At 42.2% G+C, this 424,736-nt stretch overlaps 2 protein-coding genes and 1 non-coding gene across 4 annotated transcripts; 2 read left to right on the forward strand and 1 right to left on the reverse strand.

Moving 5' to 3' along the window:
* Window positions 1–25,809: 25,809 nt before the first annotated feature.
* LOC126413929 (AP-4 complex subunit epsilon-1-like) lies at window positions 25,810–75,954 on the forward strand. 2 transcript variants are annotated; one of them, XM_050083305.1, is made up of 9 exons: window positions 25,810–26,114; window positions 26,199–26,394; window positions 51,202–51,398; window positions 51,492–51,650; window positions 57,824–57,957; window positions 67,414–67,629; window positions 67,713–68,092; window positions 73,573–74,257; window positions 75,350–75,954. In XM_050083305.1, the coding sequence occupies exons 1-9, from the start codon at window positions 25,998–26,000 to the stop codon at window positions 75,624–75,626; spliced, it is 2,361 nt and encodes a 786-aa protein (XP_049939262.1). In that variant the 5' UTR covers window positions 25,810–25,997; the 3' UTR covers window positions 75,627–75,954. The 2 variants fall into 2 exon arrangements, with proteins under 2 accessions (XP_049939262.1, XP_049939263.1); XM_050083306.1 differs by lacking the exon at window positions 25,810–26,114 and adding an exon at window positions 44,041–44,225 and having other exon boundaries at window positions 26,262–26,394.
* An 11,073-nt stretch (window positions 75,955–87,027) lies between these two features.
* Window positions 87,028–347,827, reverse strand: LOC126413971 (uncharacterized). The gene is made up of 7 exons (XM_050083309.1): window positions 347,699–347,827; window positions 210,580–210,741; window positions 163,799–164,059; window positions 119,275–119,447; window positions 90,608–90,878; window positions 90,397–90,509; window positions 87,028–87,988 (listed from the first exon to the last, which is right to left on the reverse strand). Exons 2-7 carry the CDS (start codon window positions 210,722–210,724, stop codon window positions 87,761–87,763), a joined length of 1,191 nt encoding a protein of 396 aa, XP_049939266.1. The 5' UTR covers window positions 210,725–210,741; window positions 347,699–347,827; the 3' UTR covers window positions 87,028–87,760.
* Trnaa-cgc (transfer RNA alanine (anticodon CGC)) lies at window positions 331,170–331,242 on the forward strand. Its single transcript has one exon. It is a non-coding gene; the product is annotated as a tRNA-Ala (tRNA).
* Window positions 347,828–424,736: the final 76,909 nt, after the last annotated feature.

The raw sequence follows: 424,736 nt of genomic DNA on the forward strand, positions 1-424,736 counted from the left end.
CTACTTCATCCCTCAAAGCTACCCATTCTTCTTCTACTGTATTTCTTTCCCCCATTCCTGTCAATTGTTCCCTTATGTTCTCCCTGAAACTCTGTACAACCACTGGTTCTTTCAGTTTATCCAGGTCCCATCTCCTTAAATTCCCACCTTTTTGCAGTTTCTTCAGTTTTAATCTACAGGTCATAACCAATAGATTGCGGTCAGAGTCCACATCTGCCCTGGAAATGTCTTACAATTTAAAACCTGGTTCCTAAATCTCTATCTTACCATTATATAATCTATCTGATACCTTTTGGTATCTCCAGGGTTCTTCCATGTATACAACCTTCTTTCATGATTCTTAAACCAAGTGTTAGCTATGATTATGTTGTGCTCTGTGCAAAATTCTACCAGGCGGCTTCCTCTTTCATTTCTTAGCCCCAATCCATATTCAATTACTATGTTTCCTTCTCTCCCTTTTCCTACTCCTGAATTCCACTGACCCATGAGTATTAAATTTTCGTCTCCCTTCACTACCTGAATAATTTCTTTTATCTCATCACACATTTCATCAATTTCTTCGTGATCCTCGGAGTTAGTTGGCATATAAACTTGTACTACTGTAGTAGGCGTGGGCTTCGTGTCTATCTTGGCCACAATAATGCATTCACCATGCTCTTTGTAGTAGCTTACCCGTACTCCTACTTTGTTTATTCATTATTAAACCTACTCATGCATTACCCCTATTTCATTTTGTATTTATAACCCTGTATTCACCTGACCAAAAGTCTTGTTCCTCCTGCCACCGAACTTCACTAATTCCCACCATATCTGACCTTAACCTACTGATTTCCCTTTTTAAATTTTCTAACCTACCTGCCCGATTAAGGGATCTGACATTCCACGCTCCGATCGGTAGAATGCCAGTTTTCTTTCTCCTGATAATGACGTCCTCTTGAGTAGTCCCCGCCCGGAGATCCGAATGGGGGACTATTTTACCTACGGAACATTTTACCCAAGAGGACGCCATCACCGTTTATCCATACAGTAAAGCTGCATGTTGTTGTTGTTGTGGTCTTCAGTCCTGAGACTGGTCTGATGCAGCTCTCCATGCTACTCTATCCTGTGCAAGCTTCTTCATCTCCCAGTACCTACTGCAACCTACATCCTCCTGAATCTGCTTAGTGTATTCATCTCTTGGTCTCCCCCTATGATTTTTACCCTCCACGCTGCCCTCCAATACTAAATTGGTGATCCCTTGATGCCTCAGAACATTTCCTACCAAACCTATCCCTTCTTCTGGTCAAGTTGTGCCACAAGCTTCTCTTCTCCCCAATCCTATTCAATACTTCCTCATTAGTTATGTGATGTACCCATCTAATCTTCAGCATTCTTCTGTAGCACCGCATTTCAAAAGCTTCTATTCTCTTCTTGTCCAAACTATTTACCCTCCATGTTTCACTTCCATACATGGCTACACTCCATACGAATACTTTCAGAAATAACTTCCTGACACTTAAATCTATACTAGATGTTAACAAATTTCTCTTCTTCAGAAACGCTTTCCTTGCCATTGCCAATCTACATTTTATATCCTCTCTACTTCGTCCATCATCAGTTATTTTGCTCCCCAAATAGCAAAACTCCTTTACTACTTTAAGTGTCTCATTTCCTAATCTAATACCCTCAGCATCACCCGACTTAACTCGACTACATTCCATTATCCTCGTTTTGCTATTGTTGATGTTCATCTTATATCCTCCCTTCAAGACACCATCCATTCCGTTCAACTGCTCTTCCAAGTCCTTTGCTGTCTCTGACAGAATTACAATGTCATCGGCGAACCTCAAAGTTTTTATTTCTTCTCCATGGATTTTAATACCTACTCCAAATTTTTCTTTTGTTTCCTTTACTGCTTGCTCAATATAGAGATTGAATAACATCAGGGATAGGCTACAACCCTGTCTTACTCCCTTCCCAACCACTGCTTCCCTTTCATGTCCCTCAACTCTTATAACTGCTATCTGGTTTCTGTACAAGTTGTAAATAGCCTTTCGCTCCCTGTATTTTACCCCTGCCACCTTCAGAATTTGAAAGAGAGTATTCCAGTCAACATTGTCAAAAGCTTTCTCTAAGTCTACAAATGCTAGAAACGTAGGTTTGCCTTTCCTTAATCTTTCTTCTAAGATAAGTCGTAAGGTCAGTATTGCCTCACGTGTTCCAGTATTTCTACGGAATCCAAACTGATCTTCCCCGAGGTCGGCTTCTACTAGTTTTTCCATTCGTCTGTAAAGAGTTCGTGTTAGTACTTTGCAGCTGTGACTTATTAAACTGATTGTTCGGTAATTTTCACATCTGTCAACACCTGCTTTCTTTGGGATTGGAATTATTATAGTCTTCTTGAAGTCTGAGGGTATTTCGCCTGTTTCATACATCTTGCTCACCAGATGGTAGAGTTTTGTCAGGACTGGCTCTCCCAAGGCCGTCAGTAGTTCCAATGGAATGTTGTCTACTCCGGGGGCCTTGTTTCGACTCAGGTCCTTCAGTGCTCTGTCAAACTCTTCACGCAGTATCGTATCTCCCATTTCATCTTCATCTACATCCTCTTCCATTTCCATAATATTGTCCTCAAGTGCATCGCCCTTGTATAGACCCTCTATATACTCCTTCCACCTTTCTGCTTTCCCTTCTTTGCTTAGAACTGGGTTTCCATCTGAGCTCTTGATGTTCATACATGTGGTTCTCTTATCTCCAAAGGTCTCTTTAATTTTCCTGTAGGCAGTATCTATCTTACCCCTAGTGAGATAAGCCTCTACATCCTTACATTTGTCCTCTAGCCATCCCTGCTTAGCCATTTTGCACTTCCTGTCGATCTCATTTGTGAGACGTTTGTATTCCTTTTTGCCTGCTTCATTTACTGCATTTTTATATTTTCTCCTTTCATCAATTAAATTCAATATTTCTTCTGTTACCCAAGGATTTCTACTAACCCTCTTCTTTTTACCTACTTGATCGTCTGCTGCCTTCACTACTTCATCCCTCAGAGCTACCCATTCTTCTTCTACTGTATTTCTTTCCCCCATTCCTTTCAATTGTTCCCTTATGCTCTCCCTGAAACTCTGTACAACCTCTGGTTCTTTCAGTTTATCCAGGTCCCATCTCCTTAAATTCCCACCTTTTTGCAGTTTCTTCAGTTTTAATCTACAGGTCATAACCAATAGATTGTGGTCAGAGTCCACATCTGCCCCTGGAAATGTCTTACAATTTAAAACCTGGTTCCTAAATCTCTGTCTTACCATTATATAATCTATCTGATACCTTTTAGTATCTCCAGGGTTCTTCCATGTATATAACCTTCTTTCATGATTCTTAAACCAAGTGTTAGCTATGATTAAGTTGTGCTCTGTGCAAAATTCTATCAGGCGGCTTCCTCTTTCATTTCTTAGCCCCAATCCATATTCACCTACTACGTTTCCTTCTCTCCCTTTTCCTACACTCGAATTCCAGTTACCCATGACTATTAAATTTTCGTCTCCCTTCACTATCTGAATAATTTCTTTTATTTCATCATACATTTCTTCAATTTCTTTGTCATCTGCAGAGCTAGTTGGCATATAAACTTGTACTACTGTAGTAGGCGTGGGCTTCGTATCTATCTTGGCCACAATAATGCGTTCACTATGCTGTTTGTAGTAGCTTACCCGCATTCCTATTTTCCTATTCATTATTAAACCTACTCCTGCATTACCCCTATTTGACTTTGTGTTTATAACCCTGTAGTCACCTGACCAGAAGTCTTGTTCCTCCTGCCACCGAACTTCACTAATTCCCACTATATCTAACTTTAACCTATCCATTTCCCTTTTTAAATTTTCTAACCTACCTGCCCGATTAAGGGATCTGACATTCCACGCTCCGATCCGTAGAGCGCCAGTTTTCTTTTTCCTGATAACGACATCCTCTTGAGCTGCATGCCCTTGGGAAAAATTACGGCTGTAGTTTCACCTTGCTTTCAGCTGTTCGCAGTACCAGAACAGCAAGGCCATTTTGGTTAGTGTTACAAGGCCAGATCAATCATCCAGACTGTTGCCCCTGCAACTACTGAAAAGGCTGCTGCCCCTCTTCAGGAACCACATGTTTGTCTGGCCTCTCAACAGATACCCGTCCGTTGTGGTTGCACCTACGGTACGGCTATCTGTATCGCTGAGGCACGCAAGCCTCCCCACCAACGGCAAGGTCCATGGTTCATGGGGGGGGGGCCATACCTGGTATCTGTAGTATTATATAATTAGAGATAAACATAATACATGTGATGTTATTTAGAGGGCATTGAATGTGATGTATATAAGGCCTACTTTGAACATATAAGTGGAAACATTTTCGAAAAATCAAATAAGTAACAAATACATAAATGAGCCCTTACTTATTTGTATTGTATGTCTCATTGTTTTTTTTCATCTGTTAGTCATAGATGCAATAGTTGCAGTAATTGGTCAGATGTTGTGCTATGAAGCTGTAAACATTTCTGGTACTCGACTGCCCAGTAATGGTATAGACCGTCTAGTGGTCACATTACAATAAATCATTTGTTTAGTACATTTTTACACTAAGATCTGTAGGGAACAGTAGGACACATAGAAGTGGAAAAAATATTTTTCACTGCCAGTCATCCCGTAATTTTAATACAGATCTACGGTTTTCACACTTTGAGGTATAATTAGTCAAGTATCAAATGCCCTCATAACAATGCACTATGAATGGTAATGTCTAAGTTACATGTCATCAGGTAAAAATAGGTAAATGCTTCATTCAGTCCCACACATGGGGTACCATGAACCATTGTACACAGTTTCATTAGGAGAACTTAATTACATGACTGTTCCCAGATTCAATGTAATCTGCATAATTTTCTCACCCAAAACATATAATTAAGCACATATGTAGCCAACGCATACTATTTTGAAATTATTGAACATCAATGGACTGGGAGTTAGTTCCAAATTTAAAGTCTTGAGTTTTGTCTCTTTGACACCTCCTGTTTAGTAGATTTTGCTGCACATAAACTATATTATAATCTGGAACAGATGCCTCATCTCTTATTTGAGAAAAAAAGAATTTCCCATGCATTTTGTCATCCTTTCCTAAAAATGATAACTGGTAGTCCACTGCACCATCTTTTGGTTTCAAAATTTTCCCCGTGCAGTGAAGTGACTTTCTGTTTTTCAGTTCAAACAAGTCAGAATGAAATCATCTGTTTCTGGGAATTTGTCCGAAGCCACAATATTCTTATGAGAGTCATCAAACAGGTCCAGATTGGCATTACTCTCTTTGTACTGAACTTCATTCTTCTCTGCATCAAATTCCTGCTCATAAGCTTCATTTTGGCCTTTTTTATAGGTTGTGTTGAGACTTTGAACAATTTTTCCTCCCACGTATCAGTATACTTTCTAGCGTTTATTGCTGCTCTTTCTGTTCTCAGCTTTTGGATATCCTCAATTTCTTGGAAAAGATGTTTGAGTATGTTGCACTACAGATGGTCATGCATACTTCCAATCTTGTGACTGACTGACACTGCAAGAATAAGTTTGAGACTCCTATGCTGGATATGTTACATTCTTGTTATGCTGTAAAGAATTACCATGTAAAGTTGTTCCATTATTCTCCTCAGCTCCATCTGTTACCTCACTGACCGTAACATCTGAATTGGTACATATGTCTTCATCAAAACGAAAAATTAAAAGCAGAACATATGTTAATAGGTGAGATCTGTCATGAACAATTTGGATCCATTCAGGCACATCATAAATTGTAGGAGGAACACCTTTACTTTGTGGGAGTTTAAATTTAGTGCAGAGTAGTAACTACCCTTGAATGAAGAGAACATTCCCACATGTAGAGGCTGCAGTTTGTCTTGGGTATATAGGACTATAGTGAGCATGAAAATTCCACTGGCCTTTTTAAAAGATCATAGACAGATGGCTTTTGCATTTGTGTAAAATCAGAAGCGAATGACTGTTTTTGCTACTACTGGATTTGAAGAACTTGGTTGTAAATAGTTGTAAGGGACAGTCAACGAGAAATAGATTGCATGTAAAACATGATGTGCTTTATTCATATTAGTTGATAGCTCATTTATAAACTGAGAAATGGCAACTCTGCCTCTTATTTCAAATTCTCACTAATGAGACCTTTGTCAGGATGTGTGCAAATAAACCATCGGAAGTACCAAAAATATGGCTGCCTGTAACAGTAATGTGTGCAGTGTTCGTGCCAAGAAAATGCTTTTCAGCAACGATTTGTACTTATCTGAGTATGATTGAAATAACTATGACTAAGATAAAGTTCCTGAATATGTTCCTGTATGTATATGAGCTTCAAATGATGGTGGATTTGAATAATTATTTAAGCAAGTAAACAACATTAAGATGTGTTCCTTACCATAGTTTACACAAATTTATGAGAAAAATAATTTATTAAGGGAATAAGGCATAGAATGGCACCAACAGAAAATAATGTAAATCGCAGGTAAACATAAAAGCTGGGAATGTGAAAAGAGGTTTTAATAACATAATATTAATACATGAGAATCAAAAACTGAGGTACCCATCTCAATATTAATTATATAAGGGTGCCAATAAAAGTTCTATAATTCCATAGGTACTTGCTGAAGATCTGAAAAAAATTTAAAAAAATTATGTGCATACATAGCTATTAAGAAAAGTAAAAGGAAGTAGACATGCACACATTAGGAAAGGTTTTCTCTGTCTCTCACGCTGTTACCAACTTCTAATCCATAAACTGCCAAGGTGGTATGGTAGAAATTACACACTTGAGTAATAACGTTTTGTGAAATCGCATTCTCAGGACGCTCATATTTACAGTAACGCACACATAGTGGGTGGCTACAATACCACAAATGCTAGCTCATTGATGTTGTCAGCCGTGGATAACAAAACCGCAGCTCGTGGTCTCCCGGTCGCGTTCTCGCTTCCAGAGCCGGGGTCCCGGGTTCGATTCCCAGCGGGGTCAGGGATTTTCACCTGCCTCGAGATGACTGGGTGCTTGTGTTGTCCTCATCATTTCATCATCATTCATGCACGTGGCAAGATTGGACTGAGAAAAGGTTGGGAATTTGTACGGGCGCTGATAACCGCGCAGTTGAGCACCCCACAATCCAAACATCATCATCATCATCATCGTCATCTAGAAAACAAAAAATTGTAGTAACGAAGTCTTCTGAGGCAACATAGGCTGTTCATAATGTTGTTCATTAGCATTTTTTCGTTTTTTTGAAAAAAAGAGTAAATGGACCTAACTCCGTGTTCATTTGCTGCCATTACCACAAAATTTGAAGTAAGTTTCTAATTTTCAGTTTCTTAATTTTGAATAGCTATGACTTCTTACTCTTTTCCTCATAGTGTTCAAGTAAAAACCAAAAATCTGCATAGTGTTCAAGTAAGAACTAAGAATCTGCATGTGAATGAACTTCAATTAATTATGTAAAAATATTTGACTTTCCTTACTTTGTAAACACAACTGCTCGAATTTCGACCATGTATGATACTAGTATATATAAAATTATGATCAAATAACAATGTCCTCAAAATTTCTTAATCACATGTATGGCGAAAATGTTTTTCCTCTACTGACTTGAAAAATAACCTACATTATCATTTTCATTCAAAATAATTTCTTCAGTTTTAGCCTCAAAGTGTGTAACACTTCCAATTCATCTGGCAGGGCATTCTGAACTTGAAGATTCTCCTGCCTCATCCATGTTTGCTGCTACGCTCTAAGCACACTTGTTTGAGCCTCGTATACTGCAAAATTACTTTTTTTGTGGCTACCGTCCTTTTGTAGGGCAGAAGCTCTCATGATTTGTTGGCAACAAGTTTTCCTATGTCAGATGGTGAGCCTTATTCTCGTTGTTGTGGTTGCTGCAGCATATAAGCATATACTGCAACATTTTAGTGGTCTTGTTAAGGGGTCACTTCTTCCAGCACCCCTCCACCACCTCCTATCCTCTCAATTTTGTGGAGATGGCATACCTACCCCCTTCATCTTCATATACACCTTCTTCTGCTTCTCCTGCAAATCATGGGGTCTCTTATGGAACCTGAAGTCAGATTTACTTGTTTCAGATGCCGGTGACTGAAGATGAATGGCATACAAAAGGAAGTGTTTTCAGCCAGGTGCTTCACTTCCCCCATTGTTTGGGAGCAATTGATGAGAAGCATATAGTCCTACAGTGCCCCGTCAGTAGTGGGAGCTTATCTTACAATTACAGAGGGCCATTTAGCACCATGTTGCTTGATGTTGAGGATGCCAGTTACAACTTTCGTATGCCGATGTTGGCTGCCAACAAAGGATTTCAGAAGCAGATGTTTCCCCCTTGCGGGTCCGGAGGTTAGAATAGACCTGAGGTATTCCTGCATGTCGTACGAGGTGACTAAAAGGAGTTTCACTTGCTTTGGCCTTTATGTGATGGTCCCCTGTAGGGTTTGACCTCCATTCTTCAAAATTTTCCCGAAGAGCGTGCCAATTGCGGAAGGGCACCTTATAAGGTGCATTGTGTCTATCTTGCATTGAGATCTTTAGCCCACTTTCTTGTCGTTGCATTGCAGTCCTGCCCATTCTCCATCTCTTGGGTGGGGGCACATTCCTAGGTGCGTTTTCCACTATGCAGTACGCAGTGTCGATTTCTGTGTCAATGATGACCATGGACTTCTTTGCACCTGGTATCCAGTATGGTAGCCAGTCTGTTGTGGTGGGGCCGCCATGTACCCTGTTGGTTGTAACCCCCTGACCACACAGGGATTGCTCTGCTGATGCCTGCGCCGTTAACTCCCCATGTATGCCAAAGGGTAGATGCCCATCCCCCTGGGGCATCGGGACTCCCGGCAATGGCCATCGTGCCAGGTGGCCTTTGCTGTGGCTGGGTGGCGCCCATGGGGGGGCCCCTGGTCAGAGTGGGTGGCATCAGGGCGGATGACACGCGATGAAGTGTAGTCCATCATCTCTTGCTGGTGGTGAAGCACCAGCAGTGTCTAAGCGACCACGAGCTCAATACAACACACAGAGGTATGACCCCAAATCGTTCCCCTCCCTGGCCACACCATGGGAGGAACGTCAGGCTAAGGATGGCAGCGGATCTTATTCGCCCCAGTACCTTGTATGTTCGAGAGCTGATGGGGAATCTTTCATGACGATGAAGCCTCAGCTTTTTATTGAGCATTTAGAGGACAAGTTCGGGGAGGTGGAGGGCTTGTCCAAAATGAGATCTGGGTCAGTCTTGATCAAAACAGCGTCCTCTGCCCAGTCACAGGAGTTACTCGCTTGTGACAAGCTGGGGGATGTTTCTGTAACCATCACGCCCCATAAGAGCTTAAATATGGTCCAGGGTATCATATTTCACAAAGACCTTCTCTTACAGTCCGACAATGAGCTGCGCGCCATTTAGAGCGGCGAGGTGTATATTTTGTACAGGTTGTCCACCGGAGTCTGAAGGATAATCGGGTTGCCACCAGTGCCTTCATCTTGGCCTTTGAGGGAGATATATTGCCCAAGGAGGTCAAGGTGATGGTCTACTGAGGTGATGTAAAGCCCTATATCCCTCCCCCGATGCAGTGCTTAAAGTGCTGGAAGTTCAGCCATATGCCTTCCCGCTGTACTTCCAGCATCACATGCTGAGATTGCAGACACCCATCACATCCCAATACTCCATGTGCCCCACGTCCCATCTGTGTCAACTGCAGAGAGCACCATTCACCTTGCTCAGCTGACTGCAGGATTCTGCAGAAAGAAAGGAAAATCATGGAGTACAAGACCCTGTACCGACTGACCTACACTGAGGCTAAGAGAAAATTTGAACGCCTGCATCCTGTGCGTATGACATTGTCTTACACTGGCGCTACAACAATTCTGGCACAATCAGCTCTACCAACCCAAGTCACCTCTCAGAGCTGGAAGACTACACCTGCCCCCTTGATGGTGGTGGGCATTTCCCTCCTTGTTGCTCCTGCGCCGCCTAGCTCAGGAGCAACACCCCCCCCCCCCCAACCATCGGGGACGTCTGCCCCCACTTCTAAGCCAGAGAAGCGTAAGTCTTCTTAGGCTTCTCTCGCTAGGAAGCGGTCCCTTGGGTCACTCCTTTCCCAGGTTTATGCTAGTGGGAAAGAAGACACCCGCCAGTGACTAAAGAGCTCAAAAGCAGCTGGTCGTAGGGCTTCATGCTCATCCTCAATCCCGGAAACTGAGCCAGTGAAGTCCTCTCAGCCAGGGAAACCCAAGGAAGCTCTGCGGCTGAGGGTGGGGTGGAGATTTTGGCGTCTGCTGAGGACCTAGATCTCGCCAGACCCTCAGACACAATGGATATAGACTGCTCATGCAATAAATCAGTGGCAGCAGGTGACTCTGCGGCGTAAACTGCCTCATTGAATGTTCCATGCCTACCCAGTCTCACGATGTCCTCTTCCAGTGGAATTGCGACGATTTTTTCAACCACCTGTCTGAGCTATGGCAACCATTAAGCTTTACACCTGCTATCTGCATTGCCCTCCAGCAAACCTGGTTCCCAGCAATGTGGACCCCTGCCCTCTGTGGCTATAAGGGATGTTACAGGAACTGTAGCGACTAGAATCGAGTGTTTGGTGGAGTTTGCGTTTATGTCCTAAATTCGGTCTATGGTGAACATGTTCCCCTTCAAACCCCTCTTGAAGCTGTGGCTGTCAGAATAAGGACGGCACAGGAAATAATTGTTTGGAATGTATATCTACCCCCAGATGGTGCAGTACCCCTCAATGTATTAGGTGCACTGATTGATCAACTCCCTAAACCTTTCCTACTTCTGTGAGATTTTAATGTCCATAACCTGTTGTGGTGTGGTACCACGCTTACTGGCCAAGACAAAGATGTCGAAACTTTACTGTCGCAATTCGACCTATGCCTCTTAAATACTGGGGCCACCACACATTTCAGTGTGGCTCATGGTAGTTACTCGGCCATTGATTTATCAGTTTTCAGCCCAGGACTTCTCCCATCCATCCACTGGAGAGCATGTGATGACCTGTGTGGTAGTGACCACTTCCCCATCTTCCTGTCACTGCTCCAGTGTCAGGTACACAGACGCCTGCCCAAATGGGCTTTGAACAAGGCGGACTGGGTAACTTTCACCTCTGCTGTCACCGCTGAATCTCCCCCACACAGTAACATCGATGTGATGGTTGAGCAGGTGACTAGCACAATTGTTTCTGTGGCAGAAAACGCGATCCCTCGCTCTTTAGGGTGCCTGAGGTGTAAGGCAGTCCCTTGGTGGTCGCCAGAAGTCGCTGATGCAATTAAGGAGCGTTGGCGAGCTCTACAGCTGCGTAAGCGGCACCCTTCCTTGGAGCACCTCATAGCCTTTAAATGGCTCTGTACCTGTGTTCGCCACCTTATCAAACAATGGAAGAAGGAATGTTGGGAGAGATAGGTCTCCACCATTGGGTGCCACACGTCATCTTCCCAAGTCTTGGCAAAGATCAAATGTCCTTTCGGGTACCAGGCCCCAAAAGATGTCCCTGTTGTTACCATAAATGGCGAGCTATGCACCGACACAAACGCAATTGCTGAGCACTTTGCTCGAGCCTCTGCGTCGGAGAATTACTCCCCCCCCCCCCCCCAGCCTTTCCCACATTCAAACGGCGGCTGGAAAGGAACGTCCTCTCATTCACTACACGCTGCAGTGAATCCTGTAACGCCCCATTTACAGAGTGGGAGCTCCTCAGTGTCCTTGCACATTGCCCCAACACGGCTCCTGGACCTGATTGCATCCACAGCCACATGATTAAACATCTCTCATCTACAACCGACATCTTTTCATCATCTTCAACTGGCTCTGGTGCGATGCCGTCTTTCCATCGCATTCTGGTGCTCAAACCCGGTAAAAACCTGCTTGATGTGCATAGGTATCGGCCCATCATCCTCACCAACATTCTTTGTAAGCTGCTGGAACGTATGGTATGTCGGCAGTTGGGTTGGGTCCTGGGGTCACGTGGCTTGCTGGCTCCATGTCAGGGCGGCTTCTGCCAGAGCCGCTCTACCACTGACAATCTTGTGTCCATCGAGTCTGCCATCTGAACAGCCTTTTCCAGATGCCAACACTTGATTGCCGTCTTTTTTGACTTACGTAAAGCATATGACATGACTTGGCGACGTCTTATCCTTGCCACATTGTATGAGTGGGATCTCCGGCGACCACTCCCGATTTTATCCAAAACTTCCTGCCACTTCATACTTTCCGTGCCTAAGTTGGTGACTCCCATAGTTTCATCCATATCCAGGAGAATGGAGTCCCGCAGGGCTCTGTATTGAGTGTCTCTCTATTTTTAGTGGCCATTAACGGTCTAGCAGCAGCTGTCAGGCCCTTAGTCTCAACTTCTCTGTATGCAGACGATTTCTGCATTTCGTACTGCTGGTCCAGTACTGTTGTTGCTGAGTGGCACCTCCAGGGAACCATCAACAAGCCGCAGTCATGTGCTCTAGCGCATGACTTCCAGTTTGCAGCCGCAAATTCGTGTGTCATGCACTTCTGTCGGCGTCGTACCGTTCATCCGGAACCTGCACTTTACCTTAATGATGATCCACTTACTGTAGTGGAGACATATCAATTCCTAGGACAGGTTTTTGATGCTTGATTGACTTGGCTCCCACGTCTTTGTCAGTGCTGGCAGCACCTCAATGGCCTCCATTGCCTGAGCAACACCAATTGGGGCGCAGATCGCTGTATGCTGCTGCAGCTCTACAGAGCCCTTGTCCAATCCTGAATCGACTATGAGAGTGTGGTTTATGGTTTGGCAGCGCCTTTAGCACTGCATCTACTCGACCCTGTGCATCACTGTGGGGTGTGATTAGTGACAGGAGCTTTCAGGACGAGTCCAATGACTAGCGTACTGGTGGAGGCTGGTGACTCTCCACTGCAGATCTCTTTGGTTCCTTTTAGTGTTCGTTGCCTTCCCTTCATTCTTGTGGCTTTTCCTTTCTTTGCGTTTTGTGTTATATGTTTTGTCTGTTTTCTTCTCAGACTTGTGGCATTGTTTTATTAGGAACAAGGGACCGATGACCTCATGGTTTGGTCCCTTCTGTCCCCTTTTAAACCGACCAACCAACCAAGCAGATGTTTCAAGCCTCTATAATTGAACTAACTCATAAAAAAGCCAAACTTGACAGATCATGGATGTTTAGCTGCTTTAAGAGGATAGAACAGGTAATAACCGTAGGGGATAGGACAGGTAGTCAACCTTGGCCTTAAGGAACCATCCTGGCATTTACCTTAACGATCTAGGAAAACCAATGAGAACCCCAATCAAGATGGTTGGACAGACCAGCTCCATCATCCCGAATATGATGTCAGTGTCCTAACAGATGCTCTGCTTCGCTGAGTGATTCTCTGTTGTATAATGTTTCTTCATTTGCACATAAATTGTTTCACATAACTTCTAATATAAAACATAGTTTCCTTCTGCACTGCCCACACACTGAGGACAGCCACTGATGATTCCTGGACTGTTTCTGCTCATTTTCTACGTAAAACATTGTTCCATTCTTCACTGGCATCCACACTAAGACACACACCAATGACTCTTGGACTGAGAAGATGCCACTGTGCCCTTTGGCCACAATTTCGGACTCCATATTCAACAATGTGCTATTGTTCACCAGGAAAACAAAACCAACGGACATTACTATTCTGCATTATATTTCTTGACGCACAATCCTTGTGAAAGGATCATATATCGAAATGTGGCGAGGTGCTGCTGTTCTCCCCTTTCATTACTATGCACTACTCAGAGTCCTCTAAGTAATCTTTAATTGCACAATATAAATTACTTGGGAAGAATGTTTTAGCCGTATTTTTAAGAAAATGTTTCAGTAATCTTTTTCACTTCATTTGGCGATTTATTACACATCTTTATCCCCTGATTTAAAATGCTGTTTTGAGTTTTTTGTTTGTTTTCCCTGGGTACATGCAACTGCAAATTATTTCTTGTTCTGTGGTTATGTATAGAACTATTAGTGCAATATTTTTTAATATTTTCTCTGATATGCACCACAGATTGATATATGCCCAATTTTTTACATAGCTCTTTACAATGAGCCCAACTACCGCTTCCAGTTATTACTCTTGTGGCGCCGATGGGGTCGACACCAGCATCGATATACATTTGTCTCTAGACCAGAGTTAACTCGTTGCTCTAAACTAAACTCGTTGCTCTAGACTCCGAGCATCGTCTTTGGACGCTAAGCTAAGGTTATCTTTGCTCTCTTGCGACATAGGCAGTTCTTTGTAAGCCTTGCTTGTGTAAAGAGGTGAATAAATGAACTACTGTTAAAAAGGTGTTGTTTTGTGTAACTGACCCGAACATCCACCTCACTGGTGACCCCGATGAGTTGTAACGTCTTCTGTTCTCGCTGTTTTACTGTGTCCGCGGCCTCCGCATCGGTTATTTTCGCGTGTATTATATCGACACAGCATTGGAACAATGACTTCGGCCCAACGCCTAACGCCGGATTTTGTGATCGACATGCATCGTGTTGCGGGCGATGTACACCTGCCAGGACCGCAACACGATGCCTCTCACTCGACGATTACGCAGATTTCGCCGGACGTTTTCGAGCCTGCAACAATAAGTGAGGTTAGGAACACGCATGACTCTGGTTACCAAATGTCTTTGTTCCCACCACCTCATGTGCCTACCTCCACCAACCGTGCCACCACTACTTACGGCTCTCAATGCAGTGCGGTACCACCGTCGAACTCCACTGATGTTTCATTGGACAACTTTCCACTGCCGGAGCAACAATTCTCGATGCCCTACTCTGTGCAACCCCAGGTTAACTACAACCACGTGGTCGGCCCTGCCAGGCACACGGGCCTTTCACCTCAGCTTCCGACCACGCTTGCTGCTACTTCTGTCCCACATCAATATGTGTCTTCCGACTTCGGCACATCAGCCTGCAACATGAACAACAAGTGGTCTAGTGGGCCTAACGACACCCTACGTTCTACTACTACGCCCCAATGCTCTGTGCCATGTCTCTCACCTTACCCGAACGTGATTTCGAGTGTAGTGACTATGAACAATGAACCTCTACCACTCACTCCATGTTTGGCATCTCTATATACACTGTGCTTCGGTTCAGCCCACACCTCTGCAGCCTCCCTGCCACACAGCTGATTACGGCTCAGCTCTCTTGTTGAGCTATCAGCATGTTAACATGCGCCCACAGTTCATGAATTATTTCTCACCTGTCGCATACGCGCCGGCTCCAGTCGAGCTTCTGCAAGAGTTTTCGGCACAGCCAGGTGCCTCTTCTGCGATGTGCCACCTTCCATGAAACACATCTCCCCTGTTGCATCCGTCCTGGCTCCTGTCGAGCTTCCACATTCGTTTTCGGCATAAACCGGTGCCTCATCTGCGTTGGCCTTCCACAACGTGACACATCGTCCTCCACCGCAATGTGCCACCTTCACTCTACCGCAGGGCCAGTTCACAGCTCCAACGAGCTCCCCAACCGCGCCACAAAGGCTTGAGAATGCTATTGCTGCCCATGCTTTGGACCTCACATCTGCTCCCGCACTTCACCCCCAGGCTGCTTCCAGGCTGCCACCACTCGTGAAACTACCGAAACTGCCTGCGTTCTCCATTGAGAACCCTGAATTCTGGTTCATCTTAGTCGAGCAGATCTTTCAATATTATGCGCTTGATGGCCACTCACAGTATATTTGTCTCATGAACAATCTCCACGACCATGCTGACTTGATTCATGATTTAGTCACCACACCTCCTCAGGTAGACATATACGCTTCTGTCAAGAGGATGATACTGGAATGTGTTACACGGACGTTGACTGAGAAGGTCCAGCAGCTCATCTACGAGGAACAACTTGGCGACTCGACTCCATCACAGCTGTGGCACCGTCTCTGACTCCTCGTTAACAACCAAGCCATGCCCGATAACATGCTCTTGTCAATCTGGATCAAGAAACTTCCTCTTTCTGTCCAAACTGCCATCTCTTGCCTTGAAGATCAAGCAACTGACGTACTTATCTGTGCCACTGAGCGAGCTCATTCTGCACTACAATGCGAGCTTCACACCTGGCAAACCGAACCCACCTCTCGCCAACAGCTTCGCCCTCCCCCTGCACACTGCGGACGCCGCATTAATTTGGACACTGGTAACCACTCACCAGCACTGCCGACGGCTTTGGCTCCTCCTGCAGCCAACTCTTCGGCAGGCATGGGCCCTTGTCCTTCCCCCTTGGCTACAGGCTCTCTGCAGGATGCACATCGACATTACCCCTACTGCTTCTTCCACACACGTTTCGGTGATGCAGCAAGGAACTGCAGACTGCCTTGCTGTTTTCCAAACGCTGGTCGCAGGTAGGTTCGGGTTCCGCCTCCTGCGCACAGGACAGGCACCTCCCAGTGCTTCACTCAAAAATATGTCTTCGGGACAACTGTTCCTCGTTGACACGGGTGCTAATGTGTCCCTACTGCCCATGTCTCTAGCATCCGAGAACATTCGCACCCACCACACGTCACTACAAGCTGTCAACTCCACTAAGCTACAATTCTCGGGTTCAACCTCCCACATTGTGTCACTCTCCGCAAAGTGCAAACTTGAGTGGACTTTTTTAGTGTGTGATATGGAGGAACCTATACTAGGCATTGACTTCTTGCGACACCACAAACTTTCACTGGACCTAGTGTAAAACACCGTGTTTTATCACCCGTCCCCGTCCAAGACTCACTTCCCCTGTGCTCCATTGAGCAACCCCCCCCCCCCCCCCCCCCGTGACACATCGGTCCGGGCTCATCTAATCCGTACATGCTCGTCTCTGTTGATGACGTTACAAGAAACAACGCACAAGTGCCTTGTCGAGCTTGAAAATGTTGCTCACCTATGCAAGGAAAACTTCGAGCTCCATGAAACAGCTCTCCGAAGCGGCAAAGGAATTACAGACACTGCAGCAAGGACAAAGCAAGGTCAGTAAGTGTGCTGAATCTGCTTGTAGTCCCAGCAAATCGAGCATCCATGTGCTTACCTCCCACTACCCCTGGCAACTGTGTTATCAGATCTACCATAATGTGCACTGACAGTTCCACAGCACCACACCCCCCTAACAAGGCAGCATTTGACACTCGGCCGGACACGAGTGTGCATGCATGACAAGCGTCAGATGTTCCCGAACTGACAGCTCCTACCCCTCCCCTTGCGGACAGCACCTCATACTATGCAACTTCGGCTCCTGCGCACCGCTGTGCAACCACCACTGACAACACAAACAGTGCACTCGCGCATAGCACTTCGCCCGCGACCGTGCTGCCACAGGCCGCACCCTCGGACAATGGACTCACTAACGCTTCACAAGCTCCACCAAGCTCACCTGACCACGGTGCCACTGCTTTGGGCCGCGCGGCCATCTTGTCATGTTGACTTCAGGGACACTTCGCCGCCTCGGCTCCCGTCGGATCTGCCGAGTGGCTCCGAACACCATGACCACGCCTCGCCTGCCCCGCCCACCACACATTGTAAACAAACCGCCTCCCGTGCTGCCGGAAACATTTCCGTCATCACCAACGGCATGGTTCACAAGCTTCGCCTCACGCCAGGCCCCCCAATCTCCAGTAAACCACGTCGACTTTGTCCCGAGCACCTCTCCGACCTTAAAAAGCAGATTTCTGAACTTCTAAGCTCCGGCGTCATTGAACCCTCTGCCAGTAGCTGGTCTACGCCCATTCATATGATATCCAAGAAAGACGGGTCCTGGCGCATGTGCAGAGACTACCGTCGACGCACGAACAGTTATGGACACCTACCTCATACCCAACATTGCCGACTTTACCAATTCCCTCGCAGGTGCTACCATGTTCTCTGTCACTGATTGCAAACGGGCCTACCACCAGATCCCAATGGCACCTGAAGACATCGAGAAGACAGCAATCACCACCCCAAATCAGGTTATTTCAGTTTCGATTCATGCCCTTCAGTCTGAAAAACGCAACCAAGACCTGGTAACGCTATATCAACGAAGTGCTATTCGACCTAAAATTCTGCTTTGCATACCTTGATGACATTCTTGTGTTCAGCTCCTCCATTGAGGACAACATTTTACATGTGCAAACTGTTATGAACACTCTCACGGCAGCAGACATTGAAACCAACCAGGACAAATTGCAGCTACATCAACCCACTGTCACTTTTCTTGGTTTTTGGGTCTCTGCCGACGGCTTTTCACAGCCCCCTCAGAAGATACAAACAATACTAAACCTACCCAGACCTGCGGCACTTTCTGGCAACAGTTCATTATTATCACTGACATCTACCTCAGGCTGCGGACATTCAGGCTCCACTGATGGACGCCTTGGCAGGCACCCACACTTCTGGATCTTGGCCTGTTCCATGGACCCCTGGTGTGACTGACTTTCACCACCCTCAAAACTCTTCTTGCCATGGCCTGCACCATGCACATCCTTATCCCAATGCACAACTTTTCATCACCACAGACGCGAGCAATTCTGCCATCGGCGCTGACCTTAGCCAGACAATCAACGGCCAGACTTCGCCTCTCCGGTTCTTCTCGCGCAAGCTCACCAATGCACAACGGAAATATTCTGCATTTGACAGAGAGTTGCTCACGATGTATGAAGCGATCAAGCATTTTAAGACTGACTTTGAGAGACGCCCTTTCCATATTTTAACGGACCACAAACCCCTGGCTGCGGCTATTACAAAAACGCCAGCTGAACCGTCTCCTCGCCGCTTCAGGTACATGGACTTCATATCTCAGTTCACCACCAATGTCAGACACATAAAGGGTGCTGACAATATAGTTGCTGATTTCCTTTCACGAGTCGACACCGTCCATTCACTGTTAGACCTCTCTGAACTGCCTAACCTCCAGCCCACCGATGAGGACACACAAAACCTGATCTCAGACTCTACCTCTTCACTACACTTTGTCCGCACCACCTTCCCTGGCATTTCTGGTGAGACCTGATGCGACAACAGTACAGGCAGGCTATGCCCCCTCATCCCAACCACACTCCGTCGAGCTGTCTTCAGATCATTGCATAATTTAGCCCACCCTGGTGTTCGTGCATTCACTCGCCTCGTAGCGGAGTGCTTTGTGTGGAGAAATGTCAAGAAGGATTGCCAGCAATAGGCATGTTCCTGCGTTGCTTGCCAATTATGCAAAGCACACTTCACCCCCCTCGGCACCTTTTCAATCCCTCCTGGGCGTTTCCAGCATATTCATATTGACATTGTCAGCCCTCTACCCCCCTCTAATGGCTCTTGTTATGTTCTCTCGTCTATTGACTGAACAACTCACTGGGTCGAGGCGGTCCCCCTCCCCAATATTACGGCAGAAACTGTTGCTCGAGCTTTCATCGAGTCATGGGTATCGCATTCTGCATGTCCAGCTATCATCACGACTGACCAGGTCAGACAATTTGAGTCAACCCTGTTCAACGAGATTTGTAACATTTGTATCATCTGATGCATCCATACCACAGCATATCACCCGTAAAGTAACGGGCTAGTTGAGTGCTTCAAGATGGCTCTTCGATGCCACGACTCCTTTTGGATAGAGGCTCTTCCCCTTGTGCTACTTGGCATTTGTGTGATCTATAAGGAAGACCTCAAAGGCACAATAGCCGAATTTGTATACAGCCAGAACATTGCTCTCCCTGGCGAACTCGTGAGCCCTTCTGCTTCTCTCCCTCAGTCTGACTTAACTTCCTTCGTGGACCGCGTCAGACGCCACTTCATCAACCTCCACATCCCTCTGCCTGCCAGCCATTCCCGCCCTAAGGTTCACATCCCGAAATCTTTGGACAATTGCGAGTACGTCATGCTCCGAGATGACACTGTCCGTGCTCCCCTCCCACCTCCATATACCGGCCTGTACCGAGTTCTCCAGCAATCAGCCAACACCTATGACATCTAGATGAAAGATTCAGCCATCACAGTCTCTATCAACAGACTTAAGCCTGCTCATGTCGAGCTCTCTTCTACCCTCCTTCAGGCCACGACCACGCCACTCACTGTCGTGGCTCACAACGCTCTGACCACTCCCTCCAAATCAGACTTACACACTCAATCAAGTGACTTCCAGCTCCAATTGTCGAGCTCTCCTCTGACCTCACACCCTACTCCGGTCTCACACACTCCGTCGAGTGACCCCATGCCCTTGCCGCTGGGCCCTTCACTGGTCCCTTCAACCTCTCCTCCATCGCCTGCCTCGCCCTGTCAAGGTTTCCCACACCCCCCCCCCCCCCACCTTGAATGCTCCCTCGCTTGAGGTGTTTGTGCCTGTTCCCCCTGGACATAATCCATGACATCTCTATAATACTACACGATGATACACTGTTCAACATGTGTTTCCCTTCATCCAGTGCTCGTGACACAACCTCCGCCATTCCCTGCCACCGGGTGAAATGCGTTCTCCTCTCACCCCACATTGACCTGAACATGCTTCGTGTGTTCGCCTTGCCCACCGGAGACATCGTCGTTGTCGCTCCGCTCCACTCGCAAACCGCCGGCGTACCTGTCGCCACACAACCAGAATACCCAGTATGGCTTCCAGGTTCAGTGGCTGAGCCTTTCTTCATGTCATCTACCCACACAGCTCACCGATCACGCTGTCGAGCTGACCGTGGTCAGGCTCCCGCAGACCACCCCTCCCGACGCCTTGATCACCCCCCCCCCCCCACCTCTCAAGAGTACTCTGTACTGCAAGGGGGGGGGGGGGTGGGAGGTGACTATGTGGCGCCGATGAGGTCGACACCAGCATTGATATACATTTGTCTCTAGACTCTGAGCATCATCTTTGGATGCTAAGCTAAGATTATCTTTGCTCTCTTCTGCCATAGACAGTTCTTTGTAAGCCTCGCTTGTGTAAAGAGGTGAATAAATGAACTACTGTTAAAAAGGTGTTGTTTGGTGTAACTGACCCAAACCTCCACCTCACTCTTATGGCCCTGTTCTGCAGTTTTTAAAACCATATCCACGTTTTGTGCCATTGATCCCCAGAAAAGATCCTCTAGCTAAGAACTGAGTGTATGTAGACATACTGTATACCACATGATATTGGCTGTGGCAAACTGATGGTAACACCCTAAGAGAATAGCATGCTGATAATGTTTGTCCTTAAAAACATTGTGTTTGCCACAGAATCTATAGATTTATCATCTTTGCTCAGTGTTTGTCACACAGTCTACAGATTTATCATATATACTTGAGATGACAAAGTTGCTTCCTCTTTTTATGCTGAAGTGTGGACTGTTCATTTTCTATATGTTCAGCATTAATTATTTACCTACTGCACAGTTGTATCAACCATGAGGTTTTCATTTGCTTTCTCTAATAGGAGCTATGATGTTTCATTGGTGACTATGGAGTTGCTGTTATTGGAGAAGAGAACTTTGTCTGCATGTCTTATGCTGTCTGAAACTCATTAATATATCTGTGAATTAAGAATAGACATGGACCAAATACACAACCCTGAGGTATTTATATATGTCTTAACTGATAATAGTTTTATTACAAATTTATCCTCAGCAGATGTGTGAACAAAATATCCCTATCAAAAGTTTCAAGTAACATTTCTGTGAACTCTGCAATATACTTCTTCCACCTCTGAAACAAACTATGCTACATTAAAGAGGTAGTATTTACTCATGTAACTTACCAGTCTCTCTTTCACAGTTTGCTTAAATTATTTTTGAGAATGAAGATAACAGTGAAACTAACCTGTAGTTTTCAAAGCTTTCTGCATTACCTTTCTTACTATGCGCCACTCGTGCATGCTTTATATACTCCAGGAAAACACCTGTACTAAATGATTCATTTATTATGTTTGTTAATGAGGCTTGTACGCTGTCCACACGCCTCCAAAACAGAGACAGGGACCTCTGCTATGCCTTTTGACTTCTTATTTCTGTAATCGTTGCACTGTTTTGCTAATTTAAAACTCTGTTGTAGTGATGGGCTAAACTGCGATTTTCCGATATCAGTGATTTCTGTGAATGCTACTTTTCAGTATCTGTTATTCTTAACTGTGATTTGTCGCAGTTAAGAGTCGCAGTTAAGGAACCTAAGTCGCGTATCCCTCCGCCACTGCTACTTCTGCTACTTCCGCGATTTCTGCGACTTCTGCGATTTCTGCTACTTCTGCGATTTCTGCTACTTCTGCGATTTCTGTGACTTCTGCTACTTCTGCGATTTCTGTGACTTCTGCTACTTCTGCGATTTCTGTGACTCCTGCGTTTGCTGCGATGTACCACCGTATGAAAAAGTTACATCTGTCCACACAGAAAATTGCATCTCAACAAACCTATCATTGGTAAGTATGTTTTACGTTTATTCTTCCGTTGGCTTTAATTTTGTATTAAAGAAACAACTGTGAAAATATTAATAGTGTAATTAATATGTAAGTAGCCGCACAGTACCGTAATAGTTCGTGTTTAGAAAATGAATTCTAACATATTGTTATGTTCATAGGTACCTGAACTACATTTCAGTCACTCAGTAAAGTGATAATTCAAAATATCATTGTCAACAGATCTGAAGAAATTGCCAGTCTTTAGACCGTTTTCGTCAGACGACAGGTTAGTTTCTAAGCGTTTTGATGGACTTAATTACTTCAGTGAGATCGTTCTTGCGAATGTGATATAGCAAATATTAGCAAATGTGATATAGCAAATATTAGCAATCTACTCTGTCAATTATATTGCTAGTAATTAGTGACAGCAAAAATTGTTTAATAATCCTTGTGTTTTTGCAGACGCAGTTCTGACTGATTACTGGTTGCTGTACATATCTATCCACATCAAGGCTGTTGAGAGAGACTCGTGAAGATTCAAGACAGCTCTTAGAGGATTTGCAGTTTAAAAGTGAAATAATTATGAAATAAGTGTATGACTGATTAAAGTGTTTTATTGAAGTTGTTGTGCGATTTTAAAGGAATAATAAATGTTAAATACATTGAGTGAATAATAAAAATCTCAATTTCCACATGTTAAGCCGTCCTATACCCGTAATTTTCCGCCACTTATTTATTGGTAAACACTTGTTGGAGAGTGACATGCCGCCCCCCCCCCCCCCCCCTTTCTCCACAATCTTGGTGTGACACTGACCTGTAACATATCCCGAAGTCTACAATATGCATTTTGAGGCTGTTGATATGAAAGTGGGAAGTACAGATCTTCCAGTTAAATCAGGAATAGCTTAAGTGCATTACTTGAAAGTGACACAGGAAAAGCTTACTTATGTAGGTGGTAGTAGTGTCGGCAAAAAGTTCTTGTGTGTGAAGTTGCCATGTAGAACACCAGGTGTAAAACTTTTCTCCCGAGTCTGTGAGGCATTCATATGACTGTTTTCATTTCTCTACACTTATACAGATGTCTGAGTTCTGCTGTGTTAGCATTGCAAAGTCCTGTAGGCATGTGGAGTATTAACCAAAACTGTCATATTGGAAGCAGAATCAAACACATTTGTTACGTTACTCGATATTTTCAGGAGAAAAAGGCAATGTCGCTTCTTATTAATATAATACATTCAGAGTCACAGCAGTATTTGACCAACCATAACTGATGCTGAATGTGCATGTCGTCATATAATATGAAGGGCTTATTTCAATAGTGGTACAAGTCCATTACCTACACTTTTCTGTCTATAATGCTTCTGAAATTAGTGATCCAAACAAACATAAATAAAGGCTCGTCTCTGGCAAGAAGCCATATGGTGAATATTTCTGGTATCTCAACTGCAGATTTTTCAGCACTCATTTAACTTTACGACTCTATATCTCAAAATTAACAAAAATGGACTTGTACCACTATTGAAATAAGCCCTTCACATGCACACACAGCACATCGATCTCGTGAGGCACAAGGCTCTCATAACGTACATACGTCGGTCAACAGATGACACTAGGAGAAGTATGTTAACTGCGCTTTTTAGTTGCTACTTGCGACTCTTAGTTGCGATTTGTCACAGAAATCGCAGTTTGACTCGGTAGCGAATAGCGTAGTATGAACTTTGCTCAACAGATGGCAGTGCTAACTGCGCTTTTTAGTTGCTACTTGTGACTCTTAGTTGCGACTTGTCACGGAAATCGCAGTTAGACTCCATAGCGTATCGCAGAGATGGACGTAGTACGAACTTTGACCCACAGATGGCAATGTTAACCGCGCTTTTTAGTTGCTACTTGCGACTCTTAGTTGCGACTTGTCACGGAAATCGCAGTTAGACTCCATAGTGTACCGCAGAGATGGACGTAGTACAAACTTTGACCCACAGATGGCACTGTTAACCGCGCTTTCTAGTTGCTACTTGCGACTCTTAGTTGCGACTTGTCACGGAAATCGCAGTTAGACTCCATAGCGTATCGCAGAGATGGACGTAGTACGATTTTGACCCACAGATGGCACTGTTAACCGCGCTTTTTAGTTGCTACTTGCGACTCTTAGTTGCGACTTGTCACGGAAATCGCAGTTAGACTCCATAGCGTACCGCAGAGATGGACGTAGTACGAACTTTGACCCACAGATGGCACTGTTAACCGCGCTTTCTAGTTGCTACTTGCGACTCTTAGTTGCGACTTGTCACGGAAATCGCAGTTAGACTCCATAGCGTACCGCAGAGATGGACGTAGTACGAACTTCGGCCAACAGATGCCACTGTTAACCGCGCTTTTTAGTTGCTACTTGCGACTCTTAGTTGCGACTTGTCACTGAAATCGCAGAAAGCAGTGCTAAATTCGACCAATAGATGGCTCACGTCTTTCAATGTGAAATACTACTTGCGACTGCTAACTGTGACTGAAATCGCAGTTAGATTCTGTAAAGTTGCTACTGTGATATCTGTGACTTCTCAGTCACTGTGATTTCTAACAGATACGCGATTTCCTGCCCACCACTACTCTGTTGTGAGAAACATATGCCCTGGGTCATCGTGGGTGCTACATTTGTTTTAGGAAGACTTTGCTGTAGTTTCTTTGCAGTACCAAAGAAATAATAGGCTTGTGTACTTTTAACGGACTGCACATTTTTATGACTATAATTTATTCTGAGTGCTGTGTAGCGGCATTTAGTGGCAGCAGGTACAATGTTCCTTTGATCTGTGCCGACAGAGCGCGAACATTGGCTTTGTGTCGCCATCATTTTGCAAACATCGGTATGCCAATACTAGCAGTGAACAATGTTGGGGCAATGTCGCAGAACACGTTTTGAACCCAGGGTAAACGCGCCTTTATAATCATAGCTTCTCCGGCATTCGGGACACGTATATTTTTTATCTTCATTCATCATATTTCTGATGGTACTGCCCTAGTTCAAAAACGAGAAAATCTTCACACTTTCACCACACCTAAAAAAGTCACATGATGGCTACGAAAGCTACACACTCGACTGCTTCTCAAGGGATCACACATACTGCCAGACGCCAAGCAGCTATCAAGTTATCAACTGATTGCTGTACATCACGTACGCGTATTTTCTGTTACCTAGCGAAACATCGGTTGTTTCCGTGGGAGATCTGCTTCGCGGAGCTGGTAGTTGCATGTCAGGCTCTCCAACAATTTATGAGAATATTTGAACTGACGGATGTAAATTCCGCTTAACTCTAAAATTTGTGTTAAATAGGTTTTTTTATTTTGTCAGTATGCATACAATTGATAGTGTGTTGCGTAAATTTTGAAAAATGCATTGAAAAATCTATATCGAAAATGAATTTCATCAGATGTGGGTTGAGTTGTAACGTTGGCGATAGTGTTAGCCGTAATGAGTGAGTGTGTGGTTGTGTGGGTGTCGTGCGTTTTATTTAGGTGTAGCGTTGGGGGTAAAATTAGTAACGATGTGCGTGGACTTACAATGAAAAGCAATGCTAAATAAGTATTCGGCTTTAAGACCGACATGGTCACTATTTGTTTTGTTAAGTTGTCGCTAAACAAGTAACCTCAAAACAATCAAAATGACAGGTATCTTAGAAAAAACAATAGCCTCAATTGGGTCACTATTTTCACCCCTGGAAACAAATGCCAGTCTGAAAGGCCTGTTCGAAAAATGCATTAATGCTCGAACCCGAGTAGTAAGTAGTGTTTTTCACATATGGTTTCCGTTTACAGTCTAAAGTACATCGTTTATCAAAGCTTCCTATCACGATTCCTTACAGGAAGAAGAATGGACTATTAAGCAGTGTTTGCGATTAGTAAGGGAAAAATTATCAGAGCCAAATATTAGTTCCTCGACCATTGCAAAATGTTTGGTTTTTGTGGTCTTTGCAGAAACACTTGGCTACCAAGCCGAATTCGCATATATACATGCTGTTAAACTCGCACAGAATGGATCGCTGATAGAAAAGAAAATAGGTAGGTTAAAACAACATAAAGAAATTAAGGTTCAAACTTAGCTGGATAAAAAGAAGCAATTGGAATTGTGTGACATTGCGCCTGTTTTTTATTGCAATGCTTTTGTGTTAGTATTAGACCCGGAATGACAGATTAAAGCAATGTTTATAGCTTTCACCTTCACAATTCTTAAGTCTCATTATAAACTTAAGGATAGTGTTCTTTTTTTACAGTCCACATTGATTTAAGGTGTAACTGATTTGCTCATAGTTTCCTGTGTTTTAGCTCGTGACATCTAATGGTACAAGGTCTTTTAGATAAGATAGATGGAATTTTTCATATTTAATTAAATATTTGTCACAAGTTGCAATTAGTAATTGTGTTTTAAGCTGTTTAGAGATCAGTCATGTGGCAGCAGTTATTCAGTAATGTAGAGGAGTAACTAAACTGTAGTTCTACTGGAAAACGTAACTAGTTGAATGGTTTGGAAAAAATTTTAATCTGGGTGGGTAAAATTTAAATAAAACTATTATTAAACACTATTTCAATGTTTTATCTCCCACCTGTAAAGAGATTTATCAAATTTTCGGAATATGACATGTAAGGAAATAGGATACAAAGACTGTACAGCTAATGCACAAAAGTGCAGCAAACATGTAGTGTGCAAATCTCAACTATTATTCTGAAAGTTAAGGCTAATACGCAATTTAATATTATATCAAATCCCAGCCATTTCATTAGAACATTGTTGTTGTTTTCAGTCAGCAGGAATGGTAACACTAATCCATCCTGTACAAGCCACTTCATTTCTGCACATAGCTATTGCAGTCAATGCCCTATTGAACCTACTTACTGTACCGAAACCTTGCTCTCCCTCTACATTTTTAACACCCCCCCTCCCCTCTCACACTCTCTCTCTCTCTCTCTCTCTCTCTCTCTCTCTCTCTCTCTCTCTCTCTCTCTCTCTCTCACACACACACACACACACACACACACACATATGCGCACGTCTTTTCACTACCAAGTTGATCATTTAGAAAATGTATAATGACTGAAAAATAAACCTTGGAGGATACAGTAGGATTCTGTGAAAGAGTAAGATGTCATATTTCAGTCTTCTTGCTGGTAAGGCTTGCCAAAGCCTAAATGAATACTTAAACACACCAGTTGGCTCAGCTAAAAAGAGATCTCAGTATGAATTTGTTAAATCTGAATTCCAGAGCTTAGGATCGATCCATATGGCCATTTCTGTGGTCCTGCAAACTGTGTATATGCTTCAGCATTTGTGGCATTATAGTGACCATTCAACCTCAAGGTGAGCAATAGGAAGGAGAATGAGGAGAATGGATGTGTAGAAACTATACTTTCTATTTTGAAACATATACAGCGCATGAGTTGTGGAGATTATACCTGGGTTGAAAGGCTGCATTTATTTTTTCCTATTACACAGACAAATCATGTTAAGAAATCATTACTGGGCATATGACTTGAAAATGCAAATATGATGTAATACCGACACACTTTTTAATAGCATTTAGAAAAAAAAATTAACCGTAACATATAAGAAATGTGGATCAGTATACATGAGACAAGGAGCACATGTCTGAATCATATGCTTAATGATCTTGTGGTCTGATCAAGAATGGCTTTTTGTTTAAGAGGAGAAGTCCAAGAGATGAGTTGCCAGATGAAAATATAGCCATTTAATAACTGGAGGTTATTTTAAACAACATTGTGCTTTAGTAGGCATCTTTCAAATTGGTGTGATATGTCCTTACCTTCCTCCAGTCTGAGAACTTGCACAACCAATTGTGAAGGTGTCCACAATTTAATCACCAGAAATTTTAGGACCAACAAAGAACATTTTGTAGTCCAAGGGAAATACTGAAGCGTCCGATCCAGCCCGTCTGCTTTGACCCATGACGTCACAAGTATGTGGGAAACGACCATAAACCACAATTCCAATATGGCGCATATAAAGTCGGTACGTACACATTATGAGGACGAAAATACATCGAAAAACAAACACACACACTTTCCACAAAAAGCCTAATGACACTAACGGGACAAACGTGGGAAATGGGGTGTTTTTGGGTGGGGGCAAACTAAATATAAACAAATTTAGACACCCACACACAAAACCAAGCAAAATGACGAAAAACACTGACATCACAAACCTCCCCAAATAGCAATAAACACAATATCATCTGGAATTGGACACTTCCCTTGATCTATATAGCTCAACAGCAGCTTCCGATCCCATAAATTAGACTCAAACACTTCCCTTGGCTTATATAGCTCAAAAACATCTCCCGATACCAATACCAACATACACAGCCACACATTGGGATTGAACACTTCCCTTGACCTGCACAGTGTTAATTTTATCCGTCATATCCATTCCTGAACAGAAACAACAGCCGATTCATTTTACTAAAATTACCGCATGACGTACAGCGAACAACACTAAATTAACCTTCACACAAAATCGTTAACTCACTGAAGCGAATTCCACTACAAACACAGCCGACATTCTAACAATTCTTGATAATGGGCAAAAGCAAACTGAACCCATTACACCACACAAACGAAAACCCTGAACATACCACCAGAGAGCACAACAAACCACAACACGACGACATCTACAAACACACCACACTCACAAACCGCGCCGGGTCACGGGTCAAAGCCGACACTTGGGATCGGACGCTTCTGTCGACCCGTCCAATGCCAATATTATGTATACTGTGAAATTAAGCAGGCATTTTAGTAATGCCCACATGAAGTTTGGTGTAGTTCTTCCACCTTACTTAAAAAGTGTACTCTTAAAGTAAGTCCTTCAAACTAGATACAGTCCATAATTCCGTAAACACTACTAGCACTTAATGTGCAAATATTTGTTCACAGATGCCTATTATGAATATTCCCGATTTTCAGTGTAAATGGTAATCTTTACACAAAGGAAGTATACATTCCCCAATGCACACCTCATGCAACCTTTATATACTGTAGACTGTGGTGCAAGTTGGCTTGTGACTTAGTGAGTCGAGCAATCTCTGCCTAATTTCAAATTATTTGAACTTGGGATATTCATGTTGAGGTTTATAAGCACTGCTACAACAGTAATTCTATTGGGTGCCATTGTATGCTTCGGTGAAACATTCATTATGGAAAACATAATTTTTTCTTAATTAATCAAAGATTACGGTTGGTTAGCAGGCTGGAAATTACAACTGGGAGAAGTTGGTATTAGATTCCACCGGTCCATGATGAGTTACTTTTTTCGCAATTTTCCAATTTAATCAAGCTAAATGCTGAGATGGTTCCTTTGAGAAGGACATGGCTAATTTCCTGCACTGTCCTTGCCCCATCTATGCTTTTACACCATCTCTGACAACTTTATCAATGGAATGCTGAACTCTATTATTGTTTTAATTTCCAGAGTTACCCTGCAGAAGACCTTTAACTCAGTTGTTATGTAAACATATATTTAAACTGTATATTCATTCATTGTGAAAATGCAGCTTGGTAGCCTAAATTGGATATGTTTAAAAGGCCAGATGTATGTTATTTACCTCGTGGACATTTAAAATGCCGGCCACTCAAATAAGATGTATCATGCAAAAGACTTTATTCCATTGGAAGCTATTGGCATATCAAATCACTGACTGAACAGGTCATTGAATGTTGTGCAGGAGCAGTTGAATTTAATGAAAGTGTAGTTATTTGTAGGCCCCCTAACTCAGATTTCAAGACGTTACTGGTTGAGCTACAGATAGTTTGCCATTTGCTTTGTAGAACGTACTAAAAATTAGTTGTATGTGGCGACTTCAGTAATAATTTTATGTTATGGTACAAGGGAAAAAAGTTGAAATTTCTTAAATTCATATCATCTAATGTAAACTACATTCTTTCAAGCCAAAGTGTAGCAGAACAGTAGCACAACTGTTAGGCCTACAACATGTTTGCACATTCTTCATTACTAGAGGGACATTCCATTAGTGAAAGATAAATGGACCTTGAGACCATGATGCATGAATTGTAATACTAAAAGGAATTCTGTGCACCCCCCTCCCCCTCCCCTGCCCACCCCAACACACACGTTAAATATAACTACAGAATATTTGTAAATGCTAGTCTAGTGGCATAAATACTTCCTTAAAGAACTAGAGTTACATTATTTTTTTATAGTGATGATAACATAGATAATGAGTACAATGCTTTCTTCAACATATTTCTCATTCTGTTTGAAAGCTGATTTCCATTAGAATATTTAAAACTGGGTGCGAACACTAATAGGCAAACTGGGTGGCTGAAATGGCATAAAATATCATGTAGAACGAAGTGGAAATTTTATCAAAATGTTGAGCTGCAGTAGCTTATTACAGATGGTACTGGAAGATGCTGAAAAATGTCATTCAGAAGGCAAAAGTGTATGTTATGCAAATAAAGTAGCTAATTCCCAGGATAGAATTAAAGCAATATGTCAGTTGTGAAGAAAGCGTCTGGACAAGTGCACAAAGTTGAGGATATAAAGTCAGCACATGATAAAAATGTTTTTGTTTCTGATAAGTCAGGTGCATGTACAGATTTAACAACCACATTGTGAACACAGCAGTTGCATTAAATAAAAACTTAGTTCCTATGGGGAATCATATAACTCTCTTAGAAAATGGCTTTCCAGGACTGCTGCCTGAAACTCTTTGATGCTGACAATGGAGATTCAATTACTGAAGACGAAGGACTCTCATAGATATGATGTGGTATCTAACACTTGTACACATTAGTAATTTTGATTTTAAGAATGCCCAGATTCTCAAATAATTAAAGTTCTCAGTAGAGAATCCACCTCTTAAAAAGGAAAACAGATAACATAGTTTGACACCTATGTGTATGCCGTCAGTATTTACAAAAGCTGTTGAAAAGACTGTGTACAGAAGGGTAATTGATCATGTCTATTCATGCATTTCAGTTTTAGAAGTGGTTTAACGACTTAAAATGCTGTATTCTCTGTTTTTCAGTGAGGCACTGGACAAATTAAACAAGAAGTTGTGAACATAATTTGTTTTCTTTGATTCACTAAGGTATTTGATCAATGGCAGTGGCAAAAATGGGTTAAATCGTGCTTAAAGATCTAAAAGGGACTAAATAGAATGTTCACAAAAAAAGTAGGGGCTAAAGAGAACTTGTTTGGAAAAAAAATACATTTTTTAAATAGATTTTTTAAATTAATATCAATGAAAGTCAATAATGTGAGTCGGATATTTTAAGAAAAGACATAATAAATAAATTTATGCACAGCACTGAAATTGAGAATGTGTATGGCACAATATCACATATCTTTATAACTTGGTAATGTGTCAGCACACAGCTGCATTGGTGACACTGGTGTCTAATTATTTTTGTAGTTCGAAGGGTATAAGAAATATAGCTTGCATTGGAAATCAACACTGTGTATGACACATTGTTGCCACAGTGTCATTTTGAGGATAAGCCCACATGCCTATGCAGTGGGGCAAAGTCAGGACAGGTATATTAAAGGAAGATATCAGTGACTCTTAGGACTATTTATTTTTTTTAGTGCAAAGTGGAGTCGTGTGGTGTGTTGCCTCACCTTGAATAGTGCACTTTAAGTGTAATCTTGGCACGCCTAAACAGAAATCTCCAAACATTGGTCTTTTTCATAATTGGATTGGAGAGGACTGCACTTTCACAACTGATGGTTGATAAACTTTTTGCCAAGCCTGTCAGAAGCAAGTGAACTAAGGTTATTTTGTCATTCATTTTATGTGCCACTTTTTGTGCTTGGTCTTTTTCCCTCATATTTTTCAAACTGACATTTAAAATTAGTTTACTGACGGACAAATGTGATTCAGTTGAAGCTGACATTTTATGTGATCACATTCTTGTTTTTTATTCACTGCTGTCTTCTTCGTGTCCGTATGACATGGTAAATGTAGGTAAGATATGATAAATAGTCACATTTCCTTCAACGCAAACGTTCCACAGCTCATGTTATCACCATCATCATGGAGAATAACAAACAACAGATTTAACAATTAATTTTCTCTGTGACAAGTAGCGCAGTGAAGGGCTTTAATTTAGGCTAGTGTGAGGCTTTAGTGTTGGCTGATGTGCCCTGGTATACGTTAAAGAACACTACTTTTAATGGTTTCCTGGAGAGTATCAGTGGCCACACAGTAGTCGACATTGCGTAAAAATTATTAGAAACAAGTGTATAAAAAGGCTATTGCTGATATTAAAATGGACATTGGTGACCACAGTATTTGGCTTTCAGCTGACGAGACCACTGACTGTTATGGCTGATTGATAGCTAATGTTGTGGTGGGGAAATTAGATTCCACAGTGCCAGAAAAACTCCACCTACTCCTGTGAAGAAAAAAAAAATGGAAAAGATGAATCACAGGGATAAGAAATTTTTGCTGTTGGTGATGGATCGCGCTGGCTATGTGTTAAAAGTGGGAGCAACACTGAAATAATTCTATCCTAGTATGATAAATTGTAGTAGCTTTACCAATAGCTTGCAACACCTAACAGAGGAAGGCAGAAATAATTTTGCTGAGCTTAACAGTACCACACCACCTGTTGAAAAATCTGTTTTCAAAGCCTCTACCCACTTTTAGTCCTTTAAGTAAATAGCTCTAAATATTCTCCTACCACCTGAACCCATACTTAAACTTTGTCGCACCGGCTATATGTTATGCCGAACACTACCAAAGGATAGTAGATAAATTTAACTCTAGCTAATCAGCTTTTATTGAAAAATCCATGATGACCCTTTAGAGTAACAAGAATGTTGCATTTTTGGCATTTTTAAGAGCTCACTTCCAACATCTACCTGTTGTGATTCAACACAAAGAGTTGGCATCTCTACCTTTGAAAGGCAATGTAGACATGATACTGAGATGCAGATGTATATGGAGGACATACCTGGTTCAGCGGGTAGTGCATGTGTCATATTTACTAAGGAACATTCATCCGAGGCACCCTGGATATGAAGATAAGAGTCCTGAATTGTTCAGAGGGAGAAGTTCAAAGGTGGATTGCATTGGAGGCTCTTTTGTACTATAGAAAGATCTTCCTTACAAAAATGTACTGAGGTCCAATAGAAAAAGTTGAACTTTACAGACCTTAGAAACGTGATTGATTGTGTACTGAAATACCAAAACATAATATAAAGTTTTGTGTTAGTAGTAACTTTAGGCCACAGATTGTGGTCATACATAGGTACACGTCTCAGGTATGGGTTTCTATGTGAGTGACGTGAAAAGAATTTTTGGTAAAATGCTTTTAATGAAAATATTATTTTAGTGTGGGTAAATATATGAATTGTTTATAGTGCTGAAAAAAGGAATAGTTAGTTGTTTATTTTGCATGAAGAACTAGAATAATAATATCAAAATTATAGTAAAATTTTCTGTCTTGATTTTAGTGTTCTAAAAAGGCTAAAATAGTTTATTTTAACCTAAAAAGGGTTGTTTCAAGGAAATGAAGGGCCAAAATCCATTTTATAAAAACTTCGGATCCTACTGATGATGAATTTGGTAGTGAAGGATGTTGGTTGCAGTGTAGGCAGTGTATCAGAGAGTGCAGTTCAAGAAAATTTCATGATACATAGAAAATAAATTGATGCCAAATCATGCTAAGGCTCAGTTTTAACTACATCAATGACACAGTTCGAGTAAAACTGGAGATTTTGGTTACACAGAATAGGCATATTAATAATTCTGGACAATTAAAATTCCTAGGAGTTCGGATAGATGGTAAGCTGTCATGTAAAGACTATGTTCAGGATCTTGTTCAAACACTGAACACTGCTATATTTACTGTTAGAACAGTATCTGCCATAAGTGATAATACAACATGATAACTAGTCTAGTGTGCATACAAAGTATGGCATATTCTGGGAAAACTCTTGCCATTCACAAAGGATATTTTTGGCTGAGAAACGGGCATTTCTCGCAATATATGGTGTAAGTTCGCTAACCTCTTGTCGACCCCTGTTTAGGAGTGTGGGAATTCTGACACTGGCCTCTCAAAAAATATTTTCTTTAATGTCATTTGTTGTTAACCATATGAGCTTACTCCCAAGAATTAGCATCTTTCACTTGGTTATTACTAGGCAGAAATCCAATAAGCATATGGATTGCAGTTCCTTGACTCTTTTGCAGCAAGCTGTACAGTATTCTGTTGCATCAATTTTCAATAAGCTACCCAAAGGATTTTTTTAAAAAATCATGGCAGTAATTCTTGCTCTTTCAAGTCCAATCTGAAAAATTTCCTCATGGCTCACTCTTTTGAGCTGTTCCTGAGAAAAGTTTAAGCAAATTCCTTTGTTACATTGTTGATTATGCAAATATATACTCAGCAGCTCGTTGTGTCCATAGGAGTTGTGCAAATTTTATTTGGTTTATTGTTAACTGTTTTGATGTTACTTTTCTGTACTGACTAGTTCATTGACCATGGAGATTTGCTCCTCAGTTTGGCATAAAGTAGGTAGACATGTCAAATAAAAATAAATAGATAAAAATTACTGGTTATCAGTAGTCTGATTCAACTGTACAGGAAGACATTTGTAGTGAAGCAGGACCTGATGATATTCGTAAAAGGGGAAAAAGGGAAAAAATTACAATATGAAAATTGTGAAGCACGTAGTAATGGTAATGCATAATCTGCTACAACTACCTCAGCTTTAGTATCTGTTTGAACAAGTTAGTTAAATGAACATTGTGCATACTCAGCTGAAGGATGCTGAAGTTATTGTAAACAGCTATCACATGTTATTAAATGAAATATATAAGAAGTAAATAATGCAATATGATAGACAAGAATAAGAAAAAAGTAATAAGAGTATGACTACATAAAGAAATAATTTAAATGTGCTAATAATTATGAGTGAAAAGACCCATCCCAACATCTGCAAAAAAAGATTTAGGGGGAAAATAATATAAACCCCAAAATTGCAGCTATCATCATAAAAAAAAATCATCATCAACTCCATTCGTTTTAAATTTACCTTTGATTTTACAGCAGAAAAAAGTAGTCAACTTAGATTGGAAAATGTATGTTGTGGTGCTGACTATCCCTAGTTGTTGTGGATGTGTATGCTGCAGGGTAAGACACAATTTTCTAGACAATAGATAGTGACATGCTGCCTACAGATAGATGGTTTCTGTGTTCTGTGATGGCAAGCAGGACTGAAAACATTCTTTGTTCCTGATCAGAGTATCTGCAAAATGTTAACATGTGTGATGTTTGGGAAGGAACGAGTGCTAAGCAGAACAACTCTATTGTGTCACATTTTTCAGCTGTGATTGTTAATGTAGATGTGATCAAATTTTGCAGGTGTTACACAAAATTTGTCATAGTATGAGAAGTCATCAGAACTTGGGGAGAGGTAGGAGGTTCCTGTAACAGCTGTTGTGAAAAATGGAATGTCTTGATAAATAAAACATTCCATGTACAGTGGTAGTATATTTTACTGAGTTTACATATTATTCTCACCAGGATCCAACATTTTGTGCAAAAGGTACAATTGAGAATATAGTTCTATCAGTGTCCTCATACCTGGAAAGACCCACACTTCCCATCTAACTACTATGGTGAAATTTAAGGTTAATGCCTGCACTGTCACTTAAAAAATATTTTTCTTAGCATTGTTGACAGTGCTCACAGGGAGGTGTGATGGGAGTGTTAGGTGTTGGTCAATAGCAGGCTGTAAATTACCAGTGAGAGAATGTTAGGAAGATGACATGTTGCATACCAGTGATTCTAATCAATTTTACTGCTGAAATGTATCTGATCTCTCTGTTTGAGCTAACCTCCTACGTATCATTCTAACAACAGTTCTTAGGATATGGTGTGTATTCCAGATAGTTGGTCAACAATCTGTGGCTGATACTGGAGAAGTGTAAAATGTAATCACCACAGTTTAAACTAAACTGTTGTGTCCCAGTGTACCCACAGCCTTGGGTTGAAGTATATATCAAACAACCAGGTGTGAGCAGGAAGCAAACTAAAAAAAAGTTTGGAAAGTTTTAGACTGTGCTGCTCAAACTCCTGCATGTTTTCTTACCTCATATTGGTTACTCAATTCTGTACTCTCCGTGGCTCTCTCAAACTGTGTTTTGCGTGGAAGAATAAAAGCACTGTAGTCATCATTGGCCCATTTTTTAAATTTTAGCTCTTAGTGCAGTATATAAATTACTCATTCATTGTGGGAAAGATCTCAGGATGTCTGATAAACTAGTGTCTGCTCTGTGGCCTAAAATGTAATGCCAAGGTCATACCCACTGGCTGAAGAGGTATCATTGCTTGCCTTGTAATCTGACCTTAATGGAAACTTCTGCAGAACATGCTTTCTTGCAAATGAATCCACTGACAGGTTATACTGCAATTATAGTGATTCAATCCAAATATTTTAGTAATGCGTGGAGATGCTTGAAAGATCTAGCACAAACCGTAAGTATACATCTTTACTGGAGGTAATATGAATTTCTTAAATCTTTAGACAAGGAAGGATATACAAGTTACAGATGTCCATAATCTGAATGCAAATTAAGCAGTACAAAATGAGATGTAAATTTCTGTAACTGCTGCTGTAGAAGTGGTAAGCAAAAGTACAGAAAATATGTTGAGCCCAATTTGGAAATTACAAATGTCAATTTTTTCAGATGAGGGTAATTTCATGTGAAATCACCCATTGGCCGTTGCCCTTATGTCACAGAGTTTTCTGAAAATTTGGTGTAAGAATGTACATAATGAGTTAGGGTAAAATATTTTTTCTGGAATTTTTTGACCAAAATTGTAATTAGGAGACCATTTTGAAATGTGGGCTCCTTCTACCAACTGGCATTGAGAAACGAAGTGCCTTGTTAATTTGTAACCACTATAACTTTTTTATTTGTGAATCAATTTTATTCAATTTGGTGTCATTGGAAAGGAAAAGAATAGAGCTATAATAAAAAAATTTATGAAAGTGCTGTGTCTCACCAACAAGTGTTTGAAAATTTGTAATTAATGTAATTTCTCACTTTTTTTTTCTTTTTTTGCAAATTTCAGGTTTTTTTTCCAGCAGAATCACAAGTTTCACCATCTGAATTTTTGTTTCAAATAATTCCTACTGCCATACTTTTCAACATTAAAAGAATCAGAAGGATGTTTGTCCTGTATTGTTAGATAATATACTTTTTCAATAATGCTGTAATAATTAATTGCTTCAAAGAGCTAATCAACAATACATGAAACAACAATGAAAAATTTAGTCCAGCAGCCATACTCACATGCAACACAAGCACTGTGTGTTAGGTTTTTGTGTGTCTAGGAACTTTATATATCTAAAGGACTTTTTTGTCTTGATTTTGTTCTTCTTACATAAGCAGCCATTCTGTCTGGTAATTAGAGAATAAGAAAAAGTTTCAAACCATCCAGTTCTTTTCTGCAACATATGCAGTTGATTAAAAATCACAATGGGAAACAAATGTTCTTTAGGTTTTGTGTCAGCAGTTGTGTGTCAGAAGAAAAGTAGTAGCAGTGAAGAGCTTGATTTAATAGATATGTCAAGCCTGAATCAAGCTGATATTGAATTATTGAAGCTAGAAGCACCAGTGAAAACATTGAGTGTGTTTGTTCTTCTCACAAAAGGCTCTATTTGGGAACATTTGAAGACAGACAAAGAATTTGCTGTGACCCTTTTAAGAAGCATGGTAAAAAGACTGCTAAGAAATATTTGAAACCTATTTCTTTAACCATGGCAAGGAAACATAAAACCCTTGGACTTATCTCAGGTACCAAGCTGTGCATAACATGCCATAAGGACATTTTATCTCCTATGGGGGATAACTTTCCAGGGATGGATGAATATGAAGTTGATGATCAAGAATATACACCAGATCCATCTACAGCTCTTTAAAAACTTAATGAAAGTTGTGAACTGCTCGACATTTCACCATTTAAGGTTACCAAGAGAGCACAAGACAGGCGTCCAGAATACAATCGATCCGTCACGTTGCTTAGCTTTAAAATTTCAGCAAACAGCATCAGAAGTGCTACATGTTCCAGTAAAAAATGTGTTTGAAGAAATTGGCAGTGCTGAATGTACAGACTGAAATATTTTATTGCAAAAACTTAGAGAAATTCAGCAGAAGTTCTGTTAAAGAAAAACTACAAATGCTTACCTTAGCACCAGCTTCATGGAGTAAAGAAAAAATCCAAATGTTTTTTAACAGTTCCAAATACATGGTAAAGAAATCGAGGGTATTGCTAAAATAAGATGGAATTTTGTCAAAAGGGAGTTATAAAGTGGGAAACAGTATAGGTAAGGACGTAGAAAAACGTGTCCAGAATTTCTACTGTGAATATGATATATGTTGCATTTCTGCTAATAAAAAAGACTGTCCCTTCCGAAAATTGCAAAAGAGTGTATTAGACAAAAAGACTAATTTTACATAATCTGAAAGATGTATACTTAGCTTTCAGAGAAAAATACCCTGAAGATAAAATTGGTTTTACTCAATTTTGTGAACTTAGGCCAAAAGAACGTGTTGCTGTAAACAGTCATGGAATGCATAATGTACGTGTATGCATGTATCACCAAAATGTAATACTGTTAAAGCATGCTGCACATATGAAAGAACAGTACACTGAATTTCTACAGAAACTTGTTTGCAATCTGGAAAACGAGGAGGGCATGCTGCATCGCTGTTCTCGGTGTCCTGACATATATGAGCTGCACAATTTTTTAATGGAGCTGGAATCCTTATAAGATTGTGAAAATGTTGTATTCAAACAATGGATGCAAACTGATCGACCTACACTGGAGACGTTAATGAAGACGACTGATGATATTGTTGAGTATCTCATGCAAAAACTTCAAAACTTAACACATCATCATTGTGTTTCAAAATCTCAGAGTCACTACTTCAAATCAAGCAAAGAAACCCTCTCTGATGCTACATGCATCATCGTAGTGGATTTCGCAGAGAACTATACCTGTTTGCTTCAGGATGCTGCACAAGGATTTCACTGGCAGAACATTCAAGTCACCCTTCATCCTTTTGTGGTGTGCTTTAAAACAGATGACTGCATTGAGTCAATGTCATTGTGTTGTATAAGTGACTGTTTGCAGCATGATACAAACACATTCCATGTTTTCCAGTAAACTGCTCTCACTTGGAACAATTACTACACATCCAACATGTTATGTACTTCAGTGATGGCAGTTCTCCACAATATAAAAACTTAAGAACTTTTTTAATTTGTGCCATCACAAGCGGGATCATGGAGTAACTGCAGAATGGAATTTTTTTACCACTAATCATGCCAAAAATGCCTGTGGTGGAGTTGGTGGTACTATTAAATGTTTAGCAACAAGAGCAAGTTTACAGCGTCCATGTGACAGTCACATTTTAAGCCCAAAAGATCTGTTTACATTTACCAAAACTCATGTTCCAGGGATAGAAACCTTTTATGTTACAACAGAGTAGATAACAGTGTTCACAAACATGTTACAAAAACAATATGAGACTGCGTCTACCATTCCTGGGACAAGAGTAAATCATTTTTTCAAACCACTAAATGAAAACAAGTTGCTGATAAAGCATGTTTCATCATCTACTAAATTCATTCAAGTTTCTCATGGAATTCGAAACACTGCCTCTAACACAATTAAAGAAGAAACATTTGTCGCAGCTCTCTGCGATAACCAGTGATGGCTTGGAAAAATTCTAGAGATAAGTGAAGAACACAGAGATGCAAAAGTCAAGTTCATGAGTCCAAGTGGCCCTTCCTCAAGTTATTCATGGCCACTTCACACTGATGTTTGCTGGATACCTTATGAAAACATTTTAATGACTTCGCATGCTCCTAGTGCAAGCACAAGTACTGGTCGTTTATATGCTTTTGAACCAGATATAATATTGCCCATTGAATACTTGAAACTTCCTGCAGATTAAAACTGTGTGCCGGACCGAGACTCGAACTCGGGACCTTTGCCTTTCGCGGGCAAGTGCTCTACCAGGTTTGACTCAAAAGTTAAATTAAAAAATTTATTTAGAGACAGTTGATTTCTCGTCAAGCCATTCATTCCAGCCAAATACCGCGGCTCTTTAAAAATCTGCTCAGTGAGCAGGCCAGACCTCAAAATATTTTCAAGAGGACATGTTTTTGATAAACAGGCGGAAATCAATTTTGCCTAGTTCCTTATAATAAATTTACAAGGTAAAAATTTTATACAAATAAATATACTAATTCTGTCATTATTACAAAGATTTAAAAATTAAATCAATAATCTTAATAAAAACCTAAAATAGTTATAAAATCAAAATATAAAATAATGAACTAAAACGTAATCTCAAAGATAGCTGGTTTAAAGCTTACTATTATATTTTAAAAAACAAATTATAGGTTAATAACTTCAAAGCTTATCCCGTAAAGAATAAATAAGTTAATATTTATACTAAAAAAATTAAATAAAAACAACTAACTTTAAAAAATTAAATTTTTTCTTAAGAAACTAGATATCTCAGGAAACGATTAACATCTCATTTCTATAAATAATAATTATGATACATTAACTATAAATTATTTATAAATCGACCCAAATCGAGACAAGTAAAACAAATACTAAAATTTTGATAAACCTTGATACAAAAGGTACAATAAATAAAATCTACTTTAAAAAATTTAAAATAATATTTCATAAAACATTCACATTACCAATACACTATAATTCTAAAAATCAATTCTATAAAATATGCTAAGACAAAAACCAACAAAATTATTTATATTATATAATTAAGTAAACAAAAAATCAATATAATAAAATAAATAATCAAGACTTCCTGATTTGCACAGAAAAGTTTTCAGTGTAAGTGAAACACTTTACTAATAAGTTATGTCTTGAACCTCTTCCTAGATACACTTTCCAGTACATCTACTATGTTACGACTTATCTAAATTGAAGCTACTTAAAAATAATCAAAATAGAATAATCAATAATGAGAGCGATGGGCGATCTGTACATACCTCAGAGCCAATATCAGTTAAATTAAATAAATCAAATTACTATCAAATCCACCTTCATCAACAGTATTTCACCATCAAATCCGTTATAAACAAAAATCTATTGTAACCCACCTCCTCTTTAACTATAAGCTGCACCTTGACCTGAAATATTTTATAATTATAAATCTTGAGAATTATAACTCTAAAAATATTCTCTGATAACGGAGATATACAAACAGATAAATTAAGTAGAGTAAATCGTGGTAGAGCACTTGCCCGCGAAAGGTAAAGGTCCCGAGTTTGAGTCTCGGTCCGGTACACAGTTTTAATCTGCCAGGAAGTTTCATATCAGCGCACACTCCGCTGCAGAGTGAAAATCTCATTCTGGATCCATCGAAAACTTGTTTGACAGAGACAATGCTTTTTAGAATTTTATGAATGTGTTTTCTGAGAACTGATCATCATTTGTGACCATTAGATAAGTCACAAAATGAGACATGTATATTATTTATGTTCTTTCTGTTTTAAATGACTAAACAGAACATCACCCTTCTGATTTTTTTATGTTGAAATGTATGACATTAGGAATTCTTTGAGACAAAATTTGAAATGGTGAAACTTGTGATTTTGACAAAAAAATTCATGAAGTTCTAAAAAAAAATTTTGAAGAATGACATTAATTACAGATTTGCTCATATTTATATGCGCAGTTGCAGCATAGTTTAGTGATGTAGTTGGTCCTTTTATCTTTCTAATGACACCAAATTGAATAAAATTGATTTATAAATAAAGGGATTATAGTAGTTAAAAACTTTCAACCTTCCTTTCGTACTGACTCCAGATGGAGAAAATGCTAGACATTTCAAAATAGCCCCCTGACTACAGTTTCGATCTAAAAAATCTGAAAAAAATAAATATTTATTCACTTTCTGTTTATGTACTTTCTTACACCAAATTTTTACAAATATCTGTGACATGATGGCAACGAGATTTCTTTATTTTGGGTGATTTTAAATGAAATGGGCCATGAATGGAGTAGGCTTATAGTTAAAGATGGAAGAAAAAGTGACACCAAGACAGATTAGGACAAAATGAGAAAACAGAGCATTAGGAGGAGTAAGTTAGCACCAGGAGAAAATAAAAATGAAAATTTGAACTGTGAAAGTGAATCTGTTGTCTTCAGCAGCAGAAATTCAGTGCTCGCAAGTAACATGCACATTCTGTGATTTGCATTTTCACCAAAGGATGACTGATCAACCTGTTGTCTGAGTACTTTCCCAGCTTTGCAATCTCCAAGATTTAAAAAAGTAACTTCTCTGAATTATGGGACCAGAAACTATTAATAATAAACAAAGATGCTGCCTGTATGATACAGAAAGTTGAAATTGGTCTCAAGTGTTGTGATAATGCTGAGATGAGATGTTTTCATAAAATCGGAAGACTACTTTTTAGCAAGCAATTTCTTTGCTGAATCAAACAATGGAAACTCCAGGCTGGAATACCAACCACATCAGAAAAAGGATAGATTGCTACTCACCATAAAGATGACTCATTGAGTTGCAGGGAAGCATAACAGAAAGATTTTTACACATTATAGCTTTTGGCCAAAACCTTCCTCAGCAAAGAAAACACACCCACATTCACACAAGTAAGCATTTCTCATGTGCACTGACCACCACCAGCAGCAGCTCCTGTCAGTTGACATATTCTCAACCTGATGGAATAAAGAGTAGGCAAGGCTGCCAAAGGACCTCAGAAGAGTAACTTGAGGAAGAAAGGGTGTGAAATGCCTGGAAAAAAAAAGTTTTTTGAAGAGTGGAATCATTAGATAAGAAGTGTCATTTTTGACAAGGTGTTAAATCAGTAGTTAAATCGGTAAATTTCTCATAGGTTTACATGCCCACAAAACAGTTTTAATCCCATAATGGCTGCAATAAGACAGTAATGCAGAACAAATGATTCTTGTGTACGTTCAAAAAACACAAAATTTTCATGGCATCCTCATTTTTTTTGTGCAAGTAGTAGCAGTATAGGGATTACGTTTGGTGCAGGAGGCAGCCTTCATTGTTTGCTTTCATCTCCTGCATTTTTCCTCCTCACTTCTGCATATCTTACAGTTATAACAGATTTCATCTCACAATATATGTGTTAGGCTGAAACTGTGTACTGAATTTGGAGTTCAGTACTGAAACTCTCCCTTTTGTAAGCAGCACTCTTCCAATGAAGCTACCTGAAATGACTTTGTGAACTATGTCAGATGTTGAACATGTCACTATCTCACCCATCCAAGCACACAGTATTAACTTTTCATGATGTTCCCACCTACTGCTAGTATGTAAGAAATTTAATTTTCTTCGCCTCTCTACTATCATATAAGTATTTACTGTCATTTTCCTACTGACTGCTGTTTACAGTTATCTATCACATCACTTTCCTGTGGAATTATGTTATTGTTGTCCACTCATATCATGATTATTAATCTTTTATCAGATGTAGTGAATTTTCCCATAGTTGTGAAAAGTGGCATTCCTTGGCATTAGATAGATGGCTTCTTTGTATAGAAATTGTTAGAGCCATTCAGGAAAACATGTGAATTTACTTTTTGTCTTGTGTTAGTCACCAGCATACTTCTCTGTTTTCCAGGCGACAAATATTCTGCACAAGGAATGGCAACATAATATCTGAAATTCACAGTGTGTTGGATAGGGAAAGAAGCCAGAGCCTTAAAGAATGGATAGTTAAATAGTGTGACTGATCCACACAGGCAGAAGACAGAATGACATCGGAAATGTTATGGACTGTGTGTTGTATATCAAGGCTTTTCTAAGGTGAGTTATGTCTGCCTTCTACTCTGTGAGTCATCCACACCCATATAATCCACTTTTTGAGGTGAGTGTTGGCTTCTTTCACATCTTACACACTGGTGTCCAGTTATTGCAGCATCTGTACAAATTCAAAAGGAACTGTGTCAATTGACTCACATATTTCAGAAAAGATCCTGCCTCTGTAGTATACTACATTTTTCATTGTTATTGACATAGGTGTATGCTCTGGGTAGCTAAAGCAGGTCAGTAATACCCACTGTACAAAATATGGAACACATATCAGCTAATCTGATTTTTTAGCTAATCTGATTTTTTATTTCAACATTATTTGCCTTTTATAGGGAATTACTGCTAACACCAACAGAAAAGAGAGAAACAAGGAAAACAAAGAAGATAGATTAATGTCCGATATCACCACCATAAAAATTTATGGACTTGGATGCTGCTTGGTACTGAAATATACAAGTCCAACCAACCCCCAAAATAAATAAACAACATATTTAAGTCTCAGAAATTAAAGCAGCATACCACAGATCGAGAACTTGATGAAGACAGTTTGTGTATTAAAGGTGTACTTCCCACCCGCACTTGTTGCAGTGGTGTCGGTATGCCAGTGGAGTTTATCTTCACCAATTTGATTGTTGAATTTCCTCCACTTTTAGTGTCACCATCCCTATTGTTGCCGAAACCTACCAGCTGAAGGGAATGGAAGACTCTCATTTCAACATTCTGAGTCCTGTCCCCAACATCCAGCCGTAAATGTATTCATTCATTCATCATTTTTTATAACTGAGGCTGTTGGGAGAGGATGTTTAGTGGTAGTACTGCTTTTTCGGTGTTCCAGATAGATGTTTCTAAAAATATCTCTGAAATGTTTGTTACCTCTCATTAGATTCATGTCACCACCTTATAATTTTCATTGTCAGTTGCTTCTGTCACTTCCGTATTTTGGCTTTCAGTCATATCCTTCTCACATCTTAAGAAAATCGCATTGCAAGTCCTTATTCCCATAAGGGAATATGGTATTGATCAATTGCAGCTCATTTATCAGAAATCCATGTATATTGTCGAAACAATTCATCAGTATGTTTGTTGCAGTGTAATACTACTTCCTCTGGGAGACTCAAACGTCTTATGGAGTCATTTTTGTGACAACTGACTTTGTTTATGGTTTTCCATTGACAATGAACTTGTAGTTTTTTGAGAACCAAGTTTGTGTATTAATCACATTCCAGTTCACAATTTTCCCACTAGTATTTTCCTTTCTTGACCCACATACTATGTTTATTTATGTAGCTGTTGGTATGGTTTCATAACATAAACACAATAGAATATTTTGTATACTAGAATCACAATATTTTAAAGTGAACCATTGAGTCAAATGTAAGAGAGAAATTGATGTTGCACAACCAGAATTAAATAATCTTACAATTATAGCACAAAATAAGAATTAAATAGCTTTCCCAGCCTGCTCATATGTGGGAAACAAACGGGCTGGACACCCATTGAGATGCCGTAAGTTGGGCTGTCCATCTCAAGGTGCATGAGATATTTCCTGATCCAGTTTTATTTTGCTTGTCCTGTACATCTGTCACGTGTCTTGCTGATATTTCAAGACAATTTGTCTGCCGTGCAGTTGACAAGATGAGCAAGCTATTTTATTGTTTGCATTTCAGATATTTGTTCTCCTTCATTTATCCTCAATAACCAACATTCCAATTTCCTGTAACAATTCAGATTATCAGAGTTTGGCATACTTTGTCTTAATTTTTTGCAAGTATGTATGCCACAGTACATTTTTAAAAATTTGTGTTTCTTATTGTAGCTATGGTCAGTATAATTATATTAAGAAAATTGAAATTCCAGGATGCAAATAACATACAAAGGATAAGGACAGGCAAGCACTAATGTACAAATGAATTGTGGGTGACAGAAAGGGCATTTGAGAGATAAGGGTATGACAGAAAAAATGTGTTGGGGGTTATGACTGTATTGGCAGACAGAAGTGGTAAGCAGAGCAGACGTAAAATTGAATATTAGTAGTAGTAACAATCAGAAAACTGAATGAGCTGTATTTGAGAAAAGTGGGAGAGTGAAAATGTTAGGAAGAAATGGGACTGAAGTCAGAGGTGGAAAATAACTAAACAATATGGAAGATGAGGACAACGGACAGAGAACAAGATGGTGGAGAGTTAGGAGTAACAGAACTTTTGCCAGATATTGATGATGGTGTGACAGTTTCCAGTTCTACAGTTTGAGGAGTTGTGATTTTAGGGGGGCTGAATTTAATGAATGTTATATCTATTGAGTTTAAGAGCAGGATATGCGTATGATGATATGGAGATTGAGTGAGTGATGGATTACCATCTCGGAGGTTGGGGAAAGATTTTGCAAAAGATATCCCTCACCTTAAGGCATAAAAAGAGATACATATAGCTGGGACAAATAATTCCTGCTAGCTACTGCTGATGGGGCATTCACTGTTGTTAAGCTTGTGGAAAGGGGGGGGGGATTTTCTGATTTTAAATGGGAAACTCTTGTCAAATTAGAAGTACTGTTGGTGATTAGTTGTTTCATATAGACAGTTTTTATGGAACTGTCAATGAAACATAAATCACTGTTATAGAAAAGAGTCCGGGTAAGGTGTTGAGGCTCTTGAGTAAAGTACATAGGTTCTCTTGCTGTAGATTGAAGATACTAATCAACCTGAAATAGAATTGTGGTTTAAGGCATTGGGAGAATAGGAAGGAGGCGACATGTATACAGGTTGGCATGCCATGGGTGGCATGTACCTACAACAGCTTTTCACTTTTCTTTGTTGAACGAGCCTTCGTGCAAGACCTAATTATGACTTGGACCATAGCTGGTAAAGCAGATATGTAATTAGTTGAAAGAGTTTGAAGCCAGGAGTCTGCTGTCAAAGATGATAATCCATGGCATGTAAGTGGAAATGGGGAGGAAGTGTGTGGGTGTGTGTGTGTGGGGGGGGGGGGGGGGTGTAAAGGCAGTGGAGGAATTAACTATCTTAAAACTAAGAAGGAAGAAAACTCAGATTTGTGGGACGTGCTGGTGAAGTAAGGCTGAAAAATCTTTCAGTGAGAACTTTGTAACCAGCTACAATCATATGGTCAGGAGGGAACAACAGTGGAGGATTTGTGGAGATTTGGAAGAAAGTCACATGTTGCTTTTATGACAGGTGCAAGACACTTGAGTTAAGATGACAGGTTATAGTATGGATGTAATGTTTTGAGATGATGATGTAGATTATGCTGGACTTCTAGAATGGAAACATAGCGATAAGGATTGTAAAATGTGTCAGTAAACTGGTATAGGCTCTCCATTTCGTAGTCACTTTGGTTCATGATCATGATGGTGTAACAGACAATTATTAGACCACTGTTGTTATCATAACTGTGGTGTTGAGATTACTTTTCCAGGGATCAGTATTTTGTGAGAATGTTTTGGTGATGGTGTTTTAAAGACAGAGAGGTTATTTTGGGGATATGTAGGAAGCCTCTTTGGATGTAGGATGTGCAGCTCGACAAGACAGAGTTTGAGAGTTTCATGACATTGAACTGGGGAGGTGAGGGTCTGAATGTTAATGGTGGGTACTAGGGATGATAATGATACTGAGGGTTAAGTAGGATGTACTGAGTGCCAGTTGGATGTGACAATTTGTTGGGTCAGGAATGGTTTCAGGAAGGGAATGAGACTAGATTTTTGTTAGAGTGAACACGAGTTTACTAAATTCGCAGAGGTAGAAGGAGCAAGGTTTGATCGTGGAACTGGTGAAATAATAAAATGTGAAGAATAGGGATTTGACATGATAAAGTGACAGAAAATGAAACAGAACTTTTGAAACAAGTAATAGTTGTGAAAATAAATGGAAAAGGGGATGAGATTATTAATGAGATGGAAAAGCCAGTATGAGGCAAACAAAGAACTAAAGGGCTAAGTAAATGAAATTAAAGGCATGTGACAGAAAATGTATTATAGACACCTGGCAGAGCTATGAGAAGCCTGTGTTGTGCCGTGTTACATTTGGAAAGAAAATGTGTGTTACAGAAGATCAGATCTCTCATATATTTTAATTTGATAAGTGAATACTTTAAAAAGATAAGGTACTACATTGAGCCTTGTTACCAATTGTATCTTCTCTGTTAATCTGCTCTTAGTGAATATCTAATGTAGCACTTACACTATTATCGTTTGCTTTTTGAATTGTTAAAAAGAGTTCTGGAATTCTCACTTTCTTTGCTATTGCCTTTTGCAAAATTATACCATCAGATAGCTTTTCCACAACAAAAAATTGCTTCTGAAACATATCCAGCATTGAAACATATTTAGCAATCATTTCTGTAGTCCATATGGATAGAAGCATTATTAAAGCCCTCAGTATAGACCTTTTTATGATCGTGGAATCCTGATCTTCCATACTATTGTGCTACCAATCAACGAGTCCTCAGTTCCCATCAAAACTGAATTTGAGTCAATTTTGTCACTTTTTGTCTCTGTGCGTGTGCAGCATGATTATGTAAGTTATTGTCAGAGAGGAGTCCAGCACACTATGAAAAATTGGCATTTGCGTGTGAAAAGAAAACAATAGAGACATCTTATTACCAAAAAGAGGAAGGAAGAGAGGGGGTAAACTGCAGTTAGGAAATCGTATTTTGCATTCTGTTTCACAATAGTAGTTTTTGATAGTGAAATAACAAACATAAGGCTCACCTTATAGTAATAAAAATAAAAAATAAAAAAAACTTTCATCATTACCTTTAGAGTGTTTACAACTTGATTCATCTTGTACAAAATATAGGTTTTTTTCACCAAGTATAATGTTCATGTATTGAAATGTGCCACTTCGAAATTCTTTACGATTTATATAATTGCGTAGGCTTCCATGGCCAGAGTCAGTCGACATAAAAGTTTTCTGGGTACGGTACTGCATCATAATGTATAAAACTACTGCTGCTGGAGAAAAACCAACGTTTCGGCCATGGTTGCGGCGGCCTTCTTCTGGGTCTAATGGTGCGTTCTAGCTGTGCAGTGTCCTTCATATTTTGTTGTTGCTGTTCACTGCGCATGCCATTATGTCATAATTGTAAAAAGGTAGTTAGTTTTATTAGTCACTTGGCTGCGAGCAATCAGAGCCCAACAGATTGCACTGTCGGCACGAGCACTACTGGCGAATAACTGCTGCCGCGTGGCTGACATCCAGCAGTTGCCAAACAGCAGCCAACTTCTCATTCGACAGTGACCACCAATCATGGCACATAACACAAGAGCCAATAGACAACAGAGGTTACGTTCTCCCTCCACTGCAATAACCTGTTAAAATAAAGTTCCCTCTCCTTCTTCCTTAAGTGACCAATGAAACTACCTACCTTTTTAGAACTATGACATAATAGCATGCACAGTGAACAGTAACAACAAAATATAAAGGACACTGCATAGCTAGAAGGCACCATTAGACCCAGAGGAAGGGCACTGCAACCGTGGCCGAAACGTTGGTTTTTCTCCAGCAGCAGTAGTTTTATACATTATGATGCGGTGCCATACCCTGAAAACTTTTATGTCGTCTTTATGATTTCTTTGCACTCTGAAGCATCATATGCAACTTTGTGAAGTGTTGTTGCCAACAAAGAACAAGGGTTTCTTGTTTTAGTGTTGCCTTATCAAGTGATGTAGACTTACCCAATGATTCTTGTGTCAGAACAGCAAAAGTGGCTGCCTGAAGAGGAATGTCAGTTTTGCTATGCCTCATGCTCTCTTTTTTGGTTAGTGTCAATGAAAAGTCATTATCACATCCCACACCTGTAAAGGCATGCTGTTGTCACAGTGTTGTAGTGCCATTTCTACTGCAACTGCTGTCCTAGTAGTATCTTAAGGGAATGGCGACTACCAGACATGTATCGCTGACATGGATTACATGCCAACATTTAAGTTTGACTGACACAGCTCCCATCTAAATGGCTTTTCTGCTCTGTTGCGGCCAATTTTACTGTTGTTGAGCAAATATGGCTCTGTCCAAAGCCCTTATGGTCAAATAAGTCTAGTCGCACATAAGGTATACAAATTTCTTTGTGACAGAGAGAATTCTAGGGGAGATGAAATCCTGTTGGGACTGCAGATTGAAACAGCAGGGACATGTTGTGTTTTACTTCAGGCAGTGAAAACAAAATGTGTTGAAGCATGAGGAATGGAAATCTTGAAGTGAATGTTAGTTCACGTAAAAAAATTTTGGTGGAGTAAGAACTGTCACTGATTTTGGTGATTTCCAATATGAGACCTGTTATTCTGTTTTGGGATTCCGCTATTCTGACAACCCATTCATCACAAGGTGGCAGACATTATTATATGAAAATGATGAATGACTTTCAGAAGGAAGACATCAGAGAGATTTTCAGTGGCAGCATTGTTATTCCTTCAAATGGTGGTTTTGATACCGAATTTGCAAATACGATGACCAGTTCTTTACATCCAGTTCTCTCTCTCTCTCTCCGTCCCCCCCCCCCCCTCCCTCACCACCACACCAGTCCTCCAGTCCTTTCTCCTCACAATGTTAGATTAACTTTGGTAGAGAACCCCAAAATATTCATTACTTGTGCTGGCAATTTTGCCGACTTTATCTGTGGGGGAGCAGACGCTCCATTTGTGCATTTCACTTAAGTTAAAGCTAGCATTTAGAACTAACCAATAAATGACTGTTCATGCAGATTAAATTGGGGGGTGGGGCACACCCTGCTTGCCCCTTTTATTTCTGAATTTGTTATAAGATTAAAGGCAGTTCTTCCATAGCATAGACTTAACATTTTAAATGTTTCTTATAAGCGTTTGTTTGCATCTAAAGGAAGCATGATGTTAGCGTACAAACTTGTTTTATACTGTTGAACTCAAATGTGATGTAGGTATGAAATTGACAGGGTCTTTTCTATGATTTATTGTAGAATTATAGTTAATGTTCATTTTCTTTTTACAGGGTATCTGGCGTGTGTATGTCTTTTGAAAAGATCAGATCCACTTACAGTATTACTAGTCAATACAATACTACGTGATATCAGTAGCAAAAATGTGCTGTGTATTTCTATGGCCTTGACTGCTGCATGCTCTCTAATTCCAACAGACCAAGCCTCTGTATTTCTTCCTTTAGCAGTAGAAAAACTAAAACACTCAAATGTAAGTGTCGGATCACGTGTTTTGGAATAATGTCACACATGATTACGTATTGTGTAATGCATAAAGTTAATTAACATTGTCTCTGTGCTTCAGGAATTTGTTCGTGGGAAAGCAGTAATAGCGTTGCACCACTTTTTTCGTACAAGTCCTGAACAGTGTACCAAGTACATTGAACAAGTACAGGAATTGCTTGGAGATAAGGATCCAGGTGTAGTGGCTTTGGCAATGCAAATTTTGTTGGATGTAGCAAAGGTACTTGGTGATGTAAAGCTAATAACTAGTATATAAAATTTTAAGTCAGAAATTGTTTGGTAGATGACATTAGTTTCGTAAATGCATGTACAACAGGATTTGCTACTATCAACTTTTGGGATTGCAAAAGTTAACAAATTTGTCAATTAAAAAACTGTTGTAGTTAGGCATAGGTACAACATGACCAGTAGACTGAACACAACTTTATTCCACAGAAGCATCAAAGACTTGAAATAACAGTATTTGAGTAACATTCCAATGGGATCAATTACATACACAATGAGCTGTAGGAATACACGCAGAGAACTGAGGCCGAGTGGAGCTCTGCTAGCCTTAAATAATAGACATGGGGCCCATGGCAGGTTCTGAGGGTGATATCTCTCTCTCTCTCTCTCTCTCTCTCTCTCTCTCTCTCTCTCTCTCACACACACACACACACACACACACACACACGCACACACGCGCGCGCAAAAGTCTGAGCCGCCCTCTGTAGACGACATAGCTCTGCCGCATGTGGGGCCTTCTGAAAGTACATTCATTCCTCCCCTCTTACGGAGATCACAGATTCTTGAGACAACCATTTTGTCCTTCTCATCTGCTGGACTCTGGCTAAGGTGGCGTGCTGCATTGAGAGCATACAGTCTGAGATACTTCGGGAGCAGACACATCTGTGAGCACCTTCTGCGTCAAAGTATACGACAACACCAGTGATGCCGGGGCTACTTCCATATCGATCTCAGGCATCGGTTCTGGGGATGCCGCTCTCAGTGCTGATGATACTGGTGTCAGTGGCTGCTGAGGAATGGATGATGGAACCCTGACTGGTGTCTGAAGTAACAGAGGAACTGCTGTTTGGGCCACTGAGGATGGATGCCCTCACCTGCTTGGGAGTGGAGAACCAGTAGCAGCAGGTGATGTGAAGCCCGATGTGACGCAGAGAGGTGATGGTGTGACATCAGGGGGCACCTGGCCAACCACGTGAAGACTAAGCTTATCGTGGTGCCTTGAGCAGAGGCCGTTCTCAATGCGAATGTTGCAGAGATGCTGCCCCCTGGCATCTGACGATGACAGTTGGAATCCATTTAGGGCAACATCCAAAACTGCACACCTCGACAACCACAGCCGGCCAGAAGAGGCGTGGCGGCTGCACGAATTGATGTCTAGGTGGAGGGTGCAGGAGGTGTAGCAGTGTCCTCAGCTGGTGCTCGTGGAGAGCTCTGCCAGGCTCTTCTGCCGAAATGCAAGAAATGGTACAAGAAGAGAAACTGATTTAAGGCAACGTAAGATGAAGAGCTGACAACACGCTTTTTAATCTGAATTTTAAATGTTCCCACTATGCATTCTGCCTGACTGTTAGATGTAGATGGAATAGCAGAGCGAGTATGCAACGGATGCAATGAGAATTGCAAAATGCTGAAAACTCTTGCGATGAAAATTGGGGACCACTATCAGAAAAAAACGTTGTGGGAAAGCCATTGACTGAAAAAAAAATTGGACAAAGCTGTGATGGTGGCACTTGTGGGCGTGGAAACACAACGAATGACATACAGAAAATGAGAATACGTGGACTAACAGGAAATGAGTGTTGAGAAGGGGTCAGACAAATCCACATTATACGAATGTTATTTTCCAAGCCAGGCCAAAATACATGTTGATGGGCCAATGCTTTTGTGTGTGATGAACCCAAATGATCTACATGTAATAAATGGAGAACTTGCAAATGGTGCACTGAGGAGATCACTACGTGAGGGGATGTGTGATCCCTGTCTAAAAGCAGAACACCATCCGCAACAGAGAATTAATTTCAAAAGATGTAATAATTACAGAGGGGTCAGACACACCAGAAGTTGGTGGATACAGCCAACCATGTTGTACAAATGTTACGACCTTCTGCAAAACGGGATCCGAAGCTACAGCCTTTGCGATCCATGTGCTGGTTACAGAAAAACCATCAGCTGTCTGCTGCACAGCAATATTAATGTGGAAACAAAGCAGTTCCTCCTGATCAAATCCTGGGTGGTAGAGAGGACAAAGTATCGTCATTTGCATGTTGATTTGTAGGGCAGAGTGAATCGTGTAGTTGTAACATGTAAGGAAAAAGAGTGCATCGTTGAATGCAATGTGCTGCTTTATGTGATAATGGCAAAGAAGGACTGAGTAAGGAAACCAATGATTTGTGATCGGTGAACACTAGGAATTTGGTACCATAGTGAAAACATGAAATTTCTGTGTGGCATATACAATGGTCGAAGCTTTCTTTTCTGTCTGAGAGTACCTAGTTTGAGCAGGAGTCAGTGTTTTTGAGGCATAAGCAACAGGCCTCTCGGAGCTATCAGGATATGTATGAGCCAGTACTGCCCCCAACCCATACTGTGAAGTGTCCATTGCAATGACCAAGTAGAGGCCTGGTTGGTATCTCACTAAGCTGGGCGCAGCTACAACATGATCTTAATGGTGGAACATGTGGTTTCACAAGCCAGCGATCAGTAAAACTGAGGCATTTTGCACAGCAACGCATGTAATGAATGCACGATTGTTGCTGCCCCAGGCAAAAATTTATAGTAGTAGGCAACTTTGACTAGAAAAACCTGATGTCCTTTGACTGATGTAAGATGTGGAAGTGACAAAATAGCAGAAACATGTTGATGCAGAGGTTTGAGACCCTTGCAAGAAACTTCAAACCCAAGATTTTTCTAAATTACACTTCAGCTCGGCTGCTTGGAGGACAGAAAAAAGAATATGGATTGAGTGTTCCTCAGTGGAGGCACCAGAAACTACAGTATCATCTAACTAGTTTGCACAACCCGTCATAGATGCTGTAAGTTGTTCCAAAAATTTTGAAAAATAGCAGGAGCACTGGTGACTCCAGAAGACTACTGCAAGTATTGGTACAGTCCAAAAGGGGTATTGACAGCTAACATACATTGTGACTCTGTATCGAAAGGGAGTTGTAAATAGGCATCCGACAAGTCAATTTTTGAGAAAGATTGACCACCTGATATCTTTGCAAAGAGTTTGTCTGCGTGCGGTACTGGGTATGTATTCACTATAGATTGTGCGTTCACGGAAACTTTAAAATTGCCGCAGAGGTGTAACCAGCCCAACAGTTTCTTTACTAGAACTAGGGTTGATGTACCATTAACTTGATGCAATAGACCAAATAACGCCGGATTCCTTGAGGCGACCTAATTCATCTTTGACTTTGTTCCTGAGTGCCACTGGGACCAGATGGAGCTGCAAAACAATGAGGCCTAGCAGAAGGGTTCATGGTAATGCATGCTCAAAAATTGTTGGCATGTCCCGATCAGGAGAGAAGGAAGAGGAAAACTCAGAACATAATGCATCTAACTGTGTATACGGCACTTGTTCAGACGGTAAATTCACTTCATCTGAAATGGTAAAACCAAACAAGTTAAAATCATCTAATCCAAAAACATTCTCTGTACGTGTGTTATCTACAACAAGAAATGTAAGTGACCAGGCAGCTGACTTGTAGGTGGCAGGGACAGGGTATTGGCTGAGAATAGGAATACTCTGTTTATTGTAACTTACTAATTTTCATGACGTACTGAGAGGCGGAGGGGAACCCAAGTCCATATACGTTTGTGAGTTCAACAAGGTTGTTGCAGCTACTGATCCACGTGCTCATGCAGAACCTTATGCAAAACAGTAATATAAATGAAAAGCTTGTTTGTCTCTACAGAAATAGCTAACAATGTTTACATCTGTAACCACATCAGAATCATTGTGCTGAATTTTCCCATTACAAACAGAAGCAGTGTGACCTTTTCTGTTGCAATTATGGCAAGTAGCCCAGCGTTTTGGGTAGTCTGGGCATTCGTGGTTTATCAACCAGTGTGGGCAGGATGGGAGTGTGGAACGTGTGTTTCGCTGTTTACTGGCATGTTTACTTTGTTAATGCAGCTGCTGCTGAGAGCAAGGCCGGCCACCTTAACACTGATAGTGTGCGGACCGCTGCAACAGTGTCTTCCCCCTGCAAACCGTGTGAAGCTTGGTGTGGAGGAGAGGTTTAGATTGCTGATACCTCACACCATGACTGAATTTGGTTATGCATAGCTTATGACACCTCGAATGGCTGTGAAATGGCTAAAATCTCGGAGAGGGATTGATTTTCCCACTGGAGGGCACACACTTGCACCTCACAATCCTGAACAAAACAGTTGGTAGCATCTTTCAACAGCTGATCAGCATATGGCTCTTTATGCACACCGGACACAAAATGACGACAACAACTTGGAGTTGAACCGCCCATGTTCGGTAGGATTTATTTGGTTGATTCCTACAGCAGTAAAACTCAACCCGGGATACAGGTTGATTCTACAGCAGTAAAACTCAACCCAGAGTACAATAACATGGGTGCACTTACAGTAGTATTTTGAAAGAAGTTCACATATTTGGTCAAACAATAAAGAAGATAAATCCTGCAAAGGGGCGAGTTGGCACAGGACTTGTTACATTCTTGGCGATATCCAAGAAAGGAACAAGGTACAATGTAAAATAGCAACAGGAACACCAGGAGCTGGAAAGTTTTGTTGCAGACATTTCTCGTATGCTTCCCATTCCGCAATGGACTCATTGTACACAGAAAAGGGAGGTGGACAAACTATGTGAGCCGCAGAGGGCAAAACAGCAGTGACACAGACTGAGGAACATGCTGATTGGACAAAACAGAAGCCAATAATTGAAGTACGTGAGTTTCATTATCCAGCACCTGTCATTGGTGGTGCAACTCCATGGTGAATGGTTCTTGCTGTTCGACTGACCAACGTATAATGTCCTCTTTGGCACCATCAGTCATCATGAGAATAAATGGAGTACCAACCAGAGTAGAAACTTGTGCGGAGAGCAGGGCCACATTCAACACTAATTGTGTTGTAATTGCGTGTAAATGCAATATGACCAGTAGACTGAACACAACTTTATTCCATGGAAGCATTATCAACTTGAACACAGTACTTGAGTAACATTCCGCACGAATCAGTTATGTACACAGTGAGCTGCAGCAATACAATCAGAGAAATGAGGCTGAGCGTAGCTTGGCTAGCTTTAAATAGACTGGGGCCCGTTACGGGCTCTGATGGTGATATCTCTCTCTCTCTCTCTCTCTCTCTCTCTCTCTCTCTCTCTCTCTCTCTCTCTCTCTCTCCCTCTCTCTCTCACACACACACACACACCCACACACACACACACACACACACACACACACACACACTAGTTTGAGGTGCCATCTGCGTATGACATAGCATTGCCACAAGCATGGCCTTCTGAAAGTGCACACACTTGTCACTGCAAAAACCTTGTTGTTTTTTTAAATGTTGAAAGGATCACAGAAATATCATCATTTTTTTAGGTAATTAAAGGAATCTAGGAGATTTCATGCTTGTTTTATTAGGAGAACCTTTGAAATTGATCGAGCTTGCAGCAAACATTGTAATTATGTCTAGTGGGTGAATCTGAAGGAAATTGCACCACTTTCTTGAGAGATGGAACACTTGTGGGTTAGGCAAAATTATGTTGGAAACATGTGGACAGTTAAAGATTGGAGCAGCGATAAATTTGAGAGAATTACGTTTTTATTCTCTTTTTTATTCAGTGTAAAACAAAGTTATCGGCATAACTGTAATATTTGATTCTTGGTTTAGTATAGTTCAAGGTTAATGTCTTTTATTGTGGGGACATTATGTGACTTTTTATTCTCACAGGAGTGTGGTATTACCCATATAAATTTCATTCACCCAGCAAGTTGTATGAATAATGGAAGCAAATAGTGTTGACAGTAATAAAATGTTCAGAATGTGTTGAGAAGGAATGAAATGATTACAAAGATGGCAAGAAGAGTGTAATTTTATTGGAGACTGAAACGTTCATAGACTGTTGGAGATTTTTTAAATATTAAATGACATATTTTTAAAAGTGTATACCTTATTATAGTAATCTGCTGGGGAACTACCAACCTCCACAAATAAGCTGATAAATAACCATTAAGAAATTATTCACACAGTGAACAAGACACCTCAGCCTGGAGGCCTCCATGATTTTCAAAGTCAGAAATACATAAATACAAATTCCATTCAACATCAGTTGGTCATTTTGGATATTAATTTACTGTATTGACATATTATTATACTGTAATAATTTCTGCATTTTTCTAGGAAACTCCATCTTTGGTAAGTGAACTAGTCCCACTTCTGGTTCAAATACAGCATCAGATTTTAGATGGAAAGTTACCTCCTGACTATACATACCGAAAGATGAATGCTCCCTGGATGCAAATTTCTGTTCTTAGGTAAGGTTACACCTAAAAAGTAATTGCTAGTTGTCTCAAATTTATTTATTTTTGACATGCTGTTGTGGTGTCAGTGCAATGATGTACTTGTAGCACATTAAAATAACATAGAAAGGGGAAAGTGTAGCGTTTGCTTTCTTTCACTTGAGAGAAGACTGTTAGGAGTAACAACTTCACCAAACATGAAACCTTAAAAGTAATATAATGAATAGAAGTTTGACAGTATTGATTTTAGGAAATATGCGTGAAGGAGGAATATTGTCTTTTTACAACTATCCATCAGCAAGACTGAAGACTTGTATTTTATTTTTGAGAATTCCTTTCTGCTTTCTTCTCAGTCTTGTTCTTTAAATGAGCCTGGCTTTCCTATTTGTTTGATTAACGTTTTAAATATTTGTATTATCTGGTGCATATAATAATTTTTAGCTCGTTGTACTGTTTTCATGTCCTGACCAGGTCATGAATCATAGCGAGTTTTCAAGTTCAAGTCCTGATCTGGCACATCTTTTTTATCTCCAAGGAAGTTTCAAGGCAGCACAATCTCTGTTGCAGAGGGAAAGACCAGTTCTGGAAACATTAGGATGTGCCTAAATTATTTCATCACAGTGTTCTTTCTCTAGGAGTGCTGGAGAAGTAATGTACGCAAAGGTGTCTGTCAAGATTGGAAAGTAGGAGAGAGGAACTGCCAGAAGTGATGCTGTGGGTTGTGAGTTGTGCCTGGAAAACTCAGGTGGTAAGAGCATTGCCCATGGAAGAAACAGTTTTTAGTTTAAGTCTCAGTCCAGCAGACAGTTTTAATCTGCCAAAAAGTTTCATGGGAGGGGGGAGAGGGGCAGCTGATTGTATGATGTGGCTGGTGAGGTAAGAGAGAGTTACAACTACTTTTTCTACCAGTAGCTCTCCCTTGTGACTCCTCTAAGTGTAGTGTTTCTGCTGTAGCAGTTGACAGAGATTGAAGGTTTGGATAGTATTTCAAGGGTTGTGAGTGATGCTGATGACACCCAGGAGCAAACCCCTTGCTTCACAGTGTGGGTTTGTTGGACTGCTGTGCTCACATTAATTTCTGATTGTGTATATGATATGACCACCCATGACCTCAGTGAGAAGTGGTTTCTGGCATTAATGTCCTGTGACAGTGCTCTATTCTGCACTGGTGATCATTCATAAGTGCAAACCCACATTGGTGCAGGAATTTTCTTGTGATACTGGTTCACTATTGTGGGTTGAGGTCAGACAATGTCCAGTGCTACCATCCATGTAGTATGTCAGCTGGACTGCTGCAGCTGATTGGAGCACTGATGTGGCTAGGTGGTGCTGGCTTTCTTATCTTGAAACTTCTGCCATATGGATCGTGTACTGTACCCGTTGCTGACAGAGTGGAAGGCAGCTGCTGGAGTTATATGCTGGTTATGCCATATGTTGAGTTTCAGTATTGAGTCACTTTGTACCATCCCCTCATCATTGTCCAACAAGGAATTAACATCTCTTTGCCTCTTAACCAGCCTGTAGCAGTGATAAGTATCAGTCATGCATCTAGGTGTGGCTGTGAGAGGTAGAAGCAGCTGATGTAGTGGTCATGAGATTTTGTAGCACACATGTAGATGGCAATAGCTCCAGGTTGTGCTGTTGCCCACTGAAACTAGATGTGTGTAGAGGCTGGCTCTGAGGGATCTGTTTGGCTTCCACTGATGCCGAGACATGTGTACCTTAATCCTTCTCCTTGGGTAGAGACAGTGAAGCGTGCTGTGGTTGTGGTGCAGTGACTGTTGGGTAGAGGTTGTATTTTCTGTTGTGATGGTGGTGGTGGAGGAGGAGGAGATGGAGGAGGACTGGGGCTGGACCACATGTAGCCTTTCTGTGGTGACAGGGGCAATGTTGAGAAGTCTACTGGATATTGTGGCTCCAACTGGTTCCTGTGGCATGCCAGGTGTGTACCTTGGGCCACAACAGCCAATATCTGCCACCCTAGATGATATATAAATGTGTCCGGCATTGAACTGGGTGTACGTCCATATGTGCAGGGCGCACACTACAGATGTACGCCCATATGTGCAGGGCGCACACTACAGATACGGCATAATACAAATAGTGCCTTGGTAATGTTGCTGTAGGCGGCGGATACAGGAATTCCAGCAAGAGAATTGTGATATTGGCAATCTTGGATCCTATCAGGGCTCTGTCTATTTATCTGCATATGGCCAGGAAACTTGTTAGGTCACTGTCCCATGATGTGTAAAGTACCTTTTGAATCTGTCTTGAAAGTATTCACCAACCTCTCTGCCTCGGCATTTGAAGGAAGATGAAAAAGAGTGGTGGTGAGGTGTCTAATGCCATTCCTGTGACAGAGTGATTTGAATTCAGTGGAAGGACTGTTGGAAGCAATTTTTCCTGAAGTCCCCTGTGTTGTGAAAATAGTGGCATGTGCTAGATGGGAACTGCTGTTGTTGTGGACATTGTTCTAGTCACATAGGGGAAGACTGAGGAGGTGTCTATTGCTAGAAGCCATATAGAGTGTAGAAAAAGCTGCGCAAAAACTGTGTGGGCTTTCCCATGGCTGGTGCAGTGTAGGCAGTAACCATTGGGATAATGGTGACTGTTATTTTGAGTAGGCTGTGTATGTCAGGTGGCTTTCTATATGTCCACATCGATGCTGGGCCAATAAACAAGTCATCAAGTTAAATTTTTTGTATGTACTGTGCCCCAATGTTTTGGATGTAGCAATTTGAGGCTCGGTGGATGAGATGCTTTCAGAATTACAACTCTTTGTTCTGATGACGCTGTGGACAGCAGGATGCCTTGTAGCATACTGGAGCACTGGCAAATTGAATGAAATATGTGCAGCACCGAAGAGACATCCTCAGCCTGTTGATCCAACCATACCTGCACTGGGTTGTGTCTGACAGATTTATGGGTTAGAAGACAACAAATAAGCACACTTGAGCTCAGAATTTGAGATGTAACTTCCCTAAAAATACAGATTTAATAGATACTGACACAAGTCCCAGTTGTCTGTTACAGCATCAAATAGTGAAAATTGTGCCAGTGTTGGTGTTTGGTGCATTGCATGCTGCTGTTGCTGTTGCTGCTGCAGTGCTGTGAGTAGTTGTTGTAGCCAACAGGATTTCTGTAACTGTGTTTGCCATTGCAATACCTTTGCTGGCATAATTTTAGAAATTTCTGTTTGATTTGTCTGTAAACAAAACACTTGTCACCATCTATACATAGTAGTCATTATTGCCAATTTGTTGCTTCACACAAACTCTACTTTATTACAGTGGTTAGGTACAAGCTCCAGAGGACATAATGTGTAACACAGATTGTGTCAAAGTCCGTGTCCGTAGCCACAAATCAAACAACAAAGTATCGTAACCAGTCCACAGAGAAATTCAAACAGTAAACTGAGATCTGATAAGCAGAGGCCAATGCACTTGGTACACTAGACTATTAGTAGCAGTCATGGTAAACAGAAATGATGTGTCTAGGTAATGATGGCTTTCTTATCTCAGAATTTCCACAAGAGATGTTGCTGGAGGAGCTAGCAATAGCTGCTGGAGTTAGGTGTCGGTGGTGCCCTGTACATTGTACATTTAGACTTGAAAGGTTTGGCAAAAATACAAGAACACAGGCTCCCAGGAAGGGTCCCTTGAAATCTGCGTACATTCTGTTCCACAGCTGCTGGGGGTAGGTCGGTGTGAAAACCTGACTTTCAGAACTAGCTGTGGGCCAGATTCTCTAGATTGGATTTAATTTGTGGCCTGTATGCATCTCCTCGCATGAGCATCCATTTGGGACATGTCCATGCCAAAGGAGGAACTAGTACTGCAACCCTTATGTAGACTTGGAGAGGGGGCAGGGTGTCTAGTCTGCTGTTCTCTAGATAAAGACAAGCCATCTGGTCCATATTGTACACGAGTTAGGTTCCTCTCGGCATATGTTGATCAAATAGCTCCATATATAACATTGATATAAAACCACTCACTCATTGAAAGACCTTTGCTTAAGGACTGTAGTTTCATATGGCTCACACCAAAACACAAGAAAGAAAATAAAAGTAATCTGCTGAATTATATACCCATATCACTGACATCAGTTTGCAGTAAGATTTTGAAACATATGCTCTGTTTGAAAATTATGAAGTAGCCTCAAAGAAAATAATGTCTTGACACATAGCATGGATTCAGAAAGTATTGTTCTTATGAAACGCAACTTGCCCCCTATTCACAGGAAATGAGTTCTGCCAGTAGGGATCACAAGTTGATTTCATATTTCTAGATTTCCAGAAGGCTTTTGACATACTTCCTCACAAGTGGCTTCTAATCAAATTGCATGCCTGTGGAGTATGGTGTCAGTTGTGTGACTGGATTCATTATTTCCTGTAAGAAAGGACACAGTTTGCAGTAACTGACAGGTAGTCATTGAGTGAAACAGAAGTGATATCTGGGGTTCCCAAAGGAAATTTTGTAGATCCTCTGCTGCTTCTAACCTATATAACTGATTTGTGAGACAGTACGAACAGATCTCTCTGAGTACTTGCACCGATGCTGTCATTTACCCTCTTGTATAGTCATGGGAAGATCAATACAAGTTATACAATGATTTAGGCAAGATATTGGTATGGTACAAAAAGTGACAATTGACCTAAATGATGATAAGTGTGAGATCCTACACGTGAGTACTAAAAAGAATCCATAAAATTTTGTTTACAAGATAAATAATACGGATTTAAATGTTGTCAGTTGAACTAAATACATAGGGATTACAACTATGAACAATTTCAATTGGAAACATCACGTAGAAAATGTTGTGGGAAGGTGAACCAAGACAGTGTTTTATTGGCAGAACACTTAGAAGGTGCAACAAAGGTGCTGAACAGACTATCCACACTATGCGTATAGCTGTGCAATACAGGATCCTTACCAAATAGTATGGATGGAGGACATTGAAAAATTTCAAATAAGGGCAGCTCATTTTGTATTATTGCGGAACAGAAGAGAGGGTGTCATGGATTTGGTATGGAAGCTGGGGTACAATCATTGAAACGTAGGTGTTTTTTGTTGGAGTGAGATCTTTTCACAAAATGCCAATCACCAGCTTTCTCCTCTGTATGTGAAAATATTGACATCTCCAATCTGCATAGGGGAAATGGCCACCATAATAAAACAAGAGAAAGAAGAGCTTGCATGGAAAGATTTAAGAGTTCATTTTTCCTGTGTGGTATTTGAGAATGGAAAAGTTGAGAAATAGCCTGAAAGTGTTTCTCTGAACCCTTTGTCAAGCACTTTGTTGTTATCTGCCAAGTAGTGATGTAGACATAGATTTATTTTTGAATTCAGCTATTGGTGTACCCTTCCAATTGCCCCTTTGTTTTATGTTGTTGACCTGTGTTACGCAATGGCTTCCATTCATGCTCAGTTTTCATACTTTCTCGTTTCAGAACATATTTCCTTGTTTTTCTTTCCTTTGTAACTATATCCTGCAGGAGATTGCTGTCCGTAATATATATATCAATAGCGTTCTACATTATTTTGTTGAGAGTTATGTGAGAATTACTTCAAGTTCTCCATCTTGAGATGTTGATGAAATTGCTTCACTGTGCAGATAATTACTGAGTTCTGAGGTGCAAAAAAATTATATTGCAAAAATAATGATATTGTCCCTTTCTCTGTTTTTTTTTTTCTAGTGCCCAATCATCAGGAGAAATATGTGTCATCTTGTTGGGGGTGTAATGTAGGTCTTATTGCATTAAGAGGAATTTAATTACACAGGATTTTTTTATGGAAGTTGTGTTAACATACATAAAAATTGTGTATGGTGTGCTCATCATATGGAGAAAGGCAAGTGCTGGCAGAAATTACTCCCAGCCTTTCGTGTTAGCTAATGTCATGCGGTGAAGTGTGGGCCCACAACAATCGGTACTACAGTCCTGTTGTTTTGTCCTGTTGTGACAGAGTATTCACACTATACTGATAATTTTGAAACCGGGTGTAGTGTGTCAAGTCCAAATAGAAAGGACAAGACAAACTATTCCTAACTAACTGTTCTCACCACCACAGTGCAAACTGGCTTAAGCATGGGCGATGTGGTATAGCACACAATACCTGCTCATTGTGTGGCTTCATGAACATAACTGTCACAGTTGCATATTTATTGATAGATTACAATTTGTACATACATCTCTAGCCTTTGTTTTACTCTATACCTCTGCTCTGCTTATTCATTTTAGTCAGATATGTCGAACTTAATGCACTTTACGCTGTAAACACAGAAAGAATGTTGAAAGTCCATAACCGGATTAATAGCCATACAAAAGACCAAAATTAAGTTAACTAGCTATTGTTTTTCTCACATTTGCCACAAAGCCCTTTGTGTCATGCAAAGGCTCAAACATGTTGATACGAATAATTTTGTAAGAAGGTTGTTTGTGTAACAATTAATGTGTTTGACATGTCTAACATAAAAATTTCTCCCAGTGTTAGATTTAATTTTATATGACCTTGAATTTAAGGTTTTTGCCTCAATTGTTACTTAAGTTGAAACTTCCTGGCAGATTAAAACTATGTGCCAAACTGAGACTCGAACTCGGGACCTTTGCCTTTTGCGGGCAAATGCTCTACCAACTGAGCTACCCAAGCACGACTCACACCCCGTCCTCACAGCGCACACTCCACTGCAGAGTGAAAATCTCATTCTGGAAACATCCCCCAGGCTGTGGGTAAGCCATGTCTCTGCAATATCCTTTCTTTCAGGAGTGCTAGTTCTGCAAGGTTCACAGGAGAGCTTCTGTAAAGTTTGGAAGGTAGAAGACGAGGTACTGGCAGAAGTAAAGCTGTGAGGATGGGGCGTGAGTTGTGCTTGGGTAGCTCAGTTGATAGAGCGCTTGCCCACGAAAGGCAAAGGTCCCAAGTTCGAGTCTTGATCCGGCACACAGTTTTAATCTGCCAGGAAGTTTCATATCAGCGCACACTCCACTGCAGAGTGAAAATCTCATTCTGGTTACTTAAGTTGTTAGATCTTTTATACTGCAATTTGTTGCTTGTGGTAAAGTTTATTTTCATGTTACATCATGTGAACAAGTTTACAATTTGTAAGAAAATGGTACTTACCTAGAAAAAGCTGGCTTCACATATGTTGTATCACTCATTTTCCCCGCAAGTCCAGAGAGCTCTATCGTTTTTGTTTCTCTCTTTTCTTTTGCATTATGTTGGAAACAACTTACTAGAGAACAGAGAGTATTTTTTGTTTTATTTTTTCTCCAGCACTTTTTTTGCCTTTCAAAACTTCCAACAATTATTGTAATTTATTGTGATTTCTTTCAACACATGCTATTAAATGATATTTGGATAAAAGCACAAATTTAAAGCTGTTTCATAGATACTTTAAATTATGAAAGGAACATTGTTTTTATTTGTTTGAATGTTACTGTTTTTTGAACATACACATCTTCCTATAAGTGTCTTTCAGATAGACTTACGGAGTTGCTAGTCCTGTAGCAATGCGGAAAATATGTGTAAAGAGGACAAGGACTAGAGAGGGACCAGTGACAAGTAGGCTTCGAATGAGGCCGTCAGTAGGCTGTGCTCATGAGAAGTTGATGTATGGGTGCTAATCTTGGTGCAGGACACAGCTTTAACTCATTGCAGATTTAAAAGTTTGCATCATGTGTACTTCTGCTTGTAGTATTTATAATTGAAACATTGGTCTTAAAGTTGGCAACCTGCAGCACAATAATTACAAACCAAGTCCATAACTTGTGATTAGTTCCATTATTTGAAGGTACTTCGCGAAAAGATATGTTTCCTGAAATTGCATTTAGTATTTCACTCATAACTTTGTTCTTTAAATCATGGTACAAAGAAGATTTATCGTTTTAAATTTTATACTTGGACAGTTGCCCTGGAATTTATTTTCCTAATTCAGAATGAAAATGAAAGAAAATTAATATTAACAGTTTCTGAATGATAAGCACAAAATAGTTGCTGAAATAGGAACAGGATGACATATGCATAAATCAAAATAACATGCATAAATCTCTGACTTCACAGTTCAAAAAAGTTGTTAACCAAGGAAAAAGGAAATGGGTGTGTGTGAGAGAGAAAAGACAGGATATGATGTACAGATGGTGGATCAAGTATTTGAATCCAGAAAAATTCAAGGTACAGGTGAAAGACAGATGAGCTGCCGCTAATCAAGAGTGCTACGCTGAGTTGACCTTATAAGAAATCAGTGGTTGCAAATTGGGAAAAAAAAAGATTCAGAGAAAAAATGAAAAATGGAGGAAGGATGGAGATTATGAGATCTAGTATTTAATAGTAAAATGCGATATCAGAAAGTGAGAGAGGACTAAAAAGACTGTAAAAGAGAATGGCGAAGCAGAGGAGAGGAGAAAGAAGTGTAATAAACTAAGATCTGGCGTACGGTGTCTTTGAAATATTTAGTGGAGAGCCACTTCATGTTTCCAGATTATGGAAATCCTGTGAGTGACATTTCACAACATACTCTGCAGCATTATATATTTCTTCATTCTCTGGTATGTTTCAGTGTATTAGTTGCTGTATCTGTCCCCTCCCCGCTCCCTGCTCTATTAATAGCTAGTCAAATAACAGAGTTATTTTATGATACAATCTATATATCAATTGTCAGTTTTCTTGTAATGCCTTATTATGAGTCTTACACCTCTTTATTTTTTGTTGTAACTCTTGTACTTAGGTCTTCTTTGCATTTTCTTCCTAACTCAAGAGAAAAGAACTGAGATTTTTTCCAACTTTTTGATATGTTTGAATTGATTCTACTGATGTTCCGTTGGTGAAAACCTACGTTTGTGTCAGTGCATAGTGTGATGAGGAGCTATCTTTGATCGCTTCTCAGTGTAATTTGGGCCTGCATTTTCCATCTTAGAGACCAGCAGTTAAAAAGAGAGAAATTTTCGTACCTGGTTTCACAGTGCAATCTATGCTTGTTTTAATGTGAACTACATATTTCAGTGGAAGTATTTGTCACACAACAACTGTAAGATGTATGACGTGGTCTGTGCAGAAAAGCTTGATGCTTGGTATCTCATCAAGAACAACTTGCATATTCTGTAACTCACAGTTGTTAAACAATTTAAAATAATGTCTCATGTTATGGCTGCTGTTCTTCCACACATTGTTCCCTGTTTGTCGAATGATATTCTCTCTTTTCCACCTTTGATGAGAAATGGTACAGAGCTAATTATTTGCCTGTCATTTAGTGCTGAAAATTTACATCTTTTGATGTGGCTTAGAATAAAAAAAATAACAAGCAATGAGACCAGGGTTTGAGTCTCGTCCGTGCACAAATTTTAATTCATTTCTTCAGCTTCCATTGTTAGCATAGATAAAGATGAGACTTAAATGCCTCAGGGAAAATTAATTATAAGATCTATAAGTTCATATGTATTTCCTCACCAGGCTTATTTAGTACTTCTGATATTTGTAGGTTACTTCAGCTGATGGATGAACCGACAGCCGACATTAGAGCTGTAATTCATAAGACTTTAATTTTGGCAAAGTCTGGTTCACAAGAAGCTATTGGGGTTGCCATTATTTGTGCATGTATAGCAATTCTGATAAAGTACAAACCCAATGACGATATACTGCCAACAGCTATATCACATGTTACAGATTTGATGTCGAGGAAGAGCAACAATTTGAGGTAATGTGACACACACTAATAATGTTATCTGTTTACTTCATTTGTTTTTTGTATGTTTTATAACAAAAATATTTATTTTGTAGGTATGCTGGCCTTGATCTGCTTGAAGTTATTCTGCAACACTGTCCCTTGTCACTTACACCAGAGCAACAAGAAATCATCATGTCAAGCTTGCAACATCCTGATCATGCAGTAAAAAGAAAAACATTAGCTTTGCTATGTGTAGCAGCAAATGCTTCAAATGCAGAACAAATATGTACACAAATTGCTGATTATGCACAGACCTATTGCTCCAACAATATTCATTTGCGTCACGATCTAGTAAGACGCATCATCCTTCTTACACAAAAATATCCACGGGACAATGATTCATGGCATGTTGCAATGCTTCTTCGGTTATTGCCTCTTGCTAGTGACAGTCAGGTTAAAACCATCCATGGATCAATTAAGAATTTACTTTCAGGTATGAAGTACAAGTCACTTTCTTTTAGACATTGGTATTTAATAGTCATGCCGTTGAATGTTCATATGAATTTTAAAAATGACAAGAGAGAAATGAGTATTTTCCACTAAAAAATTGAAATAACTCATAAGTATTGTATGTGTCAATGTGTGTATTTAATGTCTCCACTGATAACAATATCAGCCCTCTGTACTAACAGGACTATATGTGGGAGGGTGAGATTACGCTTCCTGTTCCATGCAGCTTAATGTATAGTGTGAAACTTGCTTCCTTCACAGTGTCACACATTCCCCTGGAAGTGGAAAACAGAACCATGCATATATTATGCGTTTATGAACAAGACAAAATAAAGTTTGATTACTAGAACTTTGTTTTGCAAAACTGATCTTTTGATTTTTGTATAATGATAGTATTTTGACATCATTTTATTAGGCTTTCGACAAGGACATAGTTGATTCTAGCAGCAGTTTATTCCCACCTTCCATTACTGTACGACACAGTTAGCTTTTGCTGTCACGCAGCAGTTTTTGATGTAAAACTTTCCTGTTCAAATACAGGTTACAGAGAAGATTTTGCTATCACTGTTTGGGTGGTGGTAGAAAGATAGACAGAGTTTATTGAAGTTGATGGGAATTGTATCTTACAAACATTTCCCTGTATGATAACAATGTGTGTTATCTTACGTTCAGAGATTAATAGCATGCCCTGCTGTATTGGCTCCTTGTATTGTGTCTATGGAGACTAATTGCTCATGAGTCATAAGTCATGTGAGCAGTCTTAGTATTATATACTAATATCCAGGGTGTTCAAAAAAGTGTTGAATACTTTGTGAAGTAGTAGTACTCATCAAAACAGGAAAAGTAAGTCAGTAAACATGGGTCCGGAAACGCATCCTTTGTGAGGTAAAAACATGTTTATAGGAAGGGCTGCGCAATGCTGGGTTGTAGATGTTAGAACACATTGGTGCTCCATCAAATGTGTCAGCAAGGTAATATGATGTCTTACTCACAGTACTCTACCTGCCATTATGTGGTCTGCAGTCGGTTGTGTGGTTTGAGCTGTGTTGTAGACTACATTAATTTTAATTGTGTTTGTGTGTCTTATTGTACAGTGCTGTCAACCTGGGGGACATTGCATGGTGCTTACTGTTATTGTGCCATTTGTATGTACAAATGGTGTAGTACATCTACATTTTCTGTCTTCCACCACTTGTTAGCAATGGAAGCCTATTAATTGACAAGTGAGGTGGCAGATGTGATATATTGCTATGTTTAGCAAATAGATGTAGCCTGCGTGCCCATGCCCTCTAAACTGAAAAATATCTACATTACAGAGTGCCCTCTGATAAGCTGTTCGGCAGACTTTTCCAGCAGCTGAGGGATGCAGGTACTCTTGCAACTCAAAAGATTGACAGTGGAAGGCCCCGCACAGGCCACATGCTTTACATGGAGGAGCATGTGCTATATTTGGTGGAAGGAACCCCTGGGACCTGTGTGCTATGATTAGCAGCAGCAGAAAGCGTGTCTCGCTCTCTTATATGGGGGATTCTTCATGAACAGTTGCTGTATCCATATTATCTACTGTTTGTTCAGTCATAAGGCCACAGGATCGTCATGGCAGATGGCGGTTCTGTCAATGGCTGTTGCAGAAGTGTACCACTGATCAACTGTTCACATTTAAGATTTTATTTACCAAAGAGATGGAGGGTTCAGAAGAGATGGTGGTGTGAATTTTCACAACCAGCGTGTATGGGCAAATGTAAATCCCCAAGCAGTTGAGGAAAGAGGGCGTCAACACCAATTCTCAATCAATGTATGGGCAGGCATACTTGATAATAGATTAATAGGACCATACATGGTATCACGAAGATTAACTGGGGCACATTATCTGGGCTTTCTCATAAATGTATTGCCTACCTTACTGGATACTATGCCATGGCAGCAACGAATACAAATGTGGTTCATGCATGGTGGTGCACAGCACACTTTCGTCCCAGTGTGCATGTACATCTGAATCAGGATTTCAGGACCACTGTATTATTGGGGGGGCCTCACCTTGGCCCTTGGCCTGTTCATTCCCCGTACCTAAATCTTCTAACTTTTGGTTATGAGGATATTTGAAGGAACTGGTCTACGTCAAAAATGGTTCAAATGGCTCTGAGTACTATGCGACTTAACTTCTGAGGTCATCAGTCGCCTAGAACTTAGAACTAATTAAACCTAACTAACCTAAGGACATCACACACATCCGTGCCCCAGGCAGGATTCGAACCTGTGGCCATAGCGGTCGCTCGGTTTCAGGCTGTAGCGCCTAGAACCGCACGGCCACTCCGGTCGGCTGGTCTACGTCACACCAATCAACAATGTGCGGGCACTACATGGTCTCGTCTTCAATGTGTGCCAGCAGGTACAACAACAACCAGGTATACTTCAAAGGGTGTGTCATTCCTAACCGAAGGGCAGAGGCATCCATTGTCATGAATGGATACTACATTGAACACTTGAAAACATATGTTTATTGCAGAAAGTATGCTTTCCAGGACCCATGTTAGTGGACTTATTTTTCTTGTTTCGATGGGTACTACCACCTCTCAAAGTATCCACCACTTTTTTGAACACCCTGTATAGAGTTATCTGAATAGGTAAGCAAACCTCTTTGAAGTAATTCCCATCAGCAAAGTACAGTTACAGTTTGAATAATTAATGCTTTTACATTTTCTGCTAACCACTGTTGTAATTTGGTCCTATATTGTTTTTATAACATGACCGAGAAATGTGACAGTTTGTTCGCCCCTAGTGAATACCTGTGTTTAAAAAAATTATTTTCCTAGCTGTGGCTGTACATGTTGCTATATTGGCTACGAAATTGTCTTCGGACACTTACTTTCAAATGCACTTTCTTTTGTTAAAGTAATGCCACAGCTTCGTGTATGCAGTAATTGTAGTAGGAAAAGTAGAGTATATCGTCTGAGGCATGTGAATCTCCGAGCGTCTGCTTTGTGACCTCCACTAGTACTTGTCATAAAGTCTGCCTGTTATCCATTACTAGATCATCATCATTAGTTGGTTAACTCATTGCTGAGTGTCGTGACCTCATTTCTTCATTCATTTCTTAATTAATTGAAACTTTTGAGTAGATGTCTCCATCCATAGTTATCTTCAGTTCTTAATGTGAAGAGGTAGGCTGGTAATCTTCTTCATGTGATCCAACCATCTATTTGCTGTTCTTCTTCATGGTCTTCTGCCTTTGATATTGCCTTGTAAGATGGTCTTTTCTAAATTAACCCCTCCGCTTCTCAAAGTGTGCCCAAGAAACTGGAAGTACCTTTGACTGACACGGGAAGATAAACTTCTTGTGATGCTAAGTCCTTCTATGATGGAAGCTTTTGTTCTTTCTATTTGTGGTACACGTAACATCTTCAGCCAACAACACACCTTGAAGGTATCTATTAGGCTCTTGTCACTAGCTTTCATGGTCCAAGTCCCGCAGCCGTATAAGAATACAGGAAACACCAATGAATCCACCTAGTGCATCTTCATTGTTTTGGATATTGCATGGTTCTGCCAAATCTTAGTGAACTTAACCATTTGGCTTGGCCAAGGACGATTCTTCATTTTATTTCCTTTCACATTTTCCTGTGCCACTGATCAGAGATCCTAGATATACACAATCATTCACTGCCACAAGATCCTTTAAGCATCCTGAAAGTTGAATTTGATCTAAACTGTGGCAATTAATTACCATCAGCATGTTTTTGATGTTTATCTCTAGGCCGAAACCCAAACAAGCATAAAAACAGTGAATAGGTTCATTTTGAAAATATTTCTGAGCAAATATTGCCATTGTGCCAAATGTGGTTATGGAAAAATATAAGTGGTGGCAAGAACACATACTTTTACGGCTATCATCAAAACAATTTAAAATTACTTCAGATCTTAGCTTATATATGTAAAGCAGGTATTTATTCGAAATTGTAAAGAGAAGTGTTACATTCACAGTGATTACTCATATATCATATACTATGTGTGATTTTAATGTATCCTGTCAAAAATGCCCCGATCACAACTACCAGATGGATTTGTTAATATAGATGTTGTGGACCACATCAGTAAAAATCCACATTGCACAAGGTTGTGGAATGGCCATAGTAGTTCAGCGCATTCTGTTCAGTGGTGCGTGTAGTCTTCCACGGATTGGTCAGCATTAACTTTTGATACAATTTGGCAGTGGTCATCATCAATGTCGTCAGTTGTGGTCATGTAGTATGATGTGTCTGTTTTCGCAGTTGACCCAGCGCAATGGGGTATGTGACAGAATGGATGCATTTGGTTCGAGCATGGGTCTTGCACCCGGATCTTTAATCTGTATTCCATTCATGGGCCTACTATGACTACAACAGTCTCTAAAAATCTTCACTGCAATCTCTCACATCTGCCAAAAACTGCCTTGCTGACCTTCCATACGTCCCGAGACCTACAGAAAACTGAACTTAGGTAGTCGTGTAACATTCTTCAACCTGTGCTCTAGAAAATCTTAAGTCTTTCTGAGATTACAGTTCTCTCTAAAGGTTTCAGTTATAGTCTTATGTCTGAATTCATTCTTGCTGAACCTTTTAAAGGTGTGCTTTCTTTTACTTAGTCTGTGCAGTGAGAACTTTGTTAGCCATCTACTCAACAGAAGAGAATCAGTGTAAAGACAGCTTTTAATGTGGCCTTGCTGATTTTATAGCTGTGCCCATGATTCTTCCCCAATCACATCTTACCATCCCCTGTTATCTTCCATGTATTCCTTATCTCTGACTCCTCCTCTCCTTTATTCTCCAGATCCATATATTCATATATTCGTGAGTTATTAGTAGAATTATCCACATAATTGCTTCATTTGACAGCTCGTGAAACAACTGTTGAGCATTTATTCTGGGCTGGATGTAAACCAGGTGAAAATGCACAGTTTCTTGCAACACTAATCTGTAATGGTGTTAGTTTCACTTCATTTATAGGGAGTTATCCTGAGATTGGCTGTGTCATTTTTCCATGACTCCATGTCATGAGATTCTTTAAAAAGTAATATGGTTTTGATTTTATATACAATGTACTAACTTGCATTGTTTCGGAGGTTATGAAAGTCTCGATTATATACCAGCCCTGCTCATATGTAAGCCACGCATCCAAGTCGTTAATTAGTTACCTGATGTTACTCAGGAGAAAACTAAGCTTCTGTGCCACCACAATATCTTCTGCATGTAGAAGAGGTAGAGCAGACCTCTTCTTTATTTACCATTGTAATTAAATAATAGCATGTTACTGAGATAAATATGTTTTCAGGTTTCTAGCTGAGCTGACATTCTACTTTTGTGCGCTGGTCAACAGGTTTCCTTGAAACCTGAAATTGTACTCCATGAATATACTTTGCTTTCATGTATTGTATGAATGTTGCACATGGCATACTATTTGAATAACACTTTTATCTGTGTTTCACAGGTGAAGATCAGCAGAAAAACATAGGAGATACCAGGCAGAAAGTGATTAAAATACTTCACAAATATTCAAAGTCAAAGATAGCTGTAACAGCAATTCTGCAATTGTATGTTTGGGTAATAAGCCGCTTTGGGCTTCCAGCAGTTGAAGGGGCAGTTAACAAACCTGCAGACACTATCAAAGAAATAATTGAACTAGGACATAAAATTATCAGAAATGAGAAGAAGAGAGACCCATTTCCTCAAGGTGTTAGAGATCTCCTTATTTCAATAGTTCAGTCACTGCAATATGTTTCTGTTCATAAAAAGGAACATGCATACGGAATAGATGGTTTTCTACAAGAACTATTATCAACTTCTAGACGGGATTCTTACTTACGTGACATTTGTTTTGAGCTGAAGTGTAGTTTACCTTTTGTAACAGCAATACATGAACACACTGTAAAGGGACAGGATAAGTATGACCAGTTGGACTTTACATTGTCATTTTTGGATGAAATGGTATGCAAAAGTTTGGAATCTGGAGAAGAGCCATACCGTCCACCACAGGCTGTACAAGTCTTCCAACAATTAACTGAAATGCCATTACCAGCAAAGAGCAGCCCATGCACTAGTGTGATCAGTTCTGAGAAAGGATCGCTAGCTGGTTCATGGTGTTCTGAGGATTTCAAGCTGTGGAATATTACGAGGTGAGTGGCAGAGTTCAGGTTGTCTGATTGACACTTTATAGACTATAAGGAGATGACCAGTCTCCATGTGTAACTAGTGACTAAAATGATAACTAGTGACTAAAATGAAGCAGGTTGTGTTTAAAAGAATGAACTTATTTGATTAGTTCTACTACACTACATTCTTTTAAACAAAGGAAAATCCAGCATAGAATGTAAACATATTATAAAAAAGGAAGTTGTTAATCACCATATAGCAGAGAAGCTGGGTTGCAGATAGGCACAACAAAAAGACTGTCCCAAATAAGCTTTTGGCCAACAAGACCTTTGTTAAAGATAGACGGCACACACACACACACACACACACACACACACACACACACACACACATATATTTGTGACAGTCTTTCTATTGCACCTAACCACATTATTTTATTTGTTTAAGAAAATTGATCTAATTTTATGAATTTGTGTTTTATTTGTCTCATAGGCTCAGTGTTTACATTGCCACACCATCATATCCCTAGATAAAGTGAAAAATTATAAAACAGAGTAAATAATAATTAAATAGATCTCATAATGTCATGGTCTTGCTTATCCTTTTCCACATTTTTCCCGTTGTGCAGTCCCGCATTTATGGTTATACCAGTTGTTGTTACTCTGCCTTATCAATTCACTGAAGTTCTTTGAAGCAGTATCATAGAATCACAAAACTCATACATTTAGATAGTAGTCTCTAAAATTCAGATATTTTGTTGTGTGCTTATTTAAATGCATGTTCTTCAATGCCATTGAGCTGCAGATTTTGTGGAGTTATGATGATGACTCTGCACACAAGGATTGAATGTTGAGTTTTAAAATGCGGTAGAGTTGTTTTTATCACAAGTGATATATTTTGGGTGCCAGCATTATTACAGTCTGCCAGTGGTATCTCCAGTACCATTCATGTTACTTTTGCTGTCAGATAATGTACCTTGAAAGTCCGTATAAATTTCAGTTAAATATTGTATTGTGCTGGTAGATCAGTATCTTCTGGATAATTTTATGTACTGTAAGAGTCTCTCACTGTGTGTTCCTTTCTAGCATGTACTGACATAACCTGTAATGTTTCAGGCAATTGTCTCCAAATATGAGCCCAAAAGTTGTGTGGACCAAAGAGGGTAGATTAAACCCAGCTGAGAACAAAGCTAAAGCTGAGTCATTAACAATCCAGGAACAGGATAGTTGCAGTATACAGAGCAGTGAAGCATCATCAGCTGCATCTATTTTTCATTTACCACTTCCAGAAGAAAACTTGTCAGTGACTGAGAAAAGTAATGTAGATCCTTTGGACAAGTTATTAACTTCTGATTTTAGCAAGCTCACTTTTAATACACTAGAGAAAAGATGATAGTTCCTGTTATAAACATACATTAAATAAATGTACTGAATTCTTCCAGTCATTTTCCTGTGGAAGTACCTGCACTTTTGTGATAAAAAATGTTTATTAAGTCTTCTTTGAATGTGTGACTGAAGTTGAGTTCCAAAAACTAAGATATAACATAGTTTTATCCTGTTAAAGTATTTGGAATGTTTTACTACAGAGGGATGGATAAATTTATATAAGGTTAGTGTTACCATGTTCAGATTGTTGAAGACTATGTGCCTTGTTGGAAGTTATGTTTATTTCTATACAACGATTCTTGTATTTATACAAATAAAATAAATTTTTAAATAAAGCTGATGTTCTTTCTCTGTTGTAAATAAACATTAAAAATGTGTGTCCCCAGTTGTCTTTTTTTCAATTGCAAACTTGATGTGCACAGTAAATATTTTCATAGATTCTAAAATGAAGAATTTTACACATTTCTTGTGAAGCAGTTGATACATGTATTTTTAGGTTATACAGGGACAAAAAAAATGGGGGGGGGGGGGGGGAAGAGAGCAGATTGTAGGGACCAGAGATGAAATTTTTGAGATGCATCGGACATAAGACAAGAAAGGATAGAATCAGAATTGAAGAAATTGGTGAAGGGACTGGAATATTGAAACTTTAGCACAAGGCAGAAACTACAAAGCTGAAGTGAGGAGAAGAGGGAGAATAATGTGAAAAAAAGGGGGGGGGGGGAGAGAGAGAGGGAGAGAGAGAGAGAGAGAGAGAAAGAGAGAGAGAGTATTTTCTGAAAGGTTAAGTGGAAAGAGACCACAAGATACAGTGAAAAGGAGTTTGTCCATAGAAAAGAGGGGAGGAACACCAGAAGAAATACTTAAGGGAGAATAGTGGTGGAGAGACAGACAGTGATGGTGGTGCTTGATTCACAACTGATCCAGGCAGCTGTAAACTGGTAATAAAGAGGAGGAGGAGGAGGAAGAAGAAGGAGGAAGAAGGACAAGAAGAATGCTTGCTGTGTTGTCATATAACCACACTCAAGTCCAAATCTGAGAATGGGGTCATCATTGGAGTACAATAATTAGAACTGAAAGCATATTTATTATGGACACCAACCTACAGTCAAAATGGAACTAAACTCATGGATGGTGAGAACAGTTGTTTATCCAAACATTGAAGTTTCCAGAATGCTGGTATTTATCCAAACACTGACTGTTCCAGAGTATTCAAAATATAGATATTTCAAGAATCTTCCAGAAATGATAAGTACTGAGTAATAAATAATTGCTGGTGGTCAGTTTTGAACTGGTTGCCTGCAGCACGCCAGCCAGCGATGATAAATACTGTGACACACTATGCGCAACAGTTCACGGCATTGCTTACTGTCACGCAAGTATAGTGTCCCGCTGTTTCAGAAGTTCTCATCGGAACTGACTAAAACACCCTGGATCTAGATAGTGTCGACAGCCTTCTGTGTGGTTGCACTGGCAGATTCCTACATTCTGGATGTGTTGTTACATCCCCTTGACTATACAGAGCATCAAAGGTAGCCCCTCCCATTGAACCTTGTGATCATTGAGTGAGTGTTCATTTTCCTTGAACCTCCCATCATCAGTCTGTGCCTCTGGACAGTATAGGGCATCACATGGAGGTCATGGATGAGGTATCTGCAGTTTTTTCCTCTTGGTGAAAAGTTATAAGCCGCAACTTCATGTGTGATGCCCGACAAACAACGAAGGATATGATATAATCCAAAGTAGTGCTTTAGTGACTTTCCTACAGCCTCACTTTCTGCGCCACAGGTGTAAAAGTCCATAGTAAGAACCGAGCGAGGTGGCGCAGTGGTTAGCACACTGGACTCGCATTCGGGAGGCCAATGGTTCAATCCCGTCTCCGGCCATCCTGATTTAGGTTTTCCGTGATTTCCCTAAATCGTTTCAGGCAAATGCCGGGATGGTTCCTTTGAAAGGGCATGGCCGATTTCCTTCCCAATCCTTCCCTCACCCGAGCTTGCGCTCCGTCTCTAATGACCTCGTTGTCGACGGGACGTTAAACACTAACCACCACCATCACCACCATAGTAAGTCTCCCAAGCTGTTTCTTAACAGGCTAGTGCGTGGCGTTATAGTGCTGTTGGTCTTTCTCCTGGGTCCAAGCCAGCTGCTTTGCTCCATTAGTCCTGGTGATGAAGTGTTTTATGTAGTCACCCAGATTATTGTTGGTTGAAACAGGAACAGTATGTCTATTCTCATTTTAGCCTGTCAACTATGCTGCAGGAAGAGCTGTTTGTGAAGTGTGCAGTTTCCTGCTTACTTTTTGTATGTGAATGTCATGATGAGCAATATTGAATCCTTGTCTCTCTGTTTGACATAAACATACACCAAGAGCATATCTGTCATCTTATTAAAGCCTTTTATTTGGCAATTCGTCTGTGGATGGTAGGTAATTTTCAGCTTGTGAGTGATTTTGCAATGTGAAATTACCTCTGATACTAGTCTCAACTTTAAAACTGTTACATGATCAGAGATTATCAGATGTGGTGCTCCATGTTTCAAAATTATGTCTTCTACAAGGGAACTTGAAATTTCCAGAGCATCGGCCATTGGCACTACTCTGGTGATGGCATGACTGATGGGTTAATCAGTGCAGATTATTATACATCAATTCATATTTGTCAACTTTGGGATTACAATTATGTGGCATCGTTCTGATCAGGCATGATTGGTACTGGATTCCTTGGTTGTAATTGTGGCATGTTTTTCCATCATTGACATTTCTTACAGTGGCTCATGTCTAATGGATTGGTAAGAGTCTGGCCAGTGACACCTGCGTCTGATTCTGTTTACGGTCTTCACTAATCTCAGACGACCAGTGTTGGAACATTGTGGAAATACTTCAGGATATCTGTCCATAGATAAGGTGGGATGATGAGCACCCTTATTATAGTTCCTCTTACAGAAAGCTCTGTTTTTTAATTGGAATTCTCTTTTATTCAAGGCTTGTATGGTTTTAAGCAGTGCTGGATCGTATGTGTTCAGCAGCAATGTCATTAAATACACTGATGACTGAGATTTTTATCTGTGCTGCTGTGTTTTGCCAAAGGATTCCTTGAAAAGCAGTTGGCATCCTTGTGTTTGTGTCTGCTGTTGTGTACCATGGTGACGTCATACTCCTGAAGTCTCGGTACCCGTCTCGCCAGTAGAGTAGATGGACCCTTTAGGCTAGTCAGGCAGCATAGAGAATGGTTTGTCAAATAAATATAACCAGAACTTGTTGATGGTCCAAACAAATAGAGTAGATTGTCTTGGTGTAGCAGAGTACTCTGGAAGCATAAAGTATCCCCTTTCCAGCTCCTTCCTGAACTTGTGCTAGAACTTGCAGCAGTGTTGTGAAAGCTACACTTGACCTCACCTTTCAGGTTAAACTGCAAGGACCTGAGATGGTTAAGGTGGGGGCTGATCGGCACCATCAGTTATTGTAGATACTATGTTTCACCAACAACCACGAGTGGAACATTGTGGATTTCTGGTGAGGTGAGTGTAATATAACCATTTGGTAGGGCTTCATTTATGTCCAGTTTGTGTAGGGTGTAGCCTAGGACCTGCACCACAGGAACTTGACAAAAAGTCTTTGTTTTAATACAGTGGTACAGGCCCTATTATTTTCATAAAAGGTGTAGACATAATTACTTTGTATAGGCTTATTTGGCTGGGTTTTCATTGGACAGCTCATATAAATTGATTTGGCACTCATCTTCTCAGCCCCAGCTATAAATCCCTAAGGGTGTCCGGTCAAACATATGGCATTTCAGTTGGCAAAACCACTGGTAGTTCTTTGGCAATTTGAAGTACAAGGTGCTACCAAAAAGTTCCTAGGATACATCAATAAATAAAATAACACTTTACCTGGATGTTATTTACCACCTTCAAAGTAGTCCCCTGGGGGATGAATACACTGTTCCCAGTGTTTTTTCTGTGAACTGAAAGTACCTTGGAATGCATTTTTTGTGAGCCTATGTAGTACCACTTTCAGTCCTGTTCGAATCTCCTCAACTATAAGAAATATTCAGCTTTTTGACTTGGATTTCATCCTAGGGGATAAAAAAAGAGTTATTTGGTGCCAGGTTGGTTGGATATTGTGGATGGGGAATAACAATCATTTTGTTTTTCGCCAGAAACTTGTGGTTATCAACACTGTGTGTGACCTCACATTGTCATGATAAAGGAACCAATCACCTGTGTGCCACTTTCAACAGACAAAATTCTCTGACATGTCTCGAAAGACAGCCCCACAACAACTACATACATCATGAACAGTCTGCCTATGATCTTTCACCACTGCATTCTGAACAGCAGCAACATTTTCAGGACTAACACTGGCTGATGGCCATCCTGATTGGGAACTATCATCAAACGATGTTCTACCATCTTGAAAACTTTTAAAACAGTGATAAGTTTGACTGTGTTCTAAAGTGTATTTCCCAAATGCTTGCTTCAGCATGTTTACATAGCAGTTTTCCAAGTCTGAAACAAAAGTTTATGCACACTTGTTGTTCCCAGACACCTACCACTGTCAATTTCACAAGATACTCAACACACAAGAAGGGGGAAATGCTCGTGAAAACTAAATGTGACCACATATCATGAAAGCACTGGATCCACTAATTCTCAGAGGATGGTGTCATTTCGTCATACTAGCTAGACTTCACCAGCTACACACAATTTCGGGAACTTTTGGGTAGCACCTATTATGTCAGATTTCTTCCACAGCTCAATTTCATCAAGACCTCTTGCTAGATGTGAACTTTTGAACCTGGGGAAAACCATTTTCAGATAACTTTATTAGTTAATTACACTGTAACAGCACAGACCCCGACAGGAGCCTGGTGTCATATTCAGGGTGTGAGACACAGCTATCCACCGTAGTTTCCTCAGTGGCAACCTACTTCACTGACCAATGACTAGGATTCAGGAAGTTTCGACTGCATTGATTTTTGCAGTAGTACTTGTCTTCCTCATTAACAAGTCCCCTTTGGCTTTTTATATATTTCCAGGCCAGACAAACAAGGCATCAGAATGGGTGGGCTTTGCATAGACGCCCACTGTGTGTGTCTGTCTCTGCCGTGATGTTACTTATCATTCAGATGATGCAGCTACTGTCATCACAGCTGGGCTGCAAAACCAACAACTGCTGCCTGATGGCTTAGGAAAGTGCCTTCACTCTGCTGCCGTCCCCACAAGATTGTCTGCTGGGGATCCTGTAGCCACCACATTTTCTGAAGAATGAAGAATGAACTGAGTTCCTCCCTGCTCTGCACCACTGGCGTCTGAGGCCGATAGACCAAGTGCCACAGCCACAGGTCCAGGACTTGCCACCTGTACTCACTGCCTTATTTTGTTTTTCCTTGCTCTGGTCAACCGATCTGAGAGACTGTCACATCATCTTGACTACTCAACAGCTAGCTGGTGGTAGCCAAAGCTGCTGGCAGCCAAAGTCAATCACTACTGGCACCTCTTCGAGAAGCACTTTCAGTGATGTGTCCACACCAGTGCACTTGGATCCAGGCTTCAGTGTCCCTTGCATGTTGTCTGCTTATTGCAGGTGCACTGTGTTATAGAGTTAAATTCTTCTGGATTTCTTGAATGAATCAACATTTCGATCCCTCTGCTGGATCTTCTTCAGGATCTTGTGGTGTCCACTTAGGTTGAGTGCTGTCAGAGACCAGTGTCATCTTCTCTTATTAAGGGGAGTTGGGACATGCTTGGGTAAAAATCTTGGGCTACCATGGTGGCCCATGTCATTAGATAGTAAGAGTAGTTTCCCACACTAATGCCGAAGAAGGGGTTATTGGCTAAAACTCCAGCGGCTACCATTGGTGGGCTAACGTCATTGGTTAGAAAGGGATTTTTCCCTCACTTATGCTGGAGAAGAGTTAATTGGTTAATATTCCACCTGTTGCTATTGTTGCACCCATGCCATTGTCTAAAAGTGAAATGGACAAAGCATGAGAGGGGGAACGTGTATCCAAAATATTATTGTCTTCAGAGCTGGCTTCCAGGGCATTGTTTGTATTGCTTCCACACCGCGGCTGCATATTCTCTTCATTAATGGTGGGGAGATTTTAACTTCAGTGACAACAGCAACAAAAGCCTGCAGACTTACGTGAAATGCTGCAATGTCTATTTCTGGTTAACAATAAAGAACTTTGACAACATTTGGCTGCCTTTGATGTGTACATATCCGTCCACAGCCAATAGAGAACCACTTACACTCCATCCTCCTCGACACCATTACAAGTCATTGCAAGCTGTCTTGAGATCCACAGCATTCAGCAGGTGGCTTACTGACGTGTGACAAGAAAATAAGGTCACATGACCACCACCCCGAATGTTTATCAGCGAAATAAACTAATGCATTTTTAAAATGTGAACAATCCCAAAATTTATCAACATCCCTGTTACAGTATTTTGATGGCTGTACCTGTTGCACGGATTGGAAGTAACGTCATTCGTATGAAGTGTAGGCCCATACCAGTCAGCCAGTAAGAGTGTATCAGACTTTCACTTTAAGGCTGATTGTTTGGGAAAGTATTGGAAGTAAAATTTGCTTGTTGTTACATTGTGCTATTTTATATTTGCCTTACAAATTTTGTTTTTAAAGTTGAAATACTCATTTTGTTTGGACATGAGTTTCAGATTTACTTCTTTTAAGAGAGTCGTTCACAGCAATTGCAATAAATCGTTTCAGTTATCCCAGTGATCTCAGTTATTTCCACTTTTGATCTCATCAAGTCCTTAAAAAGTTATACTTAAATAATAATTTTAATTTCTGTGTTACAGGCTTTTTATTCAAAAATTTCTCTAAAATGCTATGTTTGCAGGTTAATTATCTCAAAAAAGATTCTTAATTCTTTAAATGTAGGCATCACCAATAGAAAAAAACAATAATATCACCTCCAAAAGGGAGATTCAGAGAGCTGATCACAAACCAGAGATGGGAGGTAATTTCAAGCTGCTACAAGTCTGAGTATTTTTGAGAATATCTACTTCAAAATGAAAAGTGAGGAGGATGTACTTGAATGTGCACAATAAATAACACACTGTGAAATATGTTGAATGGTCAAGAAAAGATATAATTTTTAACTGTTACAACTATTTCTCCAAAAATTCTTAGTGATTTTCCAGTCCAAAGGAAATCACACAATGCCCTTAGTCTTAGTGCAGAAGTTCTCTTATGCAGAATCTTTATGAATATAGGTTTATAGGATGGGGATGGAAAGCAGTGGAGAAGATCTATACGAAAAAAGAAAACGGAAGAAGTCAGTGGTGAACTACAGAAAACTGCCACATTTATGTTGATCTTTAGCTCTCTGACATAAACACACGCAGGCTGTGTTCATCCCCTTCAAGTGATGTCTTTTGTCTGCAATCCAGTGTGCTCTTTCAGGTGATAGCATGCCCAAACTGTGGTAAGGGAAATATGTCCAGCTGGATATGAATATGGAAGTATTTATCCACCTTTTTATGTGCTGTTCAGACAACCATTCTGTTTAAATCCAAGTGTATCTGGCTTTTCTCCAGTAAAAGATAATTCAGGTTATAGATGACATTATACTTTGCAGCAAGAAAAATCTGTCAGCACATTTGGTTATAGTCCTAATAAAACATCTTGTAAACAAATAAATGAAGCTTTACCAGTTGAGTGAAGCTAGGGTCTTGGGGAAGGGTGGGGTGGATGTGGGTCAGGTGGCTAGCAGAGATTGAGGCCAGGAGGATTACAGGAGCAAAGGATGTGTTGCAAGGACAACTCTATCTATCTATCTATCTATGTATCTGTCTATCTATCAGAGAAGCTGGTGTTTGGGGGAAGGATCTAGGTGCTACAGGTTGTGAAGCAGTCAGTGAAATTGAGCATATTGTGCTCAGCAGCGTGGTGTGCCACTGGTTGGTGAGTTTGGTATTTGGCCACAGGTGGACATTTACTGGTGGTCATGACCACATAAAATAATGTGCAAAAATTGCAGCAGAACTTGTATCCCATCAACTGCAGTTTCTGCACAGCGTTTTATGTGGGTATGGCCACTAACCAACCTGAATGAATGGTCAGTGCCAAACTAAGGCCAGTATGCTGCTAACCACCTAGTGATAGACTATGCTGCTGAACACATGCCAAATTTCAAAGACTGCTCCACAACCTGCACTGTCTGAATCCGTACCCCAGCATCACCTTTTCTGAACTCTATAGATGGGAGTTATCCATGCAGCACATACTTCATTCTTGTAATCCTCATGGCCTCAATCTCTGCTGGCCGTCTGCTCCATATCCAGCTCCACTGCACCACAGGACACTAACTTCATTCATTTTGAAACCACACTCTCTTCCCTACACTCTCTCTTCCCTGTGTTCTGTCCCCCCTCAAAATCCACTCCTTCAAATCCTCATATTTCGTTGTTGTTGTTGTGTGTGTAGTGCTGTATGAACTCACTGGTGCCATGTGGCATTCTTATCCCCTACACCTGCTAACTGCCCCTGTCATATTCCTATCCTGTTCACCTGCTGCCTCCCTTCCAGCTGCCACAGCCATCAGCCACCCTTCGCCAACACTCCTCCCACTTCCCATATTGCTCTCCTCAGTCACTCCACCTGAAACAACCCCTGTCACCCACACTGTGTATTCAATTGACACTGTGTAGCCGTACATGTGTGTGTGTGTGTGTGTGTGTGTGTGTGTGTGTGTGTGTGTGCCGTTACTATACTTACCAAATGAAGACTATACAATCAATTGTACCTGATAAACTTCCAGTAAAATAAATTTTTTTCATGTCACTGCTTATAACATTGTCATTGAGCATGTTAGTGCTAAAATCTTCATTACATCAGTAAGGATTATGGCCAATAGTTACATCACAGCTTCATTCATGCAAGGCACATAGATATCAGTAAAGCTGTGTGTCCTCAGTTGCCAAAGATTGAAGTAATGCAATACTTTTTTTTCCTCAGTGGATTTTGGTTGAAAAAAATAGTGTTTATTGGGGGGCGTTGTGCAATATTCCTGCTTCCGTCCCTATAGTTCCATGAACTTCTGATGGGTGATGGCACTATACATAGCCTTTATAATGACGTCTGTAATGGAGATGAATTCTTAGCAGAGAGCTGTTATAGAGTATATGCTGAAAAACCAAAGCATTGCAAATATTCATAGGTGCTTGCAGGTTGTCTACAGAGAACAAAAGCACAGTGAGTCATTGCATGAAGCATCTGTCACCACCGCAACAAGGTAACGCAAACTAGTATGATCTCCACGTCCCAGATGGCCGCACACAGCTGTGACTTCTGCAGTGTAGGGGCTTGTGGACATTCTCATTTCAGGTAGTCAATGGATCACAGCCAAACACCCCGCTGTACAACTAGACTCTCTACCCTACAGCTTGGATCTTGCACCTTCTGATTTCTATCTGTTTGCCACTCTACAACAAACAGTACGTGGATGACAGTGAGGTGGCTCCAACATCGACCAGTAGAGCGGTACCATGTGTGCATAGAAGCCCTCCCAGTAAGGTGCTGTAAGACCATCACATTGAATGGAGATTAGATTGAAAAATAGTGTTTTGTAGCCAAAAGAATGGGCAGTAACATACAGTTCCAGAATCCTGAATAAATGACCTGAATATTAATATTTTAGTGTATGTCTGTATAATGAAAACTTGATTTTTAAAAGATGAGTTGCACCATAGCATTATTACATAAGACATTAGCAAATGAATTTAAGTTAAACAGATTAATGTATTACCTTGACTTGTTCCACAGCCTCAAACATTCTTATTGATGGTATATAAAAAACATAGTGAATGAATTTATGTTATACTCTACTTCTTAAATTTTGATGTCATACTTCACTTTTACAGAACATCAATTATTATTCTGAAAGCAACATGCCCTATTTCATTTATAGTTGTATCCTTTTTTTGGTTTTGGTACTGGCTGTTATTCTGCTTTTAGTGGTTCTGTTTGCTATATTTACTTGCATGAAGAACACTAGTGAATATCTCATCAAAACTTGTGAAACTCTGTCACTGACTTTCTCAATTTAGGAAAAAGAACAGAAAGAAAATAAATCTTATTCCATTTATTGAATTCATGTAACACGACACTGTGCTACTGAACTAGTGACTACTGCATTAATTCCATTTTAAGACCCTCACAAGAGGTTCACCTACACGAAATAATGGTACACTTCCTACTAATGCAGATGGACAGAAGGCAATTAAGGTCAGCAATCACTAAAGAAATTATCTACAAGAATCTCCACGTAGCTGACAGTTGAAAAATGTGGATCGGTGCCTGTGTTACGAATCATAGTATTGATTACAGTAACGAAAATGTGTGTGGCATGTAGCACTGTGGAGTTCAATGGAAGTTTCAGGAAATGAATGAATGTATACTACTAAGAATGGTAACCTTGATAAATGAGCTAGCAGATGAAAAGTGTCGATAATGATAGCAGTGATGGTAATTGTTGTAGTGAATAGAAAGTTGTTGTAGGTGGGTAGTCGATTAAGCATTTCATGGGCTGTGGGGGACATACTTACCAATAAGTGTGTTTCTTTTTCTTCATTTAAGGGAATACCACTTCTGTATCATCCTGGCATTAAGTGGCAGTCCACTGCACCAATTGTAATGTCTGCTGTGAAATATAACTTTCAGGGCTGTGGGAAGAATATGTCCCACAAAATAACACTGTTTAAAGGCCCCTGGGAAGTATGCACACCACAAAATTAATATGTCCCCTTGGGAAGCATACTTACTATCAACTTAGTGGTTTTACAAAGCTTTCTTCAATACACCGTACCGTCTGTATTTATGCATAATATCTTGTGGTAGTACACTGTACCATGTGTATGAAAAACTGCCACAACATGAGTTTCTGTTTGTTGTGAGATCAGCGTTGCTTCTGCATTGGAAAATACACTTCCCACCAAAATAACAGTTCAGAAAAAGGCCACCACAGGTTTTGTTCACTCCTAAATAACAAAAATAAAATTGGCAAAAAAGAAATATAGTCAACAGATCACAGTTCTAATTGAAGAAAAATTAACTTCATGGAGTCACTAAAAAAATCACTCATGGAAGGGTTAATTGTTAAGTTATAGTTTTGGATTAATAGGAATGTGGTGCTTTGTAATAGCAATGTGATGCAGGTGGTAGGTATCATTATACTCAAATGTATTAAAATAAGGTATATGATTGGTTTCTGCTTACCAGTAGAATAGGTTATAACTGCAAAAGAGTAAATGAGTAAGTTGTGCAAAAAGTTTCATGTAATGTATCCTGGGAGCAGTGAGATGACTCTGCCATCAAAACAAACAGTAAGAAAATAACAGTATTTTAATAGTGACTTTTAACAACTGTGTAATATTACATTTTAATTGGTGGAAACAGTTTGGTGACAAGACTAACATACGGTTATGGAAAACATGAGCATAAACCTCATCACTACAATAAAACTTGTCATTTTCGAAATCCATATGCTGTCAGTGAGTACAAGCTCATAACATTTTTATGTGAGTGAATTCTGTGACAATAAGTAACAATGCAGAAAGCTATAGACACAACAGGCAGAATATCTTGTAATCTTACATATCATAAAGAGATGGCGTTTGTGATCTGTGTCATAAACTATACTTATTAAGTGCCACAAGAAATGTGTATTTACATTGACAACTGAGGTAAAAGCAAGATATGTGCCTTGCATGACACATATTTCATAAGACTTTTGCATATCATCTGTGGAATGTACATTCATTAATAAAAGAAATAACCTACAAAATTACTTGTGCACTAAAATATCATTTTCATAATACTGAATGTAGTTTGAGGTTACAGAAGTCAGTGTTTGTTTTATTCTGTTAGCTTCCAGAATGAGAAACCAGTTTGCACCAAACACTTCAACAAGTGATATTTCATTTTGGTAACAATAGTTCATCACCTCAATGCTCACACAACAACAGTCTTTTACAGAGATTGTCTTGTCTATCGCTTAGGCAATTTTTTAGGAAATCTGTAAAACATTTATACGTTTCACAAAAAACATAAAGCTCATTATGTTTATGCTTATACATTTCATATTCAAACCTTGTTTATGTTAATATTGTGCTTTACACAATAACTGAGTGCCTATTGCTCTTCTTGTGTGGACTATATTGTTCAAGTGCTTCAGGTGGGCTGTTCATTGCACTATAGTCAATTGGGAACATTGCTGAGTATTTAGTTTCTCCTTCGTATGTTCCAAATAAGAACTGGCCAGGACCATGAGGAAAACGGCCTAACAGGAAATTCGAGAAACACAAACGATAAATTGAGTAGCGGAGTTTGTAGTCACCATTCTGAAAAATCAAACAAAGAAACCAATTAATTCTATGAAATTTACACACACACACACACACACCTGAAAGCTTATGTTTGTATTAAGACTATATGATAGAAATCTACTTTTATTATGGGTTGCTTTTGCCTCTTATCCAGAACCTTCCATTGTCTCTCTGGTACATATTCTACCCATTTATTTCGTTAAACCCCTCTTTACTTTTTTATTGCCAATTTTTGATACCCAGAAACTGCAAGGAAGAAAGCATGGAAAATACGGGTTAACATCTGTTGTGTTGACAACACAATAATTATAAACATTATTTGTTTTAATGAGCTATTACAGTATTTTCTATTGAAAAGAGAGACCTCAGTTTAATTCAGAAGACAAGCTGTAATGAATAACTGAAACTGAGTTGCCTTAAGTACAGAGAACCATTCACCATACAGAAGCCTATTGGTCAACAGATAGACACATAAAGAAGTTGATGATTTTCTCATTGCTATAGCTGTTGTTACCTTAGGTGGAGCAAGCGGGAAGGACATGGAAGAGAGAAGTGGCAGGGAAAGAAAGATGAAAGGACAATGACTAAGCTGACAAGGGTTAATGAATTTTGATGAATAAAAATATGAGGGTTGTCCTTAAAATAATGTTCCCAAGTACCTCCAGATGTGAAGAATGCTGTTACACGTGATCCGATAATGTTGGCATAGCTTGGTTCTCCGTTTCCCATTTCCCACATCGGCGAGTTGTGTGCAATGCTCAGTCTTGGCTTGGCAGCTGGAGCACTCATTTGCATCTAAGGCCAGGTGTGAATTATGCTCTGTAATTCATTTTTTGTGTGCAAAAATGACTTTGCCAGTGGACATTCATTCCCAACTGTGTGAAGTCTACAGAGAAACATGCTTGAGCATACAACGTGTGCAAATGGTGCAGAGAATTCAAAGACAGACATACAGATGTCCATGATGAACAGCATTCTGGACAGCCATCTGTTTTGGACGAAATGATTGTGAAGCAATGCTAAAAGATTGAAGTGGGATGGTTCAAGAGCTCTGCAAGATGATCCTTGATGTTAGCAAGACCACAATTGACAAAATTTTGACAGATCATTTAGGATATGCCACAATTTGTGCAAGGTAGGTCTCGAGAATACTTATGGAAGACCAAAAACAGAAATGTGTGGAAGCAGCCCGCAAATTTTTTCAGGCCTATGCAACTGATGGCAAGGAATTCTTTGACTCTATTGTCACTGAGGATGTGACCTGGGTTCACTACACAACACTGGAAATGAAGCAACAATCTCATCAGTGGAAACATTCAGCGTCACTGAAGCCACGAAAGTTTAAATGAACACTGTCTGCCAGCTTGTTTTCAGATAGAAAGGGGTTTTTGTTGTGTGAATTCCTGCCTTCCAGTACAAATATCAACACAGACCACTACTGTGAAAAGTTGAAGAAACTTTGCCGTATGATCCAAAACAAGAGGAGATGCATGCTCACAAAGGGAGTGCATTTCCATCATTGCAACACTTGTCTGCACATCATCCATGTCACAAATAGTCTTATCAAAAAATTTGGATGGGATACTGTCACACACACACACACACCCTACAGTCTGGCATAGCCCCAAGTGACTTCCATCTCTTCTCTGAACTGAAGAAACACTTGGGTGGGACACATTCCACAACCGGAGAGGAGCTAGTGTGAGAGTTCTACGATGCAGGCATACAGAAGATGGTACACTGCATGCAAAAATGCATTGATCTCAATAGCAACTATGCCAAAAGTCTAAGCTTCCACTATATACTGTTCAATGTCAATAAACATGTTTATCATTGTCAAAGATAACTGGGAATCTTATTTTATGGACAAACCTCCTAAGTATACAAATCATGGAGTTCAAATAAACCTTCATCTGATGAAAGTCTTTTTGCAAGCCACATTGTGAGCATGCATTAGGCTGTTCTAGGCGAAATGCTCACAGACCATACAGGCAGAAAAGAAATGTTTTCAGAATATGTGAGGTAGAGAAATTGGACCATCACTAGAAATTATCCTTTTGTTTCCACCATTATACAGCAATTGTACTAGTATGGTTCAGGGGGTAGTTATCATGTCTGTTGCAGTCTGGATGTCATGGTAAGTTGTAGGGAATAAACCACTAATTGCTAATGTGTTATACTGTAGTCCAAAACAGATCCAATAAATGGCAGAAATTTCTACATTTTAATAAACACTTTAAGAACTGTAACATTTTGTATATTTTAAAGATTCAGAGACATTTTCAATTTCCTTGTTTTTCCTTATTTTAGAGTAATGTTATTCATTTGCTTCTGCAATGTTCCTTATCACAAGCTTTCTTCTCATTCTTTTATTACCTATCTTTCAATTAATTCTTGCAATAATATGTCCAATAGTAACTTACCGAGGTCAGATTGTCGTATGCCAAGTCAATGAATTCATCTATATCCTTTTTTTCAAACCCAAGAAAAGATGAATAGAATATTCTGAGCTCATCCTTTGAGATGATCCCGGACCCTACAAGGAAGAATTTATATTGAAAATGCCTACAAGTATGTGAAATATTTCATTTTCATACATTATCTCTCAAAACTTAACTGTTTATTCAAACTTACCACTTCTGTTCATTACAAGGAAAATAATTTTTGCAAAGTATTGCAGCCAGAGAGGAAAGTCATACAAGTTCTGGGCAGTTTTCACTAATTTACTCCACTGTATGAGCCAGTGATCAAGACTCACTGTCTCACTGTCATCTGATGTAGTGTCCAGAAAACGCTTATTGCACAGATTGGATTTAATAAATGTATCTACAAAGCCATTTTGCACTTCATGGAGAATGTGAAACTCTGGAGAATTTGTTGACCAGTCAGCAAAGTGACGCAATCGCTAGAAAAGAAGAAAAATTATCTTCACTAAAATATATATTTTAGCAATGTGACAAATACTTTTCTTATAACTACTTTGTTAATTAAATTTGTTACTACTGACAAATAAAAAGTAATTATATTGTTCAACTTTTCTGTTTTATTTTTAAGGAAAATAACATTACTGATGATGATGGTTGCATAGTTATCACAGCAGGTGCAGATCTGGGGTTTGGTTATGGGGGGGGGGGGGGGGATCACAGTATGTCACTCCATGTGACTCCCTGTCACAGCCACCCCCCCCCCCCCCCCCCTTTCCCCGTAATGGTGTGCAAAGAGTCATTTTATGTTCGTATTGCACATTCCTGTAAGTATGGCTAATTTCTGACTTTTTTCGAAAACATATAGATATAAATTAGCAAATTCTACCCATCACCTTCAACATATTCATAAACAGAAATTCTTGTACAGAAGGGAGGGAGATGTCAAGGAGAAACATTTTCAGTTTGTTTTCAAATTGAAGTTTACTGTCTGACAGAAAGTAAATGACCAAAAATTTTGGTGTCACCAATATGCACACCTTTTTGTGCTAAAGACAACATAATTGTGGAAAATAAATGTCATTTTTTCTTTTGGTATTGTAGTAATTTACATCGTTGTTCCTTTTGAATTGTAGTGTGTTATTTACAATGAACTTCATGGGGAAATAAATACGCTGGGAAACAGTAGTCAAAATGCCTAACTCCTGAAACAGATATCTACAAGATGTTTCTGGGTGAGCACCACATGTTCTTAAAGCACAGTTTTGAGAAACCAAAATTTTCTTTCTTAGAGATGTGTTACTCCAGAACATTTTTCCACAAGATACTATTGAATGAAAATATACAGCATATATTCACTGAAGTGTTTATCTATTCCCAAGATCTGCAGTGATTCGAAGTGCAAATGTGGCTGAACTGAGTTGCTTTAGAAGTTTTTTTTTTTTTTTTTTTTTCAGTTTAAATTATCATCAATACAGACACCTAAAATTTCTGAAGTTTCTGCACTACTTACTATTTCCTTGCCATTCACTATGTTTGCTGTTGATGTAGTACCTCCAGATATGCAGAACTGAAAATGTTGTGTCTTTTTGAAATTGAGAGTGAGACCATTTGCAGGAAATTATTCAACAAAACTTTTAAGAACATTATTCCCATTTCTTTTGACGATGTTTGTATTTTTGTCATGTGCAAATAGAACTAATTGTGCTTGCTGTTTATTAGATGGAAGGTTGTTTATACGTACAATAAACCGTAGTGGGTCAAATATTGAGCCTTGTGGATTCTCACAAATGATTTCTCCCTGTCAGAAGACTCTCCCCTGCTTACATTAGTTGAATTATTAAGTACAACTTTCTGCATTCATTTTGTTAAAGTGGTGGCTGCACCATCAATTCAATAAAACCTCAGTTTATCTAGCAGGATATTGTGATACATAGGGTCAAATACTATTGATCGGTCACAGCATTTACGCATTTTACGTGTAAAATTTGCTGAGTGAACATGTAAATGGCATTCTCAGTTGATCATCTCTTCTGAAATCTGAACAGTAATTTATTAAGGATATTATTATTAATAAAGTAGGATATCATTCTGGATTGGTAGTTTCTGACTTCTTGGCATATTTCAATCTCTCTGGGTAATTACCTTGAGTTACAAATTGATGAAAATAACTTTGTGGCTGATGTTTCAATGAGTGAGGGGCTAGCCGCCAGCCAATCATAGTTCTCTTTGAGTACTATATGTTTGCTGTGTTGCCGGTTTTGTAGGTGCATGCAGAACCTTGTCAAGCATGGCTGGTTGCATGTTGGCAACACTGCTCTCTACTACTACACTGTATGAGTCACAAAATTCTTTTACTTTGAGGTATAGTGACGCATTATATACTTAAGAAAAGATAGCACTTATTAGAATGAGTCCTTAGCACTGTGATGGAAACACCATCTGATCTAGATGAGAGACTATAAAATTTTCTTAATTTTAGAAGGGGAAATGGGTGAGACATCTGTATGATTGATTTTTTATATGAGTAGCTTTTTCAATATATTACTTGATTTTTCTCTTGAACTGCTTGTACCTATATTTTCAACTATGGTTATTAAACAAACCTGCTACTTTACAAATCATTTACAGCCCTTTCATTTAAAACCTTTTATCATGTCTCATGTTACACTAATTTCATACAGACTTCGGTCTGTGTTGTGAAGAACTGTTCTTAGTAGTTTTTGTTCTTGCCAACAGATACTGTTCTCGAGATACTTTAATCCCTCTAGTGATCCATGATTTTTTCATGGCTGTTTAATGTCCTTTCTAATTGGTTTACGAGAAAAGACATTTTCAAATAATGATGTGAATTTATAACAGAATAGATCAAATTTTGTGTCAGTGTTTGAATCACTATAAATTTCATCCCACATCACCTTGTGTAAACTTTTCTTAAAAATATTTGTCCTGGCATAATTAATTATTCTAACTTATTTCCAGAGAGGGGAATCTATACTGTAAGACACTGTCTTATTTATCTTAACTAACTGTACATTGTAATCAGAGAGAACATTTGCTGCAGAGCATATAGTTATTTTCTTGCTTTGAGCTTCGTCAATAAAAACATTATCAATTAGCGTCCTGCTGTCTTTATATCTGTGTTGGAAATGTAATTACTGAACTCAAATTGTAGGATCCAAATAAGGTTTTCAGGTAATTTTACTGTCCAAGTTCTCTGGGAAAGCTACATTGAAATCATCACAGCCTATTAACTGCATGGTAAGGAATCCATACACCCCACAAAAAGTTCAAAATTTCCCAGTGGGGATCTATGCACAGTTACAACTGAAAGTGATCTGCATTTCAGTATTAATTCACAAGTGCACACTTCTATGCGCTGATAACTACAAAATATACTAGTCTCAATGTTTTTGAACTTGTTTTCTGTCTTTATGCACAAGGTGATTCAGCTGCCCCTACCTATGGGTTTTATGCAACCTGCAACACCTTCAAAAACAATGCACGAGATTTTCATATTCTCCTACTCACTACGTGCAAACTGATAGCCCCACAGAAAAAATGAACAGGACATTTTTGTAGGAAATTTAATGTAATTAAGTTTTGTGCTGGGATACATTTTTGCTGGCAGGCATGGTTTTTTATTTATTCAAGGGAAACATACAAATGTGACCTTCAAGTATGTTTTTCTTGAATAACTTGAAAACTATGGCCACCAGCAAAAAACATATTCCAGTACAAAATGTAACTACATTAAATTTTCTACGAAAAGGTGCTGTCCATTTTTTCTGTAGGACTAACAGTTTGTGTGCAGCAGGTTAGAGAATATGAATACGTCACGCATGTCGTTTGAAGGCATTATGAGTTGCATTAAACCCATAGGTGGGGCAGCTGAATCACACTGTATGTAACAGCCCCGACCCCCACCTCCCCTTTTTCCATATTAGTTCCACATGAACAAGATTTTAGAGTATGATCTTTTACATTTAACTTCTCTAACCCTGTAGTTTACGAGGTGTTCAGGTAGACACAGGTTGTCTACTTTTTTTTCAGGGCTCTCTAATTTTTCCAAACAGGCAAGAAGCCCTTCTACTTTATCCTTTAATTTTGTGGTAAGGTAACAATATTTTTTGTGCATTCTGAAACATTTTGTGAGGCTCTTCTGCTATTGCGACTTCTTTCACAAAAGGCTGGCCATATCTTGGCTCTAAGCTGAAGAAGGTACTCCTCTGACATCAGCACAGAGATCTTGCTTTGTTTGACAGTACAATTGTAGCAAAGGGTGCTGCACTCACATGAGTTTTCATTTACATGAGCAGTAGCTTCCTCAACTCCATGTTCTCACAGCTCACAGGAATGTTGACACAGGGCAGTCATGGTGCTGCAGGACTTCCATGAAACTTGTACATTTGTGTGAAGTTGCTACTTGTATTCCATCCAGGTTACCCCTTATGCTGTAATTGCTGTCTTTAGTCAGCCTGTTCACTGCTCCATCTCCTATGATCACATGACCCTCTTTGATAAAACCCTTGCACAACTTGCCTACATCCTTTGTCACCTGGATAAGACTAGCAATTGGCTTCTCAATACTTGGGCCTTGTAATTACCCTATTCCTAATTTGTTTTGTACCATCTGGCCCACAGCCCTGCCATGGCTACTACCTAACAACAAGATCCTTTTCTTTTAATCACTTTTGTTAACAATCTACTTTTTTAGGAGTGTGCTGGACTCTAGTGTGACATACCACTGGATGAGGCTCTACTCTTCCTGTTTCAGATGACAAACTTTTTAGGTACTGGAAACCCAAATGTAGTTGAAGGAGCTAAAGAGTTGTTGCACTTTCAGCCACTACTAATTACCTACACCCAGTTCTCACACCTTGTATCCCCTTCAACCTATCTAGTCCAAAAAGAAAAGAACCAAATGTATTTCATTGTGAAATCATGAAAATAAATGTAACTAGCAAGGTAGCAGTATACCTTTACTTCTTTTCAGCAGAGTCATCAATTAATATCATTAGAACTAATCCTGTCTACAATTTTACTTTCAATTTGCATTCCAGATAAGGCACAAGTACCGTTATTCCTTTCAAAGTAGTAGTCCAGTGAGAATTTTTAATTATTTTTGAAAGAGAAAACAACCTTTCGCCTGAAAAAATAGATACCACCGTTGGTACGTACCTTCGAAGTGCAATGTTTGGATATAATTAGTCTATAGTCCATTTAAAATTACATCATAGTTAACATCTGTGAATTGGTGCTGCAGTGATGCCACATTGGCTACTGTTCAGTTAAAGGTGACATGCAAACATGGCAGATCACTTTACAAGTTCTGAAATGCTGTTCATGTAATGCGGAGTGATGTTGGAAGCTGGTGCCATCAGGTATGGCAGGAATGCGAGATGCTCTGTCCACAGCTGATTTTAAATGATCAGTAACTGAACTGCAACAGACAACACATTTTGTGGCCCTGAATGTACACTCGTGTCCTAACCTAAATACAACCCCTTGATGTGCAATGTATCCAAGGAAATGGTAGTGAGCAAGCTGCAGCAGAACTTTTAATCACACTCACTTTGCTCATGGTGATTAAAGCTGTCCTATACAAGCAAACTCAAGAAAGAAAAAACTTCAGTTTCTGTGCTACAAGTAAACTATAACACCTTCTTTTGCTAAGGCCGGTATTACACTATCAAATGTCTTTGTCAAAGATTTGATCAAAGATGTGATCAAATATTCCGTCAAATATATTTGACAAAGATCTTTGACATAGCGCTAGAAGGGGTATTACACTGTCATCAAAGTTTTTGTCAAAGTTCAAGATGGCTGACAACAACTTGTTATTAACCGCAGCAGTTGTACGTACCCCAATTGCATTGTGTGCACATGCGGAAAATAAGTGGGGGAAAAAATGGAAACCATACATACGAGGTTGACAGTCTTAAAAGTCCTGGGATTACAACTTGATAATAAATTCAGTTGGGAGGAGCACATCCCAGAACTGCAGAAACGCCTTAACAGATCTGTTTGCAATTCGAGTGTTAGCAGACATAGGCAACATAAAAATGAAAAAGCTTGCGTACTTTCATTCCATAATGTCATATGGTATAATGTTTTGGGGTAAATCTTCAAGTCAAACAAAAGGTTTTCAGAGTCCAAAAGTGTGTAATACGTATTATTTGTGGAGTAAATTTACGGACGTCCTGTAGAAACCTCTTCAAAGAACTGGGTATACTAACTACTGCCTCTCAGTATATATACTCCTTAATGAAATTTGTCCTAAATAATATATCTCTTTTTCCAACAAACAGCTCAGTTCATACATACAATACCAGGAACAAAAATGATCTACACAAGGACTTAAAAGCACTTACTTTAGTTCAAAAAGGGGTCCACTATTCAGGAACACTCATCTTCAATAATTTGCCAGCAAACATAAAAAATTTAGTTACAAATAAAGATCAGTTTAAAAGGAGCCTGAAAGACTTACTAGTGGGCAACTCCTTCTACTCCATTGAAGAATTTTTTAATAGAAACAAATGATGTATTGTATATATTCATACTATTAGCATTGTTATTTCAGCTTAAAAGAAAAAAAAAAAAAAAGGAATTGACATGTTCCACATCCACAAGGATCTCCTCAGCATGGATCTATGGAACGAAAAACTAATCTAATCTAATCTAATCTAGCTACACCACTGCACTACGGAAAATGTTTCGATTATGTTGTTATATTTGTTTATCTCTACAACCAGTTGCAATGATCATCTGCTGCCTTTAAAAGGTTCAGTTTCACGCCGTGTCATATGAAGCTTACCTGCTGTGAGCTGATCTCTGTGATGATAACAACTGAATATGTGAAGCTGAACTGCATCTTGTGCAAAAGAATCTGGTAGCATTTGGCTAGCGCTATGTACGAAGTGCGTTATTTTGTTGCCACCATTCTGGGAGTGTTGTTTTAGATATGTTTATCATGTGTGATGAAATGTAAAATAAAAGGGCCAGACCCAGGATCCAAACACAACAACAAAAAATATCCAGACAAGAAATTGGAAGTGAACTAACCATTTGTTGTGGCAGTTTGACAAGAGTAAACAGTTTGGGATGACACTGAGCACTCTGATTGGAGGAAGACACCTCCAACATGTGAAGTGTCAACTATCAAGCAGTTTTAATCAGACTATAGTTCTTTTCTTCCAGAAACAGCAAAAGCTTCAGTGGAACTAGTTTCTCTTCTTTGTTAGTAGTACCTTCCCAACGTAATGAAAAACCAATACATTTGTTTTCTTTTCTATGTGCATTTCCAAATTGTGGTATCTCATTGCCACCTTTCCTCTCAGTGCCCTAAGTATCTGCCCATCTGGATTATGCATGCTTCAGGGCCCTTTCACACTGGGATACCGCAGAAGCTCTCCTGGCAATGATGCAACACAAGCATGGGATGCAGTGGAGCCTACCACAACTGCCATCTACCCGAGAATGGAAGCTGTGCCAGCAGACCTACCACTGTGAGGTTCTTCTGACAGCTCTGTAAATCCTTTCCTGCATAACCTCCTTATCAGTTTTGAGGACCGCTAATTGAAACAGTTATGCATATTTTATATTTTCTTCCATCTGCGTGACTAAATAGCATCCAATGGCAGCGTGTGTAAGAGTAAGTGGTCTACTCTACTGGAAAACTTCCACTGCAGCTAGTTTTCTCTATTTATTTTGAATAATATATTCTAACACTACGAGAGATTCAAGGATTTTTCACTAGCAGACAGGTGAAATACCCTCAGACTACAAGAAGAAAGCAATAATTCCTGTTCCAAACAGGGCAGGTGCTGACAGATGTGAATATTGCTGAACCATCGGTGTAGTAAGTTAAAGTTGCGAAACAGTGACTTAAATTATTTATAAAAGAATGCAAAACCTGGTAGAAGCTGGCCACAAATAAACCAAACATTGTACGAACAGGTCTTGAAGGCTCAATGGTACCGAGCTGCCGCCATGTCATTCTCAGACCTTAGGGATCACTGGATGTGGATATGCAGGGCAATGTGGTCAGCACACTGCTCTCCCGCCCATTGTCAGTTCCCGTGACTGAGAAGCTGACCACAGATTGCTGTCAAGGTCTGTCATGCGTCTTTGGGAGGAAAAGAGGCTGGGCATAGTGGATAATAAGTTGCGATCAATAAAAGGGACTGTGAGGCTGTGGTGCACCTCATTCCAATCAGTTAGAAGTGATGAAATGTATTTAACACGACTTCGAGTAGGACACAGTGCTCTGACCCATGGCTTCCTTCTCAGACGTGAAGAACTGCCCATCTGTGATGCATATGGTGTACTGTTTCCAGTTCGCCATATTGTAAATGACTGTAGTTTATGGAACGCCGAGGGATACAAGATGGTTTACTGGCAGAGCTCCCCTTCATTTTAGGTGATAGTGAGATGAATGTGGCTCGTATTTTACGATTTTGTGTTTTGTCTCCCTTTCCACCTAGGCTATTAGGGCAAAGATCTTAGTATGTTAGAGGTCGATTGACTCATCCAGTTTTTATCTTCACCATTAGCCAGTTGTCGTTTCTGCACTTTTCTCTTCATAGCTCTTCATGTCTGATATAAATATGTTAATTGTCCACCTTGAATTGCTTTGCTCCGTTACACTGTTTAGCGGAACATTTGAGAAAGAATACAAGGAGAATAATATGTTACCTTCTGTTGTATTTTAGCATACCCTCATGTTGTATGTTCTAGCCCAATTCCTATCCTACAATCAATATACGGGCACTGATGACCGTGACGAAGCTGCAACAACAACAGCAACAACAACAACAGTTGACCATGGGGAGGATGAGTTAGAGGTTCTTGAGAAATATAGCGATAAGCAAAGTAATGCTGACCCTAAAACTTAACTTAGAATACAGACAAAAGAAAGGGAAACTTGTAGATTTAGGGACAGCTTTGGACAATGTTGACAGGATTACACTCCTTGACATTCTGAAGGTAACATGGATAATATACAGAAAGAAAATGTTATTTACAGCCTGTAGAGAAACCAGTAACCAGACAGCAGTTACAAGAGTTCAAGAGCATGAAAGGGAAGCACTGGTTGTGAAGGGAGTGAGACAAGGTTGTGGCCTATCCCTGATATCATTCAATCTGTACCGTACATTGTGCAGGCAGTAAATGAAACTAAAGAAAAGTTGGATGACTTAAAGTTCACAGAGAAGAAGTAAAAACTTTTAAGTTTGCCGATGACTTTGTAATTATCTCAAGAGATGGCTAAGGACTTGGAAAAGCAGCTGAACGGAATGGACAGTGCCTTGAAACGAGATTATAAGGTGAACATCACGACAAGTAAAACAAGGGCAATGGCGTATAGGCAAATGCTATGCCAAGGGAATTAGATCAGGAAATGAGACACTAAAAGTAGCTGATGAGTTTTACTATTTGAGCAGGAAAATAACTGATGATGAGTGAAGCAGGGAAGATATAAGGTACAGACTGGCAATAAGAAGAAAAATAATTTTTGAAAATGAGGTATTTGTTAACATCTAATATAAATCTGAACGTTAGGAACTCTTTTCTGAAGGTATTTGTCTGGAGTGTAGCCTTGTATGGAAGTGAAACGAGGACAACAGTCGGTTCAGACATGAAGAGAATATAAGCTTTTGAAATGTGGTGCTATGGAAGAATGCGGAAGATCAGTAGGGTGCTTCGAATAACAAATGAGAATGGAATATTTTTTATCTTGTGGAAGACGAATGACACTTGTAATCAGCGATAACAAGCTCCACTTCTGAAGCTGTTAAAAATCCAGTTATACTGACTTTTAAATCTTTTCTGGTAAGAAAAACACCTGAGTACACTATATTTCTCGTTGCCCCCTCGTACGGGCACCCTTGCACAACTTGACTAAAATTAGGTATAGATTGCCAGGACATGTTGTGAGGCAGCAAGGTATTGTCAGTTTGGTAATTAACGAAGTGTGGAGGGGTGGGGGAGGATTTTAGAGGAACACCAAGTAAGCAGGCACAAATGGGCGTAGGCTGCAGTGACTACGCAGAAATGAAGATGCTCGCGCAGGAAAGATTAGCATGGAGAACTGCACAAGGCCGGTTTCCGACTGAAGATCACAACAACAGATTTCAGTTGTTTCATTTATTTTTGTCGTCCAGCTGCATCGTATTTACGGACAAAGAAAAAAAAAAGTGACGCTCAACTGTTGCAATAGGCCCTGCGGTCGGCGCGCTTCTTGCGGCAGCGGATGTCACAAGTTGGCTGAGGTCATCGCGGCTGACAGCCTTCGTCCCGTGATTTGTACCAATCGCGCACTCGCAGACCACACTTGGCCTGCTGGCTGATGGGAGCAGCAGAATTGTAACAAGTTGCAAGACGGCGAACAACAACGACATATATAAGCATTGCACATCTCTTTGCTGTACAACTTTGGACCAATATTCGGGCTTTTGCCAAACTTTAGACCAGCATACAATCCATTGTTAACTGGCATTGTTCTTGCCATTCTGTGTCTTCGCTGTACTGACGAGGAGAACAAGGCAAATACCATAACAAGATCGCTCAGAAACTTCACTCAGTGGAAGAGGAGTCAAAATAAGCGAGCACTTGTCTCGGCTTATACGTAGATACTCGAACGTTTCTGAGGAAAGGACAATCAAAGTTCAGCGGATAAATCGTTTAGCTGAAGTGGTGGCGCAGAGACTTCTCAATTTTGCGCCCCGAGTACCAAACCCGATTATTGCACGTATTTTTGTTTTTCATTTATCTGCCCATGTACGTAGATGATTACCACACGAATGTTTTCCAACGCATATTGAATAACGTTGTCGTCTACAAACTGTATACTTGGTGAAAGAATTGAAAAAAAAGCAATAAATGAATGAGAAAATTATTTGCAACTGTTTTCGGTGAAATTCCTGTAGTGTATCTTGATTCATAATAAATTGAAAGCGCTTGTTTTCGGTAACGTGATCCGGATGTATGTGGTTCGCCACGAAATTATCGCCAACGCGTGAAATCTGCAGCATTGTTAAAGATGTTTCTTTTTCGAGTGAGAGTCATACGAAGAAACGTCACTGCGGCAAACCTGTCTTCGCTCAATGCTCGTGGTGTTCGGGATTTATGATTCAAATGTTTCTACGATCGGTATCATCCGAAGGAATACACGAAATGTTCTTGAAGAATAAACACAAGAGTAAAATATAAGAATTAATATATAAATTGATATAAGAATTAGATATAAAAATATGAGAATAGAAAAATATCGTAACCCCTGAAAATACCGTACACATATATCATATAATAAATACACTGACAATCCAAAACATTATGACCACTGACCACACGTGTTCGCTTATTTTGACTCCTCTTCTACTGAACTAAGTTTCTGGGAAATCAGATTATGGCACTTGCGTGTTCTCGTCGTGATTTTTGTTTCGCGTGTGGTTAACGTCTGCGTGTGTTACGTCTGCGTTCGTGTACAAATACATACGGCATGCTAACTTCAGTGCTGTCTACCTAACGAAGACAGGCAATGAGGGAAAGCAGTCATTTACCCCCTCCCCCCTCATACCCCCCTCTCCCCACCCCCCGTCATCCACCCCTCCGAAAATCTTCTAGGAATGGACGAATAGTAGAAGCTGATCGTTTCTCTCTTGGGAACCAATTCCCTTCTCTTGTATGCCATACGTTCGTGCTTCACCTGACGCTAGTAAAAACTATAAGGTCATGAAGCAGGCATGTAAATGTTATGAAAACTACATGAAATACAAAGCAGAATGTCACTAGCTAATCAGTAGAATTACAAAACGACGGCGCTAGCACTGGCCGAGCAGCTCGTCCTGAAAGACAGGACTTAGGTGTATTCTTAATGGGAGCTGGAACTAGATGACGCCAACAGATACATTACCAGCCAGGGTACCGAAATTCAAGGGCGGCGTCTTCGTGACTTTTGTTTATGGTTCAAATGGCTCTGAGCACTATGGGACTCAACTGCTGAGGTCATTAGTCCCCTAGAGCTTAGAACTAGTTAAACCTAACTAACCTAAGGACATCACAAACATCCATGCCCGAGGCAGGATTCGAACCTGCGACCGTAGCGGTCTTGCGGTTCCAGACTGCAGCGCCTTTAACCGCACGGCCACTTCGGCCGGCACTTTTGTTTATATGATGAGATCGCAGCTCATGTGGGGCAAAACACTACTTCCATTGGGTCATTAAATGTGGTTTCAGCACAGAATCATAGAAATCTAATTAGTGTGGAAGTGATGGAATGTAGACTTCCGTCTCGAATATTAACGGGATTTCCGTTTCGTACCCGTATCCCCACAATTAGTAGACGTCCACTATGCCATAGATTACATGCTTATTATGTTGTGCTGAGTTGAATATAAGACCTCCCCTCAATTTTTGATAATTTTCTTATTTTTAACTAATTAAGGTACTGAATCATGATTTAGTTATTCGCCACTTTCTTGGCCTCTAAAGATGTGAAGTACAGGCAGTTTCAGGATGGTTTCCCTGTGAAGAATCGTTTGCGAACAGCTTCCTACCATTTGTCAGAGTACGCTGAATGACTGTTATTGTAGACTTCTTGCTGACTGATGTTCTGGCGAGGACCTTTTAACGTCCTTCAGGTAGTCTGTAACATTTGAAATTATATCAAAATAGGCATCTGATTGGCGTTGCACACACTGCCTAACTCGTAGGTCGTGTTGTATTCCCTAAAATAAAACAAATGCCACCGGAAATCGCTGACATAGTGTTGTTCTTCGCCATAAAGGAAGTCTTGTCTTCGTCTTCACGCACCAGCCCGTCGTACTCGCTTTAAATTCCGCGCCACCTGCTGTAGGAAAATTCGTCCATATTTCAAGAGCCCTTCATATGTTTCTCTCGCGCAAACTTTACGACAATTCAGGAAACCGTTCCTGCTTAGGTTCCCTCAAAGTTTTGTTTGTTGAAGAGTCATTTTTGATAAATTCTTCGTCTGTTGCCATCTACGAACATTTGGTTCTGTTAACAGCCTATCTTCTGTCGTCCAGTTATTTGCAACCTGTACTTCATTAATGACGATTTATTTAAAATTACCGCCTGTGGAGTAGGAATGTACGAGGTCCATATAAAAAGTATCCGATCTTTAATTTTCCCGAGCAAAACAGAGACGATGGCGCGGTGCCACTGTACACAGTAAAGGAAGAGATGCTTAATGCGCATGCGTGAAGAATTTTATTCCCGCCTTCCAGTGCGTCAGTCGCTCCTGTCTGTTGCTGAGTGAGGTGCTGCACGACGTGTTCGTCGGATTACCGATTCTCTCAAGATGACTGAACGTGTCAGGCAAAGATACTGCATCAAATTTTGTCAAAAGCTTGGTGATTCTCAAAGCGAAACAAATCGTAAGATTCAGCATGTGTTTGGAGAAGATACGATGGGTGTAACACAAATTAAGGAGTGGTTCAACCGATTCAAAAATGGTCACACACCAGCGGAGAGTGACCAGCGTTCTGGCAGGCCCCAAACTACTCGGAGTGCAGCTGTTGTTGAGAGAGTGCAAAATTTGGTGATTGCAGATCGTAGTTTGACCGTGGAGGAGATTTCATAAGATGTTGGAGTGAGTAAAGATTCTGCACATGCAATTTTGCATGATTATTTAAACATGCACCGAGTGGCTACGAAATTCGTGCCCAAGTTGTTGTCGCCGAAACAAAAAGACCTCCGTTTTGACGTTGCACAGGACCTTCTGGACACTACCAACACTGATACTGGGTTTCTGAACACCGTGATAACTGGAGATGAAACATGGGTGTACGGGTACGACCCAGAAACAAAAAGACAGTCCTCACAACGGAAGCATGCCGATTCTCCAAGGCCGAAGAAAGTGCGGCAGGTGCAAAGCGAAATCAAGGTGATGCTGACCGTCTTCTTTGATGTCTGTGGAATTGTGCATCACGAATACGCACCAGAAGGACAAACAGTGACAAAAGAGTACAATCAAGATGTTCTCCGGCTACTCCGTGACTCAGTTCGGCGCAAAAGACCAGACATGTGGACGGCGAAAAACTGATAACTGCATCACGACAACGCCCCCGCTCATTCATCCCACTTGATTCAAAATTTCTTGGCCAAACTTGGAATTACAGGCGTTCGCCAAACTCTCTACTCTCCAGACATGGTTCCTTGCGACTTCTGATTGTTTCCAAAATTGAAGACGCCACTAAAAGAATCCTGTTTTGAGAGTAAAGAAGAGATAATGCGGAACACGACGATGGAGCTGAACACCATTCCAAAAGAAGACTTCCAGCAGTGGAAGGATCGGTGGGCTAAGTGTGTGCAAGCACAAGAGGCCTACTTTGAAGGGGTTAGGGTCCCAACCCCATCAGGTATTCGAAATATTTTTTCTGGCCAAAGGTCGGATACTTTTTAGACAGACCACGTATAGTTCAGTCTTAAAAGTCAGTTTCAGGCCTTTGCAGACGATGTATGGAGAAGGGCCCAGATGGCGCTTTGCACTGCGTCCTCTGACATGCTGCAGCGTTCATGCATGTAAGGAGAAACAAAATCATACACCAGACTGTGATTACAGTTTTATTCGTTTCCATAGTCCGATATTAATGAAACTTTGACTATGCAATTACATGACAGCAATATAAATTTCAAGACAATATCTTTCATAAGCTTAGAAACGTAGAAATTTCCTTGAAATACAAAAATTTTAGTAGTTAAAACGTACAGTTTTGCATATTATTAAAATGTGTGTGGAGTTAATGGTAACTGCGTGTGAAGAACGAATCTTGAATTTTTGAGCAATCAAGAGTATCTGAGCTTGTGAAATAACATTGTGCGATAGTGTAGTGAGTCATGTACACTGAGTAACTGTAAAAATGTGTAAAAAGGTGATAATTATGTTGGAGAAGCAATATTTTTATGCCAGTCCTGCAGATAAAGATTCGAATTTTGGAATATTAGTTTAGCATTTAACATAAATTCCATTAGAAGGCGTGGCTGATGAGTTAAGGGGAATTTCTTAGTTATGCGAGAACAAGTGCATCCGTCACTGGCCGTTACTACAACCAGCCAATCAGAGAAGCCCGCGCTCCCGCAACCTGAAGCAAAAAGTTGTTTTGCGACGGCTACAGTAGGCCACTTACAACTGAACCACCAGTGCATATTGCTGTGTATATGTAGGCTCTGATGATTTTGTTAAAATGTTGCTAAAATGTGTTTTGATGAGAACCAAGAGATAGCGGCCCATTAAAAATTGAGCTGTTTAAGATATCTGACTTAAATGACAGTTCGGGTAAGCTATTTTGAAGAAGTGAAACCGGCCTTCCTTTCTGCGTGTCGTAGCTTCGCTTGCCACATTATGCAGAAGTGGCTGTGTGACGGACTGTGTGGTTATTTTCGGCGAACGCTGCTGCCAACTGAACATCTAATGAAATGAAGATTGTTTATGGACTGACTGTGTCAGGAAATAGTGACAGGATTTCGTAAGTTCGGTGTTAGCTATTGACTGTTAGTGTGAATGTTGCATGTGAAATTACGGATGATCCTTAAATAGAAATTCTTGAACGTAGCACCAGAGAACTTTTAGTTATTTGTTGAGTTTCCATATATTTGTTCTTAGTGTACCGACACGGATACATTTTTGTTATTTGGCTAGTCTGAAATTATATGTCATTTATCCTTTAAAACACTTATTGCAAACAGTAGGAAACAGAACCTCGAACAGTAAAATGAACTTTCAGACTTTTAGCTGTTTCAAATTAGGATGCAGTCTATGGGACACATGTGAGGCATGCAGAGTTTTTCACAGCTTTACTTGGCTGAATATTGTTGCACGTAGCCCTTGATCAGGAAGCAGAATGTGTTGAGTTTACAGTGGTGAATGAAACTATCTATTGCTGCGTTACAATCTCGTATCACAGTGCTTCCAACTTACCGACTTATCGTTAGGGACAGCTCGGTCGAAACACGAGTAACCAGTGAAATAGGATTTCACGGCATTCCGGTCCGGTCGGGTCATCGTATTCAGTTGTTGCTGTATTATAACTTCCGTGTTTTGACAGCCAAGGGCGCTCTGACCCTAGAGCAAGGGAGTGCGCGGGGAGGGGGGGGGGGGGGCGGGGGGGGGGGTGCGCCACCCTAGCTCTCAGGGAAAGGTGTTCTTCTTTCAAGCAAATTATCTAAAAGTCGATATTACGCATGTTTTTAACGGAACTTTTTAATGGCCACTTTCAACTCGCTATTCGTCTTCCAAAATAATAACAATACTTCATATCCCCCAGTTTGCCTCCCCCTTCCTCCCGCCCCTAAAAGCTATCGAAGGAGCGCGCCCTTGATGACAGAATGACGTTTCAAGGTGATGGCGCACTGAAGATTTATGACAAACGTCACTCTTGTGCACTTTGTTACAATTAAATGTCAATTATGGCCGCATCAAAGGTAAAAAGCCTTTTGGAGATCGTGAGATATTAAGGCCAAATTTGTATATAAACGATGTGGTCTTGTCGTTTGAAACATGTGATTATGTTGTCGAGGGAAGCAGGTTCGCGTCCTGCTATTGCACATAAGTATTTCATTTTCGCGTTTCTAATAGATTCTGGTTACTTCTTATTCATGTAATAAAAGTATTCAGTGCTATTCACATAATGGGAACAAATTTCTTCGGTTTTGTGACTTCAGTCTGATTAAAAAACGAAAGATAAACCACCTGTATGTGAAACAACCAGCAGTGATATTTGTTTCTAGCTTGTTACGAATAAGTTGCTGTGTATTCCGAATACGTCACAATTTTCGACGGTGTCGATAGGCATAAATGTAACAGGACAGCTTTAACTGATGGAGTGAAACAAGCAACAATCATATTTCTAGTCTTCTTTGTCAGAAATACTTCGCTGTTTATCCCGAATATATCCAGATTTCCGGGGGTGTTTTGTTGTCGCAAATATTTAGCTGCGACCGAATCGCACAACACTTCCGAAAATTGGGGAGTCAAGGTTAAAATGGCGGAACTTCCGCAAAATAGAGAATAGACATTGATGTTATGTTGTACGACTGTGATTTTTACGATAAATTCCAAACTTCAGGCTTGATAAATGATCATTTAAAAACGAAATATACACTTAATCGTAGCAACTAACACTATTCGCCAAGACAGCTATACAATACTTTGACTGTTAAAAGTTACAGAATAGTTTTCGATGAATCTTTATAATACGTGAATGTTCCCAGAAGCAGAAGCCAGCAATAGGAGCACTCGCTTATTGAAAATATGGTCCAAGTTTTACTTCCCTCCCCGTTTTCACAAAAATAGCTGCAGGGACGAACTGACAAAATACACTATTCCACGAATCATTTGCTGACAAATTGTTCCCACAATGTTTCACTCACAGGCAATAGAAAACAAAAAAAAAATTACTTCGGTTAGACATCATTTAGTCATTGCTGCGTAATAATAATGACTCTGTTCACTCAATATCCACTTATTTTGGCGTGCTTCGCTTTTCTGACCCTTACAGTTTGCAATCAAGCTTTATATTTGTATCTGTCCATTATATATGAGGGTTGGAACTCTAGTGGCAACTATTTATTCACAACCGATACAAAAGAGGTACATATTTGCACCTGTTACTGTCCTTCAAAGGAGTCACTAGCGTTGTGTAGAACCCGCTGCGAGCGATGTGGGAGACGTAGTATACCGTTAGCAGAGCCTGTTCTGTTGATGGTGCGAATAGAGCGGTCTGTTACCTGTCGAATCTCTGGAACAGTTCTGAAGCAAATGCCATCTTCAGAATCAAACCAAAGTCACAAGGACTTGAGTCCGGGGAGTATGGTGGATGGTACAGTTCTTCCCAGTCCCATCGACCGATCATAGCAGCCACTGCTTGCGCTGTATGCGCCTGCGCACTGTCGTGCAAAATGATAGGTGTGTTGCGCAGAAAGTGTCGCCGCTTCTTTCGCAAAGCTGTGTGCAGTCGATGCTCCAAAGACAAACAGTAATACTGTCCACATCGCTGGCAGCGGGTTCTACCCAACGCTGGTGACTACCCTGAAGGACAGTAACAGGTGCAAACATGTAACACTTTTGTATCGGTTGTGAATAAATAGTTGCCACTGTTTAAGTTCCAACCCTGGTATAAATTCGATTACCTGTTTGTACGTTTTGATGTTGGGTTCATGTAACAAGGACCTCACTGACATTGGTTGTGGGATTTTATTCTTGATGACAAATGCTAGAAAAGTGTTCCTCGCCTCACAATATTTTCTGCATTGAAATAATATGTGATCCGTATCTCCCTGATTTTATCATCTCAATTACAGGCAAGTGTTTGGTTTATATGCAGTCGGCATTAATGTTCTGGAAATGTCCCATGATCGAACCTTGATCTGCTTAATGTGGACGTCGCTTTTCAGATACATCAACGGTCTCAAACCGAGGTCGTTCCCGAATTCGTGGTTGTATTTAAGATGGTCGCATCCTTTGTGTCGTGAGCTGTGCCTCCATTCATCCTGCCAGGATTCGAATGCCCTTTTCCGAATAAATTGTCCAGTTACGTATAGGAAAGCTTAACGTCTAATGGTGTCCTGTTGTTAGCAGCCAGCTTTGCCAGTTGATCTGCTCTTTCAGTACCTGGGATTCCACAATGGGCTTTCATCCACATAAACGCATTTTTTTCCTGCTTCTGAGGCACTCATAGTACCGACAGCAAACTTAGAGTAGACATTCACTCGTGGTTTGAGAGTTTTATACTTGATATTGCTTGAAGTACACTTTTTGAGTCTCATACTACTGCATAGAATGTGTACTTCTGGATCATGTAACATTGTACCGCCTCTAGTACTGCGATTGTTTCCACCAGACACACGGAGGTAGTTGCTGGTAATTTATATTTTTGGGTTATCTGCTGTTGTGGACTGAATATAGCACATCCTATATTGGCTCTGCTCTTTTCTTTGATCCGGCTGTGTGTGTGTGGATTACCCATTGTCTTACTTCCTCCATTTGTCTTTGCCGTGCTGTAATGGTCCCCAAGAAACTAGACTTTCCCTCTTTCGTTTGGAATGAGATGTGATCCATTATTATGAGTTAGTCTTATTGGTAGACAGACTACTGAATACTTGTGGCAATATCTTTGCACTCATCTGCCAAATCATAACATGCCGAAATTAAATCAAAAGGCTTTTTGTCTCAATTTCGTGAGTGGCGACGGAACAACTGTAGAATCTGAAGTACTGGATGATGTGAGCATAATATTTTCTCCGTTATGCATCGTTCGATGAATATCTTCCTCCTTATATGAAGGGACATCTTTTGTACTTTCACCATATTGCATTTGTTGTTGTGGACCTCGCCACTCCTAAGCAGATGCGGTTACAGTGTTCCTCAAATCTGTCCAGCTTCTCCAAGAGTTTGCAAATCGTGTAAGTGTAGTGTTTACATAATCCAGTCTGGATCTAATGAGGGAGCGGTATAGGAGCAGCAACACTGAAGGATGCGCTCCTCCTCCCCCCCCCCCCCCCCATCTTATAGTAAGTGTAGTAAGTGACTGAATAATATTAAGCGTTTGCTCATTAGTTTCAGTTAAGGTATTAATACGTGCCGCCCAAGTAAGCTTGCTATACATTGTTATTCCTGAGAACCGAATAAGTGCCTTCACGTGTGTTATTTTATCGTCCACATGTATTAAACCATTTCTTGATGCGTAATCCTTTCTAGTCAATATGGCCATTGAAGATTTCTTCGAAGTCATCATCAGCCATTTCCATGAAGCCAACACCATAAGTTCTTTACCGATGGCGTAAAAGTTGTTTATTGCCTCCTGATGATAAAAATGTCTCCGTCAGACTGCACATAGGCTCATCCAAAGGGAAGCAATCCTATTGGCTCTCGCTGTCATGAAATGCTATTGGTTATTTATGTTTCGGGTCGAGCTACCCCTTGTAAGTAACTTACTGTGCCACTACACGTCGTATTATTTGCGACAACTGGCTGTGAAACGCAAACTCTTAGATTCACAGGTTTAAAAAAGTCGGATAAAACCGCGTCCGTTATCATTGCTACATTTACAGTGAAAGGAAACTGATTGATGTGGTTATTTTGAAGGCTGCTGTCGTCCGAAAATTCAATTGTAAATGTAACGGATAATCTAACTAAAATGAAAATAAAAACGACCATGACTAGTAGTTTAATGTCTGGTATAAGATATCATACAGTTTAAGAAACATTGATCTCAGTTATCAAAGCTTCCCCCACCAACGTGAAACGATCCCTAACTGATGAATGTTGGAAAAACTTCATCTTATAATGGGGTACCGCTGCTATCGAACCATGGGCCTATTCAGCCACAATGTGCAGTGTCATGATGATTTGCAACATAAGTACCCATCTTTTCGAATCAATTTCAATTGGAGCTACGGTGATGGCAGAAAGTGTGTAAGCATTCTTATTCTGTTGTTCTCTGTATAACATTAAGTTGTACACTTGCATGATAATTTTCCTTATTTACATTATGTTCCTTTTCCTTATCCTTCCCGCGCCTGTCAGTTTTGTATGCTTTGCGAAATTAAGATGCATGATTTATTACTGCAGGTTACATATTAGTACTTGTCCACGAGACCCAGAAAGCGGTAGATACCGGTGCCCAGGTAGATGTCGTGTTCGTTGAATTCTGGAAGGCGTTCGATAGGGATTCACACTGCCCCCTAATGAACAAAATGCGAACGCACGGAATGTCAGACCAGCTGCGTGACTGGACTGAAGAGTTTCTGGCAAACATGTCATACTCAAAGGAAAGAAATCTTCACACGTAAAAGTAACTTCGGGGGCACTCCCAGTAGTGTTAGTGGACCATTACTTGTCATTAAACGATAAACGAGCTTGTGGTTAACATTTGAAGTTCTATGAGGATGATGCTGTTGTATTAGGTTGCTGCCTCAGTTCGTATGGTTTTTTTTTGCATGTTCAAAATGGTTCAAATGGCTCTGAGCACTATGGGACTCAACTGCTGAGGTCATTAGTCCCCTAGAACTTAGAAATAGTTAAACCTAACTAACCTAAGGACATCACAAACATCCATGCCCGAGGCAGGATTCGAACCTGCGACGGTAGCGGTCTTGCGGTTCCAGACTGCAGCGCCTTTAACCGCACGGCCACTTCGGCCGGCTTTTTGCATGTATTGCGGTTGCTATTATGGTTTACTTATCGGTTGTCATTTTTTTTTTAATTTGTAGTTCACCGTTGCTATCTGAGTTTAAAAACTGTCGTTTGGAGAAAGTAAGTGGAAATATGGACTCTACAAAACGCAGTGCCAAGTGGAGAAATCGGAACATTTCCGACATATTCTTCTGTTGGATTTCAGTAGAGGGGTAATAGAAGCAAAGGCAGATATAAACATTTGCGTCATGTATGGGGATAATGCCATGGGGCAGAACACGACAAGGAAATTTTTTTTTTTTTTTTTCGTCTGAATGAGGATCGTTTTGACATTAGTGAATCTCCATGTTCAGGAAGAACTTTGGGATTTGATGAAGATCGTTTAAATGCATTTTTTTGCACAATGATCCACGTCATTGTACTCGAGAACTGACAGATGTGATGAACTGTGTCACTCCACCGTCGTGCAACATTTGCATGCAGTGGGGAAGGTTAAAAAATCGGATGTATGGATACTGCGTGCTCTAAGCCAAAATCACAAAAATCTGCAGGTAGCGATATGTGCATCTATGTTGCTCGTTAGCAATTGGTTCGTGAGAAACACCCACCATTTCCATCCTGTATAGTTGCTAGTGATGAGAAATGGCGTCTTTATGCTAACATAAGGAAAATAAAGAAATGCCTGGCCCAAACAAAGCAACAAGTCCCCGTGCGAAGACCTACGTGTATCCATAACAGATAACGTTATGCATCTGGAGAAACAGCGACGGAATGGTGTGCTACGAGTTGCTTCGCCGATGTGTAACCATCATTGCTAACATTTGTTGTCAACAACTGAGACATCTTGCAGATGCAGCCCAAGAACAACGACCAAGAAAACTACGTGAACTGTTGCTACTCCCACTATAATGCCAGTCCTCATTCTGCTAGATTGATAAAAAACTCTATATAGGAGTTGAGTTGAGAAATCATTCCGCACTCATCTTATTCACCTGATCTTGCGCACTGAGATTTCCACCTTTTCCGTTCTCGGATAACCTTCCTTTCCGAATCAAAATGCGCCCAGAACATGGCTCGACGAGTTCTTCGCCTCAAAACCACGTGATTTCTACAGTCGTAGAATCGAAAAATTACTCCAGCGTTGGCAGACTATTGTAAATTGTGAAGGAGAATGTATTATTGATGACTGAAGGCTGTCTTACGTGTATCTGTCGGGTTTGTAAAACATGTGGAAAAATCCTACGAACGTATGCAACAACCCAATATACAGAGAATTACCAACGCTAAACAATTGTTGCGAAATGCAGGAAGACCTGCAGACGACCGATGCTTGGTGCAGGGATTGGCAACTGACCGTCAGCATAAATAAATGTAACATATTACGCATAAATAGGCAGAAAGACACATTATTATTGTGTATATATAGATATGCACCGAGAAGCCAAACAAACTGGTACACCTGCCTAATACCGTGTTGCTCCCTGCGAGCACGCAGAAGTGCCGCAACACGACGTGGCATGGATTCGACTAATGTCTGAAGTAGTGCTGGAGGGAACTGACACCATGAATCCTGCAGGGCTGTCCATAAATCCACAAGAGTGCGAGGGGATGGAGATCTCTTCTGAACAGCAGGTTGCAAGGCATCCCAGATATGCTCAATAATGTTCATGTCTGGGAAGTTTGGTGGCCAGTAGAAGTGTTTAAACTCATAACAGTGTTCCTGGAGCCACTCTGTAGAAATTATAATCGTGTGGGATCTCGCATTGTCCTGCTGGAATTGCCCAAGTCAATCGCACAATGGACATGAATGGATGCAGATGATAAGACAGGATGGTTACGCACGTGTCACCTGTCAGAGTCGTATCTAGAGGTATCAGAGGTTCCATATCACTTCAACTGCACACTCCCCACATCATTACAGAACCTCTACCAACTTGAACAGATCCCTGGTCATATGCACGGTCCATGGATTCATGAGGTTGTCTCCATATCCGTACACGTCCATCTGCTCGATACAATTTGAAATGAGACTCGTCCAACTAAGCAACATGTTTCCAGTCATCAACAGTCCAGTGTCGGTGTTGACAGGCTCAGGCATAAAGCTTTGTGTCATGCAGTCATCAAGGATACACGAGTGGGCCTTCGGCTCCGAAAGCCCATATCGATGATATTTCGTTGAATGGTTCTCACGGTGACACTTGTTGATGGCCCAGCATTGGAACCTGCAGCAATTCGCGGAAGGGTTGCACTTCTGCCACGTCGAACGATTCTCTTTAGTCGTCGTTGGTCCCGTTCTTGCAGGATTTTTTTCCGGCCGCAGAGATGTCGGAGATTTGATGTTTTACCGGATTCCTGATATTCCAGTTCACTCGTGAAATGGTCGTACGGGAAAACCCCCACTTCATCGCTGCCTCGGAGATGCTGTGTCCCATCGCTCGTGCGCCGACTACAACACCACGCTTAAGCTCACTTAAATCTTGATACCTGCCACTGTAGCAGCAGTAGCCGATCTAATAACTGCTCCAGAGTACTTGTTATCTTATATAGGTGTTGGCGACCGCAGCGATGTATTCTGCCTGGTTTCATATCTCGGTATTTGAATATGCATGCCCATATCAGTTTCTTTGGCGCTTCAATATATATATGCTGGTCGTTTTCAGTTCCCTAAATACACGAATTCAATGTAAACGCTAGATTTAAGTTCTTTTCCTTTTCTTAACATTGTATGTTACCTCTTCATCAGTGTCATTTGGATGACCATGATTCGTGCCTCCTGTATTGTACTATTGTCTCTGGGTTGTTAAGCTTGAGTACGGGATGAAAGAAGGGAGATGAGGAACTCTATGCCGGCACACGGTCTCATCTAATGGAAAAGCACCGACGGAACTAAGAAGCTTAACGTTACCATCTGACGGACAGGTCACCATCTGTTCTCATTACACCAAACCTGAATAAATTAAGGATTTAATCAAGAATGTTGCTCGATAATCCGGTTGTATCAGAGGCGTCAGATACTGTGTTGGAAGATAATGTTTCACATGAGGCCCTCTAGCATTTGGTCAGGAGATGTTTTAACATTTTTTGTTTGATACCACTAATGCAACCATCTCACATGCACTGAATCGACAAGAGTCATGGGATAGCGATATGCATATATACAGATGGCGGTAGTAATGCGTACACAAAGTATAAAAGGGCAGTGCATGGGCGGAGATTTCATTTGTACTCAGGTGATTTAGGTGCAAAGGTTTCCAACGCTATTATGGCCGCACGAGGGGAATTAACAGACTTTGAACACAGAGTCGTAGTTGCAGCTAGATGCATGGCACATTTCATTTCGGAAGTCATTAGGGAATTCAACATTCCGAAATCCACAGTGTCAAGAGTGTGCCGGGAATACCAGATTTCAAGCATTATCTCTCATCATGGACGACGCAGTGGCCGACGTCCTTCACTTAACGACCGAGAGCAGCAGGGTTTGCACAGAGTTTCTGTGCTAACAGACAAGCAACACTGCGTAAAATAACAGCAGAAATCAATGTGCGACGTACAACGAACGTATCCGTTAGGACAGTGCGGAGAAATTTGTCGTTAATGGGCTATGACAGCAGACGACTGATGCGAGTGCCTTTGCTAACAGCACGACGTCACCTGCAGCGCCTCTCCTGAGCTCTTGACCGTATGGGTTGGACAACAGACGACTGGAAAATCGTAACCTGGTCAGATAAGTTCCGATTTTAGTTGGGAAGGGCTGATGGTAGGGTTCGAGTGTGACGCAGACTCTACGAAGCCACGGATCCACATTGACAACAAGGCACTGTGCAAGTTGGTGATGGCACCATGATGGTGTGGGCTGTGTTTACATGGAATGGACTGGGTCGTCTGATGCAACTGAACCGATCATTCGGCTGCTTGGAGACTGCTTGTAGCCATTCATGGACTTCATGTTCCCAAACAACGATGAAATTTTTATGGAAGACAATGCGATGGGTTACCGGACGACAACTGTCCCGACTGCTTTGAAGAACATTCTACACAATTCGAGCGAATGATTTGGCCACCCAGATCGCCCGACGTGAATCCCACGGAACATTTATGGGACATAATCGAAAGGTCAGGTCGTGCACAAAATGCTGCAAGGGCAACACTTCCGCAATTGTGTACAGCTATAGAGACAGCATGGCTCAATATTTCGGCAGGGGACTTCCAACTACTTGTTGAGGCCATGCCACGTCAATGTGCTGCGCTACACTGGGCAGAAAGAAGACCTACATGATATTGGAAGGTATCCCATGGCTTTTCTCACCTCAGTGTATTATACAGTTATGATTGTTGTTCAGAATGAGATTTTCACTCTGCAGCGGTGTGTGCGCTGATATGAAACTTCCTGGCAGATTAAAACTGTGTGCCCGACCGAGACTCGAACTCGCGACCTTTGCCTTTCGCGGGCAAGTGCTCTACCAACCGAGCTACCGAAGCACGACTCACGTCCGGTACTCACAGCTTTACTTCTGCCAGTACCTCGTCTCCTACCTTCCAAACTTTACAGAAGCTCTCCTGCGAGTTCGAGTCTCGGTCGGGCACACAGTTTTAATCTGCCAGGAAGTTTCATGATTGTTGTTTACGGTACTCGTCCACAAAACTTTAACCTGCATGTGCGTGCGCACCACGCGCGCGCACACACACAAACACACACAAACACACACACACACACACACACACACATACATACATACACACACCACAGTTCTTAATTTTTCACTTCTTATGCATGGCTCATACAGATCAGTGTAAACATGAAATGTGCATATGGCATTTTTAGCCAGGTGATTCCTTCCGACATGTCTGGCCGCCTGGTGCAAGTCTTCTTTTATGTGACAACACTTCGGCGGCTTGCCCGTCGGTGATGATAATGATGAGAACCTCACATACAGCCAGTCCCAAACGGAGAAAATACCCGACCTGTTCGGAAATCAAACCCAGGCCCCCATGATTGAGAGTCAGAAACAAGAACTACAAGCGCACGAGCTGCTGACACTGTTGTTTGGAGTCTCAACGATTAAATTTTAGGCGTTTCACTGTTACATGACATCTGCATGACGTGGTTCGTTCAGTTTCTTTCGATAACTGGACGTTGAGAGCCCTGTAGCTGGAGGCAACAGAAAAGCCCGCATTAGGTGTACCATTTTGCGCTGATCAGGTATGTTGCAGATAGTGTGGATCATACGATATATTGTCCCATATCACGCAACTTCTAAATGAGGGACTGCCCAGGTCACCGTGCTGTTAGGAAAGCGCGGAAGGACTGTGGGCATGGGTGTTGTCCTTCCTGAAGAGCGTATTTCTCCGACGTTGTAGGCATGGCTACAGAACAGATTGTATGGTGTTTTGGATGTATGCCACACTATTCAGTAAGACTACGGCTCGTGACACCATGATGCCCAGAACTGCTGCTGTATGTCGCTGTCAGTCACGCTACGTAGTTATCAAATATATTGTCAACGCCACCCTCGTAAACGACCGTCACCAACGGCAATGCAGAATATGCTTGTGATACGAGGGGCATTAAGTAAGCAAAGAAACACATTTTTTTTCTGAAAGCAGGTTGGTTTTATTCAGGAATCCAATACACCATATTATTCCCCACGCTTTTGGTTACAAAACCCTGTTCTTCAATGTAACCTGTATCCAGTGCTACGGGCTGACGTCACCTTACTGGGAGTGCCTGTTTGCTCGCATGGTACCACTCTATTGGTAGAAGTCGGAGCCAATCTCTTGCTGCATCAATAACCTTCCCATCATCTAGATACTGCTACCCGTGGAGTGCATCCGTCATTGGGGTAAAAGATGGAAGTCGGAAGGTGCGAGAACCGGGCTGTAGGGTGGTTGAGAAAGAAGTTCTGTGAGTTCCTCTCGGGTGTACAGACTTATATGAGGTCTTGTGTTGGCATTTTTGTGACGACGAACACGCTGAAATAGTTTCTTCAATTCCCTGAGGGTAGTACAGCACACTTCAGAGTTGATCTTTGCACCATGTGGGAGGACATCAAACAGAATAAGCTCTTCAGAGTCCCAGAAGAGGGTCGCCATGACTTTACGGCTGAGGGTGCGGCTTTGAACTTCTTCTTCGGAGGAGAGGTGGTGTGGCGCCACTCCATGGATTGCCGTTTCTTTCCGGTTCGAAGTGATGAACCCGTGTTTCATCGCCTGTGACGATGTTCGACAAACACTGGTCACGATCGGCCTCGTAACGCACAAGCAATGCCGCACGTATGCCCCTTTGTCGTTTTATGGTCTTCTGTTAGGCGTCGTGGAAGCCAGCGGGCAAACACCTTTGAGTACCCCAAATGGTAGGCCAGTGTGTCGGTTTTACCAACAGAGCCGTCCACTTGAGGAGAAAGGTATTTGATTGTGATCCATCGATCACCTCGAATGAGACTGTCTGCATCTTCCATCATTGCAGGAGTCACAGCTGTGTGGGGCCGGCCAGCACACCGGAGATCGAACAGCTTTGCGCGACCATGTTGCTTTTTGACAGACGCCTCGATCAACGGCTCACTGTGCTTTTGTTCACTGCATAGCTATGGCCCCGAAAAATGTTGTGGGTACTAGTAACCTCAACATTTCTTAGGATTCAGGGATATGTCCTAAGATGATATTTTGTTTCTGTAGTGACTGAAGACTTCAGGCATTGTCCTTTTATTAGCAATAGCGCATTTCAATTAACATTTGTTGTCTGCGGATTTACGCTCTGATTTATACCTAGTACGGCAATTCACAGTAAAATTTTTCTTTTAAATATAGGCTGCTTTTGAAATTTAAAAAATGGCATCATGAAAACATCAAAAGCTACAGTAATGTACATTTAAAAACGGAGAGCCAGTAAAGCGACGATCTTCAAGTCACATAAATACTCGTATTAACAAAGATTTGTAAGAAATAGTATAAGTCAAAATAGTTAAGGTAAACTATTGCATCTAGGAGATACTCCCGGATACCATTTCATCAAGTCAAAGGAAGGTTCTTTGGCATCAAGTACATAATTGTTATCAGTTGCAGCTTCTGAATGGAGTAGTTAAAATTAGAGTATGCAAAAATACATTAAAAACTATGCATGAGTACCTGCCGTAGATTCAAGTAGCCGTTGTGTTATACGTTTGTCTACAAGTCACAAAATCAACTGTCAATTTGCGCCCTTAGAGACTGATACAGAAATATATAAGATGATGGATACGTATAAAAGTGACAGTTAGGCGCGTTAGACTTGTGTGTGTCTATAAACTGTGTAAATATGTATATTATGATTTTTAAATTGCTTTTACGTATTCTGGAATTTTAACTGTCTCATACGGCGCTGCAACTGATAGAAATTATGTACATGACTCCAAGGTTTTTAACCTCGTGTAATGATATGCGTGGGTATCTGCTGCATGCAAAGGTTCACCTTAATTATGTTTACATGTACTATTTCTTTTACATTTTCGTTAATTTGTATGTAACTTGAAGATAGCAGCTTGACCGGAACGTTCTGGCTGAAATCAATACATGTTACTGCAGAATTTGGTTCTGTAAATACATTGAAACTGTGCATCACTGATAACGAATAATATTTTGTTTAAAATTCTCTATTCTTCGGGCTTAAGTATGTAAGAGGGCAAATAGATGAATATTGTTAGAAAATGTTGAATTTTATTCAATTTGAAATGTTTAACTACTAAACTTACCTCGCTAAGAAGATCGAAGTCTTGTTCTGATATTTTGTTGTCTCTGTCTGTGTCCAAAAGGTGAGTGAAGAAGTGAGTAAATTTTTCCTTCTGAGTATCTGAAAGACAGTTCTTCAGCTCCTCTGTGTTCTCCGTAGTCTCATCTTCACTGGTGTTCCTTTCAACCCACGTTGCTGAAACGTGAATGGAAAAATTAAAATTTTTCACAAGTGTTGCAGAACTGATTCAGATCATTTCAACTGCAATCTACAAAGTATTTGAACAGATGTACATAAAGACCCCTACCGACATTAATAAATATTGGGCTGGTGCTTTGAAACTGGTATCCATTTTCAAAAAAAAAAAAAATCCAAGCTTCTACACTATGACGGCAGGTAGAAAATTTTTCGATCTGTCAGTGAAAGGCAGTGTTTCTAGGTCAAATATCCCCGTTTTGGTCAGTGCAGACTGTCCAACGATTCTCCGATGAATAGATTTCATCCCTGCAGTGCAGCTCTGGAAACCCCGTAAAACTATATTATACAATAGTCTCAAACTCTAAATATTAGACTCAAAACGCTTTCAAGTCACAAATTACTTTAGAAGTGAAGATCAGAGGGCGTCAAAGATGGAGAATAGGGTGGATTTTCAACAACTAGTAGTCTCTGAATTCTTGGGTCATCATCATCAATGCTCCGTCTTTCACTGTTAAACGTTAATGACCCCTCACACGATCCTCTTAACAGCCTGTCTCCATTTTTCCCTGTCTTTTGCATCTCGGAGTAGCTGGCTGCATGTTTGGTATTTCTTCTCCCTTATCTGGTCCATCCATCGTTTGCTGGTCTTCCAATAAATCTTTTCCCTTTGCCTTGGATGGTCATCTTTTCCAAGTTATCCTCTTTCGTCGAACTATGTGACTAAAGAACTGGAGCATTCGCTGGAAACAATACGCTTATTTGCCGAATTCGGCGTTTATATCGGTCTAACGGTGATAGGATCCAGATACGACACAAACTTTCATTGTCATAGATGTCTCCTCTTTCGCTTGGCGAGTAATGGAGGTAATGAAGGCAAGAAATAGAGAGATGAAAACAGGATCCCCGTAAATCGACTGCGTCTCCTCACTACCCTAGGAAGGGCTTCATATGTCTCATTCAGTAACATTAAACTCATTTCTTACTGCCAATGATGTGAATGACTGAGTCAGAAAACTTGGTCAAAAGGCCCATACGTGAAGAAAGTAGTGCAATGAGGCCATCATGACATACGAAATTATGTGTCACTTCTGGACCCGAATAGGGATTCTCACATAACGCGATCACCGATCATTACAGCGACCCTTATCTAAAATTGTTTTAGAACGTATTCCCACCCAACCCTGTGTCTATATTTCTTACGCTTACATGCCGAATTCGCCGTTTATGTCTGCCTAACGATGATAGGATCCAGGTACGACAAGAAATCTTTCATTGTCATAGATGCCACCTCTGTCAAAAATGGTTCAAATGGCTCTGAGCACTATGGGACTTAACTTCTAAGGTCATCAGTCCCCTAGAACTTAGAACTACTTAAACCTAACTAACCTAAGGACATCACACACATCCATGCCCGAGGCAGGATTCCAACCTGCGACCGTAGCGGCCGCGCGGTTCCAGACTGTAGCGCCTTTAACCGCTTGGCCACCACGGCCGGCCCACCTCTGTCGCTTGGCGAGTAATGGAGGTAATGAAGGCAAGATGCCTTGCCTTGTATTGTCATATTTTCCAAGTTATCCTCTTTCGTCGAACTATGTGACTAAAGAACTGCAGCATTCGCTGGAAACAAATATTGGATAGCGTCTTCTTCACCCTGAGTTCCTGAAGGATTGATTTGTTGGTTATTTTATCCATCCCTGATACCCTCAGTTGTTGTCCGCACTTCCGTCCCGTAAAGGAAACAGCAAACACCAGATAATTCGGCACTTTTGATTTACTACGTCTGGTTAGGGCTTGGTCTTTCCGAATCACTGTCAGTTTCGATGCAGTATTCTGACCCAGAACAATTCTGCGCCGTATTTTCTGTGCAGAACCGCCCTCTTTCTGAACTTTTGAGTCCAGGTAGACAACGTGATTAACTTATTCGTATTCTGACAACAAAACGTCAGTAACTGGTAGTGACTCGACTCTGTCAGTTATCATGATCTTGGTTTTTTTTTCTAACAAGGCAAGTTTCTCACTTTCTGTCTTGACCCTATCCAGTAGTTCATTCGTTCCATTTGCGATTCAGCACACAGCGTAGTGTCATCAGCAAAACTGAAATTATTGATTCTTCGGCCCCCAATTCGAATCCCACCAATCCAACTGTAAAGATTTTTTTTTCTAATGACATATTTTCTACAGATGTTAAATAGTAGGTGATAGACTGGACCCCTGTCTAAATCTTACACATGGTTCAAAAGGTCTTGAAATAGTGTTATATAGTCTGTTTACTGCCTTGTTATCAGAGTAAAGGATTCTAATAAAGGTAATAAGGTGCTCAGGAACGCCCATTTCATACACCACTGATCTCTCCATCGAACACTGTCAAAAGCATGGCTATAGCCCAAGAAACAGAGAACTAAAGTTGTATGGAATCTCTCCATTTTTTTAACTATCTGAGAATCTTGTTTCATGTTCTTTCATAATGAACAAACCCAGGTTGATCTGGTGGTATATCTCCATCAAAATGCGTTCTTAAGGTTTAGGGATGACTTTTAGAAGAATCTTGCTGATATGAAAAATCAATGAAATGGCTCTGTAGTTCTCAGAACGCTGTGTACTAGACTTGGCCACAGTTTCTATGTTTCGATACAGTGTATCGATACGTGGAACTGTTTCAGTGTTTCGGAACGCCCACAACATTTTGAATAAAAAAGGCGTAGAGAGACCGTTATTAGACATACACATAAATTTGATGTAGGTATAATTGCAAGCAATCTGTTTGACATATCACTGATAGTGTAATAGTGAATGGGAAGGGCTGGGAAGCATGGTGAATTTATAGTAACGATTCGAAACACCCTGAAAGACAAAATTTTTTGCTGTTATATTTTGTTATATGTTCGAATTATTTGGCGTTATTTGTGAGTCTATAGTCACTGTGCCTATTATCCACAATGATTCCCTTTGTGTGCATGGAAATTAGCAGGATGGGTATATTACCCATACTAAGGGAATGTGGGAATCCCACTAGCATATACGTTGTTTCTGCAGTTTGCTCCCACCTCCAGTTCCGTTCGTAGTGGTTCTTCTATCTTCAGCTATGGCTGTCCTCAGCCAATTGAAAAGTATGAAAGTCACACGACACGAAAGCAGCGCATTTGCTGCAGGAAATACGAAACTGCCAAGACGCCTAAGTGATAGTTTCATACTTTCTGCGACATGATTAGCGCTCTCGCACCTCATTTGTGTTTATATGGACATACTTATACAGCAGACATTCAAGATGATAAAATGTGTTTATTAGATTACAAAACACAAACTGTTTCACTGTCTCGAAACAGCGTATCGAAACATTACATTGTACTGTTTCATTTGTTTCGAAACAATTACGTGTTTCAGTTTGCCCATCTCTACTGTGTACTTTCTTTCTTATAAAAAATAATCATTACTGACATGGTCCAGTCTTCTTCCATGTTCCGTTGTTCCACATGCTGTTACATATCTCATGTTTGATTTCAAAACCCAGATATCCAGACGCTTTGTTCATTTCGGTAGTAATAATGTCAGGTCCAGGTGCTATGTTATTTTTTAATTAGCTATAGCTTTCCGGACTTCTTCTTTTAATACGTCAGGTACCTTATGTATTGGAATGTTTGCACGGCCAAGTCTTCCATTGTTATCCATATACAACTTGTTGCAGTATGTTCTTCAACCATCAGCAGCTAATGGCCGAGTGCACCAACCCCGGTCAAAAAGCACGATAACCAAGGTCCCGAGATCATGGTTAAAAGTAAACCGTGTTTAAAATTAGCAAACCGTCATCAGCCAACCGTGCATTTGACCGCTGTAAGCTCTACACATCGCAATGGAACGTCACCTGGTGGTTCAAAGATGTTAGTAAATATGAAATTGCACAGACAATCGCTGATGAGTGGCTACACATGCTCCCTTTTAAGTGTTTTCCGTCGTCAAGCAGAAGTGTTTATATGTACCTAGCAACGTGTTACTGATCTCTTCGTTTGTTTGGAGAATAATGGAGAATAAAAAAAAGAACGCCTGATTTCTCAAAGTACGAGATAGATGTACTTCTTGAACTGGTGGGAGCAAACGCATCCGTTCTTGAAAATAAAAAAAACTGACGACTGCAATTTAAAAGAAAAACAGGCAATGTGGTCTCATGTGGAGGCGCAATTTAATTCTACTCCTGGTAAGATTGCTCATAAATTAATAACATTTCTGGGTTCATCGTAAGTATAGGATACGGTACACAATGGCTTTTAGTTTTAAATTTGAAAGTGTTATTGGCGTGCCACTGAAATACGTGACGGGGATATGTACATTTACGGTTGGAATGGTTTTGTTTGCTTTAAATTAAAAATACAATACTGTACTCCTGTTAACTAAATATTATGAGATTAACGGAAGCTTTCTTGTTGAAAATTGTGAACATAGGTTTTTCAGTTTGCCCTGTGCCGTATTCTTCATGTATGCCTATACCACTTTTTTTAATGAACTGAAATGTAAACAAAAGCCGTATATATATCTTAGATTTTTATTGCAGTTATAAATTAAGCGCCTCAGAATGCAAAATGTACTTATGAATGAAAGTAATATAAGACTTAACATTTATTTAATTTCACGTGTGACAAAAAGATTCTGTGACAGGCTGAAAACCTATTACGAAAATATGAAAAGAAGGCTTCGAAAAGACGTTGCAGAAGAAAAAGTTGTAGGTTTTAAAACAGGTGGGGGGAAGCTAACCGAAAATAAACAAGATTCATGATCGGGCAGAACTGCTTGAAATTGATGCTCTTCAATGAAACCATTAACGAATGTGTATGATTTCGATGCACAGTTTAGTATGATTGTGGATGTGGATGTTGTTAACGTGGAGTGCAGTGCAGTGCAGGGAGAACATACCACCTGTTTCAGTTGACAAATTGGCAGAGTGCACACACCCGACACAATGCAGACTACAGAGACATCAAAGAATGTTCTGGTGGATGTCACTCAGCGGCAGTCTCCTGATCCACCCAAAGAAAACATTTGCACACCGAATAATACATCGCATTGTCGCAGGATGCCTGCAAAATCAGGGCCATCAGGTTCCGGAACTGTATTTGAAAATGTGTGCGAGAAGAGAGGCCCAGTTACATATGATGAAGGCAGAACATAAGAAGGAACTGAGATTTAAAAATTTAAAGGTTTTGGCCCTAAGAGAAAAATTAAAATAAATGCCAATAACATGTGATTTTTTTCCTGTGTCAGTAAATTTTTAAATGCAAATTTTTTTCTCTGTTTGTCCCATTAGTGATGACTGTTGCTAGTCTAATTGTGTCAGTCTAATAACTCCTTACAGCTTATTTGACACTGAACTAAGTTTCACCCAACCACTTAAAATCAGGATTACCTCATAAATAATTCATAGATTAGCAATTCTTCTGTTTACATAAGCCAGCAACTGTAAGCTACATGTCAATTGCAGGCTTTTAGCCATAATGCCAGGTGTCCATTTCTACTTAAATGACTTTAGAATGAGGTAAACTGTTAATGAAACAAAATAATAATAATAAGCCATCCTTGTTACTCTAACTTTGAACTGAAACATTTATGCTGTAACAGTTATCTACATGAGGCCCAATGTAATCAAGTGGTGCATTATTTATACCGGAAATATCCTAATATATAATTTATGAAGGAAAGTGCTCCAAACCATAACTTCGTGTGTGCCTCTTTTTATAGCAATGCTCTGTATTGTAGTGAGGCATATTTGAGAAATACATTGCTATGATGGCACTCTTTTCTGCGATAGTGATAATAGCATTGTGTGGCTTTTCTAGCAATACCCTACACCTGTTAATTTCTATAATGGCAAACTACAATTTTTATCACAATAGAATTTGTAGCAAGATATTTTCAGCAATGCATTACTATGATGGGGCACTCTTTTCTGCAATAATGAGAATAGCATTGTATGGCTTTTTTAGCAATACTCTGCACCTTTTAATTTTTGTAATGGCAACCTATAGTTTTTATCACAACAGAATTTATAGCAAGATATTTTCAGTAACATGTTACTATGATGGGGCACTCTTTTCTGCAGTTATCAGCATGACATTGTGTGCCTTTTCTAGAAATACTCTGTACATGTTAATGTTTATAATGTCAGACCATAACTTCTATCACAACAGAATTTGTAGCTGAATGTTTTTCAGTAACATCTTGCTATGATGGGGCACTGTTTTGTGCTATAGTGAGATGTGCTAATGTTTATGATGGCAATCCATAACTTCTATCACAACTGTATTTGTAGTGAGGGAATTTTCAGTGGCACTATGCTATGTTGGGGAATTCCCTTCTGCAAAGGTGAGCATTGAATACGAGAAAAAACTGCATCAATATCAATGACAGAGTGAGGAAGCGATTTTTCCTCACTAATAACTTCAAATATGACACTTTTTACAGACAACTCACAGCATTACAGTTCCATTTTCATATCTTCCCAAGTACCACACTCTTTAACTAATTATAGCTCTTGAACTGATCCCCAAAATATTAGACATTGCTCATAAAATTCCATTGCATTTTGTAGCAATGTCAACTTGTTTTTGGTGGCAATTTGTAAACACCAATTTTTCTTCAATTTCATCCATTTTTCTGATGCCGCACTGTTGTACGTAATATTGTGTAAAGTGCTGCTACGGGCATGACTGGACAGAATTAACAATGTAGTTAAATTCTTTGCACAGTTTGTTCGTCACTACATCAACATTTTTCTAGAAATCTACAACCTTATAGCAACACAGGCTTGTGTTTGAAGCAAATCATATTGTAAACAAAGAGTAGTGATTAATACATAAACAATTTAACAAATAAACAATCCCAAACTGACATTTTGTGTTATTACATAAATGATTATTTATTTTGTGCCTTTGTGTTTAGTACATATTCACAATTTTAAGCTAATCCAGGTAATAAGATTGTATTAATAGTGAGCAGAAGTGCAGTAAAATAATCTCAAATTTGAAAGCTTCTTATAATAAACAATGTGTTCTTCTAATATTGTAAAACTGTTGGACATTCACATCTTTGCTGTCACAGTAGAAAATTTAAGAGATGTTTAGGATCTTTAGTGAACATACTACAGTACTGTACCATTATATTTTGTCCCTCTCGCTCTTACTCACGCACTCTCTAAATGTAATAGAGTCATTCGTTACCAAATTTAAGTACATACACAGAAACTGAACCTGTGTACAAATAACAGAGTACTGCATTGCTTTCACTACCGATGTGATACGAGAACTACATCTTTAATAATTAATTATCAACAGTTCCACACTAAAAAAAGTCTCTCAGAAAAGCAGCAGCTAGGTAACTGTGTCCCTGGCACGCCACAACCTCAAATTTCTCACCATATACCCAGTTCAGTGAGTACTTTTATGTTCCCTAGAAATCAGAAAAAATAGATTACTTGCTGAAATAATGAGAAAAATTTTAAATACGGCGAAATCCCGTAACTATAATCGTAATTTTTTATTCAGAACAATTTATGAACTTATGTTACCTTACTGAAAATGTTCATTAATTATAGCACGGAGAATTGTTCTTCCTTGTAATGTGTCATCGCGATACATCTGCTGTTCAGAGAGCACACGTTCGTTATCTTCTTGAATGCTGGGGCCTCTCTCATCACGTTACTGATTCAGAAGTCGAGCAATTTCTGTATCTTCTGGTGGTTCTCCACTGCTCATAGTCCTGACAATGTTATGCAACACAGCCGTACTCACAAATTTTGGCGATGTTTTCTCTGAATTGCATCTTATTCCTACAGATAATACAGGAAATCTTCTCTTCCACAAGCCATATTTTCTCTCAACGGTGTTCCTAGTTTTAATATGAGACCTGTTATATCGATGCTCTGCTAAATTTTGCGGATTTAAAAGTGGAGTTAACAAGTACAATCTAAATGCGTAACCACTGTCTCCCAATAAGTGACCTTGAGATATTTCTCCGTTTTCAAATTGAGCTCTGCGAGCTCAGTCGAGATATATGATACTGTCGCGCACAGAACCCAGCCATCGAGCGACAATATCTCTTATTTACAAATTGTGATCACTAATGGTTTGACAGTTAAAGGAAAAATATGATTTCGTATTGGGGAAAAGTTCCGCATTATGTTCTCCAGGAGACTCAATTCTTATATGGGTACAATCCAAGGTACTGAGAACACCAGGAAATCGGTCCAGTTAACTAAAACCATACAACACAGAGCACACTCCTCGGTGAAGGATGATTTGTTACTGCGGAAGGCGAGAATTTACAAAATACCGTGTCATTGTGGTATGGCCTATACAGGACAGACAACGCGTACAGTGGAAGAGCGCTGTACAGAACATCAACGTTGCACTCGCCTACTCCAACCCAGTAAGTCTGCAGTTGCGGGACATTGTATTTCTAACGGACATTCAATGGAGTACGACAAAACTTCGATTTTGGCCACTGCAACAACTTTTTGGGACTCCATTATCAAAGAATCAGTTGAAATACGCATTGCGGGAAATCTAATGAACCGTGACAGTGGTTACCAATTGAATAAGGCATGGAATACCGTCGTCTCCGAAATTCGCTCGCGACGAAGACGCCAGAGGACTTCGATAGCTGCGGCCAGCGATAATACCGATAATACTGAGTACTGCAGTTCCACCAGCGAGGGCGCTGTCGCTGGTCGGTGTGGCCCTTCTGTCTCCGCAATTGCAACGCATGCGTGGCAGCACTATCAGCGCACTATACAGGGTGTTACAAAAAGGTACGGCCGAACTTTCAGGTAACATTCCTCACACACAAATAAAGAAAAGATGTTATGTGGACATGTGTCCGGAAACGCTTAATTTCCATGTTAGAGGTCATTTTAGTTTCGTCAGTATGTTCTTCCACCTACGCTAATGGAGCACGTTATCATGATTTCATACGGGATACTCTACCTGTGCTGCTAGAACATGTGCCTTTACAAGTACGACACAACATGTGATTCATGCATGATGGAGCTCCTGCACATTTCAGTTGAAGTGTTCGTACGCTTCTCAACAACAGATTCGGTGACCGATGGATTGGTAGAGGCGGACCAATTCCATGGCCCCCACACTCTCCTGACCTCAACCCTCTTGACTTTGATTTATGGAGGCATTTGAAAGCTCTTGTCTACGCAACCCCGGTACCAAATGTAGAGACTCTTCGTGCTCGTATTGTGGACGGCTGTGATACAATACGCCATTCTCCAGGGCTGCATCAGCGCATCAGGGATTCCATGCGACGGAAGGTGGATGCATGTATCCTCGTTAACGGAAGACATTTTGAACATTTCCTGTAACAAAGTGTTTGAAGTCCCGCTGGTACGTTCGCTTACTACGTGTTTCCATTCCATGATTAATGTGATTTGAAGAGAAGTAATAAAATGAGCTCTAACATGGAAAGTAAGCGTTTCTGGACACATGTCCACATAACATATTTTCTTTCTTTCTGTGTGAGGAATGTTTCCTGAAAGTTTGGCCGTACCTTTTTGTAACACCCTGTATAAGCTGGAGAGGAGAACGTCTTCGTCAGTCCCCGTTCGGCTCACCTGAAGATGACTGGCAGTTGTCCAGCCGAAATATCGTGCAATGAAGTTTACGACGACCGGCTGCAAGCCCGAAATCTAATACATCTATGCTATTTTCATCTGCATTTAGGTGGTGTAATGATGGTCTGGGGAGTTGAGGTTACGTTCTAGTGACTTTTCCGCGATTACGTTATTAAGAAGTGATATATTCGTATGTTATATGGTGAAATGTGCTTCATCCTTTACCTATGACAATTTTGGGACCGAATGTGGACTCTCATTTGCTTTAACATTTCTTGGTATGTATTTGAGTTTACTTTTTGATTTTTGCGTTTCCCCTGTGATTATATGGAACAGTTTACGTCTGGCTTGGTTGAGCACTGTTCCGTATATAAAATCCATAGTGACATAGTTAAGTTCAAATGGCTCTGAGCACTATGCTACTTAACTTCTGAGGTCATCAGTCGCCTAGAACTTAGAACTAATTGAACCTAACTAACCTAAGAACATCACACACATCCATGTCCGAGGCAGGATTCGAACCTGCGACCGCAGCGGTCGCTCGGCTCCAGACTGAAGCGCCTAGAACCGCACGGCCACTCCGGCCGGCCATAGTTAAGTAGTATATTTATTATTTTCGCAACTTTCTGTAACGAGACTACTGCTAATCATGTTCTTTCCATAGCTACTCCCCAGAGGTTTGATGTTAGGTCTGCTCAATAATTGATGTTGGTTTCCCACCTTCTGAATAGTGGTTTTACAATGGGACACATAATAACCTTGTTGGCACTGTTGTAAAAGGTTCGTTTTTAAAAAGTCAACGTACGCAATATCCACTTTTCGTTTGTGGTTTCCTTCGTCTTATTACATGGGTGGACACATTTTTTTACATTTTACAGTCATCCTTGTAGAGTGTTCTTTGGTTACTCCTTATAGAGTATTGTCCAATAACCATTGAGTACAGCTATGGTTTTACAGTGGCTGTAATGCCTCTTTTTAATTTGTCGTCCTTCTTGTATACTTACTATACAGGTTACCATTACTTATAGTGAACCCCTTTACTGTACATGATTTAATAATTCTGTTATCTTACTTCACATATGGTGTGTCGGTCCCTTCGCCCGCTTCTTTTACTTTTTGAAAAAAACGGGTAGAGGTTTGTCACACATACCCATACATATTTGCTGACAATGGGTTTACAGGACTGATGGTTGCATTTCTTTGACACTTCTGTTTTATGATTACTTCCACTAGGTTACTGATGTTTTCTCATTGTGCATGAATAAGTGGTTAATTACTGATAGTACAAATGTAGATTTTAATTAAGACTAACTTCTTTTACTTATGTAAATTGATATGTAACACTTGCTTTATTTAGATAATACTCTCTGGCTTTTTACTTTGTATTTATTGCTCTTTTGTAACCTTTACTGTATAGGCCTGAAGATGGCATAATGTAATGCCGAAACTGGTTGCTTAACAAGTAAAATCAAACTAACGACTGTTGGTATTTCGTTATTGGAAATCGACCAGCCGGAGTCCCGCACATCGGACATGGATAAAGTTACATTTATAGGTCGATGTTAGTGCACCAAAATTTTTCATTGAACAGGATTGTATATCTGATTAACCGCGGTTAACTATTAATCGAGATTAGTGCACTCGACCATAAGTCTACATTGGCTAGAGGTGTGCCATTTTAGTCTTCTATAAACCATGTTCTTGGTTTGAAGGATCTTGTTAGTGTCTTCATTTCATTGCACATGCATCTGGTCTGGTTGCGATCCTGGGATTTCTCAGTTCCCTCGCATGTTTCAATCATGTAAGTATTCTTGTGTCTTTGGAACTTTTATGTATTAACGTAGAGAACTTGCGATACTGCGGCGTTCTCTGCAATCCTTTCATCTTCAGTACCTTTTCTGTCCTACGGTTTAGTTAGTAAGCCAGTTACTTTTATTCTGTAATTTTTTGCTTTCCTTCTTGAGTGTCAGTTGCCAATATGGAACCCTTACCGTGTTTGACAGAAAAGACACCGTAAACTCAGAGAAGAGCTACATTATTCGTCACGTGTCTGTCTCGTCACTGTGAGAGCGTAAAAAAGTTGCTCATCGATCTCCAGCGCGAGAGGCTATAGGAAAGACTTTGTGCGTCACTTGAAATTCAGAAAATGCCTGTTTCTAGCTGAGTCAAGAAACATTATTCTACCAGTGTACATCTCGCGTTTAATAATGTAACAATGAAAATTTAAGGTTATGTTGAAAAGTGCTGAAACTCCTACTTTCCGCACGCGATTCACGAATGAAATAGGGAGGGCGTAGACGATGCTATACCTATGTGTCCTCAATCATACATCTACATCTACATTTATACTCCGCAAGCCACCCAAAGGTGTGCGGCGGAGGGCACTTTACGTGCCACTGTCATTACCTCCCTTTCCTGTTCCAGTCGCGTATGGTTCGCGGGAAGAACGACTGTCTGAAAGCCTCCGTGCGCGCTCGAATCTCTCTAATTTTACATTCGTGATCTCCTCGGAAGGTATAAGTAGGAGGAAGCAATATATTCGACACCTCATCCAGAAACGCAAGCCGGCCGGAGTGGTCGAGCGGTTCTAGGCGCTACAGTCTGGAGCCGCGTGACCGCTACGGTCGCAGGTTCGAATCCTGCCTCGGGCATGGATGTGTGTGATGTCCTTAGATTAGTTAGGTTTAAGTAGTTCTAGGTTCTAGGGGACTGATGACCACAGTAGTTAAGTCCCATAGTGCTCAGAGCCATTTTAACCAGAAACGCATCCTCTCGAAACCTGGACAGCAAGCTACGCCGCGATGCAGAGCGCCTCTCTTGCAAAGTCTACCACTTGAGTTTGCTGAACATCTCCGTAACGCTGTCACGCTTACCAGATAACACTGTGACGAAACATGCCGCTCTTCTTTGGATCTTCTCTACCTCCTCTGTCAACCCGACCTGGTACGGATCGCACACTGATGAGCAATACTCAAGTATAGGTCGAACTAGTGTTTTGTAAGCCACCTCCTTTGTTGATGGACTACATTTTCTAAGGACTCTCTCAATGAATCTCAACCTGATACCCGCCTTACCAACAACTAATTTTATATGATCACTCCACTTCAAATCGTTCCGTACGCATACTCCCAGATATTTTACAGAAGTAACTGCTACCAGTGTTTGTTCTGCTATCATATAATCATACAATAAAGGACTCTTCTTTCTATGTATTCGCAGTACATTATATTTGTCTATGTTAAGGGTCAGTTGCCACTCCCTACACCAAGTGCCTATTCACTGCAGATCTTCCTGCATTTCGCTGCAATTTTCTAATGCTGCAGCTTCTCCGTATACTACAGCATCATCCGCAAAAAGCCGCATGGAACTTCCGACACTATCTACTAGGTCATTTATATATATTGCGAAAAGCAATGGTCCCATAACACTCCCCTGTGGCACGCCAGAGGTTACATTAACGTCTGTAGACGTCTCTCCAGTGCGAACAACATGCTGTGTTCTGTTTGCTAAAAACTCTTCAATCCAGCCACACAGCTGGTCTGACATTCCGTAGGTTCTTACTTTATCAGGCGACAGTGCGAAACTGTATCGAACGCATTCCGGAAGTCAACGAACATGACATCTACCTGGGAGCCTGTATCTAATATTTTCTGGGTCTCATGAACAAATAAAGCGAGTTGGGTCTCACACGATCGCTGTTTCCGGAATCCATGTTGATTCCTACTGAGTAGATTCTGGGTTTCCAGAAATGACATGATAAGCGAGCAAAAAACATGTTCTAAAATTCTACAACAGATCGATGTCAGAGATATAGGCCTATAGTTTTGCGCATCTGCTCGACGACCCTTCTTGAAAACTGGAGCTATCTGTGCTCTTTTCCAATCATTTGGAACCTTCCGTTCCTCTAGAGACTTGCGGTACACGGCTGTTAGAAGGGGAACAAGTTCATTCGCGTACTCTGTGTAGAATCGAATTGGTATCCCGTCAGGTCCAGTGGACTTTCCTCTGTTGAGTGATTTCAGTTGCTTTTCTATTCCTTGGACACTTATTTCAATGTCAGCCTTTTTTTCGTTCGTGCGGTGACTTAGAGAAGGAACTGCAGTGCGGTCTTCCTCTGTGAAACAGCTTTGGAAAAAGGTGTTTCGTATTTCAGTTTTACGCGTGTCATCCTCTGTTTCAATGCCATCATCATCCCAGAGTGTCTGGATATGCTGTTTCGATCGACTTACTGATTTAACGTAAGACCAGAACTTCCTAGGATTTTGTCTCAAGTCGGTACATATAATTTTACTTTCGAATTCACTGAACGCTTCACGTATAGTCCTCTTTACGCTAACTTTGACATCGTTTAGCTTCTGTTTGTCTGAGAGGTTTTGGCTGCGTTTACACTTTGAATGAAGCTCTCTTTGCTTTCGCAGTAGTTTCCTAACTTTGTTGTTGAACCACGGTGGGTTTCTCCCGTCCCTGTACCTGTCTAAAACGCATTTTACGATTGCCTTGAACTTATTACATAAACACTCAACATTGTCAGTGTCGGAACAGAAATTTTTGTGTGATCTGTTAGGTAGTCTGAAATCTGCCTCCTATTACTCTTGTTAAACAGATAAACCTTCCTCCCTTTTTTTTATATTCCTATTTACTTCCACATTCAGGGATGCTGCAACGGCCTTATGATCACTGATTCCCTGTTCTTCGCTTACAGAGTCGAAAAGTTCGGGTCTGTTTGTTATCAGTAGGTCCAAGATACTATCTCCACGAGTCAGTTCTCTGTTTAATTGCTCGAGATAATTTTCGGATAGTATAATGTCACTCGATGCTCTGTCCCTACCACCCGTCCTAAACATGAGTGTCCCAGTCTATATCTGGTAAATTGAAATCTCCACCTAAGACTATAACATGCTGAGGAAATTTATGTGAAATGTATTCCAGATTTTCTCTCAGTTGTTCTGCCACTAATGCTACTGAGTCGGGAGGTCGGTAAAAGAAGCCAATTATTAACCTAGCTCGGTTGTTGAGTATAAACTCCACCCATAATAATTCACAGGAACTATCCACTTCTATTTCGTTACAGGATAAACTACTACTAACAGCGACAAACACGCCACCACCGGTTGCATGCAATCTATCCTTTCTCAACACCGTCTGTGCCTTTGTAAAAATTTCGGCAGAATTTATCTCTGGCTTCCGCCAGCTTTCCGTACCTATAACGATTTCGGTGCTTTCTATCAGTGCTTGAAGTACTGGTACTTTACCAACGCAGCTTCGACAGTTTACAATTACAATACCGACTGCTGCTTGGTCCCCGCATATCCTGACTTTGTCCCACACCCTTTGAGGCTGTTACCCTTTCTGTACTTGCCCAAGGCCATCTAACCTAAAAAACCGCCCAGTCCGCGCCACACAACCCCTGCTACCCGTGTAGCCACCTGATGTGTGTAGTGGACTCCTGACCTATCCAGCGGAACACGAAACCCCACCACCCTATCGCGCAAGTCGAGGAATCTGCAGCCCACACAGTCGCAGAACCGACTCAGCCTCTGATTCAGACCCTCCACTCGGCTCTGTACCAAAGGTCCGCAGTCAGTCCTGTCGATGATGCTGCAGATGGTGAGCTCTGCTTTCATCCCGCTAGCGAGACTGGCAGTCTTCACCAAATCAGATAGCCGCTGGTAACCAGAGAAGATTTCCTCCGATCCATAGCGACACACATCATTGGTGCTGACATGAGCAACCACCTGCAGATGGGTGCACCCTGTACCCTTCATGGCATCCAGAAGGACCCTTACCACATCTGGAATAATGGAATGACTCCCCCCGGGCCGGCAGCGGTGGTCTAGCGGTTCTAGGCGCTCAGTCCGGAACCGCGGGACTGCTACGGGCGCAGGTTCGAATCCTGCCTCTGGCATGGATGTGTGTGATGTCCTTAGGTTAATTAGGTTTAAGTAGTTCTAAGTTCTAGGGGACTGATGACCACAGATGTTAAGTCCCATAGTGCTCAGAGCCATTTGAACCAACTCCCCCCGGTATGCACACGGAGTGCACATTGGCTTTCTTCCCCTCCGTTGCACCCATATCCCCAAGGGGCCCCATTGCGCACCTGATGCTGGAGCTCCCAACGACCAGTAAGCCCACCCTCAGTGACCACCCGGATCTTGCAGACTGAGGGGCAACCTCTGGAACAGGACAAGCAGCCATGTCTGGCTGAAGATCAGTATCAGCCTGAGACAGAGCCTGAAACCAGTTCGTCAGACAAACTGGAGAGGCCTTCCGTTGAGCCCTCCGGAATGTCTTTCTCCCCCTGCCACACCTCAAGACGACCTCCCACTCTACCACGGGTGAGGGGTCAGCCTCAATGTGGGCAGTATCCCGGGCAGCCACAGCCGAAGTCCGACTGGGGGATGTGTGGGACAAGCTGGCCGTCCCCAACAAACCCCCGTCCGGACCCCCACAGTGATGCCCATTGGCAACAGCCTCAAGCTGTGTGACTGAAGCCAACACTGCCTGAAGGTGGGAGCAAAGGGGTGCCAACACATCCCACATCCGAACACAGCAGTCGCAGTCCCCTATCCATGCTAATTACTGTTGTGCAAAGAACGTCTGAACTAATCTACAGAGAGCACAAACAATTCGACACAAACTTAAATGGTTATTAAAATACAAGATTGCCTAGTAAATGCTGTAATGCTGCTACTTGCGCACTGCTGACACACTGCTCGGCAGCAGAAGGATACTACTCGATTTTACACTATTCAGGAACTGAAACGCAATGCTACAACTCTCAAATACTATAATACGCCCGAAAATTGTGAATTAAACTATGCAAGTACCCCCCCCCCCCCCGGGTCCGGGGGTAAGAATAGGCCCGTGGCATTCCTGCCTGTCATAAGAGGCGACTAAAAGGAGTCTCAACTGTTTCGGCTATTAATGTGATGGTCCCCATTGGGGTTTGACCTCCATTTTTCCAAATTCAACAGAAGTACGAGCCTTTTGGGGAAGGACGCCTTACGTGGTGCACCATCAGTCCTCTGTGCCCTAAGACCTTGGCACTCTTTCTCGTCTTGGCGTCGTAACTGCTCCCTCCATCCCTCATTTTGGGCGTCCACACCTGATGGATTGTGTAAGTTACACCATTAGTGTGTCACCATCTGCGCCCATGATACCTCTGGACTTCCCATGGCACCCAAAATCCAGCACGTTAGCCAGCCCATTGTGGTGGGGTCGTCATGTACCCTCTAGGTTGTAGCCCCCTGACAACACAGGGATCGTACTGCCGATGCCTGAGCGGACACCTCCCCACGTAAGCCAAGGAGTAGATGCTCGTCTTTCTGGGGCATCAGGACTCCCGGCAACGGCCATCCTGCCAGGTGGCCTTTGCTGTGGCTGGGTGGCGCCCGTGGGGAGAGCCCCTGGTCAGAGTGGGTGGCATCAGGGCGGATGCCCCGCAATGAAGCGGGTGAAGTCTCAATCCGGTGGTCGCACGACCACCAACGTCTCTATGCGCGGTAAGACAGACTTTAATGCTGTGACATATAACCCCAAATCGTTCCCTTCCCTGTCCACGCCATGGGAGGAACGTAGGGCTGCGGACAGACAGGAGCCGCGATACCTTGTGTGCAGCAGAACCGATGGGGAATCGTTTTTGGGGACTAAGCCTCTCTTCTTTGTTCACTATCTTGAAGATAAGTTTGGGGAAGTGGCATCTCTTTCCAAAATGAGGAGAGGGGTTATTTTGATACAAGTAGTTTCATCTGCACAGTCACGGGCGTTACTCGCCTGTGAGAAGCTAGGTGACATCCCCGTTAACATCTCTCCCCATAAGTCCTTAAATTTGGTCCAGGGGATTATCTTTCATAGAGATCTTCTGCTACAGTCTGATGACGAGCTCCGGGAGAACCTTGCACGACGAGGTGTGCACTTTGTCCGTCGTGTCTTTAGGGGGCCCAAGGATAATAGGGTCGCTACCGGTGCCTTCATCCTGGCCTTTGAGGGTGACTGCTTGCCCGAGAAGGTCAAGGTCATGATCTACCGGTGCGATGTCAAGCCCTATGTCCCGCCCCCTATGCGATGCTTCCAGTGCTGGGTTCGGACATATGTCCTCCAGGTGCACTGCCAGCCCCACGTGCCATGATTGTGGATGACCTTCACATCCTAATGCTCCATGTGCTCCGCCTCCCACCTGCATTAACTGTGGTAAGCATCATTCTCCCTGCTCTCCAGACTGTGCAGTCTACCAAAGAGAGCGGAAGATACAAGAAATTAAGACCCTGGACTGTTTAACTTACCAAGATGCAAGGAAGAATCTAGAATGGCTCAACCACACATCTATGTTGAGGAGTTATGCTGCTGCAACTCTGCCACCACCAGTTCCTGCAAAGACTCCCTTCTCAGTTGGCCCACAGAACAGTCAGGTTACGCCTGCCCCACTGCTGGTAGGGGCCACACTCTCTTCCACTGCTCCCAAAACACCCAGTTTGGGAGCAGTGGACCCCTAACAACTGGGGACATCCATCCCCATCTCTCAGCAGGAGAGGCGACAGCCTCCTCCGGCTCCTCAGCAGGAGAGGCGACAGCCTCCTCTGGCTCCTCAGCAGGAGAGGCGACAGCCTCCTCCGGCTCCTCAGCAGGAGAGGCGACAGCCTCCTCCGGCTCCTCAGCAGGAGAGGCGACAGCCTCCTCCGGCTCCTCAGCAGGAGAGGCGACAGCCTCCTCTCTGGCTCCTCAGCAGGAGAGGCGACAGCCTCCTACGGCTCCTCAGCAGGAGAGGCGACAGCCTCCTCCGGCTCCTCAGCAGGAGAGGCGACAGCCTCCTCCGGCTCCTCAGCAGGAGAGGCGACAGCCTCCTCCAGCTCCTCAGCAGGAGAAGCAACAGCCTCCTTTGGCTCCTCAGCAGGAGAGGCAACAGCCTCCTACGGCTGCTCAGCCGGAGAGGCAACAGCCTCCTCAGGCCTCACTCGTTTGGAAGGGGTCCCTTGGCGGAGTCCCTTCTAAGGACTTTACCAATGTCTTGCAGGACGCTAGCCAGTGGCTGAAGAAGCCACCAGCTGCTGGTCGAAGGGCTTCACGCTCTTCCTCTGTTCCTGACAATGCATCAGGAAAGCCCTCCCCACATGCACACCCTCCTCCCAAATACAAGAGAGAGAAGAGGAAGCTCTCTAAGAAGACTAAGGACCCAGTGGTTCCCGCACCACCGCTTCCTGTCAGCTTAGCCTCTGAGGATGAGGTCGAGCTCTTTGCGTCCCCTGCTGCCCTGGATCTCGCCGTCTCAGAAACGATGGCAGTTGCGACGTTAGCCACTCAGTCGGTGGCAGCATATGACTCTGTGAAGTAATTTGCTTTTTCAGTGCCTTCATGCCCCTACAGGACACGCTTTGTACAATCCTCCAGTGGAATTGTGGCGGTTATTTTAGCCAACTCCCTGAGCTATGACAGCTTCTAAGCATGACACCTGCTTTCTGCATTGCCCTCCAGGAAACCTGGTTCCCGGCAATGCGGATGCCTGTCCTTAGTGGTTACAGGGGCTATTACCATAACTGTAGCGCTTACAATAGTGTGTCAGGTGGAGCCTGCGTGTATGTTCTTACCTCTGTATATAGTGCTCCCACACCCCTTCACACATCATTGGAAGCTGTGGCTGTCAGAGTAAGGACTACCCGGGACATAACTGTCTGCAGTGTCTATCTCCCTCCAGGTGGTACAGTCCCCCTGGCCGAATTGGCTGCACTTGTCCCTCAACTTCCCCCACCTTTTCTTCTCCTGGGGGATTTTAACGCCTACAATCCCCTGTGGGGTGGAACGAAGATTACTGGCTGAGCTGAGGCAGAGCTATCGAGAATCTCATCTCCCAACTCGACCTCTGCCTCTTAAACACTGGCACCGACACACATTTCAGTGTGGCGCATGGCACGTTCTCGGCCATAGATCTGTCGTTGTGCAGCCATCGGTCCACTGGAGAGTCCATGACGACTTGTGTGCTAGTGACCATTTTCCCATCTTCCTTTCACTACCCCAGCGTCGCTCCCGTGAACGCTTGCCCAGATGGGCATTAGCAAGGCAAATTGGGAAGTGTTCTTCTCTGCTGCCACTGTTGAATCTCTCCCCCAAGGTACCATCGATGTGGCGGTTGAGACACTGAGTGCAGCGATTGTTTCTGCTGCAGAACGTACCATTCCTCGTTCGTTAGGATGCCCCCTGGCGAAAGTCAGTGCCTTGGTGGTCTCAGGAGGTCGGTGAAGCCATTAAAGAGCGTCGGCGGGCTCTTCAGCGACATAAGCGGCACCTGTCTATGGAGAACCTCATTTTATTCAAACGTCTCCGTGATCAGGTCCGGCGGCTCATCAAAAGGCGGAAACAGGAGTGCTGGGAGAGGTACGTTTCCACCATTGGTTCCTGTACTTCACCCTCCCAGGTGTGGATGAAGATTCGGCGCATCTTTGGATTGCAGCACTCTACAGGTGTCCCAGGGCTTACCATCAATGGGGCGCTATGCACTGATGCCGATGCAATCGCTGAGCATTTCGGTCAGCACTATGTTCAGGCCTCTGCATCGGGTAATTACCCGCCCGCGTTTCGTGCGCTAAAAACGCCGGGAGGAAGGTAAACGACTTTCTTTTGCTTCTCGCCACCCTGAGGCGTATAGCGCCCCATTTAGTTCGTAGGAGCTCCAAAGTGCCCTGGAACAGTGCCCCGATACTGCCTCTGGGCGAGATGGCATCCACAATCAGATGCTCAAACACCTGTCCTCAGACTGTCTGCGATGTGTTCTTGCCATCTTCGACCGCATATGGGGCGATGGTGTCTTTCCGTCGCAGTTGCGAGAAAAAACCATCATTTCGGTGCTGAAGCCTGGCAAGGACCCGCTTAATGTGGATAGCTATCGGCCCATCGGCTTGACAAACACTCTGGAACGTATGGTGAGCCAATGGCTGTGTTGGCTGCTCGAGTCTTGGGGTCTTCTGGCTCCGTGCCAGAGCGGCTTCCGTAAGGGCGGTTCCACCGCCGATACTTTGGTCTTCCTTGAGTCTGCAATCCGCACTGCTTTTTCCAGGTGCCAACACCTCGTCTCCGTCTTTTTCGACCTCTCCGCAGCGTATGACACGACGTGGCGGCACCATATTCTCACCACGTTGCACGGGTGGGGTCTCCGGGGCCCTCTCCCCATTTTTATTCAGAATTTTTTATCTGTTCGGACATTCCGCGTTTTACTTGGCACATCCCATAGTTCACTTCATGTCCAGGAGAATGGCGTTCCACAGGCCTCTTTATTGAATGTGCCACTTTTCCTTGTGGCCATTAATGGCCTTGCAGCAGCAGTGGGGTCGTCTGTCTCACCCACGTTATATGCTGACGATTTCTGCATCTTTTTCAGCTCCTCCACCATTAGTGTTGCAGAACGTAGGTTTCAGAGAGCCATACGCAAGGCGCAGGCGTGGGCCCTAGCCCATGGGTTTCACTTTTCTCCTGCGAAGACTTGTGTTATGCACTTTTGTCGGCATCGAACTGTTCCATCCCCACCCTGAGCTCTATCTTCAGGATGCCATGCTCAGGGTTGTTGACACTTGCCGTTTTCTGGGATTGCTGTTCGCTGTTCGATGCCCGGCTTACTTGGCTTCCACATATTCGTCAGCTCAAGCGTCAGTGCTGGCAGCATCTGAATACCATCCGCTGCCTCAGCAACACAACTTCGGGTGCAGATCGTAATACGCTGCTGCAGCTCTACAAAGCCCTTGTGCTGTCCCGACTGGATTATGGGAGTGTGGCATATGGCTCAGCGTCGCCCTCAGCGTTGCAACTGCTGGACCCCGTTCACCACTGTGGGGTTCGACAAGCGACTGGAGCATTCCGCACCAGCCCTGTTAATAACCTACTTGCTGAGGCTGTTAGCCAACTATGCTGCCCACGTCCGTTGTTCGCCCCGTCACCCTAACTACCATCTCCTTTTCGCTAATGCGGCAGTCCATATCCCACACCGGCGGCCGCGATCAGGCCATACCATTGGGATCCGTGTTTGGTCACTCCTTAGTGAACTCGAGTCTTTGCCTCTTCCATCTGCCGGCCGCGGTGGTCTAGCGGTTCTAGGCGCTCTGTCCGGAACCGCGCGGCTGCTACGGTCGCAGGTTCGAATCCTGCCTCGGGCATGGATGTGTGTGATGTCCTTAGGTTGGTTAGGTTTAAGTAGTTCTAAGTTCTAGGGGACTGATGACCACAGATGTTAAGTCCCATAGTGCTCAGAGCCATTTGAACCATTTGAACCTCTTCCATCTGCTTTTCAGATCCACCCACATACACCACCTTGGTGTATTCGTCGGCCGCAGCTTCGACTGGACCTCTCACGATGGCAAAAGGATTCAGTTCCTCCTGGAGTCTTGCGCCGCCAATTTCTTGCTCTCCTCGACGCATCCCATGACTCGGAGGCTATCTATACAGATGGCTCGATGGTTGATGGCCGTGTGGGGTACGCTTATGCTCATGCGGACTATGTAGACCATTGCTCCGTGCCGGAAGGCTGCAGTGTTTACACCGCAGAGCTAACAGCCGTTTTTCGTGCCCTTGAGCGTATTCGTACCAGCACTGGAGAGTCTTTTGTCATTTGCAGTGACTCTCTCAGTAGTCTACAGGCTCTTGATCAGTGCTACCCACGCCATCACATTGTTGTTGCCATCCAGGAGTCCGTTCATGCTCTTGAAGAGCGTGGACGTTCAGTGGTGTTTATATGGACACCAGGACACGTTGGGATAGCGGGAAACGAACTCGCCGACAAGTTAGCTAAAGAAGCTACCCGCAAACTGACGTTGGAGATCGGCCTCCCGGCAACTGATCTCCGATCGGTGTTGCGCCGTCGGGTCTTTGGGATGTGGGCAGACGAATGGCGCACTCTGTCTGTACCCAACAAGCCGCGGCGAGTAAAGGAGACCATGACCGTGTGGGGTTCCTCCATGCGGGCCTCTCGCAGGGATTCTGTTGTTCTCTGTAGGCTCTGCATTGCTCACTCTTGGCTGACACAGGGTCATCTGCTGCGTCGAGAGGACCCCCCTCATTGTCGCTGTGGTGCAGCCATGACGGTGGCCCATCTGTTACTGGAATGTCCTCTTTTAACCGCTCTCAGGCGAGCTATTAATCACCAGGGTGATTTATCATCTCTTTTAGGCAGATCGGGTTTTAAGTTTTATTCGCGCAAGCGGCTTTTATAGGTCAATTTAATTTTATTACATCACCCTCTTTTGAGCTGTATCTTTTAATTAGTTTTGTCTTGTAATTCGACTCCACCCTAATCTTTTAGGCTGGAGGTTTTAACGTGTTGCAGAGTGGGCGGCTCATCCTTTTATTTTCGTGATCAGCCATCCACGATCCTCTGCTGTACAGTTTTAATTCTTTCTGCCTTTCTTCTCTATGTTGTTTTTGTTGCTGTGCTCCGTTTTCCACGTTGCTTTATTATTGACCTTGGGGATTTTCTTCCCCTGGAATTTTTGTCTTGTGCTTCGAATGACTAATGGATGGTTTCACTGTGCTCTGTGTGTTTCTGAAACAAGGGACCGATGACCTATGCAGTTTGGTCCCTTTAATCCTCAAAGCAACCAACCAACCTATGCAAGTACCCAAAAACACGCAAAGAAATTAAGAATTAAACTATGTAACAAATAAATGAGCTAAGAGTATACGAATTGCTGCTGGTAGCTGTTTATCCAAAGGCGGCAGGGAGCATACAAGGCGAGTCATTAGTTTTGCAAGCATACAAATTAACGACTGTGTTGTAAGGGACATGTCATAATGCGTGTAACAATAAAGTATATGTTAACGTTAAACGGCACAGATAAAAGTAAATGGAATGGAAATATGACGCCGGAATCTACCTAACTGGTTTGTTCATGTTTTGGTCACGACAGTTAAGTGAGTCTCTCTAATAGTGATTTCTATACGAGGTGCATTCAAGTTCTAAGGCCTCCGATTTTTTTTCTCTGGACTGGAAAGAGATAGAAACATGCGCATTGTTTTAAAATGAGGCCGCGTTCGTTGTCAATACGTCCCAGAGATGGCAGCACCATATGGCAGATGGAATTTTACCGCCAGTGGCGAGAATGAGAACTATTATAAATACTTAAAATGGCGACGTTTTCCTTACTTGAACAGCGTGCAATCATTCGTTTTCTGAATTTGCATGGTGTGAAACCAATTGAAATTCATCGACAGTTGAAGGAGACATGTGGTGATGGAGTTATGGATGTGTCGAAAGTGCGTTCGTGGGTGCGACAGTTTAATGAAGGCAGAACATCGTGTGACAACAAACCGAAACAACCTCGGGCTCGCACAAGCCGGTCTGACGACATGATCGAGAAAGTGGAGAGAATTGTTTTGGGGGATCGCCGAATGACTGTTGAACAGATCGCCTCCAGAGATGGCATTTCTGTGGGTTCTGTGCACACAATCCTGCATGACGACCTGAAAATGCAAAAAGTGTCATCCAGGTGGGTGCCACGAATGCTGACGGACGACCACAATGCTGCCCGTGTGGCATGTTGCCAAGCAATGTTGACGCGCAACGACAGCATGAATGGGACTTTCTTTTCATCAGTTGTGGCAATGGATGAGACGTGGATGCCATTTTTCAATCCAGAAACAAAGCGCCAGTCAGCTCAATGGAAGCACACAGATTCACCGCCACCAAAAAAAATTCGGGTAACCGCCAGTGCTGAAAAAATGATGGTGTCCATGTTCTGGGACAGCGAGGGCGTAATCCTTACCCATTGCGTTCCAAAGGGCACTACGGTAACAGGTGCATCCTACGAAAATGTTTCGAAGAACAAATTCCTTCCTGCACTGCAACAAAAACGTCCGGGAAGGGCTGCGCGTGTGCTGTTTCACCAAGACAACGCACCCGCACATCGAGCTAACGTTACGCAACAGTTTCTTCGTGATAACAACTTTGAAGTGATTCCTCATGCTCCCTACTCACCTGACCTGGCTCCTAGTGACTTTTGGCTTTTTGCAACAATGAAAGACACTCTCCGTGGCCGCACGTTCACCAGCCGTGCTGCTATTGCCTCAGCGATTTTCCAGTGGTCAAAACAGACTCCTAAGGAAGCCTTCGCCGCTGCCATGGAATCATGGCGTCAGCGTTGTGAAAAATGTGTACGTCTGCAGGGCGATTACGTCGAGAAGTAACGCTAGTTTCATCAATTTCGGGTGAGTAGCTAATTAGAAAAAAAATCGGAGGCCTTAGAACTTGAATGTACCTCGTACAACCTGGATGTAGAACTTCAGCTGTCTGATCATGCCAGCCACAGATGCTCATATTCCGTTTCTTGCCAAACTACGACATGGCTGCTAGGAAATGTCACTAGAACATGAAAAGAAAATACTTTTCGATTGAACTCCCATATCAGCCTGTTACATCACATGCTGACATAAAGTTCAAAACACGAAATCAGTCTGCAATTCTTTGTCACATGCCGGGCGATGGAAATTTATTTGCCAAACTACAACATGGCGGACGATGCAAAGCATATGAATCTACAGACACGCTGCAGTTCTATAGTCAGAGACCAGACTTCTACATCCAGGTTGTGTAGAGATCACTGCACTCTAACCGTCAAAGGAAAAAGCTCCGAGTTCGTCCAACCTCTAAAATCGTTTAGACTTTCAGAATACATTTTCACTCTGCAGCAGAGAGCGCGCTGATTTTCAACTTCCTGGCGGACTAAAACTGTGTGTCGGACCGCGACTCCGCTCCTTTGACCTTCGCCATTCGCGGACATGTGCTCTATCGACTGAGATATCCAAGTACGAGTCACGACCCGCCGTCACACCTAATGCGAGGGCGTTCTATAAGTAATGAAACACATTTGTTTCTCGGCCAATTTCGGTTGTAAAAATGCGAAATTTGTTGTGAAGCATCGTGGAATATTACCATTTCATACCGCTTAGTTCCATGAAGTTCTGATTGACGACGGTGCTATACGTAGCCCTCAAAATGGCGTCTGGGGCGGAAGTGCGTTCTAAGCAGAGAGGTGTTACTGAGTTTGTTTTCGCGGCAAACCAGAGCATCGCGGATATTCATAGGAGCTTTTAGAATGTTTACGGAGACTTGGCAGTCAGCAAAAGCACGGTGAGTCGTTGGACGAGGTGTCTGTCACCATCGCAACAAGGCGAACCTGTCCTATACCCCGCGTACCGGCCGACCGGACACAGTTGTGACACCTACGATGTTGAACGCGCGTACACTCTCATTCGAGGTCATCGACGGATCACATTGAAACACCTCGCTGCACAACTGGACTTCTCTGTTGTTACTGGTGACACACTCGTTCACCAGTTACGGTACTCAAGGGTGTGTGCCCGCTGAGTTCCTCGCCACCTAACAGAAGACCACAAAGAGCAGCGAAGAAACCATCTGTGAGGAATTCCTTGCGCGTTACGAAGCTCTAGGTGACAATATTTTGTCGTAAAACAAAACGGCAATCCAAAGAGTGGCGCCACGCCACCTCTCCTCTGAAGAAAAAGTTCAAAGCTACAGTCTCAGACGGTAACGTCATGGCGACGGTCTTCTGGGACTCTGAAGATGTTGTTCTGTCTGATGTCCTCCATCATGGTGCAACGATCTACTCTGAAATGTACTTTGCTACCCTCAGGAAACTGAAGAAACGACTTCAGCTTGTTGTTCGCCACAAAAATGCAAACGAACTTCTCGTTGTCCATGACAACGCAAGGGCTGTCACAAGTCTGCGGACCCGAGAGGAGCTCACAAAACTACATTCGACTTCCCTTCCTCATCCAAGCTACAGACCGGTCTCGCATCTTCCGACATCCATCTTTTGCCTCAATGAAGGATACACTCCACGAGAAGCAGTACGTGGACGACAATTTCATTTCAGAAAGGGTTTTACTGAAAGTGCCGTTTATTGATTCAATACTCCACGTAATAAAATATTTAAAAGAAAAAATATCAGTTGCTATAATTATCTATAATTCAACTAAAACATTTGATTGTACAGATCAGATCACTGTTTTCAAGAAATTGGAACATTGTGAAGGTACACATAAGGCCGGTATTACACTATCAATTTTCTTTGTCAAAGATTTGATCAAAGATATGATCAAATATTCATTAAATTTATTTGACGAAGATCTTTGACGTGGCGCTGAAAAGGGTTGTTACACTGTCATCATATTTTTCGTCAAAGTTCAATTGGCTGACAACAACTTGTTATTAACCGCAGCAGTTGCATGTACCACAATTGCACTGTGTGCACATGCGGAACAGAAGCAGGGGGAAAGAGGGAAACGTACCTGGATGAAGCCGTGTGTTATACGACGAGACGATAAAAGCATTCAACAAAACTTGTTACGTGAGCTTGTAGTGGAGGACGTCAAGTCGTACGTAAATTACTTAAGAATGGATGAACATACATTTCAGTAAGTACTCAGTGAAGTGTATTCTCATATCACAAAGCACAATACTCACTTAAGAACGCTTATATCTGAAGCAGACAGACTCACTGTAACACTCCGATTCCTTGCTACAGGATAGAGTTATTCTAGCTTACAGTACAGCACTCGAATACCACAGTGCACATTAACGAAAATAATACCTGAAACGTGTGCAGCAATTTATAAAGCACTAAAGGACCAACGCCTGAAAGTAAATAAATGTTACAGTTTATGTGCATTAAGAACTATTTTTATTTTATTAACAAATCAATTACATTTTGTATCCGAAAACCGTGTCGCACGGCTAATGTCCTCCACAATATTTTTATAGCTGTCCAATCTTCTTAATCTATTTTTGTATTCAGGGTGCCTCAGTTGTAAAGCGCCTCATCAGCTTCATACATCTCTATTAATTTTGTAGTTGACGGTCACACCAATTGTATTTACCGGTCATGTTTATAAACACACTACAGATGACAGAACGCTGAAGCAATGTCTAGCGCTCCACGTGGTAACATGTCACATTGAAGTGGACGGAAGACAAGCGACTTTTACGATCAAATCTACAGCGAGGCCCTAGATTTGATCAAGTCGTACATAAATTACTTAAGAACGGATGAGTATACATTTCAGTATGTGCTCAGTGAAGTGTATCCTCAGATCACAAAGCATAATACTACACCATCAAACTTCTGTGACATAAATATTTGACATATCAACTTTGACAAAGAAATTTGATAGTATAATACCGGCCGAATGATTTCTTTACCTTGCATTCAACTGGTAGTAACTTAAGTTAGGTGGCCTCAGCAATTTGGATAAGGAATCATCTATTGATTGGGGATTTATCGCTGATTCTGTGTCATACTGTTCCGCTCCAGTGCTTGTTTGACATACACGAGTCCCTCATACTATGATGCACAAACATCAGCTGGTGCTGAAAACCTCATTATCAAATTCCGCAGAACAACACAAGTAAAAGGAATAATAAGTAAGTTTTCACCAGAATTACTCGTTGGTTACTGCCTCTCGACTACAACTTTCTTAACTTGGTAAAGATAGTACACACACCTATGTACAAAGGAAGGGTTGGCTTCGTAGGTAATATTGTGCAGCAAGCGCTATCTGCAATACATATATTGGCATAATCAGAATATCTGGTTGTGCATATCAATAAAAACTTAAATTGGAAATCACATGTTATCAAATACTTCAGGTTAGAAATATTAGGTTTTGCTCATATATGCTGAACTGTAGTTACTTTTCTTTTTGCATGTTCTAAGCCACTAAAAACGTACGAAGTAATATTTTGGAGCAGTAACATCCATAGAGGCATAACAAGTATGATGTCTAAAGCCACTTTTAGACAGTTTTTAAGTAACTTGTCATACTAACAAACGCTTCTAATACTGTCCCTTACGAAGCCCGTCGTTATCAATTGACCATATTTGACAACAACAGGAACATTCACTTATACAACGTTAGAAATTAAAAATATTTCCAGTATTCACAACTCAATATTATACCTACACAAAAAGGATATAATTAAGTAGCTGAAATTTATTCAGCCTCTTTTATTTGTATTAAAGGTACACTACTGACCATTATAGTTGCTACACCAAGAAGAAATGCAGATGATAAACGGGTATTCATTGGACAAATATATTATACTAAAACTGACATGTGATTACATTTTCACGCAATTTAGGTGCATTGATCCTGAGAAATCAGTATCCAGAACAACCACCTCTGGCCGTAATAACGGCCTTGATACGCCTGGGCGTTGAGTCCAACAGAGCTTGGATGGCGTGTACAGGTATAGCTGCCCATTGCAGCTTCAACACGATACCACCGTTCGTCAAGAGTAGTAACTGGCGTATTATGACAAGCCAGTTACTCGGTCACCATTGACCAGACGTTTTCAATTGGTGAGAGATCTGGAGAACGTGCTGGCCAGGGCAGCAGTCGAACATTTTCCGTATCCAGAAAGGCCAGTACAGGACCTGCAACTTGCGGTCGTACGTTATCCTGCTGAAATCTAGTGCTTCGCAGGGATCGAATGAAGGGTAGAACCACAGGTCGTAACACATCTGAAATGTAACGCCCACTGTTCAAAGTACCGTCAATGCGAACAAGAGGTGACGGAGACGTGTAGCCAATGACACCCCATACCATCACGCCGGGTGATACGCCAGTATGGCGATGACGAAAACACGCTTCCCATGTGCGTTCACCGCGATGTCGCCAAACACGGATGCGACCATCATGATGCTGTAAACGGTACCTGGATTCATCCGAAAAAATGACGTTTTGCCATTCGTGCACCCAGGTTCGTCGTTGAGTACACCATCGCAGGCGCTCCTGTCTGTGATGCAGCGTCAAGGGTAACCGCAGCCACGGTCTTCGAGCTGATAGTCCATGCTGCTGCAAACGTCGTCGAACTGTTCGTGCAGATGGTTGTTGTCTTGCAAACGTCCCCACCTGTTGACTCAGGGATCGAGACGTGGCTGCACGATCCGTTACAGCCATGCGGATAAGATGCCTGTCATCTCTAAGAAGACTTCCTGTCGGTTAAATTTCGCGTCTGTAGCACGTCATCTTCGTGGTGTAGCAATTTTAATGGCCAGTAGTGTATGTTCTCTTAACATGAGGAGAATACCTTCTATGAGTGCTTCAAAAGAATGAAATCAGAAGAATCGGCTAACATAATCCGGAATACTTGGAAAGTAGAAAGACCCAAGTTAACTGTGTATCAGAAGCGAAAACAGATATGGCAGAAATGAACATCGCACAGAGGCGGAACAGAATAGACGAATACCGTTAAGGAAATAGAGTCAAAAACACTCGGAGAAGAGTGCCGCAAAAAACGCAAGGGAACTTACCCCGATAAAAATGCAGAAATACTGTGCTGAACGCAAAAGACTCACAAAAATGCCGGATACTTAGCCCAGCCAACAGTTGAACGAACTTATCTTTTTGCTTGAAAACTCCTGTTTGTCCAAAGAGGAGTTTTTAATATTTAACATACGTCAATGTTTTTTCAGTAAGGAATTTCTAGATAACATTTAATGTAAATACCAATGACAGTTATGCAAGTGGTCATCATGTTTGCCATGTATTCACTGAGAAAATATTATCCAAACGAATTGACGGACATGCAGCATAGTATGAGATTATCAGCAAGATCTATGGAAATTCAGATTGCTAACTAGCTACGTAACCTTCCTGTAGCCTCCCAGGAAAGCCGCAGAACTCATGTGGACAACAGGCATTGTTACCCTGTTGAATGGCTGCACGCAGCTCAATCTCTATGACGTCGTATCTCCTGAACAAAGATCGGTACAATGATATAATTCTGAAGGTACGTTTAATGGTATATTTGTGTACTGTTTGCGAATTGTGTTGCGAATGGAGTTAGTAGTAAGAACGTAATAAACTAAAACGTCATGTTCGATGCAACTTAACTGTCACTGAATCTTTGCTCTTCCATACTGCAGGTAAATACCTAATCCAGTATGCCAATCATTGTTATTTTTCTTATGTTCTAAGTATACTTTTTCGAGATCAAAGCTAGAATATCTGCTCTTACCTGCCAACAAGCACCTAATTAGTGTCATGCCGTTTGTATTTAGCTTCGAGGACTCACAAATGGCTTTATTCAGCAGCGCGTGCAGATAATGACAGGGCATCGCTCTTAGCGTGGGAAGTGGACACATGGCGTCTGTCATTTTCGTTCTTCAGTCATCGCCTATCACAGGCAATGAAACAGTATTCCCCAAGAAATTAAAAATTATTTTGACCTTTTTAACTAAAACGAAAAAGTCACTCCGAACATTTTTCCATATTATGGACTCATCATCAGGCATCTGCATATGTTTATAAAAATGAAAACCGCCCTTTGTAAACGTTTGTATCTATCCGAAAAGAAAAGAATGCGTTTTAAGTCAAATAAACGGGGAGATTTATAATTTGCACCTAGTTCATCACTGGAAGGGGCACGCAAAAGAGAGAGAGAGAGAGAGAGAGAGAGAGAGAAAGAGAGAGGGAGAGAGAGAAATGAAAACTACAGAGGTCTATTCCTTACTGTGTCCGAGTTACCGCTCTAAGTAGAGTTTCATATAGTTACAGATATTCAAAACGTCTCCCTGCGCTTAGAATTTCAGTACGCTGTAGTCTTTTACTATTATGCATGCTTTTTATCAAGGAGTAGCCGGAAGACCTTAAACGACCGCCTTTTCCGGGAGAACTTGAACGACCGTTTTTCTAACACCCACACCTCCAGATGTCAGACACTCAGAACGGTACCATAAGTTGATGGTCGATAGAGTATCAACCAAAACACCGATTTAGTTCGTGCTGTGTCCTGTCGGCCAGTAGAACATGCGTAAACGGTAATTAAAAGTGACACCATAACTATGGAGCACAGGGAAAGCATATTTGTGTCTTATTCAGTTGTACAACTCGCTTTGATGAGATGGCAGAGCGTTCGGTCCTTGTATCAAAAGTCACGCCTTCAAATCCTACTGACGACAGTGTTTTTTAACTGTTCGCGAGTAAACCTGTTATACGGGAGGACATTTTCCCGACATGTAAAAAACAGGAAAACATTTGGAGCAATGTCTTTTGACAGAAAGCTTTCGCTTCGTTAGTTGATCGTATTATTTTATTTATTCTTAATAATAATAATAATTATTTTTGTTATTACTATTACTTCAGCACGCGTGATACAATTGTTTCTTTATTTTTCTTTTCTGACTGTATATTCTATGAAACTACAAGTGTACTTGTTACGGCGTAAAGTCAAGCGCCGGCACGCCAGTCGGGAACGATGTTGTTGTTGTTGTTGTCTTCAGTCCTGAGATTGGTTTGATGCAGCTCTCCATGCTTCCCTATCCTGTGCAAGCTTCTTCATCTCCCAGTACTTACTGCGACCTACATCCTTCTGAATCTGCTTAGTGTATTGATCTCTTGGTCTCCCTCTACGATTTTTACCCTCCACGCTGCCCTCCAATGCTAAATTTGTGATCCCTTGATGCCTCAGAACATGTCCTACCAACCAGTCCCTTCTTCTTGTCAAGTTGTGCCACAAACTCCTCTTCTCCCCAATTCTATTCAATACCTCCTCATTAGTTATGTGATCTACCCATCTAATCTTCAGCATTCTTCTGTAGCACCACATTTCAAAAGCATCTATTCTCTTCTTGTACAAACTATTTATCGCCCATGTTTCACTTCCATACATGGCTACACTCCATACAAATACTTTCAGAAACGACTTCCTGACACTTAAATCTATACTCGATGTTAACAAATTTCTCTTCTTCAGAAACGCTTTCATTGCCATTGCCAGTCTACACTTTATATCCTCTCTACTTCGACCATCATCAGTTATTTTGCTTCCCAAATAGCAAAACTCCTCTACTACTTTAAGCGTCTCATTTCCTAATCTAATTCCCTCAGCATCACCCGACTTAATTAGACTACATTCCATTATCCTCGTTTTGCTTTTGTTGATGTTCATCTTATATCCTCCTTTCAAGACACTGTCCATTCCGTTCAACTGCTCTTCCAAGTCCTTTGCTGTCTCTGATAGAATTACAATGTCATCGGCGAACCTCAAAGTTTTTATTTCTTCTCCACGGATTTTAATACCTACTCCGAATTTTTCTTCTGTTTCCTTTACTGCTTTCTCAATATACAGATTGAATAACATCGGGGAGAGGCTACAACCCTGTCTCACTCCCTTCCCAACCGCTGCTTCCCTTTCATGCCCCTTGACTCTTATAACTGCCATATGGTTTCTGTACAAATTGTAAATAGCCTTTCGCTCCCTGTATTTTACCCCTGCCACCTTCAGAATTTGAAAGAGATTATTCCAGTCAGCACTGTCAAAAGCTTTCTCTAAGTCTACAAATGCTAAAAATGTAGGTTTGCCTTTCCTTAATCTATTTACTAAGATAAGTCGTAGGGTCAGTATTGCCTCACGTGTTCCAACATTTCTGCGGAATCCAAACTGATCTTCGCCGAGGTCGGCTTCTACCAGTTTTTCCATTCGTCTGTAAAGAATACGCGCTAGTATTTTGCAGCTGTGACTTATTAAACTGATAGTTCGGTAATTTTCACATGTGTCAACACCTGCTTTCTTTGGGATTGGAATTATTATATTCTTCTTGAAGTCTGAGGGTATTTCGCCTGTCTCATACATCTTGCTCACCAGATGGTAGAGTTTTGTCAGGACTGGCTCTCCCAAGGCCGTCAGTAGTTCCAATGGCATGTTGTCTACTCCCGGGGCCTTGTTTCGACTCAGGTCTATCAGTGCTCTGTCAAACTCTTCACGCAGTATCGTATCTCCCATTTCATCTTCTTCTACATCCTCTTCCATTTCCATAATATTGCCCTCAAGCACATCGCCCTTGTATAGACCCTGTAAATACTCCTACCATCTTTCTGCTTTCCCTTCTTTGCTTAGAACTGGGTTTCCATCTGAGCACTTGATATTCATACAAGTGGCTCTCTTTTCTCCAAAGGTCTCTTTAATTTTCCTGTAGGCAGTATCTATCTTACCCCTAGTGAGATAAGCCTCTAAATCCTTACATTTGTCCTCTAGCCATCCCTGCTTAGCCATTTTGCACTTCCTGTCGATCTCATTTTTGAGACGTTTGTATTCCCTTTTGCCTGCTTCATTTACTGCCTTTTTATATTTTCTCCTTTCATCAATTAAATTCAATCTTTCTTCTGTTACCCAAGGATTTCTACTAGCCCTCGTCCTTTTATTTACTTGATCCTCTGCTGCCTTCACTACTTCATCCCTCAGAGCTACCCATTCTTCTTCTACTGTATTTCTTTCCCCCATTCCTGTCAATTGTTCCCTTATGCTCTCCCTGAAACTCTCTACAACCTCTGGTTTAGTCAGTTTATCCAGGTCCCATCTCCTTAAATTCCCACCTTTTTGCAGTTTCTTCAGTTTTAATCTACAGTTCATTACCAATAGATTGTGGTCAGAGTCCACATCTGCTCCTGGAAATGTCTTACAATTTAAAACCTGGCTCCTAAATCTCTGTCTTACCATTATATAATCTATCTGATACCTTCTAGTATCTCCAGGATTCTTCCACGTATACAACCTTCTTTTATGATTCTTGAACCAAGTGTTAGCTATAATTAAGTTATGCTCTGTGCAAAATTCTACCAGACGGCTTCCTCTCTCATTTCTCTCCCCCAATCCATATTCACCCACTATGTTTCCTTCTCTCCCTTTTACTACTCTCGAATTCCAGTCACCCATGACTATTAAATTTTCGTCTCCCTTCACTACCTGAATAATTTCTTTTATCTCATCATACTTTTCATCAATTTCTTCATCATCTGCAGAGCTAGTTGGCATATAAACTTGTACTACTGTAGTAGGCATGGGCTTCGTGTCTATCTTGGCCACAATAATGCGTTCACTATGCTGTTGGTAGTAGCTTACCCGCATTCCTATTTTCCTATTCATTATTAAACCTACTCCTGCATTACCCCTATTTGATTTTGTGTTTATAAGCCTGTAGTCACCTGACCAAAAGTCTTGTTCCTCCTGCCACCGAACTTCACTAATTCCCACTATATCTAACTTCAACCTATCCATTTCCCTTTTTAAATTTTCTAACCTACCTGCCCGTTTAAGGGATCTGACATTCCACACTCCGATCCGCAGAACGCCAGTTTTCTTTCTCCTGATTACGACGTCCTCCTGAGTAGTCCTCACCCGGAGATCCGAATGGGGGACTATTTTACCTCCGGAATATTTTACCCAAGAGGACGCCATCATCATTTAACCATACAGTAAAGCTGCATGCCCTCGGGAAAAATTGCGGCTGTAGTTTCCCCTTGCTTTCAGCCGTTCGCAGTACCAGCACAGCAAGGCCCTTTTGGTTAGTGTTGCAAGGCCAGATCAGTCAATCATCCAGACTGTTGCCCCTGCAACTACTGAAAAGGCTGCTGCCCCTCTTCAGGAACCACACGTTTGTCTGGCCTCTCAACAGGTACCCCTCTGTTGTGGTTGCACCTACGGTACGGCCATCTGTATCGCTGAGGCACGCAAGCCTACCCACCAACGACAAGGTCCATGGTTCATGGGGGTAGGTCGGGAACGATAGAAAAAAATGAAATTAGAATTATATTAATACCTTTAGCTGCTGACGGGCGTAGATACCTGTATATGTCAACGGGGACAGGTGAAAATATATGCCCTGTCCGGGACTCGAACCCGGGATCTCCTGCTTACATGGCAAAGCTCTATTCATCTTTCTTTCTTTTTTTTTCTTTTTCTTTTTTTTTTAATCTCATTTTGTTCGTTGCATGTGCTCGTGGTGGACGTCGCCAGACACCCGTGTCAGTTCTTCGTTGATCCATCAACTCAGTTATCTTATTACAGAGGGCAGCTAAACCTCTAACCGAACACGCTGAGTTACCGTGCCGTCTCCATCTGAGCCACCGAGGGCACAGAGGATAGCGCAACTGCAGGAACTATCTAGCGCACACCTCCCGCGAGACCCACATTCTCACCTTGTATGTCCACGCACTACATTCGTAATGTCCCACCCCAACACACTCATTACTAATGGAGGAAATTCTTACCAAGTCTCGTAAGAGTTCGGGGAATGTATATGCATCCGCACAGAAGAAGAAGGTCATGGCCGGTATTGCCAGAACTATATACTTATATGGATATGGTGTCTGTTCTTTCGGACACGTCCGAAAGAACAGAAACCGTATCCATATAAGCGGTAGAGAGAAGGCTGTGAGAAGAAGTCAGCCAATCGTACGCTGACCGACCCCTCTCCAGGACAAGGCGGCAGCAGCGGCCCCTAGGTGAAGAGAACGTAAGCGCCGCGTGCGACTGGTCGCGGCCTGGTCCAGTTGAAGATTAGCTTCAAGATGAGGCACATTTATAGCAGCGACGTAGGATAGCTTATACTGAAGAGCATTGCTTATCTTGCATGTCACCCTTTGCTTGCGTCACATCTGTGTAATGAACAAAGTTAAGTATTGTAATCTTTTACGTTTGTAATAAAACTCGTTAATACGATTTGTTTGAATGTTGTCTAGCCATCTGAGAAAGCAGGTTTCCTAGGTAGCCCATATTTGACGACTAGGTTGGATTTAACAGTACTCAATAAGTTTCTTCTTTCAAACAAAGCGAAAGCAGACTGCCAAAAGAACATTCCTGTGAACTCCAAACAGCCCCTTTACATGCCATAAACATCATATCCCTTATAACACATTCAAGCAGTATACAATAAAAAATGGTTGTCATTGGACTCGAACCTAGGACCCTTGGTACGAGAACCTAGCGCTCTATCAATTTCCCAATGTGAGATATGTGTAGCACCGCCTCACAGTTACACTTTTCATGTGCTCCGTAAATCTGGTGTTACTGTTCATTAACGTTTACGTCCGTTATGTTGGACGACAGCACAAAGCGCGAATTAAATCGGAGTTTAGCTTCATGATCTACCGACGTACAACGTTTGGTACCCATATGAGTGTCTGACATCTGGAGGTTTGGTTGTAAGAAACTGACAGGTCGCTTAAGACATACTGGATTGCCTTCATGTTGACCAGACTTAAATTCAAGAGATCACTGGAACACACTATGTAGGACAAATGTTTCTTGACACTCATGGTGCACTGAAATACTAATACCTGGCTTTGCCTGGGTATGTATTTATTCCAATTCTATTAGTGCATTTTCTCTTCCCCCTCTTTGTCCACCTCCTGTTGCCCTCTCTCTGTCGATCTGCTCGACTCCCTCTGTCCATCTGCTCTTTCGCCCTCTGTCTGTCTCTTCCTTACTCCCTGAGTCCGTCTCTTCCTGCCCCTCTATCTCCTCATCACTCCATTCGTATTATCTTCTCGTCTCTCTCTGTCCATATCTTACTGCCCCTCTATCTCCTCCACACGCTCTTTATTTTCTCCTCTCATCACTCTCTATCCATCTCCTCCTTCTCTTTCTCTATCCATCTCCTCGTCCCCCTCTCTACGTCCAGCTTCTCCTCCCCCCTCCCTCTCTTTGTCCAGTTCCTCTCCCCTATATCTTTGTACTTTCTTCTCCCCATCTGTCCATCAATCTTCTCTTTCAACTTCTCTCAGTCCATTTCTGCCTCTCTGTTCCATCTCCTCCTCTTTCTGTCCTTTACCTCCTCCCTCTGTACTTCCTCCCCTTTTCCTTTTTCTGCCCATTTCGCTCTCACCCTTAATCTATCCAGCTCGTTCTCCCTCATATATGTGCCCATGTCTTCCTTCCCCCTCTCTGTCTGTTCATCTCTTCCTCTCCCCTTCTCTCTCCACGCTATCACCCCCGCCCCAATAGGAGGTTGCTAGATCGTACGCTCACAGTATTTCTTTCTATATAATGAGTAATATGTTACCAAGTTTGGTTGAAATCGATCCAGGCGTTTAGGAAGAGATTTTGACCCACGGCTTTGCTAGGATATGCAGATGTCACATATATTTCACACATATTGAACACATATTTGTACACTTATTTCACATGTACATGTAGCTAATTTCACCCTGCAGTTTCATTTTACTCAGCTCAATCTCTATGACGTCATATTTCCTGAACAAGAGCCGTACAATGATATGGTTTTGCATGTATATTTAGTTGTATGTTAGTGTTCTGTCTGCGAATTACGTTGCGAATAGAATTAGTAGTAAAGACGTATCAATGTCAAACGTCACGCGTGATGCTGCTTTTTTAACGCAACTCATGTTGATGACGTCATAACTCATAAATTATGTCGTAAAGTGATATAATTTTGTAAGTACATTCAGCAGCATATATGGATACTATCAGCGAAACGTGTGATGAATATAGTTAGTAGTAAATTTAAATGCCATGCATGATGCAGCAGTTTTTCACGCATCTCATTACTACGTCATTTTCTTGAACTACGTGTCGTTCAATGATATAATTTTGTTTGTACATTCAGCGTCACATGTGGGTACTGTCTGCGAAATTCGTTGCGAATAGAGTTATTAGCATAGAAGAAATAAATTTAAACGTCAAACATGGTTCGGTCGTTTTTCATGCATCTCATTGTTTATGATGTCATATATCCTGAATGTGTCGGACTATAACACAATTTTGCGGCTAAATCTAGTAGTATATTTATACTGTCTGCGAATTCTGTTGCGAATAGATTTAGTAGCAAAGACGTAATAAATTAAAATATCATGCATGATGCGGCAGTTTTTCACGCATCTCAGTGTTTGTGACGTCATTTCTCCTGAACTATGAGTCGTAGTATATAATTTTGCAGGTGCATTCAGTGGTATATGTGAGTACTGTCTGCAAAATGTGCCGTGGATACAGTTAGTAAAGTCATGCCTGATGCGACAGTTATAAAGCACGAACAGCGAAGATGTAGTAAGCGATAATTTCTTTTTCCTTCCATCATTTTGTGGGGGTTGTCAGCGAGAAAAAGTTTCGTAAAGATTTAAAATTATGTTTAAAGTTTGTTGCAAGTCATCAAGTGCTCTCATCCACAAATACTGGAAGAATGAATGAAATACGCGAATTTGGGCGTCGTGAGCTACAACACTTGTTCACCCCCACCCTCGCCCACTCTTAGCCCCACAGCGAGTCTTTGCAGACATTAAGAGATACGTGTACCAAGTTTGTCTGAAATCGATCCAGTGGTTTAGAAGGAGATGTAGAACATACAGCCATACTTATATATGCATACATACATACATACATATGTACATCTATTTTTATAAAATGCCAGGACTTCCGGTACACCCCGCATAAATACTGGTACAATGGATTAATTTCATATACAAGCTTTCTGAAAGAATAAGTCAGAATAAGAAAGGAAAGAGTTTGAATGGGCCTGACTGTAGGAATAAATTCGAGAGTTCCGTCAGAGACCGGAACCGTTGAACTCATACAAATACCTAGGTGTAACAATTTGTGGCCGCGCGGGATTAGCCGTGCGGTCTTAGGCGCTGCAGTCATGGACTGTGCGGCTGGTCCCGGCGGAGGTTCGAGTCCTCCCTCTGGCATGGGTGTGTGTGTTTGTCCTTAAGATAATTTAGGTTAAGTAGTGTGTAAGCTTAGGGACTGATGACCTTCGCAGTTAAGTCTCGTAAGATTTCACACACATTTGAACATCTGAACAATTTGTGAGGATATGAAATGGAATGATCACATAGGCTCAGTGGTAGATAAGGCATGTCTTCCGTTCATTAGTAAGATACAGGGGAATAGCAGTCAGTATACGAAGGAAACCGTCCGCTAAGCACTTGTCCATCCTGTTCTGGAATGTTGCTCAATTGTGTTGGTCCCATACTAGGTAGTGTTAGCACTGCATATTGAAAGTGTTTACATATATAGAAAGGTACGAGTTGGTCGATACTCAAAGATAGACGCAACTGTCCTGCGAAAGTTTATTTACAAAGTTTCAAGAATCAGAATTACGTGAAGAATCGAGGAAGACACTACAGCCATTTATGTATCAGTTCTCAAGATCACAGTGTGGAATACAGGACGTACTTCAGTGAAGAACTAAACCTGATGATAAGTTTCTTATTTGTTGTAGTCTTCACTCTGATGACTGTTTTGAAGCAGCTCTACACGCTAGTCTGTCCTGCACACGTCTCTTCATCTATGCGTAACAGTTACACACGCACATGCACAAACACATACACACACATTTTCCTATAATTCCTTAAATCGTCAGGATGTGTCTTGTCAACCTGTTCCTTCTTACAGCAGGTTCTGCCATAAAGGTCTCCTCTGTCCAGTTACATTCTGTGACTAAAAGAATGAATTTGTTGATAGTCAGATTCTGAAGCTTCAAGGAATTATAAATTTAATACTGGAGGGAAGTGTAAGGGGTAAAAATTTGTAGAGGGAGACCAAGAGATGAATACAGTAAGCAGCTTAAAGTGGATGTAGGTTATGGTAGTTACTCGGTAGGAAGAAGAAAGGAAGGAAGATTAGGCTTTAACGTCCAGTCGACATCGAGGAGCCAAGCACGAATTGTTTCAAGAATAGGGAAGGGAATCACCCGTGCCCTTTGAAATAGTTATTCGGGGATGAAGAAGCTATCACAAGGTAGACTAGCGTTGTGCCATGGTTGGCACTTTTCTAACGTATCACCTAAATTGGCAATACTTCCACTGTCTGCGATTTACGAGATCGCTGCCAGAAAGAGTGTTTACCTGTGGACCAGTGAGGAGGAAGTGGAGGTGACAGTACGGAGCGGGAGGAGGAAGCGAAAAGTTGTGACAGCTTTCCTCGAAAACAGACGTCCGCAGCTGGTCTGGCGTGTGACCTTAAGTTGATGCTCTGAAAAACTATCAATAATTGGCAGCCAATGCTGTACAATCGCAATAAAGTCATGAGATGTTCAATTGACTCGTTCATTAGAACATGTTACGCATTTCGGGATTACACCTATCTTCAGACATCACAAACTTCAACTCCTTCCTAACCAACCAGGCGTACAGCCTTGTCAACTCAAAGAAAGTGTCGAATAACATATGACTGCGGCACAAGCAGTCTTGAAGCAGAGCGTATATCTTTCAAATTATGAAACAGTCGTACAAAGAAATATGCATAATGTACGAATGCATAGGTACAGCACCCAAATTAAGGAACATCATCCCGGACAGTTTCTGTATGCTGGACGCATCTGCTTCGCGTGTCTACAGCGCGATTTTGTAAACGTCTTTATGGCAACGTCTCTTCATACCTATGTAGACGGCTGCTGTTTTCGCCTACAGCTTTATGTACTTCGCAGTTGAAGGTGTCAAGAGCCCTGTCAGGTGTCGGTAAATTTGGAAATTTGTGGTAAGTGCCTATGGGACCAAACTGCTGAGCTCATCAGCCTCTAGGCTTACATACTATCTAATCTAACTTAAACTAACTTACGCTAACGACAATACACACGCCCACGCCCGAGGGAGGACTCGAACCTCCGACGGAGGGAGCTGCGCGAACCGTGACAAGGCGCTTTAGAACAAGCGGCTGCCCTTCACGGCGCCAGGTGTCAGGGGTTACCTTAATTTGAATCGAGTGTATGAGTGTCTTAAAAGTAGAGAATAAATGTATTAAATATTCAAGCATGATACGGCAATTTTTCACGCATCTCAGTGTTTATGATGTCACATCTCTTGAACTAAGTGTCGTATAATGATGTATTTGTTTAGGTACATTAAGCAGCACATACGGATATTGTCAGCAAAGTATGCTGCGAATACAGTAAGTACCAGAAGAGTAATGAATTTAAATGCCAAGCACGATGCAGCAATTTTTCACGCTTCTCCGTGTTTATGACGTCATTCATTGATGTAGGTATATTTAGCGGCTTATGTGGACCCAGTCTGCAAAATAAGTTGAGAATAGACTTAATAGAAAGGAAGTAATAAATTTTAACGTCACGCACAATGCGACGGTTTCTCACGCGCCTCAGTGTTTATGAAGCCATATCTCCTGGTCTATGTGTGGTACCATGATATACAATGGTAGGTGAGTTTAGGGACGTATATGGGTATTGTCTGCGAAATTTATTGCGAATATAGTTAGTGGCACAGAAGGCACTTTTTTCGCGCGTCTCATTGCTTATAACGTCATATCTCCTGAAATATATTAGGTAGATGGTTCTTAATCCCACAGCGATTGTTACCTAACAATAAAGAGTATGTGTAGCAAATTTGGTTGAAATCGCTCAAATGGTTGAGGAGGAGTTGTAGAACACACACACACACACACACACACACACACACACGCATATCCATTTTATAATATGTGTGGATTATAGACTCTCGTTCCCCAATTCTTCCTTTGAAACTCTCAACAATTTCTGGTTGTGTCAAATTGTCCAGATCCTGTCTTCGTCCTACTTTACATTTCTGCAGTTCTTTGGATTTTATCCTGCATTTCGCAACTAAGAAAATTTGGTCGGAACACGGATCTGTTCGTGGAATTGTTTAGAGCTTTGTACGGTTTCTAAATTTCTGTCTTACCGCAATAAAGTGAATGGCCATTTGAAGTTGTGACGTGCATCACGCGCAAATGTTGGGACCAGATGCTGTGTTATAGTGAACCTGGTGGCATGTCTCGAGTTTATTGAAGTTCTGATTGTGAGGCAGTGTGATAAAAGCTACAAGACGCGTGGGCCGTAGCTTATCACATATTACACAAGAAGGTCGGAGGTCAAAAATGTCTCACATAAATCGCAGAGACAATGTTTCCGCCGCATGGGATAACCGCAAATGTTAGACGAGCGGGCGTGACGTTGCCTCTGCGGGCACTATTGTGAGAGCCATATCGTTGCCGATTTGAATGAGGGGGAAGGGGGGTGTCAGGCACCTTTTCCCTTTTTTACCAGGGCCGTACGAAGATAAGTGCACCCCACAGGCTTCAGCAGCCGACGACCTCACATCCAGTATTTCTCAAAACTTCTAGTCTCTCAGTGTACAATCTACCTGAAACTTTCCATTGCCTTCATTGTCTTCCTGGTATACAGTCTTCTTTCATACTTCTTAAATTAAATATTAGCAGTGATTAAATGGTGCTCTGTGCGAAACTATACCAGGAGGCTACATCTCCCACTCAATTACCGCCATTCCATATTCTCCTGTTTTTCTCTGTCTTCCGTTTCACAATACCGAATTCCAGTTCCCCCTCATCCTTCACTTATTTAATTGTTTATTTTGTCTCTTCATACATATTTCAACCTCTTCATAATTTGAGGATGTAGCTGGTATTACAAATGTGGTGGGTCGTGACTCTGTATCTTTTTTCGCTTCGAGAATTCGTTCATTGTGCTGTTCATAGTAGGTTACCCACTTTTCTACCTTATTAATTGTTAGTCCTACTTCTGTGTTCTTCCCAATTTGATTTTCTGTTGATAATTTCGTATTCACCTGAGCAGGAAGTATGTTATTCGTCTCGCAATACATCATAAGACTACATTAAATTTCAACCTATCAATATTTATTTTTACACACGGTTAATGAATCTAACATTCCAAGTGTTAATCTTTAGAATAGCAGATTAGTTTTTCTGACGTTTACATCCTCTTGAATAGTCGCCTCCCAGAGATCTGAATGAGGGACTACTTTACCTCTGGAATATTTTCTACTAGACGATGCCATCTTCATTAAACCAAACAGAAGAGCTGATGTCTTTGGCCGGCCGGAGTGGCCGAGCGGTTCTAGGCGCTACAGTCTGGAACCGCACGACCGCAACGGTCGCAGGTTCGAATCCTGCCTCGGGCATGGATGTGTGTGATGTCCTTAGGTTAGTTAGGTTTAAGTAGTACTAAGTTCTAGGGGACTGATGACCTCAGAAGTTAAGTCCCATAGTGCTCAGAGCCAGTTTTTTATATGTCTTTGGGAAATATAATGGCTGTAGTTTCCCTTTGATTTCAGCCATCGCATTACCAACATAGCCAAGGCCATATTGCTAAATATTACAAGGCTATAGCAGTTAATCATCCAGACTTTTGCCCCTACAACTACTGAAAAGGCCTTTGGCTATGCATTTGTTTGTATGACATCTCCACAGATGTCGCTCCGACATTGTTGCGCTTACTGTACGATTATCTCACTGAGGCACGCAAGCATCCCCACCGAGGCGAGACAAAAGTAAATAATCTCACACGCACTCAGTCAGCTGGTGGAGTGAATTGAAACCCGTACCTGCACCCACTACTAACCAGTGGCTAGAAGCTTACCTTGACGATACAGAGAGATGCACCATATGAGCAACCAAAGCGGATGTGGAAAAGAGGGTTATACGTTAAGAGGCCAGACTAACATATGCTTCCTGAAGAGGGGCAACTGCCTTATCAGTAGTTACAACGGCAACAGCCTAAATGATTCTTTCATCTACTCTTGTTTCATTAGTCAAGAAGCGCCTGATTTGCTAGTACTCCAGACGGTTGACAGCAATGGACAATTTCCCAACGAAATTGAGGTCTACCTTTTGGGTAAAATATTCCGCTGATAAATTAATCCCAGGCGGAGACTACTCTGGAGGATGTTCTCTGCAGAAAAATCAAATCTGGCTTTTTGTGGCGTGTCAGAGAACAACTTTTCGGTGATCCAATGATGCCCTTATTCAACTGGAACATGTGTTTAGATGCCTCGATTTAGAATGGTGATTACTATCCCAGCTCACCCCTTACTGTTTCCTCCTGAAATGCCCTGCACAGAGAAATACCAAAGCCTTGCCTGTTATAACTTATCCGTCACTAGTGCCATTCAGCAGGCGTGCACTAGGTGCAGAGACGTGTGAGGAGAGTGCGTGACGTGGCGCTCAGCTCACCCCAGACGTGCACGGTCCAGCCGTGGTCCTTGGGGCGGCGCGCGCAGCCCTCGGCATCCACGTCGCCCTCGGCGAACCCGTCGTCCTCGCAGTGTCCCGGCGCACCGCCCGGCCCGTCGGGCATGGTCCGCCAGCGGCGCAGCAGCTCCTTGGTGCGGTCCCTGGTGCGGTCGCAGGCGTGCCGCCAGTTGGAGATGAACTTGCGCGGTATGCGCGGCGACATGCCGCCCTCGCCCTCGCTGCAGCCACCATCGCCACCACCTGCGGGACACCAGCTGTCTGAATGGCTACCACTCCTACACAGGCCGAGTGGACTACCACCTCCACTCTGAGTCGCCTACCACCTTTACACATGGATGAGCAGTTCACCAACTCCACTGACTCCGTGGTCTATGACCTCCACAAATGGCTGAATGATTTACCACCTCCACACATGCTGCCTGAGTGTCCGCTAGCTCCAGATAGGCTGTGTGGTCTATCACCTCCATACATGGCTGTCAGAGTGGTCCATTACCGCCACATGTGACCATCTAGGTGCTCTACCACATTCACACAGGTTGAGCGGTCTACCACTATGACAGTTGTCTCTCTGATTGATTTACCACCTCCTTACAGGCTGTCTGAGTGGTCTACCACCTCCACACAAGCTGTCTGAGTCGCCTACCACCTTTACACGTGGCTGAGCAGTTCACCACCTCCACATAGACTGTCCAGTGGTCTATGACCTCCAAAAATGACTGAATGATTTAGCACCTCCACACAGGCTGCCTGAGTGTCCGCTAGCTCCACATAGCCTGTGTGGTCTATCACCTCCATACACGGCTGTCAGAGTGGTCCATTACCTCCACATGTGACCACCTAAGTGATCTACCACATTCACACAGGTTGAGCAGTCTACCACTATGACAGTTGTCTCTCTGATTGATTTACCACCTTCTTGTAGGCTGTCTGAGTGGTCTACCACCTCCATAAAGGCTGCCTGAGTGCTCTATCACCTCCACATAGGCTGTATGAGTAGTCCACCACATAGGCTGCATGAGAGATCTACCACTTCTAGACAGGCTCTCTGAGTGGTTCAACACTTCCACACAGCTTGTATGAATGATCTACCACCTCCACACATTGCTGTCTGTGAGGTCTACCATCTCCACAGAAGCTGTGTGTCATCACCTCCAGACAGGCTGTCTGAGTGGTTTACTACCTCTATTGAGCCTGTACGAGTGGTTCACCACCTCCACACATAGCTGTCTGAGTGGCCTACCGTCTTCAAATAGGCTGTGTGAGTGGCCTACCACTTCTAGACAGGCTGTCTGAGTGGTTTACCACCTGCATACAGCCTATAATAGTGCTCTGCCACCTCCATGCTGGCTGTCTTAGTGGGAAGCTACCTGTGGACTGTCACGTCCTTGGATCGCCATAGACACTTAGCTCGAAATCACTGTATTCAAGAAATCGATGAAAATTACAAAAATAAACCTATCTTAAAAGATCACAATTACTCTTGGAAGGATATAGAAAACTGAACTCCAATTTAAAGATATACTAGCCCACACACAGTCGCTTCCACATCGAAAGATGTATTCTAAAGCTTGATCGAAGATAATGGGTACCAGTCTATAACCTAATCAAGACATGACTACAGTTATTTTGCAAGGTAAATTGGAAACCACAGATAAAGGAATGATTCTCCATCAATCTATGGTGCACATACGGCTGCGTCATGCACACATGGAGCCTTCAATAGCAGCTACTGTATACAATGCTAGTGACAAAAGTTGTCTAGTTTATCACTGTTTCAAGAAGTATCTGATTTTCAAGAACTCATAGTCTTTAAAAACTTTAAATTTCTAAGGAGGGAGGTTAGTTTTGGAGATGAGCTTTAGTTTGGGCTTTATTGTTGTGTGTTTCTTGAATAAGCCTTAACTGGGTTATATTATAATAACATCCCATTACCCCTGCTAACAGAAGAAAAAATGTGGAGAAAAGAGTTATTTTAGCCATGTGACAACGTCGAAGGAAGCAAATAACGGCGAGGGCAAATTAGGCTAAAAAGGGAGGTAGGAGACCATTAAGAAAAGAATAAGTAAACAAGGAAAGAGTCTTGGTGGCTCAAAGGGTAAGTGTAAGCCTACAACGCTAAAGGTTCGATCGCTTCATTTTTTCTGTCGTTGCTTCCATCTCTGACAATCATTTGTTATCAAGAAAAAGCCCAGAAAGTACTCCATAGTTCGGACTCCACGGTAAACTGTAGGTCTTCTCTATGACTGCCTGGTTAAGTTAGTTAAGGGCAGATTTTAGTTGGCTTAGGTTTGTTTCCCTATTCGTTTACTGAACTGCACAGTAACATAGATTGGTCGTTGGAATACAGTGTAGCTACTAACTGCCCCCAGATGAACCTTCGGGACGTCGAACGTTTGGGCAGAAATTGTTGTAATTTTGCTTAAACAAGGCAAGCGCAAACATTTAACCTCCCGATCATCTCTGTCTGGGTTTTACCTAAATAATGGTAGTTGTGGGTTCATTTGGATTAAACTACGAAGTCATCAATCCCTCGAGCATAAGAAAACTCTGTTTTAATGGAGATGTTGAGGAGGAGAGCAACGACCTTTTCGGTTTTCTGAGGTCTATCTACTATGCCTCATGTTGCAGTTGTGTTTGGGGATTGCTTCTGCAGATGAAGGCTCAAGGGAGGGGGGGGGGGGGGCGGGCCCTCCGAGAGATTTTCTGACGAGAGGTACACCCTCATGCTCATCCAACACTAACACCATCAGATCTAATGGTTCTTAACGGTATTGTGTACAAATCGTTTCTGATGGTTTCCTTAGTGCGTTGAGTTGAACGAGCTGGTTTTTACCTAAATCAGTCAACCAACTGCTCTCCATCCCAATTTGTCCCAATTTGTCCAGTAACGATGCACGTACGGCATATGATCGAGTTTCTCCCACCTTTACATATTTTCTCTCACGATGCTGTATTCCTCTGATGCAGAAAGAGAGACCAACGGGGAAGCAAATATGTTTGGTTGATTGATTTGGGGGAGGGGACCAAACAGCGAGGTAATCGGTCCATTCGGCCGTGTCCTTTCATAGGAACCGTCCCGGCATTTTCCTGAAGTGATTTAGGGAAATCACGGAAAACCTAAATCAGGATGGCCGGACGTGAGTTTGAACCGTCGTCTTCCCAAATGCGTGTCCAATATGCTAACCACTGCACCACCTCGCTCGGTGGAAGCAAAGAGGGGATGGGATCTCCTTGGGTGCGGTTCTCATTGAGTTGATACAACATGCAATGCAATATGCGATGCGACTCGCAGTATGATACAGAAACAGTCTGTACTGATGGAGCGTGTAGAGACGCAGTTGAAGCGATGTAACTGTCTCACACTGGGACGACAGTCACACAACACCGATAAGTTCTTAGCTGTATCACTCGGCGCAACATGGTGTGCTGGTTGCTCCACACAACTATGTTGTATGATACAAGGAGAGCGAAATTTCAAATCATCTGATGTATCTAAAAAAATTGTTTTATTTAGATGAAGTACCTTCTCAGTAAAATATTTTCTCTTTGTGCAAAAAATTGAAAAACAACTATTTTGGTATTCGTGCGTGTTCTCCTATTTCACAATCATTCTCATTCGATTTTGCGGACACAATTCGTTAAAAAATAATTTTTTTGCATCTTATAATCTGGTATCACAGCTTGATAATGAAGCAGTTTTCTTCAATATTGGCCATAATTATTGAGATACTTCGAAATTAAATAAGTCGCAGCGCATTTTTTGAAGAGTTCACAGTGAAAAATATAGTCGCCGGTCAGTTTACGCCTGGTGCATTTTGGGTCATATAGTACTGTGTAGCAAATGTAGCTAACGTATCGAAACTATTTTTAACGCTAGAAGAAGAACCATATCTCTTTCGAGTGTCGAGTAAATATGTGACATATTTGGAAGTTGTCCGTGACGGGGCTGGTGGCGATACACCAAATGCGAGGCTTTTACCACTTGCTGTGTCCGGTTGCTTGTCGTATCGCTCCTGGCCTGTAGTAATAACAGTGTGGCGCAGATAACTGATGCATCGTGCGATTTTTATTGCAACGTGTGGAACTGCATATCGTATGACCTCAGTGGGAACCGTGCCTTACACATAGTCGTAGAAAACGGGGAACACCTTACACGTCGCCGAGAAATACCAACTGTTACTGTGTACAACAATGAACATAATTTTATCGCCAGTGAAGAAATGCCACGTCGCAATCTGGAGGAAAATAGTTACCAGTTTCCAGCGTTGGCAGCAATGGTCTCAGTTGCAGACAGACTTGCACTGTTTGTAATATAAAACGGAAATGAACTGAGAAAAGCGGAACGTAGCGATAGAAGTCGGTTTCCTTCGTTCCATAATAATGTGAAAACATTAGGGCCCACTAGGAAAATCTTAAGGGAGCGTAGATAGTTAGATAGATATCCAGCGATCACAGGCCCTGCAGACCACGCACTGCTTCCACAAACTGTCTCGATTCCTTCCTGTTTTGTGCCCGGTTTCTCCAGGTGTCTTCACTCCACAGGGGTGCTAGGTCCTTTGCCAGGTCGTCCGTCCAGCGCTGCCTTGGTCGTCCAATGGGGCGTTTGGTGTTTGGTTTCCCCTCTAGAGCCAGCTTCACCTGCCTTCCATCTGGCATACGGGCTACATGGCCCACCCATTGCATTCTTTTTCTCTTTATCTTCTGTAGGGTAGTTGGTTGTCGCATCAGAAGGTAGATTTCCTCGTTTTTTCTCCTCCTTCATTCTCCGTTATCTAAAACTGGTCCCCATATCTTTCTCATTATTCTTCTTTCAAATATTAACAGTTTTTCCTTTTCTCACTTAGTCATGCTCCATGTTTCTGAACCGTACATTACAGCGAGGCATATCACTGTGTTGTAGATTTTCATCTTAGTGTTCACTGAGATCGATGTAGAGCCGAGCGTCTCTCTGAGGGAATGCATCTTAAAATTTGGATCATAACCTCCGAAAAATAAGATTACGTAATTAATTTTTTGTTTGTTTGCAGGCTCATGTCTGCAGTCCTGTTAAACCTCCACTAGAAGAACCAAAAAGAAATGGGGCAGCCGTCTGATAAAATGAAGTATCATACGATAGTTCTTTCTGAAGGGATACAACGTTACAAAACTCGTGCTGAGTTGTGTGTGTACAGCAACAATGTACGGTCCTATTACACAGTGCTGCCTTTGGGTGTCGACAAACAAGTCTGAGTGATATGAAGGAACGGCAGGCCATCTGTCTTATGCAGAACCGGGAATGGCAAAAGAAGATCAGGTCATGGAGCTCAAAGACTGGCGTATCACAATGAAGGCAACGGCAAGAAAATGGAAAACAATCATGGATCAGTTTTCAGCGTCTTGCACGACGTTTTGAATACGACAAAGATAGCAGCCCGCTGGGTTCCGCGACTGCTCATACCCATTCAAAGCCCGCAGAACGCAGGCAGCAGCAGAAAGATTGCAGCTTCGTTAGGCCAATCTATCCACATAATCGCGCTGCGTCAGGCCAATCTACCGACATAATCACGCTGCATCAGGCCAATCTACCCACGTAATCACGCTGCGTCAGGCCAATCTACCGACATAATCACGCTGCATCAGGCCAATCTACCCACGTAATCACGCTGCGTCAGGCCAATCTACCCACATAATCACGATAGTCGAGTGCTGCATTCACCATCATGACCCTGAGACAAAGCAAGCATTGCAAACATGTGGAGTATCATCGCCGAAAGAGACGAAGACTCAACCATCGTCGAACATGGGAATACTGAATGTTTCTGGGATTGCCATTGTGTGGTGCTAAAAGATTAGCTCGTAAGGGGCAAAGACTTACACACGCCTGAACTACGGAAAGCTTCTGACGAGGTAACGAGGGGCTATGAATACGATGCGTCGAGAGAAGCTGTTCAAGGACGTGTCTTTGCTCTACGACAGCGCCCCAGTTCGTTCACCACAGAACATAGTGACACATGCTGCTTCTTTCGTTTATCAAACTTTGCCTCACCCCGCTCTCCCCCTCCCCCTCCCCTCCTGCCCCATTCCCCATCTAATATGACACCCATTGATAGCTTCAACTGTGTTCCGATGACAAATCATTACATAGCAGACATTCCCACAATGTCTTACGACTACAAAGAAAAACAAACAAAGTATTACTTCATGGTGGTTCTTACTCAAGCTAATCAGCTTTGTTCTAGCTGTTAAGAAACACAGCATCTGAAATTTATGAAACTCTGAAACAAACATAGCATCTTGCTACATTACGTTGCCGTATGGATTTAATAATGTAGATTAATTTTTCTTGGTTTGGGGTTCCCACTTAACACTACTGGCCATTAAAATTGCTACAGCAAGAAGACATGCAGATGATAAATGTGTATTCATTGGACAAATGTATTATACTAAAACTGAAATGTGATTACATTTTCACTCAATTTGGGTGCATAGATCCTGAGAAATCAGTACCCAGATCAACCACCTCTGGCCGTAATAACGGCCTTGATACGCCTGGGCATTGAGTCAAACAGAACTTGGATGGCGTGTACAGGTACAGCTGCCCATGCAGCTTCAACACGATACCACAGTTCATCAAGAGTAGTCACTGGCGTATTGTGACGAGCCAGTTGCTCGGCCACCATTGACAAGGTTCGTCGTTGAGTACACCATCGCAGGCGCTCCTGTCTGTGATGCAGCGTCAAGGGTAACCGCACCCAAGGTCTCCGAGCTGATAGTCCATGCTGCTGAAAACGTCGTCCAATTGTTCGTGCAGATGGTTGTTGTCTTGCAAACGTCCCCATCTGTTGACTCAGGGATCGAGGCGTGGCTGCACGATCCGTTACAGCCATGCGGATAAGATGCCTGTCATCTCGACTGCTAGTGATACGAGGCCGTTGGGATACAGCACGGCGTTACGTATTACCCTCCTGAACCCAACGATTCCATATTTTGCTAACAGTCATTGGATCTCGACTAACGCGAGCAGCAATGTCGCGATACGATAAACCGCAATCGCGATAGGCTACAATCCGACCTTTATCAAAGTCGGAAACGTGATGGTACGTATTTCTCCTCCTTACACGAGGCATCACAACAGCGTTTCACCAGGCACCGCCGGTCAACTGCTGTTTGTGTATGAGAAATCGGTTGGGAACTTTCCTCGTGTCAGCACATTGTAGGTGTCGCCACCGGCGCCAACCTTGTGTGAATGCTCTGAAAAGCTAATCGTGTGCATATCGCAGCATCTTCTTCCTGTCGGTTAAATTTCGCGTCTGTAGCACGTCATATTCGTGGTGTAGCATTTTTAATGGCCAGTAGTGTATATAAAGCTTCTTAAGAGACGTACCGCTGCTTTAAACTTTTAAAATTACACTTATGTTTAGAAAAAGCAGAATACCTTGAACGACTAGAGATAGGACGTTCATACTCACAGTACATGTACATTAGTATACTCTGCAGAAATGATAAGCATTTCAGTCACCTCGGTTCAGCATGTGCCATGTTGTCTAGTAGGCACAGGGTCCGCCAAGGGCTCTGATAACTTGTTTCATGCGTGATGGCATCAACTCGTACAAGGCGCGCATGGCGTTCTGTGATACAGTCATCCATGCTGGATTCACGTGGTTCCACAGTTCATCTGCGGTGGTTGGCACTGATTCACCATATCCCATAAATTTTCGATTGGTGACATGTGAGGTGATCTGGAGGGCCAGGGCAAAAGGCTGACATCCTGTGAAACCAAGAAGACACGTGTTCATGCAGCAACATGTGCCCAAGCACTGTCTTGCTGAAAAATGGCGTCTTGCGTTTTGTGCGGAAATTGTATGGCTATGGGTCACAGAATGTCTTTCACGTAGCTCACATTGGTTACAGTGCCCTGGTTATGCAGCAACTATGATTTGTGGTTGTACCCAACAGCATCCCACACCTTAAGGTCCCGAACTGAATATGTATGTGTTGTGGGAATTCAGTCACTGTAATGCCGCTCCCCTCTCTGCGGAGAACCAAAATGCAGCCATCATTTTCAAACAGAACCTGGATTCGTCCGAAAACACTGTTTGGTGACCTTCGCTACGTACTATGTTTCTGCACTTTCGTCAGAGGTAGGCGGAGAAATGGACGACGCGCAGGTAACCCGCATCGTAATAAACGATGACGGACTGTCACCCCCGATAGTCTACGATGTGTTACACTGCTCCTCTGTTGGGCCAACGTCAAGGAAGACGCAGATCTGTCCTGCAGTGCCATTCGGATGAGGTGTCGATGTCCTCCGGGGAAGGGAGGGGGTACTATGGGTGGCGCGACGTGACACATCTCGTTGTGTTCTACGGCCTTCTGTGAACAATTCTGCACCCTCCTATTGCACTGCCGAAACAGTGGTCCCACACGAGCAGCAATTACCGGTGGGTGGTACTGCGCGGCGATTTCGATGTTGACCTTGAACCCGCGGGCCGAGATGGTTCAGATGCTAACCATTTCTACAGAACATACTAATGTTTATCTCCATTAATATGAAAGTCCTATCTCCAGTCGTTCAAGATGTTCTGTTTTTTTTTTCTGATCATAAGTGTATTTATCTATAAAATCAACAATTGCTATTTCAAACTTTACCCATTTTCAAGAGCCCATCAGCTCATGTCAAAATTTTAAATGCTCGATGCTTTTAAAATTTCGACTTGTGCTGATACGCACTTGAAAATGGGAAAAGACCTAAATTGCAGTTATGGATTTTATAAACAAATAATTTTAACGGCCAAGACTAAAGTATTTTCAGTATGGAGGAAGAGTTTACGCGTGTTAAGCGACAGGGAATTATATTTTGGTCAAAAAGGTCACTCCAAGCCATTATTCGATTAGCACTTTTATTCTCGACGATACATTTAGGTAACTACAAGGAGGCTTCAGAATGTAAGTTATACATTTATATGGCAGGCTAAGTAATTTTTACTAAACGCTGCACTACATTTCAAAGTGACACAGATATATGACGCAATTTTTCACCAAGTTCTTGTAAACAATTGCCGAAATGTTCAATCAGTCGATCAGTTTCTCGACGACAGCTATCCGCTCCTTGGTCACGATGCCATTCGAGCACCCCAGTGTAAACGTACTCATATTGAAAACAGAAAAAAAATTTCGATTGGTGCGGATCAGTTTGGATTGCTTGCTTTGTCGTCTGTGATCGATCCGATGGCCTTCCTTCCCGATCAGCATCAACCATGTCTGGGCCGCCTAGGTAAATTGTTGTCGCCGTTTCACTTTGGATGCACGCGACACTGCATTTGGTCTATATGTTGATGTTGTTGTTGTGGTCTTCAGTCCAAAGACTGGTTTGAGGCAGCCCTTCGTGCTACTCTATCCTGTGCAAGCCTCTTCATCTCCGAATAACTACTGTAATCTGCAGCTTTCTGAATCTGCTTACTGTATTCATCTCTTGGCCTCTCGCTACGACTTTTACTCCTCACGCTTCCCTACAGTCCTAAATAGGTGATCCCTTGATGCCTCCGAATGTGTCCTACCAACCGTTTCGTTCTTCAAGTCATGTTGTGCCACATATTTCTCTTCTCCCCAATTCTATTCAGTACCTCCTCATTAGTTACGTGATCCACTCACCTAATCTTCAGCATTCCCCTGTAGCACAATATTTCAAAAGCTTCTATTCCGTTCTTGTCTACACTGTTTATCGTCCATGTTTCACTATCATACATGGCAGAATTCCGTACAAATACTTTCAGAACAGACTTCCTGACACTTAAATCTATAACCTATGTTAACAAATTTCTGTTCTGCAGAAACGCTTTTCTTGTCATTGCCAGTCTACATTTTGTATACTCTCTATTTCGGCCTTCATCAGTTATTTTGCTGCTGAAATAACAAAACCCATCTACTGCTTTAAGTGTCTTATTACCTAATTTAATTCTCTCAACTTCACCTGATTTAAGTCGACTACATACCGTTATTGTCGTTTTGCATTTTTGGTGTTCATCTTACATCCTCCTTTCAAGAGGCTGTCCGTTCCGTTCATCTTCTCTTCCACATCCTTTGCTGTCTCAGACAGAATTACAATGCCATCTGCAAACCTCAAAGTTTTCCTCTTCCTAGGCTTTAATTCCTACTCCAATTTTTTTGACTTGATCCATATACCGACCAAATTTCACAGTAAATCTAAGTGCAGTCTAGATGCTTATCCCATAGGAATCGTACTCTCCCGCGTACTTGAAATTTGGAGTACACATCCAGTTGCCACTTCTCTTCATTCCCACACTTTGATACACGTGTTGTTGGTACTGCAGTAGAAATGTACCTACAGGAAACCCGGAAAATGTACTCTCTTCTGACAATGCGCCATTCTTGTAGCGCAATGCCTTTGCGTAGGACGACATGTCTCACTTATTGTCTGAAAGCCCTACGTAATAGATACATCGCACATTGATTAATTTTGAAACAAGTTAATTTTTATACAACCATGCGATAAACAGGAAAATAAGATTTGCAAGTTTATTATGGGAACATAGGGGCATTGTTCGATTAGTACTTGTATTTTCGACGATATATATAGGTAACTAAGTGGAGACTTCAAAAAGTAGGCCACACATTTTTATGGCATGAAAAGTTTTCTTGAAAAAGAGAAATTTTTAACATCGAGTATAGCTTTAAGCGTCAGGAATTTATTTCTGAAAGTATTTGCACGAGTTGTAGCCATGTATCGAAGTGAAACGTGGTTGATAACCAGTTTAGACAAGAAGAGAATAGAAGCTTTTGATATGTGGTGTTACAGAAGAATGCTGAAGATCAGACGGGTAGATCATATAACTAATGAGGAGATACTGCATAGAATTGGGGAAAAAAGAAATTTGTGGCATAACCTGACTAGAAGAAGGGATCGATTGGTAGTACACATTCTGAGACATTAAGAAATCACCAATTTAGTTCTGGAGGGAAGTGTGGAGGGTAAAAATCATAGAGGGAGACCAAGAGACGAATACACTAAGATTCAGGAGGATCTAGATTGCAGTAGTTATTCGGAGACGAAGACGCTCGCACAGGATAGAGTAGCATGGAGGGCTGTATCAAACCAGTCTTCGGGCTGAAGACCACAACAACAAGTACATCAAAACAAAATAGCCAGCTCAAATGGATACGCATGGTGCCATAATTTAAGATCATCCTGAAAAGCCTAAATCAGAATGATTGGATTAGAATTTGAGCCTCGCTCCTGTCGATTGAGAGTTAAATGTCGCATTAGTGATAGAAAGTATTGTGCAGCTGCTTTACCTTTGACTTGCTTCCGCGCAGCCAGCAACACCTTTCTGGAGCGCTTCATGTGCTATGCACTGCCGTTGACATCCGACTGTTAGTGAGCGGGAACACCGCGTTCTGTGACGCGCAAATAGCGGCGTTCTGCGTTATCAGCCAACTACGGCCGTGAGTACGCTGGGATTAAGAAGGCAAGTTACTGAGGCGCGCGCTAGAAATGTAAGTGCATGACACTGTCATGTAAGAACACTGGGTCAGGGCTGAAGACACCTTTGATAGTACCCTACTGCCCTACTGACAAGAGCTACGGGTTTTGGCTTCTCCTAGAGAAAATCTCGTGGTACACACGTCGATTACCAAGAATATTCAGCACAATGTTCTCATCTGCGAGTAATTAAGACCTCTAAGAAAAGTGGAACCATTCCTCTGGTAAAAGGCTATAAAAATATATATTTTTGGGTGCAGGCCACACAACCGTCTCTAAGTGTTTTAGGAATTCTCTAGCATTTTATAGAACTTTTTATTCAAAAATTTCGTAATTAATGTCTTATTTTGGTGAAATAGATTACTATGCTATATGATTGACTTATTTAAGGACTCCGTTTGCCGGCGTGTGTGAAAAAAATGTGATTGTATATCTCTTACCCTTATATTTACAATAAGAATTACACTGAAGTGACAAAGGTTATGAGATACATCACATTTTGCTCGGCGTAGTGCAGCAACACGACGTGGCATGGATTCAACAAGTCGTTGCAAGTCCCCTGCAGCAATATTGAGCCATGCTGCCTCTATAGCCGTCCAGAAATATGAAAATGTTGCCACTGCAGGATTTTGTGCACGAACGGACCTCTCCATTATGTTCCATAAATTTTGGATGAGTGGACAAGCCATTCTCTCGAATCGTCCAGAATGTTCTACAAACCAGTCACGAACAATTGTGGCCGGGTGACATGGCATATTGCCATCCATATCCGATTGTTCTTTGGTAACATGAAGTCCGTAAATGGTCTTCAAGTAGCAGAACACAATCATTTCCATTCAATGATCGGTTTAGTTGGACCATAGGACCCAGTCTATTCCATGGAAACACAGCTCACACAATTACGGAGTCACCGCCAGCTGGCACTGTGCCTTGTTGACAACCTGAGTCCATGGCTTCGTGGAGTCTGGGCCACACTCGAACCTTGCCATAAGCTTTTACCAACTGAAATCGAGACTCATTTAAACAGGCCACGGTTTTCCATTCGTCTAGGGTCCAACCGACATGGTCATTGGCCCAGGAGAGGCGCTGCAGGCCATGTCATGTTGTTAACAAAGGCACTCTCGTCGGTCGTCCGCTTCCATAGCCCATTAACGCCAAATTTCGCCGCACTGCCCTACTGGATGCGTTCGTCGCACGTCCCATATAGATTTCTGCGGTTATTTCACACGGTGTTGCTTGTATGTTGCCACTGAAAATTGTACTCCAACGCCGCTACTTTAGATCGTTAAGTGAAGGCCATAGGTTACTATGTTGTTCGTTATGAGAGGTAGTGCCTGAAATTTGGTATTCTAGGCACACTGTCGAGCTCGGAATATTGAATTTCCTACTGATGGAATGTCTCATGCGTCTCGCACGAACTACCGATCCGCGTTCAACTTTTGTTAGTTCCCGTCGTGCGACGATAATCACGTCGGAAATCTTTTCACATGAACCACCTGAGTACAAATGACAGACCCCCAGTGCATTTCCGCTTTATACCTTGTGTACGCGTAATACCAAAAAAATGGTTCAAATGGCTCTGACCACTATGGGACTTAACATCTTAGGTCATCAGTCCCCTAGAACTTAGAACTACTTAAACCTAACTAACCTAAGGACATCACACACATCCATGCCCGAGGCGGGATTCGAACCTGCGACCGTAGCAGTCCCGCGGTTCCGGACTGCAGCTCCTAGAACCGCAAGACCACCGCGGCCGGCGCGAAATACCACCGTCCGTAAATATGCATATCGCTATCTCTCAACTTCTGTCACTTTAGTGTATAATTGAATACTCTACAGGGTGAAAAGTATTTAAACCGACAAACTCTGGGAAGTTGTAGGGGTGATGACTGGGTGTTGTGTGATGTCCTTAGGTTAGTTAGGTTTAAGTAGTTCTAAGTTCTAGGGGACTGATGACCATAGATGTTAAGTCCCATAGTGCTCAGAGCCAAGTTGTAGGGGACATCAAAACAAATATTTTTCCCTAATGTCATTTTTTCCTATGGGGAATATTAAAACCGTTGGAGGCCCTATTACGCTCTTCAATTGTTACAGGCCGTATTACGATCTTTAGTTGTTAGAGGGCGTATTACACTCTTCAGTTGTAGGCAACTGCTGTCCACCAGTGTAGTAGTGCATTTTCTCTGTTTACTAATGGAGCGATACACATGGAGTGAGTACACTGGTATGGTTGGTGCGTACTACGTAGCGCACCACAACGCACGAGCCGCACAGCGGGTTTATCAACAACAATATCCTAATCGCCGAATCCCACATCATACGACCGTTGCTGCTGTGTACCAACGTCTGGATGAGGCCGGGTCATTTAGCAGATTACCAGGACAGGGACGCCGTCGCACGGTAAGAACGCTGCAATTTGAGGAAGCTGTCTTGCAGCATGTGGAGCGTGATCCTTCAATCAGCACTCGTGCAATTGCACGTAACATGGGGACGAATCAGACGTATGTAATAACAGTCCTTCCAGAGCAATTGTTACGTCCATTTCACTTACAGCGTGTCCACAACCTGGAACCAGTTGATTATCCACCCAGAGCACAGTTTTCGCAGTGGTACCTGGAACAGTGTGAAATGCATCCTACATTTCCATCCTCTGTGTTGTTTAGCGATGAAGCAGCGTTCGGGCGTGATGGAATCTTCAACATGCACAATTGGCGTGTTTGGAGTGAGGATAACCCACATGCCACAGTTACTAGCGCACATCAAGTGCGGTTCTTCGTTAATGTGTGGGTCGGTGTTGTTGGGGACTGTTTAATTGGGCCGTATCTGCTACCTAGGCGATGAAATGGCAGGCACTATTACAATTTTCTCGCCAGAGCATTGCCAGAATTGCTGGAAGACGTCCCGCTCCCTACAAGACAACGCATGTGGATCCAACATGACGGGGCGCTGGCACATTTCAGCCGTCGTGTGCGTCGATTCCTGGACCGACGGTTCCCAGAAACGTGGGTTGGCAGAGGTGGTCCTGTACTATGGCCTGTTCGATCCCCAGATATGTCCCCTCTGGACTTCTTTGTCTGGGGAGAGATGCGCATCCTTGTTTATGCAACTCCTGTTGCATCAGAAGAAGATCTGGTTGCCCGGATAGTAGCAGCAGTTGGAACAATTCAGGATACTCCTGGAGTTTTTGCCCGTGTCAGACAGAACATGATCCGACGGTGTAACCTTTGTTTACGTGTCAATGGAGGCATTTTTGAAAATCTACTGTAATTGAAATTGGGTTCTATTAATGTGTTGTCTCTAGGTCATAAAAAAATGGAAAAGTGTTTGTTGGTTTAACTAATTTCCCACCAGAGAAATATTCCTCTACCGGTTTAAGTACTCCTCATAGGAAAAAATGACATTAGGGAAAAATATTTGTTTTGATGTCCCCTACAACCTCCCAGCGTTTGTCGGTTTATATACTTTTCACGGTGTATTTATTTTTACTGTAAGGTTCTTTGTTTAACGAAAAATTCCAAGTGTAGTTACGGCTTCGGCGGAAAGACTGGAACTCTAAGAAGATAACGGCTTCGATGACGCTGATTGGCACATGAAGGAAAAAGATCGACATCGAAATAAACATAATGGTACGTAACATTGGGGTAAAATTTAACATGTCTAATTAATCACATGCTTACAGCACAAGAGTGAAAGTGAAGAGTAGACGACAGGTGTAGGGCAGAAGCAGCAACTCGAGGCACTTTTAGCACTTAAGATGTGCCCAGAAGAATGTTAAAAATTACACCGAAGTGGCCGAGCGGTACTAGGCGCTACAGTCTGGAACCGCGCGACCGCTACGGTCGCAGGTTTGAATCCTGCCTCGGGCATGGATATTTGTGATGTCCTTAGGTTAGTTAGGTTTGAGTAGTTCTAAGTTCTAGGGGACTGATGACAGCAGCAGTTAAGTCCCATAGTGCTCAGAGCCATTTGAACCCTTTTTTTAAAAAAAAATTACGTCTGAGGCGTGGCTTTCTTATTTGATATATCGCTAGCGGGCTGGTTCGCGATCCTTGGGTGCAGTATTGGCTGGCTGGTGGTATGAGGAAAGTCCGAGAGAGGGTGCCAGTGGTATGTCGGCATGGGTGAGGTCCTGTGGTATAGAGGGGGCGCCGCGCTATGAAAGGGGAGGCAGTTAGCAACTTGGGGTGCAAGCGTTGAGCGGAGTGTACGAAGCCGACCGTGTTTGGACGCCGATATCACCGCTGTGAGGGGCGGGTTTCCATCCAGGTGTCTTCGACATCCCGTTCCATCCAGGTACCGTATCTGGTGAGACATTTCGTGTGATAAGTGCATGTTTGCATATCAAGGACCTCGTCCTGCGCTAATTTGAAGTTCTAGTGGAGCTTGTGGACAAGAAATCTATCATCTGATGAGGTGTAATAAGCCGCCACTTAAGGCAGTCGATGTTCCGAAGCAGTATAATACACTATGTGATCAAAAGTATTCGGACACCTGGCTGAAAATGACTTACAAGTTCGTGGCGCCCTCCATCGGTAATGCTGGAATTCAATATGGTGTTGTCCCACTCTCAGCCTTGATATCAGCTTCCACTCTCGCAGGCATACGTTCAATCAGATGCTGGAAGGTTTCTTGGGGAATGGAAGTCCATTCTTCACGGAGTGCTGCATTGAGGACAGGTATCGATGTCGGTCGGTGAGGCCTGGCACGAAGTCGGTGTTCCAAAACATCCCAAATGTGTTCTATAGGACTCAGGTCAGGACTCTGTGCAGGCTAGTCCATTACAGGGATGTTATTGTAGTGTAACCACTCCGCCATAGGCCGTGCATTATGAACAGGTGCTCGATCGTGTTGAAAGAGGCAATCACCATTTCAGAATTGCTCTTCAACAGTGGGAAGCAAGAAGGTGCTTAAAACATCAGTGTAGGTCTGTGATAGTACCACGCAGAACAACAAGAGGGGCAAGCCCCCTCTATGAGAAACACGAGCACACCATAACACCACCGCCTCCGCATTTCAAAAAAATGGCTCTGAGCACTATGGGACTTAACTACTGTGGTCATCAGTCCCCTAGAACTTAGAACTACTTAAACCTACCTAACCTAAGGACATCACACACATCCATGCCCGAGGCAGGATTCGAACCTGCGACCGTAGCAGTTGCGCGGTTCCGGACTGCGCGCCTAGAACCGCTAGACCACCGCGGCCGGCTCTCCGCATTTCACTGTTGGCACTAAACACGCTGGCAGATGACGTTCACCGGGCATTCGCCATACCCACACCCCGCCATCGGATCGCCACAGTGTGTATCGTGATTCGTAACTCCACACAACGTTTCTCTACTGCTCAATCGTCCAATGTTTACGCTCCTAACTCCATTTGGCATTTACTGCGTGATGTGTGGCTTATGAGCAGCCGTTAGACTATGAAATCCAAGTTTTTTCACCTCCCGCCTAACTGTCATAGTACTTACAGTGTATCCTGATGCAGCTTGGAATTTCTGTGTGATGGTCTGGATAGATGTCTGTCTATTACACATTACGACCCTCTTCAACTGTCGGCGGTCTCTGTCAGTCAACAGACGACGTCGGCCTGTACGCTTTTGTGCTGTACGTGTCCCTTCACGTTTCCACTTCACTATCACATCAGACACAGTGGACCTAAGGATGTTTAGGAGTGTGGAAATCTCGAGTACAGACGTATGACACAAGTGATAACCAGTCACCTGACCACGATCGAAGTCCGTGAGTTCCGCGGATCGCCCCATTCTGCCCTCTTACGATGTCTAATGACTACTGAGGTCGCTGATATGGAGTACCTGACAGTAGTGGCAGCACAATGCACCTAATTTGAAAAACGTATGTTTTTGGAAGTGTCCGGATACTTGTGATCACATAGTGTATGTGATAGTCAAATGATAGCTGTTAGACATCTCACTGTGCCCAAATAAGCCTAATATTCTCCTTTGAGTTTGGTGGCCGTTATTGGTGTTCCAGGAACCATATTAATTGCCTGACTAATGATTGAGTTCCAAGTTTCTTGTAGCTTAAATTCAAAGCTGTCGTTAATGTGCGTAGCCGCCGTTTGTGCGGATCATTTGCAATTGTTCACCCTTGGGTTTAATAATTTGTTGGTTTAGAATTTTAGTCAGTTGTAGTTTATTCTATCCGTGGACCTGTGTCATCTCCCCAGTTAAGTGCAGCTTGGTGCTTAGTGCAGGTTTCCGCTGTCCTGGCTGGCCTGGGGTCTGGCGACGCTCTTAGCGTCCGGCCGAGCGAACGACCGACCGATCCCGACCGACCAATCGATGTGCCGGCGTTAGAAAATGCCGAACCATCTCATTCCGGATTGCTGACGGTTCGAGGCCGGAACTGTAAAACAGTAATAACTTTATTGTATCTATCTTACGTTCTTAGACACATCTGGCTTTATTCTAATGGTTGTTAACTTTTAGGTTCAGAGCTGTAACCTGAATTGCTAACAATTCAAGATTTAGTGAGCTCGGTGGCTCATGTTTCTTAATTACAGTTGTTAACTGGAAGGTCTGCTAACAGATTTTGGTAAGCACCGGGCGCGCGTTTTTCTAAAATTGCGAGTATTAATAAAATTATTTTAAAAGGATAAATTGTTATTGTCAGATGCTTTAGTAAGCACCATGTGCTTGGTGGCACATATAGGAGCACTTCATCAGTCAGTGGAGGGCACAACAGAAACGGAAAATTATGACGAACGGCGAAATTATGTAGATCTTGTGGATGGAGTGTGTGAAGAGATGTAGGGACAGGATGATGTACGCTGTCCAGGTAGGCGAAGGATTGATGCTTCTAAACAGTGAAACAGAACTCCACCTACAAAATTTAGGAAGTTGTTCAAGGATAGTTTCTGAGTGTTTTTGCATATGAGACCTGTGGCCTCTGGCGGTCGTTAAAGAGTAATTGAATATCATTTCTTAGCTTCATTTACACGGTCCAGTCACATTAATGTGACCACCTCCTATGTTCGGTGTAAACGTGCAATACTCACTCATTCAAGGCAGGTCGCAGCACTAGCAGTGAAAAGTAATATAAAGCGTGTTGGGTGGACGCAGAAGACAGCGCAGTAATTGTCGTAATGAGGAAACGGAGGGATTTATCTGACGTCCAAAAGGACACGATCATTGGATTTCAGGCGATGGGCGAAAGCATTTCCGAAACGGCTAAGTACGCCAACTGTTCGCGTTCTGCCGACAGATTAGATTAGATTAGATTAGTTTTTCGTTCCATAGATCCGTGCTGAGGAGATCCTCGTGGATGTGAAACATGTCTTTTTTTTAAGCTGAAATAAAAAATACTAATAGTATGAATATATAAAGTACATCATTTGTTTCTATTAAAAAATTCGTCAATGGAGTAGAAGGAGTTGGCCACTAGTAAGTCTTTCAGGCTCCTTTTAAACTGATCTTTATTTGTAACTAAATTTTTTATGTTTGCTGGCAAATTATTGAAGATGAGTGTTTCTGAGCAGTGGACCCCTTTTTGAACTAAAGTAAGTGCTTTTAAGTCCTTGTGCAGATCATTTTTGTTCCTGGGATTGTATGTATGAACTGAGCTGTTTGTTGGAAAAAGAGGTATATTATTTAGGACAAATTTCATTAATGAGTAAGTATACTGAGAGGCAGTAGTTAGTCTACCCAGTTTTTTCAAGAGGTTTCTACAGGACGTCCGTGAATTTACTCCAAAAATAATACGTATTACACGCTTTTGAACTCTGAAAACTTTTGTTTGACTTGAAGAGTTACCCCAAAATATTATACCATATGACATTATGGAATGAAAGTAGGCAAAGTATGCAAGCATTTTCATTTTTATGTCGCCTATGTCAGCTAACACTCGAATTGCAAGTACAGATTTGTTAAGGCGTTTCTGCAGTTCCGTGGTGTGCTCCTCCCAACTGAATTTATTATCAAGTTGTAATCCCAGGAATTTAAGACTGTCAACCTCTTCTATCTGCTCTTCTTCATACTTTATGCATATGCTGGGTGGAAACCACTTACAGGTTCTGAATTGTATATAATGAGTCTTTTCGAAGTTTAATGTCAGTGAGTTGGCTTTAAACCATTTATTAATATCCATGAAAATATTATTAGCAGATCTTTCTAGAACTACACTCGACATACTATTTATTGCAATTCTTGTGTCATCTACAAACAAAACGAACTCTGCTTCTGGCAGTGTAACTGATGAGAGATCATTAATGTGCACAATGAAAAGCAATGGCCCTAAGATGGATCCTTGTGGAACACCACATGTAATTTCTTCCCATTCTGATGATGACTGATGACTTAATTCACTAGTCCCTTGCACTGACACCCTTTGTTTCCTGTTAGCGAGGTATGACTCGAACCATTTTGCAGCACTGCCCACGACACCATACAATTCTAATTTATTTAAAAGGATGTTGAGGTTCACACAATCAAATGCCTTTGACAAATCACAGAAAATACCTGCTGCTTGTAATTTGTTATTTAATATTGTGGTTCACACAATCAAATGCCTTTGACAAAACACAGAAAATACCTGCTGCTTGTAATTTGTCATTTAATGAATTAAGTACATGTTCACTGTAGGTGTAAATAGCCTTCTCGATATCAGAACCCTTCAGAAATCCAAACTGTGTTCTTGATAATATGTTATTTGTGGTCAGATGGTTGAGAAGCTGCCTGTACATTACTTTTTCTAAAATTTTTGAGAATGCTGGCAAAAGTGAAATCGGTCTGTAGTTTGATGGTTTCTCTTTATCCTCTTTCTTGAATAGAGACTTAACATCTGCATATATTAGCCAGTAGTTTAAGTACACCGTGGTTGGTAAAATGACGCTATCCCAAACCGGCACCAAGACAGCTGTCGTGCGCTGTCACAGGTGATGTGTGAACGACAGCTCCAGGGATGTGTACGAGCGAACCCACGCAGAACTGTCAAGCTCAAATGAACCAAGTTACTACTAACGATGTCTCTTCAACGACTGTTCCGGGGAAGTCATGTGGACCTCTGCAGCAGGCTCCTGCTCTTTTCACCCAAGCATCGGCAACAAAAGCTGGAGTTTGCACGGCAAACGGCAACTGGACATCCACTGTGTGGCGACAGGTGGCCTTTTCGGATGACTCGCGTTTTATGCCCTGTCAGACAGATGGCCGTTGGCTTGTATCACCCTGCAACAACCGTCGGAAGAGTCCAGGCCGGTGGAGGGAGCATTATGGTCAGGGGAATGTTTCCGTGGAATTATCTGAGTGACTCGTCATTATGGAAGGCACAATGGATCAATACAAGTATGGGGACCATGTCCATCGCTACAAGCTTTTGGTTTTCCTCAGCACGATGCCACCTACGATCAGAACAAGACAACGTGTCACACAGCTCGTAGTGTACATAAGGGGTTCAGAGAGCACCGGAATGAATTTATCGTACATCCACTGCCACCGAACACTCCCAGATTTAAGCCCATTCGAGAATCTGTGGGACGATCACGATCAGGCTGTTCGCACCACGTATCCTCAAAGGAGAAACCTATCGCAGCTAGCCAACCATGGCACTGGAGTGGGCATGGTTCCGCATACCTGTCGATACCTTCCAGAACCTCACTGACTGTCTGACCTCACTGACTGTCTGAGATGTAGAAGCTGGTTATTCATGCTTTTGACAGGTGGTCACTTCAATCTGACTGGACTGTGTATATCTGTGTCTGTATTGCGCTGATAATGTCTGGAGAGCAGTGTAAATGTTGATGGTATGCGCAGTGCGTACTGCCTGGAAACAAACTTCTATTCACTCTCCATAATTTCTGATGGCAGCAGTGCCCAGTCTACTTTCCGCCCTCAAGCTTTAGTTCAGTGTTGTTAAGCACTGTCTTTGGTTTGTTTTTCCGGCAGGGTTAGTCGTACCTTAACAGCGATGCACAACGATTGGATAGGGTTACTGATGAAGAGTTGACCGAAATGCACTTCGTGTAAGGACTCGCTGAACACAATAGAAGAACGATACAATAAACCCAAGGCTGAACTCTTCTCGCGGTGATGGCAACCACATCACAGTATTTTTGCATCTGAATGTTGTTGCACTGCCGGCCGGGGTGGCCGTGCGGTTATGGGCGCTACAGTCTGGAACCGAGCGACCGCTACGGTCGCAGGTTCGAATCCTGCCTCGGGCATGGATGTGTGTGATGTCCTTAGGTTGTTGTTGTGGTCTTCAGTCCTGAGACTGGTTTGCTGCAGCTCTCCATGCTATCCTATCCTGTGCAAGCTTCTTCATCTCCCAGTACTTACTGCAACCCACATCCTTCTGAATCTGCTTAGTGTATTCATCTCTTGATCTCCCTCTACGATTTTTACCCTCCACGCTGCCCTCCAATGCTAAATTTGTGATCCCTTGATGCCTCAGAACATGTCCTACCAACTGGTCCCTTCTTTTTGTCAAGTTGTGCCACATATTCCTCCCCAATTCTATTCAACACTTCATCATTAGTTATGTGATCTACCCATCTAATCTTCAACATTCTTCTGTAGCACCACATTTCGAAAGCTTCTATTCTCTTCTTGTCCAAACTAGTTATCGTCCATGTTTCACTTCCATACATGGCTACACTCCATACAAATACTTTCAGAAACGACTTCCTGACATTTAAATCTATACTTGATGTTAACAAATTTCTCTTCTTCAGAAACGCTTTCCATGCCATTGCCAATCTACATTTTATATCTTCTCTACTTCGGCCATCATCAGTTATTTTGCTCCCCAAATAGCAAAACTCCTTTACTACTTTAAGAGTCTCATTTCCTAATCTAATTCCCTCAGCATCACCCGACTTAATTCAACAACATTCCATTATCCTCGTTTTGCTTTTGTTGATGTTCATCTTATATCCTCCTTTCAAGACACTGTCCATTCCGTTCAAATTCTCTTCCAAGTCCTTTGCTGTCTCTGATAGAATTACAATGTCATCGGCGAACCTCAAAGTTTTTATTTCTTCTCCATGGATTTTAATACCTACTCCGAATTTTTCTTTTGTTTCCTTTACTGTTTGCTCAATATACAGATTGAATAACATCGGGGAGAGGCTACAACCCCGTCTCACTCCCTTCCCAACCACTGCTTCCCTTTCATGCCCCTCCACTCTTATAACTACCATCTGGTTTCTGTACAAATTGTAAATAGCCTTTCGCTCTCAGTATTTTACCCCTGCCACCTTCAGAATTTGAAAGAGAGTATTCCAGTCAACATTGTCAAAAGCTTTCTCTAAGTCTACAAATGCTAGAAACCTAGGCTTGCCTTTCCTTAATGTTTCTTCTAAGATAAGTCGTAAGGTCAGTATTGCCTCACGTGTTCCAATATTTCTACGGAATCCAAACTGATCTTCCCCGAGGTCGGCTTCTACCAGTTTTTCCATTCGTCTGTAAAGAATTCGCGTTAGTATTTTGCAGCTGTGACTTATTAAACTGATAGTTCGGTAATTTTCACATCTGTCAATACCTGCTTTCTTTGGGATTGGAATTATTATATTCTTCTTGAAGTCTGATGGTATTTCGCCTGTCTCAAACATCTTGCTCACCAGATGGTAGAGTTTTGTCGGGATTGGCTCTCCCAAGGCCTTGTTTCAACTCAGGTCTTTCAGTGCTCTGTCAAACTCTTCACGCAGTATAGTGTCTCCCATTTCATCTTCATCTACATCCTCTTCCATTTCCATAATATTGTCCTCAAGTACATCGCCCTTGTATAGACCCTATATATACTCCTTCCACCTTTCTGCTACCCCTTATTTGCTTAGAACTGGGTTTCCATCTGAGCTCTTGATATTCATACAAGTGGCTCTCTTTTCTCCAAAGGTCTCTTTAATTTTCCTGTAGGTAGTATCTATCTTACCCCTAGTGAGATAAGCCGGCCGCGGTGGTCTAGCGGTTCAGGCTCTCAGTCCGGAACCGCGCGACTACTACGGTCGCAGGTTCGAATCCTGCCTCGGGCATGGATGTGTGTGATGTCCTTAGGTTAGTTTGGTTTAAGTAGTTCTAAGTTGTAGGGGACTGATGACCACAGATGTTAAGTCCAATAGTGCTCAGAGCCATTTGAACCATTTGAACCTAGTGAGATAAGCCTCTACATCCTTACATTTGTCCTCTAGCCATCCCTGCTTAGCCAATTTGCACGTCCTGTCGATCTCATTTTTGAGACGTCTGTATTCCTTTTTGCCTGCTTCATTTACTGCATTTTTATATTTTCTCCTTTCGTCAATTAAGTTCAATATTTCTTCTGTTACCCATGGAGTTCTACTAGCCCTCGTCTTTTTACCTACTTGATCCTCTGCTGCCTTCACTACTTCATCCCTCAGAGCTACCCATTCTTCTTCTACTATACTTCTTTTCCCCATTCCTGTCCACTGTTCCTTTATGCTCTCCCTGAAACTCTGTACAACCTCTGGATCTTTCAGTTTATCCAGGTCCAATCTTCTTAAATTCCCACCTTTTTGCAGTTTCTTCAGTTTTAATCTACAGTTCATAACCAATAGATTGTGGTCAGAGTCCACATCTGCCCCTGGAAATGTCTTACAATTTAAAACCTGGTTGCTAAATCTCTGTCTTACCATTATATAATCTATCTGATACCTTCTAGTATCTCCAGCATTCTTCCATGTATACAACCTTCTTTCATGATTCTAGAACCACGTGTCAGCTATGATTAAGTTATGCTCTGTGCAAAACTCTACCAGGCGGCCTCCTCTTTCATTTCTTTCCCCCAATCCATATTCAACTACTATGTTTCCTTCTCTCCCTTTTCCTACTCTCGAATTCCAGTCACCCATGACTATTAAATTTTCGTCTCCCTTCACTACCTGAATAATTTCTTTTATCTCATCATACATTTCTTCAATTTCTCCATCATCTGCAGAGCTAGTTGGCATATAAACTTGTACTACTGTAGTAGGCATGGGCTTCGTGTCTATCTTGGCCACAACAATGCGTTCACTATGCTGTTTGTAGTAGCTTACCCGCATTCCTGTTTTCCTATTCATTATTAAACCTACTCCTGCATTACCCCTATTTGATTTTGTGTTTATAATCCTGTATTCACCCGACCAAAAGTCTTGTTCCTCCTGCCACCGAACTTAACTAATTCCCACTATATCTAACTTTAACCTATCCATTTCCCTTTTTAAATTTTCTAATCTACCTGCCCGGTTAAGGTATCTGACATTCCACGCTCCGATCCGCAGAACGCCAGTTTTCTTTTTCCTGATAACGACGTCCTCCTGAGTAGTCCCCGCCCGGAGATCCGAATGAGGGACTATTTTACCTACGGAATATTTTACCCGAGGACGCCATCATCATTTATCCATACAGAAAAGCTGCATGCCCTCGCGAAAAATTACGGCCGTAGTTTCCCCTTGCTTTCAGCCGTTCGCAGTACCAGCCCAGCAAGGCCGTTTTGGTTAATGTTGCAAGGCCAGGTCAGTCAATCATCCAGACTGTTGCCCCTGCAACTACTGAAAAGGCTGCTGCCCCTCTTCAGGAACCACACGTTTGTCTGGCCTCTCAACAGATACCCCTCCGTTGTGATTGCACTTAAGGTACGGCCATCTGTATCGCTGAGGCACGCAAGCCTCCCCACCAACGGCAAGGTCCATGGTTAGTTAGGTTTAATTAGTTCTAAGTTCTAGGCGACTGATGACCTCAGAAGTTAAGTCACATAGTGCTCAGAGCCATTTTGTTGTTGCACTACTCTGTGTTGTTCGCTTTAATGATTGCGTATTGCAGACTTTTACTGTTGTGTAGGATTTTCACAAGAAAATCTAAACGAATGGAACAAGGGTAACAAGCTGAATGAACCATAATTTCATGACCTCTCTGTAAGGATCCCAAGGGCTTACCGCTCCAAAATATTCGTAAAGCATTCCCTCAAAGGCACTGAAATTTTGTCGGTTGAGTTAGAGTTCACCCAGTATAAAGATGAACATTTAAGAACTTTCTAATCCCGGCTTGAAAAAAAATCTGGACTTGTAAAGCTGAGGAACTGAAATCTACCGCTCCCAAGAGCGACCCTGATATGTATTTACTGCCGTCTTCCCACAGGAGTGCAATAGTATGCCATCTTATTGTATGTGGGGCGTTGAAATCTAAAAAAAAATTAAAAAACTCGCCCTTCTTTGTGTTGCTCGGCAAGCAATACCATTAGAAGTTTCAATTTTATGACTGTAAAATCTCCTAAGAGAGACGACGCCAATACGTAATCGACTTTGTTACGCGAAACATTTGTGGCAAATTGAGTAATAAGTAATAGGTTCTTAATTATTTTCATATAACATCGCTACCTAGATATCACAAGTGCTGCCTAGTGTGCAATATAGGGCAGTTAAAGCTTTGATGAGGTATTTTACGGGAGGAATGCTATATCAGGTCTAGATGGCGCATTCTACGACTCTATAGTTTCTCTTGGAAGAGAAATATTCAACGTTGCAAATTTGTGTACCGTTATTAGATCGATCTGTAAGCTGCTATCTTCGTAGTAATTAGGAACCGTGAATGGGAGCTTTCAGTAGCTGCTGACATTAGTGGCGCTGAAGCTTTTCATTTAGTAACGAGCAGCCATTATCGCGAGCGATTACGAGCTTAATGACGTTATGAAGGAAGCCTGGCCCTGGCCAGGCGGATCGAATCATCCCTGCTTCATGCTGGCTGGCTCTGAGCACTATGGGACTTAACATCAATGGTCATCAGTCCCCTAGAACTTAGAACTACTTAAACCTAACTAACCTAAGGACAGCACACAACACCCAGTCACCACGAGGCAGAGAAAATCCCTGACCCCGCCGGGAATCGAACCCGGGCGTGGGAAGCGAGAACGCTACCGCACTACCACGAGCTGCGGACTAGCTTCATGCCTTGCGTCACATACTCACACCTGTATCCTTGGAGTAAAATAGTGGGCCATGTCCAATTTTGCCATTTGAAACTTGGGCATTGCTTATTGTCGCCGAGATAGACATCTGTCAGTGAAAAAACAGACCATGGGGTGGAGACTATATTTACCCAACCTCTGTTAGCAGATTTATGTACCTTTAAGAAGCGAGATCTCATTCTTCAGTAGCAATAATGGGCCTTGTCTAGCGAGCGTCGAATGTGCCAGAGCAATTAAAAGGCTAACTATGGGCTGTCTTGGACATTGTATGTCTGAGACCCTTGCCAAGTTGGATTGCTGGTCGAGATAGAAAAACCTCGAGAGATCTACGCTCTCAGTCACTAGTTTGTCTGGAAAAGAGAGAAGGTTATGGCAATGACCAACAGTCTTTGATGATAGTGCCTACAATAATGACATCATTAACCATGATGAGTCTGGGAGCTCGATCTAGGAACATATACACATCAAAAAAAGTTTTGAATCACCTCGGTTCCCAGAACGCCTGAAGATAGACGTTGACTGTGGATATTGTATCACAGACACAGTCCTTTTGATTCTTCAGATATGTCCCTAAACCCGCCCAAAGATGTAAACCACCCACGCATGAGCAAAGCCTATTAGACGGAGAGATTCCGACAGCCGATGAGTTCCAGTCATTCCATCAGGAAGGAGGTACACGGCTCATGTTGTCTGCAGGTCAACCATGTCTAGATGGTGAGTACCGCGGTTCGATAGCGTCCGCAATGTTACTTTGTGCCAGGAAGGGCTCTCAACAACGGAAGTGTCCAGGCGTCTCGGAGTGAAACAGAGAGATATTGTTCAGACATGGAGGAGATTCAGAGAGACAGGAACTGTTGATGACATGCCTCGCTCAAGCCGCCCAGTGGATGACCGCTATTTACGGATCATGGCTCGGAAGAACCCTGACAGCAACGCCATGTTGAATATGCTTTTCTTGTAGCCACAGGACGTCGTGTTACGACTCAAACAGGGTGCAATATGCTGCACGAAGCACAGTTTCACTCCCGACACCCATGGCGAAGTCCATCTTTGCAACCACGACGCCATACAGCGCGATACAGTGGGCCCAACAACATGCCGAATGGACCGCTTAGGATTGGCATCACTTTCTCTTCACCGACGAGTGTCACATATGCCTTCAACCAGACAATCGCCGGAGACGTGTTTGGAGGCAATCCGATCAGGCTGAACACCTTAGACACAGTGTCCAGCGAGTGCATCAAGATGGAGGTTCCCTGCTGTTTAGGCGTGGCATTATGTGAGGCCGACGTACGCCGCTGGTGGTCATGGAAGGCGCCGTAACGGCTGTACCATACGTGAATGCCATCCTCCTGCTGCTGATATGCAGCATATTGGCGAGGCATTCGTTTTCATGGACGACAATTCGCGCCCCCATCGTGTACATCTTGTGAATGACTTCCTTCAGGATAACGACATCGCTCGACTAGAGTGGCGAGCATGTTCTCCAGACATGAACCCTATTTAACATGCCTAGGATAGATTGAAAAATGCCTTGATGAGCTTGTGGATAGTATGCCACGACGAATACAGGCATGCATCAATGCAAGAGGACGCACTATTGGGTATTAGAGGTATCAGTGTGTACAGCCGTCTGGATAACCACATCTGAAAGTCTCCCTGTATGGTGGTACAACATGCAGTGTGTGGTTTCCATGAGCAACAAAAAGAGCGGAAATGATGTTTATGTTGATGTCTGTTCCAATTTTCTGTATAGGTTCCGGAACTCTCGGAACCGAGGTGCTGCAAAACCTTTTTTGATGTGTGTACTTAGGCATCCTTTGAATCCATTCCATGCTTTTTGGAACTTTTTGCTGATACATGTAGGGTACTTGTGTCAAATTCTCAAAATCATTTACGTATAATTCAGTAACTATAATCATTTTATACAGCCATAAGTATACAAAATGGTATAAGGTAAATTTCAGTTAAATGTATTCCCCTTGATGTTACAGTTTTGACACAGAAAACTGCTATCTTGTAGTTGTCTTATGTACATGTCGTCTGTAAGATAAAAGCTGACTCACTTACACTGAGATGACAAGAGTCGGGTAGACCATTCGCAGGGTGCAAGTCTTTCGATTTGACGCCACTTCGGCGACTTGCGCGTCGATGGGGATGAAATGATGATGATTAGGGCAACACAACACCCAGTCCCTGAGCAGAGAAAATCTCTCACCCAGCCGGGAATCGAACCCGGGCCGGTGAGTATGATATTCCTCGCGCTGACCACTCAGCTACTAGGAGCGGACTCAGTGGACAAATCATTCGCTCTAATTGTTCTTCAAGCCAATCACGAACAATTGTGGCCCAATGACATGGTGCATTGTCATCCAAGAATATTCCAGCTTTGTTTGGGAACATGACGTCCATGAATCGCTGAAAATTGTCTCCGAGTAGCCGAACATAACCATAACCTAGTCTACTCCACGTAAACACAGCCTGCACCATTAAGCCATTTTATACACTGTGTAAGTGACACTACGGGCACCTGTATTTGTGCGTATCGCTATCCCATGACTTCTGTCACTTCTGTGCATGATGGTACAACAGAACTGGAACGTGTTTGGGTACTAACGGGCTATCTTCTAAGGTGTCGATCGTACACTCATCATTGTTTTCATTTACTATACATTTCCTCACCTCTTAGGGTGGGACAGGGGAGTTTTGAAGTAAATCGGAGACATGTCCCTGTGGGTTCTGTTGCTCATACTAACGTAATTCCAATGACGAAAAATTAATTTCACATTGGGATTTTAGGCTATCTTAATGGCTAAGAGATTATCGTGTTTTATCGCTTCCTGTAACACTCATGGAATTTTTCTTGGTACAAGAAATTGAAAAGTGTTCACGGAGATTCCTAGCGGCAATTAAAGATCTGTACGAATGAGAAATAGCGGGTTCGTTCACGAAAACCGACATTAGATGCCGAGAGTGGTGTGCGAGCACATGGTCGGTCCTCTAGTACTGCCATGCAAGGGTCTTCAGGGAGGAGATGGTCGGATTTATGTGTCCTTGCACGATCGAGTGTTGTGGTTGGAGTCCAGACAAACAGCAAGTGTAAGACCACTGCTCGAGGCTCCTGAAGAAGGCAACTAGGTCAGCAGTCGGAATACCGGGTGTGAAATGGAATCGATAACTCGGCAAGAAACTCGAAAACACACTGCCGACAAATTTTTATTTTGAAAATATCTTTTAGAACAATTGGAATAAAAAATAAACACCGCAGAAAGACTAAAGGTTTCAGGAGGCTAAGTCGAGAACAGCTGAACACCTGAAAACGTGAAAAATGAGTTCGATTAGGCACGTGACATATACTAAATGTGGCTTCTTCGAGAACTGCAGAAAGTTTGTTAACGCTGGAAAGTTGGGTTCCTTCATGTTTAATGCCATCTATATCATGAATTATAAAAGGTGTGATAAGGAGGGATCAGAAGTTTCCGTTCTAAGGTCGTATAGTCCAAGTACGGCAATCAGGCAAAATCGCCATGATCATTTAGGCAGATACGCCACAGATGCACCAGATTGAAGAACCCCTTTGTGAAACGCCGTGTCCTGCTGCGTGTAGAAGTCTGTGACTGCCTGCTGCGCATCCTCATCCGACAGGAATCGTCGCCCGTTCATAACCTTCTTTAAGGGATCGAGGGCGTGATAATCGTATGAGGTGAGGTGAGGACTACAGGGCGGGTGCTCGAGTGTCTCCCACTTGAGTTGGCGTAACATGCACGTTAATTCATTTGCGATGTGGGAATGTCTTCTGTCGAAACGCAACCATTCGACAGTGTTGATGTTCAACAGACATTCTGCCCCAAACAAGTACATTACTGGCCATTAAAATTGCTACACCACGAAGATGACGTGCTACAGACACGAAATTTAACCGACAGGAAGAAGATGCTGTGATATGCAAATGATTAGCTTTTCAGAGCATTCACACAAGGTTGGCGCCGGTGGCGACACCTACAACGTGCTGACATGAGGAAAGTTTCCAACCGATATCTCATACATAAACAGCAGTTGACCGGCGTTGCCTGGCGAAACGTTGTTGTGATACCTCGTGTAAGGAGGAGAAATGCGTATCATCACGTTTCCGACTTTAATAAAAGTCGGATTGTAGCCTGTCGCGACTGCGGGTTATCGTATCGCGACATTGCTGCTCTCGTTGGTCGAGATCCAATGAATGTTAGTAGAATATGGAATCGGTGGGTTCAGGAGGGTAATACGGAACTCCGTGCTCTATCCCAACGGCCTCGTATCACTAGCAGTCTAGATCACGAACAGTTCGACGACGTCTGCAGTAGCATGGCTATCACCTCGGAGACCATGGCTGCGGTTACCCTTGACGCTGCATCACAGACAGGAGCGCCTGCGCTGGTGTACTCAACGACGAGCCTGGGTTCACGAATGGCAAAACGTCATTCTTTCGGATGAATCCAGGTTCTGTTTATTCTGTTTACAGTATCATGATGGTCGCATCCGTGTTTGGCGACATAGCAGTAAACGCACATTAGAAGCGTGTTTCCGTCGTCGCCATACTGGAGTATCACCCGGCGTGATGGTATGGGGTGCCATCGGTTACACGTCTCGGTCACCTCTTGTTCGCATTGACAGCACTTTGAACAGTGGACGTTACATTTCAGATGTGTTACGGCCCGTGGCTCTACCCTTCATTCGATCCCTGCGAAGCCCTACATTTTGCTGGATAATGCGCGACCGCATTTTGCAGGTCTTGCACGAGCCTTTCTGGATACAGAAAATATTCGACTGCTGACCTGGTCAGCACATTCTCCAGATCTCTCACCAACTGAAAACGTCTGGTCAATGGTGGCCGAGCAACTGGCTCGTCACAATACGCCAGTCACTACTCTTGATGAACTGTGGTATCGTGTTGAAGCTGCATGGGCAGCTGTACCCGTACGCGCCATCCAAGCTCTTTCACTCAATGCCCAGGCGTATCAAGGCCATTATTAGGGCCAGAGGTGGTTGTTCTGGGTACTGATTTCTCAGGATCTATGCAGCCAAATTGCGTGAAAATGTAATCACATGTCAGTTCTAGTATAATATATTTGTCCAATGAATACCCGTTTTATCATCTGCATTTCTTCTTGGTGTAGCAATTTTAATGGCCAGCAGTGTAGTTCACGTTTCCGCATTTATGGCGCGCACGTTGGGAAGACCTGGATGCCCCACTGATCCCCTGCCTACATGTCCATGTCGGTGCTTATATAACCGCATTGGAGTCGCGCTACGTTGCATATACGCCGCAGAAACGCCCTCAAACAGGAATTTTTTGATCGCCCCCTTATAAAACTCTGCCAGTATTCTTCATGATGCCTACTGGCGCAATAACTTTATTTCTCTTTTTGTTCTTTACCTAGCTGGATGTGTCCAGAATGTGCCTACCTCAACTGTCACTGGTTTTCCTCCACTTCTCTCGACGAACCGCAAATCCTTTGAAACTACAGCCACCCATGAAGTTACTTGCACATATATGCTTCATGGAGTGCATCTATTTAAAATGTCCAATTATTTATATCATTACGCTCTAATATAACTTCAAATATCTTTAATCAAACTATAAAAGACTTTGGGTTACAAATATATTGTTGAAATACGCGAATCTTCTAATTTTAATTGGTGTACTTGTGAAGAGAACTATTTTAGTATGAGATTTTCACTCTGCAGCGGAGTGTGCGTTGTTATGAAACTTCCTGGCAAATTAAGACTGTGTGCCAGACCGAGACTCGAGCTCGAGACCTTTGCCTTTCACGGGCAAGTGCTCTACCAACTGAGCTACCCAAGCACGACTCACGCCCCGTCCTCATAGCTTTACTTCCGCAGTACCTCGTCTCCTACCTTCCAAACTTTACAGAAGCTCTCCTGCGAACCATGCAGGACTAGCACTCCTGAAAGAGAGGATACTGCGGAGACATGGCTTAGCCACAGCCTAGGGGATGTTTCCAGAATAAGATTTTCACTCTGCAGCGGAATGTGCGCTGATATGAAACTTCCTGGCAAATTAAAACTGTGTGCCGGACCGAGACTCGAACTCGGGACCTTTGCCTTTGGTGGGCAAGTGCTCTACCAATTGAGCTACCCAAGCACGTCTCAAGTCAAGTACTAGTCCTGCATGGTTCGCAGGAGAGCTTCTGTGAAGTTTGGAAGGTAGGAGACAAGGTACTAGCAGAAGTAAAGCTGTGATTTCGGGGCTTGAGTCGTGCTTGAGCAGCTCAGTTAGAGCACTTGCCCGCGAAAGGCAAAGGCCCCGAGTCCCGGTCCGGCACACAGTTTTAATTTGCCAGGAAGTTTCAGAACTATTTTAGTTGGGAATATGTAAACTGTTCATGTGTGACGTAATTAGCCAGTTTTCAGTGTGAAATATGGCAGTACAAGCTGGGTGAACCGGGTGTCTCGATGGATATTATAACACGAGTTTAATCACCTGGAGCCTTCGGAAGTTGCTAGGTGGTGGAATAAAAGATGGAGAGAAAGATACTGCGTAGCTTTTCTAGCACAAGCCGGAAGGGAGGCTTGCAGTTTGGATGACGATGCGTCAACCAGATAGGACAAAAATCTCTCCTGCTTTTTTGGTGTTACTCTAGAAGAACAGGCTACATGTCGGCACAGTGTTTCACCTTCTCTTCAGTCAGTCCTCAATAACACAAACACGACAAACACTGCACGACTACTTGTCACAGCCATCTATAATAGTTTCCCTAAAGTGACACCACTTACATTCCAAGAAAGAAGACTACTGAGGTCACTCCTCAGTGCCTCCCAGCCGGCACAGTAGCATAGAGGCTTTCTTTATTATTACGCTTCTTTCGAAAGGGACATCGGATATACTCTAAAGAGAGAACTTTTGTAACAAAAATTCAGTTTTTTGATATGCATTTTGTCGTCATTAATCACTACATAGTATTAAACATGTTTGAAGAGGTCAGCGATCATGACGCATTTTGACATTACCCATCGTCAGATCTACGAGCAAAAAGAATAAATAACGAACAGTTTAAATAAGCTAATGTACAAATCCCCCCCCCCATGAACCATGGACCTTGCCGTTGGTGGGGAGGCTTGCGTGCCTCAGCGATACAGATAGCCGTACCGTAGGTGTAACCACAACGGAGGGGTATCTGTTGAGAGGCCAGACAAACGTGTGGTTCCTGAAGAGGGGCAGCAGCCTTTTCAGTAGTTGCAAGGGCAACAGTCTGGATGATTGACTGATCTGGCCTTGTAACAATAACCAAAACGGCCTTGCTGTGCTGGTACTGCGAACGGCTGAAAGCAAGGGGAAACTACAGCCGTAATTTTTCCCGAGGGCATGCAGCTTTACTGTATGATTACATGATGATGGCGTCCTCTTGGGTAAAATATTCCGGAGGTAAAATAGTCCCCCATTCGGATCTCCGGGCGGGGACTACTCAAGAGAATGTCGTTATCAGGAGAAAGAAAACTGGCGTTCTACGGATCGGAGCGTGGAATGTCAGATCCCTTAATCGGGCAGGTAGGTTAGAAAATTTAAAAAGGGAAATGGATAGGTTGAAGTTAGATATAGTGGGAATTAGTGAAGTTCGGTGGCAGGAGGAACAAGACTTCTGGTCAGGTGACTACAGGGTTATAAACACAAAATCAAATAGGGGTAATGCAGGAGTAGGTTTAATAATGAATAGGAAAATAGGAATGCGGGTAAGCTACTACAAACAGCATAGTGAACGCATTATTGTGGCCAAGATAGATACGAAGCCCACGCCTACTACAGTAGTACAAGTTTATATGCCAACTAGCTCTGCAGATGACGAAGAAATTGAAGAAATGTATGATGACATAAAAGAAATTATTCAGATTGTGAAGGGAGACGAAAATTTAATAGTCATGGGTGACTGGAATTCGAGTGTAGGAAAAGGGAGAGAAGGAAACATAGTAGGTGAATATGGATTGGGGGACAGAAATGAAAGAGGAAGCCGCCTGGTCGAATTTTGCACAGAGCACAACATAATCATAACTAACACTTGGTTTAAGAATCATGAAAGAAGGTTGTATACATGGAAGAGCCCTGGAGACACTAAAAGGTATCAGATAGATTATATAATGGTAAGACAGAGATTTAGGAACCAGGTTTTAAATTGTAAGACATTTCCAGGGGCAGATGTGGACTCTGACCACAATCTATTGGTTATGACCTGTAGATTAAAACTGAAGAAACTGCAAAAAGGCGGGAATTTAAGGAGATGGGACCTGGATAAACTAAAAGAACCAGAGGTTGTACAGAGATTCAGGGAGAGCATAAGGGAGCAATTGACAGGAATGGGGGAAATAAATACAGTAGAAGAAGAATGGGTAGCTTTGAGGGCTCAAATGGCTCTGAGCACTATGGGACTCAACATCTGTGGTCATAAGTCCCCTAGAACTTAGAACTACTTAAACCTAACTAACCTAAGGACATCACACACATCCATGCTCGAGGCAGGATTCGAACCTGCGACCGTAGCAGTCGCGCGGTTTCTAACTGAGCGCCTAGAACCGCTAGACCATCGCGGCCGGCTAGCTTTGAGGGATGAAGTAGTGAAGGCAGCAGAGGATCAAGTAGGTAAAAAGACGAGGGCTAGTAGAAATCCTTGGGTAACAGAAGAAATATTGAATTTAATTGATGAAAGGAGAAAATATAAAAATGCAGTAAGTGAAACAGGCAAAAAGGAATACAAACGTCTCAAAAATGAGATCGACAGGAAGTGCAAAATGGCTAAGCAGGGATGGCTAGAGGACAAATGTAAGGATGTAGAGGCCTATCTCACTAGGGGTAAGATAGATACCGCCTACAGGAAAATTAAAGAGACCTTTGGAGATAAGAGAAAGACTTGTATGAATATCAAGAGCTCAGATGGAAACCCAGTTCTAAGCAAAGAAGGGAAAGCAGAAAGGTGGAAGGAGTATATAGAGGGTCTATATAAGGGCGATGTACTTGAGGACAATATTATGGAAATGGAAGAGGATGTAGATGAAGATGAAATGGGAGATATGATACTGCGTGAAGAGTTTGACAGAGCACTGAAAGACCTGAGTCGAAACAAGGCCCCCGGAGTAGACAATATTCCATTGGAACTACTGACGGCCGTGGGAGAGCCAGTCCTGACAAAACTCTACCATCTGGTGAGCAAGATGTATGAAACAGGCGAAATACCCTCAGACTTCAAGAAGAATATAATAATTCCAATCCCAAAGAAAGCAGGTGTTGACAGATGTGAAAATTACCGAACTATCAGCTTAATAAGTCACAGCTGCAAAATACTAACACGAATTCTTTACAGACGAATGGAAAAACTAGCAGAAGCCAACCTCGGGGAAGATCAGTTTGGATTCCGTAGAAACACTGGAACACGTGAGGCAATACTGACCTTACGACTTATCTTAGAAGAAAGATTAAGGAAAGGCAAACCTACGTTTCTAGCATTTGTAGACTTAGAGAAAGCTTTTGACAATGTTGACTGGAATACTCTCTTTCAAATTCTAAAGGTGGCAGGGGTAAAATACAGGGAGCGAAAGGCTATTTACAATTTGTACAGAAACCAGATGGCAGTTATAAGAGTCGAGGGACATGAAAGGGAAGCAGTGGTTGAGAAGGGAGTAAGACAGGGTTGTAGCCTCTCCCCGATGTTGTTCAATCTGTATATTCAGCAAGCAGTAAAGGAAACAAAAGAAAAATTCGGAGTAGGTATTAAAATTCATGGAGAAGAAATAAAAACTTTGAGGTTCGCCGATGACATTGTAATTCTATCAGAGACAGCAAAGGACTTGGAAGAGCAGTTGAATGGAATGGACAGTGTCTTGAAAGGAGGATATAAAATGAACATCAACAAAAGCAAAACAAGGATAATGGAATGTAGTCTAATTAAGTATGGTGATGCTGAGGGAATTAGATTAGGAAATGAGGCACTTAAAGTAGTAAAGGAGTTTTGCTATTTGGGGAGCAAAATAACTGATGATGGTCGAAGTAGAGAGGATATAAAATGTAGGCTGGCAATGGCAAGGAAAGCGTTTCTGAAGAAGAGAAATTTGTTTACATCCAGTATAGATTTAAGTGTCAGGAAGTCATTTCTGAAAGTATTCGTATGGAGTGTAGCCATGTATGGAAGTGAAACATGGACGATAAATAGTTTGGACAAGAAGAGAATAGAAGCTTTCGAAATGTGGTGCTACAGAAGAATGCTGAAGATTAGATGGGTAGATCACATAACTAATGAGGAAGTATTGAATAGGATTGGGGAGAAGAGAAGTTTGTGGCACAACTTGACCAGAAGAAGGGATCGGTTGGTAGGACATGTTCTGAGGCATCAAGGGATCACCAATTTAGTATTGGAGGGCAGCGTGGAGGGTAAAAATCGTAGAGGGAGACCAAGAGATGAATACACTAAGCAGATTCAGAAGGATGTAGGTTGCAGTAGGTACTGGGAGATGAAGAGGCTTGCACAGGATAGAGTAGCATGGAGAGCTGCATCAAACCAGTCTCAGGACTGAAGACCACAACAACAACAACAACAACAATGTACAAGTAAGTAATCAGGTAACCTCGTAATTTTTGATACATACAAAAGAAAAGAAAGATTAACAGTATGAACCTTTTTAAATAAACTGCCCGAAAAAAATTAGCGCAGCTACACGACTACTTGTCACAGCCATCTATAATAGTTTCCCTAAAGCGACACCACTTACATTCCAAGAAAGAAAACTACTGAGGTCACTCCTCAGGGCCTCCCAGCCGGCACAGTAGCATAGAGGCTTTCTTTATTATTACGCTTCTTTCGAAAGGGACATCGGATATACTCTAAAGAGAGAACTTTTGTAACAAAAATTCAGTTTTTTGATATGCATTTTGTCGTCATAATCACTACATAGTACTAAACATGTTTGAAGAGGTCAGCGATCATGACGCATTTTGACATTACCCATCGTCAGATCTACGAGCAAAAAGAATAAATAACGAACAGTTTAAATAAGCTAATGTACAAGTAAGTAATCAGGTAACCTCGTAATTTTTGATACATACAAAAGAAAAGAAAGAATGGCAGTATGAACCTTTTTAAATAAACTGCCCGAAAAAAATTAGCACAGCTGGAAAGACGACGTCGTCTGCTATAGTCATGTTAATACTGTATTTCCTTTCCTCTACCGTATTTCTTTGTATCTGGAACCCCGTCCTCCTGGCAACTTTCATTTGATCCACCTACTATACTGCAACATTTTTGTCTTCTTTGGCATGTATGATGAATTACAAAGTTTCGCGATAACTCCTCATACATTAGCTTATACAAATTACTCTTTACCTATGGTTCAAATGGCTCTGAGCACTATTGGACTTAACTTCTAAGGTCATCAGTCCCCTTACTACTTAAACCTAACTAACCTAAGGACATCACACACATCCAAGCCCGAGGCAGGATTCGAATCTGCGACCGTAGCGGTCACGCAGTTCCAGACTGTAGCGCCTAGAACCGCTCGGCCACTACGGCCGGCTCTTTACCTATGGTTTTTGTTCACACATCTGACGATGACAGATGCTAAACGCGTCGTAATAATCGTTAATAAATACACTGAGGTGACGAAAGTCATGGGACTACGAAATGAACATATATAGATGGCGCTAGTATCGCGAACACAAGGTACAAAAGGGCAGTGTAGTGGCGGAGCTGTCACTTGTACTAAGGTGATCCATGTGAAAAGATTTCCGACTTGATTATGGCGGCACGACGGGAATTAACAGACTTTGAAAGCGAAGTGGTAACTGGAAATAGACACATGAGTCATTCCATTTTCGAAGTCGTTAGGGAATTCAGTATTTGAAGATCGACAGAGTCAAGAGTGTGCCGAGAATGCCAAATTTCAGGATTTACCTCTCACTACAGACAACGATCGAGAGCAGCGGCGCTTGCGTAGAGTTGTCAATGTTAAAAGACAAGCAACACTACGTGGAATAACCACAGAAACCAATGTGGGACGTACGACTAGTGTATCCGCTAGGACAGTGCTGTGCAATTTGGCGTTAATGGGCTACTGCAGCCGGCCGAGTTGGCCGAGCGCTTATAGACGCTACAGTCTGGAACCGCGCGACCGCTAGGTCGCAGCTTCGAATCCTGCCTCGGGCATGGATGTGTGTGATGTCCTTAGGTTAGTTAGGTTTAAGTAGTTCTAAGTTCTAGGGGACTGATGACCGCAGAAGTAAAGTCCCATAGTGCTCAGAGCCATTTGAACATTTTTTGGGCTACTGCAGCAGACGACCGACGCGAGTGCCTTTGTTAAAACCACGACATCGACTGCAGCGCCTCTCCTGGGCTCGTGACATATCAGTTGGACCCTAGACAACTGGAAAACCGTGGCCTCATTAAATGAGTCCCGATTTCAGTTGGTAAGCACTGATGGTAGGGTTCGAGTGTGGCGCGCGAAGCCGTGGACCTAGGTTGTCAACAAGGCAGAGTGCAAGGGGTGGTGCTGGCTCCATAATGGTGTGGGCTGTGCTTATATGAAATGGACTGGGTCCTCTAGTTCAGGTGAACTAATCATTGACTGGACATGGTTCTTTTCTTCTTCTTCGAGACAATTTGTAGCCATTTTGACGTTCAAGTTCCCAAGCAACAATGGAATTTTTCTTGCTGATATTGCGCCATATAATTCGGTTACAATTGTTCGTGACTGGTTTAAGGAAAATTCTGAACATTATGGACAACTGGAGCCATTGTTTTGGTCATCCAGATAGCCCAAAATGGGACTTAATCGAGAGTTCAGTTCATGCACAAAGGCCTACACCGGTAAAATTTTCGCACTTATTGACGGCTATAGAGGCAGCATGGTTCAGTATTTCTACAGGGTAATTCCAGCGACTTGTGAAGTCGAAAAAATGTGTGTGAAATCTTATGGGACTTAACTGCTAAGATCATCAGACCATAAGCTTACACACTACTTAACCTAAATTATCCTAAGGACAAACACACACACCCATGCCCGAGGGAGGACTTGAATCTCCGCCGTGACCAGCCGCACAGTCCATGACCGCTCGTCTAATCCCGCGCGGCGTATGAAGTCCATGGTAGGTCGAGTTGCCATACTACGCCGCCCAAATGTCCGACAGGATATTGGGAGATTGTTGTTGGTGTGGTGATCTTCAGTCCAAAGACTGGTTTGATGCAGCTCTCTATGCTACTCTATCCTGTGCAAGCTTCTTCATCTCCCAGTACCTACTGCAACCTACATCCTTCTGAATCTGCCTAGCGTATTCATCTCTTGGTCTCCTTCTACGATTTTTACCCTCCAAGTTGCCCTCCAATACTAAATTGGTGATCCCTTGATGCCTCAGAACATGTCCTAACAACCTATCCCTCCTTCTAGTCACGTTGTGCCACAAATTTCTCTTCTCCGCAATCCTATTCAATGCCTCCTCATTAGTTATGTGGTCTACCCACCTAATCTTCAGCATTCTTGTGTAGTACCACATTTCGATGGCTTCTATTCTCTTCTTGTCTAAACTATTTATCACCCACGTTTCACTTCCATACGTGGCTACACTCCATACAAATACTTTCAGAAACGACTTCCTGACACTTAAATCTATACATGATGTTAACAAATTTCTCTTCTTCAGAAACGCTTTCCATGCCATTGCCAGTCTACATTTTATATCCTCTCTACTTGGACCATCATCAGTTATTTTGCTCCCCAAATAGTAAAACTCCTTTACTACTTTAAGTGTCTCATTTCCTAATCTGATTCCAGTAGCATCACCCGATTTAATTCGACTACATTCCATTATCCTCGTTTTGCTTTTGCTGATGTTCATCTTACATCCTCCTTTCAAGACACTGTCCATTCCATTCAACTGCTCTTCCATGTCCTTTGCTGTCTCTGACTGAATTACAATATCATCGGCGAACCTCCCAGTTTTTATTTCTTCTCCATGGATTTTAATTCCTACTCCGAATTATTCTTTTGTTTCCTTTACTGCTTGCTCAATATACAGATGAATAACATCGGGGATAGGCTACAACCCTGTCTCAGTCCCTTCCCAACCACTGCTTCCCTTTCATGTCCCTCGACTCTTATAACTGCCATCTGGTTTCTGTGCAAATTGTAAATAGCCTTTCGCTCCCTGTATTTTACCCCTGCCACCTTCAAAATTTGAAAGAGAGTATTCCAGTCAACAATGTCAAAAGCTTTCCCTAAGTCTACAAATGCTAGAAACGTAGGTTTGCCTTTCCTTAATCTTTCTTCTAAGATAAGTCGTGGGGTCAGTATTGCCTCACGTGTTCCAACGTTTCTACGGAATCCAAATTGATCTTCCCCAAGGTCGGCTTCTACCAGTTTTTCCATTCGTCTGTAAAGAATTCGCGTTAGTATTTTGCAGCCGTGGCTTATTAAACTGATAGTTCGGTAATTTTCACATCTGTCAACACCTGCTTTCTTTGGGATTGGAATTATTATATTCTTCTTGAAGTCTGAGGGTATTTCGCCTGTTTCATACATCTTGCTCACCAGATGGTAGAGTTTTGTCAGGACTGGCTCTCCCACGGCCGTCAGTAGTTCCAATGGAATATTGTCTACTCCGGGGGCCTTGTTTCGACTCAGGTCTTTCAGTGCTCTGTCAAACTCTTCACGCAGTATCATATCTCCCATTTCATCTTCATCTACATCCTCTTCCATTTCCATAATATTGTCCTCAAGTACATCGCCCTTGTATAGACCCTCTATATACTCCTTCCACCTTTCTGCTTTCCCTTCTTTGCTTAGAACTGGGTTTCCATCTGAGCTCTTGATATTCATACAAGTCTTTCTCTTATCTCCAAAGGTCTCTTTAATTTTCCTGTAGGCGGTATCTATCTTACCCCTAGTGAGATAGGCCTCTACATCCTTACATTTGTCCTCTAGCCACCCCTGCTTAGCCATTTTGCACTTCCTGTCGATCTCATTTTTGAGACGTTTGTATTCCTTTTTGACTGCTTCATTTACTGCATTTTTATATTTCCTCCTTTCATCAATTAAATTCAATATATCTTCTGTTACCCAAGGATTTCTACCAGCCCTCGTCTTTTTACCTACTTGATCGTCTGCTGCCTTCTCTATTTCACCTCTCAAAGCTACCCATTCTTCTTCTACTATATTTCTTTCCCCCATCGTTCCCTAGTGATCTTCCTGAAACTCTCTACAGCCTCTAGCTCTGTCAGTTTATCCAGCTCCCATCTCCTTAAATTCCCACATTTTTGCAGTTTCTCCAGTTTTAATCTACTGTTCATATCCAATAGATTGTGGTCAGAGTCCACATCTGCCCCTGAAATGTCTTACAATTTAAAATCTGGTTCCTAAGTCTCTGTCTTACCTTCTAGTGTCTCCAGGCCTCTTCCATGTATAAAACCTTCTTTTATGATTCTTGAACCAAATGTTAGCTATGATTAAAATATGCTCTGTGCAAAATTCTACCAGGCGGTTTCCTCTTTCATTTCTTACCCCCAATCCGTTTTCACCTACTATGTTTCCTTCTCTTCCTTTTCCTACTATCGAATTCCAGTCACCCATGACTATTAAATTTTCGTCTCCCTTCACTATCTGAATAATTTCTTTTATCTCATCATACATTTCATCAATCTTTTCGTCATCTGAGGAGCTAGTTGGCATAATAACTTGTACTACTGCAATAGGCGTGAGCTTCGTATCTATCTTGGCCACAATAATGCGTTCACTATGCTGTTTGTTGTAGCTTACCCGCATTCCTATTTTGTTATTCATTATTGCAACAACAAGTTATGTGTGATGTTTAGTGTGTGTGAGACTCTGCACAAATGGACCATTAGAAAACTTGAAGGTCATTGGAACGGAACAGAATCTCACACACTGACAACTTCAAAAGAAATGGCTTAAGACACACAGAAAACGCACTTGAAAGTGGTAATTATTTCTCGAAACGCGTCGTGCGAGAAGTAAAATATAGAAAAATCGTGACTGATAGCGGAAGATTTATTTATTTATAAACAAACCTATTTTTTCTACAGTCGCAGGCTTTCAAAAACCATTTATAAAGCATCAAATCAGATGTACCTTGTGTCCATCATAATGATATTAGACTACTGTGCAAAAATTGTAAAATTTTGTAACGAAGTTTATTAACGAGTCGTTACTTATATACTAATATAGATCTGGTATTGCTCCAGGTGGAACACTGCTTTCATTTGACCCCTTTTCACCCCTACTCTCAGGAATAAAGGTTATAGGAGTGCTTCACTGTCACAATAATTATTTCGAGATAGCAAGTGTGTGCCAGGTTTAGTAGTCATTACGTGAGGTACTACAGAGATATGGCCTGCATCTCGTAGTCGTGCGGTAGCGTTCTCGCTTCCCACGCCCGGGTTCCCGGGTTCGATTCCCGGCGGGGTCAGGGATTTTCTCTGCCTCGTGATGGCTGGGTGTTGTGTGCTGTCCTTAGGTTAGTTAGGTTTAAGTAGTTCTAAGTTCTAGGGGACTGATGACCATAGATGTTAAGTCCGATAGTGCTCAGAGCCATTTTGAACAGAGATATGCTGATACGTTGTTGTCAATACACCACTTCCCTCCTCCCCCCTCCTCCTCCACTATCCCGCTACTTCTTTCGTAGAGGCGAAACGTCTTCGAGACTATCGTCAATGAACCTAGCGAAACCGAAAATTAAGTATTAGATACTAGTATCTATCGTTACTCAATATTTTTACATGTCACAGCTTCTTGCACCCACCCCGCTCATGGGGGGGGGGGGGGGAGGAGGGGTAGGTGTACGTCACCTCCACAGTATTTTTATGCAAATATATAAACAATACAAATAATGAGTCACTAATAAACAAAATTTGGTTGAAATTGTTCCTGGCGTTCCTAAGCTATGCTTCTATGTCACCACCTTTTCGCCCCATACTGCTTTCAAGATATTAAGTGATATGTAGATCAAGTTTGGTTAAAATCGATGCAGTGGCTTTGGAGGAGATGTGGAACGCACATGCACTATCTGATGAAAAGTGTCCTGAGACCTGTCAGTGGACATCAGTTTGATGTCCATCCTTCGTCTTTGTGACGGTTTGAACGATAGTGGGGATACGTTCAGTGAGGTGTCTGAATATCTGTGGAGAAATAGGAGCCCTTTCTTCCTCAAGAACAGAAACCAGAGGAGTTAATAATGTTGATCGCTGTGGTTTGAAGCGAAGTCGACGTTGTAACTCATCCTAAAAGTGTTCCATTGGGGTCAAGTTGGGACTCTGTGCAGACCAGTCCATTTCCGGAAAGTTATTGTTGGTTGTTTGGTTGGTTGATTTGGGGGAGGGGACAAGACAGTGAGGTCATCGATCCCGTAGGATTAGGGAAGGAAGTCAGCCGTGTCCTTTCAAAGAAACCATCCCAACAGTTGCCTGAAGTGATTTAGGGAAATCATGGAGGACCTAAATCAAGATGGCGAGACGCGGGTTTGAACCGTCGTCCTTCTGATTGCGAGCCCAGTGTGGCAACCACTGCGCCGACTCGCTCGGTGAGAGATATTGTCCACAAGACATCGCCTCACAGACGCTGCTTTATGACAGGGTGCGCTGTCATGCTGGCACAAACAATCCTTTACTGTATGCAGTACACAACGCTGTAATATGTGTTCATTACCTTCCCGCTTTTGTGTTTTTTTAAGCGCAATACAGGAACCACACCCTGACCACGAAAAACACCCCTACACCGTAACACCACGTCTTCTGAACGAAGACATTCCTATCACATGAAGGCAGGTAACGTTGTCCAGGCGTATGCCAAATAAAAACTCTTCAGTGGGATTGCCACACTGTAAAGTGTGATTCATCCTTCCAGGTAACTCCATCAGCCACTGTCCAGTGGCGTCCCTCTTTACATCATCTCAAGTTCCATTTAGCACGGACTATAGAAATGTGTGGCTTATGAGGAGCTTCTCGAACATCGTTTGTACTCACTATGCACTGTCATTGTCCTAGCCGGACTGCTCGCACCACTTTGGAACTTACGAATGATTCATTTTCTGACATCATGCTCGACAGTCCCAGTTCGTCAGTAAATGATGTCTGCCTGGTCTTGAGTGAGCTGTGGTTGTTCCTCCGTATTCCCACTTCGCAATCACATCGTCAACAGTCGACTTCGGCAGCTTTAGAAGGGGTGAAAAGTCATAGACGGATTTGTTACTCAGGTGACATCCAGTGACTACTCCACATTCGAAGTCACTGAGCTCTCCTCATCAATCCATTCTGCTGTCACTGCTTTTCTACTGACAATGCAGTAATCCTCTGCTTCTTTTATACGGGCCTGCAGTGACATCTAGTGGTCAATTCCGCATTATGCACGGTGGTCCATTGATCGTGACCGGGCCAAATATCTCACGAAATAAGCGTCAAACGAAAATACTAGAAAGAAGGAAACATGCCTAGCTTGAAAGAGGAAACCTGATGGCGCTATGGTTGGCCCGCTAGATGGCGCTGCCATAGGTCAAACGGATATCAACTGACATTTTTTAAATAGGAACCCCCATTTTTATTACATATTCGTGTAGTACGTAAAGAAACATGAACGTTTTAGTTGGACCACTGTTTTCGCTTTGTGATAGATGGCGCTGTAATAGTCCCAAACGTAAGGGGCACAATTTTAGACGAACAGTTGGTAACAGATAGGTTTTTTAAATTAAAATACAGAACGTAGGTACATTTGAACATTTTATTTCGGTTATTCCAATGTGATACATGTACCTTTGTGAACTTATCATTTCTGAGAACGCATGCTGTTACAGCGTGATTACCTGTGAATACCACATTAATGCAATAAATGCTCAAAATGATATCCGTGAACCTCAATGCATTTGGCAATACGTGAACCGACATTCCTCTCAACAGCGAGTAGTTCGCCTTCCGTAATGTTCGCACAAGCATTGACAATGCGCTGATGCATCTTGTCAGGCGTTGTCAGTGGATCACGATAGCAAATATCCCTCAACTTTCCCCACAGAAAGAAATCCGGGGACGTCAGATCCAGTGAACGTGCGGGCCATGGTATGATGCTTCGACGACCAATCCACCTGTCATGAAATATGCTATTCAATACCGCTTCAAACGCACGCGAGCTATGTGCCGGACGTCCATCATGTTGGAAGTACATCGCCATTCTGTCATGCAATGAAAGATCTTGTAGAAACATCGATAGAGCATTAAGTACGAAATCACCATACATTGCATTATTTAGATTACCATCGATAAAACGGGGCCCAATTATCCCTCCTACCATAATGCCGCACCATACATTAACCCGCCAAGGTCGCTGATGTTCTACTTGTCGCAGACATCGTGGATTTTCCGTTGCCCAATAGTGCATATTATGCCGGTTTACGTTACCGCTGTTGGTGAATGACGCTTCGTCGATAAATAGAACGCGTGCAAAGAATCTGTCATCCTCCCCTAATTTCTCTTATGCCCAGTGGCAGAACTGTACACAACGTTCAAAGTCGTCGCCATGCAATTCCTGGTGCATACGAATATGGTACGGATGCAATCGATGTTGATGTAGCATTCTCAACGCCGACGTTTTTGAGACTCCCGATTCTCGCGGAATTTGTCTGCTACTGATGTGCGGAGTAGCCGCGACAGCAGCTAAAACACCTACTTGCGCATCATCATTTGTAGCAGGTCGTGGTTGACGTTTCACATGTGGCTGAACACTTCCTGTTCCCTTAAATAACGTAACTATCCGGCGAACGGTCCGGACACTTGGATGATGTCGTCCAGGATACCGAGCAGCATTGATCACAATAGCCATACATCATCACGATATCGACCTTTTCCGCAATTGGTAAACGGTCCATTTTAACACGGGTAATGTATCACGAAGCATATACCGTCCGCTCTGGCAGAATGTTACGTGATACCACGTACTTACACGTTTGTGACTATTACAGCGCCATCTATCACAAAGCGAAAAAAGTGGTCCAACTAAAACATTCATGTTTCTTTACGTACTACACGAATATGTAATAAAAAATGGGGGTTCCTATTTAAAAAATGTCAGTTGATATCCGTTTGACCTGTGGCAGCGCCATCTAGCGGGCCAACCATAGCGTCATCTGGTTTCCCCCTTCAAGCTAGACGAGTTTCGTTCTTTATAATTTTTTCGTTTGATGCTTATTTCGTGAGATATTTGGCCCGGTCACTATCAATGGGCCACCCTGTATAGGGGTGTCTGGATACTTTTGATCAGATACTGTATACGCATTCAATAACCTAGACGTCTATAAAAGTGTAGATTAGCGATAACGTGGTGGTCTCAGGCGGGCTCACCGTGCCCCGAGCTGGAGCCGTCCTCGAGGCTGGTGTGCAGGCTCTTGAAGCTGTCTCGCGCCTCGTGGCTCTGGAAGCTGGCGCGCTTGTCGCTGGCGCTGACGCTCGTCGAGCGCCGGCCCGCCGCGCTCGAGTTGACGCTCATCGCCGCTCCCCGTTCACCTGCAAAACACGTGACAACCCTGTCACAGCTGTGGTGCGACGCTGGACTAATGTGAGTGTGAACCTGAGCGCGCCACATAAAATATCAGCCACTCTCTTAAATGAGCACACTTTAGTTCAAAAGAAAAAGCCAGGCAGTACATGGAAGAGTCAGTTTTGAAAATTTCTAGCCAGATTAAGTTTCATCTAACAACGTCTTGTGAAATAAGGACAATCATTAAATATTTGAAAAATATATGTTCTGTTGGAGTAGATGACATCTCTGACAAGTTACTAAAACAATGTGGAGCAATTACAGCTGATGTTTTTAGTCAGATATGTAATGCATCACTGACTCAGGGTATTCTTCCATACATGTTAAAATATGCCATTGTCAGGCCTCTCTACAAAAAGAGGGAAACCACAGATGTCAATAATTACCGGCCAGTATCCTTGCTTACAGCATTTTCAAAAATCTTTGAGAAAGTAATGTAGCTACTCAAGAGTGGTTAGCCATCTCAACAGTAATGGAATACTTAGTAAATCACAGTTCGGATTTCAGAAATGCTGCTCCACTGAGACAGCAATATAAAATGTCACTGTCCACATAACAGAGATTTAAATAGTAAAATGTCACCAATAGGCATATTCTGTGACTTATCCAAAGCATTTGATTGTATCAACCATGACATTATGTTAGAGAAATTACAGTTATATGGTATAAATGGAACAGAATATGAGTGGTTTAAGTCATATCTACAGAACAGGTGTTCCACAAGTTTCGATCATGGGTCCCCTCATGTTCTTGATATATGTGAATGACCTCCCTTTTTATGTGAAACAAGATGCTAAACTGACACTACTTGCTGATGATACAAGCATAATTATTAATCCAGTAAAAGAAAGTCCGATAGAAAATAATACAAATAATGTCTTTGGAAAAGTTATTAATTGGTTTCCTGGGAATGGGCTTGCTCTGAACTTTGAAAAAACACAGTACATCCAATTTTCTGCTGCAAAACGTATAATTCCTTCAATAAACATAACACATCAAAAGAAGTCAGTAGCCAGGGTAGAGCATACTAAGTTTTTGGGTGTACATATAAACGAGAATCTTAATTGTAAAATTCATATTTTGGATCTCCTAAAGCGACTTTGAGGTTCGCCGATGACATTGTAATTCTGTCAGAGACAGCAAAGGACTTGGAAGAGCAATTGAACGGAATGGATGGTGTCTTGAAGGGAGGATATAAGATGAACATCAACAAAAGCAAAACGAGGATAATGGAATGTAGTCGAATTAAGTTGGGTGATGTGGAGGGTATTAGATTAGGAAATGAGGCACTTAAAGTAGTAAAGGAGTTTTGCTATTTGGGGAGCAAAATAACTGATGATGGTCGAAGCAGAGTGGATATAAAATGTAGACTGGCAATGGCAAGGAAAGCGTTTCTGAAGAAGAGAAATTTGTTAACATCGAGTATAGATTTAAGTGTCAGGAAGACATTTCTGAAAGTATTTGTATGGAGTGTAGCCATGTATGGAAGCGAAACATGGACGGTAAATAGTTTGGCGAAGAAGAGAATAGAAGCTTTCGAAATGTGGTGCTACAGAAGAATGCTGAAGATTAGATGGGTAGATCACATAACTAATGAGGAAGTATTGAATAGGATTGGGGAGAAGAGAAGTTTGTGGCACAACTTGACTAGAAGAAGGGATCGGTTGGTAGGACATGTTCTGAGGCATCAAGGGATCACCAATTTAGTACTGGAGGGCAGCGTGGGGGGTAAAAATCGTAGGGGGGGACCAAGAGATGAATACACTAAGCAGATTCGGAAAGATGTAGGTTACAGTAGGTACTGGGAGATGAAGAAGCTTGCACAGGATAGAGTAGCATGGAGAGCTGCATCAAACCAGTCTCAGGACTGAAGACCCCAACAACAACAACAACAAAGCGACTAGGTTCAGTAACTTTTACAATCAGAATAATTGCCAATTTTGAGGATGTAGAAATTAGTAAGTTAACATACTTCGCATACTTCCACTCTCTGATGTCATACGGAATAATATTCTGGGGCAAGTAAACACTTAGGCAAAAGGTATTCACTGCTCAAACGAAAGTAGTTAGAATAATGTGTGGGGTTCATAGTCGCACATCTTGTAGGCATCTGTTTAAAATATTAGGACTTCTTGTAACTGCTTCATAGTACATTTACTCAGTAATGAAATTATTTCTCAACAACATGGACCAGTTTAAAATCAACAGCGACATTCATGATTACAATACCAGAAAAAAGAAAGACCTACACTATACTTTACTTAACCTATCTTTGGCACAGAGAGGGGTAAAATATGCTGCTATAAAACTTTTTGATAAATTACGAGATGAAATAAAATATCTGACGGACAGCAGTAATAGTTTCAAAAACAAATTGAAATCATACCTCCTTGACAACTCCTTCTATAGCATAGATGAATTCTTGAATATGAGTAAATAAATCTGGAGATGTAACATATGCATTTTGTGCCATTTAAGGGAATGGGATAGATAACAGAAATATTTAGGTATAACTCTATAATGTAAAAAAAAAAAACCCTTGTTCCTGTGCGCATTTCTTGTGCATTTGAAACGTTCCACATCATAACGGTTTTGCGTGCTATTGATCAATGGAACACGTAACTAACTAACTGGTCGTTTTGGAGCGCTGCGTATGACGTGGACCTGCTACCAAGCGATCACGTGACCCTTTGTAGCGGACTTGAGTCTTAACAGTGAAGGGCTGCGTGTGCGCCCGTCGACTGCCAGATGTTCAGCTTCAGCCGGAAATGTTCCGCTTTTTACGGTCGTGTCTGATCACATACGTACGAGTATATAAAAGTCCTGTCCGTCTGGATGTTGTTAGGCTCCTTAGCAATGAAACAGAGACCGCAGAACAAAGGCCCGTTCCAAGCTAATGGCTTAATCGCGGGAAGTAATTCTAAGGAGGGATAAGGATATTACCACAGTGATACTCTAACCAATAGTATTCTCATGTCTGCGTCCAATGTTTTTCTTCGTAGGACGAACGAGTTTAATACACAATGTCAAAACTACGCTATGCGCAGAGCGAGCGAGATGTAACAAAAATTAAAAATGTTCAAATGTGTGTGAAATCTTATGGGCCTTAACTGCTAAGGTCGTCAGTCCCTAAGCTTACACACTACTTACCCTAAATTATTGTAAGGACAAACACACACACCCATGCCTGAGGGGGGACTCGAACCTCGGCCGGGACCAGCCGCACAGTCCATGAATGCAGCGCCCTAGACCGCTCGGCTAATCCCGCGCGGCGAGATGTAACAGAATGTGCCGATCAGCCGATGACAACCCACCTCTCTTGGGCCATACTACTACGCGTGGTGTAACACGGAAGGGGATAATGAAGAATTTCGTTCGGAGTTGTTGACATTGGTAGAATATTACTTTGCACTTCCAGGCCATCACACCAACATTCTAAGGATGTTCTCTTTCAAAAATGTTCAAATGTGTGTGAAATCTTATGGGACTTAACTGCTAAGGTCATCAGTCCCTAAGCTTACACACTACTTAACCTAAATTATCCTAAGGACAAATACACACACCCATGCCCGAGGGAGGACTCGAACCTCCGCCGGGACCAGCCGCACAGTCCATGACTGCAGGGCCTTAGACCGGATGATCTCTTTCATGAACGCCCAATGGACAAAGCAACCCTTTAAAGTGGAAACTGACACGATCACAAAGATGATGTTATTGTTATGTAATTTAAAAATGTACTGTCAGCAGTTCCTTGAAATTATTTCCAAGATAAATAACGTGCTTGATAAATTGGGTTCAGATGAGAAACAGTAATACTTAACTAAAGATTACTCTTATTTTTCGATAAGTCTAATTCAAATGCCTAAAGTTAACGAATATCTTTTCGTATGCCGTCCCAGAGGAACAGATAATTATTTATTTTGTTTAAGACGAACTTTTTTAATTTACTTAGGCTTCTTAGGAAGGCGACAGTAATTAAGAATACGGGACACTCAGTTACTACCGTAATTTCCAAACTATAAGGCTGTTTTCTGATTTTATTTTTAGTTTAAACACATTTAACGTCGACATCGCAAAACCTGATTGTAACTGATTATTAATAAACGAATGAAAATACCTGGCTATTTCTATTTAAAACAGCTAGTCCTGCTTTCAGGGCAAAATATTCTGCTAAATATTACGCAGAGTCCGCCTTTTCTATTCTATACGTGGCAGTTGGCTGCATGTGTACTGACATAGTTAGTTATTCATATTAAGATACAATTAATACACACTCCTTCGAAACGTAAAGGTGCTACATAATTTTTATAGTATATTTACTAATTTCTTACTGCTATAGTTTGTTGTATGCTAGTTTGATGTATGCGCGTATGTTATGTAACCGTAGTAAGTTAGGCCATCAACTATCCAAATGGGATAACAATGTAGTAGATATTATATACGTGTACAGATAAGTTAGGCCATCAACTATCCAAATGGGATAACGATATAGTAGATATTATATACGTGTACAGATAAGCAAATGGTTACAGTTTCAGAAAAACTGGATGATTTCTTCGAGAGAAAGAGTTTCACAAATTGAGCAAGTAAATAACACGCTAGTGAATATGGTTCAAATGGCTCTGAGCACTATGGGACTTAACTTCTAAGGTCATCAGTCCCCAAGAACTTAGAACTACTTAAACCTAACTAACCTAAGGACATCACACACATCCATGCTCGAGGCAGGATTCGAACCTGCGACCGTAACGGTCGCGCGGTTTCAGACTGTAGCGCCTAGAACCGCTCGGCCACCCAGGCCGGCACGCTGGTGAACCTCTGGCCCTTATGCAAGCAGTTATTCGGCATGTCATTGACTGATAGAGTTGTTGGATGTCCTCCTGAGGGATATCGTGCCAAATCCTGTCCAACTGGCGCATTAGATGATTAAAATCCCGCGACGCTGGAGTGCCCTACCCTTAATTTTTTTCCAAATTTGTGTGAAATCTTACGGGACTTAACTGCTAAGCTTACACACTTACCTAAATTATCCTAAGGACAAACACACACACCCATGCCTGAGGGAGGACTCGAACCTCCGCGGGGACCAGCAACACAGTCCACGACTGCAGCGCCTCAGACCGCTCGGCTAGTCCCGCGCGGCCCTACCCTTAATGCTTTGCACGTTCTAAATTGGCGGGAGATCCGGCGATATTATTGGCCACAGCAGGGTTTGGTAAGCACGAAGACGAGCAGCAGAAACTCTCTTCGTGTGCGGGCGGGCATTATCTTGCAGAAATGTAAGCTCAGGATGCCTTTCCACGAAGGGCAACAAAACGGGGGATATAATATCGTCGACTTACCGCTGTGCTGCAAGGGTGCCGCAGATGACAACCAAAGGGGTCCTGCTACGTAAAGAAATGGCATCGCTGACCATCACTGCTTGTTGTCAAGCCTTATGGCGGGCAACAGCCAGCTTCGTATCCCACCACTGTCCGGGGCGTCTCTGGAAGGGTTTTCGGCCTCAAGTCTCATTGACTGGAGTAGAATTGTCCAGCTTTGAATTGAACCTTGATGACCAGCGAAGAAGTGTCTGGAGATGCCTAGGGGCGACGGTGGGACACCGACCTGACATGGCAGACGCTCTATCCATCTGAGCCGCAAAGGGCACAGAGGATAGTGCGAAAGAACAGATACCATCGGTGACCATGCAGCTCTCTAGAATGAAATTATAATTAAATCAATACCTTAAGCTGTCCACAGGTGTTGATATACATCAACGGGGATAGTTGAAAACGTGTGTCCCGATCGGGACTCGAAACCGGGATCTCCTGCTTACATGGCAGACGCTCTATCCATTTGAGCCACCGAGGGCACAGAGGATGGGGCGACTGCAGGGATTTATTCCTTGCACGCTCCTCGTGAGACCCACATTCCCAACTTAATGTCCACACACTACATTCGTAGTGCCCCTGCCTACTAGACTCATTACTCGCGCCAGACAATATTACGGAATCCCGTAAGAGTTTAGGCAATGCGTGTGCATCCGCACAGAAGAAGGAGGTCAGATACTAACCGGCCATTGACCTCCTTTTTCTGTTCGGATGCACACGCATTGGCCAAACTCTTACGGTACTCGGTAAGATTGTCTGCCGCGAGTAATGAGTTTAATAGGCAGGGGCACTACGAATGTAGTGTATGGACATTAAGTTGGGAATGTGAGTCTCACGGGGAGCGTGCGTGCAAGGAATAAATCCCTACAGCCGCACTATCCTCTGTGCCCTAGGTGGCTCAGGTGGTTAGAGCATCTGCCATGTACGCAGGAGACCCCGGATTCGAGTCCCGGTCGGGGCACACATTTTCAACTGTTGGCGTATATCAACGCCTGTCGACAGCTTAAGATATTGATTTCATTATCATTTCACTAAGAGTGATGGTCTGGGGTGCCATTTCTTTTCGTAGCATGACCCCTTTGATTGTCATGTGGGTGATGACACAAGGCCATATCAGTCAATCATCCAGACTGTTTTCCCTGCAACTACTGAAAAGATGGCTGCCCATCTTCAGGAACCACACGTTTGTCTGGCTTCTCAACAGGTACCCCTCAGTTATGGCTGCACCTGCGGTACGGCTACCTGCAATGCTCAGACACGCAAGCCACCCCACCGACACCTAGGTCCGTGATTCATTGGGGGCAGATATGACATTTATAACTAATTTTTGTATGTAAAATATTATTCCCCATATTGCCCCACGATTTCACAAATTCTTCAATTAAAATGCTAATTTAGGAAACTGCATACCGATAAAGTGTAATGTTTTGAAATTTAATATTATAATAAAGAGGTCTGAACCAATATAACGATGTGTTATAATTTTCTTGCACTTCAAAATGACTGCTGATCATTGGGTACCTCCCTCTACCGTAAGTTCCCCTACGTGTTTAACGTCAAATATTTGACACACTAATCATTTGTCAAATAATCAGAAGTCTGAAGATGTTTTATACATGAGAGTTCGATTCTTTCAAGAACTGCGGGTTTATTGGAGGTCTCTAATTTCTGTGTCCATCGTGACTCTCTCTATTTGTTCAGGATTGTTTGTTGTTGAGATGTCCAGTGCGATAGCTTTCGGATAAAACGTTTAGAATAATTTTTCAATACGTTTTGTGCCTAACATTAGGTTTAAGCACGTATTTTAGCGTAAATATCGAGGGTTGATTCAATTAATCACCGACTATAATTGTATGAGTCGTAGCATGTGTATGTAGCCCCGGCAGCCAGTGAACTCCTGACGACGATGGCGGAGAAGGTCATCGAAAGCTCCAGGATTTTATTCGAATTGACGCGGTTTGAAAACCGAGAACATTTTATTCATGAGTCGTAGTACATATTCAAAACGAAACTGAAATTTTACTTGTACCTTTCAGCAACTATATGTCTGGTCGGGAGGCGGTAAAAGGGACCAACTTTTGATTCCGGTTGCTGAGTATAATATATTTCACATATTTCACTACAAGATAAACTACTTCCAACGGCAACAAACACGCCAGCACCAACTGAGTTTAATCAATACGAAACTACTTCTCGCTGACACACCCACAAAATTATGAAAGAAAAAAAATTATCGCTTAGTACAGTTTCATTGTTCATACGGCGAAACTACATCAGGCGTTACGTTCTAATTTATTACTACTTTACTACTCAGTCTATTCATAACAGTTTGCATACAGTATCCAGATATACCACGGAATGTGGTTGCAGTATTATATCACTGTACGACTTGCAATAAAGGAGATATGACGTCACAAATATTGATACACGTGAAAAAATATCTTTTGCTTAAAATGGAGCGCAAATTACCCAGACTATATTCATCCAATGTTTCATAATGAGAGCATTTAGCAACTTCCAACAAACTTTACGCATAACTTCAAACTTTTCCTAAACTTTTCCTCGCTTACATGGTTAAAGTCAAATATTTAACACAGTAACTCACTTGTAATGCAGTCAGACGTTTAAATCTGTTTTATCCATGGAAGTTCGATTCTTCGAAGAATCGGGGGTTTACTGGTTACTTATACTTCAACAATCTCGCGCTAGGCATTTACGGATGGCTAGAATGTTTGAGTTGATATCCACAAATTACAAAATTTCTTGAAGGCTTTGGGTAAACATGGAAGTTAACTAGTTCTTTTGTAGACAGTGTTTAATTTTCGGTGAAAAGTTTCTAAGTGTTACGGAAAGCGTGAGCGGTGTTAGCAAACTTTCCGTGTTATTTGAGGCCTCAGCGAGTACGCTGTATCGATTGCGTGTCGACAGGAATAACGTTTCGCGCAGTTAACCCCGATGTCGAAGTAGCTCCCAACTGATTTATTAACACGGAATTTTCTTACAAGCACGCAAACTCGCAATTAGAGAAGTCATAGGGCTTTATTGTGACTACATTGTGTTACGCATCTGTTATAGTAATGGCGCGCCGATAATGTAACGTTTCACTCCCAACTGAAAACAAAAATGCAGTCCAAAAATCATCTCCTTTTAGTGGTCTCAATAATTATTTGCACCGGAGGTAAAAGCAGTAAAATGAAGAACATGTGCAAAGAACATTATCGGAGGAATCAGTAAGTAAAGAAATAACACAAACACGTGACTCAAGAATGATGAAAGAAGTTTGCCATGATGGAAGGGACTGGAGACACCAGAAGGAATATTGTACATAATAATAATAGTAATAATAATAATAATAAGACATTCAGAAAATTTGAACTCCAAAACGTTTCCAAGAACTGATGTGGACTACGACCATAGTTACGAAATGCAGACTAAAACTGAAGAAATTTCAGAAAAGTAGGAAATTACAACCATGGGTAAACATAAGAAAAGAATAGAAGCTTGTGGGATGAGTATTAAATAAGAATGCTGAAAATAAAATGGGTAGACTGCGTAACTAGAATAGAGTCTGGAAGCAAAGAGCTTTCGGCCACAACGTCTTTAAAAGATGGGACACATCCTAAGGACATTAGGCAATAGTTTACTAGGTAATGGAAGGCAGTTTGACGCCTAAAAATTGAAAAACCTAAGGCTTGGATACAGTCAGTAGACTGAAATAAAGGTAAAACTTCCTGGCAGATTAATACTGTGTGCCGGACCGAGACTCGAACTCGGGCCCTTTGCCTTTCGCAGGCAAGTGCTCTACCAACTGGGCTACCCAAGCACGACTCACGGCCCATCCTCACAGCTTTACTTCTGCCAGTACCTCGTCTCGTACCTTCCAAACTATACATAAGCTCTCCTGCGAACCTTGCAGAACTACGTAGCACTCCTGAAAGAAAGGAGTCTCGGTCCGGCACACAGTTTTAATCTGCCAGTAAATTTCATATCAGCGCACACCAACTGGGCTACCCAAGCACGACTCACGGCCCATCCTCACAGCTTTACTTCTGCCAGTACCTCGTCTCGTACCTTCCAAACTATACATAAGCTCTCCTGCGAACCTTGCAGAACTACGTAGCACTCCTGAAAGAAAGGAGTCTCGGTCCGGCACACAGTTTTAATCTGCCAGTAAATTTCATATCAGCGCACACTCCGCTGCAGAGTGAAAACCTTATTCTGGAAACATACCCCAGGCTGTGGCAAAGCAATGTCTTCGCAGTATCTTGTCTCTCAGGAGAGCTAGTTCTGCAAGGTTCGCAGGAGAGCTTCTGTAAAGTTTGGAAGGTAGGAGACGAGGTACTGGTAGAAGTAAAGCTGTGAGGACGGGACGTGAGTCGTGCTTGGGTAGCTCAGTTGGTAGAGCACTTGCCCGCGAAAGGCAAAGGTCCCGAGTTCGAGTCTCGGTCTTGCACACAGTTTTAATCTGCCAGGAAGTTTCATATCAGCGCACACTCCGCTGCAGAGTGAAAACTTCATTCTGAAATAAAGGTAGGTTGCATTAGTTACGCAGAGATAAAGATATTCGCACAGTATGACTAGGTTGGGGCGGTTGCACGAAAGATTATACGGGGTGGTCCATTGATAGTGACTGGACCAAATATCAGACGAAATAAGCATCAAACGAAAAAACTACAAAGAACGAAACTCGTCTAGCTTGAAAGCGGAAACCAGATGGCGCTATGGCTGGCCCGCTAGATGGCGCTGCCATAGGTCAAACTGAGCTGCGTTTTTTAAAATAGGAACCACCATTTTTTATTACATATTCATGTAGTACGTAAGAAATATGAATGTTTTAGTTGGACCACTTTTTTCGCTTTGTAATAGATGGCGCTGTAATAGTCACAAACGTATAAGTACGTAGTATCACGTAACATTCCGCCAGTGCGGACGGTATTTGTTTCGTGATACATTACCCGTGTTAATATGGACCGTTTACCAATTGCGGAAAAGGTCGATATCGTGTTGATGTATGTCTATTGTGATCAAAATGCCCAACGGGCGTGTGCTATGTATGCTGCTCGGTATCCTGGACGACATCATCCAAGTGTCCGGACCGTTCGCCGGATAGTTACGTTATTTAAGTAAACAGGAAGTGTTCTGCCACATGTGAAACGCCAACCACGACCTACAACAAATGATGATGCCCAAGTAGGTGTTTTAGCTGCTGTCGCGGCTAATCCGCACATCAGTAGCAGACAAATTGCGCGAGAATCGGGAATCCCAAAAGGTCGGTGTTGAGAATGCTACATCAACATCGATTGCACCCGTACTATATTTCTATGCACCAGGAATTGCATGGCGACGACTTTGAACGTGGTGTACTGTTATGCCACTGGGCACAAGAGAAATTACGGGACGACGACAGATTTTTTTGCACGCATTCTATTTAGCAACGAAGCGACATTCACCAACAGCGGTAACGTAAACCGGCATAATATGCACTATTGGGCAACGGAAAATCCACGATGGCTGCGACAAGTGGAACATCAGCGACCTTGGCGGATTAATGTATGGTGCGGCATTATGGGAGGAAGGATAATTGGCCCCCATTTTATCGATGGCAATCTCAATGTTGCAATGTATGCTGATTTCCTACGTTATGTTCTACCGATGTTACTACAAGATGTTTCACTGCATGACAGAATGGCGATGTACTTCCAACATGTTGGATGTCCGGCACATAGCTCGCGTAGGGTTGAAGCGGTATTGAATAGCATATTTCATGACAGGTGGATTGGTCGTCGAAGCATCGTACCATGGTCTGCACGTTCACCTGATCTGACGTCCTCGGATTTATTTCTGTGGGGAAAGTTGAAGGATATTTACTATTGTTATCCACCAACTTCGCCTGATAACATGCGTCAGCGCATTGTCAATGCATGTGCGAACATTAGGGAAGGCGAACTACTCGCTATTGAGAGGAATGTCGTTACACGTATTGCCAAATGCTTTGAGGTTGACGGACACCATTTAGAGCATTTATTGCATTAATGTGGTATTTACAGGTAATCACGCTGTAACAGCATGCGTTCTCAGAAATGATAAGTTCACAAAGGCACATGTATCACATTGGAACAACCGAAATGAAATGTTCAAACGTACCTACGTCCTGTATTTTAATTTAAAAAACCTACCTGTTACCAACTGTTCGTCTAAAATTGTGAGCCATATGTTTGTGACTATTACAGCGCCATCTATTACAAAGCGAAAAAAGTGGTCCAACTAAAACATTCATATTTCTTACGTACTACATGATTATGTAATAAAGAATGGTGGTTCCTATTTTAAAAAACGCAGCTCAGTTTGACCTATGGGAGCGCCATCTAGCGGGCCAACCATAGCGCCATCTGGTTTCCCCCTTCAAGCTAGACGAGTTTCGTTCTTTGTAGTTTTTTCGTTTGATGCTTATTTCGTCTGATATTTGGTCCAACTAAAACATTCATATTTCTTTACGTACTACGCGAATATGTAATGAAAATGGGGCTCCTATTTTTAAAAAAAACGCAGTTGATATCCATTTGACGTATGACAGCGCCATCTACCGGCTCAACCATAGCGCCATCTGGTTTCTTCCTACAAGCTATACAAGTTTCGTTCTTTGTAGTTCCTTCGTTTGACGCTTATTTCGTGAGATATTTGGCCCTGTCACGATCAATGGACCACCCTGTAGACTACTACAACAACAACAACAACTGTAAGTGAGGAATAAGGAAATTGTAGCATCATTAACCAAACGAGTCGGTTGATATTGTAGAACGTTACTCCAAAATAAATCGTTTTGAAATTTTAATGAGCAGAAACAAGACTTGCCGTGCATTATAAAAATCTAATGCAGTGGCTTTTGTTGTACTTTGGGGTAAAGTGTCCCAGACCTCGAGCCAAGAAATGGAATGATCTGTTCGGTTACGCCTTGTCAAAAAACAGGCTTTCATTGTTAGCATACTGGGAAACTGCTGTTAGCACGACTTGTACTGGAATAGAGTTCGAGTGTCTATAATTGTTTTCACATTAAACTTGTAGCTACGTCGGGCACATACAGAGAAGTGTAACACCAATGCTGTAGTTGAGTTTGACTTGTGGGTAAAGATGAAGTGGGGCACAGCTGAGGCGAGTTGACCAGCATCCCTACGAGAAACGGTATTCGGGATGGATTCTGCTTCTGCTTAGCACTCTAGAAGGAAGAGAGAGGCGCAGACAGTGTCATTCGTCCCGCACTCCATTCGTGAAGGAATACGAAGAATGTGGTATACTGTAAAGCAGCGTGTGCAGTGTATGTTCCCGTGTTTTTAGCGTGTAGTTGTAGATGGGGATGGCAACAGAACTGATCAAAAGTTAACCTTTCGCCATGTGTAGAGCGTGTCGATACAGTTAAGGAAATGGACTACTCGATACACTTCATGTATTCTCTGTGCGAAACAGATAAGATCAAAATTGTAATTTCACATTTCGTATAGCTTTATTGACATAAATATATTGTTTTGTACAATAAAAAAACGGTTCAAATGGCTCTGAGAACTATGGGACTTAACTTCTGAGGTCATCAGTCCTCTAGAACTTAGAACTACTTAAACCTGACTAACCTAAGGGCATCACACACATCCATGCCCGAGGCAGGATTCGAACGTGCGACCGTAGCGGTCGTGCAGTTCCAGACTGTAGCGCCTAGAACCGCTCGGCCATCCCGGCCGGCACAACAAAACAGTCTTGTACACTTGTATGCAAAATATTTATTAAAAAGATGCATTTAACATGAATATTAACATTTTTTAAAAATTTTATAATTTCTTCATGTATAGGATTTATTTCGATATTTGCTTATTAAATTTAATTTGAAGTCGTCAACATTACAGTTGTTAGTTTTAAACTTTTAAAATAACTTCAAGCAGAATTATATCGATAAGTAACTCATTTGTTATGTAAAAGGATTTCTTTGATACATATTTAATCTTTTTGCTTCTTGGTTGGTAATTGGAAGTCGTACGTTGGCAGGAAGTTCGATTAGTTGTTGGCACATACTACCATGTTGAACAGTTGCAGTTTTATGATGTCGCGCTTGGAAGTTAATTCAAAAGATTCTGTAGGATGAAAATTACGAGTATAATGACACATCTCGCGGTTCTAGGCGCGCAATCCGGAACCACGCGACTGCTACGGTCGCAGGTTTGAATCCTGCCTCGGGCATGGATGTGTGTGATGTCCTTAGGTTAGTTAGGTTTAAGTAGTCCTAAGTTCTAGGCGACTGATGACCACAGCTGTTAAGTCCCATAGTGCTTAGAGCCATTTCAACCATTTTTTTATAATGACACATAGATCTACTGTTTTACTTAGTTCACCTTTTTTTAAGAGAAAGTAAAATTTTTTATTTGGCTGACTACAATGAAAAAGACAATGTGAACGCATGAAAACTACTATATGCGAAATGAAGGCAATAAATCAACAGATGACTGTCATTCAACCACGCGGTGTTGTTATCTGAAAACCAAAATCTGAAGTGTACTACCTAAACACAAATTTTTCTTTCAGCGAGCCACGTCTTTGTTGGGGAGCCACAAGAAACACATGAGTAATAAATTTTTTGTTGTGCGATCTTCTTTCTCATTTCGCTACGGTCGCAGGTTCGAATCCTGCCTCGGGCATGGATGTGTGTTATGTCCTTAGGTTAGTTAGGTTTAAGTAGTTCTAAGTTCTAGGGGACTGATAACCTCAGCTGCTAAGTCCCATAGTGCTCAGAGCCATTTTTTTCTTTCTCATTTTGGATACAATACACTACAGTTGCCACGGCTAAAATCCTGCAGTTCATTTAAACAATAATTAAAGACATTTCTCAAGCTACAACATTTGTTTTAAGCATTAATGGAGGGGAGGGTCGTCTCCAGAGGTATATATATTTACCATAGTTCTTTTACTTGTGGAGAATACTGACCGACAGAGTGCAAAGTGACAGTAACTCAAATGCATCCAGTTGGAGACAGAAACGGTGAATGAGAGGACTAAAGAAATATGTTTCTGCCGGTCTACGTGAAATATGTTTCTGTCGATCAATATGAGGATTTGAATGTTTTCGCGTTACATAGCTACGAAGTGTCTTGTTGATGTTCAGCGACTAGTGTGCCGCAGGAAGCACCGTTATTCAATAAAGTCCCGATGAAGCGTTTGTCTTTATCGCTCACAACATCCGGGACAGAAAATCGATGTTTTGTAGCAACTGAACGAATTTGTAATTTTATATAGACCAAACAGCAAGGCTATAATTCCCGCTATTCTAGAATAATTCATATAGAAATAAAACCTTAATTAGAAAAAGGCGGAGATGTGGCAGAAGATCACTGGTCTCTTGATCGTGAACAAGAAAATACATTCTCAACGTTCAAAATGTCACCTAACAAGCAATGTCAGTTATTACAATGGCGGATGGTGCAAGCGCGGGTAAGGTCCCTTCAGTTCACTGCAGTCAGTATCATTAATGATAACTTGACGCTTGTAGTTCTTATAACGTTCCATAACGCGTGCTAGGCATGTCTTTCAGCACTCGAGGCAATAGTAAACTTTCTGATAAATTTGATGTAAGGGACCAGTTGTTCCAGGTGCTTCGTTACCAAGTGCTTGTTAGTCATAAATTTATAATTACAATCTCAATAGGATAAAGTTACGTAATTAATTTCTTCTATGTTTGCAGCTACAGATCTGGTAAACACTGATATCCACGCGCCATTATAACGCACCCCTCCGCCAAAGAAACAAAAACAAATTGGCGCAGCCCACTGATAAATGGAATAACGTGCAGCAATTTGATTTCTGGATGCGAAGCGAAAGGTGAACATACAGTTAAACGCTTGAATTTCTGTTGTTCATAGACTATAGCAAGATTTAAAGTACTGCACACTTTAGAGAAGAGTTGGAAAATGGGAACATTGAAGGAAATGGAAATATTCATTCATGAGCAAAAGTGGAAAATCTAGATGATAAACGAAATAACAGCTTTCAAGAACTACTATTTCTTCACCAAACTCAGGTCAATACGGTTTTCATAGAAAATACGTAATGGTAAAGAATATTTTTGAATCTCTGTTCCAGTAGCAGTACATTTATAATTCTTTACAATAATTTTAATACTGTTCTTATTGAAATCCAATTGTCACTGTCATATTTATCTACAAATATTATTAACTAGCTGCGTTTTGCTGTGACTAAGTCTGCTTAAATGGCAAAGAAAGAAAAGAGAAAGTACATGTTTCTAAAATGTAAGGGAAATGGATATACGTCCTAATCTCCTTCTCTCCGCTGACTCTCTCCATCTCCCCCTCGTCCTTCCCCCCTTCTCTCCCTGCCCGTCACCTCCGTCCCCCCCCCCCCTCTCTCTCTGTCCATCTTTTCCTAACTTTCCCCCCCTCTCCATCTCCATAGTCCACCTGCTCCTCCTCCCTTTCTCTGTCCATATTCTCCTTCTCCCCTCTCTCTCCATCACTTCTCTCCCGTTTTCTATGTCCATTTCATCTCATCCCTCTGTCCACCTCCTGTTCCCCCCCCCCCCCTCCCTCCTCTCTCTGACCCGAGCCTTGTGTATTGTTACTACGAACTGAGATTCTGTAGTAGTATTCTAATCTTAAACCAATAAGTCATAAACACAACTTACCTGTTTGTTAACAGGGTTTCGCTATTGTATGTTTTATATACATACATTTGTGTTCAGAAAAAAAAACAGAATACCTTGATCGACTAGAGATAGAAAATTCATATTCAAGGGGCTTGTACATTACTATGTTCTGTAAAAAATGATTAGCATTTCAGCTACCTAGTAGGCACATGCTCTTCCTTGGGCGCTGATAACTTGTTCCATGCGTGATGGCATCAAAGCGTATAAGGCTTGATTGGCGTCCTGTGGTATAGCCATCCATGCTGCATTTACATGGTTCCAAAGTGCATATGTGGTGGTTGGCGTCATTTCACCTTATCCCACACATTTTCAATTGGCGACAAGTCTGGTGATCTGTCGGGCGATACCAAGAAGACATGTGTTCATGCAGCAATGTGTGTCCTTGCATCGGTTTGCCGAAAAATGCCTTCTGTAGTATTGTACTGAAAGCGTATGGGGTATGGCTAGGGGTCGCAAGATGTCATTCACGTAGGTCACAGGTTACAGTGCCCTGGACACGCATCAACTGTGATTTGCGATTGTACCCAATAGCACCCCCTACTATAAGGCCTTGAGTTGACGCCGTATCTCTTGTGCCCCCCCCCCCCCCTCCCCTGCCACCCCTTTCTGCGGCGAACCAAAATGAAGCCATCATTTTCAAACAAGCAGAACCTGGATTCGTCCGAAAACACTGCCTGGTACCATTCCCGTCCCCTGTGATGTCGTTCCACAGACCATTACCGTCTACAGTATTTCTGCACATTTGTCAAAGGTAGGCGGAGAAGTGGACGACGCCCACGTAACTCATGCCGTAATAACTGGCGACGGACTGTCACCCAGGATAGTGTACGATGTGTTACAATGTCCATTGTTGCACCAGAGCCGAAACATGACCGAACTCATCGTGTTCTACGGCCTTCTGTGAACCATTCAACACACGTCCGTTGCACTGCCAAAACACTTCGTCCCACACGAACAGCAGTTTCCTTGATGGATTCATCACACTCTCTTATGCCAAAAGTCGCCCTCTTCCAAAACTCACTGAGTTGACGGTACTGTTCGCACATACATGTACGAGGCATCCTGCATTCGAGTCATACTGATCAACTACCTTCGGTTTATAGCAAAAATGAGGGCAGCAGCCACATTTTACCGGTAGGAGGTATTGCGCCGCGATGGTCATGTTGGCCTTGAACCAAAGGGCCGACATTGCTTAAATGCTAATCATTTCCGCAGAACAAATTAATGTACATGTCCTATGTATATACACGTCCTGTCTCTAGCCGTTCAAGAAGTTCTGCTTTTTCCTGAACATGAATATATATCTATATATTAAAAATTATATATTCAACATCTATCCAAACGTTTATTACAGCAACATGAACATGCTGACCAATCTAATCGAGCGATGTCGTTATCTTGAAGGAAGTCATTACAAGATGTGCACGATGGAGGCGTGAATTGTAGTCCATGAAGACGAATGCCTTGCCAATATGCTGCCGTTACGGCGCCTTCCATGACTACCAGCGGCGTACGTCGGCCGCACACAATGCCACCTGAAAACCGCAGAGAACCTCCACCTTGATGCACTCGCTGGACAGTGTGTCTAAGGCGTTCAGTCTGACCGGGTTGCCTCCAAACAAGTCTCCGACGATTGTCTGGTTGAAGGCACATGCGACAGTGATCGGTGAAGAGAAAGTGATGCCAATCCTGAGCGGTCCATTCGACATGTTGCTGGGCCCATCTGTACCGCGCTGCATGGAGTCGTGATTGCAAAGGTGGACCTCGCCATGGACGTCGGGAGTGAAGTTGCGCATCATACAGCCTATTGTGCACAGTTTGAGTCGTAACACGACGACCTGTGGCTGCACGAAAAGCATTATTCAACATGGTGGCGTTGCTGTTAGGGTTCCTCCGAACCATAATCCGTAGGTAGCAGTCACCCACTGCAGTAGTAGCCCTTGGGCAGCCTGAGCGAGGCATGTCATCGACAGTTCCTGTCTCCCTCTGTATATCCTCCATGTTCGAACAACATCGCTTTGGTTCACTCCGAGATGCCTGGACACTTTCCTTGTTAAGAGCCCTTCCTGGCACAAAGTAACAATGCGGACGCGATCGAACCGCGGTATTGACCGTCTAGACATGGTTGAACTACAGACAACACGAACCATGTATCTCCTTCCTGATGGAATGACTGGAACTGATCGGCTATCGGACTCCCTCCGTCTAATAGGCACTGCTCATGCATGGTTGTTTACATCTTTGGGCGGGTTTAGTGACATCTCTGAACAGTCAAAGGGACTGTGTCTGTGATACAATATCCACAGTCAACGACTATCTTCAGGAGTTCTGGGAACCGGGGTGATGCAATACTTCTTTTGATGTGTGTAATTTATTATTGCTAAGTAATGATGAGTGTGTAGTTCCATATTTAATTGGCGTTTGGAGTGACATCTAGCGGCAGTGATGGGGGCTGCGAACTGGTTAACAACAGCGACGGCGGTGCCTTGAGGGAAAAGCAGTAAACAGCCGCTGCCACTCCAGAGAGTAGCGTACCAGAATCTAGGTCGGGTATCGTGGTCTAGTAGTACAGTGCGTCCTTGGAGACCGCAAAGTAGAAGAATTTAATCCCAGTCACTGCATGAATTTGTCAGTCTGCCGTTTATAACCAAGTGTTGACCTCTCTATGACGTGAGGATTCGCCAGTAACGACACGTGATTCGGATTCCATGTTAAACTGTAGGTCATCTTTCCCCAGATGCATCACCAGGATGCGTTAGGGACACACAAGCCTCCAAAGTAGCGTCCAACTTATAGAGTAGCAATACATACTGTAAACTGAAGCATCCGCCGCGTTTTTCTGTCTATATTGGGAGACTACTGTAAGGATTTTGATGTGGTTTTCATTAGTAGATATACGGATTCACAAAGAATATTTGTATATATAATTTATTACTGCTACGCCAGACAAGTGGCTCGGTCGTAGATACGTAGTGCTGCTGCCCTTTCGAAGCTGGGGCGGGTGGCCAGTCGTGATATACAATGAAGCGTCAAAGATACTAGTATAGGCATGCTGAAACTTCCCCTTTGAACAATTATACATGACTGTGCTTAAACTGACACACAATATTTTGTTAGCGCAACGCAATCTGACTTTCAAAATTCCCTACAAAAGAATGGCCCTGACTAACATTAAACTATACCTTTCACAAATCACTTACCTCACAAAAATCTTCGCTGCTCAAGCTACTGCAATACAGCGAGCGCCACTACTGCCAGCTAAATAAAAGATTCAAACTATGGAAGGCACTAACTACTGATAGGGATAGTTAGCAAATGAAAGATATTAATAGAGAACAAACAATGTATTTACCTTGATATCATCATATATAAATATAGCAGTTCATGACAAATTTCAAAACTCCGCCATCTCTCTCCCCACATCCACCACTGCTGGCGGCTCACCTCCAACTGCGCAACGCTACGCGCTGTTCACATCCAGCTGCCGCTGCCCAACACTACAATGGCAGACAACAATGCAAACTAGCCACAGACTGCACACAGCACAGCCAGTGATTTTCATACAGAGGTGGCGTTACCAATAAAAAAACCTAAACAGCCTACTTACAATGCATATTCAAATACAGAGATTTGTAAGCAGGCAGAATACGGCGCTGCGGTCGGCAACGCCTATATAAGACAACAAATGTCTGAAGCAGTTGTTTGGTTGTTTACTGTTGCTACAATGGCAGATTATCAAGATTTAAGTGAGTTCGAACGTGGTGTTGTAGCCGGCGCAGGAGCGATGGGACATAGCATCTCCGAGGTAGCGATGAAGTGGCGATTTTACGTAGCACCATTTCACGAGTATGCCGTGAATTTCAGGAATACGTTAAAACATCAAATTTACAAGATAGCTGCGGCCGGAAGAAGACCCTGCAAGAACGGGACCAACGACGACTGAAGAGAATCTTTCAGAGTGCTGAGAGAGAAGTGCATCCCTTCTACAAATTGCTCTTCAGTGTTTGTATTGGAGCAATTTGCGGGAGGGTTGCACTTCTGTTACATTGAACGATTTCAATGCTGGGCTATAATACGTGTCAGAGTGCGAACCATTCAACGAAACATCATCAAAATGGGCTTTCGGAGCCGAGAGCCCACTCGTGTACTCTTGATCACTGCACGACACAAAGCTATACGCCTCGCCCGGACCCGTCAACGCCGACATGACATGACAGGAAACACTTTGCCTGGTCGGACTAGTCTCGTTTCAAATGGTATCGAGCGGATGGACGTGTACGGGTATGTAGACAACCTCATGAATCCATGGACTCTGTCTATCAGCAGGGGACTGTTCAATCTGGTGGATGGTCTGTTTCGGTGTGGGGCGCGTGCAGTTGGAGTGATATGGGACCCCTGATACGTCCAGATACGACCCTGAGGGGTAACACGTACGTAAGAATCCTTCTGATCATCTGCATCCATTCATATCCATTGTGCATTTCAACGGACTTGGGCAATTCCAGCAGGACAATGCAACATACCACGCGTCAAGAAGTGCTACAGAATGGCTCCAGGAACACTCTTCTGAGTTTAAACACCTCCGCTGGCGACCAATTTCCCCAGGCATGAATATTATTGGGCATATCTGGGATGCCTTGCAACGTGCTGTTCAGAAGAGATTTCTCCCTCCTCGTACTCTCACGGATTTATGGACAGCACGGCGGGATTGACAGTGTCAGTTCCCTCCAGCACTACTTCAGACATTAGTCGAGTCCATGACACTTCGTTGTGCGGCACTTGTGCGTGCTTGCGGATACCCTACAGGATGTTAGGCAGGTGTACCAGTTTCTTTGGCTCTTCAGTGAATTTCGTCTACCAGCATCAGAAATGGATGAGGAAAGTGTGCAGAGGACACTGCAAGTGACATATTACACTAGGATCGATAAATCGATATTTAAATCGAAAAAAGCTTTGTTTTGACAGCCACCTTGTTTCTGATTGAGATTATGTTTTAAGTGTTTTTTGCAAGTCTGTCAAGATCGGTTAGCAAGATCTAAGGAACCGTAGCAACAGATGTAACTACAAGAATATAGCAATTTCATATGAACAAAGTTAGTGATTATTTAACTTTTTTATGTGAGCAGCAGACCGGAGAACGTAGTGAATTTTCAAGTTGTATAGGTTAATTACCGCGTTTTGCATCTGTAATGAAAGTCTTATTAAGACCAGACACGTTTCGCTTTATTCTAAATTATCTTTAGTAGTCAATTTAACAATATGTATTTTTTTTCTCTTACAATTTTGTCTGGCATGATCTTGAACAGTTCGCATGCTTCCCTTACTGCTATAGACAGCGTTAATTCTTATCGTTGCCCACATTTTTTGTTGTTGTTTACTTCATTCTTCTTGTTCTTCCACATTTATTTTTTTGGATACTTAGCACAAAGCACTTTCGTTGCACTAAATATTCACGTTTCTGTGTTGAGAAGAACTAATGTCATCTCGCAATTTCGTGTGTTTTGTTTTGCTATTGTGGGATGCGTTCGTCTTTTGTTTGTTTTGGAAGTGGTTGGAGCGTCTGCTATCGCTCCGTTAGTGTTTGTATTCTCCGTCTAACGTATGTGTGTGAAGAGCAGAAACAACTATTACACTACCGTTGGTAAATGCTAGATTTTTGACACATGTCAGTATGAGCTTCCTTTTTTAGATTTTTCTGTATAAAATTCCTGCTATGTTTATTCCATTTTCCTTGTGATGGTACCAGCTCTGTGTGTGAGTTTGTTTCCGTATGTGAGTGTGTACCAGCTACTCTGTTGACTTTTTGTGTTGTGTTCCCTTGCTGTGTAGAGGTGCCGACTATACAGTGTATGTTTATGGCGGTTGTTGTGGGTCTCTGGATTTTTATGGTGTTTTGTTTCTTATTTTAATGTTTTTCTGGATTTTCGTCTTCATTTTTGTTGCTAGCGATTCTTGATACCGTAATTTCAACATTATCCGAATAATTATTTCCAGCTCCCTATCACAGTAATATTTGTCAAGTGGTACAGCGTCTAATTTGTGGATCATATATCTGAAAGCAGATTGTTTTTGAGCCTGCTATTGCTTAGATGACTGATGTAATATTGTGGTCTTCGATCAACGCGTCTGGTCATAATAAAACTTTTATTACAGTTGCAAAAGATGGTGATCAACCTGTACAATCTGTATGTCTGTAACTACGGAAAAAAGGCTGTAAAACAAAGAAGACAACATGAAGTAAATATTCTCTCATATTAGGTTATCATTTTCTTTCTCCACCGGACGGCCACAGCACATAACAGGATTGTAAAAAACCATTTTAATATCTATGTTTACTTCCATTAAATGCTTCTTGTATTGCCATTCTAGGCCGAAGATGAGGTTGATACATCGAAACATGATGCTTTATTAGATAATTTAAGCAAGTCAACAAAAATATGCAACCGATAGCAGTCTCCATAAAACGTTTTCCACAGATTCTCTAATAATTCTTTACTCTCCTTACTTTCACTGAGGATAGCAATATAGGCTAATCAGCGAATGTTACTACCGATATGCTCACACCCTGAAATTTATTACTTTTCATGAATGATTTTTTTTCATCTCCTTCATTGCTTATTCGTTTCATAGATTGAACAGTAGGAGCGGAATCCTGCATCCCTGTCTTGCACCTTTTTTTAGTCCGAGCACTTCTTTCTTCATATTAGCTTATTATTGTTCCCCTCTGGTTCTTGTACATAGGGTATATTTCCCGCCTTTCCCTGTATGTTATTCCTACTTCTCTCAAAATCTCAGGTATTTTGATTTTACATTGGCGAACTCTTTTCCTAGGTCAACAGTTCCTATGAACGTGTCTTGATTTGCTTCCATTGTCAAGAGCAACGCGAGAACTGCCTCTCTGATGCGTTTACCTTTCCGAAAGCGAAACTGATCGTCATCTAAAATTTCCTCAGTTTTCTTTTCCATTCTTCTGTTCATTATTCTTGTTAGCAATTTGGACGCATAACCTGTTAATCTGATTGTGCGATAGTTCATGCTATGATCTGCTTATGCTATCTTCAGGATTATGTGGATGGTATTTTTCCAAAAGCCTGATACTGTGTCTCCAACCTCAAAGATTCTACAAACCAGCTTAAATAGTCGTTTGTTTGCCAATTTTCCCAACGATTTTAGAAATTCGGCAGATATGTTACAGACTTTTTCCTCCTTATCTGATCGCAAGTTTTCTAAATGTTAAACTCTGATTGTAATACAGGATCCACTGTGCTTTCTTTATCGAGTCCTGTTTCTTCTTCTGTCACATCATCAGACAAGTCCTGTCTTTCGTAGAGGTCTTCAGTGTTTCTTTCCATCTATCCGCTCTCTCCCCTGCTTTTGTCAGTGGAATTCCTCTTGCATTCTTTATGTTGACGCTCTTGCTTTTAATTTGATCCTAGTTTGTTTTGGCGTTTCTGTATCCTGCATCAGTTCCTAGGACAACCATTTCTTTTCCTACTTTTTCGTATTCTTCCTGCAGCCATTTTGCCTTGGCTTCCATGCATTCTCTGTACTGTCTATTTAATTCATCACTAAGTTGCTATAATGCTGTATTTCTGTCTTAGTTTCAAGGATTAGAACCAAATAAAATATTTTGTTACACTCCTCAGATTCTGGTTCCTCTTCTTCTTCTTTCATCATCGTTTAGGCCATGGACTTGTTCAGTCCTCTAAGTATCCAACCATCTTTTTCTTGGTCTTCCTGCGGATCTTGTACCTAAAGGTCCGAAATTTAGGGCTTGGTTTGGTAGTCTCGAATCTGGCATTCTTTGAAGATGTTCTATTGGACTTGGTATTCTTATTTATAGCAACATATTCCAAGCCCTGTTCTTATGTCTTCATTTCTTAGTCTATCTTATCTTCTAAGCCCTTCACTCGCATCAGAAATTTTATTCCTGTCGCTTGGCTTTTACTTTCTTGGTTTTTAGTCATTTGGTTTGCTGTAGGTCCGCTAGGTGTGCAAAACACCGTTCTTTTCCAGTTCCCAAACATGTTTCAGCATCTCTGTGCCATCATCAGTGGGTTTCTGTTTTATTTAATCTTTGCACTCGGTGTGCATGGTTTGTCACGACCATTTGTGGATTATTTATTACAGGTAGCAGCATCAGGATGCTGAGATAAAAAGGGCTTGCCACACAAAAATGAGACAAGCTACCTGTAATAAATAATACACAAGTGGTCCTGACAAACCATGCAACCCGGGTGTAAATATTAAATAAAACAGAAACCCATGATAATGGCGCAGAGGTGCTGAAACATGTTTGGAAACTTGGAGAAAACTGTGTTACGCATAACTGGCGCACCTAACATCCAACAATTTTGGTTTTTAGTAGCTGTCCAAGTTTCACTTACGAATAGCAATGTGGGGGCGGCCATCACCTTATAAGACTTGATTTTTATATTTCTTCTCTCTTTACCTCTCGATGTTCCACTGATTGTTCTGCATATTATTTGATATTCCTGCAGTTTGTTGTCAGAGTCGAGTTCATTCTGGTAGCTTCAGGACGAACTCTTACGGGAATCGACGAGATGCGAATAATGAGGGTAATCAACAGGGGCACTGCATCAGTTGTGTGTGTATAATTTAAGACTCTGGATCTGACCAAAGGCGTGCTAGGGCGTCTCTGCGGTTGTGGTGACGTGTCTGGACGTCGTGGTGGTCAGCGCATCTGCCTTGTAAACAGGAGACAAGGTTTCGAACCCCAGTCTGGCACAAATTTACAAACTGTCCCATTGTTATAAACCAATGGCCAATGACAACTACTGTCTTTAATTCCTTTCTGTCTTTACATTTGAATTTCTCTGTACACCGATAAAATATATATGGGTTGTGGTTCACTGAGTGTGGCGAAGAGTATTGCATCACATCTCGTGATATGGCTTTCAGCTGGCGCGCACGCGCACATAGTGCAGGGAATTCCCTGGCCAGCCACGCACGGAAGTAGCTTCCTTCCCCGCATGCGATTCACGTCCGTATTTAGAATAATGAAATGGGTTGCCGAAGGAATATTCAATTTCTATCGACGTACACAGTAGCGTCTCTCAATCGACGAAGTTGTCAGCCCTGTATTCAGTTGTGGAGAAACGAGAGATGACCATGACAAGCCGCGCGCAGTGGCCGCATGGTTTGAGGCGCCATGTCACGGATTGCGCGGCCCCACCTGCCGGAGGTTCGAGTCCTCCCTCGAGCATGGATGTGTGTGTTGTTTTTAGCATAAGTTAGTTTAAGTTAGTGTAAGTAGTGTGTAAGTCTAGGGACCGATGACCTCAGCTGTCTGGTGAATTCGGAATTCTACATCTACATCTACATCTACATCTACATGGATTCTCTGCAAATAAAATTTAAGTGCCTGGCAGAGGGTTCATCGAACCACCTTCACAATTCTCTATTATTCCAATCCCGTATAGCGCGTGGAAAGAACGAACACCTATATCTTTCCGTACGAGCTGTAATTTCCCTTATTTTATCGTGGTGATCCTTTCTGTCTATTTAGGTCGGTGTCAACAAAATATTTTCGCATTCGGCGGAGTAAGATGGTGATTGGAATTTCGTGAAAAGATTCCGTCACAACGAAAAACGCCTTTCTTTCAATCCCAAATCCTGTATCATTTCTGTGACACTCTGTCCTGCGATAATACACTCCTGGAAATGGAAAAAAGAACACATTGACACCGGTGTGTCAGACCCACCATACTTGCTCCGGACACTGCGAGAGGGCTGTACAAGCAATGATCACACGCACGGCACAGCGGACACACCAGGAACCGCGGTGTTGGCCGTCGAATGGCGCTAACTGCGCAGCATTTGTGCACCGCCGCCGTCAGCGTCAGCCAGTTTGCCGTGGTATACGGAGCTCCATCGCAGTCTTTAACACTGGTAGCATGCAGCGACAGCGTGGACGTGAACCGTATGTGCAGTTGACGGACTTTGAGCGAGGGCGTATAGTGGGCATGCGGGAGGCCGGGTGGACGTACCGCCGAATTGCTCAACACGTGGGGCGTGAGGTCTCCACAGTACATCGATGTTGTCGCCAGTGGTCGACGGAAGGTGCACGTGCCCGTCGACCTGGGACCGGACCGCAGCGACGCACGGATGCACGCCAAGACCGTAGGATCCTACGCAGTGCCGTAGGGGACCGCACCGCCACTTCCCAGCAAATTAGGGACACTGTTGCTCCTGGGGTATCGGCGAGGACCATTCGCAACCGTCTCCATGAAGCTGGGCTACGGTCCCGCACACCGTTAGGCCGTCTTCCGCTCACGCCCCAACATCGTGCAGCCCGCCTCCAGTGGTGTCGCGACAGGCGTGAATGGAGGGACGAATGGAGACGTGTCGTCTTCAGCGATGAGAGTCGCTTCTGCCTTGGTGCCAATGATGGTCGTATGCGTGTTTGGCGCCGTGCAGGTGAGCGCCACAATCAGGACTGCATACGACCGAGGCACACAGGGCCAACACCCGGCATCATGGTGTGGGGAGTGATCTCCTACACTGGCCGTACACCACTGGTGATCGTCGAGGGGACACTGAATAGTGCACGGTACATCCAAACCGTCATCGAACCCATCGTTCTACCATTCCTAGACCGGCAAGGGAACTTGCTGTTCCAACAGGACAATGCACGTCCGCATGTATCCCGTGCCACCCAACGTGCTCTAGAAGGTGTAAGTCAACTACCCTGGCCAGCAAGATCTCCTGATCTGTCCCCCATTGAGCATGTTTGGGACTGGATGAAGCGTCGTCTCACGCGGTCTGCACGTCCAGCACGAACGCTGGTCCAACTGAGGCGCCAGGTGGAAATGGCATGGCAAGCCGTTCCACAGGACTACATCCAGCATCTCTACGATCGTCTCCATGGGAGAATAGCAGCCTGCATTGCTGCGAAAGGTGGATATACACTGTACTAGTGCCGACATTGTGCATGCTCTGTTGCCTGTGTCTATGTGCCTGTGGTTCTGTCAGTGTGATCATGTGATGTATCTGACCCCAGGAATGTGTCAATAAAGTTTCCCCTTCCTGGGACAATGAATTCACGGTGTTCTTATTTCAATTTCCAGGAGTGTACAAAAAGTGCTGCCTTTTTTTGAACTTTTTCGATGTACTCCGTCAGTCCTCTCTGGTAAGGATCCCACACCGCGCAGCAGTATTCTAAAAGAGGACGGACAAGCGTAGTGTAGTAGGCAGTCTCCTTAGTAGGTCTGTTACATTTTCTAAGTGTCGTGCCAATAAAACGCAGTCTTTGGTTAGCATTCCCCACAACATTTTCTATGTGTTCCTTCCAATTTATGTTTTTCGTAATTGTAATACCTAGGTATTTAGTTGAATTTACGGCTTTTAGATTAGACTGATTTATCGTGTAACCGAAGTTAAACGAGTTACTTTCAGCACTCATGTGGATGACCTCACACTTTTCGTTATTTTGGGTCAACTGCCACTTTTCGCACCATTCAGATATCTAAATCGTTTTGCAGTTTGTTTTGACCTTCTGATGACTTTCTTAGTCGATAAACGACGGCGTCATATGCAAACAACCTAAGACGGCTGCTCAGACTGTCTCCCAAATCGTTTATATAGATAAGGAACAGCAAAGGGCCTATAACACTACCTTGGGGAACGCCAGAAATCAATTCTGTTTTACTCGATGACTTTCCGTCAATTACTACGAACTGTGACCTCTCTGCCAGGAAGTCACTAATCCAGTCACATAACTGAGACGATATTCCATAAGCACGCAGTTTCACTAAGCCGCTTGTGTGGTACAGTGTCTGGAAATTCAGAAATACGGAATCGACCTGAAATCCCTTGTCAATAGCACTCAACACTTCATGTGAATAAAGAGCTAGTTGTGTTTCACAGGAACGATGTTTTCTAAACCGATGTTGACTGTGTGTCAATAGACCGTTTTCTTCGAGGTAATTCATAATTTTCGAACACAGTATATGTTCCAGAATCCTGTTGCATATCAACGTTCATGATCTGGGCCTGTAATTAAGCGTATTACTCCTACCACCTTTCTTGAATATTGGTGTGACTTGGGCAACTTTCCAGTCTTTGGGTACGGATCTTTCGTAGAGCGAACGGTTGTATCTGATTGTCAAGCATGGAGCTAATGCATCAGCATACTCCGAAAGGAACCTAATTGGTATACAGTCCTGAGAGGAAGACTTGCTTTTATTAAGTGATTTAAGTTGCTTCACTACTCCGAGTATATTTACTTCTACGTTACTCATGCTGGCAGCTGTTCTTGATTCGAATTCTGGAATATTTACTTCGTCTTCTTTTGTGAAGACATTTCGGAAGGCTGTGTTTAGTAACTCTGCTTTGGCAGCACTGTCTTCGATAGTATCTCCATTGCTATCGCGCAGAGAAGGCATTGATTGTTTCTTGCCGCTAGCATACTTCACATACGACCAGAATCTCTTTGGATTTTCTGCCAGGTTTCGAGACAAAGTTTCGTTGTGGAAACTGTTATAAGCAAGTAGCATTGAAGTCCGCGCTAAATTTCGAGCTTCTGTAAAAGATCGCCAATCTTGGGGATTTTGCGTCTGTTTAAATTTGGCATGTTTGTTTCGTTATTTCTGCAACAGTGTTCTAACCGTCATTTGTCAATTTATTTGGTATAAATCTCTCAATTGCTTCCGATACTATTTCTCTGAATTCAAGCCGCATCTGGTGTACACTTATATCATTAATTTGGAAGGAGTGGAGATTGTCTCTCAGGAAGGTGTCAATTGAATTTTTATCTGCTTTTTTGAATAGTATATTTTTCGGCTACTTTTGGAGCATTTGGGGGTTACAATATTCGTTCCCGCTACGACAACCCTGTGTTCACTAATCCCTAAATCTGTTTTGATGCTCGTTATTAACTCAGGATTATTTGTTGCTAAGAGGTCAAGTGTGTTTTCCCAACCATTTACTATTTGCGTGGGCTCATGAACTAACTGCTCGAAATAATTTTCAGAGAATACATTTAGCACAATTTCGGATGATGTTTTATGTGTACCTCCGGAATTAAAAATGTATTTTCGCCAACATATCGAGGGTAAATTAAAGTCACCACCAACTATAATCGTATGAGTCGGGTACGTCTTTGAAATCAAACTCAAGTTCACACAAATATGAAGATTTGAACCATGGCAAGTGAGTGACTAGCAAAGCATTCGACAGGCCACATAGGCCAATGCTACAGGAGCTACGAGACGTGTACTTGGGGAGACAGTGGCTATTTCCTAGATTCCAAAGTGTAGAGGAGCAGAAGACCGAACAGAGCGTCTCTGTAAAGGCCTTCGCACAACAGGAAGAGCTTCAGATGGGTTGTGTAGACGTTCGTTTGTCCAAGAGGACTGGGAACATATGGTTTGGTTGGAAAGGCCGTAGACCCATTATTTCTAACTAATATTTGGATGCAGAAATAGCGAACGTGTGGCTCCAGCTGACGACAAGGTACTGCAAGTGACAAATTCTGTATAATGTTTCAGACGTATTTTCTCATGGTAAGGAAGGGACAGCGGCTGGAATTTCTGTACAGTTAGGATGAAGTGACTAGTATGAAAGCCTGCCTTTTTTTGTTTCACGAGCACTCTCAGAAGTCCAGAATGAATCTTTCACTCTGCAGCCGAGATTCAAGGAATTGTCTGATTCACGAGTTCATACATTACAGACTAGGAATTATGGGACTAATGTTTGCACTAAAAACCCTTCTCTATAGCTTAGAAAGGACTGGAGAATAGCTTGAAATTTTGTTCAGCCTATAGTTGTGCCACAAACATCTCTTCTCCCCAGTCCTATTCAATACTTCCTCATTAGTTATGTGACCTACCCATCTAATCTTCAGCATTCTTCTGTAGCACCACATTTCAAAAGCTTCTATTCTCTTCTTGTCCAAACTATTTATCGTCCATGTATCACTTCCATACACGGCTACACTCCATACAAATACTTTCAGAAATGACTTCCTGACACTTAAATCTATACTCGATGTAAACAAATATCTCTTCTTCAGAAACGCTTTCCTTGCCATTGCCAGTCTACATTTTATATCCTCTCTACTTCGACCATCATCAGTTATTTTGCTCCCCAAATAGCAAAACTCCTTTAACTACTTTAAGTGTCTCATTTCCTAATCTAATTCCCTCAGCATCACCCGACTTAATTCGACTACATTCCATTATTACAAGAAGGGATCGGTTGGTAGGACATGTTCTGAGGCATCAAGGGATCACCAATTTAGTATTGGAGGGCAGCGTAGAGGGTAAAAATCGTAGAGGGAGACCAAGAGATGAATACACTAAGCAGATTCAGAATGATGTAGGTTGCAGCAGGTACTGGGAGATGAAGAAGCTTGCACAGGATAGAGTAGCATGGAGAGCTGCATCAAACCAGTCTCAGGACTGAAGACCATAACAACAACAATAGCACATGTAGTCGCTGCGGTTCATCGGGCCAGAGAAGAGTTATGACACTGCTAAGTAGACAACAGCACTACCACATTGAAAACATCAGTTCTCGCCTCTTTGCCGAATGTAAGCAGTGTCGTGGCCGTTTAGTACTTATGGGTTTAGGGACACGCAAGTAGCCGAAATGTCGTCCAGTTGACAGACTTAAACCAGCCAGCTGGCCGTGCAACGTTATAGTTATTGTTAATGCTATGTACCTGATACATGACTTCTGTTCCAGCAGCGGGAGCGCTTCAGCAGCACAGCCGCAGTAGCTAGATTAAGCATGAGACCAGGGTGCACTGAAATTAGTATGTTGAGGGTTCATGTATTCATTGTAGCTGATGCAACCTACACTGAAGATTTTATGTACACAGGGTGAAGCGAAATTCGCGCGCACTCAGGCTTCGCAGCGTGACTCCTCACAAGCCAGCGGGAAAATAAAATAAAATAAAATAAAATAAAAAAAAGTCTGTCACAAAATTTCGTCCGGCAGACAAAGGACGTTAAAGAGTGACAGTCTGGTGTTGTGGACTAGCAAGACAGCCAATCCACTATGACAGGAAGCCGAAAGGCATGCGTTAAGCTCACGCAGGCTGGCGTGAAGGTCTGGAACAGGTCAAGTAATGGAGACTAGCAAATAAAATACGTAGCTTCTGGAATACTTAACTTTAATCCATAATTGGTGAACATCGGTCTGACGGTACATGCATCACAAGATAAATAGCAAATGATGATGGCGCCTTGCTAGGTCGTAGCAAATGATGTAGCTGAAGGCTATGCTAACTATCGTCTCGGCAAATGAGAGCGTAATTTGTCAGTGAACCATCGCTAGCAAAGTCGGCTGTACAACTGGGGCGAGTGCTAGGAAGTCCCTCTAGACCTGCCGTGTGGCGGCGCTCGGTCTGCAATCACTGATAGTGGCGACACGCGGGTCCGACGTATACTAACGGACCGCGGCCGATTTAAAGGCTACCACCTAGCAAGTGTGGTGTCTGGCGGTGACACCACATCTGGCAACACTGTAACCACATGTACTGTAACCATCTCTATCAACACGTAATAGTTGTGCTGTACAGTTAGTGCAGTAGATAGAGTTTTGGTTTAGCGTGCAGGGGTTGAGGATTCGATCCTGGGTTCAAGCATATGCCTTTTCTTTGGTGAGTGTAGTCATAGTGGTACGGTATCTGGCATCTTAATCGTTAACAGCGATTGCAGCGGGTCCTCTGGAAAACATTTGTACTTACATACGACAATCGTAGAAATGGAAGATTGGTCAGCTTTGAAAGATACCCTTTCCACGTCGTGGGCTCGAATTTATTCGCACCACTTCCTTTACTAGAAGCGAAAACTGTTTTCTTTGTACCCTCCTCTAATTGTCACATAGATTAATACCAACTATTATTCTTGCCTCGTTCAGGTCCATTACATTTCGTTAGGGCCTAACCCCCGTGCTTTGCGAATAATGTCCAAACTCGGTTACTATTTGTATGTATTATCACCTAGGTACCATTTATTGTTTCAACTGTCTATTTCTTATTTGACTAACCACGTATTTGTTGTGTTCAGTGCTACAAAATGTTGTAAATTTAGGATACATGTGACATAAGAAACGGTGTATTTTACAGTATGAAACATTAGAATGAAATTAGCAAATGAAAAAAAAAAAAAATCACTCCAACCCAGAGTTGACCCCTCTACCTCCTGCGTGCTAACCCAAAACTCCATCCACTGCGCCAACTGTACAGCATGATTGAAATGTGCTGTAAAGGTTATTTACCATACGTGTTGTTACAGTGTTGCCAGACTGCCACTCTTTAACGTCCTTTTTCTGCCGGATATACTCGCCGGACGAAATTTTGTGGGAGAATGGATTTTATCGCTGGCATGTGAGCAGTCACGCTGCGAAGCCCGAGTGCGGGAATTTCGTTTCACCCTTTACAGACTGAAGCGGTGATTGAAAATTTGTACCAAGGCCGGGAATCGAACCCAGGTCTCTTGTTTCTACGCAGATGCGATAGCCACTAAGCCACCTTGACACAGCAGTTCATTACCCTGGCATGCCTCCATCCTTGATCCAAATTCTCACTACCGCCACAGTCTACTTTAAATTCTACCTTACACACGAACTGAATTGTTGAGGTTCGAGTAGCACCTCAGCATAGAACGTAAATGGGGGATCCAGCCTGAAACCCAGGTACAGGTACTTATACAAATGAAATGAAAAAATTTCAGACATTACTGGTCTCATACAGATATGATATATATACCCCTATATATATGAACTGAATCGGCGAGTGAAAACTTGTACCAGGGCTGGGAATCGAACCCGAGTCTCCTGAATACTAAGCAGGTGTGTTAGCCACTCATTCACTTTGGCACAGTATCTTCTATCCAAATTCTCACTGCCGCACCAGTCTATTTCAAAGTCCCCACCCATGAACAGAATTCCTTAGGAGGAGGGGGGCATGCCAGGGTAATCCGTGCAGTTGTGTGAACAGCTATGTCAAGGTGGCTTAGTGGATCGTAAGCAGGAGATCTGGGTTCGATTCCCGGCCTTGGTACAAGTTTTCACTCACCGCTTCAGTCTACACACAAAAAAATCATATAGGTTGTTGTTGTTGTTGTAGTCTTCAGTCCTGAGACTGGTTTGATGCATCTCTCCATGCTACTCTATCCTGTGCAAGTTTCTTCATCTCCCAGTTCAAAAAAATGGCTCTGAGCACTATGGGACTTAACATCTATGGTCATCAGTCCCCTAGAACTTAGAACTACTTAAACCTATCTAACCTAAGGACAGCACACAACACCCAGCCATCACGAGGCAGAGAAAATCCCTGACCCCGCCGGGAATCGATCCCGGGAACCCGGGCGTGGGAAGCGAGAAAACTACCGCACGACTACGATATGCGGGCTAGTCTCCCAGTACCTACTGCAACCTACATCCTTCTGAATCTGCTTAGTGTATTCATCTCTTGATCTCCCTCTACGATTTTTACCCTCCACGCTGCCCTCCAATGCTAAATTTGTGATCCCTTGATGCCTCAGAACATGTCCTACCAACCGGTCCCTTCTTCTTGTCAAGTTGTGCCACAATCTCCGCTTCTCCCCAATTCTATTCAATACCTCCTCATTAGTTATGTGATCTACCCATCTAATCTTCAGCATTCTTCTGTAGCACCACATTTCGAAAGCTTCTATTCTCCTCCTGTCCGAACTATTTGTCGTCCATGTTTAACTTCCATACATGGCTACACACCATACAAATACTTTCAGAAACGACTTCCAGACACTTAAATTTATACTCGATGTTAACAAATGCCTCTTCTTCAGAAACGCTTTCCTTGCCATTGCCAGTCTACATTTTATATCTTCTCTACTTCGACCATCATCAGTTATTTTGCTCCCCAAATAGCAAAACTCCTTTACTACTTTAAGTGTCTCATTTCCTAATCTAATTCCCTCAGCATCACCCGACTTAATGTGACTACATTCCATTATCCTCGTTTTGCTTTTGTTGATGTTCATCTTATATCCTCCTTTCAAGAAACTGTCCATTCCGTTCAACTGCTCTTCCAAGCCCTTTGCTGTCTCTGACAGAATTACAATGTCATCGGCGAACCTCAAAGTTTTTATTTCCTTTCCATGGATTTTAATACCTACTTCGAATTTTTCTTTTGGTTCCTTTACTGCTTTCTCAATATACAGATTGAATAACATCGGGGAGAGGCTACAACCCTGTCTCAATCCCTTCCCAACCACTGCTTCCCTTTCATGCCCCTCGACTCTTATAACTGCCATCTGGTTTCTGTACAAATTGTAAATAGCCTTTCGCTCCCTGTATTTTACCCCTGCCACCTTTAGAATTTGGAAGAGAGTGTTCCAGTCAACATTGTCAAAAGCTTTCTCTAAGTGTACAAATGCTAGAAACGTAGGTTTGCCTTTCCTTAATCTTTTTTCTAAGATAAGTCTTAAGGTCAGTATTGCCTCACATGTTCCAATATTTCTAAGGAATCCACACTGATCTTCGCCGAGGTCGGCTTCTACCAGTCTTTCCACTCGTCTGTAAAGAATTCGCGTTAGTATATTGCAGCTGTGACTTATTAAACTGATAGTTCGGTAATTTTCACATCTGTCAACCGGTATGAGACCAGTAAAGTCTCTGAAATCGTGTCATTTCATTTCTAGACTTAAGAGCCAAAACATTATGACCACTTCCATACGCGAGGTGCAATTGCTGGTACATGACGCGGCGAGGAAAGTATACAGGTGCAGCTGAGAGGAGTGGGGAATCATTCTAACAGCGACAAGGGTGACATGTGAGGAAATCCACTGACTTAAGCGAGTTTGACAAAGGGCGCATTGTTATGGCATGGTGTCTGAGAACGAACATCTCGGAAACCGTGAAGCTGGTCAGTTGTTCGCGTGCTTTTCTCGAGAGCGTCTATAAGACTCGTGAAACCAGCAGTAGGCGGCGTGGTGCTGGACGTCCTCGTCTTTTCACAGAAAGAGGAGGTTGGAGGACTGCCTGCTCTGTAACGCAGGAAAGGCGGCGACCTGTGGCAGATCTGACAACAGAGTACAGTGCTGTTGCTGGCACAAGTGTTTAGAAGCACACCGTTCAGCGGGCATTCTTCAACATGGGACTCCTCAGTAACGACCCTTACGTGTTTCTGTGTTGACTCAATGACGTCGTCAATTATGATGCAGTGGGCACTGGACCATGGATAATTGGAACGTGTTGCCTGATCAGGTGAATCACGTTTCTTGTTAAATAAAGTCTACAACAGTGTCCGGATACGTCGTCACCCAGGCGAATGACACGTCGAAAAACATCCATCCTTGCAATAGGACAAGGACACAAGCGAGTAGGGGCAGTTTTATGCGAGGGAGCATTCACCTGGGCTTCCTTGGGATCTGTGGTATTATCTAAGGCATCAGGACAGCTGCGTACAACATGAAAGTTACTGCAGACCACTTGCATCCCCTTATGTCTTCTCCGATACGATGGTATCTTCCAGCACGGTAACTGGTATTGATGTAGCCGCCAGATTAAAGACATACCGATACCTAGAAAAGGAAAATTCGCCTCATTTGATATGGAAAATATATTCAATAACCTACCGATAATAAAAACCATTGACATTGTAACAAAGAACCTATTCTAACATAAAAAAATTGGATAGTCGAAAGTGACCAAATTATTGAGTTGCTACAATTGATCTTATTTTTCATTTATTTTAAATTTCAAGATGAGATATATTCAGAACCAGATAGTGTTGCAATCGGCAGTTGTGTGCTAGCATGCTGGCAGATATTTTCATAAATCGTACAGAGAACCACTTCATCGAACAGTTTACTGATACGACTGGTTAGGTTTTATATTACAAGAGGTATGTAGATGATACTCTTGTTCTCTTCAGTGGCACAGTTGCTTAAATCGAAAATATACTTTCACAATTTAGCAGTGTACATCCAAAAATTGTTTTTACTATGGGACCATAAAAAACCATTAATTTTTTAGATTTGAACGCAAATAATGGCAATGGCGTCCACAAATTCGAAATGTTTCGGAAACTATTCTGCACTGGCAGCATAATCCACAACAGTTCGTGGCACCCAGAAATATGTAAGAGCACCTTTTTTCACTCCATGAGTAGCAGAATCGTTAACCTCCCAATAGAATAGAACGAAATTATCTAAGAGTTGTCTGTACTAAAACATATAGGAGCAAATAACGACGACAGTGTTTACACGGTAGAAAATTACATAAAAAAGCAATAATATAGGTAAAGAAATAAAATTAATAAGAGGAACAGCAGTTCATTTCTTTATCTTATTATGGTGCCATATCAGACAGAATGGCCGATAGTTTTTGTGAAACTAATGTTCCAGTCGGCTCAGCACAAACAACAAAGTAGAGACAATAGTCAGGCTTACCAACCAGGATAATGGAATGTAGTCGAATTAAGTCGGGTGATGCTGAGGGAATTAGATTAGGAAATGAGACACTTAAAGTAGTAAAGGAGTTTTGCTATTTGGGGATCAAAATAACTGATGATGGTCGAAGTAGAGAGGATATAAAATGTAGACTGGCAATGGCAAGGAAAGCGTTTCTGAAGAAGAGAAATTTGTTAACTTCGAGTGTAGATTTAAGTGTCAGGAAGTCGTTTCTGAAAGTATTTGTATGGAGTGTAGCCATGTATGGAAGTGAAACATGGACGATAAATAGTTTGGACAAGAAGAGAATAGAAGCTTTCGAAATATGGTGTTACAGAAGAATGCTGAAGATTAGATGGGTTGATCACATAACTAATGAGGAGTTATTGAACAAAATTGGGGAGAAGAGGAGTTTGTGGCACAACTTGACAAGAAGAAGGGACCGGTTGGTAGGAAATGTTCTGAGGCATCAAGGGATCACAAATTTAGCATTGGAGGGCAGCGTGGAGGGTAAAAATCGTAGAGGGAGACCAAGAGATGGATACATTAAGCAGATTCGGAAGGATGTAGGTTGCAGTAAGTACTGGGAGATGAAGAAGCTTGCACAGGATAGAGTAGCATGGAGAGCTGCATCAAACCAATCTCAGGACTGAAGACCACAAGAACAACAACCATCCAGAAAACAAAACCGTTTACACAATCAGGGATTTATAACATCAAATATGGTGAATGTGAAACTTTCTATGTGGCGTAGACGGGTACAAGTTTCTCTACCAGATTCAGAGAGCACACTAACATAAGCGAGAACTTTAAATCTTCATTTAGTGCACAGCTACGAAACTATAATTATAGGGCCAGCAGAATCGAGGTGTCTTTAAAAGTACTACATAGGGTAGAGAAAGGCAGAGTAATGGGCGCTCTATAAGAAATTGAACTTTATAGCGCCTTCAAAGAACAACCAAAATACATACGCAATGAATGAACAGACCTAAGGAAAAAATTCTTTCTCGATTGTTTTAGACTTTTATCTTTTATAAGTGCACGCTTTTTAGATGTGTCAATCTGTCGTGATATGCAGAGCTCACTAAAAATTGCAGCACATAAAATGGAATAGTCACCAGTTTCGCTTACTAGTTTCTCTTTGATGTGTGTATTATGTTATTATCTCCGCCTGACGTCAACCTATATCTCAAAAAATCTTGTAAATATATGAATGTCAACAAATCGCAGAATTGGTTGTACATACTGTTAAATTCCACTTTTCATTGTTCTCATTACGTTGTACGTATAATGTTTTGTAGATTCCTTAAAATGACTCTTTGTCAGAATTGCAGTCTTAAAATAGAGCACTAATAGCTAAAGCAAGATTACATCATTTAAAAAATTCTTCAGTTCGGTAGAATTGTTGCGTCAGCGCTGTTTGCCCTTCGCTATTTGTTCGTGTAGAGACTGATGACCATAGCAGTTAAGTCCCATAAGATTTCACACACATTTGACATTTGTTCGTGGTGTAAAGGAGATTCTCAGTTCCAGTGGCTACTTGCACAAAAAGATACAGTCTAGTGATTATCCTCACAAGCGTTTAAAAATGAATGGGAATGACAGAAGAGAAGGATGAAATTCTCATTATCTAGTATGCAGTCGCATAATTGACAGTCACTGCAAGTTTGCTACGGAATCACATTACAACACCATGCAGAAAGAATTTAGATGTTTAGTTGACGATGAAAGACGAAAAATTACAACCATCGACAGACGAGATTCATTATTCTGTATATCAAGAAGCACTTCGTGCTAAATTTGCAGGCATGGAGCACGTGGTGCAATTTCTGGTACGAACAGTAAATATTCTAAAGTTGCACGCGCTATGCAGTGTCAATTACAATAATTTTTTATGGAACTGAGCGAAGAGTATGGGTCAATTTAAAACCCACTATTGTTGAATTTATGAGGGAAAGAGGAGAGCAGGAGCGAAAATTAGAGTAGCTGGAACGGATTGCAGACCTCACATTTTAAGTGGACTGGACTGCACACTACCCACAGTAAGTTGAGAATAATTGATTTCTGATTTGATGTGGATGCATTTAAAAAGAAAATCGCGTTGTAGAAGGGACAAAGTCTGACAAAAACAGTCCAGTTCCATGAGCTCACTGGTGTTAAAGAAAACGCGAAGTATGAATCATTCAATTTGGCCTCGAAAGAATTACAAGAATAGTTTTCTAAACGTTTTGAGAACACTGCCAGTCTTACATCTGTTGTCGAGCTGTTTTCGAGATTGATTACTGTTTCAGTTGAAAACCAGTCCCTGTGCATTTGCATTTGGAACTGATTGATCTTCAACATAATTCCCGTTTAGAAGACAAATTCTCTTACGCTCTTACGTTAGAACGGTCCAGAACATCAAAGTTTTCTTCATAAGGAAGAGTTTTCACGTCTCCATAATGAGGTTGCAAACGTGATAAAATATTTCTACCAAAATAACTCTGTGAAAGGTTTTTTTCGATTGTGAACTGTAAGTAGGCTGTTTAGGTTTTTATATTGGTAACGCCACGTAGCGCTCTGTATGAAAATCACTGGCTGTGCTGTGTGCAGTCTGTGGCTGGTTTGCATTGTTGTCTGCCATTGTAGTGTTGGGTTGTTGGCTGTTAACAGCGCGTAGCGTTGCGCAGTTGGAGGTGAGCCGTCAGCAGTGGTGGATGTGGGGAAGTGAGATTACGGATTTTTGAGAGCGGATGACCTGGACATGTGTCCATCAGAAACAGTACATTTGTAAGAATGGATGTAATGAACTGCTATATATATTATGACTTTTGAACACTATTAAGGTAAATACATTCTTTGTTCTCTATCAAAATCTTTCATTTGTTAACTATGCCTATCAGTAGTTAGTGCCTTCAGTAGTTTGAATCTTTTATTTAGCTGGCAGTAGTGGCGCTCGCTGTATTACAGTAGTTCGAGTAACGAAGATTTTTGTGATGTAAGTGATTTGTGAAAGGCATAGGTTAATGTTAGTCAGGGCCATTCTCTTGTAGGGATTATTGGAAGTCAGATTGCGTTGCGCTAAGAAATATTGTGTGTCAGTTTAGTGTTGATCAGAATAAGTAAAGAGAGTAATGTTTGAGTACGTTCAGTTTTGCTCAGCTGTTTGAAAATCAAATAATGTAAGAGATTTATCAGCACAGTAATACATTAATTTTTCTAAGGGGACGTTTCAGAATCTAAATAAGTCACGATTATATGGCAACCCGAGTGCGAAAATCTGTGAAATTGTCTGCTTCTGTCTGGGTGCTGACAGTTTGTACCAGGTAACGTTATGACACATCTTCAGTGCGCCAAAAAATAATTAAATGATTCTGAAAATTTCTTTTGTTTGTGATCTATGTTGTTGAGAAATATGAAATAAAAAGCCAAGTCCTATGCGGTGCGACTTCATTGCCATCTATAAGTAATGCAACACGTTTTTTTCTCAGCCTGTTGCTGTTGAAAACAAGCGTAATTTGTTGTGGGACATCGTAGATATTCTTGCTTCGGCCCCAATAGTTCCATGAAGTTAGAATAGGTGGGGGCGCTATACGTAACCTTTAAAACGGCATCTGTGATGGGAACGCTAAGGCAGGATGACGGCACGATGACGAGGGGATGGAGGAATACAGCGGATTTTCTACTATATAAACTGCTCCCTGACGACGTTATCGATGCAGACACATAATATCATGCAACACTAAGAGAAAACCTACACACACCATACAACACTGCAACTGTCACCTGTCCTTTTGCGCAAGAAGAGCTTGTGCTAGCAATCTCAGAGCTCAAAAACAAAAAATCACCTGGACTAGATGGTACCCACTCGGAAACACTGAAAAAACTAGCACCGCAGATCACCCTGTTCCTAACAACGTTACTGAACGATGCCTTACGGTTGGGCAGGGTACCTACAGTATGGAAAACCTCCAAAGCAGTCATTATTAAGAAATCAGCGGACAGGGATCTTTCAGATCCAAAGACTTACAGGCCAATATGCCTAATAAACACCCTAGCAAAGATTCAGGAGAAGCTACTGTGTAAGCGCCTGCAAACACACAGAGCTCTCAGGGGTATGAGCCAACACCAATTCGGCTTCAGAACTGGCAGATCAATAGATGATGCCATCAACCAGGCCCTGCACATAGTTAACACCACAAAACAGAAATACGCCGTGGCTATAATGATTGACATTGCCAGAGCATTTGATAATCTTTGGTGGCCCGCACTCTTTCAGAGGCTAAGACATCTGAAGGTACCGCAATCACTTTACAACAGTTTTCTAGACTACTGTAAAAACCGAGTAGTCGAATGACAGATGGACAGCCGGAAAGTAATTAAAAGAATTACCAAAGGCTGTCCTCAAGGGTCGATCTGCGGCCCCATCTTCTGGGACATAACAATTGAACCCCTCCTACAGCTTCTGGATGGGGATGACAGGTCAGACGGAATTGTCGCCTACGCAGATGACCTATTAGTTGTAGTCACTGCAAACAACAGAGCCCAGTTAGAAGAGAAAGCCAGTGGATTACTACAAACAATTACTCAGTGGTGTCACAACAACAAACTCAGGATAGCCGAAAACAAAACAACATACACTTTACTGAAAGGATCACTCCAAAGGAATCCTTCGGTTAAAATTGGGGACACAAACATCGAACGAGCACGCATTACGCGCCATCTTGGGGTACACATAGATGAAAAATTGAATTTCCACGAACACATAAGGCTAACAACAGATAAAGCAGAAAAAATACTCCTCAAACTGGTGAGGCTAAATTCAAAACAGTACAGACTACCTCTTCGAATCAGTACTCAGCGTCGCAGCTAGCACGTGGGCACGTAGACTGATCGTGGTCACCAACACACAAAGCATCCGTCAGACGAGGGCAGAGAAGTGTCCTACTTAGGCTATCTGGAGCCTTCGGTACCACCTCAGCGGATGCACTGTGTGTGGTGCTCGGAATATGCCCCATAGATATCACGATCAAATACAGAGTTGCAAGGTACTGGTTAAAGGTGGGGAGACTAGATAAGGTATACACAATAAGCGGTGTGCCCATAGAGACGATACGTCACCTTAAAAGTTGGCGTTTGGATACATGGCAAGGTGAGTGGGATGTAAGTGATAAGGGACGTAGACTGCACGACTTCCTCCCTGACATAAGGGAGCGGTTGAGAATGAGACATATCGATCCCAGCCGCGGTATGGTACATTTCTTAATCGGGCACGGACCTTATCCCAGGCACTTAAACCGCGTGAGTCTGAGACAGACACCTACATGCACATGCGGGGAAGAAGTTTCTCAAGAACACACTGTCTTTTTCTGCGGGCAATACGCGAACAATAGACATACACTACACTTAGATTACACAGATACAGACATAGATATATACACAGCAATAAGAGACGAAATAGAATGGGCACGATTAAACGCACTGACAAACAGTATTTCAAAAACAACACATGAAGAGTATATGTGGACACGACATCACAGACATGCCTATGTGCAGCGTAACAGAAATCTCCAGAGGATGGACAGCGATACCCACAGTGACAGCGAAAATAGTGACAATGAGGAAGAACAGGAGGAGGAAGCTGAGATGTGACAGTAAATAAGCAAACTGCTGGCAATCTAGCCAAGAAAACACCAAATGCTGTACATGGATGGGCACCTAAAGTAGTTAATACATAGGATTAGTAAAAAAATAGGATAAACAACATTATTTCTCTACTAATAACCATTTGTGTGTGTGTGTGTGTGTGTGTGACTGGCGGTCAACGGCTCGAAGAAACCATTCCGAGGTATTCACCGTCAGTCACACTCGGTGACGGTACTAACAAATCTCTCATCTATCCAATCTTCTTTTTATATTCTTCATAAAAAACAACAAAATTTTATTTATATTTCAACATTAAATTATTGTTATTTTGAAAAGTACCATTCTTTGTAAATGTTGTAGATAAAACAAAAGGAAAGAAAACTGTAAAAAGATGAAAAACGAAAACTGTAAGATGTACGACCTGTTTTAAACATCAGGTAACAGGTCTATAATTTGGCAATAAATAAATAAAATAAATGAATAAATCTGTGATGAAGGTGCGTTCCAAACAGAGAGCTCTCATTGAGATTCTTTTAACGGAAAACCAGAGCACCGCAAATATTTTTAGGCACTTGCAAAATGTCTGCGGAGACCTGCAGTGAACAAAAGCAGTGGTACTTGTTGGGCAAGGCTGTCATCATCGCAACAAGGTCGCATAAACCTGTCCGATCTCTCGCGTGCTGGCACGTCGCACAAAGCTGTGATTTCTGAAACGTTGGAACGTGCGGACACTCTCATTCGAGGTGATCGACAAATTACGGTCATACACATCGCTGCTCAACTGGACGTCTCTGTTGGTAGTGCTGACACAGCCGTCCACTAGTTGGGGTGCTCAAAGGTGTGCGCCTGCTGCCGTTCATCGCCGCCAACAGGAGACCAGATAGAGCAACGAAGAACCAACGGTGCGGAACCGCTTGCGCGTTACGAGGCAAATCGCGACATTTTTTGTCTAAGATCGTCACAAGCAATAAAACATGGTTCATCACTTCGAACCGGAAAGAAGAAGGCAATCCATGGAGGGGCCCCAAACCACCTCTCCCCCGATCAAAATGTTCAAAGCTACACCCATAGTCGGTAAAATCATGGCGACGGTCGTCTGGTGCTCTGAAGGGGTTATTCTGTTTTATGTCCTCCCTCAAGGTGCAACGATCAACTCTGAAGTTTATTGTGCTACGCTCAGGAAATTGGAGAAACGACTTGAGCGTGTTCGTCGCCATAAAAATGCAAACGAACCACAAAAATGCAAACGAACTTCTCCTTCTCCATGACAGTGCAAGGTCCCACGCAAGGTCTCCGCACTTGAGAGGAGGTAACAAAAATTCATTAGACTATTCTTCCTCATTTATCCTAAAGCGTGGATGTCGCACTTTCCGGCTTCCATCTGTTTGGCGCTATGAAGTATGCACTCCGCAAGAATCAGTAAGTGGACGATGGGGAGGTTTTTGATGCAGCAGAATGTTGGCTCCGATGTCGATCAGTAGGATGTTATTATGCGGCTTACAGGTCGTCTCAGTAAGGTCGCACAAGCATAAGGCACTGAACGAATATTATATTGAAAAATACGGTTTTGTAGCCAAAAGAGTGGGGAATAATATGGTTTATTGGAATCCTGAATAAAACTTACCTGCTTTCAGAGAAAAAATGTTGTGCATTACTTACTGAACGCCCTTTGTAAATGGGGCGCGTTCATAATCCCCCCCCCCCTCTTCCCCCTTCTCATGGCCAGACAGCGTGGCCTGGTGGTGGGGGAAGTGTGGAGCTAGTTGAGAGAGTATGCACGTGTACAAGAGCAATGCCTGTGTGCCAAAGTCTTGACCATTCCTGTTTTAAAGGGTAACAGTTCAGAATCGTCGGCCCCGATAGCTGAATGGTCGCCGGCACGGTAGCTCAACGTGTTCGGTCAGAGGGCTGGTCGGCCTCTGTAATAAAAAAAAAAAAGAGTAATGGAATCAACGATCAACTTGAACGGATGTCTTGTGTCGTCCGCCCAGACCAAACGCAACGAACTATACCGAACAAAAATGGAAAAAAAATGGTGACGGACTTCCGTCCTGAGGGCCCCGGGTTCGATTCCCGGCTGGGTCGGGGATTTTCTCCGCTTAGGGACTGGGTGATGTGTTGCCTTCAACATCATTTCATCCCCATGTGGCCCATTCGCCGAATGTGGCGTCGAATGTAATAAACCTGCACCAAGGCGGCCGAACCTGCCCCGTAAGGCGCCTCCCGACCAATGACGCTAAACGCTTATTTCCATTTTCAGTTCAGAATCAAAATGAATATTTTCTTTGTTGTATTATCTATGTGTCTGCAGTTGTATGATGTCCCATCGGAGAACATGATTACATCATGTGCTGCAGCTGAGTTCCATTATTAGTAGGTAGAATCCAGCCTAAAAAAGTGCCTTAGGAGGTGGTTTCGTCCAATCTTTGTTTTTAGAAGTTCTAATTTCGCTTCCTCCATCACCGGTTCTGGCAAATTAGGGAGAATCATGAAGTAATAACCAGGGTAAGTACCACACAGCTGAGTCGTAAGTTTTGAGTACGGAATGTGTGTCAGTGGGCTTAGGTCAGCGACCCAGATCGTGCGGCGGCCGAGGAGAAGTGCGGAGAGCACGTGTCCTTTGGCGGCAGGTCGATGTGGCCGGCAGTGGGCTGCGGTACGGCACGTCAATCAATAGGCGGGGCGAGCGCCGGGGGCGGCGTGGCGTGGCGTGGCGTGGCGTGGCGTGGCGTGCCGTGGCGTGCGCTCGCGCAACCGTCTCCGGTTCGCACGTGCGGCCCTCGGCATTCGGCTGTCGGCTTCTCTGCGGCTGAGGGGTCCGCAAATAGACGCCGCGCGGCCACTTAGGTGCCCGGGGGCGCGCTTCCAGCGCTACTGCCTTCCCACCGCAGGGACGGCGGTTATCATTAAAACAACAGGTTTTCGATTATATCGTCTTTTTTTATTGGTTAAAAACAGTCTTGGTTGCAATTTTAGTTTTTTTATCTTTCAACGACGCGTTTCGCCTTATTTAGGCATCTTCAGGTTATCTTTTCTAGCTGGAACGCGAACCTGAAGATGCCTAAATAAGGCGAAACGCGTCGTTGAAAAATAAAAAAAATAAAATTGCAACCAAGACTGTCTTTAACCAATGCTGTTAAGTACTGGATTGCTGTTACGCCACATATGGGGACTGCAAGAATTACGTCTTTTTTTTTCAAGGCCAGTTTAATCTGAAAATTAAAATCGATTAAAATATTCGATTTCTAAAATAATCCACTTCCTGTTTCTTTTATTCCTTTTATTTCCTGTAATACACAGAAAAAAATCGAACGAAGACTGAAAAAAAATTAATTCCGTGAGTTCCAAGATAAATAAAATCAAAATACCAAATTAAATGGGTGAATACAAGAAAACTTCGTCCACCGTTCACTGCCTTTCTCGTAAAGTGAAATGTGGTTGATGACTATAAAAAATCACCAGGATTATCCTATTGATTCTAAATTTTTGAAATTCTGCTCAAAAACCGTCTTGTAATCGGAGATCATACCACTATTTTGGCACTAGGAATAGTGAATGCTGAAGGTTGAAAACTGAGGTTGAAGAACTCTATTTTTCGTGCTAATTTGTCAGTTTTCGAGGACTACAGGCATATAAAGGCATATTACGCAGTCACCGGCAACATATCAACTACTTTCAATTTTTATTTTAAGCCTTGAATGAATTGTTTTCTCCTTATGTGATGAAGCAAGTTTGTAATCTTTCCTCCCAATCACAGTCTTATAAAGGAATTGGAGCTTTTTATTTCACTGGTACCGCACTTCGTACAATATTTCCAGACCAGAGATGGAGCTATTCTGCGATACAATTAATGTGGGACGGCGAGAGCATGAAACTACCATGTAGACAAGATAGGGCAAGTCCCACACTTTGCATGAACACGCGAGACCAACCAGTACACCGTGCCACATGGTAACAGTTTCAGTATTCTCTCAGCAGTGTTGTACCAATTCTTGTGTCTTAGTTGCTCGTTTGGGTCGGCATTGTTATTAAAATAGCACTGATCACTTTTCCCATTTTCTTACTGACCAGTATTTCAAAGCAATGGAAATTACACGAATAAAATTTACTCATTTCCTAAGAAAAGCTTATTTAAAAACCAAAAATTTTAGCTTTGCTGCTATGGCTAATTGATATTTCGGTTTTTTAATCGGCTATTTGTAAAAAATAAACACTTTATGACCGAGACCAAACAAATACCGAGAAATACCGGTTATTCAGAAATAAAACACCAGTATCTGTTTAACAGGTCGGTTTTTCCCATCCCTATCTCACCGCCTGTTCGACGACATGCTGCTGTCTAAAAATTACGCTTTGTGTACAAAGCGAGCTGAGGACATGATGCTGATCACTAGGGATCAAAGCACGGTTGAAGTTCAGAAGTCTTGAAAAACTGGTACGTGATAAAAGGATTGGAACAATAATGCAACTGAACCTCGTGATTACGAACTATTTCTAGAATTCATGAAGGAATCCATACATATCTTAAAGTGGATGTATATTTCCCATCTCCTTCTAAACCACTGCATCGATTTCAACCAAACTTATACATAAATCAGTTACTGTCTGGAAGGAACCACTGTGAGACTAAGAATACCTACCTCTCCGAAGGGTGGGGGCTGTGGTCGTAGCTCACGACGCGCAAATAAACTTGCAGCATTCGGTCGAGTGGGGGTGGAGTGGGGTGGGTGGTGGCGGGAGAGAGTGGAGTGGATCTCGTAAAAGTATGAATTACTACATTTTCGCTATTCCTTCAGTAAAACTGCCTTATCAAGTATGAACTTGTAATTTAGTATTTATTTACTAATAACTCTATTCGCAACAGAATTTGCAGACAGTATAAAATACATATATCGCTGAATGCACTTACAAAATTATGTCACTGGACGACACATAGTTCGCGAGATATGATGACATAAACATTGTAAGAAAATGAAACGTCTACACCCGTCCTTATGATCGTCTTTATTGTGTAGTTACCAGTTTTGGCGCCTCAGTGCGCCATCTTCAGGCCACCAAGACCTCCAGTCAAAAGGATGGCCTTATAAAACATAAACAAACTGCACGGCGGAATTTGCTAGAGATACTGATGAAATATGTGTGAAATATGTAAAATATATGTAAAATATGACATACATATGTGGGCAAAGCAGTGGGCAAAAATCTCCTTCTAAACCCCTGGATCGATTTCAGCCAAACTTGGCACACATACTGTTTACTGTCTGGAAAGAAATACTGTGGGCGTAAGAATCAGCAGACTGCTATATTGAGGAGGGGTGGACAGAAAAGCGGGGAGGAAGGTTTGGACAGAGAGGGGAAAGGAGGCGATGAGAAGACGTATGGGGGGAAGAGGAGATGGACATGGAGGGGGAAATGGACAGAGAAAAGAAAGGGGAGAGATGGGAGAGAGAGAGAGAGAGAGAGAGAGAGAGAGAGAGAGAGAGAGAGAGAGAGCGAGAGAAAGAGAGGGAGGGAGGAGGAAACGGACTGAGAGTGGGAGGAGGAGCAGATCAATAGAGAGAGAGGAGTAAATGAATGGAGAGAGGCAAAAGGAGATGGATAAAGAGAGGGAGAGGAGGAGATGGCCTGAGAGAGGAAGGAGGAGCAGATGATCAGAGAAAAAGGGAAAAAGAAATAGACAGAGAAATGCAAGAGGAGATGGACAGAGAGTGGGTGTGGAGGAAGTGGACAGAAGCTTAGGGAAGAAGGAGAGGTAGAAGGGGAGATGGACAGATAGAGCGGGATGGAGGAGATAGACTAATAGAATTCGAATAAACAGATACCCTAGCAACACTGGGTACACAGTTAGTAAAACAATAGATTGATGGAATGTGTCATACCATGGATCGCTATCCTCGTTATCCTCTCCACCAATGGAGTGACTTTCATTCTGGTGTTGTTTCGTAGACAACAAACTAACAACACTATGAGCATATAATTTTCTAAAACAGGGCAGTATTAAATTAAGAAATTGGTTCGACAGCTGATACTTGGTCAAAGACACAAAATAGCTTTACATTTAACTAGCTCTACTGAATTATTTCTGCATATTTATTTCTATAACAAAGGCCACCGACAGACGTATAAAGGGGAATACATTGCGTAGTTCCCGCTGTGTGCTGCTTTTTAGAGGAACAAGGAACATGAAAATGAAATACACTGTTATACCTTAAACATATTGACCGAAAGCTGCCAAACTGAACTCCAGTATTTCCATGCCTCTGAGAAATGTTGGGTACAGTTTCATTCCTACATGAACTTATTTGCAGTAGGAGTAAAAAGCTATCCATCTAGAAGAAGAATGGTGTGAGTGAATGATGTCGAATTATTGACATCAGGGATAGAGGAAAGTCCTATAGACAAGTCACGGCGGCGTCTGGCTGTAGGAATGGCGACGACATGCACTGAGGCCAAATGTGTGACAAGGAGACTAGGAACAGGTCCTTCCAGAAGGATTGCGACACGAGAAGTTCACAACATTGCTCGATTGGCTCTGACAAATAGACTGGTAACGAAATTGTAAATCTGGGCAGAAGGCACAGGCAGAGTGTCACCACCAACTGCCGGTAAGAGATAACTGCAAGCTTGGTTGAGATATCGAAGCCGACCTTGGTGGCCGAGTGGTTCTAGGGGCTACAGTCTGGAACCGCGCGACCGCTACGGTCGCGGGTTCGAATATCCTGCCTCGGGCATGGATGTGTGTGATGTCCTTAGGTTAGTTAGGTTTAAGTAGTTCTAAGTTCTAAGAGAATGATGACCACAGACGTTAAGTCTCATAGTGCTCAGAGCCATCTGAACCAATTGAGATATCGAGCTGCCACGCGTCGTTTATCGCTGACACCATACCACAGACAACAAAGACTTGCGTAGAGTAGAGCCAGAGTTAACTGAGACATTGAGTGAAACACTGTAGTGTCCAGCGTGAGTCTCACTTCCGTTTATAGAGATCTAACCATGAAGTCGTGAAGTATGTTTCAGTTAATGGTCGCATAAATCGTGTGATGGCTGTAGTGCTTCCGACTGATTAGTCATTACCATTAGCGTATAAATATTTCTTGGTTGATTTCTGCTTCAAAGCATGGTAGCAGTCAACATTTCCTTGAGGCTCTTACTATAGTTCGGTTCTATTTAACGCTTCGGTTCGCCTTGGTTTCTTATTATCTAACAATCTCATCAGTATCGATATTAAAAAGTGTGGGCGCTAAGTCACACCCTTGCCTCACATCTGAATTAAATCCTGTATTCCCGCACCCAGTTTTATTATAATTTTTGTTTCGTGATGCAGACTTTTAATGATTTCTAGTAAGCTCTTGGGTTGCTTTCCTATTTTTCCACAAAATATGTCGACTGAACCTTATGAAAGCTTTCTCATTGTCTACAAGATCAATACATTAAAAACTCTCCTATCTTCTACGCTGCCTGTTATCACAGTAACTAGCGTTTTCCCAGCGACTGCACTCGTGCACGCGTTCGTCACATGAATTCGTCTTCTTCTCTGTATCCATCTCTTCCTTTTCCCTCCGCCCTGTTTCTCTGTCTATCTCATCCTCCCATCTCTACGAGTTCATCTCCTCATCTTCACTATCTCTCCATCTCCTCCTTCCCCCATTCTTTGTCCATCTCCTCTGCCCCCTCTCTCCAACCATATCTTCTTCCCTCTCCCTCTGTTTATTTTCTCTTCCCTCTCTCTATTCGCATCTTCTCCTCCCTTTCTTATTTTTCATTGTCCACTACAACTCTATGCTTTCCACCTGTCTCCCGCATCTCCCCCTCCTCACCCCTCTCTCTGTTTGTCTCTTCTGCACCCTCTCTACATCCATCTCCTTCTTCTCCACACTCTCTCTGCCATGTCCTTCCTTCTTATCTCTGTCAGTCTCAACCTCCCTCCTCTCTCTGTTCAACCTCTTCTTCCCCTATCTCTGTCCATCACCTCTTCCCCCCTTTCTCTGTCCCTCTCCTCTTTTCTCTTTTTCTGTCCATCTGTTTCTCTCCCCTCTCTCACTACCCATCTCTCTGCTCAGCCACATGTAATCGACGCAAGGCATGCTGATACTAACCACACAAAATCCCTCTCTACCTGCCCATCTCCTCCTCCCCTCTTTCTTTGTTCATCTCACTCTGCCCCATCTCTCATTCCATTGTCTCCTTCTCCATCTCTCTGTCCATCACTTCCTCCTCCTCCTCTCTGTCTGTCCATTCCTCCCCCCATCTTTTTCCATCTCATCCTCTGCTCTCCTCCACAAACCATCTTCTACCCCTCCCCTTATTCTGTTTAGCCATGTCCATCCGCAAGTGTAACCCATGTAAGGCATGCCGATACTACACACACACAACATACCTGCAAGGCGCCCAAGAGTCAAAGCACCTTATACGATGGAGCTGTGAATAAGTCCAAGTAAATGCCTTAGTGTTGGTGACCGATAAAACATGGCCCTACTCTCCTCGCACAACATGCCTGTTGTGCAGAGCAACCTACACAACAGGGGCTGGAAAACTGTTTTTTTTTTCCCCTATATCTCATGTTCTATAGGAGCCAGGAGGATCTAACCCTCATAGTGCTCACTCTTGAGGGGCAAACAGTATGCATACCATATTTGGTTGAAACTAATCCAGTTATTTGGAGGGAGATGGTGGATATACACAGATTTACATACATCAGTACACTAATATGTTCCCCTAAACTCATTCTAATTTCCTACTAGCTATGTTTTTAAGATGATTCTTGATTAATTGTGTTACAATTATGTAGAAGACTTAGTTTTTAATAGTTTTTGCAGGTATTATGAGAGTGTCATATTGCTTTCATTTCCAGCAAGCATTTACTATGTGCAATAAATGTAGTTGAATGTTTTCTATTTTCTGACACAACAGCAGTTATGTTTTTAGATTACCATTTTTGATAATCTCAAATGACAATCTTCAGATCTAGTCAGCACACAGGAGGGACATGCATAGTTCCAGTATTTACATTTTTCATTTGCCTTAGGGCTTCTTGTAGCTTGCCCATACTTATTTCATCTCCTTGGTAAATTTCATTGTGATCTTGGTTATAAAGGCATTTGCCAGCGCATGCTTATAAAACTAATATCACTAAGTATGCAAACACTGACCTTGAAAGCCTACATAATATGATCAAATTTCACAGTAGGACTTTTCCTTTGAAAATACCACCTATCAATCCTATAGTTCAAGTATGGAAGACTATCTGATAAACTTATGTGATGTAAGATACTCTGAGCACTGACATATACAGTGCATTGAAATATTGACATTTCACATCTTCCATGAGTATCCCTAAATACAGTACATTGGTTGCACATCACAGGGCTATTGGGAACTCCACAATTCCCAGTCTGTGGGGCAGGGACGCTGTTAACGAGTTTGCCACAATGACCACATACCTTCTGATTATAAATTTCGATTTTAGTACGCTATATATCCATATAGTTGAGGTAAAAGCTAAAAGAATCGCAAAATGCTTCGATTTGCTGTGTTATGTTTATGCCATGTAGTATACAGAATTATCTGTGCCTGCAAGCGAAAAAATTTCATATTCACTTATGTACAAGGAGGTCACATTGTTATAAAATGATTACGAGGTGCAGGAGGAGACAAAGTGATTAGGGAGTCGTACAAAAACTGGCAACCAATTCTCAAGCAGATTATATACAGTACCGGTAAGTAGACGAAAGGCACAATACCTTATAACTTTTGACAAGAAGGTCTTGTAGGAGATTTGCTACTGTCTTTAGCACTGAGTCGTAATACACTAGTGTAGGTCACCAATATAATTTTTATTAAATTCTCTTCATTATGGGACCTTCATAAATGAATAACGATGAGATTACAATAATAATTATATTAGTGAGCAAGACTAGTGTGTTTCCTTCCAGACACAATATCGTATATTGCTTGATTGGAGAGCAGTCAGTGGAACTGTTCGCAGCTGGATAGTAAACGGGGGCATCTGTTCTCTACCAGTCGTGGGAGAACCAGGTTCCAGGCTGACCCTAAGGAAGTGCAGTTCGCCAATGAAAGAGATCGCTTGCAAAACTATGTCTAAACACTTGTTGGATAATATTTATCAATTTCAGATCATTACCTAATAGGATAAACTGAAGAGATGAAGGAGATTTGAGGAGGAGCTATGCGCTCAGTCTCGATTTTAATTGATAAGCGCGGAAACATCACAGAACTGCTCGACAAGCGCAAGTGGGAAACGCTCCAACTAAGGCGGCATATACAGCGAAAATCGTCATTCTCAAAACACTAAAACGTACGTTGCAGTACGAGTCAACATTCACACTGCTTCCTCTAATTTACGTCTTGCCTAATGCTCACTAGCGTAAAATTAGAGATATTCGGGAATACCACAATCTTTAGCCGTCCACCATCTGCGAACGGGGCAGTGAAGGGATAAAATGATTCTGGTACACATTGCTCAATAAAAAAAGACACGGTATGGTGGCCTGCAGAGTACGCACACACACACACACACACACACACACACACACACACACACACACACACACACACACTGAAGAAAAACATTATGAACACTGCCTACAGTGGTACTGACTGCCGCCTGATGGTGTATAAGCGGAGCAGAGATGAGAGGGGGAACCTGTTTTAAAAAGTTCGTAAATATTTGGAAGAGACAGGATTTACCACAAAGAGCTGCTGCTGAAATTTCTTTATTGAGCAGCCGGTTTCGATCAACGGACCACAGTGAACTTTATAGAACATTTTCGACGTCGTACTAGGCGATGTAAAATCATTGGCTTTAAGTAATCAAAGTTATGAATTCGTTGCTGGAGAATCACTCTAGAGATAGCAAGGGCCACAAATGGGGAAATCCCCCAGCCGCGCGGAGTGGCCGCTCGGTTAGAGGTGCCGTGTCACTGATTGCGTGGTCCCTCCCGCCGGAGGTTCGAGTCCTCCCTCGGGCATGGGTGCGTGTATTGTTCTTAGCATAAGTTGGTTTAAGTAGTGTGTAAGTCTAGGGCCCGATGACCTCAGCACGTTGTTCCCTTAGGAGTTCTCGCACATTGAACATTTTTTGAAATCCCCCATCATGGGCGACTTTGAGAAAGGGAAAATTATTATTGTACGGCACCTGTGTACGAGCATCTCACAATCGGCGAAGCTGGTCGGTTATTCGCGTCCTACTGTCGAGGGCTTCTAGGGAAAGTGGCTGAAGGACGATGAAACCAAAAGTAGGCGGCACGGTGTGAACTTCCGCGCTTTATCAGAGAACGTGGAAGTATAGCATGATAGACGACGACTTGTGACATATCTGTCAACAGTGTACAATGCTGGCGCAGGCACAAGAGTTTCGAACACACCGTTCAGAGCATGCTGTAGAACATGTGGCTCCATGGCAGACGGCCAGTACATGTTCCCATGTCGAACCTACAACATCGTCAGTCACAATTGATGTGGTCACGGGAGCATCGTGGTTGTACCGTGGATCAATGGAAACGTGTTTCCTAGCCGGATGAATCGCGTCTCTTGTTACGCGAGGTCGATGTCCGAATCCAGATACAACATCCAGTTGAACGGCTCCTCGAAACAATCACCACGTCACAGACCCAGGCTGACAGCAGCAGTGATATAGTATGGGGACCATTTGCATCGGCTTACATAGAACTTGCGATGGCAATCAAAGACAGTATGGGAGCTGTGGACTACATGTACTTTATCGCGGACCACCTGCATGCCTTCATGCTTGATTTATTCTCCGACGGCGATGGCGACCACCCGCATGCCTTCACGAGTGATGTCTTCCCCGGCGGCAACGGCGTCTTCTAAGCAGGATAACTTCAAATGGTTCAAATGGCTCTGAGCACTATGGGACTCAACTACTGAGGTCATTAGTCCCCTAGAACTTAGAACTAGTTAAACCTAACTAACCTAAGGACATCACAAACATCCATGCCCGAGGCAGGATTCGAACCTGCGACCGTAGCGGTCTCGCGGTTCCAGACTGCAGCGCCTTTAACCGCACGGCCACTTCGGCCGGCGCAGGATAACTGTACGTGTTAGAATCCCAGAAGCGATTTGCAGTGGTCTGAGGAACATAGTAGTGAACTCACGCTGATCACTTGACCTCATATACTGAAGCGCTAAAGAAACTGGTATAGTCACACGTATCGAAATACAGAGATATGTAAATAGGCAGAATGCGGAGCTGCGGTCGGCAACGCGTATATAAGGCAAGTGTCTGGCGCAGTGGTTAGATCTATTACTGTTGCTACATGGGCAGGTTATCAATATTTAAGTGAGTTTGAACGTGGTGTTATAGTCGGTGTATGGGCAATGGGACACAGAATCTCCGTGGTAGCGATGAAGTGGGATTTTCCCGCCCGACCATTTCACGAGCGTATCGTGAATATCATGAATCCGGTAAAATATCAAGTTTCAGACATTGCTGTGGCCGGATACAGGTCTTGCAAGAACGGGACCAACGACGGCTGAAGAGAATCATTCAACATGACAAAAGTGCAAACCTTCCGCAAATTGCTGCAGATATCAGTGCTGTAGCATCAACAACTGTCAGTGTGCGAACCATTCAACGAAACTACATCGATATGTGCTGTCGGAGCCGAAGGCCCACTCACGTGAACGTCACAAAGCTTTACACGTCGTCTGGGCCTGTCAACATCGGCATTGGACTGTAGATGTCTGGATACATGTTACAATTTTGGTAAACATTTTTGGAATACAGTGATCGATATATTATTATATTTTGACTAAAGTTCAGTCTTGATCACACCATTTATGTTTCAATGACATAGGTAACCGGTTTCGGTTATTTTTACACAACCATCATCAGACCCATGGCTCCCTTAGGATGGTATGCGGAGCTCTCCTCAGCTGCTACGGAGTCAACTGATCGGATGACTCTCGTTTCAAATTGTATCGAGTGGATGGACGTGTACGCGTATGGAGACAATCTCATGAATCCATGTCACCAGGGGACTGTTCAAGCTGGCGGAGGCTCTGTAATGGTGTGGGGCGTATGCAGTTGGAGTGATATGGAACCACTGATACGTCTAGATACGACTCTGACAGGTGACACGTACGTAAGCATCGTGTCTGATCACCTGCATCCATTCATGTCCATTGTGCATTCCGACGGACTTGGGCAATTCCAGCAGGACAATACGGCACCCCACACGTCGAGAATTGCTACAGAGAGGCTCCAGGAACTCTCTTCTGAGTTTAAACGCTTCCTCTGTCTACTGAACTCCGCAGACAGGAACATTATTGAGCATATCTGGGATGCCTTGAAACGTGCAGTTCAGAAGAGATTTTCACCCCCTCGTACTCTTACGGATTTATGGACAGCTATGCAGGATTCATGGTGTCAATTCCCTCCAGTACTAGCTCAGACGTTAGTCGAGTCCATGGCATGTCGTGGTGCGGCGCTTCTGAGTGTTAGGGAGGGGGGAGTGAGGACACCGTACACGATATTAGGCAGGTGTACCAGTTTATTTGGGTCTTCAGTGTATATACATGTATGATCTGAAGCACAGGGACAGCAGCGAACTGCGGCTGTATGCTGATGATGTTTTAGTGTACGGGAAGATTTCAAGATGGTTCAGACAAAATTTCTAGTTGATGTAATAAATGGCAACTAGCTCTAAATGCAAAAAAAAAAAAAAAAAAAAAAAAAAAAAAAAAAAAAAAAAAGTTAGTTTATGCAGATATGTAGGAGAAAAAAATCCCGTAACGTTCTCATTCTGCATTAGGAGTGTGTTAATCGACACATTCTGGTCGATTAAATGTATAGGCGTAGCGCTGCAAAGCGATATGAAATGGTGAGAGCGCGGCAGGTTGGTACTTGGGAAGCCGAATGGTCGACTTCGATTTATCAGAAGAGTTTTAGGAAGGTGTGGTTCATCTGTAGAGGGGACCGCGCATAGTACTCCAGTGTCACCAGTTCTATAGCACTGATCAAGGGCTTAGGACCCCCACCAGTTCGGTTTAAAGGAACACACTGAAACAAATCAGATTCCTTGTTACCGGTACGTTGGAGATGCTTCAATAACTCAAATGGGAATCCATCGTCGGAAGGCGACGTTATTTTCGAGGAACGCTACTGGGAAAATTTAGAGAGCCAGTGTTTGAAGCTGCCTGCAGAACAATCCTATTGTCACCAAAGTACATTTCGCCTAAGGACAGCGAACATAAGGCAAGAGAAATTAGGATTCGTACGGCGGTATGTAGGCAGTCGGTTTTCCCTTGCTCTGTTTGCGAGTGGAGCAGGAAGGGAAAGACTAGCAGTGTGCAACGTACCTTCCGCCGCGCACCGTGGCTTGCGGAGTGTGTATGTAGATGTGGATGTGAACGCGATGGATCACATCTGGACACTATGGAGCGCAAGTCCAGCGCCCACAAGCCATCGGCGGGAGTTGCGTCACCCGTGTGCAGACATCTGGTGCCACATGCCTCCAGAAACTTAACCAAGGACTTCTCGAATGCACGTCACACAGAATCGCTTCTATATTGCGTTCCAAAGGTTGACCAAAATGCTATTAAGTGGTGACAGTGTTCTGGCTGAGTGTAAATATCACACGTTAATATTTACAAGATGCAACTCGATGACTCGACTGATCGAGAGGGAGACTGTTAATGATTTAAAACTTGGATACAGCGGCTTCTGCGAACTAGACTTCATTTAACGCTGTTACAACTAGACACCTCCGGCCGTTCACTAACATAGATGGTTGTTGCATCGCAGCATAAAACCGGTTGATGCCCCCCTGCACGTCCTGTTCGACAGTTGACGCTGTCACCGTCAAAGTGACGCGTTACGGACGCCAAATGCGGGCCACTGCAGCGGTACAATGCGATAGCGAAGCCCACGCACATCGGCGGCGTGTTGGTCGCTTCCGGCGGACAGCTTTATCAGCCAAACTTCGCACAACTGCAGCCGAGTCCGGACAGTGCGCGTTGTTTCGACGAGCCTTTGGTTCAAGTATTAGTGGACATTTTACGATATTTACAATGAAAAATAGCGCTGCATTCAAATGTTCTCCGATAAAGGCGTTTCGTCATTGTAACTGTAGATAGTTTACTTGCTCCTATATGACTATTATGGTTAGAATTTAAAAAAAAAAATTACATTTTTGATGTCGTCCTCGGACATAGAGGAGAATCACGGAAAAGACAATTCGAGTTGGCTGCATGAACCTAACGAGATAATGAACACATTGTGTATGTATCTGTGCGTATTATTTTTGAAGTAACTTCACTGTTGAATAAAGCTCTGTTGGTATTCAAGCTGCATGATGTCTGAGTAACACTAGAGCTTTCGAAGATATCCACGATGTTCTTCATTACAGGCAGCTGAGTAGAATTAACAATCTACTAAGTATCGGACCAGATTTGTGACTGGATTCAGAACGTTCTACGGGATATAATTCAATACAAAATCTATAAAAAAAAAAAAAAATAAAATTCAGAACTGAGTATGTAGTTAGAAAAAAATGTTTTCTTCTGTCTGTAGTCACACATTTATTTTGTCTACTGGACCAAGTGCCATAATCAGGTCATCCCGTAGCGCGCAGTCATCAAACTCGCTTCTCAAGTAACTGTGTCATGCTCCACCTGGAATACAGTATTCTTAACGGGATGAAATCGACAAGTCTAAAGGGAGTGTTGAAGGACCGTTACTGTTTACAACATATCCAAAGGAACCAGTGGGTAACGTCAACAGCTGCATAAGCATACTGTTATCTAGAGAAAGGTGGCCACACCAAAAGACTTCAGTGAAGTGTAGTAAAATCTGCGGAGGGTCGATGACTGGTGCAGCGACTTTGTGTTGATCCTGATCGTAACTAAATGTAACTTACTGCACGTAAACAAGTGAAGAGATTTATTGCCATTCGACTGTGCTAGTGGTTGAAAATCACTGGAAACAGTGACCACCGTAAAATCCTGAAGAGCTCTAATGCCTTAGGTTTTACGATAATGAATAGGTCAGTAAGCAGGTCAGTTGATGAGGGATAGGCATCTCTAAAAAGGGCAATCACAGAAGTTGGAAAGAAAAACGCATGAACAAAGAAGGTAACAGCGAAGAAGCATATGGTTAACAGAAGAAATTCTTCAGTTGATGAACGAAATAAGGAAGAACAAACACGTAGGGAAATTCAAGAATACAGAAATACAAGTCACTTAGGAATGAAATAAACAAGAAGGGCAGGGAAGTTAAGGCGAAATGGCTACATGAAAAATGGGAACAAAACGAAAAGGAATACTCAGAACAACTCAGTATACAGAAAAGTAAAGACAACTTTCGGTGTAACTAAAAGTAAGGGGGCTAACATTAAGATCGCAATGGGAATTCCACTGTTAAATGCAGAAGAGAGAGCAGATTGGAGAAAGAGTATGCTGAAGTCATCTATGAAGGGGGCCTTGTCTGATGACGTGATAGAAAATGAAACAGGGGTCGATAGGTGGAGTAGAGACGTAGATGTAGACCTAGCACAGAACATCGATAGAGAGAAAACCAAAGCGAGATGAAAGTATTAAGTAGCAGCATATAAGAGATTAGGAATAAGCTTGTCAAAATTGGAGACCATGTAATAGTCTAATTGAAGGAATTATGGTACACTGGAAATCAAATATGTATGGTGGACGAACCAAGGAGGATACAAGAAGCAGATTAGTACAGATAAGCAGAGTATACCTCATCGTAAGGATTCTACTGATTTCAAACAAATATCTTTAGAAGGAAATTTATGAGACTATTCGTCTGAATGCGATCCATAAATTGCGGAAATATCGGAAAATAAAATAATCCGAGCGTTAGATATGTGTGGACTGATGAGAAATGAAGACTTTCGGCGAGGAATCGTCTAGGGGAGGAATGTATAGAAAAAATTAATTATAAGAATTGTTGATAAGGCCTGTGATAAGACATCAGGTAATAACTTCCATGGTACAAGAGAGAGCTGTAAAAGGTAAAAATTGTACAGAAGCACAGATATTATAATATAAACAACAAACAAATAAGGACGTTGGATGTTGGTGCTCCCTGAGATGGAGAAATTGGAACAAATTAGGAAATTGTGGCGGCCCGCATAAAACTAGGCGGAACTCTGCTTCCAGCCCATTGGACTCTACCAATGCGTATTGCGTTAATGAAAGAAATTCCATGTTGTGGGAAGACATCCCAGTTGATCTTAGTGGACTTATGTGGCCCAACACGATGGAGCCCCGGATGACTTTGCACGTCTGACAAATGAACACCTACTAAAAAGGCTACCTGGAAGATGGATAGATAAAGGCGGCACTGTTTCGTTGCGAGATTGTTCATCTGATCGAATCACAATTGATTTCTTCATGTGAGGTCATTTCAAAAGTCTCGTGTATGAGATACCTGTTGAGGTGTTCTCCTTGCAAAACTTCTTACTGCCTGTAACGTTGTGCGAACGACATTGGGATTTTTCGAGCACATATAACTTTGTACGAAGATGTCATATCTGCATAAAAGCTGTAGAGAGCAGTTTCCACAGCTGAAGGTCCGTGTGCAAGATTTGCGTGTAAATAAAATTGTTAAAAGTTGTGTCTACTTCGCTTTTTATCGTATTGAACAGACCAATGTAAAGCTGAAATTTTCTCATTTTTGCTTCTAGCTTTGTATTCCTTCTTTTCCCAGCAAGGAATCCCTACCTCAGACTAATACATTCGGTTTTCTTCGTCTTACTTCGAAGTGTATAAAGTGCTCTTCCATGTATAAAGTGCACTTCTACATCTAGCTCTAAATGGAATTCACACTTAATTACTTGGAGGAAATTTAACAAAATCCCTTTCAGACTGTTTCTCGATCGTTTCACTCTTGAAAAGCACGTGGGAAAAATGATACCTAAGTCTTTCTGTGCAATATCTGATTTCTCTTATTTTATCACCATGGTCGTTTCTCACTGTGTAGGTGGAAGCCAACAAGATATTTTCACATCCGGAAGAGAAAGTTGGTGACTGAAATTTCGTGTAAAGATATTGCCACAACGACGAACGCCTTTGTTTTAATGATTGCTGTCCCAAGTGATTCATCATATTCGTGACACTCTCTCCCCTATATCGTGATAATGTAAAAATAACTACCCTTCTTTCAACTGTTTCGATATATTTTATCAATCCTATCTGGTTATGACCCCTAACCGTTCAGCAATACTCCTGTGTTCTGCCTGTAAAACGTAATCTCTGGTTCACTCTCCACACAACCTTTTTTATGTGATGATTCCAATTTAAGTTGTTTGCACTTGTAATTCCTGTTAGATATTTATTCGAATCAACAACCTTTATGTTTGTAAGGCTTATCGAGTAAGCGAAATTTAACGGAATTTTTGTTTAGTTCTTAGACCGATGACCTCGCACTTTTTATTGTTTACGACCAACTGCCACCTTTTCGACCGTGAAAATATCATGTCAAAATCATTTTGTATTTCGATTTGATCTTCTGATGACTTTACTAGACAGTAAACGACAGCATTTTCTGCAAACAACTTAAGAGCTCCGTTCACATTATTTCCTAAATCGTTTATACAGGTTAAGAATTAAGAACAGAAAGCGCCCTACTGGATTTCCTTGGATAATCTCAGATTCAGTTGGGTTTCACTAGATGACTTCCAGCCAGTTACTACGAGCTGTGACCATTCTGACAGGAAATCACCAATCCAGTTTCACAACGGAGACGATACTTCCTATGCACATAAGTTCATTAGAAGAAGCCTGTGAGGAACGGTGTCAAAAGCCTTCTGGAAATCTAAGAATAAGGAATCAACTAGAGATCCCCTGTCGATAGCACTCATCACTTCGTGTGAACAACCAATTGTGTTTCACAAGAGCGATATATTCTGAATGGCTGCTGGATATGTTTTAGGAATAACACTGTAACTCTTGGAGGCGGGCATGATCAGCCACCACACGACGAGGATATGCCAAGTTCCGTTCGGCTTCGGGTACTTCCCCGAACACCACATTTTTAATTGTTCGTTGTGGGCAGGTGTCACAGTGACTTGATTCTTGTGCAAAACGACGGAGGCATACGTTTGAATAATCTGCCTCTGTCTCTGAATTTATCCTACAGGGTGTTGTGATAACAACGACGCCTTTACACTTCAAATCTGTATTCTTAGCTTCACCTTTCCTACTACTGATTCCGCGTGATGGTCCCACCGTACGTTGTTATATGGTATGAAATGTTGTATGCCGGAAGTGTATTGTTATTGGTTTAATCGTGTATCATCGGATTCTTACTCATATTTTACAATTATCCACATTTAAAGAGAGCGTCTTTTTATAAAGATATTTCTGCTACGTAAAATATTGTTGGAGCATTAGTATAAAATTGGCCAGGTGTGAGTAGAAGTCGCACATTGAGGGTTCTGTAAAAGCTTAAGTTCACATACAGACAGTTCATCCACTCCGGTAATCGAGAATCTTGATCATTTTTGACTGTTATCGACATCGACACTAGCAAGACATCGATCCTAGGGATTCCAAGATTTTAGAGAACGTTTTAATTTCAATAATATAAATGTGACATAAAATCATGCATGAGGTAGGCAACCACTATTATAATAATCTGTAGCTCTCCATTTAGGCTGATTGGTCACAATGGTAATAGTCAAACATTTGGCAAGGAATGCTTTTATTGCTTGTATGACGCGTTTTGGAATTTATCCATTATCAGAGATCTAGGAGTGATATTGCACGTAAATATGGCGTTTCGAGTCGTATGTGGAACAAATATTCACAGACTACCGATTTTTCTTAATTTCAAGTTTGACGTCGGATAACAAATGACAAAATAAACTTTTTTGTGTGCTATTGTTACATATTAACAATTTTCGGATTTTTTTCTTTACTTGTACTGTGGAACCTTGCTTCTTACCAGATTTCATCATTGTAGATCACCGAAAGTTTCGATGAGGAGTTTGTATCAAAATACGACATATCATACAATGAAGGCTTTCACGGCCGGATGTTTCAGCTGTCGAGAATTCTTCCGGGTTGTATGGCCGTGGTCCATGGAACTCTTGCATCCCTGACGTTTCGTACAAGGCTACATTGGACTTCGGAGGTGCTCCTGGTTGTGCTGAGTCTTGCCGACTGACGAGTCGGACGTCGAAGAACGGCCTAAATACCGTGGAAAGTGGGCGTGGTCTTTTGAGAAGAATGGGTACTCTAGTAAGGAAATAAATAGAGTTTTGCGACAGAATAACAGGAGGCTTAAGGACACAGCGATGGAAGAACACGATTTCTCTACCCTTCATCAAAAAAGTAACCGATCAAATCGGCAAGATTTTAAGGAAACATAACATTGGACCGGTATCAAGACCAACTAAGATAATAGGCCAAGCATTTCGTTCCGTTAAGAATAAACGTCCCCCTCTGTCTGCAAGTGGTGTATACAAGATTCCGTGTACATGTGGTAGGGTCTACATTGGAACTACAAAGAGAACTGTGAATACACGGTTGAAGGAACATAAAAGTCTTTGCCGACTAGGGAAAACAGAGAAGTCAGCCGTGGCAGAACATGCTCTTCAGTCAGGTGATCACGTAGTGAAATTTTCGGAAACTGAAGTTTTATGTACTATGATGAACTATTATCCACGGCTATATAGAGAAGCCATCAAAATATATAAACATGGGGATAATTTTAACAGAAAACAAGAAGCCATGAAACTCAGCGATACATGGGCAGTGGCGCTACAGAATCGATGAGAAGTTTTTATCTTTGATGTACTGTGATCGATAGTTATATTTTATCCTTGACAGGTTTATCTCTGCTATCACCTGAAATCCAAACCACGCCCACTTTCCACGGTATTTAGGCCGTTCTTCGACGTTCGACTCGTCAGTCGGCAAGACTCACCACAACCAGGAGCACCTCCGAAGATGTCCAACGTAGCTTTGGACCAAACGTCAGGGATAGAAGAGTTCCATGGACCACGGCCATACAACCCGGAAGAATTCTCGGCAGCTGATACGTGACATAAATCACCGTACCTTTTGACTGCATTGACTTAGAAGCAAACGTTTATTATACCGCTAGGGGCCTATTTCAACATGATACGTCTACCTGTTCCTGAGAAAGAGGGATCTTAACAGACGGACGGACAGACAGAGAGTCTGATAACAAATGGCAAACATTTGTTTTTCGTGTAATATAATTCCAAATTAAGGATTTCCGGACTTTTTCTCTTAGTTACACTGTGAAACCTAGCTTCTTGCCAAATTTCACGATTCTAGGTTGACTGGAAGTATTCTAAGGGTTTTGATGATTGAGTTTGCGAGTGTCACAGTATGAGACCCTAATGGCCGTAGCTTTCGGTTGCATTGATTTAGAAGCTTACATTTATTACACCGCCAAGGGCCTATAGACCTTACAATGTGACATAAATTTCAACTTGACAGGTGTACCCGTTCCTGAGGTAAAAGCGACGAACAGACCGAGTGTCAGAGAGAAAATGACAAAAAAGTTCTTTTTTAGTGTGATGTAACTATAAATTTACAGTTTTCGGATTTTTTCCTTTTGCTCTACTGTGAAACCTTCCTTTTTGCCAAATTTAATGACTCTATACCAGCGGGAAGTATACTACGGTCTTTGATGAATGATATAAATGTGACATAAATGATAGTACACTACTGGCCATTATAATTGCTACAGCAAGAAGAAATGCACATGATGAACGGGTATTCATTGGACAAATATATTATACTAGAACTGACATGTGATTACATTTTCACGCAATTTGGGTGCATAGATCCTGAGAAATCAGTACCGTGAACAATCACCTGCAGGTTCAACACGATACCACAGTTCATCAAGAGTAGTGACTGGAGTATTGTGACGAGCCGTTGCTTTGCCACCATTGACCGGTTCAATTCCGCGTCCGGCCATCCTGATTTAGGTTTTCCGTGAGTTCCCTAAATCGCTCCAGGCAAATGCCGGGATGGTTCCTTTGAAAGGGCACGGCCGATTTCCTTCCCCATCCTTCCCTAATCCGATGAGACCGATGACCTCGCTGTCTGGTCTCCTTCCCCAAACAAACCAACCAACCAACCACAATTGACCAGACGTTTTCAATTGGTGAGAGATCTGGAGAATGTGCTAGCCAGGGCAGTAGTGGAACATTTTCTGTATCCAGAAAGGCCCGTCAGGACCTGCAACATACGGTCGTGCATTATCCTGCTGAAATGTAGGGTTTCGCAGGGATCGGATGAAGGGTAGAGCCACCGGTCGTAACACATCTGAAATGTAACGTCCACTGTTCAAAGCGCCGTCTATGCGAACAAGAGGTGACCGAATCGTGTAACCAATGGCACCCCATACCATCACGCCGGGCGATACGTCAGTATGGCGATGACGAATACACGCTTCCAATGTGCGTTCACCGCGATGTTGCCAAACACAGATGCGACCACCATGATGCTGTAAAGAGAATCTGGATTCATCCGAAAATATGACGTTTTGCGATTCGTGCACCCAGTTTTGTCGTTGAGTACACCATCGCAGGCGCTCCTGTCTGTGATGCAGCGTCACGAGTAACCGCAGCCATGGTTTCCTAGCTGATAGTCCATGCTGCTGCAAACGTCGTCGAACTGTTCGTACAGATGGTTGTTGTCTTGCAAACGTCCCCATCTGTTGACTCAGGGATCGGGACGTGGCTGCACGATCCGTTACAGCCATGAGTATAAGATGCCTGTCATCTCGACTGCTAGTGATACGGGGCCGTTGGGATCCAGCACGGCGTTCCGTTTTACCCTCCTGAACCCAACGATCCAATATCCTGCTAACAGTCATTGGATCTCGACCAACGCGAGCAGTAATGTCGCGATACGATAAACCGCAATCGCGATAGGCTACAGACCGACCTTTACCAAAGTCGGAAACAAGATGGTACCCACTTCTCCTCCTTACACGACGCATCACAACAACGTTTCACCAGGCAACGCCGGCAACTGCTGTTTGTGTACGACAAATCGGTTGGTAACCTTCCTCATGTCAACACTTTGTAGGGGTCGCCACCGGCGCCAGCCTTGTGTGAATGCTCTGAAAAGCTAATCATTTGCTTATCACAGCATCTTGTTCCTGTCGGTTAAATTTCGCGTCTGTAGCATGTCATCTCCGTGGTGTAGCAATTTTAATGGCCAATAGTGTATCTTCCGACTGCATTGACTTTGACGCTGAAGTATTTTACACCGCAAAGGGACAATAGACCTCAGTATGTGAAAGAATTTCAACTTGATACGACTATCCGGTCATGAGAGAAAGGCTTCTTAACAGTCTGACAAGCAGACAGACAGACAGACAGGCCGACAACAAAGCGATCCTATAACTGTTCCGTTTTTACCGATTGAGCCACGGAGCTCTAAACACAGAATGTCTATGAGTCTCTTATTGACTCAGTAATTGTTCCCCCTTCAATAACAGTTGCTCGTAGCTGGGCGTGGACTTTTCACTGCTCATCTAAACACGTTGCGACGTTGGATTTTACTGCTTAGCCGAAATGCTGTGTAAACACCGAAACTATTGTCTCATAAATTTTATAAGTGAACGTTACAAAACGACACATTTAGCTTATTGGGTAGAGCACGTACGTAAAGCAACGTTTTTCTTCAATTTTTGAAATTTGATTCTTCTGGGGACACCGCGCGTTCCGTTGCTCACATACGCAGCTTCTTTCTTGGCGTTCTCAGTAGTGACGGCGGATTCCCATTGGGGTCGGCGTATCAGAGCCAATACTTCCTTGAAGCGCAGGCCCCACCGCGATTACACACTGCTCTGAGTGGCAGAACAGAAGGTTCCTTATGTAGCGCTGCCGTCATCTAGCGAAGCTCTGCGGCTGGTGCCCTGGAGCAGGCAGCCATCCACAACTCTGCGGTGTAGCCTCTCAACCCGCTGGTTTCGTTCTTAGTGCGCCTGTTGCTGCAGTCTGGCTTTATAGATATAATGTGAATGCATGTCTTTACATACTGTCTTTCAATAAATATCACCAATATACGCTTCACGATCAGGAAGAATCGATGTGTAACGAACAGTCGTAGATAAAACAAGTGGAAGACCTTTACTTCTTTAGTAGGATACTATGACAGTGAGATTACTTTGCGAAGGTCCGGAGCTCGTGGTCGTGCGGTAACGTTCTCGCTTCCCGCGCCCGGGTTCCCGGGTTCGATTCCCGGCGGGGTCTGGGATTTTGTCTGCCTCGTGATGATTGGGTGTTGTGTGCTGTCCTTAGGTTAGTTAGATTTAAGTAGTTCTATGTTCTAGGGGACTGATGACCATAGATGTTAAGTCCCACCACCACTTTGCGAAGGAGATTGTTTACAAGGCACTCCTTCGACCCATCCTAGAATACTGTTCATCCTAGAATACTGCACATTATAACTAAAAGGGGATATAAAACTTACACGAAGAAGGGCAGCACGAATGATCACAGTTTATTTAACCCATGCCATGTCTACATCGACATTTACGCCCGCCCCCGGTAGCTGAGTGGCAGCCGGCACGGTAGTTCAGCGTGTTCGGTCAGAGGGTTAGCTGCCCTCTGTAATAAAAAAAGTGAGCTAATCGATCAACAACGAACTTAAAAGGATGTCTTACGACGTCCGCCCCGAGCAGATGCAACAAACAAAAGCGAACAAAATGAGATTAAAAAAAAGTGGTCAGCGCGACGGACTGTCAATCCTAAGGGCCCGGGTTCGATTCCCAGCTGGGTCGGAGATTTTCTCCGCTCAGGGACTGGGTGCTGTGTTGTCCTAATCATCATCATTTCATCCCCATCGACGCGCAAGGCGCCAAAGTGGCATCATATCGAAAGACCAGGCGAACGGTCTACCCGACGGGAGGCCCTCGTCACACGCCATTATATTATTATTATCTACATTTACGTATATACTCCACTAGCCACCAAGCGGTGTGTGGCGGAGGGCACAATTCGCGCCAAAGTCATATTCCCCCCCCCCCCCCCTCCCCCTCCCTCTGTTCCACTCGCGGATCGCGCGAGGGAAAAACGACTGTCTGAACGCCTCAGTACGAGCTCTAATTTCCCTATCTTTGAATGGTGATCATTACGCGATTTGAAAGTTGGTGGTAATAATATAGTGAGCACCGCCTTCCGTTTAGCGCGTCGTCTATCTGCAAGTGTGTCCCACAACAAACTTTCTGTGAGATTTGTAACGCTCTCGCGATGGCTGAATGTACCAGTTTCGAATCTTGCCGCTCCTCTTTGGACCTTCTCAATCTCTTGAATCAGATCCAACTGGTAAGGGTCCCATACAGACGAACAGTACTCTACGACTGGACGAACTAAACTATTGTAGGCTATTTACTTTGTTGAAGGACTCCATCGCTTCAGGATTCTACCAATAAACCGCAATCTAGAGTTTGCCTTGCCCGTTACTTGTGTAATTTGATCATTCCATTTGAGATCATTTCGAATAGTCACACCCGGATGCTTGACGGATGTTACCGCTTCCAAAGACTAGGCATTTATTTTGTACTCGTATATCAATGGAGATTTTCGCCTTGCTATACGCAGTAGGTTACACTTACTAATATTGGCAGATAAATGCCAGTCATTACACCACGCATTAATTTTCTGCAAATCCTCATTATTTGTTCACAACTTCCGTGTGATACTACTTTCCTGTAGACTAGAGCATCATCGACGAACAGTCTAATGCCGCTACCAATGCCATCAATCAGAGCGTTTATGTAAATCGTAAAAAGCAGCGGACCTATTACGCTGCCCTGGGACACACCTGAAGTTACGCTTGTTTCTGTTGAAGTCACCCCGTTCAGGACGGCATACTGCTCCCTGTCTGTTAGAAAACTTTCTATCCAACCGCATTTGTCATCGGATAGACCGTAAGCGCGCACTTTTTGGAGTAAGCGACAATGCGGAACTGAGTCAAAATGGTTCAAATGGCTCTGAGCACTATGGGACTTAACTTCTGAGGTCATCAGCCCCCTAGAACTTAGAACTACTTAAACCTAACTAACCTAAGGACATCACACACATCCATGCCCGAGGCAGGATTCGAACCTGCGACCGTAGCGGTCGCGCGATTCCAAACTGTAGCGCCTAGAACCGCTCGGCCACTTCGGCCGGCGAACTGAGTCAAACGCCTCTTGAAAGTCGAGAAATATGTCATCAACCTGGGGGCCGGTATCTAGAGCCTGTTGTATATCATGCACAAAGAGTGCCAGCTGTGTCTTACATGAGCTCTGTTTCCTAAAACCGTGCTAGGTTCTGCAGATGAGCTTCTCAGAGTCTATGAAGGTCATTATGTCTGAACACAAAATATATTCCGTGATTCTGCAACAAATCGATGTCAGTGAAATCGGCCGGTAATTATGTGCATCCGATTTTCTACCCTTTTTAAGCTGCCTTAACTGGCAGACGATTAAAGAGAGGCACAACTTACCTGTGAGAGCCTAAATACAAAGTTTGAAGAGCCAGCTTTAACTGAAGATGTATACATTGAGATTGAAGCCACGAATGAAAAAATTGTACCAAGGCTGGGACTCGAGCCCGGCTGTCCAACTCACTAGACAGATGCGCAAACCATTACGCCACCCTGGCACACTGACTGCACAACTGCACGGACTGCCCTAGCTTACCTTCCACCTCAGTCGAAATTCCCATTCAAGCTCCACCCCACATTCTGGATATATACATCACAGATATTTGAGTCTTGAAAAGATCTCTGCAACCATATAGTTTCATTTGATCTAATTGCAGAATCTACTACAATCCCCTTAGTATGTTTCCGCGGGGACTGCATAGACAAGATAAGAATAAAATAAAAGAAGAGAAATCAAAGCTCGAAGAGAAAGATTTAACTGTTTACTTTTCCCATGCGCTGTTAGAGAGTGGAAAGGTAGAGAAATAGTCTGAAGGTGTTTTGAAGAACCTCTTGTCAGGTACTTGAGTGTGAACCGCAGTGTAGTCACGTAGATGTAACTTAAGCTAATTAAAGCTGGCACAGAGGAGTTTAAGGAATGTCTTGACTATCGATCGTACTGGATGGCGGGAACACAGTCGTAAATGATTAGCAATTATAAATAAATAGCGTCTGGCTGCAGGAACGTCTTATAATATTTTTGTTATATAATCGATTTCGGGAATTGCATTCCAGTGATTATGCGGTCCAAAAGGCTTGGCTTGGTTCAAATGGCTCTGAGCACTATGCGACATAACTTCTGAGGTCATCAGTCACCTAGAACTTAGAACTAATTAAACCTAACTAACCTAAGGACATCACGCACATCCATGCCCGAGGCAGGATTCGAACCTGCGACCGTAGCGGTCGCTCGGTTCCAGACAGTAGCGCCCAGAACCGCACGGCCACTCCGGCCGGCCTCCAAAAGGCGCAGAATAGTATTTTACCAGTAAACCTCCAGCACCCCAGATTCTTTGAAGCATCGGAGTCCCGAGTATAAAGGAGCTTCTAATGTCTAATTACTTTACAAATGATTGAACGTGTTAAATATCTTAGCCGGCCGCGGTGGTCGAGCGGTTCTAGGATCTTCAGTCCGGAACCGAGCGACTACTACGGCGCAAGCTCGAATCCTGCCTCGGGCATGGATGTGTGATGTCCTTAGGTTAGTTAGGTTTAAGTACTTCTAAGTTCTAGGGGACTGATGACGTCGGATGTTAAGTCCCATAGTGCTCAGAGCCATTTGAATCATTTTGTTAAATATTTTACGTGAAGCACGTAAGGGAGAAACAATTTGGAGAAGGTTTGAAATAATGCTTAAAGTTCGTTGGAGATCACAAAGCGCTCTCATTATTATCAAATAGTGGATGAAAATAGCTAATTTACGTTCAGTTTTAAACAAAAGCTAATCTTTCGTCCAGCTCAATTTTTATGACGTCATATCTCATGGAATATGCGTCGTACAATGATATAATTTTGTTGGTAAGTTCAGTAGCACATGTCGACACTATATGCAAAATGTATTGCGAACAGAGTTAATAGCAAAAAAAGTACTAAATTAAAACATAACTGATTGCTTAGTTTCACTGCATGAACAGCAAAAATGTAGTAAAAGATAAGCTTATTACCTTTCATTATTTCTTAAGGATATCAGCGAGGAAAATAATGTGCAACGCTTGCTGGAAGTCACCAAGCGGCCTCATTGTCAAATGAATATAGTCTGCATAATTTGCATGTCGTGAGTTAATGCTGTCTCAAAATGCATACACAGCTTCTAACTGTAATACTGGGGTTGTGTGTTAAACCATTAACTTAAGATTATACCTCTTAATGAGTAGGTTATGACAGAATTTTAAAATTTTAAATGTTTGTTGGCGCTGGAAGCCGTTAGGTAGGCAACCTGCAACTGGAATCGGAAGCGTTGCAACTGGTTAGACGATAAGTGATATCGATTGTGTCTCGGTGACCTTCAAGAAAAATGTTCACTGAGATTTATCGCGATAGCTTTCCATTACATGAATTGTTTATGTTTTTAGAGATTATGTCCTTCAGTTTTAAATGAGAAGTTGTTATCCAATATTACGTGATGTTGAGTATGTAAAGTAGAAATTACTACCGTACAAATTTTTCATTTATGACTATGCATCATTACATCAAGTATCAAATAGGGTAATTCTAATGATTGTAGCAACTTCTATTTTATCGCTTGACGTTCTTACAAGTGAACTTTCCCCTAATTTCACACTTAGATTATCTAGCCCGCGGGGCATAAAATAGTTTTCCATTATATCTCAGTGACCTTTCGGTTTAATATGCACTCGCATTCAGTATAGCGGTTAGTTGTCAACGCCATAAATGTTTGCCGCTTGTGGGAACTGGTTGCACACTCGCACTATATGTGGCTGTAATTAGTTACCGGTAATACTTAATGACATTAATATTCCAGAAACAGAAAATATTACGCTCTTATTATTTGGTCTGGGCTATGTATAATTATAATTTCATGTATATTCTGCCTGAAGCGTAAGAACTTGAATCTGGTCTTCCGTCCGGTAGGCTTGACAAGTTGTAACATAAATCTTGAGTTTGAAGCTCTTCTGTCCGTATTTGCTTACAAACAGATTTGTTTTTGGAGAGTGTCCGCCATGATAAAACGGTTTTTAATTTTTAGTTTTGTTCCCCAGACATGTTTCGCTGAAGTTTCAACGTCATCAGTAGTTTTTTGTTATCTTCTATAAAACTGGAAAACTGCTTTTTGCTACTGGTACACATAAAAATTTGAGTTTTAAAGACAGTATTTACATATTTGAAAAATAGACAATTTTTTTGTACTTGCCTTGTTACCACGTGCTGTGGATTTCCTGGATTTTATATAATTTAATGCAGTTGTTTTGTTTCGCAGTTTGTCGTCTGCAACCATACAGAATTTAGTGTAGATCAGTTACTTACATCGCTGTGTCGATGACATTATATGTCTTCTAGATGAAACAACCAGTCGCATCCAGCAACTCCACAATGATGTTAACACAGTTCACCCCAAAATAAAATTCACCATAGAAACAGAAAATGACAAAATGTTAAATAACCTTGACCTCACAATACACAGAGACAGTTCCCCATATTTAGGAAGTTACCACCACCAGTTCAGCCGTACCTGCATATTCTAATCATCCGATTGTGCACAAACTAGCCAGTTTCAATATACACTACGTAGACTGAACAAAAATCCACTCAATGAAGACAGCTACAAAAATTAAGTGCAGCTAATAAAATAAATAGCTTTAGGGAGTGGGTATGATATAAACATTATAGAGGAACTGAATCACAAAATTAATATAAAAATAAAGGGTGTACTGAGCACACAAAAACACACAGCCTGTCACCAACTTACTAACACAGACACACAGAATATAAACACACATAACACAAACATACAGAACACACACAAGCACACATGGTACATGGACAAGAAACACCCGCAACAACAAGCAAATGGTTCACTCTCACTAACAACAACAAACAGCCCCCAGTATAGGCAACACATTCAAAAAACAGGGACAAAATATAGCCTACAGGACAGATAACTAAGTACAGGGAAAACGAAGAGCAACCAATACAAGCTCAGACAAACATAACAAATCTGGTATTTCCCAGCTGACACGCCAAGACTGCAAATCCTTTTATATAGGGCAGACAAACAGAAACTTTGATACCGTGTACAAAGAATGCAGAAGAGCATTAAAAAGTAAGAACTGTCATTCTACATTTATTGAGCACACTTATGGACATGAAGCACAACATCGTGTACACTGTGTTTTGTGAAGAGAAAAGGCGACTGCAAAACCGAAAATATGCAAAATACATTTAATACGTGTGTGCAGTGCCCTTGGAACGAGAAAGAAGAAGGATCATTCACAACACAACATAAGATATCAGTGCAGGACACCATACAGATGATCCTGCAAAACCATATAATGTAAAATCAAATTGTCCAATAATCAAAACTCACTGATGACGACACAATGGTGATGAAACATGTTTGGGTAACAAGAAAAACAGTGTTTTGGAAAAAAGGTGGGACCAATATCCAAGAATACACATCTCTGCAAAGGAACTCCGTTCTCTGCCTTCAAAGAGGTATCAGACAACACCAAGTCACAAACATCCGAAACATCACTTCCAAGCGCGCACACACACACACACACACACACACACACACACACACACACACACAACAAATAAAAAATAAATGAATAAAATATCAAATAAAAACAAAAACAAGTGACAATTACCCCACAAAGATTCAAAACTACCGACCAGAAAGAAAGCATTGAACTGTTCAGCTGTCCGTCATCTTGTTTCTGTTGTCTTTAAACAGTGACACGAAAAGTTACTTAGTAAAGGCCTTCACAATGAAGGTAATGGGGGAACGAGCAAAAGTAAGTGGCACATATTACAAACACACACACACACACACACACACACACACACACACACACACAGAGAGAGAGAGAGAGAGAGAGAGAGAGAGAGAGAGAGACGCAAAGACACACACTCTTCCACATTGTATTAGTTATTGGTAGGCATAACCATAACATGCCCATTCGTAAACTTTAGAAGTAAATAACTGTTCTACATTAAATTCTGAATAGTCGTAGATGATAAAAAATGAAACAAAAAACTGCATGAAATTACATAAGATCCAGGATATCCACAGAATGTGGTAGCAAGGTGTATATACAAAAAGTCTGGTTGTTTTTAAAATACGTAAATACCGTTTTTAAAAACTCAAATTTATATGTGTAACAATAGTAAAAAGCATATTTCCTGTTTCATAGAAGATACGAAAAAACACACTGATGATGCTGAAACTCCAGCGAAATATGTCTGGGGAATAAAAATAAAAAACTGTGTCTTTCTCAAGGCGGGGCCACTCCGAAAACAAATCTATTTGTAACATACACTTCACGGGAAATGCTGTTATGTTGTACAGTACAGGCATTGAAGTTGTACAATTTTTGGAAAATTTTTGCTATGTGCACAGGTGCATCTGAAGATGGAATTCCCGAAATTGTATAACCGTCCTCATGTCAAAGGATATTTTATTTAGCCGGCCGAAGTGGCCGTGCGGTTAAAGGCGCTGCAGTCTGGAACCGCGCGACCGCTACGGTCGCAGGTTCCAATCCTTCCTCGGGCATGGATGTGTGTGATGTCCTTAGGTTAGTTAGATTTAAGTAGTTCTAAGTTCTAGGGGACTAATGACCACAGAAGTTGAGTCCCATAGTGCTCAGAGCCATTTGAACCATTTTTTTGAAAGAACAGGGCGTAGGGTTTTGAACACTGCTCAGTGCTCAGAGCCATTTTTGATATTTTATTTATTAAATGGTTTCTTGAAGCCTTCAGCTGCCATTTTCTGTATTTCCTGTACGATTGTACAATTTCGGCCTTACGCCATTTTCAATTATTTTACGGATGACTTTTTGGTAACAGATTATGTGTGAGGAAAAAAACGGAAAATAAAAAACTGTGTTTTTCCCAAGGCGGAAACTCTCCAAGAACAAATTATATATAATCGCCAAGTATGAGGAATCATTCTTCTAGCACTCCATACGCGAGTGGAATGGGAAAGTGGCCTAAAAACTGGAAAATGGGAATCACCCTCTGGCATGCACATCACTGTGTTCTCAGGGTATAGATTTGAATTCAGATGCAGTGTTCTTAACAAGAACTTGTCAGTCGACACTTCAGAAATACATTAGTTTCTCTCTAATCTGATGCCTTGAGTAAGGAAGATACTATTCCCGTTTCAATTTGTTTTATAAACAGATCTTTTGTGCTTTTGTAATGATTACCTTATAGTGAGAATATTTTAGTGAAATGTTGATATGGAAGTTACCAGTGTTATTGCAGTTCCAGAAACTCGGAAAATTCCCCTGTGAGATCATAGCATAGCATAGAAGAGACGGTCATTTCCGCCTTCCCGCAAGAAGAATCTTGGCTTTGCGCAGAACAGCAAAAATTTAATACGACACGAACGTTATCGCTGGAAAACGAAGACGCTGAAGATGTGATGGGTGATATAATACTGCGAGAAGAATTCAACAGAGCGCTGACAGACTCCAAACAAGGCAACCACAGTAGGAGACATTCTCTCAGAATTACTGAAATGGTTGAGAGAACATGTCACGGGAAAATTATTCCACCTGCTGTGCAAGATCTATGAGACAGGTGAGACATCCACAAACTTCATTGAGTAAGTAAATATTCCAATTCAGAGAAAGGAATGTACTGACAGCAATGACACTTCTTTGAGTCGTCATTCATCTGGCTGGTTCGTTGCAGCCCGCCCAAATTCCTCTCCTGTGCAAACCTCTTCATCTTCGAATAGCACTTACGCCCAATGTCCTCAATTATATGTAGGATGTAATCCAATCTCTATCTTCCGCTACAGTTTTTACCCTCTGCACCTCTCAAGGACCATGGAAATTATTTCCAGATGAAGACATATCCGAAAGAACAGATACCATTGGTGATCTTACAGCTCTCGAGGAATGAAATTACAATGAAATCCAGACCATGAACTGCTTACAGGCGTTGATAAATATCAACGGATACAGTTGAAAATGTGTGCCCGACCGGGACTCGAACCCGGGATCTCCTGCTTACATGGCAGGTGCAGCCATCGAGGACAAATGGTTCAAATGGCTCTGAGCACTATGGAACTTAACATCTGAGGTCATCAGTCTCCTAGACTTACAACTACTTAAACCTAACTAACCTAAGGACATCACACTCATGCATGCCCGAGGCAGGATTCGAACCTGCGACCGCAGCAGTCGCCCGGTTCCGGACCGAAGCGCCTAAAACCGCTCGTTTACAGCAGCCGGCCCATAGAGGACACAGAGGATAGTGTGACTGCAGGAACTTATCTCTGGCACTCTCCCCGTGAGACCCACACTTCCAACTTACTGTCCACACACTACATTTGTAGTGCCCCTGCCCACTATACTCATTACTCGCGGCAGTCAGCCTTCCGATTCCAGTAAGAGTTTGAGCAATGTGAGTGCATCCGCAGTGAAGAAGATCATTGGCCGGTAAGCCTTACCTTCGAAAGAACAAATACCATCTTCAATTAGATAAGGGTTACCAGCCAATGATCTTCTTCAGTGCGGATGAACTCACTTTGCTCCTCGTACGGGAATCGGTAGATTTACTGCCGCGACTAATGAGTATAGTGGGCAGGGGCACTACAAATGTAGTGTGTGGACAGTAAGTTGGAAGTGTGGGTCTCATGGTGAGCGTGCCAGAGATAGATCCCTGCAGTCGCACTATCCTTTGTGTCCTCGATGGCTCAGTCGGATAGAGCGTCTGCCATGTAAGCAGGAGATCCCGGTTCGAGTCCCTGTCGGGGCACACATTTTCAGCTGCCCCCGTTGATATTTATCAACGCCTGTAAGCAGCTAATGGTCTGAATATCATTATTTCCAGATGTCGCAACACATGACCTATCAAGCTGTCCTACTGCACCATATCTCAAACGGTTCGATCGTCTCCTTTTCCGGCTCCAACATACACTCTCAGATTTCGTCCTGAAATTACGAGAGATTTTCTGGAAGTAAGGTCCGATCGATCGCGAAATTGAAACCACAGTGAAAATCCGATGAAGCTTTGCATAGATGTGTTGGACAGTGTCTCTAGAACGCCCGTCGATCGCGTCACGTCGCTCTTTTCAGTTCTGAGCCCAAGTGAGCACATAAAGATGCCTAGAAGATAGTCTCTCCCGCCAAGTATGAGTGCTTGTGAGAGATTTCGCTTGATTTCCTGCAGCCCACACAACTTGGCTGTCAAGCATTTCTTTCTTCCTGGCAATTCTCGGCTGCACTCTGCAGGGCAACGAGGACGCTCTTTCAGCGTTTTCGTTGGAAAGTGTTTGGTCACCGGCCATACAGCCCGGTCTTGGCTCCCTCTTAGTTTCATCTCTGCTTACATGAATCGCTGGCTACGAAGACAGCATTTTGGCGCAGACAAGAGGCTGCAGATCAGCGTAGAGAATTGGCAGAAAACATAGGCGGCTGCCTTCTACGACGAGGGTATTGGAAAGTTGGTACAATGCTGCGACAAATGTCTTGAGTCGGAGGGACGACTATGTAGAGAATTTCCTGAAGGTGTAGCTAACTGTTGCAAATAAAACATTTTTGATTTTCACCGTTGTTTCCATTTCGCGACCAATTGGACCTTAAATTTCGAATAGCCCCCGCAATTTCTATTTGTGATACTAATAGACTTGTTTTGGCTTGTCCTTTTTGCCTGTTCTAGTCTACTTATTATTTCCTCCTTCCTTCGTCTGAGCAATTTTTCTTCCAATGTAGCAGAATTCCTTCACGTCGTCTACTTCGTGGTCTCCAATTTTGATGTTATACGTATCGCTAATCTTATTTTTGTTACTTCTGATTACTTTCGTCTTTCCTCGGTTCATTCTCAAACTGTATTCTGTACACATTAGCCTGCTGATTCCATTCAGCAGGTCCTGTAACTGTTCTCCACTTTCACTGAGGATACCTGTGCCATCAGCGATTTTTACCATTGATATCTTTTCACCTTGAAATTTTATTCTACTTATCAACCTTTCTTTTATTTCCGTCATTGCTTCTTCGTTGTACAGATTGAACTGCAGGTGCGAAAGACTGCAACTCTATCTACACCCTTTTTAATCCGAGAACTTCGTTCCTGGTCTTCCATTCTTATTTTTATTTCCTGATTCTTGCACATATTGTGTCTTTTCCTATAGCTTACACCTGCTTTTCTGAGAATTTCCAACATCTAGCACCATTTTACAGAGTCGAACGCTTTTTCTAACTCGACAAATCATATGAAGTTGCCTTGGTTTTCCTTGCTTCCACTATCAAACACAATGTTGAAACTGGCTTTACCTTTCGGGCCGCCCGTTGTGGCCGAGCGGTCCTAGGCGCTTCAGTCTGGAACCGCGCGACCGCTACGGTCGCAGGTTCCAATCCTTCCTCGGGCATGGATGTGTGTGATGTCCTTAGGTTAGTTAGATTTAAGTAGTTCTAAGTTCTAGGGGACTGATGACCTCAGATGTTAAGTCCCATAGTGCTCAGAGCCATTTGAACCATTTTATCTTTCGGGCAGCCAAACATCACGTAACAGATGTTCAATTTTCTTTTTCATTCTGCTGTACACTATTCTTGCTAACAACTTGGATGTTCAGGTATGAGCTGTTAAGCTGACTGTGCGAGAGTTCTCGCACTTATTTGCCTTTACTATTTTTGGGGTTGTGTGGATCATATGTTTAAAAAAAATCTAAAGACTCCAACCTGGATCCACTATGTCTACCACATCGACTCCTACTTCATCATCTATCACGCTGACAGTCCCTCCCCGTCGTAGAGGCCGTCAAGTACTCTTCACAGAAGGTTGTTCTGACTTTTCTAGCCGGCCGAATTGGCCGTGCGGTTAAAGGCGCTGCAGTCTGGAACCGCAAGACCGCTACGGTCGCAGGTTCGAATCCCGCCTCGGGCATGGATGTTTGTGATGTCCTTAGGTTAGTTAGGTTTAACTAGTTCTAAGTTCTAGGGGACTAATGACCTCAGCAGTTGAGTCCCATAGTGCTCAGAGCCATTTGAACCATTTGACTTTTCTATATGGAGAACCAATCCTTCCGACTACCATTTAGATTTTTCTACATTTTTCCTAAAGCCATTTCGCTTTGGATTTCCTGCACTTCCTAGTTAATTCATTTCTAAATGATTTATGCTGTTGTGCTCCTACCTTCCCCTACAAATTTTTGTACATTCTTCTTTCATCGATCATTTGAAGTACGTCTTCTGCTACCCAAGATTTCTTTGCTGTAATTATCCTTGTATTTATGTTTCTCTGTCCAGCTTCTGTGAATGCCCTTTTTAGAGACGACTACTGATTTCAAATGCGTGTTAGCATTCTTCAGTACTTCATTATCCCATTTTTCCAGACGATTCTCTTAACCTTTCCTACTCTTCATCATTCCTAAATTGTGGTCCCAGTCTGTATCTGCTCTTGGATTCACCTTATAATCCAATATCTTATTTTGGAATCTCTGCGTGACCACGCCGTAACGCAGCTGGAATTTTCATATGTCCCGGGCATTTTCCAAGTATACCTTCTCCTCTTGTGATTTTTGAACAGTTTACTTGATAGTAATAGCTGAAAATTATTACAAAACTCAATTTGTCCCTCTTCTCTCTCATTCATGCTACCAAGCCCATGGTGTCCCATGACTCTTTTTTCTATTCCCTCCCCTGCTACTGCGTTCCATCTCCCATGAATGTTAGATTATAATCTCCTTTTCCATACAGAATTACTCGTTTAATGCCCTCATATACTCTCTATACCACAACTTATGATTGTAACGCCGACATGTATACCTGTAGTACTATTGTTGGCTATAGTTTTCTGTCAGATTCTGACGAGAAGAACACTATTACTGAATTGTTGAGTGTAACTCAGCCTCTGCCCCACCCCCTTTTCATAACGAGTCCTACAATCTTTATAATATTTTCTACTGCTGTTCGTATTTTCTTACATTCAGTCGATCAGAAATCCATTGATCATTGATTCCTCTTCCGTTTAGGGCCGTTTCCCATCCCACGGGGGAGGGGTTGTCCTGCAACTCTTCCCGCTCTCTTTGAAAAGACGTTGGCAGAACGATGGTGACTTCTTATGCAGGAAGTGTTCGGGCGCCATTGCTAGTAGTTTATATTCAGAATTTAAGCCGTGATTGGGTTCGAACAAGGGACTTTTTCAATACTAGGAAAAAAGCCACCCTCATGCAAACGGGGGATATTACAACAACATAAGTTTAAAAACTGTCTGCTTAAATGTGGTGAAACGAAAGAATGCTGAAGAGTAAATGGGTAGGTCGAATAACTAATGAATAGGTACTAAACAGAACGTGGGAGAAAAGAGTCCTACGGCAGAGAATGTTAGTAAAAGAATGTGTCTATTTTAGCTCTCATTCTGAGGAATGAAAAAATAATCAGTTTGATACTGTAGGTAGCTATGGAGCGGAAGGGGCGACGAAAAAATTATAGACGGAGCCAAAGCTATACAAGAAGCAGGTTACAAAGTATGTAGGCTGCAGCGGCTATGCAGAAATGAAGGGTATGCAGAGCATAGCCTGTTATGGAGAGCTGCAGCAGATCCGTCTTCGGACTGAAGACTGCAACTATAACAGCCCGTACTCAAATAGCAACGTAAATCTAACTCCGACAGGTTGAGACCGCATCACTGTGTTCACAGCAAACGCAGTCATTTAATTGTCTACTGTTACGTTGATGCACCACACGAAGGAGTCCTCCGAATGGGACGGATATCGGAAGATGTGATGTACATGCAAAGACAATTAATTGATTAAAATTTCAGAAAAACTGGATGATTTATTCAAGAGAAAGACCTTCACAAACTGAGCACGTCAGTAACACGTTGGTCCGCCTGTGACCCTTATGCACGCAGTTATTCGGCTTGGCATTGATTGGTAGAGTTTTTGGATGTCCTCTTGAGGGAAATCGTGCCAAGGTCCGTCCAACTGGCGCGTTACACCGTCAAAATGCCGAGTTGGCTGGAGGGCCCTGTTCTAATGCTCTAAACATTCTCAATTAGGGAGTGATCCGGCAATCTTTCTGGCCACATTAGAGTTGGGCAAGCAGGAAGACAGGCAGTAAAGACTCTCGCCATGTACGGGCGGGCATTATTTTGCTGAAATGTGACCCTAGGATGGCTTACGATGACCCCTTTTACTGTCATTCGCGCCACCTTTACAGCACACCTGTACCTCGACGATATTCTTCACCCCGTTTTGCTGACCTTCATGGCAAGCCATCATGGGCTAACATTTCAGAAAGATAATGCCCGCCTGCACACGTTGAGAGTTTCTACTGCCTGTCTTCGGGCTCGCCAGACTCTATCTTGGCCAGCAAGGTCTCCGGATCTTTCACCAAATAGAACGTTTGGAGCGTTTTGGACAGGGCCCTCCAACCATCTCGGGATTTTGACAATCTAACGCACCAAAATGGTGCAAGATGTTCGAAATTCTGAGAAAAATAGGGGTAAGTTATAAGGAGAGACGGGTAATACACAATACGTACAAGAGCCAAGAGGGATAATGAGAGTGGACGACCAGGAACGAAGTGCTCGGTTTAAAAAGGATGTAAGCCAGGGATGTAGTCTTCAATCTGTACATCGAAGAAGTAATGATGGAAAAAAATAAAGGTTCAGGAATGGGATTAAAATTCAAGGGGACATGATATCAATGATACGACTCACTGATGACATTGCTATCCTGAGTGAAAGTGAAGAAGAATTACATGATCTGCTGAATGGAATGAGCAGTATAATAAGTACAGAATATGGACTGAGAGTAAATCGAAGAAAGACAAAAGTATTGAGAAAAATTGGAAATTTGTAGTAAGGTCTTAAGGGACGAAACCGCTGAGGTCATCGTTCCCTAAGCTTACACACTACTTAATCTAACTTAAACTAACTGACGCTAGGGGCGACACACACCCATGCCCGAAAGTAATGAGAAGCAGCGGAAATGAGAACAGCGAGAAACTTAACATCAGGAGTGATGGTCACTAAGTAGACGAAGTTAAGGAATTCTACTATCTAGCCAGAAAAGTAACCAATTACGGACGGTGCAAGAAGGACATCAAAAGCAGACTAACGCTGGCAAAAATGGCATTTCTGGGCAGGAGAAGGCCTTAATTTGAGAAAGAAATTTCTGAGAGTGTAGGTTTGGGGAATAGCATTCTATGGTAGTGAAACATGGACTGTGGGAAAACCGGAACAGAAAGAATTGAAGCATTTGAGACGTGGTGCTACAGACGAATGTTGAAAATTAGGTGAACTGGTAAAGTACGGAGTGAGGAGGTTCTGCGCAGAAACGGAGAGGAAAGGAATAAGTGGAAAACACTGACAAGAAAAAGGGACAGGATGAAAGGACATCTGTTAGGACATCAGGGAATGACTTCTATCGTACTAGACGGAGCCGTAGAGGGTAAAAACTGTAGGGCAAGAGAGGGATTGGAATACTTCCGGCAAGTAATTGAGGACGTAGGTTCCAAGTGCTACTCTGAGACGCTGAGGTTGGCACAGGAGAGGAAAGCCGCATCTGTTGCACCGAATTTGGCACAATATCCCTGAGGAGGATATTGAACAGCTCTGTCAATCAATGCCAAGCCGAATAATTGCTTGCATAAGGGCCAGAGTTAGTCCTCCAACCGCTGTCAACCGAAGTTCATGGCACAAACACTTTCTGCCTTTTACTTCACTAGCGCTCTACACACGCGGTGTTAACATAACTACCTGATTACGATCAGCGAAGAGTGTCCACAGGTCATTGTTGTATGCAGTCTCGCTTAGGAGCAAACGGCAATATACCGACACGTATCCCATGAAAAAAAAAAATAAATAAATAAAAAATAAAAAAAGAATCATATGGGTGCGTATGCTGTTTACAGTAGTTTTCTGGATAAACGCAAACACTGATGCCAAAAAAAAGGACTGATCACGTGATGCAGTACGCACTTCCATCAGACGGAACGAGATGGTGCGGTGGTAAGGCTCTCGATTCGTAATCAGGGGAACGGCGGTTCGAATCCTCGTCCGGCAATCCAGATTTAGGTTTTTCTAAGTATTAACGTCAATGTCGCTTTAGTTCCGCTGGGTCTGTGTACAGAGAGATATATCTTAAGTTGCCATGCTATGACATTATCCTGCAAAATTTATAAGCTGCAAGAGACTATAATAATTTCGTTAGATGAACTCAGCGCAGTTTTCTTTGTGTTACCTTTTGGAATTTGGCCTACGTCTGAGAGCAAAGTACATTACGAGACAGCTACTGTGGAATGTAACTGGCGGCGACGTAGCGCTATCAGAGGCAGACACCGTCGGAATTAATGCCATGCCGGGGGCACGCACAATCCGCAGTCGGAGACAATACTGAGTAAAGGAATGTCGTGGTGTTCCGTTGCAAGTACGGACATGTCATTATCTTGACCGCACAATCGCTGCGTAGGTTGTCCTTACCAGCCAACCGTGGCTCTCACCGTTTGGAATGTTATCGTGCTAGAGTTACGTGGAGTGTTGGGAGAAGTACGTGATATCCAGACACCAGTGATGTTTCTTTCTAACCGTGACGATCTCGAGCCATAAAACTACATGTTCACTGTCTGATTTGTCTCAGAATATGAGCCGGCGGTGGTCTAGCGGTTCTAGGCGCTCAGTCCAGAACCGCGCGACTGCTACGGTTGCAGGTTCGAATCCTGCCTCGGGCATGGATGTGTGTGATGTCCTTAGGTTAGTTAGGTTTAATTAGTTCTAAGTTCTAGGGGACTGATGACCACAGATGTTTAGTCCCATAGTGCTCAGAGCCATTTGAACCATTTTTTTCAGCATATGAAGCATCATCCAGCCGTCTGTGCGGAACTCTGAGCGTGGAAGCTGAAAGTCACTCAGCACTTATTCGGTGTGAACGACGATATAATGAGATGGCACCAACTTCGTGACATGTAGATGCATTTGTTAAGCTTGCAAAAGAGAGAAATTTTTAAAAGTCATAACACTGTTCGGTATGTAATAATGTTATTTTATTTTGCTATCGGTTTAGCTTCTGAAACATCATCAACGGCAGTAAAATTGTCACAGATGTATCACATGTCATATTGTGATAATTTTCCTGCCGTTGATGATGGTTCAGAACCATAACCGGTAGCAAAATAGAATGACATTATTCCAGACAACACAGTGTTACGCGTTTTTTTTTTAAATTTGTGCATGCTGTTGACCACTGCCTAAGCAAGATGTTCAAAAAAGAGGAAGGGAAAAGTTTCTGACATCAGCGACAGAGCACGATATTTCAAACTGGACATTAGGCGGTGACCTTCTTTGAGCAACCATTCCAGCGATGACCTCTGGGTGTTTTAGTAGCTGTGACAAACCTAAGTCAGGATGGTTGGAAAATTGGATCTAGATTCTGAGGGATGTGTCCTAAATTTGTGCCTTAATGCTCGGTCCGGAGTTTACAAAACGCTAGTCTTGAATGGGACAGAGGCCACATCAGATATGGACTTGTGATAAGGTACAGGTGACTCGCTGTTGATTACGATCTACAGTTACTTACATAGTCTGCAAACCACTGTGAAGTGCATAGCAGAGCGTACTTAGCATTGTACTACATGTTAGGGATTCTTTCCGTTCCATTAGCGTATGTATCAGAGTAAGAATGATCGTTTAAATGCCTCGGTGCACGCAGTAACTACTCGTAGTCTAATATTGTCTTCGGGGTCCCTGCAGGAGCTGCACATAAGGAACTGAAGTACAGGGGTTGGACAAAAACTTGGAAACATTAAAAACCCAACACATTACCATGCTTAATACAGTGTGGGAAAACCGTTGGCATTCAAAACAGCTTCCAGTCGTCTCGGAATTAATGAATGCAGGTCCTGTATGATTTTCAAGAAAATCTCATACCATTCTTTTCTGCAAAATAGTAGCAAATTCAGGGAGCGATGATGAAGGTTGGATAGCGATCACGCACCGTTCTTTACAAGAAGACTACAAAGATCAATAATATTGAGATATGGTGATTGTTATGACCAGGGGAGATGCGACAATTCAACTCCGTGCTCACGAAACCAGTCCTGGATCGTGCGAGCTGTGTAAAGAAGGGCCATGTCGTCTTGGAACGCAGTACAGTCGTTGGGAGGCAAACATTGTACCGTGGAATGGACTTGTTCAGCCAAAACAGACACATAATCCTTGGCAGCAATGAGAACTTGAACATTAACCTTAGGACTCATGGAATACCACGAAATGGCTGCCCAAATCATCACCGAACCCCCACCATGTTTCACTAGTGGGACGTAAACTCGGACAGACACTGGTAACATTGTGAAACAAGACTCATCCGACCAAACGACTATCCTCTATTGCTACTCAGTACATGTTGTATTCCAGTTTGCCCTGCAATCCCCGGCTTCTGGAACGTCTAGCGTGTTCTTTTGGTGCTGACAGCGTTCGCGAGTGCGACATTCAGTTCTGTAGTGAGTTTTGCATCTGTCGTACTCTATTCTTCGCCACAATCCTCTACAGCGACCCTCCGTTATGATCACTCAACACACTTTCCTCCGCGTTGTGACTTAGCGGACGATGTTTTTTCGCTTTTTCTGAATGCGTCATAAATCTTCGATGTGGTGCCTCTTGAGACACCAAAAACTTCGGCTACCTTGGTTACGTAAGCACCCACCAAATGAGCATCAACCATTTCCTCGCACTCAAATTCACTTTGCTCCAACATCGTGCACTGACAGCTGCACAGAACATTTTTCATACAACGACTGACATTTGTATCATATCTAGGACATTGCACACGTGCCGATCGTGGCCACTTTCAACAGTGCCTCCTGCAGGCTTGGCCAACATAAAAGTGAGCAGTTCTCGCAGCGTCTCCACATTTTTGCCCAACCCTATGTATTCCTAGATTACCATGCAATGCTGGTTTCCGAAACTTTCTGAGAAAGCTTTCGCAGGATAGGTGGCGTCTGCCAGTTAAGGTTCTTCAGCATTTCCATGACATTCTCGCGTGAGACAGACAAAACTGTGACCAATCGTGCAGTCCTTATTAATATACGTTCAGTATCCTCTGTCCTGCTATTAAAATATATCGCTGTGTACGGGTAGTTGGGGGTTCCTCCGAATGTTTCCTAGATCTTCAGGGGAGCATCTGATCTTCGTAGTGCTGGAGGTTGGATGTTACTTAAAACTGGTAGCCATGCAGTTTGAGTGCTACGTATGCAGCCTGTGATAAGTCGCATTGTCTGGTTGAGTTGCACATCTATCTTTCTACATTGAACACTTGTTCATCCGAGTTGGACAACAGTGTTCAGCGGCAGTTTATGATAGTGCCAAAGCAGTTGATCTTAGGGTTTGAGCACTCCATCCACAGGAGTCAGTGGGAAGTCAGTGGGAAGAATCGTCCGTGTTCAAAGGTCATCTGGATGAAAAGTCTTCCATGCGAGTTCCAGGTTTCACACTCCCCAGAAGCCAGTGGAGAACCGTCAACCGCATCCGAACAGGAAAATGGAACTGCGTATATCTAAAGCACAAATGGGTCTGGGCAACACCTCCAGATTGTGACTGTGGAGCTGCCCTGCAAACAATAAATCACATTGCTGGTGAATGCCCGAAACGAGCCTTCGGGGGATCAATAAATGACATCCACCATGCATCACCTGAAGGACTCAACAGGATCAACAGATTGGACTAATTTAGTATAATACTTTGGACATTTGATTCTGTAGCTGTATTATGCCTGTAATTTCTTACACTGTATACTCTTAAAAATATGTATTTGATCCAAGTTCTGTATCATCATACGATAAATAATAAAATACATATCCCCTGTTAGTCCTACTTGTTACAGGTCGCACTCACTTGAGCAATATTCAAAGACGCGACACGCAAGGTATTTGTAAGCAGTCGCCTTTGTAGATATTCCATTTCTCCGTTATCATACCAATGAATCGAAATCTACCACCTGATTCACCTACGACTGGGTCTTTGTGGTTACATCCCTATAAATTATTACAGCTAGATATTTTTAAGAGTTTACTGATTCCAATTGTGTCTCATTGATATCGTTATCATAGGATACTGCGTGTATTTCGTTGCGCGACGTGCTGAATTGTACATTTCTGAATATCACAAGCTGGTTGGCAGTCTTTGTCCCACTTTGAAATCTTATCGACACTTGCTGCATATTTGTGCAGAATTTTTAAAAAAGTACAGGGCAATCCATATAAAACTGAACTACTTCAATTGGTCATAATTTCCCTCCGGAAGCTTGTAGATAGGGGAACGTTGTTTTAATGATCTCACTAGTTCGGGGAGAATCAGAAGTACCGCCCGCTGTTGGCAAATTGATTGTTGTTTCCTCGTATGAGGTCCTACGTACGGTATAATGCTGTGCCTGCTATACTCGTATCACACCCATGCTCATAAAATAAGGATATTTGCAGAATGTGGTGCCACACAACGTGTCACTACACAAAACTGCCGCTAATAGGCACATAGGGAACACACACGACACAGGTCTGTAAGACCATAAATACTAAGTTCAGAAAACCGTCCCGAAACACATGTGCTACAAAATGTCACTGTTTCCTGCGCATGTACCCCGACATCAGTATGGGATATGATCACCATCCACACTTACGCAGGCCGCATAACAGGTAGGCATACTCTGGATCAGGTGGTCGAGCAGCTGCTGAGGTATAGCCTCCCATTCATGCACCAGTGCCTGTCGGAGCTCCTGAAGTGTCCTAGGGGTTTGAAGACGTGCAGCGATTCGACGACCGATAGCATCCCAGACGTGCTCGATGGGGTTTACGTCTGGAGGACAGGTAGGGTACTCCATTCGCCTGATATCTTCTGTTCCAAGGTACTCCTCCACGATGGCACCTCGGTGGGGCCGTGCGTTATCATCTATCAGGAAGAAGGTGGGACCCACTGGGACCCATACTGGTGCAAAATGACGTCCCGATACACCTGACCTGTTACAGTTCCTCTGTCAAAGACATGCAGGGGTGTACGTGCACCAATCATACCCCACCCCATACCATCAAATCACAACCTCCATACAGGTCCCTTTCAAGGACATTAAAGGGTTGGTATCTGGTTCCTGGTTCACGCCAGATGAAAACCCGGAGAGAATCATTGTTCAGACTATACCTGGACTCGTCCATGAACATAACCTGGGACCACTGTTCCAGTTCCCATGTACTGCGTTCTTGACACCAGGCTTTACGGGCTCTCCTGTGACCAGAGGTCAGTGGAATGCACCTTGCAGGTCTCCGGGCTAATAAACCATGTCTGTTCAGTCATCTGTAGACTGTGTGTCAGGAGACAACTGTTCCAGTGGCTGCAGCAAGGTCCCAAGCAAGGCTACCTGCAGTTCTCTGTGCCAGTCTGCGGGTACTGATGGGGAGATATCGGTCTTCTTGTGGTGTTGTACACTGTGGACGTCCCGTACTGTAGCGCCTGTACACGTTTCCTGTCTGCTGGAATCGTTGCCATAATCTGAGATCACACTTGTGGCACACAGAGGGCGCGTGCTACGACCTGCTGTGTTTGACCAGACTCCAGTGGCCCTAGTATTCTACCCCTCATAACGTCATCAATATGTGTTCTTTGAGCCATTTTCAACACACAGTCACCACTAGTACGTCTGAAAACGTCTGCACACTTACTCGCTGCACCGTACTCTGACATGCACCAACACACCTCTGCATATGTGGACTGCTGCCAGCGGCAAAGTGCGACGACCGCAAGTCATATGCATCGCATGGTCATACTCTGACGTGATTTAAACCCACAAACCGCCCACCAGAGCGTTGTTTCACCATGTATCAGCATTATCCTTAATTTATGAGCATGAGTGTAGTTCGTTCGTAGCCACGTCGATCGCGATTTGTGAAGTCTGTGGGTGTGTAGTTTGAGCCGCAAGACAGGAACGAGCAAATTAGTGATTTGTTCGTAGTATTTAGTTGGTAGAAACATGCAGTACGCACTTGAAGAGTGGGTTTTTATTGTGAAAATATATTGGAAGGACTCACTGGTTACAACACAACGGCCTTTCCGGAGAGAATTAGATGTGCGCCATGTTCCAGTAAAGGCAACAATTTTATCCACCAGAAGAAAGCTTCCATATTAAACAGTGACAGTGGTAAACATAGACCATCACTAAGTGCAGAGGTTATCGATATTGTTCGAAGACGCTTGGTGAACCCTCCAAGAAAATCGTGGCGTCGGTTGAACCAGGAGGTAGGCATTTCATATGGCACATGTCAGGGATCTGCAAAGAAATGGCTTCTGCGACAGTACACAATGCACGTCATGCACTTATTACAAGAACAGGTCATGATAAAAGAACGCGTTACTGTGAATGGTTTCAGGGGTCTCTCTTATTCAACGCCCAAACATTCTCTCCAGAACTTGGTTTACAGATGAGGCATGGTTCCATATGTCAGGTTATATCAGCACATAAAAATCAGATCTTTGGCCGGCCGCTGGTGGCCGAGCGGTTCTGGCGCTACAGTCTGGAACCGCGCGACCGCTACGGTCGCAGGTTCGAATCCTGCCTCGGGCATGGATGTGTTTGTTGTCCTTAGGTTAGTTAGGTTTAAGTAGTTCTAAGTTCTAGGGGACTTATGACCTCAGCAGTTGAGTCCCATAGTGCTCAGAGCCATTTGAACCATTTTTTTCAGATCTTTGGTTGGTGTAAACGCCCTTATCATCTACGAAACAGCACTGAATGATGAAAAGGTTGCAATGTGGTACGCGGTGTCAGCTTTCAGGACTTTTGGTTGGCCCCATTTTTTTGATATGACCTAGACACTCTGGTTTATACGGGCGTCTTCAATGCAGTTCCAACAAGATGGAGCAATGTGTCAGATGACTAACGCTTCCGTGTGCAACTTGGAACCAGTTTCTTAGGTGACCGAATAATCTCAAAGAAATTGTGGCCGCACCCACCCCCCCAGCCCCGCCATCCCGATCACCTGACCCAATCCCCCTCCCAGGATTTTTTTCTTTCGGAGGTACCTTAAAAGCCGAGTGTACAATAATAGACCACGGACAACTGCAGAACTCTATGAGGTCATTAAACACTACATAAGCAACATGGACGAGGATACACTTCACATAACGTCGCGGAATATGGTACAGTTGTGCATCGATGCCGGTGGAGGGCACTTCAAACATTTTCTGTGAGGACTCTGTATGTATGTAACCTCCCAGTTGTGTGTTATCATCTCCCAATTTTGTAAATGATCCCATTATTGGTTCAAATGTTATGACTCATTAAACTACGAGTTCAGGTTTATATTGGTTGCACTGTATTTCATTACAGATAACTGCATAATTTTCAAAAAATATGAGATTACTATTAATATTGAACCCATAAGTATAAGAGGCACTGCCTAAATACCAAGCAAAAAGTGGCAGCCAGGAACAACACCATCAGAAAGCTAACAGGCACAACGTGGGGAGCACACGCCAACACTGTGAGAACCTCTCCCCTTGCATTGTGTTACTCTGCCGGAGAATACGCAAGCCCAGTGTGGTTCAATTCTTGCCATGCCAAAACAGTATATGTAGCTCTTAATGATACTTGTCGTATCATCACCGGGTGCCTGAAGCCTGCTCTTCTGAAAAACGTGTACAGCCTCGCGGGAATTGCACCCGCCGACATCCGCCGAGAGGTAGCAGCAAAAATTGAGAAGAAAAAATCAGAAACTTCTGAAGCTCACCCCCTATATGGTAATCAACCAGCAAACCCACGACTAAAATCCAGAAAGAACTTCTTCAGATCTACCAATGCTCTAGTTGGGGCACCACAGCAATGCCGAATTGAACTATGGCGTGCAAGGCTTACCAGTACGGTGGGATGGATTACACCAAGCGAAAAATTACCACCCGGCTGCACAGAGACTTGGAGTAATGGAGATCCCTCAACAGACTACGCTCGAGTGTCACGAAATGTACGCGCAGTTTGACTAAACGGGGTTTCCTAGAGGAACCGCCACTCTGTGAGTGTGCAGCAACGCAGACGACCTTCCACCTGCTCCAGTGTACCCAATGTCCAGCAACATGCACAACAGAAGACCTGCTACATGCAACGCCAAATGCAATAGAGGTCGCTAACTTCAGGGCGACAAAAGTGTAAATAATTGTCTTGTGAACATATATACACACGATATGTAAATATTGTACATTATTTTATACATCGTAAATGCTTCTGACACGAATAAATAAATAAACTATTAATACTGTCTGTCTCGCCTGGGGCACACTTGCAGTTATTTCTATGTACTATAGGCTACACTCCATCAGAGATGACATGTTGCGTTCTCTCTACCAAGAAATCTTTAGTCCAGTTACAAATTTTTTAATAACCCTGATCGTTCTTTTGTTAATAAGTGCTGATGTTCTCATATTGAGTACTCAGCACTCTGCGCTTGTGACGATACGGCACTGGCTAGATGCTACCTCGGATTCAGTAACAGAATAGCACTACTTACCAATGATCTCCTGGAATGAGCAACTGAAACAGCATATATTTCTGAAATTAAAGCCATTTTTTGTGCCGGCCGCGGTGGCCGTGCGGTTCTGGCGCTGCAGTCTGGAACCGCGGGACTGCTACGGTCGCAGGTTCGAATCCTGCCTCAGGCATGGATGTGTGTGATGTCCTTAGGTTAATTAGGTTTAAGTAGTTCTAAGTCTAGGGGACTGATGACCTCAGATGTTAAGTCCCATAGTGCTTAGAGCCATTTGAATCATTTTTGCAACCACGTTGCAACAGTGAAGTAACATAGTTTGTGGTGTGTTGCTTCAGGCTTTCCCGACGGACTAGTTGCAGAAATGGTTTTCAGGCAAAAAGTCGGATATCACTGTTTAAGTCTTTGAGCTGTCTCCATGCCTTCCTCCCCACTTCCTGCCTCTGATTATTTTCTCTACCCTGCATATTATCGGCTTCACGTATATGAATCCTTGTCGAGTCCTACAATGCTTGCCCTCCACCTCCGTATCCAGTTAATTATCAACGATGCCTTAGGAGATTTGTCACTTTGCTGGTCCCTACTATTAATAAGGATTTACCATAGACGTTTTCTTGCCTATTGTTCCTGTAACACCTCTTAAGTTTAATTTTTGACATCTGTGACTAGACTTTTGAAGTGCTTCCAGTTCCTTCATGTTTGACTCTTCTACACTGCTTTTATTTCTCGTGCTGTTTGGACAACGTCTCTTTAGCAGTATACGTTACTGATAGAGAAAGGAAACAGAATGCTAAAGAAGAAAAAAGCTGTTCCCATAAACATATCTGCACTCTTTCTATGACATATGTCGATATTTCTGAGAAGTTTTTTCGTAACTGACACTAGACTCGGTTTACAAGTTCTAAGCTTTGATCTGATGATGCCAGTAGCCGAAACGTCTGAATAAATGAATACACTTTGAGAGATCTAGATAGCATTTCAGGACAAATTCGCAATGATTACGGACTCATTCAAGGGGTGTCCTGCCTTTCTTAATTACGTCAATACCTTTTAATATGTAAACTACTCAAAATAAAAAAAGTTGTTACTTTTGCGAAACCTTGTAACTGTCTCTCACTGTGGTACAGAAGTGTGGCGATCTGCTATGTCACCCTCTGGATGAACAAGCAAGGTGTCGAAACATGTGAAAAAAAAGGGCAACAGCTCAGAAGTTCACGTGACGTGTGATGTGTGTTAATGACGTCACACTGGCACCAGATTTCACCACAGTTCTGCCCAAAGCCTTCGTGGAAGTGCCACACAACTGTAGGGTAGTCACGGCTCTCTTACCTTCATTTCATCCCTTCTTTTGACGCCTCTACGATGGAGGTGAAAACCGCGACACTCAGTGTTGGAATCACTCAATTTTCTTAAGGGTGGCACGGGAACATTTCAAAATCACCCCCGCTCAGAATCGACACGAGAAGCCCTTAGGAGGTGTCATGATGGGCGTCAATGAGACGGCCCCTTCACTTGGGGCGTCGATTCCAACACATTTTGCGGTCTAAAGCGACACTGCGCAGTGCGATATGAGCAACAATACGATGTTCCTGGCAACGTTCGATACTGCAGAAAAACCCTGGACAATTCAATCATACTCTAAAGAAATCGTGGAGCTGCAAACCCACTGAATGTTGCTCTGATCCATTTGGTGTGAAGTGCGATCTCAGTTTTTCGCTCTGGTATACAGGTAGGAATCACTGGAGACCACTGAGAAGCATTCGACCTAATTTGATGTGATCTGAAGCAGCAAAGGATCTTTATGCTTTTTCATCCCTCCTGTTTCGCGCCCTGTAGTGGTGTGATTCTGGAGCGGTGCAACATTGACATGTGCGTGATTAAAACGGCAAAGGGTCCCACTAAGAACCCCTAACCCCCCCCCCCTCCCCTAAAGTTTTTTGCAACATTCTAGGTGTCACCTATGCACCTCTGATGAACACGTTAAAAATGTACTTCTCAGAGACTTCGAGAGCCATTCAGTTTGTGGTGCCTCGCGTGATGTCGAAGTGATTGCCTGTCCTCAAGCAGCAGAGCAGCCGATCTCCATTGCAGAGGCGTCAAAACAAGGGATGAAATGTGGGTAAGAGTAGGTGCGACGGCCATTCAGTTGTATGGCACGTCCACGATGGCGTTTGGTAGAATCTGATGAAATTTGGTGCCAATGTGACAATATTAACCACATTAAACGTCACATAAACTTCTGAGCTTTTCGTACGTTTCGACACTTTTCTGTTTGAACCGCCGCCCAGCCCAAGGGTGACTTTACAGGGCACCACGCTTTTGCACCATTACAGAGCAAGGTTTTGGGCACCTTTGAGTCAAATTTCAAACATATGTTTATCAATGAGAGAGAATTACAGGGCTTCGCGAAAGTGACAACTTTGTTTTGAGTAGTGTATATATATTGCCTGAAAAAAAAATTGAAGCTCTCAGAAGACAAGGTCGGATGTCAATGTAACTTCGAATTCCGAACATCACACACAATCGATGAGAATGAAAATGATTAACGTTGCAATTCTCTGAAACAGATAGAACAACAAGCAGAGTGCATTACTTTAGTGCCATATTTGCTGTTATTGTCAGGCCTGATAGGGTATACAGGGTGAACACTAATAAAAACGACAAACAGCAGGGACGGATTCCTGATTGGAAATGCGGGAAAAAACATGTGTCCCGAAATGGATCATTGGCTCGCTAGTGGCGTCGACGAATGAAAGTTTCTCTGACCACAGATCCGGTCCTCCAAACAGGTGTACGCACAATCCTCCGCCTCCCTGCACATTCATCTGTCCGGAGGGACCCATGATCACACAAACGCCCAAAAAGGGCTTGAAATGTCGCGTGATGTGCTTGATGTCTGTGAGGGTACTTGTTTTGGTATAGCAGTGCTGCCTCTCGACCGTTTCCATCTGCTTGGCCGTACATAATCTCGGCTTGTTCCCGACGTCAATACCAGACAATCCTGTTGCTTACAGTACGCTGCGTCAATCACACTGTCTGCGACACAAATGGAACAAACGTCAGGTGGTCAGGGGAACTTTAATTGGCGACCGCCATCTACCGTGGCAATAATGCATTTCCGAACTCTTGTTCATAGGATGTATTCCTCCATTTTCAATCAGTTTGTCGGTTTTATTAAAGGTGACCCTGCATAAGAAGTGTGAACAGCTTAAGTTGTCGAGTTTTCAGTGCGAAGGACATGGAAATGCTGCACAGGCGAGTGAGACAGCGTTATCAGTACCTGACAGAGTTTGCAAGGAGCCTCATTCTGGGTCTCTATTTGGCCAGCTTTTCGAATCATTGACCATCCAGATTTGTGTGGCATTCGGACGTGTCAGCGGATCGAGGAAGGACTGCATGGGAACATGAAAATGGAAATGAGCGTTTGGCGTCATTGGCCGGGAGGCACGTTGCTTAGCAGGTCCGGCCGCTTTGGTGTAGCTCTTATTACATTCGACGCCACATTGGGCGACCGGCGCGCCGGATGGGGATGAAATGATGATAAAGACAACACAACACCCAGTCCATGAGAGGAGAGAATCCCCGACCCAGCCGGGAATCGAACCGGGGCCCCTTAGGACGGCAGTCCGTCAAGTTGACCATTCAACTCTCGGGGCGGACATGGGAACATGAGAGCAGGCATACTCGTCGTCAGGGTTCGTATCTACCACAACTGACCACCACAAGGAAGGATCTCCGTGTTGTGCACTAAGCACGTCGTAATCCTATTATATCTGCACCAGTCGTCTGAAAACAAGCAAGGGACTCCCTGAAACATTCCGTGCAATCTTGCACGATAAGTCGGAGACCAGCAGCAGCTTAACTAGAAAACTACGGGTTCCATATGCAGGCTGTTGTTAACACAACACAATTAATGGTTGTATTTGGAGTGGTGCCATGACCAGGAAGCATGCTCTATTGATGAATGGTGCTCATTGTGTTCAGAGATGAACCGTGGTTCTGCATTACCAGCTTGCCTCAGGAGAGGATAAAATTGTATTATGACACCGTTTCCAGCCGAATAAGAGCACGAATTCAGGTCACAACGGGTGCAATATCACACTGAAAAACGGGGTATGCTGCCGAGTTCCCTGTAAATTTGATTAGATTTTCAAATCACTGAAATGACATCACATACCCTCTCAGCCCGTGAAGTTTCAGTTCGTTTCATCCTCCCCTTCTGGATGCTTCACCTCTTTTGTCATATATCTGAAGTTTCGGATGAGAGTAGAAAACTATACCACGGGTAAAAATAGTGAGTAAGACAAGTTCGTAAGCTCAAAGGGGGACATCAAATGACCTCCAGCCTCCGCCCCTTTTAAATCTTAAATGGAAGCACCCATTCTTTTATTGCAGATTCGGATTCTACATAAAAAAGCAATCAAGTTTTGTCTAAAACATTTTTTAAACCATTGACAGCTGGCGCTGAAATCGAGAAAAAAGTAAAATTGGGGAAGAACTCTGATTTATTTAGAATCATCCGAGAAAGACGCATCAAATTGATACAAAATGTGCACCAATTCTTTCGTTACGCCATATTAAGCTATTTTTGGACAAAATGTACTGTATTCTACTTTTAGCGTTACCCAGGAACAATGACATGGACGTAGTAGCATTATGTTCCCAAGGGGTGCTTCATTAGTGTGAGTCCCCTTTCCTCTCACATGTTGCGGTGCTTCATTAGTGTGAGTCCCCTTGCCTCTCACAATTTGGGTTGCTTAATTAATGGAATTAGCCACGAAGAAATTGTTCAAAATTATCCCCATTTGCTTCGATGCTAAACTCAATCGTATGCGAAAGTTGTTCACAGTTTTGAGCAACACATCCCGTGGTATGGCTGCACACGCTCTTTATCCTCATGGTCTCTTCGCGAGATATACGTAGGAGCGAGCAATACACTGCTTGACTCCTCGGTGAAGGTATGTTCTCGAAACTTTAAGAAAAGCCCGTACCGAGCTACTGAGCGTTCTCTTGCAGAGTCTTCCACTGGAGTTTATCTATCATCTCCGCAACGCTTGTAAGTAGGCTGTTTAGGTTTTTATATTGGTAACGCCACGTAACGCTCTGTATGGTAATCACTGGTTGTGCTGTGTGCAGTCTGTGGCTGGATGGCATTGTTGTAATATTCGCTATTGTAGTTTTGAGCTGTTGGCTGTTAACAGCGCGTAGCGTTGCGCAGTTGGAGATGAGCCGCCAGCAGTGGTGGATGTGGGGAAGTGAGACGGCGGATTTTTGAGAGCGGATGATCTGGACGTGTGTCCATCAGAAACAGTACATTTGTAAGATTGGATATCATGGACTGATATATATATTATCACTTGTGAACACTATTAAGGTAAATACATTCTTTGTTCTCTACCAAAATCTTTCATTTGCTAACTATGCCTATCAGTAGTTAGTGCCTTCAGTAGTTTGAATCTTTTATTTAGCTGGCAGTAGTGGCGCTCGCTGTATTGCAGTAGTTCGAGTAACGAAGATTTTTGTGAGGCAAGTGATTTGTGAAACGTATAGGTTAATGTTAGTCAGGGCCATTCTTTTGTAGGGATTTTTGAAAGTCAGATTGCGTTGCGCTAAAAATATTGTGTGTCAGTTTAGTGTTGATCAGAATAAGTAAAGAGAGTAATGTCTGAGTACGTTCAGTTTTGCTCAGCTGTTTGAAAATGAAATTATGTAAGAGATTTATCAGCACAGTAATTCAATAATTTTTCTAAGGGGACGTTTCATATGTCGACCCTTAGCCGAGGATAATTCACTGGAATCTTCTGATTTTTTCTTGTAGTTTGTGTAATTAGTGTAGCTATTGTTTATTGCTAGCGTGTAATCATAGAGAGAGCTTCCTTTGTAGTTGTAGTTTTTCATTGTTTACAGTAAAACAGTTGTGGGTGGCATGCATGTAGATTTGCACCAAGTATTTCGCAGCTGCGCTTGAAATTAACTAAATATTATTTTCAGTGCTATGTTAATGTGTTTTCTTATTTTGCTCTTCAAATTGTGCTTTTCTGTGTTATCGTGTGAAATATTGTGACAATAATGGCGTGTGAAAAACGTAACACTAGGCTCCAAAGTAAACTGAGAAATAATAGTGACGACGAGCGTAGCTTATCAGCACCACTGTATAATGAATTAACAGACATTCAAAGTGGTAATTTGGTAATTGTGCATAGGGAAATGGAGCGGGCGGCAAATAATGGCGTAGACAGTGAAACAATTAGTGAACAGGGATGCATTATCGATCGATCGGTCGGCAATAGCTCGCCTCAGGAATCCGAAATGACAGGACACAATCTCGCAAATACTGTAGATTCAGGTTTTGGGTCGTCACCGTTTTCTCAAATAAGTCAAGACACATTTTCTGCTTGTCAAAATGTGAATGTTGCCACTGCAAATTCACTGCCGAAAAGCACTGAGGAACATGTTTCAGACACCAGTGAATTGTTATTACAATTAATACAACAAATGAGACAAACACAGCAAAAGCTTCAAAAGTTAGACACAATGGAACAAAATCTTCGAAATTTAGACACAATGGAACAAAATCTTCAAACGTTAGACACCACGCTTGAACAAACACGTGAAGATTTTACTACTGAGTTACATAAAATCGAATCGAAATATCAAAAAGTCTGTAATGACGTAAAAACACAAATTTGTGAGCATTTCCAACCTATTTTTTCGCGTCATGAAAATGCATTACAGAATCACGAAGCAGCCATAAAAGAACTGCAAACTATTGTTCATGAAAATCACGACACCTTGCAAGCTAAAATTGATTCAGTTGCATCTAGTGATTCGGTTATGCAACTTGCAAAAACTCAGGAAAACGTAAAGGATACAGTAGATACGATTTCAACACAAATGGACACTCTGAAACTTGGTTCAGAAAAACACACTGAGGAAATAAGTTCACTATCGGAGAAAGTAGCCGAACTTTCGGATCAGTTCACTAACTTATCTAAAAAGGTGGATGATGATCTGAACGACACAAGACCTGTAGCCTTCACTGACACAGAAGAGTACGAACAAATTAGGAAATTGAAACAAAATCAAAATCAAATTAATACGCAACACCAAAGAGAAATCCGGGAAGTACAAGATCAGTTGACACAGGTAATACAAGAATTACATATTTCAGAGGACACTCGCGCTCCAATACGGGAAGAGGGACATAGAAATACGGAACAGCCACAAAATAATAACACAGGGCACTTCGGAAATTATGAAAGAAATTGGCAAGGTACACCGAATTTTGAGATGGAACCGCCGGAAGGACGTAACAATGACCGACATGCGACTCGCCGACATGATGATTTTGACTATAAGCTGTTTATTACTACACGTAAATTCAAAACATTTAAGAATTCCAGCAATGACCTTCATCCACAAGCGTGGCCTCATCAACTCTCTCATTGTTTTCCTCCCAACTGGTCATTAGAGCACAGATTAGAATTTATGTGTGGCTACTTAGAGAATGAACCAGCTGTAAGAATGCGATCGGTCATTCACGATTGCCACAGTGAAGGAGAATTTTACCATGCCTTCCTCTCAGCATATTGGTCTCAAGCCACACAAGACCGAGTAAAACATAGCATCATAATGATGAAACATTTCGAACAATCTGAATTTTCCGGTCTTGTGAAATATTTTGAAGACATGTTGCACAAGAATCAGTACCTGTCAAACCCTTACCGCCCCTCAGAACTCATCCGCATTTGCTTAATCAGATTGCCTGAACATTTACGGCATATTATTTTGGCAGGACGTTGCAAAGACGACATTGAAGCTTCTCAGGGACTCTTACAAGAACTGGAAATTGACACTGACAATCGCGGGACGTGAAAACAGAAACACAACAATTACAGGTCACATCCGTCACAATTCTGCAATGAAAGAAATAATAACTGGACACGACAAGGCTATTCTCACAACATAAATCGTGACCAAAACAGACACCACCCGTATGACAACCGTTGGCACAATAATAGTTACAGAGAAAGATCGCACTTCTGTAGTAATGAGTGTGACAGAGACAACCATAGAAACAGACAATATGGGAACCAAAACAATTATTATCAAGGGAGACAGAATAATTTCAGACACAACGGTCCTCCACGCAGTTACGACTCAGGGAGAAGTTCTCCACCACGTGAACGACAAGAAATTAATTACAGAAATTACCGACATGACAACAGACGATATAATCGTAACGACAGAACTGAATTTCATCAGAACTGGCGGGATTCAAACAGGGCAGGGCCCTCTCGACAAGGTGAATTTGTAGAAGCTACGTCTCCTAATCCCAATAACGACGCGCGCCAACAAAGGGACAGACAGTGACTCGCACCGCAGGCAGCCACCTGCGCCGGCTGGCTCAGAGAAAAATAACATAGACGCTAACCTCGAGAAAAATTTGAGCATTCTTTACCCATGTACCATATACCACATGATGATTCCGTTGAAGCTGGAGCTCTGCATACTAGGAAGAGTAAAGGATTGCACCACATTTCACATGTAAAACCGTTTATTGAAAGATAATCTGCTTTTTAACTTAGCCTTTGCCATAAAATTTTTCACTTCATGCTACTAGTACGCATTGTCACACTTAGAAACTGTTAACATGCAACAATGTTTTGAATTTAACTATCCAGTCTAGAACCTAGGAAACACATTTAAACAGTATTTACTAGTGCGTTGTTATAGTGAACAGAGGAAATGGTGTTATTGTGTGTGTACATTCTTGCTTGTTAATTGCACGATTACATAACGACTATAAGGCTTACATATTTAGAACATATACTGCTAATGAGATTTTAATGCAACATTTTGGTTTAGTTGAAAAGACATTCTTTATTTGAAGTACTTTCTGTGAGATTAAAGATGACTTAGTATTTGGTTTCTGTGACACCTACACGATTATATCACGACACTACTAATGTGCGACACAATTTACATTGTTGCTTTTCCACTGTATCTGTTTTATATCTGCACAGTTTTTATGTATTATTCTGGAAAGTAAAACATGTTTTAGTAGTAACTTTTGTGGTATAGCTACAATGAGACAGCCTTTTCCGTAGCACAACAATACATTACAGTACAGTACTTTCTTCATCATGGCAATAAGCATAATAACTACGATATCTATACGCAAAGCATTTCACTTTTGTTTATGATGAGGTGAGTACATTGACTTCAGCAGAACTTTGCTTACAGAGGACGGTAACTACGGCACTTCCACAGAGTTATCTTACAGCAAGACGCACATTTAGCATTACAGGACAAGCATTCGAGTGATTAATTTTGTTCTTAAAACATTTATTTTTAAAGATTTTTGAATTACAAAGAAAGTTTTCCATGATACATTTCATTCCATTGCTGTAATCTGTAACACCTGAGGATATAATTACATTAATCCTCAGGGGGGTACACGCCTACATTGTGTACTATGTGTCTGGCAAGGACAAGGAGCCCTAGCTAATATGGTATTTGCTTATACAATTTTACACATCAGTACCATATTTCTCTAACACTGAATTACACAGTATCTGATTATTTAACAGAGAAACAAATTTTTTTTTACTGTGTCAGTGACACATGTTTATGCAATTACACAGTTGGATAATTTCACACTTATGAAATTGTATTTTGTCTGCACTGTGTGAACTGTTCATATTTTTTCGGAGCCATTGTGATACTATGAGAGCTTTGAATGTCGTATTTGGTAAGGGAGCATGATTTTTAAAGTACGTTTGAGGTAGATGACACTATTGAAATGAGCAGAGAATTTTTTTTAGGTTTTGACATTATTGCAGAAAGCTACGACGATTTTGAGATTTGACTGAGGTGTTATGATGTTATTATTACAACGACGATGTGTATTATGCTGTTGAGGTATGTTTATGATCAATAAGCTGAAGCTATATGAGGAATTTGATTATGCTACGTATTTATTATATGAAATATTAAAGTGTTGACGAATATGTATATGTGTAATAAGGTAAGGAATAATAAGTAGTGGTTAGGGACTCTGATTTGTGAAAAAGGATGTTGGAAACCAAGAATCGTGCTTTAAGAGTTATGAAATGTGTGTATATGCGTGAATGTATCACAATGCTGGCGAAAATTTTTTTGGACACTGTTATATTTTTAGGATTTTGTTTCTACACATTTGTAACGCAAATTCTCGACCTGTGAAATTTTTTATATGAGACTGTCACTGTAGTGCAAACTGCTGTCGTAAATTTTTCGGTAAGAAAGTTAAGTGACCTTCACTTAATGCGTCGTGGGCACACAGCTGCGCCACCTGCCTGGGGAAAAAAACATTAGGTGGAGAAAAAAGCGGCCATTAAGCTCTCTACTGACATTCCTTTGTAGAAAGCATCGCAAGTACGACACGCTCATTACTTGGAAACATATCGTACTTTCTGATAGTTACTGAAATGCTTAATTAAATGACGAGAAATAGTTTATGTCTACACACCTGATTATGACTACTGTCTTTCTAGATGAGAGATTCTTTTACTACTTATGAAATGCCACATGGCTATTGAATGATGTTCTTATGCTTTGCTTTGTACATAGTTGCTTATTTCATTTGATATCTGGTTTCCAGCTGTGTTGCAGCATTGGTTATATAAAATAAAATTAAATGCATTTGCTAATGTGAACACTTTCTGTCAACAGATCTATTAAATAATAATTTTATGATCCACATTCTTTGAAAAAGGAGCACTTGGAAAAGAAAGAACAACAAGAAGGGACTAATAACAGTAACTGCTTATATAATTTTCTTTTCAAGTACTTGGTAATTTTTTGTAGAATGAGTTTTTACGGTGCACAACTTTAATTACATAGACATTAAGATGTAAATACACATTTCCCTTTTCTGCATTGTTGTCTTTAGTGTAATATTTTTCTGCTTGTGGGTTTGCCATGTTTAGGTATAAGTTATTGCATTTGCTGCTGCTGTTTGCCAGGCATAGTGCTACTGAATTTCACTTTGTATTACTCCGTTAAGCCAGTTTTACTACTGATTTATTTTTCTTGTTGCTGCACATTGGCTCATATTAGTTGTAATGTTGCATTTGCTCTGCTAATTTAGATATACTGCTGCTTGCTTTGCCAATTTCAATTTTTTTGTCATTTCTGTTTGTGTTAATTGTATTGTGCTGCTGCATTGCCTCATCCCTTAGTTTAGCATCTGAGCTCAGTAGATTTAAGTTAGCTTAAGATGGGGTAGGCTATATAAGATAACGAGTTGTGATGAATTGGAAGAAATGCATTGAGAAGCTATAAGAAAATGGTTTGGCCAAAAAATGATTTTGAAAGAGGATATGAACAAAAAAGTAGGGTTTAGGGACAACAGGTTTAGGTAGGATATTCTTGGAAATAAATGATGAGGCAAGATAATGGAAAAAAAATAATGAGGTAAGAAATATGTGAACGTATAAATACAGAAAGCATTCTTGAATAGGATTTTTTTGGTGGAAACAAATGTTGAAATAAGAGGAAAGATCTATGGAATGAAGTTTTGGCTTGGACTGCAGTACCAAATGTTACACTGTCTTTCCTTTTGTATTATTCCGCTATGTGTTTATGTACCCTTGTGTATTTGTCTTTTTCCTGTCTTTATGTGTTTAGCTAATAAGATTTATGTTGTAGAATTTTTCAAATACTATGTTCTTTTCTTTGTAAAGATGTTTAGACATTATTTATTCTGTTCTGTTTTAATGCTCATGTGTGAAATTAATGTTTCATAAACTGTTCTCATTATTTTATATATTTACTTATGTCATAATTCCTGTAACACTGATGTATCTGTTTATTTGTATTCTTTTGTAAAGCCTGTACTACTACAAATGTTATCTGTATTGTTATGTTCTTTAATGATGTATTTAGTACCTTTGTAATTGTATCCTTATGTTATAAAATTGTAATTGTCACCAGTTCATCAAATTAAGTAACTTGTAAGTTACATTTCACTCCACACGTTTCTGTTGGTCATAGTATATGGACAACATGTGAGAAGTAGGGACTGATAGTGTTTGCACGTGTGTTAATAATTCAGCAAGGGACTGGATAACAGCATTGCTGGTTCTAAGGACATTTCAAAAAAATTTTTTGTGAGTGCACAAGTGGTGGTTCATGGACTTGCTATATTGTCCAGAAGACTCTTCGATGGTGATTGTGCACCTGCACAGTCGCAACGGATCGCTGCTAGCCATCTCTACAAGGACTACAGTGGGTCTACACCTTTGATGACTCACCAATACCATTATTTCTACAAGGACTGCAGTCAGTCTGCACCTCTGGTGGCCCCCCAATACCGCAATCTCTACCAGGACTACAGTGGGTCTGCTCTGTGATGTCCTACCTACCAATATTCTTCAAAACTTCGAATGACTCTGCTGTGGGTTTGCTCTGTTGTGGCCCATTACCTGTCTGCATGTCAAGAGTCAGCACTGTCTCTCCGTTGGAAGGACAACACTACTTCTTCAAGACTGCATGGAAATCCACTACTTCCATGTGCATTTTCTTTTACTGCTCAGACTTTGAGAAAAACACTGCTATTTTACTGTGATGAACGATCAGGACTGTCTTTATGGACTGTGAGAAAATTTTAACTTTTGAACAACATTGTATCAATAAGTGAGTGCATTTGATTTCTTTGTTATTGTAATTATGAAAATTTTTTTTCAAATCTGTATTCGCCACTGTCCAAAACAATTTGTAAAATTTGTTGTGGGGAGCATGGGGGCTATGTAAGTAGGCTGCTTAGGTTTTTATATTGGTAACGCCACGTAGCACTCTGTATGAAAATTACTGGCTGTGCTGTGTGCAGTCTGTGGCTGGGTGGCATTGTTGTAATATTCGCTATTGTAGTGTTGGGCTGTTGGCTGTTAACAGCGCCTATCGTTGCGCAGTTGGAGGTGAGCCGCCAGCAGCGGTGCATGTGGAGAAGTGAGATGGCGGACTTTTGAGAGTGGATGATCTGGACGTGTGTCCATCAGAAACAGTACATTTGTAAGATTGGATATCATGGACTGATATATATATTATCACTTGTGAACACTATTAAGGTAAATACATGCTTTGTTCTCTAACAAAATCTTTCATTTGCTAACTATGCCTATCAGTAGTTAGTGCCTTCAGTAGTTTGAATTTTTTATTTAGCTGGCGGTAGTGGCACTCGCTGTATTGCAGTAGTTCGAGTAACGAAAATTTTTGTGAGGTAAGTGATTTGTGAAACGTATAGGTTAACGTTAGTCAGGGCCATTCTTTTGTAGGGATTTTTGAAAGTCAGATTGCGTTGCGCTAAAAATATTGTGTGTTAGTTTAGTGTTGATCAGAATAAGTAAGGATAGTAATGTCTGAGTACGTTTAGTTTTGCTCAGCTGTTTGAAAATCAAATTATGTAAGAGATTTATCAGCACAGTAATTCAATAATTTTTCTAAGGGGACGTTTCACGCTTTCGCCATTACTAAATGATCTTGTAATGAAGCGCGCTGCTCTCTATTCGATCTTCTCTACGTCTTCTATCAACGGATCCCACACTGGTGAGCAGTATTCAAGCAGTGTTCGAACAAGTGTACTGTAATCTACTTCCTTTGTTTTCAGACTGCATTTCCATAGGATTCTTCCAATGAATCTCAGTCTGGCATCTGCTTTACCGACGATTAATTTCATAAGGTCATTCCATTTTGAATCACTCCCAATGCCTACTCTCAGATAATTTATGGAATTAACTGCTTGCAGCTGCTGACCTGCTGTACTGTAGCTAACTGATAAAGGATCTTTCTTTCTACGTATTCGCAGCACATTACACTTGTCTACACTGAGATTCAATTGCCATTCTCTGCACCATGCGTCAAATTCGTTGCAGATCCTCCTGCATTTCAGCACAATTTTCCATTGTTACAACCTATCGATATACTACAGCATCATCTGCAAAAGGCCTCAGTGAACTTCCGATGTTATCCACAAGGTCATTCATATATATTGTGAATAGCAACGGTCGTACGACACTCCCCTGCGACACACCTGAAATCACTGTTTCTTCGGAAGACTCCTCTCCATTGAGAATGACATGCTGCGTTCTGTTATCTAGGAACCCTTCAATCCAATCACACAATTGGTCTGATAGTCCTTATGCTCTTACTTTGTTAATTAAACGACTGTGGGGAACTGTATTAAACGCCTTGCGGATGTCAAGAAACACGGCATCTACCTGGGAACCTATGTCTATGGCCCTCTGAGTCTCGTGGATGTATAGCGCGAGCTATGTTTCACACGATCGACTTTTTCGAACCGCATGCTGATTCCTACAGAGTAGGTTTCTAGTCTCCAGAAAAGTCATTATACTTGAACATAATACGTGTTCCAAAATTCTACAACTGATCAACGTTAGAGATATAGGTCTATAGTTATGCACATCTGTTCGACGTCCCTTCTTGAAAACGGGGATGACCTGTGCCCTTTTCCAATCCTTTGGAACGCTACGCTCTTCTAGAGACCTACGGTACACCGCTACAAGAAGGGGGGCAAGTCCTTTCGCGTACTCTGTGTAAAATTGAACTGGTATCCCGTCAGGTACAGCGGCCTTTCCTCATTTGAGCGATTTTAATTGTTTTTCTATCCCTCTGTTATCTATTTCGATATGTACCATTCTGTCATCTGTGCGAAAATCTAGAGAAGGAACTACAGTGCAGTCTTCCTCTGTGAAACAGCTTCATCGGTGAACATAACGTATCTAAAAAAATCATTGTCACCTCTTATCATTTCCAACTCCCATTGGCAGAAATGCACGGATGCATATCTTTCTGCGTTAATGCCTGTGTCAGTGTGATACGATAAGCATGAAATTTATGTGACTTCAAAATCCTCAAAACACTTAATTTCGGTATTCCAGTTTGTCTCTGAATCTCACGACTACTAATTTCGGGATCCAGTTGAACACAGGAGCGAATGGTAAGGGTACGGGCGTCATTTTCGTTGTATTCACGATGACGAGGTGGACGGTGCACGTATACATTTCGAGCTCGTTGAGTGCAATTTCGAATAATGTTTTCGCTTGGATGTCGTCTGTTTGGGAAACGATCCTCATACAGTTGCTCAGCTGCAGCGTAATTGTTATGGAATTCACCTAAAATTAACATCATATCAACAATCTCTGTAGGAGGATAGAGAGCCATGTTTCGCTAAAGAATAATTTACTTTCGTCAGTTGATGTTAACGGTTCACAATCTGAAAGTGAAGTGACGTCTGATCGCATTGCACCGACCTTTACACTGAGCAATAGTTCGCAGTTTGGCCACGGTAGCGCCACAGTCGGATGAGTAATGCAATTGTGAAGAGTTCCCTAACGATATTTTAATACCATTTCACCTCCCTCCATCAAAAACTTTGGCGGGTAGGATACATTTTGTAAAAAAAAGAGCTTAATTTGGCCTAATGATAGGTGCACATTTTGTATTGATCTGATGCGTCCTTCTCGGATCATTCTAAATAAATCAGAGTTCTTCCCCAAATTTAATTTTTCTCGATTTCAGCGCCATCTGTCAATGGTTTAAAAAATGTTTCAGACAAAACTTGACTACTTTTTTATGGAGAATCCGAATCTGCAATTAAAAAATGGGGGTGTCCATTTAAGTCCAAGGGGGTGGGGCTGGGGTTCACTTGTAGTGTCATTTGATGTCCCCCTTTGAGCTTACGAACTTGTCTTACACACTATTTTTACCCGAGGTATAGTTCTCCAGATAATCTCATACGAAACTTCAGATGGACCACTCTGTGTGTGTGTGTGTGTGTGTTTATATAACCCACCTCGGTAGCCAAGGCCTGTAAAGAGCCCTTGCGAGGAGTGTCTCGAATCGCGGGTAGACGGGTCGGACCCTGCAGGTGGACGAAGACATTTCCATCCGCAAAGGAAGTTCCTAGAAGACTGTTCGATAGCGAGCGGAAAAGATGAAAATCTGAGATCGCAAGATCAGACGAATAAGATGGGCGTGGAATGACTTCCCAATCCTACTGCAGTACACCTTTTTTTGGCAATCCAGTAGAATGCGGGCAGTTGTTATCTTGGAGCAGCATCACTTCATGCAGTCTTCGTGGTCGTTCTTCTCGGACTGGCATCTGCAGGACGTCTCAGTTGCTGACAATAAATATCATCACCTTGAGAAAGCAGTTCGTAGTACACCACACCATTGCTGTTCTGCCAGATGCATGACATTGATTTTTGTGAATGCTCACTGTTCTTTGCACGGGAAGTTGCTGCTATCAGAAAATAAGTACCAAACTATAGCATTCCATTAAAAAAATCAAAGTTGACCTTCATATCTCTGACGGGACCCCACCTAGCAACAAAAAACCAACGTCATATTATGGCCCCTGTTGTCCTATGCAAAATCTGTCCCACAAACTTTTCAGCTATTATCATACTTGCGGAGTTATTCTAGGTGGCAATAGTTAGTGACTCACCCTGTATACAGCGGCAAATTGAGGTGAGACAGTCTGTGCACAGGTATCATCAAATACACATTCAGATAAGGTGGCTCGTTTTGAGATTTCTAGTACGTAAATAACCCGCCTCTGATAACAGACTGTCCTTCCCCAAAAAAGGAATATAGGGATGGCGGTTAGCGCTGAAACAACTGGTTTTCGGTTATACTGGCTTTTTCGTCTCCACTTTAACTTGACAGTTAAATCTGCTCCAAATAACCGGTTTCTGCAATAAGTGATTTTCGATTTTTTATTGCTGTTATTTTAGCAATGAAGGTGGACACCGACAAAGATCGAAAAATTCTAACAATCCTTCACACATTTACATTACACATTTGAAGATATATAGAATCGAAAGCTCAAATAAAATAGGTAAGTTAAAGAAAAGTACTAAGGGGTAGAATACTACAAAAAATCATCATTATTCTCCTGCTGATTCAGTTTTTTAAAATATCTGCTCAAAAACCATTTTGTAATTGAGGATCATACCATTACTCGGACATTTAGAATAGTCAGTGCTAAACGATGAGAATGGAGAACTTTATTTTTCGTGTTCAGATGTTTATTTCCCCAGGCTAGAAGCAAGGCCTATTATGTAGACATAGGCAGCAGATCAACTATTTTTTAATCTTGCTGCAGACTATGAATGGATCTTTAAGTTTTTAATTTATTGCTGTTTCCATAACTTCCTTTTTCTTTAATTATTTCTTAGAAACAATAGAAAAACAATATACTTTTGTGTAAGATCTGTAATGTTGTTTTTCTTTATTTCGGGTGGGGAACCCATATTTTTGTCAAAGATATGTCTTTACTTAGCAATTTAAATTTTTACTGACAATAGAAATTGATGAAATGTATGATGAGATAAAAGAAATTATTCAGGTAGTGAAGGGAGACGAAAATTTAATAGTCATTGGTGACTGGAATTCGACAGTAGGAAAAGGAAGAGAAGGAAACGTAGTAGGTGAATACGGATTGGGGCTAAGAAAGAAAGGGGAAGCCGCCTGATAGAATTTTGCACAGAGCATAACTTAATCATAGCTAACACTTGGTTCAAGAATCATGAAAGAAGGTTGTATACATGGAAGAACCCTGGAGATACTAAAAGGTTTCAGATAGATTATATAATGGTGAGACAGAGGTTTAGGAACCAAGTTTTAAATTGAAAGACATTTCCAGAGGCAGATGTGGACTCTGATCACAATCTATTGGTTATGAACTGTAGATTAAAACTGAAGAAACTACAAAAAGGTAGGCATTTAAGGAGATGGGACCTGGATAAACTGAAAGAACCAGAGGTTGTACAGAGTTTCAGGGAGAGCATAAGGGAACAATTTATAGGAATGGGGGAAACAAATACAGTAGAAGAAGAATGGGTAGCTTTGAGGAATGAAATAGTGAAGACAGCAGAGGATCAGGTAGGTAAAAAGACGAGGGCTAGAAGAAATCCTTGGGTAACACAAGAGATACTGAATATAATTGATGAAAGGAGAAAATACAAAAATGCAATAAGTGAAGCAGGCAAAAAGGAGTACAAACGTCTCCAAAATGAGATCGACAGGAAGTGCAAAATGGCTAAGCAGGGATGGCTAGAGGACAAATGTAAGGATGTAGAGGCTCATCTCACGAGGGGTAAGATAGATACTGCCTACAGGAAAATTAAAGAGACCTTTGGAGAGAAAAAAGAACCACTTGCATGAACATCAAGAGTTCAGATGGAAACCCAGTTCTAAGCAAAGAAGGGAAAGCAGAAAGGTGGAAAGAGTATATAGAAGGTCTATACAGGGGCGATGTTCTAGAGGACAATATCATGAAAACGGAAGAGGATGTAGATGAAGATAAAAGGGGAGATATGATACTGCGTGAAGAGTTTGACAGAGCACTGAAAGACCTAAGTTGAAACAAGGCCCCGGGAGTAGACAACATTCCATTAGAACTACTGGCAGCCTTGGGAGAGCCAGTCCTACAAAACTCTACCATCTGGTGAGCAAGATGTATGAGACAGGCGAAATTCCCTCAGACTTCAAGAAGAATATAATAATTCCAATCCCAAAGAAAGCAGGTGTTGACACATGTGAAAATTACCGAACTATTCGTTTAATAAGTCACAGCTGCAAAATACTAACGCGAATTCTTTACAGACGAATGGAAAAACGGGTAGAAGCCGACCTCGGGGAAGATCAGTTTGAATTCCGTACAAATGTTGGAACACGTGAGGCAATACTGACCCTACGACTTATCTTAGAAAATAGATTAAGGAAAGGCAAACCTACGTTTCTAGCATTTGTAGACTTACAGAAAGCTTTTGACAATGTTGACTGGAATACTCTCTTTCCAATTCTGAAGGTGGCAGGCGTAAAATACAGAGAACGAAAGGCTATTTACAATTTGTACAGAAACCAGAGGGCAGTTATAAGAGTCGGGGGACATGAAAGGGAAGCAGTGGTTGGGAAGGGAGTGAGACAGGGTTGTAGCCTCTCCCCGATGCTATTCAGTCTGTATATTGAGCAAGCAGTAAAGGAAACAAAAGAAAAGTTAGGAGTAGGAATTAAAATCCATGGAGAAGAAATAAAAACTTTGAGGTTCGCCGATGACATTGTAATTCTATCAGAGACAGCAAAGGACTTGGAAGAGCAGTTGAACGGAATGGACAGTGTCTTGAAAGGAGGGTATAAGATGAACATCAAAAAAGCAAAACGAGAATAATGGAATGTAGTCGAATTAAGTCGGGTGATGCTGCGGGAATTAGATTAGAAAATGAGACACTTAAAATAGTAAAGGAGTTTTGCTATTTGGGGAGCAAAATAACTGATGATGGTGGAAGTAGAGAGGATATAAAATGTAGCCTGGCAATGGCGAAGAAAGCGTTTCTGAAGGAGAGAAATTTGTTAACATCGAGTATTGATTTAAGTGTTAGGAAGTCATTTCTGAAAGTATTTGTATGGAGCGTAGCCATGTATGGAAGTGAAACATGGACGATAAATAGTTTAGACAAGAAGAGAATAGAAGCTTTCGAAATGTGGTGCTACAGAAGAATGCTGAAGATTAGATGGGTAGATCACATAACTAATGAGGAGGTATTAGATAGAATTGGGGAGAAGAGGAGTTTGTGGCACAACTAGACTAGAAGAAGGGATCGGTTGGTAGGACATGATCTGAGGCATCAAGGGATCACCAATTTAGTACTGGAGGGCAGCGTGCAGGGTAAAAATCGTAGAGGGAGAGCAAGAGATGAGTACACTAAGCAGATTCAGAAGGATGTAGGCTGCAGTAGGTACTGGGAGATGAAGAAGCTTGCACAGGATAGAGTAGCATGGAGAGCTGCATCAAACCAGTCTCACGACTGATGACCACAACAACAACAATGACTGACAATAGCAAAAATTCTATTTCAAAAAAGTCTAATGAATAAGTCAAATAATAGGCAAAATATGACACCTACGAACAACATTTAAATGACAATAGATAAAATATCAATATTGAATTAATGCCTTCACCAATAGTTATTCTCCAATCTCTTCATAAATCATCGTTCTGTATGTGTAGTTATGTAAGATTGCTACGCCAAGAATAAATGCAGATGATAAACGGGTATTCATTGGACAAATATATTATACTAGAACTGACATGTGGTTACATTCTCAGGCAATTTGGGTGCCTAGGTCCTGAGAAATCGGTACCCGGAACAACCACCTCTGGCCGTAATAACGACCTTGATACGCCTGGGCATTGAGTCAAACAGAACTTGGATGACGTCTACAGGTACAGCTGCCATGCAGCTTCAACACGATACCACAGTTCATCAAGAGTAGTGACTGGCGTATTGTGACGAGCATGTTGCTCGGCTACCATTGACCAGAAGTTATCAATTGGTGAGATATCTGGCGAATGTGCTGGCCACGGCAGCAGTCGAACAATTTCTGTATCCAGAAAGGCCCGTATAGGACCTGCAACATGCGGTCATGCATTATCCTGCTGAAATGTAGGGTTTCGCAGGGTTCGAATGAAGGATAGAGCCACGGGTCGTAACACATCTGAAATGTAACGTCCACTGTTCGAAGTGGCGTCAATGCGAACAAGAGGTGACCGAGACTTGTAACCAGTGGCAACCCATACCATCACGCCAGGAGATACGCCAGTATGGCGATGACAAATGCCCGCCTCCAATGTGCGTTCACCGCGATGTCGCCAAACACGGATGCGACCATCATGACGCTGTAAACACAACCTGGATTCATCCGAAAAAATGACGTTTTGCCATTCGTACACCCAGGTTCGTCGTTGAGTACACCATCGCAGGCGCTCCTGTCGGTGATGCAGCGTCAAGGGTAACCGCAGCCATGGTCTCCGAGCTGATAGTCCATGCTGCTGCAAACGTCGTCGAACTGTTCGTGCAGATGGTTGTTGTCTTGCAAACGTCCCCATCTGTTGACTCAGGGATCGAGACGTGGCTGCACGATCCATTACAGCCATGCGGATAAGATGCCTGTCATCTCGACTGCTAGTGATACGAGGCCGTTGGGACCCAGCACGGCGTTCCGTATTACCCTCCTGAACCCACCGATTCCATATTCTGCTAACAGTCATTGGATCTCGACCAACGCGAGCAACAATGTCGCGATACGATAAACCGCAATCGCGATAGGCTACTATCCGACATTTATCAAAATCGGGAACGTGATGGTACGCATTTCTCCTCGTTACACGAGGCATCACACCAACGTTTCTCCAGGCTACGCCGGTCAACTGCTGTTTGTGTATGAGAAATCGGTTGGAAACTTTCCTCATGTCAGCACGTTGTAGGTGTCGCCACCGGCGCCAACGTTGTGTGAATGCTCTGAAATGCTAATCATTTGCATATCACATCATCTTCTTCCTGTCGGTTAAATTTCGCGTCTGTAGCACGTCATCTTCGCGGTGTAGCAATTTTAATGGGCAGTAGTGTATTTCTTAATTTGGCCTCCGAGCACGATCCCTTAAGAAAGTCTGGCATACTGAAGTACGAATGTATTGTGCAAATTACCTTCTACTGTACTAAAGCAACAGTAGTAGTGTCACATCTAAAACGTGCACCCGTTCGCGAGACGTGACTCGCAGCTGCAACGTCTGCTTCACGAGATACCAGTGCTACGACGAGATCAAAAATGCAGGTGCGTCGAGGCGAGCAGCACTCTCTTCAGGCATGCCACAATATTGTCAATGAGACTCCTTAAGCGCTTAATTAATCGAAATCGTATTGTTGACTGGCCGGAAGCTCGTCCTTTGTGACTGTGCTTTAGATTCAGCACATCGATACGACAATGCTTGTATACATGTCAGAAGAGTTTTAGATTTTGACATTTACAAAAGCAGAAACTGCAATAGTGCATATAAATAATTTTTGACACCAAAGCCGATAATAATTTTTTACAAAATGTTGCTTATCTGCGAGCCCCAACAACGAGAAGGCAATTAATTTCCCACTACGTTAGTTGTGCACCACTTAGCTGCCAGCGGTCACTGTGCAACAATGGCACAAAATAAATGAATGCGCAGTGGTACGGTCGCTCAACAGTGAAAGGACATCCGTATCGAATGAGATACCTGTGATATCTCTTCAGAGATTATGCGAAAATGTTTGCTCCCCTTCTAGTAGTAGCTTATCGTAGGCTACCGGACTCATAAACGGTACTGAACGATTGGAGGGGAGCACACGTAATCCATTTTCAACAAGGGTTGACGCATAAACAAATATACGTATTGGCCTATACCACTAACGTCTATCTGTTGTTGAATTATGGAACGTACTCCTGTATTACGTTTGAAGAGGTGAATCCAGACAGGAGTCAGAAAGGAGAAGAACCGCATGTTTGCATCAGCCAAACCAGAAAATATCAGTAAAAATAAACGAACAATATACATACGCAGAGGATAAAACAAATGAGTTGTCAAGTGTATCAAGGTAAACACGTAGATGTACTTACACAAATGTTGTACATTAGATGCATATGCAATTCAACTTTCCGTAGGAAAACCATCAGAGTCATGTAATGTTTACAGGCCCTGAACTTACGAGTAACCAGTCGGCGCGAGCTAAAGTGGAATGACCACAGAACACTATTTTTTAGGAAAAGCTGATGCCAGGATGAGATTCATTGGAATACTTTAAGGATACGTAATTGTAACACGAAAGAAGATGCTTGCAAAACACTTTTAAGACTGATTTCTGAGTATTGTTCCTTCAGTCTCGGCCCCTCACGAGGCTGAGTTAATAGAAGGGACAAAGAAGATCCTACGAAGAGTTGCACGTATTGTTGTGTGACCCTTTCGTAAGCGCGAGAGATGTTTTTCCCACGCGTCATTTGCGGATGAAACAGGCAGGGAGAGAAACGATAGTGGTTCTAGAAGTAACGCCTCGCCATGCACTGTGAAGGTGGCTTGCAGAGAATCGATATAGGTGTACATGCTTGTCGGCGTAGTTCCAGATGCCGTAACAGCATGCACAGTGATGCCGTAACAGCCACAGAAACGAGTAGTGCTGAACACGACTATTACAGCCACAATTAGTGCGCCCAGATAATCAGTTGGTATCACCAGGGACCAATTACTGTGAACTGGGTTTTCAATTTATTTTTGAACCTATTACTGCTGTCTGTCAGACATTTTATTTCATTTGGTAATTTGTCGAAAATTTTTATAGCAGCATATTTTACCCCTTTCTGTGCCGAAGATACGTTGAGTAAAGGATAGTGTAAGTCTTTCTTTTTTCTGTTATTATAATCATGAATGTCACTTTTGTTTTTAAACTGGTCCATGTTGTTGAGAACAAATTTCATTAGTGAGTAAATGTACTGTGAGCCTGTTGTAAGAATTCCCAATCTTTTAAAAAGATGCCTATAATATGTGCGACTATGAACCCCACATATTATTCTAACCACTTCCTTTTGAACAGTGAATACTTTTTGTCTAAATGTTGAGTTGCCCCAAAATATTATTGCGTATGACATTGGAGAGTGAAAGTATGCAAGCCGGCCAGAGTGGCCGAGCGGTTCTAGGCGCTACAGTCTGGAACCGCACGACCGCTACGGTCACAGGTTCGAATCCTGCCTCGGGCATGGATGTGTGTGATGTCCTTAGGTTAGTTAGGTTTAAGTAGTTCTAAGTTCTAGGGGACTGATGACCTCAGAAGTTAAGTCCCATGGTGCTCAGAGCCATTTGAACCATTTTTTGAAAGTATGCAAAGTATGTTAGCTTACTAATTTGTATATCCTCAAAATTGGCAATTATTCTGATTGCAAAAGTTGCTGAACCTAGAAGATCCAAAATATGAATTTTCCAGTTAAGATTCTCATCTATATGTACACCCACAGTGACGTTGGCATTTTTCTGGTGGCGACCTAAACTACAATTTTAAGCCTCGCAGACATAGCCATCTGTAGATCTAACTTAGAAACCAGGGACAAAGCAGGATTTAAATCAAGGGACTTCCAAATGCAAGTTCAGTCATTGCTTTTGCAACACATCTATCTATCGCGTGAGAACCTCTGGCCGTACTCAGATGCTTAGGTCTGAAAACTGTGTCACACTGTAGAGACTTTTGTAATTATAAAGGACTGATAGTAGTTAGTTAATAGATTATTACAATTCTTATCGATAAACCCTATAAGCGATAGGTACTTAAGAAATGAGTTCATCCTCACAGCGGTTTTCATGCATCACCGCGTTGGCCAAGTATGAGTCACTGGATGCCAGCGAGCTTAAAGAGCTTTAAGGGCTCAGAGTGCCAGCATTAGTTTGCACAGCAGCTCCTGGAAGCAACACAATCTCCATTCGCTGGAAGTTCACACCTATGATTCCGCTTACACACCGCCTGGTGCCTGTTATGTAGTTTTTGTTAGTGTGGAGCTACTGGACCTTCTCTTTTACGTTGCGGGTTGACTGAGGTGAAAAACTTACAACCAAAGTTTGACCAACTTAATCTGAACATTAATTCATAAAAACTGATACAATTACAACAAACTTTAAAACATTTAAAGCTGAATCCAAAAGGAAAGTTATCTTTTCGTTTCAAGAAATATCAATAAATTAACAACTGGTTTGTTAACTAACGCTTTCCCCTTACTGACCACGCAAAACAGCCAACCTTAAAAGTCTTCTTGACAATTAAATTAAAATAATCCCTCGCCGACTGCTGTAACGTTTATGCTTGCGTGTTATGACATTTGTGGAGGCCAAAAATCTCCTCTGCAGGAACCAACACGGATTAAGAAAAAAAAGATCGTCTGAACCCCGGCTCGCTCTGTTTGTCCATGAGGAACAGCAATAGATATACGCGTCCATGTAGATACTGAGTTTCTTGACTTCCGAAAGGCATTCGATACAGTCCCAACGGGTCGCCTAATGAACAAATTACGAGCGTATAGGATATCAGGCCAGCTGTGTGACTGAATTGACTAGATTGAAGAGATTCTAGCCAACAGAACACAGAATTTTCTAATTCTAATAATTTTCAGGTGTGCAGCCGAATCCCGCCGACGTTCTGCCACGATAGTTCGGCTCAGAGACGTCCGGCCATCTTCAGGTGAGTAGATAACTACTGATGAGCCCAGGTGCATTCACGATATTTATGCTGAATCTGGCGCATGCGAAATGTGCTGGCGTCTTTCGGCGCATGTGTCAGTTGATGATATGTGCGCGACAGCCGAGTTGTGTGTGCTGCCCTCGGTGGTGGAAGTGAAAGATGATCTAATCAGTGAGTGCCGAATGGTCCCGTCGATTCCGCTGTGACTGAATGATTTTAATTATAAGATTCGAATTTTTATTCAGTTGAAAACAGTTGTCACGATTCAAGATTATCGGCAAGGCGTTATTTCCACCGATTCTTTGATTACTGAATCCCAATAACTGAAAACTGGAGATAAACTTTCTTTTCTATTGTATTCCATTGGATGTGCCATGGGAGTACAGTGTTCTGCTGCTGCTGATCTTAACGTTTGTCGAAGACGGGTGTATCTTTCGTTTTTTGTACAGCGCCCCTGGATTGTTCGTGTCGTCTGGCATGCATGAGACTCACAGGAAATTTTGTAAATGCCCGCCTTTTTCAGTTGTAAGTAGTCTTTAACGGATCCAACCAGGACCAAGCTCTTCACCGGTGGACGGAAGGTAACCTTGATTTTGTTGTTCCCTAAGCAATCTGCCTATATTAAAAGATACGTTCTGCCATATGAAGGAACGCAGTTGATTTATAGTCGTCAACAGTGTCCTCAGTGCGTTGCTTCTTGTTGTTATAGCTGTACATGGCCTTCCTTATTTGGTCTGATGTGTGGCCGTTCTCGTTAAAAGCCTTCTCCAAGTGTTCTAATTCTGCAGCGAGGTTTACATCGTATGATATTACATGCGTTCGAAGTATTATTGTTCTAAGGGCACTGGCGGTCTGTTCGGGGTGATGACAGCTAAACATCTGGAGATACAGATCTGTGTGCGTGGATTTTCTGTACACAGAATGTCCAATGATCCATCATTCTCACGGTTTTCTAACACTCTAGAAAGAGTAATGTCCCTTCTTTCTCAATCTCCCTCGTAAACTTGATGTTCTCATGTAACGAGTTTAAGTGACAAAGGAATTTCTCCAGTTCTTGTCTGCCATGAGGCCATACAACAAAAGTATCATCCATATAACGCATGAGAACCGTGGGCTTTAAAAACAGCAGACTTAAGTGCTTTCTTCTCAAAGTCTTCCATAAAAAGATTAGCGACCACAAAGCCCTCCCCCCCCCCCCCCCCCCCCCACGGCGACGCCATCTGTTTATTCAATGAATTTGCTATTAAATAAGAAGTATGCTGAGGAGAGAGTATGTTCGGAAATAACATTAGAACACAGCATGTCATTGTAAACAGAGAAAATTCTTTAGTTGTAAAAGTAACCTCGGACGTGCCCCAGCGAACTGTTGTGGGACCTTTACTTTGAACTATATACATTGAAGAGCCAACGGAAATGGTGCACTGGACTAACACCGTGAAGGACCCCCGCGAGCATGCAGAGGTGCCGCAACACGACGTGGCATGGACTCGGCTAATGTCTGAAGTAGTGCTGAAAGGAATTAACACCATGAATCTTGCACAGCTGTCCATAAATCCGTAAGAGTACGAGGGGGTGGAGATCTCTTCTGAACAGCACGTTGCAAGGCATCCCAGATGTGCTCAATAATATTCATGTCTGGGGAGTCTGGTGGCCAGCGGAAGTGTTTAAACTCCGAAGAGTGTTCCTGGAGCCACTCTGTAGCAATTCTGGATGTTTGGGGTGTTGCATTGTCCTGCTGGAATTGCCCAAGTCCGTCGGAAGATTGACAGTCCCCTGCTGATAGGCAGGGTCCGTGGATTCATACACTCCTGGAAACTGAAATAAGAACACCGTGAATTCATTGTCCCAGGAAGGGGAAAATTTATTGACACATTCCTGGGGTCAGATACATCACATGATCACACTGACAGAACCACAGGCAAATAGACACAGGCAACAGAGCATGCACAATGTCGGCACTAGTACAGTGTATATCCACCTTTCGGAGCAATGCAGGCTGCTATTCTCCCATGGAGACGATCGTAGAGATGCTGGATGTAGTCCTGTGGAACGGCTTGCCATGCCATTTCCACCTCGCGCCTCAGTTGGACCAGCGTTCGTGCTGGACGTGCAGACCGCGTGAGACGACGCTTCATCCAGTCCCAAACATGCTCAATGGGGGACAGATCCGGAGATCTTGCTGGCCAGGGTAGTTGACTTACACATTCTAGAGCACGTTGGGTGGCACGGGATACATGCGGACGTGCATTGTCCTGTTGGAACAGCAAGTTCCCTTGCCGGTCTAGGAATGGTAGAACGATGGGTTCGATGACGGTTTGGATGTACCGTGCACTATTCAGTGTCCCCTCGACGATCACCAGTGGTGTACGGCCAGTGTAGGAGATCGCTCCCCACACCATGATGCCGGGTGTTGGCCCTGTGTGCCTCGGTCGTATGCAGTCCTGATTGTGGCGCTCACCTGCACGGCGCCAAACACGCATACGACCATCATTGGCACCAAGGCAGAAGCGACTCTCATCGCTGAAGACGACACGTCTCCATTCGTCCCTCCATTCACGCCTGTCGCGACACCACTGGAGGCGGGCTGCACGATGTTGGGGCGTGAGCGGAAGACGGCCTAACGGTGTGCGGGACCGTAGCCCAGCTTCATGGAGACGGTTGCGAATGGTCCTCGCCGATACCCCAGGAGCAACAGTGTCCCTAATTTGCTGGGAAGTGGCGGTGCGGTCCCCTACGGCACTGCGTAGGATCCTACGGTCTTGGCGTGCATCCGTGCGTCGCTGCGGTCCGGTCCCAGGTCGACGGGCACGTGCACCTTCCGCCGACCACTGGCGACAACATCGATGTACTGTGGAGACCTCACGCCCCACGTGTTGAGCAATTCGGCGGTACGTCCACCCGGCCTCCCGCATGCCCACTATACGCCCTCGCTCAAAGTCCGTCAACTGCACATACGGTTCACGTCCACGCTGTTGCGGCATGCTACCAGTGTTAAAGACTGCGATGGAGCTCCGTATGCCACGGCAAACTGGCTGACACTGACGGCGGCGGTGCACAAATGCTGCGCAGCTAGCGCCATTCGACGACCAACACCGCGGTTCCTGGTGTGTCCGCTGTGCCGTGCGTGTGATCATTGCTTGTACAGCCCTCTCGCAGTGTCCGGAGCAAGTATGGTGGGTCTGACACACCGGTGTCAATGTGTTCTTTTTTCCATTTCCAGGAGTGTAGTTTGTCTCCATACCCGTACACGTCCATCCGCTCGAAACAATTTGAAACGAGACTCGTCCCATCAGGCAACATGTTTTCAGTCATGAACAGTCCAATGTCGGTGTTGAGGGCCCAGACGAGGCTGAAAGCTTTGTGTCGTGCAGTCATCTACGGTGCACGAATGGGCCTTCGGCTCCCAAAGGCCATATCAATGATGTTTCGTTGTATGGTTCGCAAGCTGACACTTGTTGACGGCCCAGAACTGAAATCTGCAGCAATTTATGGAAGGGTTGCACTTCTGTCGCGTTAAACGATTCTCTTCAACCGTTGTTGGTCCCGTTCTTGCAGGATCTTTTTCCGGCCGCAGCGATGCCGGAGATTTGATGTTCTACCGGATTCCTGATATTCACGGTACACTCGAGAAATGGTCGTACGGGAAAATCCCCACTTCTTCGCCACCTCGGAAATGCTATGTCCCATGGCTCGTGCGCCGACTATAACACTACGTTCAAACTCACTTAAATCTACAATGCAGCAGTAACCGATCTAACAACTGCGCCAGACATTTGCTGTCTTATATAGGCTATGTCGAACGCGTATATATGATCCAGCAGATAACGTAGGAAGTCCCATGAGGTTTCTTGTGGATGGTGTTGTTGTATAGAGAGGTCGCAATGTTAGAAAATTGTAACGAAATGCAGCAAGACCTGCACAGGATCGACACATCATGCATGGAGTGGCAAATGACAGCCAACGTAAACAAATGTGACGTATTGCGAATACACAGAGCAGAACAATTTTGAAGCAGTTACTTCCATAAAATATCTATGACTATGCGTACGGAGGGAGCGAAGTGGAACGACCACACAAATGTGAGCAAGGCAGATGCCAGACGGATCACTGGGAGAGTCCTCAGGAAATGTAGTGCATCAACAACGAAAGTACCTTACGAAACACTCGCGCGATCAATACTCGAATGTTGCTCATCAGCATGGGATCCATATCAGACATGACTGATAGAGGAAATAGAGAAGATCCAAAGAATAGCAGCACATTTCGTTACAGGCTCATTTAGTGAGCGCGAAAGCGTCACAGCGATGTTCAGCCAATTCCAATGGCTGCAAGAGAGGCGTTCTGCATCACGGTATGGTCTACTGTTATGAAGTTCCGAGAGCGTACATGACTAGAAGAATCAACCAATATATCGCTTCATGCTACGTTCGTCTCACAAAAAGTCCATGAAGATAAAATTAGAGAGATTCGAGGCCACTCGGAAGTTTACCAGCATTCTTTCTGTCTCCGATCCATACGCAACTGGAACTGGAAAAAAGGGAAGTGACACTGGTACTCCCCAAGTACCCTCCGCCACACACCGTGAGTACCGAGCGAGGTGGCGCAGTGGTTAGCACACTGGACTCGCATTCGGGAGGACGACGGTTCAATCCCGTCTCCTGCCATCCTGATTTAGGTTTTCCGCGATTTCCCTAAATCGCTTCAGGCAAATGCCGGGATGGTTCCTTTGAAAGGGCACGGCCGATTTCCTTCCCCATCCTTCCCTCACCCGAGCTTGCGCTCCGTCTCTAATGACCTCGTTGTCGACGGGACGTTAAACACTAATATCCTCCTCCTCCACACCGTGAGGTGGCTAGAGGAGTATAGATGTAGATGTTGGTGTAGAATACACACAATAAGGCAATACATACGCTTTTAAAAACTGAATGCTCAAATGGAATTATCCTAACAGCTTTTACAAAAAAGGCAAAAATAAGTATTACAATTACCTTGTTACCTAAGATCATCCACTAGCTGGCTCAGAAAAATGGACGAACTGAAAACACTCTTTAACGTGAAAAATACTTTAACACTCGAAGCAGCAGATGGTTTAACCAGTTATTCCTCTGTCAATAAGTAGCTCTTCCTGGCTCGGCTAAGATAACATGTAACGCAACACCTATTTCAAGCTAAACAATTACAAATAACATTAACCTAGACAGTTATTAAACAACTAGGCAACTTAAACGGCCCACTGCAACCTCTGTTTCTTTTGTTGCCCTGTGTGGTAGCCGGGCAGCTCCCTCACAGCTGCTGCTTATATGTGAGTTCTGCAGTTCCCCTCCCTCAGCCGTACGTTCAAACAGGACCGTGAACTGTTGCGATGATTCCTGGAAGGCAGCTGTAGTAACGACCTCCCAGAATTCCACACAGAGCGGCGCAGACTTTGAAGCGGCTAGCAGCAACCTTCACAAGTTGTAAACACACACCGCACGGGGCGAGCGTTCAACTATTCACTTTACTGGCCGCGTTACAGACGTAACGTCCCGGTCCACAACCATCGCCAGCCGGTGCCTGCCCCGACTGACCGCCGTTCCTAATGGTCATACACACACCGTCCGGCAGAGATCCACACTCTGGCTAGGCAAAGACTTTCCGACAACATCGTAATGCCAACCTTCGATCATAGTTCCACAATTGGCACGATGGAGTGTATCTTACTCACAAAAATATCGTCGGAATCAAACGTAACAGCGTAAGTGATACAAAGCTGCTAATTCATTCTGATTTCACATACAAATTCAGTAAACAGTAAAATTTGAGGAAAACATATTTTAGATGCTGTTTTATTTTACATTTTGTCAAATCGCGCCGTGGTTCAGTGGCCACGTTAAACTGTAGGTCTCACTATAACTGACTGGGCAGGTCAGCTTAAAGGTCTCAGGAGCGCAAGAGTATACAAACTACAAATAAAACTACGCCTAATAAAGCATTGTGGCATCCAGATCAACTTGATGACAGTTCTTCATTTATTTATTTTGAAGGAACACAACATCCTTTATGAGTTACATGCTTCAGTCGGCAGGTGGATCATAGTACACAGCTTACTGAAACCATCTAGTAGATGGTTTTTGTTCTGCTTTAAGCCTTCAATGTGTCTCATCAGTCGTTGTTTACGTGGAAGATTCTGGATCCGGCATAGACTACAAATAATTTGAGCTAACTTACATTGAGATGGAGGACGATGGAAGGGACGTTCGGGTTTGGAGGATACTTCACAGTATGTTTTAGTAGCGCTCTTCCAACGAGGGCGCGTTCTGTAGTAGGTAACCGTTTGCAGGGAGATGCACGAGTGCAACCTACATGTATTCCGCCTTCAGCATATGCAATACTAGGACCACCCAGTTTCGAACCTCATAATGAATCTATACAGTAGTTTCTGCATAAAATACTGATGATGCTGCTTTTCACACATATGTGCTATTCACAGATGATGTCTCCTTTACTTGTGCAAATGGTTTTAACTGTCTGAATGGCCACATTTAGGCTTATGAGTAGACTCGGATTATACGTCTTACAAAAAAAGGTGTCTTGTGAACGTTTTGAGATGGGATGGCAAGCTCCTGTATTTCTGTTAGTACACTGCACGAGAGCAGCTTACCACATGTATAGGACTACTGCGTGAGTAGCGAGCTCGTCTGAATTTTTTTATGAGGGTCCATGTCGGATGTGTCGTCTGCGATACTCCCTTTGCTGCTAGAAATGAGAGGATTGGCACAAATCAGTGATGTGTTTGACGACATGAAACAGAATTCTGCCGTATGATACGTAGTTGGATGGGCATTGCTCAGAAAGTACCAATCATGTAATGAAGGTCAGTAAGTAATGTATTAACACTTATTCTAAGTTTAACCTAGCAAGTAGTTTTTCCCTTGTTGAGCTTCACGCATACTCGTATCTCAGGGGTATACCTCATGAACGACGGAGTGACTTATTGTCTCTCAAAGATTGTTGGGAACCTCTACACGCGGACGAAAAAGTTTTAGACCTTTAAAAGGGTTCTGAGACGAGTGAATGAAGCTTAATTACAATCTTCCTGTGTGGTGGCTAACCATCGCTAACTTCACATCTGAGTGATGCGTGTTCAGTGGCATTACTGATGAGTTTGTAGGACATTCCACCACTCTTCAAAAAGAGAAAGCAATGGCTGTACTCAATTAACCCAAGGAGCAGCCATCGAATTCCAGGCTTTTCAAAAGATTCAAGTCTGAGAAGCACAGTAGTAATTCGTTCATGAATTGCTCTTAATAAGGGAAAACACAGTTGTTCATAAAGAAAGGTAGAGTCATAATGGCACCAGCACACGTAGTAGCCAAAAGTTGAGGGACGTCGTCCTTATAGGATTGAGCTGTTAGAGAATAATTTGTGTATGAAGTCTGCTGTTGCTCATTCCTGTGCAAACGGATATCGTTACCACCATGACAGTCCAGTGCTCTGCCCAGAAAAAATGAGGTATTTTGTGTTCCACGCTATATCCAAACCTAAATACCTCAGTTGTCAGATTCAATACTAAGCGAAAAAAACACTACTCCAATCGGTGCATTTTTTCACATGATGTTCATCTGTCCAGAGAGATCGAATATAATTGTGACATGTTGTTAATGGCATACATATAGGGGAGACGCTTGCATGGAGACATCATTCAAAATGATAACTACGAAAATTTGTTATTCATATTCCTCGTTCTGGCGCTGTTGACTGTTGTTCAATTGGATTCAGCTGGGCTGTAAGCAATATTTAACGATTGTCTCTTAGCAGCAATTGAAGATGGACGACATTGGCCTTATAAAATACGAATTCTCCCAAGTTCGAAGCTGAGCTTACCGTCGTCAAATCACCCTTGGCACTTTCTAAAGCTACGCTGGTGTGCAAAACTTAAGGACGAAAGTAATTTCCACATGATGTGTCTCTATAGTGAAACATAGCTCGATGAAACTTGGGTCATGGGTAAAAAGGACTATTACAGTATAATACAGATGTTAACGGAAAGAAACACCCCATGAGGCGAAAAGAAACGACACTTTTACTAAAAAAGATAATCAAACTGAAGTGATTACAAAACGCGGAACGTGGTTCTCAATGGCATGTGATCACCCCAGACAGCAATGCATGCTCTCCAACGCGCTCACATACTGGCTATAAAGCTGGTAAGGAGTTCTTGTTGTAGGGCGTGTCGTCCATGCTGAGCACAATATTGATAAGGACTAAGGAGTTCTTGTAATAAGGAGACCATTCTTCTACGATCGCGGCTGAAAACGGCTGGATGCTCTTTGGTACCTGTGGACACAACCTACAAGTGCTCGATGGAGTTTAAATCGGGGAACGGGCATGCAGAACATTCGCAGAATATTCTCTCGTTCCAAGACCTCCTTCCCCTGCGCAGTTCGATGTGTTCACACATTGTCATCCATATAAATAAAGTCAGGGTCGAATGCACCCCTGAAGAGACGCACATTGGTAAGGAGTATAGTGTCAAGAAAAAGTTGACGAGTGATTGTACCGTGTTCAAAGAGTTAGAAGTCAGTTCTCCCATGAAGCATTATACCTCCCACACCGTAACGCCTGCACCACCAAATCATCATATTCGACAGTGCTGGACGTATCCTCGTATAGCGAGAGATAGGAAGCCGTAAAGCTCCAAGGGACATTACCTAAGATGATCGTTTTGGTGGTCCAGATATTATGTTGTGGGGAGGCACAATTTTGAATGGGCTTACTGACCTCCACTCAGCAGCAGTCAGCCGCTCTGGTGAAGGAATGGAATGTCCTACCACAAGAACTCCATACCAATCTTCTGGCCACCGTGGGAGCACATTGCAAAGCGTGCATTACTATCCGTGGTGATTGCACACTCTATGAAGAACCATCTCCTGCTTTTTGTAATGTCCAGAGGACCACCATAAATCTAGGTAAGTTCAGTGTAATTATCGTCTTTGAATAAAAGTGTCATTTCTGTTCGACTCATTGCGTATTTCTTTCGCTTAACATCTGTACTATACTGTAGTAGTTCTATCTGTGTGTGGTTCAAGTTTTATTGAGCTATGTTACTTGGTAGTGAGTGACACATCATGCAATAGTTACCTTCTTCCTTAAGTTTTGAACACCAGTGTGTGTGATATCTCACTCCGTGGATGGATACCTTACGAACTGCGACAGTAAAGTAATGAGACTGATGTGAAAAAAATGTTGCTTGCCGTTTTAGTCAAGTTTAGTGTTGTCTCATTCGAAGTAGTTCCCTTCTGACTGCACACACTTTTTCCAGCGCTTCTACCATTGATGGTAACATTTCTGGAACTCATCTTCTATAATATCCTCCAAGACCCTCGTCACAGCTTTTTGGACATCCTGTCTTGTTCGAAAATGGTGTCTCTTGACTGCCATTTTGACTCTTGGAAATAGAAAAAAGTCGCACGGAGCGATATGTGATGAATAAGGTGGCTGTGGTAGTACTGAAATTAGTTTTGAAGTTAAAAATTGCTGTACTGACAGAGCAGTATGGGATGGCGCATTATCGTGATGCAGAATCCAATTATCAGCAATGTTGGCACGGACACGAAGAACTCTTTTACGAAGTCTTTCTACAATTTCTCTGTAGTAATATTGGTTAACTGTTTGTCCAGAAAGCACCCACTCTTTATGAACGATCCCTTGGAATCAAAGAAGCACACAAGCATGCATTTCACTTCTGACTTTGACATGCGAGTTTTTTTTAATCTGGGTGATCCCTTTGAGCACCATTGCGAAATTTGGCGTTTTGTCTCTGGATCGTACTGAAAAAACCAACTTTCATCACACGGCTCAACAATTCTGGATTGATTTCCGTTTGCTCTAACACCACATTTTTCCATGTTTCTCGCTGTTGCCGTGTGAGATTTTTGGGGAACATTTGTGCACAAATCTTTCTCATACCAATATCTTCAGTTATTATTAGACGAACTGTTTCTCGATTGATGTTCATTTCTTCTGCAGTCATTTTCACGGATAATCTTCGATCAGATCGTACGAGTTCACGCACCCTGGCGAAGCTGACATCCGTCCGTGAGGTTGATGGTCGTCCACTGGGGTCTTCATCTTCAACATTCGTTCTACCTTCTTTAAACATTTTATGCCAATGAAAAACTTGAGCTCTTGACATAACCTCCTCTCCAAAAGCCTTCTGAAGCTTACCGTAAGATGTCGTCGCGTTTTCACCCAATTTAACGCAAAAAGAAATGGCATACCGTTGCGCAATATTATGCGGTTCCATTTCTGTGACGAGAGACACAAACACGTGTTAACCTATTACAGTGCAACTCACGACTGAGCAGTTGCATCGATGTGCCGCTTGGACTAGAAGCAGCTTATAGACCAAGGTCAAAGATATTGTGCCTATGCAAGACTGCAGGGTTGCCACATGTTGCAAACAAAATCAGTCTCATTAATTTATCGTTACACCTCGTATGTCACCAAACTACGTATTGCAGTAAGACACGTTGTTGAGAAGCCGTAACTAAATTAACACTAGCACAAAACTAGGAATTTATCCTGGAGATTCGATACGGGACAAATATCTCCTTTATAAGTCACATGTCTGGATGATAAAAACGCATTTTCTACATCGGTTTTGTATTCCATTTTGCCTCTGATGTTCACCTTCAACCTGTATCGTGTAAAGGTAACTTATTTTGACGAATGCAGGAAGCAAAACAACAACAGCAGGAGTTAAACAGAGACACGAAAACTTAATTGTCTTCCTTATTGGTACAATTTCGCTTTGAGAGAAAGCAGTGTGAGTGGATCGTGGTTTCGATGGACAAAAGGCACAGTCTCGTCACCCTCTCCACACCTCTCTCCTGTCAACTTCGTACTATTCGGCTGTCTCATTCTTTTGCCTCTATTTCGTTACGTTCTTCTTCTTTTGTACGAAGTGTATAAAAGCACCAGATGTGTCAGTGAACTTTCTGACATAACTTCTAACAATAAATTTTCAATATACTTAACGGGGGAGAAATGTTTTCAAAATACAATAAATGAATGGTTACGAGATTATTGTACAATAAGTATTTTGAAGATCTACACTTTGGGTTCATTATCCGAAAGGATGACTATTAAACAAAGCTAATATTTACAAATTGTCTTGCACCATCTCTTGTTTAAGATGTTACAGCCATACAAACCAACTAAAATGTGAAAAAACCATATTTTGAGCCCAATACAGTGCTCAGTTATATCTTGGTAAGAGGCTTAGTGAGACAGCACAAAAGGATTGAGTAGAGGACTTTTATGTCTGACCTTAAGTAGTACTTATACAACACTTTTGTTTATTATATTAGCTGAAAATATGTTAGCAGTATTAATGTGAAATGCGGTCTAACAGAATAGCCAAGTGTGTTGTAGAATTAGATATCCTCGGTGCAACTGTCACGTTGATTGTGCATGAAGTTAAAGCGGGAAGTGCTCAGAGAATCTTTAATACAACGAAACTGTCGCGAAAGGATCGGTAATTACAAGTAAGTGTATTGTCTTCCAGTCTTTGTAACAGGACTTTCGTACACCCAACTTATATTTGTGTAACGCTGCTGCAGAGGATCGATAAATCGAAGAACTCTCGTCTCCTAACGCAAAAGGAACATTTATCGGTGTTTACATCTAGAAACTCGATGTGGCATGCCAGCCAACTGGCTTGTTTTGCCAGCTCATGAACGGTTACTTTTAAGGTTTGTTTGTTCATGCTGACATTTTTCCATATATGTACTTCTCGCAATCTGTATTTCGTCATCGAAATACAGATGCAATATGTGATTCAATTTTCCAGTCTGTCGAGAATTTAGACACCATTCATACCACAAGTGGGCAACAAGGCTCTATATAGACTCGTGAACTACTTCTATGTGCTGTCTTGCTGATGCTGGAGAGTTGGGACTGAAGATTAAGGGGGAACACAATTTGAAGAGCAACCGGACACAGAACCACCGCAGCAACCGCTTTACAGCCTGGAAAGGTCCCCACGAAACGCTGGCTGGCAATGGAGTATGTAGGAGTCCAGCGAGAGCCACACTATATTTTTTTCTTCAGAAATGGCACTGTATGGAAAGTAGAAATTTACTTGTTCCAGCGAACAGAATCGGAGTGTTATCAGCTGACGGGATACTGTCTTGAAGCTCTATCAGCGCAGTCAGGAGCTTCCGCATCGTAATTAGCACGTTTCTGTCTTTCATTAGTTACTTCGTATCAGCTACAGGAGGGTCCGAACTTGTTGTCGCGACATGAGTGGATATGCTACTTAAGAGACTGGACTTTTGTAACGATGATTTTGTAATGATTCATTATGAAACAGATGTAACATATACGGGCTTCAACATAAGCAGGTGGGAGATGGAAAACTGACACAGCTGAAACACTGCTGGAAAAGAATTGTACAAAAAAGTGTTCTTAAGGACAGATTCTCTAAAATATCTATCGGCAAGTTATCAAAGAATAATCCAAAAAATCGCTAGCTTAATTTGTATTTCCCAGAATTCCTCGTCGATTTGATTCAAGTACTGTAAATCTTCATTATGCGCTACTGTAATAATATATAGAGTTTTCACCACAAACTGAACTGGTTTTTTTAAAATAAAAAAGACTGACAGCCATATAGCAGTAAGCTGAAAGAATGATAAACGTCGCTCGTGTAGCATCAACACATATCTAAGACAGCTTTTCTGTGATTCTTACTTCTTGTTCTTCTCTTTTACAACTTTATTTCATTGTCTTTCTTCGGGCCGCATAACTGTTTTGAGCATATCCGTGACAGAATTTGCAGCTGTCTCAGATGGCAGAATTATATGCGAACTGACGCGTTTAATGTGCTTGCGCCTCTGACTCTCTCTTTCTCAAGTGTATGTTAAATATTTGTGTGTACATAGAGACAAGAAGACACCATTTAGTGTCTCTTTCAGTAGGTGACGTTTCGGAGAAGGATTATACAGTAAAATCTGGATATTCGTGTCAGATGATTTAGGAAAAGCAGTGTAATTCCGGTAAAGAAAGAGCTGTTTCCTTCAGAGGCAAAAATAGTAATAGCGGCACAAGCATATACGAGGAACTGTGTCCGCTGAAACTACGGTAAACTACACAATAGTCAGTTGCCACTGCTCATTTTTTTCGGAAGCCGAAAACGTGCGGACATGAATAGGAACGAAGCAAATCAGGTAGCTTCATGTTGCGGCAACAAATCAAGTGTATAGTCGTGGTGTGAGGCAACCAAATGTAAGACAGATCCATTTAGAAATTTTCAAAATTCTGCAAGGAGGCTGCCCTCTGCGCTCTTGTCAGTCATCTTTTGTCTTTTCCACGATCGTCCACGTGGACGCTACGTGATTCAAATGCACATTTGCCTGTCGCCTTATACTTGCGTCTTTTTAGATAAAACGGAATAGACCCTGAAAATGGATAGCGATTGGGTAATTAGTACTTCGGGACGTTACGTACGAAATCATTCTGGTATTCTTTGGTCTCAGAACCACAAGAACTGAAACATATTACATAAAGCAATGCAGCTGAGTAAATCCTTTATCGATGTAAGCATTATTATTCCTGAAATATATTATGATCGTGGTCTCATACCAGGAACTTATTTCATTTGTTATTAATTCCTAAGTCATTAAGAAAAACTCTGACTCGAATGGAGTTTATAATTTGTAGTTCTGAAATTTCGTTAAAAAAAAAAATCGCTTCACGCAGGAGAAGGAGATAAACTTTGCCTCGGACCTTGAGGACTCTGTAACGGCATGAATATATTTTCTTTCTTTCCGGTTTTTATCTTTTCTGTCGGGGTTACGTTGGGCAGACAGAATTAGCTTTGTATGCGAAACTGTCGTGCGAAAGCATGAAAAGAGAAAAATGCTAGTATAACGGCGGAAGCTACATAGCAAGGTGTAAAAATGCTAGTAAGAGACTCAGCAGAGCAGACTGGACTGTTAGTTCCTATATCTTTAAGCTGCATTGATCTGTTTTAGCAGAGATTGTTTTAAAGTAAAAAGTGTAATTGTCTCTCTGTGAAGCGCACAGTTAACGCTTTATGCGACTAAAAACAGTTCTCTTAGTTGTGGAAGGCGTAACGAAATAAATTTCCTTCATTTTGGAGCATGACTATGAGAGTGCGTCGAGACAGATTGTAGACGTGCGGGGTGGAATTAAACATGTGTAGAAATGGTCTAATTTATTTAATTGTGTAATGAAACTATCTGCGGTGAAAGTAAAATTTTTTGCCGACTAAATGAACGATGCGGAAGCACAAAGCATTTTTTTTCCGAGGCCATAGCTCCTCATCTGAAGTCATTATACACTCGCCACTTTCATCTCACAGGTTCACTCCTCCAATATCTTTGTTCTGCTCTTCCAAATGTGCGAGGCGGCGCAGTAGTTAAGATTAACTGTGGGAAAACCGGGAGAGAAAAGAATCGAAGCGTTTGAGATTTGGTGTCATGGATATGAGGTTGAAAACTAGGCGAACTGAGAGGAAATGAGTTCTGCACCGAATCGGCTAGGAAAGGAGCGTGCAGAGAAAAATGACTAGAAGAAGGGACAGGATGATAGGGTATGTTTTAAGATGTCACGGAATAGCCTCCGAATGACTAAAGGGAGTCGTAGAAGGTAAGAACTGTAGGGGAAGGCAGAGATTGAAATATATTTAACAAACAGTTGAAGTGAGTACACCACTTTTTACGGCTTTACCTTTTTTTGGCATGTCAACGCAATAGTTTTTGTACGCTAGAAACTCCTCCTCGCAGTTGATGGCACCTGAAGATGAAGCTTTAGGCTTCGAAACAAGTCAGGCAATAAATAGAATCACTGGCAATTGATGTGGATTTTTTTTATTCTCTTAATACGTTCCTCAGTTGCAGATGTTGGCATGGTCATATATTTTGAAGCAATTGAAGGGTAGAAATGGTAAACTTTCTAAGTGCCATTTTTTTCACAAAACGCGTCTCCAGTACTGTTGTGTTTTCAGTACCCTGTTGCATGGCTCTAGATCCAGATGCCGAACCATGGAGAGAATGTTTCAGACATCTGTTAGTAGATGGTGATTGGTCTTCGTGCTAAGCTGTACTTCCCTCTGGAGCTCCAAAATTGTAAGAGATATGAGAAGCAGATTTTATTAACTGCAGTTCTACTAGGTAACAAACTACTGCTGCTTTGACGAAAACAGACATTTTGGAGACCGTGGCTGTGTACAAAATACATGTTGATTCTTGCTAAGAAGAAAACAGCAACCACCTATTGTTAGTAATGCTGCTTATTTACAAAAATAGCGCCGTTACTGGTTTCGAACCGTCAAGTTCACCCTCAGAAGGCTGAACAAGTTCATATTACATTTGTTGTTGTTTCGTTAGTTATTAAAAAAGAATCAACAATCAATGGAAACGACGACTAATGTAATATAAATGTGAACAGCCGTCGTCTGTTCGAAACAACTGACGGCGCTATTTGTGTAAACAAATAGCATTGTTAACAGCGGGTGGTTGCTGTTTTCTTCTTTGAACGGACCAGACAGTTTCCTGGTGCGGCACTTTGAACGTTCTTGATAAAGTATCCATTTCCTAATTTGTCTCACTATTCTTTGCGGTAATGCGGTGAGGAGCGTAATTCTATGGTGTAAGGATATCTTCTCAACTGTTTGGATGCAAATCTGTTTTCTACAAACAGAAGAAAAAGCGAGACACGATCGTTGGATATGCTGAACTAGCAAAAGTTGTAAGGTGGCTATAATTTCGCACCTTACAAGCACTCATCCACATACTTTGCCGTGAACTACAACCACAATTAGATATCATTTGATAGGTTGTACATCGTATATATGAATATTTAAAGGAGGCTGACATTGTCAAGTACGCCTTGTAAATAATTTTTAACGCTTATTGCATGAAAGGTGGCGGAGTGTCTTTATTATAAAAACGGCGTAATGAATGATTGCCTATACTAGTAGAGGTTGGAACGCCAGTGGAGATGAAACTGCAGGCAGAACTCAGGCTCTGGGTGGAAGGCCCGCACAGGTGTTGGTCCAGCTTGAACACAGGAAGTAGCTAGACGGACGTCGTGGCACCTGAGCTCTGGAGCACAATAGGCCGCTGTTGTAGCAGGGCCGGAAGGCTAACCGGATAATACATCCGAACTCTGCAAATTTTGGACGCAGGCGAGAGGAACGAAGAAGTGGCACCTCGGAAACCACGCAGGTTGGGTTATTTCCAAGGATTTTTACTCAGAAGCGTACCATTGTACGAGTATAGGTTTTTCCTCGCAAACTTTCCGCGCTGGACGACAAAAGACTAAAATATGATTGATCGACGTTCGGAAGAATCTGTAGAGAGGGAGAATATTCCGTGGTTTCGGGAATATGATTCGTTTTCGGAATTACGATGGTGGGGAGCCGAGCCTTGCTGGGAGGCCGGCAGTGGAGAGAAGAGGTCTTCCGTTATGAGCGCCTGCGTGTGACAGTCGCTCGATATCAGCTTTGCTGGTACAGATGGACTTGCTGTCTTTGCTGTCAGGATAGTTTATAGTTAGAAGAGTTAGGTGCTGTACTGTTGAGAACCTATACGATTCTGGACTTCACCTCCGGGTTGGAAGTCGTCGTTCAGTACGCAGCTTTCAGTAATTGAGAGCACTTTCTCTGCCTATACTTAGGTTGAGACGTTATCTGAACTCCGTCCTTGTGGCTGGGAGTTCGCGTTTCTCGTCTGTAGAACACAGAGAGGAGAAGACAGTATTAGAGTATATTAGTCAGAGGACCGCCTTCTGCCGTCCTAGTGTTTGAAAGAGTTTATTTGTGGTTGGGGTTCTTCCATCGTCGCAGACGAGTACGAGAACCATCATTCGATGCACCGGGCGCAGTACATACGGTGATATCGCAAACTGCTTCGGCTTATTAGGGCTATAAAAGCTAAACAGCTGTGATCACGTCATTTTATTTCCACTGAGGTTCCACACTACCGTAGATCATCTTTGAAAGTAGTGTCTTCTAGTGTTTGGTACGTAGATGATGTCAGTCATTTCGCTTTATTGATATTAGACTGCGCAGTCATAATAAGGGGCAGAGTTAGGCAATTGATTAGTAAAACTACTTAGGAAATGTAAACTTTGTAATATAAAGGTTTTTTAATCTACAATAAATATATAAGCAGGAACAACGCTTATCATTTAGTAGTATTAGTTGCCTTAATCATTAATTTATGTTTAGGTTGTAATTTATATGTTAAAGTCCATTATGAGATCCTAAGATCTGCTTCAGCGGGTAGTCAGACGGGGCCAAATCTTCATTTTAGCGTTTATTACTTTCCGTTGCGCACATTTATTTTTACAACCATCTCGAGTAGCATCTTGGAAAGCGTTCGGCAATGTAAAATAGTGCAAGATGTTCGAAATTCTGAGAAAAATTGGAGTAAGAGAGGAAATATACAATATGTACAAGACCCAAGAGGGAACAACAAGGCTGGAAGGCCAAGAACGAAGTGCTTGGATTAATAATGGTGTAAGACAAGGATGCAGTCTTTCGCCCCTACCGGCCAGACTGTAATCGAGGAAGAAATGGCGGAAATAAAAGAAAGATTCAAAAAGGGGGATTAAAATCCAGGGTGAAAGAAAATGATTGACAAGATTCACTGATGACATTGCTATCATGAGTGGAGGTGAAGCAGAGCTACAGGATCTTTTGAATGGCATGAACTGTATGATGAGTACCTTTTATGGCTGAGGATACACCGGAAAAAAGACACAAGTAATGAGAAGTAGCGAACATGAGAGGAGCGCGAAGCTCAACACGAAATGAAGGAATCCTGCTGCAGTGGATGCAAAGTAACCTATGACGGACTAAGCAAGGAGGATGCAAAAATCAGACTAACGCAGGCAAAGAGGGCATTCCTGGCCAAGAGAAATTTAGCAGTATCAAACACAGACCTTAATCATCATCATCATCATCATCAGTTAAGACTGATTATGCCTTTCAGCGTTCAGTCTGGAGCATAGTCCCCCTTATAAAATTTCTCCATAATCCCCTATTCAGTGGTAACATTGGTGCCTCTTCCGATGTTAAGCCTATTACTTCAAAAACATTCGTACCTTCTCCTTGGTCTACCCCGTCTCCTCCTACCCTCTACTGCTGAACCCATGAGTCTCTTGGGTAACCTTGCTTCTCCCATGCGTGTAACATGACCCCACCATCTAAGCCTGTTCGCCCTGACTGCTACATCTATAGAGTTCATTCCCAGTTTTTCTTTGATTTCCTCATTGTGGACACCCTCCTGCCATTGTTCCCATCTACTAGTACCTGCAATCATCCTAGCTACTTTAATATCTGTAACCTCAACCTTATTGTTAAGGTAACCTAAATCCACCCAGCTTTCGCTCCCATACAACAAAGTTGGTCGAAAGATTGAACGGTGCGCAGATAACTTAGTCTTGGTACTGACTTCCTTCTTGCAGAAGAGAATAGATCGTAGCTGAGCGCTAACTGCATTAGCTTTGCTACATCTCGCTTCCAGTTCTTTCACTATGTTGCCATCCTGTGAGAATATGCGTCCTAAGTACTTGAAACCGTCCACCTGTTCTAACTTTGTTCCTCCTATTTGGCACTCAATCCGTTTATATCTCTTTCGCACTGACATTACTTTCGTTTTGGAGATGCTAATCTTCATACCATGGTCCTTACATTTCTGTTCTAGCTCTGAAATATTACTTTGCAAACTTTCAATCGAATCTCCCATCACAACTAAGTCATCCGCATATGCGAGACTGCTTATGTTGTATTCACATATCTTAATCTCACCCAGCCAGTCTATTGTTTTCAACATATAACCCATAATTAATATGAACAACAGTGGAGACAGGTTGCAGCCTTGTCTTATCCCTGAAACTACTCTGAACCATGAACTCAATTTACCGTCAACTCTAACTGCTGCCTGACTATCTATGTAAAGACCTTTAATTGCTTGCAATTGTTTGCCTCCTATTCCATAATCTCGTAGAATAGACAATAACTGCCTCCTAGGAACCCGGTCATATGCCTTTTCTAGATCTATAAAGCATAGATACAATTCCCTGTTCCACTCGTAAGACTTCTCCATTATTTGCCGTAAGCTAAAGATCTGGTCCTGACAACCTCTTAGAGGCCTAAACCCACACTGATTTTCTTCCAATTTGTCCTCAACTAATACTCGCACTTTCCTTTCAACAATACCTGAGAAGATTTTACCCACAACGCTGATTAAAGAGATAACTCTGTAGTTCTTACAATCTTTTCTGTTAGACCTTAATTTGAAGAAGAAATTTATGAGAATGTACGTTTGGAGCAGCGAATCATGGACAGCAGGAAAGCCGCAACAGAGGAGAACAGAAGCGTCTGAGGTGTGGTGCTGCAGAAGAATGTTGAAAATTTGGTGGACTGATAAGGTAAGGAATGCAGAGATTCTCTGCTAAATTGGAGAGGAAAGGAACCTGTGGAAAACGCTGACAAAAAATGTCTCTGAGCACTATGGGACTTAGCCGGGAATCCTGCCTCGGGCATGGATGTGTGTGACGTCCTTAGGTTAGTTAGGTTTAACTAGTTCTAAGTTCTAGGGGACTAATGACCTCAGCAGTTGAGTCCCATAGTGCTCAGAGCCATTTGAATCATTTGAACTATGGGACTTTTGAGGTCATCAGTCCCCTAGAACTTAGAACTACTTAAACCTAACTAACCTAAGGACATCACACACATCCACGGACGAGGCAGGATTCAAACGCTGACAGAAAGACGGGACATGATGACAGAAGATGTGTACGACAACGGGGAATAACTTGCATTGTACTATAGGGAGCTGTAGAGGGTAAAAACCGTAGGGGAGGTCACAGCTTGTAACATCTACATCTAAATCTACATGATTACTCTGCAATTCACATTTAAGTGCTTGGCAAAGGGTTCATCGAACCACAATCATACTATCTCCCTACCATTCCACTCCCGAACAGCGCGCGGGAAAAACGAACACCTAAACCTTTCTGTTCGAGCTCTGATTTCTCTTATTTTATTTTGATGATCATTCCTACCTATGTAGGTTAGGCTCAACAAAATATTTTCGCATTCGAAAGAGAAAGTTGGTGACTGAAATTGCGTAAATAGATCTCGCCGCGACGAAAAACGTCTTTGATTTAATGACTTCCATCTCAACTCGCGTATCATATCTGCCACACTCTCTCCCTATTACGTGATAATACAAAACGAGCTGCCCTTTTTTGCACCCTTTTGATGTCCTCCGTCAATCCCACCTGGTAAGGATCCCACACTGCGCAGCAATATTCTAACAGAGGACGAACGAGTGTAGTGAAAGCTGTCTCTTTAGTGGACTTGTTGCATCTTCCAAGTGTCCTGCCAATGAAACGCAACCTTTGGCTCGCCTTCCCCACAATATTATCTATGTGGTCTTTCCAACTGAAGTTGTTCGTAATTTTAACAGCCAAACATCCAGCATCCAAACAAATAATGTTGAGCAGGTGGAGGAATTCATGGAGGGCCGCATCAAACCAGTCAGAAGACTGGGGACTGTTCTGATAAATGTCAAAATGTTGAAATGTGTGTGAAATCTTATGGGACTTAATTGCTGAGGTCATCAGTCCCTAAGCTTACACACTACTTAACCTAAATTATTCTAAGGACAAACACACGCACTCCCATGCCCGAGGGAGGACTCGAACCTCCGCCCGGACCAGCCGCACAGTCCATGACTGATAAATGGTAGATTTGGCAGTTAGAGTATTTCCATTTTTATTCTTCGACTGAGAGCGTGGTTGTCTGTCAATAAGAGGTTGGCGCAGGAGAGGAATTCGTGACCTGTTGCAGCAAAACTGTCACAAAATTAATGAAAAAGAAAGAAACAGAAATCTGGCAGGAGGAAGATGAAGCGTCTTACTGACAGAAGGTGTCAATATCTCTAGAACTGAAAGACTTTGGAGTACCTGAAGGCATCAGAGACGTTACTTTTCAAGCAGTGGAAGGCAGTGAGTAGAAAAGGAATCATGACGCTGGAAGCAGCACCAGCAGCAGCAGCAGTAGCGGCAGCGTTGTAGGCAGGCAGTAAACAGTGTTACCTTGTGAGTGCGGACGGGTGTGTTTCGAAAACAGCCGGCGGCTGGTCTGCGCGCAGCCCGGGCGACGACAGCCGTAGAGAGCACAGTGGCGGCGCGGTGGCTGGCGCGCGCTCCACGCACCTGCGACGCGGACGCTACGCTGGCTGACGCTACACTGGCTCCGACACCGCTGCCGCCCTCCCCTGCGATCGATGGCCGCTGCCGTGGCGCGCCGTGCACCCTGCGCGCCACACGACACGCCGCCCTCTCGCCCAATAATGGCATCCGCGGCTCCGTAAATACTGACGCTCAGCTCAGCTGTCGACACGAACGCTCCCTCCTCTCCGCCCTGCCTACAACATCTTCGAGGATCAGGTCTGATTCCACAGGGAAACAGTTGCGCCCAAGCACTGTACTCATTTAAATTAGCAAAGCGTAAATCAGTCACAAATTATGTTTATTGCATGTCTAGATTTAGGTCACTGTGTGGCCATCTTCAGTGCAGTAAATGTATGTTAGACCATTAAAAACACACGGTGGCCTCAGTTTGAATTCAGCTTCTGATATGAACAGTCCAATTGGGACTACGTGCATATTATAATATATTATATAATATATTATATATTATAATATATTATAATATATTTGTGCAATTAAGACCCGTTTATCATCTGCATTTCTTCTTGGTGTAGCAATTTTAATGGCCAGTAGTGTACTTCACTACTGGCCATTAAAATTGCTACACCAAGAAGAAATGCAGATGATAAACGGGTCTTAATTGCACAAATATATTATACTAGAACTGACATGTGATTACATTTTCACGCAATTTGGGTGCATAGATCCTGATAAATCAGTACCCAGCACAACCACCTCTGGCCGTAATAACGGCCTTGATACGCCTGGGCATTGAGTCAAACAGAGCGTGTACAGAAACAGCTGCCCATGCAGCTTCAACACGATACCACAATTCATCAAGAGTAGTGACTGGCGTATTGTGACGAGCCATTTGCTTGTCCACCATTGACCAGACGTTTTCGATTGATTAGAGATCTGGAGAATGTGCTAGCCAGGGCAGCAGTCGAACATTTTCTGTATCCAGAAAGGCCCGTACAGGACCTGCAACATGCGGTCGTGCATTATCCTGCTGAAATGTAGGGTTTCACAGGAATCGAATGAAGGGTAGAGCCACAGGTCGTAACACATCTGAAATGTAACGTCCACTGTTCAAAGTGACGTCAGTGCGAACAAGAGGTGACCTAGACGTATAACGAATGGCACCCCATACCATCACGCCGGGTGATACGCCAGTGTTGGGATGACGAATACACGCTTCCACTGTGTGTTCACCGCGATGTCGCCGAACACGGATGCGACCATCATGTTGCTGTAAACAGAACCTGGATTCGTCGTTGAGTACACCATCGCAGGCGCTCCTGTCTGTGGTGCAGCGTCAAGGATAACCGCAGCCAGGGTCTCCGAGCTGATAGTCCGTGCTGCTGCCAACGTCGTCGAACTGTTCGTGCAGATGGTTGTTGTCTTGCAAACGTCCCCATCTGTTGACTCAGAGATCGAGACGTGGCTGCACGATCCGTTACCGCCATGCGGATAAGATTCCTGTCATCTCGACTGCTAGCGATACGAGGCCGCTGGGATCCAGCACGGCGTTCCGTGTTATCTTCCTGAACCCACCGATTCCATATTCTGCTAACAGTCATTGGATCTCGACCAACGCGAGCAGCAATTCCGCGATACGATAAATCGCAATCGCGATAGGCTACAATCCGACCCTTATCAAAGTCGGAAACGCGATGTTACGCATTTCTCCTCCTTACACGAGGCATCACAACAACGTTTCACCAGGCAACGCCGGTCAACTGCTGTTTGTGTATGAGAAATCGGTTGGAAACTTTCCTCATGTCAGCACGTTGTAAGTGTCGCCACCGGCGCCAACGTTGTGTGAATGATCTGAAATGTTAATCATTTGCATATCACAGCATCTGGTAGCTGTCGGTTAAATTTCGCGTCTGCAGCACGTCATCTTCGTGGTGTAGCAATTTTAATGGCCAGTAGTGTATTTCAAATTTTTTTAACTTATATGTAGTGCACTGAAGATGGCCACACAGTGACCGAAGGCTACAGGATGTCTCCGTAAGAGCCTACAAAAATTTACAGGACGCAGAGGATGTTCCAACAGTTTGAGGAAGGGAACCTAGGGTCGGAGAAGCCAGCTTAAGGAGATGATAAGAATAAAATCACGTTACTGCGTACTTTTTTATTTAAATTAGTTGCAATTAACTGCCAATACCATGACTGATTCAATGAACGTACCGTTTGTATTGTGTCTTACAAAATGTGCTGAAACTGACGGCCATCAGCTTCAATGCAAGCATGACATCGGGAACAAGATTCTGACGCATCCTGACAAATATCCCTGGTTTGTTTCGAATCACACCACAGGCAGCTACGATTCTGACCACTAATACAGTCTCCACATAGACTGGTGTCTCATACACAATGACTTTACATATTCCCATAGGAAATAATAGGAATAGGACCTCGCCTCCCAATCCACCGACCAACAAATACAGCATTGAGATCGTTGCGGACATCCACACTGAAGTGAGACGGTCCACCGTCATGTTGTATCCACACCCTCTCACGAACAGCCAAGGGTACGTTCCCCAACAACTAAGGTAGAGCTCTTTACACCAACTTTACTACTGGTGGCCATTCAGAAGTTGGCCTCCGAGCGCGCTGTAATTTTATTAGTCTCCTTCTTCTTCTTTCGAATAACCGATTTGGAGGGTACGATGAATCAACTTTGGCTGCTCTTCATTGTATTAGATTTCCTTAGTTTACAAATTTCCTTCATCCTTTTAGAGTGTTGTTCCCTTTCTTCTTGAGTCCACTTTCGTACAGTTGTTTTCTTTCTCTCCTGAAATGCTGCCTTTTGAACTGCCTTTCTGAAATGTGTTCTGTTTTCTATTGTGTCTATTGTAATTCCAGCGTTTTCCATGTCCTTTCCAGTCTCTATGAACCATGCGGGCTTGGATTTGTAGCTATTGGTTAGTCTGTTGTTATCCATACCGAATATATGTCCAAAAACCTGTAGTCTTCTCTTCCTCATTACATAAGTTAATTTTTCAGTTTTCAAGTATAGATCTCTGTTTGGTCTTAACCTGTATTCAGCATTATCGTTTCTTTTAGCTCCCAGTATTTTCGGCCTTCTCTAGTTTCTCAAGATCTCCATTTCTTGTTAGTTTAAGTGTTTCTGCTGCATACAGAGCTTTCTGGTCTGGCCACTGTTGGTAGTGTCTTCATATCGTGTTTCAGGACAAGGATTTTTTGTTGTAAACGACGCACTCTTTCCATTTTGTGCACTCTAGTTGCTATAGTTGTCTTTTCTTTTGCGTTGTATGTAATCCACCCTCCTAGGTATTTAAAGGAATCTGTTTTGTGTGGTATTGTTGTCAGCTACGACATTTTGAGGAGCATACCAGATGTTTGTCACGAACTTTGTTTTTTCAAAGGATATTTGTAGTCATACTTTGGCTGCTTGTTTTTGCAGTTCTCTTATTTGTTCTTGGGCATTATCTAGCGAATCTGTAATCAATGCCATGTCATCTGCGAAGGCCAAACATCTACAGTGATGTTGTTTGGATTTCTTCCTAGTTGAATCCCTTTAGTATTGATGGCCTTTTTCCATTCTCGAACTACCTTCCCTAACACACAACTGAAAAGCAGAGGTGACAAACCATTTTCCTGTAGGACGCCTGACTTTATGTCAAGCGATTTTGAGAGCTCTCTCCTAAATTTTACTTTAGATTTTGTATTTGCCCAAAGTTGCTTTAATTATTTCAGTTGTTTTAGTATCGAGTCCCAGTTTTTTTAAGATATCAAGCAGTGTATTTCTGCCAGTTGAATCATAGGTTTTTGTAAAATCCACAAAAGTAATTACATATTTTAGGTTCCTTATTTTTCTCGTTTCTATTATGTTCTTTAAGTTTAATATTTGTTCTGCACATGACCTTCCCTTCCTAAATCCTGCCTGATACTCTCCTAGTTGTTTGTCAAGTATTTCTTCTGCTCTTTTTAAAAGCGCCTTAGACAAGATCTTATAGGTCAGTGGTAAGAGGGAGATGCTCCTATAATTGCTAGGGTTTACTTTCTTCCCCTTTTTTATGTAGTGGATGTATTAGTGCAGATGTTCATTCTGGTGGTAAGCTGTGTGTTGTCCAGATTTCTTTGAATATTTCTGATAGACATTGTATCATGTTGTCACTAGAGTATTTCCATAGGTCCGCAACTATGTTATCCTCTCCAGGTGCCACATAATTTTTAAGGTCTTTTATGATTTCTTTTATTTCTTCTGTAGTTGGAGGCTTGGAATCCGATGGTGTTGGGTTTACAATATTGAAATTAAATTTTTTCTTTCGGTGGATCACAGTTATGTAGATCTTCAAAGTATCCGGCAAGTATTCTACAGTTCTCTGTGTTATTATATTCAGTTTTCTGCGTTTTTGGGTCCGTAGGTGGAGCGTATTTCTTTAAGCTACTTTTGAAAATTTTGTAAAAGTCCCTAGCATTGTTCTGTTTGAAGTTGGAGTCTCTTGATGCTAGTTGGTTTTTCATGTATTGTACTTTGATCTTTTTAAGGCCTTTTGATGCTTGCTTCCGGGCTTCATTTACTGAGTTCCTATTTTTATCATTTTTATTCGCATTCCATGTGTTCCAAACTCGTTGTCTTGTTAGGATTAGTTCGTCACACTCATCATTCCACCAGGCATGTTTCCATTTTTTGGTAAGGAGAATTATTAGTCTAATAGGCTCTTTTCCTATGTTAAAACTATGGGTCGGATTGTTGGTATTCTGATTGATTATAACATTTAAATAGCATTTACGGTAAATGTTCTCACAAAATATCTGTTTTTTATGTAATTAAAGCTTAAAAATCATTAAATATCAAGCTCTGGTCACGTGATCGAAAGCGCTCTGCTATTGTCTGATGCTCTGGTGACGCCACAGGCTAGGAGTAAGACGAAGCTATACGTATGTTATAGGAGCATTAGCCGAAGTTAGAGGCTTTTAAGTATTTTTTCTGCAAAAAGTTTAGCTAATTAGTGATGGAAAACACAATTACAACTTTTAGGTAACGACAGAAACGAATTTTGTGACGGCTGATAGTGGAAGCCTCAGGAAAGTTGATGCGTTAGTGCTTCACCAGTTGTTGTTGTTGTTGTGGTCTTCAGTCCTGAGACTGGTTTGCTGCAGCTCTCCATGCTACTCTATCCTGTGCAAGCTTTTTCATCTCCCAGTACCTACTGCAACCTACATCCTTCTGAATCTGCTTAGTGTATTCATCTCTTGGTCTCCCTCTACGATTTTTACCCTCCACGCTGCCCTCCAATACTAAATTGGTGATCCCTTGATGCCTCAGAACATGTCCTACCAACCGATCCCTTCTTCTGGTCAAGTTGTGCCACAAATTTCTCTTCTCCCCAATCCTATTCAATACTTCCTCATTAGTTATGTGATCTACCCATCTAATCTTCAGCATTCTTCTGTAGCACCACATTTCGAAAGCTTCTATTCTCTTCTTGTCCAAACTATTTACCGTCCATGTTTCACTTCCATACATGGCTACACTCCATACAAATACTTTCAGAAATGACTTCCTGACACTTAAATCTACACTCGATGTTAACAAATTTCTCTTCTTCAGAAACGCTTTCCTTGCCATTGCCAGTCTACATTTTATATCCTCTCTACATCGACCATCGTCAGTTATTTTGCTCCCCAAATAGGAAAACTCCTTTATTACTTTAAGTGCCTCATTTCCTAATCTAATTCCCTCAGCATCACCCGACTTAATTAGACTACATTCCATTATCCTTGTTTTGCTTTTGTTGATGTTCATCTTATATCCTCCTTTCAAGACACTGTCCATTCCATTCAACTGCTCTTCCAAGTCCTTTGCTGTCTCTGACAGAATTACAATGTCATCGGCCAACCTCAAAGTTTTTATTTCTTCTCCATGAATTTTAATACCTACTCCGAATTTTTCTTTTGTTTCCTTCACTGCTTGCTCAATATACAGATTGAACAACATCGGGGAGAGGCTACAACCCTGTCTTACTCCCTTCCCAACCACTGCTTCCCTTTCATGTCCCTCGACTCTTATAACTGCAATCTGGTTTCTGTACAAATTGTAAATAGCCTTTCGCTCCCTGTATTTTACCCCTGCCACCTTTAGAATTTGAAAGAGAGTATTCCAGTCAACATTGTCAAAAGCTTTCTCTAAGTCTACAAATGCTAGAAACGTAGGTTTGCCTTTCCTTAATCTTTCTTCTAAGATAAGTCGTAAGGTCAGTATTGCCTCACGTGTTCCAGTGTTTCTACGGAATCCAAACTGATCTTCCCCGAGGTTGGCTTCTACTAGTTTTTCCATTCGTCTGTAAAGAATTCGTGTTAGTATTTTGCAGCTGTGACTTATTAAGCTGATAGTTCGGTAATTTTCACATCTGTCAACACCTGCTTTCTTTGGGATTGGAATTATTATATTCTTCTTGAAGTCTGAGGGTATTTCGCCTGTTTCATACATCTTGCTCACCAGATGGTAGAGTTTTGTCAGGACTGGCTCTCCCACGGCCGTCAGTAGTTCCAATGGAATATTGTCTACTCCGGGGGCCTTGTTTCGACTCAGGTCTTTCAGTGCTCTGTCAAACTCTTCACGCAGTATCATATCTCCCATTTCATCTTCATCTACATCCTCTTCTTCACCAGTTAGTGTGGCGATATGTGCAACGACGGACATTCTTTTCCCTGCTCCCTGCAAGATCATTAAACTCGCTGAGAACTAAGGAATTGTAGAAGTTTTGCAAATGTATCCGTATATTATAACTAGATTCTCGACTATCAGTCATGAGCTAAGACCCAAAGTACAATAAAATTATTCTTGGCAAAACTTAGTGCAGATTTCGTCCGCAGAAGACACTCCCTAGAGAACCTGTTTGTAGCAGGCGTTTGGCGGCGCAACGGATAACGCATCCGAGTGTAGCTGAAGAGGTCACATGTTAGAGTCCCCGAAGGGTCATATATTTTTAATTTTACACAAAATACGAAAATAGATTAACAAGAACTGATTGTAGCAGTTTTTTCAATTGTCGGATGTTGTACATACAGCTTCTCATTAGTCTTAGTCTGAGAAATGGACACCGGAGAATAAACACATTTACTTTGCGAACAAACAATTCAGTTTTTTGGGAAGCATTGCTAATAGTGAAGATATCACCATACGCCCACAGTACAACGAGGTGTAAGACGATGGTCGGCCTCTGTGGCCGAGCAGTTGTAGGTGCTTCAGTCCGGAACCGCGCTGCTGCTACGGTCGCAGGTTCAAATCCTGCCTCGGGCATGGATGTATGTGATGTCCTTACGTTAGTTAGGTTTAAGTAGTTCTAAGTCTAGGGGACTTGATGACCTCAGATGTTAAGTCCCATAGTGCTTAGAGCCATTTGAACCATTTTGTAGGACGATGAGGTTATACGGAGAGATATAAAGTGTATACAACATGCAGGTGACACAAACGTTAGGGCTGTGATGTTTATGAGCGTAATCTAACTTTGGCGTCTGAAGCAGACATACTTCGTCTTTATGTAAGATGATGTAAGTGCAAAAGTTTAAACGATAAGGCTCCTAGCTGGGCAGTACGAAAATAAAAACATTGTTTCTAATCAAGTAAAAAGTGTGACCACATTAACTAGAAAATATCTTTTTGAACGTAAAATGTGTGAACAGTGATTGCACATGTAAGCGCATGTAAACAGCAAGACTCAATATTCTGTTTCTGACCAGTGTGGTGAAGGTTTGTGATTGTGATTTGGTTTTCATATGAGAGGACTGTCAAATAGTTGTACAAATAAGTTAAAATGTTCTTTCGGATTAGATTCCAACCAGCGATCTATGGACATGAACTCGCAAAACTGGACAGTCCACCGCTCTAACAAATGAGCTACCGAACATCTGACGTGCAGTTAGGTAAAACGACAATTAAGTTAAAATGTTCTTTCGGATTAGATTCCAACCAGCGATCTATGGACATGAACTCGCAAAACTGGACAGTCCACCGCTCTAACAAATGAGCTACCGAACATCTGACGTGCAGTTAGGTAAAACGACAATTTTCACTAGGAGTAATTTCGTTAAATGACGCTGTCCTTTGTAACAGTGGGAGAGCGCATCTCGGAGGTAAGTTAATGTTAACTTCACAACCCGACAAGTTTTTAATGAAGTTAATTAACTTGCGCATCGATGTGGTGGCAATTTGCCGGTACAATGCAACCACATTTTATGCATCTTCTCATTCCCTGAACGCACAAACACAACTTTTCAGAAGCTTTTATAGAAATATCTGTACGATATGTTACTATACACCATTTTAAACCAATTTTCCGAAACGTAAATTCGGAAACAAGACATCACTGCGAATAGCATTATGACAGTATGACCAGCGAGCTATCCAGTGACGTCACAGGTATCACGTGATTCGAATGGAGCGTTTTAATGGGCTTTCAAATTATTTGAATTTCATTCACATTTTTATAGAAGAATACTGAAATTCAAGAGGAAAGTAAGAATGTTAGGAGAATAAAATGACACAGTAATTTAAAACAATTTCCAGAAAACAGTCAAATACCCTACTCTGCATTTATATTCGAACTCGAGAGATGCATAGGAGATTTGTTTGGCCCACGGAAGAGCGTCACGGAGTTGCTGAAGAGCCATAATTGCAAATTCGAACTGGCCTGTGGAAGACTATTCACAAAAATTTCAAAAACCATCTTTAAATGATCAGCCTACGAATATACGTTTCGACAACTGTGCCCGTATGTTCGCTGCACTTGGTACCTCCATATACAGTTTTGGTCACTTGTTTATAAGACACGATTGACTCTAGTTGTGACTCATTAAATCTATAACCGAAGTGTGCTACATCTTTACTTGTAGTAAAATGGGCAACTTGTTATTTCATTATATTAAGAGTTAATTGTTTGCTTTTGCGTTAAACTAACTGGATATAACCACAATATTCTCAGTTACTTCCCCAGACATAATTATACTATGACCGATTTTTAAGCTGATGGTAATCTGTAATTAATTAAAGTCTATAAAAGGATGCAGTTACGCAAGAAATGACCATACTGCAACCTTGACTTTGTGATAATACAAGTAGTTTCTTACGCAATGTAACAGGATAAAGTGTCCCTGTTAACTATTCCAGTGGCGTTATCAGTTTCGAACTGACTCGTTCAACTTCTAACGATTTCTCTCGTATCTTGTCACATCCTGTCGTCTGTTCCTGTTTCCTGTCGTGGTTGTGCCGTTATTAGAGAAAAAATCAACAGAATAATGACAAACTACAAAAAACAAAATCCACCATACAGGTTGATTCTTATTAACGTTTAAATAAACACAAAGCGACACTGAGACAAGTAATTTAATGTAAGACGGATGGGGTCGTAAATGTCAGGAAATTCTTCAAAAATGGATGAGAAATGTTGAACATGTGACGTCAGCAGATGTCGTACCTCACTGTACGTGCAGCGGCTAGGCTTGGTCGTGAAGGGATGATTGAGCGACGCAGTACATACATTCGAGTAAACGGTGCCAATTTCGAACACCTTTTTGTAGATGTGATGTGTTGTAAATGTAAAAGTAAAGAAATTATTGTCCTCGCTGTAAGGCCGGTATTACACTATCAAATTTCTTTGTCAAATATCTAGGGCTTCGATGTAGATTTGATCAAAGAAGCCGCTTGTCTTCTGTTCACTGCAATGTGACATGTTACCACATGGAGCGCTAGCATCGCTGCAGCGTTTTGTCATCTGTACTGTTTTTATAAACATTGCTGGTAAATACAATTGGTGTGCACCGACAACTACAAAATTAATAGAGATGTATGAAGCTCATGAGGAGCTTTGCAACGTGAGGCACCCTGAATACAAAAGTAGATTAAGAAGATTTGAGACCTATCCTAACCTAACCTAACTCTCCCCTGTAGCAAGGAATCGGAGTGTTACAGTGAGCCTGTCCTCTTCAGATATAGCAGTTCTTAAGTGAGTATTGTGCTTTGTGATATGAGGATACACTTCACTGAGCACATACTGAAATGTATGCTGTTCCATTCTCAAGTAATTGACGTATGACTTGACGTCCTCCACTATAAGCTCACGTAACAAGTTTCGTTGAATGCTCTTATCGTGTCATCGTAAAACCCACTGCTTCACCCAGGTGCATTTCCTTCCGCAGGGGCTTCTCTTACACATGTGCACACAGTGTAATTGTGGTACATACAATGGCTGCGGTTAATAACAAGTTGTTGTTTGTCAGCCATCTTGAACTTTGACGAAAAATATGATGACGGTGTAATACCCCTTCTTACAAGGGAACCTCCCCATCGCACCCCCCTCAGATTTAGTTATAAGTTGGCACAGTGGATAGGCCTTGATAAACTGAACACAGATCAATTGAGAAAACAGGAAGAAGTAGTGTGGAACTGTGAAAAAATAAGCAAAATATACAAACTGAGTAGTGAATGGGCCACATAAGCACCATAATGGACTATGGGAGATTAGGAGCGCCGTGGTCCCGTGGTAGCGTGAGCAGCTAGAAAACGAGAGGTCTTTGGTTTAAGTCTTCCCTCGACTGAAGATTTTACTTTCTTTATTTTTGCATGGTTATTATCTGTCCGTTCGTTCATTGACATCTCTGTTCACTGTAATAAGTTTAGTGTCTGTGTTTTGCGACCGTATCGCAAAACCGTGCGATTAGTAGACGAAAGGACGTGCCTCTTCAATGGGAACAGAAAACATTTGTCGCAAGGTCATAGGTCAACCGATTCCTCCACAGGAAAACACATCTGATATATTCTATACGACACTGGTGACAGCATGTGCGTCACTTGACAGGAATATATTGTCGACCCACCTAACTTGTACACTTGGCGAATGGGTAAAAAGATTCTTCTACCTTGCCCGATTTAAATTTTCTTGTGGATGTGATAATCACTCCCAAAAAAGTGATGAAAACATAAGAGTTTGTCACATAAACTGAAAATAAAAAATCAAACTTTTCACTCGATAGAAGATTTGAACCTAGGACCTTTCGTTCCGCAACTGCTCACGTTACCACGAGACCACGGCGCTCCTGCATTCCTTTCGTCCTTAATGTTGCCTTTCTCCTTGAACTATTCAGTTTGTATATTTTGCTTATTTTTTCACAGTTCCACACTACTTCTTCCTGTTTTCTCAATTGATCTGTGTTCAGTTTTTCAAGGCCTATCCACTGTGCCAACTTATAACTAAATCTGAGGGGGGTGCGATGGGGAGGTTCCCTTGTTAGCGCCACGTCAAAGATCTTTGTCAAATATATTTGATGAACATTTGAGCACATGTTTGATCAAATCTTTGACGAAGAAATTTGATAGTGTAATACCGGACTAACCAAGTAAAAGCGGTTCTTAGCTTTCGTTACGTTCCTTTTGTCCCTTCTACTTTTGTTTATAGAAATTATTTAGTAAAGAAAACGTACGCATTTTTCTAGTAACGACGGAATTCGGAAGCTTATACTCATCTGCTTGTGACATGGTACGGTAGATGTTTGTTTTACGGCGCTTTGCAATAAACCACCGGAGACACCGAGACCTACAGACAAGATTAACTGATTGGCAGGTGTTGCACGTATGCATCGTAAAGTAGCTGCAGACGTTGGAAGGAAAAAGATTGAACTAAATTATTTACATTCTCTCGATGTTCATCAACCACCAAGATCCAGATTGAAATCCAGAGGTAGTTTCCTTAGTTCGGCGTCAGCACTAACCATGTCTCCTAGTGATGACAGAGAACCACTGTGGGCAGCTGGATGTGGCCAACCTCACAAGCATGTGAAACCTGCTGAGTGCCTCCATATGAAGGTTGTTTGATTGGTCCACCTGGAGTTCACTGAACAGGCTAAGACCAGATGTTGATAAATCCAGGGACAACTTTGTCAGATGAGGACTTTCCGAAAGACCGACACAATGTGACTATGTAGGACTTATGTCTCTGTCCATGCTGCCGTGAGTCATGCCGTGACGAAGGGCCGATGAAGGTTGCAGGCTGTGCTGTTGCTGTTGCTCAGTTTTCGCGAAGATCGTTTTGTTGAATATGTTAACCACTTAAATTGTGGATTATGGAAATTATTGTGTAAGTAGTATCCCTCAATGTTGTACATTCGTGTGATGCGGAGCTGAGCTTTGTATGGCTTCTGAATCGAGTAAATAAATACAACAGTTGTGGGCCTTCGCCTGAAGAGAGGATGCAACGGCTTTATGACGGCCTTCCCAACCGAATCAGTGCATGCATTCAGGACAGAGGGGAGCAACGTCATACTGATGAATGGGCTCATACTGTCAAGTTGTTTGTATATTTGACTCGATTTCGTGATCATTGATAAAAAGTCCTATACCCTCCCAAAAATACGAAATTCCCTCGTCCGCTCCTGGGTGCCTCTCTTTTTTTGTCAGGTAGTGTGTAAATTGCTCGAAATGAATGATCTCAATAGAGTTTTCATAATAAAGTCATCATGATGGATAAAAGCCCCTCTCTCCCTCTGTACTTTCCCTAGCATTACGGTATTTGACTGTACGCATCCTCCTATAGTGCTCAGAGCCATTCGAACCATTTTCTGTACGCATCCATCTTGAGTCTGTGTGTTTTCTGATGCCATCTACCCCATTCCGTCTGGCAAAATGTCCTCTCCTCCTACATTTCATTTTCCTTATGGGTATAATCACACCTACCACTTCAGCCTGTTAGCTGATACATTGATTCTATTCCCACGCTCCCCCCATCCCTCCCCACCTCTCTCTCTCTCTCTCTCCAGTGCGAGACCCGCAAAAATACAGATTCTTAAGATATTCTATCTTCGAATGGAAAAATTTTCCTTGAGGTAGAAAAGCTTCTGTCCACAAATCGGCGCGGATTTAGAAAGCATCGCTCGTGCGAAACTCAGTTTGTCCTTTTCTCACACAATGTCCTGTGAATTGTGTGTCCTTTCTCACACAATATCCTGTGAATTGTGAATCATGGATGGACAATAGGCAAATTTTGTATTTCTACATTTCCGAAACGCATTTGACATGGTGTCGGGTAATAGGTTCTCAGGTATGTGAGTGGCTGAAAGACTTCTTAAGTAATAGAAACTAGTTCGTTGTCCTGGACGGTTCATCAGAGACAAGGGTGTCGTCAGGACTGTCCCATGGAAACGTGACAGAACTGCTCTTGTTCTTTGTATATATAAACTGTCTGTCGTGTAGGGTGAGCAGCTGTCCACGACTGTTCGCTGATGACACAATACCACTATACTATACGAGAAACCCTCGTCGTTGAGTGACAGCAGAAGGATACAGGACAACTTAGACAGAATTTCTGTCTAGTATGATGAGGGGCAGATTCCTCTAAACGTACAAAAATGTCTATTATAGCTGATCAGTAAGAATAATAACCCTTTAATATTTGAATTTGGTGTTAGTGGTGTGCAGCTGGACACAGTCACATCTATCAGCTATGTAGGCGTAACGTCGCCGAGCGATATGAAATGGAACGAGCGAGTAAGGACGGTGACAGGGAAGTGGAATGGTCGACTTTGCTTTACTGGGAGAGTTCTAGGATAGTGTAGCCCATGTACAAAAGAGACCGCTTATAGCCTACTTGTGGGACAAATTCTTGAGTACTGCTCGAGTTTTTAGGCTTCCCAACATGACAGATTAAAGGAAGACATCGAAGCAATTCAGAGGCGAGCTGTCAAATTTGTTACCCATAGGTTCGATCAACAAGAGAGATGTTATGGAGATGCTACGTTACTGAAATGGGAATCCCTGGAGGGAAGGCAATGTTTTTCTCGCGAAAGAAATTTAGAGGACAGGTATTGCAGCTGACAGTAGAACGATACGATTCTATTACCGCCATCGTACATTTCGCGTAAGGACCGCGAAGAGGTGATGAGAGAACAGGATTCGTATGGAGACATAGAGGCACTTAGGCGAGTGGAAGAGGAAACTAAATGACTAGTACTGGCACAAGGTACACACCTTCACGCAGCATACGGTGGCTTGCAGAGTATGTATGTAGATGTAGAGTAAGCTCTCCAAAACCCTGGAAGAATGAGACCTCTCCCCTGGTTGCTCCCGTGCTTGTCAGCCATCGTCATTAGGGGCAGTGCAGAACTTTGATTCATAGTGGGACACAACGCAACGCCAATCATTAGCAGTTCATTATTCCCGGTCACAGCATCCCCGCAAACGCATGTGACTGTGTTGTGCTGTTAACGGTAGACTATTGGTGAGACGGCTGCTGCCTAGACTACGGCAAGTAGTGCGGGAGGACACAGAATGTTGCTGGGAGCCCATTACTTGTTCTCAGATGGCTGATACAGATGAGAAGATGTTATAATGTGGTTGGTGCAAAATACGGTTATCCTCCCTTGTGGTGGTGATACATGTTTGCCGGAACCTTGACGAAAAGTGAAGTGTTGGCAGAAGAGCCAACACCGATTTGCTAGAGGAGGCCGAAATGCACGCTTTTAGCTCACGCAGACTGGCGTGAGGTCTGGAACAGTTAAGGGAATTAATAGTAGCAAATAAAGTACGTAGTTGGTGTAATACTTAACTTTAATCCATAATTGGAGAACATCGCTCTTATTTAGACATTATTACAATATAAACTGGTAATGGCGCCTTGCTAGGTCGTAGTAAATGACGTAGCTGAAGGCTATGCTAACTATCGTCTCGGCAAATGAGAGCGTATTTGTCAGTGATCCATCTCTGGCAAACTCGGCTGTACAACTGGGGCGAGTGCTAGTAAGTCTCTCTAGACCTGCCGTGTGGTGGTGCTCGGTCTGCAATCAATGGACCGCGGCCGATTTAAAGGCTACCACCTAGCAAGTGTAGTGTCTGGCGGTGACACCATAAAAAGTATACCTGCTCTCACTTTCCCATGCAGTCCAGCGTCGGGCCATCATCACATACGAATGCCTCACAACTCAAGATACTGCACAACTCGACCAGACAGCCAATCGGAGACCCACAACGAGGCCGCTGTCAAACTCTTGCTAATAACACTGTTTCACACGAGTAAAAGGCGTCTCCGCGTCCTTCATACTTATCACTCAACATCTGACGCTGTTCACGTCACTTATACACAGGGTGGTCCATTGATCGTGACCGGCCAAATATCTCACCAAGTAAGCGTCAAACGAAAAAACTACAAAGAACGAAACTTGTCTAGCTTGAAGGGGGAAACCAGATGGTGCTATGGTTAGCCCGCTAGATGGCGCTGCCATAGGTCAAACGGATATCAACTGCGTTTTTTTTAAAATAGGTACTCCCATTTTTGTTACATATTCGTCTAGGACGTAAAGAAATATGAATGTTTTAGTTGGACCACTTTTTTCACTTTGTGATAGATGCGCTGTAATAGTCACAAACATATGGCTCACAATTTTAGACGAACAGTTGGTAATAGGTAGGTTTTTCAAATTAAAATACAGAACTTAGATACGTTCCTGAGAACGCATGCTGTTACAGCGTGATTACCTGTAAATACCACATTAATGCAATAAATGCTCAAAATGATGTCCGTCAACCTCAATGCATTTGCATTTGGCAATACGTGTAACGACATTCCTCTCAACAGCGAGTAGTTCGCCTTACGTAATGTTCGCACATGGTTGGTTGGTTGGTTGGTTGTTTGGGGAAGGAGACCAGACAGCGAGGTCATCGGTCTCATCGGATTGGGAAAGGATGGGGAAGGAAGTCGGTCGTGCCCTTTCAAAGGAACCATCCCGGCATTTGCCTGGAGCGATTTAGGGAAATCACGGAAAACCTAAATCAGGATGGCGGGACGCGGGATTAAACCACCGTCCTCCCGAATGCGAGTCCAGTGTCTAACCACTACGCCACCTCGCTCGGTTGTGTTCGCACATGCATTGACAATGCGCTGACGCATGTTGTCCCGCGTTGTCGGTGGATCACGATAGCAAGTATCCTTCAACTTTCGCCGGCCGAAGTGGCCGTGCGGTTCTAGGCGCTGCAGTCTGGAACCGCGAGACCGCTACGGTCGCAGGTTCGAATCCTGCCTCGGGCATGGATGTGTGTGATGTCCTTAGGTTAGTTAGGTTTAACTAGTTCTAAGTTCTAGGGGACTAATGACCTCAGAAGTTGAGTCCCATAGTGCTCAGAGCCTTCAACTTTCCATTCCCCACAGAAAGAAATCAGGGGACGTCAGATCCGGTGAACGTGGCGGCCATGGTATGGTGCTTAGACAACCAATCTACCTGTCATGAAATATGCTGTTCAATACCGCTTCATCCGCACGCGAGCTATGTGCCGGATATCGATCATGTTGGAAGTACATCGCCATTCTGTCACGCAGTGAAACATCTTGTAGTGACATCGGTAGAACATTACGTAGGAAATCAGCATGCATTGCACCATTTAGATTGCCATCGATAAAATGGGGGCCAATTATCCTTCCTCTCATAATTCCGCACTATACATTAACCCGCCAAGGTCGCTGATGTTCCACTTGTCGCAGCCATCGTGGATTTGCCGTTGCCCAATAGTGCATATTATGCCGGTTTACGTTACCGCTGTTGGTGAATGACGCTTCATCGCTAAACAGAACGCGTGCAAAAAATCTGTCATCGTCCCGTAATTTCTCTTGTGCCCAGTGGCAGAACTGTACACGACGTTCAAAGTCGTCGCCATGCAGTTCCTGGTGCATAGAAATATGGTACGGGTTCAATCGATGTTGATGTAGCATTCTCAACACCGACGTTTTTGAAATTCCCAGTTCTCGCGCAGTTTGTCTGCTACTGGTGCGCGGATTAGCAGCTAAAACACCTACTTGGGCATCATCATTTGTTGCAGGTCGTGGTTGACGTTTCACATGTGGCTGAGCACTTCCTGTTTCCTTAAATAACGTAACTATCCGGCAAACGGTCCGGACACTTGGATGATGTCGTCCAGGATACCGAGCAGGATACATAGCACACGCCCGTTAGACATTTTGATCACAATAGCGATACATCAACACTTTATCGACCTTTTCCGCAAATGGTAAACGGTCCATTTTAACACGGGTAATGTATGACGAAACAAATACCGTCCGCACTGGCGGAATGTTACGTGATACCACGTACTTATACGTTTGTGACTTTTACAGCGCCATCTATCAAAACGAAAAAAGTGGTCCAACTAAAACATTCATATTTCTTTACGTACTACACGAATATGTAATAAAAATGGGGGCTCCTATTTAAAAAAACGCAGTTGATATCCGTTTGACATATGGCAGCGCCATCTAGCGGGCCAACCATAGCGCCATCTGGTTTCCCCCTTCAAGCTAGACGAGTTTCGTTCCTTGTAGTTTTTTCGTTTGATGCTTATTTCGTGAGATATTTGGCCGGTCACTATCAATGGACCACCCTGTACACTGCAAGGGCTGGTAGAAACACTAAACACAAAGAATGCTAATGCACTTTGGTGCCTGTTTTGTCACAGAGAATTGCAGCTCCACTCAATTACATTGCACCGAAGGTATGAACGCGTACTAAGTTGTATTGACATCCGCCCCTGTCTTCCAGGTGCTTTACTTTATTTTTTATGCAGTGTATTACGTATAGCTTCTGGTTAAAGTTGTTAGGAATACCATGCACCTATTTCTCCTCCCTCATAGGGACATGCGAGCGTAAGGACATAGGAACAAAAACCGTAGCAGCAACTGACATCCTCATAAAGTGGATTCTATAGCTGTATCATTCGATAGCACACTGGTGTAGCGACCGACTGCAGCCTCATTCTCTGCTTATGCGTATGAGTACCGCACTGGGGCCATGTAGCACCGCAGCTGTCTTCCAACTTGCGTCAACAGTTTCCCGGTAACTAGGATCGCAACAGATTGCTCCGTTTAAGAGACTCAAAATGTGTCTACTAAGTAAATGATCTAAATTACCTTATTTTGGGGGAGGGTCACTAGTTTTCTGCTTGTTTTATGTATTGGCACATGTAATAGGGCACTTTTCATGTAGATACACATTGTGCATCTTCAGTGCCACGACCTCCTTTGCCTTCTGGGTCATCATATCGATGATTATTGCTAATTATTCTCCCTTATAGGAACAGTTCCCCATGCCAAGGGCAAGAGGGTTCCCTGAAAGCCTTTCACGTCCTGCACTCTCTTACACAAGGCTGTAGGCAGAACGATGATGACGTCCTGTACCGGAAGTGTAGCTTTTCTTTTAGTCAAAATTATGAGACAGGAAGCATAGAATGTAACGTCTATTTGTCAACAAAGTCACGAGATGTGAATGTTAAGCCATAAATGGTTGAGGGATATCCGGTTGTGTTAAGCTGTGAAAACAAAATAAGAACATACAGATGATATGCGCAGAGTTGACCGAGTATTATGGCCTTGAGAACTGTTTCACCTCTCTCACTAATATTAAAAGTACATAATACCGTGAATGATGCATGCAAAAATCTTAGTTAAAGAGAAAATGAAATGTGTGTGAATTCCTAAGAGACCAAACTGCTGAGTTCATCGCTCTCTATACTTACACCCTACTTTAACTTATGCTAAGAACAACACACACACACACACACACACACACACACACACACACACACACACATGGCCGAGGGAGGACTCGTACCTCCAGTGGGAGGGGCCGTGCAGTTAAAGAGAGGAACACATCTGTACAGTTCTAGATGGCATAAGGAGATTAAAAATTGAGTGTAAATGGTAGTGTCTGCAAGTTAGGTAGTAACTATACGGATATTCAAATCGCCAAGTTTTCAGTCTAGATATCCATCACAGAAGCAGTGGGTGCGCCGCTGTATACTTCCTCGCGTTTTCTTACACGAATTGTTGTGTAGTATCGATACAAGCACAAGGAATTGTAGTTGACAATGGGAGAAGAAGTGACGTCAGAGCACATTTCCACGGAAACCACGTGTTCCATTGTCATACTTCTATATAAGGAAAGACGCTGGGAAGTTTAGACAGAGTTTCACACACAGTCGCTACGAGTAGACATCATGATGGAGAACAATACGTATTTGGATGACACCGCCGCCGTGTACAAGTCGCTGGAAGCGCTAAAGCTGGGGAGGAAGTGGCGGCGTCGAAACTGTTTGCAAAATATACGAAGGTATGTCGTAGTGTGAGCACAAACGAGCTCCCACGAATCGCAGTAAACTTTTGCTCATATACTCTCGTTATCTTTCAGAGTCTTGCAACCATTTGTGTATAATGATGACCACGCCATCGTGTACAAATTGCTGGAAGCGCAAAAGCTGAGGAAGTGGCGGCGTCGAAGCTGTTTGCGAAATGTCCTAGTGTCTGAGCACAAACGAGCTCCCACAACTCGCATTAAACTCTTGTACTGTCGTTTTCTTTCAGCGTTTTGCATTCATTTGTGTACAATGACGACGCCGCCGCCGTGTACAAGTCGCTGGAAGGCCAAAAGCTGAGGTGGCGGCGTCGAAGCTCTTTGCAAACGGCTCGAAAGTAAACAGTGGTGTCACCAGTCTAACGGAGCTGTAACCGACGAGCGTAGACGATGGCGTATGCTTGATGAATTTCTGGACTCAGTATTAACGCACTTGTAGTGAAACGCAATAAAATAAAGTAAAACTGAAATAAGTTACTGCTTTTATTTCTAATTTCTATAGTGGTAGACATATGGTGGACATACTGCTTTAAGACTCATAACTTTTCACCAGAGATGCAAAGGTATTTCTTCTCAGGCTCATAAGTACGTATCCCGTAAATAAAATATTTTAAGTTGAAATATGAAAACTGCATTTCTGCATTCGTTGCACCTGTAATAGATGCAGAAATGTACCTGTATATGTACACCAGTTTGAGGCTCAGGTTTTACTAGAGAAGCAGAAATAATTCCCCCAAACTCATAAAAGCCTACAGACCATACAGATAAATTTCTTTGATATGTTGATTACATCTATGTCATTAGTTCCTTGCCCTTAATGTTTCACTTAGAGTTTGTATGTTTCCTATAAACAAGCAAACAAGCATCTTTGATCTTGGATTTGATCTTGGATTGTATCTGCCTCACGTAGAGATCCTGTTGTGCCTTTCCCTTCAAGTTCTGTACGCGCCAGTACCATATAATCTATTGTCCAACTTGACACGACGAAATGCACAGTTCTGCTTCACCGCAGCGAAAGATCGCTGACACACAGTCTCGTGGCCAGCTGGTGGAACGGAATGCAGAACTACATCGCCACGACAGTGTTATCACGTTATGGCTGATGGGGCACTACGATATCAGAGGACATGAAAGGTCGATGTTCTGTCACTAAGAGGGTTACTCACCATGGGACAACGACCATGTTCCGTAAACAGACCTTAAAGAGATGTCACAGTAAATCAGACTCATGGAATAACAAGTAGCACCTACTACACCAGCTTAGGATAACGATTATGCAGATATAGTGCAGAACACCCCTGCATAGCTTTCGTTTCAACTTTCATCACGGGAGATTCAAGTATAACATTCCCCTCAAAATGACCAGAAGTTGCTTTCTGAACACACTGCTGTTGTAAATTATAAGTGCTTAAGTCATATGATATCTACCCCGAGAGTAGCCAAATAACTAGATCCCATGATTTGTACATAACAATGTGTTACCCTAATACAGCTACTTTTAATCTACTTCATCATCTACAACAACTGAATCCGACAGTAATTGAAAAGCTCTCCCCTCGAGAGCTTGCAAATCTGTTAACTCCACAGGTGAGTTACCTAACACAGGCGCTTCGTTTCTTTCCGATCCATCGTTCGAAGAACGTCGGCAACAACGTATAATTCCCTCCCCCCCCCCTACCCACTCCCTCACGAGGTGGTGTTAGAAAAAATGGAAGCTTCTGTTAAGGAGACCTAGTTTAAATTAACGAGGGGCAATAATTTTCCTTTTACAGCACATAGATTGAAATTTTATTTAGATATATGTGTTTCGATTATTTAAATCTTTAAAATAATGATCTTATCATGTGAAAAATCCTGACATGATAGAACAAAATGAAAGTAATTTCCGGAGTATGTACTTTAACATTTGTGTTCTGATTATTTAAATCTTTAAAATAAATCCTAACCTAAAAAATTCTGACTTGATAGAACAAAATGAGAGTAATTTCCGAAATATATATTGCTTGTACAGCAACCTATTATTGAGAAATCATTTGCCAAAAAATTTCAAAATGCAGGCTTGTGTAATCTACACTGCACGTCGTGATTGTAGGACCACTTCTTCGAAACCTCGTAATTGAGTCCCTTCGTGACGTACAAGTTTAAAATTTTCCCAGTGGTGCCTGCAGACTTCCTCCCTAACGCTGCAAAAGCCTAGCACCCTGAGACGTCACCCTAGGGCCTAACGACGCTGCAAATAGCAAGGTGTCGACACAAGCAATAAAAAAAGGTCAGAGCTCAAAAGGTCGTGGCGTGTGAGTTAATGATGCACATGACGTACATTGGCATCGTATTTCACCATAACGCTCCATAGCACCACCGTGGACGTGTAACACGATGAGAAGATCGTCACACCGCCCCTTACCAACGTTTCACCCTCTTCAAAAAATGGCTCTGAGCGCTATGGGACATAACTGTTGAGGTCATCAGTCCCCTAGAACTACTTAAACCTAACTAACCTAAGGACATCACGCACATCCATACCAGAGGCAGGATTCGAACCTGCGACCGTATCGGTCGCGCGGGTCCAGACTGTAGGGCCTAGAACCGCTCGGCCACACCGGCCGGCTCACCCTCTTCTTTTAACGCCTCGGCTATGGAGGTCACAACGGTGACACGCAGCGTTGAAATTACGTTGTTTTAATGTGGGTGGCCGAGGAAAATATTTAAGGCACACCACCGCTCAAAACAGACACTAAAAGGGTTCAGGGGATGACTTACAGGGCATCACTGAAACTTCTCCTTTCCTTGCAGCGTTCATTCTCGCAATTTCGCCTTTGAAATCGACAGTTCTTCATGCAATGAGCAACAGGTCAACGTCCTTGACCGTCTTTAGTGCTGTTCCACCCCGTAAGTTTCAGCCCTGTCTGCGAAAACTGTCGGGCTACATCCCCACTGAACGTGATGGCACCCTTGTGGAATGCAGCACTGCCGCAATTTTTAACCACGTGTACAGTTTAGAATTACTACAGACCATTCAAAATTATTCGACCATATTTGATGGTGCTCCGAAGTAGCAATGGGTGCCTATGCCTATTCAGCCCTTCTGTTTCGCACCATCCTGTGATGTGATTACAGAGGAGTGCCACATTGACACTTGCATGACTTCAATAGCAAAGTGTCCTTCTAAGACCCTCGGTGTCTCTTGTCCACAATTATTGAGAATTTTAAAAATGTGCCTATACACAGAAAACCTGCCAAGTAGCGCTAAATGCCTGCAGGCCGGCTACTGGAATCGGATGGGTGTCGAATGGCTGACAGGCGGTAGACACTTTTTAAAATTAATATATGTGAGCAGGTGCCACCGAGGGTGTTGCCAAACTGGGGAACTCTTAGAGGGACTGTTTGCTGTTGTACTCCAGCATGTGTCGATGTCGCATCCTTCTGTGATCACGCCGCAGGAAGATGCGTTACAGAGGGGCTGAAAATACATAAGCACCCTTTGCTGCTTCGGATCACGTTTAAATTTCTTCGAATAATTGTTCGTAGTGGTCCCTAGTGGTACCAAACTGTAACCGAAAGCAAAAATTGTTGTCACGTTGCAGTCCAAAGGGGTGTGATCACGTTCAATGGGGACGCAGGTCCCCGATGTCCTTAGAGAGGATTTAAAACGTGCGGGAGTGTCAGTAGCGTTAAAGGTTGTCAAGAATATCGTCCTGTTGTTCGTCACACTGAGAAAGATCGTTTTCGGCCGCGAAATGTATGGGAATGAACGCCGTCAGGAAAGGGGTGGTTCTATTAACGTGATTTATGCCACCCCCGGAGGCCTTTCCGTGACGATTCTGAGCGACAGTGTGTCTGAAATCTTTTCTTTGGCCACCCATAAGAAAACCGCGTGCTTTCACCTCTGGGTGTCACCATTTGGCCTCCATCGCAGACACGTCGAAAGACAGGGTGAAATGGGAAAGAGGGTGAAACACGTATGTAACATAGCAGCGATGGCGAGGCATTGTAGCATCTGTGACCAGAGAGTATGCGCTTGACCGCGCGAGTGTTGCGAGCGGTTCTCAGTCGGTCAGTAGTAGTCGTGCAGTGCAGTACGCTAATAGTCGTCATGCAGAGCAGTCGGTCAGTAGTAGTCGTGCAGTGCAGTACGCTAATAGTCGTCATGCAGAGCGGTCGGTCAGTAGTAGCAGCCCAGTGCGGTTATGTGATGTAGGCGGTCGGCAACACTGGTCAAGATGCTGAATGAGGTATACTGTTAATTAATATAATCATTAGACAATGTAAAACTTATTTATTGTAATCAATCTCCAACAAGTCCCCCAATAATAATTTTGATTTCAAAAGCATTTTCAAAAAAAATTTATTTTTTATTGAACTAAAGATTTCGTTGCACTTCCCATTTCATTCCACTTCTTTTGAAGAAAAATTTCAGTAAATTCACAAAAAAAAGGAATATTATTATTTGCAATGCAGTTCCTCCAAGCCGTGCGCAGAAATAAGAGCAGAAATTTGACATCCAGTTATTCTGAGGTAAGACTTTAATTCTGATTGTTTTACACAGGGCCAAAGACCGATGTTTCGGTTTAATTGAATTTTCTTATCACTGAATAGACTTTAATTTTTTGCTGAAGAATTTATATTTGAGTCAGATTGCGAATTTCACATTTTTGTTGCCATTTTCAGTACATTTCATTGTGGGCAGGTTACGCATAGAGCAATGTCCATTAGCATTTCTAATTAGTATCGTCATTTCTTTTAAAATTACGGTGGGGAGGTTACACTCGGCTCCCATTTCTGTTAAGTATTGTCTTTTATCCTTTTAAAATTACGGTGGGGAGGTTACACTTGGCGACACCCAGTCCAGGATCGTAATTCGTTGAGAGTCTTTTGAGCAACAGTCAGATATCTGCTCTTATTTGCTTAAGTATAATTAGGATTTGGCGCTACGCTTTTATTAATCTTGTGACTTTCTTTCTACAGGTCAACGGCAATTCGTTGCTCTATTGTATTTGTGTGTTGCTTTTGCATTTGTGCTTATTTATTTTGTGAATAATTTTGACTATTGTTAAAATGCCGCGAAAGACTGTGAATAGTGTATCGCGAGGTATTATGAATGAAATTACCGACCCAAACAACTTTGCCGATAGGACATGCGACACGCAGTGTAATGATGACAATCCTGCGTTCACTAACAATCAGTGCATTCCAACCACTAATGATGACTTTCACCTTAATGATGAACAAACGAACTCAATTGTCTCGTCTGTTAATTTGACGACAATTGATGACGCAGAACGCTCTATTGTAATGAGCGCTGCCCAGCTTAACACACCTGATTCGGGAAACTCAAGTAATGTACAGACAAATTTGTCTAATGAAAATGAACAGGATACTCAAAGTACGATGGATCTATTTAATTCCGAAATAATGTCTGACAGTGTACATCCGACTGACAAACCTTTTTGTAAATCTCAGAATAACCAAATGGTTACAGTAAGCGAGAGAGTTCCAGATCCACCACTAAACAGTACAGAGAGTATAAACGCTAACTTTGGCTTTGAACAAATTTTGGTAAAATTGCTACAACAACAGAGTGAAAATTTCAAACAACTTAGGGAAGATAACAAACACTTAAATGAAAAACTTGACAATAATGACAAAAAACAAGACAAACTTAGTGAACAGGTCCGACAACAGAGTGAAAATTTCAAACAACTTAGGGAACAGAACAGACAGCTTAGTGAACAAATTAGAGACGTTGCCGCGCAGTGCCATGACACTAAGGAACAGTTGCGCGTGGAAATTGAGGCTTGTTCTCAAAAAAATAGCGAAGAAATTAAGTCTGTTGCGCAAGAATTAAGGGAAATGCAAACAGCCGCAACAGAAACACTCAGAGACGAAATTAGCGGAGTCGCTAAACAATGCTCTGAAAAAGCTGCACAATTACGGGACGAGTTTAAAGCAATGACGGTAGAACTTTCGCGCACAGTGGACGCAAAGATAGACGCGAAATTCGAACAGCAAAACACTCAGATTAACGAGCGCTTTAATCAGCACATACAGAACAGTGATACGCGTTTCCGCAAATTTATTCAAGATCAAAACAAAGTAAAACGACAAGTCATGGAAACAATCACTGCACAAAGACAAGAGGACAAACGTAAAATGTTCGCGAAAGCAAAAACGTATGTAGACAATAATATTACTACAGTGTCCGACAAAATTAATACCATAGAACAGTTGAACGCGGAATTACGGGATGAAATTTCTGATCTTAAATCAAAAACAGATACACACACAGTAAATATTCAAACAGTGACAGATAGATTCGAACAATTAGATCTAACACAGGATTGTGATGTTATCAAAGCTGATGTTAAAAAACTGAGCGAAACTTCGCGCAAGTTGCAAAAACAGATTAATGCGTCTGATTCTAAAACCGATGATCAGGTTAAAATACTGACTGAAAAATATGATGAATTGGCCAGTCGTATTGATGTTATCGAAAATACTAATGACAATAAATCAGACGATACTGCACCGGTTTCATTTAACCAAACACCTGAATTTCAAAATTTACAGCAGACGCCACGTTGCGAGCATTTGTCAGAGTCACGCAGCGTGTATAATGTGAACAATTTACAGAGACTACGCGACTTAAAATCCGAAAAGCCACGCGACTTAAAATCTGAAAATCTACGCAACTTGAAATCCGAAATGACACAGACGAACAGATTCACACACAAACCTGAACGTGTTATCAAACTGAGTGACGAGAACGTAGATTTCGAGCAATTTGCATTTGTAAGAAAATGTAAGGAATTTAATAATGACAGCGTACAGGTACACGATTTGGACTGTATAGGACAATTTATCTTTGTACATTCACCGCTATTACCTGTAATGCAGAAACTAGCTTTGAACCAGAGGCGACAATTTGCTATTGTATTTTCATCAGCATTACGTATTATGCAGAAACTGGAATTAGCAAGAATACAGCGATTTACTTTTGGAATTTTACCGCTATTGCTTGCAACGCAAAAGCTAAAATTTATTTGCAGTGCGTAAATGACCTCAGGGGATTCATTACGCTTTAATGAATATGTGCCGTAGCGAGCATAGGGCCCCGAGCTGTAGTAGTGCTGTTTCATCTTTAGTTTTCTGCACTGCTGCCTTCTCTTCTACTATCCTTTATATCTATCAAAACAGCTCTTTAACTATTGCTCTATCTAGAATTAAGAAACATTGTACTGAAAACCCGATATGACAAATCTTTTACCGAATGTGACAATTTTCAGCAGGCACTCCCGTAATGACAACTACCGCCGTAACTTTATTAACTGATATAATCGTAATCATCAGTATGTACAAAATTTTCGGCAGTCGCAACCACATTTTGGTAACAATAGATGTTTTTCACCACAATAGCATGAAAGTCAACCGCTTAGCATACCTAACCAACAATGCAGTCTACAAGGTCAACCAAACTTTAATGTTTCGCCGCGTGCACGTATAGTCCCAGCTCCAACAAATAGTAACGCATGGCAGCAAAGAAATAACTACGTACAGATAACACACTATTTCAACTCGTATCGCAATGCGCCGTATAGAAATTACTATCATGACAGACGTAAAAAAAACGATGAGCACAATTACCAGCGTACATATAATAACAGTCGGTCTCACCAACAGCAAAATCATACGCAAGAACATATCCTCATGAATGAACCCGACAGTAGGTACCATCCAGAGCGTAACACGTCTGGAAGAAGTAATAGAACGGTTCAAATAGTCGAAATGCCACAGCATCCTCCCGTAAATAATAGCACGTACGACAGAATTTGACCAGACACAGTACAGATTGCATATTCCAGTAACGTAAGCACTACTTTAGACACGCAAAATGTTGTTCACGAAAATGTAATTACTTTTGACGATATCAGAGACACTCTCTTGCAGGAAAGACCAGTTATTCAGAAAACCATTTCACATCCTGTTATCGAAATTAAAATTGGTTCATCGAAATTTTCAGCAGTAATCGATTCCGGCTCACCTATATCAGTAATAAATGAGGAGACTTTCAACGAGTGCAACAAAGAGAATACGTATCCGACATTACCATTAGGCAAAACAAAAGTGAAAGGAGCAGTACCGAGTAAAGGAATAGACGTTAAATTGCAGACGCATTTGTCATTTAGTATTGCAGGTCACACATTTCACTCAAATTTTTGGATTGTTACTTTATTGACGACAGACGTAATTTTAGGTACTAATTTTCTCGTACAACACGATGCAGTGGTTGATTTTCAAAATTCTTATTTAATGCTAAAGAATGAAAATGTACAACTTGCTTTAGAATTTCAGCACTCGCTATCTGCGGAAGAACAAACAATTAATCGCACAGAGGTCATTTCCGCAACACGTAACATAGACTGTAATCCCACATTGTTCACGGATACGTACGTACACAACTATGATACTCCAGACGAAGCTGACTACGACGTAATACAGATGATTTCTGATAAGGTTAAAGAGAGCAGTGCAAATACAGACGACGAACGCACGCAACTACGCAAAATTCTTTTAAAGCAAGCTACATGGACACGCATGTTACGAGCTAGAAAAATTTCTCCGATTTATATATCCAAGTACCACGCTTCTTCGAACCCCTGTGAAAGATTAATGAAGGAAATTGGTAAACTGTGTAGAATATACTGCCACAAAAGACATATTGATTGGGATACACACATACTCTCATTCCAAGATGTAATTAATTCCATTCCAAATGAATCCACTATGCTATCTCCGACTGTTATACTGAAAAATGTTGAACCACCGAACAAAATTAAAGAATTAGTAAAATTACCCAAATGTAGGCGACTAAGACACCACGAAATAATTGACATTGCGCTGAAGAACATCAAACGTGCCGCAGAGCGCCGGAGAAGACAGCAAAAACAGGTTTGTACACGCCGCGACTTTCACGTTGGACAGAAGATATTAGTACGTACACACTATTTATCCAGCAAATTAAAAGGTAAGTGCAGTAAATTTGAACTTCTATACGCAGGTCCGTATCGGATTCGCAGCATCCCTCACCCCAATGTTGTACACGTCGAAACTTTGAGAACCAGAAAATCGAAAGGCAATCACCATATCTCAAACATTAAACCGTTTATTGAGTGAAACCACTGTATGATTCAACACACTATGATGCCATTTACTAATGCAATTAGTTCACGTGACTAATTACTGATGATTATCGTATTTTTTCTTGGCAAGTGCCCGGCAAGGTAAGGTTAGCAGGTCGCTTTTCTTGTCGTTACACATCAGACCGTGCATATTTTTCCAAATGAACTTGCGTATTTTATGAATAATTATGCAATTCTATGTAATGACGTATTAATTTTATCAAATTCTCTCTCCATTAAAGTCTTTAATTCTCGCCTCGATTAACTACACTACATACAAGCTGAACACAACGAACGTCACATTTTGTCTTTTTATGTATGATTGTATTCCAGTTTTGTTTGTATGCACTGTGAAATAGTTAAGATATAACACACACCAGTCGACTTTGACTTTTTTTTGCCCTATGATATCTCAACATCGTGACTGTTTTACATTTTTCCTTTTGCTGCTGCATTGTGATATTCTGTGTACATTTTTGCATCTGAACACTGTCAATGTCTTTGACATATTACGTTTTCTGTCATGTTATGCTGTATGCTTAAGTATGTTACCATAAACCAGTTATTATTTAGTGGATATATGATTTAAATGCAGGACATTAATCTTTGTTGATCAATTTCAGAAAGAAATGATGCATGTAAGAAATAAATTCAACAGAAATGGGAATTTCACCTACGGGATAAACGAAAGGAGATGCAATAACTTTATGAGGAAGAGTAAATGGATCAGGATTAACAAACATTAACAAGAATATACTATACTCATCATAGAATAGCAGCCTTAGCTAATTTTTTCTTTCAGAATACAAGGTGATTGATGCAGGCTGTCAGACTGAACTACACATCTTAGTTTTAGTGATGAAATATGCTAGAGATAAGGAATAGTTATGTAATGAGTAATGAAGTGATTTTTTGCAGATGATAATGAATACTGATGAATAATGATGAAGGATATGGTATTATGAATAATGAAGTTTTTCTTTACAGGTGATGATAATAATGAAGTTATGATAATGTGGATAATGAAGTGATGGATAATGAAGTTTTTTTTTGCAGATGAGGATAATGTTGAAGTTATATTTATGCTACGTAGTTATTTAAGTATTTGTTGCAGTTTGTTTTGACAGCAGGTGTTATATTGCATAGTAGGATGACAGAAAGTTTTGGAAAGGACAGCTATGGAACACATTTTTATACACATTTCACTACCTGTTAATTCGAAGTTCACTACTTTTCAGCATAGTGTGCGTTTCTTCTTTCAGGTTAATAATCCATTTTGTAATTTTTCCAGGAGAAGTTTTTCATGATACTTACTAAACCTGTTACTTATTATACCTGTTCTAGTACTTGCATTTTTATTTTTTACCCATTTGTGTTTATCATTTATAAATGTGATCACACATACTGCCTTGTTACATAATCTTGCTACAGCTGACTCATGACAAATGACGTTACCTATCCTCATTTGCAGCAATAGGTCAAAAGCAAATAGTGTTATGCCTCACCAATTAATTATCGATCCCAACGCAATGCATTGCTAAAAGAGGTATTACCAGTCCCACATAATGTCACTAGTTTATGATAATTCTGAATAATACTGATCAACTCTGAATAGTATGTCACTTGAGTAATGACTTCCTAATGAGACAAAATATATATATATATATATAAAATAATGCTTTGTCACTAGCTAATAACTGCCACTGTTTATTGTAATGAGACTACTTATAATGCCCACGATTATTAATGATATGATTGTAATTAACTGATTTTAATAATGACTTCGTAATGATCTGAATAATACTGAATGATGAACTATGTTTTATTTTATTCAATACTTGCTGGCCACTGAGTGCCAATAATTAATGTCACTTGAAGAATTGTTATTAATTATGCCATTGATTAGCTCTTGTTTCCAATGTTGATACTTTGTAACCAGAAAAGAATGTGACTGTTTAATAATGCTTTGTAATTAGAAGAAGGCTAATGATTCTTAATAGATTGGAATGACCAATGATTAATTAACTATAATTAGGATGTTTTGTAATTAGAAGGCTAATGAATCTTAATTACTGTTTAATAATGCTTTGTAATTAGGAGAAGGGTAATAATTCTTACTACATTGGAATGACAAATAATTAATTAACGATGCCATACTTTGTAATTGGAAATGAATGTGACTGTTTAATAATGCTTTGTAATTAGGAGAAGGCTAATAATTCTTACTAGATTGGAATGACACATAATTAATTAACTATGCTATTGTTTCATAATGCTTTGTGGTTAGGAAAAAGATAATGATTATTACTATTGGAAGACAAATGATTAATTAATTATACTATATTTTGTAACTGGAAAAGAATGCATTTATTTCATAATGCTTTGTAACTAGGAAAAGAAGGCTACTGATCCTATGTAAAACAATTAATGAACATTTTTCTGTAATACTACATACTTGGTACAGAAATGTTCAATAACTGGGCTATGAATGCCACAAACTGCTAATTAAGTCTGTAATTGTCAATATTATGTGACTTGATGTCCTTCACCTCATAAGCTGACTACCCTAAATTACTGCAATGTCCATTTGTCCTGTTTATCCTAGTGATCATGGAGCACTATATTTGGTTTTGCACTAATTCTACGTGGGTGTGCCTTGTAAGAGCGTGGTGTTGACACGACATGCTGTCCACCACCATGAGCGATGAAGACATTATTATGGTCCCACTGTTTGGTGTATGTAATGTACTGCCAAAATGAAAACATGGAACATTACTACGACAGTTCAGTGTCTTGGCTACACTGATAAATTCTGATGGGAAAAGTTCTTCAAGTTGTGTCACTTGGTGTTGTACTTCTGTGGAAAGATATGGACTTTCAGAACTGCTGTGTGCAATCTAAAGTGCTACAACCATGATGCAATCCTTCCCTTTCCTATCCTAATTCTTGTCACATAATGAAAATCATTTTTTTTGGTAACATCATTTCTGTTCGTAGGTTATACATTTTTTTTTCGATTCCTGAACTCCAGTGCGAGTACACTTATGTCACTGGTCGACATGATGTTTGCCATTATGTTTATTTGTTGTGAAAATGCTAAAGACATTTTTCGATTTGTTCTGAAGTACAGTATATGTACACTCTTGTCTTTTATATTGTATATACATTTTTTTATTTGCTGAACTCCAGTGCGAGTACACTTATGTCACTTGTCAACATAATATTTTGCCAGTCTGTTTATTTGTTCTGAATATGCTAAAGAATTTTTTCAGTGCCTGTGCACTTTGTTATCTGTCAAAAAATTTGTATATACATTTTTCTGATTTGCTACTATGTTTTGTATTCACATTTTGTCTTTGTCTGATATATTTTGTACTTAGTGCGTGTGCACAACATTTAAATATTCTGTAAGTTGTAGGATTTTGTTAAATAAAGAAAAATTTTGCCGCGCTTGGCAAGTCCAAATGACTCACCATCGCTGCCAAATTTTTGCCCCCCCCAGTGGAGGGTTATGAAACACGTATGTAACATAGCAGCGATGGCGAGGCATTGTAGCATCTGTGACCAGAGAGTATGCGCTTGACCGCGCGAGTGTTGCGAGCGGTTCTCAGTCGGTCAGTAGTAGTCGTGCAGTGCAGTACGCTAATAGTCGTCATGCAGAGCAGTCGGTCAGTAGTAGTCGTGCAGTGCAGTACGCTAATAGTCGTCATGCAGAGCGGTCGGTCAGTAGTAGCAGCCCAGTGCGGTTATGTGATGTAGGCGGTCGGCAACACTGGTCAAGATGCTGAATGAGGTATACTGTTAATTAATATAATCATTAGACAATGTAAAACTTATTTATTGTAATCAATCTCCAACAAGTCCCCCAATAATAATTTTGATTTCAAAAGCATTTTCAAAAAAATTTTATTTTTTATTGAACTAAAGATTTCGTTGCACTTCCCATTTCATTCCACTTCTTTTGAAGAAAAATTTCAGTAAATTCACAAAAAAAAGGAATATTATTATTTGCAATGCAGTTCCTCCAAGCCGTGCGCAGAAATAAGAGCAGAAATTTGACATCCAGTTATTCTGAGGTAAGACTTTAATTCTGATTGTTTTACACAGGGCCAAAGACCGATGTTTCGGTTTAATTGAATTTTCTTATCACTGAATAGACTTTAATTTTTTGCTGAAGAATTTATATTTGAGTCAGATTGCGAATTTCACATTTTTGTTGCCATTTTCAGTACATTTCATTGTGGGCAGGTTACGCATAGAGCAATGTCCATTAGCATTTCTAATTAGTATCGTCATTTCTTTTAAAATTACGGTGGGGAGGTTACACTCGGCTCCCATTTCTGTTAAGTATTGTCTTTTATCCTTTTAAAATTACGGTGGGGAGGTTACAAGGGGAGGGACGACTTTCCCATTGTATTACAGTACACAGTGGCGTTGGGCAGATTTGATTCAAATGGCTCTGAGCACTATGGGACTTAACTTCTAAGGTCATCAGTCCCCTAGAACTTAGAACTAATTAAACCTAACTAACCTAAGGACATCCACACACATCCATGCCCGAGGCAGGATTCGAACCTGCGACGTAGCGGTCGCGCGGTTCCAGACTGTAGCGCCTAGAACCGTGGGCAGAATTCTGGTGAAATTTGGTGCCAATGTGACTTCAGTAACCCACCTTACACATGACATGATCTGAGCTCTGCTGTTTGAAGTGACGAGCCCGATAGTGACGTCTCAGGGCGTCACACTGTTACACCATCAAAGTGAAATACATTAAATGTATTCGCAGTTGCGAATATGTACTACCGTCAGCTGTATAATGAAAGGACGACGATGCAAATTTGTGCCGGACGGGGACTCGAACCTGCATTTCCCCTTTACCGTGAGCGGTTGCCTTACCAATTGGTTATCCGAGCACGACTCTCTGTCTGACCCAAACTTCCATATACTTATGTGGATATGGTTTCTGTTCTCTTGGACATGTCCATATCAGTATATGGTTCTGGCAATACCGGCCATGACCTTCTTCTTCTGTGCGGATGTACACATATTACCCGAACTCTTACGGGACTTGGTAAGAATGCCTTCCACAAGTAATGAGTGTGCTGGGTAGGGACACTACGAATATAGCGTGTGGACATATAAGGTGAGAATGTGGGTTCGCGGGAGGCGTGCGCGATATAGTCCCTGCAGTCATACTATCCTCTGTGCCCTCGGTGGCTCAGATGGATAGAACGTCTACCACGTACGCAGGAGATCCCGGGTTCGAGTCCCGGTCGGGGCACACATTTTCACCTGTCCCCGTTGGTATATATCAACGCCCGGCTGCAGCTGAAGGTATTAATATATAATTCTAATTTCAAGCTTCCATATGCCGTCAACCATGTGTCTACATGTGTCTCCATTATACAGCTGATGGTAGCTCATATTCGCAACTGCGAATACATCTATACGTGTCCGAAGAAACTTTTCATCGTAAACTGGAATATCACAGGAACTGCAATGTCGTGTTACAGAGGAAGGTTGTGGACACATTTGAGCCCAATTTTAGACTTATACGTTGCAATGGGAGACAAGTACTGGGTTTCGAAGCAGTGTTTCTTTAATTGTGTTGTGCAGCGTATTTAGCGGCTTACAGTACAGATTGCTGTTTATATGACCGTACTGAAGCAGTAGAAACACGGAAGCAGCAGACATACTCTTTATGTGAAAAGCTTTGTTCAAGAATATGTGTGATATATTTATTATACCCTTTACGTAAAGAATATTGTCAATGTAATTATTTATATGTTCCTTAACGCTATAGAAACTATTGCAAGATGTTAGCATAAATTTGAACGCTTTCTTAAACGGCCCTAATGTTCTTCATTTCTTCAGACAATGAATAGGATATTAATTTATGTTAATACAGCATAATTGTCTGATATAAGCCCTTGGTATGTACATATCTAATCAAAGGTATCTGGACACAACATTTGCTGTCATCAGCTTGGGGCATGGCCACTCTTCGCCATTATGACTTCTGGAATACTGATGGGAACACTTTCAATGACACGTCTAAATATCTATGGAGGAATGTCAGCTCATTCTTACTGAATATCCCAAACTAGAGTAGGTAGTCATCTTGGACGCTGTAGTCTCGAGCAAAGTCGACGTTCTAACTCATCCCAGAGGCGATCCATTGGCTTCATGTCGGGAATCTGGGCAGGCCAAACCATTTCACGATTGTTATTGTCCTCACAGTTACTGCTTTATGTCAGGGTGCATTATCATGCTGGTACAAACCATCATCGTCTCTGGACTGCTGCTCTGCTGTGTGCTATACGAGGTGCATTCAGGTTCTAAAGCCTCCGATTTTTTTTCTCCGGACTGGAAAGAGATAGAAACATGCGCATTGTTTTAAAATGAGGCCGCGTTCATTGTGAATACGTCCCAGAGATGGCAGCACCGTACGGCAGATGGAATTTTACTGCCAGCTGCGAGAATGAGAACTGTTTTAAATACTTGCAACGTTTTCCTTACTTGAACAGCGTGCAATCATTCGTTTTCTGAATTTACGTGGTGTGAAACCAATTGAAATTCATCGACAGTTGAAGGAGACATGTGGTGATGGAGTTATGGATGTGTCGAAAGTGCGTTCGTGGGTGCGACAGTTTAATGAAGGCAGAACATCGTGTGACAACAAACCTAAACAACCTCAGGCACGCACAAGCCGGTCTGACGACATGATCGAGAAAGTGGAGAGAATTGTTTTGGGGGATCGCCGAATGACTGTTGAACAGATCGCCTCCAGAGTTGGCATTTCTGTGGGTTATGTGCACACAATCCTGCATGACGACCTGAAAATGCGAAAAGTGTCATCCAGGTGGGTGCCACGAACGCTGACGGACGACCACATGGCTGCCCATGTGGCATGTTGCCAAGCAATGTTGACGCGCAACGACAGCATGAATGGGACTTTCTTTTCGTCGGTTGTGACAATGGATGAGACGTGGATGCCATTTTTCAATCCAGAAACAAAGCGCCAGTCAGCTCAGTGGAAGCACACAGATTCACCGCCACCAAAAAAATTTCGGGTAACCGCCAGTGCTGAAAAAATGATGGTGTCCATGTTCTGGGACAGCGAGGGCGTAATCCTTACCCATTGCGTTCCAAAGGACACTGCGGTAACAGGTGCATCCTACGAAAATGTTTTGAAGAACAAATTCCTTCCTGCACTGCTACAAAAACGTCCGGGAAGTGCTGCTCGTGGGCTGTTTCACCAAGACAACGCACCCGCACATCGAGCTAACGTTACACAACAGTTTCTTCGTGATAACAACTTTGAAGTGATTCCTCATGCTCCCTACTCACCTGACCTGGCTCCTAGTGATTTTTGGCTTTTTCCAACAATGAAAGACACTCTCCGTGGCCGCACATTCACCAGCCGTGCCGCAATTGCCTCAGCGATTTTCCAGTGGTCAAAACAGACTCCTAAAGAAGCCTTCGCCGCTGTCATGGAATCATGGCGTCAGTGTTGTGAAAAATGTGTACGTCTGCAGGGCGATTACGTCGAGAAGTAACGCCAGTTTCATCGATTTCGGGTGAATAGTTATTTAGAAAAAAAATCGGAGGCCTTAGCACTTGAATGCACCTCGTACACCATGCTGTAAAACGACTTCACATCCTTCAGGTTTTTGTGATTTCTTAACATCAATAAGGGGAGCACGCCGTAGCCACGAAAAACATGTTCTCCGGGCATTCGCGAAACCCAAAACCTTCCACCGTATTGCCTTAGGGGATAGCTTGATGTCGTACTCCAAATCACTCGTTTCCAGTCATCTACCGTCCGTTGGCGTCGCTCTTTACACAATCTCAAGCAGTGCTTAGCTCTGAGTACAGGTATGTGTGGCTCATGAGGAGCTGATCGACCATTGTACCCCATTATTTTAATTCCCTATGCACAGTCGCTGAGCTACATGGACTGCTGGTAGCACTCTGAGACTCCCGAATGATTCCTCCCCACTGATTTCAGGCGATTTTGTTACAACCACCATCCGCTATGCTCGACGATACCAGTCCTTCAGTACATGAGGTCTGTCTGGCCTTGGTTTAGCTGTGATTGTTCCTTCCCGTTTCCATTTCACAATCGCATCACCAACAGTCAACATGATAGGCTTTAGAAGGATAGAAATGTCTCTGATGGATTTGTTACTCAGGTCACATCCAATGATTAGTCCACGTTCGGAGTTTCCGAGCTCCCCTGACCGACCCCTTCTGCTATTGCTGCTTCCCTACTGAGAACATAGTACTCCCCACCTCCTTTTACGAGTAAATCTTACCTCAGTGTAAGCACATAATTGTCTAACGCAGTGAAAGAAATGCTGCCTTCCAGGCACAAGGCTCGAACCCTGAGCTCCACACGCTAAAGCCGCGCAAGTGGGCCCACAGCCACACCGATGTGAAAACGTATCTTGGATTAGGATGGTCAGGTGCGATAGATCGATAAGCATGTGCTGCGAGGTATGTCATCTGGTGGCGTTAACATTTGTCATCCACTTTTGGAGTATTTCCGACATTTGCAACCCTGTGTGTCTTATATTAAATTACTTGTTTCAGCATCATAGAGATATTTAAATGTGAGTAAGAATCACCACGGATCGGAGCGTGGAATGTCAGGTTTGAAAATTTAAAAATGATAATTGATAGGTTTAAGTTAAATATAGTGGTAACTAGTGAAGTTCGGTGACAGGAGGAACAAGACTTCTCGTTAGCTGAATACTGGTTTACGAATACAAAATCAAATTTGGGTAATGCAGGAGTAGGTTTAATAATCAATAAAAAAAATGGGAACGCCCATAAGTTCCTATGAAAAGCATTGTGAACTCATTTTTGTAGCCAAGATAGACACAACGCCCACGCCTACCACAGTAGTACAAGTTTATATGCCTACTAGTTCCGCAGATGATGCGATAAAAGAAGTTATTCAGATAGTTAAGGGGGACGAAAATTTAATAGTCGTGGGGGACTGCAATTCGACAGTAGAAAAAGGAAGAGAAGGAAAAGTAGTAGGTGAATATGGACTGGGTGTAAGGAATGAAAGAGGAAGCCGTCTAGTAAAATTTTGCACAGAGAATAACTTAATCATAGCTAACACTTGGTTCAAGAATAATGAAAGAAGGTTGTGTTCATGGAACAGGCCTGGAGACACTGGAAGGTTTCAGATAGATTATACACTCCTGGAAATTGAAATAAGAACACCGTGAATTCATTGTCCCAGGAAGGGGAAACTTTATTGACACATTCCTGGGGTCAGATACATCACATGATCACACTGACAGAACCACAGGCACATAGACACAGGCAACAGAGCATGCACAATGTCGGCACTAGTACAGTGTATATCCACCTTTCGCAGCAATGCAGGCTGCTATTCTCCCATGGAGACGATCGTAGAGATGCTGGATGTAGTCCTGTGGAACGGCTTGCCATGCCATTTCCACCTGGCGCCTCAGTTGGACCAGCGTTCGTGCTGGACGTGCAGACCGCGTGAGACGACGCTTCATCCAGTCCCAAACATGCTCAATGGGGGACAGATCCGGAGATCTTGCTGGCCAGGGTAGTTGACTTACACCTTCTAGAGCACGTTGGGTGGCACGGGATACATGCGGATGTGCATTGTCCTGTTGGAACAGCAAGTTCCCTTGCCGGTCTAGGAATGGTAGAACGATGGGTTCGATGACGGTTTGGATGTACCGTGCACTATTCAGTGTCCCCTCGACGATCACCAGTGGTGTACGGCCAGTGTAGGAGATCGCTCCTCACACCATGATGCCGGGTGTTGGCCCTGTGTGCCTCGGTAGTATGCAGTCCTGATTGTGGCGCTCACCTGCACGGCGCCAAACACGCATACGACCATCATTGGCACCAAGGCAGAAGCGACTCTCATCGCTGAAGACGACACGTCTCCATTCGTCCCTCCATTCACGCCTGTCGCGACACCACTGGAGGCGGGCTGCACGATGTTGGGGCGTGAGCGGAAGACGGCCTAACGGTGTGCGGGACCGTAGCCCAGCTTCATGGAGACGGTTGCGAATGGTCCTCGCCGATACCCCAGGAGCAACAGTGTCCCTAATTTGCTGGGAAGTGGCGGTGCGGTCCCCTACGGCACTGCGTAGGATCCTACGGTCTTGGCGTGCATCCGTGCGTCGCTGCGGTCCGGTCCCAGGTCGACGGACACGTGCACCTTCCGCCGACCACTGGCGACAACATCGATGTACTGTGGAGACCTCACGCCCCACGTGTTGAGCAATTCGGCGGTACGTCCACCCGGCCTCCCGCATGCCCACTATACGCCCTCGCTCAAAGTCCGTCAACTGCACATACGGTTCACGTCCACGCTGTCGCGGCATGCTACCAGTGTTAAAGACTGCGATGGAGCTCCGTATGCCACGGCAAACTGGCTGACACTGACGGCGGCGGTGCACAAATGCTGCGCAGCTAGCGCCATTCGACGACCAACACCGCGGTTCCTGGTGTGTCCGCTGTGCCGTGCGTGTGATCGTTGCTTGTACAGCCCTCTCGCAGTGTCCGGAGCAAGTATGGTGGGTCTGACACACCGGTGTCAATGTGTTCTTTTTTCCATTTCCAGGAGTGTATAATAGTAAGACACAGATTTAGGAACCAGGTTTTAAATTGTAAGACATTTCCAGGGGCAGATGTGGACTCTGCCCACAATCTATTGCTTATGAACTGTAGATCAAAACTGAAGAAACTGCAAAAAGGTGGGAATTTAAGGAGATGGGACCTGGATAAACTGAAAGAAGCAGAGGTTGTAGAGGGTTTCAGAGGGAGCATTAGGGAACAGTTGTCAAGACTGGGGGAAAGAAATATAGTAGAAGAAGAATGAGTAGCTTGGAGAAATGAAATAGTGAAAGCAGCAGAGGATCAAGTAGCTAAAAAGACGAGGGCTAGTAGAAATCCTTGGGTAACAGAAGAAATATTGAATTTAATTGATGAAAGGAGAAAATATAAAAATGCAGTAAATGAAGCTGGCAAAAAGGAATACAAATGTCTCAAAAATGAGATCGACGGGAAGTTCAAAATGGCTAAGCAGGGATGGCTACAGGACAAATGTGAGGATGTAGAAGCATGTATCACTAGGGGTAAGATAGACACTGCCTACAGGAAAATAAAATAGACTTTTGTGGAAAAGAGAACCACGTGTATGAATATCAAGAGCTCGGATGGAATACCAGTCCTAAGCAAAGAAGGGAAAGCAGAGAGGTGGAAGGAGTATATAGATGGTCTATACAAGGGCGATGTACGTGAGGACAATATTATGGAAGTGGAAGACGACGTAGATGAAGATGAAATGGGAGATATGATACCGCGTGAAGAATTTGACAGAGCACTGAAAGACCTAAGCCGAAACAACATTCCGCGAGTAGAAAACTTTCCATTAGAATGACTGACAGCCTTGGGTGAGCCAGCGGTGACAAAATTCTTCCATTTGGTGAGAAAGATGTATGAGACAGGCGAAATACCCTCAGACGTAGAGAAAAAATATAATTCCAGTCACAAAGAAAGCAGGTGTTGAGATTTGTGAGAATTATCGAACGATCAGTATAATAAGTCACGGTTGCAAAATAGTAACATCAATTCTTTACAGACGAATTGAAAAAGAACCCGACTTCGGGGAAGATCAGTTTGTATTCCGTAGGAATGTAGGAACATGCGAGGCAATACCGACCCTACGACCTACCTTAGAAGATAGATTAACGAAAGGCAAACCTACTATTCTAGCATTTAAGGACTTAGAGAAAGCTTTTGACAATGTTGATTGGAATACTCTGCTTCAAATTCTGAAGGTGGAAGCGGTAAAAGACAGGGAGCGAAAGGCTATGTACAATTTGTACAGAAACTAAGTGACGGTTATAAGAGTCGAGGTGCACGAAAGGGAAGCAATGATTGAGATGGGAGTGAGACAGGGTTTTAGCCTATCCCCGATGTTATTCAATCTGTATATTGAGCTAGTAGTAAAGAAAACAAAAGAAAAATTTACAGTTGGAACAAAAGCCATGGAGAAGAAATAATAACTTTGAGGTTTGCCAACAACATTGTAATTCTGTCAGAGGCAGCAAAGAGCGTGGAAGATCAGTTGAACGGAATGGACAGCGTCATGAGAGGAGGATATAGAGCGAACATCAACAAAAGCAAAACCAGGATAATGGAATGTTGTCGAATTAAATCAGGCGATGCTAAGGGAATTGGATTAGGAAATGAGATACTTATAGTGTAGGTGAGTTTTGCTATCTGGGAAGCAAAATAACTCATGAAGGCCGAAGAAGAGAATATATAAAGTGTAGAGTGGCTATGACAAGGAAAGCGTTTCTGAAGAAGAGAAATTTGTTGACTTTGAGTATAGATTTAAGTGTCAGGCAGTCTTTTCTGAAAGTATTTGTATGGAGTATAGCTACGTATGAAAGTGAAACTTCGACGATAAATAGTTTAGACAAGAAGATAATAGAAGCTTTCGAAACATGGTACTGCAGAAGAATGCTGAAGATTAGAAGGGTGGATCACATAAGTAATGAGGAGGTACGGAACAGAATTGAGGAGAAGAGGAATTTGTGGCACAACTTGACTAGAAAAAGGGATCGGTTGACAGGACACGTTCTGAGGCAACAAGGGATCACCAGTTTAGTATTGGAAGGAAGCGTGAAGGGTAAAAATCAAAGAGAGAGTCCTAGAGATGAATACACTAAGCAGATTCAGAAGGATGTAGGGTGCAATAGTTACTCGGAGATGAACAGACTTGCACAGGATAGAGTAGCATGGAGGGCTGCGTCAAACCAGTCCCTGTACTAAAGACCACAACAACAACACGCTGTATACGGAGCTGTCAAATGAAAACGAGATAGATGGAAAAGATCTAAGTAAACTGTTTATTATTTCAAAAGTAATCACCATGACTGTTAATACATTTAACCCACTCTGAGACAAGATGGGCAACGCCTTCATGAAAAATTATTTGCGGTTGCCTACAAATCCATGATTGTACCCAGGCGTGCAACTCTTTGTCCTAAGCAAATCGACGGCCACGAATGTCTTTCTTCAGGGCTCTAAAAATATTTCAGTGCTGCCAAGGTTGTTTCGAGTATGCTGCAAATGTTTCAGCAGGAAGCCTTACACACTCTTCATACAGTGAAGCCAGCCGGCCCACCTAGAATCGTCGCCTTTCGGAGCTACGTGGAGCTGCCAGCGTTTTTAGCTCTGGTTACGCAGAAACTAGGCCTCTAGACGCACAGGCCTCAAGTTCTTTAGTACCTCGGCTCGTTACTGTTATTGTGTTTCGAGACAGTCGTCTCACCGAGTGGTCCTGAGGCCATCGACTCCATTATATCATTTGTGACTTAGCCGTTTTAGGCGAACAGTTGAAGTTTGGCTTAAGACTATCAGAAGTGTCTTAAGATAGACGCTTCGATTGATAAACTATTTTTGTTCTTATGTTTATGCTCTGAGACAGAGACCAGTGAATTATGTTATTAATAATAAACCTGTAGTTCATTTTCTACTTGGCTCCGCACCGTACCCGGCGTGGGCCATTTCAATTGGCGGCGAGGTTTTCTGTGAATTTGTCGGAACTCATGCGCTATCCCCCAAGTAGACAATGCATTTGTGTGTTTTTTCTTCGTGTGTGGTGTACTTATGTCAGGTTTTAATTTCAGTATGTCCATGGCCACTATGGATGTGATCCCTCTAATATTATTTTAGTGCAAAACATGCGACAGGCACAGGAACTGCTGTTGGAGAAGATGACAGCCATAACGACGTCACCTGAGATCCCCAGCCGATTGCCTCGCACTGACTCTCTGGTGAAAATCGTTTGTGCGTGGCCACCACCATTGCTGGTATTTGAAGGGAAGACTGACCATGGGCATACTACATCGCATGCCGAGAACAGCATTTCTGGCCCATGGGATCTCAGGGGACACCCAGCAGCGCGCGTTTTTGATTGCCTATGCCAGTGCTGACGTCTGTCCCCACTTGCAGCAGTTGAATTCTTATGAACATTCGAAAATGTGCTTTTTGCGTTATTTTGATTGACAAGTTCATGCAGCAGACGTCAAACACAATTTTTGTTGTTGTCGTAAGTGAAAAGGACATTTCTGCCGAGAGTGGATAGCACAACTGAAGGACGTTCCCGAGCTTGCCGTTTTTAGTGTTCCAGTACTAAATGCAAACAGTCATATGCTGTTTAGGAACATACTCCTAGTACATTCTTCAGATGGGACTGACTTGTTCGAATTGAATTACCCGTCATTAGCTACATGCCTCTCCTCATCGAGGCTTTTGTGCTCTCAGTCAGGTCCTCAAGGACTCTACAAGTCCATTCGCAGCAGTTTATTGTCCGCCCTACACTTAAGATCCAGACTTGGCTCCATCCTTCACATCTGCACGTTACACTGGACAAATCTCCCTCTAGACGAGACGTCGTGGGAAACTGTCGCAGCCAGAAGTTACCCTCACGAAATAATTGTTTTATCAAGCATCAGCGCCAGCAGTGCTACTTTCGCTGGGTGAAGTGCAAAGCCTGTGTAAAAATGAACATATGACAGACGTTTGCCAGGCCTCCCTCAAAATGAATGTGCATAGCAGTCTTATGAACACATTGGACTCTGACTCAGACAAGAGAGACTATGTAAACGACAGAAATTCGTCCATCTACAGGCCGTGCTGCCCATCTACGATAGACGTTTGGCACTAGAGGTGGTCATCAACACCATTCCTGTTACCTTTCAAATAAATACTTGGTCCTTCACCACTGTTTTGAATTAGGACACTTACCGGGGGCCTTGGTTAACCACCACTCCTGTCATTTGTCAAGCACCTGCGAAGCTATAGCAATGATGCCACTAATGTGAAGGGCCAGTTTAGTGCTTAGAGTCAGTATCAGGCCTTATTCCTGTTGGCTTGCATATTAGTCGTTGACTTCATGAGGGGACACTAACATCTTGGATTTCCATCTCTTGACTTCACCTGAGTTAACAGAAGTAGAGCTATACAAACTTCGATCCTCTTTAACCTTGAAATGATCTTCTGAGAAGTCATCACGTGATCCTCACATGAACCTGACGGTCTTACATGATGGCTTCGATGACCTTTAACTAGTGAAATCTTCAGTAAATCAAACAGTTAATAACTGGAAATTAAAAATGCTCGCCCCTCCACATCTACAGCCAATCATATTGCAGCATTAAAAATGAAACAACCAATGTAAAAATAAAAGATGGCGAAATAGTCCCACCGTGTTAATCAAGAAATTGAAAGTCCCTCTCCCATTATCTCCAACCAATCATAGCACTGTATAACAAAGCCAGTATGGTGGAAATAGATGAACTGTATGCCTTACAGCCCTCCCCCTCTGTACCACGCGGCCCCACCTTGCGCGCATTTCCATGCGGGGTACTGTCTATTCAGACTGAAGCTCCCTGGAAGCTTTTTGAGCACCTCAAGCGTGCAGCAGCCTGGGAGTAGGGTCTCCTCTCAAGGAACATAGTTTTGTACAGAGCTGGCTGGTAGTCTTTGGTGCTTCATGCGGTCGCGATCGTGTTTTCCTCGTTGTGTTGCCGAGGCACCATTGGCGTATTTCGGTGTTCATGAGACAGACATGTTGTCACGACGTTACGGGCAATGTAGTGAAATTGTGTACCGTTTAGTATTCTGCGTGCTAGCTACGGTCAGCTAGGTGTTTTTCAATTGTCCAGTCGTGATTGTCACCTTCCGATGTTCGAAGTGTTCGGTTGGACATTCATTGTCTGTTTATGCACGCTGTGAGTTTGTTTAGTCGCGAAAGTTACGGACTGGCGGTGCAGTACGTTGCTGAAAGTGGAAATGATTCTGAAATGTTCTGTCAGCTGTCACGTTGTTTATTGACTGATATACTGAAGAGCCTAAGAAGCTGCAACACCTGCCTAATATCGTGGAGGGCCCCCGCGAGCACGCGGAAGTGCCGCAGCACGACGTGGCATGGACTCGACTAACGTTTGAAGTAGTGCTGGATGGAACTGACACTATGAATCCTGCAGGCAGGGCATAAATCCGTAAGAGTACGAGGGGGTGTAGATCTCTTCTGAACAGCACGTTGTAGGGCATCCCAGATATGCTGAATAATGTTCATGTCTGGGGAGTTTGGTGGCTAGCAGAAGTGTTTAAACTCAAAAGAGTGTTCCTGGAGCCAGTCTGTAGCAATTCTGGACGTGTGGGGTGTTGCATTGTCCTTCTGGAATTGTCCACGTCCGTCGGAATGACCAATGGACATGAATGAACGCAGGTGAACGGACAGGATGCTTACATACGTGCCACCTGTCAGAGTCGTATCAAGACGTAACAGGGGTCCCATATCACTCCAGCTGCACACGCCCCACAACATTAGAGGGCCTTTACCAGCTTGAACAGTCCTCTGCTGACATGCAGGGTCCATGGATTCATGATGTTGCCTCCATACCTGTATACGTCCATCTGCTCGATACAATTTGAAACGAGACTCATTTGACCAGGCAACATGTTTCCAGTCATCAACAGTCCAATGTCGGTGTTGATAGACCCAAGAGAGGCGTAAAGCTTTGTGTCGTGCAGTCATCAAGGCTACAAGAGTGGGCCTTCGGTTCCGACCGAAAGCCCATGTCGATGATGTTTCGTTGAAATGTTCGCGCGTTGACACTTGTTGATGGCCCAGCACTGAAATCTGTAGCAACTTGCCGAAGGGTTGCATTTCTGCTGCGTTGAACGATTCTCTTCAGTCCGCTCTGCAGGATCTTTTTCCGATCGCAGCGATGTCGGAGATTTTATGTTTTACACGATTCCTGATATTCACGTACACTCATGAAATGGTCGTACGGGAAAATCCCCACTTCACCGCTACTTCGGAGAGGCTGTGTCCCATCATTCGTGCGCCGACTATAACACCACGTTCAAACTCACTTAAATCTTGATAACTTGCCATTGTAGCAGCAGTAACCTATCTAACAACTGCGCCAGACACTGGTTGTCTTATATAGGCGTTGCCGACCGCAGCACCGGATTCTGCCTGTTTACATATCTCTGTATTTGATTAAGGCATTCCTATACCAGTTTCTTTGACGATTCTGTGTATTTGAATTGCGAAAATACTCTGTAGATTTCTACTAGCACCAGATTACAGTTGTTGCCGGTGGCTGGTAACTTACACGCAATTGTCAATGTGCTTTTGTATGAAGAATGAAAGGCTTATTGTTGCTGGTCTATTTTATCTTGCGTTCGGGAATAGCTCCATGGGAAATGGTTCCACTGTGACATGCGAGCAGGGTTTAGATACACAGGTCGGGTTTGCGTAGGTAGTCAAATGGTTAGATTTCTGTGGTTGGCATCGACAAGCTGTTGTCAGTCAATTTTTAGTGTCATTGGCTTGTGTGTGTGTTCTCGTTTGTTGGGATGGCACGTTTGGAAATTGGTTATAGCTCCACTGGGAATGGTTCGATTGTGGCGTGTGACTGGTAGCGAGACACACAAATCATATGTATTTGCTAGTTCAACCACGTGAAAGATAGTGCCGTATAATTTGCTGTCTGTTGTTTTAGCTTTGTCACTGTTTGTAATATGGTTGATTTAGTGTCTTATTGATAAAACACAAGTAATGTTTACTGACAAGGAAGTAATTCGCACGTCCCATGGAGGATAACCGGAAAGTGGCGCGTGTGTCTACTAGTGCAATACCCGCCACCAATCTGGGACTGGAGTTGCCACTGTTCGTTAAACATTCACTCAGTGGCGTGATCTGGAAACATGGTGTTTGTGAGAACTATGTTTGACACAATATTGTACTTCTCTGGTTGGATTTTTGTTTGCTAAGATCTCGTTGTTCCTACTTGTAAGTAATTTGTTTGTTAAACAAATGTTAGTGTTTTATTTATAGAGATTGTGTTATGTACACATTCCAATATTCATATCGAACGATATGCAGCTTTGAATAAAATTTAGCGATGTGATTGTTGACCCAATCCATAAACGATTTTTGGAAGTCAGTAGTGCAACGTAGTTGACAATTTAGACGGTATTTTAGGCAATTCAGATACTCTGGCGCATTGTTGATAAATATATCAGATACTTTTGCAAATAGCGCAGATGGAGCTACATTGTGATACTAATGTGTGACTGGAACAGAGGAGTGACGTGTGTGACATACATATTGATAAATAAATTAGAGCATTTGGATACTTTAGACCACACAGCCCAGATAGGGCTACATTGTGCCTTGTTGTTTCGTATTAATGGTGAGTAAAATTTTAGGCTATGATTGGAGGAGATTGGAGCTGGTATATTATGCAGTGCATCGTCACCCAATTTTATTTAGGTATCATGAACATGCGATTGATCTGTATGTAAATAATGTCAGTTGGCACGATTTTTACGCCAGAAATAATGAATATCTTTGACTCTCAAGGAAATAATTTGTATCTTTGACTTTCAAGTGTAGGTTATGTAATTTTTACTACATGTTTGGCGCCATATATACACATCATTTAAATATTACACTCTGAGTGGTTGAAAAAAGGAGGGGTTATAAAGGGTACAAATTATGTCTTTTCATTATCTTGAATTTGTGATACTGTGCTTTAATTGGTTACAGACGTGGAGGATGGATTTTTAATTTCCTAAGAGCACAACTGGACTGTTTCCGCCATCTTGGATTTTTCATTGTTTTTTTCCCATTTTTAATATTGTGGTATGTTTGGATGGAGATATGGTGGGGAGAAGGTTTTTAACTTCTGATTACTCATTGATTGATTGATTGATGACATTATGAGTTCAAGGTTATTGATGGCGTCATACATGACCTTCAGTGTCACGTGTCTACCATGTGATGGCCTGTGAAAGTCATTTCAGGATTAAAGTCGATCAAAGTCGTCATTAGATTAAGGGGATCTGTGACATCATGCATGACATTACAGATAAGGATAATGATGACCCTAGGTCAATGACATAGAACACATGATGTCACAAATGTAAACAAAGTGCGCCAGAGTCATCAGTTTGTAACGATCCAGACCAAAGCCACATGGGGAGAATGATTGTTGGTGAACCTCCATATTAGTTCTAATTTCTCGAATTTTCTCGTTGTGGTCATTTTGCGGGACGTATGTGCGAAGAAGTAATTATTGAATCTGAACACTGAGCAAGCAGCAAAGGAAACGAAAGAAAAGTTTGGAGTAGGAGTTAAAGATCAGGGAGCAGAAATAAAAACCTTGAGGTTTACTGATGACATTGTAGTTCTGACAGAGACAGCAAAGGACACGAATGAGCAGTTGAACAGAATGGACAGCTTCTTGAAAGGAGGACATAAGATGAACATCAACGAAATCAAAACGAGGATAATGGAAGGTTGTCGAATTAAATGAGGTGATGATGAGGGAATTAGATCAGGAGACAATTGAGTAAAAGTAGTAGATGAGTTTTGCTATTTAGGCAGCAGAATAACTGTTGATGGTCGAAGTAGAGAGGATACAAAATGTAGACTGGCAATGGCAAGAAAAGCATTTTTGAAAAAGAGAAATATGTATGGAAGTGAAACATGGACGATTAACAGCGTGGACTAGAAGAGAACAGGGGCAAACGTCGTGTTACAGCAAAATGCTGAAGATTAGATAGTTAGATTGGGTAACCAATGAGGAAGTACTGAATAGAACTGGAGAGACAAGAAACTTGTGTAGCCACTTGGCTAAAAACAGAAATCGGTTGATAGGGCACGTTGTGAGACATAAAGACATTACCAATTTAGTTTTCGAGGGAAGTGCGGATGTAAAAATCGGAAATTTAACCAATAAACCAAAGTCGAACATTTTCCTTCCATTCTACTGACATTATGTGTTCATTCCGTTTCATATCGCTCTACAACGTTACGCCGGAATACGGAATCGATGTGAATGTGTCAGGCAGCACACTACTAATGCTGTATTCGAACGTTACAGAATTGTTTTTCCTCTACATCTGCATTAGCTTACATGTTTCTACATTTAGAACAAGCTACCGCTCATCACATCAACTAGGAATTTTGTGTAAGTTACCTTGTGTCTTACAGCCACTCAACGACGATACCTTCCAGTACACCCCAGTGTCCTCAGCAAACAGCCGCTGTTTGCTGCTCACCCCCACCAGGTCATTCATGTACGATGACGTGCTGAAAAGTGGTATCTCCGAATTTTTAATGTGAAAAATCTTAAAGCTTTTTTAAATAAAACAAACGTTATTAACATTCTACATTTTCGATCTTCATGTCTACACATTTGTCTCCCAGCGAGAGACTAGTTGGTTGATACCGTCACTATAGATTGTTTGAATTTGTTGACGTATCCACAACTTCACCTCTGCCTGCAACGCTTCATCACAGTCAAAGCGAAGTCGTCGAAGGTGTTCTTTAAGTTTTGGAGACAGATGAAAATCGTATGGGGCGAAGTCGGTACTGTATGGGGGATGGGCGGTGGCAGTGAAGCAAATGTGTCGGACTGTTGCAGATGGCGCAGTACCCGGGTGTGGTCTGCCATTACCAGGCTGAAGGAGAAGGTGCTCCGAGTGTGGACGAACTCTTCGAGTTGGAAATTCGTTAACAACACGCTGTTTCTCACACACCGATACAATTACATTACACACCGCCATTTTACACCCTACAATTCGGAGCCCTCTAGTGGCAGAGGGCTGCAAATATGTAGACATGAGGAACAAAGATATAGAATATTAATAACGTTTGTTTTATTTAAAAAGGTTCGAGAGTTTTCTCATAAAAAATTGTAGGTACTACTTTTCAGCACGCCCTCATATATTGCTGTGGCACTCCTGACAATACCATTGTCTCTGATGGACACTCGCCGTCAGGGACAACGTAATGGGTTCTGTTACTTCAAAAGTCTTCGGACCACTCACATATCTGGTTCAAAATGGTTCAAATGGCTCTGAGCACTGTGGGACTTAACTCCTGAGGTCATCAGTCCCCTAGAACTTAGAACTACTTAAACCTAACTAACCTAAGCACATCACACACATCCATGCCCGAGGCAGGATTCGAACCTGCGACCGTAGCGGTAGCGCGGCTCAGGACTGTAGCGCCTAGAACCGCTCGGCTACTCCGGCCGGCTCACATATCTGGGGACCTACTCTGTGTGAACGTACCTTCGTTAAAAGTCTGCAGTCGTTTTGTGTTTACCGGCGTGATGTGTGGCTTATGAGCAGCCGCTCGACCATGAAATCCAAGTTTTCTCACCTTCCGCCTAATTATCATAGTACTTGCAGTGGATGCTGATGCATTCCTGTGTGATGGTCTGGAGAGATGTCTGCCTATTACACGTTATGACCATCTTAAACTATCGGCGGTCTCTGTCAGTCAATAGACGAGGTCGGCCTGTACGCATTTGTGCTGTACATGTCCCTTCATGTTTCCACTTCACTATCACATCGTCTGACCACGTCCGAAGTCCGTGAGCTCCGCGGAGCGACCAGTTCTGCACTCTCACGACGTCTACTCAGGTCGCTGATATGGAGTACCTGGCAGTAGGTGGTGGCACAACGCACCTAATACGAAAAACGTATGTTTTTGGGGGTGTCCGGATACTTTCGATCACATAATGTAGTTTTCAGGCAGCGGTTGGCGTAACGGAAAGAATACCGCGAGTCTCCACGCGGATTTTTAAAATTTCCAATTTTTACGTTACTTAGACTGCAAATAAATCGAAATAATGCTTATTTTATTGTATTACTAATAGTTTGACGTAAGGCGTGAAAAGGAAAGGCAAAGAAAAATTTCGTGTTGTGGATGCAAAAAACGGAGAATGAGAACGTGGTAAAATATAGGAATGTTAACATTACTTCATCAGAATCTGGGAAACTTACCACAGCATGATACAAAAGCTTTTTAACCGATGTGATGAAGCCCTACACACCCTGGAGGAGACATTATTCTGTTAACTGACTCGTAGCCAGGACAAACAAATCCACAATCATACGAAGAGATTTTTCGAGAAGTGGAAGGATTGCCATGGTACAGTACTGAAGTGATCCCCCCCCCCCCCCCAAACGAAGTGTGCTAGTGCAACACTGCGATGTTTGTTGTAATCGTGTGAGGTAGAAGTAAAGAATTTGATCAATAAGCTTCAAAACTACTCTTCTCTCTTAGAGAGAGGGAGAGAAAAAAAAATCACATTCCGAGAAGGCTGCATGCACATACATTCCGTTCTAGATCACCAGCTGTCTTCGACAATAATTGGTGAAATAATTCGTTACGCGTTCTTTGCTGCCTAACTGTGCGATTAGAGAAAACCTTTTATGAATGTAAAGGAAGTCTGTTGCTCTATGGGAATTTTAAAACGACCACGTAATTGTAAAATTGTATTTATAACGTTTCGAGTGCCGAGATAATTATTATTTCTCTTTTTTCTTCTGTGAATATCAAAGCCAAAAATTTAAAGCATCAACTGAAAAATAAGAAAAATATCTAGATTCATATACCAAGTTCTCGTGTGTGCCTTACAATTCCTTCTTGAAGATCATTTGCAATTCCAAATAAATTTTCCTCTACCTTTTCTTTTCATGCGTTTTATGAAAATACCAAGTAGCTCCTCAGTTTGCCTCAAAAGGGCTGAGTGCAGCTTCAATCAAAGCACAAGTCCCCAAAAATAACAACAACAAGAAAACTCTCAGATGACAGTAGATTACTGTAAAGAGCTGGAAAAAATCACAAACAAAATCTTTACAAAGCACGTGAAAGTATTACTAGGAGATTTTGATGCCCAATTACGCGGGGAAAGAAAATTCGAAGGCACGACAGGAAATCACATGGTCCACAAGAGGACAAACAAAAATGGGACAACTTGATAAATTTCTGCAGAAATTTCAACCTCAAAAGCACGTCAACGCAATTCCAGAGACCACACAAGACACTATGAACTTGGAAATCCCCCAACAACGCCCTAGGAGAATTTCAGATAGATCAGTGTAAGAACAAGGAAAGGATTTATCAAATACGATCAACACTTACTGCAAATGAAAGCGAAATTTATACCCAACAGACAAATCAAGAGAAACACAGAACTTCAGAAGAGACCCAGAGTACCTACAATTAAACAACAAAGAAATAACAGAAATATTAAGAAAATCGACAGTAACGACTGGGCAGAACTGTCAGAAAAAATGAAGGAACGGATAAAACTGGGGAAACCACCGAGAGAAAGGAAACACAAATGGTAGAACACGGCATGTTGCGCGGTGGCGGGGGGAAAAATTAATTTCTTCCTTATTGTTGCCACTCTCAACACAGGCCCTCTAACTACAATGTTGGCAACCAGAAAGTGATTCGTAAAAACGTGATTCCTGTAATTAAAGTTCACTGTGCCCACTTTAATGGAGAAATAAAGTTATTGATCATTGAAGTTCATTACTCTGAGGATTTAGGATGATGTCTGGGATTCATAGCAAATGCAGTTTACTATAACAATTTTCACTATATTCTGAAAACGATAAAGCATAAAGTTCCAGACACATGTTTACCCTATCAATTCTACTATCAGCTATTGTACTATCAGAGCTGTTCAGAGTCTATGGCACAGATCCTATTATCCCTAGACAATGAAACTATTCAATAACCGTTATCGATTTCAATGTTCAAAGTGATTGCTCGCCAAAATTTGATGTTAATTCTCATCAAATGCCACGCTAGTAACGATAGAAGGTCTGTCCTGCGGCGACACATGAAAATACGACATACGCAAACTGAGAATAAATCACTGGACTCGTTCCATAATTAACACTTTACCCCAATGCGAACTCATTGTTACGTGCATACCGAGTTACGTAATATGGCATCCAAGGCTGTTCCTTGCAACTGCACAAACGCGACGCGGCTTCCAACACGGAGCGCGCGCTGATATGAATCTAGAAGAGAACTGGGGCCTGACTAAGTTGCAGCACTCTTATTTATATAGCCGCGGTGCGGACCGCCGAAGTCGCAGCCGACAAAATTTGCCTTCCTAATTAGCAGTTCGGGCTAGTAAAGCACCATTTCAAGTTACTAAATAATTACTTACTTCATTCGCTGAAGACCAATGAAGCTCTCAATTTAATTGTGCAGTCAGCACACAGGGAAGTATTTGTAATAAAATTCTGTTGTGGCTAGGCTAAATACTTTTGGCGAGAGAATTATTTGCACTGCATGCAATAGATGAGCTCTGAACTTGCCCTTTGGAGAGACGCTACAGCTATAGTTTTATAGCTACCTTTTGGAAACTTCTCACATCTTTGTTATTATAGCGTATCTCGATGTTACCTAAATCTAAACATTCTAGCATTATTTAATCACTTACTTAATCTAGCTTGCTTCCATACTTTTAGTACACAAAAACAGAAAATCATGAATTTCAACTAAAATATTACTTTGTGAGATCCGGCGTGCTGTTTCCATTAAATTACAATGAAAAATGAATCCAAATATAATTTTTGAAGTTTCTAGCTCCTTCCTGTTGCGCCGATGATTTTTACGTAAAATGTCCAAATTTCGAAAACTGTTAAAGTTACTAAATTGAAACTTGACACATTATCATTTTAGCATCATTCCTGACAAGCTATTAACTTTTCAGATTATTTGCATTACTTTTAAGGTATTGCGCAACATTCGTGACGTCATAGCTAGTTACAGTGGACTAGACTGGCACACAATGGGAAGCATATGAATTGTACATGGCGTGAGTAGGCTGCTACCCTACAATGTGACAGAGCCATAGAAGACAGAATGCACGCCTGGAAAAAATCTAACAATCACAGAACTTCCGAAAAATGGGAAGAATTCAATAGGATACAGAAGTTCACGTCCAAAATAATCCGTGGAGAAAAAAGAGGTTACGAAAACAACAGACTGAAAGAGATAGAAGAGGACATCAACAAAAACAACACGAAATTTTGCAGAACATTCAGACAAAATATGACAGGATATTCTTAGGCTTCAAAAGACAAGACGGAACACTGCAGTCAAACCCAAAAAAGAGCTGTGAAATATTGCGCACTACTTCGACACACTACTAAACTGTGACAAAACGATGCAGAGTCTGCAGTTCTAGACGTCAGAATGTAACCTCGACTGCAAATCCCCAATACAAAGGAGACAGAGAAAATAATAAAAACATTGCAAAATAACACAGCACCTAGAGAAGTTGGACTGATAACAGAAATCTGGAAGTTAGATCATGAAACTATTACACCCAAAACACACAGAATCATCGAAAACATCTGGGAAACAGGAAAATAACCAGAAGAATGGAAGTCAGCCCTAAAAAGGGAGACAAAACAGATCCTAACAACTACAGATGGATTTCACTACTGCCTGTGACACAGAAAATTCTCTTTGGTACGCTCTATTGGCGCAAGGCTGCCTGGGAGTGGAAGGATTGGGCCAAATATGACTTGAATATCACTCGTATGAAGATTTTTATTACACTTGCCAGCAAAATAATTTTATTAATTAGGCCAACAGGACTTAGAAAATTAAGACAAAACTTAATTTAAATAAAATTACTTAAAACAATTACTGATAACCGATCGACAATTTATCAGATATTTCAGTAGATCAAATAACAAAACGTTATAGTGTTCATTCAGATACTTACAGTCAACTCCCCGAAAGTCATTCATGGGAAAATGAAGTATAAAAATTTAAATTTACAACAAACATTATTCTCATTCTAAAAATTTACAAATCTTGTGTGCTATTGGTTACTATTCTTGAAACATTCACAGCAAATTTTAATAACAGATGCAAGATAATATTTCAGCAATTAAAGTTACATGACAATATCTTCAAAGCTTCAGAGAAGACAGTCTTCAAATAGGTAGTACACATATTTCTAGAATGTGTTTGACTAATGTGCAACAAATAATTGACGTTTACCTATAAAGGGGTTCGGTAGAAGGGAACAAAAACAACTAAAAGTGCTTGATATGGAACCACCACATGGATGAACGGACCCGAAATTACTTAGGACCCGACACTTTCCACACTACAGTCCTTTTGTAAGGAACCAGTGAGGACACGACCCAAGGCACAAACATATACAATGATAGCCTGACGAACAAAGAAAAAAATTTTAAGTGAAACAAGTAAAAACATAACGTCAGATTTCACGTCGACATTTCAGGCAAAAGAGTTGTGAAAAGTTGCTAGAAGGTAAAGAAGTAACTGACCAAGACAATCTCTCCCCCCCCCCCCCCCCCCCTACATCTGATAGTGAAGAAATTCAGCGGCCAGCTGACATTCAGCTTCAAATTACGCTACCAGAAGGAAACAGTAAACCCTTAACCGTCGCTCAGGATGGAAAACAGGAGGAAGGAAGGCGTGAAAGACTGTCTGATGGACCTCAACTACGTAAGCAGAAGCTTGGTGTGGAAGTTTAGCCCATCAAGATACATGCAACAAGATTTTCCCCGGTAAAGCGCATAAGCTTGCAGTCTCCAAATAACTTCTTTAAAGTGTCTTAGAGACTTAGTGCACATAGTACCAGACAAAAAAACACTTTGAACGTCCCAAAGAATGGCGAATTAAGCATTAAAACCAATTTACAAAACTCCAATAATTTGAAACATACCATCAAATAAAAAATCTATGACAATTAAAAAATGAAAGCTATTATATTTTGATACGAGCGACACGCTCCTCAAACCGCCTGGCCAGACACAGAACAGATAACAACAACAATAGAAGGCTGGACCGAATACGATACAGAAGCAGCAGGGCACAAACACACGCACGAAGCGAACCAGTCACAATTATCTCGGTCACAATGGAGAGCGAGGTCAGTCTACGAATGCCACGTGGACTCCGTACGGAAGCAACTAACTAAAAGCAGCTCACCGAGCATGCAAAGCCTCTGTGTGGAGCCGCCAGATGATGTGTGGGTGACGACTACCCACCGCTCGCCTCCAGACGTGGTCGGCCAAAGAAATGACGTGTCCACTCCCGTTTCCAGTGCAGATCCCTCGAGTCCAGAAGATGCTGAGCAAGAACAATTTGGAAGTCACGCGGGAGGAAGAACAAATAGCCGGTCCATTGCCACCCGCAACTGTGCTCTCTGTGCTGCCTCCCCCCGGAAAACGGTCTCAACGGCACACGCGGCAATCGCTCTACGCCCCTGTACGCCAAATATTTTGTTCAAGGAACATGGCGCAAGCTATCGATAGCTCAATGGTTCACTCTCCAAAGCCCAGTTAAATCGGCTGAAGAATCAGATAAATTCAAAGGTAGGAGAACGCCAAGCTTCTTTCATAAAGGGGTCATGCAGTGAACAGATTCGGTCCCCGAGAGCAATACTGACACAAGAAAGTCAAGGAACACTGCAATAACATTCATAGACTTCATGAAGACACACGACTTCATAGAGAGAGAAGTAGCTCTTTAACACACTGGAAGAAATTAAGATGGGCAACAAGACCGAAAAGCTAAACCAGGACATATTAACAAATTCTATACGAAAAGTGAAGAGATATCGGAACCATTCGAAATCAAGAAAGTTTTGGAGAACATCACTATGTGATCAAAATTATCCGGACACCCCCCCCCAAAATATACGTTTTTCATATTACGTGCATTGTGCTGCCACCTACTGCCAGGTACTACATATAAGCGACCTCAGTAGTCATTAGATATCGTGAGAGGGCGGTATGGGGCGCTCTGCAGAACTCTAGGACTTCGAACGTGATCTGGTGATTGGATGTCCCTAGTGACGTACGTCGGTACCTGAGATTTCCACACTCCTTAATATCCCTAGGTCCGCTGTTTCCGGTGTGATTGAAGTGGAAACATGAAAGGAGACGTACAGCACAAAACCGTACTGACAGAGACCGCCGACAGTTGAAAGTGGTCGTAATGTATAATAGGCAGACATCTACCCAGACCATCACACAGGAGTTCCAAACTGCATCAGGATCCACTGCAAGTACAATGACAGTTAGGCGGGAGGTGAGAAAACTTGGATTTCATGGTCGAGCGGCTGCTTATAAGTCGCACATCACGCCGGTAAATGCCCGGTGAACGCCATCTGCCAGCGTGTATATGGCCAACAGTAAAATTCGTAGGCGGTGATATTATGGTGTGGTCGTGTTTTTCATGAAGGGGGCTTGTACCCCTTGTTGTTTTGCGTGGTACTATCACAGCACAGGCCTACACTGATGTTTTAAGCACCTTTTTGCTTCCCACTGTTGGAGAGCAATTCGGGGATGGCGACTGCATCTTTCAAAACGAACGAGCAGGTGTTCATAATGCACGGCCTGTGTCGGAGTGGTTACACGACAGTAAAATCCCTGTAATGGACTGGTCTGTACAGAGTCCTGACCTGAATCCTATAGAACTCCTCTTGGATGTTTTGGAACGCTGACTTCGTGCCAGGCCTCACTGGCCGTGATCGATACCTCTCCTCAGTGCAGCACTCCGTGAAGAATGGGCTGTCATTCCCCAAGAAACCTTCCAGCACCTGACTGAACGTATGCCTGCGAGAGTGGAAGCCGTCATCAAGACTGAGGGTGGGCCAAGACCATACTGAATTCCAGCATTACCGATGGAGGGCGCCACGAACTTGTAAGTTATTTTAAGCCAGGTGTCCGGATACTTCTGATCACATAGTAATAATCAGGACACGGGACAAAGGAGTCAATGGGATAGGGAAGAGGCGACAAGGATAGAAGCGAATGGAGTTTGCAATAGAACTACAAACCTCGTACGAAAAAACGCAGTACGTGAACACAAAATCCACAGACAGACCTCACGAGTAAAGAAGAATGGAAAGAAAAGACAAGCAGAAATTATGAAATACCTGGGAGATTAATCGTATCGGTTTTCTTTCCGGTCACAAATTGCTCTCCTCGTCCGCATGAGTTCGTGGGCGCGGTATAGAGTGGGCTGTTCATCAACAGGGCATGGTGGCGGTGTCGTGGATGGGGAAGCGAAGCGCTGCCACAGATATTATTGTGCTCCGCCCCCGGTAGCTGCGTGGTCAGCGCGACGGACTGTCAATCCTAAGGGCCCGGGTTCGATTCCATGCTGGGTCGGAGATTTTCTCCGCCCAGGGACTGGGTGTCGTGTTGTCCTAATCATCATCATTTCATCCCCATCGACGCGCAAGTCGCCGAAGTGGCATCAAATCGAAAGACTTGCACCAGGCGAGCGGTCTACCCGACGGGAGGCCCTCGTCACACGACATTATTATTATTAGTGTGCTGGGGCCGGTGGTGTCTGGGCGGCGACGTCGTCCTCTCTCGGTGTAAAGGAGGTCACGTGGTACGAATTTGTGGCGAGGCATACCGACTAAGTATTGGAAAGTTTGTGTGTGTACAACGGCTTTCTGGGGTCAGGCACTTTCTTAGTGAAGAGCTCACTCAAATCTTCCTGAACTGTTTAATTTGCCGTGTGGTAATCTAATTGAGCATGGTAGCTGATTCGTGACTGAGGAATTGACCTCTGTTATTGCTTATACACCTAGAGTGAATGTTGGCTCCGAGAAGTCCACATCTTGTTTGAAAACGCAGATCGGACTTATGCAAATGAGAACGATTGTTCCAGAGTCTCACCATCCCGTTCCCAGTACCTTTGTAAATCAGAGAGGAGCCTAGTCGACTTGCAAATGTCTGGTTGTTTGGGTTTCTTAGTCCCTGCTTATTCACTTTCTTAGTCCATGCTCGGCAGTACTTCTGGAATAATTTTCCTATTTTACGATCTCGTTTTGTGGTACAAAATGCGTGTGTACCATAACGTTTACTCAGCTTTAGCCATCTCGCTGGCCGGTGTGCCTGCGGCAGTGTTGGGCGTGGAGTGGTGGCGGTCCTGACTTAGATGCGTCTTTAGTCTGTTCCAGCGTCACAGACAGTGTGGTGTGCCACCTTTAGCCCTGTACAGACGGAGACAATTCTTGCGCCATCACTGGCGTAGCGAGTAAATTGCTTTGTGTGAACGGTTACCTTGCGTACCATCTGGCGCCGTGCCACCGCATTGCTAATTAATGCCATGCAACCGAACGAAGCTATAATCCGCTCCATATGGCTGCCATTTGAGTGCTTACACATGTTTGTATTTGCTATCGGTAGTCGACTGATACGATAAAGAAGTTATAGAAATTCTTATTAAGGCATACAGACATGAAACTTATCTTTATGACACAAAGCCTCCCAAATACCATAACAAATACGCTAGGAAATATTAACTCCACAAAATAGTTAATTTATTGAAGGAGGTTAGGTTTTCGTCTCAAGCTGAAATTATAGCGAAGATGAAAAGTTTGCTCTCGACATTTGCGTCAGAACTTAATAAATCGACAAAGAGTGGTATGCGATCTGCTGACGTTTATGAACCCACAGTGTGCTATTTTAAGAAACTTGTATTTTTGTGAGACCACCTTTAGGCGAGGAAAGGAACTTGCAGCGCAGAATTCGCTCAAGAAAGCGTGGACTACACTAAAAACAGTAACGTCACAGTAAATAGTTTTTTACCATTCAGTTTCCTCTGTATTTAGTGCAGTAAGTTAAAAAAACTTTGCTGATAACTGGTTCGTCTTGGTGAACTTCACAAAATGTATTATACTAACAAATATGCAATGTATACGAATAACTCAGTTGTCTAATGCGTTTAGTTTACAATTCGAAGATTGTGAGTTTGAACCCCGTTAGTGTCCATATTTTTTTTCCTTTGTAACTTATAATTAAATACATTGTGAAGCTGAGTTCGTGCCCCATGATCTTGCGCAGTGTCTCTTACTGGCCATAAATATCCAATCACAAAAAGTATAAAGCACACACTGCGAGCTATGTACAAATGTTATCATTTTTTCAGGATGACTGTCTTGTCAGTGAGATCACAGAGTCTCCCATTAATGTTAGTGAGGATTTCTTAATAATAGAGGAATGTGATGTCGCACAAGGTGGCCAGCTTTTTGAAACAGCTTCACCATCATTATCATACAGCAGTCCACGTGAAAGAGATGGACAAAAAGAAAGACTGCATAATATGAAGAAGAAAATGCTGTTTTGAAAAGAGCTGACAATATACTGCCCGACATAAATAAACCAAAAATTGCTCCAACTAATGTTGAAGTATTTGGTTCATATGTAACTGCATCTCTACAGCAAATAAAAAGGAAAGCTATGATGATGATAGCTAAGAGAAAGATATTTAACATACTTTGTACTGTACAAGACTATTTATTTGTTTACTTTGAGTTATATGTCTTTTTACTTATTTTCGTTAACATGCAATTGCGTAATATCTATAGTTTTCAAAGGTGGGGGAGGGGGGGGGGAAGGGAGGGGGGGAGACCACAGCGCCAAATTTTTAATATGTTCCAACTTATTGAATTCTATGGTAGCTACGGCGCCAGAATTTGTTTTTCGCATTTTATAACTATATTAATCCTAAAATTCAGGCCCTTGTTGAGTCAGCCCAATGGGGCAAGCTTGTAACGTTCAAATGTTATAGAAAATTGTATTTGACTTATTTTCGCCAGTTACTGTTCTCCCAAGCTGTGGTCTTTGTTAAAATGTGTACAGTCTGTAGTTTAAAAGATAATGTTTGGCCGTAATTTGACATCAGAGCTTCAGGTTTATGGGATTATCTATAAAAAGTTACAATTTGATAAGAGCCCTTTTTCATTTTATAACTGTTACTTTTATCCAAAGTGTTGTTACCTTCGTTTTTTTACTTGCTGTTAAAAGTATTTGTTACTGGTCTCCGTAATTATTTCCCTTAATATACAGGATGGACAAAAGTTGTGTCACGACATTCTAACCCTGGGTAGCTGATGCCAGCAGGAACAAGAATTACTATCGTGTAGCTCGACAACGCACAATTTTTTAAACTACGGAAACTTGGCGCCACACGCTCCGATTGGCCGCGGGATTGCCCTGTTTCCGCATGCTCTGGACATTGCATGACTGTGTTCTGCCTGTCGGAGGCAAGGCGGCACGCACGCTCGGTGGTAGCGCGCCAGCCCTCCGCTCTGGGGGCGAATCCACCAGGGTCCCGACATATCCATTGTAGTTTCATGATAAGACGTACCGGGAACAAACTCGTCAACAGCTTTTATTTCACGTACAGAATGTCTTGGACAAATTGCGTCGGCCCTGAAAAGGGCCTTTTCTCTAGCTAGGACATTGTTTACTTAAAGCAGGTGCTCGGACTGGCGACCCTCTGACGTGACACAAGCTTGGTAACGTCGAACGGCGTTTTGCAGAACTCTTTCAAAGATTCCTGGCATTGCCCTGATGTGATTGGCGGCATATTGAATGCTATCCATTAATTCCTCTCCGTTTCTAGGTGGTTTGTGTCCGGATGGGTGAAGTAGAACATTCAAGAATCCCCACAGGAAAAAGTCTGGTGGTATGAGGTCTGGCGATCGCGGGGGCCATGTCCTACGAGCACCTCTGCCAATTAACCGGCTGTCGAAGAGTTCATAAATATCCGTGCACAGGACCACTGTTACGTGCGGGCGCCCCATCATGCTGCAACCACGTGCAGAGCTGTATGTCCAGGGGAATATCATCCAGCAGGCCGGGTAGAGTTTCTTGCAAAAAGTGAAGCTAGTTTGCCCCGGTAAGTTGAGGAAGTAGACAGATCGGCCCAATCAGATGATCACCTGCAATGGCTGCCCAAATGTTGAGCGAAAATAGATCCTGGTGGCCGTGAACATACGTGACGTGCGGATTTCTCCTTGCCCCATAATGAACGTGTTGTAAAGGCCTTCCCCATTAAAGATGCGGATCGTCGGTAAACAAAACTATGGCGGGGAAGTCGGGATCTCGTGCAACACGGCGCAGAAACCACCAACAAAACCCTAGCCTGTGTTCATAGTCCGACACATGATTTAGGTCTTGGACAGGGTGGACAGTAAATGGATACTGGGCATCATCCCTCAAAACCTCCAAGACTAACCGATGAGTGAGCCCCATGTTGTATCCAACCGCTCGAGTACTTGTCGAAGGCGCTTCCTCGAAGTGATCGAGAACAGTCTCTTCAAATGCAGCATCCCGTCGTGTTCGAGGTCTTCCAGCATCACCATGATATCCCACTAACGAGTCTGTTTCGCCAAGTCGCCGGTGAATTGCTGTAAACGTTTGCGGGTGTGGGTGGCGACTTGCTGGGTCGCCGTTCCTCATACAACCGTCGAGCTTCATGCGCATTATTGTCGGCTAGTTTATAAACGAAAACGATGTCTCGTTGTTCTTCAAATGAAGACTGTGCCGCCACGCTTACTGTATAACTAAAGCCGGCCGGAGTGGCCGAGCGGTTCTAGGCGCTACAGTCTGGAACCGCGCGACCTCTACGGTCGCAGGTTCGAATCCTGCCTCGGGCATGGATGTGTGTGATGTCCTTAGGTTAGTTAGGTTTAAGTAGTTCTAAGCTCTAGGGGACTGATGACCTCAGAAGTTAAGTCCCATAATGCTCAGAGCCATTTGAACAATTTTTTGTATACCTAAATCGCTGGTGCTGGGACGTGTGTGCGCTCCGAAGCGAAGCTTACGTGTGAATACCTCTGATGTGAGGTGGAGACAAACAGCAAGACCTATTCGATACGTGTGCGTATCACGTGGGGCAGTTACGGGGCGAGTGACTGACACATAGGATTGCCCGTCAGCCAACGAAGGGCAACAGGGCAATCCCACGGCCAATCAGAGAGCGTGGCGTCAAGTTCCCGTAGTTTAAAAATGGTGCGTTGTCGACCTACACAACATTAGTAATTTTGGTTCCTACTGACATCACCTATCCAGGGTTCAAATTCCGTGACACAATTTTTCTCCACCCTGTATAATGATTTTTTTAAACGGTAATAAAGTTTGTTAAGTGGTGAGTGATGGGTATTTAAAACTCTGACCCAGTGCTTTCAAGTGTTCAAAAAAATGGTTCAAATGGCTCTGAGCACTATGGGACTCAACATCTGTGGTCATAAGTCCCCTAGAACTTAGAACTACTTAAACCTAACTAACCTAAGGACATCACACATCCATGCCCGAGGCAGGATTCGAACCTGCGACCGTAGCAGTCGCGCGGTTCCTGACTGAGCGCCTAGAACCGCTAGACCACCGCGGCCGGCCACTTTCAAGTGTTCATTTTGGTGTAGCTGTACTCTGAAAGGTCAGAGTTCAGGAGAAATTATACAGAAAACAGGAAGAACTCGACATCTAATGAAGAAAGGGTCACAAAACTACAAAAAGCATATAGACTTACATGGAACCATACAACAAAAGAAGTATTTCCATCAATGCCACATTAAGACACCATAGAACATTAGTTATATCAGAGACCTTGTTTACCTCAGAAAGAACAGTAATCAAGGGAAGAACGAAAATCAATAAGTTGGAAAAACAAGAGAGGATAATATTGAGAAAGTTCTACAGACCAGTTCACAAAGAGGGGATCTGGATAAAGAGATCGACAAAAGAACTGTATGAACAGATACGAGGGCAGTTCAATAAGTAATGCAACACATTTTTTTTCTCGGCCAATTTTGGTTGAAAAAACCGGAAATTTCTTGTGGAATATTTTCAAACATTCCCGCTTCGTCTCGTGTAGTTTCATTGACTTCCGACAGGTGGCAGCGCTGTACGGAGCTGTTAAAATGGCGTCTGTAACGGATGTGCGTTGCAAACAACGGGCAGTGATCGAGTTTCTTTTGGCGGAAAACCAGGGCATCTCAGATATTCATAGGCGCTTGCAGAATGTCTACGGTGATCTGGCAGTGGACAAAAGCACGGTGAGTCGTTGAGCAAAACGTGTGTCATCATCGCCGCAAGGTCAAGCAAGACTGTCTGATCTCCCGCGTGCGGGCCGGCCGTGCACAGCTGTGACTCCTGCAATGGCGGAGCGTGCGAACACACTCGTTTGAGATGATCGACGGATCACCATCAAACAACTCAGTGCTCAACTTGACATCTCTGTTGATAGTGCTGTCACAATTATTCACCAGTTGGGATATTCAAAGGTTTGTTCCCACTGGGTCCCTCGTTGTCTAACCGAACCCATAAAGAGCAAAGGAGAACCATCTGTGCGGAATTGCTTGCTCGTCATGTGGCTGAGGGTGACAATTTCTCGTCAAAGATTGTTACAGGCGATGAAACATGGGTTCATCACTTCGAACCTGAAACAAAACGGCAATCAATGGAGTGGCGCCACACCCATTCCCCTACCAAGAAAAAGTTTAAAGCCATACCCTCAGCCGGTAAAGTCATGGTTACAGTCTTCTGGGACGCTGAAGGGGTTATTCTATTCGATGTCCTTCCCCATGGTCAAACGATCAACTCTGAAGTGTATTCTGCTACTCTTCAGAAATTGAAGAAACGACTTCAGCGTGTTCGTAGGCACAAAAATCTGAACGAACTTCTCCTTCTTCATGACAACGCAAGACCTTACACAAGTCTTCGCACCCGAGAGGAGCTCACAAAACTTTAGTGGACTGTTCTTCCTCATGCACCCTACAGCCCCGATCTCGCACCGTCGGATTTCCATATGTTTGGCCCAATGAAGGACGCAATGCGTGGGAGGCACTACGCGGATGATGAAGAAGTTATTGATGCAGTACGATGTTGGCTCCGACATCGACCAGTGGAATGGTACCGTGCAGGCATACAGGCCCTCATTTCAAGGTGGCGTAAGGCCGTAGCATTGAATGGAGATTACGTTGAAAAATAGTGTTGTGTAGCTAAAAGATTGGGGAATAACCTGGTGTATTTCAATGCTGAATAAAACAACCCCTGTTTCAGAAAAAAATGTGTTGCATTACTTATTGAACTGCCCTCGTAGATTACACACAATTTCAGGGAAAGAAAGGCAAAATTTTTCTGACACGCACATAGGACGAACGAAAACATACTGATCAAGAATATTTTTAACGTAGTGACAACTAATACAGTGAGAACCAACGGGGTAAAGGAAAACGTGGAAAACCTCAAGAAAGTAAACATCTCCACAGATGACATGACGCAGGGAAACATACAGAGAAAGAATCAGAAAACAGAAATCCCAGCAAACGTCCAAATAGAAGAAAACAGGAAACAAGTGGACAGAAGAGAGGAAGAAGAGAGGTAGTGAATATATGAGAGGTTTTTGGGAAGAAAAAAGAATGCGACAGAAAAAATTCCATTAACGTTGATTGTGTTTTAGCGCTCTACTTCAGGGGGAATTAACGACGATAATAATAATAATAATAATAATAGTACTGAGGATCATTTAGTATTATTTGCAGTGTGGCCTAAAAACAGAAAATAAAAAAAAGTTGCTGCATGGGTACTCGATCCTACGATGCTCGGATCACCGTTCTGTATTCCTTCCATTGCGCCAACCGCTGCTTGTAAGCTACGCTGACATCAACGTCTAACGTTTCGCCCGACTCAAACCATAACGCTTTTTTCTCTAAGCACTTGGCTGCCTGGATCTCTCCTTTCTGCTACTTTCATTTCTGCCCAAGCCCTGCATATATGTTCAATTTGGACAAAATCGATGATGACGTGTAGATGAGATTCCCGCCTTTGAAAGAATACTGAGTTCATATACTAAGTTCATAAGATCAGTGTTACTATTGAATAAAAAGCTTTCTAACAAGTTTTATTCTAAAACATGCTGAATATTGTGAAATAATGTAAGGCAGTCCATGGCAAGGTTGTATAACAGTAGGTGTCGAAAACAATTGGAATTAAGTTACAGCTAAAATAAATATACTTCTGTTCTTTGGCCTGGCCACTTTCCCATAACTTCTCGAGATTGGACTGTTAACCTGGATTTGGCAGTGTTAGCGGTGTAGCGTGTCGCCACCCCTTCTTGGTCTGGAGCTGATGTTAAATATTCCAAACTGGAACTGAACACTGAAAGGTTGAGAGAAATTCGGCTCAAGATGATATGTCTCGAACTGTCCATTTTCTTCAACATATTTTAAGAGGACAACAGCCTAGAGAGGATTGTGTTGAAGTTTTAGAGTTAACTGCCATCTCTCTTGTCGAAGCACCATCTCGTGGAAGTATTTTTTCGTGCTATAATGTTTATCCATTATGCAAGGTGGACAGCATAAGATATTTATTGCTTATACATGTTTTATTTTTTGATTATTCTGAATTATGATCATAATAACAAAATACAGTTAGTAAGAGTTGTACTTTTCTTATACTTGTCTATATCGAAGCATGTTTCTATGTCATTCTGAAGCGAGAGCACTACCTCGATTTTAGTATTCTTTAAATGCCTTGTAATATCATGCTATCGATTGTGATGTCTCTCCTGTGACTTCCCAAAAATTGAAAAATCATTTACAGTTCCTGTCTCCCGTCCAGTCATCTTGGTCACCACTGACGCTCATTCGTCTCTTGAGTCAAAAATGAAAATGGTCAAATCATTGAATTCTATGTCAGAACAATCGGAACAAAATGTGGAAAGAGTTCAGGTAACAACAGATCAGATGCCAGAAATTGTCAATAACTGAAAAGTTCGTTTCTAATAAAATGAGGCTATTCATACCAAATTTATTTTAGTGACACTTGCCTTGTGGCAGTGGCATGAAGATGAAGATTTCGCCAACCCTGTACACTTACAATGAAAGTTTGTCTAGCTAATGAAGGACTGCAATGAATAACTAGAAACAAACAAACAAACAAGAAACAGCCTATTGGCTTCTGTCTCGGGTTCTTCGGCCGACATTCATCTAATGATTTTTCTGACGTTTCGCCAGCACGAGTGGCTGGCATTGTCAAAGCTTCACCCTCCATTGCCGGTGGTGAACTGGGGCCGAGCTCGCGGCCGCAGACTATATGTACCTGGCGTGCCAACGTCCGAGGGCTTCTCCACGGTCATTTCCGGTGCGGTTCTCCTCTTGCTACCTGCGACGGTCGTTCGCTGCAGTACGGGCAGCCAGGATCCGTTTACCTTAAGGCTTTCCTCTTTCTTGTTGAAACTGTTTGCGTGTTTTTGGATTTCTACAGCTTCTCTGAACAAGCGCGTGTGATAGTGCTTCTCTACAGCCAGAATTCCCGTGTCGGCGAATTTTATTACGTGGTCGGTCTCATTCAGTGCGTGCTCTGCCACGGCCGATTTCTCCACCTGTCCCAACCTGCAATGTCGCTTATGCTCTTTGATCCTGGTGTTAATTCATCGTCCAGTCATTCCGACATAAACTTTTCCGCATGTGCATGGTATACGGTATATTCCCGACATTGCAAGTGGGTCTTCAGAAAAATCATTAGATGAACATCGGCCGAAGAACCCGATACAGAAGCCAATAGGCAGTTTGTCAACAAGTGGCCACGAAAGCCGTAACAGTTTTGTAAACAAGAAACAGCCCAGTATGAATTTCAAGTTGTTGGTATCACCATGTTGTTGTTTTGGTCTTCAGTCTGATGACTGGTTTGATGCAGCTCTCCACGCTACTCTATCCTGTGCAAGACTCTTCATCTCCAAATAGCAACTGCAATCTAGATTCATTTGAAGCTGCTTATTGTATTCGTCTCTTGCCCTTACCCTACAATTTTTCTCGCACATTTTTCCATCCAGTACTAAATAAGTGATTCCTTGATGTCTCAGTATGTGTCATCTCAACCAGTCCCTTATTTTAGTCACGTTGTGGCACGAATTTCTTTTCCTCCCAATTCTCTTCAGTGCTTCCTCATTAATTACTCGATCTACCCATCTAATCTTCAGTATTCTTCTGTAGCACCATATTTCAAAAGCTTCTATGCTCTTCTAATGTGAACTACTTTTCGTCCACGTTTCATTTCTGTAGAGTACACACAAATTCCTCCAGAAAAGTCTTCCTAACACTTAATTTATATTAGATGTTAACAAATTTCTCTTCTTTAGAATAGTTTTTCTTCCCATTGCCAGTCAACATTTTGCATCCTCTCCACTTCGTCCATTATCAGTTATTTTACTACCAAAATAGCAAAATTCATCTACTACATTTAGTGTATCACTTTCTAACGTAATTCCCTCAGCACCGTCTGGTTTAATTGGTCTACGTCCCATTATCCTTGTTTTGCTTTTGTTGATATGCATCTTACATTCTCCTTCCAAGACACTGTCCATTCCGTTTTAATACATTATTATTGTTTGGTTAATTAAAAATATTCTTTATTTATTTGGATTAGCTTAGTTCCTTATTTTCTTTTATCTTTATTCTCCAGAAAACCTGGAAAATATAAATAATTCGTTTTTAATACCACAGGAGAGTAAGAGATGAATTCTGCAGCGGTGATCTCGCGGAAATTCCTCGTCGTTATTTGCTCCACCTGAAATCTCTAAAACATTTATTCGCTACGCAGATCGTTCGGCACAACTGTGTGCTATGTTGTTTGATGAGTCTGGATGATAGGTCCAACAATTTAGCAAGTTAAAGTTTATTAATTCAGACATAATCTCTCGACGAATTCTGACCGTAGAAAATGCAGGTTCGCACTATCGTTCCAAGCTTCATCTCCTACCGATCTACGCTCGTAGTATCTGTACGGTGATAATTAACTAATCTCGGTATGGAGATATACACACCTTGAATACTTGATCTTAGTTACTGGATTTTATTTTGTGCAAAAAAATATTTTTGAACATTTACTTTATACCGTAATGGCGTCTCACAACAATCCAATCTCTTTCCTCCTCTCACACGTTAAAACAAAATCTTTGGTTCGGTAAGACACAGATATGCGTTCGTAGCACGGAACGTCCGATTCTCGCAGTCGGTATATGCCGTTCACCACAATATCAATTCGTCGCAGCCACAACGAAGTTCTTCGGTTTTCAATACGATGTAGGTGTTTTCTTGTCGTTAATTTCCTGTACTGAATTAGTGAGTAGAGTGTACTTCGGTGGTTGACAACTTTAGGCAGTTAAGTAATCTGAGTAGCTTTCATAATCCAACGGTACTGATCGTAAGGTTAATTGACTTGACATTAACCGTATAAAAACTCTGTAAACGCCTAATGTGGCCATGGACTTCCGATCAGAACAGCCTTCCCATTCGGGCGAGGGTTCCTAAGGGAAACCATGGAAAACCTGGAACAAGGCTAATTTCACCTCATGTTCCACCCAGAAATTTACAAAATTATTGAAAGTTTTAACTGACAGATCTGAAAGTGTCTTCATACAATAAATTCTTGCATTGGTGGAGTCAGGTATAATCAAATGTGAAGATATCTTGGCAGCAACGTCAGCACGACGTCTGGAGGAAGGTGCAGGGCAGGTGTGGGGAGAGACGGAGGATGCAAGAGCTTCCTGTTCTGTTGTAGTATAAGATCTCTCGCAACTTGACACTGTCCTACTAACGAAAGCTGTTGGGCAAAAGATGGGCTTGCCATTAATTATTCCACTTTGGAACAGACATACGTCCAAACCAACAAATGAAGCATCAGTCATTAATCCAAATTCAGTTGGCATATCAGGATGATACAGAATCTTCGCATTGAACAAAGGTTGCTTGATTGCTTCGAATAGACATTGACATTCATAAGTCCACTGCCAATGCACATTCTTCCTTAACAGATTTAATAATGCCTCAGAATTCATCGACTGATCCTCAATGAATCAACAAAAAAACGATGCAAGATCTAGAAAACCTTTTAACTGCCTTTTCGTTCTTGGAATAGGAAATTTTTTATTGCACTGATCTTCTTTTCATCGGGTAAAATGCCTCTTGAATTTATCCAATGTCCTAAGAGTTTTATTTTCTCCAGGTAGAAATGTGACGTTTGTACTCGTAGATTCGCTATTATTCCCACACTAGAAAATCTCTGTAATACTTGTGTCACTATAGTCACATCTTCTTCCAGGTATCCGTAGCTATCAGGATGTCATCGACAAATAATGTTAGCTGACTCCTTAGTTCAGGTCCTAATGGTGCATCCAATGCGGATACGAATACTCCTGCACTGATATTCAAACTAAATGGAAGATCTTTGAAATGATAACTCCTACCTGCGTATACAAATGCAGTATACTTTCTTGAATCTTAATTTAACCTGACCTGCCAGTATGAAGCATACAAATCAATTGTTGTAAAATACATCACTCCACTGATCTTTTGAATCAGCTCATCTATATTTTCTGGGTGAATACATACTGAGCCAGCTGCGGTGGCCGAGCGGTTCTAGGCGCTTCAGTCCGGAACTGCTACGGTCGCAGGTTCGAATCCTGCCTCGGGCATGGATGTGTGTGATGTCCTTAGGTTAGTTAGGTTTAAGTAGTTCTAAGTTCTAGGGGACTGATGACCTCCGATGTTAAGTCCCATAGTGCTCAGAGCCATTTTAGTACATACTGGTACAACATTGTGTTAATTACACGAGCATCGAGTACTAGACGTACTTTTCCACCTTTTTTGGCACAACTAGAAGCGGACTGGAGTAGAAACTGTTCGAAGGATCAATCAGATTCCATTCTGACATCCTCTATATTTCTTGGTCGACTGCATTATGTTGTTTTCAAGGATCGGGATAGAAACTATGGTAGTATGTTCTGTGTGGCTTGACGTTCATATGACATGTCTAACCCTTAATGATACCTGGTTGCTCTTAGAATACTCTCATATACTTGCATACAGTTGTGTCCTTTGCTCTTCCTTAAAGTGCACTGGCTCACTTCTGTTGTATCTGCTCGGATACTTCTACTTGCATTACTCTAATTGAACTTGTCTTTCATTGGCGGCCCTCTTTTACTATTAATTGTAACTTTGCCCCTCGGCAGTATCTTCCATGTTTTTCCTCTTTCCTTCGCATGTCTACCTGGGCTAGGGTTCCGTCGATCCAAAAATTACCTTACTAGTAGAGAAGTCTAATTTTGCGTCGTTCTCCCTAATAGTCTCTAATCCAAGAACACAGTCGACTATTAACTTATCAACTACTAGGAACGAGCATGTTATCACTGCATTTCCTAGATTCTATTTTAGCATCGTCTACATCCTCACGGGTTGAGATCGCATGCCAAACGCTCCTAATATCTTGCAATGTTGTGCAGGAAAAGTCGGTAACTGGGTCTTCTTCATTAACTTATTAAATAGGTTCATAGATACTGGCTTTACCGATGCGTCCGTATCCAAAACTACTGTCACTGGAATACCCTCTATTATAGCTTTAATTGCAGATATGGGTTCTGATAAGTATTCTTCTGAACATTTGGTTGTGTCAGAACAAAGCTCCTCTCGTATAAACTTTCCCTCGTTATATCTCATCATACGAACTTTCTGCCAATAGCCTCCTATGCCTTTCCTCAATCGCTCCTACTGGGCACGATTCAGTCGGAATTAGTTTTCCGATAGCGATTCATTTGCATGAATCGCACCCTCTCTGACTTCCGTAATAACTGGTGTCTGTTGTCTTCAGTCATTATTCATTGGCACAGAAGACAGCGTCTGTCTTTTATTGTTTTGGCAGTTCGTAGTATTTGGATTTATGTTATATTCTGAATTGTATCGTCTATCTTGTCTATTCTGTCTGTTTCTGCCATACCGGAAATTATTCCCATTGCCGTTAAGCTGGTTACGATGTTGGTCGTAATTATTAAAATGCTGCGGAGCGCGACTCACATTTGTTTGTTGAATCAGTTGATTGATCGCACGGCTGCCGTAGGCATTATTCGCCTGCGAGTACGGGCTGTGTCTATCTGCTCTTGCCTTAATGTCTTCGATCAAGTCAGTGGAATCCAAGACTGACATAAATTCTTCTAAATTCTCCTATGATGCATGTATTAATTTTTTTCGTGCCTCAGCCGGAAGTTCACCTTCAAAATTCGCAAAATATCCTTATGCTCATCCCAATATCTTGCTTTGTTTAAATATTTCCCAAAGTATCGCCGTTGACCTCCAGATTTTGCACAGAAAGATTCCTGGTTAATTACTTTTTTCCTTAATTGTTCTTGCACGCCACGGGACCAATACTTAGCGAGAAACGCCTTCTCAAATTCCTCTTATGTTTCGCACGTATCCATCAAATCTGTGGCCCATAGCACACCATCACCTTGGATATAACTTGAAACGTAGCTAATCTTTTGCGCTTCAGTCCATGCCGTTGGTAATACTCTACGAAATCCTCGTATGAATACAACCGGGTTTACTGATTTTCGGTCAGGTGAGAACGTCTGAAATTGCCGATGCTTCAACAATTATCCGTCCATTAGCATTGCGACGTTCACATTATTCGCTTGTGGCACAGCATGCATTCGGTTGTAATTCACATTTCCCATAGGCGAAGCATGTCCATTAACAAAACATGATTCGTGGCTCAAGGCCTGAATTCGCTCTGCTTCACCTAGCTCGTTTCTAGAATCTTTTACTGCCCCTCGAATCTATTCCACATTTTTCGAAATATTTTCGACAGAATGGACTATTTCGTCCTTCTATTATTCGAAATTCACTCCTAATTATTCTTTTACCTCCCTAACATTCTCTGAATTGGTAAGCTGTCAATAGGCAATTTGCTTACCGCTTCTTTTATGCTTTCGTCTACACATTGCGTCACCCCGCTGTTCTACAGCAGATGCCCATTCGTCTAGTTTAGTTGAGAAATCTTGTTGGTGCTTATTGAAATTTGCTTGTACCAATTGATCAAACCCAGAAGCTATGCTAGTCACAGTTTCTGTTAAGTCTCCCACAAAAATTTCTACTTCATCCTGTTTCGATCTAATGCTTTGCATTTCTTGGGTAATCTTTTGAATTTCCAGGGGAAACTGCTTTTGCGTATTTCGCAATTCCGATATCTCATTTGAGTTTTGTTGTTGCTGGCTAACTATTGCCTGAATTGAAGCTGACATGTCAGTTTGTTTTTGACACATGTATGCTTTCTTCTGTGATACAGTTTGTTACCACCAATGAGACATCAGCTTGTTTCTGTGACATACCAGCTTGTTTCTGTGACATGTCCTGCACTACTACTGACGTATCCGTTTGCTTTTGTGATACTGTCGCTACCGACACAGATAAAAGTCTCAGCTGTTCCAAAATTAAAGGATTTGTCTCCTGCTGGGACGAAGCTAGAATCTCCTCTACACTAGGAATTTCACAGATTTCCTGAACCTCAGAAACTTTCTCTTTATCCACTTTAATTTGTGATCAAGTCTTGACCATAACCAAATTAGAATCACAAAGTACCTATATCCTTTTACACACCTAATTGTACTACTTCACATAAACATTTCTCCTGAAAAGAATAAACAGAATAATTGCCTATGACTACTTCTGAAGAAAATACAGAATTGAACTGAAAATATAGCACTATTCTAAAATGTACAGGTTGAGACTATTCAGATCATACACCCAGACTGAGACAAGAATGTTGATCGTTGTGCTTGCTTGCCTTATACAGCTTGCAGCGATGTGAGGTTCGTGGTGGGGACAGGAACTGCTCAGCCTACACGACCGGACTGCACCAATATTAATTATTGTACATGAAACACACACACAATATATGATTAGTACATGTATATAATAGTGAAATACAATATATACAACAATTGCGAATTGTTGGACATCGTGTCACGGTCGTCAATTTGTTATTATTGTTTGGTTAATTAAAAATATTTTTTATTAATTTATTAAATAAGTATTCCTTATGTGTGCTTTTATTTTAACTGTTGGTTTAGTTACTGGTTTTAGTTTATTAAGCTCAGTTCCTTATTTCCTTTTATCTTTACTCTTCTGAAAACATGGAAAATAAAAATAATTCATTTTTAATGCCACAGGAGAGCAAGAGACATATTCCGCAGCGGCGATCAGGCGGAAATTCTTCGTCGTTATCTGCTCCACCTGAAATCTCTAAAGCATTTACTCACCACACAGATCGTTCGGCACAACTATGTGCTATGTTGTTTGACGAGTCTGGATGACAGGTCCAACAATTTAGCAAGTTAAAGTTTATTAATTCAGAGATAATCTCTCGACGAATTCTGACCGTGGAAAATGCAGGTTCCCTCTATCGTTCCAAACTTCATCTCCGAGCGATCTATGCTCGTAATATCTGTACTGTGATAATTAACTAATTTCGGTATGGAGATATACTCACCTTGAATACTTGATGTTAGTTATTGGATTTTATTTTGTGCAAAAAACTGTTTGAACATTTACTATATACCGCAATGGCGTCTCACAGCAATCTAATCTCTCTCTTCTTCTCACACGTCTGATCTATTTCCTTCACAGAGCCCCAAAAACAAAATCTGTGGTTCAGTAAGACAGAGATGGGTTCATAGGACGAGAAATCCGATTCTCGCAGTCGGTATATGCCGTTTTCACCACAATATCAGTTCGTCGCATCCAACTTTGGGAGTTTTCGACACAATGTTACACCTTGGATACACCTTAACGCTCTACTGCTAATCCATCTCTGGGAGTTTTCGACACAATATTACACTTCGGATACATCTTACTGTTCTACTGGTAATCGAAGACATTCGCTGTCTGTAACAGTACTGCAATGTCATCGGCACCCCTCAAAGTTTTCATTTCTTCTCCCTGAATTGCTTTTGCTTTCTGCTTGGTCAGTGTGCAGATTGAACAACATAGCGAATGGACTACATCCCTGTATCACCTCTTTCTCAACCACTGATTCCCCTTTCATGCCCTTCGATGATATTCGACTCTCTCGATGATATTCGACTCTCTATAACTATCTTCTGGATTCTGTACAAGTCTTATACACCCTACCGCTCCATATATTTTTACCCCTGCTACCTTCAGAATTAGCCGGCCGCTGTGACCGAGCGGTTCTTGGCGCGTCAGTCCGGAACCGCGCTACTGCTACGGTCGCAGGCTCGAATCCTGCCTTGGGCATGGATGTGTGTGATGTCCTTAGGCTAGTTAGGTTTAAGTAGTTCTAAGCCTAGGTGACTGATGACCTCAGATTTTAAGTCCCATAGTGCTTAGAGCCATTTTGAATCTTCAGAATTAACAAGAATATATTCCCGTCACCATAAAAATATAGATAATTGTAAAAAAAAATGTGACTTTCTCATTATATTTGTCTCAGAAACGTTGTACATAGAGTGTTATTGAAGGTAATGCATCATTATTAATAATTAAGTTGGAAATAATGTTGTTGGTTAATTATCTATTTTTAAATAATATTTTTGAGAATAAAATGGGATTTTATGCGTTTTTTTTTTTTTGTTATTTGCTCGTAAGTTTTGATGGACACCTCTTTCCTTTTTCTTATAAAGCCCAGATTACGAGCGACAAATTTTTTTGAGCAATGGTAGAAAACTGACACTTAAGAATAAGTCACCCTAATGATGGCTCATCATCAGATATATTTCACTTTCATGTTCATTATTTCTCGATACAAAATTTACCATGGTAACTACGCAAAATATTCTCCTCGATACGCGACCTGGGTCTGGCCTTTGTTACATAAATAAAGTTGCTGAAATAATTTAATGGATGTAATATAAATACAAAGCTACTCATTTCTTTAGCCAATTTGTTGATTTAGTACTGCTCTGTTCTAGTACATCATCTGCACATGGTACTGATAGTGGATTACGAAACTTTCAGATTTCAGTTACGAATTAGCAACAATATGACTTAGGTTGTAGTCCTAACGACATGTTATTTTTTCAACTTGTTGTTTTATCTTGTAGCTACGTTTCAAAAAACATTTTAGGTTCTATGTGCTGCAAATATTTTTTATGATTTATACCTTTTATTACATATTTTTAAAAAAATTACATATTTATATTTGCAGTTGACGATGGCATGAACACAAGCGACCTATGATGACAGTAAATGGCAATATGTTCTCCAGTAACTTTGTGTGGGTGTCAGTTCAGCGGCGCTCTTGCATCAGGGATGTACTCTGTGATACGTAACATTGGACGGTGGCACTGGAAGAAATATTTTGTAAATACTGATTTTAACTTCGGAAAGTATTGTACATACCGGTTTCAACTTTAACTTGCCAATGCACCTAATGTCAGCTTTGGAGCTAATTAAGATCTGGAATACATTTATAGCTCAAGTTTGCCACATGTATTAACCTCTACTGAGGTATTGTAACAGTAATTGAGTCTATGTATTATAGAGCGTGGTCCTAAATAATAGTTCAAAAATGTAACGGCAGGTAGAGGGGACCAAAACAAGCAAATGTATTGGAATGCGCGTACGTTAATGCCACCTTGAGCCGGTACAGAGCGCTGATGACTGCGGCCTATAAAAGCTGGATTCATCGTTTCCCGCACGGATCTCGAGCAGCACGCATCATTTCACCAGTGCGAAGTTGGCCAACATGGATTTCATGTATGGGGCTGCACAATGCAATGGATTAGCTGTTCAAACTACGTACAGGGAGCGATTCCCGCATAGGAATCGGCCGGATCGTCGAACATTCGAGCGTGTCCATCGGGAGGTACGCAGGAGCGGATCGTTTATGCTTCCACAGGTGTGGAACTGGTATTGGAAGATATCGCAGAACTCCTGCAGTGGAAGAAAGATTACTAAACGCAGTAGAGGATAATCCTTAGACAAGCTCCAGAGCTGTAGGAGGTGCGTTGGATGTTAGCCATCAGTGTGTTTTGAATGCATCCATATCATTTACAGAGTGCAAGCAATGACCCATGAAGATTATCTTGCACGTCTCAACTTTGCTCATTGCTACCTACAGCAGACTGCAACCAATGAAACCTTCCCTACAAATGTTTTACTTACTGATGAGGCTATCTTTACACGTTCGGATATGTTTAGCATCCACAATTCTCACCTGCGGACTCATGGTAACCAACGTGGCAGAATAGCACACGCCTACAAACAAAGGTTTGCGCAGGTATTGTGCACAATAACTTAGTAGGACCGTACATTCTACATTGTAGTTTAACTGACCATACATACTACATCATCTTCCTACAGGATGTATTACCTGAACTTCTGGGTGAAATTCCTCTAGCTGTCCGCAGACGAATGTGATTCCAGGATGATGGAACACCAGCTTATTTCAGTCGAAACATCAGGAATCACCTGGACGCTGTCTACAGCCAGCAGTAGATAGGTTGAAGCCGTCCAGTTCCGTGGCCACCGCGTTCTACCAATGTAACCTGCGTGAATTTTTTCTTGTGGGCTCATATGCAAAGCCTGGTGTACGAGAGTTCCGTCGCATTTGAAGAAGATCCAGCTGCCTGCGTGTCTGTTGTTGCTGGACATGTGATCGACATGCCTGGCGTATTTTCTCATGTATGCCGATGCACGTGCCGTCGGTTTGAATCGCGCATCGCTGTTGGTGTCCGCTCTTTCGAGCACCTCTTGCAAACTATTAATAAATTTCTGATGTCTTTTGTCTTCACGTGTCTTTTCAGTTTCCCGTGATTCATACTGCTGTACAAGCTAGCACTCTAATGTCTTTACCGCACCCACATTCCTATAAGAAATGTGCTTATTTAGGCCCCTCTACCACCTTTACATTTTTGACAAATAGTTTAGGACCACCCTGTATTTATGATATGCAAGGTAGTTTTCATAATGTGATATGTTTTACCCTTCGTGTACACTATTCGCAGATCAGATGATGGTAACTCGATTTACATAAAACGGTCTTCGTGAACAAAGCTTTTACAAATGCTAGGTAATGGCTCCTTGCTCTGCTGTGTGGTG

This window comes from Schistocerca serialis, chromosome 1, assembly GCF_023864345.2.
Source record: "Schistocerca serialis cubense isolate TAMUIC-IGC-003099 chromosome 1, iqSchSeri2.2, whole genome shotgun sequence".
Taxonomy (NCBI): domain Eukaryota; kingdom Metazoa; phylum Arthropoda; class Insecta; order Orthoptera; family Acrididae; genus Schistocerca; species Schistocerca serialis.

What these genes read in the sequence shown, in the direction of transcription:
- LOC126413929 (XM_050083305.1), top strand. Translation starts at nt 25,998, where the DNA reads ATGACAGGTATCTTAGAAAAAACAATAGCCTCAATTGGGTCACTATTT. An exon ending in TTTTGTTGGATGTAGCAAAG is followed by an intron (nt 51,651 to 57,823) that starts GTACTTGGTGAT and finishes GCATTTTTCTAG; the next exon opens with GAAACTCCATCTTTGGTAAG. An exon ending in AGGAAGAGCAACAATTTGAG is followed by an intron (nt 67,630 to 67,712) that starts GTAATGTGACAC and finishes TTTATTTTGTAG; the next exon opens with GTATGCTGGCCTTGATCTGC.
- LOC126413971 (XM_050083309.1), bottom strand. Translation starts at nt 210,724, where the DNA reads ATGAGCGTCAACTCGAGCGCGGCGGGCCGGCGCTCGACGAGCGTCAGC. An exon ending in CGGCTCCAGCTCGGGGCACG is followed by an intron (nt 164,060 to 210,579) that starts GTGAGCCCGCCT and finishes GGTGTCCCGCAG; the next exon opens with GTGGTGGCGATGGTGGCTGC. An exon ending in CCTTGTAATGAACAGAAGTG is followed by an intron (nt 90,510 to 90,607) that starts GTAAGTTTGAAT and finishes TCTTCCTTGTAG; the next exon opens with GGTCCGGGATCATCTCAAAG.